General features: G+C 46.7%; 158 protein-coding genes and 5 non-coding genes across 163 annotated transcripts; 84 read left to right on the top strand and 79 right to left on the bottom strand.

Annotated features, from left to right (window-relative positions):
- Positions 1 to 12451: 12451 nt before the first annotated feature.
- J7337_010986 (uncharacterized protein) lies at positions 12452 to 14565 on the bottom strand (the record flags this gene model as incomplete). The annotated part of the gene is made up of 2 exons (XM_044828541.1): positions 12452 to 14383; positions 14452 to 14565. 2 exons carry the CDS (start codon positions 14563 to 14565, stop codon positions 12452 to 12454), a joined length of 2046 nt encoding a protein of 681 aa, XP_044677095.1.
- A 1025-nt stretch (positions 14566 to 15590) lies between these two features.
- J7337_010987 (uncharacterized protein) lies at positions 15591 to 17190 on the top strand (the record flags this gene model as incomplete). Its single annotated transcript, XM_044828542.1, has 2 exons — positions 15591 to 15734; positions 15784 to 17190. 2 exons carry the CDS (start codon positions 15591 to 15593, stop codon positions 17188 to 17190), a joined length of 1551 nt encoding a protein of 516 aa, XP_044677096.1.
- A 524-nt stretch (positions 17191 to 17714) lies between these two features.
- J7337_010988 (uncharacterized protein) lies at positions 17715 to 18838 on the bottom strand (the record flags this gene model as incomplete). Its single annotated transcript, XM_044828543.1, has 2 exons — positions 17715 to 18737; positions 18791 to 18838. The coding sequence occupies 2 exons, from the start codon at positions 18836 to 18838 to the stop codon at positions 17715 to 17717; spliced, it is 1071 nt and encodes a 356-aa protein (XP_044677097.1).
- A 628-nt stretch (positions 18839 to 19466) lies between these two features.
- On the bottom strand, positions 19467 to 19573 carry J7337_010989. Its single transcript has one exon. It is a non-coding gene; the product is annotated as a tRNA-Met (tRNA).
- A 454-nt stretch (positions 19574 to 20027) lies between these two features.
- On the bottom strand, positions 20028 to 20127 carry J7337_010990. The gene has a single exon. It is a non-coding gene; the product is annotated as a tRNA-Phe (tRNA).
- A 2199-nt stretch (positions 20128 to 22326) lies between these two features.
- Positions 22327 to 23143, bottom strand: J7337_010991 (uncharacterized protein; the record flags this gene model as incomplete). The annotated part of the gene is made up of 3 exons (XM_044828544.1): positions 22327 to 22803; positions 22849 to 23076; positions 23126 to 23143. 3 exons carry the CDS (start codon positions 23141 to 23143, stop codon positions 22327 to 22329), a joined length of 723 nt encoding a protein of 240 aa, XP_044677098.1.
- A 1223-nt stretch (positions 23144 to 24366) lies between these two features.
- Positions 24367 to 24730, bottom strand: J7337_010992 (uncharacterized protein; the record flags this gene model as incomplete). Its single annotated transcript, XM_044828545.1, has 2 exons — positions 24367 to 24579; positions 24629 to 24730. The coding sequence occupies 2 exons, from the start codon at positions 24728 to 24730 to the stop codon at positions 24367 to 24369; spliced, it is 315 nt and encodes a 104-aa protein (XP_044677099.1).
- Positions 24731 to 24775: 45 nt separating this feature from the next.
- On the bottom strand, positions 24776 to 25445 carry J7337_010993 (uncharacterized protein; the record flags this gene model as incomplete). Its single annotated transcript, XM_044828546.1, has 3 exons — positions 24776 to 25015; positions 25061 to 25217; positions 25288 to 25445. The coding sequence occupies 3 exons, from the start codon at positions 25443 to 25445 to the stop codon at positions 24776 to 24778; spliced, it is 555 nt and encodes a 184-aa protein (XP_044677100.1).
- Positions 25446 to 26964: 1519 nt separating this feature from the next.
- On the bottom strand, positions 26965 to 28529 carry J7337_010994 (uncharacterized protein; the record flags this gene model as incomplete). Its single annotated transcript, XM_044828547.1, has 4 exons — positions 26965 to 27621; positions 27685 to 27849; positions 27903 to 28307; positions 28437 to 28529. 4 exons carry the CDS (start codon positions 28527 to 28529, stop codon positions 26965 to 26967), a joined length of 1320 nt encoding a protein of 439 aa, XP_044677101.1.
- Positions 28530 to 29403: 874 nt separating this feature from the next.
- Positions 29404 to 31211, bottom strand: J7337_010995 (uncharacterized protein; the record flags this gene model as incomplete). Its single annotated transcript, XM_044828548.1, has 5 exons — positions 29404 to 30306; positions 30358 to 30537; positions 30586 to 30700; positions 30749 to 30904; positions 30955 to 31211. The coding sequence occupies 5 exons, from the start codon at positions 31209 to 31211 to the stop codon at positions 29404 to 29406; spliced, it is 1611 nt and encodes a 536-aa protein (XP_044677102.1).
- A 614-nt stretch (positions 31212 to 31825) lies between these two features.
- On the bottom strand, positions 31826 to 31929 carry J7337_010996. The gene has a single exon. It is a non-coding gene; the product is annotated as a tRNA-Leu (tRNA).
- Positions 31930 to 33086: 1157 nt separating this feature from the next.
- Positions 33087 to 33803, top strand: J7337_010997 (uncharacterized protein; the record flags this gene model as incomplete). The annotated part of the gene is made up of 1 exon (XM_044828549.1): positions 33087 to 33803. The coding sequence occupies one exon, from the start codon at positions 33087 to 33089 to the stop codon at positions 33801 to 33803; it is 717 nt and encodes a 238-aa protein (XP_044677103.1).
- Positions 33804 to 39523: 5720 nt separating this feature from the next.
- J7337_010998 (uncharacterized protein) lies at positions 39524 to 40162 on the bottom strand (the record flags this gene model as incomplete). The annotated part of the gene is made up of 1 exon (XM_044828550.1): positions 39524 to 40162. The coding sequence occupies one exon, from the start codon at positions 40160 to 40162 to the stop codon at positions 39524 to 39526; it is 639 nt and encodes a 212-aa protein (XP_044677104.1).
- A 2149-nt stretch (positions 40163 to 42311) lies between these two features.
- J7337_010999 (uncharacterized protein) lies at positions 42312 to 43385 on the top strand (the record flags this gene model as incomplete). Its single annotated transcript, XM_044828551.1, has 1 exon — positions 42312 to 43385. One exon carries the CDS (start codon positions 42312 to 42314, stop codon positions 43383 to 43385), a length of 1074 nt encoding a protein of 357 aa, XP_044677105.1.
- An 8083-nt stretch (positions 43386 to 51468) lies between these two features.
- Positions 51469 to 52823, bottom strand: J7337_011000 (uncharacterized protein; the record flags this gene model as incomplete). The annotated part of the gene is made up of 2 exons (XM_044828552.1): positions 51469 to 52428; positions 52479 to 52823. The coding sequence occupies 2 exons, from the start codon at positions 52821 to 52823 to the stop codon at positions 51469 to 51471; spliced, it is 1305 nt and encodes a 434-aa protein (XP_044677106.1).
- Positions 52824 to 53164: 341 nt separating this feature from the next.
- Positions 53165 to 55454, top strand: J7337_011001 (uncharacterized protein; the record flags this gene model as incomplete). The annotated part of the gene is made up of 4 exons (XM_044828553.1): positions 53165 to 53173; positions 53251 to 53264; positions 53326 to 53791; positions 53841 to 55454. The coding sequence occupies 4 exons, from the start codon at positions 53165 to 53167 to the stop codon at positions 55452 to 55454; spliced, it is 2103 nt and encodes a 700-aa protein (XP_044677107.1).
- Positions 55455 to 56156: 702 nt separating this feature from the next.
- Positions 56157 to 56251, bottom strand: J7337_011002. The gene has a single exon. It is a non-coding gene; the product is annotated as a tRNA-Ile (tRNA).
- Positions 56252 to 56699: 448 nt separating this feature from the next.
- Positions 56700 to 57674, bottom strand: J7337_011003 (uncharacterized protein; the record flags this gene model as incomplete). Its single annotated transcript, XM_044828554.1, has 1 exon — positions 56700 to 57674. One exon carries the CDS (start codon positions 57672 to 57674, stop codon positions 56700 to 56702), a length of 975 nt encoding a protein of 324 aa, XP_044677108.1.
- Positions 57675 to 58733: 1059 nt separating this feature from the next.
- Positions 58734 to 60446, bottom strand: J7337_011004 (uncharacterized protein; the record flags this gene model as incomplete). Its single annotated transcript, XM_044828555.1, has 1 exon — positions 58734 to 60446. One exon carries the CDS (start codon positions 60444 to 60446, stop codon positions 58734 to 58736), a length of 1713 nt encoding a protein of 570 aa, XP_044677109.1.
- A 2388-nt stretch (positions 60447 to 62834) lies between these two features.
- Positions 62835 to 64520, top strand: J7337_011005 (uncharacterized protein; the record flags this gene model as incomplete). The annotated part of the gene is made up of 1 exon (XM_044828556.1): positions 62835 to 64520. The coding sequence occupies one exon, from the start codon at positions 62835 to 62837 to the stop codon at positions 64518 to 64520; it is 1686 nt and encodes a 561-aa protein (XP_044677110.1).
- A 3870-nt stretch (positions 64521 to 68390) lies between these two features.
- J7337_011006 (uncharacterized protein) lies at positions 68391 to 69671 on the top strand (the record flags this gene model as incomplete). Its single annotated transcript, XM_044828557.1, has 3 exons — positions 68391 to 68668; positions 68730 to 69267; positions 69324 to 69671. The coding sequence occupies 3 exons, from the start codon at positions 68391 to 68393 to the stop codon at positions 69669 to 69671; spliced, it is 1164 nt and encodes a 387-aa protein (XP_044677111.1).
- Positions 69672 to 70141: 470 nt separating this feature from the next.
- Positions 70142 to 71773, bottom strand: J7337_011007 (uncharacterized protein; the record flags this gene model as incomplete). The annotated part of the gene is made up of 5 exons (XM_044828558.1): positions 70142 to 70464; positions 70515 to 70594; positions 70641 to 71059; positions 71103 to 71522; positions 71570 to 71773. 5 exons carry the CDS (start codon positions 71771 to 71773, stop codon positions 70142 to 70144), a joined length of 1446 nt encoding a protein of 481 aa, XP_044677112.1.
- A 1292-nt stretch (positions 71774 to 73065) lies between these two features.
- Positions 73066 to 74103, bottom strand: J7337_011008 (uncharacterized protein; the record flags this gene model as incomplete). Its single annotated transcript, XM_044828559.1, has 2 exons — positions 73066 to 73605; positions 73657 to 74103. 2 exons carry the CDS (start codon positions 74101 to 74103, stop codon positions 73066 to 73068), a joined length of 987 nt encoding a protein of 328 aa, XP_044677113.1.
- A 3899-nt stretch (positions 74104 to 78002) lies between these two features.
- On the top strand, positions 78003 to 79079 carry J7337_011009 (uncharacterized protein; the record flags this gene model as incomplete). The annotated part of the gene is made up of 1 exon (XM_044828560.1): positions 78003 to 79079. The coding sequence occupies one exon, from the start codon at positions 78003 to 78005 to the stop codon at positions 79077 to 79079; it is 1077 nt and encodes a 358-aa protein (XP_044677114.1).
- A 3183-nt stretch (positions 79080 to 82262) lies between these two features.
- On the bottom strand, positions 82263 to 84885 carry J7337_011010 (uncharacterized protein; the record flags this gene model as incomplete). The annotated part of the gene is made up of 5 exons (XM_044828561.1): positions 82263 to 82278; positions 82317 to 83708; positions 83757 to 84157; positions 84212 to 84696; positions 84765 to 84885. The coding sequence occupies 5 exons, from the start codon at positions 84883 to 84885 to the stop codon at positions 82263 to 82265; spliced, it is 2415 nt and encodes an 804-aa protein (XP_044677115.1).
- A 579-nt stretch (positions 84886 to 85464) lies between these two features.
- Positions 85465 to 86064, bottom strand: J7337_011011 (uncharacterized protein; the record flags this gene model as incomplete). The annotated part of the gene is made up of 1 exon (XM_044828562.1): positions 85465 to 86064. The coding sequence occupies one exon, from the start codon at positions 86062 to 86064 to the stop codon at positions 85465 to 85467; it is 600 nt and encodes a 199-aa protein (XP_044677116.1).
- A 1235-nt stretch (positions 86065 to 87299) lies between these two features.
- On the top strand, positions 87300 to 87682 carry J7337_011012 (uncharacterized protein; the record flags this gene model as incomplete). Its single annotated transcript, XM_044828563.1, has 3 exons — positions 87300 to 87337; positions 87384 to 87510; positions 87560 to 87682. 3 exons carry the CDS (start codon positions 87300 to 87302, stop codon positions 87680 to 87682), a joined length of 288 nt encoding a protein of 95 aa, XP_044677117.1.
- Positions 87683 to 90821: 3139 nt separating this feature from the next.
- J7337_011013 (uncharacterized protein) lies at positions 90822 to 91463 on the bottom strand (the record flags this gene model as incomplete). Its single annotated transcript, XM_044828564.1, has 1 exon — positions 90822 to 91463. One exon carries the CDS (start codon positions 91461 to 91463, stop codon positions 90822 to 90824), a length of 642 nt encoding a protein of 213 aa, XP_044677118.1.
- Positions 91464 to 92495: 1032 nt separating this feature from the next.
- J7337_011014 (uncharacterized protein) lies at positions 92496 to 93395 on the top strand (the record flags this gene model as incomplete). Its single annotated transcript, XM_044828565.1, has 1 exon — positions 92496 to 93395. The coding sequence occupies one exon, from the start codon at positions 92496 to 92498 to the stop codon at positions 93393 to 93395; it is 900 nt and encodes a 299-aa protein (XP_044677119.1).
- Positions 93396 to 94474: 1079 nt separating this feature from the next.
- J7337_011015 (uncharacterized protein) lies at positions 94475 to 95377 on the top strand (the record flags this gene model as incomplete). Its single annotated transcript, XM_044828566.1, has 2 exons — positions 94475 to 94725; positions 94801 to 95377. The coding sequence occupies 2 exons, from the start codon at positions 94475 to 94477 to the stop codon at positions 95375 to 95377; spliced, it is 828 nt and encodes a 275-aa protein (XP_044677120.1).
- A 366-nt stretch (positions 95378 to 95743) lies between these two features.
- Positions 95744 to 97450, top strand: J7337_011016 (uncharacterized protein; the record flags this gene model as incomplete). The annotated part of the gene is made up of 1 exon (XM_044828567.1): positions 95744 to 97450. The coding sequence occupies one exon, from the start codon at positions 95744 to 95746 to the stop codon at positions 97448 to 97450; it is 1707 nt and encodes a 568-aa protein (XP_044677121.1).
- Positions 97451 to 97994: 544 nt separating this feature from the next.
- Positions 97995 to 98851, bottom strand: J7337_011017 (uncharacterized protein; the record flags this gene model as incomplete). Its single annotated transcript, XM_044828568.1, has 2 exons — positions 97995 to 98442; positions 98493 to 98851. The coding sequence occupies 2 exons, from the start codon at positions 98849 to 98851 to the stop codon at positions 97995 to 97997; spliced, it is 807 nt and encodes a 268-aa protein (XP_044677122.1).
- A 1606-nt stretch (positions 98852 to 100457) lies between these two features.
- J7337_011018 (uncharacterized protein) lies at positions 100458 to 101100 on the bottom strand (the record flags this gene model as incomplete). The annotated part of the gene is made up of 2 exons (XM_044828569.1): positions 100458 to 100886; positions 100933 to 101100. The coding sequence occupies 2 exons, from the start codon at positions 101098 to 101100 to the stop codon at positions 100458 to 100460; spliced, it is 597 nt and encodes a 198-aa protein (XP_044677123.1).
- A 2622-nt stretch (positions 101101 to 103722) lies between these two features.
- On the bottom strand, positions 103723 to 105282 carry J7337_011019 (uncharacterized protein; the record flags this gene model as incomplete). The annotated part of the gene is made up of 8 exons (XM_044828570.1): positions 103723 to 103771; positions 103824 to 104381; positions 104438 to 104475; positions 104520 to 104542; positions 104595 to 104717; positions 104763 to 104781; positions 105105 to 105146; positions 105202 to 105282. The coding sequence occupies 8 exons, from the start codon at positions 105280 to 105282 to the stop codon at positions 103723 to 103725; spliced, it is 933 nt and encodes a 310-aa protein (XP_044677124.1).
- Positions 105283 to 105827: 545 nt separating this feature from the next.
- Positions 105828 to 107759, top strand: J7337_011020 (uncharacterized protein; the record flags this gene model as incomplete). The annotated part of the gene is made up of 6 exons (XM_044828571.1): positions 105828 to 106083; positions 106133 to 106231; positions 106293 to 106390; positions 106445 to 106803; positions 106851 to 107469; positions 107736 to 107759. 6 exons carry the CDS (start codon positions 105828 to 105830, stop codon positions 107757 to 107759), a joined length of 1455 nt encoding a protein of 484 aa, XP_044677125.1.
- A 490-nt stretch (positions 107760 to 108249) lies between these two features.
- J7337_011021 (uncharacterized protein) lies at positions 108250 to 109262 on the top strand (the record flags this gene model as incomplete). The annotated part of the gene is made up of 2 exons (XM_044828572.1): positions 108250 to 108337; positions 108388 to 109262. 2 exons carry the CDS (start codon positions 108250 to 108252, stop codon positions 109260 to 109262), a joined length of 963 nt encoding a protein of 320 aa, XP_044677126.1.
- Positions 109263 to 110022: 760 nt separating this feature from the next.
- On the top strand, positions 110023 to 110649 carry J7337_011022 (uncharacterized protein; the record flags this gene model as incomplete). Its single annotated transcript, XM_044828573.1, has 1 exon — positions 110023 to 110649. One exon carries the CDS (start codon positions 110023 to 110025, stop codon positions 110647 to 110649), a length of 627 nt encoding a protein of 208 aa, XP_044677127.1.
- Positions 110650 to 110781: 132 nt separating this feature from the next.
- Positions 110782 to 111902, bottom strand: J7337_011023 (uncharacterized protein; the record flags this gene model as incomplete). The annotated part of the gene is made up of 3 exons (XM_044828574.1): positions 110782 to 111229; positions 111279 to 111757; positions 111804 to 111902. 3 exons carry the CDS (start codon positions 111900 to 111902, stop codon positions 110782 to 110784), a joined length of 1026 nt encoding a protein of 341 aa, XP_044677128.1.
- An 884-nt stretch (positions 111903 to 112786) lies between these two features.
- Positions 112787 to 114405, top strand: J7337_011024 (uncharacterized protein; the record flags this gene model as incomplete). The annotated part of the gene is made up of 2 exons (XM_044828575.1): positions 112787 to 113237; positions 113294 to 114405. 2 exons carry the CDS (start codon positions 112787 to 112789, stop codon positions 114403 to 114405), a joined length of 1563 nt encoding a protein of 520 aa, XP_044677129.1.
- A 400-nt stretch (positions 114406 to 114805) lies between these two features.
- J7337_011025 (uncharacterized protein) lies at positions 114806 to 115726 on the top strand (the record flags this gene model as incomplete). The annotated part of the gene is made up of 1 exon (XM_044828576.1): positions 114806 to 115726. One exon carries the CDS (start codon positions 114806 to 114808, stop codon positions 115724 to 115726), a length of 921 nt encoding a protein of 306 aa, XP_044677130.1.
- Positions 115727 to 117363: 1637 nt separating this feature from the next.
- J7337_011026 (uncharacterized protein) lies at positions 117364 to 118635 on the top strand (the record flags this gene model as incomplete). The annotated part of the gene is made up of 1 exon (XM_044828577.1): positions 117364 to 118635. The coding sequence occupies one exon, from the start codon at positions 117364 to 117366 to the stop codon at positions 118633 to 118635; it is 1272 nt and encodes a 423-aa protein (XP_044677131.1).
- Positions 118636 to 118677: 42 nt separating this feature from the next.
- Positions 118678 to 120938, bottom strand: J7337_011027 (uncharacterized protein; the record flags this gene model as incomplete). The annotated part of the gene is made up of 4 exons (XM_044828578.1): positions 118678 to 119151; positions 119314 to 119552; positions 119606 to 120063; positions 120124 to 120938. 4 exons carry the CDS (start codon positions 120936 to 120938, stop codon positions 118678 to 118680), a joined length of 1986 nt encoding a protein of 661 aa, XP_044677132.1.
- A 568-nt stretch (positions 120939 to 121506) lies between these two features.
- Positions 121507 to 122229, top strand: J7337_011028 (uncharacterized protein; the record flags this gene model as incomplete). The annotated part of the gene is made up of 2 exons (XM_044828579.1): positions 121507 to 121630; positions 121703 to 122229. The coding sequence occupies 2 exons, from the start codon at positions 121507 to 121509 to the stop codon at positions 122227 to 122229; spliced, it is 651 nt and encodes a 216-aa protein (XP_044677133.1).
- Positions 122230 to 124792: 2563 nt separating this feature from the next.
- On the top strand, positions 124793 to 126013 carry J7337_011029 (uncharacterized protein; the record flags this gene model as incomplete). Its single annotated transcript, XM_044828580.1, has 1 exon — positions 124793 to 126013. One exon carries the CDS (start codon positions 124793 to 124795, stop codon positions 126011 to 126013), a length of 1221 nt encoding a protein of 406 aa, XP_044677134.1.
- Positions 126014 to 126803: 790 nt separating this feature from the next.
- On the top strand, positions 126804 to 127841 carry J7337_011030 (uncharacterized protein; the record flags this gene model as incomplete). Its single annotated transcript, XM_044828581.1, has 1 exon — positions 126804 to 127841. One exon carries the CDS (start codon positions 126804 to 126806, stop codon positions 127839 to 127841), a length of 1038 nt encoding a protein of 345 aa, XP_044677135.1.
- A 909-nt stretch (positions 127842 to 128750) lies between these two features.
- Positions 128751 to 130595, top strand: J7337_011031 (uncharacterized protein; the record flags this gene model as incomplete). Its single annotated transcript, XM_044828582.1, has 4 exons — positions 128751 to 129065; positions 129124 to 129267; positions 129336 to 130224; positions 130282 to 130595. 4 exons carry the CDS (start codon positions 128751 to 128753, stop codon positions 130593 to 130595), a joined length of 1662 nt encoding a protein of 553 aa, XP_044677136.1.
- Positions 130596 to 131528: 933 nt separating this feature from the next.
- Positions 131529 to 132562, top strand: J7337_011032 (uncharacterized protein; the record flags this gene model as incomplete). Its single annotated transcript, XM_044828583.1, has 2 exons — positions 131529 to 131897; positions 131945 to 132562. The coding sequence occupies 2 exons, from the start codon at positions 131529 to 131531 to the stop codon at positions 132560 to 132562; spliced, it is 987 nt and encodes a 328-aa protein (XP_044677137.1).
- Positions 132563 to 132898: 336 nt separating this feature from the next.
- On the top strand, positions 132899 to 134360 carry J7337_011033 (uncharacterized protein; the record flags this gene model as incomplete). Its single annotated transcript, XM_044828584.1, has 2 exons — positions 132899 to 132925; positions 132981 to 134360. 2 exons carry the CDS (start codon positions 132899 to 132901, stop codon positions 134358 to 134360), a joined length of 1407 nt encoding a protein of 468 aa, XP_044677138.1.
- Positions 134361 to 135048: 688 nt separating this feature from the next.
- On the top strand, positions 135049 to 135973 carry J7337_011034 (uncharacterized protein; the record flags this gene model as incomplete). Its single annotated transcript, XM_044828585.1, has 2 exons — positions 135049 to 135754; positions 135807 to 135973. 2 exons carry the CDS (start codon positions 135049 to 135051, stop codon positions 135971 to 135973), a joined length of 873 nt encoding a protein of 290 aa, XP_044677139.1.
- Positions 135974 to 136136: 163 nt separating this feature from the next.
- J7337_011035 (uncharacterized protein) lies at positions 136137 to 137545 on the bottom strand (the record flags this gene model as incomplete). The annotated part of the gene is made up of 3 exons (XM_044828586.1): positions 136137 to 136397; positions 136445 to 137063; positions 137121 to 137545. 3 exons carry the CDS (start codon positions 137543 to 137545, stop codon positions 136137 to 136139), a joined length of 1305 nt encoding a protein of 434 aa, XP_044677140.1.
- Positions 137546 to 137994: 449 nt separating this feature from the next.
- On the bottom strand, positions 137995 to 139350 carry J7337_011036 (uncharacterized protein; the record flags this gene model as incomplete). Its single annotated transcript, XM_044828587.1, has 1 exon — positions 137995 to 139350. One exon carries the CDS (start codon positions 139348 to 139350, stop codon positions 137995 to 137997), a length of 1356 nt encoding a protein of 451 aa, XP_044677141.1.
- Positions 139351 to 141121: 1771 nt separating this feature from the next.
- J7337_011037 (uncharacterized protein) lies at positions 141122 to 142848 on the top strand (the record flags this gene model as incomplete). Its single annotated transcript, XM_044828588.1, has 3 exons — positions 141122 to 141212; positions 141266 to 141791; positions 141840 to 142848. The coding sequence occupies 3 exons, from the start codon at positions 141122 to 141124 to the stop codon at positions 142846 to 142848; spliced, it is 1626 nt and encodes a 541-aa protein (XP_044677142.1).
- Positions 142849 to 142927: 79 nt separating this feature from the next.
- On the bottom strand, positions 142928 to 149377 carry J7337_011038 (uncharacterized protein; the record flags this gene model as incomplete). The annotated part of the gene is made up of 4 exons (XM_044828589.1): positions 142928 to 144122; positions 144170 to 147985; positions 148037 to 148634; positions 148684 to 149377. The coding sequence occupies 4 exons, from the start codon at positions 149375 to 149377 to the stop codon at positions 142928 to 142930; spliced, it is 6303 nt and encodes a 2100-aa protein (XP_044677143.1).
- A 323-nt stretch (positions 149378 to 149700) lies between these two features.
- On the bottom strand, positions 149701 to 150099 carry J7337_011039 (uncharacterized protein; the record flags this gene model as incomplete). Its single annotated transcript, XM_044828590.1, has 1 exon — positions 149701 to 150099. One exon carries the CDS (start codon positions 150097 to 150099, stop codon positions 149701 to 149703), a length of 399 nt encoding a protein of 132 aa, XP_044677144.1.
- A 202-nt stretch (positions 150100 to 150301) lies between these two features.
- J7337_011040 (uncharacterized protein) lies at positions 150302 to 150762 on the bottom strand (the record flags this gene model as incomplete). Its single annotated transcript, XM_044828591.1, has 2 exons — positions 150302 to 150715; positions 150742 to 150762. The coding sequence occupies 2 exons, from the start codon at positions 150760 to 150762 to the stop codon at positions 150302 to 150304; spliced, it is 435 nt and encodes a 144-aa protein (XP_044677145.1).
- A 683-nt stretch (positions 150763 to 151445) lies between these two features.
- On the top strand, positions 151446 to 152051 carry J7337_011041 (uncharacterized protein; the record flags this gene model as incomplete). Its single annotated transcript, XM_044828592.1, has 1 exon — positions 151446 to 152051. One exon carries the CDS (start codon positions 151446 to 151448, stop codon positions 152049 to 152051), a length of 606 nt encoding a protein of 201 aa, XP_044677146.1.
- Positions 152052 to 152506: 455 nt separating this feature from the next.
- On the top strand, positions 152507 to 153559 carry J7337_011042 (uncharacterized protein; the record flags this gene model as incomplete). Its single annotated transcript, XM_044828593.1, has 1 exon — positions 152507 to 153559. The coding sequence occupies one exon, from the start codon at positions 152507 to 152509 to the stop codon at positions 153557 to 153559; it is 1053 nt and encodes a 350-aa protein (XP_044677147.1).
- Positions 153560 to 153694: 135 nt separating this feature from the next.
- J7337_011043 (uncharacterized protein) lies at positions 153695 to 154549 on the bottom strand (the record flags this gene model as incomplete). The annotated part of the gene is made up of 1 exon (XM_044828594.1): positions 153695 to 154549. The coding sequence occupies one exon, from the start codon at positions 154547 to 154549 to the stop codon at positions 153695 to 153697; it is 855 nt and encodes a 284-aa protein (XP_044677148.1).
- Positions 154550 to 154858: 309 nt separating this feature from the next.
- Positions 154859 to 155962, bottom strand: J7337_011044 (uncharacterized protein; the record flags this gene model as incomplete). The annotated part of the gene is made up of 2 exons (XM_044828595.1): positions 154859 to 154979; positions 155028 to 155962. 2 exons carry the CDS (start codon positions 155960 to 155962, stop codon positions 154859 to 154861), a joined length of 1056 nt encoding a protein of 351 aa, XP_044677149.1.
- A 5612-nt stretch (positions 155963 to 161574) lies between these two features.
- On the top strand, positions 161575 to 162366 carry J7337_011045 (uncharacterized protein; the record flags this gene model as incomplete). Its single annotated transcript, XM_044828596.1, has 1 exon — positions 161575 to 162366. One exon carries the CDS (start codon positions 161575 to 161577, stop codon positions 162364 to 162366), a length of 792 nt encoding a protein of 263 aa, XP_044677150.1.
- Positions 162367 to 163490: 1124 nt separating this feature from the next.
- On the top strand, positions 163491 to 163968 carry J7337_011046 (uncharacterized protein; the record flags this gene model as incomplete). The annotated part of the gene is made up of 2 exons (XM_044828597.1): positions 163491 to 163710; positions 163760 to 163968. 2 exons carry the CDS (start codon positions 163491 to 163493, stop codon positions 163966 to 163968), a joined length of 429 nt encoding a protein of 142 aa, XP_044677151.1.
- A 283-nt stretch (positions 163969 to 164251) lies between these two features.
- J7337_011047 (uncharacterized protein) lies at positions 164252 to 165886 on the bottom strand (the record flags this gene model as incomplete). The annotated part of the gene is made up of 1 exon (XM_044828598.1): positions 164252 to 165886. One exon carries the CDS (start codon positions 165884 to 165886, stop codon positions 164252 to 164254), a length of 1635 nt encoding a protein of 544 aa, XP_044677152.1.
- A 1966-nt stretch (positions 165887 to 167852) lies between these two features.
- J7337_011048 (uncharacterized protein) lies at positions 167853 to 168667 on the top strand (the record flags this gene model as incomplete). Its single annotated transcript, XM_044828599.1, has 2 exons — positions 167853 to 168263; positions 168326 to 168667. 2 exons carry the CDS (start codon positions 167853 to 167855, stop codon positions 168665 to 168667), a joined length of 753 nt encoding a protein of 250 aa, XP_044677153.1.
- A 536-nt stretch (positions 168668 to 169203) lies between these two features.
- On the bottom strand, positions 169204 to 169554 carry J7337_011049 (uncharacterized protein; the record flags this gene model as incomplete). The annotated part of the gene is made up of 2 exons (XM_044828600.1): positions 169204 to 169426; positions 169478 to 169554. 2 exons carry the CDS (start codon positions 169552 to 169554, stop codon positions 169204 to 169206), a joined length of 300 nt encoding a protein of 99 aa, XP_044677154.1.
- Positions 169555 to 170023: 469 nt separating this feature from the next.
- J7337_011050 (uncharacterized protein) lies at positions 170024 to 170992 on the bottom strand (the record flags this gene model as incomplete). The annotated part of the gene is made up of 1 exon (XM_044828601.1): positions 170024 to 170992. The coding sequence occupies one exon, from the start codon at positions 170990 to 170992 to the stop codon at positions 170024 to 170026; it is 969 nt and encodes a 322-aa protein (XP_044677155.1).
- A 490-nt stretch (positions 170993 to 171482) lies between these two features.
- Positions 171483 to 172226, top strand: J7337_011051 (uncharacterized protein; the record flags this gene model as incomplete). Its single annotated transcript, XM_044828602.1, has 2 exons — positions 171483 to 171792; positions 171841 to 172226. 2 exons carry the CDS (start codon positions 171483 to 171485, stop codon positions 172224 to 172226), a joined length of 696 nt encoding a protein of 231 aa, XP_044677156.1.
- A 103-nt stretch (positions 172227 to 172329) lies between these two features.
- On the top strand, positions 172330 to 173672 carry J7337_011052 (uncharacterized protein; the record flags this gene model as incomplete). The annotated part of the gene is made up of 2 exons (XM_044828603.1): positions 172330 to 172391; positions 172610 to 173672. The coding sequence occupies 2 exons, from the start codon at positions 172330 to 172332 to the stop codon at positions 173670 to 173672; spliced, it is 1125 nt and encodes a 374-aa protein (XP_044677157.1).
- A 373-nt stretch (positions 173673 to 174045) lies between these two features.
- J7337_011053 (uncharacterized protein) lies at positions 174046 to 175239 on the top strand (the record flags this gene model as incomplete). Its single annotated transcript, XM_044828604.1, has 2 exons — positions 174046 to 174418; positions 174767 to 175239. 2 exons carry the CDS (start codon positions 174046 to 174048, stop codon positions 175237 to 175239), a joined length of 846 nt encoding a protein of 281 aa, XP_044677158.1.
- Positions 175240 to 178565: 3326 nt separating this feature from the next.
- On the top strand, positions 178566 to 179536 carry J7337_011054 (uncharacterized protein; the record flags this gene model as incomplete). Its single annotated transcript, XM_044828605.1, has 2 exons — positions 178566 to 178834; positions 178906 to 179536. The coding sequence occupies 2 exons, from the start codon at positions 178566 to 178568 to the stop codon at positions 179534 to 179536; spliced, it is 900 nt and encodes a 299-aa protein (XP_044677159.1).
- A 446-nt stretch (positions 179537 to 179982) lies between these two features.
- On the top strand, positions 179983 to 181632 carry J7337_011055 (uncharacterized protein; the record flags this gene model as incomplete). Its single annotated transcript, XM_044828606.1, has 1 exon — positions 179983 to 181632. One exon carries the CDS (start codon positions 179983 to 179985, stop codon positions 181630 to 181632), a length of 1650 nt encoding a protein of 549 aa, XP_044677160.1.
- Positions 181633 to 182290: 658 nt separating this feature from the next.
- J7337_011056 (uncharacterized protein) lies at positions 182291 to 182996 on the top strand (the record flags this gene model as incomplete). Its single annotated transcript, XM_044828607.1, has 2 exons — positions 182291 to 182888; positions 182989 to 182996. 2 exons carry the CDS (start codon positions 182291 to 182293, stop codon positions 182994 to 182996), a joined length of 606 nt encoding a protein of 201 aa, XP_044677161.1.
- A 183-nt stretch (positions 182997 to 183179) lies between these two features.
- On the bottom strand, positions 183180 to 185729 carry J7337_011057 (uncharacterized protein; the record flags this gene model as incomplete). The annotated part of the gene is made up of 4 exons (XM_044828608.1): positions 183180 to 184560; positions 184615 to 184860; positions 184962 to 185541; positions 185594 to 185729. The coding sequence occupies 4 exons, from the start codon at positions 185727 to 185729 to the stop codon at positions 183180 to 183182; spliced, it is 2343 nt and encodes a 780-aa protein (XP_044677162.1).
- Positions 185730 to 190374: 4645 nt separating this feature from the next.
- Positions 190375 to 191024, bottom strand: J7337_011058 (uncharacterized protein; the record flags this gene model as incomplete). Its single annotated transcript, XM_044828609.1, has 4 exons — positions 190375 to 190404; positions 190543 to 190679; positions 190886 to 190907; positions 190956 to 191024. The coding sequence occupies 4 exons, from the start codon at positions 191022 to 191024 to the stop codon at positions 190375 to 190377; spliced, it is 258 nt and encodes an 85-aa protein (XP_044677163.1).
- A 1270-nt stretch (positions 191025 to 192294) lies between these two features.
- J7337_011059 (uncharacterized protein) lies at positions 192295 to 192975 on the top strand (the record flags this gene model as incomplete). The annotated part of the gene is made up of 1 exon (XM_044828610.1): positions 192295 to 192975. The coding sequence occupies one exon, from the start codon at positions 192295 to 192297 to the stop codon at positions 192973 to 192975; it is 681 nt and encodes a 226-aa protein (XP_044677164.1).
- Positions 192976 to 193671: 696 nt separating this feature from the next.
- Positions 193672 to 195116, top strand: J7337_011060 (uncharacterized protein; the record flags this gene model as incomplete). The annotated part of the gene is made up of 2 exons (XM_044828611.1): positions 193672 to 194638; positions 194689 to 195116. The coding sequence occupies 2 exons, from the start codon at positions 193672 to 193674 to the stop codon at positions 195114 to 195116; spliced, it is 1395 nt and encodes a 464-aa protein (XP_044677165.1).
- Positions 195117 to 196303: 1187 nt separating this feature from the next.
- Positions 196304 to 197380, top strand: J7337_011061 (uncharacterized protein; the record flags this gene model as incomplete). The annotated part of the gene is made up of 2 exons (XM_044828612.1): positions 196304 to 196583; positions 196641 to 197380. 2 exons carry the CDS (start codon positions 196304 to 196306, stop codon positions 197378 to 197380), a joined length of 1020 nt encoding a protein of 339 aa, XP_044677166.1.
- A 272-nt stretch (positions 197381 to 197652) lies between these two features.
- J7337_011062 (uncharacterized protein) lies at positions 197653 to 199369 on the top strand (the record flags this gene model as incomplete). Its single annotated transcript, XM_044828613.1, has 2 exons — positions 197653 to 197843; positions 197977 to 199369. The coding sequence occupies 2 exons, from the start codon at positions 197653 to 197655 to the stop codon at positions 199367 to 199369; spliced, it is 1584 nt and encodes a 527-aa protein (XP_044677167.1).
- Positions 199370 to 200501: 1132 nt separating this feature from the next.
- Positions 200502 to 203211, top strand: J7337_011063 (uncharacterized protein; the record flags this gene model as incomplete). The annotated part of the gene is made up of 3 exons (XM_044828614.1): positions 200502 to 200627; positions 200675 to 201031; positions 201076 to 203211. The coding sequence occupies 3 exons, from the start codon at positions 200502 to 200504 to the stop codon at positions 203209 to 203211; spliced, it is 2619 nt and encodes an 872-aa protein (XP_044677168.1).
- Positions 203212 to 203397: 186 nt separating this feature from the next.
- On the bottom strand, positions 203398 to 205631 carry J7337_011064 (uncharacterized protein; the record flags this gene model as incomplete). The annotated part of the gene is made up of 6 exons (XM_044828615.1): positions 203398 to 203778; positions 203826 to 204106; positions 204159 to 204443; positions 204503 to 204647; positions 204698 to 205252; positions 205302 to 205631. 6 exons carry the CDS (start codon positions 205629 to 205631, stop codon positions 203398 to 203400), a joined length of 1977 nt encoding a protein of 658 aa, XP_044677169.1.
- A 1060-nt stretch (positions 205632 to 206691) lies between these two features.
- Positions 206692 to 207096, top strand: J7337_011065 (uncharacterized protein; the record flags this gene model as incomplete). Its single annotated transcript, XM_044828616.1, has 1 exon — positions 206692 to 207096. The coding sequence occupies one exon, from the start codon at positions 206692 to 206694 to the stop codon at positions 207094 to 207096; it is 405 nt and encodes a 134-aa protein (XP_044677170.1).
- Positions 207097 to 209435: 2339 nt separating this feature from the next.
- J7337_011066 (uncharacterized protein) lies at positions 209436 to 210434 on the top strand (the record flags this gene model as incomplete). Its single annotated transcript, XM_044828617.1, has 1 exon — positions 209436 to 210434. The coding sequence occupies one exon, from the start codon at positions 209436 to 209438 to the stop codon at positions 210432 to 210434; it is 999 nt and encodes a 332-aa protein (XP_044677171.1).
- A 364-nt stretch (positions 210435 to 210798) lies between these two features.
- On the top strand, positions 210799 to 211500 carry J7337_011067 (uncharacterized protein; the record flags this gene model as incomplete). Its single annotated transcript, XM_044828618.1, has 2 exons — positions 210799 to 210933; positions 211312 to 211500. The coding sequence occupies 2 exons, from the start codon at positions 210799 to 210801 to the stop codon at positions 211498 to 211500; spliced, it is 324 nt and encodes a 107-aa protein (XP_044677172.1).
- A 417-nt stretch (positions 211501 to 211917) lies between these two features.
- J7337_011068 (uncharacterized protein) lies at positions 211918 to 212384 on the top strand (the record flags this gene model as incomplete). Its single annotated transcript, XM_044828619.1, has 2 exons — positions 211918 to 212028; positions 212064 to 212384. The coding sequence occupies 2 exons, from the start codon at positions 211918 to 211920 to the stop codon at positions 212382 to 212384; spliced, it is 432 nt and encodes a 143-aa protein (XP_044677173.1).
- A 395-nt stretch (positions 212385 to 212779) lies between these two features.
- Positions 212780 to 213952, bottom strand: J7337_011069 (uncharacterized protein; the record flags this gene model as incomplete). Its single annotated transcript, XM_044828620.1, has 2 exons — positions 212780 to 213422; positions 213468 to 213952. 2 exons carry the CDS (start codon positions 213950 to 213952, stop codon positions 212780 to 212782), a joined length of 1128 nt encoding a protein of 375 aa, XP_044677174.1.
- A 2768-nt stretch (positions 213953 to 216720) lies between these two features.
- Positions 216721 to 217991, top strand: J7337_011070 (uncharacterized protein; the record flags this gene model as incomplete). Its single annotated transcript, XM_044828621.1, has 3 exons — positions 216721 to 217462; positions 217513 to 217773; positions 217816 to 217991. The coding sequence occupies 3 exons, from the start codon at positions 216721 to 216723 to the stop codon at positions 217989 to 217991; spliced, it is 1179 nt and encodes a 392-aa protein (XP_044677175.1).
- A 393-nt stretch (positions 217992 to 218384) lies between these two features.
- Positions 218385 to 219560, top strand: J7337_011071 (uncharacterized protein; the record flags this gene model as incomplete). The annotated part of the gene is made up of 1 exon (XM_044828622.1): positions 218385 to 219560. One exon carries the CDS (start codon positions 218385 to 218387, stop codon positions 219558 to 219560), a length of 1176 nt encoding a protein of 391 aa, XP_044677176.1.
- A 690-nt stretch (positions 219561 to 220250) lies between these two features.
- Positions 220251 to 223611, top strand: J7337_011072 (uncharacterized protein; the record flags this gene model as incomplete). The annotated part of the gene is made up of 10 exons (XM_044828623.1): positions 220251 to 220590; positions 220639 to 220805; positions 220853 to 220889; positions 220943 to 221302; positions 221353 to 221770; positions 221819 to 222068; positions 222116 to 222385; positions 222433 to 222732; positions 222781 to 223358; positions 223410 to 223611. 10 exons carry the CDS (start codon positions 220251 to 220253, stop codon positions 223609 to 223611), a joined length of 2922 nt encoding a protein of 973 aa, XP_044677177.1.
- Positions 223612 to 223723: 112 nt separating this feature from the next.
- J7337_011073 (uncharacterized protein) lies at positions 223724 to 224941 on the bottom strand (the record flags this gene model as incomplete). Its single annotated transcript, XM_044828624.1, has 2 exons — positions 223724 to 224453; positions 224505 to 224941. The coding sequence occupies 2 exons, from the start codon at positions 224939 to 224941 to the stop codon at positions 223724 to 223726; spliced, it is 1167 nt and encodes a 388-aa protein (XP_044677178.1).
- A 1654-nt stretch (positions 224942 to 226595) lies between these two features.
- Positions 226596 to 227978, top strand: J7337_011074 (uncharacterized protein; the record flags this gene model as incomplete). The annotated part of the gene is made up of 1 exon (XM_044828625.1): positions 226596 to 227978. The coding sequence occupies one exon, from the start codon at positions 226596 to 226598 to the stop codon at positions 227976 to 227978; it is 1383 nt and encodes a 460-aa protein (XP_044677179.1).
- A 2510-nt stretch (positions 227979 to 230488) lies between these two features.
- J7337_011075 (uncharacterized protein) lies at positions 230489 to 231884 on the top strand (the record flags this gene model as incomplete). Its single annotated transcript, XM_044828626.1, has 9 exons — positions 230489 to 230524; positions 230580 to 230621; positions 230703 to 230793; positions 230845 to 230886; positions 230939 to 231064; positions 231115 to 231137; positions 231186 to 231223; positions 231274 to 231411; positions 231461 to 231884. 9 exons carry the CDS (start codon positions 230489 to 230491, stop codon positions 231882 to 231884), a joined length of 960 nt encoding a protein of 319 aa, XP_044677180.1.
- A 260-nt stretch (positions 231885 to 232144) lies between these two features.
- Positions 232145 to 233240, bottom strand: J7337_011076 (uncharacterized protein; the record flags this gene model as incomplete). The annotated part of the gene is made up of 2 exons (XM_044828627.1): positions 232145 to 232461; positions 232511 to 233240. The coding sequence occupies 2 exons, from the start codon at positions 233238 to 233240 to the stop codon at positions 232145 to 232147; spliced, it is 1047 nt and encodes a 348-aa protein (XP_044677181.1).
- Positions 233241 to 234206: 966 nt separating this feature from the next.
- J7337_011077 (uncharacterized protein) lies at positions 234207 to 235802 on the top strand (the record flags this gene model as incomplete). The annotated part of the gene is made up of 1 exon (XM_044828628.1): positions 234207 to 235802. The coding sequence occupies one exon, from the start codon at positions 234207 to 234209 to the stop codon at positions 235800 to 235802; it is 1596 nt and encodes a 531-aa protein (XP_044677182.1).
- Positions 235803 to 236462: 660 nt separating this feature from the next.
- J7337_011078 (uncharacterized protein) lies at positions 236463 to 239194 on the top strand (the record flags this gene model as incomplete). Its single annotated transcript, XM_044828629.1, has 3 exons — positions 236463 to 237456; positions 237682 to 239056; positions 239176 to 239194. The coding sequence occupies 3 exons, from the start codon at positions 236463 to 236465 to the stop codon at positions 239192 to 239194; spliced, it is 2388 nt and encodes a 795-aa protein (XP_044677183.1).
- A 3126-nt stretch (positions 239195 to 242320) lies between these two features.
- J7337_011079 (uncharacterized protein) lies at positions 242321 to 242855 on the bottom strand (the record flags this gene model as incomplete). Its single annotated transcript, XM_044828630.1, has 3 exons — positions 242321 to 242351; positions 242399 to 242570; positions 242621 to 242855. The coding sequence occupies 3 exons, from the start codon at positions 242853 to 242855 to the stop codon at positions 242321 to 242323; spliced, it is 438 nt and encodes a 145-aa protein (XP_044677184.1).
- A 510-nt stretch (positions 242856 to 243365) lies between these two features.
- J7337_011080 (uncharacterized protein) lies at positions 243366 to 244015 on the bottom strand (the record flags this gene model as incomplete). The annotated part of the gene is made up of 6 exons (XM_044828631.1): positions 243366 to 243544; positions 243597 to 243615; positions 243666 to 243688; positions 243744 to 243834; positions 243881 to 243922; positions 243977 to 244015. The coding sequence occupies 6 exons, from the start codon at positions 244013 to 244015 to the stop codon at positions 243366 to 243368; spliced, it is 393 nt and encodes a 130-aa protein (XP_044677185.1).
- Positions 244016 to 244299: 284 nt separating this feature from the next.
- On the top strand, positions 244300 to 245061 carry J7337_011081 (uncharacterized protein; the record flags this gene model as incomplete). The annotated part of the gene is made up of 1 exon (XM_044828632.1): positions 244300 to 245061. One exon carries the CDS (start codon positions 244300 to 244302, stop codon positions 245059 to 245061), a length of 762 nt encoding a protein of 253 aa, XP_044677186.1.
- A 525-nt stretch (positions 245062 to 245586) lies between these two features.
- Positions 245587 to 246564, bottom strand: J7337_011082 (putative secondary metabolism biosynthetic enzyme; the record flags this gene model as incomplete). Its single annotated transcript, XM_044828633.1, is given in 2 exon segments — positions 245587 to 246190; positions 246203 to 246564. 2 exon segments carry the CDS (start codon positions 246562 to 246564, stop codon positions 245587 to 245589), a joined length of 966 nt encoding a protein of 321 aa, XP_044677187.1.
- Positions 246565 to 246570: 6 nt separating this feature from the next.
- Positions 246571 to 247956, bottom strand: J7337_011083 (putative NRPS-like protein biosynthetic cluster; the record flags this gene model as incomplete). Its single annotated transcript, XM_044828634.1, has 1 exon — positions 246571 to 247956. The coding sequence occupies one exon, from the start codon at positions 247954 to 247956 to the stop codon at positions 246571 to 246573; it is 1386 nt and encodes a 461-aa protein (XP_044677188.1).
- A 32-nt stretch (positions 247957 to 247988) lies between these two features.
- Positions 247989 to 249131, bottom strand: J7337_011084 (putative NRPS-like protein biosynthetic cluster; the record flags this gene model as incomplete). The annotated part of the gene is made up of 1 exon (XM_044828635.1): positions 247989 to 249131. One exon carries the CDS (start codon positions 249129 to 249131, stop codon positions 247989 to 247991), a length of 1143 nt encoding a protein of 380 aa, XP_044677189.1.
- Positions 249132 to 249652: 521 nt separating this feature from the next.
- On the top strand, positions 249653 to 251038 carry J7337_011085 (uncharacterized protein; the record flags this gene model as incomplete). The annotated part of the gene is made up of 3 exons (XM_044828636.1): positions 249653 to 249991; positions 250046 to 250574; positions 250623 to 251038. 3 exons carry the CDS (start codon positions 249653 to 249655, stop codon positions 251036 to 251038), a joined length of 1284 nt encoding a protein of 427 aa, XP_044677190.1.
- Positions 251039 to 251781: 743 nt separating this feature from the next.
- On the top strand, positions 251782 to 253008 carry J7337_011086 (uncharacterized protein; the record flags this gene model as incomplete). The annotated part of the gene is made up of 3 exons (XM_044828637.1): positions 251782 to 251884; positions 251954 to 252912; positions 252964 to 253008. The coding sequence occupies 3 exons, from the start codon at positions 251782 to 251784 to the stop codon at positions 253006 to 253008; spliced, it is 1107 nt and encodes a 368-aa protein (XP_044677191.1).
- A 2357-nt stretch (positions 253009 to 255365) lies between these two features.
- On the top strand, positions 255366 to 255898 carry J7337_011087 (uncharacterized protein; the record flags this gene model as incomplete). Its single annotated transcript, XM_044828638.1, has 2 exons — positions 255366 to 255778; positions 255832 to 255898. 2 exons carry the CDS (start codon positions 255366 to 255368, stop codon positions 255896 to 255898), a joined length of 480 nt encoding a protein of 159 aa, XP_044677192.1.
- Positions 255899 to 256791: 893 nt separating this feature from the next.
- On the bottom strand, positions 256792 to 260013 carry J7337_011088 (uncharacterized protein; the record flags this gene model as incomplete). The annotated part of the gene is given in 6 exon segments (XM_044828639.1): positions 256792 to 257035; positions 257083 to 257742; positions 257803 to 258715; positions 258771 to 259326; positions 259397 to 259573; positions 259591 to 260013. The coding sequence occupies 6 exon segments, from the start codon at positions 260011 to 260013 to the stop codon at positions 256792 to 256794; spliced, it is 2973 nt and encodes a 990-aa protein (XP_044677193.1).
- A 3270-nt stretch (positions 260014 to 263283) lies between these two features.
- On the top strand, positions 263284 to 263715 carry J7337_011089 (uncharacterized protein; the record flags this gene model as incomplete). Its single annotated transcript, XM_044828640.1, has 2 exons — positions 263284 to 263563; positions 263672 to 263715. 2 exons carry the CDS (start codon positions 263284 to 263286, stop codon positions 263713 to 263715), a joined length of 324 nt encoding a protein of 107 aa, XP_044677194.1.
- A 2145-nt stretch (positions 263716 to 265860) lies between these two features.
- Positions 265861 to 266424, bottom strand: J7337_011090 (uncharacterized protein; the record flags this gene model as incomplete). The annotated part of the gene is made up of 2 exons (XM_044828641.1): positions 265861 to 266243; positions 266352 to 266424. The coding sequence occupies 2 exons, from the start codon at positions 266422 to 266424 to the stop codon at positions 265861 to 265863; spliced, it is 456 nt and encodes a 151-aa protein (XP_044677195.1).
- Positions 266425 to 269413: 2989 nt separating this feature from the next.
- Positions 269414 to 270466, bottom strand: J7337_011091 (uncharacterized protein; the record flags this gene model as incomplete). Its single annotated transcript, XM_044828642.1, has 1 exon — positions 269414 to 270466. The coding sequence occupies one exon, from the start codon at positions 270464 to 270466 to the stop codon at positions 269414 to 269416; it is 1053 nt and encodes a 350-aa protein (XP_044677196.1).
- A 1132-nt stretch (positions 270467 to 271598) lies between these two features.
- Positions 271599 to 272945, top strand: J7337_011092 (uncharacterized protein; the record flags this gene model as incomplete). Its single annotated transcript, XM_044828643.1, has 1 exon — positions 271599 to 272945. The coding sequence occupies one exon, from the start codon at positions 271599 to 271601 to the stop codon at positions 272943 to 272945; it is 1347 nt and encodes a 448-aa protein (XP_044677197.1).
- A 507-nt stretch (positions 272946 to 273452) lies between these two features.
- On the top strand, positions 273453 to 275123 carry J7337_011093 (uncharacterized protein; the record flags this gene model as incomplete). Its single annotated transcript, XM_044828644.1, has 2 exons — positions 273453 to 274612; positions 274661 to 275123. The coding sequence occupies 2 exons, from the start codon at positions 273453 to 273455 to the stop codon at positions 275121 to 275123; spliced, it is 1623 nt and encodes a 540-aa protein (XP_044677198.1).
- A 1094-nt stretch (positions 275124 to 276217) lies between these two features.
- Positions 276218 to 277120, top strand: J7337_011094 (uncharacterized protein; the record flags this gene model as incomplete). The annotated part of the gene is made up of 1 exon (XM_044828645.1): positions 276218 to 277120. One exon carries the CDS (start codon positions 276218 to 276220, stop codon positions 277118 to 277120), a length of 903 nt encoding a protein of 300 aa, XP_044677199.1.
- Positions 277121 to 278703: 1583 nt separating this feature from the next.
- On the bottom strand, positions 278704 to 280337 carry J7337_011095 (uncharacterized protein; the record flags this gene model as incomplete). The annotated part of the gene is made up of 9 exons (XM_044828646.1): positions 278704 to 278723; positions 278781 to 278817; positions 278873 to 279078; positions 279128 to 279491; positions 279546 to 279652; positions 279701 to 279736; positions 279789 to 279850; positions 279907 to 280067; positions 280125 to 280337. 9 exons carry the CDS (start codon positions 280335 to 280337, stop codon positions 278704 to 278706), a joined length of 1206 nt encoding a protein of 401 aa, XP_044677200.1.
- An 879-nt stretch (positions 280338 to 281216) lies between these two features.
- Positions 281217 to 282049, bottom strand: J7337_011096 (uncharacterized protein; the record flags this gene model as incomplete). Its single annotated transcript, XM_044828647.1, has 3 exons — positions 281217 to 281786; positions 281835 to 281906; positions 281957 to 282049. The coding sequence occupies 3 exons, from the start codon at positions 282047 to 282049 to the stop codon at positions 281217 to 281219; spliced, it is 735 nt and encodes a 244-aa protein (XP_044677201.1).
- A 1104-nt stretch (positions 282050 to 283153) lies between these two features.
- On the top strand, positions 283154 to 284047 carry J7337_011097 (uncharacterized protein; the record flags this gene model as incomplete). The annotated part of the gene is made up of 3 exons (XM_044828648.1): positions 283154 to 283406; positions 283454 to 283807; positions 283860 to 284047. 3 exons carry the CDS (start codon positions 283154 to 283156, stop codon positions 284045 to 284047), a joined length of 795 nt encoding a protein of 264 aa, XP_044677202.1.
- A 1321-nt stretch (positions 284048 to 285368) lies between these two features.
- Positions 285369 to 286248, top strand: J7337_011098 (uncharacterized protein; the record flags this gene model as incomplete). Its single annotated transcript, XM_044828649.1, has 2 exons — positions 285369 to 286123; positions 286176 to 286248. 2 exons carry the CDS (start codon positions 285369 to 285371, stop codon positions 286246 to 286248), a joined length of 828 nt encoding a protein of 275 aa, XP_044677203.1.
- Positions 286249 to 287851: 1603 nt separating this feature from the next.
- On the bottom strand, positions 287852 to 291880 carry J7337_011099 (uncharacterized protein; the record flags this gene model as incomplete). Its single annotated transcript, XM_044828650.1, has 1 exon — positions 287852 to 291880. One exon carries the CDS (start codon positions 291878 to 291880, stop codon positions 287852 to 287854), a length of 4029 nt encoding a protein of 1342 aa, XP_044677204.1.
- A 465-nt stretch (positions 291881 to 292345) lies between these two features.
- On the top strand, positions 292346 to 293376 carry J7337_011100 (uncharacterized protein; the record flags this gene model as incomplete). The annotated part of the gene is made up of 3 exons (XM_044828651.1): positions 292346 to 293032; positions 293081 to 293143; positions 293194 to 293376. The coding sequence occupies 3 exons, from the start codon at positions 292346 to 292348 to the stop codon at positions 293374 to 293376; spliced, it is 933 nt and encodes a 310-aa protein (XP_044677205.1).
- Positions 293377 to 296535: 3159 nt separating this feature from the next.
- On the top strand, positions 296536 to 298130 carry J7337_011101 (uncharacterized protein; the record flags this gene model as incomplete). The annotated part of the gene is made up of 5 exons (XM_044828652.1): positions 296536 to 296952; positions 297006 to 297106; positions 297155 to 297903; positions 297956 to 297975; positions 298020 to 298130. The coding sequence occupies 5 exons, from the start codon at positions 296536 to 296538 to the stop codon at positions 298128 to 298130; spliced, it is 1398 nt and encodes a 465-aa protein (XP_044677206.1).
- A 152-nt stretch (positions 298131 to 298282) lies between these two features.
- On the top strand, positions 298283 to 301719 carry J7337_011102 (uncharacterized protein; the record flags this gene model as incomplete). Its single annotated transcript, XM_044828653.1, has 12 exons — positions 298283 to 298419; positions 298464 to 298582; positions 298635 to 298650; positions 298716 to 298797; positions 298847 to 299403; positions 299461 to 299574; positions 299627 to 299813; positions 299881 to 299931; positions 299990 to 300970; positions 301023 to 301091; positions 301232 to 301324; positions 301384 to 301719. The coding sequence occupies 12 exons, from the start codon at positions 298283 to 298285 to the stop codon at positions 301717 to 301719; spliced, it is 2742 nt and encodes a 913-aa protein (XP_044677207.1).
- A 789-nt stretch (positions 301720 to 302508) lies between these two features.
- J7337_011103 (uncharacterized protein) lies at positions 302509 to 304348 on the bottom strand (the record flags this gene model as incomplete). Its single annotated transcript, XM_044828654.1, has 3 exons — positions 302509 to 302866; positions 302916 to 303670; positions 303797 to 304348. The coding sequence occupies 3 exons, from the start codon at positions 304346 to 304348 to the stop codon at positions 302509 to 302511; spliced, it is 1665 nt and encodes a 554-aa protein (XP_044677208.1).
- A 795-nt stretch (positions 304349 to 305143) lies between these two features.
- On the bottom strand, positions 305144 to 306064 carry J7337_011104 (uncharacterized protein; the record flags this gene model as incomplete). The annotated part of the gene is made up of 1 exon (XM_044828655.1): positions 305144 to 306064. The coding sequence occupies one exon, from the start codon at positions 306062 to 306064 to the stop codon at positions 305144 to 305146; it is 921 nt and encodes a 306-aa protein (XP_044677209.1).
- Positions 306065 to 308868: 2804 nt separating this feature from the next.
- On the bottom strand, positions 308869 to 309308 carry J7337_011105 (uncharacterized protein; the record flags this gene model as incomplete). The annotated part of the gene is made up of 2 exons (XM_044828656.1): positions 308869 to 309235; positions 309283 to 309308. The coding sequence occupies 2 exons, from the start codon at positions 309306 to 309308 to the stop codon at positions 308869 to 308871; spliced, it is 393 nt and encodes a 130-aa protein (XP_044677210.1).
- A 410-nt stretch (positions 309309 to 309718) lies between these two features.
- Positions 309719 to 310657, top strand: J7337_011106 (uncharacterized protein; the record flags this gene model as incomplete). The annotated part of the gene is made up of 1 exon (XM_044828657.1): positions 309719 to 310657. One exon carries the CDS (start codon positions 309719 to 309721, stop codon positions 310655 to 310657), a length of 939 nt encoding a protein of 312 aa, XP_044677211.1.
- Positions 310658 to 311366: 709 nt separating this feature from the next.
- On the bottom strand, positions 311367 to 312643 carry J7337_011107 (uncharacterized protein; the record flags this gene model as incomplete). The annotated part of the gene is made up of 2 exons (XM_044828658.1): positions 311367 to 311669; positions 311717 to 312643. 2 exons carry the CDS (start codon positions 312641 to 312643, stop codon positions 311367 to 311369), a joined length of 1230 nt encoding a protein of 409 aa, XP_044677212.1.
- Positions 312644 to 312882: 239 nt separating this feature from the next.
- J7337_011108 (uncharacterized protein) lies at positions 312883 to 313656 on the bottom strand (the record flags this gene model as incomplete). Its single annotated transcript, XM_044828659.1, has 1 exon — positions 312883 to 313656. One exon carries the CDS (start codon positions 313654 to 313656, stop codon positions 312883 to 312885), a length of 774 nt encoding a protein of 257 aa, XP_044677213.1.
- Positions 313657 to 314289: 633 nt separating this feature from the next.
- Positions 314290 to 315040, bottom strand: J7337_011109 (uncharacterized protein; the record flags this gene model as incomplete). The annotated part of the gene is made up of 2 exons (XM_044828660.1): positions 314290 to 314909; positions 314956 to 315040. The coding sequence occupies 2 exons, from the start codon at positions 315038 to 315040 to the stop codon at positions 314290 to 314292; spliced, it is 705 nt and encodes a 234-aa protein (XP_044677214.1).
- Positions 315041 to 315796: 756 nt separating this feature from the next.
- J7337_011110 (uncharacterized protein) lies at positions 315797 to 317682 on the top strand (the record flags this gene model as incomplete). The annotated part of the gene is made up of 2 exons (XM_044828661.1): positions 315797 to 317266; positions 317494 to 317682. The coding sequence occupies 2 exons, from the start codon at positions 315797 to 315799 to the stop codon at positions 317680 to 317682; spliced, it is 1659 nt and encodes a 552-aa protein (XP_044677215.1).
- Positions 317683 to 318201: 519 nt separating this feature from the next.
- Positions 318202 to 318953, top strand: J7337_011111 (uncharacterized protein; the record flags this gene model as incomplete). The annotated part of the gene is made up of 2 exons (XM_044828662.1): positions 318202 to 318579; positions 318657 to 318953. 2 exons carry the CDS (start codon positions 318202 to 318204, stop codon positions 318951 to 318953), a joined length of 675 nt encoding a protein of 224 aa, XP_044677216.1.
- An 814-nt stretch (positions 318954 to 319767) lies between these two features.
- On the top strand, positions 319768 to 321718 carry J7337_011112 (uncharacterized protein; the record flags this gene model as incomplete). Its single annotated transcript, XM_044828663.1, has 4 exons — positions 319768 to 319852; positions 319910 to 319990; positions 320041 to 320186; positions 320234 to 321718. The coding sequence occupies 4 exons, from the start codon at positions 319768 to 319770 to the stop codon at positions 321716 to 321718; spliced, it is 1797 nt and encodes a 598-aa protein (XP_044677217.1).
- Positions 321719 to 322468: 750 nt separating this feature from the next.
- J7337_011113 (uncharacterized protein) lies at positions 322469 to 323727 on the top strand (the record flags this gene model as incomplete). The annotated part of the gene is made up of 3 exons (XM_044828664.1): positions 322469 to 322538; positions 322584 to 322966; positions 323017 to 323727. The coding sequence occupies 3 exons, from the start codon at positions 322469 to 322471 to the stop codon at positions 323725 to 323727; spliced, it is 1164 nt and encodes a 387-aa protein (XP_044677218.1).
- A 2004-nt stretch (positions 323728 to 325731) lies between these two features.
- Positions 325732 to 327431, top strand: J7337_011114 (uncharacterized protein; the record flags this gene model as incomplete). Its single annotated transcript, XM_044828665.1, has 5 exons — positions 325732 to 326200; positions 326249 to 326325; positions 326373 to 326786; positions 326838 to 326891; positions 326937 to 327431. The coding sequence occupies 5 exons, from the start codon at positions 325732 to 325734 to the stop codon at positions 327429 to 327431; spliced, it is 1509 nt and encodes a 502-aa protein (XP_044677219.1).
- A 117-nt stretch (positions 327432 to 327548) lies between these two features.
- J7337_011115 (uncharacterized protein) lies at positions 327549 to 328043 on the bottom strand (the record flags this gene model as incomplete). Its single annotated transcript, XM_044828666.1, has 1 exon — positions 327549 to 328043. The coding sequence occupies one exon, from the start codon at positions 328041 to 328043 to the stop codon at positions 327549 to 327551; it is 495 nt and encodes a 164-aa protein (XP_044677220.1).
- Positions 328044 to 330016: 1973 nt separating this feature from the next.
- Positions 330017 to 330412, top strand: J7337_011116 (uncharacterized protein; the record flags this gene model as incomplete). The annotated part of the gene is made up of 1 exon (XM_044828667.1): positions 330017 to 330412. The coding sequence occupies one exon, from the start codon at positions 330017 to 330019 to the stop codon at positions 330410 to 330412; it is 396 nt and encodes a 131-aa protein (XP_044677221.1).
- Positions 330413 to 336848: 6436 nt separating this feature from the next.
- Positions 336849 to 337451, top strand: J7337_011117 (uncharacterized protein; the record flags this gene model as incomplete). Its single annotated transcript, XM_044828668.1, has 1 exon — positions 336849 to 337451. The coding sequence occupies one exon, from the start codon at positions 336849 to 336851 to the stop codon at positions 337449 to 337451; it is 603 nt and encodes a 200-aa protein (XP_044677222.1).
- Positions 337452 to 338424: 973 nt separating this feature from the next.
- J7337_011118 (uncharacterized protein) lies at positions 338425 to 339212 on the top strand (the record flags this gene model as incomplete). The annotated part of the gene is made up of 3 exons (XM_044828669.1): positions 338425 to 338637; positions 338691 to 338852; positions 338904 to 339212. The coding sequence occupies 3 exons, from the start codon at positions 338425 to 338427 to the stop codon at positions 339210 to 339212; spliced, it is 684 nt and encodes a 227-aa protein (XP_044677223.1).
- Positions 339213 to 339573: 361 nt separating this feature from the next.
- Positions 339574 to 339981, bottom strand: J7337_011119 (uncharacterized protein; the record flags this gene model as incomplete). The annotated part of the gene is made up of 1 exon (XM_044828670.1): positions 339574 to 339981. The coding sequence occupies one exon, from the start codon at positions 339979 to 339981 to the stop codon at positions 339574 to 339576; it is 408 nt and encodes a 135-aa protein (XP_044677224.1).
- A 949-nt stretch (positions 339982 to 340930) lies between these two features.
- J7337_011120 (uncharacterized protein) lies at positions 340931 to 341244 on the top strand (the record flags this gene model as incomplete). Its single annotated transcript, XM_044828671.1, has 3 exons — positions 340931 to 340983; positions 341039 to 341162; positions 341227 to 341244. The coding sequence occupies 3 exons, from the start codon at positions 340931 to 340933 to the stop codon at positions 341242 to 341244; spliced, it is 195 nt and encodes a 64-aa protein (XP_044677225.1).
- A 915-nt stretch (positions 341245 to 342159) lies between these two features.
- On the bottom strand, positions 342160 to 343220 carry J7337_011121 (uncharacterized protein; the record flags this gene model as incomplete). The annotated part of the gene is made up of 2 exons (XM_044828672.1): positions 342160 to 342171; positions 342231 to 343220. The coding sequence occupies 2 exons, from the start codon at positions 343218 to 343220 to the stop codon at positions 342160 to 342162; spliced, it is 1002 nt and encodes a 333-aa protein (XP_044677226.1).
- Positions 343221 to 344770: 1550 nt separating this feature from the next.
- On the bottom strand, positions 344771 to 346138 carry J7337_011122 (uncharacterized protein; the record flags this gene model as incomplete). The annotated part of the gene is made up of 2 exons (XM_044828673.1): positions 344771 to 345538; positions 345605 to 346138. The coding sequence occupies 2 exons, from the start codon at positions 346136 to 346138 to the stop codon at positions 344771 to 344773; spliced, it is 1302 nt and encodes a 433-aa protein (XP_044677227.1).
- Positions 346139 to 348902: 2764 nt separating this feature from the next.
- J7337_011123 (uncharacterized protein) lies at positions 348903 to 351188 on the top strand (the record flags this gene model as incomplete). Its single annotated transcript, XM_044828674.1, has 3 exons — positions 348903 to 348956; positions 349014 to 349537; positions 349592 to 351188. 3 exons carry the CDS (start codon positions 348903 to 348905, stop codon positions 351186 to 351188), a joined length of 2175 nt encoding a protein of 724 aa, XP_044677228.1.
- A 3262-nt stretch (positions 351189 to 354450) lies between these two features.
- On the top strand, positions 354451 to 356844 carry J7337_011124 (uncharacterized protein; the record flags this gene model as incomplete). Its single annotated transcript, XM_044828675.1, has 1 exon — positions 354451 to 356844. One exon carries the CDS (start codon positions 354451 to 354453, stop codon positions 356842 to 356844), a length of 2394 nt encoding a protein of 797 aa, XP_044677229.1.
- A 2828-nt stretch (positions 356845 to 359672) lies between these two features.
- J7337_011125 (uncharacterized protein) lies at positions 359673 to 360320 on the bottom strand (the record flags this gene model as incomplete). The annotated part of the gene is made up of 1 exon (XM_044828676.1): positions 359673 to 360320. The coding sequence occupies one exon, from the start codon at positions 360318 to 360320 to the stop codon at positions 359673 to 359675; it is 648 nt and encodes a 215-aa protein (XP_044677230.1).
- Positions 360321 to 362067: 1747 nt separating this feature from the next.
- On the bottom strand, positions 362068 to 362861 carry J7337_011126 (uncharacterized protein; the record flags this gene model as incomplete). Its single annotated transcript, XM_044828677.1, has 2 exons — positions 362068 to 362750; positions 362798 to 362861. The coding sequence occupies 2 exons, from the start codon at positions 362859 to 362861 to the stop codon at positions 362068 to 362070; spliced, it is 747 nt and encodes a 248-aa protein (XP_044677231.1).
- Positions 362862 to 363848: 987 nt separating this feature from the next.
- On the bottom strand, positions 363849 to 364784 carry J7337_011127 (uncharacterized protein; the record flags this gene model as incomplete). The annotated part of the gene is made up of 1 exon (XM_044828678.1): positions 363849 to 364784. The coding sequence occupies one exon, from the start codon at positions 364782 to 364784 to the stop codon at positions 363849 to 363851; it is 936 nt and encodes a 311-aa protein (XP_044677232.1).
- A 2058-nt stretch (positions 364785 to 366842) lies between these two features.
- J7337_011128 (uncharacterized protein) lies at positions 366843 to 367310 on the top strand (the record flags this gene model as incomplete). The annotated part of the gene is made up of 1 exon (XM_044828679.1): positions 366843 to 367310. The coding sequence occupies one exon, from the start codon at positions 366843 to 366845 to the stop codon at positions 367308 to 367310; it is 468 nt and encodes a 155-aa protein (XP_044677233.1).
- A 364-nt stretch (positions 367311 to 367674) lies between these two features.
- On the bottom strand, positions 367675 to 367746 carry J7337_011129. Its single transcript has one exon. It is a non-coding gene; the product is annotated as a tRNA-Pro (tRNA).
- A 3471-nt stretch (positions 367747 to 371217) lies between these two features.
- On the top strand, positions 371218 to 371973 carry J7337_011130 (uncharacterized protein; the record flags this gene model as incomplete). The annotated part of the gene is made up of 1 exon (XM_044828680.1): positions 371218 to 371973. One exon carries the CDS (start codon positions 371218 to 371220, stop codon positions 371971 to 371973), a length of 756 nt encoding a protein of 251 aa, XP_044677234.1.
- A 1772-nt stretch (positions 371974 to 373745) lies between these two features.
- On the bottom strand, positions 373746 to 375029 carry J7337_011131 (uncharacterized protein; the record flags this gene model as incomplete). Its single annotated transcript, XM_044828681.1, has 4 exons — positions 373746 to 374190; positions 374256 to 374345; positions 374728 to 374876; positions 374925 to 375029. 4 exons carry the CDS (start codon positions 375027 to 375029, stop codon positions 373746 to 373748), a joined length of 789 nt encoding a protein of 262 aa, XP_044677235.1.
- Positions 375030 to 376794: 1765 nt separating this feature from the next.
- On the top strand, positions 376795 to 378144 carry J7337_011132 (uncharacterized protein; the record flags this gene model as incomplete). Its single annotated transcript, XM_044828682.1, has 2 exons — positions 376795 to 377370; positions 377419 to 378144. The coding sequence occupies 2 exons, from the start codon at positions 376795 to 376797 to the stop codon at positions 378142 to 378144; spliced, it is 1302 nt and encodes a 433-aa protein (XP_044677236.1).
- A 2041-nt stretch (positions 378145 to 380185) lies between these two features.
- On the bottom strand, positions 380186 to 381210 carry J7337_011133 (uncharacterized protein; the record flags this gene model as incomplete). The annotated part of the gene is made up of 4 exons (XM_044828683.1): positions 380186 to 380502; positions 380550 to 380620; positions 380664 to 381046; positions 381205 to 381210. The coding sequence occupies 4 exons, from the start codon at positions 381208 to 381210 to the stop codon at positions 380186 to 380188; spliced, it is 777 nt and encodes a 258-aa protein (XP_044677237.1).
- Positions 381211 to 384465: 3255 nt separating this feature from the next.
- Positions 384466 to 384981, top strand: J7337_011134 (uncharacterized protein; the record flags this gene model as incomplete). Its single annotated transcript, XM_044828684.1, has 1 exon — positions 384466 to 384981. One exon carries the CDS (start codon positions 384466 to 384468, stop codon positions 384979 to 384981), a length of 516 nt encoding a protein of 171 aa, XP_044677238.1.
- A 1686-nt stretch (positions 384982 to 386667) lies between these two features.
- On the bottom strand, positions 386668 to 387585 carry J7337_011135 (uncharacterized protein; the record flags this gene model as incomplete). Its single annotated transcript, XM_044828685.1, has 1 exon — positions 386668 to 387585. One exon carries the CDS (start codon positions 387583 to 387585, stop codon positions 386668 to 386670), a length of 918 nt encoding a protein of 305 aa, XP_044677239.1.
- Positions 387586 to 387865: 280 nt separating this feature from the next.
- Positions 387866 to 388413, bottom strand: J7337_011136 (uncharacterized protein; the record flags this gene model as incomplete). Its single annotated transcript, XM_044828686.1, has 2 exons — positions 387866 to 388148; positions 388271 to 388413. 2 exons carry the CDS (start codon positions 388411 to 388413, stop codon positions 387866 to 387868), a joined length of 426 nt encoding a protein of 141 aa, XP_044677240.1.
- Positions 388414 to 391017: 2604 nt separating this feature from the next.
- Positions 391018 to 391650, top strand: J7337_011137 (uncharacterized protein; the record flags this gene model as incomplete). Its single annotated transcript, XM_044828687.1, has 1 exon — positions 391018 to 391650. One exon carries the CDS (start codon positions 391018 to 391020, stop codon positions 391648 to 391650), a length of 633 nt encoding a protein of 210 aa, XP_044677241.1.
- A 1632-nt stretch (positions 391651 to 393282) lies between these two features.
- Positions 393283 to 394207, bottom strand: J7337_011138 (uncharacterized protein; the record flags this gene model as incomplete). Its single annotated transcript, XM_044828688.1, has 2 exons — positions 393283 to 393446; positions 393502 to 394207. The coding sequence occupies 2 exons, from the start codon at positions 394205 to 394207 to the stop codon at positions 393283 to 393285; spliced, it is 870 nt and encodes a 289-aa protein (XP_044677242.1).
- Positions 394208 to 394799: 592 nt separating this feature from the next.
- On the bottom strand, positions 394800 to 396569 carry J7337_011139 (uncharacterized protein; the record flags this gene model as incomplete). Its single annotated transcript, XM_044828689.1, has 1 exon — positions 394800 to 396569. The coding sequence occupies one exon, from the start codon at positions 396567 to 396569 to the stop codon at positions 394800 to 394802; it is 1770 nt and encodes a 589-aa protein (XP_044677243.1).
- Positions 396570 to 397126: 557 nt separating this feature from the next.
- Positions 397127 to 398980, top strand: J7337_011140 (uncharacterized protein; the record flags this gene model as incomplete). The annotated part of the gene is made up of 6 exons (XM_044828690.1): positions 397127 to 397308; positions 397376 to 397583; positions 397638 to 397654; positions 397706 to 397808; positions 397854 to 398758; positions 398809 to 398980. 6 exons carry the CDS (start codon positions 397127 to 397129, stop codon positions 398978 to 398980), a joined length of 1587 nt encoding a protein of 528 aa, XP_044677244.1.
- A 2338-nt stretch (positions 398981 to 401318) lies between these two features.
- GLD1_2 (mitochondrial glycerol dehydrogenase Gld1) lies at positions 401319 to 402643 on the bottom strand (the record flags this gene model as incomplete). The annotated part of the gene is made up of 7 exons (XM_044828691.1): positions 401319 to 401392; positions 401446 to 401609; positions 401661 to 401776; positions 401828 to 401956; positions 402009 to 402073; positions 402125 to 402546; positions 402597 to 402643. 7 exons carry the CDS (start codon positions 402641 to 402643, stop codon positions 401319 to 401321), a joined length of 1017 nt encoding a protein of 338 aa, XP_044677245.1.
- Positions 402644 to 403730: 1087 nt separating this feature from the next.
- J7337_011142 (uncharacterized protein) lies at positions 403731 to 404202 on the bottom strand (the record flags this gene model as incomplete). Its single annotated transcript, XM_044828692.1, has 2 exons — positions 403731 to 404041; positions 404091 to 404202. 2 exons carry the CDS (start codon positions 404200 to 404202, stop codon positions 403731 to 403733), a joined length of 423 nt encoding a protein of 140 aa, XP_044677246.1.
- A 1108-nt stretch (positions 404203 to 405310) lies between these two features.
- J7337_011143 (uncharacterized protein) lies at positions 405311 to 405724 on the bottom strand (the record flags this gene model as incomplete). The annotated part of the gene is made up of 2 exons (XM_044828693.1): positions 405311 to 405497; positions 405549 to 405724. 2 exons carry the CDS (start codon positions 405722 to 405724, stop codon positions 405311 to 405313), a joined length of 363 nt encoding a protein of 120 aa, XP_044677247.1.
- A 1797-nt stretch (positions 405725 to 407521) lies between these two features.
- Positions 407522 to 408469, top strand: J7337_011144 (uncharacterized protein; the record flags this gene model as incomplete). The annotated part of the gene is made up of 2 exons (XM_044828694.1): positions 407522 to 408155; positions 408186 to 408469. The coding sequence occupies 2 exons, from the start codon at positions 407522 to 407524 to the stop codon at positions 408467 to 408469; spliced, it is 918 nt and encodes a 305-aa protein (XP_044677248.1).
- A 551-nt stretch (positions 408470 to 409020) lies between these two features.
- Positions 409021 to 410391, bottom strand: J7337_011145 (uncharacterized protein; the record flags this gene model as incomplete). Its single annotated transcript, XM_044828695.1, has 2 exons — positions 409021 to 409469; positions 409530 to 410391. 2 exons carry the CDS (start codon positions 410389 to 410391, stop codon positions 409021 to 409023), a joined length of 1311 nt encoding a protein of 436 aa, XP_044677249.1.
- A 1278-nt stretch (positions 410392 to 411669) lies between these two features.
- On the bottom strand, positions 411670 to 416430 carry J7337_011146 (uncharacterized protein; the record flags this gene model as incomplete). Its single annotated transcript, XM_044828696.1, has 3 exons — positions 411670 to 413772; positions 413821 to 415782; positions 415831 to 416430. The coding sequence occupies 3 exons, from the start codon at positions 416428 to 416430 to the stop codon at positions 411670 to 411672; spliced, it is 4665 nt and encodes a 1554-aa protein (XP_044677250.1).
- Positions 416431 to 418013: 1583 nt separating this feature from the next.
- Positions 418014 to 419975, bottom strand: J7337_011147 (uncharacterized protein; the record flags this gene model as incomplete). Its single annotated transcript, XM_044828697.1, has 7 exons — positions 418014 to 418208; positions 418265 to 418572; positions 418632 to 419177; positions 419232 to 419378; positions 419431 to 419534; positions 419612 to 419737; positions 419806 to 419975. The coding sequence occupies 7 exons, from the start codon at positions 419973 to 419975 to the stop codon at positions 418014 to 418016; spliced, it is 1596 nt and encodes a 531-aa protein (XP_044677251.1).
- Positions 419976 to 423389: 3414 nt separating this feature from the next.
- On the bottom strand, positions 423390 to 425646 carry J7337_011148 (uncharacterized protein; the record flags this gene model as incomplete). Its single annotated transcript, XM_044828698.1, has 3 exons — positions 423390 to 423965; positions 424024 to 425207; positions 425376 to 425646. 3 exons carry the CDS (start codon positions 425644 to 425646, stop codon positions 423390 to 423392), a joined length of 2031 nt encoding a protein of 676 aa, XP_044677252.1.
- Positions 425647 to 432163: the final 6517 nt, after the last annotated feature.

Genomic DNA, 432163 nt, shown 5'->3' on the forward strand with positions numbered 1-432163 from the left:
TCTATACTATATCCTCTTAATTATATAAAATTAATAAGCTAGTTATAGTCTAAGACTATAAGAGTAAAAGAGTAAAGGCAGGGTAATAGTAGGGTTCTGTAAAGAAATAAGGTTAACTCTATTTAAGTAGGTTAGTTAATAGAAGTTAAATTAACTTCTATTAATTAAATATATATGCCTAGGTATATAATTAAATGCCCTTATATCTAAATAAATAAAGTAAAATTAATAATAAAATAGTAGTTAAACTAGGGTTAATTATTTATAGTAAATATTATATTAAAAATAGTAAAAAAGACTTTTATAATATTAAAAAATATAATAATATTAATAACTTTTATTTTAATATAGCTTTTATAATATAACTAACTATAATTTACTTATAAAAAAACTAAAAAAACTTTAAATTATTTAATTTTTTAATATATAATATTATATATATTTTTAAATAATATAAAATAATTATTAAAAAGGTATTAATATTAAATAACTTTAAAAAATAGCTAAAAAATAGTAAAGCTAATATAACTTAATTTAATTACTATTTTTTATTAATTTAATTACTTAAGTAAATAAAATAAAGCTAATATATTAATAATAAAGCTTTAATATAGCTTTTAATAATAACTTTATATAAAATAATTAATATTTATTATATTTATAAATAAGCTTTTATTATTTAAAGTAATAAAAGCTTTATTAATTTACTTTTTTTAGCTAATATTAAATAATTAAATAAATAATATTATAAAAAAAGCTTTTAAATAAAGTATTAAAAGTTAAAATAGACTTTAATTTTTATACTTTTTTTATTAATTAAAAACTTATAGTTATTAAAAGGAAGTTTATATATTTAATAATTTACTTTAATAATATTAAATATTAAATCTTTATTTTATAAGATTAAGTAAAAGGCTAACTTTATATCTTTAATATTTATAAAATAAGCTAAATATCTTATATTAAGGCTATAATCCTAGCTTAAAGAAAATAGCTAGTAATATATAATATTTTATATAATTTTAATTATTTTATACTTTTATTAATATATTAGCTTAACTTTAATAGCTATAAACTACTATTTATTTAATTACTTAATATAATAATATAATTTTATATTAGTTTTAAATATATAACTATAAAAAGATTTAAACTAGCTATTATATTAAATATTAATAGTAAAAAAAAGCCTTTTTAATAAAATACTTACTTATAATATAATAATTAAGTATTAATCTTTTAAAAGATTATAAAGCCTAGTTTTATTATATATTAAAAAAATCTAATATACTTTTTAATTTAAATAGTAATTCTTAAAAAGCTTAAAGTAATATTTAAAAAATACTTTTATTAAAAAAAAGAAAAAAATAATAAATTAACTAAAACTATATTTTAAAAAAGAATATTTAAGTAAATTAAATTACTAAAATAAAAGTAAAATATCTTTTAAAACTTAAATAAGTTATAGTTATTTAATTACTTTAAAAAATATAATTATATTTATATTAAAAAGCTAGGCTTAAAAAATAAAGTTAAATTAAAGTAAATATATATTTTAATAAATTAAATTTAAGTCTTATAATAATATACTTACTTAAAAAAAAAGAAGTTTTATAAGCCTATTATTATAATAAAGCTAATTTAAGTAAAAGGCCTTTAAGTTATTAAGCTTATAAAACTTAAAGTAAATATTTATAAAATTATATTAGATTTTAATAATATTCCTTTTTAATTTAAGCTTTAATAAGTAATTAATTTATTTAATTAATTAGGCTTTTTTTTATAAAAATTATTATTAATTTTTATCTATAGTTAAAACTATAGCTTAATAGAATTAATATATTTAATTCTTTTATTTTTAAAAACTTATTTACTTTTAAAATCTTTTATATCCTTAAAAGCTTAGATTTACCTAGCTTATATAGCTATTATAAGGTTAGCTTTAAAATCCCTTATAATAAACTTACTTTTTTAAATTAATTTAAAACTTATTTAATATTTTTAAATTACTTTTAATAAAAATAATAAAAGACTTATTTAATACTTTTAAACTTTAAATAATCTTATTATTAATAAATAATTAATTAAAGTTATTTTAATAAAGTAATTAATACTTATAAGTTTTATTTTATAGTTAAAATTAAATAATTATATAAATCTTAAGTTATTTATAAATTAGCTAAAATATTAAAACTTTAATTTCTTTTTTTTTTTACTTTTATTACTTAATATTAAGTATATTTTAAAGCTAATTATATAGCTAAGTTTATAATTAAAAAGCTAAAAGCTAGTAATTTACTTAAGCTTAATATTAAATTAAATCACTATTATAATTATAATTAATAAGCTTATAGCTATTAAAAATACCTTATATATAACTTATTATAAAATAATAAATAAAAATAAAAAAACTATAAAAAAAATAATTAAAAACTTAAAAGTTTATATTTATAAAATAATTAAAAAATTAAAAATATAATATTTATTTATTTAAAAAGTCTTTAAATACTTTTATTTTTTAATTTTAAAAATTTAAGCTAGTTTTATATTTACTAAATTAATAAGCTTTAATTAATAAAATAATATTTAAAATACTATAATAATTACTTTTTAAATATTAATTAACTATATTTACTTTTAATTTATATTTTTTATATTACTTTATATTACTTTATAACTTAATTTAATTTATTATTAACTTACTAAACTAGCTTTAACTTATTAATATTTATAGTTTTTTTTTTAATATTAAAACTTTTATTTTATAATTTACTTTTTTACTTTTTTTTTCTTTTTTATTTCCTTTTTTTTATTTTATAATAGCTTTTAATTTTTATAATATAATATTTATATTATTAATTTAATTACTTTAATTATATATTTTAATTTTATAAATTATATTTAATATTTTTCTTTTTTTTTTTTTTTAATTATTATTAGCTTTATTTAAAGCTATTAAGCTTTTAGCTTTTTATATAATAACTTAAATAATAAGGCCCTTATAGTAAGCTAGAATTATAAAAGTTAATATTAATTAAAGTTTATTTACTTTAAGTAATATAATTACTACTTTAATTAAGTAATATAAGTATTACTTACCCTTTAGTAGCTATATTAACCTTTTTCCTTTACCTTTACTAAAAGAATACTAGGCTTAATATACTTATTATACTTAAGTATATTTACTAACTTCTTTAGTTTAAACTACTATTTTATTATTAATTTTATATTATCTATAATTTTTAAATATAAAGGTAATTAGTTATATACTTAAGTATATATAATTAATTAATAAAGTTATTATTAACTTTAAGTTAATTTAACTTTTATTAACTAACTTATATAAAAATTAACCTTTTTCTTTTATAAAACCCTACTATTACCTTGCCTTTATCTTTATATTAATAACAGGACCCCCTTTATAATAATAACCCTTTTAGTTATATTATAAAGCTACTTTTTATATATATTTAAGTTTAAGCTTATAAAGGTAGTAAAGAAGGCTACTTAGTCTAATTAAAAGGGATAACTTTCCCTTAAAACCCTTTTTAAATTTAAAAAGCTTATAAGCTTATTAGTAACCTAGCCTAGGTTAATTATACTAAAATAGGCTAAATAATCTATATAACTAATTAACCCTATTAACTTATAGTTAAAAATAGCTATTTTAATAAAGTTAGGTTAGTATTTTAATAAAAAATTCTTCTTAATAGTAATTACTATTATATAAATATCTTTTAAATCTTCTTTATTAGCTACTTATAAGATAGGCTTAATAGCTATATTAAAGTTATAGCTAGTTATATAATAAGCCTAATTATATAGCTATAGGCTATTTTATATAGCAGGTATTATACTAGTAGCTATAATTAATATTAGTAACTATAACTAATAGAAAGAAAGTTAGGTTAGGAAATATACTTTAAAAATATAATAAATATACTAGGCCTAGTATTATTTTAGTCTTTTAGCTAGGGTAAAGGAAAAAGGTTAATACAGCTACTAAAGGTAGCCCTATAGGCAGTACTTATACTACTTAGTTAAGGCAGTAATTATACTACTTAAAGTAAATAAACCTTAATTAATTTTAAGCTTTATAATTCTAGCTTATTATAAAGGCCTTATTATTTAAGTTATTATATAAAAAATTAAAAGGTTAATAGCCTTAAATAAAGCTAATAGTAATTAAAAAAAAAAAGAAATATTTACTAACTTATTAATTACAGTTACTAATATTAATTATAGCTACTAATAAAATACTTACTATATATAAAAGCCTAAAGCTTAATTAAGGCTATTATATAACTAACTATAACTTTATTATTATAATTAAATTAATATTAAGTTAAGCTAATAATAAAGATTATTATAAGCTTTATATAATAGCTATAGCTATTAAAAAGAACTTTTTATTTAAAAGCTTATTTAGCTTAATTAAAATAGCTATTTTTAATTATACTTTAATTAACTTAATTAATTATATAAATCTAGCTTATTTAAGTTATTTTATTTATTTAATTTAGTTAATTAAAAAGCTAGCTAGATTAAATAAGCTAGAAAAGGTTATAAAAAAAGGCCTACCTTTTAATATAAAAAAAATAGCTTTTTTTATTATATTAATAGGTTTAGCTTTATATAAAAAGTAACTTAAAAATATAATTATTAAGGCTAATTATTTATATTATATCTTTTTAATTATATAAAATTAAAAGTAAAGGCAGGGTAATAGTAGGGTTTAAAGGTTTAAAGGAAAAAAGTTAACTCTATTTATATAAGTTAGTTAGTAAAAGTTAAATTAACTTAAAGTTAATAATAACTAGCTTTATTAATTAAATATATATACCTAAGTATATAATTAATTGCCCTTATATTTAAATAAATAAAGTAAAATTAATAATAAAATAGTAATTAAATTAAAGATATCTAGTATTAGCTATTATTACTATTTAATTTAATAATTATAATAAAGGCTTATTATTTTATTAATAAGTCTTAATCTTATTTTAAGTAATTAATTAAGTTTTTTAAAGCTTTTAATTTACTTATAATAGTTAATATAATAAATATATTTTATATATTTAAAAGCCTAAGTATTAATTAGCTATATTTACTTTTAATTTATATTCCTTATATTACTTTATATTACCTTATAACTTAATTTAATCTATTATTAACTTACTAAACTAGCTTTAGCTTACTAATATTTATAGTTTTTCCCCTAATACTAAAACCTTTATTTTATAATTTACCTTTTTACCTCTTTTTTCTCTTTTATTTCCTTTCTTTTACTTTATAATAGCCTTTAATTCCTATAATATAATATTTATATTATTAATTTAATTACTTTAACTATATATTTTAACTCTATAAACTATACCTAATATTAGCTATTATTATTACTTAATTTAATAGCTATAATAAAAGCCTATTATTTTATTAATAAATCCTGATCTTACTTTAAGTAATTAGTTAGGTTTTTTAAGGCCTTTAATTTACTTATAATAGTTAGTATAATAAATATATTTTATATATTTAAAAGCCTTATAATATAATTAAAGATTATAAGATTAACTTATTATATTAATATTAATTTATTAATATATAGTAGATCTTTACTTATAATATTTAAATATTAAAAAAAAGTATATAAATTAAAGATATTATTAATATTAAAATTATTAATATTAGTTAGATTACTATTTATATAAGTATTAATTATTATAATAAGATAGTTATAGCTATTAATACTAATTATATAATATAATATCTTTAAATAGTTTTTATAATTTCTAGCTTATTTAGAATTAGGCTTTTAAGGTTAAAGCTTTAGTATTAATTACCTTAACTAAGTAATAATAAAGAAGGCCTTTAACTTACTAAAGCTAGGGAAAATATCTTTTTATATTTATAGATTAAGGCTACTTATTTAGTTAGATTATAAGGTTAAAGGCAGTATTATATAACCTTAAGACTTACTTTTAAAGTTATTATATTTTTTAATATTATATATAATACTTTATATATAATATATTAAAAAATAAGTATTATATTATATTATTTTTATTATAAGACCTTATTAGCTATACTTTATATATTACTATAAAGATATTTTATTTCTTATTTTTTTAATATATTTAAAAGCTTTATAATATAATTAAAGATTATAAAATTAACTTATTATATTAATATTAATTTATTAATATATAGTAAATCTTTATTTATAATATTTAAATATTAAAAAAAAGTATATAAATTAAAAATATTATTAATATTAAAATTATTAATATTAATTAAATTACTATTTATATAAGTATTAATTAAATTACTATTTATATAAGTATTAATTATTATAATAAAATAATTATAGCTATTAATATTAATTATATAATATAATATTTTTAAATAGTTTTTATAGTTTTTAATTTATTTAAAATTAAGCTTTTAAAATTAAAGCTTTAATATTAATTACTTTAATTAAGTAATAATAAAAAAAGCCTTTAATTTACTAAAGTTAAAAAAAATATCTTTTTATATTTATAAATTAAAGCTATTTATTTAATTAAATTATAAAGTTAAAAGTAATATTATATAATTTTAAGACTTACTTTTAAAATTATTATATTTTTTAATATTATATATAATACTTTATATATAATATATTAAAAAATAAGTATTATATTATATTATTTTTATTATAAGACTTTATTAGCTATATCTTATATATTATTATAAAGATATTTTATTTTTTTTAATAGTAATTACTTTTTATTTTAAAGCTTAGTTAAATTAATTATATAAAAAATAAATAGTAATAAAAAATTAAAATTAATATAAAAAAGTTAAATAGTTTTTTAAAGTAATAATTAATTAATTAATAAATTATAAAAAAAGTATTAAAGTAAAAAGGCTTATTATATATTAAAAAGATAAAATATCTTTATAATAATATATAAAATATAGCTAATAAAGTCTTATAATAAAAATAATATAATATAATACTTATTTTTTAATATATTATATATAAGGTATTATATATAATATTAAAAAATATAATAACTTTAAAAATAAGTCTTAAAGTTATATAATATTACCTTTAACTTTATAATTTAATTAAATAAATAGCTTTAATTTATAAATATAAAAAGATATTTTTTCTAGCTTTAGTAAATTAAAGGCCTTTTTTATTATTATTTAATTAAAGTAATTAATATTAAAGCTTTAATTTTAAAGGCTTAATTTTAAATAAGCTAGAAATTATAAAAACTATTTAAAAATACTATATTATATAATTAATATTAATAGCTATAATTATTTTATTATAGTAATTAATACTTATATAAATAATAATTTAACTAATATTAATAATTTTAATATTAATAATATTTTTAATTTATATATTTTTCTTTAATATTTAAATATTATAAATAAAGACTTATTATATATTAATAAATTAATATTTTTTTTTTTTTTTAATTACTATTAGCCTTATTTAAGGCTATTAAGCTTTTAGCTTTTTATATAATAGCTTAAATAATAAGGCCCCTATAGTAAGCTAGAATTATAAAAGTTAATATTAATTAAGGTTTATTTACTTTAAGTAATATAATTACTGCTTTAATTAAGTAATATAAATACTGCCTTTTAGTAGCTATATTAACCTTTTTCCTTTACTTTTATTAAAAAAATACTAGGCCTAGTATACCTATTATAAAATATATTTACTAACTTAACTTTTCTTATTAATTATAATTACTAATATTAATTATAGCTATTAATAAAATACTTATATATAAAAGCCTAAAGCCTAATTAAAGCTATTATATAACTAATTATAACCTTATTACTATAATTAAATTAGTATTAAATTAGGCTAATAGTAAAGATTACTATAAGCTTTATATAATAACTATAGCTATTAAAAAGAACTTTTTATCTAAAAGCCTATTTAATTTAATTAAAATAGTTATTTTTAATTATACTTTAATTAACTTAATTAATTATATAAATCTAGCTTATTTAGGTTATTTTATTTATTTAGTTTAGCTAGCTAAAAAGCTAGCTAGATTAAATAAGCTAGAAAGAGCTATAAAAAAAGGCCTATCTTTTAATATAAAAGAGGTAGCTTTCCTTATTATATTAATAGGTCTAAACTTAGCTTTATATAAAGAGTAGTTTAAAAATGTAATTATTAAGGCTAATTATTTATACTATATTCTCCTAATTATATAAAATTAAGGGTAAAGGCAGGGTAATAGTAAGGTTCTAGGATTAAAGGTTTAAAGGAAGAAGGTTAACTTTATTTATATAAGTTAGTTAATAAAAGCTAAATTAACCTGAAGTTAATAATAACTCTATTAATTAAATATATATACCTAGGTATATAACTAATTACTTTTATATTTAAATAAATAAAGTAAAATTAATAATAAAATAGTAATTAAATTAGAAATAAATTAATATTAATATAATAAGTTAATCTTATAATTTTTAATTATATTATAAGGCTTTTAGATATATAAAATATATTTATTATACTAACTATTATAAGTAAATTAAAGGCTTTAAAAGACTTAGCTAATTACTTAAAGTAAGATTAAGACTTATTAATAAAGTAATAAGCTTTTATTATAGCTATTAAATTAAGTAATAGTAATAGCTAATACTAAATATAGTTTATAAAGTTAAAATATATAATTAAAGTAATTAAATTAATAATATAAATATTATATTATAGGAATTAAAGGCTATTATAAGGTAAAAGAAAAGAAATAAAAAGGAAAAAAAAAGTAAAAAAGTAAATTATAAAATAAAGGTTTTAGTATTAAAGAAAAAACTATAAATATTAGTAAGCTAAAGCTAGCTTAATAAGTTAATAATAAATTAAATTAAGTTATAAGATAATATAAAGTAATATAAGAAATATAAATTAAAAGTAAATATAGCTAATTAATACTTAAGGCTTATTATATATATATAATAGCTTTTAGTAAATTACTTATTTAATATAATTTTTTAAGTATAAAAGTATATATTAAAACTATATAAAGACTTATATAATAGTTAAGGTATATAGCTTAAAGTAAAAGGTCTAGCTTTATTAATAAAAATAAAAAACTATTTATTTTAATAAATAAAAAGGAATAAGGCCTTAAAGAAGATTTTTAGCTTTTTTATACTTTTTTAGATTTAATTTTATATATTTTATTTTTATATTTAATACTATTAAACTAATTATTTAATTCTTTATTTAATAATAAAAACTTTATTTTAATTAAACCTTTATAGCTAGTTATATAAAGTTTATAATTAAAGATTTATTAAAAATTATTATTTTTTATAGTCTTTTTCCTTATTATTATTCTTTACCTTTAAAATATATACTTTAAATAGTTTTTAAATAAGTTAAATAAGATTAAAATATAGTAAATAATTATTAAATTAAATTAAAAGCTTTAAGTTTTTATAATATATTTTATTTTATTTTAAAAGCTATATAAACTTTATAAAGAAAAGGAAAATAGCTTTATATAATACTTTTTATATATAATATATATATAGTATTTAATTTTCTATTTAAGTAATAGAGGATTTAATATAGCTATTTTAAGTATTTTTAAGCTAATTAATTAGTTTAACTATAATTAAATTAAATTAAATTATAATTTAATTTAATTTAATTAATTAATTTTTTAATAACTATAGTTAAATTAAATTATTAACTTAATTTAGTTTAATTTAATTTATTAACTTTTTTTATAACTATAATTAAATTAAATTATAATTTAACTAATTAGTTAAATTAAAATAATTAATAAGTCAGTAATTTATTTTAAATATTAAAATAAACTAAAGCTAGCTTAATAAGTTAATAATAGATTAAATTAAGTTATAAGGTAATATAAACTAATATAAGGAATATAAATTAAAAGTAAATATAGCTAATTAATACTTAAATTACTATTATATACTAGAGTTAGCTACTAGCGCTATAAAGCGCTAGAGAGACTGTAAGGCACTAAAGAGAATATAAACTTATAAAATAATTCTTAAATTATTTAAAAAGAAATTTAATAAGTAAAAGCTATAAAAAATAACTTTTATATTTATTAACTATAATATAATAAATTATAAATTTAATTATAACTTTTATATTAAGGTTTTTAATAAAAGTTCTTAAATATACTATAAGTTATTTATTAAGTAATAGAAAGTTAATATAAGTCTATATAATATAAGCGCCCTCTTAAGTTAAGTTATAGTATAAGCTAGGAAAAGGCATTTACCTTACCTATAATAACAGCAGCCTGTCAGTATCAGGGTCTTGTTAAATTAATACCTGAAGGTCTTACAGCTTAGGTTGTCCTTGGCTTTGCCTTAAATATGCCTACAGAATTGTTCAACATCTGGCTTCAGCACTGTTTCTACAAGCTTAAAATCATCAACTGTGCCCCCTCTCAGGACGCTAACTCCTGTATAAGCTGAAGACCTTCGGTATATGAGCGATCCGCACGTCATGCAGAATAAATAGGCCATCGCGCTTCCATCTCTCTCAATTGTATCTGACTGGCTGAACTGCTTGAGGCTCTCTTTACCGCGGATACGCTTTAAGTGTGTGTCGAGAACAACGATGCCAGTGGTGAACATCGAAGCCGTGATCTTGCGACAGTCACCGCAGTGGCAAACGAATGAGAAAACGAAGCCAGGCTTCTTCCAAGGCTGGTTACTATTACTGAATGTCTTGGGGTTCCTGGTTTCTCAATGGGGCTTCACCAAGACCAGCTGAACTGCACCACAGTAGCACGTCGCTGTCGCTTCGTCTTCTGTGGACCATCCATCTTGTGCAAGTCCCGCCCGTGGGAATATCTTTGGGTCCCCGCTGAATTGCTCGGTAGTCATGTTTCGCAATTGAACGTACGTATCAGGAGGCCGGAGGCGATGTTGAAGAGTACCCTCACACAGGCTTAAGAGATGTCAAGATAACTGGAATACTGGCAGCAACTTGGTTCTTCAGGTCCCTACCAACGTGGCTTTTCATCGCAGATCTGCGGTTTGTCTGTTGTATTTAAACGATCTTGACGGCTTTCTCGGTTCTTTCGTTAAGCTTATCGCAGCTGAAACTTCGCAACTCCGCAGGAAGACGGCGTTGTTCAGTAATCACAGTCCCTACACACGAATTCCATCAATAAGTAATTATATAACTAGTCCGAGATAGACTGTAGAAGTCTGCACAAGGCGCGGGGAGTTGACTCGGGTATATGACTAATCTACAACTTAGATCACACCGCGGTAACGCCTGTATCCTACACTCATACAACTGTGTCCTTGGTATTCAATCTCTAATTATTATTACTAAACGTTTAACTCATATATATACTCCTTTTGGAACCCCCAGAATAAACCAACAATAAGCAATAATTCTCAGTCCATAGTTTATCCTTGCCAATACATTAATCATGCACCTCGTGTATTATACCAACTCCCCTTGAAGCGTCTACTGAGGCTTCTCATACGAATATCGTGGAGATGACAGGACAGAGGATGTCGCGGACTTGCCGCCAGGTGTGTAGGCAGGCGATGGCTGAGGGTAGTATGTAGCTACGGCAGCGTTGACCGACTCATGGTGCTCTTTGGCATGGCGGACAATTGAGGACCAGACTCGGCGAGCGTTGATCTTGGTAGATTCCATTGTGTTCGGAATATGTAGTGTTTTTGTGAGATAGTGGAGTTGAATTGTAGGTAGTAGTGGTTTTTTATAGGGCTGGTTGCAGTATGCAAGATATAGTTATAGTGTGGAGATAGTGTATAGAACTTGTTGGATTGTTCGAAGTGTTCGAAGTGTTGATATCAGAGTTGAAGATGCTCTTGAATTGCTTGTTCAATGAATTGCTTGATGATGATGAGAATGAAAGACATGATTTGCCAGGAAATCGCACGCTCTTATATCCTGTTCGACATGCTCTCTCGCCCAGCATATGACTCTATAGAATTCTCTCGAATTGTCTCCCTGTAAAATTCCTGCTTGAATGACATGACATGACATGTCCTCGTTCAAGAATTCCCTTTCGGGCTTGGACAAACGAGCGACGCAATTTTCGCAGCGTGTGATTGGACACCGGGCCGATGTCGATTTAGTGGCTGCACCCCGTGGCATGCGCTATTGTCAAAATCTTTAGGTCATTTGTCATCTTTGCTTAGAATGTCGACTTGACAATTGCGCCCTTCATTGAGTAGTGATCCTTCTGAGTCATACGAGCTTGTCGTCCCCTACGCCCTACAAAGATTTTCAGCAATTAAACTTGTCATTCTCGTATTGGTAATCCGATAATCGCAATGACGCCCTTTTCTGACAACAGTGATGATTTTTTCCATGTCACAATGGATCACGCGACAGGCGCTTATTTTTTTTTTTTTTTTTTTTTTTTTTTAAACTTCTTATAACATTATTATTAAGTTATTCTATCTCGACAAAGTCAATGCTCCATCCACGTTTTCCCTTGCAGGATATCTCTACGCAAAAACTTCTAGATTGCTCTTCTCTCGTGTTTTGTTGCGCATCATCCCCATTTTCCTCTGCGTCTACCATCCGAGTCTTGATGACAGTCCATCCAGATCTTGATCCCTCACTATTATACTCTTTATCAAGATACGCTATCAATCTCTGCACGCGTTCAATGTCCCAGATGCCTTCTCTTGTGTCAGGCCGAGACGCAACCCATCCTTTGATCCAGTTTGCTATTACAGCATCGGACATATGGTAGGCGTTGAGCATCGCAGGGAGCATTCCATATCCGTAGTTGTTAACGATGACGGAGAGGTCATATGGAAGGCCGGCTGCAAGACGACAGATCTTGCGCAATATCGCCGAACGCTCAGAGGGAGATAGTCTTGGTCCTGATTCTGGCGAGTACATCAGGTCAAGTCGAAGCGTAGAGACGAGGTAATGCGTAAAACTTGTAGCCGGCCTGACTGGTTCCGGGGCGGAAAGAAGCGTTAGTGGCTTCATATTGATATCGGCCTCTGGCCCCTCGCCGTCGAAGTCAGGGATATCTTCCGGCAATAGGCTAGCTCGCCATTGTTCGAGCTCAAGTCTAAGCTCATCAACACGCTGATCCCACTCCGCGCCTGGTCGAAGATTGGACCTCCATTTCTCTTCCAAATCATTCACTCTGGGCATGATGTAGAGCAGCCTATCGTATGGCAGCGTCGAGCCAGCGAGATATTGGACGAGAGACCGTGATGCCTCAGATGACACAACTTGTTCCTGTATCGAATGTGTACCCTCGTAGATCTCCAATAGGGCTGCTATTCTTGAGAAGGCAGAGACCAGGGATTCTCCGATCGTTGTCTCCCTCACAAGGTTCAGATGGTTCGACAGGAACTCGACCGCTGCACGACCATGCACGCACCATAGCCTCATCTGTGCTCGTCTTAGCTCAAAGTGTGCCAGTAACAAGACTGTGCTAAGCCAAGATACAATCTTCTCTCGTCTTCCAGGGCCGTGTTCGTTTCCTGGTGTTGGCATGTCAGGGTTCATATCCTCTATCGGTATATTCCCAACGTCTCCAAGAGCTATGACAAAGTGTTCTAGTGCGTGTATTGCTGCCTGACTCCGTAACTGCTGCCCCATGTTGGATTTTGAGACTTTCAGAGCTGACAAAGCTAAAGCAGCATGGTAAAATGATGCACTGAGGAATCCAGCATCCATGATATCGTTTAGATACAATAGTGTGAGGACGCCGTATGGTGATGTATCCCGAAGGTGATGGTAGTAGAGCATATCCTCGGGAAACTTCATGCTCTCGAGAAGTCCTTGAGGGATGATCGGAGCAGTGGAAAGTCCATTGAAGAACTGACTACTTCTCAGAGTTGGAACCTGCGTTTTTGGAGCTAGCTCGGGAGATGAGACGCTCAATGGACCGAAGAATGGGAATGACGTTTGATGACTTTGATTCGATGTAGCAACTGGTGACACGATGTATGGTAAACCACCACGAAGGTCTCCAGCCGGGGCCGATGCGTCAACATCGGTATCAGGTATGAATCCAGAGTCCCAGGCCCCAGGTGTTTCGGAAGATGAAAGTGCGGCAGTTACGTCGGAGCTATCGTTTGCCTGTACAGCATCGCAAATGCGACTCGGTGTCGCAATGGTATCATTCTCCAACTCTGGTGCTGGAGTCGCATATGAAGAATAGTACCCAGGTGCCGGACTCTGTGCTTCTCCAGCTTGCGGTGCATCGTCAAGACTACCTCGCCTGTCTGAAGACTCATCTATCGCTTGGCTTGACCGTGTCCGTCGCGGAGGGTCATGGCTGAATAGCTTGTTCTGATCTTTGAAGATGATCTGGTTTGCATAACCACTGCATGGCATGAACAACCGTATGCACTGTGGATCCCACGAATCAGTAACTCAGCCCTATGTAGGTGGTATTCGAGTCATTGGCATCGACTAACGTTATTGCATTCTGGCTTTGTCTCGTCACATTTCAGCCGCCGAGCTCGGCACGTGACGCAGCCATTGCGGTTGCGAGTCTTGACGTTTCGGCGTCGTACAACACGGCCAGACATTGCTCTGGACCACTGTAGTTAATAGTGATCGGAATTGGCGGAAACAAACGAGCCAGGTCAATGTATCGCGACGTTCCCCTACTGCCAAACAAAGCCGAAGAGTGAGAGGTTGGCAATGACGACAGTTCGTATAGAGTTACCGTGTTGGGATAATTTGAACGAGCGGGGGATACATGCAAGGTGCTTGGGGTTCTAGACCCAATTAGGCAGAGCCGCGTCGACTTGTGCATATCATAAACTGCCGACACAACTCTCTTTTTCTCTGCCGTGTCATATCTTGCGAATCATCGCAAGGCTGAAGAGTGCATCAAGGCATAATTACATCAGAGACTCATCGGCCCTCGAATCAATTTCACGGTAGTCGTGGTGAGGTTGTAGAGAGGGACTTGGTCATTCGCAACGTGTACAGCCAATCACATCTGCTATCTTTAAGCTTCGTTCACTTGATGAAATACCGCCCCTGACATTACGCCCAGGCGAAGAATTGACAGACACAATATCCGTCAATTACACTGACATAAAGAGTACATTACATAGAAGAAGCACACATTGAAGTTCTTGAGCTCGATCTCAGGATAGCTTCTGTGTCCGGGTTATTACCGTGTGTATGCCCCTGGTAAGCATCATGATGGTCGATGAATTGTCAAGTGAAGTACAAGAAAGCGGCCGTTCCGAGGCATTGCCGATCGGTCTCTAATACGCACCGCATTTCTACTGGCCTGAATTGTTCAAGTAGACCCAAGATCAACAAACAAATAACGATGGTGAGATGCATGGTCCCCGCAATGGCTTGTAGGATGTAGCGTCCCCAAGCGGAAATGCTGAACGAGCTTCTAGCCAGAGAGAAGGATTGTTTAAGTCGGAGAATATCCTACCATTTCGAGCAATGCACACCTGGTTCCTGTTCGTGTAGACATTGCCAATTCCTCTAATCTACTATCTGCGGTGATAGTAATCGCATTTGTGATCCCGATCCGTCAGACGCCACGATCCCATACACAGGACAGCAGTCATCTCATATCGTCATGGAGGTCTCAAAAGCGATATCGGATCCCGACCCAGGATCGTTGATTCTTGAGAAGAATACATCGTTCGAGTCTCAACAAACAACAAGGGTCATCGTCACATTCGACAACAATGATCCAGAGAACCCCACCAACTGGTCCAAGGTATGCGGACCACCATAAACAAAGGATGTCAAGTACTGACAAATGTTAGGCCAAGAAGAGATTTGTGGTGTTTACCCTAACCTTGACATTATTCAACAGCACACTCTCTTCTTCCCTCCCAGCTAATGCCATGTCACCGATGGCCGCTGAGTTCGGTATTGACGATACACGAGGGAATCCACAGTTGGCACTCCCCATATCACTCTTCCTCGTAGGATACGTCTTCGGACCTCTCCTCTTCGGGCCTCTTTCAGAGCTTCAAGGCCGCAAATACGTTCTCCAAACGGCCTTCATCGTCTACATCCTGTTCACTCTTGCTTGCGCTCTGGCGCCGAATTGGCCGTCCATGCTAGTCTTCCGACTCATGTCAGGAATTGTCGGCAGCTCGCCTAGCACTCTTGGTGGCGGCATCATCGCAGACATACACGGCGACCTGACTCAGAGAGGCAGAGCGCTCACATACTACTACACAGCGAGTATCTGCGCGCCATTGATAGCTCCAACAATAGCTGCCTACTTGGCCCCGATCTCTTGGCGATGGGCTTATTGGTTCAGCCTCATATTTGCCGGTGTGACCATAATTCCGTTGGCATTCTTACCAGAGACTTTTGGCCCTACCATCCTTGCCCGACGCGCGAAGAAGATCCGGCGATCTGCAGCAAAGGCTGGCCAGGGCAACGTTGAGACGTATGCCGCGATCGAACTCGAAGCAAAGGGTTGGCGCAACCTGATGAGCGTCGTGCTCATTCGACCACTGCACATGCTCTTCACCGAACTGATCGTCGCTGCAACGGCTACATACATCGCACTAGCTTACAGCGTGTACTACATGTTCTTTCAGACATACCCTATCGTATTCAAGGGCCTATACGGGATGTCAAACAAGAAAAGCAGCTTCATGTACTTACCCATTGCAGGAGGAATCTGCCTTGGCCTAGTGATATTCTTCTTATGGGATGCCTACTATAGACGCTGCAAAAAAGCCGGTCAAACTTGGGCACAGAAGAATGAGTACAGCAGGTTGCCTCTAGCATGCATGGGCGGGCCTCTTCTGGCAATCTCACTCTTCTGGGCTGGCTGGACAGCACGGTCCAGTATCTCGTGGGTGTCACCCATGATAGCAGGAATTCCATTCGGAGCTGCTCAGCTTCTCATCAGCATCGCTCTAACAACTTACCTGGGCGATTGCTACGGAGTGTACTCAGCATCAGCCATGGCGGCGGGAACGTGCCTACGAAATCTTGCAGGTGCGGGACTATGTATCGCTGCGGCGCCGATGTACACCAAACTTGGTGTTGGGTGGGCTTCAACACTACTGGGGGTTGTGAGCGTCTTTATGTGTGTTATCCCGTTCATCTTCATTCGATACGGGAATACCATTCGACAGCGAAGTAAGTTTTATCAGAGGCTCAAGGCGGAGATGGAATCGTCACAGAGTGAAGCAGACAGTGATTGAGGTGAAGCTATAACGATGCATGGAATAAATAAAATGATAGATCCGGGCTCTAATGTTAGATATGATGACTTTGGATAGATGACATCAATTCTGCTCCGATGAAAATCAAGTCACTGGATTATAACCAGTCCAAGACAGTTCTAGTCAAAGTGCGTGTATTCCCTGCATTGGATGATGCTCTCAAAAGTCCAAGGCTATGATGTCGCCCCATAGACCACAAGTTCTTCTTATGATGCTTACTTTGAGACAGTGTCAAAAACACCCTCAAGCCAGCCCAGTGTCTCCTGGGCAAGCTGATTCTCTGCCCCAATGGCACAATGAACTCCAGATCCCAGCTCAGTCTTGAACAGAAAGTAGTGCGCCTGTTTTCCAAAGGCCCTCGCCATCTCTTCTGGCTGTTCCGGGGCAGTCGTGTCATCCTGACCCGAGGCGACAAATACCGGACACTTAATTTTGGCCAGACTTTGCTTATCAAGGTTGAACTCTCCCACCATGGTCAACCACTTGAAAGGACTCTTGGTGTTTCATGCCCACATTCCTTGGTTGATCGGCCAGCTGAGTGCCGTTGGAATCTTGGGGTTCTTGAGAAGGCTGTAGATCTCATCATCAAAGGCAGTGCTGTTACCTGAAAGGAAGAGCTTGGTCAAAGCTGGAGGGAACTGCTCCAGGATAGAGCGTTGAAGGTTGAGCATCCCGTCGATCGCAAGCACAGCCGCCAATCTATGTTCATGTGTCGCGGCCAAGGGTGCAAGTAGTCCACCAAAAGACATGCCAATGAGAGCGACTCGGTCAGAATCAACGTCATGTCGACTGCGAACATAGTCGACAACTGGGGTGACGGCCTCCCACCACTCAGGCATGAAGCCTAGATTCTGCTGTCGACGCACTGTCGCTTGTCCTGGGCCTTCGTATGTGATGCAGTTCCAGCCGCGCTGGATGATCTCACGACAATTACTATGGTAGAGAGCCTCTTGAGACCCGTCGTATCCAGTCCCAACGATGACTGTAGGAATCTTCTTGCCATACATAAGGCGTTTACCAGCGGGTAGTTGACCATCCGCTGGGTAAAAGTATGCCGGAACATTAAACTTGGTTGCATTCAACTCGACAAAGGTCGGAGGCTTTGGAAGGAGGCTAACAGCCTTTGTGAAGCTTGCGTTTTGCTTCTGCCACAGGATGTTGATACGAGGGTCAGACTGATTGCCGTGCAAGAAAAAGTCGGCACCCCTGTAGTAAGACGAGGACCGGAAGTAGGCTGATCGAGCAGAAACCCAGTCCTTCTTCTTCTCAGCAGCGACAGCCTGTTCACGGATCTTGTCTGCAAGAAACTTGAACTCGCGATACCAACTCTCGGGATTGTTGGGTTCAATCACAGCAGCTGCTCGGAGGACTTCCCCTGTGGCGCTACCGCCTTCGTTGGCTAGGGAAAGATATTCGCTGAGGATGAATGAGAACTCAGTGTCGTTGCTGAGCTGGAACATAGACGTGGTGGTGTTGGAAATGGTGATATTTGGAGGATATGCCTCGGTTTCATGGGCGTTGGTGACCTGTTTATCTGTCAGTATTTGGCAAGAGTAGCGGCTATGTCAGGGAGCGATACCGCGGCAAGGAGAGTGCCCCATGCTACGATGCAATGGTAGGAAAGCATCCTGAATAAGATGACGATAGTAATAGATTCGCCAGTGGCTATGATGTGATTTGGTGTCTTGTCTATTGAAAGGAAGACTGGTGATCCGGTATCATGACTTCTTAAATGCCATTCATCTCGGCGGCCTCTTCCTGCGCAACGACGTCGTGATGTTAGACATGCTCGAATGGGTTACCTGATTAAACTTTGACCTCTGTGAATCTCCATTCTGAATACTTTTCAAATGATATGACTGCTGTAGGGCTGAGATTGATCTCGAATGAGATACTGTATTTGGACAAGCGAGTATGCGATGTTCATGAGCCGTGCTTACATGATGCGTCATGGCTCATGCTGACATGCCAGGAACAGTCTTACATAGTGCCGATATAACCGAGTAGGAAGAACGATCGACTTATGACTGGCTGAGGTTGGCATTCAATTGATAGTCTGTCATATTGATCTCAGCAAATTGTGGTTTGCTGTGACGTTCTTCAAGATTTTGCTGGTCAGCGCCGTGGGGCTAAGGGCATCTCAGCATTTTGACAGGCAAGATGGGAACTTGAGTTAGCTGTCTTTGAGCCAATTGTCAACATAACGGCCAACAGGGAAGAGCAAAAAGAGAAACAAGGTCAAAAAGACAAGTTCTTGTCGGTGGAGAGGCTCGAACTCTCGACCTTTGGATTACTCTGATCTGTGATCAAATCACGCTTCGTGCTATGAGACCAACGCTCTAACCAACTGAGCCACACCGACAATGCTCTGAGTGGGTTGTGATGCCCACTCAATTCGTTGGCGGAGAGCGAAAGAATTGCTGTACAAGAATTGAGTGTCCGTGGACTGCATTGGGTGGCAGAAATACCTATTATCATACTGTTGTTCCAAAACGCTCCTCAATAGACAGGTATTTGCCCCGCTATCCTGGGCGTGAAGAGTCTGCGTTATCCAGTCTGCTCGCGAAGAGGTCAGCCTGCAACTCAATCAACGAAAGTACTTTATCAGTCCCAAAAATGAAGGATCAGTCCCTCCCATAAACTCATTATTGTCTCAGAGTTGACTTGGTAAGCTTGGCCAAGCCCTTGAACACCGTCACGACGAAGTTCCTGATATTCCCCATTCATCTGGTTCTTCAACGCTAGACACTTTCGAGTCAAGCAGACAGACTGCAGACAGACCCACAGGCAACTAGCGAGAAGAGCAAAAAGAAACATGCGGTTTGTGTGGATCGAACACACGACCTTCAGATATCGAATGATAGTGATTGAAGTTGGAGCTTCAGTCTGACGCTCTCCCAACTGAGCTAAACCCGCTTGTTGCTTTGCCGAGACTTGACTGGCAACATAGGCGACTGCTGCCAGCGAACCATGGACACTTGAGCTTGGGAGCATCTACTGATGCCGTCGAGTGTGTTAAATAGATCACTCAATTTAGAATTGGGGGAGCTCCAATGACAATTGAGCGGTATAGCCAGCCAGAACTTCCTGGGTCGTTGGCACGAGCGGTTCACGTTGGTTTATCTTGCCGCCACCTGAGTTTGCGAAACCGTTCGAGTCCAAGCTCAAGGGTAAGCTTTGATGAATGCCGACACTGTCAATTAGCATATCTTTCATGGGGCAATGAGCCATCTGTGCATTGAAATTTGTATAGTGCTGGCATATCAGCGTTTATTGTTGCTTGACTCTAGACAAGTGGTATTGTCGAAACAAGCAGGTTTTGTTGGAGAAGTGAATGAGGTGAATACTGTTGTGCGGTGGATGTCAATCACATATAGTCAACAACCAGGCTCAGTCAAACGCCAACGCGTGTGTACAGGTCTGGCAGCATTGGCATAGTGCTTTTACGGTGACAGAGAGTTATTTGACCTTCTTTGAATGACAGTGAAGACAGCAGAATGACTTAAAGCAACATTGCCGCCAGATGTCGGGAGAAAAGAGAAAAGAGAACACAAGTAGGGTAGTGTCACTGAGAAGCTGTCGATATAAACGAAAAGACATGCTCTGTCTAGCACATACGACCAAAGGTAGTGGAAAATACGGGATCCCGTCCGCTCTCCCATAGTCAAGCCACTAACCGGCGGATTAGTAGTTGGGTCGGTGACGACCAGCGAATCCCCGCTGTTGTATGTTTTTGCCTGGTGTGTCTCTGAGCTGCCTTTCTTTTTGGCTGCTGGTTAGTGGCAGCTTGACTGTGCTGAGCAAAATTTCAGTCGCTGGCTGATTGTCTGTCGAGTTGGTGTTGCAGCTGACAGCAAACGCATGACGCACACCAATTTACAGGGGCGAGTGAGGGACAATGACCTCGACATCAGTGAGTGAGGCATTGCGATAATTCAGTGTGAGAACAACTATATGAAGCGAGGGAACTAGAACTGAAGCGCAGAGAAACGGCGCTTGCAAAGGAGGTCGCTACTTGAACCCATTCAAGTCCTGGCTGTTGGGCTCCCAGTGCTGGCTCTGTCACCTCCAGCGACCTCGCAAGATGCTGTGTTGACAGGAGAAGGAAATGTACCTTTTGCGTTGATGGCTCTTGAGCGCCGCCGTAGCAAGCGCCTGGTCGCAAATACAAGGGTCATCCCCTGATGGTCCAGAGTGTTATCGTACTGATAAGCTGCCTGATCGGAAGTACCAATTTGTGGCTGGTCAGTTCGACAGAGATTTGAAGGCCCCACTACTGTTAGAGGACACGAGCACCTCGACGTGTCGTGTCGCGTCGCGTTATATCATGCCAAGTCCTCCTCGGCCTCTGGCACACGCGATTGAACAGAGACACTCCTTATCGCCGTGTCATTGATAACGCACTTGTTCTTATCCGTATATTACTTATCGATCGCCACTATTTGGTGGCTCCATCTCTTTTAGTGTCTCCAGAGGTAGTGCAGATAATGAATGCTCATGACACCCAAGGATTCACAGCCCGCTCACGTAGCAGACTCTCACGTCCTATGGTCCCATTGTGATCCTCGTGCCCACCATTCTCAACTGCCTACCTGAAGATCAAATCCAAATCTCGCGCAAAGCTCAAAGGGCCACCCGTGGTGTCGCAAGCTGTCCTCCCTCCGGGTCCATGAGCCAAGACATCATGACATGGCGTTATCGCGAAACCTCTTGTCCAACAACTACTTGACGAGGGTTCAGTCACACGTCACAACGCTTGATATCCCTTTGTGGCAGTTCAAGGGCGGTTACCGGAGGTAGATAGCGTTCTCAGTTTAAAGCCACTTCCGCCTTTCGAACCTGACTTGACTCAACCGTCACTATACAATCTCAAAGTCATCCTGGACACTTCACCAACTATTTTGATTGTACATTGTGGCCGTGTGGCAATTTGATTTAGCCCAGAAGCCGGCCTAATTAGCTGTAGGACGGTTCAGTCTATTATGTGCTGCAGGACTGGGACTGTTATAGTTTGCATATCCTATATAAACCACGGGACTGGAACATCGCATTCGACAAACTGCAACCAATCGACACGTCGGCCAGCTTTTCCGATGCTTTGAAGATCCCGTTGTTTCAGATACTCTCAATGACATCTCGTAGAACCTTGGTGTTGCCAATGCTTCTCACGCTGTCCATTCTGTCAAGGGTATGCAGAATACTGACGCGGTCATGCTCATCAACTTCGCATGCAATGGTGAACACTGGCCATGGACTGGTTGCGACACCTAAACCTTTCAAGACTCCCAGGGCTTGCTGTACGTAAACGGTCCGCGTGAAATCGTCCTCCGCGATGGGATGCACGCGCTGAAGATAGAGCAATGTCGCTAGGCGATATAACTCAGCGATGGCCAGGATGCGTTGTGATCTTAAGCCATCAGAGTAGTACTCGATGGGCGCAAGTGACTGTCGGAGATTGTGAAGCTTCATTGCCAAATCGCACCTTTGTAGCGTCGAGGTGCTCGGACAACCATGCGCCGAGTGAAGTCGCATCATGTTGATCTCGTCAATAATCTCAAGCACTTCAACAGAACAGCCCAAGGACCCCACGATCTGGACTAGAGTTAGGACAGTGGGCGTAGGAATGTGGGCACTTACAAGAGACTTGCCGCCACTGAAAGCGCAAAGAGCGGATGTTGAGACGGAGCCATGGTTTTCGTCAAGTCGCCATGATGGATGGTTGAAAGCAGCCAAAACATCGTGATACAGCCACCAAGTAAGAAGGAAATCTGAGCTTGAGCCGGGCGTATCTGTGCGCTGTTGCCTTATGATCTCCTTTGCTCCTTTCAAATGGATGTGCCAATTGTGCTCTTCTCTATCGAAGACCTATGAAATGTCAGTCATGGTACCGAACGAAATGTCTGGTCACACGGACATCGTAAACACAAAGCATCATTACTGCTGCAAGCTGAACTTGATTGGTTGATGTGCATTTTGACCTCGGACTTGCGAGGGATACTGACAAGTTCCGTACGGCTTTCAGTTTGAACGACATTGCATCAGCTATCGAGTTTGAGTAATGGATCATTGCCACGGCTATCATTGCATTGAGCAACGCAAGAGCTGAAGTGTCTTGGCTAGATAAAGCCATGGGTAGTAATGTCGAACAAAAGCCATTTTGGGCTTGAGTGGTAGAGATCATTGGTGATATAATGGTTTGATCTGTTGCCGTTAGCCAGTATCTGGGAAAAATAAAAGCATCACACACAATAACCGAGAAGCATCCCTGCACGGTCGGGCAAGGAGCCATGAAGTGTGAGACTGCGTCGAGGTCGTTGGAAGAGATTCACAAGTATATGTCCATCACTCTTGGAGAGAGAAATGTAAACGTCTGATGGAGATGTGTTCAAAAAGTATTTGCCATAGTGAACCGACTTTGAAAGTGTTGTTGGAGGTCGATGCTCAGCAGGATCACGTTTTCTCCGCCGCCCATCATGACGATCTGGCCAGAGAAGCTGAAGGTCATACCCAAGACACTTTCTTTGTGTCCGAGTGCAATTATTACATCTTGGAGTTGTCCTATAACAGCCGATATTGCGCCCTGCACTTGTCAGCTTGGAGATGCCCATAGGATATGTCATCTTACGTTCACAGGTCCAACAGCTTTGTTTCGGCAGCATCTTCGCCTTGCTATTTCGCATTGACTGAATCTGAGGACTCGCGTTCCGTTGATATTAATACCAAGACCTCGCATCAATTGACAGGTTGTTTCAGTATCTTGTGTCTTGATGGCTCATTGTGTAATGGAAGTCAGCGGGGTCCAGAGTATGATATGTCAGTAGCCAATAATCGCCATATCCGTCACTGAACCCAAACAGGCAATTCGACCCAGCATTTCACAATGCCCGCCGATAAGTTCCAAGGTTAGTGCAGCATAAGCTGGGAGCAGACAGATTATAAGCTTGAGAACAGTTTCACTCTAAAATATTCGAATCTAAAAGTCAACTGACAGTTTATGCGGTTGGACATCTGAAAAGACGAGAAACTACGAGTGCTATCATAACAACGAATCCACGCATGATCCAAACCTCCAGAGAACAAACTTGCCATGGCGATGGTACCACGACCCTCGGATAAGGCTGGAGAGAGATCGCATTTTGAGATCTTGCCTAGTCACTAATCCACGACGACATGCTTCGCAACCTTCTCGTTGACCTTGAGACTCAGCAGGTCAGGACGCGCATAATGCCCAACAACATCGAAAGCCTTGGGCTTATCAATATATCTCAAATTGACCACAGCCGTGATTATCCCCTCTTCGCCGTCACCGATAGGCTCTGCAAGTGGCTTGCCGTCGGGCCCAAAGATCATCGAGAATCCACCACCAGGCTACATCACCAGTCAGCAGTCTGTCCATCTTCAAGGGAGGCCATCTTACTGTTTTGGTAACAGGATTGCCTGTAAGTCCATTCCTTTCCAAGTTCTTTTCGGTGAGAACCTGTGAGGCCTCAGCGACAAAAGTTGCCCCTTCAATGGCCATGAACTGACTTGCGCGATAGCTCGCCTCGCCGGTCTCATGGTACAATCAAGCAATTTTTTCAGGGTCTGGCATCTCGAACTCAGCTGGCCAGCTGGCGATATGGATCTGCACACCCTGTGCATATTCATTGTATCGAAGCAATGGCTGCAAATGCTCCCAGCAATTCAGTGCGCCAACCTTTCCGAACTTGGAATCAGCGACGACTTGGAGCGACTCGGCTTGTCCTTCACCCCAGATTGTTCGTTCTACATGAGTTGGCTTGACCTTTCGTCGATGATGAATGATCTAGCCATCTGTATCGATGAATGGTTGTCCCATGTACAGGCTTACTCCATCTCGCTCACTGTACCCGAGAACGACGAGCATACCTGCTTTCTTGACGGCTCGCTGGATTCGTTTCATCTGAAGTGAGTCTCGGCGCATTGAATTGGCCATGTACTCGTGGATCCAACCCCCGTTGTTGATGACTGGCGAGGTCCACATCTGCCTGCGTAGTCGAGTTAGCACCATGTATACATAGCAGGTGATACCTTCTGGCTGACAGATTCCGATCATACCATGGATAACCGGGGATCCAAACTTCGGGAAACCCAAGGACTTGAACTCCATCGGCGGAAGCTTTCTCGATCAGGGAGATGGTTTTGTCAACACTTCCTTCAAGGTCGAGCCATACAGGCTCTGCTTGCACTGCACCGACCTTGACAGTTTGGTCCATGATAATAAGGGTAAATATTGCTAATGCAGCCTGAGGAGAGATAATGTTCAAATAGCGCGCCCTGCCACTTTTCCATCTCGACGCTGGAGACAAGGAGGGTTTATTTATACATAGTTAAAGTATTCACCTTCCGAGACTTCATGATAATGGGTGCTTCATGACAATAATTGGGAGAGGTGAAATGCCGAGATCCGTATCCAAAGATGGCACAGGGAAATAGTTTGCGATCTCAGGCGTGATAGACGTCGTGTCGTCAATACCTTTGCTCCAAGACAAGCAAAAAGATCCATTACGACACATGTATTGTGGAATCATGATTACTTATCGTATAATTATGGCCTGTTTAGGATACTAGATTCTCTCTGCTAGAATAAGCTTATAGCTATAAGCCTTAACTATAAATAACACTTTTAGCCTATAACTTAGATATTAATATTATAATAATTAACTAATAGCTATAATATAAAGCTAATATAATAAGAACTTAAATAATAACTCTTTAGCTAGCCTTAAAGGTATATAAAAGGTTACTTTTAATCCCTTAGCTAAGAAAGGTTAGCTTAATACTATATATACTTTAAATCTTTAAGATAGTAGCTATATTAATAAGACTAGTCTTTTATTAATATTAATTATATTAAATATTAGATATTAATAATTATATTAATAAAACTATAGTTATACTTTAAGCTATATTAATATATAAAAAGGCCTTAAAATATAATTATAGCTATAATAGACTTAATTATAAGGCTACTATAAGGTATATCTTTATATAAGACTTTAATTAGCTAAGTAATAAATTCCTTATCTAGCTTACTTTTTTTAATTATAAAACTATTACTTATATAATAGCTTATAGTAAATTCCTTATAAGGGTTATTTTAATTACTTAATAAAAAAAGGTAATACTATTTTCTTTAAATAACTTAAAAAATAAAAAGAGAATTAAAGTAACTAGAAAGCTACTTTAAGAAAACTATACTTAAATTATATTTATATTTAATATATAAATAGTAATTTACTAAAAAGGATTTTTTATTACTTTAAGTATAGTATATAATAATTAGATTTATTAAGAAATACTAATATATAAAAAAAGCTTAAAGAAAGTTTTATAATAATATATATATTAGTATTACTAAGGATAAAGGTTAGACTAGAGAAGGTTTAGGGTAATTAGAAGGTAGTAGCAGTATTAAGTTTATAAGTCAGTTATAAGGTTAGAAAATACACTTCAGGTTTAATATAATGCTATTTGGGATATAAAAACCGGTACCTAGCCTCCTGCTTGCTGCTGCCCCGCATGAACTAAGGGCCAAGTTCGCAAACTCTTGCCTCACGATTTTCACTAATGGGTCTTCGATTAAGTCAAATTGAATCCAATGACTAACTTATGTACTACAATTCTACAAAGGAGCGCATTCGACTTCAGTGACTGACATCGTGTATCCAAGAGGGCTCTAGAATCGCTCCCGATTTATGACAACTCATATACCATCGGCGCAGTCTTCTCAAGTTATGCCGCTGGCGGCATCAGAGCATCCACATCCGGACCCCATCCATCATCGTTAGAGATGGTGATCGTGTTATCTGACCCCTCCTTCAGATCAAAGAAACCCCTGCTGAGTCCCGTCTGAGAAAGGTGGCTGGTAGACAAGAACGCAAGCTTCTGAGATTCCCCGTTGACATTGACGGTTGCGTATCGTGATCCGGTGTCGCCATTTCGGTACTTGACGTTGATAGTAGCTGTACCTCCAGAGCTCTTGATGTTCTTGAAGGTAAGGGTACCTTTCTTGTCACCTCCGATGTAGCCGACGGCTTTACCGCCACTGCATTCACTGCACGAGATGACTCTGGCATCATTACCCATCGTTGCAGTCTCACCCTCGATCTTTGTCATAGTTGTCTCGGACCAAGTTCCCTTTGAGAGGTTCGGCGACCAAGAGTCGTACCAGCTGAGTGTCACTTTGTTGCCATCAACCTTGAGGGGAAGCCAGACGTAGGTGCTGGCGGCCAGGTTTGTGGAGACCCAGCGATCACCTATGTATATGGCATTACCGTTACCAAGAGGCTGAATGTAGCTGACCTGGCTTTGATAGGTCTTCGAACCAATAGGTGCAAACTCGGTCCAGTTCGACCATGGACCAGATATTGACTTGGCGTAGCTGTAGATCTATTGGTATGTTGTGTCAATATACTCGAAGTATAACCGAAGGTCAGGAGGAGGGCTGCTTACATTATCATTGGCATTCCATCCAGTCAGATGAGAGCCGAAGATGAAGTAGTATCCGTTCTGCTTCAGCATGGCAGGGGACTCGGCAAAGTACTGCCATTCGTATGTGATCTCAGTGACGTTGAGGTAGTCATCTGACAAAGCCATGATTCGCGTTCCATACTCTCGCTGTGACTTGATCAGTTCCTGTCCTCTGCCAAAGTGCACAGTATAAAGCTTACGTCTTCAGTCAGGAGATATGCAGACCCATCATCATCCTTGAAAAGTCCCATATCACGACTCTGCTTACCAAGAGGTCTGAAGCTTCGGTGATACGTATACTTGCCGCATACACTATCACCAGTTGCGATACCAACCCGCGCATCCTTGTAGTCTGGGCTGTCGATGTGCATGTAAAGAACATACTTCTTTGTCTGGTCATTGTAAATGACCTTGGGTCTTTCAACGATGCGGTTGGGGCCGAGGTCGCCTGCTTCGCTGGTGCGAGAGAGGAGCGCGCCTCGGTATGTCCATTCGACGAGATTGGTGGAGGAGTAGCAGTTGACGTTCTGGAAGTATGTTCCGTCGGTCTTGTCCTCGCCGATCATGTAGTAGGTTCCATCAACCTCACTTGAAAAGTCAGATCCCTGTCCACCATGATAGAGTGTGACACTTACATCAAGCCGTGGCCGTGAGCTTGTACATGCTCACCAGTGTTGGTCTAGGTAAATTCCGGTCAGTAAACCACTCATGAATCGAGCTTTCGGTTGACCTACAGCTGTCCATGTTGCGCCGGACACGATGTCAAGAGAAGCCTGCACTGTGCTGGCTGCAAGCGCAGCAACAAGAGTCGAGAAGATGCGAGGCATCATGAGATCTGGTACGAGACTTTTGCAGTTCTTGGAACTTGATCGGGACCAACTTTGAGGATTACTCAAGGTTCTTATTATACTTCGCTCCGGACCAATTCTCTTTGCGGTATGCTCGGACGCCGGCGAGACATGGCCCGATGTGAAGAATTTCTCTTTTCTGGGGTAAGTCTCCGTTACATTACCCTCAACCTCTCCGTAGCTCTACTCGGGTATTCGGTACTTGAAAACCAGTTTAAGGTTATATGATCGGCATTGAAATTTCCTCCATCGGCGTCTTTCATATGCGCACCAATTTGGAGACCTTGGTTCAATCATAAGAACCTTCCTTTGTGAGTACTTCACATGATCTGCCGGCCCATATGCGGGGCCGACGTACACAAGGAGTCAAAGGTCTGGGGTAATCGACAGGGGGAGATCGAGTGATGGCCCGGGGGTGTCGGAGCCGGGAAGAACATATCCTTGTCCCAACGTTACTTGGGCCAAGACTTTTGCACCTCGTGGTGCATGTTGCATCGGACCATCGACGGAGCAATGGCATGCTTCCTTCACCGTCTGAACTCTCATACCATGTCCAAATCCAGCTTGACAGATGCGATGGTTCAGTTGAGGTTCGTGGCGACGTGCAGTCAATGGTACGTCCTCTGCTAGGGACTCGAAATTATACATGGGGCGTGATAGAATCATTGGCCGTGCCAAGATGCGTGAGACCACTACTGTCGTGACAAGACACTACGTAGTTCCGACATTATCATTTCTTAGTTTCTTCAATTTGGAAGAGTATTGCAGAGGTATATCGTTGTAGATTAACTAGGCTCTTTGAGATCTATACGCATATCGACAGACAGCCTCCTATACCACAGCTCACAGCTATCTAAACATCAATAGCCTTTGCCTCATTCTGGTTCATAGTCGCCCGAACCGTCTCCGCAGTCCTAGGCTCCAATGACTTCTTAACAGGATTAGGGGCGTCAAAGACCTCATTAAGCTCCTCCAGGGTTCGGTCCTTCGTCTCTGGGAAAAAGAAGAAAATAAACGCAGCCTCAAGCAGGTCCCAGAACACGAAAACCAGATAGAAGTAGTAACCAATCTTCTCAAAGGCTGGCCCCGAAGAGTAGGCCAAGACAAGGGAAATACAGCTCGAAGCCCAGTTACCCAGTGCTGTTCCCTTGGCTCGCGTCGAAGTAGTGAGCGTCTCTGCGATGTACATGCTTTGCTGAGCGGTCCATCCAAGTGAAAAGACGACGCCGAAGAGGAAGACAAAGGCGATGGTGGTATTGGCTGCGTTCTTGTTGCTTGGGTCGTCAACTGCCATCTTGGATGTTCCGGTAATGACGGCAAAGATGACTGAACAGAAGAGGATGCTGTAAATGAGAAGAGGCCGGCGGCCAACACGGTCAGTCAGGCGGGCACCGATGACCGAGCCGAGGAGTCCAAGAACGCTGTTGGTAGCGTTGAGAGCAAGAACAAGCTTCTCATCTTTGATACCAGCCGTGTTCATCATAGCGACCAGGTAGTAGCTTGACAGCGAGTTACCAGATGCTTGACCCATGATAGCCATGCCGAGAACACAGATGAGACGTCGCTTGTTGCTGTGCGAGTTCCAGAGCTCACGGTAGTCCCACCATCGCTTGTCTGAAGCCTCGGTTGAGATCTGGGCCATCATCTCCTTCATCTGGAGTTGGACAATAGGATGGTCGATTGAGCCCTCGCCGTGATACTTGGCGAGGATGGCAGCAGCTTCATCGTGCTTGTCATTGGCGATCAACCATCGGGGCTGTTTCTTGATCAGTAAGTGAACGGTGGTGATATTGACAAAGAAACTTACAGATTCTGGGAGGAAGAATGCAAAGATTGCGACAATGCCAGATGTGACAAGCTGAATCCAAACTGGGACTCTCCAACCGTTGTTGCCTTTGATGTAAGCGCTTCCATAGGTTGCCCAGCCAGCAATGATAGCTCCGACAGGCCACATGCAGTTGTAGAGACCGGTGAGCGTACCTCTCCACTAAATTCTTGTCAGCAACGTTTTGGTAGACCTGGCAATGCTGCTTACCTTGGGGTGAGCAAGCTCGCTGACGTAGGTTGGGGCAGCGATACAGCAGTACGAGACACCAAAACCGAGGAGGAATCGACCCCCCATAAACTGAGGCATGGCTTTTGCAGTTGCCCTTCATGATTGTTAGCGCTGTCTACAGAGATTTAAGGGAGTTACTCACTGAACACAAGTGCCGATGATGATGATGAGGGCTCCCGTGAACATCCCAGCGCGTCGCCCAAAGCGATCAGTGGTGAAAGGGACAGTCGGGGCTGCAGCAATGCTGCCAACGTTGTAGATCATGAAAACAATTCCAGTAGCAGAACCATCAGATTTCCTGTAGCAGGTCAGTCAAATGTCACCCCCGCGAGGTTGTTATGAACCTACATGTCAAAAGTGCGCTGATATGACTTCATTCCGTTTAATCCACCCATCAAACTGCCATCATAACCATTGAGACAACCACAGCAATACGCCACGAAGAGCACAGCATAGAGCTGAAACATAGACGGTGTCCATGGTGAGAATTTGTTGTTCTCAACTTCGTGCGCAATCTCAGTAGCAAGTACCTCTGGCGGCAAGTCATTGGTCAGATCGCGATGGAGTACATCGGACTTCTCAAGCTCGTCACGTTTTTCAGACATGATGTTGACCTTGTTACGTGACTTTGGGTAAAGTTGAACGACCCAATGGATGGGAACAAGCATCAATGAGAGACTCAAGAGAAGGGGAGCGAAGAGAGAAAACCTCTTTTATAGATGACGAACCCAGAATGGACTCATGTTTCCGCGTTAGCTGTTTCTAGCCAACCGGTCGGCGCCGCAGCCGAAGTTCACCGGTCGTTTTGCGAAAATTAGGCATGGCTCGTCGGTTCGTGAATAAACTCATTGATAAAATCCGGGGTAGAGGCAAGGAACCAGCATCAGATGGCTCCGGGGAGTCTGCGGGGAAATTCTTAAATCTGATAAAGATCGGCAAAACGCTTTGAACTTGGCGAGTTGACTCCGGCTCCGACATCCCCGATTGAAGCGCTCCAATTGATTTGGAGGCGAGTGGAGAGGGAGAGTCACATGGAGTAAAGACTAAAGACATGCCAGCCTCTCCCAATTCAATTCGCACTCGTGCGATGCCTTTTGAGTTAGGCTGGCCTTAGCTACTGACTTGAAACAAATCTTCTGGGAAAGCTTGGAATCCAAGGCATTCAACGTGGCAAAAGATCAGAGTTGGCTGACATATTGCGATATAGACAAAAAATAATTGACAAGACTGGGATTCGAACCCAGGCCCCTTTCGAGACTGCGAATCGTCACTAGTTCGAATCGAACCTGAACACAGCGCCTTAGACCGCTCGGCCATCTTGCCTTTTGATTGGATAGACACTGAGTCTTCTTGGTACCCTATCAACAGCAGCATCAATCAGCATCGTTCAGTCTCATTGTTCCAGAAAGAGCTGTCCAAGAGTTAGTAGCAGCCTCCTTTCCTTTACTACTACACCTAGGGGAGGAAAAACTAATAAAAAGATCTAAGTAATTTAGTAAAAATTTAAGATAAGTTTAGGATACCCTTTATAAACTAGCCTAAACTTTTAGGTCTTGTATTCTCTTGCTCCCCAAGGCGCACCTAACAAGGCAAGACCGATAAAGCCTACCTACCTTATGGCTCCTTGGCCTCCCTTTTGTTTTTCACCTCGTCAGCCAAGTCCGGTTCTTGCAGCTTCAACATCAACAACCTTCATCAAAAGTTGTCAGAATTCATCATCAACCATCATAAGTCCTCAAACTTTATCCAAGAATTATCGAGAACCCGTCAAACTACCAACCAACCAAAACGCCAAGGCAATGGACAATTCACAGGACCAGGCTATCAGGGATCGTCGGCGACGAAACAGGGAAAACCTGATTGCAGAAAGGAAAAGGGAACTTGAAGGGCTGTGGCAAGACAGTGAATAGTGCCCCCAAACATTCGCCCCTACAAACCCCGATAATATCGCCATCTTGAGAATTATGCTCAGAATCTCATACAGACAGAGGGAACTGAATAAAGAGCTTGATGATCTGTGGAATGAAGGTGGAGCTTTGCGCAAGGCGGTCGGAAATTCGCGAGGTCGAAGGCTGACATCCGCTGCTGCCCAGAAGGCTTTGGATGAACTGGAAAGTCAGGCAGCCCAACAAGGAGGCGGGAATTGAGAATGGTCTGATACCTTATGGAGAGGTACTGAAGTAGTCATTATGCAAGCAGATTCACTTCCGGCTGCAATGTCTCCAGCATGAATACACTTCTTTTCGCAAACACCATCAATAGAATCGAGTTTCTTCACCCAAGTCAAGCTAGAAATGGCAGTCAATTCACGGATTTATTGCCTTATCTTGGCAGACACTCGACGATCCCGAAAGATGTCAATCACGTATCAAAGTCCCATACGTCGAAACGCTACACTGATGGGCTGTTGGTGTCAAGCATAAATACTCCTCTTTCACTTCTTGCTCATTCCCCAAGCAATATACCAAGATAACTCCATTATGGCTTACCGACAGAACGATCATGAGCGAACACCGCTCGCATCTGACAGCCAGGCCAACAACGATGCTGCTTACGAGGATTACATGAGACGTTACCGAGCCCGAAATCCCAACTCAAACTGGGAACCCAAGACGCGAAGGATGGTCGGGCCAATGTATAACCCAACGCCATGGCTATCGCCTGCCACTACTCCTGACTACCGTGAGCGGGATTTTTTTGATCCTTTTGTAGTTTCTGATGGACACCGTATTACGCCGAGACTACCCCTACCACGTGAATCCCCAAGAGTTGAACCTCGAGGGGTTGAGCCTCAAAGAAGACAGGACCCTGATGAAAGCCCGCAGTGCAAATACGTTCCCGGTGAAGGATACAGGCAAGTTGAACCAGGTACACGTTCGGGAGCTAACCAGCAGCACTACTCGAGGAGAGCGAACGAACAACGGCGGGAAAACGAGCGTAGATTCTTGAGTGATGTGCAATCTGAAGTTGGCAGGGATAATGGATATCCCCATGTCAGCAGAAGCTACCAGGTCGACAGAAGAGAGCCTCAAGATACCAGAATGGACCCTAATGCTAATGCTCGAGCTCCTATTCCGGATATGTGGACTGCTACACCAGAAGCGAGGGAGTGGATGGGCAGAGTGCAACGGGAAGTGAACATTCGAGGTAGATACCCAGGAGCTAGTTTCAGTGAGCAAGGTTTCTGGCGCCGATAACCTCTCTGATATTTAGATATGATTTTTTACTTCGTAGTTTAGTATAATCGCATTTTGTCTTCTCGAAAGAATAAGAGTCTGAATGTTAGTTCCAATACTGTGGATGTGATTGACACCCGAACTCCGAAAAAGGTGCAGTTCCAGGGTAAGCAATTATTTGGAGCCGCAATATTTGAGTCACAACGGGAGGGCTCAAGCATCAGTCCAAACAGGTGGAAGTTTGTTAAGGCTAGATTCAGTCTCAGTAGACTTAAATTCTCAGCTACCGGAAGCCATTTGTATTGAATACAATTCACTGACGTTGAACTTTCTTCACGTGTTAAGCCACCAGATGTGGCCCCACACAACTTGGGCACACCAGAAATTAGCCACTGGAGCGCAAAATCATTTCTACCCGACGTCACATCTTTATTCAAGGCCTATCGATATTCTCGTCTGTGTCTACAATACAGTCCGCAGGGGTTACAAATGTCCTATTCCGCACTTTAGCTTTGTACCTTGCCCCACAGCGGAAGAGGATCTATTACCTCTGATTAACTGAATTCCTTACTTAGCAGTTACGTGCTCATATCAATAACAGTAGTATACCCATAATATTTCTACAGTGGCAAAGTACCGGTCAGGACATTTGTAACCCCTGAGGACTGTACTGAAATTACATTATTCAAGATTTCTCCCTCAAGTGCGATTGCTTTAGCAGAATTCCACTGCCCTGCAATCATTGGCTATCGTTGATGACTAACGGTCGCGAGGCCAAAATTTCTGCCTCCAGCATCACTGAAGCAAGCTCCTCTTCTTTCCAACTTGCAGCTGTCAATCAACACACCAAGGCTCAGAGCCGCATAAATAGTCGCGATCATCATTCCGCTCCAAAATGAATCACTCTAGATTCCTGTCTCTGCAACTCGTCTCCCTTCTCCCACCTCCGTGATCAGGCAACTCAACCTGGCTTGTCCTAGCGCCGACGCCTTCCCAGCTATGCTTGACCTTTCCATCGACTGCAACACCGTGAATCCAGTATATTCTTGCCTCGAATCAATCGAACGTTATTTACAGCCTTGAATACGCATTCTCCGACCGCTGAAGTTTTCCCTCTTGCTTGCAATAATCGTCGCCAGACAACATTTGTGCCTCGACTGGTGTCAATCTTGCATTGCCTGTACGAACGACCAGCTATATACGCCCCAACGCATACCGTTTCCTCGAATCCATACCTCGAGATGATAGTAAAATACCGTCGCAAAACGAGCGGCTTCTGTAACACCGCAAGCGTGCCTACAGTCGATCGTGGCTGTTCAAATTGTTCGAGCAGACCTGTTGTGAAATGATGCCCCAGAATACATGCTCTACCTTGGAAATGGCCCCCCCGATATGAACAGCGTAACGCACGCGGTCTTCATGCTTTCAAGCAAGACCAAGAGCTCCGCTGCTTCCTCGACTGTAGCCCGGGCACGTGTCTTCGTAGCTCTTGTCGTACCACAGAGGCCTGCTCTCTTCCGAAGAGTCGCTCGTGAGGTACATCGCATTGTCCTGTCAAGGTCACACGATTGCAATGAGAAGAGGCGACCCCAACACCGCTGCGCAGTCCGGCCGGCTGTTGATCGAGATGGGCAAACAGCTTTCCGCATATCAACAGAACGATAGTCATGAGCGCAGAACGAAGTCTCCGGCTGGCGAACAAGTCGAAGTTACAGACGAAACGGCGGTGTTCCCACCAACACCCCGTTGCTGCCGACCGAATCGAAGCCATGGCCGCCAACATTAACGAAGATACAACACCCTCTCTTTCGCCTCATTGAGAGGGCACCCGACCGGGCCTGTCTGTTGTCGTTATGGTCGACACTGGGTGGCACCAAGTCGTTTCGCGACTTGGCTCCATGTAATCAATCGACTCTTGCCATTGTCGTCAATACGGCTTGCGGATTTGCAAGCTGTATTGCAGGCACAAAGCCCCAAAAGCTGTGTCCATAGCGCTGAGACTCGAGAACCCACATACCTTCGTTGCCGCCCAGCTGATCTACTCCGCATCACTGCACAGTTTGCGCCTGGCTACACGGACCAGCTCAACTCTCACGAGGCGAAAGAGACAAGCAAAAGAGACGAGCCACATTTCATCAGTTTCGCCCTCGAACTCATCGCCTGCGTCCTCTTGATTCATCTCGTGCTTGTTTCGTCGTGGATGTCACCGCGAGAAGTGGCCTGCTTCAAACCCGGCGCCATGCTGTTGTGATTCACCGTCGCTGAGCCGGTGGACAAAGTTTTCGGAGACGACTTGAACATACCGTCAAGCTTTTCCTGATACTAAGGGCATCGTGATGCTTTTGATGTCTGCTATCGAACTGGAATGCAGGCCAAAGACTTGTCATCGACTCTTGACCCAAGATGCCTCAACGCTACTGACTCTGGAGCGACCGCCTTGAGGTGATTACAGCACTGGCATCTTCAGTGGCATTGAGAGACGACGGCCATGTCGACCCCCTACTGCTGCCAATTGACTCGGATTAAGACAACAAAGCATCAGTGGTTACTCGAAGTACTGGAGAGTCCCTCGTCATGGACTGTCCTCCCCTGCTCCCCAATTCCATCGACAATGACGGCGCCTTGACTTGTTTCATGAGCCCACCACTATCTTCATACCGATGTGTTGTAGCTCGCAACTGGCCGGGACAAAAAGAGCACGCCGCACTTACAGCGAAGGCAGTAGACAGGAATGAACAAACAATCTTCCACGTTGGATATTAGCCCTTTCCTGAGCTGAACATCCCGCGGTGACATGGTCATTGCTGCCCGTTTTCTTCGTCCACAAAGATGACATTTCGATGACAGCGCTTGTGACACCGTCATCAGCATCATCCCCACCAGTCTCTGGTACCACGGAAGTGCTGATCCCGAGACAGGTGCCATGCACATGGCCGCAATCCGCCGGGCTGTGCCAAAGGCTCCAGGCACCTCTGTAGTTGATTGCCATTGTGCTACAGATTGACACCGTTGCCTGAACAGCTAAGACTTGGGGGTCATTTTCCACGAGGGTGGCCGGTTCTTGACGAGCTGTCCAGCTCGCATGCGTCGCGTACCCCAAGATGGGAGCACTTCATTCGCCACGACGGACGCGCCGGTGTGTTTCTTTACAACCCGGCCTTTCTCACCATACACACATTCCGACTGGTGAGACCAATTGGGTCATCGTGTCGAAGAAGCAGCCGATATCTCTTCAGGGACTTGGGCACATCCCTCTCGTGGTTTATGACTTGACTTCACCAGATTGTTGCCCACCGTTCAGAGTCAACCCACCACGGCATTTGTAGGCTGTACGATCCCTTATCCCTCGCACTGGGCCGATAGGAAACCGTGTGCGATAACTGCTGCATCTGCAAACACGTGGACATGCGGTCCCATGCCTTCATCACGCAATGCTCAAAGGACGCCCCGGGCCCGTCATTCTCGTTCTCGAGTAACGAACTTCTAAATGCGAGCATTGGTTTCGCGAGGCAAGGTCGTCGCCGACGGATTTGCTGCCAGTATCCGCTTGCCTCACTTGTCAATGAGGCGGGAGAAGCTCCCCATGAAATCCTAACAATTATGGCGAGCAGAGGGCATCAGCGACGTGTCACATCGATAGCTCGATACGGCACCCATACGAAAGCTCAATGACAGCAGATTCGGGTAATCGATCCCTGATTGCATCTTCGCCGATGGCATTTTGCATTGAACTCAATAACTCTCACCAAGCAAGACAAGGATCGGATCTCGCCAATGATCCTTGGATGTTGATCGTCGGACCCGAATGCGAAGCCTGAACACGTGTACAAATGATGCTGCGCGCAGTCCCCCCAAGGCGTGAATGCTGCCCACATCCATATTCGGCTGGGTGCAAGCGAAGGGGGAACAGCGCGTCCAGTGTTGATCACTGCAGTGTATTCTACACTGCATGCGCGTAGACCTGGCCTATGGAAGAGCTGGCATCTCACTTCGAATCTCCGTTTCAGCATCATCCAAAGGGTAGCATTTGCCCCGAACTCCGATGGCCTGGTGCCACAGCTTTGGAGTCAATGCGATAAAGATCTACTGGAAATACTGGTTGACTACCGTTGCCTCCGTCGCGAACTTGCCTTGCGGAGTCGAAGAAGACGGGAGATGACGCGATTGTCAAACGCGTTGCTCGCGTTGCGACAGAAAGTTAACGCGAAGATCCATCCTGTTGCGGATCTGAGAATAACGACGAAATCTCTGCAAATGCACATATCGAGCGCGTTCGGTCATGCCCTCGCAGCCTCCCAAGGCCAACAGACCCCATGCCATCCATCGCCCTTCAAGTATCCCCGACACCAGTGACTGTCAGTATTACCTATTCCATCTACAGCGTCAAGCACTGACCCGTCACTACCAGTCCACAGTCACCAGACACGATGCGCAAGCGACGACGACGACGACGACGACGACCACGGCCCGAGAATGATTAACGAGTCCCCAGCGATAAACGACGCCCCAAGCAAGCTAACACCAGCGACGCAAGTGCCCTCCACCAACGAGCGAACAAACGACCAAAAGGCGAGAGCGACCGACGACTACAGTGAACGATGACGATCACGAAACACAGCGACGATGATCCGAACGCACGACGACCGACCGACTACGATACGAATTACGACATCGACGATCCTCCGCAACCACGACGGACAGATCTCCAATGCAGTTACATGCTTTACACATCTCTACATGGTCAACAATCCCACCACATGGCATTGGGCCATCGTGGGAAAGGCGGTTCGCTTTGGCAGTGGGCTGTCAGCCGTGAAATGTTTTTCTTCCTCTCCTGTCGACAGTCCAGCTTGCCCTCACTGATCGCGTGTGATGTGGCTTATGGCTGCAAAGGTAGCTGTCCTGACGACTGTCTTCATTATTGTTCGAGAGGGTTTGCTGCTTTCACCATCAAGGCGACCCGGCCCAACGTCTCAGCACACAAGAGCGGCAGGCCCTCCTGTATTTTGCATTGGAGATGGCCATCGGGATAACGAACTTTTCAGACAAAAGCGACATATAACGCAAACGTGAGGGCAAAGACAGGCTGAGGACGGACAGATGCTACATGTTCCGCAAGTATCAAATCTCAATCTCTGGCCTTTTGTGGCTGTGTCAGATGTCAAGAGGAAGGGTAGCAACAAGCTGGCGCACAGCGATAAAACTTGCTGGTTACACACAGGGCTAATGTCCTTGCTGTTTCCGCCATATTCTTTGCCTGGCATTAGTGTCTGTTCGAGATCTCGGCGCCTGCTCCGCTACACTACTCGAGAAAGTTGAACTGGCCGGTCTTGAGACTCCAATTTTCTGAATCATAACGACCACCTGGATGCGTTTCGGTACGAGCAAATCGTCTGCTCCTCAACGCAACAACCAGGCCTACTGACGGTGCTCTTACCCGAGCAGGGGGGGGCAGGAAAACTTGAGACCTTTATCCTAACTGGTGAAGAGATTTAGGCAATCTAGTCTGAATTTAGGGAATCTTTACTGAGTTTATTATATCATTCTCTTCTAAACTCTCGTGTTTTCTTGCTCCATGAGGTCGAGAAAGCATGAGCTGACGCCTCTGCCTATGCGAGCATGATCTCGCCTTCCACTGTCACCAACCTTGATCAAGATGAGCACGGATCTTGTTCTTCTGCACCAGCTTCGCGGCCATCCCGTTTTGCGAATATGTTGCAATTGAGTATTGATCATATACACTATGTTTCTTTCGTATCAAGACCCCGAAGTGATTCCCATTCGTCTTCCGTCATTCCAAACTCGATCAGATCGTACCACTTGCGGTTCATCCAAACAGTCTGCCGTCTTCTGCCTTCCAGCTTGAAACCAATACTCTCGTAAAGATATACTCCTCGGGGGTTGTAATCGGTAGTAGTCATACCAATTGTATGCAGGCCAGCGTGTCGGAAGCCCCAGTCCACCATCCAGTTGATGGCTTCTCTACCGTAGCCCTTGCCCTGATGCTCTTTAATAAGAGAGATGCCAATCTCGGCAGTCCGATGATGGGCAACTGTGGGTGAGATGCCTCCCCAGCCGATGCACATGACGCCAATGATGGTTCGAGGCTTCTTGTCTTTGTCTTCTGTCTCGTCATCGGCATCATCTCTGAGATATATAGCGACACCGAGCAAAGAATTGACAACCGACTCTATGTATGAGTCGACCTCCTTGGGCCCCTTTGGCAAGAGCATGGTGGGTGCTGAAAGGGCCTGGATGACAGGATCTTGAAGGATTGTGAGAGCGATCTTTTTAAGGTTTTCATCGGTCTTGTCGGCTCGGACGTACTCGAGTCGCTTTGACTGGTAAGCGTCGGCGATGTGTTCTGTAGAGTAGTCCATGATAAATGATGTGATTGAAGAGTGCGTGCAATGGTGTGATACAGTGGACGGCGGTGAAATTGACTGATGGGTAGGTCATTGGTGATGCAGCTTTTGTAGTCGGATGAGGCTCTCGAGTGCCCAGCCATCTTTGACGCTATTCCCGAGTCGGGCGCCGGATGAGTCATTGGCCGCTTTACGTTCGCTCACTCGCATTCCCTTTTTGGCAGTTATCGAACGCGCAACGATTGACTAAGGTAGTCTAGTTACCCTTTTGTCAAGCAATTACTTAAGGTAGTGGTTAGTGGTAGCCACCTTGCGCAAGGACTGTTGATAGCCCGGACCTGAGGGAGCAAGAAAACACAAGACCTAAGTTTAGGGTAATATAATAAAATAAACTCCATAAAAGGTATCCTAAGCTTAACCTAAATTTGTATTAAGTTGCCTAAATCTTTTATTAGTTAGGCTTACGGTCCTGAGTTTTATTTCCTCCCCTAGCCAGACAAATGACGCCCCGGAAACTAACACAAACCAGTATCGCGTGACAATGAGGGCCAAAAGTTAAGCTTTATCACAAACAAAGCCCTGATTTTGAACCCTCTCACAAAGGTAAAACCAAAAGCCTATATCAGAGAGTTGTTTCATTCTACTAAGCATCGTCAAATCTCACCATCTTTTTTATCTTCCCAAGGTCGACATACAACGATACCCTCAAGCTTCCATAAATTCCCAAAACTGCCCCCTGAAATCCGGCTGCAGATATGGGAGTTTTCATTTCGCTCACCCGAATCTGTTCCCGGTGGCTTGCACTACATCGGCCTTGACTGGACAGCAAGCCCCGTTCGACTGGATAGAACCGTGAAAGACGAATTTCAGAGAGCAAGGTCAGGTTACGAAGTGGAAAAAGTCTCTGGACGGCGTGCTGGGACTCCCATGCAGCTGCTATCAAACATGAATAGTAGCGAAAGGCTAAGTTTAACTACTGTTATCTACTAAGCACAACCACGTTGGACATGGCCTTGTGGCGCTTCGGATCGTCCGCGACGTTGTCCGAGCCCGTATTAATAAAACCTTCTCCTCAGGAAGGGCGACAGATTATCGAATCACAGAAACAGAAAATGATCGTCTATCCCTCGCGAGATATTTTTTGTGTTGCATTAAACAGGGGAGTGCGAGCTACGCGCATTGGATATTCTGACGTACTTCGAGAATTCAGAAGCCTCGCCTTCGAATTCCAGCCTTTTTTTGGAACACCCAGCTATTACAGCATGACAACTACTACCCCATCAAAAAGTTCAAGCCTTCGCTGGCCTTTATCCTCCAGCTTTTATTCGATGCGGCACATGTCAGGCCTTCCGAGACACCAAGAATCAGGCTTATCGACAGGAATGCTCAATGGATAAACGACGATACTACACAACTTGGTCTTGACACATTTTACGACTGTGACTGCGAATATAGAGAGATTAGCATGAAGCCTGGCTCATCTTCTGCACGGATCGTTTGTCATAGCCCTATTCTCAAGTTCTTCGACCATCTGGACCGGCTGCTCGACGACAAGCTCCAGAATGTAGGCCCTTTTAGTCGTGGGACTGGGCCGAAATTCGTGATAAGGGACTCCTTTTCTATCATTGTTTTACGGCAAAATCCGGCGGGAGCTGGAAAAAAAAGTGAGCTATTAACTGCACTTCAGAGAGTGTCCATCATGCCTTTGGCCATTTGGGCACAGTTTCCGATGGGGAGAGAACAGAGATGTTGTTCTGAGAGGTTGGTCCTGGCACTTGTGCAGTAGCTTGCCTCGGAGACCTGGGTCGAATAGGGTCTTGCGTTGAGCGGCCACAGGAACTGAATGGGAAAGTTCAGGATAAATGCCTGAGAAAGCATTTTTAGAAAATAGTGCGTTTCCTGTGTGCATTCCTGATATACTTTCATCAATGATGTGTTTATTATGGATTAGAAAGCTTGGTAATTCTTAACTGAACCTTGAAACATACTCTCGGCCTTATTGGGGAGATATGGGTGTGACTTTATGTGAAGGTTTACTTACAAAAGTAACAGAACAATGGCATACTTAAGGAACACAGAGATGCCGTTTCGGTATCTCGCCTTCATTCCAACTTTAGCTCCAGGTCTTTCACTTCCACGTGTCAAGACAGACAAGCTTCTAACAATGTCCCCCCCAATTTTCCATCTCTTCTCCCAGCTCCCGTGTGAGCTCCGACTACACATCTGGGAGTCAGCAATTAGAAACTGGACAGCAAACGTTTACGACTCTTCAACATGGGACTGGGATAAGTTTGACGCAGTAAATCCAATGCCAGAGGCTCCCAGGAAGCGATCCTATGGCATAAACTACGTGAGCCTCGATACTAATGGCGATGGTATTCCTCTAGACTGCAGCTGGAACAAACCTCAACCCGCGAACCGGTCTGCCTACCTCTGGCACGCCGGTCTGTGGATGGCATGCAAAGAGTCTCGTGAGGTCATGAGAAAACACTGGTTCAACGACCCCTACTCCAAAAGCCATCCTGAATACGTGGAAGAGACGGTGAACGACGGTCTGTGGAAGTGGCTTTACGGCAATGAAGAGGGACCAGATGTGATTTGGAATGAGTGGGGTCGAGAACTGGAATCCTATGAGCCTTGGCTTATGACTACATCCCCTGGGGACATGTTCTGCATTACTCCGGACAACTATAGGCCCCTCGCCCGGTTCAAGCTCTTCCTAAGGCGCAGCAACCATAGGATTTATGAATATGCTGTAGAGTTTGACCCAGCCTGGACGTCTGAGCTGGCTGGCCTCGACAAATATCGACCGACAGACCGCTTATCGCCCACTTTAGCCTTCGCCATCAGAATCTTTTGCGAAATTGCAACTCAGCAAATGGGTCTACCGTCGGTCGTACATCTTATCGACAGATACTCTGGCTGGAAGAAAGTCAGTAAAGCCGAGGAACCATCGGTGTATTACGATTGCGAACACGAGTATATCAAGATCGACCCGAGCAATCCTCTGGCCGCAAATCGTCTTGTCCGAAGTGCCCCTATTCTCTGGTTCTTGGACCAGGTTGACCGGCTCCTCAAGCATCGATTGACCTGGAAACGAAAGACATCTCCTTGGGCTTGGGGTGATCACGGGCTTCCGCCAGATGGGTTGTCTGTTCGGAAGTTGGTGCGGGTCGTGGCCAGGCGTGATAAGGAGGTGGTGCTCAAGGCTACAAAATGCAATGCTATTCTGCCTTAGACGAAACAGCCTGCCCTAGTAACTTCGCCACATGGAAAAACCGTAAAAGGAAAGCCAGATGTGCGATGGGGATGGTAGTTTATATAGCTGTGGTGTTTTGCCCTGTTTTTGCATCTTGGGCTTAAGAAAGAGCACTCTGCTTGGGTTTTGCTGAGACATTGTCTGCATGGGATATGTGATGGAAAGCGGATTTAGGGATTCAAAGAGAGTACTGGTCTTGTAAAGCGTTGGCGATGGGTACTCAGGAGATTATGCTTGGAGACTCAAGGTTCGTAAATAAAGTTTTATCTCCACATGACTGTCGATGGAGAAACCCTAAAGCCATCTCATTCTTCTCGCTTTTGGTGACTAATGCTTTGTGAATCTTGCAATTCAAGTTGCTACCATTATCCGATCAACCTTTACTTTAAGGTTCAAGAAAGCTAATAGATGCATCACGCACGCGGCCATTCAATGATTTACAACATTGAAGAAAGCTTCTTTGGGATACTGACTCACTCCCGAGAGTCTCACGTATATAATCCCAGAGTCATCCACTGTCTTCAAACAAGCACCTCTGGTTCGACTCCTTATCTTTTCTTTATCCGTCAACCAACACTTGAACCGCCGGTAACAACTGACACCTAAAGCTCATTATGGACACCACCACATTCCATTCCTTTCCCCTACTGCCTTTTGAGCTGCGCGAGCAAATCTGGAAATATGCCTGCCAGCAGCTGAGGGAGAGGCGTAGGAACATTCACTACCTGTATATGGACGAAAATAGAAACATCTGGCCTCGGGACTACGATCGGAAGACCAATAACCCAAGCAATAGCAACAGATCTGGCTACACATGGCATACCTATATATGGCATGTAGGGCTATGGACTGCTTGTAGGGAGTCTCATGATACAGTAAAGAAACTCGAACGCTTTTACATCAGCATGCGCTTTGAGTTACGCGATTGGCGTTGCAAGAGGGTAGTTTCCCCCCAGAAAACCGAATCTTTGCCCCGGGACCAAGTTATAGACCTCCATCGGGACATATGCTTCATCACCAGTGATTCATGGGAGTCTCTTCTGAGACCCTGGAAGCCGATATATCTTCAAACCGAAGATGCTCGAGGTCGAAGGCGATTGAAGAAACCACTGAACATTGGTGTCAAGTTTGACCCATCGTGGGCCGAAGAAATGCAAAAGGCCGTGGAGACTACCTACTTCGCCACTGTTCTCCGTGACCTCCCTCCCCCAATGGCCTTTGCGATCAGACTACTTTTCCAAGTCGCAACCGACGACCGTTATTCTCTTAGCAAATCGAAGGTTATGTTGATTGACGATGTATCTGAATGGCAATCATTCGATACTGAAGGGCATAGTGGATGCAGGATCTTCGATTCTGGCCAGGAGTACGTGGAGATGGGATATCTTCTGGGCTTTAGTACGCATATTCCACATCCGGACAGTCCTATGGACGACTTTATTGAGGATCTCAATTGCTTGTTCATGGGCAGAATACAAGAGGCTTGCCAGTCGCGTTTGAGGACTCACATCCTCGATACTGACTTTCTTCTACCAGTTCTGAGACGGGAGAAACAAGTTCCAATGGTTCGTCAGTAGCATCCTGTCCAGGCCAAAGCGGATGGCGGGCCTGGACCTCAACTTACAGATGATGGTAGCAGAGTTGGTAGAACTAGTGTTAGCAATCAACAATATCTGAGCAAGATACTCAAAGTTACCATTTTTTTCTCTGCATGTAATCTCATTCGACCACTGCTTTGTTGGCTTCCCAATATGATTCAAGATTTTAAACCTAAGTCGAGTTACAAGGTGACTTTGGTGGGTAACTGTGTTGGGTCGCTGGTATACTGCCCGGATCGACTTTGATAGGAGTGTTATTTTGAGTTGATAGTCCCCACAGCTGATGGCTCATATCACGCGCCTCACACACGTAGGGTTAGCACTCACCTATCAGAAGCTTGAGCCTTTGTGATTCAAGGTTTGACCAACACAGAGTTTGTGCAATAAACCATTAAACTATGCTACATATAAATAAGGCCCTTTCTCAGTTTTCAACCCTAGCACAAAAATCTTCCAAGTTCTCCTTCGCCGACCAGACTCGTAAATCAACGCCAAACCATCCTCGATCCACCATGAGTCAAGTCACTTTCCACCCATTCCCAAACTGGCCTTGCGAAATCCGGCAGCAAATCTGGGAAGTTGCATGTTTTGACTGGCGCGGTGACCGATTCGGTCTACAATACAAAGTTGAACAAGCGCCGGCTGCTTCCCCCATTCAACTGCGAATGGCAAACGACTGGTCGAAGAAACAGATCTGCATATTTATGGCATGCAGGTCTCTGGACTGCCTGCAAAGAGTCTCGAGATGTTGCCACGAAACATTGGCGGAAGCAAGGACGGCCAGATGTCCAGGAAAAGGCCAAATATGAGATTGTTGGTGATATTGTATGTTTTCCCTTGGATCCAGATGCCGATCGACATAAATTCACACATACGAAAGGTGACTACGAACCCTAGCATCAAATAGTTGATATCAGGGTCGATATACTTTGCATCACTGCGGAGCTATGGGATCCACTGTTGAAGGACTGGGAACCGCTTGATACCCCAGCGAAGTCCATACAGGAGATACCCTGGGACTACTGCATTGGCAGTTGCGTTGGCAGAATGGCCCTTGAGTTTGATCCCTCCTGGAGTTCGATGATCGAGAGCTTGACTCGGAACAACTGCATTGCAGACTATCCCCCGCCCTTGCAATTTCTAATCCGAATCTTAATGGACCATGCGCGTGGCCCGCATGACCCATCTTACGGGCATAAGCTCATACTCGTTGACAAGCACAGTTTATGGTACGGTGCTGATGATATCACAACTGGGGATAACCCAGTATACGTTAATTGCGATCACGAATACGTGCAATATACTATCTCGTTCATTGGGCCCGCCAGCCTTTTGTCTCGGTTTCTCCGCCAACTTGGCGGACTGATAGGCAGAAAGCTGGCCAGGATTGCGTCCAAGAGTATCTACCATCGCGGGCAGCGTTTCTCCTACATCTATCCGGAAAAGCTTCTCAACGTTATTGTGAGGCGGGACAACCAGCGTCCACTACCCTCCATTTTCTCAATCAAGTACAGTTGAGCACTCACAGGTGCCAGATTTGGTGGCTTGGCTGAGGAATTGAATTGTGTTACTCACGCACGTGTCTCACGATCTCGTTACGGAGGAAAGTTCCATTTGGTGTAAGAACAGAGAGAAACTCCAGCCTAGAGAGCCTGTAATAGTTAGTTCATCATTTCGCTGTTACGAGATGGAGGGAAAGGTCTGGAGGACCACTCGATCAAATTCAATAGTGTTGTATCTATATTTATGCCTAAGGTTGATTGATCAAGTCACAAAACGTGGTCTAGCTTATTGTTAACCTCGGTGTCAATCTAAGCTAACTACGTGAGCTTACCGTGCATGGTTCTTCCCATTGTCTGCTTCTCACAGCGCCCGTGTGAGATCATTATTTCTCCCAATCGGAATACTTCAGCAATCACTGAGTGGGTGGTCCCACCGTGTCGAACCGTTGGAGGATGAGGTTTGCAATAGTATTACGAAGTATTAACTCAACATTTCTGGACCGCATGAGTTGCCTGCCGACGACCCATAAAGAAAAATATCCATAGAAGATTCACAGCAGTGGTAGACAGCTTCAGATGAAGACTGAGTTGACCACTTGGTCTGTATGAGTTTGCTTGCCAAGGACAACCGCAAATTTGATCAACACCATTTGCGATTCTGCTTTCAAAGGGTGCAGATCCATCTGTAACATTGCTACCTTCTGCACCAGCTACATTAGTACTTCCTCATCAACACGAACCCCTCGTCGGATCAGACTATAGAAAAGGCCGGCAAGTACAGAGTCTCCATCTGCTCTTCAGAAGACCATAGAATCATAAGGCGGCGAGCACGCATCTGTACGGGTTCCGATAGATGGAAACCAGGGATCACAAACCACACAGCACAGCTGGCAAAGCAATCTTTCACAAGCCCGGGCAGCTTAGGGGAAACTTTAGACGAGAAAGACCTAAATTGTGCAAAGCTTAGGCCTAAACTCCTCTAAAATCACCATCAAGTTTAGGTGAGCTTTATCATAAACCTTTCCGTAGGTTGAGCGGAATAAATGGTCCAGTTCTTGCCCTGGTTGAGGTGCCCGCCACTGCCAGTCGGCAAGTTCAGCTTGTTCCTGACTCATCCCGTTCGACCCAAACGACAGAAGCTTCAACTGCCTTGATCGCGGCTTGATTCATTTCTCCCCATTATCATCAATCGCCTTTCCTTGCCCCATCAACAACTCTTGTTCAGCAACGCGCCCCGTCAAGACACCATCTTCAAGCATCTCCAAAGCGCCCAAACAACTCGGCCGAGCGCCAATACCCATCGCGTGCCTTATGGCAATACCCAAAACAAGGTGAACATCCTTATTCTTTCAAGTTTGTGCCCCTTGGGTTGAGACTTTCTTTGCCGCAGTGCGCGAACGAACTGTCACTATAAATACATGAGCAGCCCATCGGAACTCTGCGGTGAGTGTGCCCATTCCCACCATCGAAACATTATTATTGCCAAATTAATGCTGACTATTTTGATCTCTTTTTAGCGTCACACAGTCACTTTTGGTAAGTTCTGATGCCTTTCCAAACGTTGATGATGGACTGTTTGCTTACATTCCGTCTTCAAGCCCATCGAAACTCGTTGTGAGTCTGCCCATTCCCAGCATCGAAGTTCAACCGCTTTCAAACTGATGCTGACTACTTCTCTCTTCTTTTAGCTGTCAACGTCTTCTTTTGGTAAGTTTTGATGCCCTCTCAAACGTTGATGACGAGTTGTTTGCTGACCCCTGTCCTCTCTAGTGCTACAACTGTCCACCGTATGTATGACTTCGATTTGGGATTGTTTATTGTTGATATTGATGTTCCTATCGCTACTGCAGACCACTCTCTTTCTTCTTTTTTCGTAAGTGTTCCCTGTTCCAGCTACAACAGTTCCCCAAACTGTGTATTTGAGAAGTATTCTAACTATCTGGGTTTTTAGAACAACTCTCAACAATGGCTCGCGTAAGTTTGCCTTTAAACCTATGAGTTGCAGCCACGCTGACCTTCTTAGAACACCAACAAGCGCTATTTCTCCAACGTAAGAACCCATCGACCGTATCCCCCAAACCCATGACCCAGTGTCCCACCAATCATCGAACGCACTTTCAATCATATCAGAACCCATGCGGTCCCTTTGTTGCGAGATCGCCCGCTTTTCTTCCCAAGAGTCCGACCGGCAACCACGCTCACGGCCCCTCCAAAACATATCCCAACACACCATTGTCGATATGCTTGAATGACGTCAAGTCCAGTGAACAGCATTTCGGAAATGAATCGAAATCTTTACTGGATACTCAAGAAATGCTGACGGGTTTGTTAGAACGAAAACAACCAGCAGCCCGCCCGGGGTGGCTTCGGCCACGGGCGTGGCCGAGTAAGTTCATTCTTTGACACTCTTGGACCAAGCGACTAACTTGTGTGACAGCGAAACTTCTCAAACGTAAGTACAGCCATCAGCCTGTCGACCTTTGAGCGTCTGACTTACATGTGCGATTAGTCGTCCAACACCTCCCGTCGCCCTTCGGGGCAGCAGCAACAGCAACAACAATAGCCGCAGCAGCAGCAGCAGCAGCCAATGACCGCTCCGACGGCAGAGTTATTTCAAGCTTCAAAGGTTGCAACACTGCCTAGTCATTCCAAGAGTGAGAGTCCCAAGCCAACGGTATGCGACCCCACCGCGGCCCTAAACTCTGCAAAGTTTGACAAAGGCGTGCCTAAACTTTAGAATATTTAGGCCTAAAGTCGTCATGGTCTCGTCTGAACCTGGCTGTCAGTTTTGACACATTCTCGCAGGAATTGGGCCGACGCGGACCGAGAAGCAGGATGTAAGTGCACAATCAGAATATACACTAAATCGCAGAGAGCTGATGAGCTTTAGCAACTTCCCGAAGTACTCGTCGCCGAAACGGCGATTGCTGTAAGTCCAAACAGCCTGCCATATGTATGAACTCACTGACGTTGAACAGGAGTCCCTGCAAGCGGCCCTGCAGGAGCGTGCCGCCAAGCGGCTGAAGGTGGAAGAGAAGGAGGAGAAGTAGAAGGAGGAGTGAAGTCTTTTTTGTCAGTATGTTCCAATCCTATGTTAAAAACTGGATGCTAACGTATGTCGAGAAGGAAAGATTCATTATAATATGGTATAGTGAGGCTGGGTGCATGGAATGACGATAATAAGGGGAAGAGAAACGTCAGAAGGGGAGGAGTAAGAAGAGAAGGAAGAGGAGGAGTAAAGTTGGAAGGGAAAATGCATGACAGAATTATGCTGGTCATTAACATCAGGCTCGCCGTAAAGTCCTCCAGCAATACGCCTCTTCATTCAACTAACCGAGGGTTTCGTACAATCATTCTGGACTCTTATCTCCTCTTATTTCGTGCCTTCAAAAGCAAGTCCAAGGCGAGCACGCCCAGGTCGTGAATATCATCGGCATCCATGTCAATACAGCAGCTCCTCTGGTAGCATAATCCCTTCGACTTTTGTTCGTTCAGACGCCATCCCGAGTTCCCGCTTTACATGCAAACAGATCAAAAGGTCATGTCTTACATTTTGCTAAATGTCTATAGCTGCCAATCAATTGTCGGCCGGCCGCACTTCGATGTCTGTGGCTCTTGAATTCCGTTCGCCTCATTTCGCCCCTCATCTTGATGCAGCAGCCTGTTGGCCCATCGCAGGTCTCGCGGGCATACTGTATGCAAGTACATGGGAAAGGAAACCTTATTATGGTGCTCTCGCTCTTTCATGTATGATACCCTCCCGGCTGTCGACGATAAAGCCAGTCACCATAGACCTTGATTCTCGTCTATTCTGTATGCCCCTGCAGTCTTCACGGGGAGTATGGATAGCTTTCGGTTCCCATATTATATTAGTCTTTGCAAAAAAGGTCAATGCTCCCTAGAATAGCCACAGCACATCCTTTCTAGCCACCTCGGCATTACACCGTCACTCTAAAGCCTAATTCAGCAACTCTCTGTGCCATGTTTTCGTCATATCCTCAAGCCGTTTATGACTTCTCCTTTACCAGTCGACAGGCATCTTGAAGAACTTCTGGAAACGTGTCCCGCCGATCACGAGTTTCCTGCCATTTAACTACAATTCAATTTGCTAGAGTAGAAGAAGGCGTATCTGTTGTGAGATGATCTTGTCCGGCGCTCACGACCCTGGGTTAGAAATCGTACTTTGTGACGGAATAAGTGCATCTGGAGCAAGCCCACAGCAAGAACACATTATTTACAGATTCCTTCCTTGACTTATAAAATGTCTGTCGGCCAATATCCAGAGCAGCCTTCGGACATCATGGGTGATGCAAATGCTGTCGCAGCCCATCTTGGCGATTGTCGAGATCAATCTGCAACTGCAAACGAGAGCTGAGGCGAAGCAGATATGGCAGAAATGCTGGGTCTCACCACACAACTCGTCAGCCTCTCGATCACCTCGGCAGATCTTACAGAATGCATGTCGGAGCCTCCCCACGCGCATGATAAGATATGTAGGAAGCGTACTAGCCACGACCCATATCCCGTTCTCCAGCACTATCTCCATGGTCTCAATCCGTACTCACGGTACTGTGTCCCCGCCATTCTGCAGATGGCGAGGTCATCACCGCTTAGTCTTGGAGAATAGACGGCATGTGTCAGCTTCACTAGGTCAGATGTTGGAAAGAATGACAGTGCCAGTGTGTTCAAAAAGGTGTAGCCGATCCCGATAAAGACTTCTGTACTGTCTTCATGATGATCTCCCTTAATAGCCGAGGATGCTATCTCACCACAACCTGGGGGCTCCTTGACGCTTGGTGACGTACGAGAATCGTCCACCATGATACAGGAGTGACTCCAAATCAGAACGGGGATTGATGTAACTTGCAAATATACTAATAATAGTGTTATGTAGAATATAATACAGTTTGTGAAATCACAGGTATCCCTAAATGATCATGCCACAATGATATCAGAGCTAGCTCAGATGCGACCAAATATCCCCTTCTCTGTCCACATCTTGGCCACAGTAGCAAGACATCCACCAAACAGGCACACAACACCACTGAAGACAGAAACCTGAAAGAAACCTCCATACTTGCTCACAAGAACACCGTTGACAGGCGGACCGATCAAAGCTGCAAAAGAGCTCATAGCCAGTCCCATTCCCATATAAGTACCGTTGTTTCTCGCATCCTTTGACACGAGTGTGAAGGCTGCTGACACGCCGGAGATGATTGTTCCAGAGCAAAAGCCAAATACGAGAGCATAAACCACCAAGGCCGCTGTGGTCTTTGCTTCATTCATGCAGAGAATGACAACTCCCGTGCACAGTCCTCCGAGGGAATACATGTTCAGGCGACCATATTTGTCTGCCAGTACTCCCGGGATGATGCGGCCAAAGGTTGACGCAGCGTTCGTAATGGCGAGTAGATATGACGCCAACGTGGGGCTGACACCTCGTGAGACTGCATAAGTCGGGATGAAGAAGAGGGGAGCAAACATGCCGATGAAGAGAAAGAACAGTGACCCAATGACAAGCAAGTACAAAGGATCTTTGAAAGGCTCAATAAGGAAGAACGAAGTCTTTCTGCTGGGCAAACGGGGTCTGACCGCCATGCATGAAAAGGACATGAGAGGTATCATGACAAAGCCCATGATGCGGATGGACCAGCCAAAACCAAGAGAAGAGTCATTCAACATCTTTGACAAGGCGATTGGGAAGACAACTCCGCCGATAGAGGAGCCTGATACGGCTATTCCAAAAGCAGCAGCTCTTTTCTTGTCAAAGTATTGGGAAACGGCAGCGAAAGCGGGGATTTGGAGGAAAGCCATTGCAGTGCCCATCAGGATACCTTGAGCAAGCATGAACTGCCAATATTCGGTGCATAAACTCGTCATCATGGTCGCGAACACGTACGTAACGGCGGCTGGGCGAAGGACCTATGACACAGTTAGCCTCAATCATCTCACGATACGTTGGAAAAACGTACCCAAGAACCATAACGATCAAACATGGGACCACTCAAAGCTCCGACAGCGAATTGGATGAAGGTGGAGATGGACCCAATCCAAGCGATCGCATCTTCTGAATGTCCTTGAAGTTGATGGGTCATGTAGTATTCTTGAAGAACACCGAAGGAGTTGGCGAAACCGAGACATGAGAAGAAGATGCAGGCTGATCCAGCTGCTACTAGCCATGCTTGGAGACCTCCATCTGGTGCAGGCGAGAGATCAACAGGGCCACCCGACACTGCCTTTTCCTCTTGGTCCATATTATTGCCGGAATCAGAGAGTGCCTGGTCCTGAAGCTTTATGAAGTTATCCTGATCGGCCATGATGAGGGACAGCGAAAATAAGGTTGAAGTGGTGTCTGGGTACGATACTCTTGAATGAATAATTTGATGGCTTGAAAGATTCCTTAGCAGTAGTTCCAGGTCGTTTACTCCTTTTATGTTGAGCAGGACAGTCAATGAGTCGAGTCACCTCCTAGTTCCTATCATGCTGAGCAGAGGATTGACCAATAGTGATCTAACGGAGACGGGGTCGGATTCGGAGTTAGACTTTGACCCGGTAAATGGAGAACCATAAGCACCAAAAGCGCATTTCGTACCACTTCAATTACACAATTCTCCGCATCCAACTCCCTCTCAAGTAAACATCAGCAAATACCGCGAAAATGGAACCTGTGCGTCGCCGACGAAGACCAGCTGTGTACAATTCCACCTCCGATTGAATTACGGGGTATGGCTAATATTCTCTTAGGTCATGCAATCTTTGTCGGAAGCGCAAGATGCGCTGTAATCGCGGGTCGCCATGTAGCAATTGCATGCGCGCAAGAAAGGGCGAGTGCGTCTACGAGAATCCACCTCCAGCAGAAAGAAGCACAGCAAGTCAAGATCATGTCGCTGAAATCGCGGGAGACTTCAATACGTTCCTCTCATTACCAACACCCGAAGATCTTGTCGCAAGCGCAAACTCTGGGTTACCTGGTGTGAGCACAGGAGCAGCGAGTTCTTCGACAGGTGCGCCGACGCCGGTCAGTCAATCGTCTGTTCAGGAACTCGACATGCTGCGAAACAGAGTGCGTCAACTCGAGAGTCAATTATCATCAAAGACTTCAACACCGTTGCAATCCTATGTCTCAACGCCAGCTTCGACACTCGAAACCTCAACCTCAAGATTGGGCGGAACGTTTCACCTGCACTCTCAAAGACAACATGTTGGCGCACTAGCAACACCTCGAGCCATCTCTCACAAGTCTCGGTTCTTCGGGCGAAGCCATTTTGTCTGTGGTTTACCATTGGTAAGGCGCGATACTTCAATTTGCACTCGCAGATGCTGACAGACAGTAGCTCCGATACATTATTGAAGCAATTGACCAGTACGCGACTGAGACATCCGGTCTCATCATCAAAGTCCAGAAGTGCAAGACTATGGCGAAGCGCATCAAAGCACTGCGTGCGCCAGCATGGCCGACACCGCTCACCACGGAACTGGCATCCAAAACTCTCTGCGACAGTCTCGTCGAGTGTTACCTGGAAAGTATAGAGAAGGTGTATCGTATACTTCACATACCGACATTTAGGAACAAGTATGATGCTCTGTGGACCTCTGATGCTACGTCAGATAGGGACTTCATGGCCCAGCTCAAACTGGTGCTTGCGCTGGGCGCAACGACCTACGATGACAATTTCTCGCTGCGAACTTCCGCCGTTCGATGGATATACGAAGTTCAGACGTGGATATCAGAGCCAGAGTTCAAGTCAAGACTTGGTATTCAATTTCTCCAAACGAATATCCTGCTTATTCTTGCCCGGGAAATGGTCTCCGTGGGAGGAGAATCGTCCTGGATCGCATGCGGTTCACTCCTGAGAACCGCCGTATCAATGGGTCTGCACAGAGATCCCGCTCTTTTATCCAAACCTACGACAATGGCTTGTGAGATGCGACGAAGACTGTGGAGCACGATACTGGAGCTCTGCCTTCAGTCAAGTCTCTCATCTGGCGGGCCGCCAATGATTACAGAAGAAGAGTTCGACACTGAGCCGCCTGGGAATTTTGACGATGACGAAATCATGGTCAATGGTGCGACTTCCAGACCGAATAATGTCTTCACCCAAGTTTCGACGGCGAGGGCATTGCGATTGACATTTGCGACTCGCCTCAAAGTTGTCAAGTTGCTCAATGACCTCAAGTCTGGGGACTCGTATCAAGAGACGCTGCGTCTTGATGCAGAACTAAAGGCTTCATACAAGGAAGCCAATCGGATGTTGAAGGACTGCAAGAAGAGCCAGAATTCGCCAACAGAGTTTGAGCTGACTGTAGGTGACTTCATTATGCGTCGGTATCTCTGCGCACTTCACTTTCCTTACTATGGGCTCTCTTTACAAGAACCGAGCTACGCCTTCTCACGAAAGATGACAATGGAGTCAGCTTTCAGAATGTGGTCCACTGTTTCCGCAGATAATGTCTCTGGGGCAGCCTCTTCAGCCAAGCAACAATTCACTCGTCTCGTCATATGTAGCTCCGGGTTCTTTCGACTCTCGGCATGGCAGTCCAGTATTATACTCGTCCTCGAACTGAGGAGTACAGTCCAAGAGGACGACGGCTTTTCCTTGACACCAGTACGGCCAGACTTATTGGAGGTTATGGAGGACTCGAAATCTTGGAACCTACGAACCATTGAAGCAGGCGAGACCAATATTAAGGGCTACCTCATGCTGTCGATATTGATGGCACAGATCATGGGCATCATGCGACACTTATCCGAAGCCGAAATCGTTGAGCTCATTATGAAAGCTGGTGAAGAGGCGATGCAGGATGCGTTGGTAGTGTTTGAATCGTTTCTGGCTCAGTTACAGCCTGAAGGTACAGAGACTCAGGATTTACAGGAGATTGATCTTAGCTTTATGAATGATTGGGATTCTCTGGTAAGAGCATTGCCCGAGATATTCGATCACGGCTAACATTGACAGATGGTTGACGATTTTCTTGATGATGGAGTCTCAGACCCAATGGCATGGATATTCTGACCTCTTTTGAGCACATATTGTATTTGACCGAAGACGTGATGTCCTGGAAGAGTACACGATGGTGGATCATGTGAGACTTGAGAGTAAAGTGATTTTCAGTATACCCCACGCAAGCCATCGGGCTGAGTGTTTTTCCGCAACGGCGCTGGATGATGTTCTACATGGGATTGTCTAGACAATTTAAAGAAACGACACAGATTTATGTCAGTTTGAGAGAATGAGTTGCATGTGCGGTTTTATCGGATGATGGACGTTGATATTTTATGCAATTGACCCCACAGAAGTGAGTTTTATGCAATTACCTAGTGCACGTCATCCCAAGAGTGGTTTCGGCGAGACAGATCCGATTGGCTTCATTAAAACGAGCCTCGAATATACTTCAATTGATTGACTCCCTCTCCAAGCAATAGGTATTATTTTTTTACTCATATGCCTCCAGTCAAATGCTGCTCATTGTGTCTGTCAGTTCACAGTGAAGTTGCATAAACGAAGTGCCCCACTCTTCTCTCAGTTGGTCCAATTGCGTGTGACTGCTCCAAAACCTCAACTCCAGTGACTCTGGTTTATCCATTTCCAACAAAACTCCAATTCAAGACATCTCGGATGGCAAAAATAAGAACTGGATGGCGTTGGGATTGCTCCCGCCAGGGCTTGAACCTGAGACCTTCGCATTACCGGATACTCGGGTTGAAGTATTAGTACGACGCTCTAACCAACTGAGCTACGGAAGCCACCAGTTTTGATTGGTGGACAATGTCTCACCAGAGTACACAATCTTGCTGTGGAGTTGAGACGAGGCGGACGTAGCTGATCTTGCTGATCTCACAGATCTGTGTTGGTTGTGGAGTTGCGAGCACCGATATCGATGATACAACTCTCAACTTGGCACTCTAGTTAATATGGATGCCTAGCCAGCAGTTCACGGGCAAAGTTTCGTTGTGGTTGGAGTACATTGGATTAAGCTTGCTTTCGTGACTCGAAGGTTTCGAGAACTCAAATAGAAGGGACTGCAAGGCCTGATTTCAGGACATCACTGGGAAACATCAACATTCAAAGCACCAAATCGTGTTTCAATTGTCTATAAATGTATATGCGGTAGATCTAGCACAAATTATATATGGATGAAGTTAAAAGTCCACCATCCACCTCCTCCGCTCAACAATTCACACCATCAACCATTTAGAGCATGGCAAGAGCACCAACGACGGCAATGATACCGGCAGGGACAACCTGGGCGGCACCAGCAGTGACGACGTGAGTGGGAGTAGTAGCAGGAGGAGCACCAGCGGGCTTGGTACCGGCAGGGGGGTTGTAGGCGGGAGCGGTAGCAACAGGCTTGGTGGCAACGGGAGCGACAGAGCAGGCAGTGGGGGTGACGAGAGAACCCTCACCGTTGAAGGGAGAGTAGCCAAGGCACTCAGAGTAGGTAGCAGCGCAGTAAGACATGTTGGCGTCAGGAGCAGTGCGGCACTTGTTGTAGGCGTCGGAGCACTTCTCAGCACAGCCCTTGTTCTCAGCGGGGGTGGAAGGCTGGGGGGGAGTGTAGCCGGTAGGAACAATGGGCTTGGTGGTGGTGAAGTGGCAGTTAGGGACGGTGACAGTGCCGGGAGCAGTGACGGGGATGGTCTTGTTGCCGTAGGTGAGGGTGGTAGCCTCAGGGCAGTAGGTGGTGACAGCGGTGACGACCTCAGTGGTGTAGACAGCAGTGGGCTTTCCACCAGCGTGGCAAGAGGTAGGCTTGACGAACTTGCCGCTCTCCCAGGGGTTGTAGTTCAAGCAGGCAGCGTACTCAGCAGCGCAGGTAGCCATGTTGGCGTTGGGGGCAACACGGCAGTCATCGTACTTGTCAGAGCACATCTCAGCGCAGTCCTTGGCGTGAGTGGGCTTGGGAGGAGGAGCATAGCCAGTGCCGGTAGCAACGGGCTTGGTGATGGTGCAAGAGCAGTCCTCGATGGTGAGGGTGGTGGCCTCAGTGATGGTGTAGGTCTTCTCGCCGTAGGTGAGGGTGGTGGCCTCGGGGCAGTAAGTGGTCAGGTGAGTGACGACCTCAGTGGTGTACTTGACGGTCTCGTTGGAGGGGGGAGCATAGTAGGGAGAGGCGGTGGCAGCGCCGACGAGGACGCTGGCGATGGAGGCAGACTTGATGAAACCCATTTTGACGGTTTTGGTGCTGGAATAAGCTTAAGCGAGTGTAAGTGTTTATTGAGCACGAAAAAGTTGGACTGTAAACGAGAGTGGTCTTGTCGTGGATGGGATGAGAAGAAGGAGAGTCTAGAAGGCAGAAGGGGATGGGGGTTTATAAAGCCATCTTTGCCTCAGCTGAAGTCAACGTTACTGCCGATGCCGAAACCGATCGATGCCCAGAGCAGACCCAGAGGAGAGTCCACTCCCGTCTAGCAAATTGCGGGGATCAGGAACCACCAAAAAGCTCGTGTTTATTTACAGCAACAGAACAGGCACAGGCAGGCAGGTTTTCAATACGAAGGGGTAATTTACCACCTCGATGGGTCCGGAACTCGGCCACTCCTCGCCAATCCCATTGGCCCTCGCTATACGGCTCGCCGAGGAGGCGGGCGACAAGCGGCAGGGATTAGCCCGTGTAGGCTGTAGCTATACGACGAGTCATCTCATCCCCTTCCCCCTGCGCTAGGCTAAACCGTACTCTGTACCGCGCAGCACTGTACCTGCGCTAGCTCGACACGCTCTTAGCGCCCAGCTGATGATTTATGCATCCTTCATCCTTGATTCGTGGTGAACTAAAAAAGAGGAGGAAATCAAATCTTGGTTCTGGTCAGCCTCAATGATTTTCATGCTTTAAATTAACCCTCGTAAACAGTGATCTTCTACTTTATTTATATCAAGCAATCTAACCTTGTCGTGTAGCTAGCACCTCCACTACGACATCATCACTACAGACTAGAGAACTCTGCTTTGCTGAGTTTGCTCTGCTGTGAATTATTGGGTCTGCCGGCTTATCCGAACAAGACTAGCGGTTTTGAGTTTCATCTGGTGTTGCCGGCCCCTGGACTGGACGGATAATTCAACCGGCGGGAGGAGCATTTACGAACGATTGGATGTAAAAGTCTCAAACTTCATGATTGGGCGAGACACGGCATGGCGTTCTGAGCTGACACGGGTATGCTTACTAGAACTTGATGATTCAGTCAGATATATTCCGGCCGCATCTGCTCCACTGATCTCATCTGATCTAATCTACTGGCTCTTTTCTCGCGCCATTTGCCTGTCCAGCAATTCCTTCAACTCACCAGTGCAATCTTCCTGGCCCATGAAGACTTCAATCATCGTGACTCCCTCGCTATTCTGTACCACTTTCGAGTCCATCGCTGTCCTCAATTCCGCAAATGTCTTGGCCGAAAAATAACGCTTCGATGCCTCGTCTTGGCTCAGTCCAAACAATCCAAGGGCATGCTGGTGGTTCCACGGCGAAATATCGTTGTAATCCGCATTCCTCCCGTGAATGGCCCGCTCAATTGTGTATCCGTTGTTATTGATGACGAATATGATTACGTTGAGCTTTTGCTTGATCATTGTGCTGATCTCCTGGGCAGTCATCTGTAGACTTCCGTCGCCGATAAACAAGACTGCTCGCTGCGAATCGTTCATATCACGTTGGGCTAGTGCTGCACCGAGCGTGGCGGGGAGCATGTATCCGATCGATAGCCATGTCACGCATGTGAAGTAGCGACAGTCTTGAGGAAGCTTGAAGGCCTTTCCGCCAGTCGCGGCGGTGCCAGTTTCGGTCAGGACGATATCACCGCGACGGAACATGGGGTTCACGTAGCGATAGAACTCAGCTTGGTTGAGAGCATCCGACGGTGAAGGCTCAACTGGCCCCTTTGTCGCGATGGCAGGACTCTCAATCTTGACAAGCTTTGAAGAGTCAAACTGGCTGACGATTGATTGAAGATACTGTCGAGGGTCCACATCCCGAATGAGCTGACCACCAATCTTGATCTGACCAGGCGAAAATGAAACCGTCACACTCTCCTCCGGAATCGCCTTGAAGATGCCAGTGTTGATGTTGCTCATGTGTGGACCAAAGAACAAGATCAGATCGGAAGACTTGAAATAATCGAGCGACTCTTTATCTCCATCGTCGGCCAGGTATACGCCATGAACGTTGGGCAACTCCTCATTGATGAGACCTTTTCCGAATGCTGTTGTCCACGTTGGCCAGTTGGTAGTATTGATGAGCTTGTTGATCTCGCCAACAGCACCGATACTACGACTCTCGCCATCAACATAGAGGAGAGGTTTGGTAGCAGAGTAAATACGCTGCAAGATCTCATCAACGGTCTCCGCGCTGATCTCAGCAGTAGACGGCGCCGCGCGAATAACAGGTCTCTTCTCAAAATTAGCTGTCGAGACCTGCATCGAAACCAGATCATCAGGGATTTGCAGATAAACCGGTCTCTGGTGGATCATGGCTTGCTCAATGATCCAGTCGATCTTATCAGCTGCAGTCTGCACATCCGTCAAACAAGTCTGCGCAGCAGTGACATGCCGATGCATCTCCGCAAACCTTCCATACTCTCCGTCCAGAAACGTATGGTGCACCAAGGCCCTTGCACTCTGGAGGGTTCTTGATGGTGCACCGACGATGTGAATGACTGGTGCCCGTTCAGAGTACGCCCCCGCGATGCCATTGATGGCTGAGAGTTCGCCGACGCCGAAAGTAGTGATCACAGCGCTGAGACCTTGAATGCGAGAGTACCCATCTGCAGAGTAGGCGGCGTTGAGTTCATTGCAGTTTCCGATCCAGTTGATACCAGTCGGTTTGATGTAGTCCAGCAATCTAAGGTTATAATCGCCTGGAACGCCGAAGATGGAGCCGATCTCGAGTTGCTTGAGACGGGTAAAGAGGTACTCCCCGAGAGGGACAGTTGCTTCCTTTGTATGCGTCATTCTGTTTGTAATGTTGTTCTAGTCAATAATGTAGAGAGAAAAGATGTCGAAGAATGAAATGTCTTTATATATCTACAAGAATCAGGGCGTCGATGACATCCCCGCGTTGATCCGCATCTTGACGCCTTTGATTGCCGGGCTCACATTCCAAATCGGGCAAAGTAGCAGAAACTCCATGTCTAGCCGGTCCGTCACCTCTTTTGCCGAGGCAGGCCTTCTGTGGAGAGTCGAAGCTACGCCAAATATGGTGAATTAAGCGGCGTTAGGGATGGAACATCATTCATCCTTGATACCCGCCGGCGCCGCAAGGTCATCAATGAGACGTTGAAGTGTTGACCATGACAAGAGTTCCAAGCCACTTGAGATATTTTCTATAGAGAATGTCGCAGTATGAGTCACCTTTTGATAAGAAAGAATTAATTCCTAATAGCCTAAAAGGAAAAGACTGTTTTCTCCAGTCTTGAACCCGAGAACCGAACTGAAGAATACTGAAGTGCATGTACAGGGTAAGCGGGGGTCCTCTGATAACGACCCAGCATTGGTTCAATTTCCAGCCACGCGTGATCACCATAGACATGACAAAGGGCGTCGAATTCGTTATCGTGACCTGCCACCAGACTTTACACCGTAAATATGCGGTTGCCGACCGCCATTAGACTAATGCTAGATCGTATCACCATAGCATCGGAGTTGCTCTCCTCAGTCTGTAAAAAGCCCAAGCTCCTTATCGGTAGTTATCGATAATACAGGGATATCATATCGATAGGGCTGACTTAATTGACCTCATTGATCCAGAAGACAAGGATGACCATGTTGACTTACAAATTTAGGTACAACTATTTGTGGATTCGGTTACCGATATCTTACATCTATAATTAGGATCAAGGAATAAATATCCGAGATTTTAGTCAACAGCCTTACTGGCGAGATGAGGATGATGGCTCGTGTCCAGGTGCTACGCAATTTCGTCAATTGATCTGTTCGGGGCCACCACCTAAAAAAAGCTACAGTTCGTACTCGTCTCGGAGAGTTTCTAAGACAATTGCAAGTTTGAGTAGAGAAGAGAGTCATAGATTTTACGCGTGCTCACCTGAACAGCTGACGAGATGGAGGGTAGAATATAACAATCAGTTTGTTAGAAATAGTGCGACTGGGGTCCCGACTTTGAAGAGAGCCCAGGCAGGGGACTGTTATTTACAGTTGAGACTTGTGGCTGAGAGCTTATTCCGGCAGAGGGGAACTAGCTCAGGCAGCGGACCGATTTTACAGACGACTCCTGTAGCTTCATTAATGGCAACGCAGTTATGATCCCTTTAGCTCGTGTGGATGGTTGATCTCGCAATGTAGTAGACAATGTCAGCACCGAACTCAAGCACATTGTTGAGTTGGGAGTCAACTTGACCCCGTGAGAATGTATTTGACTTGGCATGGCATGGAATAAGTTCACAATCACTATCTAACGAGGATGCAGTTTCAAGTCCATGATCGGGTACTGCCCCGACGATTGTTTTGGAATGCTCATTTTGAGATGGCTTGCCTTGACCTGAGAGATATTGACCTCATCGACAGAACTCCCGTGACGACAGCAATATTGGTCTTGACAGCATCTGACCGAGCTTCAAGCAAGAGTACATCGGAAAACCTTTCCGCCGGAAGCTTTCTGATTGCTGATCTTCAGAATACTAAATCCAACCATTGATATGGCTTCTCAATCTGACCGCATCTCGAGTGCAACTACTGTGAAGCAAATACAAGCCACTGGAGAAACTTCTAGTCGCCGAAGAGATTACTGAATATCTCATGATGCTAATTACTTCAGATACATCACTGTAGCAGTGTTGAGAGATGCAACCGTCGGTTAGCTAGCCAATACCGTTACATGTCACACCAACTTGTTGCAAAAACTAACTGCTTTCAGGCATGCATTGACAGATTCCTTTTCCCAGCCAAGAACTGATGTTTCTCAATTCAAGATTGATAATGAAATCAACATGCACCACCTGGTTGGTTGCTCAAGCTCTTGCAGATCATATTGCCGTAAGCAGTAAATTCTAGAGAGACATGCATGAACTATGTCACGTCTATCGCTTTGCGGGATACATGCTCTTCAAGATGAATGGCCAGCTCGGCAATCTTATCTATTCCATCTGTACGACCTTGTCCCACTTTGTCAAGTTCTGGCGAAACGCCAACGCTGCTGCGGGGTAGCTTCAACCTTATTCCGCTTCGGCATCCAGATTCATGGCCCGAGACCAAACCCAACTCAAACACTACAAACAACTCTTTGCTATACTGAGCCTCAGCACAGCTGAATTGAGGATATAAGAGACAATGAGTTTGCAACAAAACATGGAGCATCAGCTCGAGAATTCGACATTATCGGACACAATGTACTCCCTCATGTCTCCAGCCGCTCTGCTAGGATCTCTTTTCTTCTCATTCCTAGCTGCTGCCAATTCTTCTATACCACAGGTCACTCTTCAAGGCTATGGTACATTCGCTGGTACAAACATTTCCAAGACCTTGCTTGGAGACAACCTTCCGCAAACTGTCAACGCTTGGCTTGGAATTGACTATGCCGAGCAACCCGTAGGCGATAGACGCTTCCGCCCTCTACAGTCCCAGCCCCAATCCCTCAAGGGCGTACAAAATGCTACAAAATATGGATCGGTTTGCTTGCAGGATCTCATGTATCCCAACCCAGACGAACAAGATGAGGCGTGCTTGAACTTCAATGTCTTCCGTACATCTGGTGTTCCGCTCAGCAAGAAACTCCCAACGCTGGTTTGGATCCACGGCGGGGGTTTTGCATCATTCTCAGGACGAGATTTCGATGGTGCTTCTTTCGTTGCGTCTTCTGCTGATCCGGTCGTTGTTGTTTCGTTCAACTACCGTCTCAATGCGTTCGGATTCTTACCCAGTAAGCTGTTCGAGCGTGAGGGACTTCTCAATCTGGGTCTGCAAGACCAGCGGTTCTTCTTGCAGTTCCTGCAGAAACATCTTAGCTCGTTCGGAGGAGATCCTCGACAAATCACACTTGGAGGCTTATCAGCTGGTGCACACTCTACGGCGTTTCACTACTTCCATAATTACGGCTCTGATAAGAATAAGCCACTATTCGCACGCGCGATTCTCCAGTCTGGTTCAGCGACAGCTCGATCGTTCCCCGGTGTCGACTATCCCAGATACAAGGAGGACTTCGCAGGCCTGATGAAGTATATCAACTGCTCCACTGACGTTGACGACAAGGAGCAAATGAGTTGTCTGCGCAGTGCGCCTGCACAGAAGATCAGGGAGTACTCGGCAAAGGCTTACGAGGATGCTAAAGATCAACTGAACTGGCCTTGGCAGCCGTCAATTGGAGGTCCGATGATCGAGAAAGCAGGATCTAAGAGTGAAGAAGAGGGCTCGTTCCATCATCTCCCCATCATCACGACCTATACCTCTAATGAAGGAAAATACTACACTCCCGGTAACTTGGAGACCAACGACGACTTTGTTCAATTCTGGCATCGAATCAGTCCTGGTCTCAACATCACAGACCTCGCTCTCATCAACGAGCTATACCCAGACCCCGTAGCATACCCTGACTCCCCATGGGCCGGATCTCCGAACAGCACTCAGTACAACCGCATCTCAGCTGCATGGTCCGACATGGCGTACATTTGCATGAGTCGCCACACTGCCGTCACTACATCTAGCGCAGGAGTTCCTACCTGGAGTCTTCATTTCAACACTCCGGACTTTCCGTTGGTTGCGCAGTCATGGAAGGGAATTCCTCACGCCTCTGATGCTGCGTACATCTGGAATGACCCCCATGTTGCTTATCCCGAGACTGCGAGGATTTTCTACCAGTATATTAACAGCTTTGTATTGACAGGTGATCCTAACAAGAAGAGGCTGGATGGAACCGTGGAGTGGCCACAGTACAAGGGGGTTGAGAAGGGAAGTGCGTATGCGAAGCAGCTTTTGGTAAACCCTGGAAACTTTACTGTTGTGGAGGAGGACAGAGGTCGGGGAAGGCAGTGTGAGTTTTGGAATGATCTTGAGAGAGCTGGTCGTCTCTACAAGTAAAGAGGATTCATGTCCGAATGATGTTGTTCCGTTATCCCAGAGGTTAGCATACATCAACAGGCATTAAAGTAGAACTGAAAGCGGGATCATACGCATACGCTATGTCAATCAATACAAAAGGACGTGTTGAAGCCATCAAGGCACCATCATAAAGCCTTCATCAAATTTATCAACCTGAAAGCATTTCCCAGGCATCTCTCATCAACCCCAAAAGCGGGAGCACGTCACCATGATATACTCAGGAATGTCCTTAATGCCAAAGTAAGGATTGCTTTTGTCTAGCACTAGCTTCGTGATCTGATAATTCTCAGCTTCGGCTAACCCCTCAGGATGCAGGTCCCAAGCCACATATTGATACCATCATTGATCTCCCAAAGGTTATCTTCTTTATTCAGGTGCACATTTTCAACACGCAACCGACCTCAAGAGGTCGAATACGTAAAACCACAAGGGAAGGCTCAAATCAATTGTGTCTGATATAGCAACGTCAACAAGCTCCCCTAGGTCGCTTGTGTAACGGTCGCCTTGATGAGATGAAGGAATCTCTGCACCGCGTATCGCACGCTGTATTGGCAGCGCCTAACCCCAGGATCTTACTGTGCTGTTGGAGAAGAAGGCGCAGTGACTTTTCAGAGTAGGAAGTTATTCGTATGGGCTTATGATAATAATTCGTATTGCTATGAAGCTAGTTATAAGCACATCTCGCTGCACTCTGTAAGTTCGTATGAGCTTTCCTTGGGTAAGTTTTCATTTGTCTTTTTTCTTCCTCTTTTTGCTCCTCAGATGTAGCACCTCATCAAACCTACTGAAGAAAAGTATGAGTGGTCAGTCAGAGGGTGCAGAGTAGGCGTCGTGTAATCCAAGAGCTTACTGGCTGTCAAAAGAATGCTCTTGACCAAGGGTAGGCAAAATACACAACTCAGGGCATAAGCCTTGGTCGGAAGTCCTTTACTCACTTTATGTGGCTTGGAAAACAGCAAGAATTCGTGAGCATGGCTCATGCTCGTGAAAAGGCTTGCCTGTATGTTGGAGCGTTTCTAAAACCTGGCCATGATTGACGTTACTCCAGCAGCCCAGGCACCAGCTGCATATGCCTGAACGAGGATGATGATGAATATGTCTATGAGGATGGTCTGGTTCTTGTCGATAGTAGGGGACATAATTCGTGAGGATAATGCACGGGAGTTCAGAGAAGGTGGTACAAACCAACAGTCAAGTTATATGATCCTCCTGATAGCTTTGTCCCCCGCAAATTTGCCTTGTGATTCGACATCATCAACACCTTTCCCTTGAGCCCTATGAACACATGGCCATGAATCAAACAGACGTCGCCCCGGAGACCTCGACTATTGAGCGTCTACCTAACGAGTTACTTGGTACCATTTGCGGTCTCCTGTAAAACAGCGACATCAAGAATCTTCGACTCGCCAGTCCTCTTCTCGGCCAAAAATCAATCGCGTTTTTATGTCGTCAAATCCTGTCAATATTGGTGTAGCCCGGGCCATTGCTACCCGCGAGATCTATCGATTGCGGGTAGAAGAAATTATTTGGGACGATGCCACCTTGGTCCCTTCCGGAGGTGACGGAGATTCATCCCACGAGTATTCTGACGAGAGTGAAGAAGAATTCCCTGAAGAGCTAACCGCCGAAGACCAAGAAAGCTTTTCCTGGTTTGCTCATGGCTGCAAGAGTAGTATGGAAGTCGCTCAAGACCGTATGGAGGACCCGTTCTTACGACCTGAAGATGTGTTGAAACAACAGCAGTTGAATAATGCAATGCCATTTCTGGACGCATTTGAGTACTAAAATCTCCTGGAAGGTCAACAACGAGACATCATTGTTTCAAAAACAGATGAGGATGTGTTTCGCTGCATTCTTCAACAATTCCCAAACTCGAAGAGAGTGGTCGTCACACCGGCTGCTCACGGATACCTCTTTGAGCCTCTGTACAAAACACCCATGATTAGATCTTTTCCATATGGCTTCATCTATCCAGTACCTCGAGGGTGGCCCACACCCTTACCTGGACAACTATCGGTATCTGTCCCCCCATGGGTTGGTGAGCACGCTGTAAAAGAAGACAAGAAATTATGGCATGGGTTTCGAGTCGTCACAAAGGTCCCAGCTGAAGAGAAGCACGACGTCACGGAACTGATGCTTGACGCATATCAGTTTAATACTGGCATAAATCACTTCGCCCTGAACAGAGGTACGGAAGAATACAACAATTTCTGCGATATTATAAAGTGTCCTGGTTTCCCGAAACTTCAATTATCACTTCTCGTCAGTTTCTATCAAAGCCAAGACTATGAGATATATGACAAAGGATACTTGCACGATGCCCTTTATGAAACAACCGATATGAGACAGTTTAGCTTCCACACGGACTTTGCTACGAATCGACAACCTTGGACAATTGACATGTACAATTACACGTCGCTATTTGACGTCTTCCCCATCGACCGATGGCAGCAGCTCACGCACTTCGGGCTATCAAACGTTCTAGTAAAACAAACCTATCTCATAAATTTCTTGTCAAAGTTGCCGCCAACCGTACAAAATGTTGAGCTGAGCTTTCTCACTTTCATGGAAGGTGAAGGCCACTATATAAACTTAATGGAAGATATCCGCGATAAGCTCGATTGGAAACACCGACCTTTTGAGCGAAGGATCAAGATCTTCGCCAAGATATTTTGCTATTTGTCGTACTATGGCCGATATGTTTGTGTTGACAAGGAGCTCGAAGAGTTTGTCTACAAAGACGAGTCGCAGCCGTTCCAACTTAGGCAGCCCGGTAACCGCTCTGATGTTGACCCGGCTACCGGCGTACTAAAAGACTTGTTCAATCCGGCTTGGGAACGTCCTAATGATTATTCTGCAGAGAGAAGGTTGGTATTTCCACGACAGCAGTAGCTTCGATCCGGCGATGAGCCTGGTACCAGACCTCCATCACTTTCCCAATACATAACTCTGGACTCAATAAAGAACCTTTTGGCTATGGAATATTAAATAGCCCAACTCCATCAATATGATATTATCAAAATTGGCTGAGCCTCCACTAATGGCTTGTCAAATATTTAACTTACCTTGGTATCACAAAGCATGGAACAGATGCCAAGGTTTCAATTGCCTCAGCAGGCCTGCAATCAATGGGCTATTGATTAGAAGTGACCTGGGAGCGCAAGACCAACTGAGTGACAGAATTACTGGATAGGTACAGAAAATGGAAGACGTCACATGGGAACAATATGATACCAACAGACTCATCATGTGGCTAATGGGGAGGGGGATTGGAAGCTACTGGGTGATAGGATATTGAGTCCTAAATGAAAGGACATCGAGGCAATTTTAAGAATGTCAATAATAAGAATAATACTAAGGAACTTACTACTGGGAAGTAACAAACCTAGATAAGACTTGGTAATATGGGATATGTGCTTAAAGTACATGCAAAGGTTATGTTCCTCTAGCTTGACTTTGGTTCTGGTGCATAATATCTACCCAAAACATCAAAAGTGAAACACTATGCTCGCTTCTTGCGAATTGAAACTGAGCCATGGGCAGTTATGTCGCCTTTCGCATAACCTGAGTGGTAGGTCACCCAAAAGGTGTGCAGTGTGTGACAGTGATTCATCGACCCACCTAACTCAAGGCACATCTTCTCTCAACTCAACACGTAAAAGAGTGATCTGACTTTAGCTTCACACATCTCTCGCACTTGTATTCTTTACCTTTTCTCCATAAATCTTCCCCTTCAACCCTGCACATACCTTGCAACCAATTTGCTACTAAAGGCAACATCTCACTTCTTCCATCAAGCGAGCGTAACTTCTTCCAGAATCACCCAATCTTAAGAGTATCGCCGCAGACATGGATACCGACATGGACACCGACGTGGATGAATTTGCCCCTCCGTCGATTCTTGAGCGGATGCCAAAGCGCATCCTCCCGTCGCTCATCGAACAGCTGGATCACGAGGATCTGGAGACTGTCACTACTCTCTCGAGGCGAATTCGGCGAAAGTTCCTCCCAACTCTCCTACGAGAAGTTTTCTTCAATGGCAGTGCGACTCAGATTGCCTACCAGCTTGTATCCTTTCTCGAGGAGAAGCGAGAGCCTACTTCAGGTCCAGTTCACGAATACGTTGAGTATGATATGCACTTGTGTACCGTGTTGGTTACCCATGAAGCACTACTAACCCGGCTGCAGGACCGTTACTTTCCGCCTTATTCAAGACGACGGGGAAGGGGAAATCCCTTCTGTCCTTGGTGCTTTCGGCACGCTGGGCGACTTCTTTCGCCGAGCGCCTCAGCTCCGGCATGTCTTGTTCTTTTTCGCAAAGTCAACGCGATTCCAAAAAGCATGTTTCGTCAACCTTGTAGGCGACACATGTGACTGGACGCCCCTGAAATCACTCTCGCTGGATTACGCGGATCTAATGATCGTCAATGCAATGACCCGTGGCTGTAAACCACAGAACCTGGAATCTGTGTATATGACCATGCGCCTCAAGTCGGAAAAGTACGACATGCTGAGGAATCGGCATCCACAGCTGAAACGGCTGTGGATTGTTTGCCGATACCCGATAGGGCACGGGGAGCTGTACAACAATTCTGCGTGGGATATCCTGCCCGCGATCAGCCAGGACTTCAGAGGACTGGAGTGGCTCATTCTTTCTGAAGTTTTCACCAGAGATGAGTGCTTTCTGCGCCGTCACTTCGTATCGCGTCGTGACCTGACGAAGCTTGTAAGTCGAGCGTAATCAGCTTTCGTGAGATGGATCTTGCTGACACTCTCCGCCAGCTCAGAGCTGTAGACGACATGGCATCAAAATTGAACGAAATGCCCAAGCTAGTTCGTTTCGCCTTTCCCCTCGACCAGAATACGATGTGCAATCGTCTTATGCGCGAAGATTGGACATCGTCCACCAAGGAGCCTCTCAGTCACGAACAAGTGGCACAGTGGTACGCGAGGCTGATCCTGCACATCTCTCGATCAGTTCCCCGGCTGGAGCAGATCTGTGTCACTCATGACTATCCATTCTTCTTCCAGGGGATCAAAAAGCCTGGTGAGCGCGAGGTGACGATCACCGAGTGCAGTATGAGTGAGCTGGATCGAGACTTCGAGTTCCCCGGCGGTCTTTTACACTGAGTTCGTGGGTTATCCACAGAGCACAGGTTACGAAGCCTCTTCCGCTTTAATAACCCAAATGACTCTGCACCGTTCAGAGAAAGTGCTCTGGCCACGAAATTGATGAGAATGGATAATCCACATTGAGGCCTGAAAGGGGCCAAGAATGTAGATATAGCGCAACATAGGCATATACTCGGCAGAATTGCTGTTCTTTTGGAGGATTGACGATATCTGTGGGAAGTCTGGACCTCGGAACTACGCGAAGAAGAGCTGATTTGCTTTTATTGTGGACAGGATTTAGTACAACGTTAGACATATCGCTTATACTCAGAAGGGCCATATCGCTAGTTACGAACTTTTACACGAAAGGTACTACATTTAGCTACTTGGATCCGGCAATGGTACTCGACTCGTATCTCGTGAATTCAGGCCCTCCCTTTGCCGATTTCTTGCAACCGGAAACGGAGAGCTTCAGCTTGTGTCTCACCTTAATAAGCGTAGTATAACGTCGACTCATTCTCAGACTGCCTGATCTTCTTATTCTCCTGCTTGAGCCAAAATCTCATTCCCCACGCACCAATTGCAGTCGCGACACTCAAAGCAGCGCTTGAAGACATGGCCATGGTGTAACGAGGTTCGTCGGAAGAAGGCCACATGTACGGAGTCCAGATGAATGATGCGACGGCGATACAGTTGACGATGGCGAGAGAGCAAGCTTTCTTCTCTTTTGTTTGAGAGCAAGTGGCAGAGACCCAGCCAAGAATGATACTGTTGACTGCGTATGTACCGATCGAAAAGACGCACATTGCGACTACACTTGTTAGTGTCCATGTTACGAATTTATCAAGTTCTGAAACTCACAGTATCGGGCACCAGTATTGAGCGTCGCACAACCAAGGACGAAGCCAAAAACTGCGACAGCCTTCGCAATGGTAATATGCCTAAACAGTCAGTACCAAAACAAGCCTGGCATCTGGAGGAACTCACCATGTTCTCTCGTTAAACCGACCAGAAGACCATGACCAAGCAATCGAAATCGCTCCTGCAATCAAATAAGGTGGACACGTCAAAACTAGGGTAATGGTCTGATTAAACCCCAGCGTCTTCACCGCAGTCGGGAAGAAGTTCTTGAACCCATTCGCACCAAGATGACAATGCTGCATGACGACGAAAAGCCAAACCTTGGGGTCTTTCGCGGCTTCACGAATACCAGAGAAGCTTGTGGACTCGCCGGCATTTCCTACGGTGTCGCGTTGGGTTCGCTCGTGGGCTAGTTGTCGTTCTTGCTCTGTCAACCAGTGTGTTGTGAGAGGCTCGTCGGGTAGGACGAAGAAGCCGGCCAGTGCGACGATGAGGGTTACGGCGCCTTGGATGATGAAGAGCCATTGCCATCCAGCGAGATTGGCCTAAGACGTTAGTGAATGCCGAGCGACGGTGTTAGGGACGTACCATTCCGTCCATCTCAAAGATGCCAAGGGCGATCAACCCCGCAAAGGCAGTTGCAAGAATGTTTCCAGTATACAGAATCGAGATACGAGTCGCAAGTTCTTTGCGAGTGTAGAATCGCGCAAGGATATACAGCGCACCAGGATAATACGGCGCCTCAGTAATGCCCAAGAAGAAGCGAGTAAGCAGCAAACCAGTATAGTTACGACTCAACGCCGTCAAGCCACTGATGATGGCCCAAACCGTCATACAAGACGCCATCCATATACTGGGTCGAACGCGAGTAACGACCATGTTCGCTGGAATACCGACGATGACATAACCTGCGAAGAGGATCGAGACGCAGGTCTGATATTGGGAGCCGGTGAGGTTGAGGTCTTTTTCGATAGTATTGAGTCGAGCGAGGGCGATGGCATTTCGGTCCTGGAATGGTCAGCATTCACGAAAAGACACTTGATGGAGGAACTGACGAGGTAATTGAGCCAGTACATCAGCCAGAGAATAGGCATGATCCACCAGTCGAGCTTTCGCACGAGGGCGATCTCACGGGGGTCAGTCTTTTCATGCGCGCCTGAGTAGTCGCGTGCCTGGGGGGCTGTCTTGAGGACCTCCTCGACCTCATCGAGAGCACCAAGGTCTCTTTCTCGCTTGTCCAAAGAGTGACGAGTATCCATTTTTTGGCTTTTGTGGTAGTTGGTTGGCAGATGACCGTCATACAATGCGAGGGCGATCTCCCTCTTTATACACAGCCTCACCCGGCCATTCTAATGCCACCGTTCCATCATGCAGTTACAATCTTCCCCGACATCAAGGTTTCATTGCATGCCACTCGTTGACGTCAATCCGCAAAATACCGTATCCTGTCAGCCATCATCTTCTCTGCGCCCGTAAAGCTATGCGGGGATCCCAATACGAAAAATCCATTGGATAGCGTTATTCTCGAAGAACTTTAATCCCCCTCCTCCTCCACGCCAAGATCATCTTGGCAGGCGGGGTAGCGACGCTTAAAATCATGCTTAAATGTGCAGACTAGGGCTTTCTTGGAAGGTGTTTGGGGGAAAAGAGTGTTGAAGATGTCTTGGCGAGAACATCGCCATTGTCTTGAGCGAATTATTTCGTCTGTTGGCGTCGCTGCCCATCAAGTTTCTCGAGATATGTCGGGAGCGATGAATTGTGCTTGAGAAAGCAGAGTTTGTGGCTGAAGTGGCTAGAAGATATAACGGAAAGGAACGACAGAAGGTCAATCTGAGTTTGGTTTGATGGGCGCAGAGAGGGATACACGAGTGATGAATACCAGTTCCCGCGATCATTACGGTGGGCAAGCCTATCGCTCTGACCTGAAAACCCCAACGCCCAGACTCGCTGGTCTGTATGAGGATGCATATCCCCGCAGATGCCCAGAAACGCCAAGTATGCAATCTTCCCCGTTGGACCAGATTATCATGTTTCCGGCTCTTCATCTAGCTTCCGGAGCGTGGTGGCACTGCGAATCCGGGACAGATTGTCGAATACTTACCGATTGGCTACCGGAATCTTCACACAAACAATCTTTGCTGGAACTTTCTCGTCCGCTATCATAACAAGATCTTGGCGGAAGGGCCAAGCCATATTCAACTACCGGCTTACGAACATCACTGGACCTAGGCACTGTTTTTGGCACTCTTATGTGAAGGGCTATCATCACACATGCTACTCTCATCCCACTCAGCAGGCTTTTGACAGTCCATTATACTACATCTAGGTAGGTGAATCACTGAGAACATGAATTCAATGGTAAGGATATGTATTGACTACTAGCCCAGCTATCTTCCAACAACCGACCAAGCAGTTACCATTTTGACGAGATTTTGTACAAACAAACAACTATATACAGAGTTATAAAAGAAGAATATGGTGATGACCAAAAGCAACTGCAACGATGCTCCCCCTCAAGACCAGAGATCTGATCCTGTCACGCAAGCCACGTTTAGCGGAGAGCGTTGACAACAGCAGTGTAAGCAGGCTTGGGGTTGTAGTTGGAGTCGAACAGAAGGCTGTCGTGCTCCTTGCGCCAAGAGTTCTTGTCAGAGACACCCCAGACGGTGATACCAATGCACTTGGGGACGTTGAGGCAGGCCTTGGTGACGGTGGCGTAGTCGTTGGCGGGGGCAGTGCGGATGTCGAGCTCGGTGATGGCAACCTCCTTGACACCAGAGTTGGCGAGGGCAGTGAGAGCACCCTGGATTTGGCCAGCGGCACCGGGGTCAAGATGAGTCTGGGAGCCAATGCCGTCGACGGGAACGCCCTGGCTGAGCCACTTCTTGACGGAGGGGACCATGCCCTTGGTGACCTTGGAGGCGCTGCCGGAGTCGAGGCTGTAGTCGTTGATGTACAGCTTGGCGTTGGGGTCAGCCTTGCGGGCGGCGCGGAAGGCAATGCCAACGTAGTCATCGTTGCCGAAGACGTTGTTGAAGTGAGAGTCCTTTCGGAGGGTACCGTCCCAGTCGAAGATCTCGTTGACAACGTCCTGAACATGTTAGCAAATTCATCTTTGAGAAGGTCGAGGGAAGAAACATACCCAGGCGTAGATCTTGCCCTTGTAACGTCCAACGACTTGGGTGACGTGGTTCTCAATGACCTTGGTCAGAGTAGCCTTGTCGTTGATGTTCTTAACCCACTGAGGGAGCTGAGAGTGCCAGACCAGAGTGTGACCTCGGACCTTGAGGCCATTCTGCTGAGCAAAGTTGACGACCTGGTCGAAGCTACCGAAGTTGAAGTTGCCCTGGCTGGGCTCGGTGGCGTCCCACTTGCCCGAGTTCTCGGGGGTGACGGCGCCAAAGTCGGCCTTGATGACGGCGGTGTCCTTTGCGACGCCGAGCAGGTTGGGATCGGTGATGGTTCCGTAGTAGAGCTTGCCCTTGTTCTTGATCAGCTTGTTGATGCTGTCGGCGGCCTGGCGGGGCTCGATGGCGGTGGGAATGGCCGCGACCAGCGAGGCGGTGTAGAGGAAAGAAGACAGCTTCATTTTGGAATAAGTTTCTTGTGTTGTAGACAGAGATATGTGACAAAGAAGGATAAAACGTTTGATTTGACCTGCAAACGGTGAATGAAGCTGTGAAAATGTTGTAATGAATGTAGTTGTTTGAGTGATGAGAATGCCAAGTGCCAAGAGAGGGTGGACTAGATCATCTTAGATCATCTTATATATCTTGATCTGGTCGGTCCCTTGTCATCTTAGAGAACGATGGTGTTCTCGAAAGAGTCAGTGCCCGGGATTGATTTGTCCGATTGAGCTAGCCCCTTCTCAGTATTCGGACGGTGCTCCGAGTACCTAGGGCTGTTTCGAGATAGATTGTCGTTGAAAGGAGTTATGCCGAGACAGGGGTACGTGAGTCGAGGCGGCTCTATCTCCTGGATAATCTCCATATTGACGGAACTTTTGGCCTGTCTTGCGTTTTTGCATTACATTGTTTCTGGGGTGCATATACCACGACCCCGTAATTCGGGCCTTTGCTTTTGGCCTCACCGTCATCTGATGTACGGCTAAATGGTATGTTTTGTTTCGTGTCACTCTGCCGATGGCCAAGAGATCTACAAGAGTTGAGACGATATTCTGTTTACTTGGCGGACTTGTTTTCATCAACTTCAGGTGAAACTCGAACAAGAACTCAAAAGGCCATAGCTGAAGGGAGCTAGTATGTGTCAGTCCTGACCAACGCCCCACAGACAATGGTACTAGCAGGCCTGGCAGGGGTCTCATTTCGGCTGAATAGGCCCCTTGAGACGTGAGACCAATCCCGTATCAGCCAAAAGCACGAGCCAGATGCCCAATCCAGGAACGTGAGCTCGTTCAGCGTCGTTCCCAAGGAAAACACGTGGGTCACGTTTCATGTATGGGGTGGTGGTGATATTCTAGATTTCTGCCGAATCGAGAATCATTTTGGGGTAATATTTCTCCGCGTAAAGCCACCAATCGTTAGCATTGGGTAAACGGATACCGGCACGGAGAGTTGGACAACTTGCTCGATTCTGGTTTCATCTTTATAGGAGGTGGTAATGATGATTGTCTGACTCCTGAGCGGTATTCAGCTACGGGTTTGACAGGCGCGCATCAGCTGGGATCGACCGGGTGAATTGGATATCACCGGATATTCTGCTCACCATGTCTCGTGATCGTTCAAGGTTGAATAGGCGTAGCATGATAGTCATGTCAATATTGAAATTCCTCCAAAGAGAGAAGAATGAGGGCATCAACGTCGCATTGAAGAATGGTGTTCAATATGCTGGTGGATGAATTCAGTAATGTCATCATCGACTGCGCCTCTATGATTACCGCGCCTATGAGATTCGTGATGCAATATTGAAGGACATGTCATCATTTACAATGTGAACAGCGTGAATAGCGTGAAACGTATGGAGTAGATCACGCATTAGCATAAGGAAGTAAAGACGATAATCTTCCATTGGAAAAGGGCTCCGAAAAACTCGCAGAAAAACTGAAGATAAATTAACAATAGAGTCAAGATTATCAACTGAATCAATCAATCTCCAACAACGTCTTACGATGGATATAATATTAATATTCTTCTGTTAAATGTAGGGTAAGATATTGCACAATGCTTCACCATGTTTACCTATCTGCTCTATCTTATCTCATGCCCCACCGAACTGAACCCACTTTGCTATCGATGACTTCCACTGCCGCGGGAACGACGGGAGTATAAATACCAAGAGTCCGACTCTCTTCCTTCTCTGTAGATTCCCCTCAACTTCCAGTTCTTCATGCAATATTCCCACAAGACGCAGTAATTCGAATCTCGCCTGCACACTGTTTCCATTTCCTCGACCCGCCGTCACCCGGCTTTCATTCTTCAACAATACTTCACTACACCGACATCTTCACTATAGCCAGCCTCGATACTCTGACCCCGTGCGACTTGAGTAACTAGGAAGAAGGTGTGATGCTAAACTTTGACTGCTTGTGTCGGGCGCAAGACAAGACTACTGAGAACATACTTGTCTAAACAGCCTACCCGGCAAAGCAACGGACTATCTGCAACAATGCCCCCCCATCCAAGTTGACATGATGTAAGGGTAAACATTACGCGCCCGACCGTAAAGTCGTAGTAGACTCTAGAACTAGAGTTCACGAAACTCGAACGCCTTGTGTGAATCCGGATGTGGAGTCATCAGGTATGTCACTGGTATTGCAGTAACAGTGACAACGATAGTCAAGGATACCGAAGTACGCCATAAGTTGAGTGAGATGATTCAAGCTCCTAGCCGTAGGTCTGAACGGCAAGTACATACTATGTATGTATCTATTCCGTAGTGTCCACCTTGCATTGTCTCTGACAAACTCTCCCCCTATCTTTGCCTCCCGAGTCCCATGCCGCGTAATCAATCGCAATGCCAAGCCCGTCAGACTTACATGCGAAAGTGTATTCTGCTGCCCACGTCTGGTCTGAGATCTATACCCATGCCAGGTGTAATGAGATGCTGCTCCTTTCAATTTGCCGCACATCTTCCCGCCTGCGCAGAAATGCGATGATGCGCCACCATATCTTGAACTTTCAGTACCAGTTGCTTGATTGGTGGCTTTTAATTACGGGAGCGCTTAGCTGCATATGGCCAGGTCATTGCGGCTCCTTAAATCCCCACGAGTGATCTCTAATATGATCACTGTGCATGAGCTATGCCGGATGAAGAGCGTGATGGCTGCTCTGTGCTTTGATCGTGGTCCAGTCTATCTATAAGGGGCGCGCTTATCGTAGCACGTAAGCTGATAGAACCCTGCTGAATATCCCAATATCCTTCGGAAGACTTGCTTACCTGGGCTGCAGGCGAATATGCTCCCATAACAGCGACATTATGATCTGCGTCAGCTTTGCAAAAATGTTTGTTCTCCCCCTCATGCCACCGCAAGCTGAAGCAATGCTCAAGGGGCTTGGAATAAATACGAACTGCCGACCTGAAGAGGTGCGACACAAAAGCAATGGCCTGATGTGATATTCCTTGTCTTGCGAACAGACATGGTTCCAATGAATCGGGACCTTGAACGAGCTCAAACGAGACCTAGGCTCAATTGGGATTGGTATAAGGAGCACAGGCAAGCCGCAGCGAGACTGGCTAGCCGAATTTAGAATGGTTGAAACGTCTGAAGTGGTGGGATGTCACCTAACAGTTCAATATACGTGAAACAGAGGGGACTTGTTAGTGAGCCTCTACTGCCAACGGCGACATGTGTCAAGGTTAGCATACCTGTATGGTTATTCTCAGGTTCAAACTCTAAATAACATTAAAGGTATTACACTGCAGGTGCAAGATATTAGCTTCCGCTTAGCACCTCAGTCCACGGAGCCGCAAGATAACGATAAGACCGTATCTCACTTTGGCATCTCATTGGCCAAACTCAATTACTAAACCCCAAGTCAGCAAACCTCCCCTGTCGTCGAAACACGATGAAACTAGAGAGTCAGGGATCTCAGCAAATCACGTTGATCCGCCGAGAAACTAAACGTCTGGAGTAAAATTGAAGGTCCATCATTGAAACACGACAACAGGTGGAAACAGGTGGAAAAATTCCACGGTTCAAGCCAAGACGGGACATGGCAAACAGGCCACCATGGGCCTTGCATTTTTAAGAACTTGAGACAGAGTTAAGCGTAAACGGTAAAGCAAAGCAAGCTTATGTACGCTGAACCTTGTCGAGCATAACCTTGTCCCGAACGACGACTCCCACAACACGATCATGATGAGTTGGTATATAAACATCTTCGACAGCCCTCCAGACTGAGAAGAAGCATCCTTTTCCAATCAGTCCATTTCATTCTTTTCAAAGAGCTAGTCTCTCACTTCATTCTTTCAACCTAACATTCATTCTATCAAGTTCGCTTGCGACTTTACCATTCCAATCATTTCATCATGAAGACCACCACTTATGTTTCCGCTCTTCTCGGCCTGGCCTCCGCTGTCAGCGCTCACTACACCTTCGACAAGCTCACCCTTGGTGGCCAACAGGAGGGTACTGATAACCAGTACATCCGCAAGCACCAGAACGGCTACATGCCCACCAAGTTCAAGGGCATTCCCGATGGTTCCATCTCTCCCACCGACAAGGACTTCACCTGCAACAAGGGCTCTACCCCCTCTACCGGCGTCTTCAAGGTCAAGGCCGGCGACGAGATTGGTCTCAAGCAGGCTTTCGGCGGTACTGGAATGCAGCACCCTGGTCCTATCCAGGTCTACGCTGCTCCTGTCAAGGACGCTACCAGTGACAGCCCCTATGACCTCAAGTGGTACAAGATTCACCAGGCTTTGATCTGCAAGTCTGGCAATGCCGAGTCTCTCCGCTCCACTGCTTGGTGCTCTTGGGACGAGGACTCTGTCCACTTCAAGATCCCTTCTACTCTTCCCGACGGACAGTACCTCCTCCGTGGTGAGCACATTGGTCTCCACGGTGCTCACGCCGGCGAGGCTGAGTTCTACTATGCTTGTGCTCAGGTCGAGGTCACTGGTAACAGCGCCACTAGCATCCCCGGTACTTCTGTCTCTATCCCCGGTGTCTACAAGCAGGACGACGCTGCCGTCAACTTCAGCCTCTGGGGAAGCTCTACCTCTTACGATGTCATGCCTGGTCCTGATGTCATCCCCGGTGGTACCATCCGTGGTTCTGCTGACGGTGCTGGCGGTGATGTTACCAAGACTGTTGAGGGCGGTTCTGACTCTGGTTCTGACTCTGGCTCCGACTCTGGCTCCGGTGCTTCTCCCACCGAGGGTTCTGCTCCTGCTTCTACCGCCCCTGCTTCTTCTACCGAGTCTTCTGCCGCTCCCGTTGTCCCTGAAATTCCTGACTCTCCTGAGACCACTCCTCAGCCTACCCCCGTTGCCGCTGAGACCACTCCTCTCCCTTCTGCCGGTAACGGTACAGGCAGCGGATGCTCTTCTGGCTCTTACAAGGCCCGCCGCCACGCTCGCCACTTCGCTGCTCACCGTCTCTAAGCGTGTGCAGTAATGGAAATGATTGGATGTCAGTGATTTGACATGATGCACGCGGGACGTGGTGTTTTGAAGTCATGTCATGCGCTGGCGTCTTGGAGGAAAACTTTATTCTGGACTCGATAAGAAGAGAACATTCTTCAGCTTTATTTGTAAACTAGATACATTTCTTGTAAATATAATCTTCCTGGCTGAACTCCTTTGTGCCAATTGTTTGTGAATATCTGTCACTGCTAATGTTGGAGAATTAAATCTCTCGCGTCCTCAGTCAGTGAATGTTTAACTAGTACCACAGGAAAACCATGTGGCTGAGGGACAAGCATGTATCATCTCTACAAGGCATCATCGGTCTTCTGTGAAGTTTTGTCAATTCAGTCTCGTACTGCCTCTTGGTGATTCATCTTGTCCGCCATCCCGTTGAGCCCGCGGGTCCCGACAGCGCGGGCTAGCGCTAACATTCCCAGAAAATGTAATGTGATGACATGGGTCTAATTTCTGGTCTTAGTACCGCCACAGCGCGATCTGACACGAATAAGCATGTTTCTGGACCACAGGCCCTTCGGCATATCCGTACATCCCGTTTCTGTCATCTGATGGCCAAATTATTCTCTCCACATCACCATCGACATATGTATAGTGGAGGATAAACAAAAGGCCTCGGTTATCGGTGTTTTAGCCGGTAATATGTTTCAATAGTATTTATGGCCGATTGGGACTTGTACGAATCTCAAGTTCGCAAATAAGTCTCAGTCTAGGCTTAGTTGGGAATTCAACAGGGGTCAATGGTTGCCCCTGCGTTAGTTAGCTTGTTTTAGAAAGCGGTCTCTGGCGGGAACATCTTTGACGATTGATTTGATTCGTGGGTAAATACAAGATCCTTGCTGTGTCTTAGCAAAACTTCGATCGTAGCCACGACCAATCACTCATTAGGGAATATTCCTCCAACAACGTCCTACGCTGGAGGCACGAATCCAAAGTTTGGACTACTTACGCTTCGACCCTACCCCTTCAGGTACAGGAATAGTACACGCCCGGAATACGTTCCAAGGACCATCGTCGTTCCCGACATGTATGCGGACTCGGGTTTGTAATCTGGTGGCAGCCAGAGTATCCTCTCACCATTTCTCATAACCCAAGCGGGATCGTGACCGATGTAATATGCTCCCAGTACGTTATTGTCAGCTTGACCAAGTTGAAGAACCGCATCAAGGTTGAGAAAGCTGGTTCCCATGCCGACATGCGGGAGCTCCGGACAAGGCTGGGAAAGAAACAGACTTTCCCCTGTAGATGTATTCCAGACCTGCACCTGGGTGTTCAAATCTGCCCCTATGAGTCGTTCGCCTCGAAATGCTAGAGTGCGTATAAAAGACACTCCGGGCTCCATCCCAGTTTTGATAGTCAGCTTTTTGAGTCCAGGGAGACAGCGAACCTCGATGGCTCCCCAGATAAGATATGCAATCTTGGAAGCGTCTGATGAAAAAGCGACACAAGGAAAGTCTTTCAGGGGAACGTCCAGTGTATACTGGAGAACTGCATTTTTCACATCCCAGATCTCAACTGTACCTGGCTCCGACGACCCAACAGCCAGTCGTTCACCGTTTGCAGAGATTGCGAGGCAATAATAACGCTCCCCAAGACAACTGAACGTCCGCTCCAAGGTGCCGACATGACGTAAAGGATTGGTGTTCCAAATTTCAACGGTTGTATCTTTCAATATCGCAAATACCGGGGCACTCGTCGCAGCTGCTACGAATGTCTGGGTCTCCAAGGGGACTTCTGGTTCTAGTGCTTCTTTGCAGACTGCACTCACCATATTCCAGATCTTGATGTCCCCCCAGCTATGGGAGAGTATGGTGTTAGCGTCCCTAAAAGGTGTCACCAAATCCACCCCCATTGGTCGTCGGATGGCTGTGCTGTCTGTCGAAGTCCTTGATGTAAGATCCCATATCCTGACGGCTGCTTCCAGCGACTGGCCCGCGAGCAAGGCTCCGTCGTCTGAGATAACGGGTCCAGCCATGAAGCGATTGCAGACAGTCTTGAACACGGCCCCGGTCTTCATGTCATGGACGAGAGTCCGATGATTATTCAGACTGACTATCAGCCAGTCCTTGTTGAGAGCCAGTTGGTCATGGACGATCGGCGTTTCAAAGCGCAGTGTATGAAGACACTTGTGTGACTCTGTGCTCCAGACCTTAACCATTTTAAATGCCGATGATAGTGAAGAGACCAAAGTGCCGTCGCTTGAGAATCTTACGATGTCATTCTCGTGTTGAGGTCCGAGGAAAGTCCAGGAAGGCTTTTGGGAGTGACCCCATTGTGAAAGAAGCATAAAGTTCTGAGCGATGGCCGCTATCCACTGACCCTTTGGTGACAAGAGTACAGGTCGGGGATTGTCTGGTATCTCAAACTCAGAGACGCACTTACCTGTGTCAAGCCTGTAGATTAACGCTACACTTTCAAGATAACGCGTACAGACTGAGCAAATAAAATTGCCATCATCAGAAAATGCAATACTTTCGGCACCAGATAAACCTTCAAGGGTCCAAACGCCTGCACCAGTGTCAAGATCCCAAACCCTGATCATATCAGGCCATCCAGCTGCTATTATTCTGCTGTTATAACATGCCAGAGTCGTTAGATATCCCCGCTTAAAGCCGTGACTTATGCTGCGCAGGCGAGAACATGACCTCGGGTCCCAAACTCTAAGATTTCCCATGTTGCAAATCGAGGCTAATTTGTTATCGGGAAGAAATACCAGCTGTGATAGTCTTTCATTAACAATCTGAAGGCTCTGGCTCTGTGGCCAGTTTAAATCTACGTTGGAGGGCTGCATGATATAGTCGGGGTAGTGACGGTCCTTGAGTGGAGTTGGAGCGATGCTCCCTTTTGGGCTGAAGATAGTTCCGGAATGGTATATCTGGAGAGGTGTTTCTTCTATGCCGGTGCGGAAATAGCGAATGAATTGTATTGAGTCTCGAATGAATTGCAGTACACTTGCTCCAGAAGTCTCCTGTCGCACTGGTCAGCATTGGTATCAAAGGAGTCTGATAGATGCTACCTACGTCAACCATACTTTGTAACTCTTGGAGTGTCCGGAGGGCATCGTCAAGTCTTCCGAGGAGACATAAAACCTCAAGCCAGTTCGAAAAATGACTTTGAAGAAAGCGATGCGCATCATCTTCGTCATCAACACGCCTGCCAGCTGATTTGAGATGGTGAATCCAATACAAGCATGCATACTGAATCTCGGCGGACAAATGATCATCGATAACAGATGGTTCAATATCTGATAGACTCTTCCCAGGTGACAAAATTCCACAGATATCAGCCTTTAATGTTTCTCTCATAAGACCCAGACATCTACTTGCGAGTCTGGCCTGTGTCTCCAGTTCGCTCACCTGTAGATCCCCAGCAGATTGACTCAGGATATAATCTCGGAACGAAAGATGGAATAGTCGGAGAGGGCCATCATCTTCAGGGACATCGATCACAGAACGCAAAGGGTCAATCTGGCTGGATATAGACCATGCATCAACGCCCAGAAGGTTAGCCAGTGGAACTATCGGCAGAGGACTAGCGAGCAGGACAAGAGATCCAATGATATCCAAAAAGCTTTGTCTAACCTCGTCCTTGTCTTCATCAGGCGCACCACTCAATATGAGGCTCAGGACAGGCTTGTACAGAGCCTCATACGCGGAACTGACTCTCAAGGACTTATCGATGATGAAGTCGATTTTATAATCAGGACTCTTTGCCCAGTGTCTATCACAGATCATGCGCACAAAAGTCGCAGCTGCGATGAATAGTGGTAGGGCTTTGTGAAGCAGTAGCTCGAATCGTTCCTCTCCAGGCCAGTCTGGGGATAACTGCATATGCTTCTGGCGATGAGTACGATTGTACTCTGCCACGAAGCTCCCCATCGCCTGATGGAGGTAGACACGGAAGTCGCTTTCTATAGATCCAACCTGGAGCTTATGAAGCACGATTTCTTTATGAAGCGGTTCATTCGCGAAGTGTCCCACGATATCAAGCTCTGGTCTGCTGGTGAGAAAGACTCGCAGTACCACCGGGCATGTCGCCAGTAATAGACGAAAGATCTCGCCACGATCTTGTTCGTCACACTCATCCAATGCGTCAAGAACGAATACAATAGGCTTAGCGAGCCCCTCGTCCTGGAGTCTGGAAAGTGGACTTAGGATCAGCTTCTGCCATTGGATTTGAATAGGTGCCATGTTGAGCGAGTGATCCTCCTTCACAACCTCCAAGATATATGGGAGAATGGGAGGGAGGTATAAGGCCAGTTGATATGCCAGTATTGAGAACAAATGTCGACCATTTCCTCGATTGCCTGCACCTTTCTTGAAGAAGAAGCTAGCGCCGAGGCTTTTGGTCTTTAGATTTCGAGAAATAGTACGTGAAATTGTGCTCTTGCCGGTACCAGCAAGGCCTGGAAGCCAACAGATGGTCGGACTTGAGGGATCGTGAGCCCATTTTTCTATGTCATGGAGAACCTGTACTCGCGTTCCCTGAAGACACAAGGAGTCGTGTGGGTGGTAAATATGATCGAAGACATCTTTGGGATCAAAAAGAAGATTCCTCAGCTGCGACTTGACCCTTTCCTCCGCCCTTTCACTGGAAGCGCGTTAGACTATGGCAGAATGCCTCGCTTTTGATTCATACCTGGACTCCAGCCTCATATCGACGATCAAATCATGCAAAGACCTGAGTTGGTCTCGGCTTTGAGAGCTATGATGTATTTCACAGAGTGAACCAGCGTCATGTAGCTTGTCTTTCGAAACATTGAGGTCTTTCAAATATCCGGTAAAATCCTCTAGGCGAAAGGCATCTGTGAAGGCCTTTGCTGCTGCTTGTTGGCGACGAAGAGCAAATACAAGAAACCTTATACAGTGAGAGAGCGCATCAAGAATTGTCTGTCGGAGGCTCGCATTTATAGGAAGGTCTGTGGAAGCGGATGAAGTGAGGTAAAGCTCGTGGTAAACGCTGCACTCGAAGACTAGAATAGTGATTTCGGCGATGCCCTCGACAATCTTGCCTCTGATCTCTTCACCAGCTGTAAGATTCTGAGCAAGATTAGCTTGATCTCATAGTACAGAAACTAGTTGGGAATGATGTACCATAAGAAGGAAGCGTATAGCAGCCCATGGGAGGGCAGCGGGGTTGGGATTCGTGCTAACAGCGATATCGCCAACAACAGCGAGTCGATTGAGATGCGGGACAATCTTTTCCATCGCTTCAGCCAACCTTTTCCGTGTACCAAAACGCTTCATCTCAGTTTCCAGTCTCTTTATCAAGGCTGGCAGGGTAATATGAGCATCGTTTGCTGAACTCTGTTCCTGAGCTCGAATGACTTCTGACAACTTTTCGCCGTCTTTTGATGCTTGGAAATTATCGATTGCCTCTTTCCAAAGCTGCTGGAACCCATATTGTTGACCATTGCATTCATAATCAGTTGTCGACACGGTGGCGGTAGGTTCAGCCTTTGAGGCTAACAAACCAACCGAAAAATTTTCTGATCGAGGATCTTTGGTACCTGCGACACTCACTGGAGGTACATGTATGGAAGATGCTGAAGCAGACAGCAAACCAACTGATAATCTGTCTGCGATGAGACATCAGTGATGTCCCCATCCTGATATAAGTACAAAACCTGGACGGGCTGGCACATACCCTGAGATACGAGTAGCATACTCCCAGCAGTTCCTGTAGGGTCACTGCTTGATTCGTTGCCTTTTCCAGGGTTGAGGCGCCTGATAAAGGCTCTCAAAGATGGCCGTTTTGAATCGGACATCGTTACTGAGCCTATGACCTGTCGCTGACAGCTAGAGGCTATGAGGGCCAGCGGGTGTAATAGTCATAGTCATTAGGAGTATGTGAGTCCGAAGAGGGGAACCTTGGGCGTGAAGGGCATAAAATCTGACCTTTGCCTTGATGCGATTGGTCAGGTATCCGTCAGGCTGACACGCCGACAGGGATGTGAATGCTGTTAGTCTTGGCAATGATTCTTCTGGGGTGAGCCGGCCATGATTATCTGAGTAATCTATTACTTTTTATCTATTTGACTGACATCTCCGGTCTCATTATTGCTTTCTAGACGTGGAACGAATCGCGGTGTATCATCGACATATTCGGAAAACAAGCAATTCAATTTAAAGCACCAGCTGTCTGGGAGACAACGTGGCGATACTACCAGAAAGCTATACCTAAGGACTGAACGGGAATAGAGGAGAGACTCGCCCAAACCCCACAGCTGCAGACAACTAATATCAGGAGAACATCAGACAAACATCAACCATCCTCAGCCAAACGAGCGACTACAGTAAGACATCCCCTCTCCCCCCTTTGGACCGCACAAAGAGAACTGGCAGGCCTACTTCTCAAGGCAGACCTGAGAGTAGTAGGTAGCAAAGGTAGTAGCCGCAGCAGCACAGCAGAAGATACTCTCCTGATTAGCCTTAGCCGCACAAGCAACACAAGCAGCCACGAAGTTGATAGAAGAAAAGTTGGCGCAAGATCGGCAAGAGCTAGGATGAGGCGCACTATCGCAGCTCCAAGAGTGAACGCGGCCAAGAGTAGCATCCTTGATCTGAGGACAGTTGCGAGCGCGAACCTCAAGATCACGGCTGTGAACCTTCTCAGCGTCAAAGGACTCGAGAAGGTTCTGCTCCTTGGAGATGGCGACGATGGGCTCAAAGTACTGGTCGAAGAGGGACTCGGGGATGCAAGCGGTGGGATCGTTGATGTAGGTGCTTGGGATCTCAGGGAGCTTGTAGTCACCGGTGCCATTGAGGCTGGTGAAGGTATGGCCGAGGGCTTGGAGATGAGAGAGTGTGATGCAATGCGGGACCTCGCCAACTTTGTAGGTGACCTCTGTGACCTTGAAGGGGGTCTTTTCGAGGGCCTTGTTGGGGGTAGTGCTGGCGAAGGCAGCGGTGGCCAGGGCGGCGAGGATGAGAATGAAGCGAGCCATTGTCAAGGACTTTTTTTGAGAGTTAAGAAGTGAGCTTGGGTATGAATGAAGATGTTATGATGGTTGAGTGAGCTGGCAATGTGGACATGAACGCCGTCTTAAATAGTTCCTGTCGTCCACGATGTCCTCATCACCGTTGCCGAACTTGATACTCGACAAGTTCTCAACTACCGGTGAGTTTCTCACAGCCTGGAGACTTCTCATCTCCATCATGACATTCATGAACTCACTCATCGTCGGCCTCGGCTTTCGGCAGTTCACACACTACTGACTCGAAAATAACCCATGATATCTCTCAATCCACAAACAGAACACGAGTTGATCTTCCTCGCTTCTATCCTCATCTGAAATAGACTGGAGGTTTGACTCTCACTATCATCTGCCGGTATAAGATGAGCCGATGAAGTGAGTATAGTCTGATGTTCCTTTGTTCCTTTTTGGAATATTGCATATTATTAGATCCGCTTTGACAGTTTCACCCGTGCAAGAAGTCCATGCTTGTGATTGGGCCGCTGCTATAGGTCAGTTATGGGAGTCGTGCTCGGTGTTCGATTGGGCAAATAACCTCACACCGAACCCCCACGTGGGCTTCGTTTTGGTATGCTTTGCGGGCCGCTGCCAGCGACGGCACGTTGCGATGGCCCCGTCGCCAATACAACGGCCCCTGGTGATATATACGAAACAAGCTTTTTCTAATGCGAAGAAGGTTTGTAGGATTTCATTGCCTGCATATTCCCCCCCACTGAGGCGGTGCCTTGCATCATAACCAATGACAGGCTCGCATTTAAACACGAACCTGAATACATCACGCTATGTCAGGGGATAGACAGGACTATCTTCATTGAACTCTATTATCCGCGTATAGAACATCGTATCTCATTCAATGCTTATAGGCTAAGATACGGATGGCTTCACGAGAATCTAAGTTTGGGAGGTGAAACTTATGATACCGATGAGCCGAATGTGAGACTTCCTGTTCGGCAATTGCTTCAGTCATGATGAAGTCGGATAGTGGTAACTTCCATGAGCCGACCCGCTATCCGTGCGAACGAGGTTCGCCAGTTGCCTGACAAGACGGTTGCTGAAGCATGAGGTAGAACTGCTTGGGAGACTCTGAGATATAAAATGATCAACTTTCCCAGCCTCTTTTGCAACTCACCACTCTCATCACCTGCAACACCACTACAGCAAGTTCTACAGCTCCCAGTCCTCAAGACTCAAACATCCCATCCAAAATGAATACTCTCAGCCTCATCATCCTTTTCTTCGGCGCGTAAGTCATCCGCTCCCTCCCGCAACAACCAAATCTGACCCACCAGCGCTATGGCCGATATTCACCACAACTGTGGCTGCACCGTCCGCGGCACATACAGACAGGATCTCGGCCAGGCTGCCTGTGCCCTCTGGGGCTCCAACCAGCCTCACACCCACTGGGACGGCTACTCCGTAAGTACCCAGTTCATGGACTCACAGACCATGCAAACTGATTATGCAGTGCGTTGACAAGGGCTACGGCCGCGGTATCGACGGTGCTCCCTGGGAGACGACCTGCAAGCAGGCTTGGGATATCAACTTTGGCGGCAACAGGGATGATGCTTGGGGCAAGTGCTGGCACTAAGCTGACTGATGCCAATCTTTGGGATCAGTGCTTCTTTGGCTCGGAATGGAGATCGCGTGATTTGTTCTTTTCTGCCTGCCAACATTCACATGGCTTCTTGTTACTTTAGAAACTATGTAGCACTCTTCTTAGTCCTGCTATGAGCTTATGGCAAGAACTTTGCCATTGAATTTATACTATACGCAATGCTTGAACTATCAGAACGTTTTAAGGCACTGAAACTTAGGGACACCTGATGTGTTGGTGAATAGCGGCGACATTCTTCCAGACCAATCGGTGTTTTCACATAGCTAATATCGGCTATAGAACGGTGAATGGTATTGCGTGTATACTTAGATGCTGAAGTTTTTCTAGTATTGGAAACAGGTACGGAAAGAATACTAGAAATATAAGGTCACGGATGACTGCCTAGAGGAGTAGGGCCGTTCGTGAAGTGAAGCGAGCATGTCAATTGTTGATGGTAACGGGGACTACTATTTAACATGGGGTTGACTGCCGCCTACACGGCTAAGGTCCAGTCTGCGAACACAGGTGACGAAGTCTTGCTATTCCCATTAAATCACGAATCGCTTTTTGAGAGAAAATAGCAATGAAAATTGACATTAGTGGGTGTCAACCTGATTAATGCGATCAAATCGGTCTTAGCATCAGTAATGACATAACTAAAGCCAAAAAGAGGCTCTTCTATCTAGTTATAAGTAACTTCATGATATAGCACGGCTTCCAACTCCTGCATCCCGACGAGTTGACTGGAGATCTGTAGGGAATTAATGTTCAGTCTAATTTCAAAATAAAGTCAAAATCACTTACGTTTACGCACAAAGAAAAAGGTAAGCCACGTGGCTAGGGACTTTGATCCCAAGTCATAATCTGACTCTGCTTTTTCTCCGGTAAGGGGAGGTGGTCGCTCAGGGAAAACCCGCGTAGGGACTAACCGCCTGGGCCCGCTATCGTTGACTACATCCAAAGCACACATTCTTTCGAAAACAGTCCTAATACAATGTTTCGGTCTCTGATTCGCTGCTAGTTGCGTGGAGAGTCTACAACAGCCGACGATGACAGAAGCGATTCCGCTTGCCATTGCTGTTGCCACCGAGCTCCCGGATACTGGGTCAGAAAGGCTCGACCCAGGTCCAGAAGCATCGATGTCGACACCTGGGAGAAGGTAGTCAGATGTCTTTTCAGTTCCATACTCTGTTATCCTTCCAAAGTCATTGCATGGAGCTGTTGGAAAGATGTTGCTTAGTTGTTTATTCTTGTTGTACCATGCCGGCCAAACAACTTGTTGAATATGACCTCTATCAGCCGTGCTGCAAATGATAGCGGTGCCCTTGGCGTCAGCGTCTTCCATGGCCTGGAATAGTTCGTTGCTGTTCCCGTATAGTACAAAACTGCAGTTGATGATGTCGACTTGCTGTTGCAGTGCCCATTTAATAGCCTAGTTAAGATATCAGGTATCTAATACTCGGAAAGAACCAGAAAGTACGGATAGCTGTAAAGAGTAAAACATACATTGGTAACCGAACTGATGTGAAAAGAATTTCGCTTCTCAGCAACCTTGCAAATGACCAATTCGCACGTGGGGTCAAGCTGCGCGATGATATTGGCCATTTGGGATCCGTGGGGGTCGCTTGAAATCCACCATGGGCTTTCTAACTCTCTCTCAGGCAGGGAATTCGTTACAAAGCTTCGTCCGGTGACTTTTCGTTCGGACCCCGGGAAAAAGATTGAGCCAATGCCCGTGTCTAGAATAGCGACCTTTGTTCTTGTCTCACTCTTTCCAGAGCTACTGTGTCGTGACACATGCCCATCGATATAAAATGGAAGGAAGTATTGCAAGCTTGCTATCCTGACAGGTTTTCGTTTGCTTCCCATGTTAGACCATAGTTTCCGGAAAGAGGAACTGACTTACAATTCTGTGCTTGAGATTGGTACCTTTGACGCTGGTCCTGGACTAGACCAGGACATAGTGTCAATGGTTGCTCTTTTCATTGCTTGTGGGCCTGGGAATAACAGGTTTCTTTCTGTGGGAAATGTCATAGGAAGGGGCTTGGGAAGTTTTGGTCCCTGTCTTTTGAGTGTTGTTCTCGTGTGTGAAGTTACCCAAAATTGCCTCGCCCGCCCCCTTGCGTAAAAGTGCTTGCAAGTCTTGCTCGCCCTTCTGCAAGGAAGGCTGAGCAGCATAGAAGCATGGCCATGATAAAGCCTTTGCAATCCTATGTAAAGCTTCCGAATGCACTGATCGACTCGCTTGCCTGATAGATTGTCCTGTGAAATACGTTAGTCTTAGAGATACTTGACAGGTCAATTCAGGTTTCAGTGAGACAACTGAATTTCGTACAGTTAAGATGGTGATGTGGATCGCTTCGAGCTGCGAACTGTTAGTATGGATAATGCACCAATGAAGAAGTGGTAACAGTACTTTCTTTAGTCGACAAAGGCCGTTCTGCCCTAGCCAATGGTCCAGAGAACCGAGGTTACCACTGGAGTACAAGTGAAGCTCTTTGACTTGAGGGGCAGCTCGGTAAATGGCATATGCAGATAAATCTGTACGACGCCAATCCAGAGTTGTAACTCGAAATTTCCGCAGAGACTTCTCTATGTCTTCCTCACTATGTGGCTTGTTTTGTGAATCGTCAACGCGCACTTGAAATATTCGTCTCACGCCTTTACACTCGTAGAGCCAGTCAAGAATTAGATTGACAGGAGGCTTGCCATGACATGCCGACGTGGGCAATATGGGCAGCTGCACATACTTTAATATCCTTTCGAAGTCGATACCGAAGCAGGGGGGCTGCTTCGTAGATTGATGACTATTTAAATGCTTCTGGCGATTCACGTAACCCTCAATACTTTGCTGAATGTTTTTGATGGTCGAGCGGAATTCGTCGTTTTTCTCAGAATCTTCGAGGGCTATGTTTCTTTTGTGGAGCACTGACTGAATCGTGGATATAATTTCTGGGTTTAGCTCATCTTCTTCTCCATTCATGGTCGTCCGTTTCTCCTGTAGACTTGTAAGGGCGGAGGTGAGGAACCCATCTAGCGTTCTTTCATCATCCTTCCATAGAGATAGGTCGAGGCACAACTCCCTGTCTTCTTGTACTTAGTATGCTGGCTTTGCTGCCGTCAAGGGTGGGGCCTAGTTACTAGATAATCCTAAGAGATGTTGGCGGATATCAGACACCTCGCTCCTTTCGATGATGACAGGGAGGAGATAGTCGTATATTTCCTTTCCCTCATCTGACTGATCTGTGTATGATAAAACTGGTCGTGGCAGCGCAGTTGAGTCAGTGGGATCCTTCCTATATCCGCTGACCAAGTTTGGCCGCAGTTTGACAAGTCTCTTGACTATGCCAAGTTGTTTGCGCTCCACTGCTTCATGGAGTAAGCAGCAATCGTCCTGTTCCAATAGGGAGGGACGCAGTTTTACCAGAAATTGGAAAATTCGAATGGATCCTTCATTGACTGCTTGACTAATAACTTCCATGGTGATTGCCTGTATGTCGTTTTGGACAAGATACTCAAGAACATGGAGGTGTTTTTGCTTGATGGCGGTCTTTGCAAGGACAGTCTTCCCGCCTTTGGTCTGGTCAAGTATAGCCTTATCGTCCCTGACCATTTCGTCGAGAGTTTTAACGTGTCCTTGTTCGATGGCAATCTCTATCGCCGACTTTTTGTTCTTGTCCCCTTCTAATATCAGTCTTTTCAACTTATCTAATGGCAATTTCTTCCTCATCTCCTCCACAATGATATAGGCATTGTGCTGGGCGGCAATATGCATGATATTTCGATTTGTCATGTGGTGGTGTCCCTTAATCAAGCTCCCAGTCTCAATCAAGAGTGCTTCGCAGATTCTCAAGGACAAGGCAACTCTATCACGAGAATCGCTATCATTTTCAATGGCGTTGCGGCCAATGATGTTGATCTCATGGTCTAGGAAATCCCGTTTAGTGCTATGTTGAAATATGCTGAGCAGTCGCTGGACCCATTTCATGCTGTTGTCTGGTATACTGTCTAGCAAACAAACAAAGATATCGTGAAAACTGTCAGGAGTTAGATTCCCACGACGATTCAGCACTTCTTCAAAAAGTTGTTCATTTTGGTCTTTGAGGGACGTTTGCAGTTCTTCCTTGAATCCCGGTTTCGGTTTCGGTGTCTCGTGTAGGGATCGAGTTCCTCTCAATGGGAAGCTTCTTTTTCTGCTCGGTGGATTGAACATTTCCATACCTTTACTGTGTATCGATGACAGAAATGCAAAGGTACCGATATCTGATTATGCCAAAGGGAGCTTCGCTCACACAGCGTGTGATCGTCGTTCTTTCTGGGTCACCGACTCCGAGATGAACCCCGCACCTAAGCCTGATTTTCAACCTCTCAATGACCAATCCTGGCTCGAGATTATGTTTATCATGCATGAGGTTCTGTTTTCAGCTTGATGCACTTTTCAGCTCCGAGTAAGACCGGAAGAAGTCGGCTTTACCTGGGCGCTCAAGCAAAGAAAGGTACGCGAGGCGAAAGTTCTATTGGACATGAACAGAGCATCTGTATGTGATTATGTGTGGGATTTAGAGGTCAAGCCGGGCAGCCCGCCCTTGGCGCTGCGGCCTTGAGTCCAATATGCAAGCAAGCTCGTAGCACAGTGTGAGGCTTCAAGCTCTATTCCCATGGGCCGAGAGTTCAGTGCTTAGCACAGCAGGCCCGAATTTTTAGTTTTTCCTGGGCGACTTTATGACCATGGTTGCATCTGACACGCGCAGTCTCTAAAAGGTTCATTCTCTAACTATTTCCCATTGATCTTTCACCAATAGAGATTATGCCATCTCAGGAGGAGCTCGCAGAAAACCCTTTGATGGGAAATATCCAAGTCCCTGATGAGGGAGACGGTGATGGAAAGACTTACAATGTCGATGACGAGGACCAAAGATCCGTGATTACCAGCTGGAAAGACACCTCATTTACCCGATACGTTCAACTGGAAACTTGCATTCATGGAATCTGGAGTGAGGACGACCCAACCCCAACCACGCTGCTGGTTTTCCGCTGCGAGTTTGTCTGCATAAAGGATGATCATCGCCTGAAGTCGATCGCCATTCGATGGAAATTCGTCAACACTGATGTAGGAGAAGATGGAAAGGTATCTAGTCCCAACATTGTCGCACGCGGCCCCTATATGCGCGAGTGGAACGAACTTGAGGCTGAAGAGGAGGAAGGGAACGAGATAGGCGGGGACTTGGGAGGGGAAGGAGCTGGAGCTAAGGCTGCAATCAACCTCAAAAGAACGCACAAATCAACATACAAGCAGCAGTATTTCGAGAAAGTTGTTTCCTGGCATGACTATAACAATGACGAGCGTCGCCGGGAGGCTGTTTACTGGCGGTTTGCCCAAAACCACAAAAAGGACTCAGGCGTGACTCCAGTCTTTCGTACAGCCATTCTGATTCGACGCCAAAACAACGCAAAGTTCGACGGCATCTTCGAGATCACAGAATTTGATGGAGGATGGAAGTATAACCTGTCCCAGGCTTGGAAGGATTTCACCGGGGTGCCAAAGAACGTGGACGACCCTGTGCATTTCAACCCAGAGGCGACGGACATTCTGCCTTCTTTCGAGGATAAGGCAGTGAACAAACAATCTTTGGGCCGCATTGCGACGATGGAGGGTATTGATAAGGAATATGCTTGGATTTGGGGGTTGGACGTGGGTAAAGGTTGATTGAGACAGAAGCATGCCATGCCATGTTTGAGCATCGTTCCATGTCTACACATATAGACAATCATCACATCCTGTAATTGAAGATTTAACGGTCAGCCACTAGCTAAGAATAATTCATCGCCTCGCCAGGAAGCCCATTGTGAGCTCAGCCAGTCCTTATTTTGTTCTACATAAACTTCCTAAGATCGACGAAGGCAAGGCTCGTGAATGCTCTCTATTACTCAGTTCCCGCAAATTCTACTCAAAGTCGCTGGAGTGGTGAAATTACTCAACCAATCTTGTCGTGTGTCGTGTGTCTACAGTGTGTCCGAACAGTGCAACAGGCGTCGGATAACGCACCACCTTGTCATCAATTTCTGCAGGGCGACGTGTTCTTGTTTTCTGCCTATCCATCCCCAAGCCATTTCCTGCACCTCCGCACATTTGGTACTTACGAACTGGGAGATCCCTGCGCCTCTTTTTCTTTGCCTCAGGCACCTAGTTGTTCTTCCGAAGCTAACCATCAGATCTCCCTTCATTGTGTACGCACACATCTCAAGGCAGTTTCAAAGTTTCGGCCACCTACTCAACATCATGGACCCAATTGCGGCCGCAAGTTCCTGCATCGGCTTGATTCAAGCAATCTCACAGTCTTTGCATCATTTGAGATCTCTTCAAAAGGGGGGAAACAGGCGCGCTGATATTGAGAGAATTGAAAGGGCACTGCGAATTCTCCCACACTTCCAGGACGCCAAAAGTATCATCCATGATGATCCCGAACTCACGGGAACACTGTCGCATGCCTTGGCTACCGCTTCTAGAGAGCTGGAGGTGGTTGCTAGGTGGTCTTCACGGTCAAAGCTGCAGCAGTTATGGAAAATAAGAAGAGACGTAGAGATTGAACAAGTCATCGGGAGCGTAGAAAGAACCTTGTCAACACTGCAATCAGTTATTCTCTTGTGAGTGCACAGCCCGTTCTGCGACGATGAGTGAAAGGACTTGAGAAACACCTTAGCTAAATACTGTTAAGACGCCTTTCCACGAACTTACTAAAGAGTCAGGAGTCTCTTAAACAGAGAACTGTTGAAGCTCAAAAAGCCATGGAGGATCTAGCAACTCTCAAGAACAGGCTTCCCAACTCGTTGGGCAACAATGATAATCCGTTCCAACTTTTAGGCGCCGATCAGGGCTTTGACACAAAGCAACAGGAGCTAGTAAGAGTTCGCTATGAGGACACAGGGAAGTGGGTGCTGAATTCCAACGAGTTTATTTCCTGGAAAGACGGGAAAGGGTTTGACTCTCAAGTTCTCTGGATCTCGGGTCAGCCTGGTTCAGGCAAGTCGGTCCTCATGTAAGTAGCCCAACCCACGCAGTCCACTTTGAAGGCACCATGACTTTTAGGACGTGAATTGAGACTTAGAATTAGGTCGACTATTATTGAGTGGGCACTTGGACGGGCCTCAAAGTCGAAGAAAGACGTCGTTGTCTACTTTTACTTTGAGGCAAGCCGCAAGGACACTGCACGAGATGCCTTATCGAGTCTTCTTGGACAGCTTCTTTCGAAGGACATTAAGCTTCCAAGCTCAATTTCAAGCTTCTTGGAATCGTATATCCAACTAAGGACAGGAACAGAATCTGGGTCCTCTCCCTTCAACCTGAACGAAGTCACATCTGCATTCCTGACTTTGTCACGAGAGTTCAAATCCGTCACCATTTGTATGGACGGGTTAGACGAGTGTAGCGACATCCAAGACTTACTTAGGTTACTTGAAAGGGTCTTGGAGTCTTCCTGTCGCTTGGTTGTCGCCTCCCGGCCATGGCTGGAGTTTCATAATTTCTTCGAAGGCCAGCTGAATATAGAAATCACAGAGAGAAACAACAAAGATATCCGACAATACTTCAAGACTTTCCTCAAGGAGAACCCGAGACTTGCAAGGATGATGGGAGACAATCTCTCGAGGGAAGCCGAAGATGTAATTGGGCCACGATCCAATGGAAGGTGAGCCACGCTGGCCAACTATTAGTTCTTAAGACAGCGTGTTCTGTGCCGAGGTACTGACCATCTTGTTAGTTTTGTATGGACAGGTCTTCAGATGGAACAGCTTCTTCAGCTGACGTGCCGAGCCGAAATAAAAGAATACTTGAACAGCTCTCCAGCAGATCTTGAAGACATGTACAGGCTTCTTCTCTCCAGGATAAAAGAACAACATCCTAGCCGGGTTGAACTCGCATCAAGAATCCTTACTTGGCTCACAACATCCACCCGATCGTTAACCTTATCAGAGCTTCAACAGGCGGTATCTATCAACACCAACACTGAAATCTCACACTCTGTTTTTGATCAGGACAGGACGCCTCCTATTTCAATAATGGAGGAAGTCTGTATGGGGCTGATCACAACCGAACAGGCTCAGGATATCATCAAGTTATCACATCATTCACTTGGGAACCTCTTCGCTAAAAACAGAAACCTGAAGGATACTCCGGAGATACAAAATCCATATTATGTGGTTGTGTGTTGTATCGCTTGCATTAAGGCCCCTGAACTCAAGCTTGGGCCATGTGGAACCGTTGAGGCTTACAAGCAACGGCTGTCAGACATGCCCATAGCTCTCTATGTAGCTGAGAGCTGGGAATTCCACATTCAACAGAGAGGTGACTTCTATAAGAGACTCGAACAGGTCTTTGATGCTTTGAAAGATACTCGACGCTTGGACTCCCTTGTGCAGCTTATGCACGTCGGGGGAAAACCACATAACGACCAAGACGTCAAACAGTTCCCCACAGACTTTACGACAACACACATAACAGCGTATTTCGGACTTGAGTTAGCACTGCAGCGTGAACTGATTTCATCGAGTCTTACCGAGAATATCGATAACCAAGACTCGTGGGGGAGAACAGCTCTTCACGTCGCGGCCGGAAGGGGTCACCTGTCGTTTTGTGCCATGCTAGTCCAAGCAGGCGCCAGGATGGATATTAAGGATAGAAACAATAGGTCTCCGCTGCATCACGCCGTATTAAGTGGGCAATATGATCTTTTTGAAATGTTGCTACATTTTGTACCACATAACGTTGTTGAAGAAGAAGCTCAAGGGCTTTTGAAGACGGCGGTCCAAGGAGGCCATCTGGAAATAGTATATCGGCTTTTGGAAATTGGAAAAGTGGAGGTCGCTGAAGAGACAGTCCGTTTGGCAGCAGCGCAAGGCGACTTTGACATTGTTGAGGTTTTGATCGGCCACAGCGATTTCAAGGGTCTCGACGGGGCGATGTTAGAAGCCGCACGGCAAGGTTCTGCCCGGGAGGTATTGCGGCTCTTCGAAATGGGAGCTGACGTCACAGCAACCGACGGTGACGAGAAAATGACGGCCCTTCACCATGCCGTGGTTCAAGATCAGGCTCCGCTGATTTCAAGGCTTCTGAGTATTGGGGCAGACTCTGAAGCCAACGACGCAAAAGGTCGGACCGCACTCTTCATTGGTGCAGAAATGGGTCATAGCCGTGTCGTTGAAGCACTGTTACAAGCGGGAGCCGTCATGGACGTTAACGATATACGTGGGAGGACTCCCCTTGACGTGGCTGCAGCTGCAGGCCATACAGACATTGTTCGCATGCTGTGCTTCTCTGGGTGTGCACTTCAGCCAAGCGTGGCTGCACTAGATTCGAAGGGGAAAGACAAACAGCGCGAAGCAGAGGTGAATGCACTACAAGCCGCTGCACTCGGTGGTTTTGACCAAATTTTATGCCTACTAGTGGAAAACGGTTCAGACCCGGACATGCGAGGCCAGACAAATCGCACTCCATTGTCATACGCCGCTGCTGCTGGACACAAACAAATTGTTCGGCGCCTGCTAGACTTTGGCGCGGATGCAAACGCACAGGACTCAAGTAGCCGCACGGCTCTATCTTACGCCGCCGAGAAAGGGGACAGTCAGATTGTGAAGGTCTTGTTGGAAAGAGGAGCTATCGACCTCGCTCTGTCAGATAACAAGGGGAAGACAGCGCTAGCATATGCTAAAGAGCGAGGCGACAATGATATGTTACTAATGCTAGAGTTAGCAGAATCAGATAGTTAAAATAGGTATTAAAATTCGAGTTGGCTATTCTCTCTGCATAAGAGGAACGGAGTATGGTGTCGATACCACATGGACTACCACTACACTGGGCGAGTCTTTATGTCATCGATTCATCAAACCAAGGTCTTCTGGCAAGCACGGTTCTCGTTTCGATACTTCAGCTCTGGGGCTCATAAAAACGGACCATATATTATCGACATTACGTAGGACGGTAGAAACTAGACGATGTCGTCGCTCTTCGTGAAGAAGATGCAAATCAATTCTTCAACGCTACGCTTGGCGAAGCGAGGTTCTGGGATTATATGATATCAGTCAAGAACCTTACGGGCTTTTTGGCATGCCGACTAGTAGTTTGCAAGTAGCCGAAAGCGATAGGGTTTAGGGGTCAAAAAATGCAGGTCAATCGAATTGCTACGTAAATAATGAATACTCCGAAGTCTCTGTATTGTATTGAAATGCACCCGACCATATGAAAACCCTAGCAGCGGAAAAAATAAAAGAAAAAAATCTCTGAAGTCTATATCTCGACTACAAGAACACGGCCCTACTCGTCCTTGGAGGGATCAAAGCCAGGGCACTGATCACCAGCAGCCTCACCGAGCTTCTTAGTAAAGCTATCATCCTTGTCCCAGAACTTAGGACCAACACCACCATTCCATGCATCATAGAGGTAGTCTCGAAGAGATCGGCCGTTGACAACAGGCCAGTTATCCCAGCCAACAAGGTTGCCGATGAACCACTGGCCGGTGTAGTTCTCAATGTCGTCATCGGCCTCGTTGGCCATGCGCCAGCAGTGGGTGAAGCCGCCGTCCTTGTGGTAGACGACCTTGGCGCGCTGGCCGTCTAGACGGGGAGTGTTGGTGGCGTGTTCGTAGCCTCCGTGGCATGAGGGGGCGACACGCTTGACGTCTTCGCCCTGGACGAATACGACGATGTTCTCCCAGTCGTGAGTGTGGCCGTTACCGCCGCCAGCAGCGTTGATGGTACCCCAACTGAAACTTGATTAGACAATGATGTTATGAAGATGGCCAAGTGAACTTACGAAGACTGGTCCTTCTCAAAGTAGTACTCATACATAATAGCACACCAACCATTGTTGCAGCGCTTTCGGCTGTAAACGTTGTTGTTCTCCAGACGGTTTGGCTCACGGCAGTCAGCAGCAGGACCCTTGAAGTAAACGTCCTTCTGGCTGAGACCGCGGTTGGTGTTGCCGTCCTTGTCGATGGCGGAAGTATAGTAGCAGCCGTCTGTGTCAAAATCGGTGACGGGCTGGAACTTGTGCTCGATCTCGTGAGCTCCGTCGTCGAGACGGCCCATGAGAACTCGCTTGGCAAGCTTGAGGGGTCCGGCTTCAACGGTGAGAGCACCGGCGAGGACGGTTGCAAGGGTGAAAGCGTGCATGATGGTGAAAACAAGATGAAGTTGTAAAGACAACGGAAAGTTGAAGTTGAAGGAAGAGGGTAGAGAGTAGAGAGTGTTGTGAATTGATGGAGTGATGATGAGATGAGAAAGTAGACTTGTGAAGGCAGATGATGTCTTATATACGTGATCTATAAGGAGATTGATAAGCCACGATCAGAATGCCCTCATGCAAGTTGAAGCCCATCATGACATCAAACAACCATTTCTCATCTCATCCTCCAAAAATGAAACGGGCCGTGAAGGATTCGTTATACGAGTAGGATTCAACATCTCAGCCAATAAACGAAGCCAAATCTATTTCGATGATCTCACTGCATACATGAATTTCATGCACCAGTTCAGCTCGTTGCAACTAAACGCCCAAACCGCCAAGGCGCAGCAGCAGCTCAGACCAATCACACGAATTTCGCACCCGTGCCTTAATTTTAAGCTTAGCGGATCTTATCTGCTTAGCCACGACGATCGCAGATCTGACCAGTCAAATGTCTTCCGGACCTATTTTAATCTCGGGGGTAAGCTTTTCCTTGAAACGTGTAGGATTTGGCTAGTGTTATTCTCGGAAGCATGCTCGTGATGTTGTTTGGGGGCTGTGAGGCGTTTTTGGTGAAACCAGCCTTGTTTTTGGTGGCGGATGACAGAATGTCAGCTCTAGGTTTCATGTTGAGAGATACTTTGGTCGGGTGGTGGTTTGTGCGGTGGGGGATGTTACTTTGATCAGCGCGGTTAAATGAGAACGGGTCATGATGGATGATGAGAAACATATTGGGGGCTGTGGGGGATGGAGAGCATCTTTATGAGAGCCTGGCAAGGGTTGAGATCCAGGGAATCAGTCCACGCCACGGCTGGCGGAGGCTGGAGATTTGCACGTAGATGTAGTTGAGAATGAATCATGCGACAATTGTTTCTATCATGAGATCATGTTTATTACCTCGTCTAATATTTGGTTTCCTCCTTAGGCTCAAAGAGTCTTGAGGGAGTCATCAAATCACCAGCCAGTGAAGCTTCGATAACTATACGTAAATTCATCGCGATAAAAATAAGCGTTGATGATGAAATTAGAGTAAGCGGGCACGAAACTGACAGTAAGCGCTGATAGAGAATGCCCACAGGGCTGTGATTGAACCAGGATCAGTCGTGGGGTCCGAGCCGACTGAGGTGCATGCTTCAGGGTAACTCTCGGCTTTTCTTAGATCGATAACGCAGTTTGCAGTAGTTCCCATGATAAAAGTAAAGGTGCAACTCGAAGAATTCTAATGTTGAACAAAGAAGCCCGCAATATGATGAACGGGGAAAAGGGGAATCAGGTCTTGATATGCTGGAAATGTTGATAGCGAGATGTCTCTGGAGAATTTCTGGTTGATGGATGTATTGAAAGAGTGAAAGGCAATTTCCAGCGCTGTCATCAGCTCTTCATCCTCATGGACCTCAAGAAAAACCTCGTAAACAGACCAGTCTTTTGCGACAAAACTACCTTACACATGAAGGGGTATCCTTGATCCAGGTTATGGGATTGACATGATGAAGTAGAAGAGAGACTGGCTAAGCACTTCCGACTACATGAGTCTTGAGCAGGCATTTAGCGTTCTTATTGTGGGTTTCTGTCATTCATCGAGGCATCTACGGAAAACTTGTTCTCAGTCAGCCACGTAGTAAACTTCTGCAAAGCTATCCCCAGATGTGATATCTTATGCTTCTCTTCATCTGGCATCTCCGCCAATGTCAGACCCATTCCGTCAGGTCGAAAGCACGTTTGCCACCCATATCGCATCACGCCTCTCGCTGGTACAATCGTCCCATCAATTCGTCCTTGAAACAGCACAGGCTCATGGCCAGGACCTTTGCAGTATCCTATCGTCGCCACTGCTTCAGCGCTTTTGTCTGAGAAGCCAGCTAGTAATAAATGTAGCTTTTCCGGTCCCAAGGCCTCGAGGAAGAATTTTATGTAAGGGCCTGGCATGCCGTTCATCGCATTGAAGCAAAGAGCTGTATCATCTACGACGACTGGACCACCGACCTGCCAAATGTGTCAGCTTAAATCGCGATATGTGGAAGCATCTCACCATCTCTGCAGCTGCGCGACATTTTGCGATTGTGATTTCCTCGATCGATCCTTGTATCTCAGGCAAATCAAGAGATTGATTGCGAACGGTAATTCCGGAGGAGGCGAGGATAGCCTTGATATCGGCTATCTTATTAGCATTGCCAGTGATGAGGTTGATTTCAGTCATGGCGATGTTCAAACAACTGATATCTTTGTTATGAAACTTTGTCTTGACTGGCTGACAGGTATGATTCACCCGGCTAAGCGATCTTACCTAACTCCGGTACCGGGCTTAGACCCACTAAGCACTGTACTCCACAAGAGATATTACGAGTATTGATAGTCAAGAGCACTATATTGTTGTCGGAAACGGTGTTCACCGGACGGAAATACTGTCGATTGAGTCACAATTACATCTAGAGAAATCTGATTTGTACTAGCCATACTTAAGCTAACGAACTTCGTAACCAAAAACATGATAAGCCAGAAAAAGTAAACCTAGGTAAGAAGGAGCTCCAAATGAAGCCTGGAAGCGAGTGTATGCATGCTCCTGGTAGGTGTTGCCAAAAAGAGCAAATAAATCATTAATGTCGAACTGGGAAAATAAGAACAAGAAAACAACCGAGATATGGGACCTTACCCGATGGTGAAGTAGCTGCCGGTAACTCAGCAGTAGCTTGGCTGCTGTCCAACTCTTGTAACCCGTTCTGCTTTGAACAGTCGCCTGGAAGCTCAGCCTTGCCCCATTGCTTCGTGGCTCCCTCAACGCTGTTTTGTGAAGGATGTTTGCTGGCTTTTCTCTTGTGACGGCGCATCCATAGCCAAAGGCCAACAATAGCCACTATAGCAGCAACTCCGCCGACTACACCACCAACGATAGCCCCAACTGGCGTTGACGATGAGTTGTCAGGGTATGAGTCGAACTTGGGGCCGTCTGTCGTGGAGATGAGATTTTCTGTATGTCATTTATAGTCTTTGATGTTTTCTAGACCGGACGGCGATCTTGAATTGTAGCTCTCGTACATTTGTCTAAACTGGGGATGGCAGGGTGGATCCGAGCTTAACCGCCGGTTTGGGGCTTCAGTCCCGGTAAAGCTGGCCAATCTACACACTACCTTCACGACATGGTAAGCACGAATGTCTTGGCTTGTATTCCTCAATCAAGCATATTCTCCCATTCATATGACATCGTAATCAGAATATAGAGTGACATTCTTGTAACGCTGCTGCCTGTCTGTTGACCTGCCATAAGCGGTAATGAGTTGATCAACCCCGAGATGGAAGCGACTTCAAACCCGCGGTAAACCATCCGTTTCCCCCAATATAGGCATTCCTTCCCGTCCTGCTCCTTCCATCCCTTCGAGTAGCACAAATCACCTCAGGCACATAAAGCAATGTTGTCGATTCGCAAACTCCCAACAGCAAATACCCTTCCCAGTGACTTCCTCCAACTTCAAAATCATGGTGTAGGAGCAATCAGAGCTGTCTGAGCACAAGCAGCAGAACAGACTCCGAATGCGCTGTTACAGGCTGCAATCGTAGCGGGAGCCGTCGCTCCAGCGGTAGCTCCCCAGGTCGCGCCGCCAGCAGCATAGCAAGCCATCGCGACAGAAGCGCATCCCGCCTGACAGACGCCATACGCGATCGGACCTGCGACGACGGTCGTCGAAAAAGAGGTGATAGTGACAAGGAGATGGAGGGGCTTCATTTCTTAGATCGCTGTGATGGCGCGTGTACGTCGTAGTTCTTAATGCTCTGTGTTGTTGGAAGGGAGGGTATTCGTATTCTTTTCGTTCGTATAAGACGATCGATTTCAGAGGTTTACATTTCTGAAGGTTCTCAAAGTTTTTGAGATCATTCCTTATTGACTTTATCAGCGGCGGGGTAAGTGGTCGGCCTCCCGCATAAGATCACGTCACGTAAACATGAGGCTGACATCCTCATCAGTGGCTGCCTCACTCCATGCACTGCCCACTCAGTCCACGTTTGGCACGTTGATAAGTAGATAAATGCGATTCAGCAGGGAAGCACTAACAGATGAATGTATTATTGATTGGTTACTGCGTTACCAAAGCTAAGCTTCCTCATTCTATGCCGCGAAATCAGGGCGTAGGCGCAAACAAAGCGACCTTCGCACAAACCGCTGAGCAAGTTCCAAACGCTTTATTGCAGGCGATAATGGTCGGCGAAGCGGTTGCGCTGAAGCTGGTTCCCCAAATAACACCAGCCGCTCCATAGCAAGCCATGACAATGGCAGAGCAGCCGGCTTGACAGGCGGCATATGCCTGCGGCCCAGCAGATGCACCGGAAAAGAACAACGCGACAACAGCGACAGTAGATCCAAGCTTCATTACTTCGGTAAACTCTATGATTATATATTAGACTTGAATCCGTTCGAGCGCCTTTGTAGTATTTACAAGCCTTACTTTGAACTTTTCGTCTTGATAGATGATGAACTCTGCGGGATGGATAGGGGAAGAATCCAGGGTTCATTGATTCGTCTTATGATGTGAAAAGGAGAAGCCTTTAAACCGATAGCCAAAGCTCGAGAGCGTGTCCCAAGTGCCGTCTACATGCTACCAAATGTGATGGGGGTAGCCGTCAATGGTCGGCCTCCCGCTTTGAAACGCGTCATACACAGTGAAAACTGACTGGGCTGGCCACTGAAAGAAAAGGAGAGGTAAGGAACATCACCAAATCGTTCATTGTGCAAAGTCTCTCTTATTGTAGCAATTCATATTCTCATCAGTTTCGTTACGCTACCGATAGCCGATTCTGTCATATCACAGTCAAGCCGTGCATACGGATCTTATGGGGATCCTGCAGGCGTAAGGGGCTTTCTACCATAGACAAAGTAGCTAATCATAAAGTCAGCGTCACATCATTGAATCAGATTCAGTCGGCACTTACATTGGCCAATAAGCATGGATCCTGGGGTTCTGCAAATCCTTTCTCACATGCGCACAAAACACCCTCGTCTCCTCAGTCGACCACCCAAGCCCCCTCGTGAAATACGCCAACGACAAGCCATCCAAGCCACCGGCGATGTTTGCGCAAGCCCACGCCCCCAGCTCTTTGAACTTCTTATCTCTCGGCCATGGATTCGTCGGCCACTTCTGTTGAACCTCGACGATATCAATGAACCCCGCAGCAGCGAGGTAGTTCTTATACTCTGTTGTCGGAAATACAGGACGGCCAAGGTTCTGACCAGCTTCGAAGCAGGATCTGCACCACTTGGAGAGATAGCTTTCTGGGTGGAGGGTTCCGTCGTCGGAGCGCGCGGGGAGTGACATATCCTGGAGCTCGAGATAGCCGCCGGGCTCGAGGTTGTCGAAAGCGACTTTGATGATTTGGGGAAAGTCGGTGAAGCAGCCGAGCATCATACGGGCGAAGATGAAGTCGAATTTCTTGGTCCAGGTCCATTCTTTCTCGAGGTCGTCTATTTCGAAGCTCACGTTTGGTGGAACGCTAAGATGGGATGTCAGTATTTCATCACGCGGTAGGGTGCCAGAGGCTTTGCGTACAGAGCTGGCTGGATTGGGCTTAGGTCAACGCCGATGACCTATAAAGTCAGTAATTGAAGCTACGCGACAACGATTTAGTTACCTCTGCTTCAGGATTTGCATCAGCTGGAAAAATGTTAGCGCTTGATGTCAGTGCATAAATTGCAACACGGCTTACCGTAGTCAATTGCCCATGAGCCAGTGCCTGTTCCCATGTCGAGGACACGATTCGCGCCTTTCGCTTTGGGACATACAGCGAGCTCACCATCGAGCGTTCGAACGTAAAGCTCGTGTTGCAAGTCTAGTCATATCAGCATTGCTCTGACAATTACAAGTTCCGGCATACCCAGTCTTTCATTCTCTTCCTTTCATTCAGTCAGTAACCCTCTTTCATGCAAAAAACCCAATTCGGTATTCAATCTGTTGATCAAACCTACTTCGTCATTCGGTAGGACATATTCTTGACATGTCAGTTTTATTCATCTGATCGGCATGAGATTAACGTACTCCCGCTACTCAAAGCATGATAACTTCGACCATTTTCCTGTCGATAAGCCAAAATACTCGAAGAGATCGAAACGACCGACGGCTCTACTTCCTACACGTTGTCAAAAGTCAAAATACGTCATTTTGAGGCCCTGTCAAAGTGTAGAGTGACCCATGAAAAAAGCGAGTCATTGAAACATACCTCGCCAATTGAGGAGTCGGCATCGTCGTCGTCACTTGCAGCCTATGCACGTCAAATCAGACCCCGCTTATGCACAGACAAAGAATTAATTTCTTACGATAGCATCTTGGATCTGGATAACAGGCTCCGAGTCTGGGAGCGGAGAGTTACCCTCGTGCTGAGACTCTTGAAGTGCCATCGTCGATGGGGCCAAAGTTACAGAGTGTGATTGAACTGTGGATCATGGAGAATTAATCGATCGAAAGCAACGCCCCCCTCTTTCTTTATTTTCTTGTGCCGGCCCGTGCCTTGTGTAGCGTGATGGGCTTTTCTGGATCGGAACGTGGCGTTACTGATGTTCCGCCAATTGACTCGGGCGGGGATGGCTTCCGAGATGTGCCATCCCGTCCAAATCATATCATTTTGGGGTCTTGGTCCGCTGTTGGCGGTACAGCTCCCCTAACTGACTGATGCACTGACTGTTCGTAGGGATGTTAGAGGGGCTGTACTGCCTGATATGAGTGGTTTTTATCAACGTCAAGGTCGATAGCGTTCATGCACCTTCAAATCAACATGATCTGATTGGACAAAGTCCGATAAAGACCTGCGGCGTTACAGGGTATCTCGATCTCCAACGGCGTCGTCGGCTGATTAGTCTGATTAGTCAATTGCTCCTGAACGAAATGGTTTCTTTTCTTTCGCCCGCTCATCACGGTTCGATGCACTGCTCGAGCACCATTCATTATGAGCGGTGAAAGCGATACCTCTGCAGGCTTTCTGCGCGATGTCTGGCAAGCCGTTGCCAAACATCCTCGGGCCGTCATTGCCACAGCAGTCCTCGGGCTAGTGGTTCTCTTCGTAGCTGACACGTTGCGTACTTGGTACCGACTATCACATGTTCCCGGCCCATTTTGGGCGGGGTTCTCCAAAGCTTGGATGGTGAGACAATCCTTCAAGGGGATTCAACCTTATGCGATTCAACAAGCCAATGAGAAATATGGTATGAACTGAATTTTGTCTTAGAAAGAAGTAGCTGACTTTACTTTCAGGATCTCTCGTGCGCATTGGACCAAATGAGCTGGCTACGGATGATCCCAAGCTTCTCAAGCGCATGATGTCAAGCCGCTCTGCTTACACGAGAGGACCTTGTAAGCTCTTATCATCTCCAGTTCATGGCAGATCTAATGATGAACTGACTGTTGAGGACAGGGTACAATGCTCTCCGTTTCGAGCCCGGAAAGGATAACCTCTTCTCAATGAGAGATGACGACGCCCATGCAAAGCTACGCAACAAGATGGCCGCTGGTGTAAGTCCTCTGATAGATCTACTACCGTGAAATGGAGCTGAACACTAGACCTAGTACTCTGGCAAAGAAAACGAGTCTCTTGAGCGCACTATCGACGAACATATCGCCAAGCTCATCAACCTCCTAGAAGCAAAGTATCTCTCGACAAATCAAGACTACCGCCCAGTAGACTTTGCGCAAAAGATCCAGTTCTTCACTCTGGATGTCATCAGCGATCTTGCATTTGGTCAAGGATTTGGCTATATCGAGCAAGACGATGATGTCTTTGACTTCATCAAGATCACAAAGTCTTACTTCCCTGTCACGTTGGTCATGGCGAACATCCCATCGCTCGTGTCGCTGCTACACTCGAAGCTCTTTAGTGGCGCGTTGCCCAAGGAGAGTGACAAACTTGGGTTTGGTGCCTTCATTGGGTGAGTCTTGTCTGTGTCGAGAGTCTGTAGGAAGCTGACAATTGTAGCGTTGCGAACAAGAAGGTCGCGGAACGGTTTGCGCCAGGTGCCGAGTCGCGTCCAGACATGCTCGGTTCTTTCATTCGTCACGGCCTAACTCAAGAAGAAGCTTCCAGAGAATCCCTTCTCAACGTCGTCGCTGGAAGTGATACCTCGGCGACTACCATCCGCCTCATAATGCTCAGCCTTCTAAGCAATCCCATCATGTATCTCAAACTGCAGAAAGAAATCGACGACGCCATCAAGGCTGGAAGTATCTCATCACCCATCACTGACGCTGAAGCCAGAAAGCTTCCCTATCTCCAGGCAGTTATTCAAGAAGGTCTTCGCATAAAAGCTCCCGCAGCTGGGCCACTATTCAAGCAGGTTCCTCCCCAAGGCGATGAGATAGATGGAAAGTTCATCCCCGGAGGTACACAGATCGGACAATCGCCATTTGCTGTTTATCACTCCAAGGAGATCTTTGGTCAAGATGCAAGTCTCTTTTCGCCTGAGCGATGGATCAATGCGGATCCCGCGAAATATGAAGCTATGGCTGAGGTTGTCAGTCTTGTGTTCTCGACCGGAAAGTATCAGTGTCTTGGTAAACCTGTCGCATTTATTGAGCTGAATAAGATCTTTGTTGAGGTGAGTTTCCACTGCATGATGTTGATAAGGCTTGAAATTAATTATGCTTGACAGCTGTTGCGACGATTTGACTTTTGTATGACTCGTCCTGAAAGACCTCTTCATATCATGAACGCTGTAAGCTGCCTGTTCCAATTTGACATAGTGATTACTGACTGGTGAGGCAGGGAATCTGGCTAATTGAAGATTTCCCTGTTCGCATTACACGACGGGGGGCTTAAGGAGACCAATCTACGTAAAGATAACATGGTCCTAATTGATAATAGGGTAGCATTGGAGTTGATCATTAATCTGTTCATCACGCTCAAAACTGTTAACCATATTATACCGCATGCAAAGTCAATATACCTAGTTTAAGATTATTTGAAGAGTATGATAGTGAATTCGTTTACCCTGATGTGCTTTTTCTGCCATTATTCTTTGCTTGAAAGGAACCATATGTCTAAATTATGAGCTACGTGTGCTATTTGCATTGGAGATTTGCGGCTGAGAGTTTAATCAGCAGAGGGAACTTAAAAAGAAACCATGATTGGCTCGAGGTCCTTGGCTTCCTAGATCTACCTAAGGATCTAAGCTTGTACCTGGACTATTGAGCCAGCCCAGCTAAGGCTAATTGTCAATAGCGTCAAGCCTCACTGAGCCAGCTGTCGCGGGGGGAAATGAGCCCTTTGGCAAAATGTGAATAAAAACATTGAATTCCGCCTTTCGCAATTGCATCGTTCCTCTTGATCTCTAGTCTCCTTTTGAATCCAACCGCTGTCGCTCTTTACTGTTACAAAAATGCGCCTCAACATCCTTTTTGCCGTCGGTCTTGCAACAGATTTTGCATTGGCCAGCGTTTGCAAACCACGATCCTCTGCCAGTTCTAGTGAGTCCCCTTCTTAGGATATTTTATGAATCATTGCTAATTGAGAACAGGCGCTGTGTCTATCGAGAGTGTGACTTCGACCATTTTTGCCACTGCTCCAACAACGACTGTCGAAGTTGAATCAACGACTGCTACCTCTGCCAATCCGTCGACTACTCCCACGTCTACTGTTGATGATGAGACTACAACCGAGGCTACAGAGACGGCCACTTCCACCGAAACATCCGAGACTGTCGGCTTATCGACTACTGTATTTGAGACAACAGACACTGCAGAGGCCATCTCAACAGGGACCGCCACTACTGATACTGCAGCCACGGATGCTTCTACCACTGATGAGGCTACAACCACTGCCGCGACTACATCTCCTGAGACAACCACAGCCGATGCTACTACCACAACCGCAGACACCTTCGTCCCCATCCCAACATTCAACGTCCTTGCTATCGGCGCGCAAGTCGACGGCCAAAAAGTCAGCGGCGAGGTAGAAACAGGCAACGAGATAGGATGGAACCTCCAAGGCGCACCGCAGATCCTCGCATTCTCCATCGACCCCGACACAAACCAAGTCATTGAAATCGGCGGATACTATCTGTGTGTCCGATACACCGACAAAGAAATCCACCCTCTCATGCTCTGTGATCCCGGCACCGAGAACAACTTCATAGGCGGGCTTTCTTATGTTACATGTGAGCAGACTCGCGATCGCAGGCTGGAGTGTTCGGCTCCTGCTGGCCAGTGTATAGACGACCCTCTTACTAGTTTTCCGATATGTTCGGCCGTTCCTGGGACGTTGACTGCATTCTATACGCATCCTGGTATGACGACGGGCACTGGTCTTACTATGGGACGGGAGGGCAACAGCCCTACTACCGATACGCAGTCTGTCGACCTTGGGATTGAACCTGCTTCTGATGATACATAGTAAACAAGGGCTGGAACAGCATTTCTTCTCTAACCTGCCTTTGGGCGATCTAATCTCTCAGCCACTCAACTGTACATAACAAGTCTGACATTTCTTCTTATTTTTCGCGCACTCTTAAATTGCTACGTACATTATGTTTGATCAGCTAGCAATTGAGTTAATATTATGGTTATCCTTGCTCTAAGTCCTTAGCTCAAGAACTTTTACACGGCTCTTCTTAGTGTCGCGCTATTGACTTTTAAAGGTCGTCGAGGCGTTTGCTAGTTCCTGATCTATTGCAATAGCCACGCCTCGAACGTCGATAGCTCCTGACCCTTAGCTCATCACTGTAGGAGAGAGAAATGAGCTGCTGCAGTAGCCCATGGATCAGCGCACTCAAAGCCATTTCTACTTCTGTTTCTTCTCTTTTATGATATTATTCTTTATCCAACTTCCACCACTCAATCATCGCGACATGCGTTATAGTCTTTTTTTCGTCTGTCGCCCTTGTGGCAGACGCTGCTACGGCGAGTGTTTGCAAGCCTCGACCGAGGGATACGAGTAAGTCACTGCCAATAGAGGGTTGGCAGGGTCAGAGATCTCATCTAACTATTAGGTGTAGCATCGGCGGACTCTCACACGACAGTGATGTCCACTGAGACTCACATCGTCGATACTACCACCTCAACTACGGTCGAAGTTTCTACCATCACAGCCACGTCTACAATTAATAGTGGCACGACAGAGGGTACGCCAGAAGTCAATGCATCCACTTTCAGGAATGCCATCTTCCCAGACTACAGCAACTACCGCCGGTGCGAGCGAGATCAGCACCAAGGCCGACGCAACGACAGCTGAATCGACTGCAGTCTCAGACCCTACTTCGAGCATATCAGCACCCGAACCCTTCGAGACATTCGACGTTCTTGCTGTCGGCGGCGGTTCCATTAATGGACAATACATGAAGCGCGTGGCAAATGAGGGCTCAATGATGGGATGGAACCCCACAGACAGCAGAATAGGCATGATGCGTCCATTTATCATTGAGCCAGGCACAAACTATGTCAAAGCGCCGCGCAATAATCTTTATTTATGCATTGGATACGGAGACGGTAACGAGCCCAACTTCGTCACGACATGCGACATTTCTACCAGTGGTGATCCGTACACTGGGTTCCTCATGTGCGAGCAGATCACTGATCGAAAGCTCAAGTGTTCTGTGCCAGGGGTTGAGTGCGTCTTCGACCCCGATACCGTCTGCACTTCGACTGGTGGAGAGTTTGATAAGTTTTACACTTATGCTGGGAGGTCAGATGGCCTCTGGCTTGCTATTGATTCGGGCGACAAGGCTTCTGATAGCAACTTTCAGCCTATCGAGCTTGGCATTACGCCAGATGAATCCAAGTAGACGCTCTAAGTCTTGGGGACTTAAGCTAGTATAGATGATGGATTCCATTACTGTATATTGGGTTAGGCTAACGCAGTTGGTGACTCTGTGTTGGTATGAGCTCCGGAAAACAATTGATAACTTTTGTGGCTTCTATCTGCTTGGAACGGGCCTGTGAGCAGCCAGCTCACTCCCAAAATCGCTCCCTTTCACCGAATCGGCAATAATGCAACGCTCGTCGCTGTCCCGACTTGCTTCTGTTTGCGGTCCTCCAACAGAAATAATTTGTTCAGATCGAGATGCGTCGCTCTTCCAAATACCTGGTCGAGGGCTTCGAGCAGCTATATCTGACAAGTTGTAGCCTTTTGCAGGACCACCTGGCCCTGTGTAGTACAAGGAGCTCTTTTTGGTAGATCCGAAAATGCGGGGGAAGATCTTGCCCAGAGGCTGTCGTAGCACTGGTAGACATGCGGCGATGATTCCCAGGTTAGCTTCGATAAGAGTCCATACGCCGCGATCAATAAAGTTCCAGGTCATGTCTTTCTTATTCTTCAGAGAGTTTGATACGGATGTTACTCGGAGGATCGATGTAATGGTGACACTGCGACATTGATTAGTTCTTGTCTAGAGACGTTGGAGTTTATACGTACAATCCACCGAGAAGAAAGATGCAGCAGAGCAGGAGTTTCTCCCGTCTACTGGTCTGAAGCCTCATGATGGGCATAATCGGAAGAGCCAAGACCATAACGTCGGTCAAGATGTTGAGGACAGCGTAGGCAACCCAAAACTTATTTGAGTCGATGCATTTGGCATCCACTGACTTGTCCCATGCGCCCTTGATGGGGACGCATTGCCAAATTGTCGCTGCAATACCACCAATACTGTATCCCACTACAACTCCCAGCACGACGAAAGACCAAACACGAAACGATTTTGTGACAAATAGTCGGAGATATAGTAGGATCGCAGCGACTTTGTTGAGGCAGACGGTTGCTTTGTATGGCGTCTGAGCGATAAAGAACATCTTCAACGCCATTCGAAGATCGGGCTTTTCGAGATCGGCTTTGTGCATTCCGTAGCCGTGGTGTATGGCAAGTTGTATGTACGTCGAAAGAAGGATAGAGGATATCTTGGACAATTAGCTACAGTGCCATTCGAATGGTCAACCGACTTACCAGAGAAACAATAATGGCAACATCGTCTGATCCAAGTTTGTGTATCGAGTACCGCGCAATACATCTCGCAACGACAAACAGACCTGATGAAATGATCATTACTAACGATGTGACGTATAACTTCCAGCCATGATTGTCGACGCCATCGGCGGGAAATCCCATACCTCTGTCAATCATTTTGGTGGCTGCATCCTACACGGACGGGCTAGAGTGGCACCTCGAGAGGGGCCATGGAGGATCCCCAGAATATAAGGTCGGTCCCATCAGCGCGGCACAGCCAATGGTGCAATAGGCCTATGTCACTCGGCCCATCATGATATGATAAACACCGGTACCGATACAAGCAGTGCCGGGCAATCGTGTGTTGGTTCCAAAGTCACGAGGACTTAGCTTCGGAGGCAGCGGAAGTGTCACCGCATTGGTCGGGTCAATAGAGTGCGTAGATATCGAATGACGACAGGGTCAGCGAAGTATGCGTAGCGACCAACCTGTCTTGGTAGTGAGGGAATATAATCAATCTCCGAAGGAGAAAGGATGAACGGTCCTTTTGCCTGCGATCCGGGATGAACCAACCTGTTGGTGGTGTCATTTCATGCAGGGGTGAGGCGCGGCGAACTATTCCCCGGAGGTGAGGTATTTCAGACTGTTCACGAATCATTGGGGTATCGAAAACATAGAAATAAGAGTGTATACTGCGATTGTCATGCTCTGACGATCGATCAGAAGGGGAAACGAGTCTAGTGAGCAACTTGTAGCTTGATTCTCCCTCCATTGTTCGTGGGCCGTGCCCCTGTCAAACCGTTGATCCGGAAAGGTCGGCCGCTAAGTCTATCTCAACCTGGTCACATCCTTTGTGGATTCCTATTCAGGGTACTTCCCCGATGCGCGTCCAAATGCTTAAATAAAGTTCCCAAATCTCCCCATCCCAACGTGAGACAGTGACTTTTGCCTTTCTGTCACCCCTGCGCTACTGCACCTCCATCATGCACGCGGCTTTTGCATTCGCTCTTTGGGCAGGTCTGGCTGCTGCGACTCCGAAATGCAACCCATCCAAGTACATCACTGTCGAGACGGCGAATGGACCGGTTACTGGACATGTCGCGGATAATTCGCCGTGTGTTGTTGAGTATCTGGGCATTCCGTATGCGAAACCGCCGGTGGATAAGTTGAGGTTTGCGGCTCCTCAGCGCATCACGTCTTACTCGAAGAAGCCTTTCCAGGCGAAGAACTTTGGGTATGATTGTCCGTTGACGGCGAGTAAGAAGGTGGATTATCCTGATATGACACCTCAAGCCCAGCGCATCATTTCGTACTTTGCCAGCGCGGCCGGAACTCCCCAAAGTGAAGATTGTTTGACGCTCAATATTTGGTCCAAGGTCACGCCCAACTCTGCCAGAGCCAACAAGCCTGTCTTGATCTTCTTCTATGGTGGACGTAAGTAACTCGGTCGTGCATCGAGGATGGAGACTTGTACTGACTTGATGACATAGGCTTTGCTATCGGCAACACCAACAGTCCTTTCTACAATGGCAAATACTTCGCTGACGCAGAGGACATCGTCGTCATCACCGTCAACTACCGTATCAACATCTTTGGCTTCCCTGGTGCACCTGGCGAGACTCAGAACCTAGGTCTGCGCGACCAACGAGCTGCTGTCGAGTGGGTTCGCGACAACATCTGGAGATTCGGCGGCAACCCTTCCAAGATCACCATCGCTGGTCAATCTTCTGGCGGCGTAGCTGTTGACTACTGGACATATGCATACAAGAAAGACCCGATCGTCAATGGAATTATCGCACCATCAGGCAACGCTTTCAGTTTCCCTGTCAACTCCGCTGCTGTCCAAGAGAAGAACTGGGCTTCGGTCGTGGCAGCTGTAGGATGCAACACTACCAGTGAGGTGATGGCCTGCATGCGCAAGGTTGACTGGGAGGATATCAAACAAGCTGCTGCTGGTATCAGGCCTGCTGCCAGTTCCAGCGTCCTCCGATCCATCCCTCCATTCTACCCCAAGCCAGATAACGAGATTGTCTTCTCCGACTACGTTAGCCGAACTAAGAGCGGAAACTTTGTCAAAGTGCCCATCCTCTTTGGCAACAACAATAACGAAGACGGATACTACCGTATTCCGGCCTACGGAAATGGAGTTGTTCCTACGGACGCCCAAGTCAAATCGTTCCTTCTCGAATCCTTCACCTGTCCCGTGTCATACCAGGCCAAGGCGCGTCGCGATCACAATACACCGTCATGGGCGTACCGATATCTGGCAGACTGGGATAATACAAGACTGTTCCCTACAAGTGGTGCGTATCATGGTGTTGACCTGCACATGATCTTCGGTGCATCCGGCGATGTCAGTGGCATTGCCCCATCAGCCGACCAGAAGAAGCTCACCAAGATCATGCAACATGCTTGGTTCTCTTTTAGCGACGATCCTTGGTCGGGTTTGAGTAAGCTTGGCTGGCCTAGATTTGATCCCTTGCGCAAGACCTTGATTGAGCTGGGTAAGGGCACGAAGCCTCGTGTCGACTTTGTGAAGCCTTCTGTCTATGATGCTGCTTGCTCAACAGTCACGATGGGCGCGCTTTCGACTTCTACGTAGAATAGAACATTTTTGCCTTAATTTTTGGTAACTCAAAGAGCTTATAGTCTTATCCCAGCAACAACGTTTTACAATCTGTCGCGTGAAGCTCATACCCGTTGGCAGATCCACCATGACTAATGACCTGGATGGGCATGGCACGCATGTTTGCGGGTCTGTTAAGATGGGAGGTACAGTCCAAGGCACTGCACCAGAGGCGACCCTCATTGTCCAATCTCTCTTGGACAATCGCGGTGGTCTTTTCGGTAGATCTGGAAAGACTCTCACCGATTTACTGAAAGAAGCCATCGAACACGAGTCTTTCATTCATACCAATTCCTGGGGTCCCGTCTGGACGCGCCAACTTGAGTACAACAACGCAAGCACGGGCCTCGACACTTTTGTCTCCAATCATCCATAGATGACAGTTTGCTTCGCTGCTGGTAACGACGGAGATGAGCCTACTCGTCTTGGCCACATTGGTGCACAAGCAGCGGCCAAGAACTGCATCGCTGTTGGATCATGCGATAATCAGCGCAAAGCCAAGGACAAAATGTTCGAGGCCTTCGACGCCGATGGAGTTGTCGAGGGCAATCCCAATAACATCTCCCATTTCAGTAGTCGTGGGCCAACACTAGAGAGACGTATCAAACCTGATGTCGTAGCTCCAGGTGCCATGATTCTGTCGGCAATGTCGAGAGATGCAAAGCCGGATGACAGATTCGGTCGTTCAAGTGACCCTGCGTGGATGTTTCTTTCGGGCACTAGCATGGCTACTCCGCTTGTCGCAGGCTGTGTTGCCGTTCTCCGCGAGACACTGCAAAAGGACGGTGTAGCCTCTCCAAGTGCCGCTCTGCTCAAAGCTTTGCTTGTCAACGGTGCTGTTAACACGGGCAAGAAAGCTGAAGCCCAGGGCTTCGGCCGCGTTGACCTCGCCAACTCCATCATCCTCAAAGGCATAACTACCAACAAGGGCTACCTTGAGGGGGAGCTTGTCGATAATGATGACGAAGATGAGTTTATTAAAACACTCAACCTTGGAGACCTTCTCATGCCTGATGGGCCAGACTCGGAAACTGTTACATTAAAGGTCACTATGGTGTACTCCGATCTTCCTGGTGCTGCTCTGCAGAACAACATCAATCTTCAGGTTGCTGTTGGTGATGCGCCGAGTAGATTCGGAAACTTAGGTGATAGACCTGATGATGTGAGCAACGTGGAGCAGGTTATTTGGAGTGGTATACCTGCTGAGAGGGACACTAAGATCACGCTTAGTGTCACTGAGCCGAGGACTCTGCTTGGGCATAAGCAAGCTTTTGCTCTGGTTTGGAGTGTGATTTGATGAGAGCTTGCTAGAAACTTTAGGGTCTCGACACCAAGTGACGAGAATATTTAGGTAGCTTAGCCTATACTCAGGGTCTTATTTACTAAATTTATCTTGGCATCTTCGTCCAAGGTCTTCAGTTTCTTGATCCCGAGGCGGCTTATGTTGGTGCACAGAATTTGGAATATGGTTCCTTATTACGATAACAACCAGAAATACCCAACCGAAAGCTCAAAAATCCAGTCAGTTGCATGATGAGCAACAAGGTACATAGCTGCATAGATCCTCTTGTGAAAAAATGGTCCGAAAGTGCGGCTGGGCCGTGCTAACCGGGTCGGCCGCCTCTCGGAGAGATGAGACTGGACGAGCTTGCGCACAGCCTCGAGATCGACAGTTTGAGAGATTCTTGACGAGCAAAGTGGTGTCATTTTACTCTAATTTCAAAACAATGGAGAATCGTTTTATTTCGCAGTGGACTGGATCAGGATCGTGTCTTGAAGTCCAGCTGTTGCAATATTGTCGATGCCAACGACCTAGTCTCAATCTCGGGAGAGATACGAGCATGGCCACGAATCAAGCGAGAGTATGTTCTTATGCATGTTTAAGATGCTTATTTCCAGCTAGAAAGTGATTTATTTTATTGTCGATATCACTAAATCTGTGAATTGCCCGAAGGTCTACGCGATGATGATGCCAGCCTTGTAGGGCAAGTATAGTGGAGCCCGAGATTGAGATCTTCGCGCTCTGTTGCTTCTGAACAGCCTTCTTGTATAGACTTAAATCTGCAGATTAATGGGCTGCGTCGACGGGGCCTCGTGTCTCATGGGAGTGCTTTCTGTGAACCAGTCCCATGAGTTCGTTCCAACTTTGCTGATGATGCCAGGCCGAAGTTGTCACTCAGCAACTCTGTCCCTCAAACTAGCGGCCGCTGCACTGCCACAAACTCCGAAGCAGACGTCATCTAGACATCGTATAGTTAAATGCCGCGCTTTGAAGCCCGAATCCTTCAAGTATTTTTAGCTGGCGTGAAACAACTCCACGTGGTTTGTGGCTTTGCCATATAGCTTGATTCTTCATCGTTTGAAGCTAGCAGCTGGCATCAGCACTCTAATGGTCATGCCGAGACTAAATGGCCTCGGACAATACTTGGGACAAGTCGCCTATGTTAAGAACGACAGTGCAAAGTACCTAGTGTCAAAAGACTACTCAGCTAAGGAAATATGTACATCCAGTGAATCGCTGGTAAGCTGTTGGGAAAGCACTTACGATAGAAACTGAGGAGGCTTGTTATTTGAGGTACTTCCCCATTTCCGCCTTGTGTTATTGCGAATCCACCGCATAACTCCAGAGGATCATAACCCTTGTACGTAAAACAACACCGTACAATATGTTGAAACATCAGTGACGAGTTTCTGGTCTAACAAAGCTCGTATTTCCTCCTTCGGGCATGTTGAGAGGCTTAAGATTGGTCTTCGATGGTCGATCATGACCAAAAAGTCCACAAGTCGGCCGCCGCTAGACGGACGTAGCAGAACGTGTGCCATGCCAAGTCGGCAGTGAAGATATTTCCGAAACTTCTAATAAGAGCATTGCACGGATCCGTCAACTGAAGTTCAACATGTATAGCATTTTGGCTATATTGTATCTTGTTCGCAATGCTGATAGGTCATAATCGACGACTCTTCATCGTGTACGCCTCCTTGGCTAGTTTATGGGTCTTTTCGTTCCAGATCTGCAGACTCTACACCTTCTCCGACCCTTCTTCCTTCTTTTATGACTCGGGCAGAGCCTACGAGGCGCGATACAGCGCTTTTCGGCAACGTCAAGCTGATGAGCTACTCGATGTTGCCGAACACTTCCCTGTAGAAAAACTGGCGAAACACCCCCTTTTCAACAACGTCGCCGAAGCAATACCCCGAGACTTGGAGAAGCGTATCTGTGTCGGCATACCGAGTGTCACGCGAGAGCGAGAGCAGTTCCTCCCCAGAGCAGTGGCCTCGCTTGTAAACGGTCTCAGCCTCGAACAGAGACAGGCGATACACATTGTCGTACTACTGGCCGACGATGATCCAGTATCCCACCCTGCCTTTGGGAAACGTTGGCTTGACCGTTTGGCAGATGAGGTCCTCGTCTACGGCAATGCCTCGATAACCGACGCCCCCAAGCGATACCGTACCGTCGCATCGGATCACAGTCATGAACTCTCCCGAAACGACCGAGTCCACCGCGACTACGCTACATTGATGGCAGCCTGCCAAGAACAGAAGGCAGAGTACTTTGCTTTGGTTGAGGACGATATCATTGCTGCGCACAATTGGCTAAGGCGACTATCTACTGCTTTGGACAAGCTCGAACGAACTGAAGACGTAAAGAACTGGCTGTACCTGCGACTGTTCTATTCCGAAACATACATGGGCTGGAACGCAGAGGAGTGGCCGACGTATCTCATCAACTCGGTATGGGTATACTGTATCGTCTTAGCGCTCTACCTCCTGGTAGTGGCTATAGAAACACGACGCAGATCTCAGACCTTCCACCCAAAGTCCACTATCTGGGCCTTGCCACATCTGACATTCTGGACAGCGTCCTTCATCCTCTTATACTTCCTCGCCGGCCGTCTCACAGTCAATCCGTATCCGGCAGGCGTCCATGAGATGCCAAACTACGGGTGTTGTGCACAGGGTCTTGTAATTCCTCGGCAACACCTTGACGAGCTTGGTGTCGCTCTGAACACCGCGTCTAATGCTATTGCTGGGGACTCACTGATAGAGTATTTTGCGGATAGTCACCACTTGAAGAAGTACGCTATCACGCCAAGTGTACTGCAGCATGTTGGAAGGCTGGGATCCTCGGATGTTGGAGGTACTCGCAAGGTGACGTGGAGCTTCAGCTTTGAGAAGACCAGCGCCAGGAGACCACGGCAGTAATAGGCTTATAATATTCAATCCAAACTCAGCCCGCATGAGTCATCACATCAGTTCACCCTCGGTAGGATCCCTCATCAGGCTTTCCCAAAGATCTTGCCCGCACGGGAAGACCATCTGGTAACCTTCACCGGTACTCGCTTCAACACCGTCGTCGTCAACCAACGCAACGCGTCTTATAGTATCTCCAATATCTGCTTCAATATCCGATGAGAAACCCGAGGTGCGCTCAAGCTCCATCAACGCGCTGAGTAATCGGGCTCCTCTCCTGGCGATCGAGCTCGTCTCTGCTTCCTTACCAAGGAATTTCTTCCCAAACTCGACATAAGCGCGTAGCCTCTCCCAATCATGCGTGAGGGCATTTTGGGCCTTGAAGAGCAAAGCAAAAAGGAGAGTGATTGAGCAGCTGATCATGTAGGACAGTGTAGTCCACATTCGGCGGCAGATGCGTGCCTCCAAACAATCGGGCCATCTCTGGAAAGCTTCGATGCTTCGCTCCGCGATCGTCACGCATGATAGCTGCAGCGGTTCAGTGATAAGCCCAGAGTAGACCAGGGGCACTCACTTGAGAGAATGCGTATCGCCTGTCGCGAAAACACGACAGTTGGAATTGGCGATGAACGGTAAAGATCTGCCAAACCCATCAGTCATCAATACAGCTATGTCGCCAATTATTACTACCTTCTGAGCAATACTCATGAGAAGCATTGCTGGCATTAGGCCCGTGGGCAGGCAATCGGTTGATGGATTATCATTTGGCGTATTATTGACCGCTCGTAATGTGTCAGACCATGACAGATATAGGCTCTTGATCTCCTCATCGGCTCGTATGACTTCATTGTATCTTGCATCAATATCATCAGTCTCAGTGCTTCCCTGCCTTGACATGTTATCGTGATGTCTCCACATAACAACAGACACTGTGAAAATGCTGTTAGCCTGCGATATCCTGAATCGAGATGATTAGCCTTACTCTGGGCAAGACAATTGGTCCAGGTAGTAATGGTACTGATCTCAGCCGGCTGCGCGTCAATTCTGCCATCTTTCATCATGCGCTGTTCATCATCATGGCAGTTAGCAGGCATCGGGGTGTTGAACTGTGAATAGTGAATCTGGCAGGTGTTTTGGAACGGGATCTGTAGCCAGTCGTACCGCACGAGAAACCACCACACTCGCTTTCGCACTTCGCGGTCAATGGCCTCGCTCACACCGGCACCAGGGTCATCATGACCCAGCCGATGCAGGTTCAGACATTGAGCGATGCGGATGGCAGCAGATACGAGAACACATATGAGGTCCGACTTGTCAAAGTTATAAGCAACTTGAACCAGCAAGCAGATCGTTTGAACCGAGGTCAGCTTATGCTTATCCATGAACTCGGCTTTATACAGCATCTCTCGACTCTTGTCAAACAAATTACGCGACGCTTTACTGTCAACTTTCATACCCAAACGTCAGTTAAATGAGGAATAGAGACGTTCGGCAGCTCACCTGTTATTGGCTTCGTTAGGGACGACAGGACGTGTTTGTCGAGATGGTAGAGCGATTGCTTGTGAAGCGTCAGATCTGCGAGTTGAGAAGTACGCTGCGCGTCTTACAGAGAGAATAGCATAATAGAGAGCGATCCAATTTCTATCACATTCAGTTTTGAGAATGTTCTCATCAAACTCGCGCAGAAACGTCGGCATATGAACCGTACTATGCATCCAGATCAAATGCTTCCCATGTAGCACCAGCAGTGAGCGAGCATCCTCGATCGGTAGGAACGTATCCCACTTTTGAACAGGCTGCGCCATTGAGGTGGAAATTGACTCTCGCCCAATGAATTGGTTGAGAATATTGCGCCGACCGTGGGTAAGAAACTCCAGCATGGCGGCAGCTTCGTTGGTCAACCTCGTGTTGGGCGTGGATAGCGAAGCCAAAAGCTGTTCAATCATTCGCTCATCAATCTGCGGTAGGCAATCATTGCCGCTTATGATGGTGCTGCTAGCCGCAGAGTCAATAACAGTAGTACTGGCGGGTACCTCATCGATCGAAGTTGGCAACACTGTCGCGAGGCTGACCGCTTCGAGGACAGGGACTAGCGGAACAGTTACAGGCTCATCTGGTGCTGTCGAAGCCCTGGAGCGCGCTACCGAACGCCTCGAAACAACAGTGACAGGCTCTCGCTGACATTGCGCAGCTTTATTCTGGCGCACGCATGCAGTGCAGGGAATAGTCTTGGAGCATTTGATCTTGCGGCGAGAGCAATTAGTGCAGGCGAGAACAGACCGCTGACTGCTTCGGGCTGATCTCGGATTTGGCATGTGTGACTATTCCCGATCGGCCGTGTTTTGCGCAATTCTTGAGTGTAGAGATATTTACAACACGGCCGAGATTTGTGGATGGTTCTGCCTGCATGCTTGTTCGGCTAATCCACGGCTATCATTACTTGCATCAACATCAGGCGCAATCTGTTAAAGAATGAGTGCTGCGCTCCGAAATGCACGACAGATCGACTAGGAGGTCACTGAAATGTTTCGCTGTTCCCTTTTAATATAGCTTTATGTTCTAAAGCCTAGAATAATTAGGATAGGCGAGTTTTTCGAGGATAGTTGGAGGTATGGGCATCAATGAGTGCCTTTTGTGCAAAACTCGGCCGAGTTGAAGAACAGCTCACAAGTTAAACATCACTCTCCCGAGCATGGTGGGACTCTAACCGTACAGATTGCTTCTTAAATCAAGTCATTTATTTCTGACCGAAACTTGTTCATAGACTATTATTTTGTTATTATCTTTCTTCATCCCATCCTGGTCGCCATTAACTGCGACGTACCGAATATTCACCAACCGCTCGAACTACCCTACATCGTCACACTCATAGCTCAGGACGCTATGCCTCATCTAGCTCGCACCAAGATTTGTGTGTACTGCGGAGCAGGCACTGGTGCCAGTCCCGCTCACATGGAAGCTGCCCGGGCGCTCGCTCGTGCGATGGCTGCAAAGAACATCGACCTTGGTGAGTAATTCTATGAACCATCGATTACTCGAATGGCTGGCTTTTTTGATATTTGTTACTGATACTTTGCAGTCTACGGCGGTGGAACCGTTGGCCTCATGGGAGAAATCGCCAAGACTTTGGTCTCGCTCAATGGGCCTCAGTCTGTTCATGGCATAATTCCCGAGGCTCTCGTCAAGCACGAACGCGCTGGTTCGCACCAGGCCCAGAACATTCCCGATGAGGCCGTGTTTGGTCGAACTACTCTCGTCAAAGACATGCACACGCGCAAGAAGCTTATGGCTGAAGAAGTCTTTGCAGGCGGTCCTGGTAGTGGTTTTATCGGTCTTAGTGGCGGATTCGGAACCATGGAAGAGATCTTCGAGACGACGACATGGATTCAGCTTGGCATTCACAGTCGGGGCATCGTCCTTCTCAATATCGATGGTTATTGGAATGGAATTATTGACTGGCTGGATAAGGCCGCTGAAGAAGGTTTCGTGAAGCCTGGGAACAAGGGTCTTCTCGCTGTCGCTGAGACTGGTGAAAGCGCAATCAATGCGTTGCGCGAGTACAAGGTGTCGGACTCGATCTACCAGCTCCAGTGGGGAACTCAATAGGAAGTGTAAAAACAATAGAGCCGATAACTCAAAGTATTAATTTTGTTCAATTGACGACGTGAAATCTTGGGTGATGAACGCCTTGTGCAAGGCGTGTCTTTCAACCTCTCGCAACCAATCGCTCACTGGCACTAACAGAGCTGAAAGCTGCGCCTCCCAGACATACATCATATGCTGGCCTCCTTTATCATTTCTGCACTCTCTTCTACTAAAATCATTTCATCATTCTGTAACTACAACAGACTCGATGACATGGCGACCAATCAGAGCTTCCCCTACGACAAACTACCCAATCCCCAATCATTCCGGCTCCTTGAGATCAAAAATGGCGACAGTAATGGCACCATCCGTTGTACTCTGAGATCGCACTCGCTGGAAACGGCACCGTTGTATCAAGCGCTGAGTTACGTATGGGGACCTCCAGCCACGACCAATGGCAAATCAATTCAATGCAACGGCCACGACTTCTTCGTCACTGACAATCTGTACGGAGCTTTGCATCGCTTGAGAAAAATAAGAGATTGTCGCTTGATCTGGATTGACCAGATCTGCATCAACCAAAATGATCTTCAGGAACGATCTCAACAAGTCAGTATCATGAGAGATATATACAGCAGAGCCAAGCTCGTCAACGCTTGGTTAGGCGTGACAGATTTACTCGAGTCTGCTCGTGTTGTTGACATTATCTCCGTAATGGCATCTCATAGTTGGCCTGGCATGATTAAACGCGAAGACCCTGTTAACGATGAAACCCTGGCAAATCTCGGCCTGCCCGCACAAGACTCTCCGAGCTGGGTAGCCCTCATTAGTATGCTCGACCTTCCATACTTCTCAAGAGTGTGGATCGTCCAAGAGATAGCCGTGGCGAGATCCTATAGGATCCTGTGGGGGAGCATCATTATCCCTGGCGTGACCTTTCTCAGCTCTATCAGAGGTTGGCTATTAATACCTAGGGTATTGAATAATTGGGCTGCAATGGGTGCTGTGAAGAACGCGCTCTCGGTCGTATTGGGAAACCACGAAAGTAAAGACTGGCCATATTTAGTGTCCTGGTTTGTGGCTCATGAAGCATCAGATCCCCGCGATAAGATATATGCATTCATTGGGCTCGCAGATCAGACAGGATATAACATCATGGCAGATTACAATAAGCCTGTTCTGGAAGTTTACCAAGATTTCGTGCGCAAAACCATTACTGTAACCGAGAAACTCGACATTCTGCGCTTCTCCACGGTTCAGGATCTCAATACGAAAACGGGACCCTTATGGGTTCCATGGTTTCATAGCCCGCACACACACCAATTGTATTTTCCCAACGGAACACACCACTCTTCAAAAGACTCTGAAGCCAAAATGGACGAAGATGCAGATCAAGGGACATTAAACTTGCGGGGAATACATGTAGATACTGTCACCATAGCGATAATGCCGTTGATGCCAAGTGCAGATAAATGGAAGGAAGCCAAGGCAAGGTTTTGGAAAAAGGATCCACGACTCTCGGAGGAAATGATTCTGGATTCATTAGGCTGGGGACCTATCACATGGATTCTACGAGCGTTTGAGACGATGATGCAACATAAAGACGTGATTCTTGCGAGAAACGGCGTTGATCTGATAACACTACTCCTAAGCGCTCTTACAGCCCTCGTGGATTCAGCCTTCTACCTGGTCGACTTCAGAGAGTACCTATCATCTACTCTGATACGACTTCTTATCATTAAAGATAAGAAAGAGGAGGAGATAAGAACTCTCCTCGAGCTTCTACGTCTTGTGCTTCAGTTGCGTCCATCAACACCTGAAAGACAGGGGTTTTTCGACGACGAGGAAAAAACACAACAACTGAGAGATATACTCGCAGACGTATATGGCAGCCAAAATGAAATTGACTCGTCTGTCGATCTGGTCAAAAGTCTCAAGATTTCACCACCTAAGGGTCGAAGCAATATGCCTCACAGCTTCAAAGACGTGATGGAAGCAAATCGGATGTTTTTCATGACGGAATTAGGGTACGTCGGCATTGGGCCTTTGTCGATGAAGCCTGGTGACCATGTTTGTGTTCTTTACGGTGGAAGCACGCCTTTTGTTGTGCGACCGGTGGACGGTGCTGGTGATGAAGATTATTTGTTCTTAGGGGAATCTTTTGTCAACGGGCTGATGAATGGAGAGGCTTTGGATGACGAGGACGCTATTGAGAAACGGTTTCGTTTAAGATGAAGGACGGAAGAACTGCTACGTTTATATAACTACTTGGACTTAGATTACTCTATCAACTGTTGCAATTTACTCTCACTACTTAGAGGGATTCATAAGACAGGGCTGAACATGTGTGATATCTTTAGAGTCACTCACCAAAAGATATTTATAGAAATATGCGAGGCCCCCAAAAGGGACTGAAATGTCAGTAAGCCGCATGAAAGGTTAGTAGCTGATTGGTGGTAAGACAAAGCTGAAAAAGCCGTTATCTCAAAGTCAAGGACTTACTCACAGCCTGATTTTGGTCTGCAGTACATAACAATAATGCCTCATCCTTGATCACGGCCATCTGGTTATGTTACCAACGACCATGGAGCATAAGTCATATTTTAGCTACCCCATTACTCAGCCCGTTCCCTTCCAATGGTTCACGCCAGTCGCTGTCATCGGGGGTATCGTGTTCATCGCGCTCTTCACTTTGATGAACTTTGCCTCTAGTAGCTATGAACTCATCGTGAAGAACTCCTTGGACCCCAATGCGACTGTTGCCAGGCGAGGTTTGCTGCATCGCTACCCATCTTTCCTGACCACAAAAGTCCAGCCCAAATGCCAGCCCGTCACGTTGCCAGTAAACAGCGATTTCTTCACCAACAACGCGGCTCTGACGTACACGTTGACAAGTGTTTGGGAGAGAGGGAAAGAAGGTCAGCGAGTCACTTCGCCGGCTCTAACCTATCACCGGAACATTCTGCAGAACTGCTCTTTCCATTCTGTGGAAATCGACTTTGATTCGCTAGACAGAGCCGGAAAACAGATTGGCTTTTGCGAATGGGGCGCCGTGCTGCGGTCGTACATTACATGCAAGACTGATACACCAGCTGGAGAAGTCTTCTTCAATATGACACAGACCTACGACTACGTTCCTGACACCATTTCCTTCGACAGTCTGCACAAGTTCCAACGGACAGGTTTCCTGAGTCGTAACAGGACAACTCAAGCTAGCCTCTGGTGGGGCGAGTCATTAATGCCTACATTCTGGGGAGAGGTCACACTGATGCTGCATAATCAGAGGGGCGCTATCAAAGAAGACGATGACAAGATAGGACTCAACAAGGGGACTGTTTCTTTCACGATCAATGATACATACTCTAATATCGAGGACCCCGGCGTCTTCAGCCTCGACTACCGATTCTACGGCAGTAAGATCTACGAAGCAGCCTGCTGCCCCAATTTACCACTCCCTTTAACAGCAAATGCCCTAGATAGGAGCGATACTTATCCAAACGTTTGGTTAGAAGCAGACTCGCTGGCAAAAGCGGCGTACTCGACAATCCTCGTTGATCTTGGCCAGAAAGCAGCCCCCAAGTCCAACATCCTTACCGATGCAAAGTTGCTGACGCGTTACACGGAGAACTTGTCAACGACCCGCATGGCGAATCTGAGATCAGGTCCAGCGAATGACAGTTACAGCGCATTGCAGAAAACGACGGGCCAATTGGGTATTATACCGTCTCTGTCATCGCTACGACGTACATCGGTCAGGTCCCGAGGCTCAAGCCGGCAGGGAATCTTATCGTTGCTATCATTGTAGCTGATCTTGTGCTACTTCAAGCTGTATGGCAACTCTATAAGCTTTCGGCAGAGTTTTATCTGAATAAGAAGAATCGGGAGACGGCTCCGTGTGAGAGATGTTCTGGTGCTGGACAGGTAGATGATGGGGTACCGCCAACTATGCCGAGCCAAGAGAGTGGGTTGGAGTATTTTCAGTTGGTGAACACGCCGAGGCAGAGTGAAGGTCTTTTGACAGGGAGTAGGATCTAGTCATAGAGGCTCAGCAGGCTGCTGCAGTCTTCAGACTTGTGCTTACCAGCCAGACATAGAGTATCGTATGATGAACATAGTTGTCAGTTACGCTAACATTACCGATCCCATCACTCATTGCAAAGGCCTCGGGCGTTTTTTTAGACTATTTGATTAAGGTTGAATGACAAGCCATGGAATGACGTGCCCCAGAAGCATCCCATCCCGCTTCAAGTCCGGCGCTAATGCAAGTTGCTGACATTTAAAGATCCACTCCCCGCTGTAACACAGACACAAATTCTTCACTCCGCTTGCACATGTTTGCTGCACTCTGGATGGCAATAAGAATCATCGGGCAGACACTCGGCAAAAAGCACAGATTGGCACGTCTTGGCATAACTAAGCCTCGAAATTTACGATGATGAAGTACGCGGCCTGGTTTGGCTCATCAACTGGCATGACGCACCTTGGCATGAGAGCATGAAAGTATCGGTGGAATATATAACTCTCAGAGGTGCGCCTGTAGTGAAGAAAATCATCATAATACTTATCATCCAGTGACTGCAGTGCAACAATCCACTATGAAGTCCATCGTCAACTACGCTGCTCGAGGCATCATGGCCTTCGCAGCTGTGATGCCAGCTTTAGCGCAGAACCTCTCCTACGGTGCTGACAACTTCTACCGTAGCGAGGACGTCGCTATCCAGCTCATCCACTTCAAGACTGTCTACAACACTACCATCGTCGGTAATCTCTTCACTGCCAGGAACGCAAGCCTCAATGCCAGCTCCCCCGCCATTGTCGTCGGCCATCCCATGGGCGCAGTCAAAGAACAGTCCGCCAACTTGTATGCCACCAAGCTGGCAGAGCAGGGCTTCATCACGCTGACCTTCGACCTCCCCTTCTGGGGCAGAAGCGACGGTCCGAAGAACATCGCATCCCCCGATTTCTACACCGAGGCCTACAGCGCCGCAGTCGATCACCTTGGTACTTACAACTTTGTTGATCGTGATCGAATCGGTGCTCTCGGAATTTGCGGCAGCGGTAGCTTTATCATCAACGCAGCCAAGATCGACGCTCGCATCCAGGCCGTCGCTACTGTATCCATGTATGACATGGGGACTGTCAATCGTCAGGGTCTTCAAGGAGCCGTATCGGTCGAACAACGCAGAGCAGTTATCGCCAACGCATCACAACGGAGATGGGCTGAAGCCGACGGAGCTCCGACTGCAATCACGGGCGGGACTCCGAACGAACTCACAAGCCAGTCTGATGCCGTCTCTCGTGAGTTCTTCGACTTTTATCGTACCGTCCGTGGCGAGTTCACCCCCGAAGGCTGGCAGCGCAACCAGACTACTAGCCCTTCGCTCGTCACCAATGTCAAGTTCCTCAACTTCTACCCTTTCAACGACATCGAGACCATCTCCCCTCGCCCACTTCTGATCATTTCTGGCGATCAGTCGCACTCTAGGGAGTTTAGCGAGAATGCTTATCGTGCGGCTGGCCAGCCCAAGGAGCTTTACTGGGTGCGTGGGGCTGGCCATGTTGATCTCTATGATCGTACTGAGATTATCCCTTTCTCTAAGCTCAGCGAGTTCTTCCAGGATAACCTCGTTTAATACTTAGAGCAGCAGCTATAGAAAGATCCAACGTTCATTTCTACAAAGCGTTACTTCCGCAGGTTCAATTGAAGTTCCGTGGGAATGACCTTGACGTTTCGCATTGTCGAACCTTTTCTCCTTCTCTAGATAGAAATAGCAAATTGTTCACTCCAAGTTAAATAGATTAGAACTCAAGCCATTAAATCTTTACCTGAAAAATGCAAGCCATTTGCAGGTTACATCGTCATCAGATTGTTTCTTTTCAGATTTAGCGGACGGCAATTCTGTCAGCACTGTAAGTATGAGCGCCAGAACCCAGTCCCCGTCAGGTCAAGGCTAGTCAAGGGACGTCAGAGGTTGTTGCGGGAGCATGGAAAGCCCAAGTACATTGGTGCTGAAGGGCGAGCCAGAGTTGTAGGCACATGATTTACACTGGGGTGCATGGCGCTAAGGACGGATGGGTTCTAGACTAGCAGCTCAGCTTGCCACCTACCATCCAATATGTACTAAGAATGTGATGAATATTATCTTGGCATAACAACTACTGAAAGTCTGCAGGTGGCAACCTCGTGTATGCGACAAATGTGGATATGAACAAGGCCTAGGCCTTATACACTGTCTCACGGCGGCTAAGCGAAGAACTGATTGGCATACAACCAGCCACCTAGTTATTCAGCTCCCATAACTCCGCGCAAATATTGAGTAAAGTATGAAAAACAGGTTCATTGAGAAATTGCTGGGGGGAGTGGCTGGCTGAAAGATGAAGTCCCGGGACTGGCCAAAAGAACACTTGAATCTTATTGTTAGGGTAAATGGTCATAAAGGGCACGATTGCTGAGTCTAGTTTCAGTTTGTTATTCTTCATTCCTTGTTAGTAACAAAACTTTTTGGCCACATATTCCCAGCAACGACATCGTTACTGCCATCATGGACACCAACTTGGAAGATGTTCAAAGCCGCGTGTTTTGGGATGTAGTGCGTCTACATCTTATCAACGACACAGGCTTCAATTTGGTTCCATCCAAGCAGGACTTGCCGCATTTTCTTGCTTGCACCTTCAAGAAACAGCCAGATACTATCCTCCCTGGACGCAGAAGTTATTTCGAGATATCCATCTCAGGCGGTAGGGAGGGCGGAAAAGAGCCGTCATCGCTATTTTTCATATTCCTTATTGGAGATACAGGAAAAAAGCTTGCCGTTTGGGTCTGGATGCATCCAAGACAGTGTGCCGCGGAAGTCAAAGTAAGCATGATACTCAAAGATATAGAGACACCGTGCAATTGCTAACAGTTAATTCCAGACTACCGTAGTCGATAATGTAGACGGTTTTGGAATGGACTTGCTTGAGAAGTTGTCTCAAGATGTCGTGACGGCCGACGATGTTGGATTGGCAGGTCAGCTCTACTGCCAGCTGGAGTACAATAATGAGGACCGTCGAGTTGGGGTTTGTCAATGCCAAAGCTCGCGTCTAGATCTATGCTAACCTATACTAAGCTTACTGCAGATTTTCAGAGGTTCTCTCGTGGATGCGATGAGACTCTTGAACAATACTGGGAGGCCAGTGCACCTGAAGCCCATATCCTGATCCGTGACTTTGTGCGATCTCAGGAACGTCTTCTTGCCGCCGAGGAGGACGAGAAGAGTGGCAAAGTGGCAAACTATATGATTGCAGCCGGAATAGGGCAAGGCGTGGGACAATCAGTCCATGAGAACATCACCCTTGCCGCCCTCATCCAAGCAGGGATTGTCCCTTCTGGAATGACTTACCGTGACGTCGTGGGCTACTTTCTAAGTATCAAAGAGCCAGCCATCTTCGAATTCTTCCGGGGGGTGATCTGGAACGACGACCCGGCATGCCAGCTTTTTAAAGATGACAAGAACAACAATGGCAACTTCGCATTCGGTGTTGAATGGTTCTTCAACTTTTCCATGGAGTGGCTGTTCGCGAAGAACAATATCATTTGGCGCTCTCACTATGGAGACCTCCAATTCCTCCATGCCATGGGAACGCAGAAGGGGGAAAAGCCGGAAGTTACCAAGAGTAAGATCATGCGATGGTTGGAGGTCATGTACAAGCTTTCGGTGGAGGACGGAATCTACCCTCATGACCCGATCAATCGGTACTTGGGCGATTTGTTCCCCGACAATGGTGAGCCCAAGGGTACTGACAGCCTGCGCCAGCTTTTGATGGGCTCAACTCCGTCGTACACGGACCCCATCATCAGTCGCAGAGCATTGGGAAGTTGCTTCCATCTCATCCAGGATTCCTACGCCCTGGGCCACTGTCAGAGAGACCCGATCAACCTCGAAAACAAGCTTCCAAAGGCAGATCGCAGATCATTGTTTAAAAAGGTGTCGGACTTTTTTTCGCCGGTACCGCCGATTCTGGAACCAGATCTAGGTAACTTAAAAAAAAATCACCTCTCAAGGCGCAGAGTCAGCTAACTATCCTCACTAGTTATGTTTCCAAAGGGAACCCCTGGGCGTTTCTCTCACATCCGAAACTTTCACTGCTACCACGGACAGTCTAAAGACGATCACAGTCATTACGATCAAGTTATGAGCAGAGCTGATCTCGAGCCTTCTGATCTCTCAAGCTTTGACTGCTTGAACGGAGCAAGAGATGCCATCGACAAATGTACCAGGCTCGCACAGTTCTGGAACAACAAGACTAAATGGGACGCCGGAGTTCGTAAATTCTTAAAAGATGATGTTTTCAAGATACAAGATGCGACTGACAGTGACACCAACGTCGACGGTCACTTGAAGTGATCTGCTGCTACTCTCATGGGGACGAGGGCGGGTCGGACCATTGAAGTTTGATGAAAGAAATCAAGGGACCAGCATGTAACTAAGTTGATGTAATCATTCACGGAGTTCTATCAATACACGTTCCTTAGCAAATTTTGCACTGTGTTGCTGATGCCATCCCACTCGGCATTTGCGAATTTGTCAGTTCTGTCTCCAGGGTCCTGTTCATCGGCGGCCGCTCTGACAGGCGCCAGCGCCAGACCAGGCCAGGCCAGTAAAGCTTAATTTACGTATTTCAACGGCCTTACCAAAGACATTTTCGGCAACGGTGGCCGTCGCTCGTCATCGGAGCCTTTAATTCTTGCCTAGACTCTTTGGGTTCTGTATTTCCGACTTTTCTCATTCCAGCGACTCATACCCAACTATCCCACCACACTACTCAATGAACCAGATCAGTAGGGAAAAGCAGGATAGCGAATTCTGTAGAAGTCAGAGCATAGAACGCGATTGTATTTTTTGTGCTGTCCTCAAGTACGCTCTGATAGCTTAAGCGTGCCATTGTATATCATCAGTAGTATACCTTTTTGATCATATGTTCCATGAGCATGTCAATTCATTAGACTGAGAAACCCGGCACTTGATGCGCCAGGAGTCGGTAAACTGATCTCGGTATTTCAGTCGAATGCCGCAGTGGGGAGATGTGGAGTTGAGGATTAGAAATGGACCCACTGCCTCACGATGCCCTCCCACTTTGCTTCTAAGTGGCATTGACGACATATCCAAGCTCAAGAGCCACCAGGTAGTTGAGAATCATCACGAATTATTATATATAGGATTACCATGCCTCAATGGAAAAGAAAGAAAAAAACCACACAGAAATCAATCAATCAAGCAAGCAATCACAACAAAGACTTACAACTCAACTTACAAACATTCTCAATATCCTTCCCAATCATGCGTCTCGCAACCATTTCGCTGGCCCTCCAGTCCATCGGACTCATCTGCGCCAGAGCAATCAGTCACCCCGGCCTTCGTGTTGAGACCTTCGTCAACCATGGCTCTTCCTTCGACATGGTCTCCTCGTTGATCATCGGCTCGCAAGCCGCTGTCCTCATCGACCTGCCCATGGTAATCGAAGGAGCAGAAGCCCTGGCCGATTGGGTCCGCAACACTACCGACAAGCCACTTGTCGCTGCATTCACTACTCATTTCCATCCTGATCACTACCTCAGTGGCGGTGCACTGTTGTCGCGATTTCCCGAGGCCAAGTATTATGCCAATTCCAAGGCTGCGGCTGAGATCAAGAAGGAGGCAGCTCACAAGGTATGTTGGATATTACTGTGATGGTGATAATTATTAACATTGAGTAGGTCAAGCTGATGAAGGGTGTTCTTGGTGAAAAGTCCATTGTGAACACGGTTCACCTTCCTACGCCTTACGACTTCTCATTCTTCACTCTGCCCGGTGACGAAGCTACGCCAATTCACTTCTTAAACCCCCTCACTGGCGATACCGTCGACGAAACACTCTTTTGGATCCCGTCTATTAAGACCTTAATCGCTGGTGACTCCGTTTACGGTCACGACATCCATCTTTGGCTCGCCGACTCTTTGACCAAGGCCCTTACTGAATCCTGGCTGTCAACCCTCGATTTGATCGACTACCTCAAGCCAAATGTTGTCATCCCCGGCCACAGTTTGTCTAACAAGAAGTTCGGCTGCTCAATTGATGTTGATCATACACGCACTTATCTGAAGTATTGGCAGAAGGAGATTGAGGCCAAGGGTCTTGATCACTTTACGCCTGGGGCTATCTTTGACAAATTTAATAAGCAGTTTCCTGGCCTGCTTAACTTGAACTCTTCTACTTCGGCTTTCCTGTTGAATAGCACGGCGGAGCAGTTTGGACGCGGTGGAACGCGACAGGTTCACTACATCAACCTCGCTGCTTATACCGATATCGACACTCTTGATGGATGGACTATTTAAACAGTGAGCTGATGTCTAGGGCAAGGGAAGAGCAACATGGGGGAGTTGTTGTTTGACAGTTCTATATGTATCGGCGGTTGGTATATGTGTTGCAGTGTATTTTTTGATTGAGATCGAGTTTTTGTTTTCAAGTACGGAGTTGTAATAGCTAGAGCAGAAACAGATATCATCATTCGTCAGCTGTCGCAAGTTAGCCTCTAGGTGCATCCAATCAGAATATCGATCAATTTGTCAGCATTGCTTCCGCGGAAGACAACATAAGCCAGTGTCAGCATCGGTTCTTTCTTTCAGTCAATCATCATTCTGACTGCCATTACCGCGACTATAACGTTGAAAATGCCGCCAACACAGATGGCTAGAAAGGTTGTCACCATAGCCTGCCTCCCAACATAGTGTCAATGCTGACGGCGTGTAATAGGCATGCGACGTCTGCTACCGCAAGCGGATTCGGTGCGACGGCCAAAAGCCTCGATGTTCTCACTGCATTCTGTACAAATCTGACTGCACATTTCAAGCTACCAGCCGAAAAGCCGCAAATAGAAAGCGACCTGATGGCACCGCCGCAGCTTTGCAGTCTCAGGTGCAATCGCTTGAGACGAGTCTTGATGAAGCTCAGCAAAGAATAAAGGAGCTTGAAGAAAGATTGACACAGAAAAGCAGTAGGCAAAGTGATCAGCCCCAGCTGGGTGAATATGACGTCAGCTACTCTGGAGGGGGTTCTCTTGAGTTGGGCCTCGAGTTGCCTCCTCAGCACGAGGTCTTATCCGGAGTCAACAAGTTCCTTGCGACCTTCAACGCTATCCTACCCCTCTTTCATCCACAGAGACTTCTATCTCGGGTCAATGCATGGTACGAGCAACCCGATCAGAGAGATACCTCGACTTGGGCGGCCATCAACGTGGTTCTCTCCCTCGCCTATCGCCATATCCCAGATGAGGAGAAGCCAACTAATTACAGTACCTTGCACTTCATGAACAAAGCTCAATCAGTTCTTAATGACATAATGCTGGGTGATTCAAGTCTCCTAGACGTCCAAACAATTGTCGGAATGGTCGTGTTGTTACAGGCGACATCTGACTTGAAACCAGCTTCGGCTCTGATACCCATTGCTTTGCGTCTTGCTCATGGACTGGGACTACATACTAGATCGAGCTCAGAGCATCTAAGTGCTTCCGAAGCCCTGGAGCGAGATCGAGTCTTCTGGATTGCTTACATCCTCGATCGAGACATATCGATGCGCACAAAGCTACCTCCTATTCAGAATCAAAAAGACATCAGCATTGATTGGCCATCGGCTACACCTACTGACGGAGCTGGTATGCTATACACGGCTAATATTTTATCCAGCTTCAACTTCTTTTCATCACGTGTGCAGCTTGCGCATATCCAAGGCCAAGTCTATGAAGCAATGCTATCCAAATCTCCCACCGCATCAGACGTCTACGTCCGTCTTGATAATGTGACTCGAATACACCAGATGCTAGATGATTGGCTTGCCCGTATACCTTTGGAGTTTTCTTCCAGTGCCATTACTCAAAGTGGGAACGCGAATCTACAGAGGGCCTTTGGTGTTTTGTACTCAAGCCATCTTACTTGTCGAAGTGTCGTCTGCAAGGCTCATGCCATGGAAGCGCAGTGGATACCAAGTCTCCAAGATTTTGGAAGAAAGGCAATTGAGCAAGGGGTAGTTGCAGCTCCACGGTTACCAGTGGGTTGGCATAAGCTTGTTCACGAGTCTCGCGAGTACATCGAATTGTTCGTAGCGATTGATCGAAAAGATCCTGCATTCATCTGGTAAGCCCATCCTTTCTAATCCGTCCTCCTTTTTCTAATATTGAGGCTCCAGGATGACATCGTGTACTTATATCTCTGCGGCGGTATGCCTAACAGCCAATAGCCTCTTCAACCCTTGGCATACAAAGGCTGATACGGATGACCAGTTGATAAACCCCGCGTTCAACTTCCTAGATGATATGATAATTCAAGCGCCGCTTCCGCAGTTGAAACGTTTACGTCATTCGTGGGATGAGCTCCTGAGGAATTCCCGCGAGATGTCCTTTCGCAAAGCTGTACAGAATGTGGATTGGCTTGAGGTCACTTGTAGCTGAAGACTTACAGAATATCCGGACAGGATATAGAAAGAGTTGTAAATTTTAGGAAGTGCTAGGATCTAGGTTATATTTGGTTCCGTTGTTCCTTAGATGTCCAAAATGTGAAGTTATTTATAGGTTTGTTGCCATGTTGCCATCCCCGTCCTCGGCGGAACAGCTAACTAAAATACATTACAGACATAACGTTGAAAGTGTTCCGCGGAAGAATAAAATACATCATTCTTATGAATAAAAAGAAATAAAAAGGTTCTGATCTAATAGTATCCACCTAATACGTGGCTGCAGTAGCTATATAATTGTCGCACCCAGGACCGAATATTCCCCAACACCATCCTATTCATCATCTTCTATCTAATTCCCGCTTTCCCATTCACAATGGCACCTCTCCCACTACCAGGCTTCTCATCATTCACCAAGTCATGGCACTCTGAGCCATATCCATTCATCTCACCAACAAGACCGGAGCTCTCCGCTGCTGGCAAGAACGTTGTTATCACTGGTGGAGGCACTGGAATTGGTCAAGCTACTGGCATTGCCTTTGCCCAAGCTGGCGCTAAATCCGTCGCCATTGTCGGTCGGAGACTTGAATGTCTGGAAACTTCAGCAAAGGATATTCAAGCTGCCAACCCCTTGACCCAGGTCCTGTTCGAGACCGGAGATGTCACTAAACTTGAGTCCATAAGCACCGCGCTCAATAACATCGTTGACAAACTTGGCAAAATTGACATTTTCATCGCCAACGCAGGAATGTTACCAAAGGCTGGTCCGGTACACGGCTATGATGAAGCTCAGTTCCGTCAAGGTCTCGAGATCAATGTCATTGGGGTCTTCAACTCTCTTCAAGCATTCCTCCCCCTCGCAGCCCAAGGTGCAAAGGTCATCTACGTCGGCTCTGGCATAGGTCACTGGGCCCCAATGGCAGAAGTCCCTGGCGTGTTTAGTTACGCCGCAGCCAAGGCAGCGGCTCTGAAGATGGTTGACTACTTCGCGTTCGAGAACCCGCACATCGATATCGTCAGCATTCAACCTGGGATCATTGCAACAGGAATCAATCCCGATTTGAGTGTTGGTTTCGATACAGGTTTGCTTCCAGATTCTACTCACATTATTACTTCCGAAACTGACAAGACCAGTGGAGTTGCCAGCTCATTTTATGGTATGGCTTGCGTCAGAGGAAGCTGGGTTCTTGAAGGGCAAGTTCGTCTGGGCAAACTGGGACGCTCAAGAGCTTTTGGCGCGAGCAAAAGAGATCGAGTCGACTATGCGCTTCAGAGTCACTTTAAATGGGGTTCATATGTAGGATTTCGTTAGTTCAATTCACCTGGCATGAGCACCGCGCACTGAAAGGTATAGCTAGTTAAGTAATAATAGAATATTTCTAGTAATCACAATCAATCTGCAACAGTTCAATTCAGTCTTCTCGTTTTCCCCAATACAAAAAAGAGTATAAAGCCGAAGGCTCTTTATTTTTTTGATTCAATCTTCTCCCGTCTTCTCACAGGGACCTTGAGCTTCTTTCTTTCAAGATTCGATTTCTGCTTCTCGGTACTGACCATAGGCCACATAGTCATTACAACTTGCATTCCTGGCTCTACGGTGCTTTCCCACTTTAGTGGATGTATCGTGTTGCCGTCGGAACCGGTGAGATCATAGTGACGTTCAAGGATATGTGGATATAGAACATCGACACGCATGAATGCTTCTTTGATCATGTCTTCCATGCCCTGCAGTGGATCAGTATAAAGAAGTTGTTAAGGACGACACAACTTACCTCCCATCTCTGAACAAGATGGTATGGAAATGTGAACTTTCGACCAACTGCATCCTTGAAACGGATGACAGCAACATCTTCCTTTGCGGGAGCAGGACTACTGGGTTTAGTTTCTTCTGTTCCAGGTTTGTGGATGTGGGTTCCAGTGATCTCCTCGCTGGACAGGGATGTCCAGTCCGAGAGGAGGATGTCAACAAGATTTGCACCCGCTCCGGGCTCGTAGATCGCGATCTGTACTTCAGACGGCGTTCGGAATACTAGAGCCTGATCGCAGGATTCCGATCCCTCAGATCCCTTCCCGATGTCACTTTCTTGACCTTGACTCGTCGTGGAATAAGTTTCAAAAGCAAGTTCAAAGAGCCATTGGCCTGTGCTGTCAGATTCCCCCTGTTCGTGGACCAGACTCTGCCCTTTCGCATCGTCATTATCGCTCCCGGAATCGGCCTTGGAGTGTTTTGGTAAATAGCTTGCGTCAAACGCTTGGTTTTCCGAGAGATCAGCTAGACGATGACAGGCTGCGTAGGCGATGTTCTCTGACTGCTGGCGAAGTACAGGTAACTCTGATTCTGAATCTTTCTGCCTGGATGTGGTTGTCGAAGCTGTCTGAGTGGCTTGAGATCTACAAAAGGAATCTCAGTTGTTAGAGCATCATAAGAAGAATCAAGAGGCTACTGACTGTGCTTCCTTTCTAGTTGCCACTGCAAGGATCAGAATGTTGAGCATCAACTGAATAGCAGTTTTATGGCTCTCAATCAGGGTAAGCTTGTACTGCACTTCTGACCGCTTCAGGCTCCATCTGAACGTTTGAAAGCCCCTGGTATTATCCATAAGCGCATAGATATCATCATGTATCGCGTAAATACGCCGCGTTGCCGACTTTATCCGGTAGAGAAGTTTGCGACTACACAGTTCGGCGCTCTCTTGAAGTACACGGCGAAGTTCCGAGAGGATGCAAGATAGATCGGAGATATTGCGAGCAATGTCTACCATCTCACGCGAGGCACCGCGCGTCGAGGAGATGAAATGGTATATCGCTTTTGAGAGTGATGCGCCTGCGGTTGCGATACCTGCGATACTAGCGACGATTGACAGAGGATCCATTGCGACCAAGGGTGTCGACAAGCTTGATATCAAACAATGTCAGCATTGGAATGTCAAAGATGTTCACTCCAAATAACCTGAATGAGATGAGGGGCTTGTGTGCCTTGGCGCTTCCATAACCAATCACGCCGTTGAATTGCACAGCCCGATTTATTGATATGCCTTACAAGTTCTGAATGAGACTTCTGACTGGGTCTTATGCCATATGACGCAATGTATTTGCGCAGGCTGCAGAAGGCGCTCTTGATAAACAATCCAAGACTATTTAGACCAAGCATTTCAATGAAACACGATTCTGATTATAAGGAAATATTCACACTCATTATCTCTGATTCCTAGCGAGGGTTGGGGGCTACAATACAGTCCACATGTCCTTACCTGAGGGCCTTTATTCACGAACCTCATCGCTTTCGCCTTCTAACCTTCACTTCCCTTCCATTTTGGTGCTTCTAAGCACTGTTACTGTCCTGCTTTGCCTTGGCATCAGCCATCTCCTTCATGTGCCGTCGCTTCCTAGCCTCCCAGAGAGGATATACGCAAAGACAGGACGCGAAAAGAATGGTCACGCCATTCCAAATCTGCGCGCCCAGAAATGCACGGTTATGCTGACCACCGTGAGCCTCGTCAGCTGCCAGTGCAATCGGAGGCCCGATCAATGCTCCAAATCCTGCCGCACCATACACAATCCCCATTCTAGTACCGATGACAGCCAGTGATGGACATAGGTAAGGGATGATGAACGCGGGCAAGGTCGTGACTGCACCAGAGAAGAAGCCATATAAGATGAGGAAGACAGTGAAGCCACCCAGGTTATGGACCCCGATCCAGCACAGGGCAAGGATACCAGATACCGCGACGTTAAACATGAGAATAGACTCCGCTCCCAAGATCTTCTTATCCACTATGGCTGCAGGTAGGATTCTACCCAAAGCTTGGGCGGCGTTGAGGACAGACAACATGTAATATGAAAGATCTTCCGAGACGGGATGGTCAAGGCCCAACAGACCAAACGAGGGGGTGAGAATGTATGGCACGAGGAAGCCCAACCATATACAGAAAGATGCCAACGTGAAGAAAATGAAGGCTTTATCTTTGATGATCGACTTGTCGAAGAGTTGTCGCGTTGGCTTCTTCACTGCTTGTGTACTGGGCTTGACGAGGATTGCCGCGATTGTCAACGTGAAGAGAGTAATGAAACCAATCGCCCGGCAAGCCCACCCAAAGCCACCAGAGTCCAGCAAACGACGGACTACAATGGGGTAAATGATACCGCCGAAAGAGCCTCCCGCCGTAGCACAGCCAAGAGCCAGACCACGACGCGTCCTGAAGTAAAGAGGGATCATAGCAACGCTAGGGATGTACAACAGCCCAGTACATATGCCTCCAAGAACACCCCACGTCAGCATGACTTGATAGTATTGCGTCGATAGACTCAGCATCATAAGGGCAAAGGTGAGCATGAGACTGGAGGCGACGAGGATGGGATAGAAGTATCCTTGGTCAAAGAGCGGACCGGAGATGACACCGACGATGAGGATAAGGGAGACTTGGAGTGTACCGATCCATGATATTGCAGACGAGGAGTGTGTTCGAAGAAGGGTCGTTTCGCAGTATGTTTGGAACACGCCGAAGCTGTTTGCCAAACCGAAATTGTTGAGGTTGATAAGGAACGAGCCGAGGACTTGGAGCCATGCTGTTAGACCTCCATCAGGAGGAGGTTGACTCGTTGTAGATGGTTTCCAGTATCGAAAGAGTCCTTTTTCAGGCTCTTTTTCCTTTGTCGAAGTTGAGTTATCAGAAGACATGTTTACCAATGATGCCAAGAATCTCTCGATGTCATTAAGTTTCTCAAGTGCACGAGCGAGTCTTTATACTGCGTCTCTCCCGAGGTCAAAGACCGTGTCTGACGCTGCCTTGCCGCAGATCAAACCAGGGTGAGGTCTTGATAGTCCATTTTGAGATAAGTGAAAGCGGTAGACAAAACGGTTTGCTGTTTTGGGCTTTGCCTTATGAGACACTGTCGATCATTGTCATGCCTTGATCTTTTGAATTGCCTAATTGAGAAAGCTTGCCATGTTCATGTCCATGATTGGCTGTTGGGAGGAGAGATCCATTTTCAGGGCACTGACATCATTCCTTGGTGGGGCAGCTGAAGTCTGTGTTGTGTTTGTCAGCCATCACCAACTGCTAGAAGAGACAATGCGTCTTTTAGTGATGACTTCAGATTCGTAGGAATACTGCATGCTATGGCTGTTGAATTAACGTGGACAGAATTTCATAGGGGACTTTGACGCAAGTATGCGGCCGACATCAGCGTTCTGTTGTAAGGCGTCTATCAATACTTGATGCTGATTGACTTTTATCGTAACACAGGGGGGAAAACCCACGTTGCCCTGTCCACGAGTCAAGATAAATTCTACATCGTAAGATACTTACTGTAGGACTCAGAAAATGATAACTCAACATTCTTCAACAGATCGAGAGCCCAGATCGTGATGTCGAGTTACTGGCTACTGCAAATAATGTTTCTTAATTACCCTGTACTCCCCCAATCCACATGAGTTGCCTCTATAATTAGCGACGGGCCAAGCCGAACCTTTGTCATTTTTACGGGGAGTTAACAGATCTTATCAACAGCTGAGAACTAGAAGTTCCTTCAAGGCCCTCAAGCAAAAGTCCAAGTCGATAGAGGATGCGATTCGCAATATCCCCCAATTGACCGTGACAACGGCCAGACAAACATTCGTCTCTGAGGAAGCTTAAATAGAAGCATAGCTCGATGCTTTCTCATCTCCAAACCTTGCTTACACGTATCGGGAGAATGCTTTCCCACATCGCGGCCTCTCCAGGGTGAACTCGGAGTCTTCTCGCACGAGTAGATGTAACGTTGAGAAGTAGCCAGTAATTAATAACAAACCATTGGTTAGAATTATCGGCTATCCCTTCAATCTCGCTCTTCCAGCAGCGAACCTTTGGGTTTGCGGGCGGTTTGAACTCCACTATCCGCTTTCCATGTGCCGGATATCCGTGTTGATGTTTTTGCTGACCCCGCGTAGAAACGCGAAAAGTCACGATGATTTGGGGTAGAGGCATTTAAAGGAATCTGTAATATCTCGTATAATGAAAAGGCTCACTCCGAGATCTACGATATTTTAAGCCTATTGTCATCTTTCACAACCTTCTTCTCTATAAAAAGATGCAATGGCAACTCCCGAGTTTGCTTCTCGAAGCCATCATGGAGATTTCCGCGTCTCACAGTGAGATGCGGGGAAGCACTAGCAGTCACCAACTTGCTCCAATTGGACCTATAAGTTCATCGGGCAACTAAAATAGGTATCTCCGCGGTGATGCCGTTGGAATGAGGAGAAAATAAAGTGGCGAATTCCCCGCAATCGGCACGAAATATCCGTCTGGAGGGTGCGGAGGACCGTGGAGAAGCCTCCGTATTTCCCCGCTGGTTGTAGAAACGATCCCCAATATTTCTTAACCATAAATACTATGCGTATTTCTCCTCGACGGATCTTGTTGTTCTGTACCTTTGTGTCGAGTAGGATATCATTGAGAAATTCTGCAAAGATGAAGTTCACGCTCGGAAACAGAGCCGCGATGGCGGATACGCCTAGTGAGGTTATGAACTGGCGCTTATACTGGAGTACCTTTGTCTTCGGTTCGTCTTCCAATTCCAGTCACTGATGTGTTAATTGCTAACTTCTTCTAAAGGTGTCCTAGGTGCCAGTCGTGGCCTTGACGAAGGTCTCGTCGGAGGCATGGTCACCCTCAAGAGCTTCAAAGAAGAATTTGGCCTCGATCACGGATCCGAAGAACATCAAGCCCAAGTCGAGTCCAATATCACCAGCATGGTTCAAATCGGTTCCATCGCTGGTTCACTCCTAGCATTCTTCCTCTGCGATAAGATCGGTCGTGTTCGGTCACTTCAATTCCTGTGCATGCTTTGGCTTGTTGGTTTCATCATCGTAATTACCAGCCATGGAAGCGTGGGACAGGTTCTGGCTGGACGCTTCATCGCTGGCCTGGGTATCGGAATGACTGTCGTTGTTGGCCCGACATACCTTGCTGAGACTGCACCGAGGGCTGTGCGTGGTATGCTTACCAATATCTTTGCTGGTTCTGTCTACCTTGGTGTCATGGTTGCGTACTTTAGCAACTGGGGCGCTTCCATCAACATGCCCGACTCATCTCGGTACCAATGGGTTGCTCCTCAAACATGCCACATTGGCTTCTCTGGGTATGTAAACTTCCCCCACTCTGACTATCAACGACTAACCTTCGGTAGACTCCTTCTGATCCTATCCTTCACCGTCCCCGAGACCCCTCGGTGGCTCACCATGAAGGGTCGAAATGAAGAGAGCACCAAAGCACTCTGCAAGCTTCGACAACTCCCCGAAGACCATCCATTCGTCCAAGCTGAACTGTACGGCATTCGCGAGCAACTTGAGCGAGAGCAAGAAGCCATCCTCGGTGTCTCCCGATGGGGCAAGATCCGAGAACTTCTTACAATCCCCGCCAACCGATACCGCTTCATGCTCGGCTTCATGGCCCAGCTCTTGGGTCAATGGTCTGGCGCTAGTGCCATCACCATCTATGCCGCCGAGTTCTTTGGGGTCCTCGGAAAGTCTGGCCAGTCTGAGAAACTCTTCGCCACTTGCATTCTCGGTGTCGTCAAGTTGGTCTCTGCCTATGCATGCGCTTTCTTCCTTGTCGACTTCATCGGTCGACGTCGATCTCTATATGCTGGTATTACTCTTCAGACTATCTCAGTCTTGTACATCGCCATCTTCCTTGCTATCGTTGGTACGAAGACCCTTGAGGATGGAACCTTGACAAGCACTCAGAAGCATGCTGGCGTCGGCGCAATTGCAATGCTGTACATCTCAGGTGTCGGCTGGACAATGGGTTGGAACTCGTTCCAGTATCTCGTCAACGCTGAGATTTGGCCCCTTCGCCTTCGTGCCCTGGGTAGTTCCATCACCATGTGTCTTCACTTTGCCAACCAGTACGGCAGCACCAAGGCTGTTCCCCTTATGCTTCTTCACATGACTAGCAGTGGATTCTTCTTCTTCTGCGCTGCTGTCTGTATCCTCGGCCTCATCTGGGTCTGGGCATTTGTTCCAGAGATGGCAGGACGATCACTTGAGAGCACCGATGAACTGTTCTCTCTACCTTGGTACAAGATTGGTCGCTATGGAAATAAGCTGGCGCCTGATAACGAGGCTATCTTGGCGAGGGACGAGAAGGCTGAGATGAAGCGGGAGGTGGAGGTCAGTCAACTGGAGCAAGCATAAAGATATTGGTCTAGTAAATAGGAACATGATTTGATGGGAAAGATGAACAGAAAGTGCTTAGAACTCTACCGTCCTACTCCTAGACAAACTCTGTAAAAGCCTCACTCCCTCTCATTATTCGCTTCAGCTCAGCAAGTCTTTTACAGTAATCAAGAGTCGACTCTTCCCAACGACGTCGATGAGAACCTTTCAATAGAGTCGTGTACTCTCTTTTGCCACTCCATGGCCTAATGGCGCACTCACCATTGAACGCCTTATCTCCCAGCATCTTCTGATCTTGGAACCGCCCAACCAGTAACCAACGAGTGATGTCAGGATACGGTAGACTCTTCTCAAGTCCACTAACCATCTCCTCGTTCTTATCAGTGTGTTCTAGACTGGCGCCTCGTCGGACAAGTAGCTTAACCAGCTCTAAATTCCCGAAGGTAATGGCGCACATGAGAGGTGTCCCAAACCAACACCCTGCCATATTCACGTCCGCTCCAAGATCTAGCAACAGACCCGTCATCGCCGCATTATTTCGAAAAACCGCCAGACACAGAGGGGATCCTTGAGGTCTACTCCTCATGTTCAAGAGAATACCGGCATCATGCGGTGGTAGGGATCTGTATAACCGCTTGACCTGGCTCGTTGTGCAAAACACGATGGCGTTGTTGAGAATGTTGTCTGCATTTGGTGCGGGAGACGGTAACGGTTTATCGAGCAATCGATGCTGCGATAAGTAGTCGATGTATCTGACTTGAAGCGAAGGGAAAGCAAGCATAGGTATCCCGTCATCGTTCTTTTGGTGAATATCCAGCCCTTTTGACAGAAGGTACTTGAAGGTGGGCAGCGATATGCTTTCTTGCGATGCCTTGAGAAGAAGATTTGATCCATCTATGTCCCTATACTGTAATGTAGATGGTCGCTCTTCTGCTAACAGTTTCGCAACGTCTAAATGACCCATGAGAACAGCCAACGACATGGCAGTGTTACCAAACATGTTGCTCGTTCCAGCAATGGCTTTATGTTGTAAAAGTTCCCTCACAACAAGGACATGGTTGTGTCTGGCTGCGATGATCAAAGGGGTGTCGTGATGGTTATCAAACACGTTTAGATCAGCGCCTTGCTGAATCAAGAACTTCACCATCTTAACCTTTCCAGTTGCCGCTGCGACTTGCAATGGCGTCCTATGCGGGAAGACCACCGGATTATGGTGATTGAGTAGTGCGGATGTGAACTGCTGAGCTGAATCAGGGCCGAGGGCAGAACTCAGGTAACCCTTCCAGGCATTGCTGGCTATGTTAATACACTTGATAATTCCTGAACAGGCTTCACTTACTAGTATTCACCGATATTCTCTCTGCAATGACCCAGTATGAGCTTCAGGACATTGGAGTTCCCTCTACTAATGCAGTCGCAAATGGCGTCAATAAGGTGTGCTCGAGTAATTGATCGCGACTTCAAAGCAGCTGAAAGGAATTTCTCAATATAGGATGACGGCTCCATGGCGGTGACAGCGTGAGTGAACAGATTTTGGGTAGGGTGACGTTTGCAAAAAAAGCTGCATGTGCTTGAACCCTCGTCGAGTAGCCAATTGACGATGACTGGCTTCTGAGCTCTTATAGCGGTGAAGATAGGGGTGCAGGAGTGACAGCTTGGCAAAGGCTGGTTGATCAAACATCCCTGGCCGACAGCCACCTTGCACTGCTCAAGATCGCCATTCGTGATGGCGGCTTCGAATTCTCGTCTTCGGGCGAGCTGAAGTCCTTCGTTGGAAGTCAAATCCTTTATCATTTCGCCTGTTGCTGCAACCTGGCCTCGGGGAAGAGGAGAGCCTGATGCTAGTAGAAACGAGGCAAGGTCGTCGAAACCAGTCTCGAGGGCATAGTCTACGGCAAGTTTCCCATCTTTGTCTTGAGCGGAGATATTGATCCCCTGATCTAATAACATCCGACAGCAAGCCATAGAACTTTTCATCGCTGCACAGTGAAGCGCTGTTCTTCCGTGGCGAGTGCTAATATTGATATCGAAGAACTGGTTCTCCAAGAAGTATGATAAGAAGTCCGGCACGTTAGCTGCAAAGTGTAGTAAACTGACTTCGTCATCAACTATCGGTGTCTTTGCTTCGTTTGGAGTTATCCAGGTGCAGGCAGGAGCGAGTTGCCACTGGGATGGACTAGAAGACTTTTCGACTATCCACCTGAGTATATCAAGCTGACGTTTTTTGACAGCCCATTGGGGGATTCCCCAGCCCTGAACGTCAACAGTAAATGGGTCATACCCAATATTCGATAGGCACTTCACCAGTGGTAGGTCATTTTGCTTTGTAGCCTCGATTATTAACGGCGTTGCGGGGGCGATAGTCGACTGAACAAGTCCCTTATCGTCGAGTCCTTTGATCAGAAATATCTTATCTGGGCTTGAACCTTTGACAACTAGCTCCAATGGGCTCTGTCCAGTCAGACCAACCGCGTTGATACCTTCAGAAGCACCAGTGTCCAATATGGCCTCGAATGCTTCAATACTTGCTTCTCCACACGCTATCTCAAATAGTGACGTGGGATTGCTTGACATTTCCTCAGGGACCGGTCGATGAACGTCAACACCGAGATCAATGAGCTTTACAATAACCTCTGGACTGTCCGTCAAAATAGCTGACCTGAAGAAATGGTAGCCGTCGTCGACAGCCTCAAGCGAGGTACTGAGCTTTGAAGAGTCCACAACTTGGGATACAAGAGTGACAAACGATGTTGAGCAAAATTGATCGCTGGGACAATTCTTCAGGTATCCAATTAGCGGAACCAAACCAGATATCTTTCTTGTGCACTCATACGAGGAGAGAACGCCGTGATTAAAGAGTGTTGTCAGATCGCTAGAGAGATAATAGTAACAGCCTCTGTCCTCAGGGTCATCGTCATCAGCGTCGCAGCAGATCTCTTCGACCGCTAGGCCAGCACAAATAAGTTCCCAAGCATGTTTCACTTTACCAGAACTTGAAAACTCATTGTCCTCTGGGATGAGGATCTTCAACATTTCGGGGTCCAAAGGTATTGTCTCATCAAACTCCATAGAAGTGTTGTGATAAAGCCAGCGCTCGAAGAACGCTTGAAACGGGAAATCCCCTGAGCTGTCCGCACAGAACGGATCATAACATTCGGCCAAGGCTCGAGCAAACTCTGGAGTGCATGTGGCGCTCAGATGGTGCATAGGTGTCGTTTCCACATTCGAGACATCCAAGTCTGTAATTCCTTTATCTTGCAATGTAGTCAATAGTTCCAAGGAAGCAATTGATGCGACATCATTCATTATTGAGCTCTGTGACACGTAGTAATCTGCCTCGGCTGGTAGGGTCTTTAATAACTCGAGTGCTAGCTTGCCATGACCGGCATGAAGGGCAGCAGAAAAGGGTGTTCGGCCATCTTTGTCTAAAGTAGCCAGATTTACCGAGGCGTTTTCGTCCTGTTTCTGGAGCAGGGTCATGATCTCTTCGTGTCCGTTATAACAAGCTGCGTGCCATGAGTTCTCGCCATCTTCGTCTTTAGATCCGGGATTGACCCCTCGAGAAAGAAGAACTGAGGCTACCTCTGTGTTATTTGTATTACAGCTGATGTGCAAACAGTTTTGTTCAGAGATACCACAGACATTTGGATTAATACCAGATCCAAGAAGTATCTCGGCTATCTTGCCGCTGTTGGCTGATGTGCTTCTAGCCGCGGCACTGAGTAACTCGAAACCGTTAGCCTTGGCAACAACGCCGCCATAACGTGAATCCGAGATGAGTGTCGCCAGCTCGTCGACTAATCCAAACTTGGCAGCAATCTCAAGTGCTTGTCGATACCCAAGGTCACTATACCTATAAGCTGTAGGGCTGAGAGCCATTTGCGATAAAGTGAGGCCACGAGCACGAGAGAAAGACAACGCAGTGGCTGCTAGTGGTTGCCACTGAGGGAAAGCTTCATCCCCAACAGCTAAACGAAGTATAGCCTCGAGTACCAAGTCATCGGACTCATCATTGCACTCAAACTTCAAAAAGGCTGTGACTGCATCTTCTGGCACGGCAGATGTTGGACGAATGAATTGGAGAAGGCAATGACCTGACAACGAGTCAATGGCATAAGCCATGCAACTATGGCCCTTGGTGACAAATGAAGTATCAGCGCCATTATCCAAGAGAACGTTGATAGTGCGAGCCATTTGTTCCATGACATGAGGGTCTTCCATCTTTTCCTGGAGGAATCCTTCATCTTCCAGAGCAGCGATCGTCATGGCGATCGTCATGGCGAGCGGAGTGGCATCACCTCGCACTAAATTCACATCGACACCATTGTCAATGAGAAATTGGCACAGATTGGGACTTAGCAGAAACACAGCGAAATGCAACGGGCCATTTGACAGCTGATGCATAGTCGACAGTTCGCTCTGTCCCCCAGACAGTACGCTCTGTCCCCCAGAAAGTACTGCGTGAGCCCATGCTCTGAAGTTGCCAGTCTTGTGGATATCGAAGAGGCGCTTGAGAAGTTCCAGCACAGTTTCTTCTTCCATGACTCTCAGGTGGATGAGATAGGAAGTTGTGCTTCTCTGTACTCCCAGAGGGGTAAAGACGGCGAACTTGTAGAAAGGGTGCTTTTGGTTCCTTTCTTTGGCGTAAGCTTCCTCGACTGTATCAATGATAGTCGGCACCCGATCGAAGTGTGGAAGCAACAGGTAACTAATCGAAGTTTGCGCGAATGACCGGTAAGCATCCTCTTCATAGTATCGAAAGTCGCCGACTTCAGTCCGTTCTAGGTATTCCAAGACTGTGAAGTGGGCAAACTCGAAGTAATTTCCGTCTAAAGACTTTCGTAGCAGACATCCGCAATTACGTGATATAACCTCAGGCTCAATGATATCATCGTCTTCGAATGCATCCATGTCTTGGTGAAACGACACTGCTTCGCATAAACTGGCGATGTTCATCTTGGGTGATCCCAGTGCTGTCCATTGAAGAGCTCTTCTGACACAGGTCTGTGTTTCAGGCGGACATTGCATGACCCTTTGTAAAACACGATCGTAAGTCTCGTTCAGAGTTGGTGGAAGCTCGGTTAAAGCTCTCTTTCGAGCTTTGTTATTGGGGAGGCTACAGATATGGTCGATCTGGCAAGCCACCCACCGAAACCTAGGTGGTATTAGTTGTTTGTACTCCCAAGGCCACTCAAGGTTAACTCACATTCCTTGAGCTCCGTGCACTAAAGTATGAAGGATATCCTTATAGAGATCCGGGTTCGTCCGTTCGATGCTTTTGAGTACCTTTCGCTTGCTGACTTCTGCAAGTGTGTAGTCTTCCAAATCCCTCACATGGGCTGAAACCTCAATGTGTTCAAACCCCTCAGCGAGTTGCTCACGGATCTCTTCTTCCTTTCGGCTAAAGAAGGCAGAGCTGACAGTCTCAGATCCATCTACTATAGCTTTCAAGGACCGGGTCATACGAGCTACCTGACCACCGCATTCGTCTAGCCCATCAACGATAACAAATACTTTCTTATAAGCTTCAGACATGGATCCAAAGAGCTCCATAAGGTCGTCTAATCTTGGTTTGGTAGGGAGCTTATCATCGGGATGGAGCATGTCGAAGTATTCATCGAGAAGGTCAAAGGCTTCCTCGCCTTGGAGACCAAGTTGGACTGCAAGTGCGGCCAGGATATTTTCGGGGAGACACGAGTCCGGGTTTTTGTAGTCGCAGAACGCGAAACACACTGCAGTCATATCATCGCTCTGTTCAAGAACAGTCTCTATGACAAGTCCACACAGAACAGTCTTTCCGCTGCCTGTACAGACGTTAGTGGACACACGAGCCGATAAACCGTTGCAACTTACCTGGGATACCGCTGAGCCACAATTGAGAGTTTGATCCATTCTTCCACCTTTCAAAGGTTGAATCGTCGCTGGTAAGCCAAGACCCAGTCGCTTCATGCCGGAGCTCGCGACTAACATCGAGATAGTCCTGAGGTTTTATACGCAGGAAGAAGTTCATGACCTCTTTGCGCCGCTTGTTGAGCTCTACTCGAGTCTCAAAACTGATCCTTCTTTCGATTATGCTATGAATTTCATCCTGCTTGGCCAGACTCTTGATCAAAGCGTCCATACTATCTGCAGCGAGAGCAAGTTGAAGATTGGCGCGATGATTGGCCAGCTCGGCGACCAAATCTTTTGTCTCCTGCAGTGAAAAGGGCCATTTCAACCTGCGAACGAAACGCCGTGCTGATTTGCCGCCATCAAAGTCAGAAAGCGCGTTGTCAAGCTTGTTACTAATCTCATTCAATGTCTTCTGACACGACTCGAGATGTTGCGGTTTGAGCGCTGGATTGGACTCTCGCTCTTCCAACGCCGAAGCCAACAATCTCAGGTTTTCGAAAATTCCAGCAAGATCTCTTGTCTGGATGGCGAGGTCTTGGGCTTTTGACGGTGCATCTTTGGCTTCCTTGCAGAACTTGGTGAGCAGTTTGAAGACAGATCCAGTGAGTTGCACGAGGCCAGCGATACTAGCGGCCAAGCCGATGGCCTCCGCCATGTTCGAGCCGTGGAAATTGCAATGGTGAGTAGTATTTGAGGGGCAGGCTGCAGTGAGATTGAGCTTGAAACGGATGGATCAGAGTGGCGAAGCTGGTGATGGGATGATCCAATCATGTCCGTCTTTACACGTCACAAGATCTGATGACTTGACAGGGATTATGAACAAGCGACAAGCGTCAAAGGTGAGAAATTGGCTCGAGATCTGAAGATACCTTACTCTTGAGAGTCACTGGTTGAAGGCTCTAGAGGAGGAAAGAAAACACAGGGCCTTGATCCTAAATGACAAAAAGACTTAGGTAATATAGTTTAAGCTTGTTCGTCTCATAACTCCTGGCCCTCAAGTAATTCTATGCTCTTGTGATCTACAATCGCCGCGCAGTGTCGTTCCACCATAGCATCGACAATCTTGCGGCTCTGCATCAGTGGCCCAGCAAGGGCCCATGCAAAGCCGCGAAACGTTTGTCGTCGGTACTCTTCCCAAACATCCTCGATCTCAAGTCCCGGACCGCCCGCAAGTTTCAGGGCGCCGAGGTAAGACTGCAAGAGGTCTTTCTCATGAGTGCGGCGATCTTGAATCGACAGTGCGCCGCCGATGAAGTACGCAACATCATGCATAGCTAACGCAGACTGAGTTACCTGCCAGTCAAGAAAGCTAGGCTCTCCTGCGGATGACATGAATGTGATTCCAATGTGTGCATCACCATGGACGATACACTTCATTTTGGAGCCAAATTCCCAAAGAGCTTTGGATGTCGCCGTCATACGCTCCCGATCCCCAATAAACTTAGGAACCGGAGGTTTCGCATCTAGAACAAAACGTTTATCCCATTCATCAGGCGCCAACAAACCCAAGATTGCATGTTTGATCAAAATCGCTTCTCTTGTATCGCCCCAGGTGCCGGCATGGAGCGTAGCGAGACACTTATTCTCGCCCTCTCAACCGTCCATGTCTCTCTAGTGGGTTACCAAATGTGCAGCTCTGAGCTTTGAGATCGGCCATCACAACGACGCCCTGGCCGTTCACAGTATCTATACCAGCATACAATACCGGTGGAAGGGGGATCTTGAGCTTTGGGGCAAGGTAGTAGTAGAACTCAGCTTCGAGTCTGTAAATGGCGTAGAGGAAAGGCAAAGGTTCTCGAATGTCGGGATTGAATCCGCCTTTGACGCAAACATTACTGACGCTGTCATCGGTATCATTCTGGAACGTTGGATTGATTGAGACCTTGGAAGCTGTTCCATGGATTATCTCAATAACTTTGACATCTTTGACAGGCTTTTTGAGAATCTGGGTGAACCATTGCTTTGTAAGATCGTCGACCGTCAGTGGCAGCGCCTCGTTTATCGTATGACGCCATTTACCTTGCGTGCATTTGAAGCCATAATGATTGTATTTTGCAATCTGCACAAAGGGTCTTCTTCGGTGTATCGGAGAGCAAGGATACTAAAGAACTTTTGAAGTGCTTATGTGCCCAGATAGATAAGCATTTCAAAAGTTCTTGACGTCCTTGGTGAGCAGTGCATATCTGACATGTCGATACTTGGACCGGATTGCGTCTCACAGGGCTCTGCTGATCTTGGCAGGGATTCAGTCAGTGTCCACAGGCCATGAATAGCAGCCTATGCGCATATGAAAATACGTCAATATTAAAAATGCTCTCAATCACCTTGCTTCAGAGACGAATTCCTGTTAGCCTTGACCGCTGTGCGGAAGTATGCCATAGCGTATATGTGATCCCAAAAAACCAATCCAGTTCAAGGCCAGCCTCGACATGGCAAGGAATAAATAAATTTGTTCCAGTCGTATTATCTAGTGATCCACAGTGTCTTATGCAAGAATTCATCGGCGAATGAGTCACCAAGCCGCTGCAAATGGGGAAGGCCTGTCGTCGGGTGCGGGGAAAACAAGTGAGCTAATGCAGCCTAAACAGCAGAACCACATTGAATCTGAGCTTCCAACAGCATTTATATGCAACCTGCGCTCACTCGTGCGCCGTCTTCCTCTATATAAACTTCTGCAACGCGTGAAGACAATTTACGGTCATTTCCCCTTCTGAAAAGTCATCATGGCCCCAACAATTGAAGAACTGTTAAAGCATTACGAATTTGACCCCTCCCTCATCGACAGAGTTGCATTTCGCAAATACAAACAGCCCCTCGCCATCGTCGAACCCGACCCAACATGGCCAGAGCACTTTGCCCGTGCAAAAGCACGCATCGAATCTGCCATCGGCGACACAGCAGTGTCAATCAACCACGTCGGCTCAACCAGCGTCCCTGGTCTACCCGCTAAAGCTGTCATCGACATTGACCTAACAGTCAAAGACATCAACGACGAAGCTTCCTATGTAGATGCACTTGAGAATGTTGGTTTCCATTTTCTCGTCAGGGAGCCGGGTTGGCATGGACATCGCTTCTTTTGCGATTATGAACCCGTGCCGACGAATTTGCACGTTTGGGGTCCGGGATGCCCGGAGGTGGTGAGGCACAAGATCTTTGTGGATTGGTTGAGGAAGAATGAGGACGATAGGAAAGCTTATGAGAGTATTAAGAGGGAGTCTGCGAGGGCTAGTGTTGAGAATGGGGAGGATGTTATGGCGTATAATATTAGGAAGCAGAATGTCATTCGGGAGATTCTGCAGAGGGCTTTCAAAGATCTGGGATACCTCTAGAACAAACCAAGCAGCCTGTCATGAGCTTTTGATGGGTTGCAAGCCAAGGAAACAATGGAATATTACGCGAGGTCAAAGTGGCTGCAAGAGAAGCTTCCGTGGTTGTGGAGATAAGTGCCTTGGAATAAACCGAGATATAAACACGGTGCTATCGGTTCCTTAGCATTTTGCCAGTACTTGCAAATACCTATTCATAGAACCTGGGTTTCTTTGAGACCAAGCGCTGGTAAAGCATGCTCTCGGATGTTGCCGTGAAGTTCTTGTGATACCTTCCAATTCGAGCCTAGGTTTCAGCTAGCCTCAGCTTGGTCCACGACTCCAAATGGCGATGACCGACTTGCTGCCTGAATGGCTCCAACTAAAATCCACGATTTTTCAAATGGCTTGTCGTATATCTAACGATCCTCCGCTGTCAATCTACCATTTCTCCTCCAGCATTTCTAAAACAACTCACAATGTCTCACGCATCGACACAGACCTGTCCATGCCACGCCGCGGGCCAAGATCCCGCAGAAATCACAACTCTGCACCAAGCAGCCTTTCACCAAGACAACCAACGACTAGAACAGCTTCTACAAGACGGCGCTGACGTATCAGCTACACAGACGGCTCGTGACTTCACGCCACTTCACTATGCCGTGCAGTTCGGCGACGAGAAAGCTGTGCAGATGCTCATTGAAGCTGGGTCCAACGTCTCTGCGGCAAGCTATGATGGCGTCACGCCGTTGCACAACACATCAGCCGGTGGTGACGTGAAAATCACTGAAGTGCTCCTAAAGGCGGGGGCCAATGTTGACAGTCGCAATATCGATGAAGAAACGCCTCTGCATGTTGTGTCATTGTTTGGGGAGACACAAATCGCTAAGCTCCTCATAGACACTGGGGCGGATGTATCGGCAAAGGATTGCTACGGAAACACAGCTTTGCATATCGCTGCAGCCCATGAGCACATTGGAATTGTCCAAATGCTTCTTGAAGCTGACGCTGATGTAAATGCAGTGAATAACAATGGGGATCCCGTGTTGCATCATGCAATAAGCGACGGACCACAATGCGTCAAATTGCTAATCGATCGTGGGGCAAATATCCGCCTCAAAGGCGAAGGCGGTGACACACTCCTGCATCGCGCAGCGCAGAGCTCACCTGAACTAGCGCGAGACTTACTCAAAGCTAGCATGGACATTGAAGCGGTAAACGACGAAGGAGCATCACCTCTCCACGTTGCTGCAACGTATGGGGATATTGCATCATTGAAGATGCTGGTAGAGAGTGGAGCCGATGTCAACACGGCCAACAATGACGGCGAGACGGCTCTGCATCTTGTGGCAGGGAACCCATCCGCGCCATATCTCGGCAGCGGGCCTGATTTAGATGAGAAGACGAGAGTGTTGATACAGGCGGGAGCGGATATCGAGGCGAAGGCAAAGTCTGGAAAGACACCTCTGGACTACGCAGTTGATTCTGGCCGTGAAACTGTTGAGAAGGTACTACGTGAGAGGGCAGTGTAAGTGCAGAACAGTCGGACAGGGTCTTGCTATGCTACCAAACATGTATGCAGTAAGACATGGTTATTCAAAAGCTACACAATCCGTCTATAGCAGTATGGTCAATTGTTACATCCAACAGAGCTAGTTCTGAATATCTCATGTACGATCGACAAGGGCCCAGGTATGATCAGCAATCTTCCCTCTCTCCTCCTCAGTCCACTCCTTCTTCCCTCCAATCACCTTTCCATGATTATCGGTACAAGCCCAGGACGTGTCTTTGGACTGCAACTCATCCGCCGCTTTGTACAGTCCATCAAGTTGTCTTTCAGCACACTGCTCAGGCTGGAGGCCGACCAATTTCGAAGCAACCTTGGACACAGCTCGGAAATACCAAGCTGAGTTCTTTGGTGTTGCTGTGTTTACAACTCCCGGATATCCGTGTGCGAAGAACTGTTTGGAGCCTTGATTTTGAAGTGCGTGATACTGTATCATTGCGTCATTCATGGTGATACAGTGGTTGGCTGCGTGAGCAAGACTGAAAGTTTCCTTGAGGTCGAGATCATCCCAGTTTAGCTTGTCCGGACTAGCGTTGAGTCCATCTAAAACGAGAAGTACTTTCGCATCCTGGCTAAGAATGGGCCTGAGCTCTCTAATCAAGAGCTGACGGCCGTAGTAGTGCAACGCCATCTTCCTGTCAATCCCCTCAGGTGTTTCCGTCCGTCCAGCGAATGACATGATTCCCTGCGTCATCACGAGAAGATCGAGAGGACTGTTCTGGCTATTATCTCGGAACTCTTGCGCAAACTCTTTCAAAGCGTGCATTGATGTTGCGTCGACAGCGCGAAATGAGACTTTGTCAGCTGGCATGACCTGAGGTTTTGTGCGGCCCACAATGGTGATTGATGAGAACTGGTAATTGGATGATGCTGCCAGACGGCTGGCGATTGCGTAGCCGATACCGCTGGTGCCGCCTACTACCAGAGCGTTGGAGCCGGTTATGACTTTATTCATGGTGAAGATGAGATGAAGAGAGGAGATGCAGGGTCAAACAAGATGCGCAGGGAAGAACAAGATATAATGGCGGATGGTATGACAGACCAGTCAAAGCTGGCAAATGAGCATTATTTATATTGAAAGGTTTTGATTAATGATAAGAGTTGATACTGCGCCGCTTTTATGCGCGCAGATCACTAGTGCTTATGTTGTCGCATAATCGTCTGCAAAAGGAGATTTTCCATACCCGTCTCACAATACACATTATCCCGAGTCCGAGTCCGAAAACAATCGCGGGTACCCGTCTACGTCTCACCGACTCACAGGCTACTTCTTCAATGAACGTATAATCTCTTCCATACGAGCAAACGCAAACTCTTCCATTACCTCCCTCCAGATCCTGTCCTGAACACTCTTACCCTCTTCAGTGTAGTAGTATACGCCGAAGCTGCGATCTGTTAGCCGGTGGTGGAAAATGCGTTGCAGAAGTACTTACGGATAGATCTTCCAGTCCATCAAATACGACCCATGGGATTCCTCTCCTTTGACTATCGCTGCATCAACGTAGGTTGAGGCAGCTTGTTCCTGCGTACGGCCGACTAACTTAGTTGCTGTGGCCATCGCCATTCTCATCAGCCAAGTCCCTTTGTCCATCAACCCGGTGCCCTTTGTCATGCCTGGATCAACAAGGTTTATGACAACATCGCTTGGGTCAACATGCTGAGAGAGTTTGTCGATAAAGAAGTGACCGAGAAGCTTGGATTTCCCGTAATGGCCCATGCCATCGAAATTAGCTTCTGAATCGAGCGCAGAGATGATATGGTCTGTCTTGGCTTCAGGTAATTCGCAGTGCATGGCGGTTCCGGAACTGACGATAGTGAGGCGGCCTGGTTTCGGAGCTGGAGCCCTTCTCTTGAGTATAGGCAAGAGAAGAACTGATAGATACATGTTAGAGAGAAAGTTGACCTGCACAATCTCCTGATGACCTGTTGCCTTGTTAAGATGGAAGGTTATATCACCCATGCCAGCGTTGAGAATGACGAGGTCAATCCTAGGCAGAGTCTCGCAGCCCTTAGCAAAGTCCTCAATCGAGCGGTAAGACCCCATGTCAAGCTCCCAAACATCAATCTGGGGACTTGTTGATGCTGATGTTTGACGAAGCTCCTCAGCTGCAGCAGTGCCCTTGTCTTTGGATCTCACCGCCATGATGAGATGGCTTAGATTATGCTGGAGGAGAAGCTTGGCACATGCAAAGCCGATTCCGTTGTTTGCACCGGTGATGATGGCTGTTTGGCCTGAGAGATCGAGGTCCTCGGGGGGTAATTGGGGCTTGGTGCATAGTTGGGATTGGATGAAGAGTTGGCCGACGGATAGGGTAAGTGCAGGCATCTGTGACGATGCACTTCGGAAGGGAGATACGTTTTGAGCCATGGCGTGAGTAATCTGAGAGTAAAGCAAGAATTAATTTTAATGATATCGTTCTCTGAAGAAGCAGCTATCCTTTATATAAAGCATCCATCTACCTGAAATGCCCTTGTCTATCGTACTACTCTTTTGTGATCGACGTACCACTAACCAAGATTGGATAGCGATGTGGTCTTCACACCAAAAACATGATTCAATAATGCGCAGCATTAAGCTTTTCTTTCAGCTCTGTGCCTAATGGTAATGCCTTTGCATACTCCTCCCGATTTTTCGGATCAGCCCTCGCCAAACAACCGGATTGATGTCTAAATGTGGTTAGTTCAAATGATAAGATCTGCGGTAACTCGGAGCTTTTTGAAGTCCGAACAGGGGGGATAACGCTTAGCCTAATTCAGGCATCAATCTGGTCAAGCTGCGGAGCCTCGCTGATGCAGGATTGAGGCTGAGCGGATGCGAGATTTGGACCAGATTGAAGTCCTTTTTCGGGTCGGTCAGCATTACTCAGTCACCTTCCGTGAACATCTGATCCCATGCCAGCCACTGAGTTTACGTTTCTGACTGTCGACGGCCATGGGCGTCCACTGGAGCCCGGTAGTCGGGCTTCGATTCGTAGTCGGTGTATGAAGGGGGTCAACGTACGGCAGGATTCGCGTCGGTCGAAGAGAAAGGCGCGTAAGGCATCGGAGACAATCGCCGCAACGGAAAGTCTCAGCAAGAATATCGAGTCCCCAGAGATTGCGTCTTGTCGAGTAACAAGTTGCGGGCCCCTTTCAAAGTCACTGCAGGTTTGTACTGATGAGCTTGGCTTTGACTCATCTCGCTTGCCATCAACTGCATGGCGATTAGGTATATCCACATCGTAAACTCAGTCATCTGTACTGACCCGAGATTGTAGTCGTCAAGTTCAACGCCCTGCTCGACGTGGCATATCCCCTCGAGACATCCTTCGAGAACATTGACCCCCAAGAATACAGCATGATCGACCACTTGACATTATTGAACGACAATAAGACTCTATTAGAGTCAATGTTCCTGGCTACATATACCGTGGATGATTTGTGTTCTGGAACCAAGCTATCACCTCGATCACAACGAATACTCTGCACCATTCTCTCATCTTTAAACAGAAGTCTTGGCTACGCTTCAGGGCAGCAATCCTACACCACGATATTCATCATCTTGATCCTTCTCTTTGCAGCTGAGTCGTTTCGAGATCTTGATGCTGTTTCAACACACCTTGACGGACTGCGGAAGTTGTTGGAACTTCGCGAGACAAAGCCTGGGCCGTTGGATTCTAAACTATTGTTCAAGATCCAGCAGGTCGACCTTAGAATGTCGTTGGCGACAGGTCGGCCACTATACTTTCCTTTCCACTATTATTATCCACAAGCGCCTGCGGGCGTCATCAGGCCGCCGAGCGTTATCCCCTGGCTGATGGTGCATCCTGCGTTGATGGCTTGCTATCAGACATTGCAAGCTTTGTCAAATCATGCAAACCAATATCGATGCTCGACGTTGAAAAAGTGTCTCGATTGGTTTTACTTCCAGTCTCAGGTCAGCACAGGTCAAACCCTATTGATAGGTATTGGAAATGGTCATCTTCCTGTTGTATCCGAAGCTCTACGACTTGGCATGCTTGCCTTCTTATCCACACTCTCACGTAGCCCGACACGGAAGGCTTACCTACCAATCTTCGCCTCGCAGCTTGAGGAATGCTGTTTAGCCATGAAACAGGAGCAAGATCCCCACAAGCCATTGCTTATTTGGCTGATGTTGATGGGATGCATCTCTACTATCGACACATCCGGCTGGATATCATCAGCATGGAGTTCTTCTGTTCCTACAGACCTATCTTGGGAAGCTGTACAAAAGGTGGTTGTCGAAATTCCATGGATCCATATGATACACGACGAGCCCGGAGAACGAAACTATAGGCACCTGCAAGCTCGAAGGGACGACTGTGTCTCGTAGTTCAACCATACACATAAACTCCAAATCTACCCCAGCCCCGTCCCCATGGACAGAGAGTCCTAGATCGTCGATGAAAGGAAGCTGTGGAATAATAGTAGTTATAGTCATATCTGGGCCCGGAGTGACGATTTAGCGACTCAGTTTCAGTTTTACGTAAATATTCAACGAAACTCATATAAATCACGATGAGCTTTCCACCTATAACGAATAACTGTAACTGAGTATCGGTGTTCTTGAGTTGATATCTATCTGACCTATTACCTGAAAGGAATACGCTCCCCAGTCACCTGTGTAGGTTCTTGATTACTGGACCTGAAGTAACAGCCATCACGATGAGCTGATTGATTGTACCGTCCCGATCTTGGCATGATCTCACCCCAGCTCGCAAGACATTCCCAGCAGAACTCATAGCGGCATAGCGTACCTATCATTACAGTTAGAATGAATCAACTGGGACTGCTGGTGGGGTGATTCACAAGTCATGTGGAAGCAACCTGGGCCTTTCTGCGTATTGACTCCGCATGAAGGACACTGCTTGGTGTTGGCATTGACCCAGTCTCGAGTCTCACGGAATCGAGGGTCTCCATTCTCCTGCATGCTATCAAACTCCTCGCAGCTCAAATCAACATGCCATCTCACCTGGTGCTGGAAGCACATTTCATAACCGCATTCCTCACAAGAGACGTGGTTGCTCTCGATTAGGTCATGCATCTGTCCATAGGAACAATTGTCGGCAAGACACCATCGAAAAGAAGGCAAATTGCTCAAAGCTTCTAGCTTCAAGTATTCATCGTACCTTTGAGCGTATTAGAGCCAAGCTTTCCTACTCAAACTCAATACTTGAAATAAGTGCTTACCTTAAAAATGTCTCTTGTCGCGAATACAGTTTCACCTCGTCGTATTCAAGTCGCCGATCGCAATCAAAAGAAGGGCAAGTAAGTAGATGACACCCAGTTCTCCCATGTAGATCAAGTTGGGCTTCAATGTAGCTTTCTAAGCACTCCGTGCAGAAGTCAACAGTATGAGAGCACCTCTGGCCAAGCTTGCGTGGGAAAGGAAGAACCTTCCACTTCCAGTCTCCACCATAATCACGGCAAATGTTATTCCATTGCTCCAATACTTCACTAGTGAGATCATAAATAGGTTCAGTGCAGATAGAACATTCAACTGGAGACTGCTCTCGTCGCAGAAGCTGTGTGATAATGGGGACACGGAATACCTCGTCAGTACCATCCTGCTCCGAAATCTGAACGAGCTGGGAAGTCACGTCGTGTGGTAGAACGCTTTCCAGAGAATGTAGTTCTGAGGTCTCAAGACCAAACAAGGGTTTCATGATACCATTCGAAATAAGGTGTTGATGTAGATGCTTGGCCACTTGACGCTCTTTCAAAGTTGGCTGAGGATCAAGAGTGTCGAGTACTGACACAAGATGCTGTGCTGTATCGTATCTGTTCGAGAAGGGTTAACAATTTTGAAGCCAGGCCACTTTATACAGGCCTACATTCTCAGTACGTCACACGCATCCTTGACGTTCGCGAGTCCAAGTAGTCTCTGTAAAGCCCCACGATTCTCGAAAGCGATATTACCCGAACAGACGCCGCATGGACATGGCATCAGAACCGTTGTCCCTAAAATTTCCCACCAAGTTTGCGGTAGACCCTGTATAGACCTGACAACAGATCCAAGATAGCAGACCAAGCAGACAGAAGCAGTGCAGGTGATAGGCGGCCGGAGACATTTGGAAAACTCGTCGACGAAAGGGTATGAACTATTGGGGTTGTCTTGTTCGAATCTCATCTTATGACAAACTGAGCAATGCCGCAGTGACAATGAATCCAGATCTTGCTCGTCAAAGCACTCTTCAAAGGAATTAAACAGGCCTCGAACCTCATCGGCGCTGAGGATACTGTCTAAAGGACTCTTTACATTAGAATCCGCATTCTCAATCTCGGAATTACACAATCCATCCTCTTGAAGTGCGTTGTGATTGCCGTGAATAGACTGTGACCTAGATAGAAGTTTGCTGATCCAGATACCTCTTGGTGTTGTTTCGAGCAATCCTAGCGGATGCCCGACACTCTGCGCTCGCATCTTGTCAAGTTCATCTGCCATTGCCTTTTTTTCGTTGAGACCTTTTTGTATATCTATATTCATTTTGCACATTCTCTGTAGCATGGATATTGATTCTTCGGTCTTTGTTGATATCTGAAGCTTCAGGGTTTTGTTTTCCTCTAAAAGATTGTTGATCGTGCCTTGCAAGTCTTCGATTCGCTGGTGCATTGGATTGAGATTGTCAGCCAGAATATCCATTATGTGCTCTGCAGATACGCTTGGTTCCGAGAGGTCATCATCACAACCGAAGCAAGGAAGCTTCGAGAGCCTCGGGATGTGCTTGGCAATGGACTGAATAGGATGTGGCAGTTGACTTTGACCAGCATCCATGTCTGATTGAATTTGATAGTAGGATGAAATCTCTTGGAAGGGAAAGTGGTTTGCAGAGTGTAAAGAGCAGGAGTTTTGGTTGTAGGAATGTGTAAGAGGGTCAGGATGGATGGTATTCATGGGAAGAGGCCCCGTTCTTATTGTCAAGACCAACGTCACAAGTGAGAACCTCTTCCAAATGTACTGATGGTCAGCTACACGACTGGCAATTGGCCGGTCGCTAAAGCCGGACAAATCCGACTGGATGACAGAGCAGTCGGCCTCCTGCATGTATAGCGGGCCCTTGAAAATGTAAAATGTCGACATGGCGGAGCTCGTTGGTTGAGCTCGAGGATGCATTTCAAACCCCGCACTAGATAACAGTTATTAGAACGCTTATCGTGCATTTCAATGGACGGGCTAAACTGATGTACCTTTGTGTAGCCGATATCTGTGTACTTCACGATGCCAGGCCACAACCCGTCCATGTCTTTATTAAGGGAGGAATGCAAGTCTGTTAAATTTCCAGAATATACGTATCTATTATACAAATCAAACGATGGGGTCTGGCTCATGTTGCTGCAGATGCGGGCTTGGCTACGCAATTGGGTCGAGGTCTACTGCCTGGATCGTGTGATTGCGCCACCATCCTGCATCCGTACTGCCAACACATAATTGACTCTGGAGGCCTACAAAGCGCTGAGGCCCAACATGCAGCTCGTAAACAAATGCCCCATCTCGCCTCCTCCATTTCGTATTTCGCTTTACCCAACTCTGCTTTTCCAACATCCTCTACAATGGTCAAAACCAACAAGAACAGCCCGCGATGCTGCAGAGTATGCTCTCTATCTTTCAAAACCCATTTCCTATTAGCGAAGCATTGTTTAGATGCAGAACATGAAAGCAACCAGTGCTGTGAGTACTGCGTCAAATGGTTTTGCAGCCCGGAAGCCTTGTCCCAACATAATGAAGCAAAGCATGGGAATTTGTCGGCGGTTATACTATCTCAAAACCAAGCGGTTAACGTCTCATCACCTCAGCCTCCGCGACCATTTCATTTCGAAGACCAAAGCTACGAAGGGTTCTCATCACTAGATAATTCAGTTATATACGACCGTCTCATTCGCAAATGCCATTCTTCTGAGCGACTCAAAAAGGAGGGCTATGTGCTGGGGGAGGAAGTTCCAGAGGACTCTCGGCAAGTCGCTATCACGAAACAAACCATTATGGCTACTCACCCGACCTCTCTCGATCCCAAAAGAAAGGCAGTTGCCCTAGATTGCGAAATGGCAGGTATCAGCAGTGGCGAAAGTGAAATTATATCCATCTGTGTTATCGACTTTTTCACTGGCGAACTTTTGCTTAATTCTCTTGTCAAACCTCATGAGCCCATCATTGACTGGCGTACCAACATTCATGGTATAAGGCCGGCGACACTCGCTATAGCCGCATCCCAAGGACAAGTCCTCCGTGGTTGGGAAGCAGCACGACAAGAGCTACTCAAGCATATCAACACAGAGACAGTAATGGTTGGACAATCTCTCCAGCAAGATTTAAAAAGGCTTCGATTATCACATGGAAAGATTTTCGATACCGCTATTCTTACAGCAGAAGCAGTGTTTGGACCGGGCGCTTCCTTCGGTCGTCGATGGAGTCTTCAATCCCTCTGTGCAGACTTGTTGAAATTGCGTATTCGACAGGGCTCCAACACTCACGATGCTTTGGAAGACGCTATGGCGGCACGAGAGATTGCGTTGTGGTGCATATGCTACCCAGACAAGTTAAAGCAATGGGCAAAGAGGGCACTCAAGAAACACAAAGCTGAAAAAGCAAAACGAGCGGAGCGCAAACGAAATAGACGGAGGAATACACATTACCCAACGCCAGTCCCCCATGATGAGTTTGAGGATTATGGATATTACCATGATTATGGTGGCGAAGAGGATGATGAGATGCTTCGATGGGAGGATGTGATAGACTGGGAGATGTGGCCAAAGTCTCCTCCCTCATCTGATTAGCATTGCAAGATAAGCATATTTATTACACTTACAGTTACTGTTTTAACCTTTTTTTTTTTTTTTTTTTCAGTTCAAAGCTAGAAGTCGGGCTTGTTGATGAGGTATACGAGTAAGGTGCTGGAGTGGATGTCCGCTGAAACTGATCTTGCATGTAAAGTGTTATGGCAACAGAGTAGCGAATATGATTCAAGCCGTTTTTTATGCGCTACTGACGCTAGCATCTTTTCCGTGTCGCGAAGGTTTTGTGGGAGTCCTTGTAGAAAGGTTTCCTGAGCATCGTGAAGGCACCTCGGGCGATGAGTGACCAAGGAACCATAAACGAAACTCATCACGTACCAAAATGAGTTGATGTAGTGTCATAATTGAGTCTCGAACTCGACTCCGAGTGGTAGACTATCAATAGCGTCATCTTGGCTACATCCTATCGTTTTATTAGAATGCTAGAACTTAAGAACAGTGAAACTTCCCTTTGAAATTATATTTTTCATTTTCCGCGATTCTCATCCCTGTCCATTATCTAGCCTAAGCATTTGAATGAGTGACAAGACTCTTTACTTAGATACACCTCCGTAGACGCAACTTTTCCAACTGCAGACATGATTTTGCGGGCCTACCAATCGCGCCCCTTGAACTGCATGAGAGAAGAAAAATACCGCGCCATCGAAGCATGTACTCCCTTCTTGTGAATATTACAGGCAAATTGCCAGACAAGCCACATGACACCAATCACCACGCAACTCCTGCCTAATCAAGTAAGCTAAGCATAAAAATGCGGCCCGGGCCTCGATAATTATCACCCCATTCTGCTAGTGCTATATTACTCGCAGCGCAGAAGTTCTGATGATGCCAGGGGTCGGCTAGATAACAACCAAAGAACTTTCACCTTAGTAGAGTAGTTTCTCGAGTCAGCCACCGGTGAAGGCCGCTGATGTCAGCGCTTGCTACAGCGTAAATGGAAATTTTGCAAGCAGTAGACCTAATCTGACAGTCTAACCGTAAGTTATGAGTTCACAATTTGGTTCTTTTGCGAAAATATGTATTCTCGTATTATATAAATGCCTGGGGTTATCGCCAAGAAATGTCAGGATATCCAACTCATCCCAGTCAGTCTCACCAACAACATCATGAAGATCACCGCTTTTACATCTGCCCTTGTTGGCGCTGCCTCTGCCGCCGACACACTCTACCTCGTAAACTCCTGGAAAGGCAAGGAGATCTCCAGCGGAATGGCGTACTACGCCAACGGTCACGACGCAACGGGCGGAACCGGAGGCTCTCGTCCTGATGACTATGTCGACGTCAGCCACGGAAGCCACATCATCTGGGAAGGTCAACCCGTAAAGGGTAAGTTCTTTTTCTTTAATCTAGAAGCACGACGTTAACCGGAAGCGAGGGACCTTTGGCACTGGAGTGTCGTTCACATCAAATATCTTTGCGGATGCGGCCAGCAAGCACGACAATGCCTGGGCTGGCACGGGCACCAATGGATACCATACGTATAACTGCTGGAAGCGCACTGGAGCTGTTGGAAAGCCTGTTGTGTTGTATACTGTTGATGGCTGGACAGTTGAAACTGTCTACTACTGCCGACCCTTTAATTAGAGTCAGATGGCTGGAGTGCTGCCATAGCGACTTTATGAGTCTACTGGCCTTTACTGGCGGATAGCTTCGGTACGACACATTCAAACTATACTTCTTGACCATAGACTTCTGAATTTACCATTATTTCTATAATCTACTACTAGTCACTGTTGTTGACTCTTCTGACTTGCTTCCTTGCTCGCACATTGGACCACTTCACAATGAAACAAGGAAGCCTAACTAGACCGATAATGACAAAATTGGGCCCGTCTTATCTATTAGTCGATATGATCGCCATTGAGTTTCACTGCAACCCATCTGTATGCCTCAGCGAGAAGGAAACCTGACCCAACGCCTGCATCAACTCCCTCTGTGCATCAGCCGGCCACGCCGGTGCTCTCCAAGCAACAAACCCATCCGGCCTGACTAAGGAAGAACCGGTACCATCTACGCCATACAATCTGTTGAAATCGCCTTTCTTGTTCTCTGTAACATCGCTTCCAACGTGCACAAACTCAATCTTAACGTCCGTAGCTGCAGATGCTTCTGCCACGAGCTGGTTCCACCTCTCATCCTTTGATACAACGACCCAAGATGAACCGAAAAGGTCCAAAGTTGAGCTGTGATCACCGTCGAGTGCAACGTGGGGCGCTCTTGTACCTGGTTGTCCATTCCACTCATCCGGCCGCTTCACCGGAACAGATCCATCTGGACCACCGACAATAGTCTTCGAGTTATAGAAATACCCGAACTCCATCGCCACATCGTCCATAATCTCAACATTCTTTCCAGGCCATTCCTTTTCGACGACGTATCGCTTGTAGTCCTCCCTTGCAAAGATCTGGTCATGTCGGACATCTGCGACAGGTCTTCTCTCGACGTCGTACGTATCAAGAATTTCTGGCGCGGATTTGCCGCAAAGCACAGATGCGAGCTTCCATGCAAGGTTATGCGCATCAGCTATACCGGTGTTTGCGCCGTAGCCGCCGCGGTTGGGAGGGAGGGCATGAGCCGCATCGCCAGCGAGAAAGACACGGCCAGAAGAGAACTGATCCGCGATGAGACCGCCGATGTCCCATTTACCAGTAGTGATGAGTTGGATATCTTCATCGGGGAGATCTTGTACACCAGAAGCCTTGCGGACCATGTCGCGCTGGGTTGCTTCATCGAGAATGGCTTCGGGGTCGTCGGCCTCCAGGTTCCAAGCTAGCATCCATCGTCCGCCGCCATAGGTAGTCATGAAAGCCTCGAAACCATCTTCGCGACCTTCGATCTGGAATTGACTGTAGCCGTGGTCCAGGAAATGTTGAAGCGGCTCGCATCTGAACATGATGCTCTGGAGCTTCCGAAGGAGACCGACGCCATGGCGTTGGATACCGAGACTTTCTCTAATACGGCTGCGGTTGCCATCACATGCGACCATGTATTTTGCCTTGACATGGATTTCTTCGCCGTCATTTCCGGTAGCGTTGACTGTAACGCCTTTATCATCTTGACTCCAGCCCGTAACGGTGAAGCCCAGTCTGAGATCTGCCCCAAGCTCTCTTGCTCGATCTCTCAAAACAGGCTCAATGACATCTTGAGCGATAGCAACACCTTCAGTCGGCGAATAGTCCGCAAAGGAAGCTGGTGGACCACCTTTGGACTTTTGCGTCCAGCCTTGTTCTTTTGTCCACTTTCCAGCAAGACTCTCAACCACGATACGGCGAGGAGGACCGCCAGACCATTGAATGCCTTTGAGTTTTGACTCAACGCCAACGGTACGGAAGAGTTCAATTGTTCGGGCAGTGTAGCCAATTGCGCGAGGATGAAGAGAACTACCGGGGTGGCGCTCTATGAGGATGGTGGGGACGTTGAAATGGGAGAGGAAGAGGGCTGTTGAGAGGCCTACAAGGCTGCCTCCAACGATCACAACGGATGTTTCTTCTGTAGTTGGCATGTCGTCTGTAGAAAAGATAAGTTGAGGGGTGGAAGGAGCGACAATGTGATGGGGACAATGTCTCATATATATACTTGTGATTGAAAATGCTGATCAAGGCCCGAAAAGAGATGCTTCGGGTCCGACGATGAGATCGGGCTGGGGACGGGACGGCACAGTTAGTTCGGGACCGGTGCCCCACTCTCGGGATCTAGACAGTCCGGGCTCGGGCTACCAGAAATCGTTCAAGAATCAATGCTCGATTTATCCTTGTTCTAAAAACCTATATTGTACTGTGCATAGACTTATATCTCCTATTTTTGACAGCGAATCTGCTCAAACTTGCTGATGCACCGTGATCGAGTCTTGTGATCGGCCGTGAGCATTATGTGAATGTAGCTCGTAATATACATGCTTCGGCAACTCCACCTCACCTGCATTCGATGCAAGAACGCCATCTGTTGAATGTCTTGAGTTTTGACGGGACTTGCTTCCCCGCATGCCAGTTCCATTTGATGTAGGCTTTGATGGATCTGTGTTCCCGGTTCAGCTCAGTTGCTTCAGGCCGAGCTTCTTCCAGACAAATTTGATGAGCGGATGCATGGTTGGGAGGGAGCAACATATCACAGCGCTGATCAGTCAGTATTGGTTTAATGGCGGTTTGAGGGGAAGATCCATACCGGTAGACCTCCATGCCAGTCCAGATCATTAGATCGACAGTACCCCAAGTTGGATCCGTCAGATCAACGGTGATGACCTTTGTGAGGCGGATGATGGTAACGAAACAAGCACTTGTGTTATCAGTCTAACAATCGCTACTAGAACGGAGCCACTCACACACTACCAAAGACCAACAGAATTGCGATCAAGATCTTATGGTATAAGGGTACCTTCAAAGCCCATATATACGGCAGAGGAATAATCATCAGACCAATATCAGTGACGATACCTCCAATCACGGCCCCAACATAAAATTTGGATAGATCGATGCAATTCTGATTCGTGCCATCCCAGAAGCTAGAAATTGGCCAACATGTTCGAATCGAGGGAACGTACTACGCAATGTCAGCATTAACCTGAGCGTTTTGGTGGTAAGCCTGACCCGACGATGAATTTGATATGGAGAGGTATGAGGTTCTGCACGGAATTGAGATAGCCCACGCAATGATGAAGGCGACAACGCCGTGCAGAAAATATCTCATGGTTGAGACACCGAAAATATGGTAGAAGAACGCTACAAGGGATAACCTCGCGCAGGACGAAGCCGTCGTGTACATGATCTCATTTGCAACGATGGCCTTGAAGAAGTTTTCGATGTTTTTCGGATCGTGCTGCATCACGCAGGCAAGATGTCTCCCCAGGCCAAATCGAAGCCACAGCATCCTTGTGACGGATACCCCGATCATATTGAACTGCAAAGAGTGTCGGACACGTCAACTTCTGGGAGATTTGTGTGACTTACGGCTGCAAAGTATGCAAGCCAATCGTCCCATGATAGTGTCTTGTTTGTCAACCTCGATGAAAAGAACCGACATGGCACAATGATCAATAGGTAAGATTACCTCCAGTGGCAGCCATATTGCTAGGTCATGATGAGAGTAACCCGTTGGAAGAGGGACTAGAGTTTAGTATGGTGAAGGCACTTGGAGTAAGTATGGCATAGCCAGGTGAGATTGTTCATCGGGAGCATTTCCCTTTACGATTGTGTATCAAGTCTGGCATGAGTCGGTCGAAAACTAGGGTATTGCGGGGTTCATGACTCGGCCGCGAGGTTAATGTCGGTATACTATTTGTGGAAAGACCCTTGTTTTGAGAATTCTCGGCTTCTCTTTCAGAGCCGCGGTTTCGCGAGAGCCAGGCTAACTATTGGCATACATAGAAGGGACTTGTTCTACTGTTTCTTGAACAAGGGGCTATAAATCTGCGTTGCGCCACAAACATATCATCTGTGAGGTTGCATTGTCACTCACCATTTTTGCTTTTTATCATGTCTCCAACTATCTTGGCTGTACCCGGTGCATGGCATACGACCGAGTCATTTGAGCCCATAAAGAAGATCTTCACGCAAAAGGGATACCAATTCGTCAGTCAAAACGCACCGGGGTTGCATGATGCGAACGGCACCTGTCAAGACGACGCTGAGTCACTAAGGAGGAAACTCTTGCTCCCGCTGATTGAGGATGGCAAGGATATCGTCGTGTTGATGCATTCTTATGGCGGGATGTATGGTTCACAGGCTGTTCAAGGCTTAAGCAAGAAAGAGCGGGAACAAGCGGGTAAGAAAGGTGGTGTCATTGCCCTGATCTACGTCTCGGCTGTAACACCCATCGAAGGAAAGACAACGTTGGATATGATGGGAACAGATGCAAAGAATCTCCCTCCATGGGTTGATTACAACGTACGTGATTCAGCATGCCCTGTTCTGCGACGCCACAGACTAACAAACTCTAATTATTCCAGGAGACAACGGGCTGGGTCAAGTTCACAGGAGCAAAGGATACAATGTATCACGACATTCCAGACACAGAAGCAGAATATTACATCTCTCTGATCAGAGATCAAGCGTTGAACAGCATGAACACGCCGATTTCTTATTCTCCGCTTACAGATGAGAATTACAAGGGCAAGGCATGGTATGTCATCTGCGGGTCTGATCGTGTTGTGCCCCCGGCGGGACAGGAGATGTATGCGGCTGTAGGAGGGATCGACAGGAAAGTGACAGTTGAGAAGGCGAGCCATGCCTTCTTTGCTACTGCGGCTGAGGAGACTGTCGACGCGATCCTTCAGCTGGTGGAGATCTGAAAGTGTCTAATCACGCACGTGTGAACTCGTGGCTTTGTTGCCAAGAAGCTGCCAATGAAGTATGAGGAAAAGAGCTGCCAAGCTAGCCAAGTTAGCGATATGGTAATTGATGCCCTTGTCTGTGCACTTTTGACGTTGTCTCCTGTCTTTGTCAGGATTGGTTTCATTGTGACAGGTTCCAATGCCGGGCCGACAGATACGATACGATAAGATAAGTGGTCGGTAACCTCAACTTGGATAACCGAAGACATAGCCGGAAACAAACGGCTAACATTGCATCAAACATTATAAGTGGCAGTCAAATCACATATGGTACCCAAAAAGAATTTAAGACTAGTATGTAATCTGAAGCCATATGCATTGCATCTTACACGTTCTGTAATAATGTCCGCTGTAAAATAAATGCGCTTAAACTTGACGATCTCCACCAGGACGGCCCACCAGTGGAGTAAAGTGACTCCAAGCCTTCAATCTGCCCTGACTTCATTGCTTATTGAAAGATACACTCCAAGTCCCGAGATCACTTCTGTCCATCCTCATTTCCCCAGCTCATGAGCTTTATCAGACCAGGAGATGAGAAGCTTCTGGAGTGTACTCTGACTGGGCATCATAACACTATCCTTCCTAATTCCATTCTCGTAAGCCATGAAAAAAGGGACACCTTGAACGTCAAGCTTTTCGGCAAGATCGGGTGCGTCGCCGATATCGAGTTTAGCGAGGACGAATAATTCCGAATTGTAGGGAATTTGGTTGGAGAGTCTGTCGTAGATAGGGCTTATGGTCTAGCTGAGGCTAGCCCATGAAGTATACGCATTGATGATGACGACTTTATACTTCTTAATGAGTTTCTCGTAGTCGTCTTGGCTTTTGATTTCGGTGACAGGCATTATGAATTTGGCTTGGCTGGGATTGAATAACTATAGAGATAGATAGTGGGGTGATTTGGACACGTTGCCGAAGATGAGAGAGTTGCAGATTATAAGTGGTTTTATCAGCCACCGACACATCCGACAAGAGACCTCAAGAGGAGACACTTTGTTATCCAATTGGATGTCATGTCACTGTACTTTCGAGACCATCACCTCCTTGCATTGGAATGCGTCATGCATAGAAGCCAATCAGCAAGACGATACCGAGTGGCTGGTTCGGTAGTTGAACTATGAATGGCACTATTGGCACGGAGTGTCTAAAGTGGCATGTCTCTCGGGATCTAGAACCATGCGCCCCAGATTCCATTCTCGGAGTGCTTCAACGTCGTGCGATCGAAGGAAGTCAGAAACCTTCCTGGTGAAGACAAGCGCCATGACATGGGTATACTTCCATCTTGTCTTTTGAAACTACCCACGCTATTTCAGTTCATTGCTTCTCCAGTGTCTTCCAGAAGTCGCCGATGAGTTTAGCGACATCTTCAGCCTGGTCCCTGACAACACTATGAACAGCCTTTGGAACCACAAAAACATTCTTGAATCCATGCGTATTAAGTTGTTCCTTACTACACAGGCCATCCAGCTCTCCAAGCACAGCGAGCGAAGGAATTCCAGTCTCGGCCGCCTTATCAAAGTGAGCATACGAACCCATCACACCGCCGTCTCTAAAGATCGCAACAACCGAAGCCGTATGTCCTGGGTGTTCGCGCATCTGCCACTCACGCACAGCCTCTGCAACAATCTCACCACTGGCGACCCTTTGCTTCCAATCCGCCGGTACAACGAGATCTCCACCCTCGAGAATGTTCAAGACGCACTTCTTCGCAGCAGCGTCGTCGCCTCCTTGAAGACAGGCCTGCTCTTCGGGTGTGAACATGGACATTTCTAGAAGTCCTGCGGGCGCGACGAGAGTGAAGCTTTTGACGCGCGAAGGTCTGGATGCAACGTAGCTGACAGTAGTGGCTCCGCCGAAGGAAAAGCCCACGAGATGAGCAGACTGCCAGCTCAGGTGATCCAATAGGTTGTCAATAAGCTCGTGGAATAGCGATGCTTCGTGCGGAGCAACGGGTGTATCGCTCAATCCGTGGCCCCAGAGATCAATCAGTACCAAATGCGCAGCCGGGAACGATTTCTCGAGAGCGCGGGCAAGGGGCAGCATGCCTAGCGCTGGGGTCTGAACACCATGGATGAACAGTACTTTGTCAATCTTGGTGTTTCCATCGTTGGATGAAGGTTTGATCTCGTAATAAGCAGCCTTGCCGCGGGGAGTCTGAAGGAATTGGGCGGCTGGCAGTAGTGCTCCGAATGTTTCGACGAACGCGGACTCTGTCGGCCCCGCAACAGGCGGCTGAGTCTCGTAAGTCGCCCCTGGGCGCGATATAACAAGATCTTGTGTCATTTTCAACGCTTTTCTGATGATACGTGGTGAGAGGGCATTGTGCTGGCAATGCGGCTTTTATGAGGCCCGTCAAACCAAGTGGAGTTTTGATAAGGGACCATGGCGGTCTAGAACACTGAGCTTACCATGATCCTTCTGAGATCTTTTACTACCACCTGCCTCGATAGGATGAATTAACAACTAGATTTATCTCGTCGCAGGGAATGGTTTCATCTATGGTATAGGTTGGCCTGTGACAGGTTTTCATGACCACGTCGACCGAGATCATGATGATCTGGCAAGTGAAGTGGAGCATTTACCGGGCTAGTCGGATCAGTTCCGACTGTTGATCCCTGGAGAAAAATTGAGTCACCCCGGCCTCGGAAACAGACAGCTAGGTATCAATTCCATGCTGCCCAATATCGAGCAGGTTATCTCGTTGTCCTTTGTCTGAACCTCAGTCTTCTGTCACAAAACTTCAAACAAGCAAGAATTGGCAGCGTTCTTCATCATGTCCGAATCTTCAGAATCCGCGCCGAAATACCGCATCCGGCCCGGAACCTTCTTCGATGTTTCAGCCACGACACGGATCTATGCTGCAGCGTTCAGCAACGAACCCTTAATCGACTTTTTCTTTCCTACCAGGCGACAGGATCCTTTGTCCTTCTACGCTTGGTCTTGTCGACGATTTCAGCGTCGGTATTGGACGCCAGGGTATTCACTGAGTGTCGTGGTTGATAAGCATGATCATCCCGTCGGCCTATCGTGGTGGAAGCGACCAACTGAGCCTCTAACACTGCTTCAAAAACTCCTCTCTCCTTGTAGGTTTTCGTGGTTCGTCTCTCTCGTATCTTTGCTAATCCTATCAGCGTTCTGGATCGGTTCAGTCGTCAACGGATTTCTCAATCTTCAAGAATATCTCTTCCCAGTCCAAGGTCTCAACAAGAAAAACATGGAAACCTTTGAACAAGCATTTTCTGCTGTTGAGCCGCATGTTCTGAACACCCCACAAAGGCAAAACGCGCATTACCTCTCTCTGTTGGGCGTCGATCCTGTTCTGCAAGGAGAGGGTCTTGGCAAGATGTTGCTTGAAGATGGCCTTGAGAAGGTAGATGATGCGGATTCAGCGGCTTGGCTTGTTAGTCTGGCGGGTCTGGAGGAGCTTTATGCGAGATATGGGTTTGTCGAGGAGACAAAGGTTGAGGTTGAAGGGCTGCATGATTGGAAAGGTGGTATGGTGATGGTTAGAGATTGATCGGTTTCTGAGGGCAAAGGGATAACGGCACGAATATCGTGGGTTCTCTTTATTTGTATTGTTTATATGCCATCTATTGCTGAGAGCAGAGACAACCATCAGAATGGTGTGCAACCAAGACTGGGACCTACTGAAACGAGGCTGGCGGGAGCCCAGGATGCTTAAGTATGTTCTATACTTCATCTAGAAGACACTGCATCAAATACGTGTAAGTAGGTCTCCTGGAGGAGGAACATATTACCCGAGTTGGTTCGCCGAAGCGGCACCGAAATAGCCCGTAGCAGCTAGTTCACACATTGTATGGCGATCACGTTTAATCCGAGATCTCCGAAGAGCTTACGAGTATGTTACGTGTGGCGAATAGCCCTTCTCAACGGTGAAAGATATAAGCCCTTTCCCTTTGCGCTCTCTCATGCCGACTTCAACCTTCAGCACGTTATCAAACAATTTATCACTACAATGAGTATCACACTGGAGGAGCACTTTCTCTCACGAGCAGCACACTCGTCGGTAACAGCTACAGATGACCCAATTCGTGGGTTTCCTTCCAGTATCATCAACAAGCTAACTGACTTCGACGATAAACGAATCAAGAACATGGATGAGAACAATGTAGCGATTCAAGTCCTGTCTCACACTCCAGCGAACTTTCTCACAACCGAGACAATAATAGCTGGTAACGATGAGCTTGCTGCAGCTGTTCGAGCGAACAAGTCTCGCTTCGCTGGCTTTGCGTGTCTTCCGATGGATGATCCCGTGGCAGCAACTCACGAGCTTGAAAGATGTATCAAACAGCATCGTTTCGTCGGTGCGCTAATCGATAACCATTCCAACGGCAACTTTTACGATGGTCGCGAGTACGATATTCTCTGGGCAAAAGCTTTGGAGCTAAATGTGCCGCTTTATATACATCCCGCGTGGCCGAGCCAAAAAGAAAAAGAGGCTTTGTACTCGGGCGGTAATCTACAGTCAGACAGTAACTCGGCCACCGCACTTGGCGCCTTTGCTTTTGGATGGCATGCCAGCACTGCGAACACTATCTTGCGCCTGATGGCCAGTAACATTTTTGACCGCCACCCGGAGCTCAAAATCATCATTGGTCATTCTGGAGAACTCATACCATACATGTTTGACCGTATCAACAAGGCCACTGCATTCTTTGGCATGAAACGTGGGTTCGTCGAGGTGATGCATAATAACATCTGGATTACGACTTCTGGAATGTTTGATGTACATTCTCTGCGGTGCCTGTTGGGAAACATGCCTCTGAGTCAAGTCATGTTCAGTGTTGATTACCCCTTCAGTGATAACAAGCTTGGAAAGGAGTATTTAGAGACGATCAGGAGGGAAGGGATTCTTGACGAGGATGGGATTGAGGCTTTCGCTTCTGGGAACGCGAGAAGGTTGTTGTTCCATCAAGACCGAGAAAACGATATAGCTGCGTAGGCGCTCAAAAGAAACAAGGTTATTGTGAGACAGAAGCGCCGCGAGTACGGAGTACCAGCAGGGAATTTCCCCCGTAGCCCGACTCGAAGGCAAAGACAACGGGCGCACCAGTGTCAATAACATGCCAATGCTATCTTGTTCGTGAAATCAATTATGTTTACCAAGATTTAGTATGCTGACATAGCATCATCAATGCCTCGCTAGTCCTTAGCAAGCAGCGCATATCCTCAGTGTTCATATAGCGTCGCGCTGTGCCATTTGAGACTACCTCAGCGCTAAGCCGATTTAAAACACAGCCACGTCATCCAATCAATTGCCAGGTTTAAATACGACACAGCGCCCATTTCTTGTTTATTCCGGATCAACCGCCACAATGCCCAGAGCTCACGACCATTTTCACGGTCGGCATTACCACGCTGAGCGCACAACTGGCCCTGTCAAGGCGCTCAATCCGACGAAGAGATATCTTGTCGCCGACAAGAAGACACCCAATGCCGAGTCTGACACTGGAAAAGAATCTCGTCCGAGTGCTGAGAGCCCCGGGGTCGCGTATGTCTGGAGGAGTCGCGATAACAGGAAAGGACGACATGCGCTGGCTATCAGTGTTGATCCTCACAAGCATGAAGCAACAAAAGGACCGAGGCCGTCCAATTCGTATCATCAGACTCTCCGCGGTATCTTGAAGATGTTTCTCAGATACCCTGTCTGGGATGTATCGTACGATGTCGCAGTCGTCTTCACAATAGGTACTCATCACCTCATCACCCAAAGCAGCAGCTAATGACTAGAAGGGTCGATTATCTGGGTAATTAATGGCTTCTACTCTTTTCTCCCCGTTCTCAACCCTTCAACCAAGGTGTCTGATTGGGCCGGCGGATTGACAGCTTTTATCGGCGCCACGGTTTTTGAGTTTGGTTCATTCCTACTGATGCTTGAAGCCGTTAATGAGAATCGATCGGACTGCTTCGGTTGGGCCGTTGAAGAGAGTGTAGATGGGATGCTTCATCTCACTCACGAGCATAACTGCAAGCATGCACATGCACAAAAGGGGACCTTTGTAAAGCAAAGTTCTAGATCCTTGGGTAATAATGCAGCGGATTCACCGGGGAAAGACCGCATGTGGTCTTGGTGGCCGACGTGGTATGAACTACGAACGCATTATTTCTTCGACATCGGCTTCTTGGCCTGTTCTTCCCAAACATTCGGCGCCACGGTATTCTGGATATCAGGCTTCACAGCCTTGCCGCCTATACTCAACAATCTCTCTACACCAGCTGAAAACGGCGTGTACTGGCTCCCTCAGGTGATTGGCGGCACGGGCTTCATCGTCTCAAGTATCCTGTTCATGGTCGAAGTTCAGCCGCGATGGTACATTCCAGCGCCGGGGGTACTAGGATGGCATATCGGACTATGGAACTTGATTGGTGCTATTGGCTTTACTCTTTGTGGTGCGCTGGGCTTCGGCATTACGCATCCGGGTGTTGAGTACGCGCTCACGCTCTCGACATTCATAGGTTCATGGGCATTCCTTGTAAGTCTGACGGCACTCTCTGAGACATGGGACTAATGTGAGATTCCAGATCGGCAGTGTGATACAATGGTATGAGAGCCTGAATAAATATCCTATCTGGGTAGATCAAAAGATCGAGAGACTTGGACAACGAGAGAGCTAAACATAATACCCTTTTCCTACCTATTTACAATTTTTGTTGGCAATAACAGATATCTTCCTAGAGTGGCTACGGCTACCATTTTATACGCGACTAATCTTTGCTAAAGTCAAACAGCTGAATGCCGACCCCCACATAATTTTTACTGAAAATACCCCGATCCATCGCATCAACAAATACCTTGAGCCCCGCCCCTCGATTCTCCTCCAGCGCCTGAAGGGGCAATTTAACAGGCTTTGTGAGGCGCCGCGCGTTTTCAAGAGGATCAGCTATGGGCTCCTCACGTACACAATATCCCCAGGCCGGACTCTCTCTCCCATCTCGCGCAATAAACTGTAATCCCGTCAAATCTCTGTAGTCACCAACCCAAGCCTGAGCACACTCAAGATACGACCCTTGGGCATCCCATTCATCCTCGATATAGTGCGGCTGCTGTTCCAGTTCCTCATCTCGACGACTTCCCTTCAGTTTCTCAAATATCCACATGTAGCGAATTTGAAAGGGGACAACAGGTTCTCAATAGTCTGTACTTTATTAGATTCCATATGGCGGAACATGGCCCTCTACCAAAGCTAACTGTTATACGTGAATCCAGCTGACGACATGTCCAATTCTAAATTTACGTCTAGCATCGCAGTGTCAAGCCACGATGATAGATCATCTCCAACCTGAAATTGTTCAAGTCCACCAAACTCCCAACACATTTCAGTTTCCACGGTCTCTAACCAATTGCAACTTCCAGACCCGACACCTAGCCCACCCAGACCATCGCTCGAGATGGCTGGAGCCGCTTTCATGCTTTGCTCGGTGTAGCTTGCCATTGTTACCCTTGCTGTGGCTTGCAATCCAGCCTGTTGAACTAAATCCCGACGGATATATCCGAAGTGAGGGATTGCAATCCTATTTGGTAGTTTGCTTGATAAGCTTTCGTCACTGTCGACAGCAATACCCGTCAATATGTCAAGCATCCTTCGACATTGACAAGCAACCTTACATCCCGCCTTCTCTTCCCTTTCAAATATGCCTTGAACTTGTGCAATCAGGTTTTGATCCTCGTCTGGGACCGGAATGATGATCTCGTCTGACCGTGGTTGCGAAAGACATAGGATTAGAGATACGCAAGCCATGAATCCGACAAAGTCGCTTGTTTTACAGTCAAAGATACTAAAGCCCTCAATTTGAGTACGCAAAAGGGTAAAGCGTTTGAGTAGTTGCCGAGAGGCTTCCAAACATGCCAGTCTGTGAGAGCCTCGAGGAGGTGTTGACTCTGCACCGACGATGAATGGCAAATGAAGGTTGATTCTGACATGAAAAAAGTAAAAGTGCAATAGCAAAAGATTTCTCAGCTCATCCGTCTCCGGATGGGAGTTTGGCAGTGACTGGGGTAGATCCCACCAGCTCAACGGCATAGAAGAGGCGATGGTATCCATTTGTTCGTCAAGAAGCATTGAACTTGCAGAAGATGGCTTCCTAGGCATCATGTTACGGTCAATGATCTTTCCTGCAATCGAAGCACACCGCAGAACGAAGCGCTGCTCTGGGTATACAGGCACGTTAGATGGTTCGACGGTTGGACCAAGATGAGCGTCGTTGAAACCATATGGAAGGCCAAGAAGAAGGCTTGAGAAGCGATCTCCGTGGTAAAAAGCCCACCAGATACTCTTCAGACGAGGAGACACCACTTCCCGTCTATACAGGCCCTATGATACTGTTAGAGTTGTGGAAACTAATTGTATGTAAGATAGAATTACCATAACTTCTGAAATAGCAAGACCTTTTCTATACATCATCCAAGACTGTCGAGGTTGCCCAACATCACTGTAGGCTTTAGCCAGCAATAAAAGAAGTTCCAATGCCTCCGGAGAGTAACAGTGCGCAGAATCGGGAACGGCCAGCCTATCAACGAGCCCGTATAGATGATTGCTATGCCCCGTGCTACGAGCATAGGCAACAACAAGCATGCCAAGCTCAGCAGGGTCACTACTCGTATAGACACGGGCAGCAAAAGCGGCCAGGTCTTCGTAAGATCCCTGGCAAATGACCTCAACCTTGTGACGGAAACTGCTCCACCAGGCCCCATTCTCAGACAGGGTAGATAACAAGACATCATATTCTGGTAGAAGAGAGCGAAGTTTTGAGCATGCTTCACTCGAGCTTTGCGTGTAGAGCGGCGGACTTTTGTGAGATGTAATTTCGTGAACAGGCCTGGCAATCTGACGAGTTTCTACCGATCCCTTGAAAACAGTCAGCAAACTGTGATGAGCGAGCTTAACCTTCCGACATACCTCGGCGCTGTTGAGCATGGACACAAATGGGGCTCTTTCATCTGCCTCGACTGACTCATCTTCAGTATTAGCCCTTTCATGGCTAATGGTCGCCTCATGTGTTATAGCGTGATTCCTAACCATCTTTTCGAGAAGAGTGACCCTCTGTTGCAAGCTTACACTTTCGGTGTTAATATTGCTCTCTTCCACTGGAGTCATGTCTCGTTGATCAAGACAGCGGGAACCACGAGCAGCACATGGGATACAAGGAGATGAAGTTCCAGGATGGAACTTGCACTTTATCTTCCTCCTTCGACCTCATGTAATTGTCAGTTTGGGATTACTCAACATGCTGATATTCTGATTGACGATTGTCCCGCAGCATATGGAAACAATTTTCTAGATATATCCTGCTGGCCTGTACTAGGTTCGTAATGTCTACCCGGAGGCACCAGATTCATTTTAAATACAAATCAGTATTGATGACTCACATTCGCTGCAGCTATGCGTCCCCTTTCTCATCTTCCGTCTAGCCGTAACGGGCTGTGACATCGCCCTTGGGGCTGCAGCCGTGGCGGACATGGTATATCTAGTAGACCGGAGAGATTCACGTGGTTAGGGTCTCTTTCGGCCGAGATTCTCTTAGTTCCAGGTGATCAGGGCTGTCGGATGGGCCGAAACGATGCGTGAGCGATAATCGGTCAGCGAGACAGCTCATGGTGAGACGGACGAGTTTGGTCCGCATCACGTGACGTAAGCCGGTTTTGATCAGATCTCCGTCCGTTGATGTGAAAGATATGGCCAAATTCGGATTTTCGCTGTCCAGCTGAAATTTGACCATGAGAAAATTAAACTATAAGAAGGCGGGAGATTTCCCTCCTTTGACTCACCCTCAACAGTATACTCACACAAACATCACCAACTCTTATACCCCCTTCAAAAACATCAACTAGCTTACCATGGCTCCCCTTGTCTGGCTCGTCACTGGCACCACATCTGGTATCGGCGCTGCGTTGGTAAATGAAATCGTTGCCCGCGGCGACAAAGTCATTGCCTCCGGTCGCAAAGCAGACCAGAAGCTCGGTCACCTCAAGTCGGACAATGTAGCCGTGTTGGAACTAGACATAACGGCCCCATGGACCGTGGTTCAGGCTACTATTAACAAGGCATGGTCCATCTTTGGACATATTGACATTCTGTTGAATAATGCTGGTGCTTCTGCCTTGAAGTGTGCAGAAGAGGCTGAGTAAAGACCCTAACATCCCTTCGATTGAGAAGCGAGCTAACAAAGAATGACAGAGATGGATATGTCCAGACCCTCTTCCAAGTCAATGTCTTTGGACACATGAACGTCACTCGGGCTATACTCCCGCACTTCCGTGCCCAGGGCCATGGTCGCATTGGCTTCACTTCATCCGCCAGCTCGTGGGGTCCTCTACCCTTTATGTCCCACTATGCAGCATCCAAGGCCGCTCTTAGCACTTACATCGAGAGCCTTCACAAGGAGGTCCGACCTTTTGGCATTTCTTGTGTCGGGTTCATGTGCGGTAACTTTCCCACCAACCTTGGCCACCCAAGGGAAGACGCCGGACAAGAATTCGCACTCCAAGGGCCTGCCATTCCAGAATACAACAAGCTCATGGGGGAACTTGGACTCATGTTCGCGAAGGCATTCGCCCAGAGGACGGGCGAGCTGGACAAGGTCGCCAAGGTTATGGTGGATGTCATGAAGGGTGAGGGGATTGCTGCTGGAAAGCCATGGGCGGTCAGTATTGCCATTGGGTCTGATGCGTTCGATTGCGGAAAGCAGAAGTGTGAGGAGCAACTCAAGCTGCTGAATGGGTGGAAAGATGTCAGCTATGCTACTGATCGAGGCGACCATGATCATATCACACCTAAGGAGTATATGGAGTTTGCTTCCATGCTGTAGAAAGGGGAGGATAGGGGCAATTGGTGACGGGTTATTCATAGAAACAATAGCCCAATCGGTTATAGACATGGGAAGCAGTACTTTGGACGAGCTATCTACCGCTACAAGTTTTAACCATTTCAATGGCCCAAGTATGTTTTATAGCTAGCCTGAATTGATTTTTCGACCTTCTTTTTGTCAATAGGGAAATATAATAAGTCAGGTTCGAAACAGGTTCGCTATGTTCTCTGAGAGATTTCGAGTTACCCTATACTTACTTACTTCTCAAAAGCTTAAATGGCTAAAGCTCAAGCGCGTGATTGGTCCCATGACTTGATGAGGGGAATACGTACTTAAGAAACGAAAATAACGCATGCTTCGAATAGCAGGGTAACTCCTGATACTACCTTACTCGACGTCATAGCTCTGACACAGTGTACCTGAAACTTCGCCACTCACTATTAGTTATGTCGTCCACTTACGCCTTCGATCTTGGCTTGTATGAGCGAACTATCTCGACTACCTCCCCCGAAAGCCAAGCCTGGTTCGACCGTGGACTCATATGGGCATATGCATTCAATCATGAGGAATCTGTCTTTTGCTTCGAGCAGGCCGCCCAGTCTGACCCCAATTGCGCAATGGCCTACTGGGGCGTGGCATACAGCCTGGGGCCAAACTACAACAAACCATGGTCGTTCTTTGATGACAAAGACCTGGCCGACGCAGTTGGGCGTGGCCACAATGCCGCCCGCACAGCCATGGCTAAGATGTCGGCCTGCACTCCAGTTGAGCAAGCCCTGATCAAAGCACTTCAGCACCGTTATCCACAAGAGAACCCCTCGAATTGTTCTTCTTGGAATCAGGGCTTTGCTGATGCAATGGAAGAGGTGCATGGGGACTTTCCGGACGACTTGGATGTCATTACGCTGTATGCGGATGCTTTGATGAACTTGAATCCATGGAACCTCTGGGATCTTAAGACAGGAGAACCTACAACTGGAGCTCACACGCTGAAGATCAAAACGATAATCGATGATGGCCTAAAGCTCAATGGATCCTTGAAGCATCCTGGCCTACTCCATCTGTACATACATCTGATGGAAATGTCTCCTAGACCAGAAGATGCTCTTCCAACTGCCAACCATCTTCGTGGGCTCGTACCTGACGGAGGACATCTCCACCACATGCCAACTCACTTGGACGTCCTCTGCGGACACTATCAAGCGGCCATTGACTCGAACTCGGACGCGATCAAAGCTGATACTAAGTATCTAGCCAAAGCTGGGCCCCTCAACTTCTATTCTCTGTACCGATGCCACGATCTTCATTTTCGAGTATATGCTGCTATGCTCGCGGGCCAGTACAAAATTTGCATCGACACTGCGAGTCAACTAGAGTCCACTATCCCGAAGGACCTGCTTCAAATCGAGTCTCCGCCCATGGCTGACTGGCTCGAAGCGTTCCTGAGCCTCCGTGCTCATATCCTAGTCAGGTTCGGAAAGTGGCAGGATCTGATTGATATGAAGCTACCAGAAGACCAGGACTTATACTGTATGACGACGTCAATCGCCTTGTACGCGAAGAGTGTAGCCTTTGCTGCTACGGGCAGAGTATCAGAATCAGAACACCACAAAGGATTATTCCACGAGTCCTTGAAGAGAGTTCCAACCTCACGCACTCTTTTCAACAACACTTGTCTGGATATCCTCCGAGTGGGTGAAGCTATGCTCGATGGCGAATTGGAATACAGGAAAAAGAATTATGATGTCGCTTTTGAGCACCTCCGTGAGGCTATTCGTCGCGAGGATAATCTTCCTTATGACGAACCGTGGGGGTGGATGCAGCCTACCCGCCACGCATACGGTGCGTTGCTTATGGAGCAGGGGCATCTTGAAGAGGCAGTTGAGGTTTACAAGACAGACTTGGGACTCAACGATAATATACCTCGAGCTTTGAGGCACCCTAATAACGTGTGGGCACTGCACGGCCTTCATGAAAGCTTGACAAGACTAGGAAGAGACGTGGAGGCGAAGGAGGTTGAAGGCCATTTGCAAAAGGCACTGGCAGGTACCGATGTTATCGTCAAGGCCTCTTGCTATTGCAGACTAGACAAATGAGAATACACACCGATGCTCAATATATTTTGTACTATTATTAATCTCTAGGCTATGAGGAAATATGGGATGCTGAATCGTGGCGCCTGTTGTTCCGAAATCGCCAACCTCTTGTTGCATATGCTCATCACGTCTCTTCTATCGAACAGTGATCACGGAAGTATCCACTGAGCCTTACCTTGGGTATTTAGAATGAGTAGAACACCTTGGTAATGGTATCTAAGAAATGCTGGGAAGATGATTGTTCCGTAAATTCTGTACGAGCTTTTCTTTGTTTTCCCTCATAGACAAACCAGACCCTTGACCCTAAGCTTTGTGTTGGCATGTGTTCATAGCATAACATTTAACTGAGGTAAAAAATTAAGAGGTTTTCATTGAACATAAGAGATATGACAAAGGATTTGTGGAAGGCACTGGCCGAACAATACCACCTCAACATATGTTCTTCTCACGAACATGTAGGGTGCCAGTTGCAAGCTTTGAAGAACAGTTGGCCTCACAGTTGGGCTTTTGAAGGTCAATGGGAAAATCTGCAGATATTTATACCTATCTTACTCCTCAGCATCTAAGCTTGCCTTCCATCCAGAAAACAACAACTTCATTCTAAACTACACCACCATATTCAACACAGCAAATACTATTCTACTATCAAACATCGATCATGACTTGGCCATCAGCCGAAGATAACACTCGCCTCCGAGCGCGTCAGCTCCGCCGCTTTCATGAGAAGCATGTTAGTTCGAAAGGCCCCCTGAAGAACGCAGACAAGATCACCGAAACTGACATGGACCTCGCCACGACTCTCGCTCCAGACTATAGTCTTAAGTTCTGTGATAAGGATGAGGAAGAGTATCCTAAGCAGTGGGAAACGAATCCCAGATCCCTAGGTTTCATCCTCGGCAACTTCCGTCTCAAGGCCAAGGAGATCACAGACGCCATTAACAGGGAGATTGATGATGCCATCGCCGGGAACGGAACCTTTATTCCACCAGTTTTCCCTGCGGGTTATGGCGATAGGGAGCAAATTCGTTCTCTGCAAAAGATTAACAAGCGGCTCCATGCCGTATTGCGGGAAGAAGAAGAGAAGGCTAAGAAATACTTGGCTAGAGCTAAGGAGGCTGAGGCCCGACTTCAAAGGCTTCTGGAGGGGCTGGAAGATGAAGACGATGAAGATGAAGATGAGGAAGAGGAAAACAGGAGGAGGAAGAGGAGAAAGCTTGATGGAGCGGACAATGGAGTGCAAGAAACCATCCACTGTAGTCAGCCGGGCACTCGTACTAGAAAGTGATTCGACTTTGTATTAAGACCGAATTCTAAAATTTCCTTCTTGTAAAATATGTTTACTAACAATGCCGATAGTCGGGTGAGGTGTTGGGCCTTCAAGATCGTCACACATCTTAAATAAACGATAGAACAGTTCAAGAAAAGCATTGCAGCAAGCACTTATCACATTTTAAAGTAGATACAATCTACAAATCATGAAATCAATCATAAGAAGTATTGGAAATATATTGAGCTAACTCTATTGAGCCATTCTTATTAAACCACACCTAGATGCTCAAGGTACCTTGCAGAGGCAGATCTCGACTACTTCGGCCGACGTAGATAGCATAGTTGCCTTGCTGAAGTTGCCACTCCTGCGCATTAACATCCCAGACACTCAAGTCGCGGCGAGTAAGCTCAAAGGTCACTGTAGCCGTCTCTCCAGCCTTAATAGCTGGTTTCGTAAAGCCACGTAGCTGTCTCATAGGACCACCTGGAACACCAACGTACAGCTGTGCAACCTCCTTGCCGTCGACAGACCCAGTGTTCCTGACGCTTGCTGTGACAGTAGCAACGACGTCCCACAAGTCTGAACGGCCTCCCTCGGTAAGAGCACCAGCTGGGTATTCCGGTGTCTGGGCCTGGGACTTTGAGATCTGGAGACTAGCGTACTCAAAGGTTGTGTAGCTCAAGCCGAAACCAAACTCGAAGCGAGGCGTGATGTTCTTAGCATCGAAATGTCGGTAGTCAATGAAAATACCCTCGGAGAAGTCAGACTGGGGAAAGTGTTGGTACTGGTTGGGGGCGAGAGTCAAGTCTGGCTTCAGCAGGTGACCATAATCCGTCTCGTTGCGGGCAACGGTGTAAGGGAGGCGGCCAGATGGGTTCTCATCGCCATAGAGCAAAGATACCAGAGCATCTCCACTATCCTGACCTGGGAGATGAGCGTAGATAATAGCGGTGACGTTGGGGTGACCAAAGAAGCCATCCACAAGTCGTGTTCCAGCATTGTGAAGAACAACAATAGTGTTAGCGCACTTGTCAGCGACGTTATTGATGAGCTCATCAGTATAGGCATCATAGGTTGCAGGTCTATCCCAGCCTTCGCTAGCCCATGCATTACCAGCAACGATGCAAGCTTCAGATGTAGGGTTCACATAAGGATCCCAGCTCTCAAAATCCCAGAAAAGCGCAGTACCCTCTTTCTTCGCGCGAGAAACGAATGCATCGAAGGGTGAGCTGAAAAGAGTCCAAGCGCTGGCACCCGAGCCTCCACCCGAGATGATGGTTCCGTTAGGCGCGATGGCGGAGTATGTGAGACTTAAGTTTCCGAGAAAGCCGAGATTCAGCTCAGTGATGTTGGCGGATTGGGCACCGATAGACCAAGCGGAGAACATGCCTTGGGCGGGGTCTGGGATGTTCTTGTCAGGAGCTTTGTGAGAGTATCCGAACAAAGAAACGAGTTTCATGTTGGGCTTGAATGGCAGTGCGTTGTTGGTGTTCTTAACAAGAACATGGCCCTCGACTGCACCGTCCCAGATAGTAGGCTTGGAGCTTGCGTTGCGAGCGTCGACTACTGGGTGAGGCTCCCAAAGCTTGGCAGCGAGTCCGTGACCTGGGGCTTCGGTGTCTTGGTCCTGGTTCAACTGATACCAAGTTGCAAGGAGCCTACACGATTGTCAGTTCAAAAGAATTGAGAAGTAAGGCTGAGACTTCGCGTACCGTGTAACCATATTGTCAACCTGTGACTCGGGAATAGTTCCGTTGTTCACACCAAGGGTAAGGTTGGCCCCCCACAATATCGAGCTGGGCATGACAACATCCAGGCCAGCCAATGCTGAAGCCATACCGGATTGCTGTGCGCCCCAGTCCGAGACGACAAAACCCTGGAATCCTAACTCGCCCTTGAGAAGGCCATTGAGAAGCTTCGAGTTTTGGCAGGCGTGTGAGTTGTTTGCTCTGTTATAGCTGCACATCACACTGGCAAGTCCGGCGTGGACTGCATCAGCGAAAGGCCAGTTCGGGTGTTAGTAAGGTTCATCTACACAGCCAGGATACAATATGCTTACCAGAGATATAATTCATGGAGGGTCTTGTCATCGAGATTTGATGAGATTGCATCAGCCCCAGTGACAGACGCCGCAAGTCTATGGGTCTCCTGCTCTTGAGCAAGGAAATGTTTTCCGCATGCAACAACTCCGGCGTCTTGGATACCGGCGACAGCTTCATGCCCTAATTTACCCGCCAGGTAGGGATCATTGGAGAACCCCTCCCAGTTGCGTCCACCTTCAACTACTCGGCCCAAAGGTCCAAATACTGGACCGAGAAGGATGTTAACGCCCTTGGCTTTGGCCTCAGCACCCATGTAGTAGCTCCGGCTGTAGGTCAACTCCGGATTCCAGCTTGCACCGACATGAATCCCGGAGGGAAACGAGCTCACATAATCTGTGTTGCGGACACCGTTGCCAGCGTCTGCTAAACACAGTCCTGGAAAGCCTACACGGGGAATGCCAGGGATGAAGCCAGAGCAGCCGGTGGTCGTCTGGCCTCCTGTAGTCAAGTTGACTTTCTCTTCAAGTGTCAACTGGGACACCAAGTTCTTGGCTTTGGCTACAGCGGCAGCCCATGAGCCGGTGTCTACCTGTTCCGCTAGTCAAGAGATCAGTATTGCTTTCGTTGGGAAATCAGAGAGAGTGCTCACGTGTAGGATACACTGGTGGCGATTGGCCGTAGAAGTAGGTATCGTCGGTGATGACATTTTCCGGTTGGCTCTGAGCTAGAAGGCCCTGGCTCATCAGACTCAGGGCCACCAAACAAGATATGGAAGAAGGAAACATTGCGAGTCGATTGCTTGTCTCGATGCCTGGACATATTTCACTTACGTTCAGGATCTGCACTCTATATATACTCAACTTCCAACATCACAGCATGTAAAAACAAGACGACTCGACCATCAGTCCCCCGCTCATCGGCAAGACGCATCGGCTCCTCTGTCCACAGGCCCGGAGACCATCGGGGAACTTAGCAGACAACATGGTGATTCTGAATAATGGATCTCAGTCTCTAGCCTTTACGCAATGCTTTCAAATGGGCAGGAAACTCGGCAATAGCGTTACTCTTACAGAAAACCGTCGAGGATATTCGGGCCTTTTAACGAGGTCACTGGGACTGTGGGGTGCACGTCGTCGCCTGACATTGGCCTCCCCGACTTTCGATTGACAAGGGAGCAGACCATCTCCCCAGTTTTCTCCACCCCCGCCTTTCTGGTTTTGGGTTAAGCTTGGCTGCGTTTACCCCAGAATTATGCGCGAGCCGGTAATGTGACCTCCATTGAGTTAGTGATTGAGTTTTGATCGCTCAACGTGCCCGACCTTTACCCGACCCGTCACATCGTTTCTCTTAATCCCCGACGGGATATCTCTGGCCTGCGGCATCGGCCTTGAAAATTTGCTCTCTGTGTCTTCCTCTTGTTCATCTTGTAGCTCCGAGAAGCTGCCGAGGGGGCTCGATACCTGCAGCTTGCGCTAGCTCCGTTCAACTTCAACATCACGAGAGGATCGAGGACTGCAAGACTCGATCAGACGAGAGAGAACATGAGCAAAAAGGAAGCAGGTCCATCACCAAAAAACATACAACAGCGGGGATTCGCTGGTCGTCACCGACCCAACTACTAATCCGCCCCTTATCAGCTTATCTATGGGAGAGCGGACGGGATCCCGAGTTCTCTGATAGGTATGGTCGTATGTGACTGTTGATGGCTCTGCCCGGGACTATCAAGTTACTCAGAGTACGAAGAAACGTATTTAGCACTAGTCTCCGCTGCCACGGACCGAGCCTATGGATATACCGGTTCGTTCCAACTTGGCAAACTCACTCGCTCGTTGTTAGACTCCGGTCTATGAACTGGAAGTGAAACGAACCAGATTATGGGAAGGAAGAGAAGCAGACGGAAAGTGACAAGAATGAGGGTTTGCAGCAATTTTACGACTGTGAGTGCCACAGTTCGTGATAATACGTCTCACTGAAATCCGGTGATTGCTCTTATAAGGTCTGAGTTTCTCCGCATAATGCCATCCAGAATGAAAACTGCCTAATGCTAGGCTCTCCTTGAGTATCTCATTGGCCCGCAAGATGCTTCACCATTGGCTGAAACCCAGACCGTCCTTCAGATGAATAACATCGCCCTCTCTTGAGTCTCGGTCTGTTTTCCACTTTGGCCAGCTTCAGGATGGCTACTCTTCACCCTTTCCTCCAACTACTGCAAGCGACTGGATGCCATCAGGGTGAATCGTAGTATCCTCCTCATCCAGATGGGGACTTTCGAGTTCGGCAAATTTCTTCCAGCCTATCTTATACTCTTGGCTTGGGTAACACTCAGGCTTGATGCTCTTCCTCCATATCATCAATCATCAGGTTGACCGACTCTGGATGAGCTCCCCGGCCGGCGACGACGAAAGGTGCGGGTTTTAAGGCTGTTGTTCTCGGTTATCTGTTCCGTTAGCGATGCTTCAGCCAAGAGAAGAGAGCGACTTACGTTACGGTGCTTCTATGCAATTACAAAAATGGAGAAACTACACGTTTTTCCTATGCATCTTACTCGGGGTACAAAGATGCTCTTGAGAACAAATTATCCCACGATCCCATTACCCATCGCTCAAATTCGTCTTTTTCCTCTTCTAGCGACCTTTGTTCCATCGCCCTCAAGGCATCAATCTCATGTCTCATTCTCTTGGCTTCGGGTTCAAAACTTGGTGTTGACTGAAACGAACTGTGATACCCGTCTTGCCGTATATCATTTTGGAGACCATGGAGTAGTAATCGTTCGTGTTCCGTCACATTCAGGTCACGAAGAATGTTTGCAGGGTCTTTATCATGCTCGCCGACCGAATCACTGGAGGCAACGGAGCAGGGAGATGATTTCGAATGCTCTGCTTCTGAACTTGGGGAATAATGGTGAACGAATTGATGAGATGAGTCACGATGGCCTGTACGAGGTCGTTTTCTCTTTCGTTCGTGGGCCCGTTGCGGCGGGCGGGGTATTGATTCTGTCGTTTCAATATCTGTGGCTCTGAGATACCGAAGTGCTGGTACTAAGATGGTTTGCAGCCCTTCTCTGAGGAAAGCGACATCTGAGATATTCCAGTATGGAGTATGAACAACGGCCACTGTTGTTGGTGAAGCTGCCATTTTGAAGATACAATGGGGGGTTGGGTGTATGGGAAACTGTACGGCTGGGTACCCGAAGCCCGATGCGTCAACCGAGATACAAGACCGGTTATGCCTTTGATTGTTTTCATGGGTGGTTTGACAAAGTGATGATCTAATTTTTTATGCAGTTTGACTAGAAATTAGGTTTCGGTCCGAGGTGACATTCATATCGTACCTCGGCGACTCAGGTCAGCCTGACTAGTCAGTGCTCTCCACCCGAGTCAACTGGCCATTCCATGCTATGTCATATAGTGATTATCCATAACACACTGCCTACAGGAGATGCCATAAACCTTGACTCTAATAGGAGATATTATGAGACGTTGGCCGTAGTTGTCTAGTTCTCATCGGTTGATAATGTCATTTTCCGGACCGCAATTAGAACCCCGTAGGTCACCCTTCTGAAAGCCACTAACGGCGACGCTAACTTGTGGTGCCCAGTGAGTGGGAACTCCTCCATATGGCAATGGACCTTCGAGGGCGATGAGCTCCTGTTAGGCCAATCTACTTCAGCGGATCCTGCCCTATCACAAACTCGCGGATTTCACGACAGTGACACAGGCGAGTTCCTTTCATTTCATGACGTAAAATCCATTGCTATCCTCATCTTGACAATTCTCTACCAAGAATATATGATGTCAGATCGGGGCAAAAGATTGCCATCATTGGGCAGAATTCCATCCGATATCCTGTCGCAATGCTGGCTGCGAGTCGACTAGGTGCTGTAGTTACACTATTACCGCCTGGGTCAATGAAGGATGATCTGGTTTTTTTCCTTGGAACGTCAAAGATGGCGCTTGTGTTTACTGACAAGGGCGTTATCAATGAGGTCACACCCGCTTGCAAAGCAATCGGATTGTTGGCAACGAATATTCTGAGACTTGATGGTTCCAAGAACCTGCGGCAACAGGGAGAGTCGCTCTACCCTTCGTCCTACACCCAACCGTGGGGACCGAAATACAATGAGGCTTCTCCATGTGCATTTCTTTCTTGGAGCTCTGGCACAACTGGAAAGCCTAAAGCTGTAAGGCCAATGGAATCCTCCAGGTGAGGCGATGCTGATCTTTGTGGTCATCAGGTCCAGATATCTCACGCCAATCATCAACCGACTTCGCCAAATCAGCGCCTGGACTCCGCCCAACCGACGGCGGACAGTACTGGGTGTTCTGCCCTTTTACCATAGTAAGTTAAACAGTGCTTCTAGATATCCTTAGCTGACCAGTCCAGTCATTGGTCTAGTCCATCTTCTTCATCTGCCCATTGCTCTCGAGCAGCAAATGGTTATAATGGCCAAGTTTGATATGAAGCAAATGATGGAGTCTATTGTGAAGTTCAAGTGCGATGAGCTGTCTCTTGTACCTCGTAAGTCAGCCTTAGTATCTATCAAAAGGAACCTTGAACTGACATGCCCAGCTCTGTTGATCCGATTTTTAAACGATAAATCAGCCCAGGGATACGACTTATCATTTGTCAAACATTTCAACACGGACGCAGCCCCATTAGCTGATCAAGTGATCGCACAGCTTGCGAGAAAGTTCCCGAGTGTTGCTGTACGACAAGCCTGGGCCATGACAGAGACGACTTCCTGCTTGACGGCGACTCCGCCGGATTTAAGCACCTGGAGCAACGCCTCAAAGGTGGGCAAGTTGGTTCCACCCAAATACGCGTTATAGACCCCGATACAGGAGAGGATGTACCAGCTGGAAGTGTTGGAGAGGTGAGAATCCCACCGTTATGACAGGTGTTTGTGCTGACAGTCTTTCTGGTAGATATGGGCGAAAGGGCCTCAAGTTGCGATTGGTTTTATCGCCTGAGACATCATCTTACTCACATTAATGTACTTGATGTCGAAGTCTTCTCATGGTGGGCTGGCGATCATCTCCATGAAATGAATACTTGATCCTGGCCAGACTGCGACTCTCGGCTTGACTTTCGGTCTTTGTCTACATAAATCATAGATTAGCCGGGATTGTTGAGTCGCAGGGTTGGAGGCTCATACACCAGCTCTGGCAAGATCCTGTCCAAACTAAGTCCTTGTGAACTTCTTGAACGTAGTCATTGAACGCATACCGACGATGTTAAATCTGGAAGAAAAGGAGGTGTTGAACCTAGTCGCACAATTAAGCGTGTCGACGTCATGGATCTCACCATCGTCTGTCTCAATCCCCTTCTCAGTTTCTACGAATACCTATTCTGATAGCATTCACGTTAGGCTCTTGAATGGCTTTGAGATATGGAAGACTAGGAGTAAGTCGTCGACATCCGAGCTCCCAGCTATTGTAAACCGCTGTCAGTAACGATGGGCTAAAAAGTAAGGGAATGAAATACCTTGGAATGAGCTTCCCTCTCAGCTCTGGTGAAGCTATCGCTGAACTCATCATCTTTTCTGCCCACTACATCTCAGTTAGCAAGTGTCTCTCAGTTGTGCGAATGTTAGCATACCTGTCTCCCTTTCTCATGTGCTTCTAAGTTCTTGATGCTCGCAGCAAATTTCTCGTTCATTTGTTGCTCAATTTGTTTCCTGAATGTCTTGTAATACTCGGGATCGTTGTTAAACCGTTCGATATCCGCTTCAGTATCTAGCAAAAGTCAGTATACAGGAATTGACAAGATCATAGTTCCATACATGGCGCGCTAAAGTTGGAGGACCCGATGCCGAACCCAACTGTCGGTAGAATGTATGTAGGTGATCACACATAAACGTCGATTTTGTTGCATAATGGCTGTATGGTTGGGACTACCGGTATGCTGCTTGCGCCAGATCCAATAATACCGACAGACGCACCTTTGACATCGATTTCGGGGTCCTGTTCATGTTAGTAAAAGCTTTGGGGCCAAGCAATATCTCATCTTACCCAAGAAGCTGGTGGTTGTGTATCAAGCAAAGGCGCCACCTTTGGTTTGACGAGCGATCTTGGGCGCATGAGTCCCAGGCACGGGATCAAGATCTACGGCGTTCTCCCCTCAGCAGCATCCCGCATGTCGGATTTGTCACCTTTCATCAAGAGGATCACGAGAGAATACTTCCATACGCATCTCGTGGCAGATTTCGTCGTAGCGCTGTGCAGTGCGGAATGTCCCGTGTCTGGGGAGCTGTTCAGTGTTGGTGGTGGAAGAGCCGCCAGAACGACGTTGGCTACGGTGCCTGGGCATTCGCGTGCGACGAGTCCGGAAGACTATTTGGTTCATTTCGATAAGGTTATTGGTACTACGGATGAGTTGTTTGTTCCGAAGGATACCTTGGATTTGGTGTCTTATGCGATAAAACAAGCAACAGGGACTGATGTAGGGGTTATAAACTTGGATTAGTGACAGTTCTATACAGATAAAGACATATCTGACCTGATGCATTTTTACGTTGTAGCTAAGCCTTGTGGCTTAATCATGCGTATTTGAACCTCCGATTGCGAAAACATGAGAACGACACATTCATCAGACTGTGAGGTTCAAGTTAGACTACTGTGTAATGTTCTCGACTTGCTATGATAAGCTTAAGTCAGGCTTCCGACTCACTTTTGGTGTTCCTATCACGCTAGTTTGAGCACTCAACTAGTTTAAGGTCACTTAAAATGTTGCAGAGATATTTGATGCTACTAGTTACTAACATACAACACTTGTTCAGGTCTATTACAAGCTTGTAAATGCTGGGTCAAGAGACGAAGCTACCCTGAGGCTGACCTGGATGGTCTAAAAACAGTTTAGTGGGCCTGAAACACTGAGAAATCGTGCTTTGAGTGGACAGTCTAAACTGTAGACGTCATAGCGCAAATCAGGGATGAGTCATCTGTTGTCGTCATCGACAATATGATTGGCTTATCGCTATCAGCAAGGTCCACCGGATGCTACCACGCGGGTTTTCAGGCTCCAGTAGCATTGACAGCTCATCACGCATGATAAATAAAAGACCCCGACCCCAAGTGGAGACGCTTGAAAAATAAAACCAACCTCTTAATATTACCCGACCGATCGTGTCCAACCCTATTCACGCCAGCCTCAACCTCGATAGACATGACAAGAAGACAATACCTCGTATCTACACTCAGGACAGAAATCGAGATTGCATGAGATACCTAAATCAATGGATGGCACCTGTCGCCTAAATCGCTCTAAACACGTGTCCCCACCCGCCGTCCCCTCACTCACTTCATGAGCTCACTCTACCGACCCTCCACCAGAAGAGAAGCCCAAGCTGCCATGGCCAAGCTCACCGCCGCCGAGCGCGCTGCCCACGAGGAGGGGAACCTTCACATGCTTCGCGCTACCATCGAGCGCACTCTCTGGCATCTTGATCCGCACAGTGAATTGGCCGCTCATCTGCGAGAGACCACCAAAGAAATCAGACGACATACCCTTGCGGGCTTACTCCCAAAACCAAAACCAAAACCAAAACCACAACAGAAGTCGTTACCTTACTCAAAACAAGGCGAACCAGAGGAACCAGAATTACCAGAATTACCTCGGCTTATCGCACCGCGGCAGCAATCACCAGCTCGTGAACCGCAAAAAGTCCTCACGGATGAGGGCGGCAGCAGATATCAGCTGCGCGATAGGCACGATCACGTGCCGATAATCGAACTTAGCTCTGACGTATCCTCGGAACTGTCAGACGAGCCCATTTACGATTTCGACCATGCGCCCGACCAGGGCGAGAGTGCATCGGCCAGCGACATGAGCACCTTGGCAAAAGAACACCAGAAGCCAAGTCGAGAATTACCAGTAGAAGAGACACCAGCCGAGGAGGAGGCGCCGACTCAAGAAATGCCGACGCATGAGTCCAGAAAGCGACCTGCAGAGGATGACGGCGAAGACGACGCGTCACCAGTCTCAAAACGCGTCAAAGGCTGGTTGACGCACATCACGGGCGGATACATGTAAATCTCGCTCTCATGAACGACAAGATCTGGACACCGATCGCGTCACCATCAAAGAATACCCTACCGCTACTACATTTGACTGCATTCTGGAAATGCAGCATCAAAGCTTCGAGGCTTAGAGATGGAACATCTGGGTTTGGGCATAATGTGCAAGTTATACACTGGTTTACTGGAAAACAAGATGTAAACGACTGCTGAGAGCTGTCTCGGACGGACTGGTTGGGGATAGAAAGCATCAGGAATGGCTATATCGTAAGATGGGGGATGAGACTGAATGGAATACCCTTATGAGGCATGGTGGATAGCTAATGTATTATTCGACTTTCAATGAATCGGTGCTTAGTTGGTGCAGTCGTGCTTTGATCCCTCTGTTGTGTATCTTGATACCTCAAGTTCTGGGTGATCCCCCAAGACAGTCGTGGTTTTCGCGTCGACATTGAACTACATAAGTATGTAACTATGCGGCACAACAGTTTGCTTATCTATTTCGATACCCACGCTTCTGGCTTGTAGTCAAATAAGCACTAGGTAAAATTTCCTGGCTGGTTCCCAATGCGTCGGCCCTCGGAGCTCGGTCTTGGCTGTCAGCACCGTCTGCTGACAGCTTCATCTCCGCCCGCAAACAACACTCGGGGCATCTCAAACTCGGCGCTCGACAGGTCAATCCAATCAGTGCAGGAGCCAAATCCGGACCGCCATGTCTAGTCCACTCGTTACTCGGCGTAACGGCAAGAAGCAAGCTTGCGAGCCTTGTCGCCGCCGAAAAGTCGCGTGCGACCACGGCTATCCCATCTGTCGCCGGTGCAGGAAGCAGCCGAACGGTGCATCTGCATGTTACTATGCAGTGTCGGAACAAGCAGCGACCGCCTCTCGAGGGAGGCCCTCTCAGCGACGAGTGTCCGAAGCATCAGCCTTACGCTCCGAGGTCACGGCACCTGCAGCCCAAACCAAGAACTTTGGACCCGATGATGGGTTGTGGAGCTCACCTGCTGCGAGGCCGCCACAGGGCTTCTTCGGGCCTACAAGCTTCCCGGCTGCGTACCAAGAGACTGAGGCTAGTTTGGCTGCACAGGGTCCCTTGGTTACTGAAACTGCCCCTCCTTCACCGACAATGTCAGCTCCACCATCGGTGGCCGAGATACAGAGTATTGTGGATATGGATCAAGGAGCAAGCCAACTTGCTATAAAAGTACTCCAGGCCCTACCGGAGAAACTATCCACCCAGAGATCAATGCCTAAAGCTAGCCTTGATGAGGACTGGTTGGCTGGTATTGGTGATAGACTCCTATCTAGTACTTGGGACACATTCGGGCCTCAGCTCAGTGATAGAGCAAACGCAGCAAGTTTGCGCGAGATGGGCAGTAGAATATGTATCAACACACGAAAAACGCTCAGAGAGGACCAAGATGACCCGAATGCATGGATTCAAAGCTTCTCGGGAGAGAATCTGCGCTGGGAGACTGTTGGCGTTATCTTCCTTTATACAGCTCTGAGCGAGCTGTCAGCCACATCGAACGAAGATTCGAAGAGGACAATTCGCCAGTGCACTGAGTACTGTGCTTCATGCATAACTCTGGCTAACATGGGCGGGAGTTCTGGGACGCTTATGCTGTTTCTGGTATACAAGCGATCTGTTCTTCATTCATGGATGCATGGTGAGACCAGTAAGTTTCCAAAAAGTCTGCATGTGTAAAGTTGATTCTGATTGCGGCAGGCTTGCCGTACTGGAAGTTCCATGCAGAGGCAGTTGCAATGTTGACGTTCTCCGGACTCCACGATAATCGGGCCAAGTCGTCACCGCATATGTCATCAGTACCTACTGAGATACGGAGGCGTATTGGATGTCAGATCTTCGTGGTCGATAAATTCCTGGCCACTTTTGTTGGGCGACCTCCTCTTCTTACGAGGAGATTCTGCTCTATCAAGTTGCCACTTGACCTCGGAGAGTCAGCCTTGCTATCAGATAGAGAAACCTTCCAGAGGAAATCTCAGCTCCTTGGTCAGGACGGATGGAACAAAGATGGGTGTATCTACTCGGGCTCGCTTCTGCGTGTTCGCATGATGATTGCGCTGGTAAGAGACGAGATCCTCGAAGTTGTACTCGCTCAGGATGGTGCTTACGGAATTACGGAAGTCATGTAAGTGAGACCCTAAGGACAGATGCTTCTCTTTCTAATGATTTAATCATGAATAGGCAACTCAAAACTAAGCAAATTGATCTTTATGCCAAGCTTCCTCAGCACCTGATCTGGAACCCAATAACAGAGGAAATAAGCGAGATAGACCTTGAAATCGGTTATCCAAAGCTACTGATAAGACTAGACCATTTACTCAACATGTTCCTCACCCAGCGATTGTTCGTAAAACACGGCCATTCAAGAAATGAGCTTCTGCGCACCAGTTTCGAGATGATCGTCTTGACGCTGAATTTCTGGGCCCAAAAACACATCTGGGCTGCCCTGCAAGGCAAATGCCGATGGATAGTAAGTCAACGACATTCCGCCTACAGCGGAAACCAAATCAGCCATCTAGATCTAACACCGTTCAAATCATGGGATACGCGACCCTCGCCGGGGCCGTCTTGTGCATGGAACTCATAGACCCCACCCCAGTGACGATGCCAGTACACGATAGCATCATTGCCGGCGAGACATATTCTCGATCATCAATCATTCAACAGCTCAGCCTTTTGTTGGGATATCTGAAGACTTCATGTGCGTCGCAAACACACTGTTCAGTTGCTCATAATGTGCAAGGCGTTATCAAGAAGGTCCTTGATCATGTTCTGAACAATTCAACTGTTACTCAACCTGTAGCTGAGTTTGAGGGAATCGACTTTTCGGGTAGTTGGGATAATATTTCGTATTTTAGTGCGTTGGATAATTTTGACTGGCTTATGGAGGAGCGCGGAATTGATGAGCAGCCTGCCATGCTGTAATTACCGTCAAACCGAATTTAGTCTACCTGTCAGAATCTATTGATGTCGTTGTACTGATACCAAAGTCAATTCTTAACCGATATCGTACATGGTACTTGGAATTTGTAAGCACGCTGGCGTTCTTCGGTGCTCGGCTCTCGATCTCGGTGCTCAAAGCTGACTGCAACACAACTTCACTTGCATCGACACGATAGCATGTCCAGTAACGGCGTTTCTGGCACAGAGGCCGAGTCTCATTACGAGATGTCTCCGAGCTGATAAATCAAATGATGAGGATTAAATGGTATATATAAGAGTGCAAGATCATAGCTATCGACGTCTCACCACCATACACAAAAAATATTCCGACTATCTCAGTACACCATATCATACTTTCAATCTCTCTGAAAACATGTCTCTACCCAAGACCTACAGAGCTGCATCTTTCGATGAGAGTGGCTCAGAGCTGTCCCTTAAGGAAGCCAAACTTGAACAACCTGGCCCAGGCTACATATTGGTCAAAGTCCTAGCCTGCGGCGTCTGCCACTCTGATTCATGGATGCAGCAAGGTCGCTTTGGAGATTTGTTTCCTCGTGTTCCGGGTCATGAACTCGTTGGAGATGTCGTTGCTGTCGGTGATGGAGCGAGCAACTTTAAGATTGGTGAACGTGTTGGTGGTGCTTGGCATGGCGGTAAGTCTCTACACTTTCAGAATTATTACGGTGGTTGGCTAATGATATTATGACAAGGCCACGATGGGTCATGCCGCTCCTGTCAAACTGGATCATTTCAACTGTGTGACAACGGTGCTATCAACGGTGTGACCATGGATGGTGGTTACGCCGAATACGTCCTCCTTCACGCCGAAGCTGCCGTCCGAATCCCCTCTGATGCTGACCCCGCCGAAGTAGCTCCTATCCTCTGCGCTGGAGTCACCGTCTTCAACGCCATTCGCAGGATCGGCGTCCTCCAAGGTGGTCTTATCGCAGTCCAAGGCCTAGGAGGACTAGGCCATCTGGCACTTCAGTATGCCTCCAAGATGGGATACACCGTGGTTGCCATGAGCGCCGGAGGCGAGAAAAAGGACTTTGCGATGAAGTTAGGTGCTCATCATTACATCGACTCCAGCAAAGAAGATCCCTGCGAGGCGCTGCAGAAGCTCGGAGGGGCTAACATGATCCTGTCAACGGCTCCGAACGCAGAAGCAGTCAGTCCTCTTACAGGAGGCCTTGCGGCTCTTGGTAAGCTGGTCGTTCTCTCACCTCTTGGGCCGGTTGAGTTCAATACAGTTCACATGATCATGAAGAATCTCAGCGTGCATGGATGGAACACGGGACATCAGCAGGATTCGGAGGACGCTATCGCGTTTGCGCATACGCATGGTATTAAGTGTATCATTGAGAAGTTTGACTTTGCGACTCAGTACCGAGAGGCTTTTGACAAGATGGAGAGTGGAAAGGTTCGCTTCAGATCTGTCATGACAATGTAGATGTCTTCCCTTGTCTGTTGGTTTCCGTCTTCATTTTAAATGCGAAATGCGAACTGTCACGACTCTCGGGTTTGAATTGCGGGGACGTTTTCGGGGATGCAGTGCCGAGCTCGCAGCGACCCTCTTAAACCTATCACGAGAAGCTATCAACTGCCGGTTCTAGAACCACTAGCTCCGTCAAGACTCTCCCTTTCGACGAGGCATTTTAGATACTCAATTCTTATTAAATATCCAAGATTTGTTCTCCAAGCACGGTGAAGCAATTGAGCACTATGTATTGGGAAACTACCGTGAAGCAGAAAAGGGAGGATCGCGATGGTGCCATCCAGAGCTGCGAGGCTCAGCTCCCCGCGGTAACGGATGAGAGCATCGTGCCAGAACATGCCGATATTTCTTCCCTTCTCGAGCAATTGAAGACGGGAAAGATAACAGCAGGGAATCTGGTCTCTGCTACGATCCGAAGGTAAGCCACTCATCACTACAAGCTACTTGCCAATTGCTAACTCCTTGCAGGGCCATCGCTTCACACAATGAGGTTCGCATACAGCATAGCCTTCCGTGAATACGACTAACATAGCTTAGACAAACTGCCTCAGCGAACCTCTTTTCGAAAGCGCACTTGAACGCGCAAAATCTCTCGATGAGTACTTCCAGAAACATAAGCAGCTCATTGGTCCTCTCCATGGCATTCCAGTCTCAGTAAAAGACCAATTCAACATCGCTGGGCTCGATACGACCCTGGGCTATGTCGGTCGCTCATTCAAGCCCGCCCGCGACAATGCAGTCATGGTGACTATTCTGGAGAAGCTTGGTGCAGTCATCATAACCAAGACCGTTATCCCTCAGAGCATCATGTATGGCGAGACCGAAAGTCCTCTCTGGGGACTCACTACATATCCTGGAAGACCCGAGCTTTCGCCAGGCGGTTCATCTGGTGGAGAGGCTACGCTGATGCGAATGTCTGGATCACTTGGAGGCTGGGCAACTGACATTGGAGGCTCAATCCGCGTCCCAAGTCATCTCTGCGGCCTTTTTGGGTTGAAGCCTTCGTCTGGTCGGTTCTCATACTCCGGTGCAGCAAATTCTCATGAGGGGCAGTCTCATGTTCCTTCATCAATTGGTCCAATGAGCCCAACGCTCTCTAACCTCATCGCTTTAACCAAAGAATGTCTACTCGCAGAACCATGGAAGCTTGACCCGAACGTGGTTCCAATTCCATGGCGACAGGCCGATTTTGAGGCCGTGCAGAAGCGAAAACTCACCATTGGTATCATTCTTGACGATGGGGTTGTGCGACCTCACCCGGAAATCCAAGAAGCGGTCCGCCGGGCAGTGGCAATCTTCGAAAAGGCAGGGCATAAAGTCATTCCCTGGAGTACAGCAGACCACTCAAGCTGCATCGAGATCCAGGATCAGTTCTACCGTGCTGACGGTGGAGAGGATATCAAGACTGAAGTCGCTGTTGCAGGCGAGCCGATGATTGCTCATGTCGAAGCGCTCGTCAAATCGTCCAAACCGATATCGGTGTATGAATACTGGCAACTCAATCGCCAAAAGACAGCAGCACAAGAGGCTTACAACAAGAAATGGACTACGACTGCTGGTCTAGAAAACGGAGAATGTGTCGACGTTATAGTCAGTCCTGTGTCGCCTCATACAGCTGTTCCGCATAGGTCAAGCAGATGGACTGGCTACGCCAAGATATGGAACTTTCTCGACTACACAGCTATGTCGTTCCCTTTTGCAAAGTTTGGGAGCCCTGAGGATGCAACATCGTCGGATATATATGTCGGTGCAGCTGATGAAGCGCGCCGTAGCTATCTACATGATTACGCGCCGCGCAATGCCATTGATGAGTGGATAAGGGGCCTCTATAATCCCGAAGCAATGAAAGGGCTTGACATTGGTGTACAGATCATTGGAAGGAGGTATGAAGAGGAAAAGGTCTTGGGCGTAGCATCATTGTTAGAAAAGCTCATCAGAGCTTGATAGAGTTTGTTCGCGGAACATACGGATACAGGGTACTGATTCGATGAGTGATCAGTAATTAGAAAACCAGCGCAATACCTTACTATTCTGCACAGTGCTCTTATTTCACAACATCTCCAATATAACAATAACAAATACCCAACACGAACCGATGAAACCTTGAAACTTTGGACCTAAGGAATTTGCGAGTCGCTACGTTACACGTTTGGTTCATATTTCCGTCAGATAGAGTTCTTACAGGGTAAGACGAAAGTCTATTCCGGCAATTACAGTTTACACGAGTAAGGATCCTGCTCGGGGATATTCATTTGATACGCCGCAAAAGCCCGAGAATAAAGTGATTTCCAACAAGCGGAAGCCTATCCTCATAATTACCTTTGATCGCCTTTACTACTGCAGCGGCTTCATAACTCTATCTACAGAGTATCACGATTAACGATGATTCCGCTATCAGCGGACAAATGCCGCGTCTTGAATGTCGCCATCTTACCTAACCACGATAGGAAACCCCCAAACCCACGGACAAAAAGGTCCCCCCCATTGACCTGCTCTATCAATCGACATACATAACCGCGTTAAAATTACGGACTGTCCAACGGAGTCGCGGCACTTGGATAAAAGTCCCACGGGCTAACGTCCCACATTCGACGCTTCACCCGCGCCAGTGCAACGCTGACCCCTGTAGTTCCCCTGAGCGCCAAGGCTAGCATCTAGACGCTCATTCGATCAGCTAGCACGATCTTCCCTGCGCTAACTTGTATCTGGTAGGTCTGTTGATAAGAGCGAGGGAACTTCTGGTAATTGCTCTGGAACTTCTGGAGGGCTCTTTTGACGCGTTTATGGGCAGGTCATGCAGGTTTGGGCTTGTAGAGCTGGGGGGGGCATCACATGTTCCTGCATATACTCTTCAGATGGGGTTGCTGTATCTGGACGGATACAGATATTCCCAAAGAGGGCAGGACACTCCGTGTAGGCTATATAATGTTGTGATAACGCCGTTGATCTGCCAAGGTCTTGTCTTCAACCACTCGCTCTGGTATCCTGTCACTCTTTTGACTGCTCCACACTCTTTATTGTATTGTTTGTCATTCTTTACAAAGTCACTCTTTATATCACACTACACACATTCATTATGGTCCGTCTAGGATTGACGGCTCTGCTTTTCGCAGGGCTGTCCGCTGCAGCTCAAGACACTGAGCAGGGTACCGCTGTGACGCACGTCCCAGGTGCCTACATCTTCGAGTTCGAGGAGAACCACGTACGCATCTTACCACCAATATTTCACTTCACTGCTAATAGTAGTAGGATACTGCCAAGTTTTACAGAACTGCTGATGACAAGTACACCACTCGCGTCAAGTTCGACTATGACTTGTTCAAGGGCGTTTCTATCCAGTTTGACGATGTTTCTACCGCTGAGGACATGGCTGCCAAGATGGCGGCTCTTCCCGCTGTCAAGAACATGTGGCCTGTCAAGGTCTATAGCATTCCTAAACCTCGCATTGAGTGGACTGCTACGCCTGGCATGAAGGCTCCTCTTAAGAAGCGTGATCTGAATGATACTGCTGATACATTCTCACCCCACGTTCAGGTCCAGGTTGATAAGCTTCGAGAGAAGGGTATCACTGGCCATGGGATCAAGGTCGCTGTTGTCGACACTGGTGTAAGTCTCATGCTCTTGGGTTTAGAACTGGCTGACATTATTAGATTGACTACAAGCACCCTGCTCTTGGTGGTTGCTTCGGTAAAGATTGCCTTGTGTCCTTCGGTACTGATCTTGTTGGTGATAAGTACGATGGCTTCAACGCCGTTTACCCCGATGATGATCCCATGGATTGCCAAGGCCACGGATCTCACGTCGCTGGTATCATTGCTGCCCAAGAGAATGAGTACGGTTTTACCGGTGCTGCTCCCGGGGTCACCCTTGGCGCCTACCGTGTCTTTGGTTGCTCTGGAGAAGCCGGTAACGATGTTCTCATCGCCGCTTTCAACCAAGCTTACCAAGATGGCGCCGACATCATCACTGCTTCTATCGGCGGTCCCAGCGGTTGGTCCGAGGAGCCCTGGGCTGTCGCCGTCTCTCGGATCGTCGAGAAGGGTGTCCCTTGCACTGTCTCTGCTGGTAACTCTGGTGACGTTGGTATGTTCTACGCTAGCACCGCCGCCAACGGAAACAAGGTCATGGCCATCGCTTCTTACGACAACAGCGACTACGTCTCTCTTCTCAACATCTCCCACTACACTGTGGACAACAGCAGCAAGAAGATCGATTTTGGTTCCACTGCTGGTAGCCCTGCTGCTTGGGGCAAGGTCACACTCCCTCTTTGGGCTCCCAACCTGGATCCCACCACTCCCAACGGTGGCTGTGATGCTTACCCCGAGGACACTCCCGATCTTAGCAAGTACATCGTCTTGGTCCGTCGTGGAAGCTGTACTTTTGTTCAGAAGGCCCAGAACGCTGCTAAGCATGGTGCCAAGTACTTCCTCGTCTACAACAACGTTGCCAGCGGTGCTTCAGCTATTGATGTCTCAACCGTTGAGGGTATCGTTGCTGCTGGTATGGTTCCCGCTAAGACTGGTGTCAAGTGGGTTGAGCTTCTCAAGGCTGGATCTACCGTCACTCTCGAGATGTCTGATGGTTCTGATGGAAAGGTCATTCTGGAGGAGAGCAAGAACAATGTTACCGGTGGCGCTGTGAGCACTTACTCTTCTTGGGGTCCTACCTGGGAACTCGATGTCAAGCCCCAGTTTGGCTCTCCTGGTGGAAACATCCTCTCGACATATCCTCTCAAGAAGGGCGGTTATGCTGTCCTTTCTGGAACTTCCATGGCCTGCCCCTTGGTCGCTGGAGTAATTGCTCTTATTGCTGAGGTCCGCGGTACTCTTGACCCTGAGGTCCTCGAAAACCTTTTGTCTTCTACTTCCAACCCTACTCTGTTCAACGACGGTGCCAAGTTCTACGACTATCTTGCTCCTGTTCCTCAACAGGGTGGTGGCTTGATCCAAGCCTATGACGCTGCTTACTCTACTCTCTTACTGAGCCGCTCTAGCTTGGCTTTCAACGACACCGACCACTTTACCGAAGTTCTCAACTTCACTCTTCACAACACTGGTAAGACAGACCTGGATCTGAGCATCTCGCACATTCCTACCAAGAGCGTCTACACTCTTGCCAAGGACAGCATCTACGCCTCCGAGTTCCCCAACGATGTTGCCGACGGCCACGCCAACCTCAAGTTCAGCGAAGCCAAGGTCAGTGTTGGCGCTGGTGACTCTGTTACCATTGAGGTTATGCCTACTCCTCCCGAGGGTCTCGACGCCAAGCGTCTTGCTCTTTGGTCCGGATACATCGCTATCAATGGAACTGATATCTCCCTGTCTCTTCCCTACCAAGGTCTTACCGGTTCTCTCCACGACTCCAAGGTTCTCGCCTCCGACGATACCTGGATCAGCAAGTCCAACGATAAGGACGAGCTCAACCCCGTTCCTGCCAACACCACCTTTGTTCTTCCCGTCAAGGGTCAGAACGCTACTGACGAGAAGCCCGCTCCTGCTCTGGCATGGAAGCTCGCTCTCGGATCCGCCAAGCTCGAGGCCGAGCTGATCCCCGTCTCTGGTAACTCTACTGCCAAGAGTCTGGGATCGCCTGCTGGCTTCCCTACTCTGTGGAACCCCATGGGCAAGGGTAATGTTGTCTGGAATGGAAAGTTGGCTGATGGAGGATATGCACCTGCTGGAAAGTACAAGGTCGCTTACAGGGCTCTGAGGATCTTTGGTGATGAGAAGAAGGAGAGCGATTGGGACAAGTCGGAGTCTCCCGTCTTTGCTGTGAGGTATCCTTGAGCATCATGATCACTTGGAACATTATGAAACGACTCTTATGTCAGTACGGACAGCGGTGGTGGATGAAATGTAGCTAGCAGTCATTTAACAGCATCATTCATTGATAATGGAATTTCTTTATGTCTTCACACTATCCAGTCTCCATCTCGTGACTCTCAACCGCCAGTTTATCCCATATTGTGTCCGTTAGATACCCGAGTCATCCTGGAAAATATGGGCATTCCAATGGTTCGTATCGTTCTTGAACCACTCATTCCACTTATCGCAGACCCTATTCACCTCCTTCATCCTCTCGGGATACTGATCCAAGATCCTATTCAGCAGCTTCTGTTGCTCCAAGATCTGAATGGCAAGACCACTAGACGCATGCCATGCGATGTGGCAGTGGAACAGCCAAGAGCCAGGGTTGTCGGCCTTGAAGGCAACGACCAGGTATCCTCCAGCTGGAAGAAGTGCCACGTCTCGACGCGGAGGGTTGTTGAATTTGAGGGTCACATTTCCTGTGGCTAGGTCTGTGAAATTGGTACCTTGCGCCAGAAGGGCAAAGTCGTGGCCATGGAGATGGAGCTGTTGCGCATTAGAAAGGGCCGTGTGAAGGGTTAATATTTGCTTACAGGATGAGCAACTGGAGCAAACCCTCGGTTGGGCTTGCTAACCATGGGAGCCGGAGGGGCTGTGATAGCGATGTAGACCCATTTATCCTTCTTCTCGTCAGGTACAACGAGATCAACAGCATAGTCAGGGTTCCACGTGGTATTCTTAAGGTTCAGAATGGTAGGGTTGGAGAAGTTCAACCAGAGAGGTTTCTCGCCAAAGGCCCACCAGGTGAAATTATCCATCAGTTCGGGCCTATGAGCATACTTGTCCAGACCAATTTCAAACGTGCTGTTGGTGTCTGAGTCAAGTGTTAGAGGAGTCAAAGAATCTCGAGGTCGAGTGTAACTTACAATTGAGCTTGACGGGATCGACGTTCCACTCATAAATCGGGCTGAGTCGCTCATAGGCCTCATCTCGACATTCCAAAGAATAATTCTCTCGGAATGTTGTCGGAACAAGTTTGCTTGATGCATTGTACCGTAGAATTCCTTGACGCTCATCAGGCTCATTACCCGGCTCGAAGCCCTTGCAGCGAGTCGCTCCCACGGTTCGAACCCAGTAGTTTCCGTCTGGGTTTGCGGGCATTTTTGTGGTATTGGTGGGGTTTGCATCAAGAACAATGTGATATCTCTGGCCTGTCCACCGAAGTCAGTGACATTGTGTCTCATCGGTTCTAGTGAGGGGATATGCTTACCTATTCCGAGGACAATGTGAGAGACTGAGTAAGGGTGGATCGGCACAAAGTCAGTCGACATAACAGTGAAGTTGTGATTGTCGATACTGAAGATCCACGTTGTGTCGACAGACGTGTTGATCACACGAAGAACATACTTCTTGCCCTGATAGATGTCAATGCTGGTATATCATTCAATGTCATCGGGTGACTAACCTTGGTAACAGTCATGTTGAAGCGCTCACGGGGGAAACTACCAGCAAAGTTTCCCACGCCATTGATCAAAACACCATTCATCATGGGTCTCGTGGGATTCGGCACAAGCTCCCTCTGCCAAGACTGGAACGCACTGCGATGGCTCCAATCAGTGATAAGAATGGGGTTTCGTCCTTCATCAAACGGCGCAGAAGAAGGCCCGTAGATAGTGATAGGACCAGCCAAGCCATCAGCATACTGCAGAGAATAATGGCTATGATACCACGATGTACCGTATTGAACAGCACGGAAGGTGTAAGTATAACTGTCTCCAGGCGCAATAGGGCATTGAGTAACGCCGTTGACACCGTCCATCTCAAAAGTCTCCAGTTGTCGGAGACCGTGCCAGTGAATGGTTGTGCCATTGTACTTGAGATGGTTGTGGACAGTGACTTTGATGAGATCGCCCCAGCAAGCTTGGATCCAAGGGCCGGGATACTTGCCGTTGAAGACCTTGCCGAATGGATTATCGACACCATCACCATTGATGGCTTGATCAGTCACATTGAGGTGATACTCATCTCAGTCAGAAGAAGTCAAGTCAATACTAATGAGCGCAGCTTACCTCTCTTGTTATTCCAATGGGCCAGAAGTTCTCATAATCCGTATTGATAGTGAAGTTCTGATCGTATGGTCCCTTCAGCCAGCACGAGCGATCATCTTTAGTTGTGCATGGCTTCCAGCCCTTGAGGTCAGTGTAATTGCATGTAAAGACCTTGCCATCCTGATCAGGTCCACTTGGGGAGTCGAAATATGGGTAATCAATCTCTGGTGTAGAGTGTCCGTGGGTAAAGGTCATGACATCTTGATGAGGCCCCTGGTCTGAGACGGACGGGTAGTGAAATACCGCCACGAAGGACAGGACGACAGCCTTGCAGGCGTCTGTAATCCACATCTTGATCCAATATAATGAAGTATTTCAACAATAGCACGGATTATTCTAGTCAATTGACTCAAAAACAAGGTATCAATTGCAGAGCTAGAACGACGAGTCCAAAGGAACGCGGGACCATGGGCGACTCGCTTTTTCACTCTCTCCACGAAAACTCTCTTGTCTCGTCACATATCCGCTTTCTGTACGTGACAAGCCACTTTCCTCAGCCGTTGTCCAACCCAACTCTGATCACGCCAATCATTACGCGTCGAGAATCAATACTTTGCCAAACTATCGTATTCCTAGCAGGATGGCGTTGTTTTGAGGTTCCTTAGCGGGTGCGGGGGGATGCGCCACTTGTTTTAGTGCTGAGCTGAAATACCTTGGCCTAGAGAATCTGGTCTAGCGTCACAGGGGATTGAAGCTGTTTTCAGGTCGAGGCGGCGCTGAGGAACCTCTTTTGGGAACGCTATTGAGAGGAGAGCGCACCGTGCGTCGTGCCGTGCCGTTCCGGGCCGTGTGGTTCGTTGGGTTGACAATGGTTTTGAGGCCGCGGTAGTGTATTCAGCCAGCCACGAGTTGGGCACGTCAGCAAGGGATGAACAAGCGTGAGGGGTCTTTGGACATGGCGTCATGTCTTATTCTCTTTGCTTGTTGCACTGCTTTTGTCTTTTCGTCAACATTCCGAGAATCCCATGTGATGACGGCATTTGCTTGGATTGCTGTTTCGTCACGATTTCTTGTGACACGTTACTCAGAAAATGCTTTAGTCATAAGCCACGCCGACGCCGCAAGGGAGACGATTTTGGAGTTAGTGGACTAGGCAGGGCAATAGATTAGCCACGAGCTTGCTGGCTGATCTACAGTGGGGGAACAAAAGTTCCGACACATCCCGGGTCCATGTAGACTCTACACTAAAAGTGAACCAGTTGATCACTGGCCTCAGTAGCTCTTCGCCATCTCGAACGATCTCTATTTATTGAGCGCGTCCCCATCGCCTTAGCTACCTGGTCAATTGCACTACTTCCATATCTCCAGGCTGTCCATTTTCTGACCGCGAGAATCCTCAATTGCAAACAACATGTCTCTATCAAAAGTCGTCAACGGCAGACTCGTCACCAACACCAACGTTCGTACCCCATCCTCATTCACGTTCATTGCTAATCCTCGACAGGTCGAACCTCCCACAGGATGGACCGTCAAATTCGAAGACATGGGCAGCGAAACTGAATGGGGTGAAGATGGTGAGGTCGCAGACCTTGTCGCCCCCTATGGCATTTCCGGAGTGGTCAAGCCGCTGTTCAGGACCCGGTACAGCAGCAATGAAGTCATTTTTATCATTGACATCAACGAGCAGTATTATGTTTACAATGGTGAAAGTGGATGGGTGCAGAGAATTGTCACGCCGACGGACTTGAAGGAGATTGTGGACTTTATCAATGAGCAGGGATGGTTCAGGCTCGAGACCGAGAATCTCGATGCTTGACTGAAGTTGTGCATTGTATCGAGTCTAGATTGCAGTCATATATACATAGGTCGCTATTAGACCTCGGTTGCGGTGATAAAGTGTCATAAATCGAGGTATTTCGTGAAGAGGATAGTGTATTTGTAATGGACAAGACAATCTGAGGAACAAGTTTCCCGAAGCCTACTGGACTCCCGTGAATGTTGTCATCTCTCACGAAAGTCAAGATCGCCTAGACTCAGCGTGCCATTCCTTCAACTCGGTATACCGACCATCCAAAGTGGAACAAAGACTGCCATGAGTCCACTGCTGCGTCCGTCAGTAGTTTTAGACAACAGAGGAAAGGAGGCATTGGCTAACTGTCAGCCTCCCGGCCTCTCACTGCTACTTCAAAATCTCATTGATACTCAAATGGGGGAATTCACATTGCTTACACTGAATTGTCATCTGATGATTTATTTCGATCGTTTCGGTCCCCGCTCATCATTGTGTCTAGTGCGATGCAACATGAGGGTTCGGTTGCTTGCCAGATTAGGAGATAAGCCGACATTCGCAAAATTCGGAGCTTCATAACAGGAAAAGGCAAAAGACCGTCCAAATACGCCAGATAGCTCCAATACATTTCGCAGACGCTAAAAATATCAGGCTAAAGAGGAGGTTGGACCATGCTACCAAACAAAGCCCGGGAGGGGATTTCGTAAAATGGAAGGGTTATGTGGCGATGGAGCGTGTTCAGTCTTCAATCAAGAAGAAGCTAGGTTATGAGGAGTTTGACCTTCGAGGTGTCTTTCGCCTGAGAACATGGGATCTCACTGCTGCAGTGGCAGCTGCGCGGGAACAGCACGTGTACAAGGTCATGGATGATGCCTGCCAGAGACATGAGATGTATTGGTTCTGCAGCTACATGTCTTCGAGCGGGCCGGGGCTCGATAAGCTCACTTACAACTTCTCTATACATGATCTTCTCTGTCAGCAAGATTTACGCTTACATCGACTGAAGTACTCGTTAGCCAATTGGACTAGCACTCTGTTGCAGCCCGGAAGCACATCTCCTGACGCAAATACTCCGCAGAATGTGAAATGGAACATTAACCAATTGAACAGTATTCCTCGAGCTTAACTCACCTGGCATAACAAAAGATAGGTCCGAGTGTGGCATAAAAACAATCGGATCCGCTGCATAACAGCATTCCTTTCATCAGCTTGCACATCCATAATGAAGTCAACAGACAGCGATATCCAAAGCCTGTATTCAACAACCAGCACAAAACATGAACTCCCTCCTCGTCCTCTCTCTGGGCCGCTGGGTTCTGCATAGCCTTCAGTATTGCCAACTTCTACTGGCCTCATCTCCGGTACGACGCTGAAGGCAACACCAACGGCTGTCAGAGTTCTTCACGCATGGCCAACCAATACCCGTCCCCCTTCAGCTTCTCTGAGGCAGATAAGGAGAAGAGGGTCCTTGAGATGATAGTGAAGCGGTATGGGAAGATGAGGCGTGCTGGGGCGTTTGAGCACTACATTGTCGGGAACTATCAATGATCCGATAAACACTTAGACTGTACTCTGGGTGTAGTTCAGAGAATCAGCATGGGTGGGAGATAGAACAATACGTTTCAATCACTGCTTGGAAGTTGTATCCTTGTAATTGATGGGCCAAGATGGGAACATCCCCATAGCATCCGATGACTTCATTTCGCAATTAGTCAAATGTTTGGCCTTGGACGACAAAATTACACATTCAGCATTGTCTAGCATATATTCCGCTATGCACCTCCGATGGATATTCAGCCTTTATTCTTCTGTCTCACAGTCGACTGGACCACTAGGCTTTCTGATCGGTCTAGGTTGGTGGATGAGTACTGTATGAATGGTTGCACTAGGTTTCAACAAGATACCAGGGTCATAATAAGAGATACTGTAAGCAACAAGTCGGCGCTGATGAGACAGGGAAGGTTAAAGTTATGTCTTGAAGGAACCAGCTTCTGGTGTGGACTCATCTTTAGCTAGTGAATACTCCATAGGCCATCTCATTCGCCAAGCTCTGCAAGAGCTCGCCAAGAATTGATCTCATCCAGTGCCTTACATATCTGTATCATTTATCTGCTACTGTCTACTCCTGTGCGTCTTGGCGTGTATGAGCCTCTTCAGCTTCGATGTCAAACCGGAGTTAGCGCCTGTAAATCCGGATTAAGCCCGATCCGCATGACGCTTAGATTTAAGTTATAACTTCCAGAGGATTGACGACAGATATGCGATCTCGTTCTCTCCAATACGATCTTACAATTTTGAGCCAATCTCATCACATTCCTCGACCCCCAGTACTCAATTGTTAGCACATTATCTCAAGCTTACGCATCATGTCCCGTTACGCAGACGCCCACAAGAACACCTCTGGTCCGGGTGATGCTCGTCCAACAGCTCTACAAATCGTGCGCGATGAAGGTCTTGAAGACGCTTTGACAGATAAAGTCTTTTTGATCACTGGTACCTCTGCGGGAATTGGAGTTGAGGTAGGCCGTGCAATTGCTGCAACCGGCGCCCGTGTTTTTCTCGCTGTACGTGATCTTGAAAAGGGCAAGGCTGCTTGCTCTTCTTTCCTTAAACCCGGCCAAGTCGACTTGATACATCTTGATACATCCGATATGTCCTCAGTTCGCGCATGCGCCGCTGAGTTCCTGGAGAAATCGCCTACACTCAATGTCCTCATTAACAATGCCGCTATCATGGCGACACCTACACGCATCGAGACCAAGGATGGTTTCGAGCAACAATTAGCAACTAACTATCTCGGCCACTTCCTCCTCTTCTGGCTCCTCAAAGACGCGCTTCTCAAAGGATCAACGGCTGAGTTCAACTCCCGCGTCGTCAACGTATCATCCTCAGGCCACCACGCTTCAGAGATCATATACGACGACTTCCAGCTCAAAGGGCCAGACGCTTACAGTCCTTTCAAGGCCTACGGTCAAAGCAAGCTTGCCCAGATTTACATGTCAAACTACATCGACCGTGCTTACGGTCCAAAGGGTCTTCACGCTACAAGCGTCATGCCAGGTGGAATCGCATCAAATCTCCAGAAGCATATGCCTGAGTCGGTGCTCAAGAACATGAAGGAGGATCCAAAGACGATCAGATTTATGAAAAGTCCCGAGCAAGGTGCTGCGACTACGGTTCTCGCAGCAGTTGGTAAAGAGTGGGAGGGTAAAGGCGGGAAGTATCTTGAGGACTGTCGACCATCCAGGCCGGAGCCGTTGATCCCGGGTATGATAGGGCATAAGGATTATATCTATGTTTCAGAGAAGGAGAACCGAACTTGGGAGCTTACCTTGGAGACACTAGGTCTCCAGGAAGTGTATTAGGGATGGGCGAATGATGACCAAGCAAGGCGGTTGCGATGTCGCATGGCCTTTCGAGCCGCCCAAACTCTCTATAAAAGCTATAAATGACCTCTCACCATATGTCCAAACTACCCACACTGGTGCCGCTTTCAGGGAGATTTTCGAAACACCAACTAACTAGTTCAGTATGAAACTGCAGTGCTAGCTGGCAGAACAACATTTCCTGTTGGCACAGCTTGTCCAAGAACAGCTTAGACAGGATCCTGACTAGGTTCTGCTCCTTGACGAGGAATCTGCCGAGACCTGCAAAGTGTATGTATTGTACCTAATCTCTCATCGCAATATTGAATATTGGGTGACCAACCTGAAGTCTTACAGCTTCGCCATGGCTACACGACAGGAGGGTACGAACAACCTAGCTCCTGTGTTGTTCCGTTCATACGAAAACCCGCTTGAGAAGTCCGAATTTGCCGGGCATCAAGCTCTGGGAGGCCGCTCGGGCAACTTCAGCGGCACCCATGTACTTCGCGCCACTCGAAGTAGGCGGTTACAAATTCCCCGACGGTGTCCTCCAGGCCAACAACCCAATGGGATGGCAAATCCATTGATGCCCAGATGTGAAACCGCGCACTAACACATACAGGCTCTGGAATGAGGTCCTGTGCGTCTTCGGCCCCGCTCGTTCAACCAACTGCTTCCTCAGCATCGGAACAGGCATCGCAGCAGCAAAAGCCTTCGGCGATGTGCGAAACATCAAATGCTTCACTGAGTCAGTCGCTAGCATTCCGACCAACAGCGAGATCACCAACTTACTCTTCAGTTCACTCATCAACGCGTTTGCTCAACAGCCCATGGCCAAGGAATACTACCGATTCAATATCGGTGAGGACTTCCTCAGTGGACGGAGGATGAAGCGGGGAACTGGACGTGGAAGCAACTTGAGACGCGCGTTGAGGGCGGTGTTGCTGAGATGGATGATATCACTGCCATTGATGCCACCAAGGAGCAGGCCAAAAAGTACATTGCGCTGGCTGGGGCACAGAAGGTGATTGAGGAATGTGCAGAGGTATTGCGAGAAGAACTTTGAAAGGAAAAGGTGTCAGAAAATTAGCCGTGCTCTTTGCATAGGTTTACGAAGCTGAAGCTAGCAGTTCCGTATAAATCACCATCATTTCACGATCAAACCTCAACATTAAAGCAGGCAGAATGCCCTATTATTGTTAGAAGCGTTGCTGATCTCAAACTTCTGGTCAAATTCTAAATGGCCATTGGCCTGTTTCCGAGCCCTATTGAGACACTGTCTGTGCGCTAATGACGAGTCTCGATGTGATTGGATGGCCCATGATGAGACTTCATCTCAGCTCTGCTTGGACAGAACATCTTAGCCGTTTCAAGAGAGTAGCTTCAGCAATCGCTGTGAGCTGACGTCGATGGCGTTCTGCCGGACTTTTCATATATCTGGTCCATATTACCAAGTCCTTTCCAATCCCTTTCATTCACCTTCATGTCCCCTTCACTACCACTTCACAACTGCTTCAGCACTCTCCTCGCAGCAGCAATGGATTTGGATGATATCGTTAAGGAGGTTGATGGCAAACTTGTTACCAAAATCGATGTTCATATATCAACCCCCCTCACAACAGCTCAAAGCCAATGACCAAGCAGATCGATCCCCCAATAGGCTGGACAAATGATTTCGCAGCTGTCAATGGCTTTGATTGGGCAGATGAGGGCTGTATTGCTGAGATTATTGATGGGATTGGCCTCAAAGGCAAGCCAAAGCCTCTCTTTGGTAACGAGGGCGAACAAAAGGATGTTATCTTTCAAGCTGGAGAGAAACTTTACGTCTACCAACCCGACACTGAGGACGTCTTTCGTCTCCAGGACTACACGGATATAGGATCGCTCGTGTCGGCTATAAATGATTTGGGGTATGGTGAATTGAGAATTATTGATCCTACATACCCTTAGGCGAGCATAGGCTCAAAGACTTGCATGGAAAGTCATAAGACACTTCTCATTTTTGCGCTTTGCCTTCAGGTTTGTTGAATTCAATCGCGAAAGATCTATATAGCTTGTCCTTTTTTGAGACCTGTGCCTAAGCCCGGATGCACCATTCAGTACGATCACTGTCAGCAAGCCAGCCACCAGATTGTAGATTAGTCTCTCCTTCTTGTCCTGATATCTTGAGTCTTAGTCTCATTAATCTGATGTTGCTTCACGTGCATAGGCATCGCCCAATGTCCAGGAGCCAGTGCACAATGTATCGAAGATTACGCCATTGGCGCTCCACGTTAGGTAGGTAATAGGTATGATGGTATTTCTTACAATTATACTAAAGTTCTTCTCCTCAGCTCTTATCTATCCTAGGCGCAAATAGCATCCACAGCTTGGTTGATCCAAAACTGGTTCGTAGGGTTAGGGTCGTCCATGGTCTTTTGAGCAATATCCTTGAGGTCTCTCATCCTCAAATACTCATCAAGACCAATCTCCTCCTTCAAGAATGGGTTAAAACGAATATACTTAGTATCCTTGTGTTCCTCTCGCTCATTCAGATGCGTCATGTGTCGTGAAAAGTCCTTGCCCTTGGCGTTGGTGTTGGTAGCAAAGTCCATGACCTTGGACGCGACGCCAACAACCTTGATCCAAGACTGCTTTGCCTTTCCTGGGCTGACGTAGCCAGTGCCAAGACTGATAACGCAAGAGATCTGGGGTGAAGGATCCTTGGGATCAACGAGCTCAAAGCGGGTGTACCAGAGCTGGTCAATGGGGTTGTTGTTCAGAAGGCCACCGTCCCAGAACACCAGTTCAGGCTTGTCTTCGGGAAACTTCACCTCAGGGAAGAAAGTTGGAGCAGCGGATGTTGCGCGTGCGGCGATGCTGATGGTGAGCTTGTCGCCGTGCTTGAGAAGAGCATCGTTGACTTTGGACTTAGCGTAGATGGTCTTGTCCTTGTAGGTGCGCATCAACATAGACTCAGCTCTGTTCTGGGCAGTAGTGCAGCAGAACCTGTCTGATGTCAGCGACGTATTGAAAATGCGGAGAGGTACTTACATGCGTGCACCACCTTCGTGCTGAAGAGGGGCGTTGCCTTTGAGCTTCTTGTCGTTCTCATCAAGGCCAAACTTCTCAACAACCTCATCAATAGCCTTGCTCATAGACCCAGCATCAAATCTGCTGTCCTGGACCAAAGCCTTGCTGTTGTTGAGGTACGACGACCCAGGGATCCAGCTAATATCCCAGCCGTAGATCTTGGGGCTAAAGATGGTCTTGGCGATTCTGTCATATTCATCAATGGTGTCATCAACGCTCATGCGAAGGCGGAAGAGCATGATGCCCATGATACCGCCTGTGCTGGTACCGCCGGCGAGCTCAAAATAGTCAGCTGGCAGGGGAATTGTCTTGAGGCCTTTCTTCTTTTGGACGCGAACCATGAGCTCTTTGAGGATGACGAGGCCCATGATACCCCGGACGCCACCGCCATCGAGGGAGAGGAGACGGAGTCCCTTGGGATGCTTGGTAGGGGTTGCGTAGACCATTGCGACTTCTGACTGTAAATGAATAAAATGAAAAGAACAGAGCTGGGAGAGATGAACTGCAGCTGGACTGTATAAATACCCAATTCAATTCCAGATTTTCTTCTCTTTTCTCCTCTTATCATCATGCCTCAAAGCAACGTCACCAAGCTGAAACTATTGCTCTCTTCAGGGGGATCTTGTCCCGTTTGGGCTACTTGCCATAGCGGTCCGAGCACTGGAGCCAGCTGAACCGCCTTTAGCTTACCACTAGTCGCTGCGGGATATGGCTAGTTTTAGGCCTCATCCTGGATGACTTTTCCGATAGCGTAAACTTGCAGGATGGGAAACGGCATGTTCGTGTAGCATCAGCATGAGTAAGTTGAAATTGTGGGAAGTTTTTATTAGCGCAGTGAACTATTCAAAGGTGGTGGAGTCATATTAGCGGCAATCAAGAAGAATACGGAGTGCTCTGTACTCCTTGCTGAAAAGCTTAGCGATTGACTTGAGGATGTGCAAGTCAGTTACGGCAGTTCTCACGTTACTTTACATTCCTTTCCAAGCCGATACACTCATCTGATGGCCTGTATAGAAAGCAATACACTGCAAATGTGTAAGTGGTTCGATAAGTGAAAAATCTCTGAATATATCCCCCTCTGCTGCATCATCTTCCATAGTATTGCGTAGCAGTAATTCAATAATTGTGATAAACTGACTAAAATACCTAAAATTAATTTTCTAAACCGCTGTCAAGTCTTGTGAGGGAGGGAAACCGTCACGGACCCTGAAGCCATGTGGACAAGGATAAAGATAAGATAGACGATAAGATGATAACAGATAAGAACAACATTACACTAGCAACGCGTCGCCCTTCTTCCTCACGCGTCTAATTACGAAAAGGAGACACTCAATCCCTCACGGCTACTTGCCCCATTAACAATCATGAAGCCCTCACTGTTAGTCTTCAATCCTCATGGAGACATGCATTTGATTCTTCGGCAATCGAGGGCACAGCGTAATCAAAAAGCTACACATGGCTCGTCTTCCTCCGACGGTGCTAATGAGGAGCCAAGTGGTTATACCACAGCGACAGAGGGTAAGGTCGGGCATGAACAGGGTCCTCCCGTGGAATTCAAGAACATTTCTTCCTCTATCCACACAGTTGAAGATCTGAGAGACATGGGATCGTTGAATGAGCACGGGCAACACATTGAGTTACGCTACCGTGTGTCATCAGCCCACTTAGCGCTTGCCTCTCCAGTTTTCAAGGCGATGGTTGATAAATCATCTGCCACGATTGACTTGAGCAGCCGCAGCAAAAGCGGATTTAGTCAGTATGCTGAAGCGCTGCTCATCTTGCTTGACGTCATCCATGGACACCACAAGAGCGTTCCAAAGGCGATGAGCCTAGAGTTGTTGATTGAGCTATGGAGGCTTATCGATAGCCATCAGTGTCACGAAGCCGTGGAAATGTATGTTGATCATTGGGTTGCCTCTGTTATTGACAAGGATAAGATCAAAGAATCTGGCTTGGAAACAAACATGTCTCGGCTTTATATCAGTTGGGTGTTCGCCAAAGGCGAATACTTTGACTTACTGGTTCACGACATCCTAGCGTCGAGCGTAGGCCCGATACAGACAGATCTGCCATTGCCGGCGAGAATTCTAGGTATTTTGCAATATCAGGGGGCTAACGAAAAACGACTAACACGGTTTCAGAGTCACTAGAGCACAGGAAACAAACTATTATGGATCAAGGCCTGAAGAGGATATATGGGCTACTAGAGTGGCTCTGGACTTGTCGCTGCAGTTCGGAAGACCCTTGTGCCCTGGCGCTAGGAAGACTTATGAAAGGGATGCGCCGCTTTGGTTTGGAGATACCAAGACCAGCTAAACGACCTTTCAACGAAAAGAGCTTCGTACAATTGTGTGATTTCACAAATCGCATCAACTTGAAACCAGATGAACGTTCGCATATGTGCTGTGTTCCAAGATTAAGGAGACAAATGAGCTACTGGAAGAAGGAAATGTCTGAGCAAGATATCTGCGATGGTGTGAGATTCAGGGATTTCAAGGTGGCCCAGTCGACGCAAGGGGGCAACGAACCAAGTCACAAGAGAAAAAGAGAGGCCAGTGTGATCATTACTAACACAAGAGTATGTACTTGAGCCCGGGGGGGGTTGCAATTGAATTTGAGGGGAGCTTTCTTATGAATACTGTACTATAGTTAGAACACGAGGAGGGTCAGATGCGGGAGAGATTACTGAATGCAATTGGGTTGAAGTTTTGCAGAGAAGTGGGCCATTCCAAGGCTTAGAACCAGTCACAGAACTATCCCTGGCTTGTCTTTCATTTCGTAGCATTTTGTTTAGTATATACCTGGTCTTGTCTCGACAATCGACATATTGATGTAAGATTTTGGTTGGGCTCACATGTCACTAATACGACATGACTAGTTAAGATTTCCAAAACATGTGCTTAGTAGTATATATCATATCTATCAACGGCATGGATATAACAGAAGCCTACTCTGTAGTACTATGGTGTCTCACACTTCGGGGTTTGAACCTTAGCTGTCAGACGCGTGACGCGGCAGTGTGTTCTGAGTGATTGATCAGCCTGATACTACAGAGTACCCTAAAGCAAAAAGGCCATGGGGTGGGAGATAAGATAAGACGATAAGCGATAGCGATAACGCCACGATTGAGATGTGGAGAAGCACAGACGCGACGCCTTTGATTCCTCGTCAGTACATTTAATCGAGACCACAGCCACTGGCGGTATCAATAGGAATGAAGCCTTCACTGCTAGTCTTCGCTCCCAAAGGAGACACTGATATAATTCTGAGAAAGCCCAACTTTCGCAGCCACCAGAAATCGTCGCCACAAGCTGCTGATCCGATTGCTGGCGCGGAAGAGAATGACGAGCACGCAGAACAAGAGCTGCAAGACGACCAAAACGAGCCTCAGCTACCCGTGGTAGAGGAGTTCAACGACGTCACAGCTTCGATAGCAAGCCTCAATGATCTGAAAAACCTAAAACCATCCAACGAGGACGGGCAAAATGTCGAACTACGCTATCGCGTTTCATCAGCACACTTGATGCTTGCGTCACCCGTCTTCAGGGTGATGCTCGATGGCCCATTCAAAGAAAGCTCTCGTGACGAGGATGGTCGTTTTGAAGTCAAGACTTCCGAGTGCAGCGCCCAAGCGCTGCTTATCTTACTAGATATTATACATGGGCACCATAGAGATGTCCCAAAGACCATGGAGTTCAGCCTATTGACGGAAATGGCTATACTTGTTGACTATTACGAGTGCCATGAGATCGTGGAGATGTTTGCTGAGAACTGGATCGCCTCTACCATCCAGAAAGAAGAAATAGAAGGATCTGATTACCAGACGAATATATCTCGACTATTCATCAGCTGGGTCTTTGGGAAGATCGAGCTGTTCAACCCTGTTGTCTATTCGATTCTGAAATTGACCGCAGGGCCGATACGAACAGACCTGCCTCTCCCTAGTACCATTTTGGGTAAGTTGTAACAATGGAATGGTCAGGGTCCATAACTGACAGTTGTGCAGACTCACTAGAACGATGTAGACAGACTATGACGCAGAAGTTCCTGGATAGCATTTATGAGCTACTCGATTCGTTCTGGAGCAGTGATGAAGGCTGTGACGCGGAATGTACCGCCATCATGCTAGGGATGCTAATAAAGCAGATGCTTAGGTTCGGTTTGGAGGTCCCGCGCCCCATGAGCGGCCGTCCGGTTCAAGAAAAGAGCCTTTTGCATCTCTACGAGTTCTCGGCTCAACTTAGATCGCCAAGTTGGAGACATATAAGTTCGTCCAACGTACATGGTTGTCAGTTCTCAATTATAACAGAACCATGGCTGGAAACACTGTCCAAGGTCGATATCTGTCATGGTGTCAGATTCGAAGATTTCAAGCTGGGCACTTTCAAGCTGGGCACTTCGGTGCCTAAGGACGTCGCATCAGAGTTCTTAAAGAAGGGCATGAAAAAGCGAAAGCGCAACAACCGTGATCTCTTCCGAGGGTGAAGAAGTGCTTGATTCTTAAATGTTTGAGAGATAAGCGGCACTGCGATACTCTATTACTGATACAAAGAGACCATGTCAAACAGCAACGGCATGATGTCAATTGCGAAACATGGAAAATAAAAGAGAGTGAGGCCTTTTATTGAGATCCGCAGCTGCTTTTCCAATTCTCCTGCTCCGCTCAACCGGGTTGCCCGGTTTCGTTATGAATTAGGAAGGGCATTCGGTCTTGTGTATTGACGATTAGCAGGCTGATGTAAGATGTTGGATCGGCAATGACTCTTCGGTGAGACCAATGCAGGATAAATCCTTCAGACCCACAGCCCGATGAGTATTTAACCCCATGACGAGTTTCAAATCAACAAAATATTACGAATTAGCTATAAAAGTTCAATAATGCCCAAGAACAGACCATCCAAAGAGAAGAGAGACCAAGCGAAAACGGAAGAGAGACGTTTTAGGAGAATAGAAAAGGAAACCAGGGAGAATGACCGCGCGAAAGCAATCGCTGGAGACGACACACTGGACTTTGCTGCAAAGATTGACTGTTTAGCAGAGATAAGAAATTGGTTCTGCGCAGATACCACTATTGTCGATCAGTACATGTCAGATGAGCTTTCAACAGCCTCGGCAGTCGACATTCTGGCAAAGCCAATAGACGAGGCGTACTCAACTGCGAACGCTGGCACAGAATATTTTCGACAAGAGAGGGTCGCTCGAATACAGCGAAAGTATCATAGTCCCGAGAACGCACTCCAGCTTTGGGGACATGAGCAAGATTGGCCTGAACCAGACAATGAGCGAGATCACTCCGAGAACGCTGAGATGCTACTTTGGAACCTTTGGTATGCTATTCTTCACACAGCAAAGAAGATTCACTTCAGCGACGAGGCTCGACAGCGCAAACTAGTTGATCTAGTCAGAGCATTCAAAGCCCGGCCAAATCCGCCAGAACCAGTACCAATGACGATTCCGCTCAAAAGGAATTGGGTCTGGGAACTAGGCACCGTTTGGAGCGATCTGATCATTCTGGGCGCCTCAATCGCCGAAATGAGGAATGACTCCTGTGGATGCGGAGCTGGTTGGACATGGCCAGAGCAACAAGCAGAGCAGAACCTGAACGCGTTCTACGCTCGACTGACGGCTAGCGTGGTAGCAAACATACACGTCCAAGGAGAAATATGTGCCGTTGACGCGTTAGAAAGAGTCTCGACGCCATGGTATCGCCGTGTATCACCACCGCCAGATCATGAGATTCTCAGTCACTATGTCACTTGCGCTGCGCTATGGACTATCATCGCTGGCAAGGCGGTTTATGCTAGGTATCCGCATACGAGAGATGAGAGGGATATTATGGTGGTAAATAGGATATTGGAGTTGAAAGGCAATGAGCTCCCGTGGAATAGATCACGGAAGAGGTACAAGGGTCGGGCGAGATGGGAGACTGCACGAAGGGAATTTGCACGGAGGAGATTTGAGGCCGAGTCTCAGAATAAGGAGTTGTCACTTGATGTTCGGGAATTGGCTGGGCGAGCTGCAAAAGCAATGGATGGCATTGTTTGGCAGACGTAGGAAGACAAATGCCTGGACTCGTAAATGAGGAACCAATATGCGTTATCACCGTCTCAAAGTGGGGTTCTAAGACATTGCGTTGAGAACATAACCATGATGCGGGGTACCACAGAACAAGACAACAAGATCAATAATAACAGCAGAACAATGCACGAAGATGCATATTCACATGAGACAAATACATTTGAGGCCCCAAAGAACTGTAGGCATTTACATACATGATTTGCCGTATTCAGTGGGTCACGCGGCAACAGGGTCCCTCCCCCGATGCTCAATCAGGTTACGCCACTAACAAGTCTCAGCTGAAGCATCAATAGTGCGAGCTCACCTTTCCCCATTCAAGAATTGGCACATACGAGACTGCATATATTTGTTCCGTGCATGAAACTATAGACTTTAAACATTCACCATGATGGCTATGTTTTCATATGCATCACTCGTCACTGTTCTAGACTGGGCGATGGAGGGGATGGTTGCGATACCCCTCAATGTGTAGAGAATCGATAGGCTTGGTATACGAAGCGTTGGACTTTCGGCTACCGCCACGTTCAGCAACCCTCATGGCACTGATGAGACGGATATCTGGTGGCAAGTGCGATATAAGAATAGTGCCTCTTCCTACTTCTCAAGGCTGTTCCCGAGATCCCCATACTGTTCGATATCCTCATCACTACCTCAACATAAAAGAAAATGGTTTCCGACGAGCAGATCGAGCATGAGCGTCGCCAACACGCCCGCATCGGGTCATACTTCCTCGGTCCCCGCGCCGAGAACTTTGATCTCCTCAGTGAATTCATCACTCATGTCTTGAACGAACAAAAAAACACGCGAGAGAACCTCTACAAAGATGATCCAGCTTTCATTACCCAAGACATGATCAAGACTGAGGAGTTCCAAGGTAGCATTGCTCAGCTCCGTGAAGATGTCAAGGACATCTCCAAGAAGTTGTCCACCAACTCGATTCCTTTCTGGTCGCCGCGGTATAATGCTCATATGAACATGGATACCGCTATGCCTAGTATCATTGGATGTAAGTACAGTTGATGCGCGGATAAACGTTGCTGATGGGATGGTGTAGATATGGCGGCTATGATGTATAACCCCAACAACGTTGCGACAGAAGCTAGTCCCTATACTACTGGCGTAGAGCGTGATGTCGGCAAGGACCTTTGCCGCATGTTAGGCTACGGCTACGGTGTCGGTGGTGAAGACTCAGATGTTGTACCATGGGGTCATATTACATGCGTTAGTAAACTCTTCATGTGCCGTGACGATGTCTAACAACATTACAGGATGGCTCGGTCGCCAATCTTGAAGCCATCTGGGCAAGTACGTCTATCATTCTACCTCTAATCGCTATACTTCTCTGACTCATGACCTAGTTCGAAACCTCAAGTTTTACCCACTATCTCTCAAGCTCGCCATGGCCGAAGGCGCACCTCTCAACTTCCTCACTACAATTGAGCCGCCCTTCAAGGTCACTACCTGCAAAGGCGAAGAAAAGCCCTTCACCGAGTTGTCCACCTGGGAGCTTCTCAACCTGAAGCCAACTGCCATTCTCCAGATCCCCACTCGCTTGACGAGCGAATATGCCATCTCCGCCACTTTCCTGCAGACTGCTCTGCACGATTATCTGATTCAGACGGTCGGAAAAGAATATGTCGACCAAAAGTTTGGTATCACCAAGCCTGCCAAGTTCTTTGTTAGTGCTACGAAGCATTACTCTTGGCCCAAGGGTGGAGGTAAGCAAAACTGTCGCACGGGTTACAACAGACTTGCTAACAACACGCAGCTATCTCTGGTCTTGGCTCCGACAACTTTGTCGATATTGCCGTTGACGAAGAAGCACGCATGGACATTTCCAGCCTCCGCGCCCATCTCGAGTCCTGCATCCAAGGTGACGATGAATCTCAGTACACACCCGTCTTTGGCGGTATTGTCATCATTGGATCAACTGAACATGGTGCGTGTGATCCGCTTCGTCAAGTCGTTGAGCTTCGCGAAGAATTCCAAGCTCGTGGTTTGTCATTCGCCATTCATTGCGATGCTGCGTGGGGAGGCTACTTCGCTTCCATGATTGAGCGTAGGATGTTCGCTCCCATTCCTGGTGGAGACTTGCCGTTTGTTCCCAAGTTGGCTATCCAGCCCTATACGAGAGAGCAGCTTGAATGTCTGCCTTTTGCTGATAGCATCACCATTGATCCTCACAAGTGAGTACCAAAGGTCGAGAATGACTCTGGTTTACTAATCGTTTACAGGTCCGGCTATATCAACTATCCCGCCGGTGGCCTCTGTTACCGTGATCAGCGCATGCGCTACCTCATCACCTGGACCAGCCCAATTGTCTACCATCAGGGAGACGAAACGGGAAGCATGGGAGTCTATGGTGTTGAGGGAAGCAAGCCTGGAGCTGCAGCCGTAGCAACATGGCTGACTCACAAGACCCTCGGGCTTGAAGTTGACGGATATGGTAGACTCCTCGGAGAAGCCATCTTCACCTGTACCAAGGTTTGTGCCACCAAAGGTTCTAAAAAGGCATGCACTAATTGCGGCAGCTCTACTGCCACTGGGCCACTTTGACCAAGCCTGAAGACGACCTGATCGTTGTACCCCTCATCAGACTGCCAATCGAGCGCAATGGCGGCTCAGCTGAGGACGTTGCGAAAGAAAAGGAACGTATCCGTTCCAAGATTCTTGGAGTCAGTAACGAGGATCTGTTCAAGGATGAAGAGACTTGGGAGCTTCTTGAGACACTTGGTGGTGATTTGATGATCAACGCTTTCGCTTGCAACTTCCGGATCAATGGCAAGCCCAACACCAATATCGTAAGTCAGTACACTCTCATCTTGGCGTTTATGCTTACAAAATGCAGGTAGAAGCCAATTATCTCAATGAGCGCATCTTCCAGCGTCTGTCCTACACCATCGAAGATGACAAGACTCCGATCTCTGACCGTCCCTTGTTCCTCACCTCGTCATCATTCGGCGAGAAGGCTTATGGAAAGTGTTTGACTAACTTCAAACGACGTCTTGAGCTCTCAAACGAGGCGTATCCTGCGCACGGAGATCTGAAATTCTTAGTCAATGTTACGATGAGTCCTTGGCCTACGGACTCACCATTCCTTGAGAGCTTGGTTACTTCGTTTAGAAAGATCGCAGAGGAAGAGGTGCAGGTAAGTTTTCCCGATTGAGCCTTGCATAGCTTATACTAACAGTAGTAGCACGTACTTACTCGCAACACCGAGAATCCAGATATCCACGGCTTCGTGGTTCAAGGTCACGAAAAGATCTACCTCGTCCACATTCCCATGTTCAACATGGCCGCTCACCGTTGGCAAGTCATCATCACCGCCGAGCTCCCTAGCGACGTCAAGGAACTCTACCAGAAGCTTCGTAAAGAGAATCCAGACAAGTTCTACACCATTGCCAACGTGGAGCCTGAGAAACTCGGTAATCTTCTTGAGTCAACCGGTGATGTTGAGTTCCGCCTGGACGACGGCATTCCAGAAGGTGACGCTGAACCTCTGGCCAAGTTCAAGCTTTCCAACATTGACGTTGTCATCAAGCGATCCATGTCGCATGATGACTTGGACAAAGAATACCCTGATAGAATGCCCTTCTATCTTTATGGAAGCAATGCCGAGGCTAATATTGACCATGTGCTGAGGACTTCGCCCAATGCTCAACTCAGTGGAGATCGCGTCAAGCTCAATCTCAACCCGGCATTAAGCGATGAGCAGCTTGGCAAGGGTGTAGTGGCTGTACTAGAAGACGTCTATGAGAACGCAATTCAGCCGCTGTAAGTTTTCTTTCTTCCAACATCGGAGTTGTTTAAGCTGACATTTTGCAGACCCCAAGAGAAGAATGAGGCGGAAAAGTTGGTGGTCAAAACTGATGCGTCTGGACTGTCGCTTGTTGCCGATCACAAGCACAAGGTCTCGGTGTACAGTAACTACGATGAGTTCCTTGGCGGGTCCAAGCCGATTGCAAGTGGTGACTTGAGTCTCACATCCAAGATCTTTGCTGATTGGGAATTGGTCAATATGGATTAAACGTCACTAGGGAATCAATGCAACTCATGAGAAATCCGTATTAAATCCAAATCGTGACTGCCCTAAATAAACTACCGAGCAATGCATCAATAGCTGAACGAATGTTGATCTTTTACTTCTTCACAGAGTCAGAACCCATCTCATAGACCGGCTCCTGCTCACGCGCCTCAGGACCAGCCATCTCATAAGCAGGCGCAGGTGTGTGAAACGCTGGCGGAGGCGATGGTTGTTGATGCCATCCCCCGGGTGAAGCTGGTCCGACGCTTGACATAGGTCCACTCATCATCGATATACGAGCATCCGACGGGGCAGGAGATGCAGCCATGCTATGGTCAGGATAAGGCTGTGCAGCTGGTTGGTAGTGCTGTTGCTGAGGGTATGGGTTCTGGTTTATGGGGGCGGGAGGAGGAGCTTGTTGCTGAGCCATGACTGGTTGAGCTGGTGCTGGGGCGGGTTCAGCCTTTTTGCGTCTGCGCAGCAGGCAGACGGCACCAAGACCAATGAGGCCGATGAGAGCGACACCACCGACCACACCGCCAACAATAGCACCGACAGGTGTTGACTTCTTTGTAGGCTCAGGAGCTTCAGAAGTAGTTGTTGTCTCGGTTTGTGTGTCCGTCGAGCTTGGTTGGTCGGCAGAGCCTCTATCAGTGTTGGTAGACGATAGTGATTCTGATGCGATACCATCGCTGAGAGTTGTAGTGACGAAGTTGGCGTTCTTCTGGCCTTGGTATGTGAACTTGACGGATTGGACATCCTCGACAGATGTAGATGCGCATCGGTAGTCGAAGATACCACTTGGGTAGGCATACGTACGGCAGAAAGGCGTGTCGGAGTTGGTACTAAAAGCACCGTCAGCATTGAGATTTGAGGCCGCGACAGGGAGAACTCACCATAACAGATTGAAGGTGTTGCTCTGACAAACGTCATTGCATTGCTTTGGATCAACAGCCTTACTCGACTCAACACAAGAGACGTAAATCTCAGACGCACAAGCGACGAGACCAATACCACTCGAAGCTGCCCATGAACACAAGCGATCGTTCTCACAGGTGACTGCAGCTCCAGGTTGACCAGACAAATAACCGCATGTCTTATCGGGGGCGATAGTAACTTTCAAGGGCTCACTAGATGAATCTGCTTGTCGGATTCGTAGACCATCACCGCCAACAAGCAGCTTCAATTCATCAAGGATACCAATTGGGGACGCTGTTATGGTCGGAGCTGGGATGTCGCGTGCATGATTCCTCTGTGCAGCGCGAGCAACGTCCGCTGCGTTGGCTGCCTGGAGCATAGCTCCAAGCAGAAGAGCCTGTGAAGTCGACCTCATAGTGAAACTGCAGGCCAAAATTGGTGCCAAGAATGGTAAAATAAAAGAGATGCCCGAGGAAACAACCGACAAGCGACGCGATTGCAGGAAACAATTATTATGAAGAGCGAGAATGCGGCTCAGCTGATCTCCCCCTGGGCAGATCAAAAACGCCACTGGAGGGCCAGAACCAATATTGTATGACAGGGCTTGCAGAAGCTGAAGCCAACATACCAAGGGTCACCTCAGCCGCACCTCGAATGGGTGATTGTTAGCAATCTCCGCCTCGGAACGGAGCTAATTACGCTGAGAGGGGAGAATTAGACGAGGGCTTGAGGTCCAAAAATAGGGAAAGTCGCGATTGTCGGGGGATACTCTGAGATTTGTTCCGTCGACGAGGGAAATGCAGGGACCATCATGCTGTGGAGGGAAGATCAATTGCTCCAGAATGTTGTTGCTAGGAGATGATAAATATCATTGACCCCGCTATTCAATTGACGAAAAGGCCTTGCTTGTTGCACAATGAGGCACGCGATGACACCACAAAAGCACACGTTGGGCATCTACGAACCGTTACTCAAGCACTGCCCCCTCTACCGTTCCGCATTCGCTTGATCTTTATCGCCAGCCAACAGTAAACCATCCAAAGCCCAGACCGAATAAAGAAAGAAAAACAGCAAAAGAGGCATACCTATGATAACAGTGGCGAGCCATACGGAGTACACCATCCAAAGATCAGCCGTCCCTGGATTATGGTCGCACAGCATCCCCAAAACAGCGCCCCTGCCTCTATACGAGATCCCCTCCGCAGTGTAACCCTTCATCCCGACAGTCCAGCTCAATCGGGCATGACCTCCCAAGACCGCTGTTTGACCAAAAAATAAGCATGAGCCGTTTTCAGTTTGGCGAATATGCTTAAAGTCAGCCCTGTCATGTCTCATTGGCTTGGCGTCGGGAGCTGAAAGATTCGGGCGTTATGATTTGGGACTATTGGTCTTGGCAACAGTCACTGCCCCCGGAGAAAGAGCCTTGTAAGGCTCTCAATGTTCAAAGACAGACGGCAACGTTGCGGTAGATGAGTCTTGGATGAGTGGTTACGGAGAAGCTGGGTGGGGGATTGAGAGGGGAATATGTAGCCGAGAGGTGAGGCGCTGTGAAGTGTGAAGATCTGAGCAGTGGAGGTTTTGTGATCAGATGGTGTAGAGAGCGGTTCTGTGTTGGCGATGGTGGTCTAGATGCGCTCATGGTGATCCTTGCCGCTAAACTGAGGGGTTGAAACGCCACGTCTGGAACACATCACAGGCCAGACAAGATTCAACAAGTGATGCTTGCTGCTTCAACTTCTCGCCCAGCAACATTGATTAAGTTGCTGTTAAAATTAAAAGCATCGCTTTCTGGCTAATGACATAATCTTGTAAAAGGTCAGGACAGCAATGAAAAATTCCTCCAGCCGACCAAGTCACGCAGTTTTAGGTTTGTGCACAACATACATAATTCTTATGCTAACGATTTAGGACTTTATGCACAAGAACTTCTGTCAGCAAATGCTAGCCTGTGATACGTGCAAGAAACGAAATGACATCACTTGTCTCTCTCACCTCTGGTACTGTGAGTCAAGGCATTAACCAACTTTAATAGACGCATCTTCACAATAGCCATACTACTCCCCCATAACATGGCCATCTTATCCGACTTGCCCGACGAGACCCTCCACCGAATTCTCGAATTCGTCACAACTGATCGCCCCTCTCTTGAAACCGCCAGCCTCGTAAATAGCCGCTTCAACAAAATCGTCTTTCCTCTCCTCGTGCGCCAATGGAGCAATAGCCAAGAATGTCTTGAGCCTTCGATAGAGAGACTTGCGCTTCATCTTCTTCGAAACCCTGATCTTCGACGGCACGTTGAAAGGCTTGACTTTGGATATATTCGGCCTTTGCACGACCATGATCCTGATTCAGTTGACTTGAGCACTGAGAGTCTAGCTGCTCTTGCAGACGCTGCTGAGGAGCATCTGGAGGTATCCAAGTTTCTCTCAACTCACGTGTGCCATCGTATACGCCTAGGGTGCGAGGATGCGATCGCCGTTTTGATCTTGGCCTGGTGTACGAGGTTAACCCATCTGAACCTCACAATACCTTCTTTTTATCCTGAATCTCGCCAACATTTTATGCCTCTGCTTTACGTAAAGGAGGCTATTTCTCGACATCTTGATGAACCGGCTGGAATAGCATCGCAGTTGCCTTTGTGTCTGGTCAGTCATGTCACCTTGCAACCCTGGAACAGCGAGGAAGTTTTCGACATGGCATATGCTAGATCGTTTCTGCACCTTCCTTGTATTCAGACGTTTTGTGTCTATGGCTTAATGGATGATCTGGAAAGCGAGTTGGACGACGGGGACAATGAACTTCCTCTAACATCCCGTGATGATTACGAGCTGCCTCTCCCAGTTTCGACATCACCAATCACGGAGTTGACCATTGTGGGGTGTTTACGATTTGGAGTCCCAGAGTTCATCACGGCATGTCGGGCCCTCACAAAGCTCAACGTTCGAGTCGACCATGGGCTGGACATGTATGGCTTTCCAGACCAGAAAGAGCTAGCGGAGGCTATTTTGAAACACAAAGACTCTCTGGAGGACGTGGACCTCGACATTAGTATGCCAAGGTTTCCTAACCAAGACCCTGTGTTGGAGGAAGCTTATTCACACATGTCACGGATCTGGACTCTTGCGGTTCATATCATCGACGTCTTCGAAGGTGCCGTTGAGGGCTGTACCAAGATCGTCCTTGATCGAATACCTCAAGGTATCCAAGTTCTCAGGCCTCGTGCTCCAAGGTTCATCGAGGGCTGGGTCAGTAGTAGCAATGACCCGTTCCTTGAGCCATACCTGGAAGGTATTATAGAACTACTTGAAGAAACCGGACCACAGGGGCGGCTTAGCAAGTTGAGAGTCCTGGATCTCTCGGAAGCATTTGTGGATGATCCGATTATGTTTGATATCAAGAGGATTAAGCAGTTGGCCACGTCCAGAGGGGTCAAGCTTTTGTTGCATGACTGAACAACAGTCAATACTCCGGAGAAGTATACAAGTGGCTTGAGATGATGATGAACACCCAAACTCTTATATCATCCATTTGCCTCTGTCACTTTTGCTCATAGTTCTCGGGGAAATGCCAGTTTGCAGGTTCGTCCTTTTCCATGTGATGTTATCCTCATTGCCGAAAGCCTGTTCATGCAAGGGAGTACTCACTGCGCTGGACGCGCGTCTTGGCTGCAGCTGTAAGTAGCCCTGGTGTTCTCATGCGTCTGATATTGGTGCCACGTAGAGTGCAGGGACCCACAGGTTTGGAAACGTCGCCCAATAGTAGTACCCCAAGAGTCAGAAGGGATGCAACTCAGCACTGGACCATCTCTACACGACCTTTGGGGTCAGGTCGCCCATGTACAGGATTTGTTCGTTTCCTCGATCTCTGCGAACTGATTAAATTTGGTTCACCCTACCTCTGTGCTGTTATACAAATTCCCGTGGCTTGAGCTCATAACTGACATTCCATCTCGCTGTTGCGCCCACAATAGAAGTATTTCATCTCCCGTAACCCATCTACCTGCAGGTAAGGTTATCGTGGCAGAAAGCCAGGTCAAGATGTCATACAGCAGTCTCTGCAACGTCTAAAGGGACGTGGACTTCTATTGGCATCTTCACAGGCCGCGATTACGGCAATTACCCCGATGGATTCAACCCCTACCGGGCAGATCTTGATACTGACAAACAAGTCCCGAGAACCTGGAACTGCACCAAAATGCATGCAAAGTGCTGTGCTTTTTGTATGTTGACTTTCCATCTGATACAGACATTCAGGACCATAACACGCACTCCCGACCGTCTACCAGTACTAGACCCTTTTCTAGATGCAGGGGAAGATGAGATGGTGATTACGGCGGTCGAGATAGGAACAGGCATGTTTGACGACAAGTTCACTCAATTTATTGGCTTCCATAACGCTGCATATCGACATCCTAGCCATGCATCACTGATGATTCGTGGTCTTCAGCTGCGTTCTCCGGAGCGCTCTCATACTGCAGCATGGGATCGCGCACGCCAATTCAAGAAACAAGCAGAATTAAGTTCTGGACTTCAAGCAAATAAGAAACTCAATGTCAAGTTTGGGAGCTGTTTTGGTGGGCGACTTGTCGGTGCGGATATCGACTTTGAGCTCTGTAAAACCTGGCTGGGTCTCTGCAATGAGCAGCACGAGGAGTGCGGGGACTACAAGCCAGTGGGCAAGACAACTCGGCCAAACAGGCTTATCGAAGTTCAGAGTAACTGCATTGTCTCTGGATCCTCTTCAAATGATAGCTATGCCGCCTTGAGCTACGTCTGGGGTGGAGGGACACCTGGTACACAGCTAAAGACCTCAAACGAGGAAGAGCTCCGACAGCCGGGGAGTCTCTCCGCACCAGGCATAATTCTGGGTGATACAATTACTGATGCCATGAGGTTCTGTCGCCAGATCGGTCTCCGTTTCTTGTGGGTCGATCAATTGCGCCTGGGGTCGGTCTGGCATCCTCCAAGAGACAGACATCGACAAAACGTTGCAATAAATATCTCTCACCAGTGCGTGTATCACAAAGTCTTTCCGCGCTGCAAGATCCCATCCTTGAGTTCAAAACCTCAGCTGCTCGTATCACAGTCGCCAAAGAGCCCGACGGCAGGACTGGGCTACCACACTTTAATATGATAGGGAACGACAGTTATTCGATAGGAAGCCTACAGTGTGATCCTGGCTGGCGTGCCGCGCAATCAGAGAAACTAGAGTTCATCGTCTTTGCCACTGCTAAACTAACAGATCCTGAGCCTCCACAATACTCTGGATATTCCGCTGGCTGCGGAACAAGCCGATATAATGCAAAGATGAGCGGTCGCTTGTTTTCAGATCAATACAGCTATGACGCTGCTGTTTCTGATTGGCAGGACTTATGCTCAAGGGAGCGGTTTGTACTTGATTTGATGTGTATCTCCAGGGATGATGACGGGCTTGCTCGAAGGGTTCAAGCTTGCCATGGTATATCCTTGGATAGGTGGCTGAAGCTGGAGCCCGTGGAAGTGTTGGTCAGACTTGAATGATCATATAGCAAAGTTAGTATTCACTAGATCTAGGGGGTACCATCGCAGTCATGCATGCCATCAATGATGTTGTCTTCACTCATTGCCAAGGCTATACGTGGTTCGGTTGGATCTTTCACTTTTGACCTCGTTCAGCCAGCGAATCACAAAAGGCCCATGAACATAGAATTAACCGATGAAAGCATCACTGCAACCTCGGTGGGTCTGTTGGTTGGGTCACTCGCTGTGCCTGTGACATGCATCGGATTATGTTACTCAACCAGGCAGTATTGTATGATCGCACACGTGTTTTCTTCATTCCTGCCTATCGAGAGCCGAACTCCGACAATCACTGACCGTTAATTCCCTTATTGCTGTCCTTTCTCAAGTCAACACCTTTCTCAAATTCACTGGCACTCATCAACCACCAGCTACGCATCAACGGCAGTCAGACGCATTACATCATGTCGGCGCCCACTCAAGAGCCACACGAGGCGTTGGTATGCATTTACTGTGTCATTGACTACGTTGAAGAACACTGACCCTTCTAAACAGGCTGCCGATACCTTTAACGACAGCGACTCGAGTTTCTCAGGCGTAAGTTCAGTGCCGAGTCTGCCAGTGGCACCAGGTCGCGTGCACGATATTATACCAAGAGCCAAAACTGAAAACCCACAGACCGAGTCAGAAAGTCTAGAGTCACTTAGGTCAAGCGTCTTACGCTTCCAAGAAGAAAATGGAAGAACTTACCATGCCATGAGTTCTGGAAGTGAGCTATTCTCATCTACTACGTCGCGTCTATAACTAGCATGCTTTCCAGAATACAACTTTCCCAACGATGCGTCTGAAAGCGATCGTCTTGGTAGGTGTTTAGAGACGCATGGTTTTATATTGGATGCTGAATCTTAGCACAGATCTTCAGCATAATCTCTGGCTACTCACTCTTCACGGGGAACTCGGCCTCAGCCCAAAGATCAAGGAATCCGCCAAACGAGTCATGGATGTTGGCACTGGAACCGGCATTTGGGCTATCGAATATGGTGCGTAAGGCAATTCTTGAACTGATCCAGTCACTGACCATCTGATCCAGCCGACCTTCATCCCGAAGCTCAGGTATCATCTCACTGTTCCTCAACAAGATTCCCTCACTGACTGGTACAGGTCGTCGGTGTAGACCTTAGCCCTATCCAACCTTCATTGTATAGCTTGCCCTCAATATCATACTTCATATGGCTGACCTTAACCTTAGGGTCCCACCGAACTGCACCTTTGAGATTGATGATCTCGAAAAAGAGTGGATGTGGACAGAGCCATTCGACTTTATCTTCTGCCGCGTCATGACAGGATCCTTCGCCGATATGGAGAAGTTCGTTCAAAACGCCTACGAGTAAGCCAAGCCCCCATTCAATCACTAATCCTCTCTTAACGTGCTCCAGTAATCTCGAACCCGGCGGCTATCTCGAAATGCAAGACCTAACCTACCCCATCGCCTGCGATGACGGAACCCTCCCCCCAGACTGCGAAGTTCTCCGCTCAGGTCTTCTCAGCATCGAAGCCAGCGCCAAAGCAGGAAGAGCCATTAATCTTGCTCCCAAGTACAAGAGCTTCCTTGAAAAGGCTGGATTTGTTGATGTGATGGAGAAGCAGTTCAAGTGGCCTATTAACGAATGGCCCAAGGACAAGCACTACAAGGAATTGGGAAAGTGGTCTTATGCTAACATCAACAATGGTTTGGAAGGTTTGCTGCTTGGATTGTTTACGAGGTTCTTGGGCTGGAGTGCGGATGAGGTTCGTGTGTTCTGCAGTGCGATGAGAAAGCAGCTTCGCGATCGAAGTATTCATGCGTACATCCCGGTGTAAGCATGTCACATTTTATACTATGACCTTCTACTGACATTCGCATTCAGTTACGTGGTTTATGGAAGAAAGCCACTGGAACAGCCTGCAGGCAAAGCCTAGGGATATCGCCGATGTTGTATGTCCTCATGTGTGGCTCAAAATAGTATTTCTCGTTTCCATAAATCTCATTCTGCCAAGATTTCGTAACAGCTCAGCATATACTTTACATAAAGACATTGAAAGCTTTTCCATCGATTTCTGCATTACCTCAAGCAGCCGAACTAGTCCAAGTTACCAAGCTTCCTCGAGAAGTCGATAGTCTCAGTAATTCCCTTCTCAAGACTGATCCACTTCCTTCCAGCCCACTTTTGCAGCAGCCCAGGTGCAATATCGTTCTCAATTTTGTAGCTCAGAACAGGATCTCCAGGAATAAAGTCTTCTTCGAAGTCTTCTTCGGGATATGCTTTGCGCATGATGGCTAAAGCGTTGTTCCAATTGAAAGACTCGGCCAGTGCTGGAATACGAGCGCCTCTGACATCTGGATCGATGGTGGCTGCGACGTAAATGACAGCAGCATCGGACACGTGAGTGTAGTAGACTATCTGGTCAGCTTTTCAGGACTCTTATCCATAATTCTGTCAACTTACCCGTTGTGTTGTCCTTTAAGGCTTCGATCTTGCCGAGGTATAGTTGCTGCAAAAGCTGAGTAGGCATAGGTCCATAATGTCTCGCATCCAGCGGATCACCCAGAATCCAACAAGGATTAACTGAATTGACTTCCCAGGGAACATTCTCGTCCTTCACAAACTTCCATACCGCCTTCTCGGCTTCAACTCTGGCACCCAGATAAACTGGAAGGATGCGGCTCAACTCATACGGAGGCGGCGCCTGTGCAACCTTAACCAGATCATCGTTCCACGTATCCTGCCCAACAGTCTTGGTCTCCCCAGGCTTAGGCCAGACTGATGACCATAGTCCACCTGCCACCACAAATCGCTTGACTGAAGCTTCCTTGGCAGCAGATCGGCACACGGTCAAGGCAGCCTCGATGGCTGATGCGAAACCGACATTCGGATCTGGCGTATAATCGCCGATGTTGGCGAGATGGATAACAGCCGAGACACCTTTCACCGCCTCATCGAAATCTCCGGGCTTTGATGTGTTTGCGACAACCAATTCCACTTTTCCTTCGTCTGCGTGCGGCTTCACGGCTGGATGCTCGAGCAGCCACTTGCTGTATGAGAGATCTCTCACTGTTCCGCGCACTTTGAAGCCTTGCTTCAGAAGCTCTATGACCACATGGCTGCCAGTGTAGCAATTCGCTCCCGTCACGAGGACCCATGAGCCACGGGGAATAGCTGTCGGTAAATTGCTCATGTTGACTGACACTGTCTAGTGCGAGCTCCCTTGATTGTATGTACGTAAAGAGCTGAGAAGTTGCCAGATCGGAAAGAAGACGGTCTTGAGAGCCAAGATATGAGGTATTCTCTCATCAAGGTCTGAATCGAATTGAGGAACAAGATGAAGATGGGACGATATATGGAGCATCGATCCCCGCCTTCTTAGCGCGAACCCGGAATTTTTCAGCTTCCGCTATCGCTAGCTTGCGGTGAGCCTGAAATCTAAATGAAGCGATCGCTTCCGGTTCATTAGACCGAGACTAAAGATTTTAGCGATGATGGATCCGGATGACGGGATCGTGGGCTGCAACCTTGGCTACCAGCCATAACTATATTCTTCTGGGCAGAGTAAGAATGAGAGTAATCTCTAATAGACTCTTGCTATCATTTACTCTCTCGTTTGTGCTGGAAAACGCGTCTCTGTTCTGACTCTGTCTGTGTTGAATCATTAGCTCAAGGTTCACGATAAAAATCGATTGCCGCAAGGATTATTACGATCGACTAGCTAGCTTCGTCTTAGTATCCCACTTGTAGCCACTCAGGATCCAAAATCCGCTACCCGACTCCCCGGGTCATCAGTCCCGGAAGCTTGGACTCATAAATAATAGGCTAATGCTCCCGGAAAATCTCGTTCCAGTGGATTACTTGATGCAATGGTTCGTTGTGACAAATGCTTTCCAGGGTCTTGTAAGCTCGGTTAGCAGTTTGTGCATGTTATGGAGCTTCGGGCTATTATTCGGATAATTCGACGGCCTGACTCATCCCGAATGAGGGTTGTGTTAGATGATTCAGGGTAGTTTATGAGGATTGATCGACATGAACACAGGACCGTATATAGCTTAAAGGACTTTCAATAATTACCTATGCAGGCTCTTTTTTGTCTCCTTTTACCTTTTCATTTGCATCGTACTTGATATCTGCTACCGGTCTCGCAAATACCGTCATGTCCCCATATGAGGCGTTTCGTCACCGTCACCAGTCTGTTGAGCCTGAGTTTCCCAACCCATCGACAGACTATCCCACATTGCTTGATATTGACGGATCAAGTCTTTACGAACAGCAGTTTTACCGTCTTCGCACAGCAATTATCGAGCGCAATGATACAATGACACTAGAGAAATACCTACAATCAGCACCTTGGGCAGTCAAGAAAGGTCATGCTCTTGGAATGTATTATGATCCATTCATTGTGGTAGCTAGGCATGGAAGCCTCGATGCGCTCAAAATGCCCTTGGATCACTATTCTGCATTTATAAAGCCTGTCGGAAGAACTGACCTTGATGGTCGTTGCTGTCGAGTGTTGAACACAGCAGCTCATTCCGGCCACCTTGAAATTGTCAAGCTTCTCCTCGATCACCCACTCCTTCAGGCTGATATCCACCATAACTACAATGGATTCACTCCGATTATGGTGGCTGCCGATGCTTGTTATTGTAAAGACAATCTTGACAAAAAAGAGGCCGTCATCAATTTCTTGCTTGATCGAGGTGCCCGCGCCTCCGACGCAGAATACAGGTGGCGCTACTATCTTGACCCCGTAACTGGAGAGGGTGCCCAGAAGCAGATGCCGATCATGACGGCGTTGAACTTTGCTGCAGAGTGGGCGGGCGCCGACTTGATCTGGCGGCTGATTAAGAGTGGCGCTGATCCCCATGTCAAGCTGATGGAGGATAAAGAATTCACAGTTCGCACTGATGTAACGATCATCTCCACCGCAAGTCGATGTGCGAACGTTGAAACTCTCAAAGTCTTGCTTGACCGCGCAAGGGAAGTTGCTGATGTGGCAGATGCAGTATCTTATCGCGATAGCTGGGGAAGCATGCCACTTCATTGGGCTTGTCAAGTCTCGATGGATGAAGATCCTCGTGAAGTGATTGCAGAAGTCATGGAGAAGAGGGTGCAACGAATTATCACAGTGCTTGGCCTGCTGCTCAGCTGCAACCCAGACACGATCAATACACAAGACATGTACGGGAACACTCCCCTACACTATGCAGACAAGACTTACAGCAACTGCGGAAGAAAGTACACAGTGATATTACAGTTCCTTTGTGATAGGGGCGCTGATGCGAGTATTCTCAATAACAAGAGTGAAACAGCGCTACATTGCTTATGTCACGACAACGGGGGATGGCCAATCGACACATCAGCTATAGAAATTCTACTCGAGCATGAAGCAAAAGTTACTGATACAGATGATAACGGTAATACGCCACTTCACTTGACAGTCAAGAACCTAGAGAATCTCGATGCCATCGTGTTTCTTCTTGATCATGGTGCAGATATATCTGTCAAGAACGTTGACGGAAACACGCCACTACATGAAGCCGCGGACGGAATGTTCTGGCCTGGAGTAGTCGAAGAAAAGCACAAACCCATGGGAGAAATACTTCGAAGGCTTCAAGGCGACGAAGGAAGACTGATGGATGAGGTGAATGCAGAGGGAAGGTCTCCTCGGCAGATCCAGAATGAAAGAAGGAAGAACTTCATGGAGCAAATAGTGGATATTGAGAACCAATGGAAGTGGTGGGGACTTTGAAGGAGAAGCCAGAGTGAGATAACATTTTGGCGAGACTTCGTAGAAGTTTGTTCTTAAGGATAGACATTCCCTTAAGTATTTGGATGTGAAGGCTAGAAAAATTCCACTCGGGGACTTCCATAAGTTCCTTTCATGTCACCTCTTTTCTGTTCTGTCATCAGAGGGAGGGGGAAACTGTAGCGAGCGGGTGGCTCGTTGGGCATGAATGAGGGGTAACAAGCCATAATGCAGGCATGGCATCGCTTGACCCAATCAATATCCATCTTTGGCAGCTGACCTGGCTTTCAGCTAGCCACTAATTATATGTCCTGCACACCGAAGCGGCTGAAAAAAAAACGTCGCGATGGTGGCTTAAGCTCTCTCGGCCGGATAAGCTCTCAGCCACAAGTCTCAACTGCAAATAACACTTCTAGCTCAGGCCGTTTACGGCTGTTTCGATATCTTGACATGCTGGGCTGATGATTGGCACGTAGGCAGCCGGTCAGCAATAGCCGCCGACATTGCTCCGTACGTTCGCCTCACTTCATTTACTGGCCAATTAATCTCACCGCCCAGAAGTTTAAGCGCCCAGGAGCTCTTGACCTGGATTCCTTCATTCATTCCATGTAACCTGCAATCTGTCCCCTACATCTCTTCCAACTCCACCGTTCAATTGCAACGATGTCCGAGGGTAATGTCGCGTTCGAATATGAGGAGTATACGGTTGGCTGGGTTTGCGCCATTCCATCAGAAATGGCCGCTGCCAGAGGAATGCTTGACAAGATTCACCCAGACCTGTCTCAGCAGGACCCCGATGACCATAACAGCTATATCCTGGGTGAAATCTGTGGCCACAAAATTGTTATTGCGTGCCTGCCAGCTGGCATTTACGGAACCATTACTGCAGCTACCGTCGCCAAGGATCTACTACGAACTTTTAAGTCCATCCGTTTCGGTTTGATGGTTGGAATCGGAGGTGGAGCCCCATCGTCGCAGCATGATATCCGATTAGGTGATGTGGTGATAAGCCAGCCTTCAGGAACCCTTGGAGGAGTCGTACAATATGATCGAGGCAAGATCTTACCGCAAGGTGGATTTCAACGCACGGGCTCCCAGAATGCGCCTCCTCAACTTCTTCTATCCGCCTTAGCTCGTCTTCAGGCAACTCACATGACTGAAGATAGTCGTGTCCCAGAGTATCTGGCTCAGCTTGTCGCAAAGTCCCCTAAGAGAATGAAGGGCAAATTCAGCTACCCGGGTACATTGAATGATCACCTTTACAAGGCAAGCTATGAGCATGCCAATCCGGGAAGTGCAACCTGTGGCCAATGCGATGAAACCAACCGCGTTAAGAGAGAACTTCGGGATGATGATGAGCCATATTTCCATTACGGCATAATCGCTTCTGGAAACCACCTGATCAAGGATGGCAAGACGCGTAAAAGTCTAAGTCAAGCATACGGAGCATTGTGCTTTGAGATGGAAGCTGCAGGGCTTTACAACTTCCCATGTCTTGTCATTCGAGGTATCTGCGACTATGCAGACTCTCATAAGAACGATGTTTGGCAAGAATATGCAGCTGCGACGGCGGCGGCATTTGCTAAGGAGCTGCTACTATTTGTAGCACCAGGTCAAGTCCTTCGGGAAATGAAGATCCTCTCGGAGCTTGTTTCTAGTGAGTCTGACAGTTCTATTACTCTCTAGTCAAGACCTCAAGTTTCTCCTTATACCTTTCAATTCTGTTCTTAAGTTTGTGGCTTTGGTTAAATCTTCTGACACATGCCAGTCGCCAAGGATAACCTAGAACTCTCACTACATAGTCTCACTGAACAAAGATCCATCAAGTAAGTATCACCTCTCATTAATTGCGTTTTACTAAGTTGAAAGAGACGGATGCTAGAGAATCGACCTATGGACCTGTATGTGGCTCACAGCGCACGATATGACAGCCATGACGTTAAAGAGAGTCCAAGATGCCAAGCTGGAACCCGAGTTCGTATCCTGGAATCAATAGAACAATGGGCAGCTCAGGCACTCGGTTCGCCCATGTTCTGGCTTATCGGCCCTGCGGGAACTGGTAAATCTACCATTGCTAGGAGCGTTACTGATTCCTTTGCAAGGAATAATCGTTTTGCTGCTGGATACTTCTTCAAACGAGGAGAACAGGACAGGAATGATACTAACCGACTATTTTCCACGCTAGCGATGCAAATGACTGATACTGTTTCCTTCTTCAAGGAGAGCCTTCGAGAATCTCTCGACGATCTGGATAAGGATGCAATGGAGAAAACTAACCTCGAAACCCAATTCCAAAAGCTCTTATGGTGGCCTCTCGAAAATCTGAAGGTCAGCGAGGCTGGCCAGTTGCCAAAGATCATCACAATTGACGCTTTGGATGAGTGTGAGAGGCCTGAAAATCTAATACGGGTTTTGGAGCTGTTATCAAGGCTTTGCACTATTCCCACGGTCCGATTACGTGTCTTGATTACCAGCAGGTCTGCACCCGAGATTGTTGAAGCTTTCGAGTCTCACTTGCAGGACGGGACTGCTCATACCTTTGAAATCCAACGGGAGTTCCACGAGGATACCAAGTTGGACATTCAGAAGTTTCTGAAGTCAAGTTTTGCGGGTATCAAGCACAAAAGAAGGGTACAAAAAGAGCCATGGCCTACTATCGGGGACCTGAAACGCCTTGTTCACCTCTCAACAACCCCGGAGCCTTTGTTCATCTATGCCGCAACCTTATGTCGATTCGTCTCAGATAAGCAACAGGGTCCGATTCGGCAACTGGCAATCTGGTTGGAACAAGGGAGCCACTCGCAACTCCACCAGATATACACCCCTATCCTTGATCAAGCGTTTTTAGGCTTCGTGGAAAAGGAGTTTAGCCAAAAGCTGCGATTTCTCGGTGCCATCACAGTTGTTGCTAGGCCGCTCTCCACCAAATCCCTTGCTCAGATACTGGCTATAGACTTGGACGATGTGAGCTGGTGGGTTTCAAGGCTGTATGCAGTGTTGCATGTGCCACCTGTACTCGACAAACCCATACATGTGCTTCATAAATCCTTTGCCGATTTCCTCGCCACGTCTGATGATTCCGACTCCAACAAGTATCGGATAGACGTAGCTGGTATGCATGCCGACCTAGCTGAGAGATGCATTCAGTATATGAAGGAGGGACTGAAGCAAGACATATGCAAACTTCAGAAACCAGGAGTGCTGAGAAAGGAGGTTGACAAAAGTATAATCGATAGCGGTATCCCTGAACATCTAGAGTATGCCTGCATCAATTGGTTCTATCATGTGGAGCTTAGCGGAAGGCCGCTCTGTACTTTTACATACACTTTCCTCTTTAGCCATTTGCTTCATTGGGTTGAACTCCTGACACTCTTAGGACGGCTCCTGGAGTGTAGAGGTCTGTTGGATAGGCTTTTACAGGCGAGTGAGGTTCGTATCCCATACTTGGATCATGTCCCTGAGCTGACTATGATAGGCATGCAAGGACGACATCCTGCCGGATTTTGTACTCCTCCTCAGAGATGCAAAAAGAGTCTTATCTACCTTCGGTTCAACTATCGACCTTTACCCTCTCCAGATATACGGATCGCTACTGTACTTCTCTCCCACAACAAGCAAAACCCGTCAAAGATTTTGGGAACAGCGCATACCTAAAACCGGTCAAATTCAGGGTGTGGTGTCCAAATGGACAGCAAGCCTCCAAACATTTGAGGATCCTGATGGAATCTTAGAACAGCTTTCTTTCTCACTGGATTCTCATTTTTTGGCATCTGCAGTCCGTAAAGGTAGTGGCCGTTGTGTGGTCCAACTTCGCAACATCATCAGTGGTACACATGAATTCACTTTCGATTTCAACAAGAGCATAAATGAGGTGTATCTGAAAACAATGGCCTTTTCATCCGATAGCTGCCTGCTTCTGTCTGACCACGGTGATGGAAATCTCAGGATCTGGGATGTGAGAACAGGCCAGGTACAGCAAATATCTACAGGTGGTTGCTCTCAAGTTGTAGCAGTCAACTTCGAACCACATTCAAATCATCTATCATGCTTATCAAGAGATGGGAGGATACAGTATTGGGAAAATGTGAAAGGCATCTACCAAGAGAAGCACTTTGGGGTCAACGTTCTTACCGGAGCTTTCGATGAGGGACCGCATATTTTCCGAGCGGCATTTTCTCACAGCTCGCAGCTGTTAGCGTTTCAAAGTCAACGGGCTGACATCGAGGTCTGGGACTTGAGGATTGGTGCCCAAGTACTGATGCTGGATACGAAGACACGTCTTTTCTACTTTGGTGGTGCCATTGAATTCTCGGTAGACAGTCAGCTTCTAGCATTGGTGGATCACAATGCATTGACTGTCTGGGATTTGGGAACAGGTGCGAAGAAGCTGTTCCTGGAAAACAAAAACAGAATCCATAGTATCGCTTTCTCACCTACCGGAAGAGTTATAGCATCGGGGAACGGGAACGTGATTCGGCTATGGGACTTGGACACCGGCATTTGTAGGAATACGTTGGTGGACGATGGGTCTTGTGATGTTACGGCACTAGCCTTTTCTTGGGATGGCTTAACTCTCGCATCGCCTCAAGGACTTCGGGATCTCACCCAGCCACAAGGACATCAAATCGATGATTGTCGAAACCATGCTATTGATAGAATAGTATGGTCGCCAGATGGTCGGCTTCTCGCATTACCCTCTAGCGACGGTACGATTCAAGTTCGAGATGCAGAAACACTCAGGCCTCGATGGACTTTGATACGCGAAACAAACGAGTCCATTGAACGGGCCGTTGAACTATCATTCTCAAACGAGAGTAGTCTCCTGGCTTCTTCACACGTTGATGAAACATTGAGGGTTTGGGATATGAGCCTCGGTACTGGGTGCACTGTTGAGCGGAGCTCAGTTTTAGCGGTGAACTACTCAGTAGATGGCCAGATGGTGGCAACTGTCATGTCAAAGTCTCATATCGTGAATATATGGAGAGTTGAAACTGGTGTCCACCTGCATACACTCGTGGTCCCAAGAGATGACGATAATTTCTTTTCTGACCTTTCGACGGTCTTTTCACCTGACGGCCGCAGCTTAGTTACCTACGGAACTATAGAGTCGCCAATATTATGGGATACATTTACAGGCAAGCAAGGGGAAAAGCTCCCAGTAACTAAACCTGTCATCGAACTCTTCTTCTCCCATGATAGCAGGTTTATTGTGGCAATCGAGGAGTTTCTCGTTTCTGTGTGGCATTCAGGTGCCTGCCAACAACCGCTACATGTTCTTCAAGCTCAGGCCCGAAGAGGAGTCTTCTCGTATGATAATAAGCTATTAGTTCTAGCTGGTCGACGAACGGGAGCTAACATCTGGGATATTGTAACGGGCACTAAGGTACTCACACTTGAAGGCGCCGTCTACGACTGCCAAGCTATGTGTGTCTCGCCTAATGGCAAGATTATAGCAATCGCATCGTTACTCTCAACGACATCAGAATGTGAGAGCATCCGAATATGGAATACCGCCTCACGGCCCCCTAAGCGCCTCACCTTAACTCATAAAGAGAATGTATCAACTATGGCATTATCGACGGATGGGGGAATCTTGGCGACAGCATCTAGAGAGAACGCGATTTGTCTTTGGAATATACTATCAGGTACTTTCATAAGAAAGATCCTATGTCAAGAAGGGTTTGTCAGGAGCATCAACTTCTCACCCGATGAACTTCTTGTTTCGGTCTCAGACTCTTGGTCTCCTGGCTTGTTCAACGTTTGGCACAATATGGCCCTGCGAGTCCACAAGTATCAAATCACCAACCCCACCGAAGAAGAACCACCAACGGTGATTTCAGGTAACGTTGGGCTCACCTATGATGAAAACTGGATAGCTCAAAACTCCGAAAATCTCATTTGGGTACCTCGACACTACAGGCCTTCGAGCCCAGGTTTCTCCAGAACTTGGGTCAGCAGGGACTCTACGATCATCATCGGTACTCGCTCCGGCCACCTAATTAGATTTCAAATCCTGTAGGATTTTGAGAGCATTTAGAAAAGTGTACGGATTATCAGATATTATGAATACACCCATAGCTATCCATTGAGCCAAGAGATATTGTTGACAGAACTTCAAAAAGCGGACTTGGCAGATTCTAATTGGCCCTCTCTTGATGACTCGCGCGTAATACAGTCAAGACATTGATACTATGGGAGCATCTCCTATGTATCGAATAAGTCACCGCCAGCATTGGAAAGGAAGAGAGACTTCCTCCAGGACCCATCAGCATACAACTTCTATATCGGGGCTTATAGACCACGAAACCCTTAAATAGGAATGATCTTTATTGTTTCTTCGGCGGACGGAAAATATTTATGCAATACAAGACATCATTATGCTTATTCTAGAAGCATAAAAGAGGCCAGATTTAATAGAACTTAAGGCTCTTGGTATTTTGAAGCTATGAATTATAAATCCATACGATATGAGACTAAAGTTCGCCACTGATCTCTACAAACTACCAACCAGCACTAGTAAATCATTCGGGCTTTGTAGCATATACGGACCAGCTATTGCCGTATTAGTATGTCACTTTGATCTTCAACTGAAAACTTACATTGGCCAGTACGAATGAATGTTCACATTCTTAATATCCTTCCGCACATCAGTCAGGAAAACCTCAACTTCTTCTTTACTCCAGCCAAGTCCACCCTGGCCATCAGGGCGTGTGAAGACAGCGAGACTCAATGCTGCTAAGGCATCCAAAGTGTTCTGCTGGGCCCAGGTACCTTCACTAGTGTTAGTAAAACACCAAGTTATCAAGCGGGGACGAGCTAACCAATTTGCTTATGTTTGGGATCCTTGGGCCATCGATTCAAAGGCCACTTGCGCTTCACTATGTTGACATCTACAAAACCCGCTGCCTCAAGTTGGTCTTTGTACTTCAGCGCGCTATCCATGGGGCGCCCATTCTTGGTGAAGATGTCATGAAGAAGCTCTGACCACTTGGATAGTGCTGAGTCTTTTGTAAGAGTGTCGTCGTCGGAGAGGAGAGGGTAGATGATGTCGATCATCTCTATTCTACCTCCAGGATTCAGGTTCCTGTTGATACGTGTCAGACTTGATCGGAGTGGCAAGGGAGAAGAGATGCGTACTTGTAGCTTTCGCTGAAGAACTTGGGCCAGTCCAGAATGGAGCCTGTGAGGAAGCGGGCAAAGACAAAGTCGAATTTGTTGGAGTAGTCCCATGACTCTTCTAGATCATCTACGTAAAAGGAAGCGTTGGGTGGAATGCTTCAAAAGGTCAGCACATTCCCCCATTGCCACGAGAACAATTACATACGCTGAAGGCTGAATCGGACTCAAGTCGACGCCAATAACCTAAAAAGTCAGTAATAGTCTCCCAAGTCATCCTCGTAGAACTAACCTCGCACTCGGGATGCTCATCAGCTGTTAATTTGTTAACGTCATGTCAATAGTTGTGTAGCTTGCCTCGGGGAGTAAGAAAACATGATACTTTAGAAGAGTACCGAAATAAACTCGGTAAAGACTCTCCTAAACCTAGACTAAAATGCCTAAGCCTTTTCATCCCTTAGGATAAAGGTGCCAAGTTTTCTTGCCCCCTGGCTTGTAGTACTTACCAAACTCGATGGCCCAGATTCCAGTGCCACAGCCTGCATCAAATGCACGATTGAGGGTCTTAGGTAAAGGAGCTGCGTGCAGTCTTTCGTCGAAAGTGAGCAGAAAAAGGTGATGCTGAAGATCTGTGAGAACAGGTGATTAGAGGGGCTCATAATAGTAGATAGTCTCATGTACCTAGTCGTTCGTTCTCAATCTATCGCAGGTCAGTACCTATTGTTGAGTGGGGGGCGTAAACAGGCTTACTTCGTCATTAGGAAGTGCATAAGCTACACGAATTAGTTCAACTGCTTGTCGCATCTGTTGCATATCCTCAGATCTCACCTCCGTCCTTATAAGCATGATAAGTCCTGCCATTTTCCTCACGGTATCTCAAAATACTCGATCTTAGCGACGTAGTATCACTAGCATTGTCCTGCGACCCGTTAACTACTGCGATCTCCCTCAAAATATCCACTTACGTCTCCAAAGGCGGAGTCAGCATCAGTGTCGTCCTGAGCCGCCTGTCCAATCGATTAGTTGCATGCAATAAGCCTTCAGCCACAGTAGCTGCATACATGCTCATCAACAGCAAGGGGGTCTTCGTCCGCGCACATCGTCAAGGGTTCGATTTTAGTGTTTGACGTGACGTTAGATCGAAATGGCGGTCGGGACGAGTGGGGTTTGGAGACGGATGATATGTTACCAGTCACGTGCGATAAGAATCACATTCCAGTCTGTATTATGATAACATCAAGACTAGCATTATAGCGGCTAGATTGAGTCACCACATCCCTGTCGATATCCAAGGCCCAGGGCGGGGTTTTGAGTGATATTGCCCAGAACCGACACGCAAATCAACAACCAACAAACCAATCACTATCCAGTGTCTGTGCCCAGCATGTCTCACGCCGAAAAAACGCAATACAATTCGTTCGCGCCCAAGTATGCTTCTGTGGAGGAGTTGCCCTGCTCGAAACTGGAGGGGCAGCTTGTGATTAATGCTCTGGGGGATTGTACAGGCTTGAAAGTGCTGGATCTTGGCGGTGGAAGTGGACTTCATGCGAGAAGGGCGATTGATGCTGGAGCGAGTGTTGTTGATGTTGTTGATATTTCACCGGAGATGATGAAAGCGGGTGAGGACATTGAGAAGAGTCTCGGACGAAAGGATCGCATTCGTTGGTTCGAGGCTGATGTCACCAAACCCGTCACGGAGCAGGTCAAGTTGGAGGAGGGTTACGATATCGTCATGGCCAATTGGGTTTTTGACCATGCTACATCTGTTTCAGAGCTGAGAAGCATGTATGAGAATGTTGTCAAGAATCTCAAGCCTGGTGGAAAGTTCATTGGCGTGAGGTCAAAGAGCATTCGAGCCGAGTACATGAGCCACGGCAAATACGGTGTCACCTTTACCGATGTCACTGAGATCCCGGGTGGATTGAGATACAATGTTAATTGTGTCACCGAGCCTCCATTTTCATTTGAAGCTACTTCAATGGAATCGACTTTCTCGCTCTCTGATGACATTGGAAAAGACCTGGGGTTGATTGACATATATGTTGCCTCTGCCGAAGAGACGGAGCTTGTCAAGAACGATCGCGAGTTCTGGGAGGATTATCTTAAGGACCCCAACTTTGTCGTTGTAGTGGCGAAGAAAGCATGAAGAATGTTTTGGTTAGAAACCTCCTTCAAGGAGCAAAACATCAGACCTTGATATAGAATATCAAAATGCATTCAGCAAAAGGTATCCTAAAGATATTCTAAACCTCATAAAATCACCTTAACCTCAGTAGAGATATCTTAAACTTATGCTAAGTTACCTAAGTCTTTCGGTCATTTAGGATCGAGGTCCTGACATTTCCTCCCCTAGACTCACTATCATACATAATTACACAGTGTTCCCCATGAACGGAAACGTTATCCTTTCACCCTTCTCCTCGATAGCCTGCAAATACAACACAATTAGTTCCTCGATTCCTTCCCTCCTAGCCTCCTCAATCCAATCGTCCAAGTCCAGTTCTCGAAACTCGTCTCCATATGTCTTTTGCATGTATGAAGCGAATTCTGTAGGCGGCACCTTGACACCAATTGAGTAATGTTTGAAAGCCACGCCCGAGTGTGTTTCTTGCGAAGATAGGACCAACTCAGCGAAAGAATTGGCGACATCCGTGACAGGGAGGAAGTCAAATTATGCGCCGACATTCAAGCTTGATACACGTGGTACAGCATTAATAAGCTTGGAGTATCGAAGTAAGGCGTTGAGTGCATCCTCGATAGGAGCCTCTTCACCTACAATAGCGCAATGTCGATGAATTGAAACGGGCAGGTCCCTTCCTGTACTCGCTGCTGCTGCTGCTGATAGCTTCTCTAGGAAGACTTCGCCTGCCCATTTGGCTGCAGTGAACCCCTCCGTTCCATCTGTGGGAGGTTGGTGGTCTCTAACGCTACCTGGTGGAAGGGCTGCACCACCGCTGGAAACAAGCAATGTGACGCGGTTTGATGAGATGTAATGAATAGGAATTCGGCGGCCAAGAGCAAAGAGACCCATCTGTCGTGTAGACTCGACACTAGGTGCGCTAAGAGTTGAATAGTTATTGAGACAGTGGCCTTGAGATCCCGCGAGAATGAGAGTGTCGATAGTGGCTTGAAGGCGCTGGTGCGTGTCTCTTTTGAGTCCCAACATGGGTTCGCTCAAGCTGCCAGGATACACCGTCACGCGATCGTCCTTGAGGTGACTGGCCTCATAGTCTGAGTCAACAGCGATGCAGTGGATGCGTGCGACTGACGGCCGGCTTAAGAGAGACTAGAGGATCTGCTTCCCCAGGAATGATGTTGAGCCAGTCATGAGAATCTCAATACCCGATTCTGTCCTGACAGGGGTTGCAGTGTGAGAGTGGCTCAAGTCGATGGAAGAAGGCAAAGCTGTCTCGGCCTCCCAGTCAATCACCCCAGGCACAAAGCTGGAGCTCTTCTGCCGTGTAATCAGACCCGTCATTCCAGCGAGTGTGCTAGAACGGTACATGTCGCTGAGAGGTAATGTAACGCCCATCGAGATCTCGATTGCACTTCGGAGCCTGACAAGAAGCAGTGGGTTACCACCAACGTGGAAGAAATCCGTGTCAGGACTGAGTCTCGCAGTGTTAGCAAGTCCCGCTTGAGATAGCATATTGTGTCAAATAAGTCTCAATTCTCCTTCAATAAGCATGGGCTTTCGATCCGACACCTTCTTCAAAGGCGCAGATAATACGGATGTCGTAGGTAGAGGCAAGGCTGCGATAGCGAGACGATTTCCACTCCTATTCAACGGTAATTTCTCCAGTTGTATGACCAGTGCAGGTCTCATATACTGAGGAAGTGGCAAGGTGCTCGCCAGTTCTTGCAACTTTGAAGCATCCATAGAAGTTCCCCGAGTCAGCACAACGTGCGCCACGAGAAAGGCTGGATCACCACGAACGGTAACCACAACATCTTCGAGAGAGTCCCCGAACTCCTGTAGCATGGTATTGGCGACATCATCAAGGTCAACACGTAGCCCACGAAGCTTGACAGTCGTATCACCGTCCATGCGGCCCACAAACTGGAGACCGCCATTAGCACGGATGAGGCCCTTGTCTCCAGTACGATACATCGTTGTCCATACTTTTTTAATATACTTAGCCGTCGTAAACGGGTTAGGCACGAACTTCTGTGAGTTTGACTTGTCGTCGAGATAGCTGAGCGCAACGCCAACGCCGCTAACGTAGATCTCACTAGTGAGTCCCTGTGGAACAACGTGTCCACTATCATCGAGGATGTAGATGGTAGTGTTGGGGTTCGCTGGGCCGATAGAGATGTAGACACTGTCATCTCCATCATTCTCGATGTCAATGGTCTGAATGGTAGCGCAACATGAGATCTCAGTAGGTCCGTAACAATCGGTAAGGATTGGAGGCTGCTGAAGACTTCTGAAAGAGGCTTTCAGTTGAGCAGTGATGACTTCGCCACCAGAAGTCGCGTTCCGCCAAGATTTCATTGCCTTCACGTCTTGACCACCATGGCGTATGAGCATGAGATACTCAGTCGGAGTTCCCAACGTAAATGTGACTCCTTCATCAGCCATGAGCTTGCCCAAAGCGAGTGGATCCCCTCGAGTGGCACTGGGCGCGATGACCAATGTGCCACCCAGCGCGAGAGCCAGGAATGCTTGGGCAAGTGACATATCAAACCCAAGAGCACTCTGCTGAAGGACAACCTCTCGACCAAGAGAGAGCTTCGATCTCTTGGTGGCGACGTAGTTGATGATACCTCGTGGCAACAGCCGAATACCCTTTGACGTTCCTGTCGACCCGCTTGTGAAGAGGATGAAAGTCGTCTCGTTCACACGCTGGAGATTTGCTGCAGTAATCGTCTCAACCGTGCCGTGTATGTCAGTCACAGAAAGGATTGGCCCCCCAGCAGGGATGTCGTGAGCGCGCTGCTTGGTGTAGTCCTCGCAGAGCATCAGGCCAGGTGCAACAGCATCAAAAATGATCTTGAGACGCTCATCAGGTAGCTTCCCATCCAAGGGACGTAGATGCATCCAGAACGGATGATAGCCAACATGGAGATGATTCAAGATGCGGTCGGCTCACAGAGAACAGCCACCGGTGAACCAGGCCGGACTTGAGACTGGATGATAGAGGCAAGACCGTTGACCTTGGCGGCAACCTCTCCGTAGATCAGTTGACTAGTACCATCTTTGACAGCGACATCATGAGGGTACCTCTTGATAGTCTCGTCCACCTTTTCTGTTAGCGTCGAGGGCCAATCGTAGTCCACGACATCCCCGTACCCAAGCGATAGTGCCTTGTCGATGCCGACTTGATCGTAAAGGTTGATGCTTCCCAGGCACTTGCTCACATCTCCCGATGCATCGTGCAGTAGTGCCATGTATGCTGATAAGAGGGTGTCGGTCCCTTCTCTTGTATACAGATCCTCTCTTGCAACAATTTGAACATAAGTCGTGTCGTTGTTAGGCGTAATACTGAATGCAAGATCGTAAGGACTTTGAGCATCAATGCCATCCTTGAACTCAAGATTTCTTCCACCAAGTGGGATCTTGGAGAAGTTTCCTTGTCGATAGTTCATGGCCACTTGGAAGATTGGGGTATTAATTGGCTCGCGAACAACATTTGCTTTGTCCAGGATGCCGTCAAAAGGAACTCTCATGTTGGCTTGTGCTGTTCGACAGTGTTGGGCTGTCTTTGCGACAAGATCTGAGAACTTCACATTCTTCTGGACGTTGAAGCGAAGGGATAGCAATTTCAAGAAGAAGCCGATGGTTTGTAAGCTACTTTCACTGCGATTCGCATCCGCAACGCCGATACAGATGTCTTCCACATCCAGAAGCCTGTTAAAGAGTGTTTGCAGTGCGGCAAGGTAGAAGTAAAAAGGCGTGATGCGTAGAGATTGACTTGCCCGCTTTATCTGCCCCGAGAGGTGATTGCCAATGTCGATGAGAGACTCGACGTTACGATAAGTCTTGGGAATAGGCGGTGACTTGACACGAGCGAATGGGAAGAGTGGTAGGATTTCAGCAGGTGGCGAGTGCAACTTGGTCCAGTACGAAATCCTGTCATCCATCTGGCCACTCACTATGGCCCTTCGTTCTTCGACCGAGATGTCTATATACTGCTTCAATGACGAATCGAGCTTGTGTCCCATGTATACAGCGTTGAGATCCCGCGGGAAAAGATGCATGCTAATACCATCCATCGCAATATGATGGTACGCGATGATGAGGGAGTGCTCTTCAGCTCCATGGGAGATAAGTATGATTCTGAGAATGTCTCCGTCAGAGAGTTGCTAGACATGGTCTCGCCAGGTCTCGGTCTCATGCTCCAAAGCGTGGCCGTCTTCATCCTTGACATGCTTGAAGCAGTCTCTCGCTGAAGCTAATAGGCCTTGAACAGGCTCTCCACTCCCCGGTCGGGTAAAGAAGCATGCAAAGTAAAACATTGTGGACTACCATACCCGAAATAATGGCACTGCATCAGTTAGTCCTCCAACAAATCTCAACTCGGAATCTCCCCGTCCTTGCAATCGGGGCTGCGTTCCTCATATTTATTCTTCGGAAGCTATTCACAAGCAGCGTGAGATCTGCAGCAAAAGGCTGGAAGCCGATACCTCGCTACTGGCAATGGTATCCAATATGGGGTCTTGATCTAGTAGCGAGTCAAATCCATGCCTTGCAATCAAATCAATTCTTGGCATGGCTTACTAAGCTTCATGCCAGCATGCCTCACACCAAGATCTTCAGCTTCAACATGTTTGGTGTCAAGTGGATCTACACCTATGATCCTGAAGTCTTGAAAGCTGTCTATGCGACTCACTTCAAAGAGTTTGGAGTCACACCAATTGGTAATCTTCGGAGAGGACTGACTCCTTTCGCGGACAAGGGCGCTATTACTACTGATGGCGAGGACTGGAAGCATAGTCGCTTCTTGATTCAACCCTTCTTTGATCGTCAGGTGTATACAAGCACCGACAGAGTGGCTCGACATACGGACCAGTTCATCAAGCTACTGCCTGAGAATGGTGAAACAGTTGACTTGCAACCCCTGCTGCAGCGATGGGTGAGTTGAAATCATCTCTTGCACAATGTCAACCATACTAACTCTCATGCTCAGTTCTTGGACATCGCCACGGAGTTCATCTTCGGCGAGTCAACTGAAGCTTTAGTATATCCTGAGCGCGCCAAGATTGCCAACACAATGCTTGATGTGCTTAACGTCGGTCGTCTTCGCGCTCAGCTTAACAGGCTCATGTTTCTTCGTGACTGGACTCCCTGGCTAAAGTCAGTCGAGGAGATACACGCGTTCGTCACTCCTCCGATTCAAGAGACCATCAAGGAGAAGCATGAGCGCGAAAAGAAGATTAAAGAGGACGCAGCTGACTTGGAGCCTGAGCGCACTGATCTTCTATGGACAATGGTACAAAATCTCGAAGATGTTGAGGAGCTGAGATCGCAGATCTGCCTGATCCTCGTCGCCAACATTGACACTACATCTGTGTTTATCAGCAACTGCGTTTGGTGGCTTGCTCGCTATCCTGATGTTTGGGATAAAATTCGACAGGAAGTCCACGACTTGGGCGATATCCCGATGAACTTTTCGGTGTTACGAAACATGAAGTATTTGAACTGCGTCATGAATGAGAGTAAGTGTATCACCTAGCCTCCCGCATATTCACAGGCTAACTTAATAGCTCACCGCATGATCCCCAACAACGTGTCTCAACTTCGCGGTGCCTTCGAGGATGTCGTGATTCCAGTAGGCGGCGGCCCAGAAGGCAAATCACCAACTCTTATCCGCAAGGGCGATCTTGTTCTCATCAACAAGACCGTAATGTATCGTGATTCTGAGGCTTGGGGCGACGACTCCAACGAGTTCAAGCCAGAGAGGTTTGACGGGTATCGAGGTTCGTGGGGCTTTCTACCTTTTGGTGGTGGACCGCGACGATGCCCGGCTCAGATGATGGTTCAGACTGAGGCGGCGTTTATCCTTGCTCACCTTGCGAAGACTTTTAGGCGCATCGAGCCTCGCGATCCAGAGCCGTACGTGCCTGTTATGAGGATTGGACCCTCGAATAAGACTGGTGTCAAGGTGGCTTTATACAGATGATTCAGAGATTCTTGGTACAGATTTCATACATGAGTGGTTAAATGGCATTTCAATGTTTCTACGGTTTCCAGATCGTATCAAAGACGGCACGGAATCTCTTTGTCAATGGCGCTAAATAACACGTTTCCAACTCACGCCTGTAGATACCACCTATAATTGTATGTGAAATGGAATCGGTGAAAATATTCAACACACTGTTCTCAGATTGCCTTTGTTCTATATAAAAGACCTGTCTCACACTTCCAAGCTGTTTCTTGTCTCTGGATATTTCACCACCGATTTGGTCTGCATATTCTCCATTCAGAGCTGAGTAAAAACTTTCATGGACGATCCCTCTCACAAAATTCTATACAGAGATGAAGCTGCAGCAAAAGAGTTGAAGTGGGCGGATTTGTCTATGATTGGGTACGGAGAATAGCGGGATATTACGTGCTGTTCCGGACTTTGCTTAGACATCCGCAGGGGGCACGCATTTTGACATGGATCCGCAGTCAACAATCTGGGATTATTATCCAGACTGCAGAAAGTGCCAACTATGGATTCTACCTGCAGGATCTAAGCGTTCTTAATAGTGCACTCCTTTTGGCCTCCATTCATATCAATACTAGGCCCTTACTCAGCTTCCAACTCGACGCCAACTGCGTGTCAATCTTGACAATACTTTCATCATGGAACTTGCTATTGCGGAACCAATCACGCTGAAATGCGGGCTCACTTTACCAAATCGGCTCACCAAAGCAGCCATGGCTGAAAGATTGGCTGACAAAGAAGGCCTTCCAGGTGGCAAGCAATGTCTTGCCACATATAGTGAATGGGCTAAAGGAGGCTGGGGATTAATCATCAGTGGTAAGACTCACTCAAACCACCAAAAATGGCAGTATAGGCTAAATAACTTATCAGGCAACGTACACATAGATCCCGCTCATCCCGGTGCACCGGGTGACTTCACTGTGAACCGGGATCTCCCTAGAGAAAAGACTCTTACAGCTTGGAAGCCTTGGGCCTGTGCTTGTTCACTCAACGGGACGAAAGCCATAGTCCAGATCAACCACCCAGGACGGCAAGCACCATTTGTCAAGAGTCTAGCCCCAAGCCCAATCCCACTGGATCTTGGCAAGGGTCTATTTCCATGGCTTGTCAGATCGTTGGTATACGGAACGCCAAAGGAGATGACCCAAGCTGACATAGACGACGTGGTGACGAGGTTTGCAGAAGCAGCGCAGCTATCTGTGGAAGCAGACTTTGCAGGAGTGGAGATACATGCTGCACATGGGTACTTACTAGCACAATTCTTATCGCCACTTTCGAATGAACGAACAGATGACTATGGAGGCTCTCCACTAGCAAGAGCTAAAATTGTTATTGATGTCGTCAAAGCTATCAGGAAAGCTGTACCAGCTGGGACATGTGTCGGCATAAAGGTCAACTCAACTGACCATACAGACTTGGGAGACTTCATCACTCAGCTGAAGGCCATCGTATACGCGGGAGTTGACTTTGTAGAGGTCAGTGGCGGATCCATCGAGGATCCAATGTTCAGCACTGGCCTGCACACAACAGTGAAGGCAAGCAACAAGGCTCGGGAAGCCTTCTTCATCGACTTCGCAAATGCCATCAGGTCTGAGCTCCCAGATGTGCCCATAATGCTGACTGGTGGCTTTCGGACACGCCAAGGGATGGAAGCTGCTGTCAAGGGAGGCAGTTGCGATCTGGTCGGTTTGGCTCGACCCTCTGTCATAGACCCAGCTCTTCCAAAGAAGGTCTTAGACACCAGCATACCAGAACATGGAGCTCTGGCGTATGCTAAGAGGATCGAGGCGTGGAGTTGGGCCAAGTATACTGGTATCAAGGCTGTTGGTATGGGGGCTGAAACGGTACGTCTTCTGTCTACACTTCGAAGGTCGGCGCACTAATAATAGGAACAGCTTTGGTATACAAATCAGATTGGACTTTTAGGAATCAACATTTAAGAGTGGCATCTCAAACAGAGGTCATCATATATCCCCGTTGAAACTTGAGAAACATTTCAGCTATTGACTAGCGATAACAAAAGAACTATGACCAAGACACTGAACCCGCTGAAGATAAAGGGTAATCCGAACAGGAAACCTTTCATCTCAATTCCTTTCGAAAATAGATTTGCAATTAACGGGCTTCCAATCATCAACCCTAAAGTGTCGGAAACCCCGATAATGCTGTTCAAACGCGCAACCTCGCTTTTACCGGCAAGATTGGTTAGAAAGCTTCTGAGGAAAGCGAATAGGCCCCATCCGAGAGGGTTGACTGCTAGAAAAACTGATAGCGCCATCAAGTCTGGTGCCATACTCAGCCCTAAGAACCCTAAAGCGAGGAGTGCCGCGCTGGTGCATGCAAGTATGCGGTCTGCCTGTAGCGAGCCCATACGACCATGATAATGCCGACTGATTCTGGGAAAGACAAAAACACATAGAAATATAAGAAGGCCAGAACGGATCGAAATGAACACAGCAGCCGCTGAGAGAGATATATTATAACGTGTTGAGATGTACTGGAGCAGGATGTCTCTATTCAGAAACAACATGTGAAGACTAAAGGCGGACGCTGCGACCAGAATTCGTGTATCCGACATCATGAACGAGACTGAGAACTCGATGCGTAAAATCAGTCTACTCCAAGAAGCAGGTTCTTCTCCAGCACCAAGGCCTGGAGATAGAGAGGATTGAGGCTCCGAGGAGCCGCAATCGCCATTGTTGAGCGTCTCTGGGATAAAGCAGAGGGTCAATATACTCATAAGTTCAACACCAAGACCAAGGACCATTGGTAGCCAAGGGCTCCAAACCATTAGTGCTGCGCTTATGAGCGGACCAAGGAATTGAGTGACGATCATCATGGCCATAAGCTGGAAAAAAACCGATGTTCTGGATTTCATTATTAGCACAGCACTTCGCGACACTGAAGCAAGACGTACCTATCAGTTTCTGGGACCACGTCAGATATGATGGTATATATTAACGCTGTGGCAACTGTGACACTGCCACCAAACACGGTGTGCAAGGCCGAAAGCCATGACCATCGGAGGGGAATAGCGCCCTCGAAGAAACAAACGAGCTGAACAAAAGCGTATTTCATGAATAGTGCAGATGTAAGTAGTAGTAAGACCGGCCGTCGACCCTTGACATCCGCGACGTGCGCCCAGGGAACAGAAAACACAAGCACTAGGGTTCAACATCAGTAAAAGCAGGAGTATGGATCAAAGCGACCCTTGCCGCTATCCAACAACAATCTCGCCAAGACCTCAAGAACTCACTGCCGATGCTGTCAAGAGTGACTTGCCAGCCCTTTAGCATAGCGACCTCGCTCTGTATTATGCCAACTTTGCATAGACTTTCATCTATCCCTCCGTTCGCGTCGCCACCGTATAGCCTATGACCATTGCTCTTGTAGTAAATCCGGCAGTATATGCGTTCCAAGACCCGGGTCTGTGCCGGCATGATAAGCTCGTATCCGAGATCGAGAAACACGAGGTACAGAAGCAGTAGAAGAATAGTCCGGCGGCGAGATGGTTCTATCGGTACCTCGGGTGTCGCAGATTGCTGAATGATCGATGAAAAAAGAGGTGATGTCTCAGAGGAGGCCATTATCTTTGTTGATACCCAGCCAGACACGTTTTGAGGATGCCGTTAACTTCGGAGCTTGTCTGAGCCTGACTAAAGTGTCATGGTAAGACACGCTAGTTCTCACGTGATAGTCGTGACGTAACCACTGACGTCTTCCATAGCAGGACAATTACAGCAGATGTCTATGCATGAAATGATGATATTACGAATTGGCAGCCAATATCTGATGAGATACTGCATAGAAACTATGGTACGGCCAAGGCTATGGGAGTAAACCGACCAAATCAACTGGTGGTAGATCGCCGAGATCTACAGTAGCGTAAAACCTCCGCTGTTTGCGCTCCAGCGGGCGGGCTTTAGGGAGCAAAAAAACACGAGACCAAAGTTTAGGGTAATAAAAATAAACTCTATAAAAGGTATCCTAAACTTATCCGAAATTTATATTAAATTACCTAAATCTTTTTAATAGTTAGGCCTAAGGTTCCGAGTTTTTTTCCCTGGGGTAGTCGCGGCGAAAATCCGTATGTAACTAAAAGCTATACCCCGATAAACATATAACCCCATTTATCATTCTTGTGTCACAGCACTTTCAGCCATGAGTCCTTATATGGTCTCGGTCGCCCCGTACAACTTGGTGACGACTGCAGTCATTGCAAACAGGACTGCGAAAATTTATCAAGCATCGCAAAAACGAAGGCAAGTATAACAAGAACCTCCCATAAACGATTAAGATGCTGGACAAAGAAGTGATCGTCATTGTCGGAGCGGGTTGTATTGGACTCTGCACCGCATACAATTTGTCCAAGACTCTCAGCTTGCAAGGCGCTGAATATGATATCATTGTCGTTGATGCCTCTGATAGACCATTCCCCGCTGCCTCATCAGCTTGCACAGGCTGTTTTCACTACTATTTCCCTGGCCCATTGAGCAAGCCGCTAGAGCCTCTCGGAAAATACTCGTTCGATCTTTGGGCGAAGGAAGCAGAGCACATCGATTTCAGACTCACAACAGGATACCGGTCAAATTCTTCCTATGGTATTCTTGAAGGTGACGGGAAGGGTCTTGATAAGCTTCCAAACTGGGTCAAGCCAGACGCCTCTTGGAACGTCGATACAAAAGTCTTGGGCGACAGCACAGCAACAGTGTATGTACTGCAAAACTCCCCAAGCTCCGAGGTGGCGTCTTTCAAGCTGACAGGACTTACTCTGACTTCAAGGAACCCCAATGGCTTATGCGAATGGCTGGTACAGCAATGCCTTGCTAGGGGAGTCGGAATAAGGACAAATTCAGAGGTTATTGATGTCAAGCTCTCTGCTTTGAATGAGCTACGTGCTGTGACCTTGAAAATAAAGGGGCAAGGAAAAACCACCATTTCATGCAAACAGCTACTCTTGGCCTGCGGGCCCTGGACTCCGACTCTGTATGAACAGTTGTTCCCTTCAGCTCCTGTCCATCTCCAATGGACTACAAATGCCGGAGACTGGATCACATGTAATAATCCTTGCCTCACAACGCTTTACTCCACGGCATTCGTGTCATTCGAGCCACTGATCGGAGAAAAGTTCGAATTCGCGGGCCGGAATGATGGGACCATTTGGGCGTGTGGAAGAAGAAACCTCGATGCGAGTCTCCCATTACCTGGTCAAAACGGCTCGCCTGATGTGTGTTTCATTCAAGAAATGCGTAAACGTGCTCGCCAATGGCTCAATTGGCATTGCGCCTGCGCTGAGCGGCATGAAGATGATGTTCAGATCCTCAATCAAGGAAGGGCTTTTAGGCCAATGTCCAAATCCGGACTCCCAGTCATTTCGCCGGTTCTGTCTTCAGATATCAGTCCAAACACAGCTTCCCATCGTACCGGAATATTTGTCTGTTGGGGGCACGGCTCATGGGGCCTGACACTGGGGATGGGCAGTGGCCGACTCATGAGTCAGCTTATGTGTGGGGAAACCCCCGATTTGGACCTGTCTGCCTTTTCTTTGGAACAGAACACCATTCTGCAGGACGAGCCTTGGATGTAGCTTTCATTGAGCCAGTCTTGTATGAAGGAACGAAGTTCATTTGATATCGGCTATACATCTCGACTACAATCAACAAGCTGATCATTGGTTAAATCACCACAGTGACCTTGATAACGTCTCGTTGCTTATCACCTGATCACTTGTCCCAATAGAACATCGCAGCAGAGTAGTCCTCATCCGTGTCTGCAACTGAGCCGTGGGTACCGTCTATGTTCTCTCTCAGGTTCCATGCCTGCTCATAGTATCTCTTTGCTTCCTCCCCTCTGCCTTCCATATCAAATGCTTTGGCAAGCATGCGCGTAGCTCTGGCATTTGCTTTGACGGTGTAGTAGGGCGACTCCTGCTTTAGGTAAATTTTTGTGGCCTTGTGGAGATAGATTCTTTTCCGTGGTTAGGTCAAGTCCATCTAGAGGAGGATGCGACTTACCTCGCTGTTTTTGCATCTTTCTTGTGAAGCAACAAGATCTCACCAACTTTGTAAACACATCTTCCTACCAACGCGTGTTCATCTCCAAACATTTCAATGTAGATTTCTAAGCCATTGAGGTGTGCTGCTATCGCTTCCTCGACAAGCCCTCGCGCGAGTAGCGTGTTTCCCAGCGCGTACATGGCAGGTGGGGTTCTCGGATTTGCGTCCAATGTTGCTCGCAGGATCTTCTCTGCCGTCTCCAGATCTCCACGACGATACAAAAGGAATCCCAAGTTGAGCTGAATAATGGTGATTGCATCCGACTGATCTGGAGGGACGTCTCCGCAAAGCCTTTTAGCCTCTAACTGATAATCCAAGGCCTCGTCGAACATGTTGAGCTGACTGAGTGAGTTTCCTAAGCCAGTCAGTATTCTTGGCATCCGTTGGTCGTCGTGGCCAATGTAGCCCTTTTGGATAGCGAGCAAAGCATAATGACGGGCTTGGCGATTGCTTTCAGCGCCGCTAGTGGCTTGTCCAGACTCGTTGAACATGCGACCCTCCATGCGGTAACAATCTGATAGGAAAAGTTCATCGGGTGTGCTGGCTTTACTGATGACCTTACGAGCTAAGGCAAAGGTGTCTGATGCGATGCTATGATGGAATCGTTCGAATTTATAGCTTGGGTCCATGTCAGACAAGGCTTCCTGACATTGAAATCGTGCTTTGCCTGATACTCACCATGCGCCCTCGAAGATAAGTCTCCCGAGCTTGTTTTCCAATCCGGCAAAGGCCTCTGGGAACTCCCAAAAGCGTTGAGCCAACATGCTGATGTGTGATAAGCATGCTTCGGAGTCTTTGAACAGGTCAGGAGACCAATGCTGAGTGATGTTGGGAAACTCGGGTTGATGATTTGACAGTAAAAACAGAGACTCCTCAAAGGCTTTGCGCCGCCGAGATGGGTCGCTACAAAGTCGTTTGAATGTCTGATCCTGCAGAAATCTATGAATAGAAATCGTTTGCAGTTCAGTGTTAGTCTTGATCAGAGACTGAGATCGCAATCCTTTGAAGGCAGCCCAGAGCTCCACGGGGTTGGCGAGGTAGCTCAAATCGATACTCACACCTTCTTCCACCTTCTTCGGGACGCAGCCTCTTTCAAAAAGCTCAACCGGGACACTGTCAGGGTCAAAGTATACCAATATTTCCAGGATCTGCTGGGACTGCGGGCTTAGTGACTGGAAGGAGAGGTTCCATACTGTGAAAAGTGTTGCATGGTAATCTTTGACGGGCAAAGATGCTATGGCATTGTGATGGTGTTCGTTTTGGAAGATATCAAGGAATCTTCCCAATGGGCAGCCTCCACTGCGTATAAACGCTGCTGCTTGAGCAAGGGCAAGTGGATATCCGTGAAATGCAGTACTAATTTGTTCCAGCATTGGTTTCTCGGTAGTGCCGACTTGGAGTATGGAGGCTAAGAAATCACTACCTTCGGCGATGCTAAACTCGAGAACTGTCTCTCCCTCACCTATAACTTCGCGAGTTCCGACAGAGTCTCTGCTGGTCACCAATATTGTGCCCTTGTTGTCTCTGGGGAGCCAGTCGCTGATCAACGAGATATCGTCAGCATTGTCAAAGCATAACAAGTACGGCTCATCTGTTGACCTTTGTTAGCCCATAGTCCCACATCCAGAATTGCATCGGTTCCCTACTCGATGTCGATAAGCGCTGCATGACGAAGGCTCTGATTTGACTAGCGCTTTGTGTGCCCTTTCGCAGCCCGAGGAGCTCAGCTGTTTCTTCAAAGCTTTGATTGATCTTATCGATGTTATCAGCCAATAACCAAATGACTACTCTGTACTTATCGAGGTGGCGATATGTGAACTCCAAGGCTATTTGGGTCTTTCCGGATCCACCTAGTCCTGAAAGGGCGAAGCGATTCTGCTTCCGAGATACATGTTGTGTGCTGGATGGCAGTAACTTTCCGCCCATCTGATCAAGGATTTTCTGTCTGCCAAAGAATCCGTCATTGCGTAGATGTGGAATGATCCGAATTGGAGGAAGTTCTGTATATCTCGGAGTTGGCGAGCCGTCAATTAGGGAGTAGATCGTCTCGAGCTGACTCTTGACCGATTGCATGTGAGCAGTATCCACCTCAGCTCGCACTCGTGATGTGTATCGTCGCAGCAATGCTTGATGAGCTTGCAACTTTTGCTCCAGAGTAGGAGCAAATATCGTCCGTAAGAGATTGCCTTCGTCACGCGTCAGCTTATCCCGTCAATGTTTCCAAAAAGAAAAAAGCACACATACTCATCGGATGATGTCGAAAATAGCGCACAACAGAAGTAGAGAATGCAATGACCTCAACATAAGTGTCTTTAATGGCATTGCTGACTTCAGCAAAGGGCTTTTCTGGGAAAAGGCGATGCCAGGTCGTAAATAGTGCCAGCTGAGGACTGAGGTCTGACAAAACAGTGACGATGTGATGTAGGTCCTGCTGCGACTTTCCTGCAACCTAGGTACGTTAGCTACATTGAGAGTTCGCTGGATAATGACTCGACTGACAATAAGAACAAGCTGTATGCAGCCCCAAACAACACCAGCACCTGTTGGATCTGCGTTGGTTAGTGTGCTGATGGCACCAGCGAAAGATCTGATATGGGAGACAATGGGGTCAATCCACGCCAGAAATCGTTGGGTCAGCCGTTTCGAGTACTTCTTATGGTATGGCCGAATGGCCTCGACGATCTGCGTGCTCGTAAAAGCTTTCCGGTTCTCTTCATTCGATAGCCATTCTGCATCCTTTGGTGGGAGCTTGACCAAGGCCTCTTGCAACGCTCTTGCCCATAAGTCGTCCGTGTCAGGCTGGGATGTACGCGTTTCAATCAGACTGAGCGTGGACCAGCGCGCGACACGATGATGAACCAGCAGACCAGGCTCATTCGACTGCGACATGTTCTTGGTACGAGCAAAGGATGCAAGAGCAATCTACTCCGACTGAGCATTTCAACACGCAGTAGTCGTTGATTGCCTCCGGTTCTAACGTCGATTCATTCCACTCATCTTTCTATTGCTTCAATTGGCTGTACGGAAGTGGGCCATTCACAGAGACCGCGAAGTTTGTTTCGTCGGCATAGGCAATAAGCCGTTGGCGGATAGGTCGCTGCCCGTCTTTACATCCAGCCAGCGTATCGTTTCCCAAATCGATACATTGATCATCGAAATTACTTGGATGGCCTGTTGACAGTCAAGAGGCAGCTAAGCTGAAGACGAAACTCATGATGGCCAATATCTTCAACACCTTCACCATGGAGCGACTTGAGAGTTGGTCACAATCTAATGAAATTCACATAGAGAACTCGAAGCACCAGCATACTTGTGACTCAACTTATTGAGCATTAGCCAAGATACAGGCGCTGAGGAATTTCGTGTTCAATGACGGCAAATGTTACACAAGTGTAAGACCTGGTTATTGGTCAAAGGCGGGGGCCTCTCTCCGAGCAAAGTCTAGCCCAGATCTCTGATCATCGCATTGACGGTGGTGTAAGCTCCTCTTGCCAGCATTCAGAATGACGTGCCGCACTTCAGAAAGACTTATCGATTCTAGGTTCAAACATTCTGGCTTCGTTACGTGGCAGCAATTCTCGTCGTAGTTCCTATCCTTGAAGAGCGAAGAGGGCGTGAAAAGCTCAAAGAGGGCAATTCCAAGTACGTACGTATTTCTTCATCCCCGAAGGTATTTTCCAAGTTTTATACACAGAATCCTCGCCAGGAATAGTGAGGAAACCGCCAGGGGTGCGGCCGATGATAACATGCGGAACGCTCTACTAGCATTTCTGCACCATCAATGCTCGATCCATCCAGGGTACGATCTGCAAGCCCGGCTAAAATCGTTGGGCTGTACATTTGGAACGGTTTCAGTACTTATGTTCTTCGAAGTATACAAACTTGTGTAAGAAAAATGAAGAAAATGACTTCCCCAGCCAAAATCACGGGCTTGCGGATCATACCCCAAAGTCAGTGAGTTTCAATTGGTATTCTTTGCCTGTGATCAGATTACGGACGCCAAGTTCCCCGTGTGCTGTGTTTTTTGAGTGGATGTTGGCTGCCGCCCCGGCACAACAGCTGCACCCCGTTGATAAGAGGCAATCAGCTTATGGTCACCACCCCTTTCGAACACAACTTCTTTCAATTTAGAGCAGTACATTGTAATGAACATTGAGCATTGTGACAACAAAGTCTGAGCCTTCACAGGAGAAGTAGTCCCCCACAAGCCAGATGCCCGTGAAGTCTTTTGGTCGATTTGGATGATTGCCAGTCCGCTCGTGGTAACTTCCGTAGTAATGTAACTCTGGGTTTTCTGAACTTGAATATAGACTTCAAAGAGACTATGTACAATTCCAAAGAAGAAGAAAGAACAGGAAGCGTTTTGACTCAGACTATCTTGCACTATGCAATATCACATCTTCAATGGTTGTATTTCAGTGGGTTGGCTTGACATGTCTCGTTGAGGCGTCATAAGCTTTAGGCATCAATCTGTGGTAAGGTTCGGGTCTTAAAAGAGGCTTCAGCCCCAGGCCACAAAGGTAAAGGACACCAATAAACACATACGGGCAATATACTCATCACCCTCACAATCGCCTAAGATCTTGCTTTTGGCTGAAAAGCTAGATGGTCTGATGACTGACTCCAAAGGTGTATAAATAAGTGGCTGCTGCTCGTCCGCAAGGATGATCAGGTCAGATAGGCATCAATCAATCAATGATTTTCCTTTTCGCTGTAGCTCAGAGTAGATTTTCCACAATTCAATCGCATAACTACCTTGCCTCACCATGCAAAGTGGATAAGCCCTAAAAATCCCCATTCTGTTCATGTTCTCTGTATGAGACTCTTGTAAAGCGTGCATGCGTCTAATGAAGACGTTGCACCTCCTATATTGCATAGGGTATACACCTTGTCATCGCCTGCACCCCACTATCAACAGCCGATGATCAGGATGAAGTTAAAACTGCCAAACCTCTTCAAATCAATTTCGAGCGGGGTAGTTACTCAATTCACTATGTCGAGCAGCACGAGCAGTCCCGTGATTATCAGAATTTTATAACGGAGCGTATTGACTGGCTTGCCCTCTCACCGAGAAGAGGGGTATACGTGACATGTGTAACACTTGTACCCTGAAAATTGGAAGGCCTCAAGACCGATGCGTCATGTCACGGGGAATATTGTTGGGTGTCTATGGTTATAACAGTCACACGAATCAATGCCATCCGTTGGGGAACGTATCACCGGTGGCGTAATTCCAACGGCAGATCAGTTTCCAGATTCTAGTTGGTAAGCAAAATGAGGCTCACTGATGTTACCACCAGTCTTCGCTGTTCCTCCAGTTTTGAAAGACGGGAAGGCTTTTAAGATTATATAAGAGGATTTCCCTTCCAATGCATTCAATTTCTTGCCATCCTCTCATAATATTTTATAGATGCAAAATTCAGTATTAATTACTTCACATAGCTGTGAGTTATACTTATCTTCACGAGTGCGACCAGGAGCTCATCACATCTGCTCAGACTTTTTACGAAACCGAACAATGGGCTTCGCAAACAAACCTCAGTTCCTCGAAAAGAAGGAACAGCCGTGGAAGGTTTTTGTTGACATTGGAGAGAAGACTCCTCTGACTGAAAGCCTCTACAATGGCTGCGCAGAGGTATCAGCGATGGAAAGAGGATGGGCTCGGGAGGATGAGCCAGATGCTCATGGTGAGGAAGAGGTTCTTGGCAAGGGAATTGCAACCAGTGGAACGGGAGCTCACGCTGGAAGATTCATTGCGACTAGTGGAACCGGGGCGCACTCGGGAAGAGGCGCTGCATACTAGATACTTGAGTGGCCCTTAAATTGACGAGATACGAGTAATTGGACATTGAGTAAAGGTTCTATGTTCAAACTTCCGCCAATAAAAAGCGATTAAACCATGTTTTAGTGATTCAGAAGAAAGGGCAAATAAACATGAATGGTATGCTCCATTGAAGCAGCACATTCATCATCTGATTGCCATCTCTATGACCCGAGTTTATTATGGAGCACGTACAAAAACGACCCTTATTCATCGTGGACCTTTGAACCTGAGAGCATTAGTAAACTGGTGGCTATGTTGTGCAAACAGGAGCGCAGGGTATTTAGACCCCTCATGCCCAGATTCTGACTTACACCATTACACTCCTCCGATCAACAATGGCCACAACGAGCACACTATGGTATCTCAAAAACCTCCCTCTCTATAGGGACGTTAAGCCTTATGTCGTGAACATTCCTTTGTCTCATATCCCGAGTGGTCAACGGACAAATCAAGAGTGTTATCCGCAGTCAAATATCAAATTTAATAACATTCGTCTATCGAAGAGCACATTCAACCTGGATGCACATGGCTTCGAGGTCTCTACTCAGATCCCACTATTTCTCAACTATGAGGAGTTTAATGAGGCCGACAAGGTTAGAGATATCTATTGCCGGGGTATCAAAGAGGTGATCCGGCACAGAGTTGGAGCAGAGTCTGCCCACGTGTTGCATCAAATGGTAACTGCTCCGCCTGCAAATGCTGCAGTAATTAACACCCCCGCAGGTACGCCGTCGTCACTCAAGCTTTCCCGCAAAGCCAAGAGGTAGTGAACTAGCGGAAACAGACCAGCCTGTCCAAGGCGTCCACTGTGGTACGAAATACATTCTCAGCATGGCCTCCCTTTGACAAAGGTATAGACTACACTCCCCTCGAAGCTTTGAAGAGCTTACAAAAGGTCCTTGGTAAAGAGAAGGCCGCGGAAGTCTGGGCAGAAAGACGGGTCCAGATCATACAGTAAGCCACTTCGCAACACTAGATCAGATCTTTTTCAATTCTTTTCGTTTACTTTGAGTTTGTTCACACCAACTATCTGTTATCGGGTCTCCTACCACCGTTCTATAACCTACATCTCTTGAATCATCTTGATATGTCTCGCTCTCGGTATTGATGTCTAAGTTGTGGGTTAGAAGTGTTATTTGCAGTTGAGATTTGTGGCTGTGAGCTTATTCCAGCAGAGAGAACCTAGATATGTCTCACTCGACTTTGCACTGCATCAATCAAGTTTTCCTCTTAGCATCGGCCGTCAAACCCCCTTACATTACTGGGCTAATCTTTACCAGGGCGTGGAGACCTCTTCGTGGACCAGTCATTGACTGGCCACTAGCAGTGTGCGATGCTAACTCCGTAGACAACAAGACTGAACTCATTGCCACGGATAACGTTTGGTCCTACGCTGTATTTGAAACATACAATGTTCTGTTCAGTCCAAGACACGCCTGGTACTATATCGCCAACCAGAATGAGAACGAAACTTTATTGTTCAAAGGTTTTGATAATGCGGAAAATGTTTCCACTTGTGGGTTATTCTGAAAAGGCAGGGACAAGATCATATTTACTAATCATATATTCAGTTTGCCCCCATGCCGCTTTTCAGCAAGATCAAGTCAATCATGCGACTTCCATGAGAGAAAGTGTTGAGTGCGCTATCCTTTTGATACATCCCAAGCCATGAATATTTGTACGAAAGATGTCGGCGATACAGGCAAATGCTTCAAATAAGAAATCGCGAAAATTAGGAACAAAATTGCCTTTTCCCTTTCATTCACCTGAGTGAATATGAGGCTTCTCCTCGCCAGCTCCCACAGCTGTAGGCAGATCAAAAGAGATTGGCTACCAAGGTTAACTATTCCAAGTACCTAAGAGGATATTTATATCCTCTAAGGGCTATATTTATATAATATTTATTTGCGCTTTGCCTAAAGCCAAGGCCTTCCACCAACATGCATCGCCGTAGTAAGAAAAATGCCGATCCGCTCTCAAAACAAGGCACACAGAAACTGGAGAGAACTAATAAATCTACCAGGCCCATACCTATTTGCTCTCCTCAACAACCTTCTTCAGGTCTCGATTCATCCTTACATATACTTCCTGTAGTTCGTTCAGCTTCCCTGCCGCAGCAGCTATTGGTGCCAGGATGCCAGAAAAGCGCTCTCCTTGCGTAAATCGTGTTGATCGTCCATCCTCGACAGCTTCTAGGCAACACCAGTGCTCCGTGTCAAAGATGATGGGTGTTAAGATACTGCCGTTCCACCGAAGTTCCTTTTCAGGCTGTAATACCGATACGACATCGGTGTACGATTGGGTTTTGTCGATGGTGATGGTCTGTTTGCTCCCAACGGCGAGTTCGTTATGCGGAGCTTGTACTTGGATTGATGTGACAAAGGTGTTCCATTTTGGCCAAGAGTCCAAATCCATTAATACGCGCCATACTTGTGATGGAGGTGCTGAAATTGTGATCGATTCCTGGATTTCACGCATTTCGAATGTGATGTATTTGAGCAGTGATGACAATTGGGAATTGTATTCTGGTTTGAGATGGGATTTACTATGCATTGAGAGTCTGCTATTAGCATTATATATAATAATTAATTCATATCCCGTTCTTAAGAAGCTATTACTTTGTGACGCGGGTCGGCGCGTATGAATGACCGACGCGGGCCGTCTCAGCTATGACGTCAACGACTTTGGAGGGTTATTTGTCCGCTCACACGGTCGAGATTCCTCTCATTTCCCCGTGAATACGACAATTAGTACCCCGATGTAACAATAACATGACTCACTTTAACTCTTACATGAAGCAAGCAATTAGCTAGTAACAGAATATGTCATTTAAACGAAAACACTTTCACAATTGCTAGATCAAGACGCTAAGCGTCCGAGTCAACGGCTGATTGTGCCCACCATCGTATTTACTACTGAAGCGACCACCTGAAATCGTCACTAAAGACGACTGTGGCATTAGTCCTTTCCGACATGTCAATATCAAAGGGCTGTGAATAAAATCTATCGATCATGGTTCCAGTGGACACATTGGACTGAAACCAGACGGTCACCTTGTTACCGGGCTGGATTTCCTGACTGGCGCCTCTCGGGAGTTGTGAGGATCCAACGTAGATGGGAGACCTCTCGAAACCCATCGTTCTGTAGAGGATAGGGGCAGCGCTATCAGCCTGGTTGTTGAAGCGGAAACCTCCTTGAGGTCCACCACCACCGACACTGCCTGTAAAATCTGGGTTCAAGGTGTAGGTCTGACCAGGACTGATGGACTCGGGTTCAGTCGACGCCTCAACTTGGGCTTGAGAGCTGGTTAGCAGTTGACCTTTGAGTTGTCATTTCGAGTGTCTGCATACCCCCTTGCATGAAGTTGGATTGAGTGGCAGCAATGGCATAATCATCACTCCACCGGGTTTCGATGTTGGGTGCAAGGCCTTGATTGCAGTCATTAGTGCAGGTTCAGATGCAGGAGCATGTAACATTACTTGAGCTTGATGCAATGACATTGGGTTGCTCGTTTTCAACTGAGAAAGCCAAGCAGAGCCTGCTGCGTTGCTGTGCAAGCATTTGTAGGGCCCTTTGCCCTGGAACCTCGACTAGCAGAGAATAGTTTGTCATTTTGGCAAAGATTTGTAGTACTTTCTATGAGGAAGTAAAATGAAAGGCTGTTTGTTGTTTTCTATGACCAAAAGAAATGAACACGGGGAATACAAACGCCTTTTATACCTAAAAGGCAGAGAGCTTTAGAGAAGCCAAGAAGTCTGGACTGTCAATAGGAGCTCAGCTGTCCACGTTTATGCAGTCTACTGTAGTTCACAACACTTCCTGAGAAACACACATAGGCGGGCGTTTGACTATAAGCAGCTTGTGATGGCTATCGAACTTCACCAGCCTATGACTGCAGTCTTTCTGCGCATAGTGAGAGACATGGCGTACATTGTTCAATAGTCTGCTCAGCCTTTTACGTTAGTGTTTGGCCCAGACCAACTTCGGGCAGATAGTACAGCCAGCCACGATGAACCCCGCCCGCCAATTGCGGCTAGACATTTGCAGTTGTCCTGGTAAAGCGAACATCGTTAAGGACTACTTAAAGATAGTCCGTTCTTATGTGCTGTTTTTTGTACTCCTTAACATGCCCCAAGCTGTGACCCTATCCAATCGTCCCGCACACATGTCATCTATTGCCTCAGCGCAATGCAAATTACACTTTTTGATCCTGGAAAAAACTACACAAAGCTGTGACTTATTTCTTTGAACATCGAAATGTTCAAAGTGTTGCTTTGTAATTTTGGCTGAGTTTTCTCCGTTGTCGGCCTGCTTGGCCTCAAGGTGCGAACAAAGCCAGCCACAATGGGTGCTTTACCTGCCACAGCATCTCGTTCCGCGAAAGCGGAATACATTGTGATCCATTTACGAAGCTCTGACTGGTGGCTGTCTTTTCCCCTTTTGGCAATTAACTCCACTATGGACGTTCGCCTATCTTAGTGGGAGTTGGCAATCTCGGTGAATGAGATTAAGATCCCGCGGGATCTCGGGATCTTGTCATCATTCTCACTATTTGACTTCAACTGCTGCTTTTAAAGAGTCGGTAGCATCTAAAATTCACTAAGAAGTGACCAGTTTCTTAGTGTTAGTTTCTGAGTGATGGGAAATTATGAAGTAAGATCGATTAGAATGACTTTAAAGCTTGTGACCTCGTCAAAACCCGCACTACCGGGTAGCTTAGTCAAGTATTTAGGTGAAGCAACTGGCCACTCTTGATACTTACCTCAGAACAGAAGACATCTAGCAGCACTAGATATTCCAAGTATCATTTGTAAAATGCCACTAGCTATTTCACCATAAGATATAAGAATATTATGCTTACATATCACCTTGCAATGCCATAATCCGGTTTATCCGATTTATCCGCCATCAGCTGAATACTCTGCCCTTCTTACATCGGCCAACCAGAATACGCGTCCTCGCGCGAACTAAGTAGTTTACAGCGGAATCATGAATTTTTGACAGCCACTATTTAAGCCGCATAGCAGCCATTCGCCCATGCCTCCGAGGTTCGGCAAGCAATAGCGCTGCCCGACTTTCGAGTCACTAAGCAGAATTTCCAAGGCCTGTCAACAGCGCCCTTCACATGATTTTCACAAACATCGTTCTTGTGACTCTCTCCCCCCATTCAAACATGAGATGTATCGTGTTTCATGGTAATCAAAGGCAAACATGTCGACCGATGAATGGCTGGATCGGGTGAGGCTTATCGAACAGGCTGTCGCCAAGTGCCGCGGAGATGTTGCGCATGCTCAATCGGCGCAGAATGAGGAGGAAATGCGGCTGATTATCACCACGATGTGTCACGATATCATCGGGATTATCGGACGACCTCAAGTCGAGAGATCATTACAAGCATGGTCTGAAGTATATCCAGAATATGAGGGATCCAAGTTGATAGAGAAGACGAGCATCTACCGCCATTTGGTCAGTGCTCAGGCCCCACATGCAGAGTATCATGCTAATGAGGTTTATAGCAACAAAAGAATACGCCTTGGGTTCCTACATCTCAGCATGATTATACAAAAACTGAAAACCAAGCTGCATCGTTGAGACCGACACCTGGAACTTCGTCCTCACCTCCATCGGTTCAAGAAATGGAGGTTCAGAACCGGGCGGAGAGACTTCGGGATGCCCTCTGCCTACCACCTATCCGTCGGGCATCTGCAGATAACATCAATCTATCTCATCCGAGATACATATCTCACTTACCACCAAGCCACCAAAGAACACCACAAGATGGTTATTATTCCCCCTTCACGACTTCTCCGACAACCCGAAGCAACCGTTCAGAGTCGCCAAGGGTTCTGCCCCCAATCATATCATTCGGCGACGACATAGCCGAGTCGCCTGTCTTTCATACTCCCCAGAGTAGCCGACGAGCAAGCCAAGTATCATACCCAGCCTCAGATAAGAGTCTAGACCCATTCCAGCCGATCCACTATGACCCAAATCCTCACGAGAAGGCAGCCCCGAGTCTGAAGTCGCAGCCCACTAACAGCATGACAACTCCTGGTGACGTGAGTCAGAATAATGGTATGTGTCGGATACCGAGTGACAAAAAGGCTGGGACTACGTTCTATGAGATTCCAACGCCTTTGGCAGAATATCTTGAGAGGATCCTTGCTGCAGGGGACCTGCCATTTACTCTGGCTGGTTTCAGAGACAGAGATAACTATTACAACTGTCCGTTCTGTAGTGAGAACGGAAAGAGGAATTATAAAAGGTCAGGACCTTTTGCGGATCATTTAGTAAGGCACTGGAAATCGCTACAGACATCATAGCATAATGTACATGGCTAGGGACTAGTCTTGCTGTCGAATGAGAAATAAGCGACTCCACTCATAATATTGGCTCTTTACATAAACATTTACTCATAACTATCCTCCAATCCGAAGAAGAGAAAGTTCACTCGCACGCGCAAGTCTAAATCTTAGGACGAGTAAGCAAGATCTTGCCATCCTTGTCATACCAGATCTTCCTCGCCTTAACCTGTCTCAGATAATCCTTTCCAGAAGTATGCGCATCCGCAAAGAACAACCACCACTGTCCCTTGTACTCAACAATACTTCCATGCGTAGTCCACCCATCAACAGGGTCGAGAATCTTGCCCTGATAGGTATAAGGACCGTAGATGTTCTTGGAAGTCGCGTAGACGAGGAAGTGCGTGTCGCCGGTAGAGTACATGAGGTAGTACAGCTTGCCGCGCTTGTGAACCCAGGGCCCCTCGAAAAATCGTCGCTTATTGTCCTCTGCTTGAAGGGGCTTGCCTGTCTCGGGGGCCAGGATGACGAGATCGCGGGGTGTCTCGGTGATCTTGTGCATGTCCTTGCTTAGCTTGGCGATCTGAGGAGATAGGGCGTTGGTGCCGTTGGGAGCAGCTTTGTCGCCGAGCCACGACTCATTAAAGGTCTTGTGATCCTGCCAGGCCTGGAGCTGGCCGCCCCAGATACCGCCCCAGATGAGGTATGCCTCGCCATTAGTGTCGACATAGCTAGCAGGATCGATACTGTAAGTACCGGGGATCCAGCTCTTGTCGGCCTTGAAAGGACCGCTGGGCTTGTTGGAGACAGCAACTCCAATTCTGAAGATCTCATCTTTATCCTTGGCGGGGAAGTAGAGATAATATTTGCCGTTCTTGTAAGCTGCGTCAGGAGCCCACATTTGCTGCTTGGCCCATGGGACATCATCGACTGACAGAGCGACGCCATGGTCGATAACGGGATCTTTTCCATAGATGGTCTTCATGGAATAGGTATGATAATCTCTCATGGCGTACTGAGCGCCTCCGGTGCCGTTGACGACATTGGCTTCGATGTCGTGAGATGGGTAAACCCAGAGTTTGCCCTCGAAAACATGAGCCGAGGGATCCGCAGACCAGAGATCGGTGATCAGAGGAGGGATATCATTAGTGTCTTGCGCAGCGCAATTGCCGGTCAAAGACAGCAACAATGCTGAAGACAGAAACTTGAGCTGCATCGTAGCGAACTGTGGAACCTAATTCTTAATTGACAAGATTGAACAAGAGCCTGATGAACCAAAACATCGTGGATCGCGGCCTCGTCTTTTATACCTAATTCTCCACTGCGTTACCAACTGCCGTGATGATGACCTCAACTAAGTTTGTCCCCTTGATAAATCAGGCTATTCCCCCTGGAAACACTGGGGTTTGCGGGGTACACTCTTGGCACAGGATTGGCCCGCCGGATAAAACAAATTTTAATAGAGTTTACTGGATTGTTTTCTATATAAACTCTTTGTCATGCTGCACCGCGCCCTCAACTAAGCAGCTGGGGGTGACAAAACACACCGCCAAGCGTAAGCCCGTCCACGGAAAGGTTTGTGCCTAAACGGAAGAATTATTCACGTAGTATTGTGTTGATGTCAGTGAGAAAATAGTCTATTTGAGTTTATACTTGACCAGGGGATCGTCAGGAATATAGACCAATACGGAAGACAGTGCATGCGCGGTCGTGTCATGGACTGGTGCGCTTAGCATTAGCCCCGCTGGGTACCAGATTACCGGTCCATTCAGCTTACAAGCAGGACATGGCCAAGGTGCTCGATGCTACGTTATTGGATCTTGCCTCCCATGTTTGCGTAATGCATCTAGAAGGTCAGATACACTGGACCCTGGGAGAGCAAAAAGTCAATATCATGCTGTTTTACGTTAAAGGCTAGTTTACGAACGAGATGACATTCGAGATGCACCGAAAGATCCGGCCGTACTATCCGGTCGCTGATTGATGCCATGTGAAACATGCATCGAGTCTTAGCGTCGACGATCCAAGATGTAGTGGACCTGGGGCAAATACTCCGAATGCAGGTATCGTATTCGCCTCAATTGAGAGGATCAATAGCTAAGGCACAGCACGCGGCGATTGCTTCTCTTGCGGCAAAATTAAAGTAATCATAATTACACAAACATTAATTGGGGGCCAAGATGGATAATGGCGATATACATGATACAACATGGGACGTGCTTTAGGCAACCAACCAATATGACGCCTGAGGTATCAACACGAACTTCATGAGCTGATTCCTTGCGGCAAAATGGAATACGTATGCGATAATCCAGACCCGATCAACTCAAGGCTAAATAGCACCAAAGATGACATACACAAGCCGTCATATGCGTCGCCCTGGCCGTAAACCGGCTCTATACTATTATATCCGTTTCGGTTCGCGAGATACTACTCAAAGACCTATCCCGCCATATCAGCCTCAGTTATTCAAGCGAACCCAAGAAGATGAGGCACAACTCAAACAACTCCGCGCGCGCCACTCCAGGGACTGGAGTCAGACAGACGCGCAAGCCTTTGAGGATATCATGGACAGAGACAATGCTAGAAGCGATGCGTCGAAGGAACCGCTGAGGCTCATCATATACAGCTACTTCGAGCATCTCAACCTTCCTCCCCTACCACCTCCTCTTCCAGGATGTAGTACAAGTGTACTGTTCAACAGGGCTGAAAACCACAGCAACGAGAGTATAAGACCTTTTATGGTGGCTTGCGATAAGGGCCTGCTTGATGAGGTCAAGTCTTGGACAGAAGAAGGGGAACGGATAGAAGAACTCCAACAATTAGGTCTGCAAGACGGGTTGGTATACGCGGCGAGGGCGAATCAGATTGACGTAGTGCGATATTTGTTGGATGAAAGATGGACGCCTCTGAATGGTGAAGTGGTGAGAGAAGCTTGCGATAACCTCTCCCTCCCGCTATTTGAACTGTGCGTTCAGCGTGGGTATCACCCTAACCAGCAAATACCCAGTCGCGACGGGCATTTCGGAGTTGCCATAAACCACTGCGTCCAAGACGTGGACATCACTCGCTTTCTCCTTGAACATGGCGCAGATCCTGATCTGGCCCCATTCAAGGACGGAAGGCTACAGGACTGGGGAGAGAAAGCCACGCCACCAATGGACCGTACATCAGGACTCGCGCTCGACCTCGCAGTTGAGAAGAGTCCAACAGTCGTGGGGCAGATGCTCCTCGATCATGGCGCTCATCCACAATACTCACGTCCACTACATGGAGTTATAAAAAGACTACACTGCCATTCTATCCCTGGCGCGCAGGAAGACTGGAGACCTCTGATGGAAATGGCCTTGAACCACGGCGCTGAGATCAACGCAAGGACCTATTCAAGCGGTACAGCGCTGTCAAGCGCTGTTCGCCATGAAAACTGGGAAATTGTCGAGTTTCTAATTGAGAAGGGCGCGGACCCGTTCGTCAAGACTCCAGCTTCAAAACGCGATTCGTTCGATTCAGCGCTGAAGTTTGAGGATCAGCCTTGGCAGAGGAGTAAGGAGGTGAAGGAATATCTGAAGAGTTTGATGAGTGGATCAAAACTGGAGATTGGAGGAGAAGCCCTAGAAGAGGCGAGGAGGAATCCACTGGTGCGGATCATTGAGAAAGTGAAGAGTAGAGATGCGGCCAGGCTAGAGAGTGCTTAAATCGCTGGGTTGGTGAGTGCACCGATCCTCTTCATGTGTAATGCGCCAGCTCTATAGAAATGCCATTCAATGCTAAGAGCCTCAGTTGGTAATGGAGATGATATTCACCTGAACAGAAAGCCAATGAAACCGCGACTGTTTGCCAGCTTCCTCATATAGCGGTTTCAGCCTTAGCAGACCCGCAGCTTCGGACGATCTACGTTTGTTTGATCTTAGTGTAACGCATTTTAATGGATCTAGACCTTCGGGCCGCCTCCGACTTGAAATTGGTTGGTCAACAGTACCTAGCACTACCTCTCGCGCATTAAGCAACTGCAAATATTTCACTAGTAACTCATAACGCATGAAAGTACTGATCTGTACCTGCGGGGCATCCATCGGTGGCTTCGATAAGGATAAAGCTCAATCTCTTCCCCTGTAAGACCTAGTCTAATAAAAAGTCCTCGCCACCTAATTCCTACATCCTAAATTTCTCCTCATCCTTACTGTCCCTTCGCAATCGTAAAAATGGCCGACGACTCATCCAAGTCATCGACAGACCCCTCCGCCGCCGTCGGTCCCTCCAAAGAAGCGAACAAACTCCTCCCCGAAGAAACAGAACTCGACCAAGATGGCTTTCACAACGATCACCAAGACCACCTGGACATGCAGCGCCTGGGCAAGAAGCAGCAGTTCAAACGAACCTTTTCGCTATGGTCGTCAATTGGCTTTGTGGCTATTTACATGGCGACGTGGGAATTTGTGCTGATTTCTCTTGCGCCTGGTTTCACGAACGGTGGATATGCTGGTGTTTTCTGGTGTTTTGTCACAACGACCATTGCGTATTCTGCTGTTGTTGCGAGTTTGGCGGAGATGGCTTCTATGGCGCCTACATCGGGTGGGCAGTATCACTGGGTTAGCGAATTTTCGCCGCCCCAGTATCAAAAGGTTCTGTCTTATGCTTCGGGGTGGATGACGACGTTGGGATGGCTGGCGAGTTTTGCGAGTAGTTGTTACACTATCGCTTTTCAGGTGCAGGCTTGTATTAACGTTACGAAGCCTGATTTTGCGTTTACGACGTGGCAGATTGCGCTGATCATGTGGGCTGTTATCATTGTCACCATCGCGTTCAACACTTGGGGTACAGCTTTCTTTCCGCAGCTCGAGACGGCGAGTTTGATTGGCCATCTTTTGGGATTTTTCGCAGTCATGATCCCTCTTTGGGTTCTTTGCGACAAGAACGATGCGCACGATGTGTTTTTGCAGTTTACTGATCAGAGTGGATGGGATAACATGGGCTTTGCCTACATTTCATCTCAGATCTACGTTCTTTGGTGCTGCTTCGGTTCAGACAGTATCGTACATCTGTCTGAAGAAGTCAAGAACGCGTCAATCGTTGTGCCACGGGCGATCTGGTGGTCATACGTTGGTAACGTCTTTTTTGGGTTCATCATGCTCATCACCATGCTCTTCTGCATCGGTCCTCTTGACGCCATCATCGAGGCAGACTGGCCCTTCATCGCTCTCTTCGATCGAACAGGGTCTCAAGGGCTGAACCTGTTCTTCAATGTCATCTTGTGGCTTTTGGTCTACCTTGGTAACATCACGACCCTTGCGACTTGTGCTCGTGAAACATGGGCTTTTGCGAGAGATAAGGGACTTCCTGGCTCTCAGTGGATTGGTCATATGTAAGTTCTCACTTCAAGGTCGTATATCCCCCGCTAACAGTCTGCCAGGGACAGGAAATGGCACATGCCCTTCAATGCAGTCTACCTCATGTCCATCGGTGCTGCTCTCCTCAGTCTCATCCAAATCGGCTCCGACGTCGCCTTTACTGTCCTGGTCTCGCTTTCAACACTCGGCATCATGAGCACATACCTCCTTAGCATTGGCTGTGTACTCCTCAAGCGCATCAGAGGTGAACAGCTGCCTTCTGCTCGGTGGAGTCTGGGCCGCTTTGGACTGGCGATCAACGCGTTTTCTGTACTTTACAGCTTGTTCATTGTCATTCTCTGCTGCTTCCCATTAACTTTACCTGTCGATACTGCCTCAGCGAACTGGGCGCCTTTGATATGGGCTGGCGTTATTATTATCGCCGTCATTGCGTATCTTACGCACGGCAAGAAGGCATACACTCCTCCGGTGAATTTTGTGGAGGGTTTCAAGTTGCAGGGCGTCGGCCTTCAACAGTCATCGTAGGGATAGCGAAAAAGGGAAAGGAAATTGTGTTATAGATTAGTATTAGACGCTCAATCTTGCAATCTGAAATTCCGACCTGTTTGATCACTGAGTCCAGAAACTCTACAATTTCAACGTTTTCCCAGTATTCTATCTCCTCCCTTGGTAACCAAGTCCTTCTCCCAGGTAGGGGTCTTTTATCTCTAGTCAAGACCAGCCAGGGCCACCTGAACTAGAGAGTTCAGTTCATCAACACAAACGTTATCACGAACATCGAACTCCCCAGTTCATTGATCCAAACTGGACTCAGTCCGGAAACGCGGGTCCTCTGCCTCCCTATGATTCGGGTTGTTCAAATACTACTCCTCAGCCTGCTGGACAGAGCGCACAAGTCGAAGAAGATTCACGGCAAGAACATGTTATTGAGAATCACAGCTCTCGCGAAAACGACAACAGTCACGGTGGCGTACCTACTCCAGGTCCGTACCAATGTCTCGAGTCTCCAGCTACTCTTGCTGTCAAAACGCTGTATACGTAAGTATCACGTCCATGTACCATTTGGAGTGTCGAGTCTAACAGATGCAAACAGCGCGCATCTTAGAAGACACACAAGGCCATTCAAACGCACCGAGACTGGGTGCAGCGCAAGCTTTGCATTGAGGAAGGATCGCACCCGTCATCAAAACGAACAGCATGGCTCCACCAAATGGTATTGTAGTTTTCCGGGATGCACATATCAAATGGCGCGCGATGGCACAGCACGGAGAGCCAACGCTGAAAGGCATGTAAGGTCATGGCATAAGCAGCAAGATCCAACCTTGTATTGTGGGCGTAGGTAGCTTGTAGGCCACTGGTAAAATATCGCTGTTGCCCAAATATTCTTCTGCCACGATGGTTTTCGACGACATGGGCGTTTTGTGAGCGTTCAACGATGATTGCTTATATAGGAAGGAGGTTGATGTCTTTGATAACAGATGAGTCACAAGTAAGATTATCGGGCGCTTATAAATAGTGTAAGCTTGCACCGCTTTGCCATGCCTTGTCCAAATCTCTTGAATATTCATTTACCTAAAATTTACGTCGAGACATTTGTTGTTTGCAGATCCTGCGTCGATATGACTGCTCAGACACCGTCTCAAGAGACATGGCAAGCATTGCCTTTGTCAATCGCTCCATCAATAGCGTCTCACTCCCTATCAACACCAGAGTCCCTACAAATTGAGATTGATCAAACAACTCACCGGCTTGAACTCCTCAACTTTTTTCATATTCCTACTTCATCCAGCATTCTTGAAATTGGATGCGGTCAGGGCACATGCACCGTTGTCTTGGGGCATGTCGTTGGGGAAGATGGCCATGTTGACGCCATTGACCCCGCACCTCTTGATTACGGTGCACCATACACTCTTGGCCAAGCACAGGAACATATTGCTCAAGGCGCTTTGGGCGGGCGTGTAAAATTCTGGCAGGCCCAACTTGAAGACTTTCTAAAAAAGACAGGAGACAAGAAGTGGGATTACGCCGTCTTTGTGCACTGTCTATGGTATCTCGATGCACCAGAAACCCTCACTCGCATGCTCAAAGCGCTGAAGGGGCGGGTGAATAGAGTCTGCGTTGCTGAGTACGCCATGAAGGCATCTGAGCCAGCTGCTGTTCCTCACTTGCTCGCCGCCATGACACGCTCTACATTTGAAGCACAAAGACCAGGGAGCGAAGCGAATATCCGATGTCTGCTGAGTCCACCTGATATCAAGAATATTGCCGAGGATGCTGGCTGGAAGATTGAGCAAGAGACGGGTATTATACCGCATGCGGGACTGCAAGATGGGGGCTGGGAAGTTGGGGATGTGAGAAGTAACAGTTTCCTTGACAATATTCAGCAGTATGTCACGGATAGTAGAATTAGGATGGTGGTCAAGAGTGGTAGAGAAGCGGTTATCAGAGCTGTTGAAGGGCTGGATGGAAAGAGGGTGCAGACAATGGATGTGTGGGCTGCAACATTAGTTGAAGCAAGCTGAAAGGAAGGATGGTCCAGTTTGAATGAAAGGGACTGAATATCATGAATATACAAGCAGATTCATTCATATATGTAATTGGCAGATATTCAAACTACTGGCCTAGTAGATTTTTAACTGAAGAGCATTATAGCCACAGGTAATAAAGTCGACTGGTCAGGCTAACTAACTACCTAAGGCACTGACTCGGAATTATCGCGAATCCTCGCTCCAAGCAACACCAGTAGAGCAAATACAAGATCAGTATCTGCATTATAGATTTTACAATTCAGAATCCTCACAATACGGGCTATAATAAAGAGTCCCAAGACGAGTGGAAGATGGTCCAGTGTCTCGACGGACTGGAGCATACCCACCTAGTTACCGCTCTATGCGCTTTTATATTGCCCAGAACGTTTTATCTTCTCCAGTACAATATGTGGTCTCAAGGAGTACCTGGAAAAGAGCGAGCCCCTACAAGCACAGCAAGTCGGCAGTCTGAATATTCAACTAGCTCCAAGGACTAATTGGTTCGCTTTAGCCAGGGTTGGCCATCCGCCTAGCACGTGCCGGGAGATCTTTGAGAATATGGCCCAAGGAGTTGAACGGTGTGAAGATGACTTGAGCCTAAGTTATTGAGAATAAGTCAAGTCGCACTTGACAAGTTTGAAATTTATTGTATCTTTATAATGGTTCAGGTAGTAGCTAGTTGTAGGGGGCAGACAATCTAACTGGTTCTAGAACTCTCAGTTCATTCATAGTATTCCACATTCGCTGTTTCCCCTATCTTTTATTTTTCGGCTTCTCACTGTTAGAACAAAAGCTTGCAGTTACAAGTGACTTGGTGATCACTGACTTCGGCAAAGATTCCTCGGGAGGGTACAATGACATTTGCTGTGTTCCCACTGTATGACCATCCTGGAACATCAGCAACAAGCTTTTTACTTTGACAGTTGCGTTTCTTTCACCAAAGACGCTTGTCAACAAATCCTCTATTGCGCTTTGTTCGGCGTATGTAGCACGGACGACTTCAGTTGCCATTGTAACGAGACGATCAAGCAATGTGTGATCGGCGATATTTGTTGTGTTCTGTGGAGAATGGCAAGTTGGTATTCTGCAGGAGATGAGGGATGTACTGGTCAGAACCTGACTGAAGTTTGTCAATATCTTAGTTGTCACTGAAACTTTTAAAATTTTGCGGTATTTACTGCGTCATTTATAGTTGCTAAGGTCTCCCAGTTACTTCTTATATAGGCCGTACTTCAGACATTTTGGTTATCACTGAATCCTTGAGTAACGCATTTTGAAGAGTGTAACGAGGAAAGTTTTTCGATCGGGGTTTCAAGCAGAAGTTATCACCGGGCCTTGATCAGAATACCTTAGCCGTTGCTGGACTCTTCTGCCAGTAATGCTAGATCTTGGTATTAGTTAGGTGTAGTCTAATATTGCAGCATTTGCCTAGAAGATGTAGGGCAGATACTTAATATATCATATTAGTTTATAAATATATTAGATATATTCTTTATATATGCAAGTTACTTAAGAAACGCAAATCGGAACCTTTTCATTATTTACTAGAGTAGTTTCTCGCTACAGCTATAATAGACTTATTTCTTATTCGAAACGTCTAGTAAAGACAGTCAGCATATGCAGAACACAAGGCATCATGGGGGGTATTGCTTACTGAACTGGAAGTGGATGATATCTCCATCTTGAACAACCTGCGGAGAACAAGAGTGAGCTTTATGTGATATGAGTCGCGTTGCGTGCACTTACGTATGATTTTCCTTCTTGACGGTACTTGCCAGCTGCTTTGATGGGGCCCATGGACTTTTGTCCCTCGCAGAGATCGTGGAAGTCTTGATAAGCGACAACTTCTGCCTTAATGAAACCTCTCTCGAAGTCACTGTGGATAGCACCGGCTGCTTGTGGTGCCAAGCAACCCCTGGGAATAGTCCAGCATCGAATCTCCTTCTCGCCAGCTACACCCAAGTTAGCATACAGTTATACGCACGCAAGGTCAAGACAAACCTGTGAAGTAGTATTGCAGTCCGAGCTTTGTGAATCCTTCGGTGATAATCTTGTCCAGCTTTGACTTAACCTTGATGTCCTTGAGGAACTCGGCCTGAGCATCAGGGTCATCCTTCAAGCTGTGTAGCTTCTCCTCGAACTCAATCGAAAAAGGAATGATATCGCGGGGTGTACCACCATGCTCAGTAACCCACTTGGCAATACCGGGGAGGTACTTGCATTTCTGTCGAAGGTAGTCCTTCATTGTCAAGTTGACGAGGTAAATGACGGGCTTGGTAGTGATGAGCTGGATCTTCTCGTTGATGAGGGCGATCTCGGCGGGTGTCCAGCTTCCATCTCGGACTGGTTGGTCCTTTTCCAGCATCTATTGCTTGTTAGTCCTTTTCCTACTCCAGATTGCCATTTGCTTTTCACTGACTTCTTTGATCTTGGTTGTTGTCTCAGTGAAAAGAGGCAGCATCTTGTACTTGCCACCAGCCTTCTTGACGATTAGCTCCTCGGCCACGATTTGCTTCGCGAGAATGTCTGAGATCAGTGTTAGTTTGGTTTAGTTGTCGATGGGAATGTACATACCTAGATCCTTCTTGCAGAGCTCGCTTTGAATGGTGTCTAAATGAACCTTTGTCAGTTGAGTCACTTGTAGATAAAATGCTGGACCAACCCAAATCCCGAACAGGGTCAATCGAGTCGTCGACGTGCAAGACCTGATCATTATCGAATGCTCTATTGAACAAGCCATGTCAGCCTGGTTCCTTACCAGTCTATTCGATAAAACCTACCTGACAATATGGAACATGCCGTCAACAGCCTGGATATGCGACAAGAAAGCATTTCCAAGACCTTCTCCCTGAGAAGCTCCCTTGATCAGACCAGCAATATCGGTGACCTGGAGATAAGCAGGGTACATAGACGGAGGCTTCCAGAGATCACACAAAAAATCCTAAATTCACTCATATTAGCTCCTCCCTCACCGATACTTCACAGAACCTCAACATACATATCTCGCATCGGGAACAGCACATCTCGCCTCATTAGGCTCAATCGTACAAAAAGGATAATTCTCCGCCGCAGCACTCTGCTCCGTCAAGAGGTTGAACAAGCTCGACTTTCCGACATTAGGAAGACCGACGCATCCCATCTTCAAGTTCTTGCGAACTCGTCCAAAGGCGACGACATTATCGATAACGGGTTCGGGTTTCTTGGGAGCCATTTTTGATCAATAGTTGCCAAGTTTGGAGTTGAGATGTTTTTTTGTTGGTGTTTTTGTTTTGAGGAGGATTGAAGGGATGGGATTGTGAGGAAGACTTTTCAGAAGTGGCCTGATAGCCCACTTTAAAGACATGGGTGTAGAGTGTTCTGGCCAGTTAGTCGAAAGCCACGTTGAGACGCTGTAACCTCAAGAAAATACGAGAAAATGCTGAATATTGACATTCTGTGAGTTTATTCATTACTAGATAACCGTATATCGATTACTATAAGTAAAGAAACGCCCCAGTCTAGTCTCTACAGGGCTTCCTATCGCTCTGCGAGGGCAAAAGGCATTCGTGAGGGGTATCACGTGAAGGACCCTGAAGATTTAGTGGAGGGGCGGAGATGCCGTAAATAAACAGGACTAAGCCCAACTCGGCTTCGGTTAGGAAGCGAGTCAACGTTGAAACGTGGCCAGCACGGCCACAGAATTTCTCTAGCCACGGCCAAGCCACCCCTAGGGACTAAACTTAGGATATCTCTCCAAATAGATGAAAAGCGTCAGATCGTGTTACCATTCATTATCTGTGTTCGCAACCTAAAGCTTGACCTTATAGGCCGCCGTTATCCATTAATAGTTAAATATAGCAAAGGCTCGGACGATCTTCGGATCAGACATCAGATCAGTCACCAGCAGGTCTCGTAGCAAAGTTGAACCGAACTCTCTAGTCTTATTATTCTAACTAGCACTCTAATTACCAGAATCCATGGGCCAGCCCATTACTTCCAGCACCCCATCACTCCAAGCCAAGACATAATCTCTCCCCCTTCACACCAACCATTACATGCCTTGCTGATCCCTGTCCAAGCTTACAACAGACTTTGATGAGTTTTTATCGTCTTAGTTGCAGTTGGCGGCTTGAGCGTTTTGCTTGTTCTGACCACCCTGGTGGTGACGAGCCTCAAGGTCTCGCTTGCAGTTGGCGTTGTTGGCAGCGGCGGCGGCCTGATTACGGTTGGCGCCATTGCGGTTGGCGCCGGCGGCGTTGGCCTTGTTACCGCCCTGAGCTCCCTGATGGTGGCGAGCGACGAGCTCCTCACGCTTGTTGTTTTTGCCGTTCCTGTTCTTGCCCTTGGCGCCCTGGTGGTGACGGGCTACGAGTTCCTCGTCACGCTTGTTGTTGTTGCCGTTGGCGTTACCGTTGTTAGCAGCAGCAGCGTTGTTGTTGTTGTTGCAGTTGTTGGCAGCGGCAGCAGCTCCGTTGCCGTTGGCATTGTTATTAGCATTACCCTGAGCGTTGCCTCCCTGGTTGCCCTGGTGGTGACGAGCTACAAGCTCCTCATCTCGCTTGTTGTTTGCGTTGCATCCATTAGCATTGTTATTGGCATTGTTGTTGGCGTTCTGCGCCTGGTTGTTGTTCTGGTTGCCCTGGGCTTGGTTGTTGTTGTTCTGACCGCCCTGGTGATGAGGCTATTCTTGTTAGATGAAGTGCTTCCAAAGGAAATAAATACGACTAACCTCTCGTTTCTCAGCGCTGAAGATGGGGAGAGCGAGAGCGTCTGCAGGGAGAGCTGCAGCAGCCATCAAAGCCTTTTTCCTGTTAGCTTCTTCAAGTATCATGAGCATAGTGAGCAACTTACAGCAACCTGTCCAAAGCTAGAACGAGAAACTCGGCTATTTTGAGAGAAAGCCTGAGCGGCAAGGACAGTGACGACAACGTTGGAGAAATACATCTTGGCTTGGAAGTGATGGTGTAGAAGTGATTTTTTCTGACCGGCAGGTAAAATGAGAGTGATGTAGAATAAAAGTTGGGACTAGCCTTGAAAGTTGATGAGAAGGGAAAGAACGTTTGCGTCAAGCAAAGTTAAGCTCAGATGATTGAAGAAGGAAATGTGAGTTGGTTGAAGAAATTAAGATTTGCGCTGAAGATGCTAAGCTTCTTATACTTGCTCGATTCTGGGTAGGTTAAGTCTAACTTGAGATGACAACCCCAGAATCTTAGAATAGACCTTGCCCCCCCTCGATCTCTCCAAGTTCAGAGAATCGTCAAACGCTATCGGTCTTGTCTTGGCGCTTGCGTTTGAAGACTTGTTGGACATGATGCCGACATTGCCGCTCTGTTGAGTCAACAACGCCGTATACGAAAAAGGCGCTTTCTCCTTGTTGGCCTCCCGCTAGACAGTTTTGGGGTCAAGGTGTAGGGACGGTTAGAGCGGCCAATCATGAAACTCCAACCTCGGCCGAAACCCAAGGCTCTGGTCGTTGTTTGCTTAAACGCGAAAACGCGAAGTGACATACTGGAATCAATTGGGACACGCTATTGGTGGAAGTAAAACTCAAACAAGTTTCGCTGGTTTCACATGATTGGTCTAGACGACACGACCCCTGACCCCTACGACGTATAGTGCCTCACGTTGCCTGAGAATATCACTCACCCCTGTTACAGATATTGTCTAGGCCTATAATTCTCGGTGAGTAATAATTTACTATTCCTGATTCGACATCTGTCAAACCCGTGAAGCTGGAACATGTTTTAAGTGGGTGGTCTGGATGACTTGTTGTGGTATTCACTTGTCGCACGAACCATTTCACGTTTCGTCTTGGCGTTTGAAGAGTTGTTATTGGAAGCCGATTATCCGCTTACTGCTGAACCAAGTTAGACAAGACCAATTATAGAATCAGGTTTCTGGGCATTGATATATACATCATTGCTTCAAAACTTGTCGCACTTGTTCTTTTTCTCCCTCATCGCCCTGGAGGTTGACTTTTATTCTCTCACTGCAGGCCAGTCATTTTCCTTAACTTTTTCGAGGTTCAGTCCATCATTTTCTGCCACAATGGGTTCAAAGTATCGTCCTGTTCCTGAAGATGAGGAGCAGCAAACTTATGAAAAGAATGCTCTCTTATCACCTCTGCCCATCTACACCAACATCTCGCCATTCATTTCACAGCCAGGCGCACATCCAATCTTGATATGGATAGCTCACGGTGTCTTACTCTCCTTCTCGTTGGCGTTCTTCGCCCTTTCATTACTACTTCGCGCCAGTCCTTTACAAAGTGGCGTTTGTAATCAGCCAAACTTTCCCTACTGTGAGTCCATCACAGCTCTTTGCTGACCTGTTTTTAACATCAAATAGCTCCCGCAGAAAGCGTTGCAGACTTCCATACGGTCCGATACAATATCACTCCAGCTCTCGAGATGTCTGAGTTTGTCGGTTACGGGCCCGAAGTTGATAAAGCTTGGAACCACGTTACATACGACGTTGGCGATCAAATGATTTCAAAAGCTGAGCTTGACAAACTGGGTCTCGACCCCAATTCTCTCAAGGTCAAGGATCCCAAGACAGGACATACTGGCTATCGCGTTGGAATACAAGTATTCCATCAGCTTCACTGTCTGAACTTGCTTCGGCAAGACACCTACAGGCATTACTACTCCAAGATGGGTGGCGATATTGAGGTTGAGCCTGAGGACTTGCGAGGACATCTTGGTAAGTCTTACTTTTTTAGGCCGTGTTTGATCAATGCTAATCTGACTTGTAGATCACTGCATCGAGATTCTGCGAAACAACATAATGTGCCAGAGCGACACTGGTGTTTTTGCATTCAAGTACTACGATGGCTATGATGGCCACTGGCCTGATTTTAGCACGCTGCATACATGTCGCAACTTTGATGCCATTCGAGACTGGGCGTTTGAGCATGCTGTTGTTTTTGGAGATGAGGATTGAACAGAGCGCGGACCCCAATTAGATAGAAGTGTAAAACAAGCATAGAACCCTGTTGGTAGACAATGAGCCATTAATCTCGATCCTGATGCTCCATTCACCTTGCTCTGCATGCTTTTAACCGCTGCATATTTATGATGTCGGCGTTTAAATGTGATAAATAGTACCAAGCATGATGTCTACCAAAAGAGGCAATAATAAGAGTTGCGACAACCATTCGACTTACATATTACGGCTTTTGACTGGCTGCAATGATGTGTGGGGTTTATATCTCAGCTGTCAATTATTCACAGAATTTGATCGAGGATGCAACCCGATAACGTCAGATGAAAAAGTCCCTGCAGAGTGCCCATTCATGATTAGCCATACATGCGTTTTGATTGGGCCGTCTAACTGAGATCTGGATGAGATAAGATAAGATAGTGTCCGATAAGATCGTCGACACTACCCTACACAAGTAGATTTAACTAGTAAACAATCATTACTGAGCCAGAGACTGGGTAAGTATGGTGAATTATGATGGATACATGGCTTGGAGCACCCGCTCTATTTTTTTTTATTTTCTCAGAAGCATCCTCCTCAACCATGAACACAATGTCGTCTGCCGGACCTCGATCGACCATTCTCACTAATGACTCGATCCTGCTGAGACATAAACCTCTTAGTACAGGCAATCCATTGATCCGAGATACCCAATCAACTCGCCAAGCCGGCATCGGCTTAAACCCCAGCATCACCTCCACAATCTGTAAAGACAATGTGATCACTTTAACACAAGCCTAGCAAAAGTTCTCAAGCTCCGGTAGTTAACCATACGACAATGCTTCATTTTAAGCTTACAGGGGACAGACCCGCCCCAGATCAAGCCCGTGCGTCGGCAGAAGATCCTTCCAAGACGGGAAGGTCTCTTGGCGTCCGAAGTTCGGCTGTCTCGTATTTCCCACGGCGGCCGTTTCCTTTAACAGAAGGTCCAGGGGCTCATTTCCGAGCACTAGCATTGGTACGGAATAGGCACCGCGGCAAGTCGTCCACTCATGAGTCAATATGGCAGGTCAGATTTACGGAATAACTTGCGTAGTTGCTCTTATGGGGAATTGACATAGATAAGGATGGCAAGTTATGCTGTGATGGGATGGTCTTTTGATCTGGATGAACGGAGATATGGCATAACTGGAAACGATCGCCATGAGATAGTAAGATGGATAGATTATGCCCGCTCTATACTGCAAGTAAGAACAAAATAATATAATTATAAATATGTAGTGTAGTTGCATAGATTATAGTCGATATCCTCATCCTCTCTATCTCTTCACATCTCATCACAATGGTTTCCAAGCTCGCTCTCGCTCTCTTCTTCGGCAACGCCCTCGCTGGTCTGGCCGGACGTGCTATCCCCCCTCGCTGTGCCATCGCAGACCCTACCCCCGAGCAAGTCCAGCACGCTCAGAACCTCAAGAAGATCGAGTCCGTCTCCAAAGTCGCCGCTACCTCCATCACCGTCGACACCTACTTCCACGTTGTGTCTTCCTCCTCCTCAAAGTACATCACCAAGGCCAAGCTCCAAGCCCAGCTCAAGGCCTTGAACGACGCTTATGGTCCTCATGATGTTACCTTCAACCTCATTGATACCACTTTCACCACCAACTCTAACTGGGCTGCTGGAAATGGCGAGGTTGCTATGAAGAGACAGCTTCGTCAGGGTGATTACAAGACTCTTAACTTGTACTTCACTGACGTTGCCAAGCTTGATGGTCTTGACGCTCTTGGATACTGCTTCTTCCCTGAGCCTAATGTCTCAACTGGATCTTCAACCTTCATCCGTGACGGTTGCGTCATTGTCGCTGAGACCGTCCCCGGAGGCTCAATGGCTCCTTATAACCTCGGTGGAACTGCCGTTCACGAGGTCGGCCATTGGTTCAACCTCTTCCATACTTTCCAGGATGGCTGCAATGGTGGAGATCTGGTTAGCGATACCCCTGCCCAGGCTAGCCAGACGAGTGGATGCCCTGCTCGACGGGATAGCTGCCCTAACCAGGCTGGTGATGACCCCATCCACAACTTTATGGATTACTCCGATGAGTAAGTTATTCCCGAAAACATTGATTGATATAATTACTAATGGTTATTGTAGTGTTTGTTACGAGGAGTTTACCCCTGGTCAAAAGACCCGCATGCACAGTGCTTGGACCACTTACCGCAAGTAGATTTGCGATTATAAGATGAGATGAGATGAGATGAGATGAGATGAGATGAGATGACATGTATATAAATGTTTGTACATATTTCTGCATGAGAGCGATGTGGAGTTTGTGAGTTGATGGGCATGACTGTATTGGTGTTATCTGGATAGCGAGTACGGAGTATGAGATTAGATATGAAGAGATGAGTTAATCTGAAACGTTTCACATATTTTAGTGAATATGCCCCGTACGGGGTAAAGTGAAACTTCTGTCCCTTCGGTAGTCGCCGTGATATCATTTGAAACTTCGGCCAATCCCGACTCGATCTAATTGGCTGCATATGTCGGTGGAAGCGCGGGTACAACCAAGAGCATGAAAGACATTGCTGCGATATAGCCATATAAGGCCTACTTTACATGGCTTTAGTGTAGTTACTCTAAATCTCATCATAAGTTTAGTGCAGTTGCTCAAAGTTTTGACCAAGTTTAGTACAGTGAACCCTATCCTCCGATGGTTTGTGTATTTTTTTTTTTTTTTTGAGTGCCAAAAGGTGCTTCTTAAGTGACCGGCAGATTGGCACGTTAATCATCAGCTGATGGCTTCGGAGCTCGCACAGCAACAAGGATCTCCAGCTGGTTGTTCTGAACTGCCGTGAAGCGCTGGTTAAAGACCGCGCATGGAGCTGACCGCGTGGGGAAACACGCGCTGTACCACGGAACTGACATGAAGTGCTCATTCTTGTTCTTGTTCAAACAAATATCGGAAAGCAGAAAAGAGCGGGCAGCGCAGGCCTCAGACTGTGGCGCGACACTTAAGAGCTCTGAACCAAGATATCTGATTTCAAGGCAAAGCCCCCTAAGCTCAGCTCGTCCTTAGGAACCACCGGAGAAGACCCTATTGTTTGGTCCTTGATCGCATAATGTCGAGGGACCGCAGTGAGTGACGATCGATTCGAAGCCGGAGCTGGGTTTATAGCAGAAGATACAGCAACAGGAGAACGACGAGATGAGACATGAGATAGAGCAAGAGTAGGAAGGGAAGGAGCAGTAACAGGACTGCAAGTGGCATTGTATTGAGAATCGTGGCTAGAATCGATGTTGCAGTTGGTGGCGGAGGTGGAGGAGGTACGACAGGATCCGGAACTGCTATGTTCGGAAGCTGTCTTTGGCGCTGTCGAGACGCGAATGTTGACGATTGCGCACGTGGTGGACCAAGTCCCGGACCAGGTGGCTGTCCTGGTAAGCGACGTCGTGTTGGTAACATCGCGGACAGCTGATAGCAGAAACAACAAACAGCCCGCAGGTGTAAGAGCCCAATGTTAGGCTTGAGGGGCGATGCGTGAAATGGTCAGGGTCTTAGGCCCTAGATTCTTAGACTTCGAAAGCTTAAGGTCTCACAAGAACTCTGTTTGGATCATGTCTCCAAGTCCGATACTTTTGTCAATGGAGAAACCCATTGACAGACATAAGTAGTCGATAAAGAAGAACAATGGCCACTCATCAGTCTGAGATGTGACTGAAATAAAAGTCTTGGGTTACATTTGTGAGCTAGATGCTGCCTGAAATGTGTTTTTGAGGCCTGACAGCTGATGTATTGGACCCCAATCAAACTCTACCCCAAGAAGCTTTCAAGGACCATAATGTACCCAAGTCGCCCAAAATCTCGGATCAACACCAGCCTGCCTCTGTTCCAGAACAGCCAGTCTCAACGCCCTCGCAGACCTATCTCCCGTGACATCTGTCCCTCCTTTCGTCAAGTCCGCATAAAAGACCTTGGAGACAAGACCACAAGTCTCATCCTCTGCCTTCCACAGACTTGCCACTACACAGGGTACCCCCGCCATTTGGAACCCAGCGGCGAGATGGATCGATTCCTCAGGAAGCATTGGATCACCTGTGATGGCCGTTTCACATGCTGATACATAGATGAGAGAGCAGTTTAGCTTTTTTGGCGCTGACATCATGCTTTGAACGTCGAGGATGTTTCCTCGCGTAATGTTGCCGCTTGTGTCTTGGGTGTACCAGTCGCGTAGGAGGAGGCCGCTGCGTGCTGGGTTCAAAGTGTCGACTTCGCCGTGGCAAGCGAAATGCGCGATCTGTGAGTTCAACAGACCCGTGAGTGCCTCCTTTCGGACTGGGTGATCGTATATTACGGCTTTGTATCCCCCGCGACTGAGAATCGTGTTGATAGCGTCGATCTCGCTTGAGGCATATTGCAGCGGCGCAAGGTGATCCGTTGTCTCCATCTTAATCAGCATCGCTTTCTGACCTCTAACATGCTGCGTGATCTCCTTCTCACGATCTCTCACAAAGGACAACCCACGAAGGGTATTTGTATAAGATGGAATGCATCGATCAAGCACCGTGCAGCGCTCTCCCGTCTCTACTGCCCGTCGATGATCGCCCGCCGCATGAATGGGCCAAGCATTAATACTGCTCGTCGTCAACCACCAGACCCTCGGCAAATTTACATCTGTTGGAGCCCCATCATACCCCAGACTCAGGAGAACGGGCTCTGCTACAACTTCCCAGAGCCATGTAAGTAGATAATGGAGAAGATCCCCGCCTTGACCATCTCCGTCATCCGACATATCAATGGCTTCGCGAAAGAGTTGTTTATGCTCTCTGATATCGTCGACAGTGAACTTGGGAAGTGAGATTTTCCGGATCTCAGTGGTGGTAATGATGAGTGCATAGCCACCGCTCAGAGGTTCCGTTTCGACAATGATTACTGGACCAGATTCAGCAAGTTCGTAAAAGTGCGAGTCCTCTCGTGGAAGCCTGAGAAAATCCTGGAACCCCTCTTTTGCTCGGATCTCGGCTATCAGTTCCTGAAACGAAGTCGATTTGTTGAAAGTCGTCTGACTCTGGAGAAACTTCTTATCAAGGTCGAATCTCGCCGCTCGCTGGCCCTTGGCTTTCTCAGAGACCCTCGCTTCAGCGAAACGAGTCGCCAGATCTGGAAACTTCTCCTTTAATTCATCCAAGCCAGAATCAACACCCTTGTTAAGAATCTCCTCCCACAAAACACATCGACTTCTTTCATATAACTGTAGCGCTTCCACCGCTGAATCTCCAGCCGCGAGCGAAAACCAGAGGGCAAGTGTCGGGACGGCTTGGAACTTCTTGGCTTGACGTAGCTGATCAGCCCGCGTGGTACAAGCATAGACCGCGAAGGGGAGATCCTCAGCTGCTTCTCGGATGTAGTTCCTTGCAGCTGTCGAATCCTTTGCAACCACGTGCGCAAACATGGATGCCCAAACTTTCATCCACGCGAGTACGTGACGAGCGATACCTGGTGCCGATGAGAACTGAGCGGTTAAGACCAGGTATGTGTCTGCAGCGAGTGTGCTTAATGGAGCTGGACTGACGGTCCAGATTGCGATAAGTAGTTCTGCTTGGTTGATGAGAAGTCCCGCCCGATTTATGTCGTCCATACCACCTATCGAGATACACTCTTGGAAGTTCACGAGCGCATCGCGAAGGTCTCGTAGGCTGAGTGTCTTCTTAGCTCTGTATTGCAACGTACGTGTCAAATTGACACGGGCCGAAAATAAGTAAAACTTATCCGTGCATCCACAAGAGAGAGCTACGTTGAAGTTCTTCTCAGCTTGAGCGAGAAAGCTTAGATCTCCTTCCCGGTGGTATTGACGAAGATATGCTGTTCCCAGCATATTGTGTAGTGCCGAGATTTCGACCGGCGGAAGATTGAGATTCCTGCCTAGAACCTCCTCCACAATCTGACCAGCTCTTATGACATCTCGAACGTCTTCGGTGTCGTCGTACCTGATCTGAAGAGCATGACTGAGACTTCTTGTTCGGGAGCCAGCGCGAACCTCGGTAGGCCCAGTTGAGTCGAGACATTGCTCAAATGCCTTGATCGCCGTGTTGATGTCTTCCAGTCTTCCAGAAAACTTGAACTGATACATAGCCGCATTCCCCAAACCATGAGTCAAAATGATGTTCATAGCTCCATCAGACGACCCTTGCTCCTCAGAGGCATCTAGACCATGCTGATATGCTTCAGAGGCCTGTAAAAGATACTTGACCTCGCCAGTACACTGGCATTTGACGACATAAGCATTCCCAATATCATTCATGACAATAAGATAAAAGGCATCTGTCCTCAACGATATTTCTTTCGCTGCAATCAGTGCCGTCAAAGCACCATCAATGAATTGCTCTTGCCCCGGAATCTGAGCAGACACAAAAGCAGCCCTCCCAGAAGCTCTCAAACATCGAGCCTTCATAGCCTCATCAAGGTCATTGAGAAACGGCAAAACATCGAGATTTGCTTGACATGCGTTACGCAGATCATCTTTATCTCCATTCGCTTCAAACCTGATGAGAAGTGCTATAGCGAGTTGTTGATAGCAGTCGATCTGTTGATGACCTTGTAAATCTGGGTGATCGAGGGCATCTTGTAAGCACTTAACAGCCTGGTCGATTTCTGAGAAGAGCCCGGTTTTGCTGAATTGCTCTTCATGAGCACCTGCGTCTCTGATAAGTCGTGCCGGTGTTTTTGGAGACGGATCGACGATCTGCAGCTCATTCATTCGTTCGATAAGCTTGTCTGCTTCGATCTGCGTTTCCCGGTGGTTATTCTGCTCAGCTCTTTCACCCAGTGCATTCGCCAGCTCCTCCAGTGCCTCTGCGGAGTTTGGATGAACACGAAGGGCTTGTCTCAAATAGCCGATTTCAGCAGATGGGTCTCGTGTGTTCTCCTCCTCGTTGAGCTTTTGTTGTAGTGATGCCAAGTTGATGAGACAGTTGAAACGGTCATTCGAACGCTTTTCTTCAGCAACAGCAAGCCCTCTGTTGAGACATGCTTTTGCCTTTCTGAGGTTCTCGATATCCTGGCTATGATCGTATAGGTGGACAAAACATGCGGCGCGAGCGCGATGAATGTCTGCGATGGTGTATCGGAAAGGCGTCGAGTCGAAATGGCTTGGGACTGAATTTTCGGCGAGCTGAAGAGTGGCCATACTCTCAAGAAGTAAGCTTTCCATTTCTTTTTCCCGGAATAAGGCCCTTTCCTGCTGTAGCTTTGCCAAGCCAAGATAGAAAATTGGTTTCCCTGGGAAGTCGGTCGCCAAGGCTTGATGGAATGCTGCTTTCGCATCGTCAAAGTCGACCTCTTCATGGGTAACCTTGTACCTTTGTATCAGAATGTCGCCGAGGTCATCAAGATGCAATGCTCGATTCGAATGATCCCGCGGCCCAAAATCAACAGCTTTTCTGAAATATTCCACTGCCAGATCTAGAGCCTCATGCTCATTCTCTGGCGTTGCAACCTCCCACTGTCTCCTCAGAACTCTCCCAAACATGCTGACAACAACACCTCTCATAGGTTCAGTTTTGAGAACGTTGAAAACAGCGAGAGCGCCCAAGATAGCGGCATCCCGCAGTCCAGAGGTATTGTTTCCGACACCTCTGGTCATCAATACTTCCTCACTTGCCATGGAGAATCGCTTTGCCCTCTCGGAGCGATCCGAAAGCATGACGGCATAGATATACTTGCACGTTTCGGGATCCACGTCCTTTAGGAAATCTTTATTACGGCAAAACTGACCGTCCGGAATGAGCTCTTCATCTTGTTCTTGAGATGCGATCAATGTTGCTGCATGTTCAAGCTGATCGGCGAGATCTGATGCCATGATGAATGCTGTGAGAGGCGGGCAGTTGAGCAATCATTTAGTAACAGGAAAAGAGGGGAACGACTTGCGAAACCACTAAGGACAGCAATAAAGCATATGATCACTGGAATATGGTGCGGGGTTTTCATCCTAATGTATGTAAGAAATCTGAAACATTGGTTCAAAGCGATAAAAAAGGTCAGACATATGTCAGGACAGTTCTAGGGCGTGGCTGATGCACTTATTCATTCACCGATTATCGAACGGTCGAGACAATTGTGCAATGCGACCAGCTGATAGGATACAGTATCACAAGCTGAAGCGCAGTGCAACATTGCGCGCATAAATATTGGCACACTATTAGCGCCACATCGGCTAAGTCGGGTACTGATATACGAGGTATTTGTGCTGCCCTGCGTTAATCCAAGATAAGAGAGACCTGCTACCCCTTTATCACTAACGAAATCCTCCAAATAGCTAACAATAATGGGCAAGGCTTTGGATCTCAAGTATGCCGAGCTCATGCGAGCGCATCCTTTTGGCACGGCGCTGTACCTACCGATTCCCTCGAGTCAATTCCAGCCCGGATTTATCGGATATTTTGACTCGACTGGGGCCTGGAATCCCATCGGAGATCTCACATCGTCGATAAACTTACCGTCGGGACTGTCATCTATCGACGGCACTACACTGAAACGCGCTCCATCTCAGAAGCAAATATGGGGACCGAAGCTGGGCAATGAGACAAGAGGTCGCGCGATTGATCTGAGTATCGGCCTTGGGGCGATACCTATGCTGGCAGCAGCAGCACTGCCCTTCGATGTCTCCGCCTGCTTCCGATTCCAGGCTGATAAAAATCATGGAGCTGTTCTTCTGACCAGTGGTCCTGTTGTTCATGAGCGGTATTATCATAAAGAGCCTCTTCTTCAGTGGATGAAACAGAATGCGAAAGGCATAGTGAAATCATACCCTGAGGTCAAAGAAAATGGCTTGTGGATCATTACTTCGACGTGGGCAGCAGAGAATGCATCGGTCAATTGCTGGAACTCTAAAGGCAAAAGTGTTGATGTCGGGTTCAGCACAACGGTTCTTGAGTTTGGCGAAGTGGCCCCCAAGGGGAGTTATCTGCATGGAGGAAGCGCAGAGGGATGGATAAGCACTCAGAGTGATGATGTAAGTTGTTCTGTCCCCCTTTACCGATCATCTAATCAACGGGCATAGAATGGTAAAGGCCACGTTGTCTTCTTCCACGGCATAAGATTCACGTGGGTTCCCATCCGCGGAGTGAGTAACAAAGTTGAACCGTAAAACGCACGAAAGCTAAATAATCGTAGTTGGCAGAGAATAAGGCCCCGGGCAGATTCCGAGGTGAAGGTCGTACAGCCTCTGCATCTTTGACAACATTTGAGGATGACTTGGGCGATGGGACGTTCGAAGTACGGTATGAAGACCAAACTGAGAAAGAGGAACTAGATGCAGTACACCAGGACAACGATGAGGAAGACGCATGGGCGTGAACGTCGCTGTGTGATGCGTAAGTCAATGTTTATTGAGAATTTACCCACCACCAAGCGGAAAGTGTCCTCACACCCTGTTGATTCGTAGATCCATCATTATGAGTTTTGAGGCGGTTAGGTGTGCCACAACGCAGCTCATGTTGTCCAATCCTGATTGTTAACTGAAGGCTGTGCTCCAAATCAGAGCCACTCGTAAAGCCCTGAACCTTATATAGAACTGTCATTGTGAGATATACTTTCGTTTACAGTTAAGCCTCAACGCCAGGTATCGGGCTTTTTGCCCTGAGCCCTTTCGCTTAAACATGTTTACGCTTTGACTTTTGCAATGCACCTATGGCATTGCTTTTCTTACTATTAAGGAGATGTTTGACTTTCTTATAAGAGACGAAGAACCCGGATATACGTCTTAAAATTTCTTTTCCTTTATCCTACTACGTTGCGTCCGCCGAGCCGAATAACCACAATGACACTTCTCGCCAAGCTGAGAAGGCTTACTATCCGCAAGATACATGCAAACCCTGCGCCCAGGAGTCATATGCTGATACCGACACGCGTCAACAATATTGACGTTCTAGGAAGGATTAAGAGAAGACATTCTCCGAGAAAAAAACCCGCCGCTCGGTCACCGTCGATAACCCTGCAAAGCCTCCCTCCAGAGCTTCTAACTCTGATCGTCAGTCTCCTCGCACCGATTGACCGCGCGAGTCTCGCCTTCACATCACGATGGCTTCACAATCTCTTTAGGAACGCGACGACACTTAACGGATTTGATAAATGGTACTTTCTGAGGCGGCTTGAACAAAGCTACATGTGGCCTGATGAGATACTCTGCGATCTCTGTCGAAAATTCCACGAGCCGCGGAAGAGTCGTACAGGCTTTACTGAAAAGGAGGGCAGGCGGACCTGTGTTCTCAACGGCGCTGCGCATCTGCAGCGATCGTCTGTATCGCCTTACCTTTCGAGAGAGGTTCATTTCGATGTCATGTCGGCTATATCGAGATCCAACCGTTTCAGACCCGGTACTCTACCCCCAGGCGAGCTGAGTGTACAGTTTGTGCAGCCGTTGTTCAACGATGATGGCAAACTTATTATGCGGCTGCAGCAGACTATGTATGTTTCTCACCATAAACACATCCTCATCAAATCACAGAGGATACTGTTTCCAGGAAAGAATACAGGCCGCCAACCGGATAAGATCATTGAGGGCGTTGAAGCTCTACACCGAACTCTTCAGGAATCTGAAGAGCTTGGCAGTATTTGTGGGCATGCTAAGTGGACCGATATGTACCCGTTCATGACTCGACCAGACGAGGAATTCAAATGGCCCATAGGACAATGGTCATTCCGCTACTCAAAAATACAAGAATTCGACCTTCCAGGCCAACAGTTACAAGAATGTCTATGGACTCACAAGGGAGACTGCTGGTTAACCTGCCAAGCAAGAGCCAGGCTAGACAGCGCCCTAGAAGGTCGTGTATGGTCATGTGGTGGTTGTTCAACCGACTACGCGGTCAACGTCATCCGGTCAGAGAGCTCGTCCGCGAATTACATCGTGATGACATCGTGGAAAGATCTTGGGACCTGTGTCAGACGAAGTGATCCGTTGTGGAGGGAGCATATGAACTATGGTGTTCATGCGGGGCATAAACGTAGGATAATTGGGACGATCGCGGGTCAGATTGAAACGTTGGTGAGGGGTACAAGTGGGTACGTGCACTACTTTCCCAAGATCTCGAAGAAGAGACTGGGGGAGATATTCATCGATGAGGGAGGGGATAAGGAGCCGAAGCTCTATGAGAAGGTGGAGGTAGATTCGTGAGTTTATATTTCTCGCTTGTTATTTGTGCAGTACGAGCCGAGACGGAGGATGTCATGACAGTAAATATCGACACTTACCTCGTTAGTTGACTTGCTCACCATGAGAATCAAGGAAAGCGAAAGCATTTTCAATGAGAGGACGGCAAGTGTAGTTGACCAGTGAGGCCTTTCTATTACCAGTGGTTGGGAATTGACAATGTGCTTCCCGAGGGAGGTGATGTGACATCACCTACGTTCCTCAATACTAGAACGGATGTTCTCTGCCCCTTCGATATGCATGAGAGACAAACTAGGCTCCATTTAAGCGAGTTCGAGCGACTCTCCCGACTTAGCTAAGATTAACTCTCCGGCTTATGTGAGATTGAGTTCGCGGATATCAGTGCCGAACGGGAGGCTTGGCAGGCAACATGTCGATCAAAGAGCAGCCAATCAAGGAGGATAAATATGACAGCTTAAGCACATATGGCATCACCTTCTTATTCCCTGCATAACTGACCTCCGGAACGGGGTTTGAACATGCGGCGCACGTGGCTATGCTCCCATTTCTGGCACAGCCTTGTAGGGTTGTCGAATCACAAGAAGATGTTTGTGACAGGGTTTTTTGGTCTTTTGTGTGTCTTCTGTGTGTTTACACTAAAATGTGAATGGATAGCAGGGAGTTTCTCACCAGATAGAGTTGATGCGCCGAAAATTATGGTCGATAGCATAGTGGGACCGAACGAGATTGATATCGGTAGAATGCATTAACTAGTTGTTTCTGGTGACCTTCTACCATCATAACTATGGCTTCCTGTTTTGAAGCGGCCATCGAGGTCAAGAATCATGGCCTGTATGTTTTAATTTACCAAATTTCTAACCGTCGTGCAGCATGTCCAAAAGTCCCTCGAAGCATAATGTTACCCAACGAGAGCCTATGGAAAAGAGAAAGGGTGCAAAGGTCCCGACCAAATCGAGATGTCGCCAAGTGAAGTCGTCTGATCATCATATGGATAATGCTCGCTTGTGAGCAAGCCAATAATGGAAAGGCCGGAACGAGCAAGCCAATCAAAGAGAGATCGGAATGGACAATGCCAAGAGTTGCGGACCCATAGATATATTTATCTTAGTCAGATATCATGACATGATGATCCCAAGTATTGTGGGATCTGAATCCCTCGACTGTCGTATTACTTGTCTTGGGGGCTGTAAAGGTAAAGCCTGAAGGGGAGAATTTCAGAGAGACACGATCGGGAATTGGGACAAATGTGATATAAAATCACCAGCCTCGTGGGTTTTGCATCTCGGCAATATTCTGTACGCTCTTGAGTCTGTTGTACTGAGGCTCTGTGTCCAGACGCAAATATGGGGCTATTTCGCAGCGGCCATGCCGCCATTTCCATCTTGACTGTCGTTCTTCTTTACCCATATACACTCTTTGCAAGTCACTCAGATGGTCTTTCGCCGTATGGCAATGGCTATGCGCCAGACACTGTTCATCCACATAGCCAAGGCCATGGACTGCACGAGTCTCGCGGCACTGATTTAGACCCCAACGAATTCAACAACTTGACAGTCACAGTTGATCAGAGTTCTCGATTTGATCGAAGAGCTGCCAAAGACTTTTATCTCAGAGTAATGCCGCTTGGTGCTTCCATTACTCAAGGCTACAAGTCTAGCGACGGTAATGGCTACCGCAAGTGGCTTCGGGCTCAGCTCCGATTCCGCGGATGGAAGGTCAACATGGTTGGATCAGAGAGAGATGGTACCATGGCAGACTCGGTAAGCTATTCATGCAAATCGCATTCTCTGATGGCATGTTTAATGCCTGCTAGGACAACGAAGGTCATCCTGGCTGGACCATTGAGTCCGTCCACGGCGCTTGGACAAAAAGCAAGTGGATGAAGCCGAACCTGGTTCTCATCAACGCTGGATTGTAAGTCTACCAAGTCAGAAACCTTCATATGCCAAGCTAACTAGCTAGAAATGACTGCAACTCCGGAGGCGACCCTAGCAAAGCTGGCGAACGAACAAAAAGCCTCGTTGATGATATCTTCGACAGTGTCCCCGGCGTGACAGTTATTCTATCAACCCTCCTCCTCAACAAAGACTCCTCCAGAAACTCCTGCTCCGACGATATCAGTAAGCAAATCCGAAATGTCGCAGCAGGATACAAAGGGGCACGCATCGCCCTCGCCGACGTCCGAAGCGTCATGTCCATGGATGACATTGGCCCTGACAAAGACCACCCTACCGACGATGGCTACAAGATGTTTGCGGGTGTCTGGTGGGATGCCATCAGCAAGATTGAAGACCAGATCCAGGCACCTGCAAAGGTTGATAATATCGATGATGCCGCTGGTGGTTCGAGTAACCAGTGTAAGAAGGTTGCTGGTAATGCTGGCTTGCCTGGTCAGTCTCAGATGGGCAGTGGTCATGATGATGGCAATTATGTTCACAAGAGCACTTCGAAGGGTGTTATTGAGAGTGCCAAGATTGATAAGGGGAGTGACCCAAAGCCAATTACTGATGCGATTCCTTGGCATATTTTCTTCGCGAATGTTGTCAAGGGCGACCCGAATGCGGAACTGACTGCTTCTCTTGATGATTGGATTCGTGTGTACCATAACACGAAGGACAAGAATGCATACTGGTTCCGTCAGAACTTGGGAGGAGGCAAGTTTGGCAAGTCAGTTCAGTTCAATGTTGACATGAACTGCGATCTGGGTCCTCGTAAGTACTTCCAGGCCCTCACTTTGAGCACTACTGATTGCGATTCTATCAGGCTACGCGTTCGCCGATTTTGTAAGTGCCTCCGAACACCACTCCATGATTCATCGCGTTAATAGTTTGAGCAGAACAATGACGGCCTCGACGACTTCTTTTGTATCAAGGAGAACGCTGTATGGGTCTCGCTCAATCGAGGCGGAAACCCTCCCAAGTTTGAGAGCATCGGCTAAGTCATTGGTGGTTTCGAAGGCCTGAAAGCCACTAGGTTCTCTCTGCTGGAATAAGCTCACAGCCACAAGCCTCAACTGCAAATAACACTTCTAGCCCACAACTTAGACATCGAAACCACGATGACTGACCAATGGCTACCTGAAAGCCACTGATGTACGCATCGCAGGTCAGTCGCCACCATACATTCGTCGCATTCCTTCTCCGGCTCAGCTGTACTGACCCATGTTCAGATATCGATGGCGACGGTAGAGCAGACTTTTGTTTAGTCAAGTCTGCTAGTGAAATAGCGTACGTTTACCCCGGGCTTGATGACCCAAATCTAACGGTGTCAGATGCTCTCGGAACGGTGGCTGGGGTGACAAGCCTCAATGGCAGGGTTTCAGTACAGCCAAGGGCATTCGTGGAACTGTCTTCAACACTGCCCAACCAGACAAGGCCGGCATAATCCTTGGTATGTCATAATTCACTCTTCTTTCTTGTCATTTAGCTAATATGGGTGGCAGCGGACCTCAACGGAGAGTAAGCCAAGACGATACGCATCTACTTCTCATGTTGTAGAGTCTTATACTGATACGTATGTACAGTTTCCGGAGCGATGTAATGTATATTGGCGATCATGGTCAAGTCAGTACATGGATCAACAACAGAGGCAGCGGCAGCGGAACAGTAAGTCTGAAGAACAATCTAAAAACGATCTCCAGACTAACGAGTATAGGTACCGAAATGGAGATCCGCAGGCCAAACCCATGCAGGCCAGGCCGTGTCAGGCATCCAAGACAGCATCAAGTTTGGACGTATCTACGGCTCCAACCGTCTTGACTACATCTTCCTCAAAGAGGAAAAAGACCACTTCGACGTAGTCGTCTGGCAGAACCAAGGCGCTGGAGGAACAAAGCTCAAGGCAGATGGCAACTACTACTGCGACATGCGTGGGACTGGCAGCGATGATTATGTCTGGATCTACCAGGATGGTCATGCTGCCGAGATCAATGCCAACATCCACTCCCCGCCTGCGTGGGGACACAAAACCAAGATCGAGCTTAGGGTTCCTGGGCCGCGACACGGTATTCATCTCGCTGACTGGACTGGCGATGGGAGATGCGATGTCATTGTGCAAAATAAGGCGACTGGGCATTTGACAGTGTACAGGAACCAGTACGACAAGGGAGCCGACAAGATCTCATTTGACAGTGGTACCGCTGTGGCGACTGATTGCAACCAAGGCTGGGGTGTTGGAATCTTTGATCTGGGAATGAGATTCCATGACATTGAGTAAGTCTATACAAGCTTTTTCTGGCCGATCAAATTGAGGACTGACGAGTTTCTTAGTGGTGATGGACGGGCTGATGCGTTGTGCATTGAGAAGAATGGCCGTATCACTGGTTGGCTCAATAAAGCCAATGGCCTGGAGAACGTTGGCCAGATCAAGTTCTCAGAAGGCTGGTACGCTGCATAATAAACAAGAGCCATACAAGAATACTAACAGATAGTATAGGGATCGAGCCAACATCCGTTTTGCGGATGTCGAGGCGTCTGGACGAGCCGACCTTCTTCATGTTGACAAGTACACTGGTGCTGTTGATGTATTCACCAACAAAGGTCATAAAGCTCAAGGTGGTAGCTCGTTCTCTTGGACCAACCGCGGCATGCTTTACAATCCTATTGATCGAGGCGAGAACATGGTATGTTGGTCATCAGAGGCGATGGGTTTGCTTGGTGGCTGATCGTTGTTAGCACTTTACGAACCAGGGCGGTAAAGGTCGAGCGGATTTAGTCAAAGTTGATCCTCAAACGAACAAGGTATGCGTTTTACCGGGAATCGACTTTACTTAGGTCTTTAGCTGACAATGCCTTTCAGGCTTGGACTTACTGGAACCGGTGTAGCTCGACTGGTGGAGACGACAGTTCCCCAACAAGTATGTGTCCCTTTCCACCGTTTCTCCAGGGCCCTAATATATACTTACCTTCTGAAGCGGACCCTGGTTTGCCCAAGACTGGCGGTGGTTCTGTAGGAGACGACATTCCGATTATTGACCTACCCGGTAAAGGTGAAGACCATGACAAGGGCGTCTGCGAATACACGATTCAGACCGAGGATATCAACATCGCTCACAGAAGCTGGAAAGACAGCGGCTCGTCTGAGTGGTGGAAGAAGTGGATTCACGACCACGGAGCAAAGAAATGGTCCGATCGCTTTTTCATGCAAGTCATGGACACGCCAGGAGGTTCGACTTACGATTGCACTATCTTGACTTCTTCGAGCTGCGCCTTGCCCGAGAGCAAAGCCTGCTCCACATATATTCCACCACAAGGCTACTACATGCACTTCCAGATATCTAATACCTTTGATGGTTTCAAAACGCTTTGGTGGCAGACTATCAAGGAATCCGTAATCCAGCTCTCCTCGGAGATCAAGAAGATTGTCCGAGAATACGGCACACCTCCCCAGGAAGAAAACGGAGACTTCGTCAACATGCTCGTTGGCATCCTGACTTCACTAGCAGGCTTTGGAGCTGCTAAGCCTCTTTTCACTGGCACAATGACTTCCTTTGCCGGTGTGTTTGCCGCGATGTCGGCTGGCACGAGCTGGGAAGAGAAGGTCTCACCAGAAACCTTGGAAAAGAAGCTTGAGGAAGCATATGGTGAGATGTTTACTCAGATCCTCAACTCGACCGACAACTTTGTTGGCAACATGTTTGGTGGTGTATCCCCATCCGGCTGGAGCGACGATAAGATGACGGACTTTGTGTATGAGTTCTTCCGTGATGGTGACTGGCTCAGCAGGGACATTACGAAGCCTTTTATGAACCATTATATCACGCAGGTGCAGAGCAAATGGGTATGTCACCTCTCATGAGCTTAGGTTTAGTTTACTAACGAGCGAGTTGTAGGATGAGTTCGCTGTTGTCAAGGCCATGAAGTCAAAGAACAAAGCCGATTACTTCCTCATGGTCAGTGATGTAAGTCACTAGTCCTATTCATTCGCAAATGGAGAGCAACACTAACACGAGATTTTGAAATACTAGGAGGACACTGAGTGCTCAAAGGCAAATACCTCAAGACATACTCGATTTTAAAGATATGGCTAATACTCGTATAGCACCACAACGGCGTTGGCACGATTCCAACTTATCAGGACATGTCTGAACAAGTCTGTAAAGATCACATGGAAGGCTGTCTCTGGCACGAGAAGGTAAAGTCCATCATAATTCTTTACTCAAGTCAATCCAAAGATTCTAATGTGCACTGCAGCGCTGCATCTGTTTTGGCTCCAAAGGCAACGGTCCTGGGAGTATCGGTGGAGTACGAAACCTCCAAGGCGATGAGCTCAAGACGCTGAAAGGCTACGTTTTTGACTATGAAGCGGCTCTCAAGAACAACCATGATTGCGTAAAGTATCGAATCGACAACCCCAAGCGCTGCGTTTCTGTCAATGGCAACGTTCCCGAGGAATGCAATATTAAAGACGCCACTGTTCCGGATTACAACGACATGGATATCGAGAACCCGATTCAGTATACCAAGTGCTGGTTCAACTTGCCGCCGGCGATGGGATACCAGTACCTCTGTGGATGGACTGAAACTTGAGCGAGGCTCTGACTGCACCCTCCCGGAAGTCTTTTTATTTAATTCCTGTATATAACATCTTCATGTCAACGTTTATTCTCCCATAAGATGAACTTTAGCTAATCTTAATGGCAACTCTTGCGTAAAGCCACTAAGTTCTCTCTGCCGGAATAAGCTCTCAGCCACAAGTCTCAACTCCAAATAACACTTCTAGACCATTACTTAGACATTAATATTATGTTGACTGACCAATGCCTACAGCATAAAGCCCCTAAGTTTTTGATAAGTGGGTCTACTAGGGGTGTGAGCGACTCAACTGGCTCTCGCCATCATATAGGCCGATAACGTATGAGACAATAAATCTCGATGTAGAAGGCGATACAACTGCGATTGCCCAAGAAGGAAATTACGTGAAGTTCATAGGTATATCTCTTGAGGAGACGCCTGTTGCGAAACATTATCTGAGCTCCAGAAGCAGCTCGTCTGTCATTTGTACTTTTTCTGATCACGTTTAGTGAGAACGGTATATGAGGAAATAGTGAGAGCAATGATAATATTGCGGATGCGTGCTTTTTGGTATTTCTTTTGCTATGGGCCTAGTGACTGAAGCCTTTGTTACAGTTTCAATCCCTGTCACAGCGAAAATGGCAATAGCTCAACTTGAATAGATGTTGTCAAAACGTCTTAGGACAATTTAGGATGAATTTGGATAATCTAGCATATTAGGGTAGCAGGTCGAATTAGCAAAACGAACAGCCAGATCTAAACAGAACCCACCCGGATTTCTTGCTGAATAAAAAATATAATATCTCAGAAGTACCTCCACCCCGGCATACGGATGACATCCCAATCATCCTCAAATTGATATCCCAAACCTTCCCCAGCCCTCTTCACCAACGACGCAGCACGACACGCAGGCTCTTCATCCGTCTCACTCTCAGTAGGTGTCGGCAGAGTAGTCGTCATAGCAGTGACACCAGCGCTAGAGCAAGCATCGTAATAGTCCTCCGCAGAGTTGCAATAAGTAGCATAAGCAGGTGTCTCGGTGGGGAAAATGGTAGTCGCATCGGGATCTTGACGACGCACGAGCTGCCTGTTTGTAGGTCTTGCGGTGGGCCAACCGGTAGGGATGCGATACTCCCATCGCTTTTTGTTGATTGTCACAGTGCTTGATCGCGTTAGCTAATGGATATTGAAATTGCCTTCAATCAACTTACACGGTGTATGGGCTAACTGTGACCACGTTGAACTCTTCGCAGTCGTCGATGCGATCTTGTAGGGGAGGCGAGCCTTCCATTGAGGTGATACCTGCTACACAGGCGTCAACAGTAGTAGTTGGAATTTCTGCAGTTGTGGTGGTCTGGGCAGTTGTTTGATCTGCGCTAGTAGAGACTTCCGTGGTGGCTTCATTGCTGGTTGTCTCTAGCGTTGAATCGTCGGCAGAATCAGTCGCTGTCCCTTCAGAAGATGATTCCAAGGTAGGCAAAGTGGTGGAGGCGATGTTCAAAATAGTGGTAGATTCGGTAAGGTCAGATGTTTCGTCTGCGGTAGTAGAGGCTTCCGTGGTCTCTTCGTTACTAATTGTCTTTACAGTTTTACCATCCGCAGACTCAGTCGTTGTCCCTTCAGATGATGCTTCCAAGGTAGCTAAAGTGGTGGAGGCGAGGTCCGAGATAGTAGTAGAATCGGCAAGCTCAGATGATGATGATACCGGAATCGAGACGACGGAGGACTCCGGGGTTGAGTCATCTGCCTCCAGTGATGTAGTTGAGGCCACGTCTTCAATGCTCGACGGCGTTTCGGAAGATGTTATCACGCCAGACTGGAGTGTTGTCAGTCCGAGACTGGAGGTGGATGGCTCGACAGCTTCGGAAGAGAGGCTGGTAGCTTCATCCGATACGACGCTGCTATCTTGAGTTGTAACTATAGACGAGGTAGTGCTGACATCATCAACACCAACGAGCTTGCCATTCTGACATCGATAGACTCAAAGGAGTTAGCAACGAAAGACCACGGTATAATGAAGTACTTTACCGTCATAAACACCAAGGGTGACTGGTGTACACCCAGGCGGCGAAGATTTAAACGTGATATAAACCTGCCCATCAGATGTCTGACAGAAGCCTGCCTCACCATCCGGCAAGTCATCATTTCGAAAGCTAAGCGATGTGCCAGTCGAAGCAAAGCCCTTCGTAGTTGCATCTGCCGGTGGAGTCCCTTGACTATCCAGCTCTTTGAAGTCCTCACCATCATAATAGATTGGATTCGCATTCTTGAAAAGCTGACCACCGGCGAGGTTGAAGCTGGAGGCAAAAGTGCAGGTATCTGGGTTACCCTCTCCAACAAATCCTCCGACTGCTCGCTTATTGATATTGCGCTTTCGATCGTCGTCAGGAAGTTGGATGAGGAAGATCACAGTCTGCCCTTGTGGCTCGACTAAACCAGTTGTTGAGGGAGATGCAAATGTTGTTTGGCCGAAGGTTGTTTGGCCAGAGATGGTTTGACCAGAGGTTATTTGAAAGGCCGATGGAGTTGTAAGTGCTTCGTCGCTCGACAGTGGTAGGTCTACCGACGAAGACCCTGACGCAAATTCTGCCAACTGCGAACTCTCTTCATCGATCTGCGAGGTTCCAGGGTCTATGTTTGTCATATTAGTTTTGTCTTCCGAGTACTGAAGCATAATCACAACGTACTCGCGCCTGAAGTGGCAATGGAAGTATTCCTCCCAAAAGTCGGACGGATCGACGGAGCCAAGGGAAACCTGCCGGTTTCTCTTTCTTCTGTATCCGGTGCATCATAGATTGAACTGAAGGGCCTTTCGTTGTTCGGTATCGCAGCGAGATACGTGGAGAGATAGGTCACACAATATGTCTCTACTTCTCTTGGCGCGAGATCATTCTCCGAGGAGGCAGCTACAGCTCTCAACAGAACTGCAAAAAATATATGACTCTTCATGGTTAGTTTTGATGCGATTTCTGATGTAACGAAGGTTACACAACAGTTAAAAGGAGGATTTACGGAGGACTATTTGAGGCACGAAAATAAGGAGCGGCCGATGTCTCAGCCACCATAATTCCATGTAAGGGAGAGACGAGAGATCAGCCAGCCACGGCGAGGTGCCAAGAGAGCTTTTCTATCCCTACATTACACGATGGTGTTTTCATTCCACCTACTAACAGTTTGCGGGTCCTGACGTTGGGATCTTGGACAGTTTTCAATGTTATGAGAATGCTGGACGTCTTTGAATTGTATGCTCAAGGCCAGCCAACGACTAGGGAGTAGCAAAGCATTAGACTCTTGATACAGGGTGTGAAAATAAATTTAGCAAAAAGTCCTCTAAGCATAGACCAGATTTACCTAAGCATTCTAATCACTTAGGGTCAATGATCCAGAGTTTACTTTTCTCCCTCAGAGTGTCGAGGATGGATACAATCTGTTGGTTGCCCTACGAGGCATATGTCTCAGCCACAGCATCCTTCTCGCGGACCAAGAACTCCTTGAAGCTACCCAACCCAATTCCCCAAGTCTTGACCCTCTCAGCATCAACGCATTTCTCACCATCCCTCAGAAAAACCTGCGATCCAATGAAGGGGTTGGTATCCATAGCCTGGGCCACTTGCTCATCGGCGTAGAACTGGGCCTTCATCTCTCGCCCAGTGGCATGAGCCAGACACTGCATCATCTGCACGGCCGTCAACCTCTCACTGACAAGGTCAATTTCTTCCCCATTAAATTTTTCAGGGTTGTTGAAAGCGGCCAAGGTGAATTTGGCGATGTCTTGCGGGTCCACGAGGTTGAGCTTGGTGTCGGGCTTCAAGGCGGTCAACCAGATGTTATTCTCGAATAAGTCACTGTAGATACGAGCTTTGGGGGCGAGAAGGTTGGACATGAAGAATCCGGGACGGATGATAGTCCAGTGCTCGAATCCAGCTCGCTTAACAAGCCCTTCAATGACATTCTTGACAAAAAGCGTCTTGAAGATCAGGTGACTCGGAGGAAGAAGCGTGCGCCTCTCGGGAGCATCAGCGCTGATTGAGCTCGAGTACACGATATGCTCAACGCCCGCCTTCTTAGCCAGTGCGATGATCCTTTGAGCCCAGATGCGCTCATCATCCAGATTGCTATAGTTGGGTCCAAGAGCGAGGAATAATTTGTTGCAGCCTGTCAAGCCGGCAGTGAGTGCTTCTTCATCGTCCCAATCGCCAGAGTTCAAGACGACGCCGATCTTAGCGAGCGCTTGGGCTTGGGGAGACTCGGTGTTTCGCACTGTAGCGCTGACGGACCAGTTTGATTGGCGGAGGTGGCGACATACTGCTGAGCCTTGGGTGCCTGTAGCGGCGACGACATAGACTGTTGGGAGAGACATGGTAATGATATCAATATTTAATAGAGTGTGATGAGATGTAATTGCTATAAATTCAAGGCGGTCGGACTCTTTTATACAGTATCTTGATGCTGCAAACTCCAGGTCTTCGTCCACTTCGCGCTATTCCGTCGTTTTGTGGGGCATGTCAGCGGAGTTCCGCTGCTCTTCAGATCCCTCGGCGCACTTCCACCATCTTCCCTCTTCGTAAACCGCCAACATCCAGCATCCATGGAGCGCAACGACCCGCCAGCGCGACGGAAGTCCTGTCAAGCCTGCAAGAAAGCGCGACGGAGATGCGATCTTGCGCGTCCGACGTGTCAGCGTTGCGCTCAGCGGAATATCCACTGCCATTATCCGTATGCACCTCCACTGCGCGAGAGCGCCAGCTGCATACAGCCCGTGATCCCAGTCTCTGAGATTGACGCTTCACTTACGCCGTCGTGCCTTGGAATGCTTGACTCGATTTTTGAACCGACGATAGATTTTACAGACCAGCTGTTTCAAGGTTCGTTGGATTGCGATACTTCCAATTGGTCTACGCCAGGGCTTTCAACCGCGGCTCAAAATGCGTTGAATCGGTCCCAGCTTGTGACTATTCCCCAGGTCACTAGAGCGATTACATCCCGACTCCAGTTTGCTATGGACGCAATATTGAAGGGCCCATCACAGATGATTTCGGAGAATCAGACCCCTTGGTGTCATTCACATCTGTACGATGATGGAATGCCAAAGTCTATGCAACGTGAGCTCATCCCTTGTACTAATAGTTCAAGCATAACACTTCAGAACAGATGCCGTATCTTCTGCGGCACTCCATGCAGCAAAGAATCATCTCAACGCCAGAGTCATCCGCGACAATGTGGAAAGCCGGGTACAGGAACTCCTCGCCAGCGATCCACCAACTACCTCAATGGAAACTCTATCATACGCACAAGCGCTCTTTATATATCAAATCCTTCGTTTACTTGACAACGACGCCCGAACATACGCCATCTACGAAGCCACAATGCCTCATCTCGAAGAAGCCTCCAACGCGCTAATTCCCCACATCGCCATCGACGAAGCAGCAAGCGAAGCCTCAGATCTTATACCTGTCTTTCCCGCCTCAGCAGCGCAAGCCATCTGGTCCAATTGGATCTTCCAAGAATCAGCCAAAAGAACCCTCGGCATGATAAACTTCTTCATGCTGACGTATTACTTCATGAAAGGAGAGTCAGGAAACAGATGCAGCCAGAATAAAAACATCGCAGTGAATCGGTCTGTCACAATGTCTGCGCATTTATGGAATGCTCAAGATGCTGTTGATTTTGCACTCGCGTGGCGAGATAAAAAGCACTTTACTATAAATGTCAGCGCGTAAGTCAATTTTAACTTGTATTTTTTTATGTCTTTAGCTGACAAGTGATAGACCGAATTTCCTGGAGACAATACTTCAGGATGCCCAAAAGGATGACATTGATGCGTTTGGGAAGATATGTCTGACGTCTTTGATGGGACTTACTGAGGCAAAAGGTTGGTTAGCTATGAAAGGAATTACTTTATAGTTCTTCTGAAATATACTGCGAATAACATAAGCGAGCAGTAGTATGGTGTTGGAACTCCCAAAGCCTTACCAGTTACGTCGCCATTTTCTTCGCTAATCGGCCACTTGCTTGGCAAGCTTCACTCCCTAATGGTCCTTCCAGGCTGGCGCCGACGGGAAGCTGTGTGAGCCATGGGAAGAATGAGGGTTTAGAAGACATATTGAGTTGATATCCAATGACACAAAGTCTATAATAAGAGTGCTTATGACTCACCTGAATTTTGTGCAAATATATTACATCAATGATAGTGGCAGGTATAGGGTACCGATAAGTGATCATCGCCTTTATGAAAGACAGATAGCACGGGATCCTGAATCCTATTTATAAACGGCGACACTGAGGCAGAGCTAGTGTGGCTGAGAAACAAAGTTCAAGTCAAAGGACGAGACGTTATTTCAATTCCACGACATCATGTTTCGTTATCTTATCTCGTTTTGATAAGCTTCTTATCATCTAGAGCCCTCAAAGACCTTGGCCTCGGGTTCTAATATAAACACACCTAGCTAAAATTAATTAGTTTAAAGATTTATTAAATCTACCTGCGTCTTTTTGTTCTTTAGGATAAGTATTCTAAATATCTTAACCACCCCCGGCCTGGAAAGTCGGCAAAAGTCCCTTAAGTAAGCTGCTAACAGACCAACAAGTGGGCCAGGTCGGCCGACTTTATAGCAGGCTTAATAGGGCCATCAGCCGCAAGTATCACAATGGTCTTTGAAATTAAGCGAAAATGCAAGCTTAGGAACAAGCTTCTGCCAAGCGTCAATGCCAGATCCTTGCCGCCCCTAGTAGTCAAGACCTTTTAGAAGTATATCCCCTGCCAAGAGATGCTGGATTGAGAGGCTCTCACTAGGCGGGACCCTGAAGAAATGGGATGATATTGGTTCTAGTGCGCCCCTAAACGAGTTGTTTGTGAGAAGTAGGAACGTTGAATGTTGGACCTCACGGAATACTCAGCCCTGCACGTTACATGCAATTGCAACGTAATGAGATTGACTTGGACAACGGCAGTCAACCTCGAGGACGTGTGCAAATACATGATCTCTGTTCTCACTAATTTATCTCTTGACCTCGGATAAACGATAGCGCATGTGGAGCTTGAGGAGTTTAGAGGAGTAAAAAATGATCTATGAAGGATTATGAGACTTTGTACCTAGCAGAGCTGAGAACGAGTACAAGACCAACTAAGCATCCATAAGCCCTAGCCGAGTGTCCATCTTAAATTTACTGCCATTCCTTATCCAAAACCACCAGATTCTGATATCCCTTCTTAACAATCTCAGTATCAATCACCATGACAGCGATGAAAGTGGTGTCTTCAGTTTCACTGGGATTGTCGCTGACGGTGTGATGACATCCAGGAAGCTCGTTGAAGCTCTCACCGGCGCTGTAAACCTTGGGCGGGTTACCGTTCATGCCGCTGAGCAGTTGACCCTTGATTACAGTGGCGGCGACAGTGGCACCAGAATGAGTATGCGGAGGTGTCCATCCGAGAGGGCCGTAGTGAACTTCGAGACCAACGATGGACTTGCCGGGTGCGTTAGTGAGCTCGTAGTCATAGAGGATCTTGACATTTTCGCGGGGGCGATTGCTGATATGCATTAGACAGATCTTGGATGAGGGAATGGCTCAACGTACCGCTTGTTCTCAGCGTTGTCGGCCATTTTAGTGAAATAGAGGTTAGACGAGTATTGCGTTGTTATGCAGAAGACACAAGTAAGAGATGATAAGAGATGAAGAATATGGAAGATACTGTTCTTTAACGAAATGAACTACTTATACTGATGAAAATGTTGTATTTTCTCAACAAAGAATGATTATCCTACGTGTCGGTTTCCCGATTTTCGGATGGGGATGGATAAGCCATGCAATGGTCAACTGCGGACCCGCCCGGGTATCCGGGTATTCGTTTCTATCCCCGGATCCCGGGCCCAATTGCCTGACGCGAATATCAGCATATAAACAGTTCCTTCTTGGCAGAAAAAAGTGTTGAAAACAAGAACAAATATTAGCAATATCATCCACCATTCTACATTGCACTGGATACACAAAAAAACAATTCCCCAACTTCAAGATGAAAGCTGTCCAGATCCTCGGAGACATGTCTTCTCCCAAACTCACAACCAACTTCTCTATGAATAAACCCGAACCAGCCAAGTCCGAGATTCTGGTTCTTGTTCACGCCGCTGGCGTCACGGGCGATGAAATCATGTGGCCAGAGACTTACCGACGTCCAACCCGTATTCCAGGCCACGACATTTCCGGCGTCATCACCGCTTTTGGCCCCGATTATTCTGGCCCCCTAAAAATTGGCCAAGAGGTTTTTGCTTTTCTGTCAGCGCACACAGGTGAAGGGCAAGCAGATTACGCTGTCTGTGCTCCTGAAGAGGTTGCTCTGAAGCCAGCGTCGCTTTCCCATGGTGAGGCTGCTGCACTGCCGATTCCGGCCCTGACAGCGTGGGAGGTTCTAGACTATGCCGACATTCGTATTGGGACGAGAGTCCTTGTGACGGGCGCGTCGGGGGCTGTTGGGCAGCAGTTTGTGCAGCTTATTAAGCATTTGACAAGTGCTTATGTGATTGCGCTGGTGTCCGAGACGAGCAAGCATTTGCTGGGTGACGTACTTGATGAAATCGTCGACTACAAGACCCCAAACTGGGAGAAGTCGGTGAAGGATGTCGATGTTGTTTTTGATACGGTAGGCGGGGAGGTTCTGGCCAAGACATGGGAAACGGTCAAATCCGATGGCATGATCATCACGATTGGCGATCCTGCGCCTTCGTGGGCTTTTGGCGGCGACGAACCCTCCGAGTCCTTGTCCCTACCAGGTGTTAAGTACAAGTACTTCATTGTATCGCCGAATGCCGAGCGTCTGGGACAGGTGGCGAAGTTGTACGATGATGGAGTGTTGAAGCCACTAGCCGTGAAGACGTTTCCCTTTGAGCAGGCTGTTGAAGCTTGGGAGGATGCTAGGCAGCGTGGAAAGGGCTACAAGGTCGTCATAGAGTTTTAAAGTGTATCTAGAGTGTAATACAGAAGAGACATCCATAAGTAGAGATTGGATAGATTATTGAGTGTTCAGCTTGTACTTCCCGCCATCCAGCTAGAATCCAGCTCGGTACCCATATTAATCCATCCACAAATATCCTCAAAAGACCCCAGACTCGCAAAGACATTATCATCCTGGTCCATAGTCGGAAGAGACTCCATACTCCCCTCTCCCTCACTCTGCGTCAAACTTGGAACCTGCGTTGATCTCGGCGTATTCCCCGCATCCGCACTACTTCCCCCGAGGCCCAGAACATGACGAGCTATAGTCTGTATCTCTTTCACATTCCTCGCTGTTCTTGGCCAAAACTCACCCACAGCTTTGAGACATCCTATAGTCAAGCGGATTTGATCTCGCGCTATTGCCAATGCTTGGTCTTTGAGCATGTATGTACATGCTGAGAGGAGGGCGAGTGTTCCTTCGCTGACCATGCATGTTGTGAAAGGGGTGTGGTGGAATGGGCGGACGGGTAATGCTAAGAGTTGGATTTGCGCGTTGACGGATTTGAGAATTCTAGTTGTGTGTACATTGATGAGATCTGGCTTGGGCGTATCCGCTGGTGGTTCTCGAGCGCAACTGGATACTCTTTCAACAGGGTTGAATCTCAGATCTGATAACGGTCTGTGTACGCCAATAGTCGCACTAAACAGTTAGCTCAACTCTTGTTCTGTGATCAAAGGACATACACATGGATAAGTAAGTGAGCTTGAAACATTAGCTCATCAATGGTTCCATCTGCCTTCAGGACAGGCTTTTTATCCTTGGGCAGGAGTAAAAGCCAGGCGTCGAATGCCGAGTCTGCGGATTGTATGATGGCTTCTGAATGTTCTCTGGTCGCTCGTTTTGGTGACATGCAGATGACTTGTGCTGCGCAGCGGACTGCACCGATGAGATAGGCGAAGGACGAAAAGACCACGTCTTCGCTATCGAATTCACGAGAATCGAAGTCCTGTAAAGTCTTTGGTGCAGGTATAGTCTATCGATCGCGTCAGTCTCTTTCTTAAAAATCGTATAAGTACTTACACCTGACTCATAATCTGTCTCTTCACAAGGAAGTTCCACAGTGGGTTCAACATGTAGCGTCTTGAAGTTCATCGTCCCCAGTGTTCCAGCGTAGGAAGCATCAACTATAAATAGCATCCACCACGTTCGTCTCCAGCATTCAGCCATGACCGGGTCTCCAAAGCCCCATGTAGCAGCGAACTCCTGCTTATGCATGTCCAGCTTGACGGCAACATCGATAGCAGCATCCATCTGCTCTTTTGCTTCAGTTTTATAGGTGTACCAGAACAAAGCGATCGAGTAGAGCAGACGAGCTTGGACTTGCACTGCATCTGATAGTTTGAGCTGGGATATTTGAGCCTCGACGGCGCTGCTTAGTGGTTCTGACCATTTGTGGGTATCGTATATATGCCCTATCAGTCGCATGGAAGCTAGGAGGGGACTGAAGTTGAAAGCTGACACCTGGGAAAGTTGAACTAAGTGTTTGTAGGGGGGAGCGAAAGGATGCAAGTGGTGAAAGTTGGTATAGTAAGACTTTACCAGAGCATCGTCAGTGAGACTGCCCTTGCTGAATAGTGGTGTTTCGCGGTCCTCTGGTACAGGCGTTAGAACGGGTAAGCTGGGTTGTTGAAAAACATCCATGCAATCCGCCCCAGTCACAGCTTCATCCCCCAAAGTGATACCCTCATCAGCTACCGCCACAGAAATCTCCGACACAACATTATCCAATTGCGCATCAGCCTTATTAGCGAGCCGTCTCCGCCTCTCTGTCAAAGCCGCTCTATCAAGACCACCACGTCTCGAAGCAGTATACTGGCACGCCTTGTCGTAGGCTGTGCACCGACTGCATCGCGGCTGTTTAGCATCGCATTTTACATGTTTCGTCCGACACTCGAGACAAGCTAGTGAAGATCGCGTGTTTACACGTGTTGAGACTAGGCGCTCCATGGTGAATGGGTGATTTACGTGGAAGAGAAGAATAGCTGATGCTTGTCAAATGGGGGTCATACCAAAGTGGGGTCACGGGTATCCGGGCTTCCGGGAATAGAGTGGGTATACGGCATGTCAACAGGGTGAGGGAATACTTTGTTTTCGGTAAAGACTGTGTAATTGTTCAAAACGATGTGCTAGGCTACTAATACAATCAACTCTTCATATCCTCCTATCTCTAGTTAGTACGGTACTTCTTATGGATATGCCTGCTCCAGGTTCTCAAAGATTCGTCGCCCAAACTGATCCATCAACTTAAGACGATGAATCTTGTCCCCCATAAAGCCCGCGCTACCAGGCTCATGCAGATGCCAATCAAGCACCTTATACCCTCTCTGCTCGACGGCATTAAAGTTCGGCTGCAGATAACCAAAGATCCGACAAGGCAAAGTGCTCATCTTCTCCGACTCAACTTCGTCCTGGTCAAACATGACGCCACTGTAGCCACTATCTCCGCTAGCAACGAAGCCAGCGCAGATAGCAGTAACCTGGATATCGACGTCCCACTTCCCTCTACTTCGCGAAATGCCTTCCTCGACTAGCCGCCAGTGCTCACAGCGCTGTTTGATCGGACAGGTGCCGGCTTTTGGGTGGCGCAGAGTGAAATGCCGGACGGGGTATCTCTGTCCAGAGAAGAAAACAGTGCGTATAAAGTTCTTGGAAAATGCCTTTTCGCCTGCGGGCAGTCCTGCAACTGGATCGAATCGAAAGTCTAGTTCGGTGCTCAAAGCTTCGTCTTCGTTAGGGTCAATCAAGAGATAAGCCTTGCTCGGGAGAGGGGCTGGCTGTTCAGCCGCTTGGGTGTAATGCCGTGCGTCTTGAGGATGAGCTGCTAGCCAATCTGGTGACTGAATGATGTCGTCCAGCTCTTGAGTTAAAGCAACAACAACTTCCTGGGCCAGAGCAACTCGATCCTCAGCTTGGGCCAAGCGCTTCCGAATGGCGGCCACGCGATTAGTTAGATAATCCATTGTGTTGATGCGAGGTCTGGTAGAGTCAAATTGGTTCATTGCTGGTAGAGTCGGCGGTATCTGTAGACTCTGAAATGCTTCCTCTTTGTCTCTGCCTTTGCAAGAGTTTGCAAAATTCTGAGGGCAGTTGCGACTACTGTATGGGTATACTGCTTCGTAGGAGTTTGTCTTCCACGGTTAGATAGATATAGCCTTTTATGATGATGTGAAAGAGCTGAAGATGCCAGGAAGATGCACGGGGCTGATTCAAAGCTCAGGCCAAAAAAAAAGCAGTTGTTCGTGCCAGTGGCAAACTGGTCTTTCACCAGGGCCCCATGTTCATCAGCAGTGTACCTCGAACAAAAGACTTGGGAGGTGCAACGCAGTGTAGACTATTGTCCACTGTCATGCTTCACATGTTGGACTTGCGTTCATATGGCATGCTGAAGCGAACATGCTTGTAAAGCGGTTGATGATGAGCACGTCACAAGCAGCAGCCCGGTATGGCTATTGAGTAAAGGTTTCCATGTGTGTGTTGTTGCTGTTGTCGTTGCCGTTGTTCGTTCGTTCAGTTCCCTGAACTCCATTCGTAGAGAATGCGTGGGAAACTAAGAGACTACTTGGTAGCTGTCTCTGTGGCAAACATTTACGTACTCAGCGATATTTCTTCCAGGGAACATTCGGTTCCGGTGCAGGAGGATTTTCACCTCTCTCGCTACTGTCATCGGAACAAGAGCCGTCAGACTCTTCACCAAGGCGATCTGCAATAGAGCTATTATGCGAGTCATGATCATGGCGGAATGGTGCCAGACCCTGGTCACAACTGCCTTTCCGGTCCTTTGGTGGCTCAGCTGTGGAATTAAGCTGTGCGTCGGTCACAGACATCAGGCCATTCCTAATTTGGCGGCGAATCCTCTTGGGGACTGGGGCATCGGTTTCGCTGCTGGCGGACCTCTTGAGGCTCAAGGGCTGCGCTCTCGGAGAAATATCATGACTAATTGTGCTCGGTGATGATTGCTCGCTGGAAGAAGAGCATGAAGTCGGAGATGGAGGTGGAGTGCCGGGACGTCTTGTCGCAAAACTCTCATCCCTATCGAGCGGCCCAAGGTCTTCGGATGAGGAAGAGACCTGAGAGTCGATGCTCAGCCTTTCTTCCTCAGAACTTTCCCTCTCAGGTTGAGACATCCCAGGCTCTGTTTGGGGAGTATCTGGCTCTGAGGTGGTATGCACCGGCCGCGAAAAGGGAGACACAGGGCGCTCAATCTCACGCGTACCTATCAAAACGTGAGCGAAATTGAGATAATCGGGGATGAAACATACCATTATAAGCATCCTCCCAAGACCAGTGCAAGAGGTTGAGAAATACCTCGACGTCGAAATCGTCAGTGATAACGTCGTCACTCATGGCTAGAGTTTCTTGTCTGTGGTAAGTTGATGAAAGTTTTGTTGTTCTGATGGATATCCCTTGACATTAGAGAGCATGCCTTGAGAAGATGAAAGAGCTACTCGTGTTCGTTAAATATGTGTTTCTTGAAATGAACAAACTTTTAAACGCAGACTTTATGTCTTAGTGCTTCGTTTGATAGGGCAAGAAAATAATCATAAAGAAGCTTTATTATTGAGCACTTTTTGTAAAGTTTGACAGTGTTATTATCGTGATACTTTTCGTTTTGGAAGTTTGGTACATGTTGCCTAAAGTCTAACTGCATGACTGTGTATACCCCCAAGATCTCACGCTTTTCGCATAGCCAAGTGTAAAAAGCATTCAATGTCTAGAGATTCAATGGTAAGGTTTATGATGTTAACCAAAATTTGTCATTATAGCCGTATGGCGGATTTCCAGTGGTAGATTGTTGAACTCAACAAGGCTGAAGGCTTCCCATTTCATCCGCATTATTGCGGATTCGCCTACAGTTAATACGATAGTGAGATAATGAATGGAAAGTTTGATGGTACGGTCACGGCCATAGCCGAAGCGGTTTCCGACCTTGTTTCCAAAGAGTGGCTCCGTTGTGTGCACGGTCTTGTTGGTTGCCTTCGGTGATCTCCATTCTTGGAGATTACACGACCAACAAACCACTCACCGTCGGGTTGTGGATCATTTATAACCAGCGCGAGTCCCCAATCCGTTGATCTCAAATTTTTTCTCAAATCACGCAAAATGGCTTCGTCAACATCAGACATCCCGTGCATTCTGCCACGGCTTCCCCAAGAACTAACCAATGCCATTTCTCGGTACCTTGAAGGAAGCGACATCAAGGCCCTGCGTGAAACATGCTCAGCAATGGCCAGGGCCGTATCACTCCATTTCGACCGTGTATTCATATCCGCAAATTCCCTCAATATCCAAGTCTTTAAAGCGATCGCAGACCACGATACTTATCGCCACCAAGTTTATGAGATCATCTGGGATGACGCTCGTTTGTCTACTGGGCCGGAGCTCTGGGAATCCAGGGTAGAATTGGACGGGAACAATTGGGGGCTAGATATGGCTGTAACTGAGAATGGATGTCCGAGGTGGTTTCAGAAATATTCCAGTACATCAGATGTTGAATCGTACTACAACTACAACACGCCCGTTGCTGACAATCATATGGGACTCGCAGAGTGCTGGGGCTATTACAAGCCGTTGTTGGAAGACCAGAAGGAGGTTTTGGCAAGCAATGCCGATATTGAAGCCTTCAAGTATGGTCTGCAGCGTTTCACGAGCTTAACAAGGATCACCATCACGCCGGCGACTCACGGGAGGCTTGGGCAACCACTATACGGAACTCCTATGATCAGGTCGTTTCCTCCCGGATTCGACTACCCAATCCCAAAGCAATGGTCTACCGTCCCAATGGATGATCGCCCCGATTGGCATGATCCCGGAGAATGGCATGACGAGCTTCCATGGCAATCTGAGGAGGGCGATGCCCCGTATCAGTGGTTTTACGGTCCCCACTGTACCAATGAGAAATACAAGGAGAAGTGGCGAGGCTACCAGCTCGTCAGCCGAGCCTTGGTAGAGTGTGAGAATCAGGTCACAGAGCTCAAGATTGGAGGCCATGAGATGAGCTCTGGGTTGAATTGTCGCATCTTTGATCAATCCTGCACCGAATACGACCATCTCTGCACTCTACTGAGCCGCCCTGGGTTCCGATATCTCGGTCTCGATCTATTCTCGGGTATGATCGAGCATGAAGATTGGATAACATATGAGAGACGACTGCTCAGAGATGCTTTAGCTCGCGCTAAAGGAATGGAACATATATCTATACGCGCTTCCACACAGATTGAAAACGGAGTATGTCTACAGCTCGATCCAGAAGAACTCCTCGAAAGGCCTCTGTTTCCCCTACGGGCAGTATTTCCTATCGATCACTGGCCGCGACTTCAACACTTCGGTATCTCAAACTTCCTGGTAGAGCTAGATGACTTGGTCGACGTTCTGTCCTGTTTGCCATCTACATTACGCTGCGTCGAGCTAATCAACTTGGCATTTCGAAATCTGGACCACGGTTACGAGGACCTCATTCGCCAGATGCGTGATAAGCTTGACTGGCGTTCACGGTCCGTGGAAGAGAGACCGAAGGTGCATATGATCTGTTGTGAGGAAGACAACGATGAGTTCATTGAGGTAGATGGTGCGGTATTTCATATCTGTACGGAGGTGGTGAGAACCTGTTTGAACTTGAGTCGAGGTGCGTAGCTATACGACGAGGGGGTGTTCGGAGAGATCCGTTGGATCCGGATTGCTGAAGTCCGTTCTTAACTACATTTTATTGACAATCTTCTGTACTCTAGCAAGGCCTCTAGACTCAGTTGGGAGCTCAGAAACTGTGAGCTTGATGGCGATATGCTAAATGTACTATGTAGAAGTTCCCCAACCTAATCACATTGCGAACGCTGGCACAGCAGCCATCAGCGCATTCTGCCTTGGTTGAGAATGCCATGATAGCCGTGACAGCCTCAAACAGCTATGATGCTTCTGTAGTAGTCAAAACTTTCTTCGTCAAAGCCGTAAACATTCCCATGACCAAGTCTGAGTTCTCTGCGTTCAGGTAAAGGGTCGCATTGCGGTCTTGCTCTCGACTACGGAGTACTGCGACCACAAATGGAAATGCCCGAAAGACTCCGCTCCCAACCAACAACTTCAAGCGAGTCATTGGCGGGCCGACTTTGAGTGGATATAAGCAGACCAACAGCATTAATTTTACAGGATGTACTTCGCTCTTCGTTGTTCAACTCAACCTTCAAGTTGTCTCACGTTACCAATGTTGCTATATTCTATTGAGACCATTGGAATCAATCACTTTGGCCGTGGACTCGCGATGATGTCAGTAAGAACGTCTTGAGGCTCTCGTGCGTCAGGCCATCAGAAACAACGGGAATGTCACCAGCAAAAGGAAAGTGGAGTCTGGCACTGCAGCCAAGACCTTGGATAATTAAACAGTGGCCGATAGTCCCGTGCAAGCGAGCTGTTCCACTGTTTAAAGACCCTTACATGCCATGATCGCTCTAACTTTTGAATCCAACTCTACGGAGTAGTCCATCTCTAAATTGATTATCTACAGTCATTTCACCATGTCTTCAGCCATCACTACTTCCGTGCTCATGCTGGAATACACTGGAGCTGCAAATCTCGTCGCCGAAGTCATTGGCGCAAACCCAACAGCCACGACATTCGTACTGGACTGCGGCAAGCCCAAGCATAAAAAGACCTGGGATGAGAATGAATGTTATATGACCAAGGACACCGTCATCGTCGGCCCATGGGCCGATAAGACACCTGCGCCTGGAGCTGTCATTACTGGTATCTGGAGAGACGGCTACGTCAACGAAGATGAAAAGGAAGGCTACTCGTACTTGATACAATGCCTATTGTCTGTACTACGACCAATCATGCTTCGTTCACCTTCCGAGATGGTCGGGGGGTCACAGCGACGTACACCAAACACGGAGGTACGACGTTTGACGGGTTCTTCTATTTTGGGTATGGATACTTTGGCTGGGCTCCTGTCACTGTCACAGCTGGTCAGTCGTATCTTTTGTCTGCCAAGACTGCTGCTTCCACCGAAGCTACGGCCACAAGCTATGTCTCTGGAACCGGAAAGGCTGAGGAAGCAACGACATCGGCGGCCGAAACTACCAGCACGAATGACGACGGTGTAATTACTGTCACTGGGGAAGCTTCGTCAACAACGACTTCGAGCAATAGTGCAGGCACCAAACGTGCTTTAAGCCTCTGGGCTGCAGTGGGAATTGCGACAACGGTGGTCTTGGTACGAATGAATGCTGTGGTAGGATATTTCTTCATGATTGATTCACGCGAGTGACGTCAAGGATGTTTGGGCAGGTCAAGTAGGCAACGGTAAACATGATAGAAGTAAACCATATTATTAATCATTTTACGAAAAAGCTTTGGAGCTGCCCAGAGGTGGGGTACATCCCGATTCCCATGTCACATGAGTCTTCTTCATTAGCCGTCTCAGTTCTTGATTCTTAATGACGTGGCATATACTATTACTGGTCGGAATACGTCGCTGGGATCTGTATTGGCATTGGCGTTTACAAGCAGGTGGGATCTCGACCTTGGTTTTGTGCAGCTATTTACTCATTCTTTAGGCTCATGGGTCCTCTCTTATAAATCGGGCATCGCTGGCGGACCAGAGATCCTCGCAGCAGGAAGACTTATGAAGAAAATGAACTCGAGTCATTTTGATGTGCTTACTGGGACAGCTACGGTCAAGCCATTCGTGGAGGGGCCGAAGGCTTATCGTTTGGAATCAACGAAGTGCCAACACGAGCTACTGCCTGTTTAGTCATTCTTCCCAAGTAGCCCTACCCCCATTAAACTGCGCTCCACGTCCATGTGATGCACCGTCTCTGGTTGCAATGCAACCGCCAACCAATATATGACGTTCTAGGCGGTCCTCCACTACACGGCTCCTCCCGAAGCTGAAACCGGGTAAATCAAGTCACTGTGGGCCGGAAGTAGAAGACTTGTCCGAAGTCCGAATCCAGAACGAATCGATCAGAGCAAGTATCAATCTCGGTATTCTTGCAACGGCCGAAACCTGTTACATAAAAAAGAAAACACAGCTCACAATTTGTAGTCTATCGTCAGTCAACAGATCACACCCCTTTGCCATGTCTGCGATAGTTGACACGGATATTCTGATCGTGGGCGCAGGCCCTTCTGGCACCGCCCTCGCATCCTTTTTGGGTCAGAATGGTATGTCTTAGGGCCTCTCACTTTAGACGTCTAAATAAGCTGATGAGAGAGTTTCAGGAATGAGAGGCCTCGTCATTTCCAAGGACCCGCATACAGCTTACACGCCTCGAGCTCATGGGTTCAACCCTTTTGCGCTAGGTAAGATCCGTTATGCTTATAAGCCTAAGAAGTCGCTGACACGAATGGAGAGTGTCTCCGGGATATTAATCTGGAGGATGAGGTGCTTCGGCTGGCCATTCGCGAGCCTTTCATCCTTTCACCACGCTTTGCACAGAGCTTCGTTGGAGAAGAATACGGACGACTCGCCTCATGGGAGGAGAACCCTAAGTCTTTAGTAAGTCAAGCAATCGATTGACTGTAACTTGCTGACAGGATTCATAGGGAAGACGAAAAGAGACAACGCCTTGCGAATACGTGGACTTGTCACAGCGCCACTTGGAGCCTCTTCTTTTGCGCTTTGCATCTCATAACGGCTTCAACATTCGATTTTCAGCTGAGATTCTCAACGTTGAGATCATATCAAGTCAGACAGCCAAACCCGCTTATGTCTGCACAGTCTACGATCATATCATCAAGCAAGAGTTCAAGGTTCGCACAAAGTATCTCCTCGGAGCTGATGGGGCGCGCAGCCAGATAGCGCGTCAATTCGGCTTCAAGTTCCTTACTCAAAGCCCAGGCCCAAAGGCATGCAACGTCTTGTTTCGTGCAGACCTTGCAAGGCACTTGACGAAATCGCGTCTCGGTGGAATACACTGGATCATACAACCCGACCGTACCCTCTTCCCCGGCGTCGTTGCCCATCTTCGAGCTGTTCGGCCTTGGAATGAGTGGGTGCTGGTGGCGTTTGGTCCCCAGGGCGGTGACCCCTTTGAGGGCATGACGGCTCAGAGCCCTGAGCTTGTATATTTGATTCGACAGCTTGTGGGGGATGGTTCGCTTGATGTTGAGATCTTAACTCTTGACGCTTGGACTGTGCGCGAACTCGTCGCGGAGACGTACTCCAAAGATGATCAAAGCTTGTTCCTACTGGGTGATGCAGCCCACAGACATCCGCCAACTTTCGGTCTCGGAAGCAATACTTGCATCCAAGACGCGTACAACCTGGCTTGGAAGGTAGCCTATGTATCAAAGGGTTGGGCTGGCCCAGGTCTATTAGCCTCATACAGTCAAGAGAGACAGCCAGTCGGTGCGGACCTGGTTCGAGAGAGCAATAAGCATATACGAAAGAACGCAGAGCTCTTCCGTGTATTTGGAATGATGGCCCCGTCTGCCGATGGCACGAAGCAAGTGGATCAACTATCGCATGCGACGCAGGAGGGTTCAGCACGACGGGCCGATCTCTATGCCGCGCTGGAAGACAAGAAACAAGAGTTTGAGAGTCTTGGCTTGGCCCACAATCATTTTTATGTATCCAAGGCAGTGTACCTAGACGATGAGACTGGCCCAAGACCAGTGTTGGAAGGTGACCCGGTCGTGGAGGTTCAGATCAGCACCTATCCCGGCAGCAGATTGCCTCACGCGTGGATTGACAAGCCAAACCGCCTGAACATGATATCGACGTTGGATTTGGCTGGAAAAGGGTCCTTTTGTTTATTGGTTGGCGTGGATGGTAGTGCTTGGAGAAAGGCGGTTGAGGCCATCACGACTGCCACTGGTATTCCAATCAATGTTTTCGGCATCGGGCCAGGTCAGGAGTACATTGATGTTTATAGGCATTGGTATGAGAAGAAGGGTGTTAGCGATAGTGGATGTGTTCTCGTTCGGCCAGATCGATTTGTCGCGTGGAGGTCTGTTGGCAAGTCTGTGGACTGTGAGCAAAAGTTAGAGGAGGTTCTGAGGAGCATTCTGTGCAGGGAGGGGTTATAATTTAGTTTATGAATGGAATTGGATACGTAGAGACTTTGTATCTAGGCGTTGAAATGTACACATAAACAATGCCGGTGTGATATTTTGTCGGGGACAAATACCGCGAATCCATCTTACAAACTCACCTAAGCCACATATGGACATTTGCCTTAGAATCCGTTAGTCAATACTGCCATCTCAGATTTATTATACCCCATAACGGCGTTCCCCTTCTCAGACCTCCGACATATCGCGCTTCGGTATTAGCCCGGACTTTCAGTTGTCCGGCAAAGCGGGGCTTTTGAACCAATGATGGCCTCCCTTGTTTCTCAAGTGGTTAAACTCCTTCAATCCTCGACAGCAAGTATCCCAGCCAGTGCTGTCTAAAGATCGGAGCGGAGGGTATTTGCGGCCGATATATGGTCAAGCTTAACGGAGGGTTTACTTGTATATAAGCTCGATATGTTACACTTCATGTGAGTATACCAAACACTAAGAACTTCAATTCTCAAGCATGGACTCTCAACTCGGAGGCGGTTACCTGAGCTTAGAAGCAGCTGGCCATTTCATACTACTTCTCTGTATTGTATACTTACTCTACAATGTAGGTGGTAACCTTTTTCTGTTGTGCAAGCTTTAACAAACTATAGGTAACTTTTACTATCTTCTTCAATCCGCTTTCGCGTCTGCCAGGTAAGGCACCCTTCCCTTCATTCAACCCGACCACGCTGACACTGTCGCACAGGCCCATGGATATCTTGCTGGTCAGACATGATTGCGAAGTATCACTGGCTAAAGGGCACACGAGCGCAATACGTCCACGATCTCCATCAGCGATATGGTCCGTTCAAACAACCCCAGACAATCTATCGCTAACTCGTCACAGGCCCAGTGGTGCGAATAGGCCCTCACGAGGTTGACATTTCCGACATGACAGCAGTCAAGGAGATCCATCGCGTCAAAGATGGCTACAGAAAAGCACCATTTTACAAGAATCTCGTTCCCAACACAAATAACCTCTTCAACACCCTTGATGTAGAGTTCCACCGTCACCATCGACGCCTACTGTCCTCGCCCCTCTCCGAATCATCGCTCAAGGCTGTGGAGCCAACAGTTGACGCTTATGTCAAGATGGCAATTGATAGTATGAAGCGTGAGATGGATGAGCGTGGAGCCGCGGATATAGCAAAGTTCTGGCTGTTTATGGCCACGGACATAATTGTGGAACTGAGCTTTGGGGAGTCATTCGGCATCCTGGAACACGGTAAAGTGAGTAGCAACTTGACGTGTCTGTTGTCTTTGCTAACTCATATGACTAGAAGAGCCAGTACATCAAAGACCTAGAAGGTCTAGCAGCCAAAGGTTCCATTCGATCAACATTCCCAACCCTCATATCCCTCGCGACCAAGCTACCCCTGCCAGTCTTCAAAGAAACCGTTGCTGCCGCGCAACGCATCAAAGACTACTCCGCCGAGGCCGTTGCACGCTACAAGACAAATTTCACAAATAACCCAGCAGCAGCCAAGCCTATGTTGTTCAGAAAGCTTTTCGAAGCTGGTGAAGATGGTCTATCAGATGAAGAAATTCGTGCTGAGGCGCAGGCGTACATTGTCGCTGGCTCAGATACTACCGCGACGACGTTGACATATCTTATATACTCCGTCAGCAGTCATGCCGATATTCGACAGAAACTAGTCAAAGAGCTGATGGAGCTACCTGATGACTTTGGTCACAGTGAATTGCGCGATCTTCCGTATCTGAACAACGTTATCGATGAGACGCTTCGTCTCTATGCAGCAGTCCCTGCAGCCTTGCCTCGCGTCGTGCCCAATGGGGGCGCTCACCTCGCAGGCTACTTCATTCCTGGTGATACAGTTGTTTCAACGCAAGCCTGGACCTTGCATCGCGATCCGCGGGTATTCCCAGACCCAGAGAAATGGGACCCGTCGCGCTGGGAGAAGGGTAGCAAGATGATGCACGATCCCGTCATGCCATTCGGTGGAGGCTCGAGAGGTACGTGTCTCACCTAAAGTTCATTTCGTGAAGCGCTAATGTTTACGAAGTCTGTATCGGGAAGCACCTTGCGCGAATGGAGCTTCGCTTGGCCACGGCGAGATTTTTTCGTGCTTTTCCAAAGGCCAAGGTTTCTTCCATTGAGGGCATGTCGGAAGAGGATATGGAGCTGCGCGCGTACTTTCTTTTGTCGCCAAAGGGAGGACGGTGTCTGATCCAGCTGGAATAAAATGATACGGGGTTTCGCATTTCTGAATTCGCGGTGCGACCGCATATGACCGTTTAACTTGGGGGTGGATCGTATGAGCATCACCCAAGAAATCTGGCTGTTGACATCAATGTGGCAATATTGGTACGGCTATGCTGTCTATATGGATTGCTAAAACTACTAGGACTGTAAATGAAAGTATTCTTAAAAGTAGAGCCAAGGAACGACCGTTTTAACGCGATAATTTAAAGTTGAAGGGAATCAGTTCGTCGGTATACAGGGTATGCTATGTACCTAGCTTGATAGGCAATATTTCTTCTACGGCCGTGGTAGCGCACATGAACATGTACCTCTTAGCATCCCAACACTAGAGCCCGTGCGCCCCAAGCATGGATTCAAAGCTCCTCTCTGTTCGTTACAACTGATCAAGGAATGAAGAAGAAATGCTGCGCCGTCTTTCGCAGCTAGCGATTAATTAGAGACGTACCCACTATAAAGCGAAAATTGCTTTATCGTTTACTTATTTATATGAAGTCCGATCCCTTGATTTTCAGCTTCTGTCATGGAACTTGCCGGCGGGAGTGTAATTAATGTCACTCGTTTATCTGACGGGAACTTCCGCATACAAAACATCCCAGCTGATAATGCAGCAAGTATTGCTTGAGGCTCTGAAAGCTATTGACTGCAGCTTGTTCCGTGGTCCAGTGTTTTTTGCAGCTCTCACTATCGAATTTATTTAAGATGAGTGATACCATTGCTGCAGTTCATTTAAAAGAACAAAAACAATTCCAGAAGTACCGAATTTCGAAATGAGAGCACGTGCCGTGTTGTCAATCGACTTCAGCTCTTTGGTCAGCCCCGTTCATCTTATCAATTCAGAGCCTAGCTCCCCCAATAACTCTTCCCGGGGAAGCCAGAAAACTTCAAAACTTGTCAAAATAAACTCAGCAAAGCATCACCTGAGCTTAGGCTAAATTACCTAAGTATTTTTATCATTTAGGCTCAACGCTCTAAGTTATTTTTCCCTCCCCAAGCTTCGCAAGCTTGACCCCATCCACAGCACTAACCCTCTCTTTATTTTTAGTCCCTCTATCCCTCTCAGCTCAGCCGTCCGTCAAAAAGCAATAGTCCACGCGACCGCCGAACTAAAATGTTTCAGGTCCTGTCTCTCCCACATTACGCACTGACAACTCACTCCAGTTGGTTATTTAGCGATTGGCCAAAGCATCTCGCAATCTAGGCCAATCCGCCAAATGATGTTCGTCCTGACTCGCGCGCGACGAAGCGCTAGCTTTATTTGGGATTCATGCAGGGGTATGTTGTATCGAGCAGTCATGGAAATTGTAAATGTCGAGGAAGAAGAAAGTTTAAATCCACTGGGGACTTGGTTCTACTCCACAGACGTTGAAGGGAGCTAAAACGGTCCCGAGGCCATTAGGCGTTGTTGATGAAGGAAATATTCGCATTATAGCTGTGATACGGAGTGGAATAGATTGAGCGTTCAAAAGCATCAATGCCACTGTCCTGAGACGACGAACTTCTTTCTATAACTAGACAAAAGCAAACCCATCTTCAGCCATCACCGTCAAAAGTCAACCCTTAATATCATTTCTGCCCCGCAAGCATGTGACCAAAGCTCTCGATACGAGTGTGCCAAGGGCTCATCTGGCAGCTGTATGATATGATTGACACTGCCGTCTGTGCGACACTGCCGTGACCCGTTTGTTTCGTTTCGTTTCCTCCTCTATTTAACTCCCGTTATGTCTCACTAACTTGACCCATTGCAAGCTGTCATTGACTCCCTACCGCCATAATGCATCTGAATTCCCTCCTTGTATCCTCCCTCTTCGCTTCAGCCCTCGCGGCTCCAAGCGCTTCTACAAAGAAAGCTTGTGAAGAGATCTCAAAAGCTATACCGGGTCGTGTCTCACAACCGTTTACCATCAACTACAACAGTCAATCCTCAGGATATTGGTCTACGGCTTTGCGGGAGATCAAGCCTGCTTGTGTTGTCACTGCCAAGTCGACTGAAGATGTGTCAAAGGCTGTTACGATCTTGAACAAGTATCCTGATGTCAAGTTTGCAGCCAAGTCAGGTGGACATGATCCTAACCCTACTCATGCTACTGCTGGTGATGGAGTACTCATCTCGCTGAATGAGATGGTTGGGGCTACTTATGATGCTGATAAGAAGGTGGCGTATGTTAAGCCTGGTGGAGAGTGGAATGATGTTATTTCGCAGCTTGACAAGGAAGGCGTTGCGATCGTCGGAGGTCGCCTTGGTATGTTTTACGAGGTTACCAGATGATGCACCACTAACTTGACATTAGGCCTGGTTGGTGTTGGAGGTCTCCTCACGCAAGGCGGAATTTCTTTTTTGAGCGCCCAATACGGCTTGGCAGCTGACGTATGATCTATCATGGAACCAAAATGACTCTAGCTAACGATGTCCAGAACGTTGTCTCTTGGGAAATGGTCAACTGGAACGGCACAATCATCAACGTCGACGCCAAGACCCAGCCCGAGCTTGCCGTCGCACTGAGAGGCAGTGGAAGCCAGTTTGGCATTGTGACTCAATTCACCGTCAAAGCTTATCCCATCGGAAAGGTCTGGGGCGGTATTCGCACTTACGATGAGTCCAAAACAGACGAGCTCTACAAGGCGATGCATGAGTTTATCCCTTACAGCAACGATGATCCCAAGGCTGCTATCATTGTCACCAGTCTCATCCTCACTGGAAGTAGCAGAATTAACCTTTTGTTCTACTTCTATCAGGGCGAGAAGCCTCCTACTACTGGAGCCTTTGCCGACTTATTGAAGATCAAGTCGACGCTTTCTACCACTAAGACACAGTCCTATCCTGATCTGGTAAGCTAATCAGTATCGTCTTTAGATATAATAACACTAATGGTTTGACAGCTCAAGTCCAATGGCGCTGGAGTTTCGCTCTTGAACTCACGTATCTCATTCCGAGTAAGCAGCTTCTTTCACATTACTTAGCCTTGACTAACATCCCAGACCGCCACTATCCCCTACTTCCCCAAAGACTCAACCGTATACGCCGAAATAACCGACAAGTTCGTCTCCATCACAAGCAACTACTTCAAAAACCTCCGCGGTCTCGCCTCCCAATGCTCCGTCGACTTCCAGCCCCTCCCCTCCTCAATCGGCAAACACACCGAAGAACGCGGCGGAAACGCCATCGGCTTCACCGCCAACGACCCTGACCGCGTCCTTCTCGAAATCCAGTGCGCGTGGGTTGAGAAGCGCTACGACGATACTGTTCGTCAGTTCTCCAAGGACTTGACGACTTTTATTGAGGATAAGCTTCCGGGGTGGATTGAGAGGAATGGAGGCGATGTTGATGAGTATCTTCCGCTTTTTATGAATGATGCTATGTTTGATCAGAATGTCACGGGGACTTATAAGGACTACGCTAAATTTAAGGCGTTGCAGCGGGAGGCTGATCCGGAGGGTGTTTTGAGAGAGAGGATGGGTGGCTTCAAATATTAATCCAGCTTCAGACCTGTAGGGGTCGTTGGATAGTATTATTAATAATGTCTTGTCTGTAAAGGATCGTGATACCGTTAAGCCTAACGCCTGATAGAACATGAGCAGCTGTGAACAGGATCAACGACCTTGATTCCTGGCCATGTTCAAATACATCTGAGCCCGTCTCGAGCAAGCCATCAGGCTATCCCACATCCGGTCCATCACATCAATACCTCGTGCGAACCCGTTCAAAAGGTCCGACGCTACGCGTATCTGGGCAGAGGGCTCATCATTAAAACTCGCCCCAGGTTCGAGATGCGCCTCGATAAGCGGTTTTCTGCGACCAATATCTGCGTACAAACCGTCGAGCTTCGTGAAACCCTTCTTGATCCTGTCGGTCTTCTCGAGCATCTGCTGACTCAACGCCGCCATACCTCTTCCGGCGTCAGTATCGGCGCCAGCGATTCGGGAGTTGATTTGCAGAGACTCTCTCATGGTTTCCATATTTGTGACGAAATTGTGCATTCTGTGACGAAAAGCCTCGTATTTGGCGTGTTTGGCCATTGCGGCTACCCATTCCTGACGATCAGGGTCGGCGGATTGTGAAAATGCGGGTGCTTGATTAGTGCTCATTGCTTTTGGAGTAGTATTCTGGAACTGATGAAACTGAGGAAGTATGGAGCGTAGATGTTTGCATCAGACTAAGTAGTCAAATTCGGAAATTTGTATTGCTCTCTGTGCAGGGCTAGGTTCAGTGTCAAGGCATGCCAGAGTGATGAAGAGCAATGCGGAATAATAGTTAATCACAGTTCCATCAGCTAAGTTCTCATTATAATCACGGTTGGTAATCATAGTTCAATCGCTATTGTCGCTGCGCGGGAGTGATGGTAGTTCTTAGCCATCATTTTCTGTAAGTGATCAATCTTCAACAATCGTCTCTTATCAACGCAGAACTTTCAAGCCCTCCCCCTCACTACCAACTGAATTTGCAGTGTAAGACCCATTCAAAAAATCCAAATGACCAGCCTGGAAAGTTGTTTAGATTTGGTTTTGATACTGGATCTCAGGATTTGAAACCAGTCCACCACGGAAAATGATCTCAGCCCCCGGGAGTTCGTGTGTAACGTGGTTCATATCTGGGTACATTTTGTACTTCGTATCACTACAAGCACCATGGATGTATCGATGTTGTCTCGCACGCCGGCGGGCGCATCATGGAGAAAAGAATGAGTTTTGTGTAACCCAACTGCATCGGCAACTCGTGATTCCGAGCAATCCCAGTTCAGCCACATGTCCTCACCGCCACTGACCAGCCAGCCACGAGAGGCAACGGCATTACTAAGATGGGAAACCCTGGCCGAGCAGTTCAGCTGTGTCTTAGAGCCCCGCCCTGCGAACTTTTTCCTGCGCTCACGACTGCGCTCATATTCCCAGTTCCCGTAGTGTCTCTCTTCTTGGAGGTTTACACACTGTGATTTGGCTGGTTCTCTGACTGGTGAGCGGACCATCTGCATCGGTCATTCGTCGAGAGCCACATGAAAAGAATTTCCTGAATGCAATCCTAGTTTGATGCGTGTCTGGGTTGATTCGGTGAGGGATGATATTTTGATTGGTAACTAATTACCCGTCTCAAGCCGGCCCGCACATCCCTTTAACGGTCCTAAGGGCACAATTAGGTATTCGGTCCAGTTTTTTACTCTTTCTACCTCTCTTATTTGATGGAACGGCGTCGGAATATCTCGTGATTCCGTCGTCGATCTTCAGTACCTAATTGTGCCCTTAGGACCGTTAAAGGGATAAAAAAGGTACTCAATCCAGCGTGACGATATGTGCGACCATTGATCGTGCATCTGAGACATATCTCATCACTTTTCTATATCGATACCTTGCGGAGACAACGTGACAATGCCACACAAGAGCTGCATACGCAGTGACAGCGCGAAGTACAGTGCCCGGCTAGAAGGCGTGTTACTCGCCAAGAGATGCACAGGACCGAGCTTTTGTAATTTCAAGCGACACAAGTCTCACTTTCTGTACCAGCCATGAGGTAGTGCTCAGTGCCACGAGGTGGGGGAGTCCACCCAGTGTCTCGTTTCTACAGAGTTATGCTTACTTAGCACCGTTGGAGCCAGCTAACTTCCCCCAAGGAAGAACAGTCATCCGCCCCGATTAGCTTTGGAACTGCGGCCCGTAAACGGCTTCTTGCAGTGGACCACCCATATCTCACTAGTATGACTTGCTCAAAGCCTTAGACCATGTTGAAGTTCTCTCCACGATGCGCAGAGACAAGATCGCAGGGTATCGAGATAGCCTACTCGTGTAACCACCAGCCATGAGATCAAAACAGGTTTAGAAGAGGAATTATAAGTAAGGATCTAATGCTCCATTGAGAAAACTGACTCACCAGCTGTCTGCATTCGTGCCATGTCGACACTCGCTTCATCTCGAAAGAGGGCATCGACCCCCTCTTCTCCAAGCACCAGCTTGAGTAAGAAGCTGAAGCTGACAAGCATATCCCCGCCTCAGCCGATGTCACCCGCGACGCTTATGACACTTTTCAACCAAAATCCAGCCGATCTCATGCCAGATCTGCGGATGCAGGTGACATGTCTCAAACTGTTCCTCCTGGTAATGTAAGGCCACAGAAAGATGCATCGTGGGCCTCACTGATGACCTGCAGTGCGCGCATGCCAGAACCCACGCCAAATGGGAAGAAGGTGCACGAAGTTGGGTACAGACAAGCTGTGGAGGCCCTCAACAAGTTGGATATCCTGGGTATTGCGACAAAGAGAATGATGGCTGCGGTTAATGATATTGAGAAACTTACGAGGGACATTGATAAGATTCTGGAGTTTGAAGCGCCGTCTTTTCCTAATGTGCAGCTGAAGAGGTCATGTGAACATTTCATGGGTGCGTATGAGGAGAGGTTGGCCAGCTTGGATCCCATGAGAGAAAATGGTTGTAACGATAGTATGTCTGATGGAGGGCAAGAAATGGCGTGAACTTGACACAATTCATACAATTACTAAAAAACTTTATATCCTAATTTAAAGTCCAGACCCCGTTTTGCTCCCCGAGGCAACAAGTTGGCGCGGCACATACGCGCAATTGAATAACTAACTTTGTGATGGGCGAATCAGCCCATGTACAGGTCAGTCACTCAGTGGGTAGCGCCCTCTACAGTCCGCAGGGGTTATAAATGTGATTACAGGTGGCGGCTCATACCTGCACAGCCAGCTATGCAATTAGTATCACATGCTTATTATATAGCCAGCTATATAAATAAGGCTATATAACCTTCTTCCTTAATTATATATAGCTAACAGACTATTAGTTAATCTATCTTCTTATTATATTTATATTACTAATAAAGTAATTATTAACTTTTTACTTTATAATTAAACTTTCTTTATATAATATTTACTTAATTAAGTAATATTAAGTCTTTAGTCCTTATTATTATAATTAAATTAGTAAAATAGTAGCTTAATAATATTCTTCCCCTAAAAGTAATATATCTATTATAAGAAGCCTTTTTTAAAGATATTAATAAGTAAATAAAAGCTTAAAAGTATATTTTTATAATAAAATACTTAATTTATATAGTTAATAAAAAAGTATATATTTACTTTAGCTATAACTATAGTAAAAGTAAATATATATTAATTCCTAATTTTAAAAAAAAGAGAAAATATATTACTTAATATATAAAATATAAAGTCTTTATAATAAAAAAAGAAAGCCTTTATAAAAGTAAATAAAGTCTTTAATATTACCTTAATAACTATTACTTTTATTATAATTATAAGCCTATAGTTAAAAATAGTATTATATATATAACTTACTAAAAGCTTTATAATAAAAATACCTTTATAATTAAAAAGCTTACTTTTACTAGTATTAAATAATAGTAAATTAAAACTTATTTATTATAAAATTTAAATATATTATTTATTAACTTAAACTTTATAAACTATATTTTTTAAATAAAATAAGACCTTATTAATAAGTAAAGTTATATAGTTACTTTACTTTAATATTTTAATTTAAAAGGCTTTTAAAGTTATTACTTTATTAAAAAGAACTTTTAATTATAGTTAGTTATATTTACTTATTAAAACTTAATTTAGTTTACTAAATTATACCTTAAGGTCTTTATAATTAATTATATTTATAAGACTAATAAGTATAAAATATCTTTCTTTAATATAATTAAAATTAATATTATAAGAAGTACTTTTTATATTATATTTATATATTTTAGTAATAAAAAAAAAGAAGATTTTACTTAAGCTTTTAAAATATTATAAGATTTATATAATACTAATAGCCTAAGTGTTAATTAGCTATATTTACCTTTAATTTATATTTCTTATATTACTCTGCGTTGCCTTATAACCTGATCTAATCTATTACTAACTTACTAAGCTAGCTTTAGCCTGCTAATATTTACAGTTTTTCCCCTAATACTAAAACCTTTATTTTATAATTTACCTTTTTACCTCTTTTTTCCCCTTTACTTCCCTTCTTTTACCTTATAATAGCCCTTAATTCCTATAATATAATTAGTATTTATACTATTAATTTAACTACTTTAACTATACATTTTAACTCTATAAACTATACCTAGTATTAGCTATTACTGCTACCTAATCTAATAGCTATAATAAAGGCCTATTACTCTATTAATAAGTCCTAATCCTACTTTAAGTAATTAGCTAGGTCTTTTAAGGCTTTTAATTTACTTATAATAGTTAGTATAATAAATATATTTTATATATCTAAAAGCCTTATAATATAATTAAAGATTATAAAATTAACTTATTATATTAGTATTAATTTATTAATATATAGTAGGTCTTTACTTATAATATTTAAATATTAAAAGAAAGTATATAAATTAAAGATATTATTAATATTAAGATTATTAATATTAGTTAGATTACTATTTATATAGGTATTAATTGCTATAATAGGATAGTTATAGCTATTAATACTAATTATATAGTATAATATCTTTAGATAGTCTTTATAGTTTCTAGCTTATTTAGAATTAAGCCTTTAAGGTTAGAGCCTTAGTATTAATTGCCTTAACTAGGTAATAATAAAGAAGGCCTTTAGCTTACTAAGGCTAGGGAAAATATCTTTTTATATTTATAGATTAAGGCTACTTATTTAATTAAATTATAAGGTTAAAGGCAGTGCTATATAACCTTAAGACTTACTTTTAAAGTTATTATATTTTTTAGTAATATATATAATACCTTATATATAATATATTAAAAAATAAGTATTATATTATATTATTCTTATTATAAGACCTTATTAGCTATACTTTATATATTACTATAAAGATATTTTATCTTTTTAATAATACTAATAGTATTCTTTACTTTTTAATTATATTAATAAATTAATACTTTACTTATATAAATACTATTATATTTATTTTCTATTTTTTAATAATAATAGTTATATTTTACTTTTAGTATATTAATAAAGCTATTTTAACCTTTTATATAAATAGCTTTATAAAAAATAAAAATAATAAAAAAAAGTAAGAAATATAAAGTAAGTTCTTTAGTAATTAATATAACTTTATAGCCTTAAAGTTATATACTATTTATAATAAGAGGCTTAAGACTTTTTTATATTAATATACTTATTTATATTTAAAGAAAGTAAATTACCTTCTCTTAACTTAATTAAACTCTTATAAAAGAAAGTTTATAAAAGTATTTATAAATAAGTATTTATATTTTAATTAATTTATTATATCTTAAGTAAAAAGTATTTATTCTTTACTTAAGTCTTATATAGAAAGCTTTAAAGTTAACTTATTTAAGGCTTTTTAAATTATTAAGCTAGTATTTATAAATTAATTAGCTTTACTAAAGTCTATATAGGCTTTAAAATAAGTAATAAAACTTACTTAATATATATATATATTATTAAAAGCCTTATATAACTAAATCTAAAGTTAGATATTATATAAAGTATTAATTAAAGTTAATATATAATAAAAATAAATAAAAAAGAGTTTTCTTTACTATATTAAGAGTTTTAAGAAGACTATAAGTATACCTTATACTTATAAGCTTATAGTATTAATATAAGCTAATAAGCCCTTATTAATAAGGCACTTCTACTTATATTAATATTTATAGTAATCTATAATACTATTACTTATATTTAAGCTTTATAAAGTTAATAATTACTATATAGCTTTAAAGTTATAGCTAATATTAAATATAAAATAAGATTTATATATATTTAAAGAAATTAAAAAAGTATTATTTCTTTTAGTATTAAAAAAGCTATAAACCTATTTTTAATATTATAAGAAAGGTTATAATAAAAAGTTAAAAGTATACCTTTAAAAATATATTAATATAATTATAAAGCTTAATACTATAAAAAGAAAATAAGGTCTTATTAAAGCTAAAGATATATAAAGTAGGTCTATATCTCTTACTATTACTATAGCTATATTACTATAAATAACTCTAACCCTAACTATCTATTATACTTAAAAGCCTATATATAAGGTATATATAAAGTATAAGGAGTTTTATAAAGTATAGTTTAACTAGTAACTTCCTAGTATTTTTTTTATTAACTATAATTACTAGAAAGCTATAGGACTTTCTTTAAAATATAATAAAAGCTAGTATTAGTAGTACTATAAATTAAAGTAAATAAGGCCTTTTACTAAGCTTTATAATATTAAAAAATTAAGAAATTAGATACTAAAGGAGATATATAGCTAAGTTAATATATATTTTAAAGGGATTTATAAAGCTAATAAACTTAAAAATTAGTTTCTTAAAGAAAAAGGTTATAACTATATAATTTAATAAAGCTTTATAGCTTATATATTTTTATAAATAAAGAAAAGAAGTAATATAATTATCTTAATAAAATAACCTTATAATTAGTTAGCCTAATATTAAATAAAATATAAAAAGATAATAGTTAATTAAGTAATATATATAAATAGAGTAAAGTTAAGTAAATTAAATAATATACTTCTTATTACTTAATTATAGCTTTATATAATTAAAGTATTTCTTTTTATTATATAATATTTATAATATTAAATAATTAATATAAGTAAAGCCTATAAAATTATTACTACTTATAAATTAATTATCTTAATTAAAATACCTATACTTTTAACTAGCTATAAGTATTAAAGTAAAATAATATATATATTATTAAATTAAAAAAAAAAGCTAAATTAATTAATATATATCTTATTACTTTAATCTATTAAGTTTTAATATTATTAAATAGTAATAAAATAATATAAAATTAAATATAAAGAATTAAAATATATATATATAAGTAAATAAATTAAGTAAAAAGATTATATATTTCTTTTTAATTAAATTATAACTTTAATATAATAAATAATATTAATATAATAAGAGATTTAAACTAATATATATTTTATTAAATATATATAAAAAAGTAACTTTAAATATCCTTAATTCCCTTTACTATTTACTTTACTAAATTTATATAATATACCCTTATAAACTAATTAAATTAATATATATACTATTTTATTAAGCTACTTATAAAGTTAAAATATATATAATTATTTTAACTATAAGTATAGGCTATATTATAATAAAAATTAAAGGCTTTACTTAATATACTATATCTTACTATTATAATATTTAAACTATTTAAAAAGGTATAGTATTAAAAATTAATTAAACTAACTATTAATTAATTATATTATAAAGCTAGCTAGTATATTAATTTCTATTAATAATATACCTATAATTTACTAATACTATAACTACTAAAGCCTTAATAAAAGTAAAGCTAGTATTATATATTATATATAGCTAAATTAATATTAAGAAATTAATATTTATATTAGCTTTTAAAAAAATATATTAAGCTATTTAACTATTAATATTAAATATATTCTATATTAGCTATATTATTCTTAGATTCTTTTAGTTATAAAGAATAAGTTAAGGGATAAGTAAAAAAAAGCCTATTACTTTATATATTTTATTACTATTCCTTAAGTAAAAAAAAGGTTATTTATAACTATAGTAAGTTATAAAATAAACTAGTTATTTTAATTTAAAGAAATAAAATAAAAGATAATTTAAGTATTATCCTTAAAGATCTTAAAGTTATTATTATTAAAAGCTATTATTAAAAAAATAGAGATATTATAAGCTAGAATATTTATTAAATTACTTAATATTTTAAAAAAAGATATTATATTAAAAAGAAAGGAAAAAGATTTTATTTTTTAATTTATATACCTATTTACTAATTAACTTATTATTATATTAAATACTTACTATATAAATTAAAAGTAATAGAAGACTTATTTCTATAGTATTACTAAAGGAATAATAATAAATATTCTATATATAATACTTTCTTTAGTTAATTTAAGTTATAAAAAAAAGATTATATATTATTAAGTTAATTATATTATAATTAAAGTAAAGAAAGCTTTTATATCTTAGTATTAGTAATCTCTTTAATATAATAAGGCTCTTTTTTTATTATTAATATTATAAATAAATAACTATTTTTATATAATACTATAAGTTAAAAGGTAATATTACTTTTATATTATTTATAATAATTAAAGGCTAAGTAATAGATTAATAATATAAAATATAAAGGGATAAATAGTTATAAAAATAAAAAATACCTCTAAATAGCTATTTTAATTATAAATAGTATTATTATTAAATAGTAATTATATATTTAATTTAAAGTTAGAGATTTAGCCTTATTTATATAGCTAGCTATATAATAAGCATATAACACTAATCGCATAGCCGGCTATGCGGGTATAAGCTGCTATTACAGGTACTTAGATTAGTCATTCTTAGTCGCTAATCTATGCTAATTACTCTAGTATTATCTCTATCTATATATAAGAATAATTACCTTTTATTAGTCTTCTTTAATTCTATTATGGCAAAAATACCTATTTAAATCGCGGAAATGCATATTTGTAACCCCTGCGGACTGTAGTGGACTCTACAGGGCTGCTTCGGCCGAAATCCCCCCTACGGCAACTGCAAATGCAGCATTGTTCCGCACAATGTGACTAGGCACTCGGTCAGACTCTTTGTTAACATCTGTTCGAGAAGAACATTTGATGTCAGATTAATCAAATCGAGCCCGCGCAATCCGACACGGGGAACTCATTCTGTTCAATGGTCTCTTGTATGTCTCTCTGTTCGCCTTACTTGCTGCTCTTGTATAAATATCGAAGGATTTCCAGTTTCAGCCGAATCTCGATTTCTTAGCCCCTAATAAACAAGCTTCATCCGTCTCACTAACACCAACCAATGACGCAAGCAATTAACGTCAACGCTCAGTCACATCCTACCACCTCTATACAGCCCAGGATATTAAATACCATCCGACCAAATAACTACCAGAATGTCTAACCAGTCCTTGCCATTTCAAAGCAATAAGTCCATGTCCAAACTGCGACACGACTATGACCAACGCGCATCCACCTTTGCAGAAGATCTCTCTCAGGTCTACAAGCTCCGCGTCAAGGTAGACCGAGAAAACCGTGAGTTCAAGGAAACTATCGGAAAGCAGATCGACCACCTGATGCTTCTACAATCTGAGATTATCCAGGAAGCCGATGTAATTCGTACAGGAGACTCTTCCCTCCTAACAGAGCAGGAGATCTCAACCCTGGCCCATCACCCAGGGATTCAACTCATCCCCGAGCATTGGTTAGTATGCTTCCTGAGAAACATTGGCGAGAATGAGAAGCTGAAAGAGCAGGAGATGATGGTCAAAAACAGATACCAAGAGTTATATCATCAGAGAGGTCGGCCACGCATGACTGTGAACAATGGTCATTATACACGTCGTATGGATTGGTATGCTCGACGACTATTTAGGCGAGAAGCCGTAGCTGAAGATGAGCGACTGCCTATCGAGATTGGAAAGAGACTTGAGTTTCTGAAGCAGTATAGAGAGCCGGATGCTTCGCAGACCGACTTTGAGCCTGCCCTGAGTGCTTAGACGGATGCCTCAGTTGAAAGCCCTAAGGCCCAGGGAGAAGACTGGTGGGAGTGGATTATAGGGGCTTCTCTAACGCAGCTGTTCGCAGTTTGTAAAATTCTCAAGGTAAACAATATACCCATGTTCTCTTATAGCTCGTAACAGACAATAGAGCTTAGACTACTGAGTTGTATTCAAATGGAATAGCCCTCACCATTAAATCGAATGAAAGATTACCATCGCTTTAATTATTCTTTGTAAAGTGTAAGCGGATGATTGACAACGGGTCTCCGGAATTGGCTATCGCGCATGGACTTCTGATCGTACTTTTGCGAATCAACTCCCCATTCCTCGAGATAGACCTTCTTGCCATTGGCCTGGCAATAATGCTGTACTCGAACATCTGTTTAGGGAACGTTTCCAGAGACATGAGCCCGGAAAGTGTCGATGAAGGTGTCCTCGGCTATTCTCACAAGTTCCTCTTTGCAGATAGTGCCACAATTATGTGAGATATTTAATGACTCTTATTGGCCACCGTAATCGACTAGACCATGTCGATCCTTCAATATATGCGTGAAACGTTTGCAATTTACCCAAAAGGTTGCAAGTAACGACCCTCTTGCATTTACGACCTGCTCATTCTGGCACGGCGATAGAGTCCGGATGAACCGGCCGACGATAATGGGAAGTTATCAGACAATCTTTTGTGGCGAGACCTAGTAATAGCGAGCCATTGGGTGTACGAATCCACTCTCGGCAGCTGAACCAGGTACGGAGTTTCATATTCGGCGATAGACTCTAGCTAGCGCATAATCTGCCATCAACACGAGACAAATATTATTGCTCCTGAACGCTCAGTCGGTTTTTAGGATATGGATTAAAAGGTTGAGAAGCCTCTATGAGTAAACCCAAGCAGATAGCTTGATCATCGTCAGTCAATAACCTCACTCTCTACCATTGCAGAATCATTCGACTCCCCCAAACTTCATCCATCATGCCTTCTCTCCTCATCCTTTCAATGATGGTTGGAACCATCGCGACACCAGTAGTCGCAGATATCTACAACGTCAACGTTCCCTCTGGTTTCTTTTCCGGTCCTCAGTCCGGCATCGGCTCATGGTACCGTGCCTCGACAGGCCAGGACTCAACCAACGGACAAAGCTGGTGCGGCTACAAGTACTACAACTCAGACCCTGTGTTGGCTCCCGTAAGCCATTGCAAACTAATATCCTTCTTGAACGCCTACTTACGGTTTCACAGTCTCTGAAGGCAATGGGGGGTGCCACGTATAACTCCAACCCTGATGCCTGGAGACAGCAGACTAGGAAGTATTGTGGCCTAGAAGCAAAGGTCACAGACCCTGCCACTGGCAAGAGTCAGCTTATGTACATTGGCGATTCTTTCGATGATGCATGGGTCAGAGTAAGTCACACGAGGATCTTGGGATGAATCGCAACTGATAAGTCCGTGTAGACGCCAGCATCCATTGACATCATGATCGACGCCTACTCCAACATCCACGGAAATCCCAACGGCGACAAGAACAATGTCATCAAGGGAGTTCAGTGGGAGCTCACAGGTAGGGTCAACACCCAGTATGCTGCCCCGGGTGCATCTTGGACTCCTACATCCGGTGGATCTGGCGGTGGCTCTGGTGGTGGTTCTGGCAGCACTGGTGGTTTGGGAGCCAAGTGCGATGGTCAGACCAAACTATGCAACAGCGGCCTCACCTGTCTGTCCCCTGATGGTGTCTGCAGCGACAAGGCTTGCAATTGGGGGTAAGTGATCCGATGAAGAATGACATGTTATGATGCTAATTAGTCTTGCTAGGTGCCAGGGATGGTCTTGCAGCTCAAGTGTTCCGTGCCAAAAGCCCTCGAACTGTGTTAGCGGTGTTTGCAGCGCTTAGAAATTGGAATGTTGATTCCAGATATTCCTTCGATATTAGAGTGCTCACTTCACTTTCAAGTCAAGGGGTAGAGAAGGGTCTCGATTTAGACATGAGCTTCTGGCGATCAACAGGCCGATTTATCTACACAAATTTCGACGTCACAATCATTTCTCTCATAAACAGTATCATACTCGACAAACGGTATTGAGAGTCGCTTAATATAGAATTTGCAACTAAATGTCCTTACTTCCCTCAGTCATCATCTGCATAGCGGATGTTCACCAGATACTCCAACTGCCTTCTCTTAGCATCATATACTTGCTCCCTTCTTACCTCAAGATCCTTCTCAAGCTTAGCACACTCATCTTTCTTTGCCTCCAGATCCTTACAGTCAAGACTTTTTACAATTTCCAGATGTCGTTTACATTCCTCGTATGCAGCCTCAGCAGCTTTGATCTCCGCTTCTTGAGCTTCATTGACGCAAGATTCTAGTTTGATAATTCTCATATCCTTCTTGTCGAATTGAAATGGCGCCGTGGCTTTTATTTCTCGGCGCTTGATTTCAATTCTGGTGATTCTGAGAGCATGTTGGAGATCAGCGACGTTTGCGGCGAGATCAATGCACTGAGTGCACTTCAAGTCGTTGGTGTAGTTATCCATTGGTGGCCGTGATGTTGGTGGCAATTCTCTTAGCTGAGGTGCTTGATGGTAAGTATTGGTGTTTGTAAAAGCTGCTGCTGAACCATGATCGATCACAGAGTTGGGAAGACTTATATAGTGTAAATGAGGTATTGATTGTTCTATAAGACAATGCTTTGTCCTCGTAGTTCTCAGCAGAATAAACACCAGCTGTTCACTTGGCATCGCTTGTTCATGGCTTTGGGCTTCGAAAGCATTTGACCTGGACAAAGAACAGAGCATATTCTCATGCTCAGCTTCACTTCAACCCAGTATAGTGCTTGAATCCATATCCTTTTCAGCTCCATCCTTTGTACCTGAATTCTCGATCGCCGTATCTGTTATGGTGTGTTCTCCGAATCTGCGCCAAGGCCTGAAGTTCCCTTTGAGCCCGCGATCTTTGCCCCTAATTTTTACTAGACACAGCAGGGTATTTCTATCATCGTCATCGGCTTAGCTTCTCAATATAAGGCTAAATACAGTATCCGAAACGATTGATACTCTCGATTGATACTCTACCAGTTCTTGACCTTCGGTCTTTTAGCTTTTAGCATGTGTGGCGGGATGCTACGCGTAGTCTGTCCAACGTGGCGGTGAGCACCATCATGAAATCCAGCCAAACACTGTACACATGTCAGCCCCAGACTTGGTTGAGGCGAATCGGCCGAAAAGGCCGGAGAGGCTTGCAACGTCATAGAGTTTGCAGCGTAGCATCGAGTAAGATGAAAACTGGGGGTTCGACGTCAAGTCAATATCGAAGCCAGTGCTCATTGGAGAATATCGTGCTTGGTCAATGCTGGAAGAGTAACTGCCGATTTATTACCAGGGTTAAAGGCGGTCAAACTGAACCAAGAATAAATGTTCCATCTTGAACCAGCTCCTTAAACATTGTTCACTTCGGTACACTAGACAATCACTATCAATCACCATGATGACCATCAAGTCCCTTGTTCTTTCCGTCCTCCTCATCGGAGCCGTCAAGTCGTATGATCACCCTCTCCATTACGTACTGAGCCGTTGAACTAACTCATTCCAACAGAGAAGACGCAAAGGATCTCAGCAAGCATAATTGCTGCCTTCACATCAAAAACGCCAGTGATGCTTGGTGGATGACAAATCCCGATGTCACCAAAGAGGTCTGCCAGTCATACTACAAGGATGTCGTGAGTTTATTGTCGTCTTTACTCCTGAGCATAACTGAAACTGTTTCCAGGCGAAATTTGACAGCGAGACTGGGACGTGTAATGAGCATAAGAATGGGACGATTAATGGTGCTGATTGGAAGAGCAAGTGTAAGATCTATGGAACGTCTTTAGGCTGGACTGATGATCGAGTTGGGGCTGGGCATGACGCGACGTGTTATCCGATAGATGCGTGAGAATCTGCCCGGAAAAGGTGACGAAGGACTCCGGCACCCTCACGTATCTGGTCTGCATACGGCAGATCGAGGAAGGACAGTCCTTGTTGCGAGAAACGGAGGTGTTGATAAACCTCGTATCACCGCGAGTCTTTGGGTCGAGGACTTACCACGAAGCAGCCAACCATCGATGGTGGTATCGTGAGAGAAGGGCTGGTCACGTACTGCGAGCGCTCATGGAATGGGCAACCTTCAGATAGTTACCGGAATGCCATACCAGGACCCAAGTTTTTGTATATCCACAGTTCACCGAGGCCAATATGTATGAATCCGTCCTGTTTTCAGTGCAGCAAGATATTTGAATGCCAGTGACATCATCTAGTTGTTTTTGCTTGCGGCGACGGGGCATTGATCGATGTTTCGTTTCGTCACTGCCCAGGAACACAGTGTCTCATAATCCTTCGCGTTCCGGCTGTCAACTTATCAGGCCAACAGCCTTACCAGTATTTGATCGGCTTGCGTATCGTGTCGATCGTCGCCAACGTTTGCGGGGCTCAGGTGACTCGTTCGTGGCGTCAACCTCAAACGTGTTTGGCCCCATGATGATTGCCAACATCACCAGACTCCACCAGCCTCAAGACTCAGACAATTGATTGAAATAAAAATTAAAATCGCTCAATACGACTCTTCTAAAACTAAAGCAGAGTATCACGAATTAAATCCATCTTGCCAACACCACTAAACCCAAAACCCAACTTATCAACCCCCCAAAACTCGCACCAACACTCCTCTCCGCCAATAAACTACTCGCCGTACTATTGCCCCATAGCCACGTCACAACCCCAGCGCCATCCTCATCATCAATACTACACACCATTCTACAAACATTCTCATCCCCTCTCTTCCTCAAAAACCTCCCTTTCGGGCCCTTATCATCTCTCTTGCGCTTATCAGATGTATCGCTGGTATTGTACAGCAACTGAAGCCACTGCATTTCCATGTACGCCTCTTCACCCGTCGTCATATTCTGTGTCCAAACACCTCCATCTCCCCAGGTATTAAAGATCATGAGAGATAGATCGCGGGGTACTTGGAAGGAAATGTTGGCAACTTGTTTGCCGTTGGCGTACCAGATTGATTGGCTTGGTGTCCAGTCCAGGCGATGCTCTACCCATTCGTTCCACTTGAGATTATCGGGGAGTGTTGTGTTGCGCGTTGCTTTGGGATATACTTCGCCTTCGATGCTGTAACCTGGATGATTCGTGTAATGAACCCGATCGTAGTCTTCGCGGGTGAGGATTTCCATATCGGCTTCTTGCACGTTCTTGATCTCGTCGGCGGGGACATACGTGAACATCGCCATACAAGCGCCGGGTGCACCTCTCACGCGACCGAGGAATCTGATGGAGAGAAACTGGAAGCGATCAATTGAGTCAAACTCAGATGCGACTTGAAAGTCTTGTTGTCGATTCGTTCGCATGGAGAGGTATGTTTCCGACGCTGGGTTCTTGTCTGGGTTGATCCGGAGGTAAATGTTGTTTGCAGAGTTGACCATGGGGAATCTGGCGCCGTACGCCAGAGTGTCGTGACTTCTTCGGTTGCTCCAGCTTTGAATGGCCCAAAAGTCTTCCCATTCTTTTTTCTTGAAGTATTTGCTCGTGACGTCGGCTTCAGCGGATGCATTCTCTCCAGCGATCGTGTCGGGAATTCCAGCGTAGTCTCCGAGGTTTCTAAAATCCCAGAACCGATGGTGGGTGTAATATTCTGGTTCAATGCCGTCTGTCAGGTAGCAATCGCACTGGCCAGCCTCCCAGTCTTCTGGCTTCGTCTCAGTCGCATTGTCTTTGGCTCTCGTCACTGCCATGAGCGCGAAAACAACGAGGTTTTGTAAAATCCCCATGCTTTTTTATGATCGTCGTGCATCAATGCGACATGGTCAACGGGCAGATTAAGTTTAAGAACCAAGGCTGATGGAGGGTCACCTCTGATACTAGACTGAGATGAGCAATGCAAGAATCGATAGCGTCGTTTCTAGCACCGAACGACTGCGACTAACGATGCATGAATATCGATGGCTTATGCCGCTTTGGGAGCGGCTCAGTAGCGAATGTGAAAGTACGGAACGGAACACGCAGTAAAGGCCAAGGAAGCCCATTTGTTCTTGGCGATAATTGGTACTGAGGGAAGAAACCTGCGTGTGATGCTTGCGCTGGTAAATGGCCTAACGCCACCAACAACTGTTTCAAGGCTGGTGGTCGGCGATCTGAGCAGATGCCATTTTCTTACCGAGAATTGTTCTGAGGCATGTGCATGTCCAATGAAACATGTTGCAGGTACCGATGGATTGAATCAAGGTTCTTTTGAGACATTCAACGGTCTACACCACAATACTGAGTGGCGCGTTTTGCTACAGAGATTTAAACTATGCCTAAACTCCTTAGGTTATCGATGCATCACCGCTCAGCCTAGACCTATATAACATTACGCTCTCATCATCGCTCTTTCCTACAGCTTGACCCAGTTATCGAGCTTTTTTGCAAAACTTAGTTTTATTTGTAGACAGTCTGAATTGGCTGGCTGTCTTGTTATACTCATGCTGAACTGTTAATTCTCGTCGCTTATCCTGAACGTCAACAAAAAGCGCTATTGTTGTCTTATGAAGCTACTAGCGTATCTGATATCGCTTCTCCTGAATACACTCTAACCCCTGTTTTTTTGCTAGCGGGGTACCTGCTAACAGGGATCTGACTTAATTTTACTTAAAATATCTTTTTATATTTCTATTTTAACTTATAAAAAGTAATTTGATATTATTTCCTATATAAATATATATTCTATATATATTTTAAAGTAAAAATATAGCTATTTTATAAACTTTTATAAGATACCCTTGCTTAAAGGGTGGGGCTGTTACTTGCTAACAAAAATACAGGGGCTGAACTGTACAGCTAGCTCTTTCTTTGGTGCAGACCGACCGGAAATTGGCAGGAGGAGGCCAAGACGACCAAGAACGACGTGTAACCAATACACCACCAACATCCGCTTCCATACGGAGAGCAGCTCACAATTCAACACATCACTTTTCTCAATAAATTTAGCAAGATCAAGTTTCGTATAGTTATGTTTAGTTCGAGACGCGGCATGATGCGACAAGTCATACACAAGTTGAACGTGAAAATAGGAGAGCGAGCACGACTATGTTTGGACAAGAGGTGGCCTGGGTCGTGATGTTTGGAGAGGCGGAAGCAGAATGCGTTTAATTGACCTGGTGAACAATATCGAATATGCTGCGGAATGAGAAGAATGTCAAGATATGTATTACTCTAGGCTATTATCTTGCGACAGAACGAATATCTAATTGATCCATTTTTACACCAGCCAACAGAACAATCGCACAAAACACAAGATTCTCAATCACTCGCACCATCTCTCGACGCGAACGCCCTCCAGCTTTTCTAGTAGTGAAAAGTCCATGTTGTGCTGTTTCATAGCGACAACAATGACATCAAATGTTTTCAAGAAGCTTTTGTTCCAATCACGCTCCCCAAGACGCGGAACCTGAGGCACAGCTTCTTGCTTTACAAGGGTATCAGCCCAAGTGAGGTCAATCCGAGCACCCGAAACAGCTAACTCTCGAACAAGAGAAACACCAGGTGAGTTGTCGAGCTGAGACTGACCAGTCTTGAAACCAAGACCAACGACCAGTACACGTGAGCGACGCTCGGTGATAGGGAGTGACTCAATGAGGCGCTGGGCAAGCTTGGCGGGTCTGTCACTCATGGCTTGTGAACAAGCTTCAAGCAAAGGAAATGAACTGTTGGAAAGAAGATAGTGCGGGTTGACTGGAATACAGTGTCCGCCGACACCGACACCAGGGGCGTAGGGCATATAGCCAAATGGCTTGGTAGACGCTGCAGAACAGACCTCGTAGGGGTCGATGCCGTGAGGGAGACACGCATCAGCCATTTCATTGGCGTACGCGATACAGACCATACGCTGGCAGTTCTCGTACAGCTTCATCATCTCGGCAACCTCAGGCTTGGAGACGGTGACGACGTTGTCGAAAATGGTGGAGTATATGCGGTTGATGGCATCAAGAGAGCCGGGGAGGATATCGTCAAGACCTGAGATGATTTTGGGGATCGACTTGACTGGGGGTTCGGTACGGCCTGGGTCGACGCGCTGAAGTGGTGGGTTAGTAAACGTCCTGGTGGTAAATGACAGTTGATAGCTGAAGGTGTCACGTACCTCTGGCGACATGCCAGCAAAGAGACCAAGTTTCGTGGCGATGGGCCCGACCAACTCACGAGTCATACCAACAGCAACAGAGCTCTCAATAACAACAGTCGAACCCCGACTAGCAACTTGACCGACCATCTGGAGAGCATCACGAAGGTATGAAGACTCGATAGTCTTGTTAGGTCGCAACAGTGTAGGCACTGAGATGAGAAAGTGCGTAGCAGCGATAAGGTCATTCTGAGTTCGCGAGAAGGTGACGTTCTCGTTGTCCTTGAAATCCTGTTGAAGATCGTGAATGCGTTGCTCAGAAACATCAAAGCCGATGACTTGATACTTTGATGAGAATGAGCTAACGAGATGTCTTCCGACGTAGCCGACTCCAACGACTGCTACCACAGGGGTATCGTCCGGAGTGACATCGGTAGAGACTTTGAGAGTGAGGTCTGTCTCTGAGGGGACGGAGCTTAGGGGAGGAGTGACTGGATAGAAAGGGAATGAAGAGGGAGAGTCTGAAGGAGTGAGCATGCCGGTGAAGTCCTCCATCTTGAGAAGTCCTTGAAAGGTTGACTGAAAGAGAGAAAACAAGAGATAAGGCGAAGTCGAGCGAGGATTTCAGATGAAAAAGGTTCAGCGGTGATCGACCATCCGATATTACGGCTGTTCAAACCCAACATCTTAAGTATTCTCCCTCCAAGGTCTAGCCCACGACTTGCGAGATTTTCAGGTACACTCATCATATTGAATTATGCGCATCATGAAAACATGTGAAAAACACTCCGTCTAAGCCTTCTCGACCGTATTACTGCGAACGCCTCACACTGCAGTGCAAACGAGCCAGATCAGCTTGGACCCAGCTGAACGTTTCCACTGAAGTCCCAATCCTGGTTCGGACTAAGTCTAGATGGCTGACGATGTGGATTGAAACAATTCAGTTGAGCCTCGTTTCTTCTGAAGCCACCTTTTCGCAAACTTCCAAGTTATGAACATCAGCATCTCTTTGGCCGGCCGATCGGCGGGTGCAATAACAGAGACATACGGTAAACTCCGTACCTGGATGACAGGAGTAACTTGTTTATTGGACAACCATGCAGGACTGCAAATCGTTCCTGAATATTTGGGGAGCTGAAGATCAATCAGAGGAGTGACGGAGACTATTGATTCCTCCAAGCCAATGATAATGGGAATCATCTCTTCTTCAATCCGGTAGTTGAATTCTGGGCTCTAGACCGATCCACGGGATAACCTCAACAAGCGATGAATCTCTTCTTCTATCAGGTTACTCTGCGTCCCCATGTAAATCGCTTGCCATTGACGCTGAGTACAGTATCCAATGGCCCGGAACCAGCTATTAAGACCGATAGATCCTCCCGTGAGCAAAATACAGGGTCAGGGATATGCCAGCCCGTGCTGAAAAAAATAAAACACACGGCTCTGTCGGGACTTTTGCCAAGCAAGGTACGAGAAGCAAGGGTGCCGCATGAATCCATCCACATTCAGCCCGTGTTGCGGCAGCTGAAGTGTCAAGAGAGAAGAACAATAAGATCAACAAGAAAAGCCGCATGAATTCATTTCCTGTGAACTGAGTCTTCTCCACGCTGTGTAACGGGAAAGCGGGACCTTCTGAGACACGGGAAGATTTGTTGTCTTGATCCTCTTTTTGGTTGGTGTTAAATCCCAATTAGCGGACGGGCTGACCTGGGTGAGCGACATTAACTACCGCATTATTCCCATTAGTGGCGAAATGAGGCTGAATGAAAACTTGGTTGTTGTTGTCGCAAAATTGGAGCGCACTGATGATCGATTTTGTGAGAGGAGCAACAATATCGGCTGATCTTGATGGGTTCTGGTCTTTGCTGGCTCTAGACTGACCTAGAAAATGCTAAATATGAAGCGACTTCGGTTCGACATGTTCCCCATGAGGCTCAGGCCTCCCACGTTTATCGCGTCCGAACAGTTGAGATGCGCCAAGAGCTTAAGCTTATTGATCCGCCGTGGCACTACGCCCGTGCCGTAATGACCCTTGGTGCCTGGATGGATTATGAAAGGGGCTACAATGTGCAACTAGAAGGGTCGGTAGATATTTTGAGATCGCTGGCCAGATTCTTAGTTTGGTTTAGTGGCACAGACTATTGATTCAGATCTACGGATAGCTGCGTCCATATTAAGCCCAGGATGTTGAGCTAAATGAACTATCAGATCCTGGAACCATTTTGGGAGGAAAAGCAATTTTAATAAAGCCCCGATGATTCATGATTATTGCTTCCCGCTCAGCCGCAATGTTGCGCTAATCTAGAACAACTGCCGAGAGAGAGATTTCCTGGAGATCTTAATCGTTTCGTTTCAGAGAAGCGGTAACATTGTGAGTGTTGATTGCTCTCTGGATTCCTCTGGCAGATTGCACGTACGGATCAATGATCGCGTTGCGTAATGTCAACTCAGGGATTACCAGTGTAAGCGATCGCCAGCAGGGGTATTTTTGTCGCCTGGGAAAATCTGTTCGGTTGATTCATCATTCACCACCGCAGTGCGACTAAACCATGTCCACCCTGGCAGTCTCGATCAGTCTTTATTTGCCTCAAATCTGAGCCTCAACCCAATATTTATGCATATCCTCTGGCCAGGGTCCCTGCTCAACTTCCAAAAGAAAAACGTCTCTCTAGGACATCTCCTTTTCGAACGTGATGTACAGCCTAGACGCTTCAACCTCCGGGACTATACGGACACCTCGTTTACTGCAACACATTGTCGACACATTTTGCTTGTTGACCTCAGCCGGTTTAGCACAGTACCCTAGGTTAAACTGAGTGGTCTTCTCGCCAAGAAAAGAAGCACGGCTCCATCGATCCAGACCGTTGGTAGACACTCCGCTAGGATGCCTTATCCGAGCGATCGGGCTCCCAACACCTGGGACACCGACCCGATGGTCGAACTCTCAGCTAACCACGCCGAACCAGTCCAGACATGCGGCTGAATGTCTAGATCATTTCGTTAGAGAGACTATTGTTTCCCTGCATGGTAAGGAAAAGCTAAGTTCTTGCCACAAGTCTCGGCTGCAAATAACACAACTAGCTCACAATTTGGCCGTTATACCTAGAGGCCTTCGCTTGATGAGGGGGGTTATGTTATTTAGTTGATGATTTCAACTGGTAACTCTGATAATTTCTCTCTTCATCCTTGAATTACAGCGGATGCACTTCTCTTTACCTCATACCACCTTGCCGCTCGTTTCTTGGTGTTTCACGACATTCTGTCATACTTCTCTGGTTCTGCCTCTTGTATTCTTCTGCATGCTGCCTGCGGTGTAGCAATGGCTTCTCTCACAACTAACCCCCCTCGTTCCATTCTCATTGGCAAGCAAAAGGTTCGTTACTGTTACACTGTCTTTCCCGTCTTCCTCAACTGACATCTTATGAAACAGGACCAAGTTCATGCCAACGTCCGAATCGTCCATGGCAAAACCCGCTCCAATGGTTCTGATGTCTCAGACACTGAGTATCCCGTCGTACCTATTCCCGCATACCTCACCGACGAAGTGTCATCGAATGACAGCTACCGCGCCTCACAGCCTTCGTCTCCGAGATCCAGCACACCCGATACTCAGAGAACCTCAGTGATCAGTCGACCTGGCTCAAAGGGCACTGATCTCATCGCTCCTATTCCCCGTCTTCCTGTCTCGATTAGCAATAATACATCCGTTGGTTCTCGCTCGGATGCTGGTCACTCTTCTACTCCTTCAGTTGATGATGAGATCACGCCTGTTCCTCAACCATCTGCCGATCGAGATGCTGTCCCTCAGTTCAAGAGCGAGGGTGCTGAACAGGCTAAGCCCAAGGTTGAGACTGTCGCTGAGGATGATGTTGGCAACGCTGTCTTGTTGAAGCGTGGCAGGAGAAAGGTTACAACTCAGAAATACGTTCTCACAGCTGGCCTGATTGCAGTCAAGTAAGTTCATCCCTCCACCTCAACGCATGTCACTCATACTGACTCATATCCCAGCTTCATGTTCATCTTTGCCAGTTGGTACTGGCCACGATACTACTACATCTACCTCCCCTTCATCTCCTTCCCCCTCGTCCTCAACTGCATCATGATTGCTTCCATCGCCGTCTTTACCCTCATCCACTGGGTCAGTCCCGAGGAGCAAAACAAACCCTCGTCCCCCGAGAACATGATATACGTCATTCCCTGCTACAACGAGACTCTCGAAGAGTGCACTCGCTCCCTCGACTCCCTCGTCAGCCAAACAGGTCTCGAGAACCACAAGAAGGGCATCATCGTGATCTGCGATGGCCGTGTTCGTGGTCCGGGTATGACAAAGACCACTGGTGATTATCTCAACCAGGATATCTTCCTTCACCAGACACAGAGGAAGAGGATTCGTGGCGCTTATACTGCTTGGGACGGGCAGCAGATGGACATTGAGATCTCCAAGGGCTTTTACAAAGGTCTTCCGTTCTATTGCATCGTTAAGGATCAGAACCAAGGCAAGCGTGACAGTCTCATTGTCATTCGATCGTTCCTCTACAAGTTCAACACACGTGCCCAGAACCCTGAGTCCATCTTTTCCCGCGAGTTCCTCGACTCCATGACTAGCTGGCTTGAGAACGAGGTCAAGATGGACAATGTCGATCATCTCATTGGAATGGATGCCGACACAGTATTTGAGAACAAGTGTGTGACTGAGCTTCTCAAGGAGTCCTACTACCCCAACACTGTCGGTGTATGCGGCTACGTCGCTGTTGACTTCAAAGATGGTAACTGGAACCTCTGGTCCATCTACCAATCAGCCGAGTACACTATCGCCCAAGGTCTTCGTCGTCTTCATCAGTCCATCGCCACCAAAAAAGTCTCCTGCCTTCCTGGCTGCTGCCAGCTCCTCAAGATCTGTGACGAAACCTGTGGCGATCTCGTTCTCATCGATCTCTTCGGTTACTTCCCCAAGCACATGGACGGTATGCTCAAGCGTATCCGCGCTACAGCCTCAGAGGATCGAAACCACATTTGCCAACTGCTCGTCACGTTCCCTCACGCTCAGACGCGCCAGGCTCTTCATGCTCGTGCTTACACTGACGTCCCTCACTCCTGGAACGTTTTCCTCTCTCAGCGCCGTCGCTGGACTCTTGGTGCGACTAGCAACGATCTTCTCCTCTTCTGTGCTTGGAACACTCAGTGGTGGGAGCGCATCGTTGCTTTCTCCAATGTTCTCACCTGGTCTCTCAACGTGTTCGTCATTGCATCGATTGGTTGTATGATTGTCGCTTTCATGAGTCAACCTTGGTGGTTGATCATGTGTTTCGCTGGTGTCATGATCATTCCTCTTCTTTACTATGTCATCATGGCTACTTGGCTTCCTCGCAATCTTGTTGAGCGGGCACAGTTCATTTTGGGTCTCCTTGTCTTTGTCTTCTTGGGTCCTTTTCTCAACATCGCTGTCATGCTTTATGCTGTTGTCAACATGGACAACTTTGGTTGGGGTAAGACCAGGAAGGTCGTCACTGATGACTCTGAAGAGGAGAGGTCATCCCAGAAGGAGGGTATTGTCTCCGATAGCAGCTCCACTGAGCCCAAGGAGAAGATTGCTACAGCAGTGTAGGATTCGAGTTGCATAATGAGTTGGGCATAAAAATGCGACTAGACGTTACATATCGAGAACATACATTACACAACATAATAATTGTAATACATAACCAGATTGCTTTCTCAAGCGACCTCAGGTGACATACCTTACGCCTTTAGCAATCGACCATCTAAGTTGAGTTACAAACACAGTCAATAGTGGTGTGGCAAAGTTACACTTGATGTGACCTGGGGGGGCCACCTTCGCGGCTAGATCTCACACTGGTTTTAAGCTGAAAGGGCTCTATCTTAGCGCTATCTCAGGCTTTAGCATGCTGTATGTCCGAGGCGCTGCGTCAATCATTGCGCGATTCAGCGAGAATCATGTCAGCTTACTCAGAGCTAGTACTGGGTCCCCGCCTTGTTTTGAACATAGGAGACAGTCTTGACAGTATATCTAGGAAGACGTCCCCCAGCTGGTTGTATCCTCAAAGTTACCGTGAAGTCTGACTTGGTGTCGCAAATGATATTTCCTTCTACACTTGATCACATAGATTACACTTTCTGAATTGAATCCGCGCATTTCGCTCTTTCGTTCATAATATCCCTCAGCGCGACACAATGGCCAGCAAAACGTCCCAGCAGATCACCTGGCTCTTGATTTCAATCATCGTACTCTCATCCCTTTTATCGCTCCTTCTGCCAACCAAGCTGCTCCGTCTCTTACCAGTCATATCATCGATAGTCAGCCTACAATTCGCTTACGACGAGTATGCCTTCCTCTCTTGCTGGACAATACGTCAATACCGAGCGCAAGCAAATGAGCTGCTGCCGCTTTGGTTCACCAACTGGGGACCGTGGGGAACAAAGGTTGTCTTTGGAAGCTTTACTCTCAGTTTGGCAAGCGGAATCGCGAATATCGTTACTTCTGGGGCACAGAGTGTCGTTCTCTTTTACTTGGCTGGAACTGTATTTGCGGCAGGTCATCTACTCATCTTTGGTCCCAAGGCAATCGACCTGCTTGCCAGGATCAGGCGTAATGATACTAATGCTTCTAGTATGGCATCATTAGAGCTGTGGTTGGAGATGCACCTGACAAGGTCTTTAGTGATGGACTTACCGGCTCTTGCCTGCTTCATCACCGGGTTCCTTCTCGCTACAGAGCGTATTGTATAAGTTCGGCAAGAACTATACATAGTTCAAAGGTTAATCAAACGATGTATATTCTGACGGTTGCGGTCACAACGCCATATTTGTTGGATGCAATAAGTATCAACTATTCTTATGCATGAGGCCAAGTTCCTAGTGATACTAATAAACGTTCCAAATTCGTCCAAGATCATGTCGTGTTAGAATTGCTTACTATGTCCTTGAAAGTCTGCCATCCCCTAGCATGACGAGCCTCGACTGATCAAGTGGAATAAAGAGAACAAAGCCTTTTGGCGAGCCACATTGTATCATCGACTGGCTTCCATTTTTGGTAGGTCCTGAGTTGCCAGCGAGGCTGGGGACAACAGGAGGGACAGTGCTGGTGAAAAATGTAGAATGAGGCTCAGTGGCCAGATGTTCCTCTAGCATGGGTCTTTCACGCCAGTAATAGGCAACCTCTTTCCAAGTCGTCTTCCAGCAATCCCTTCCATCAGTACTTGAACAACTGCCAGCCCCGCAATTCTTAAAGACTAGGAACGGAGGTAAGAGATAACTTATAGTCACTGCAGGGTATTAGTAGCAGGGTCACATTTAAAGAATTCGCAATTTGTTCTATTACAAGCGCCTTCCTCTCCAATGTTCCAGCAACGTGTTCGAGGCCATTCTGGCGTCCCAGACATTTAAGGCCGTGGAGCAATGCAATTAGACAATTTGCGAAACGGTAACTGGACCTACTACTATACGCAAGCTTTGAAGTGCGCCGCTCAGAAGCCTTAGGTTCAGCACAACTCATCTTTTATTCTTTGTAGTTTACGCTGACTTTGAATAGCTACTGAGCTACCTCGGAGCCATGCATTATCTCAATTAACATGAAGATCATGACCACCTTCGCCCATGGCAAGACAACGAGTTTCTGTACCAATCTAGACAACATATCCACTGGACGATACGACGGTGGACCCAATAAATTTCCAGTCCCGTTTTCTTTCTTTCTTATGCAATGTATATCCATCATGATCCTTGACCTTACAACCAGCCGGATTTCGGGCAATGGGGGAGATCCAGAGGAATTCGCGTGGTTCAATCTAGCAAATTCCCGCAATAGCGCATTTGCGACCATCGTCAATTTTACATGCTGGGATACAACTTGGTGAAGGCGGCATGGCCGGTTTTGTCGACTATGGCAAAGCTGACCCTGTTGCCTTTCTGGTTGTCGCCGTTACGGCCTGAGAAGATGGAAGAGTTGCCTCCGATGTAGATGATAAGAAGATGTTCAGCGAGGACAAGGAGGTCAGAGCTCCGAGACAGAAGAGTGTAAAGAGAAGAGATGATGAATTGCGGTTTTGGTATGGCATCTGGAAATTTCGTCTCGTTCCTAAAAAACAGCAGAGATGGACTTGTTGATTATACACAACCATTTGTGTCTCACGGAAAAGCACGATACAGCGTTTCACATGAAGTATCAGCTAACGTTAGGTACGGGTAACAAGCCCAGTCAACTGTTCTTAGTAGCGAGTAATATAAATCGATGGTGGAAGATGGGACCGGATGGGCCGATGTGAAAATCACATGCTAGAGATACCAGTAGATTGAACATTTCTTTCAAGCCACAGTGTAAATCAGGTCAGCATCATATCGGCGACATGAGCGGCATGTGAGCTGTTTACTGACTTGGATCACTGCATAGTGGTGCTGACTGACAGATTGCGTGTCTCGGAGAAATGGCTCGCAGTATACACAAAAAGCCACTTAGTAATGGCGCATCATTGATAACTCATATGTCAGAAAGTCAACCAGGTCCAGTACGAATGTTACAATGTATTGATCACTGTGATTTTAGACTTTTAGCTACTTTGCTGACCCCTCTTTGAGGATAACATGATGTTCCCCAACGTCTCACACGGAAATTTAAAATGCTGAGAACTAATTGACAGCTTTTGTGAAGTGACAACAAGATGACAGTCTAGTGACACATCAACTGATGGATCAGATGATGTATGGTGAAGCCTGAAAATGGCCATCGTCTGGAACAACTTTATTTATTTGACATTCGTAAACTTGAATCCTCACCCTTATCAGACAAAACAAAACTCAGGCTTTTCGATCACATTTTCAAGGCTTGATACACGTGACTCAAACAAGTATCAATGATGAGTGATGACTGGACCGCCGAGCCTCTGGTTCTCGACTTTGAGCATCTTGCTCGAAACGATGTCGGCTTAGTCGGCGGCAAGAATTCCTCCTTGGGTGAGATGATTCGAGCCCTCGGACCAAAGGGTATCCCGGTGCCACCAGGCTTCGCAACATCCTCCTACGCCTACTGGCACTATGTCGACGCCAACAACATCCGGGGCAAGATCGATGAACTCGTCGATCAGTGGCAATCTGGCCATCAGACCCTTGCTGAGATAGGCCACGCCATACGCACTCTGTTCCTACGTGGGACATGGCCCGCCGATACTGCCGAGGCCATACTGTCTGGCTATCGCGACTTGTGTGACAAAGCTGGGGTCGATGATCTGAGTGTTGCAGTGCGATCAAGCGCAACGGCAGAAGATCTCCCTGACGCGAGCTTCGCTGGACAGCAGGAGACGTACCTAAACATCCAGGGGAGCGAAGCACTGCTCGATGCCTGTAGACGATGCTATGCTTCGCTCTTCACAGACCGGGCTATCAGCTATCGCCATATCAAGAAGTTCAATCATGGCAACGTGGCTCTCTCCATTGGGATCCAGCAGATGGTTCGCTCCGACATCGGTGGCGCAGGAGTCATGTTCTCGATTGATACAGAGAGCGGCTTCGACAAGATCGTCCTCATCAATGCTGCATGGGGTCTTGGCGAGAATGTCGTCCAAGGCACCGTCAACCCAGATGAGTACCATGTTTTTAAGCCACTGCTCTCTAATGAGAAGCTGTCGCCCATTCTGAGCAAGAAGCTCGGCGACAAGGCCGTCAAGATGGTGTATGGGGATAAGTGCGTACCAACTCGCAATGTCCCTACATCCAGAGCTGAGCGAGCTTCCCATGTTCTCGAAGATGAAGAGATTCTCCAGTTGGCACGATGGGCGTGTCTTATTGAGGAGCACTACGGTTGCCCAATGGATATGGAGTGGGCCAGAGATGGCTCTTCTGGCAAACTCTACATCGTGCAGGCCAGACCCGAGACTGTGCAGTCTCGTCGCGACGCGGCTGCCTTCAAGACCTACAAGGTTGGCGAACGTGGCCACACCTTGACCACGGGCCTGTCTATTGGTGACAAGGCAGTTGCTGGGCGCATCTGCCTGCTCACTTCGGTCTCGGACATGGACAAGTTTATCGACGGCTCGATCCTGGTTACCGAGTCTACTGACCCCGACTGGGTGCCTGTGATGAAGAGAGCTGCAGCGATTGTCACCGACTACGGTGGGCGAACCTCTCATGCCGCGATTGTCAGTCGGGAACTGGGTGTCCCAGCGGTAGTTGGCACTGGAAACGCAACCTATGTTCTGCACACTGGGCAAGATGTCACCGTGTCATGTGCAGAAGGCGATTCGGGCCTTGTCTATGATGGAATTTCGGAGATCACTACTGAGATGGTCAACATATCCGACCTCCCTTCCGTCCGAACAAAGATCATGCTGAATCTAGCCAATCCCTCAGCTGCGTATCGCTGGTGGAGGCTCCCAGTCGATGGCATCGGACTTGCGCGTATGGAATTCGTTGTCAGCAATTATATTCGGGTGCACCCCATGGCTCTCATCCACTTTGATCATCTTGAGGATGAAGCAGCCAAGAAAGAGATCGCCAATCTCGCTGCAGGCTATGCTTACAAGCCTGATTACTTTGTGGATAAATTGGCATCTGGCCTTGCGACACTGTGTTCTTCTGTTTATCCCAAACCAGCTATTATCAGAATGAGCGACTTCAAGACGAATGAGTACGCTCGCCTGATAGGCGGTGCCGAGTTTGAACTCAAGGAGGAGAACCCCATGATCGGATTTCGTGGGGCCTCGCGTTACTACTCGCCTCGTTACAAGGAAGGCTTTGCTCTAGAATGCCGCGCTGTGAAAAAGGTTCGAGAGGAAATGGGACTCACTAATGCCATCGTCATGATCCCCTTTTGCCGAACAGTCAAGGAAGCCCGAAAAGTGCTGGACATGATGGAGCAGAATGGTCTGAAGCGAGGAGAGAATGGTCTCATGGTTTATGTAATGTGCGAGATCCCCTCCAACGTGATCCTGGCTTCGAGCTTTACCCAGCACTTTGACGGCTTCTCCATTGGGTCCAATGATCTGGCTCAGCTCACCCTCGGTGTAGATCGTGATTCGGGGGAGTTGGCGAGTTTGTTTAACGAACAGGATGAGGCTGTCAAGTGGATGATTGCTAGAGCTATTGCGGTAGCTCGCCGAGAGGGCTGTAAGATTGGGCTTTGTGGTGAGGCACCAAGTAATCATCCTGAATTTGCCAAGTTCTTGGTTAATGCGGGGATTGATTCCATCTCTGTCAGTCCGGACAGTTTTATTCAGGTTATGAAACACGTAGTGGCTAGTGAGAAGGGCTTGTAATTATTTATTTAGCTATTGTTAGTGATGTTTAAAGTGCATCTTATTCATCAGCCGATAGTTTGACGTTGTGAGGTAGAATGCAGAAGGACGCTAATGAGCCTTCAGAGGGAAGGATCTTCTTTGCAAGCCTGGTGATATCAGTAGTGAGAGTTGATATTTACAAAAGATTATCCAAGACCTCAAAGTCGATAGGTTTTGCGGTGACTTGATTTGCATCTGAATATTTCACCGAGTCATCCTACTTAAACCATGATACAAGAAGTTTAACTGGAATTATTATACCTATTGACTATAAATACAAACGCCAAGAATGCTCACCACCAGTCTCGCTGGATTGATTTAACACTGGCTTTCAATAAATCCCCCGATAATTTGACCGCCGCATTCTCACCTTTGTTCAACGACAATGGAATTGTATTGAGGATCCCCTTCCTCCCAATGACGGCGGGTAAGCTAAGACAGCATCCATACTCCTCTTGAAAGTGACTGACTGGGTACATCTCATGCTTATCCAGCATAACAGAACAACACAGATTAGCTGCAACTGAAGCTATTCCAAAAGGTGCAGACCCTTTCCCCAGACTGATTTGATTCGACCGATGCTTGCAGATGAGTTCTATCCTACTGCGGTCAACGGCATTCAGCATTTTCACGTCCTCAATGGGGATCGTGCCAATGGTTGCTGCGGACCAGACGACTACTTGATGTTCTCCATGACGACCTACGATGAACGCATCCACAGCAGATGGAGATACCTACGATATTTGTATTAGAAATGTGGTAGTTCAAATGTCCCAGCGCCCACTCACCAAAGCACGGGAGGCAACCATTCCTCGGAGCCTGTAGGTATCCAGAGCTGTACCAGTGCCAATGACCCGAGATGGAGGAAGTCCCGACATTTCTTTGGCGAGAGACGTCAGTAGGTCAACTGGATTTGCCACGATGAGCAAGACGGTGTCAGCTCGAAAGGGTTTCATCGCCTCCATCACCTCACGTATCATCGAGGTGTTCCGGGACGTATAGTCAACAGTTGTCTGGCCTTGGGAAGAACAGTGAGTCAACATCCCCACTCAATGGACCGCACACGTACCTAGCATGTGCTTAGATGCGGCGGTTATCACCACGAGATCGCACTGAGCAGCCTCACGGTACGTAGCTGGACGTACACGCGTACTGCTGTTAGTATTGTAAGTGACATCGCAAAGGTCTTCGATCTGGGCGTTTCTGACGCTCAGGTCAAGATCGACAAGGAGAAGCTCGCTCGCCATAGAATTCAACGTGAGGTTGTAAGCGACGGCGCCGCCGACTTCACCGACGCCGACGATGGCCACTCGAGATGCTGAGCCCATCGCACTCCAGTTGGATTGATTGTTGGCCCGGCTGTGCATTGACTGTGAGCCGCGATTTATAAAACCCCCGGGGATCAGGCAAGGATTGTGGCGTAATTAGAGTTTGTGGTGTTCTGATGATGTACTGATGGTCCACATTGCTGACTGTCAGAGTAGCATTGAAGCGTCACGCCACAACGAAAGACCTGATGTGACAATGACTAGAAGCTTGCTCACAAGAGGGCATCGTCGTATCAGATGATAGCCTGTTGCTCGTGTTCTGATGGAGGTTATAGATCGTATGCTAAGACCTTTCAACGGCTATGTTCGGTTGCTACTTTAGCCGAGGTCACTGATCTGATGGCTCCATTAGCTCAATGCGGCAGCACGAGTATGTTGCTAATTTTGTACATTACGGAATCACTTCAGTTCCAACATCCACCTCGTGACGGAAGGCCTGCATGATGGATGTCGTTGAGTTGGAATATCAGTGACACTGGAAAGAGGTCATGGAGGCTATGCAGCTTAATCACCAGACAGTAATAGCAGAGGCAATTCATGCAGATATAAAACATCTCACCCAAAGCGAAATCAATTGCATCTTCAACAACATTCACTCACTATCAAAAGATATCAAGCACTCGTTACACACAAACTCAATTCTCATCATGAAGCTTATCCCTCTCCTCACCATGGCTGCCTTCGCAGCAGCTACCCCTGCTCCCAAGGGCTGCACGCCCGGAACCTATTCCTGCACGGCCGACCTCAAGGGCTGGCAGGTCTGCAACGTCGACCGCACCTGGGTGGTAAGCCTCTCCGCTTCCTAGCGGCGCGCCAACGAGGAGGAGTAAGCTAATTGCCCTTTTAGTTCGCCGGTGCTTGTCCTCCAAAGACGGCTTGCCTGTTCAACAAGCAGAATGGCTCGCCGTACTGCGTGCCCCCTGGCTTTCATTTCTAGGCTAGTTCCGGCTGGTATGGTCGTTTTCTCGCAGCTTTACCGTGTTGATATTTTACGATCTTTGAAGCTACAAATTCACCACAGTGCGTTATACGAATGCGCTGGTGGACGCAGGCTTATGTCAATCCTTATGCTTTAGCAGATCCTTGTCAATAGCTTCTTTCTTTAAATCATACTTATTATACCTTCTCTTGTAAATCAAGCGTCTCTACCTATAATCTATTATACAGCCCGACAAGTTTCTGTATACATGGCTTATCTCCAAGGCCGTAGTAGGCCATAGATACTGCTATTAACACTAGACTGCGACAGGCAATAAAGTATATTTTAGGGTTAATAAATATCTTATGAGATCATTAATAGGAAGCCGCATAAAGTGTACAATTTGAGAGGCCAACGATAAACATGCTAATCCAGTAAAACAAGCCCCAAATAGCCAGGACCATCATATTCATACAATCTCCCAATCACAGTTCATTACATCAAGGCAAGAAGCATGTCTCACTCATCCACCATACAGATTCCTTCCCACCAATAGATCCTTAGATATCCTTTCCATGTTTGTGATGCGTATCAACAACAGTCTTGATCTCAATAGTGGTATTCTCTCCATTCTCCGCGACTGCATGCACAAGTACGTCCTCTCCATAAGGCCACTCCCCCTTCATCTTCTCCGGCGTGTCATACTCTGCATAGTCAAGAGGGTCTAGCAGCTTACGTGCTGCTATCCTGGCCCCAGCACGGTGAACAAACGTCCCCTCTATCTGCATCTCCTGCACGCATCCGGTCCGATCTCTGTTGTAGTCGATGACGGTCTGCGTCACGTAGTGCAGCGAGGTTACCCCGTGAGGTAGTAGAACCGCACCGTCGCGGTCGGCTTGGAGCATCTCGGTATTGGGAGTTGCCTGGATGGAGACAAGGAATACCTGGCCTGCTGGAGCTTTGGCGTAGATGAGAACCCCGTTGCCGTGATTCCAGGTTCCGACATGACTTGAATGGACGTCGTATTCAACAAAGTCATCAGGCTTGTATCTCAGCGTATGTAGGACCCTAGAGGCCGAGTCTTTGGCGGCTTCGATGGTTGCCCGTGTGCCGAGAATGTAGATAGCTCGTTTGGACCCCGAGGGCTCGAGGTGAAAGTCGACGACGGTCAAGATGATGTGGTAAAGGAGTTCAGAGCTATTCTGCATGATGAAGAACATTCATATAGTTGATAAATCTCTGGACAGATTGTTAGAAATTGCTGAGTCAAGATGATGTTCTTGACATCAAGGACACCTTTAGGAACAGTAGAAATGTTGCAGAAATATACTCACTTGACCGATCTGCATCTCGAGTCTAGGGAAAGCTTATCACGATGTGACCAGATGATGGGCATTGCCTAAACTACTTCTCATTCGTGATTCCGTGGATGCGTCATGCTGGAGTGCCACGGAACGCTCTAGCGTCTTGTGATGTTTGAACAAAACATCCTCACATGATTCTCTTTTCGTTGTAAAGACTGCCCTCTCCCATCACATGCTAGTCACAAGGTTGGTGGGCAGTCACTTATCTGAGCAAAACGTCCAGGAAGTTGAGAGGATAAAATGTCCGTGGACAAAGCTCCGCGTTCTGTGATTGGTTGAAGGAGGCTTGTTTCTCGGGCCACATTGTGCGGCTTTCGTGGTACGATACTGACGCCACAAACACTACTGACTGATGACGCCAATCATATCATATCATATCATAACCCTCAGCATCGGCCGGTCTAGATCGCTTTTATTGAATAGCTCAAATGCCCAAAGGTCATATCAAACACAGTATCCCTGCCATTCCACCGGGCGTCGGAACGTCTTTCTGCTTCATGTTGCAGCAGCCATGTCGAGCCCTACCAACACCGATGTAGGTAGCCCAGATATCGGAGCACCAAGTAATGGAATGCTGGCGTGGTTGGCTGCCATCTTGCTCCCGCTTGTGGCTTTGACAATCATGTTCTTGGTGGGGATACCCAAGTATGTCTCACCGCTTCTCGACTGCAGAGGCAAAGATTAACGGTTTCAAAGAGTCTATAGATGGGCCAGACCAAGGTCTTCTGTATCCTCGGGAGGAACATCGCCTACCACAGTGTCATCAAGCGACTCACAGCGTCGGGACCTGCCGCACCTCGACTCTTTTGCACCTCCCAGGACCAGCAAAGACATGAGGTCGAATATCATGAGCCATACTCACGCCTCGTGGGCTGAACCAGCCTCTAACATGGCATGGTTAGTTTCTGGATACGTCACCATTTGGCGCCACTCACTAATCATCCTCCGTGGGTATAGTGCAATCTGTTTGGGCGAGGTCAGCGACACGGACATGCTTCGCCAACTCGATTGTCAGCATATCTTCCACTCTGATTGTATCGCAACATGGTACCTTGCGGAGCATGATACGTGTCCCGTATGTATTCATAACTTTGTCACTGCTTCCTGTAGACTAGAAAGGCCACAGCAGGCGCATGTATATGAAGGCCGGATAGAGAATGTGTAGATACCTATTCTTGCTAGAACCAATACTATATCCTTTTGACCATCTGCAGTAGGATATTATGTGCCGGATGCGCTAGGGAACGTTAATACTAATCTGCCGACTTCAGTCCAGATTAGTAGTTTTTAGCCCCAAGCTTAGCATCAGGAGGATTACCCTGTCCATGGGCTCCAGTTTGAGCCCGGGGAATCATCCTAGCCTGGTTGTCAATTGCCCAAGATAGGTAGCAATCAGGATAACCTTTACGCCACGGAGCAGTTGGTCCGCCGCCAGATGGCTGTAAGTGGAACGCACAGGCCTCGATGTGTCTCACGCAAACTAAAGCAAACACATATATTAAGTGAGTGGTCTGCCACACCCACGTCCTACATCTCATAGCACTGCCTATGTACACGTTGTCGTTGCCGACATGCAGCTTCTCTTGTGTCATTATACAATCGTAACCCCCCTATCAAGATGCTGTACCTGATCAGATAGATGTCTGTTCTCCTCCTCGAGGGCGAGGATGCGCTGCCTTGCGAAATCCAACACCTCTCCTCGGCTGTAGCCGCAGTCCGGTGCTTCCGAGTCTCCTTCGCCGCCGGACACGTCCTTCGTCTTTGAAAGTTGAAGCACAGCCAGAAGTCGTTCGAACTTGTGCTTCAAGCGGGTGCGGTACTGTTTCTCAACGTTGTTATGGCATTCCCTAGCTTGCACGACACGCGCAGGGAGTGCGGGCTTCTTGCTGACCTTCTTTGGCCTGCGTGATGCCAAGCGCATCTTTACTTGAGTGGGGGATCTTTCCAAGCCCACAAGACTCTCTTCATTGCTCAATGTTGAGTTGCGTCGGTCTAAAAGCCCCGCAGTAAGGACTTTTGGCTGGCTCATATCGGCCCAGGATGAGTCGACGTGTTCGATTGAATGCTTGAACTGCATGCCTTCTCCGCTCTGTGCAGGGAAGTCATCATCTCCAATACAGGTATTGGTGATGAGCGAGGATCTGTTTGCTTTCTTGACCTGCTCACTTGAAGAGGGGTTTGGTGGCAGGTGGGTGAGGGGTATTTTGGGGACGGGTGAGATTGGTCGAAGATAATAGCCAGGTGCCTGGTACAAGGGATCGAGGAAGACAGGGTCTGTAGAGGGTCAAACTCTGCATCCGACAAGGCCACGGCTGTCTTACCCTGCTCGAATTGACTCAAAATATTATCGAACGTCGACTGTGAGCTGTCAGCCTTGACTGCCATGAGGGGGTGACAAGGTGTTGTGAGAAGAGGTGAGAGTGTGCAATGATTAGAGATTACCTAAATGCGGCCAGGGTTCATTTCGCCCTGCACCTGTCGCTCAACGACCGCTACTTACCTCGTTAGGGAAAGGCGCTCCGTCCCATTCGAAACCGTTCAAGTCTGGAATAATAGCTGCGGTGCTCATAATAATCTGTGCATCCAGTGATGGCCTTATCTTGAAGGGGAGGCACAGGCTCAATGCATCAGGCACAAAGAAATATATAAAACGGCCCTGCGTTGGTGGCGTTGGTGGCGTTGGTATGTGACACGGAAATCTTGTGATATGGCACATTCATTTGCGTTATTCCCCAATATTTTCCGACGTTCCGTTCTCCTCCTCAATGTGTTGGACGGTCTCAACTCTCGGGTCTCGTCCCCGCAGCAGTTGCATCCGGTTGCCCGACGAAGCTAAAGTCTTATCGGGGCCTGTCTTTGACGACGGTAATGGCAAATAGTGGTGAGATGCAGCCAAGCCACATCACCTGATATCACCATAGGTAGCTGTTTGCGTTTGCGATTTGTGCGTTTCATCACCTCGAGGGTCTTGCTGATCTCGATCTCACTTGAGGAGAAGCAAATTGATCTGGCCGGCATGGTTCGATATTCATCATGCCAGCAGCGACAGTTGGTAGCATCGCTTGTATGATATCGACTAGCTTAGCGTGCGGTCGCTGAAGGTTGGACTAGTCTCAATCCCCGAAGCCAATTATTGGCCACGTCGCTGTATTTAAAGTTTGGCTAATGGGCCTATGACGGGGAAAAGAGGTGTTCCATGCTTTTTAGCGTCACATAAATGCAACACTAATGCCCGCAGTACAGACAAATCCCATCAATGTTTGCTATCGCAATCCCCCGTCCCTCCATCTTGCATCCCTTATTCCAGACCATAACACGATAAGAGACTCGTCACTCGCAAACTACCACTAAAACAGCCACCAGTCTCCAGTTTCATGGGGACATGCCATGTGGTTTATCCCATCCGTTGTTTCCGCCCAGTCCTCCTACAGCGAAGTTCCCGATGGTGGTGCTGTTGGGGCTGCTGGATGGAGAATGTCTCGAAATCAGACTTTGGACAGAATTGACTGCTTCATTCGCGATGTATCGCTGGATGAGGGTGCATCCGCAGTCGCCGTGCCTCAGCAGCTGGAGCTTTAGTTGGTAAGCTGTTTCCCTCAGCTCGTTGCAGGAAGCAGATAATTCTTTGTGCCGGTCCTGGAGCTTCTCCACCTCGGCATTCAGCTTGTCTTGTTGCTCTTGCTTGCGCGCACGACAATTCGCCGCAGCCCTTCGGTTCCTCTCCAAGACCTTGGTGTAATGTCTTTTTTCTTGCCTGTTGAGTCCAGTCTTGGTCCTTCTCGCATTCTTTTTGACACTGCGCTTCCGTCTGTTTCTTTTCTTCCCCTCGATTTCTGTACCCGAGTTCGTGCGGGGCTGGATGCTAGTGCTGATCTTGGCCATCGCCCGTGGTCCAGGTTCAGACTCAAGTGGAGTTGAGCTTGGCATCCATTCGGTGGTAGCGCTCAAGCTTCCTTTGTCATTTTGCACAATGCCCAAGGTTGCCTCGTCGCACAGGCATTCTTGATGTGCTCTGCTATCGAGTTGTAAATCTTCTTCGCCGACGCCGCCTGCGCTGAGCAGAGATCCTGCGAGCGGTGCATTGAACAGTCCCTCATCGTTCAGTATGCTTCCCGTAATATCGTCATTTTCGCAGTGGTTGGAGGATGAAGTCGATATGAATGGCTTAGGCAGGGCACATATGTTGTATACAGTGTTGGATGAAATGTGCCAATTCCATGGATGTAGGCCTTCTGGCATGTCGCCCCAAGAGACTCCGCAATGAGGGTCATCGCGAGTAACAGTGCCCCAGTCGACAAGTGAAGCCATTTGGAAGTGCAAGGACAGTTGAAATCTGGAGTTGACAGTCCAAGGGTAAAAATCTCAATGCAACAATGAAAATGAATGCAAGGATTTTGAAATCAATATAGTTGTTTTTGCGAGTAATGACAAAAGGTCCTAGCAGTACCAACTTACTCAATACTCGGGACATGATGGAGATATAATCGATCCTATTGATCAATTTAGACGAATACCCTTTACCATTTCCGTGCCACCTCGCTTGGGAGGCAAAGGCAGCATGTATCAACATGATTAGCTGCCGCCTTACTTCCAGGGGTAACAACTTTGCGCTAGGTGAATGTTGTCGATACCATCAGATCATGTTTTCTACACGTATTCGGCCCAGTCATAGACAAATGCTATGGTGGGTATAATTAAGCATGTAAGGAGACGATCGTAAGATGACCGGGGAACTGCATAATTGGCTATGCGCATCCGATCCCAACGATCATGGTGTGAGTGATGACGTGATGGGGTCTTGGCAAACCCTGTACCGAGGCCTGGATCTCGTTCTCAAGGTTGCATGTCTTGCAGATTATCATGTCAGTACCCTTGTCTTTAGCTGCGAGTACAGGGACTTTTACCATGAGTCTGGAATTCCGGTCACAGCTTTGGCAAACAGCTTGTAAGATCAGTGGCCAATTGAACTCTGAGCCAGCAGATATGAATCACTAATCATGTTTCTTTCCAGGTCTATAATAAGCTAAGATCAGGGCTGTGATCTTCGTGTTCGTGCTACTCTTAACATCAGGCTAGTTTCTTATATTATTTTTTTCCCAGTAATATTCAGCTTTTTTCTAATCTGTTTCTATGATTTGCAGCTCCTACACGTTCTGTCGGGCGCTTGCATTGTCGGAGGTGGTAAACGTGAAGGATTGGGTTAGCAAATTGTTCCTGGCTCTTGTTAGCGGTACTGGCTTGAGCAAACGGGTAGTTTTAGAATTTTCCCCGCAGGCTTGGTTTGACGTTGTTCCGTACCGATTGCACTAACAATTTTGTTACCCATTAACTCTTATCTATCACGTGTATGTGCTATCTAATTCACAACTCACCCGGCATCTGCAAGCATGAAGGCAATAAAGAGTAATACAAAGCTATTAATAACTACCTTTATATAAACCCTAAATTCTTTATAATAATGTTGAATAAATAGTAAGTATTAAAGCTAGAATATTTTATTAACTTTAATATAATATATAGTAAATATGATTTTATAATAAACTTAAACTATATTCTTAAGAAAAAAAGGCAATTAACTTATACTCTGATTTTTACTTTTATAAATATATGTATGAAAGGCTGATAGAAGGGTTTTCAAGAAGTAGGAGTTCTGCTATTCTTTAGCCTACCTAATGACCTACGTTCCGAGATCTGAACTACGTGCCAGGCTGTCCTTACTACCTGTAATATATCATATATTATACAAGAAACCACCACGTCAACACTTACGCCCAGGCCGCCACAACTCCTTTTCACTAATTACTTTCCTCATGACGTCTCCATACTTAGCTCTAGCGCATATCATCACAAAGAGATAAGATAATAAACCGGAAAGTGACTCATTCTCACTGACATGCCCTGAAGTTCACGGGGTTTACCATCTCAGGGACAAGGATCATTCTGATCGCTTAGATGAAATTGGCGCTGAAGGCAGAGGTCCCCAAGCAGCTAGTGCTTCATTCAATACGCACTTTTTCATAAATCCTGTCCACATGCCGGGATCTGCTGCAGGAACACCGTTTCTTCTTTGTTGTGATGAATTGGAGGCGCTGCGGAAGACAGAAGCGATGCTCCTGGACTATATACATAATCCGTAATGTTTCCATCTCTTCTAGAGATCAGGAACAAACTTCCTCTTCACCATTGCTGAAGCGACATTGCCATCTCACATCATCAAATTTCCGGTCTCTGTCCTACAATTCGTTCTGTGTTGGCAATTGCACTAGTGTAAGCAGTGCATGGTTCAGCCAGGCACAACTGGGACTAACGATCTGACCAGCCAATCCGCATTTGCATAAGACATTACAACCCCGGACTCCAGAGACAATGACGGAATTCACAAGCACAGAACGTTTGGATTTCCTGTTGGAGATGGCTCTGACCATTCATGAGGGCATTGTCGAGCATCTCGAGGACAACGATGAGCTTGATAACCAGCTCATTACCCGCCTCAAAGAGGCGGACCACTTCATCGTGGTAAAGAAAGCATTGCAAGGCCATCTCGTTGACTACGCTAGCAATACCGACAGTGACAACAAACCCACTCCGGCTGACACCACCCCGCCGAGCAGCCACTATTCACGTTCAACCGCGACGCCCAGCCCTCAAACCCCTTCTTCCCCTTCGCTTTTCTTCTCTTCGCCTGAGCCGCATGGCACTCCAACTTCAACGCCTGCACGACGAAAGGCCACGCGTCGTATCCCAGGAGAAACCCAAGGCTCCAAGGCTCTCCGTAAGATACGACGGTCGGTACCCTATGCAAGCTGGGTTGACAAGCCCAAATCATTCAATTAACACGGATGGCGATTGGACAGTGAGGTGCATTGTAATGAGGTTTGGTGTTGGCGCAAGTATTAGAATCGGGAAGGGGTAATAGAGGTTGCATGAATTTACAGATACCCAAGTTAGATCTCCTTAGCGTTGGACATTCTCACTGTCATTACAGCGTTTGTAGTGGTCTTATAGCCAAGCAATACAGTCATTCCCGAGCGCATGTCTTACAGCCGACTGCTCGTACTGTGCAGGACTTAGGTCAATTCACAAAGTTATATCAACTGACCTTAGTTAGGAACGTCGGCTCCCAAATTCTAACTGATAAAAAATCATTTAATGAAGCACCGCTAGGCAATGCACTGTGGAAGAAAAAGCAAAAGAAAACGGGCTCCTCCGGGGATTGAACCCGGGACCTCTCGCACCCAAAGCGAGAATCATACCTCTAGACCAAGAAGCCGATTTTAGTAATCAGATGTCAGGAGATCAACTATTGAGACTTATATTTTGAAGACCCCTGCGCCTCAATCTTTTCAATGACCGGTCTGGCGCAGCTCTGATCTCACTTTCAGGCAACTGCAGGTTATTTATTCTTGAATCGCTTGATATAACAGGTTCATATTTCTATTAATAAGAGCTTTTATAGATATAATATACTATCTATTCGGCTTACACTTAGGTGTGCAAAGATATTCAATCAATGTGTCCCTGGTACATGACCTTAATGCCGAATGCGCGCCCAACGTTAGCAAGCCCTGTCAGGTTCACCTTTGCCTGACCCAAATATCCCCAGTCACTGCTTCTTCATAAAATTGAGAAACATGACTCCAGAGATCGCAATGTTAATACAGAACAGCGAGGTACAAAGAACAGTAGTTCTGTTTAGCCGGCTCTCGAGCTTGTTTATCTCGTCCTGGATAATACGTTTGTCCTCTAGTTGTTGTCGCCCCTTGCCGTGGACCATAGGCTTTCTTTCAATGACATTAGTGTCATTACCGGAGTCGCTGTCTACATCAGACTCATCTATGACGCCGATAATGCTTTTGCTATTCGGAGATTCGCTGATGACTGTTCCTTGGGATCGAGCCGAGGTTTGCCAATAAGGCACAATGTCGAAATAAGATAATTCCTGGCGAGACATGCTGACTCATGTAAATGGATTATGATTGCGGAAGTGCAGTGGTGTAGGGGAAGATAAAGATGTAGCGGGATAAGCTGATTGCTGGGCAGTTTCGGGGGAAATATACTGCTACGTCGTCCTTTAATACGTCGGGATCCGAACAACGTTCAAGACCGCTTTGTTTGAGAAACTCATTGTTCCCAACTGAAGCGTGTAAAATATATTCACTGTTCTATTTTGTTATGTTCGGGTCAAATGGCCAGTTCTCCGGGGACACCTGAGAACACTAAAGATGAACCCTTGGATTAGCCTGAGTATCAACAACAGCACTTTTCGTGCTTACATTGACTAACGTCATTAACAAATCGAAAGAAAAGTGTGGCCTATTGGGTGCTGCGACATGTTGGACAGCGCTGGCTCTTCTTCTCACATTGCTGAACAAAGACCCGGACATTGGCGATGCCCAGGTTATACCTATATCAGTTCCCTAACACTTTGCCTTCTCAGGACTGAACTCATTTTCTATACTAAAGCTCGTCTATCCTGTGTTTGTTGCCCTCCTTGCTCAATGTTCCAACCAAAGAATGGGCCTCAACAATAATCATCAAGCCACAAAGCCTTTTACTCGTCTACTGCCGCAGGATTTGGGGTGTTCATCACGACAATGGAACTCAGGGAGGGCTTGGGTGGGTGGCATCTCGTGTAATCAGACCAGACCAGTTTGAGAAGTTGTTCGTAGTCGACAAGCTCAAGCCTCGTTATGATCTTTTATCCAGCGGAGACTTCTGTCCGTGACCGGCCCGGTGTCAAATTTGCTGTGTCCCGGTAAGATACGAGAACCAATGGTGGGAGAGTGTTCCACTAGCGGCAGGCCAAGCAGACCCGAGGGCGAGCAAGTCGCCGGTGAGAGAAAGCCATATTCGATAAATGCACCAAGACCAAAAGCAAGTATGGTCACCAGTCATAATTATGCCCATAAATATGATCTGTCAAAATAAGTCGCGTCGCACGAGGTGATGGATGAGAGACAAAAACATACTGTGCGTCAGCTGCCCCCATACAGGCCTGTAGCACAGAACAAGGGATTCGATGTTTATGTGCACTTGATAACAGGAGGTATATCGCGGAGAATCACGTTTATTTTCCTAATATCCCCGTTTAAATTATCTAATGCACCTCCTGCGAAGCTGAGCACGCGTCATATGTCAGATTACCCCCACCTGTCAAGATTACACAAGATCTCACCGCGATGAGGCTAGCCATCGGAGATTAACAGACCGGGAATAGATGACGGAATCAACCGGGCTGCCGACAGGTAGTTGCCGATGCAAGGGAATTTGAGGTATGCCGCCCGTCCCACTCCAGCCTGGTTGATGTAAGGGATAGACTAGGGCTGAGCTGAAGATGTTGCTTTTTGTAAGACGGCCCCTCCGTATAGGTACCCATCTGCAAATACCGATCTGGAACCTGAGACACTCCAATTACATGTGATCGATATGTCTCAAGCCATTGAAGGGAGGAACCGGACGGAGCGCTGTTTCGGGTCTTACTCAGGTTATTGGGATATGAAGCTAAAATAAGGGACACGGCAACCAGATGATAAAACCCTGCCTCAGCCCAGGTTGATCATCATCTCCATCTACGTCTCCAATAGTTTACACAGCCTGCTTTATCACTTACCTCTCTTTTCGCAACATGCCTTCAACAGTTCTTGTCGACAGCAAGGTACCTGGCGTTCGGTGCCCGACTTGCGCCGCTGAGGGAAAGGAAGTCTGGGTCATTCCAGGTCGCTTCTGTGGATTCTGCGGGACTGCTTGCATTGGTTAGTTCTCGTTGACTTCAAGGGAGATTTGTTTTTTTTAATAATCCTGTCAGACTGATCGTCAGTGATGTCTGGCTTTACTCGGATAAAGCATGAGTGACATCTGTGCGCAAAGGCGTTACCAGGCCGCGTACCTCTCTTTCTTTTTGACATGGGCTTGGTCCCTATCCCATCCCATCCCCTACTGTTTCTGCGAATGTCTCCCTGGATATTGCGACGCCTCGTTGACGAGTGCTTCATTTATCTTTGGCTCTATGTTATTTCTTTGCAGCTTCGTCGTTCGCCGGGCGTTCGGTTTCGTTTGGTGTGTTATTGATGCTGAATTGTCAAAGACAGAATTTGATGACTCTATGGCAATAGCGTCAGAGCCTGGAGATATAGTACGGTTTTGGTGGGTGATGGCAGAAGGTTGACTACTTCAGAGGTTCAAGATGTATGTAAGGACAAGGATGGACCAAGAATGTTACACGACTCATATGAGAGCCAAGTGTTAATAAATTATGCATGGAATTTGTTAATGAGAATTATTAGCCTTGTGAATTGCGAGGCTGACTACCAGTTTTGCCAAAGGGGTCTGGTCCATGTCAGCATTCGTCAATCATTGTTCACCGTTCGGGGTTGGTCTGTCTGCACAGTGCATTACCTAAACAGTGGTTCATACTAGATGTTCCGGTAAATATCTATGTATCTGTTTCATGGCTTTACGCACTGTTCACCTGCTGGTCTCACTATGCATCGCCATGATCTTCCGGGACTTGACTTCGTTCACAGCGACAACAAGATATCACCACTAAGCTGGCAGCGCCAAGCTAGCCAGGTCGAGGAAGCTCACGGAACATTGGATTCGAGCGGACATGGTTTAACTGCATGTGCCAATAATTATAAGTACAAGGAGTGTACCCCATAATAATGACGACCACCTCACGGCATCAGTGTCAGTAACATCAGAATCCACAGGGGTGTTTCCAAGCTCATCATCTCCTGACAAAATGCAAACTTTCATTCACCAGATATTAGGGTGGGCTGATGAGGTTGAGTCTTATGACCAGACCGGACATGAACCATACTATTGGCCCTCAAATTCTAGTGCCGGCGGTTATGAGACTTCAAATGATTCCTTCTATACAGCTAGTGAAGCGGATTCCGAGGCATCGACTGCGACTATCGAACGATCTGGGATTCTTGAGCCCATGGCATCTGACGTTCACAATGACACTCCGCACGAGGAGACCTTCGAGGGCGCAAATGAGACAGCCAATCCGCATCCATACTTAACAATCTGCACAGATATCGCTAAGGAAGCTATTTACATCTATGAACTAAGGAAAGAGGGCGTCATTGATGATACGTGGAATAGCAAATCCTGTCTCCTCGCGCGCACGCTCATCCATAATAAAGCGACTTCCACCTCGGGGCGCCTCCTCTGGCGCTGCGATGTCAATTATGATCCAGAAAGTGCTGTTACGGGCGACGTTGTGGTTCTGTACATGCCTGATCACGATTTTGTGGAGAAGATCGAGCAGGGCGAAGTCGTTTTTGACCAAGGTGTTGATACAAAGCAAGATTCGATTCCGATTCCGATGATCGATCCAGACTTTTCTGGCCCTGAGCAAAGACTCGCGGGCCGAGTCTTGGCTTGGAAGGTTTGTGGTTTGGGGGATTGTGACTGGATGGATCGGCGGGGTCGTCCTATTGATCTGGGTGATCTCGAGGTGATCCCCAACATCATCCACCTGCTCAAGTGAGCTTTGGCATACGACCCGCAGTAAGAATGTTGTGGTTCCACTTGTGAGGAATGCTTTCCTGTTACGATTGCGCCGGATGATAGAGATCCCAAGTAGGCGGGTCCTTGTACATGTTTATGAGTAACGTCAAACCAGAGACGTAGTATTGACTTATGGAATGATCTGTCAGAATCAGAATGAGGATGAGAATGAATATATGAATCTACGGACTGGAGATGAAATGAGTCCCCTTGATACCATATGTAGAATAAATATGAGTCTCCAACAGTGACCAGCAATAATAAGTCCAGAAACTGACGAGGTATATTTCCTAGCTACTATTCGCCAAACACACCCCAAACGCGAAACAATTCCACAAACTCGAATACTTTGTAGAGAAGAAGGTGCAGGGTCTTCGACTCTTATGTTGATGTCAAACTGGCCTGGTATCTCAGAACCACCCAGAAGGCCATGGCCCTCCTCATATGTCCAGGCCAACAAGACCTATTGAACAAGACCCCGTATCCCATTGCACCATATAATCCTGACTATTGAACCCAGGGGTCGTAAGACGGATCAACCACCAAAGACTCAAATAGAGCCAAGAAAGCCCAGACTAGAACAAACACCACATCAATCACCCAGATGAGGACGAAATAGGTGCACACTCTAAGAGCAGGGATTAACTCCCAGTATGAAATCGTTTGTCCTCTTTTGCCCTCCTAAAGCATCTGAATGTACCATAAACCTCGATGATGGGGTACACATCATATCTCTCTTGGGCTCTGGGAGCCACGTCACGCGGCATCATGGCCTCCGTCAGACATTCGATCGGGATAGTCCGCACCTCTGCAGTTTCCAACGTTTCAGATGTAACCTGCTTGAGATCTCGAGCAGTAGAAACCTCATTTCTGAGGTGTCTATCCTGATCGAGGGCGTTCTGGCAATGCTTGGAGATTTGACCGAGGTTAATGTAGTGCTCTTTCTGGACTTGATCGACGATGCCACGGCGTAGATGTTTCGCCGGGTAACCATCGCCAACCATATGTAGGTGATATTGCGCTTGGAGCCTGTGTCGGTGCTGGTCAGTCTAGCGAGGGCATTGATGATCCCAGCTAGCGGAATCAAGCGAATCTATTGACAGCGTGGTGGAAGCCACGCATGCGTCGTGATAAGACTGAATCAATCAGAGACTTCCGTATCGTCATGGGGAATGTCGAATGTGCGAGGCTTATTGATGTCACTCGTGAGCGATGCTGATATAGCCCGTGCAGTTTACGCCCTGAATCGGGCTGAATGAGAGGTCGCATCCCAATGCCGATTGGTTTATTCTCATTGTAACTTGGTTTGATCGGATGAGATCACGTTGAAGTCCATCAATTGACCATGATAAGTCGGCGACTGAGATGAAGGTGTGAAGGTGAAATGATGTTGACCACTGGTGCGATAAACAATTACATGACTTAGACCACGAGTTGCAATCAATCCTCGCCTTATCTCGTCACCGCGTTCAGAGTTCAGACGTCCAAAAGCCCACTTCTCAAAACTAACAACAAACGCTCCCAACCCAATGCCGTACAAATACTGAAGTGCAGCTTACTCCGGCTTCCTGCCATACACAAGCTTCAGCCTACAGTAAGGATGATACTTGCCCGATTTCAACTCCCTTCGAAGCTGCGAGCAATAAACCGTGACTTCATCCTGCGACCATCCCAACACGACACTCGCCATGTACAAGACAAAGCCCTCCAGATCCTGATCCATTGCAGCAAATGCAAAGCTTCCGATTTCTTTCATCTTAGGATCTTTGGGCCAGCTACCGATGGGAAGCTGTAGGGCCAGTTAGCCATAGTCGCAGGGTATACTGAACTGGATAGTCTTCTAGGGTTACTTGCCTTGAAATCCCGAGTCTGAATGTCCGTAAACCCTGCATCTTCCATTCCCTTCTTCTGCAGGTCATCATCAAGGATGGTAAACGTTCGATTAAGTCTCTTTCCACCTTCGATAAAGAACTTGCCCCACTCGCTCATCGCACTACCCTCCTTGACAGTATCGTCATCACTCTCAAGCATAGCTGACGCTTCGAAACTCTCTACCCAACCACCTGGCTTACATGATCTAAAGGCCTCTTGGAATATAGCGGACCAATCGCTGATGGAACCGTAGAGGTATCGCATGTAGACAAAGTCGAATGAGTCGGGGGAGAAGGTCCATGGTTGAGTGCAGTCTTCAATCTCACTGTGTTTGTTAGCTGATGGTTCAGCGAAGTTGTCGCAGAGACAGTATGCCAGTAGAAAACTTACAACTTGACGTTTGGGGGAACCCAGCTGGGCTGGATGGGGGATATGTCCGTGCCGATTACTTCGGTTTGAGGATGCTCATCGGCAAAGTCACTGGACAGTCAGTCAAGAACATCATCCCGTCAGGCAGGACACCTACATCGCCCAAATTCCTATTCATCGGTCCAGTGAGCTTGAGTTTCATGTCAAAGGCTTGGCTTCATACCTGTTCCGGTGCCGACATCAAGCACAGTCTTGGCAAAGTCAGATACGTTGTCTTGTATGAGGGTCCTAAGCTTACCTTGATATCATCCTTCAACGGTGCCAAATGAAGCTTTCCATCTAGTGTGAGAACCAGAAAATGGTGGCTGCAACACGTCAGTGCCTATCTGACCCATTCCTGTCAGTCCTACATAATATCCATTGCCTCATTCTGCTGTGCATCATTTGAAGCCCTGCACATCACGCGTTAGTTTTATACAGTAAGCAGCCATACATAACCCACCAATACTCTGCATTTCCTCTCTCAGAATGATAAGTCCTTCCTTTGATAGTTCTATAATTCAGAATACTCGATGTCATTGAAGCAGTCGACGACTCTGTATCAACACCCAGCGAAGAGTCGGCATCGTCATCCTGCTCATCCTACACAACGCGTCAGTCCCAGCCCTTTTGGACTCTTTTCAGACATACCTGCGCCAAAGCAGCCCAGTGCCCAGCATCGTGTAACACGACTTCACTGGCTCCTGATGAAGGAGACTTTGGTGACTTCTTCGGGTACGAGGCTTTGTCGCTCATGGTGTATGACTGGCGATGAGGTTGCGCAAGAACTAGTTGGTTCGTTTCAAAGCGCGATTTTTGACAGCCTGCGGGGTAGTTGGACATGAACGTGTCTCGGCTGATTGATTTTGCATTTATTGCGGATCTTTGTCGGGTGATGCTGAAGTGCCGGGGGTGACAGGGATAAACAGAGGCCGAACATCAAGATGAACAGGATACTGCATAGAAGGTCCAAGTTAGGAGAAGAAGAGAGTTACCGAAGATCTAATGCAGGAAATACATATTCCTCAATTGATTAAGAACTGTTTAAACAGAAGCCCCTTCAAACTCTGAACACAATGTTTTCCCTTTTCTCTTCTCTCTTCTCTCTCCAGATTTTGCCTGACCCATAACTCGGTCTCACAACAACCAATCGTCAATCTAGCTTGAGATCGCCACGGGCAGTTTGATTCATCCTTTTACGAGGAGTCTCGTATAGTAGGTTACAGCTTTATGGCCACTTCTTAACAGCACTCAAGTATGGCTTGAGATTCGTTGATGATTGAGCAACGCTCCTATTCGGCACGAAAGGCAATGTTATTGAGGAACATTACATTTCATACCGGTAAGCGATGCAATATAATCGAATCATAGTGTTTAAATTAGCTTACTTAATGACATTTGGAGCAGAAGTGTATGTATATGCTGCTATTGCAACTGAAGTTTCATCAGCTTCAAAGGACTACTGATACAATTGTTAGTTTTGTTTGCGTTTAGTCTACGGACTACCCTAGAGGATACGAGTCAAGAGTTAAGAATTAAGCAATAAGAAAGACGAATCACATGACAGATTACGTACATCTTAGTTGAGCTTTTATTCACCTGTTTTTTTATTTTCCTGAATCAAGTACTGTATTCCCTCCTCTGAATATGAGAATGTAATGATGGTAAAAAATACGGCAAACGAGTCACCATTCACGCAATTGTAGAGACAGTTGCCGTCATGTGACAGATAAGATAAGATGAGACATGGGCGATAAGACGGTCTCTTATCTTATCCACTGTTCTTTGAGCCAATCAGAGCTTGGCAAGCGGGTCACCTCTTCCTGCTATGGACCACTTCACGTCAAATCCGTACACGCGTTTGACCAAATGTCTTGAAATAAAACGCGTTTCCATAGCGTTTCCAGAGTCCAGACTGAATTAGAGATGAAAGTGTTTTCAATCCTCGCCCGGACCCATCAGAATAGTTCTGACGTATTGACGCATCTGTAACGCACCTCAAACCCCTGCATCCCTGTCATACATTGCCAAACTCAATCGTTTGACATTCACGTCTCAGATATTGACAGTCCCCGTTTCACATCCCATTCGCTTACACACCAAGCATATCACAACAAATATAACCACCAGCAAAAAATACATCGGTTAAACGGCCCGCTAGACTGTCTCATCCGTCTCGTCTGTCAGATCTGGTTTGGATTCTCGGATCAAGCTGCTTCCTGTTTCTAAAAGCGCCCAAGGGGTGAATGGCATGAACATTTTCGTATTAGGATCTGTTTGGAAAAACGGCGAGATTGACTTTTTCAGAATGCCATTGAAACGATTGCAAAGTATAAAGTGCGCGATGATACCCTCATGTCTGTGCTTGTTCATCCAATCTCATCTCTGTTTATTTGTTTCCAAGCTCTGTGAGCCTTTTTTTGTCTTCTCTTCTACTTATCATTCCTTTACCAGGCTGCAGGAACAGTCATTCATTACAATATTTGCTATTTCTTACTTGCATATTACTCTCTCTATCACGATGAAGTTCTCTGCTGCGATTATCACTCTTTCGGCCGGTTTGGCTACCGCGACGCCTGTTTTTCGCAGCCCTGCGCCTGGTCGCCATGTTTCGCGATCTATCAAGAAGCGACAGGTTCCTCAGGAACACTCCCACGACATTGTCTTGACCATCACTGGTGAGATGCTCAAACTCAACAACCCCAAGGAGATTCAGGACCCTGTTTTTGGCCTCTTGGGTGATGCAGCTGCGAAGGAGGGTGCAGGCAGTGTCACCAACCTCGCTTGTCTGAAGCAGGAGACTGCTGATCAAGCTTTCACCAATGCCAAGGAGATTGGTGATCTCCGTGGTATGGCTGGTGCACTGCTCTTCCAGGCTATTGAGCGAAACACCGCTGGTGTTGGTGTTGCTAGCAAGCTGTGCGATGAAGCTGCTGTCAACCCTGAGATTGGTGCTCTTACACAGCACCAGGATGCTGCTTCTACTGGTGCCGGTGCTATCAACAAGGCTGTTACTCTTGAGCTGGCTAAGCAGCTGGCCGGTATTGGTGCTGACCCCAACTTGGCTCTGCTGAGTGGTACTTTCGCACCTGGAGATGTAAGTACATATGTGCGACTGCGTAGTGAATCTGCTGACAATGTTTAGACCAGCGATACCACCGGAAAGGGCAACTCCTGTGACGAGGAGGAACCCGACCTGGGCTGCATCTTCTCCCAAGGCCTTCTTGTTCTGGACGCGACGCCGGATGAGATCTCCTCTGCCGTTGCTGATGTTACACCAACCTTTACCGGAACAGGTGGTATCTTTGCCACTGATCTAGTTGACCTGGCCTCATTCTCTGTTGCTTCTGGTACTGAGGTCGCCGATCTTGCTACCATCGTCAACGGAGCCGCTTCAGGCGCTGCATCCGCTACCGAGGCTGCCAACGCCACTGCCACCGCTGAAGCACCAGCTGCTACCAACACTGGAAAAGCTGCCGAGAACACAGCTGGTGCTGGTGCTGGTGCCGGTGCTGGAAAGGGATGCAAAGCCAAGTCAAAGACCGCCGCCAGCGCAACACTAACTCCCCTCCCCAGCCGCACCTCCGGCGCGAGCGCCAAGGCCACCGGTGCCGCCAACAATGCTCAGGGTGTGAACGTCCAGACCTTTACTGGTACTCTCGGTGGGGCACCTCCCCCCGTTATCTCCTCAAACGCCGAGAAGCCCTTCTCCGTCAACGGAAACACATTCAATGGTGAGAGTGTTGCTCTCGGTCGATCATGTGACATTCAGCACAATGCTTGTGCGGATGCTGCCAACTCGGGTCAGCTTGATGGAGGCGTTGGACAGTGTGAGACTCAGTTGGCTGCTTGTCGCGCTGCTATTCAGTGAGCTGATCATGGAGGTGGAATTTATCCGGTTTTAGCTGTAGATATGTATTGAATGAATCACGACTTTGCCTTTGAGATCAATTAGTCAATTTTCAATCTGTGCCATGAGCTGTTCTGACAATAGTACTGAGACCATGGCTGACTCTTGAACCTGGTCTTCATCTGTCGGGTAGTAAGGGCGCGAGCTTCATCTTTTCTACAATTCATTACCGGATTTCCTTTTAATTCTCGCGAGACTTGAAATTGAACTTCAGCTAGGAAGGTAACTTGCCTGATAATCTTATTGTTGTATCTACGTAACCTAAGTTGTCTGCCATAGCGGCCACGCATCTATAGCTCACTATGGCGATCACCTGGATTAATATCCTAAGTATCCGCAGGCTATCTCTTCGTATCAAAAAGTAAATGACCATGGTTGCCCATCCAACCATGAATGGTTCCAGGGAGTCTCTTGTCCTCTTAGCTTTTAATAAGTCGAAAGACCACCACTAGATACCCTGCTGCTGTTACGCTGCTGAAATACGGCCAAAGATCATTATGAATTCGGCATGGCGGGATAGTGATTAACTTCGGGTTGTCAAAGATGTAACCGTGGTTCATGCGACTCCTATGGAACTCGACATGACTAGTGGGCATGCATACGAGCAGCAACTCGATATATCCCTTTTTCTTAGCAGGCAGGTCATCCGCAACAAGCTCTCAGTGATCGGTGGCACATCGTACACCTGAAGCACATCTTGCAGCGTTGCGATGTTGGAGAATGAATATTGGAAATTCTTCCCGATTGCCGTACTGAGCAGCAGCGGCTGCCCACCACAGGAATTCGATTGAAAAGGACGGATCGCCTAGAGGTTTGAGACGCATCCACATGTGCTGTTGATATCTTGGGTCAGGGTCTCCATCAGCTGGGGACTCTTCTTGATCAATGCGGACTGATGCCTTGGATGGCCAAGGCAGAGATTGGCCGTCGCTGAGTTAATCAGAAGACTCCGAGCTGGCTAGAGATTCGCTGCACTCTTGGGACGCTTCATTATCACCGGTAGAGAGGGCTGCAATGGCTACTTCAACTTCCGCCAACGCCCGTTCCAAGGAGGACTTGACAGATTGAAGTTGATTCATGTTGTAAAGTCCAGTGGTATAAGAAAGTTAGATATTGGTCTTTGGAAAGGGCTTACCTGTGGTGGTGTTGACGGCGGATTGGTGAGAAGACAGACTGCTGTAGAAGAATGGACTCTGAACCATTTTATGACGACATCCGGAGTTATTTCAGTTGATTGTTCTTCCGTTTACCTCACTGGGGCTTCTTAGAACTGAAAACCTTCTGTGGACAATTGATAAGCCTCAAGGCACAACGGATATGAATTCACGGAACAGGCCTGAAACAAAAGTGAGATGCTATGTGGAGTCGAAAAGAGCACTGTTCATGACAACAGGCAGTTTTATTCTTGAGTTCTCTGGTAAACAGGCAATGGGAGCCTCCATTGTCTTAGACTGTACCACTTCGACAAACTAGCCTTGGAACAAAGACTCACTGTACCACTGTTACTGTAATTATTGCTGGGCTTGTTCGTCGAGCCTTTGATTGGTTTTGCGAAGCGACCTGGAAACAGAGCATAACGAAAAAAAGTGAGGGCTGATAGAGTAATTGGGATCGCCACACAAATCGCAAGCGTTGCTTATGCTGTCCATTTGCCACCAGCGGCTGTATCCTCCGCGACGATACCACTGGTAACATGCGGAAGTATTAACCAAGTTGCGATGAGACCATGGCAGAGAAGCTCAGAAGTGACTAGCGAGAATGACGATGTGGATTGAAGCGATGCGTCATTGACTATGCGCCTACATTCCTTTGTAGGGACCATGATTTTGTGGGTTTGGTGAATAGAGCTTAACGACAACCGGGTCTAAATATGGTCAGAACATCAAGATACTGGGTATCTCTCTCGTTCCTAGCTCATGGTTCATGTCTTATGGACGGAGAATCTTTACGTCGACTTCTAGTCAGTAGTCAAAATGATAAATAACACATTTTTTGTTACCATCTACACTACACTTCTACTATCATTCATAAATGTTGTCATTTCGACCAGCTCAGCCGTGCTCGATGAAGCCTCCTGTTGAGCCTGAACCGGCGTTCCTTTGTAAATGATGCTCTCGGTATGACGCGAGGAATTCGGAGTTTTACCCGTCTGCCTGGGTGCCGATGATCCTTGGTGGGGATTCTTAGGGCCTGAGTCGACAGAACTTCCAAGTCTTGGGAATGCCTTAAGGATAAGCATTCGGAGATCAGGAAGACAGACACACCACAGTCCAACGTTGATTTCAATAACGGACCAGTAACAGGTCTCGAAACTGTCCCCTACAGCATGTCAGATGTGCATGGGGGTAATAGATTGATGAGCTTACAGGTTGGGTTCTGAGAGTTCCCAAAGGCAACCAAGTATCGCAGTCGCAAGATACTGACAATAGTGACACTACTTCAGTTAGTGGTTGAATAAACAGTACAAACGGACAACTTACAAAGTGCCGACCGTAAACATGATAGCTACAGCAAGCTTCCTTTGCCACTTCATCTGCAACTGAACCAACTGCCAAATAGGAATGGCCAACATCCAAACGTCCAAGATGATACCGACAGCTGCGATGGCCCAAGCCAACGGCTGAACCCCAAGACAATGTCCCTCATGCAACTTATCCCACCCTGTCCAGTAGAAGTTAATCGGCCGACATTGCGCAATGGCCAGGATGTCAAAGATGATCATGCCCAGGACCGAAAAAGCGATGGTACCCCATATCAGTCGTCGGACGCTTGCCACGGGGAAGATCCGGAGGTAGAAAAGGGCGACGCAAATCTTGGTCAGGAAGACGTCGGAAGCGTAGAGGACTTGACCAATGTAGATGTACTGCAAGCGTTAGATCGAAATAGTGGTTGTGACGGGAGACGTACGCAGAGATAGCTGTTGATAGTATCTGGGCTGAAAAGCCATGAATCTCTACCAAGACCATTACCCGAAACTATCCGCAGTCAGCATTGATTCCACCGAGTACGCAGACGACTTACGGCCATGGACACAAACAATAGTGTTGCCCAAATCGAGCACCTATCATAATTAGTAGGGCTCCCTTCTGATGATGATAAAGACTCACAAAGACTCCTACGACGAGATAATCATCCAGTCGAAACTTCCTCTCGTAGTGCAGCTTGTGCCAAACGCGGAGGCCAACCACAATCCCCGTGATTGCAATCAAGGTGATGGCCAAGATATCGAATTGCGCGTGTCTGTCTCGCACGGGAAACTCACAGGCAACGGAAGTGACATTCAGCGTCGCTACAGTCATCAGCATTTAATCAACACCAAACTCGCCGCACTCACCTAATGCGTCCCGCGGGAGGCATTTCTTCTGAACACAGCTCAAAACCTGCGTCTTGAGTTTTGGGTCGGCGCAAAGACACTCTACGTCGATGCCACAAGTCGACGTCGATACGAGGTCAATAAGACAACTCCCCTAAAAGAATTCAGTATTTCTCCGGTCGGGATAAGCGAGAGACATACCGCGCAGTCTGGAATCTTTGTCAGAAAGTCCGAGACATTATCGCCAAACACTTGGCAAACGAGACACGCCCACGTCACCAGCAACAGCAGCAGATGCATGCTTCAGATCCAGTTGATATGCAGCATGGTGGGAAGAAAACACACAGCTGTGATATTGACAGGGGAGGAAATAAGAGGAAATTGAGCAGTCATTTAATGGCTGATCCTCCCACTTATCTCACGTGGCAAGTTTAGCCTGGTGGAGAGATTGCCGATGCAAATCCCAACTTGACCCCATAGAGTTTGGGGCCTTGTTTCCAATAGACTGGAAGCGGAGTCATGTAGAAAAGAGCCGAACGAGATGAGAGAAAGAGACTAACTAGAAAGCCGGGAGAGTGTGTGTTGGGATGATAGGCGTGTTCTTTCAGGTACTGTGGAGGATCGACGGATTAGCGCAGGCATGGACTGGCGACTGATTCGGGGCGATAAAATGAATTGCTAATTCGGGTAAAGGCGTCTCGGCAGTTATGGATCCTCCTAAGCTAGACAAAATACTCACCACTGGCACAGATGTGAGGCTTTCTGTCGCCCGTTCCAAGCTATGCGGCCACTAAGGATCCGCGATCCACTTAGCAACGCTTATTGTCAAAGCGGAATGGAGTGAGATTATGCGTTCGAGTCAGTGACGCCAAGTTCGCCGAATTATTGAGAGCTTGTTATCTTGCCGTGTTACCGAACTTGCTGACAATGACTGACGTGAGCAATAATCCGTCGTGGTTGCAATCTTCACTGTGAACTAGATCTTATCACGACAACTGTTCGGCAGCGTCGTTGTTACTCGGCATCAGAATTGCATTCCAGGTGGCGTCACACTATGCAGGCACGGGTGATATTAGATTGTGGCCGGCGAGCGTCAAATGAACTCATTCAAGCCGACAGTGAATTTTTCCACTGCTTTCTTCAAAAGCATATTTCGGCACATTACTGCAACGCCCAAAACTTAGACATATTTGTCAAAGGGCCCAAAGGGGGAAAAAAAAGACAAGCTTGGCGCAGATAGTCTAAACAAGCTTGCGGGACAATATGCGCTAGATCTTCCCGACGTCTACAAACGGAATGGAAAGTGCGGCTAATGACAGTCTCGGAAACATTTGTCATTGATCTACCTGTAGCGTCATGAGCTGCTATCTTTATGCTGAGAGCTATGTGGCTGCTGGCACCGCGGGCTGTAAACAATGAGTACTTGACTTTCACTGCACAAAAACGCGAACCATGGACATTTCCGAATAAAGAACCATATGAACCTTATGTATTGACTACCTATTCTGAAGCATTTTGGGGACAAATAACCTATGAAAACGAGCGGAACTGGTTATCCGGGGTTGGGAAGAGGTGTGATGATTATCCCCGAGGCAAGGCCGAGAAGATACAATGCAAGCGCTTTATTTCCCTGTACTCATTTGAATACAATATCACGAAACACGATAAGCGTACTGCGAGACACTAGGAAGACCGGGTCCAAGATCTTATCGAGGCATGAACCTCCCTTGTTCTCTTGCCTCCCGGACCCTTCGGGCCATCTCCTCTCTCCTCGCTCTACAACGAAGACATTCCATCGGTACGAAACAGTGACGGCTATGAATGCCGACAGTGCAGTATCTCTAGCCGCTGAATAGAATGCTTTCTACACAAGGATCCTATTCATGAAAACTTCCCATATTTTTCCCGCAGTAGCATAGCTTCTCATAGTATATTACGGTGCACATCGTGAGCGGAAGGGTTCGAGGTTACTGTAGCCTAGGATGCAGATAGTGTTTCTCTTTGGAGGTGCTTTTTATCGTGGTAGAAATTTATGGAGGGCGTTGGAGATAAATGAGAAGACGAAAGAGGTCTGTTTTATATAGTCCAGACTTCATGGCCATGATGAAGTCTGCTATCAACATATAAGAGATTCTGTTGAGGAGTATTTGTTGCTAATCAGACCTTGGATGAAGTGTGAGTCTCTGTCTCGCGTCTACTGAGTGTAAGCGGCTTCTTCACCGTTGAGACTCAAGCCTACAATCACCACATATAACTCAAAGCTCAGCGGCGACAGACTGTGACTACGAAACGTGAAGACATGACGTGAAGAGAACCAAATATGACAGGACGAAGAGTGATCAACATACGGGGACTTCTCTTCATCAGATAATCAAGATAAATTCCCGTACTGATGCTGAAACGGAATGGAAGTGTTCTGCCTGGGTGCATTCTTTGGATGGAATGGCAAGTCTAGCGCCATGCAGAGTGCGTGAATGAGGTGGTTGACAAAATGGCAATAACAGGTTTTCAGCCCCGACACTGAAATATCATCATCTGTAAAGAACGTCTGTAAAGAACGTCTTGAGATGCTCAAGACGACACTCGATAGTCTGTCAAGTCATCATTCAGCTTCATTCGACGAACTAACTCACTGGCGCTGTTCACTAAGCCTATGAACGCGCTATTTAAAGTTATGGCATATAACAAAGAAGAAAAGTTTACCAAAGCTGGACACATAATGAACATGAGATGCTAGGAACGGTGACTGTGGTGAACATAGAATTTCCATTCAGTATAAAAGGCTTTGCTTGTTAGTTGTCTCTATCAAACCATCAATCCACTTTCGTCACTGTATGCCACTGGTTTCTCTTCCCGTATCCAAATCAATCACCTACAGACGAGACAATTTCAAGTTGCGCTTCTACCGAACGACTTGTAAGTCTGACACGACTACAAGAGCTAACAGTATGAATGAAGAAATTGCGATCATGGCGATCTCAGATTTAGAATCATCAACAAGCACCGGTTCCCAGGATATCGTAAGCTTGATTGAAGAACCAGCGACTCAAGAACAGTTGCCGTATTATAGACTCGACTTCATTGGTGAAAGAGACGCCTACTCTCCGAAAGTCATTCAGATTACATCCCACGGTCTCGTTCGACGTATCCACTGCGTATGGTTCACTGTAGAGTGGAATGACGGCGTGGAGTCATGGGAACCGGAATTTGCACTGCAGGGCTATCAACCAGAGCTGGTATATGCATACTGGCATGCAAAGAAGGGGGGACGTGATGAGGCCACTCGATTCGATAAGTTCCATGTGTTTGCGATTCTTGACCATGGTAGCATGTGGGATCATAGCAGTCGACGGGCTAAGGCGTTTTGTTATAAGATCCAGTGGGTTGGATATGACGAGAAGGATCACAGCTGGGAGCCGGCGTTCAAGATTGCTGGTATTGTTCCACGGATGAAGGAAGAGTATGACGAGATACATGGGCTGTGAACTCTGAGAGATGGTACAACGTGACAGGATGCATTGTCAGGTAGAAGAGGAATAACATTGACGGCTAAAAGGAGACGTGGAGGATTTCTTCCTTGGATATACTGAGAACACTGAAAGTCTCGTTGATGGAATGCAATTGAAACGAGATGTCTGGGAATGCCTGTTGACATGGAGGTTAAATACTAAGTTGAGAGTTTTGTATGGATCTCCTTGCCTCTGTAAACTCGGATAGCATTTTGGCATTCTTTTTTCCATATAGTAGGCCATGCTATAGTAAGGTTTAGGTTTTAAGGAATAGTTGAGTCAATCAGCAGTTCTGTCGTTACCCTGAAAGTGTAAGTACCCTGAGCGCAACCTGACTCTTGATGCTAACAACTCCCTAGTTGTAGTGGAGATCAAGCTTGTTGGGGCTACTGTCATGGCAGCTGTCTCAGCTGTGAGTATTGTGATAGAGGACAAGAGCTTTACTGCGAAAAGGGACAGTTCTATGGCTATGGCGAGTTCGATCAGGGCTCGCTCGCGACTTATTCAACTTGGAATGAGCATTTTGTCTTTCGTATTCCAGCAAGTATTCTATCCGCAGAGGCAGCTCCTCTGATGTGCGCAAGGGCAACGGTGTATTCCGCTCATCGCCGCGCTCAAGTCCAGTGGTATCACCGAGTGGGCATTCCTGGCCTCGGCGGTCTAGACCACCTAGCTGTTCAGTATGCCGCCAAGATGGGATGCCGTGTCATAGTCTATTCGCATTCACCTGGCAAGGAAAAAGCGGCTCGAAATCTGGGAGTGTCAGACTTCCAGGTCATGGAAGATGTGTCCCCTTCAAGCCGTGCTGTTGATTGTCTGCTCTTGACTGGTGCTCAACAACCGGACTGGTCTCAAGCACTGTCGCTAGTTCGATGTGGCGGTGTGATAAGCGCCATTATTTTGGATCCATCTGAGCTGAGATGCTCCTACGGAAGGTTCTGATGAACGTGATCAGGATCCAGGGGCGTCTTAGTAATAGAGGGGCAGGGGTCTCCTCAAGCTGGGACTTATGCCCTCGCCATTACTTGGCTCTGTATTAAGCTGATTCTATATAGACCGAGAATGATTCCGTGAAGATCACATTATAGGAAAGATTAATGAACATGGTCTAAAATCCGAAGAATAGTCTAGACTGTACAGATTGTATTGCGGTATGCTAGTAGTTCCAATATGAAAAGCCCATTAAAGTAGTAACGGCCAGAGGCCCGTTTCCTCTTCACATCTGGATCCCCTTAAAAGCTTAAGGTATCTGGCATCTCAATTGTGTCCCCGCGAAATTATAGCTTTGGCCCCGGGCGAGGCCTAGGTTTAGGGGGAGTAGGCGTTGGGTTTGCTGGAGCAGGCATGCTTTTGCGAGTAGCGGTAGAAATAATATGTATGTCTTTGAGGATTTCAAAATTGGCGGTATACCTAGATGTGAAGTTGGAAAGAGTCCGGGCATGTTGGCTTGTTGATCGGGGTTTATATACACCTGAAGCTTCTGTGACTCACTGACGTATGGCAGTCGCATCTGTAACAATCACAAACTTAACAACGTTGTACAGCCATTCACTGCGACTGACGACACTACAAACAGCGCGACATGCAACTGTTACAAGCAATTAATATTAATTGTGAAAAAGAAACTACTCTGACAAACATTCTCTTCCGTGCATAACAACTTCAACCGAGGTGCTGCTTGATCTCTTGCTGCGTCCACTCCCAAAGCTTTTCACGCGCCTCCTTATCCTGACTGAGTTTGCTTCCTTTGCCCTTCACACCAACAGGGTGATAGAAAACACCACTCTCAGCCTTGGGGTCAGTCGCTGCCCACAGCTGATTCAGCGCACCCTTCGAAGCATCAACAGCAATGAAGCTATTAATAACCCGGGTGAGTGTTCCCATGATAAGACTGTTCTCCCTAACAGGGCCCGTAAGATTCGTGTGTACGACTCCTGGATGGATGCTGATGACCTTGATCTTGGGATATCGCTCGTCAAGGGCTGCGGCGTAGTGGACGTTTGCGAGTTTCGATATCCCATAGCGCGTTATCGTAGAGATGCTAGGCATCGTGGTCTTGAGCTGATCCGACTGATAAGGGTTCTTTGAAGCCATAGTCTCCGCCGCTGACGAAACGAATACGATTCTCACATCAGGATTGGTCTTGGCCGTCTCTTCGAGAGTAGGGAGGAGGAGATGGGTGAAGAAGGCATGTCCCATGTGGTTCGTGCCGAACTGGATCTCGTAGCCTTCCTTGGTGAGACCCTCTGGCGTCATCATGATGCCGGCATTGTTTATGAGGATATCGAGTCGAGAGGAAGATGCTTGGAACTCTGCGGCGGCAGATTTGATGCTCGATAGGGAAGCGAGATCAAGAGCAAGAAAAGATACCGCTTCGGTGTTGGAGCCGCTTTGTTTAAGCTCATTAACGGCTTGCTCGAACTTTTCTTTGCTGCGACAAGCGAGGAAGATCCTCGAAGGTTCATGCTTCAAAAGCACCCGAGCGGTCTCAAGACCAAGGCCCGAGTTTCCTCCAGTGATGAGGATGACTTTGCCCTTCTGGCTGGGGATGTCAGTATCTGGAGAAAATTTGACAGTCATTTTGTGGTTTGTCTGGGAGAGAATAAATGGCGAGCTAAATGGTGTCCTAATATATGTAGCAAGGGCGGGCTCGGAATCGTGGATTGTCCCGTATAGGTCTCTTAAGTCCGATGCTAGGCTGTTTCCGCACGGTAGTTGCATAAACTCGAAGCTTCGGCAAATGCTTTATTGATGGTGACATTCAAAGTGGGGGCTGAAACAAGCATCTGACCAATAAAGTACCTTTAAACAAAGAATGGAATGTAAAGCAAATACATATAATAGAGAAGAATCTAGTAAATTAATCTTTCTTCTTTCGCAGATCCATCCCTTCGTAGTCCGGAAGTTTCCAGTCACCCGTATCCTCCCTCATAGCATTTTTAGCAAGGACATCCAATCTGAAGAAAGAAGCAATGGCGAGGAAGAGGTTCAATGCCATAAGCAAAATCGGGCCTGATGGCATCTTGTACCAGTAGGTCTTGTTCTTCTCAATACCATCCTGAACAGTCTTCATGAAAGGGCGGAACCGCTCCTCGTAAGTATGCAAAGCTTCGGTTGGCTCTAGCATCGCAGCGGCAATGTCTCTGGATCTCGCCAGCCAAGACGTCCGACAAGGCTGGAGATTGTGCCCATCCCCGTGGCTGCTGTAGGGCAATAGGCTGCGTCACCCAGAAGCCCGACTCTTCCATTGAACCCAGTGTCTAACCTGACAACGCCCATGTGCTCGCAATAGAAGTCGGCTGAGTCACTCATCTCTTTGATAAGCTCCCCTGACCGCCATCCAGCGGAGCCGAAGAGCTCTGAGAAGATGGGCTTTTCATCCTCTGCGCCATGCCGTCGGGCAGCCATTACGCGTTCGGAATTGTTAAGGCCAACGAGATATGTTTGGATGCGATCGGTCGAATGTCTTCGGGTAAAGAGTAGTTGCTTGCCTGGAGCGATATAAGCAGTTCCATTGCATATCTCGCCCTTCTCCAACGCGTGAGGGAAGGTAAAGTAAACAGCATAGACCCCCAGAAAGGCGTTCTAGGAACTTTAGATGTATCTGACTTGCAATTTCTTCTTACGTGGCCTTAGTTGAGCACTTGAACGAGACGCTCGCATTCTGGTGGTAAACGAGATATTAAAGGAGATAGCATAGCACTGAGCTGTCAGGTCTCGGAAGCTTGCTTCAAACAAATGACGAAGCGACGGTAAAAACCCCTTTGTGGTGGCTGAAGGGTTACGGAACTTTATCATCTATTATTCCCCCCTTTGGCCACATCGTTTAGGGACTGGGTCACAAATATCCTCATGTTGTTTCCCCCATGATTCGAGGCTTGATCAAAGGTTTGTAATAAATAGCATGCCTTGATTGGCAATACAGACCAGCATAAGCCATTTTGTAAATCGAGAAGAAAATGGTTTCCGACCAGACTCACGGATTGACTACTCGGCTTCAAGCTCCTTGGTTGAGATTGTGTCCCATTATAGAGTACCTGTCACCAGGAGAGGTACAGTAGGTAGAGGATCACGGACAAGCAGTGAAGCTTGGAGTTCCTCAAATCGGTCCATCTTTAATAATATTAATTCATATATTATTATAGAATTTTCTCTAAATCAAGTTTTCTATATATATTAGTACTTCTTAATAAAAGTGTTGAAAGGCCAGTGAAAGAAAAGAGACCCGAAATATATCCAGGCGACTCCGAAAACTTAAATCATCATGATTCAAAAGGAAAGGGGCAAAGTGATGCTATCCCAGCAACACCAGATACCGAACCATTGGTATATGACCACTCAGAGAAAGAACAAACAGCGCTTGACACGGACCAAGATGGACGTCGCTCTCAAAGGACCCCGTTAAGACCTGACAAGCTGAATGAAGCCGCTCCTCAGTGTAATGGATGGGGCTTCCCTGCCACCGTTGCTCGGCCGGTCACTCGTCTCCTTCTGACGCAGACACCACACTGAGATACATTGCCAGAAGAAACTCCGCAAGGCACGAGCCACCGAGAGCCAGAAATGTACCAACCTCAGAGAAGAGCCACCATCGAAGACGTACCAGATAGCGGCGGTGAAGTCGCATCTGACCCCACAAGACCGCTGGGTCCGGGGACACTGGTCCGAGGCCATGCCGCCAAGTAGTAACAAGAAAGGAGGAATAAATGTAGCCGAAAGATACAGAAAGATAAGGCTATTGTCGAGGAGCCGGGGACGAGCGACAGCAGGCGTCAGTTCTTACTGACATACTCGGGAGAAGGACTAGGCTCAGAGCCAGAAACAAAAGAAGATAAAGCTCACGCAAGAGAAGCAGAACGACAACGCAGATGGGAAGAGAGAGAAATTGAACGCGACAGACGAAACAGATCGCGAGGAAACGTTGTTTCGCTTAACAGGATTGACATGTATTGTTTCTGTCAAGTAGACATCTACCGGGGCTTCTAGGCTACACCATGGAGACCCGACGCACCGACAGATACATCACTAGTCGGCGCCGTCACTGTCATTCCGGAAGCGTTGTTGGGTTTTTAGGAAGAGGATGTCAGCTTGGTTTACTGTAATCCCAATCGCTTCTACACAACACGAGACCGGATTACGTACGGGGGTATGTCATACCCTGCGTACGCAAGTAATACCCGTGGTGGTGTTATTGCAAGAGGTTCATACAAGGGTGTACGAGTTCCAGCGTTTCAGTACACTGTTCCGGCGCTAGAATTACTGCATTCATATGAGTGGCAAGTTTCTAGTTACTGACACGACCAGGAGCGGTATTGTGAAGACCCCAATATCGAACTAATGCGAATAGACGCTTGGCTCTCGTACGTGGGTTGCACAGAACGAATTGCAAGTGGGCCTATAGACCTGTGGAAGGGAGCACCGGCACTTGTGTGACTGCTGCAAGCTGACTTTGAGGCGGATTTCATGAACATTTGATCTCTCAGCTAAGGAGGGTGGTAATGAGGACATACAGGGTTTGGCTGACAATGCGATGGACTTCCTTGCAGATGAGGAGCTTGATGAGGCTGGGCAGTTGAAAATACTTGTTGCTTTGCTCCATGCTGTCAAGGTTTGTCTGTGTATTGGCGGGATCGAATATTCGTGAGATGCACGAGATTCTTAGGAAGGATGTTCAGGCGCATCTTGTTTGAGATTCATCGCGAGCCGATTGATATTAGGAAGAGCGATAGAAGTACAGGTAATACTTTACCTGAAAGAAAAGACTGGCATTGGACTGAATTGAACTGGGCTTCATTGTTTGTTTCATGAATCTGCCGCTTTTTGGACTACCCTAAACGCTACAAGTTTCTTATCGATACTTCCTAATCGGGTAGTTTCACCGATAACGAACCCCGCACACTGCAAAGTATAACCTGTTCAGATCTCTCATGATCAATGATTCTGAACATCGCATCCTCTGAGACCTGACTATTGTTCAAGATACAAATCTTGTGTCCCAGTTTCAAGGCAACGATGAAATTTACTCTATTCTCTGGCACACCGGGTCAATCACCTCTTCCAGAGAACCCAGAATCCGAGCCCTTTGAACTCGTCGCTATTCCCGGCCCCGACATTTGGAGAACTCCCTCTTGCGCTGGAGGCCGCGATGACTTCACCGGACCAATCTACGCAACCCCCCTTCCCCTAGCCTCATTCAAAAGCGCAAAAGTCACAATCTCCTCAGACTTTCCCGGGAACTACTCCCAAGGCGGTCTTATTCTCTTCATGCCCGAAAGCATCCCAATCACTCAAACCGGCCTTGAGGAATCACCACGGACATGGATCAAAACTGGTATCGAGAGGGTCGACGGTGAATTCTTTGCTTCCGTCGCTGCTGCGAAACCATACTCGGACTGGAGTTTGGTTAGGCTGGAGGATAGTTGTGCGACGTTTGAGATGGAGAAGGTAAAGGGGTCGCTTTGGATTTATGTTACGGGGAGGGATGGGAGGAGGACGCCTGTGAGGAAGTTGACTTGGGTTGTAGATGTTTCTCCGCAGAATGATATCTGGATTGGTGTTGCGGCTTGTATGCCCAAGGGTGATGAGAGTGAGAGCGGCGGAATGTTGAAAGTGCAGTTTCGAGACTTCTCTATTACAACTCAATAGTCCAGTAAAGATACAATTTAGGCAGCTTACTGTATTGAGATAACTGGTTTCACCTGTTGCGAGAATCTCAGATTAGGGTTTATGATGGTAATTGTGTGTTGCTGCGGCGGCCCGGAATCCCTGACTCGGATGTCCGGTTTCGCCTCAAAGACGATTAGTTCAGGTCGCTTTTGCCAGGGTCGAGGGAGCCCATGATACGCGGAGAGGTGATACCAGTGGAATTGCAGACCAGCGAACAAAGCCGAGTTACCGAGTCATGTACCTCGCTCACAAGGCCCAGGCATGATGTTAACGACAATCACCACCGGTAGGATAAACGCCGTCTCCAGAAGAGGTGTTGTTCCCGTGCGCAGGTCTGGTAAAGGTATCTGTTTCAATGTGCTCCCAATCAGCGATAGAGTATTGCTAAGCGAGGCGTCCAATGTTCTATCCAGTTCTGCAGTTGTTCATGTCAGTGTGTTGAGTTATAATTAATTATCCATAGTGTTTCATTCTTTTAGACATGCTACAGGTTCGACTACAAAATTACAAAACGACCTTTCAATAGCTAAGCAGTGTAAGAATGCTGTTCAAGTTACGGTTTGCATTCGCCTACCCACTCGGCGTAGAGCTCAAGGCGACCGTTTGTTCACGGTACCGCATTCAGTATTCTTGATATACATCCAAAGAACCCAGGCAGAATAGGTGAACTGACACTGGGCAGCAATCGCCTAGAAACTGTATAAAGGTATCGGAAAGTAGCACTGTCAGCCACAGTAGAGTCAATTCTTGCAGCATCAGGTATCCCAGAAGTGAACCCAAGTACACTCACCTTCATAACATCCGCCCACTATGAAGACCACGCAACGTGAACTCCTTCCTCTCTCCATCATCTTGATGTTGATCTTCACCCTTCTCATCTTCTTCTCCTTCTGCATCACCATCCTAAAGAACATCCGACTTCTCCTCAATCTTTTCATCACTGCCGTGTACTACTGTATTATTCCAGTTAGTGGTATCGCACTAGTCTTCTACTTGATTCGTTCAGCTGCCTAGGTATCTTGGTCACCGGCTTCGGACTGATGCCGGTCTTCACAATGCCCTTTTGGTTGGGCCTCTTGACTGGGTTTTTGTTTTTCCATGCCTTGAAGTCTCCCCATATCTTCTTTGGACACTTCATCAACTTGTTTTTCAAGGTGTCCCTCTTGTTGTTGTTTTATCGCTGTCTTTGTCAGATCAAGGAGTCCCTGCAGCGATATTTGGGTCCGCGGACTTGAACCACGAAGTAGGATGAAGGCTTGGTAAAGGCAGAATGTTGATGGTTAGGGTAGAGCAGTATTCCGCCGTCGGGGCTAGAGGAGGGAAGAACTGTCAGGATGTGAATCCTAAGGGATAAAGATGGTTAGGTAGTTTAGCCTAAGCCTAGGAAAACTGCCAAGTTTATTCTAGTACTACCGTCTCAAGTTGTGACTTTTCGTGATTCCCAACCGCCCAGTGTATCGGATCTTTCATGTAGTAGCAGACAAATCATTTAGAAAGCCACTGAATAATGCAATTAAAATTTGCCCATAGGTTGAGGTATCTAAGTCGTACTAACTAAAAACGAAGCGATTAAAGACGAAACTGCACCACGTTCTCCCTCTTTATGAACCACTATTCAAGAGGCTCCTTGACACTAGGAGCAGACCCATGTTGTGAGACCTGTTCCTCCGTCCACTCCCAGAACCGTTTCGCGTGGCCAGTCCCCCCCTCAGCCTCAGTCTTCGATCCTTTCACCATAGCCGGGAGCGCATGCCACAATCTTCCCCACGGCGAAACTACAAGTACATCACGTCAGTGCATGCACAAAGCAGCATCTCAAGGATTACTTACTGAATCTGCCCGAACTGTCAAGCGTCACGTCAGGAGAGAACCCAGCAAAGATATTAACATACCCACCATAGTGCGACGGATAAAAAACAGTCTTCCGAAGAATCCAAGTCAGAAACTTCCCCTGCGTGCGCCAAAGCTCTGAGTCGAGATTGCCAGGGTTGAGCGGCACAGAGATGATACCGTCGCTTTTATGGCGTGCAGCATATTCCGTGGCGTGGTAGTAATTGCCCAGCTTGCTAATCGCATATTGTTGGAATAGGCTCTGCTTTTCGATACCTTTGACTCGGTCGATGTACTTTTTCGTGGACGTCCAAAACGCGGCTGTAGACGACGCCCAAACCACACGAACACTTCCTGATGGAGATGTCTTCGCCGTCTCAACCAACACAGGTGTTAATCTCTGTGTAAGGGCAAAACTACCAAGACAATTGACTCCCAGCTGTAGTTCGTAGCCCTGCTTTGTCTTGGATCCATACTCGGGGAATCCAACGCCTGCATTATTAAAAAGAACATGGAGTTTGTCTTCCATACTCAAGAACTCTGAAGCCGCTGCTTGAACACTATCAAGGTCGGCGAGGTCAAGTTGGACGCAGATCAATTCGCCGTGTGATTCCGGAAAGGCAGCTTTGATCTCGTCGCGAGCCTTTTCGTTTTTTGTAGTCGTTCGTGCGAACATGTAGACTTTTGCGTTTTTGCTGTAGACCATCTTGGCGATTTCTTTGCCGACGCCGGTGTTTGAGCCTGTGATGGCAATCACCTAGAGGTTGAAAGCAAACGTGAGTGACGGTTAGGGGGGGATTATGGATAGCGACGAACTTTGCCTTTGAGGTCGGGTAAATCATTTTCTGTATATTTTGGGCTGCCGGCGAATAAGCTCTGGCGTACGATGTTGAATGCTGCTGCCATACTGTCGTTCTACGTTGCCTGGTGTCACATACGATTGTATTTAGGTGAGCCAACAAGTTGTACTGGGTAGCAGGCTATTTATTATTTTTCCTGTGATGGCGCGTCGCGTCGATGATGCACTTCCCAGGACATGATGATCGACATCGGCACTCGGAAGCTAATCTTCAGTGGTCTAAGCGCACTGGAAGCGCTAAAGATGATTCGTTAACTGCAGAATAGTGCATCGCTAGCCCCAACTTTAACCGTGTGCCGGGACCGAGGTATGACGTCTCCATCTAAAGCCTTGTCTGTCTTGCTCGCTCGTCCAAATCAACCAGGTCTCAGTGTCTTCAGTGACAAGATAACAGACTTTATTCTAATTCATAAATGCAATTTATTGATACCACAAATAACTACTGCAGCTTCAACACATCCTTCAACACCACCAGCGCGCCAAACAACTCGTTATCATGATACTTCCTCGCCACAATCTGAAGAGTAATCGGAGCACCAGTAAAGTCTGACTCCTCCCATAACTTCTTCACCTGTCCACAAGCCTCACTCAGCGGCTCATACCCACTAGCATACTTCTCACTCCCTTCCACCTTGAAGGGTGTAGGTACGACGACACCAGGATAATCCACAAGGTTATACAGCGATGTATAGTTCCAGAAGAACGCCGTATCATGCGCTGAAGCAGGTCCGACGAATGCAGGTCCAATGAGTATATCAACGTCTTGATCTTGCCAGCTCTTGGCGAATGCCCAGCGGAATTCATCTCGTTCTCGACGCATGAGACTCAAGTCGACGGCGTTCTTCATGCCAAGTGGCTCTGCATCCTTCCAGATCCAGTCACTGAGAGGATGGATGGGTTCGCCGGTAGCTTGAATGGCATCTCGTGATGGCTGACCACCGTCAGGCCAATACATGCGTCGAATCTTTGACCAAGCGCCCGCCGAGTCAAACACTTTAAAGTCCTTGAGCTCAATAAGGTCTTTGTATCTTGGATCACAGAGCTGCTCTCGTGCCCAAGCCAGAGCCTTAACAACGGGAGGCTGAGGAACGATGAATCCATCGTCGCCAACGAAGCCAATCTTCAACCGACCATTGATGGGAGTCTTGAGGCCATTCCAAGGAATGGGCACCAATCTCGGGTCCTTCAAATGGGGCTTGCACGACAACACGCTCTGCATCAATAGGTCCATGTCTCTCAAGCTGCGGCACATGGGCCCAGTTGATGCCAAAACAGTCAACTCAGCTGGAAACGGCATCGCATCAAAACCTCTCATCGGCATTGTGTATGACGTTGGCTTGAATCCGTAGATACCGCAAAAGGCTGCGGGACCGCGGATACTACCGCCGATATCAGTACCGACACCAAGAACAGAACCCTTCATTGCAATAAGGGCTGCTTCGCCGCCGGTTGATCCACCTGCTGAGAGGTTGATGTTGAACGGGTTGAGGGTACGACCCCAAAGGGAATCGGTTTCAAGATGCATGATGGTTTGGGGCTGATTGGTCTTGCAGTAGAATACAGCACCAAGACTTCTCAGAATAGCAACCATGTCACTGTCTGTCGTATCCTCTCTTAAGCTCGCTAGACACCCTTGGGAGGAAAGCGTGCCAGCTATGGCCATGTGCTCTTTGATGCTGATTGGCAGTCCATGCAGAGGACCAATAGGTTTCCCATGCTTAGCCATGTACTCATCAAGACCTCTCGCCTGACCAATAGCTTCATCCATAAGCCACTGCGTTAAACAACAGGTGAGTTGATGCGCAATGATAGAACGCTTGGCAAAAGCAGTGGCGACTTGAACAGCTGAAAATTCACGGCTGGCCAGTGCTTGTAGTAGACCAACGGCATCATAGTCTTGTGTGATGCGGACCTCATCTTTAGTGAGGATGCCGCAGGAAGAAGGAATGTTGGAAACGTCGAGGGGAGGGTTGGCGATGAGTTCAGCGGGGAGGTAGTACTCTTGAGGGACTTTGGACTTGATGGTGTTGAGAAGAGCAGCGCGTCTAGCTTCAAAGGCGGGCGTTCCGCGAGGAACAGGCTTTGGCTGGACAGTGAATAGAGTGTTTTGCTCTAGATCATCTGTGGCTCTGACTTGAATGATGGAGGCATCTTTGACCAGGGCTTGGGGCTGAGATAGCGGGAGAGGGGTTGGTGAAACGACGCTCATGATGGACTGAAGATGTTGATAAGAGTTGAAGTGTCAAGAGATAATGAACCTGGAATGGAAAGATACAGAAATCAGATAGATTGAAAGATAACTTAAGTATTAATACTGTTTAAAGTTGCACAAAAGGGATTATCTTGTTCCCCTCGCCGGCCCAACATTGTAACGTTCGGAATTGCATTCCTAGACTCTTAGGGTAGGTCGACACGAGGATCCGTCGCAAATACACATCATTGGCCCCAGTTATCAACCTAACTTAGCCCAAGCCCACGTCCCACCTGAATGATAAGACTGACCATTCACGTCTATTTGCGCCATCATGTTGCACCAATGCACCACTAGCTTATCCGCCCCCCTCACGATTAGCTCCTAGCGGGGAAGTGAATCTCGGAAACGAGATAACTACTCTACCCAAGCTATCTGTATTCAGAGCTTCATCATATCAGCTGTATCATTCTTGACTTGGTAGATGGGGTATATATTGGCGGGCCTCAACGCACGTTTGTACCCATCAGATCTTTAACAATCCGCTTTTTACTCCATTTCTCTACCTACCCGCAATGACTGAATCTATGAGTATCCCTGGTACAGTCCACCTTGTGGATCTGGACCACGACATGCATGCTCGTCATGCCAGTTCATCTGCCGACATTGTCCTGAACCCAACTCCATCCAAGGACCCCAATGATCCATTGAACTGGGCTCCCCGCCGCAAGCTACTCTCACTGATTTGTCAGAACCTGTACGTGTACCCCACCGTTTGCGTTTGAACTGTGAGACCGTGTTGCAATATGACTAACAATATGTAGATATACCTGGTTCGCTGGGTTCGCAGTGTCGACCGTCTACTCTGTCCTCGTACCCCTCTCCGCCAAATCCGGTGTTTCGATCGCAACTCTTAATGAGGGCACGGGATATATGTTTCTCTTCCTTGGGTGGAGTCTTCTTTTCTGGCAGCCTTTTTCTTTGCGCTATGGTAAACGCTTGACGTATCTGATCTCTATTCTTGGTGCCATAGTAAGTGACCTTCCGTGGAAGCCCTGTACACATTTCTGACATCTCATTCCTTAGGGAACCAGTATTTGGAGGTATGTCTCGATCTTACACCCAATATCTATCCTTATCTAACAGTATTCTAGTGCATATGTTAGCAGCAATGGCGAGTGGCTAGCAAAGTGCATCATCCAAGGCTTCTTCATCTCCCCCATCGAAGCTCTTCCCGAGATCTCAGTCACCGATATAGTAAGTATCCAAACCCCTCATCAGAATCTCTGCTTACACGCTTAGTACTTCACCCACGAGCGCGGTACATATATGGGAATTTATTCCTTCGCCCTCGCCGGCAGCAATTACTTCGCCCCAGTCGTATGCGGCTTCATCGCCGATCATCAAGGCTGGCAGTGGGTCTTTTACTGGCCAGCCATTTTCCTGGCCGCTGTATTTGTCTTCCTGTTCCTATTCATGGAAGAGACGAACTATACCCGGGAAGTTGTTTCTGAGGACACTCCTGAGGTTACATTCTCCCAGGGTGAGATCAAGAACGAGAAGAGTGATTCTGTCGCTGCGGATACACCGGCTGCGGAGAATGGCGAGGTTTATAACACCCCCAAGACCTTTATACAGAAGATGTCGCTTTGGCAGCCATCGCCGGGCCAAAACATGCTTACGCGATCATGGCGATCGTTGAAGTATCTAACCTGGCCTGTTATTTTCTACGCCGGATTCTCTTATGGTTCATACCTCATCTGGTTCAACGTCCTCAACGCCACAGCCTCACTGATTCTTTCGGGACCGCCCTACCACTTTAGTTCTTCCATGGTTGGCCTGAGCTATCTTGCATGTTGCGTTGGTGTCGTCATTGGAGCTTTGGTTTCTGGCAGACTTAGTGATATTCTGACCATCAGACTCGCTCGTCGCAATGGTGGTATCATGGAAGCGGAAAGTCGCCTTTGGCCATTTGCTATCTGTGTCGTTATGGTGCCCTGTTCACTGATCCTTTGGGGCGTTGGAGCTGCCCATAGTGTCCATTGGTTTGGACTTGTGTTTGCGATGGGATGTCTCGCGTTTACCAGCGCTGTAGGCGTCACTCTCAGCGTCAACTATCTCATCGATAGTTATCATGGAATCAGTGGCGACGCGATCGTCACTGTCATTCTCATTCGAAACACCATGTCTTTTGCGATTAGCTACGGGTAAGTCTCATTCCATCAAATCTCGTCAATGGTTGCTAACATCTGGGTAGCATTACTCCTTGGATAACTCACCTTGGTTACCAGAACTGCTTCATTTCAGCCGCCTTTGTCGGAATGGTAGCATCTTCTGCGTTTATAATTATGATGGTCTATGGCAAGATGTTCAGAACTCGTAGTGCTGAGAAATACTATGAGCTGTCTGAGGATGGTCAAAGCCATTGATGGATGAAATGCAATATTAGTTGCTTCTATAGTTTAATGGAGGAGAGAATCGCTGGACCTTGCAGCTATTGGCATTTAAGAGTACCTAGAGCAACCAGGATGTGAATCTTTAATTGATGTAGGACCAAAAATACTCTAGCACCTCAAATGTGTGATTCCCCAAGTCCCCATGTGCCTTGGCCGCCCTCTTCCAGCTCCTTCTACCCAACGCTGATAAATCTCGTAGTTGATAACAGCATCCAATAGCTCAAGATACGCAACAAGGAACTGATTGGGCGAATGGGATCTTGATATCGGCTATCGTCGTGCCAAGCGTATGGAAGGATAACCATCCATGTCAACCCCGCATCTCAACAACTCCACCATGAAGCTATCGTCCAGTGATGTTGGACACAATCAGCCCCAGATAAAGCTGACGCGCGCCAGGAACACTAGTTAACCCGTTTGGGACAAGATGTCCCTGGTCACACGCCAACGTTGGATTCAAATAGCTCCTCCCTTGCCCTTTGCCGACTCCAATAAATGCCCCCGCCCTCGATTTCTTGTTTATGTCTCGACCAAAGATGCGATGATGACTGATAAGGTTAACAATTCGCGGAGGAAGTTGCGCACAAAGACAGGGTGCTTTACATGTAAGTTTATAGCATCAGTGTCTATTGTCTGGCTAACAATTGGTAACAGGTAGACAAAGACGCAAGAAATGCGACGAAAAGTCCCCGATCTGCGATTTGTGTCGATCCTCAGGGCGAAAATGCATATGGCCGTCAGCAAGTGATTTACTCGACCGCCGGTACTCCCATCATTGCGATTCACGGCACCAAGACCGGAGTCTGAAAGAACAAACACAACTACCCGATGATGACATTGGGAATTCCTTGATACCCACTAGCAGCAATCACCCCGTGCAACATACTCTCCCCCCCTCCAGCCCATCAACTGCATACGAGATCGATTCCGTCTGTCCATTAGACCTCCTATCGCAAGCCGCCACCGTACACCGCGTACTCTCCAACCATCTAGAACTCCGCGTCTCGGACCACTTCTCCGACAAATACTTCTCCCTCCTCCTACTACCAGACTGCTACCGCGGCTTCCACGACGGCTGGCTCACTGAGATCAAGCAGCTTATGGTAACTCACAAGAGTTTATACTACTCAGTCTTGGCTTGTGCTGCATCACATATCTTTCTCTCCGACGCTGTATGGGAAATGCATCCCGTTGCGTTGTCCTATTATGCTGAAGGAGTTAAAGAACTGCAGCTTTTGCTTGGGAAGGTTTCGCAATATGAGAATCATGATGCGCTGCTCATGTCTGTGATGTTGCTTTATCTCCATGGGGTATGTAACCAGCGATCAGATAGAAAGTTAATTACTGACTGCAATAGTGCCTGGGATGGGGAACACAGAGTGACGTCGCACAGCACGTCAATGCCGCGACTCGTATCGTCACTTTGAGATTACTTGACAAGCCAGCCGGCATTCAACGACTCTTCGACAGGCTAGCCCTCGAAAGTGTCATCTACCAACAGTTCCTGCTCTCAACTGGGCTCTGGACAGAAAGTAGCCAGTCCGAATTCGTGTTCGACCCGGATTTCTGGGATGGTGTTGAGAAGCTTCTCGACAAGTCTTCACTTTTATCAGGAGCGCCCTGGAACGTCGAAAGCCCTGTTTTAGGTGTGCCGTTGTATTTCTTCCGTACAAACATAATACTGCGGGAATGCTACCGCTCAGGTGTCAGTCTAGAACCAGAAGTCTTCAACCGGATACGACAAGAGGTACAATACTGGGAGGCACAACTCTGCGACCCGAACTCAGAATCCATTTACCTCTCCTCCGATACAGTCAGAAAGATACCCAGCTTAAAAATCAGAGACGAAACCTATTTATATGCGATAGTTGCCTCTCTGTTGCTCGAGCAGATTAGTGAGAACGGGAGTAGAGGGACTATGCCATCAGTGGTCTCTAGGGACAAGTGGCAGATAAGACTATTCTTACAAATTCTCAAGAGTCATCAAGGCAGTCGAGAATGGGCCAGATCATATGCAGGTAATTGGCCAGCGTATACCTTGGGGACTTTTCTTTCTTCGTCTGAGGATAGACTGGTGGTGAAGGAAGATCTTGAGGCTTCGTGGGAGGTTACGAGAATGACCTATGCCCTGAGGTACTGCCGTGATTTAGATGTCATTTGGAGGTCGAGATAGGAGTAGGTGATGAATATCCATACCAACTGTTTATGTGGGCCTTTACAAATCACTCGAGTCCCAAGCACATAGTCACGATACACACTTCAAAATAGGAGAAAATAAGTCAATCGTTTCTATATCTACTTTTACTTTTGTCTAAATGATGACCTGGTGGGTAGCAGGCTTCTCATCCTCGTGGCCGAAGATGTTTACGTCCCATCGAGGCTTGTCTATCGAGATGGTCAGCACTAAACTTGTTAACGATTACGGAAGTTGAACTTACTAGCGACGTAAGGAACGTTGTATCGGCGCTGCTCCTTGCCGACCTGCTCAATCTCGCGGATATCGTCCTCGGACAAGTCGATCTCCTGGAAGTTCTCGGCAATACGCTTGGGTGTGACAGACTTGGGGATGACGCTGTGGCCACCAACCTGAGCCCAGGCGAGACTTAATTGTGTCAGCTATATGAAGCAGTGTGAAATATTAATGGTGACTTACAGGACTTGGGTGGGGGAGACGGGTTGACCCTTCTCCTTCGTCAATCGCTCGGCGACGGCCTTGATCTCGGGGTAGGTGAAGAGGAGGGGAGCGTTGACCATGTTGTTACCGAAAGCCTAAGACATCAATTAGCATTTTAAATCTGGTTCTAGCATGCAAGAACTTACAGAGTAGGCGGTGACGTGGATGTTCTTCTCCTTGCAGTAGTCAATGAGATCCTTCTGGATCAAGAGAGGGTGGCGCTCAATCTGGTTGACAGCAGGGACGACTCCAGTGCCCTTGATAATCGCCTCGAGCTTCAGGTGGCGTTAGTTGCTTGTTCCGGCATGAGAGAGGTTGAGTACTTACGTGTTCCTTGGTATGGTTGGAAACACCGACGGCGCGGGCCTTGGACTTGGGAAGCTCGGTGACGGCTGTGAACGCAGGTTAGTCGCGTGTATCAAAGGGTCTAGATGCAAACTCACCCTTCCATGTGTCGACAATAGAGATGCTGTCATCGATGACGACGTCACCATCGGGCTGGTTTCCTCCAGTGAGAGGGAACAGATCCTGGCCAATAGGAGCACCCGAGTTCTTGAAAGAAACGGGGAAGTGGATAAGGTACAGATCAAGGTAGTCAAGACCAAGCTCCTGCAGACAGTCATCCAGAGCAGCCTCAACCTGCTTAGGGTCGTGCTGAGAGTTCCAGAGCTTAGAGGTAATGAAAACATCCTCGCGCTTCAGGCCAGGGATCTCAGCAAAGGACTTCTTCAAGGCCTCTGCGATCTCAGGCTGGTTTCCATAGACCTTGGCGAGATCCAAGTGGCGGTATCCAACCTTGAGGGCCTCGTAGACTCCCTGACCGACCTCACCGGGGGAAGCTTGCCATGTGCCGTATCCCAGAAGACTGATAACAATTAGCTAACCTCTCTCATTTCGGCTTGCGGGTTGACTTACGGGATCTTGGCGCCGGTGCTGAGAGTGAAAGTCTTTCCTTGAGACATTGTGAAATTCTGTGTTTTTGAAGGGTATATGAAATGAAAAGAATGAGAAAAGAAAGGCGGGAGAGTATTTATGTTCGAGATGTTTTTCCTTGAACCCCGCTATCTAGGCATGTATGACTGATGGATCTGGGAAAGGGCGCTAGAGCGCGCTACTCGAAGCGCTCCAATCTTGGCTCTCTGTGGCCGCCTCAAAGCAAGATCACGAGCGGGCTCCCCGCAGTGGAACGCAGCGCAATATCCGCCTCATTCATGTCCATAGCCCCAGAGTTTGAAACTGGCAACCGGTCCAATTAGATGCTCGCCAAGGTACAACTGACAGTATGGACTTTTCTATGATTTGCCCGACGAATCAAGACGATTGTCCTTGGTTCAAAAGTGACCAAGTTTGATAAACAAGGGCAACGTCGTATCCTAGATTCAACGTGCTTAAGGTCAAGCAATGAAGTATCAAGGCAATGCCGAGGCCAACAGAAGCTGGTTAACTAACGGTCTCCAACTTGGTAGATGAGAATAAGTAGATCATTCGCTTCTTACTTAATAGGACTTATGTCGCCGCCTTGTGGTATGGGACGCGACCTTGATATTAACACCTCCATTACTGCTCTACCATTTTCCTAAGCCTTGCCAGTCTTATCAAATTTGTTCAAATATCCATCTTTGTTGGCGCGCAACTATAATGACGCACTGGTTGCAATTTCAGGTTAGGCCGTTTTGGGACTAGATCTGCACGATTTAGCTTGGGATATCATGATAACGATAACGAGTCAATGGAAACGAAATCACTTGTGAAAGACGTTAAAACAAGATACATCAGTAATGAGCACATAAGATTTCTGTTTCTTAATCGGCCATAGTTGTGATATCTATTACAAGTTGAGCGGTGAGTCTTGCCAATGTCTCCTTCCGAAAGGAGTATCAGTCATACATCTGAGGGGGGCTCTCTACCCATATGCCCAACGATAGTAAGCTTGGAGACCAAGAGACCTGGAAACGACATCCATGGCGGATTCTGGGTGTTGTAAGCTCCTCACCAGGCGATATGATAATCAGTTTTGCGATCTATCTAGAGTATCCTTAACCACCAAATTTATTTCTCTTCTCGGTCTTTGGGGACATGCGCCCGCACTTCGATCTCCACTCGCATGTCGTCCAGAGCCAAGCGAGGAACCCCCAGGGCTGTCCAGGTCGGCTGATGATTTGGGCAATACTTCTTGAGGCAGCGAACCATTGTATCAAGTGCCTCGTCATTGAGGGGCAGGTGGTGTGACCTTAGGAAGAAAACATCCTCCCAGCCCCGACTGCCTGCTGCCTTCAAAGCAGCTTCCACGTTGTCGAAGGCTTTCTCTATCTGAATCACCACATTCGGGTCGATTTTCTCTGTCTCTCGGTCCCAGCCGCCTGATGGCACTTCAGAAACCTCATTTTCATTTCTAGGAAGGATCTATACCTTGGCCAGAACATTCGATGATGTCTCCGACACGGACGGCTTGGCTGTACCAGAGGTCCTTCTTGGAGCGCTCGCCATAGCCTTCGTAGGCAGTGTAGGTAAGGTGAGACATGGCTGCAGTAACCTGGTCTGTCTAGTTATGCTGTTTAGTTGTGAGAAGAGAAGGTAGAAAGTCGATTGACCATGAATACAGAAAAGAACTCAGAAAGTGAGTCAGTCATTTACATCACGGAACATAATGCCGAGGTGGATGATGACAAATACGGTTCAGCGGGTAACATTGGTAGGCTAACTATACCTGGGCTAGTCAAAGACTCTAAGCGTCGAAGCTCAAGGATGCCTGTAGTCTTGAGCAAGCAGGATAAACTGGTCTAAATGTCTGTTAGGATATAATGAACTTTCGTAAGTGTTTCTGCTCTGTAGTATCGAGACCCTAGTCCTCGATACCCGGGATACTCTCATGGCTGAAGGTGAGAGTGTACTATCCGGGCCTCGGGGTGGAGCCAATGTCAGCCAGCCGGTGACATCCAAGGGGCCCATCATGACTGTTCTCACCTCATCAGTGAAGAGCTTTTGCATCGTTCGGTATTGCGAGCTGAAGACTCTGATCCTCATCGATGAGCTTCATCGTTGGAAGAATCTTTGGGCATGGATGAATTGACTAGCTGGGGTCCCAGCCGCTTTGGAGTTAGACGGGCACTCCGACTGAGTCGAAACAGACAGCAACTGTATCCGTTGATAGGCCATCTTATCTCAGGCCCTTCTCAAAAACAAGTCACATGCCTGGACACTGCTTAGATGTCGAATTGGACCGGAACCTCGAAAGGATTTCATTTATGCTCATGTGATGCCTGGAAACAGAATATGGACTTTTTCCTGGGACTGGTCTCTCTTCTCTCTAAAGCGCCAATTTATCCGCTGCAATCATGGAATGGTGGTCAATATGGCTTACAAAGATCATCACCAAGATAATTTATCGTTTCTCTGATCACTGCTGCAATATGCTGCGAAAGTCTTACTGCGCATGGCCAAACCGATGAATTTGATGCTATGGAAGGTATGCACAACAAGTTGATTTCTCTCCAAGACCCTCAATTACCACAACCAGTATCCAAGCAAGTGTTAGACACCCTTCTAAAGGGCATCCCGTAGACAAATACCGTCAGTCCATCTTCCAGGCGAACAAAAATCTCCAGGACTGTTGTTATGCCCGAAGGCGCTTAGGGAAGCCCGGGGATACCAGGGACCTCAGGAGCTCCAGGTGTACCATTTCCAGGAAGGCCACCGGGGAGAGAAGTGGGAAGAGGAACAGGCAGACCAGTTGGAAGGCCAGTGGGCAGACCAGAAGGCAAACCGCCAGGGAAACCAGGGATACACTTCTGGACCCCAGCCACAATTTCGGCAAAACTATATCTTCTTAGTTGATGTCATAGGTCAGAGCATGGCCAGCAGACTTACCAAGTTGCGATATCAGTGAGAGCAGCGGCACCGCCGGTGGGCTTGAGGTTCTTGATGCAGTCGGCGGCGCTGGTGATGCTCTCAAGACAGGCAGGGTCGATTGAAGAAACCGGAAGCTTGGGCGTGGCAGCTCCAAGAGCAAGGGCGGGGAAAACGAGCATGGCGGAGAACTTCATGGTGATGATTTGATAAATCCTTTGAGATTGAAGTGGTTGTGCTGGCAGAGTGTTGATTGTGAGTGCTGGTGATTGAATGATGAGAAAGGAAGATCCAGCAGCTTTATAGTTTTCAAAGGCTATCAGAATTATCCCAGAGTGGATTGTAGCCATTCCCAATAATGCTACCATACATGAGTCTTGGAAGAAGCTGATTCATTTCTTCCCGAATTCATGAAATGTGCAGCTGAAGTTGAAACGCATGATAGGCCTCTTACATGCCATGGCAGTACTGGTATCTGTGCAGTTCGGAAGTTAATTGCCTTGGGAATTAAATTTGACTCGCTGCGCTAGGCTCAAAGCTTGATCTTCTGGTATGTGATCGTCCAACTTGGTAACTCGGATGCTTATCGATACTCTTTGGAGGCTTCGCGTCGCTGTCTATGTCATACCCTTCTGACAGTGTCGGTAGTTAGCCAGGAACAACAGTGTTACTAGTTAGACTAGAACCTCAAATGTCGCGTGTGCTTTCTAGATTTCTGCGATTTAAGCCTGCAATCGTATCTATTCTGTATTCTATATTCGCCTCTGGACTTTATTGCTCATTCAGACTTTATCGTAGGATTAGAAATCGTAGCCCGATAAGACTCCAGAACTATCCCAAGCACGTAGAGCCATCTGTCAGACTTCCAGCACACAACTGTCATGCCGTTTGTATTGAAATGTCTTGGATGAATATCTCAAAGCAAGATCAAACCCCATCTCGGCAGCTAAACTGTGAGACATTGAAGAAAAATCCCATCCCTTCACTGCGACAGCATCTAAGACACCAACTGCCGCAACATACTCGGACATGATTGGCGCAGCGAAAGTGATCCACAGACTGTCAGTCACTCCTGAATCATATATATCCAATTGTCGCCGATCCCTCTTAAGTCACATTAGCGACTGCGAAAGTCTTGTACTGGGGCAGCTGAAAACCTCCCCTGCAGTGTATCGTAGAACATCTCCCTGGGCGAACGGAACTGGGCTGATTCAAAATCTGGCATGTTGCATGTTAGCTTGACTTCAACATTCACAAAGTCCCTACCATATGCATCGGTGTGCCCGACATAGTTGCATTAGTAGACCATACTCTAGATATTATTTAATATTCAGGCCCTGAGCTATGTCTCGTAAGCGCCTCGGTTTGATAACCGCTGTTTGTCCACAATAACCTACCAATCCCTTTTCTTCGCCTCGAACAATCAAACACGATACTTCTTGATATCAATGAGCCTTTTCAAGTTTTAAAAGGCGCTTGCCTCTGGCATTGTATCTTTGATCTTAATTGGGCCAATAGAAGAATTCATTCTGGCTCTGCTAACTCATCTAGACCGCCGCGTCTGAGGACCGTCGACGGATAATCTATCGGAAGATATACTACATTTCTAGCCCTTGATCGCGGTACTGCTGGAAATTTATTTTAATGCCTACTATACGCGCTCTAATGTGGTTGTTGCTGGATACAGAGGCGGGAAAGGCTTTGGCAGTTCCTCCGAGATCAGCATGACAAGCTGCAGATTGCATCTTAGTTCAAGTCTTGAAAGCCGGGGAAGCGGGGGATTGCAGTGCCGATTAGCCTCCGTAATAATATACTTCCGTATTGTTCTAACTCTTTGGCGATGTCGAGTTCCCGCTCATAAGTACACACATAGCTAAGTCCTAGTTTAACAAATTCTTCATTGTCATCTAAATCTTGCCCACTCTACTCAATCGGATCACCGGCATATCATACAAGGTTATTTCTACTGTGCTGCAATTACACAAAACATCACCATGAGGCTCAGCGCTGCTATCAAGTCAACGTGCTTCCTTCTCCTTGGTCAAAGCACTATTGCTGAGGGTGCAAAGACCTCCCGGGGCTTTCTCCAGACTTGGCCTATTCCTGAAGGTGTTGCTGTCGCAACCTCTTTCGACGTCAAGGCTCGCGTCCCCGGGGGCAAGTGGGAAAAGATTGAAATATATCAACTTGTTCTCAACGAGGTAAACTTCACCACCGGCGGTTCCATCCAGCATAACTCCTCGCTGGCTTATTTCGACTTGAACGGTGCTGTAGAGATTCAAGCCAGATATCTCAAAGATCGAGTTTCAAAGGCAGTCATCAGGCCTTACTCCCTCAACTTGACCCCAAAGAAATCTGGCTCTGTTGTCACTTTCACCTTGAATGAGCCGCGAGATATTGTTGTTCAGGCCAACGACGACATCTTCGACGTTTTGCATATCTTCACTAACCCTCTTGATACAAATGTTCCATCTGAGGGGGATAAAGATGTCACCTACTACGGTCCTGGCTATCACAAGCTCAACTCTACGCTCGAGGTCGAATCTGGCAGAACTCTGTACGTCGCTGGTGGAGCAGTGGTTTCAGCTCCCTATATCACAGTCCCCAACTCAAGCGATGTGACCATACGTGGGTGAGGTCTCTTGTACAGTCAAAAAGGAAATTCGCTACAGGTCTACCGATCCAAAAACGTCTTGATCGAGCGCCTGGTCGGCATCGACTTCCTACCGAGGGCTTACGAATCAAAGGACGTGGCATTCAGTCATTGGCGTGACTTCAGTGCCGTGCAATGGGGAGATGGAATGGACGTGTATTGCTACGAAAACGTTCTTATCGATTCCGTTTTCTTGCGCAACTCAGATGACTGCATCGCGGTCTACGCTCACAGGGATGAATGGTACGGAAACTCTACCAACGTTACCATTCAAAACTCAATTCTCTAGGCTGATGTTGCGCATCCGATTAATATTGGTACACATGGCAATACCTAAGACCCCGAGACCATCGCAGGTCTGATTATTCGCAACATAGACATCCTCGACCAACGAGAGGGACAGGTCGACTACCAAGGAACCATCGCACTCAATCCTGGAGATGGAAATCTCATTCAAGATGTGTTGATTGACGACGTGCGTGGTGAAGATTTCTACCTGAGAAACTCTTGTTACTTGCGACAGCAAATAATTCACTCTCAAGTCTGCGACTGAACCGACCGTTTGGATACTCTGTAGCATTATTATTTTCCAAACTATACAATAGACTGCTGCCTATAAGTGATTATAACATGATAGATGGTGGAGCTTTGCACTTCATCTGCAAGATTTCGACTCTGCATTATGTCACAGGAATATCAGTTCACAGCACTTGATTGCCCTGAAGCTAGGCGTGGTGATCAATCAGGAATTCCTATGGACTAAGGCACTCAAATCTGGTAAAGCGGAATAAAACCCACGTTAAGGTAAATTTCTTTTTAAGTCTATTCGATGTGATTCGATCAACCGCCAAAGTCCTCGCAGTGGACATCTAATCTGATATTTCGTTGTCTCTGCGATTTACTTGCTGAATCTTGCACGGCATCCATGAGCGACTTAGGTCCACAAGACAAGACCAGCACTCGGTCATGACTTGTAGATGCTTCTATGGCTGTTCTGATTGTTTCATCAACATCCAGCTTCTCGAAAAATGGACTGGACTTTAGCTCATCTTCAGTCGCTCCACGGATTGACCCGCATGATTCGTCAATCTCAGATATTGTTTGATAGTCGATAGTATCATCTCTTAGCAGAATTCCACATTCTGCTCCGCATGGCGATGTTTGAGGGTCGCTGTCGTCATGCACTGAGCCAGATGCAAACCGTTCGCCTGTCACGTAGACCTTGACGCTGGTGGGATATTCAGAATTCGCAATATCGCGCAAATGTCGGTGAAACCAGCTCAGTTGTTCTACAGTTCGTCAGTCATCAGATACGCTTTTTGTATAGTCGAGACTTGACATAGACATACCCATTTGCCTCACAGCCCATACAAACTCGATAGACTGGATTGACAGCTTTTCACGCTGCATCATGATGCGATTCATGACGCCAAAGGTAAACGCAGCTCCACTCCCACCAGCAATAAGGATTAGTTTATCGTAGTTGCTCATGTCTGCTAGTGAGCCATATGGCCCCTCGATGGATGCTGATAGAGTAGCTCTGGGATGTTGGTATGCAAAGTTGCCCAGAGCTTTGGTGAAGCCTTCATGCGAGTTCATGATGAGCTCTAGACCAGAGGAGTCATTGCTGACGATGGTAAAGGGATGAGTCTCGAATAATCGAAGTCTTGGAATCCATAAGAAGCAGTGCGATCCAGGTAAGTCGTTTTCCAAACCAGGCTTCCTGAGCACTATTCGTGTTCCTTTGTATGGAAGAGGATATAATGTCGCCGAGTTGTTGACGAGGTTGTATAATAACTTGCTAAAGCGTATGAGTCGATCGACTGTCCATATACTGAAGATGATGAGCATCACCATCGGGATCTTCTTCGCCCAGTTTGGCCTATGCAGTGCTGTCAAAAAAACGACCGCCATAAAGGCGATGACGTGGCTAGCATAGAACAACTCGTAGTGCTTGTGCCTAAACACTCCCATCAATAGGACAAGCATAGCAACACCTGCACCCATGCCTTCGATGTCCTCCTTCTTCAACAACTGTACAAAGCGACCTTGGCGGCCGAAATGTATCGTGTAGACAAGGGCGTGGAGTGCGAGGAGAAATACTGTTGTATAGCCAACAATGCGATGTAGGATATTCAGTTGGCTATGCGAAACTGAGGCTAAGAGACCGAGAGGCGTATTCTTGAGGCCGAAAAAGACACATAGCGCCATATTGCCAACGCACATCCTGACATCAGTCAATTCCGCATGAAATGCCATGAAGGAATAGTGTATCTTACCACCCAAATCGAGAAGCCCAATGATTCAAGAGTTGAGGCATCGCAAGCATATTTGAGCAGAAAGCGACATTGCCGATAAGATAGACGCTGATCATCACGACGAACCCCAAAGAAGGTCGGCCAAACCATGAGGCTGGCAGCCGTCTCTGTAAAGTTCTATGGAGAGTCTGAGTATAATACAGCAAAAATATCTGGAGATCTTTACATACTGGAATATCACGAAAGAGGCCTCATGTCCGTAAGTCGATAATAAAGCCGACGTTTTCGAGTGCGGAGATGTGAAACAAAGACTGCGCAAGCAACGACTGGCGATAACTAAAGTCATGAGGCCACATAAGAAAGCGGCATACTTGGTCAGTGCCTCTTCATTCTTTCCCTGCTTGGTAGGTGGTGGTTGAATTCCCTCCATTTTCGACAAGCGATCATGGTATGATGGAGGAAGAATGACGGATCTCGCACTGATTGATAAGATTGAGTTAAAAATCGATTGATAAGTCTACCCAGACTCTCGGTCAAGCGGGCATTTCGCGTGAGTCCCGCCGCATGATCCCAGTCACGCTGCGCGGTAGTCGAGCTACGAATTCCCCCGATGTCGCTGCGACCTCTCACTGGACCAAATCTTAGCGAAGAGGGTGTCATGAGTGTTCTGAATTTTTAGCACGCGTTAGGTCCCTTTAGCTTTGCTGTTATCAATCTCCGTCGGCTTTCCGTCGGCGTCGGCCCCGAGAAAGCTAGGCTCGGTGTTTCAATCATAAGCCTGATAGGCTGTTATGGTCATTATGGGGCACAACAGGGATATCGATGATGGTGGAAAAAATTGTTCACTGTGAACAAACAGTAAACAATCTCTCTACTGACCCTTGCTCGACAAACCTCTGTCCTTTAGTGGAAAGGGCGCCAAGTAGCTGGGTTATTTGCATGAGCCGACTAATCACAAGGATCCACAAGATCAGATAAGATCATGTCAGGCTAGATTGATAATTGGTTCGACTCGAGTGTCCACAGCGAAGAGCGTACAGTCCTGTACTGCTCGCCGAACAGCATGCTCTTGGTTCGTCTCGTGGATTCGCAGTAATGAGGGCTGCTGAGAGGTATTTGGTTCTCGCATTTAACAGTCATAATTGCAGAAAGGGTCATTTGGATCAAGAACCAGAGTCTACAGCAAAAGAATCGCTTTACTACTATAGCGTGATCAGGTTCCACTAAGTTCCTATCGGAACCTCATGATTTTTATCTGGCCCGAAGGGCAAACAAATGCTACTCTCGAGGCATTAATGTCCAACGCCATTCGGCGAAAATCCGCAGGTACCCAGAGCATTCGTTCATTTCCCCGCATAATCCAGTCCATTTGGAGGGATAAACCCCAACCAATATGCGCTGTGCCCTGGAAATCTCCAGGCTCGCCAATTGCGAGTAAGCCATATCGCGTGGCTATTACCCACCAGGGCGTCTCGAGTGGCGGTGTATCACGCGTTGTAGCATCTGCTTTGAGAGATCCAAGATCTTTGACAGTGTAGGGGTAAGTCGTTTCCCTCATAAAAAACGAAGGTCGTTCAGTATCGTGGGTCAAAAGCCATGAATTATCTGGGGAGAATGCCAGAGGAATTTCACTGGAAGGTGGTAGAAGTTGTTCCGTGATCCAGTTGCCCAGTCTCCGATGCAGGATATATAGATCTTGTAAGGTACCAGAAAGAGCCAGGGCTTGCCGATCTTCTGAATAAATAAATCTGGAGAGTCCCGTGGCTATTTCGAGGGGCAGAATCTCGGAGATAATATCCTGTGGTGTTTGTGGATATTTGGTCAAGTCCCAGGCTTTCAACACAATTTCTTTGTCAGTGATGAAAACAGACAGTGATGACATGTAACGTCCATCGGCCGATATAACCACAGACCCTCGATCCTCAAGACCTGAAAATTGAACCTGCTTCATGACCTCAGTGTTCCAGACACAGATCTTGCCGTACGCTTCCTTCATTGCCACTAGTTTATCATCAGGCGTGAAGCTCACCCCCTGAAAGCCCAAAGGCTCCCCGGAGAGAAGGATGTCTGTACAGATATCTGCCATCGTATCCCAGATATGCGTTTTTCCAAATGATACCGATGATGCTAACATACTGCCCTTGGGAGAAAATAGAAGGCTGTCAACCCGAAGACCTTTGTCAGGACAAGAGCTTTCCAGAGATGCTTGAGATGAATAATCGCATGTCTGAACTGGTGATAGCTGTTTCTGCCTGAGTTGGTTCGACACAATATCAGACAAATCCCAAAGCTTAACAGTATTATCCCGGCTTCCAGATGCCAGCTGGTTTCCACATACTGATAGAAACTTAATTGGCCGAGAGTGCCCCTTGAGTACTTTAACAAGGCCTCCAGTCTCATCCCAGACCCTGATCAAGTTGTCAAGCGAGCCTGAGATTAGCATACGGCTATTTCCTGAGAATGTGAGACACCAAGCGTAATCCTCATTGTACAAGTCGTGTTTCTGGACCCAGCCTAGCGTATTATCTAAGTGCCAGAGTCGAATACGGTCTGCTGAGGCTGCTGCAATCTGCTGCCCATCTACTGAGCAGGCCACTGAATGAATCTCTTCAATATCCCAAGATAGATTAATATTGCACTCGCCAGTGAATATATTCCAGATCTGAACCTCTGTTGCAGTTGGAGAGATACCGACAATGTCTGTTGCGGTCAGTACGGCTATGTTGCTATTCTCTTGAATAATCTGGTCGAGAACAGAGAGTGCTTCACCAGTCTTCCAGTTAAAGACAGCAACATCTCCGTCGTGTACAAGTGCAATATTGTTACCGTCTGGCAGGAAGAAGCAGTGCTCTGCCATAGCCTCTAGTTTCCGCACCAAACCAAACGTTGATGCACTAAGGATAAGGACACCATCTCCATAATATAAACAGCATAGAAATAGCCCATCTGGAGAGTATACTGCCACCGAAAAAAGCGCGTGGTTCTCCTCTTGACGAACCAAATCACCTGAAAGTGTCTCGTAGATATCAAAACCCGAAGAATGTGAAACAGCTAGGTAGCAGCCATCAGGAGAGTAACTGGCGTGATGTGCATCAGGGCGAGTATAAATTGTTTGCAGGCTACCATCCCATTGCCGTCCCATCTCTGGCTTGCCAATGATCCACTCAGGTGTCTGGTAGCAGAAACTTTGGCGAACAACACTACTCTTGGGGCTAAATATGAGTGCCGAGCAGTAAACCTGAAGGGGAGCGATTTCGATAGCGGGTTTGTGATAGTAGATAAACCGATGAGCATCATGAATAAAATCCGTAAGCTCCTGCATTGGAATGTCGGCCTATACGAGTTAATCGTCCATCTACATGCTGGGAAGAGCAAAGCTTACGAGCGTGGTTTTCAGAAGGAGTATACTTGCAATCGCAGTAGATAATTCTCCCAAGAGGCTAAGTGCCTCCAACCAATTTGTGAATTTCGAATGAAGGAATATGGACACTCTTTTGAGTCTCGAGAGGTCCGGGCCCTGCATGAAATCTGACTTGCAAAGGTGCTGCACCCAATACACACATGAATATTTGATAGCACACAACGGGTCAGGACTTGGGACTTCAACCGGGTTGAGGGTGCCGGGCGAACCAAGTTCGTAGATATCTTGTCTGAGGGTATTCTGCATGCCCTCAAGCGATCGACAGAAGATATACGCATGCTTGTGTTTTGTTCCATGGGGGAAAAGGATTCTGTGGCCTTGATCGAGGAGAAACTCCTTGGCTGATTGATGTACAAAGAATATCTCCCCATTCTGCAGTGTCAAGAAGGAACCACAAGAGGCTATTACGTCTTCCACATCTTCTTCATCGTAATCATCCATGAATTCCACAAGTGTCGGGATCTCAGCCGATGAGAGAGGGCGGTAAACAATGCAAACCAAGGCTAGGATCTGTTTCAGCCGATCAGCCTCAGGCGAATTTGTTATTCGGTCCAGCATAGCCTGGTAAAGAGCTACAAGGCTCGTTGGAAACTTCACTAGTTCTTCCATGACCAAACGCTTTCTGATACTAGAGTTAGCAAGCCTTTCGCAGACCAATGCTACCCAAAGGAACGTATCATCAGCATGGGACTGCATATAATCGAAGACCTTGTCTTTCAATTCCGAGTCATTCTTCCACTTCGTCTTTGCCAGATCATCCACCTTCTTGCGAATATATGACTTGACAGCTTGGGACACCGACTCATGCTCTTGTTCAAGGTCAAGGCAGATCAAACCCGTCGCATCCGCGAGTTCTTGCTGGATCTCAGGCCAGTCGCGACTCGAGACGATCCACTTGGTGTTACAGGACTCAGATAGGTCCGCGATGAGTTTTATGAGCTTGGACCTGTTGATTGTGCACTCGTCCAGAGCATCCACGAGTAAGATCGCGTCATTAAGACTCGGATCTTGTAGCATGGTGGTTAAAATATCCCCAAGAAGCTCACTGCTATTGATGCTGTTGAACAGCCTGTCTTTTTGCTTGTCATAACTTGGGCGGATCGCTGATATGAGGGACGGTTGATGCTCAAGAAGAACATAGATCAACCCTCTCAGGACAGCAATATCACTAGACAGGTCCTCTTCTTTGACATTCGCTTGACAAAGGAAGAAAGAGATAGGCCTTAGACTCTTTTGGAGTTCATCGATGATCCCACAAAGTAGCATCGTTTTACCTTTTCCAGGCGGTCCATTGATCCATAAGATTCGACTTGACGAATTGTCGATGAGTGTCTGATAGGCGTCACTCTTCAAGATCCATTCATATGAGTCCTTGAGTGGATCGCCCTTCTGACTTTGGATCCGTTTCTTGTCCTTACGGGGGTCTGTGATCAACAAAGCGGCCAGACAATCCCTGTCTTTGTCATCTTGCGCGTTCTTTTCTTTCAATCGGGCCTCCTCTCGCAGAATCTTGCAGATAGTTTCCAGCGACTCAGCTTGGTCTATTGAAGATGTTTCGATCGTGCCGAGCTTCAAGCGGATATCCTGGTTGTCGTACTGTTCAATGTCCTTCTGAATGAGCCGTTCTGCATCTTTGATGGTGTTGAGCTCCCCCGCCCAATCATCAAGCTTGACTGCATCTCGTAGAATAACACCTGCCCAATTGCGGTAATATAGACAAGCGCTTTTCATCTGAAACAACAAAAGCTTCTTGTAAAAGTCGATGATTTGAGTTTCCAGGTTGGTTCTCAACGTGGCAGATGGAGCGCTGGAGTTGTCCTGTAGGACCAAATCAACCAGATTCCAATACCACTCCATTCGTGACAAGACATAGGCGATGCCTTTTCGATTGAGTCCTGGTTCCTTCATCGGATTGGAAAGGATCTGAAGTCTTGTTAGTCATTGTCCTGGAGGTAATTGTAGGGCGTATACCTCCAAGCCTAGAGTGACACCCGCCCACGCAATCGCGGCCTCAGAGGAGTATTTCACTGCCTTATCCACTACTCCTTTGAGATTATCGATAGTCTCGATGATACTTGATACACTCTCCTTGAGTTTAGCCTGCCGCTTAGACTTCTCAAGTCCGGAATAGACCAATCTCCACACCTGGCGCGATTTGACGGTTTTGCAGTGTTCCAGGGCCTGGAGCTCCTCGGGAGCCGTTATATCTGTCCACTCATGCTGCACCAGTTGCAAGATTTCCTGGTAACTTTTGACGACCTCGGGTTCTTTCTCTTCCAGAATGTCGTAGGCTTTGTTCCACAGTCGCTCAGGTACACTCCGAACAGCGCTTTCTGGTTCAGGTGAGGGCAGGGAAACAGTTGCTGCCTCATTTGTTGCTGTGGATGTTGACGTAGGAGCCGGAGAACCCTCGTCTGTCACGGTCAAAGAAGATCCAGTAGATTGATGGCATGATGGATTCGTGATCTGGCTAGTTGAAATTGTTGAGGGTGCAGACGATGGCCTAAATGATTGTCGATTGGGTGAGTCCGAGGACCGCAGTTTCTTCTTGAGCTTCGAAAGCTGCTTCATGGGAGCAAACTGGTGGTTCAATGTCCTTCAAGTTTAGTGAAGGATCAGAAAGAAGTGATTGATGTTGGGCTGAGGTGCGGGGAAGCTTGAAAACCACCTGGGCGGGGAGGGGTAAGCGCCGCCATCAGTAGGCAGAAAAGCCCTTGGAGCTGAAACCTGCATATGAGGCCTCACTCTTATCGGTCCTACGATTGGTTGTCGGACTGGTCAGCCTGCAGCAAGGCCGGCATTAGCCTATGTGGTCATCCCCGCCCTGGGTCAGTGCCAATTACATAGGTATGTGTTCCTGGATCAGAATTATGGGATCTCGAAGCAGATCTGTGGGCACTGGCTACGATACGATACAGATCAGATGAGACTCTAGGTCGATTGCTGATCAGTGGCAATCATTGGTTTGCTATCTGCTACAACTGGCAAATCTTTCTCTCGACTTGCTATCTACAACTATCTGATAAGAACGGCCGCCTCTCTTTCATAACTATTCATGACTGCCGAGCATGAACGACTAAATAAAACATTAAAGAGAGAGCTAGGCTCGTGATTGGCTTTTGGATAGCAGTCCTTCGTTTGGGAGATAGCTAGCTCTAAAAGCAGGATCTCTGGATCTGGCTTTCGAGATCGGGCCAAATACAACGAGTGTTGATAGTATTCATAGACGCCTACAGTGCAAATACAGCATTAGAGATAATTTTCTATCTATGCCAGTTCAAGCCAGTAATCTTGAACGGGCACCTGGCGTAGAAGAGACACACACCAAGACCGATTAAGCATTGTGTCCCATCATCTTTTCGGATCCAATAAGCTGGTGTATTGGCCTTGGCCCACTAACAAGGGGGAAACTTCACACAAAAGAAGTATATACCTGTGCGTCCTGCTTGCAGAGCCAATCTGCTACAAAACACCAAGGCCCAGAGCCACAGACCAGCTTAGCAGACGACCCTTAAGTGATGAGTTCTTGAGCAACATCACTCAGGGCCACAGGGCGATCTTCTTCGGGGTTGGTCAGCTGCATCGTCGAGTACTGCGATACCAACGATTGACAGTCAAGGGGTGATTTAAAGGGACGATCCGACCCTTTGTAGCTGTCCTAGTGGTACTCGGGAAGACCAAGTGCGGCAAGGATACGATGTAAACCTGGACCAGGGTTCAGGTTACTAAGAATCTCGCAATGTATGTATCGCAGGATGAGACCGTGTTCTTCATATAAGGCGATTCGTCGACTCAGAGCCCTCTCCTGGAACACCCGGCGGCGGGAATCAGATCATTCTTCCTTGGAGGATGTATCTTAAGAGAATAGCGGCTTCTAAGCAGTGATATATACTACATCATTACAGAAACAGACGAGAGTTGAAGGAGGCTATTAGCTGCATAAGACGGAGTCACCATCAATGGCATTTGTAGGCTTGCCAGGTAACATCAGGATCGAGGATCAGGCATGCAGCAGATATTCAACAATTGTTGTATTTGTAAAAGCGTCCAGTCGTTTTGCGGACTTCTAGCGAGAAGGGATCAAACTATTAGGTGTTTCCGGCTGTCGACGACACCGGTCATGATCAAATTCCAAGCCAACAACGTAGAGACATTTACAAGTCCCTGCGCTCATCATGATGCACCTGTTCGGTGGTCTCAAGAACAGCCTGCTTCTCAGTGTCCTTGAGGTCGACTTGTGCGACATTAGCGTCATCACCATCGAAGATTCTAGCAATCTCCTCCAGAGTAGGTCCCTTGGTCTCAACGTAGAAGAAGAAGACGAAGGCGAGCTCGACAGCGATCCAAACCTATTTCTCTATTAGTCTTTTGAATATTACAGTTAAGTCACAAGGGGGGCACTTACAGTGTAGAAGCACCAGAAATTCCATTTGTTGGGAAGGTTCTCGAGGGCGATGGGGTTGGTCTGGTTGCCAATGGTGAGGGCAACCTGGATGAAGAAGTTCATGATGGTGAGACCACGGGCGCGGAGTCTGAAGGGGCAGATCTCCAGGGCGTAGGCGACGATAAGACCAGACCAGGCGATGGAGTAGCAGACGTCGAAGAGCCAGATGAGGGCGATCTGGGGGTATCCAAGGCGCTTGATCTCGACCTCGCCACCGGCCTCGAAGCGGGCGGCAACAATGGTCCAGGCCAAAAAGAACAACAGCATACCTAAATTGCAAAGTCAGCCTCACGAACTAATTAATGAGGGAAGTGAGGTTTCAACATACCGACAGTGGCAGTGAGGAAGAGTGGGCGACGACCGAATTTATCGATTCCCATGGAGCAGCCAATGGCGACGAAAAGCTTGAGCATGTTCTCTCCAGCGTTCAATCCAGTCTTCTGAGCCTGGTCCTTGATACCAGCGCCCTCATAGATGATGTTGGAATAGTTGCTGATGAGAGCATTTCCGGAGTACTGCGAGATGATACCAAGGGAGATCAAGAGCATGAGACGGTAACGGTTACCACGGGTTCGAAGGAAGTCAAGGTAGCTGCCGTTCTTCTGAGCTTGGTACTCGAGGGCGATTGTGTCCTTGATCTCAGTGTACTCAAACTGCACGGTCGCGTTGTTGGCGTCGCCGTTGGCGTGATACTTGGCAAGGATGTTAAGGGCTTCCTCATGACGCTCGTGAGCCATGAGCCAACGGGGAGACTCGGGGATCCACCAGATGAAGGAAATCTGGATCAAAGATGGCACGGCTTGGATGAGGGTGATGGATCGCCATGACCAGTTGCTGTTGATGTTGATCGTGCCGAGACCGATGAAAGCGCAGACTAAAGACGTGCATCAGCGGTTGTTTGGGGGAGATTTATGGGAACATGACTTACGAGTGGCACCCAGGTTCCACAAGCAGTTGTAGATGGCGGAGACGATGGCACGGTGTTGAGGATGGCAGATCTCGGTGAGGAGAACTGGGCAAGAGAGCTGGGCAAGAGAGTTTCCGAAACCGACGAGGAATCGACCACCGAGGTACACTGTAAAGAATACATCAGCGCTGTTTAATGCCTGAGTTGATTAATAACATACTGCCGAAGCCATCGGTGAAGGCTGAGATGAAAGCGCCGAGAATCATGATAAGACATCCCGTTGCGATGGGGATCTTTCGGCCAAAGTGATCAGCCATAAATGGACTATGCCCGATAAAGTTAGTCTCTCTGTTTCGTTTTCCACCAATAATCACATCACCCCGCAGAAAGAAACAACGTACGCGAAGGGGAAACTGGCAATGCTGCCAATCTGGTAGATGGAGTTGAGAATGCCAAGCTTGGAGCCCGTAGGATGGTTAAAGTAATCCTGCCAGTCGTCCATGGCCTGCGACGTGTTCAACATGGACCTAAGAAACCTCCGCGTTAGCCTGACCGCATCGCCAAGTATCTGGGCGATCGCTTGGCTCTTTCTTACCCATCGTAACCAGTCGTGGCAGAGCAGACACACAGAATCGCGGCGTAAAAGTACAGCACACGCATTCCAGGGTCAGCCCACCACTTGACCTTTGCGAGCTGAGGAGCCTCTGCCTGCGCGACGGCGAGGTCCTGCTTGGTCGTAGCCGTACCGACGGCGAAGCCCACCATTGTGAAAGAGTACGGATAGCTGTATGAGGTTGGATTCTGGAAAAAGCCACAAATGCAAGTGTGATAGCAAAAAGAGTAAAAGACAACTTGGCGCCAAGCTGGACATTAAATATGATATGGCCCTGTCGGTCAACGTTACAAATTAACCTATTAACCGGGTCCTGTAATTTACCCCAGTACCCCGGCCCGCAAATATAGGCTAAACTGCCCGACCAGCCTAATAAAGCGGATGTTTTCCCCAAGGGGTTGTGACCTTCGACCCCCATCTGGGGTTAGCTCTATTGAATAGAAGGGAAAACTCTTGGAGCCGCATGATTCGACGGGCCGGCTGCCCGTTGGAGGCGCTCGACTTTTACGGATAAATCCCCCGCAAACCCGTATCACGCTACCCCGTGCTCCCCAATCAGCCCATTGCGCTACCGTATTTCGCGAGTGGCCTCGGGTAAGTCGCTTACTTTGATGCCATTTTTAAAACGAATTGATGACAGCTCGATTATTCTGTGGTATTACCGCATACGTGACTTGGTGTCGCATTCGGCCCTTCCAGAACTCAGAATGTGAGTTGTTTGTTTGTGCATCGCTTGCTGTACCCTAAACCCGAAAGTAATAAGCGGGAACCTTCTCGGTCGCATGCCATTTGTGAATATCTCGTAAAACCCGCATACACGCTTGGGGATAACGATGTGAGGTTAGGAGGCAATCCACCGGGAATCAGGGTAATTAAGGTGCCAGAATAAAGTGGTCTACAGCTCTATTGAGTTAAACTAAACTTACCTGAGCTTTTTTAGTGTTCAAGATTAGGTCCTCGGTTTTCTTGCCTCCCCTCCTTAAACAGGCTCCATAGATCCCAGGGTTGCATCAGATCATCCTCCTGGCTGGTTAGCGTCGATTTTTCGCCTCAGGGCACGGGAACAAACACCAGCGTGTCGCACAGTCTTGACCATTGTACATACTCTCAAAGGCTCCCGAGACATTCATGGTGGACTCGCATGTTTAACCAGATCATAATTACGAGACCTTCAACACGATGTGCAAGATACTATGACAGCTGTATCGCATTCTGCCGATTCTGCTCCAAACAAATGGCATCAGCCAACAGTTCACCTAATCATCCAATGTCCCGTCAATCATCCAAGCCATTCAGCCTCAAACCCGTTCATGGGCCAAGCCGGCAAATCGATGCCGGGTCCACGTGGCGAGACCGAACGACAGATGCACTCACGTGGCTCAGCGCGCTTGGCAGGTCGCGCCGTCGCGTCTCGTTTACGCCCTTGTACTCACCCACCATCTTTGGCATTCTACTTAGCCTCCACCGCACGATCCCGGAAATACGATTTCTTCCTGTCTTTCAAAACATCAAACTTCAAAAAGTACCATTACAGCTGGTCTCTCGTCTCGGTTGTCTCAACCTTGAGCTTCATGTTGAAAATGGCGTCGACGCTGCTGTTTCTCAGAGCTCAGAGTAAAAAATGTTCTGGGGATCACGAGGCTTGTTCTGCGTAAGCGCATACATACTTCATGGATCTTTTGTCAAAACTTTGTAAGCCAGGCACCGAGAGGATGGTTTTGGGAAACAGAAATTCATTTCAGACTAACTGGCTGCCGTCAGTACTCCGTGTGAGTTAAATCTAACAAAATTCTCATCAAATGACTTGAATGGCTGTTGCTAAGATAAGACGAATAACGTAGGCAATATTTTGCAATCTACCCATGGCTCCGCTGCAATTTTTCCATTTTGTATAGAGTTCGTATTCCAATTATGATAAGTTCTGTATAGCTTGGCGTAGTGCCTTGTCTGCATCCGTGGCAAAACGAATAAAGTCGACACGATTGTTGACGGAAAGAATAATATAGTCGTGGCCTATTGCTAGAATCTCCTCTCGATGTGGTGCCGGTCTCCATAACAGCGGCTTGTTGTCAAAATTTATCCATTCGCCGTTCAGGCCTTGACTATATTTACTGTAAGCGACGTGTATGTGACATAGGAGGTTTTGGCTCCCTTTGTCCATTCCGACCCTGGCCTTGGTGACCCTTTCAGAAGGTTGACTGGGAGTCGACTGGATGGAACCTATTTGGAGTATTCCCTGACTCGTAGACATAGTTAAGTCGTCTAAGAAAAAGCAGTTTTGGAACTTCTTGCATACTTCGATATAATCACCATCTTTGCTCAGGTTCCAGAGGAATGAGGAGAAGCCTGGACAGTACTGTATCATGACGAAGGTTCCGCTCGAAGACAACTCGAGTCTTGGTTTCCACCAGTGAACACGTCTCAAGCCATGAAGCATCTGCCCGTGCGAAATCTCGATCCGAGAGACGTGTCCGCCAGTCCTAAGATTGTATAAGAGAAATAAGGAATCACGCCATGAAATCTCCCGGGCGCACCATAAAACTCCCAACTGGCTGCCGGCAAAACCTATTGAAGCAACCTCCCCATCTTGATTTTCTGGCTGTTGGAAAGTCCTAATCCATTTTTCTGTCGAGACATTCCATACAGAAACTTGGCGAAAAGACCGACACGCAGCCGCCCACCGGTCGCCATTACGTCTTTTATCAGAGACTGCAATAGGTCCGCCATCAAAGTCGCCCGTGATCTTTTGCGAGCTCTTATCGGCCAAGTCCCACCCCAGAATCGATTGCGGGCCGCCGACTAGCAGGTAGCGATCCCTGGGCGAGAATTTGATGGTCCTGGCTTTTATATCAACGATGTCGTCTAAGACTAATGAATGTAGCATGCAGCCTGTCGCTGCGTCCCATACTTCAATTTTGAGGCCGACGTTGTACGCTATCAACCGCCCGTTATTGAAGGCCAGGACTTTTTCATCAGCATAACATGTTGTAGCCTCAGCTAAAACGGTATTGGCATCCAGGATCCATAACCCACTCTCTGTCCCGCATGCAATTATCTGATCATCAAATGATATTGCAATTTCTTGCAGATCTGGTAGATCCGGTAGACCAACGAAGCTCCGTACATTTTGGCGAGCATGATCACATATGATGAGTCCATTGTCTCCACACAGAACCATCCAAGAATCAGCGTGCGAGATGGCTAAACGAGAGAAAGAGTGCTGAAAAGGACCCCACGTTCCATAAGTTTGCTCAATAACATTCCAGAGATGGATGATGCTTAAACCATCGCAGAACATGAGTGAGTATGTACCGGGGATGAATTCTGCGTCATTAATGGGGAGAATATCCTTCCAGTTAGCATTCATGTACTGCTTGCCTGTTCTTAAATTGAGGACCCAAATTTGTGTACGGTTGTGCATGTGGAACGCTACCCATGAGCAGTCTGATGAGAAGGAGAAGTGGATTTCTTCATTCTCTGGCTTATGAAATAAACGCGGCAATGTATTCTCAAGCGGAAAACGTCGACGTATTCTACCGCTAATATCGTAGACCATCAACAGTGATTCATAGCTCACGAGCAAGTACTGATTGTCGGGATATCGCCATGCCTAGAACTTCATGACTGTCAAGTTTTTGACGCCAAGCCATCTTGCTCAAGGCCAAGTCGTGAAATTGAATTTCGCATTGGGCTGATGACTGTGCTGTCTCTGAAGCCGGTGTAGAAGCGATGATTGCTAGCCAGTTCCCATCTGAAGACGGTGCAATTCTACTATGACCATTTTCTCTTTGTATGACATCAGGCATAGGCTCTTGGCTGACATGCCATCTGGTCAATGTTGAGCTTGTGGTTACAACTAGCGTTTGACCTGTAGGCGAGAAGCTCATAGTCTTAATGTCGAGATCGTCATCGGAGCACTCAAAAATGCTACGAATTGGGCTCCACTTATCGTCGAGATTCGGAACCTGGGAGAAGATTTTCGAGGTGTACTCTTTAAATCGACGACGAATAAGGCTGTTGTTCGGGCTGAAGAGCAAACCAGAGGCGTAAATCTGGAGTGGGTAATTTTCAATTATAGAGCAGAAATAGTGCGAGAATCTAAGCGCATCCTCGACCAGGGCCTTGTAGCTTCCATGACCTGGCTATTAGAATCAATTAGTAAAGCTGAGTCAGCGCCACATGGACGAATTTGAAACATACAGCTGGTAAGTCCCTTAAAAATACCAAGGCCTTCAGTGCTGCTGGTATGTTCTGACACAAGGCAAGCGCCTCTAACCAGAACAAGAACTTTTTGTTAATGAAATCATGAACAGTGTCAATTCCGGGGATATTGCTGTATTTATCGCCCCGAATGAAGAGCTCATATGCCTCTTGCATATGATCAGCCCAGAAAGCACATGAATATTTGATGTTCTCTAATGGGTCGGGATCTGGACAATTCCGAAGAGCTTCATTCAATGAGACTCCCGGATAGACCAAGCCATAGATATCCTGATGGAGGCTTTGCATCATAGCGATACACCTCTGAAAAAGGTCGTATTGATGCTTCGCAAGCCCGGATTGAAAGAGTAATGTGCTTGACTCCTTAAGCAGAAAGTCTTTGGCAGACTGGTGGATGAACACGACAGAGCTCTCTTTTGTCGTCAGAAATGAACCACATTCTGCTATAAGATCAGGAAGGGTTTCTTGATCAATTTCCAGGCTCTCCATAGCTATTAGTTCTGCAAAGGTGAGAGGACGGAAGACCGTTGATGCGACAGCAAGGATTCTAATGTAGAGGTCGCAACTGGCAGACTTGTGGACTTGGTCCATCATCTTCGCGTAGAACTGGTTCAGGCCCTGGGGAAACTGTAACAATTGGCTCAGAATTTCCCAGGCGCGGCATCTCTCTAGTCGTTGGCACACCAAGGCCACCCAGAGAAATGTACCCTGGGAGTGCTGAGATAGGTGATCGTAGATTTGCTGTAATGTACTCTTCTTCAGTTTCTTAATCTTAGCTAAATGGCGAGTTCGGTAGTTGATGTAACTGTCAACAGCTCTAGAAACAGACCCTTCGTGGAGTTCCAAAGACAGTGCTACTTTTGATGATGCCTCTCCAAAAAGCTCTTCAATCTCGCAGCGGTTGCGGCTGGTGGCAATCCACTTGGCGCGTGAGGATGTGCTGGATATCAGTGCTAAGAGGAGGGGAAGGTCTTCGACGCACTCATCCAAGGCATCGACAAGCAAGTATGTCTCGCCAAGACCTGGATCGTCCAATATTTTGCGGAAAGTGCCTTCAAGGGACACCTTGTAGTTCCAGTGGTCTTTATCTTCCTTGTGGTCCAGATGAGACACAGCAGTTAGGTGTTGAATGACCAACAGGTAGATGAGACCCTTCAATATTGCTATATAGTTATTTAGACCAGAGTTTATAGCTTGATAGAAGAAATAGGACATTATCTTGCTGTTTTGCAAGCCATCTAGCCTCGTCAAAGGCTACAGTTCGTTAACAAGACCGCACAGTAGCATTATTTTCCCTTTACCAGGATCCCCTCTAATCCACAAAAGCCAACCAGTCTTGCTTTCATCGCGCCATGTAATAAACTCAGGGCTATCAAGGATCCAAACGTACGAATCTTTCAACAAACCGCCATTCATCTGTTCAATCCTGGCTTTATCATCACAGGGATCGGTCGAGCGCAGTGCATCCAGGTATTTCTTCTCTCCATCGTCCTCGGGGCCTCTGCCATAGTGGTGCGTTATGCTGTAGCTATTGCCGACGTATACTCTGGAAGTGCCAGATGCATTCAGAGACTGCACAGTGCTAGAGGTCGAACTCTCCATTGTAACACCAGTAATTCAAGTGTCATGGTCAATCTCAGCAAGGCAGGTGAAAGAGAGATTAAGGCAGAAAGTCACGCGAGGGTTAAAAGAGGGGGAGAGAAGAGGCAACAAGACTATATCCAATCGCAACAGAGATTTAAAGGTGTCTGCTTTTAATCTGCGTGGCTGAGGATAACCCACTCAGAACCAACAACCAACAGCTTAAAGTGAAAATAGCTCACCAAAGTGGTCCGTTTCTTCGACTAATAACCTCAAGTTACAAAAGGAACCATAGCTGAGATATTTAGCACCGTCACTAGCGCCATAAGCATGGCCGGCCTATTTAACAACTGCGTCAATTGTTTCAGCTACATACAGATCGCCAAACATTTCAGCCAAGACTTCTCGCGCTATCAACTCCAGCTCAACGTCGCCAAATGCCGACTAGCAAGATAGGGAGAATCAATCAACATCAACAACGATTAACAATTTAGTCTCGCCTAGCCAACCGATCCCACAGTTATTTTAGCTCAAGGTATTCTAGAAGAAATAGTAGCCAGATTCGAGGCTACGTATAAGGTCTCCAGACGCTATAAAGTCAGAATGGAAGAGGAGGGTCTAAGCATTTGCACGAAAGCAGATCTTAGTGCTGTTTCGCAGCGCATGCATAGTCGTTTTAACGTGTTCACTAAACAGCGGTATAAGAGCTTAGGATTAATAAAAAAGACAGGCTAGGCGCTTTACGATAAGAGCTATATAGGTAAAATAATTGATAACATTATCGCGTCAATTAAAGACTTAGAAAAGGTCTTTCCTAGCACCCCACAGGTCACAAGTTAATTAATTGAGATAGAGATTGAGGAGGTAAATGACAAGCAGGAGTTAGAAGTGATCCAAGATACCGCTAAAGGGTTAGACCCTTTATTATCTGATACCTCTAAGAATAAGATCCTAGAAATCACTAGCAAAAACACTGCTAGAAAGATCACTAGACCAGGGATGGTTAACGTCAGTAACTCATTTATAATAGAGTCGTTCTCAAGTTTGAAAGGGATTCGCGTTAGTATAATCAATCATATAGATAAGGTTAATACTATAGAGTCATCAAAAGTTAATGTTAGTAACACCTGGGGCAGCAAGGGGTTTTAGGATTAAGACATTATCTATGGAGAGGACTTATCAGTCTTAATTACTCTCTAAGATAAAGTTATCCAAAGACTTAAGATACTAAGAGCCCTTTAGTAAGTTAACTGAGTACTTATTACATATTGCTTATATATATTACATGGATAAACAGCAATTTTCAGAATCATGTAGAGCTTGTTACTCTGAAATAACATTTAGATAACCCTAAATCGAAGGCTAGTGCAGCATTTCTGTCAGGCAGTTAAGAACTTGAGACAAATATATCACTTTTCTCAGTATCATTTGATGAATTCCAGATATAGATAAAATCTAAATATCTGCTACATTTATTTCTCAGCTAGACCATAAGCATAGCAAAAGTCACCATCTTTATTACTCCCAATTACAGCTTTAGCTCTTTTATTTCTAGTAATTAAAGACTCTAATATAGTAGTATCTAACATTGTCATTATCAGATCGGTCTAGCAAGTTCTTCAATAGAGTCTTGCGACCCCACAGACAAAGCACCGTTCTCCATAGTATACATCTCCATATCCACGGTAACATGAATCCGTCGCTTCGACGAATCATCGTCAAGTCACTCCCACTCGCCCCCTATAGAAATCCCACCAGTAGTCGGAATTCTTGACTTACAGCTTATTAACCCTACTTTAGTGGTGACTCCAAGCGCACTGCCTTTGCCATACGGCGTATTCCCCAAAGAATGCCCGTGTAAAGAGTCGAAGGTGACCCAGCGTTTGAGGAGCTTTCGTAACAGTAGCAAACACCCAGCGACAATACCAATCCCCATTTCGAATAAACACCATAATGCAACATTACAGACTCGGTCTAGACTTCATATTAGTTGGATACTTCGAGGAGGGCAGACAAGAGGACTGACATAAATAGTCCTTTTCGGGATAAAAGTAGAACTTCATATAGGGCATTCGTATAATCGTGGCTATCGATGCACTGCTCATAGTTAGTTTCTAATAGACTCCCCCGGAAATGCAAGGGTTTTACATACAGAGCACCCATTCCAAGGACCGGACTGATAGAGATCTTGGTTACTGTCTTCATCTGGGCCTTATAAAGCATAAAGCCAGGCAGTATGGCGCATACCAAGTCCATAACCAAGGATACCGCTGACACAAAGTAACTCAGGATCGCCAGGGCTGACGGCAACGCGCAAGTTCCCTCGCCTGTCCACGTAGCTGGTAGTGGCCTGCAAAGAACAAACAAACTGATAAAAACGATAAGGGCCGCGCAAATAGACATAATCAATGTCGCCCAAGCGATAATGCGGTGTATCAGCGCGACAGCGATCCGGAGGAGAGTGGTACAAATCGAGGCTTTAATAAAGACAAGGGCAGCGCAGTAGAAGATCTGGAACAGCCAGTCGAACTGAAAGAGACGATAGCTTGTTAGCCATAAGGTAAACCAGGGGTCTAATGTCTTGTCTTACCTGCCTGCCGTGTTATCCTACCCCTTCTGGTAACTCATTATCGTGGGTACCCATCCCGTAATAGGTAGCTTAACACAATACGCCGACGAGACATAAGAAGAGTACCTAGTGCCAAGAGTATCAGCAGCATCGCTCAGATAATGAATGGCCCGAAAGACTTCTTACATATCCAGTAGTCATGAGCGCATCATCCACGCCAAAAGCCTTATCCCGAAATCGAATCTGGGCCCGCAGAAATATAACAATCGTGCTCAAGATGCCAAAGACAATGGAACTCACCAGCTGCACCATGGCGAGCCCATGAGGCTGAACCGTAAGTGCCATGCTAGGAATAGTCATTAGAGATCTCCGAGGCACTGGGAGACATGTACGAGAAATGGAAGGCAATTAATACGAGAAAGCTTCTTTAATTATTATATGAATACAGCGAATGAACCAGAGGATTTCAGGGGCAGATCGGCATCCCATCGGAAACTTGAATCCTGGGAACGCCTCTTGTCATTGTAATTACCGTGTTTCGAGGCGAAACCCGGGGATAAGAGACAAGAGGGAAGAAACTCAAACGCCACACGCTGAAGCCAGCCGCTGTAGGCGATCCCGGTACTGGCGACGGGTGAAACTGTCGCTTGTCCACTCTCTTGTAGCTGTCTTCGCCGCTGATCTTTAGCTATAGCTCTTGAGGCAGGTTCGCGATATCGCATAGTGTAGGATATATTAAAAAGTAAGGAGGCGGCTAAAGCCGCTTACTAATTACTTATTATATAAGTATATTTATAATAAAAGTTATCTTAAAAGTATTATCTTAAGTTAATAGACTTACTTTTAATAAGTAGCTTACTTTATATATATTTTATATATTTTAATTTAATTATCTTTATAAATAAGTAGTAATTACTTATTTATATATTTTTAAAGTTAATTATTAAATTATCTAGCTTTTTAGCTAAAAGTAAGACCTTAAGTAATTATAAGGGTAATAAATATATTACCTATATATATTTATTAGTATCTTTTACCTTTATAACCTAGGGGCTAAAGCCTCTTTTAAAACCTGAACCTTACTGCAGTCGCTTGTCCACTTTGTAAAATTTATAGGATCTAAAAACGGGATTGTTTGCCGGGGTTACTCTGTAGTTAGGCACAATTGCATGATCAGAGCGACGATTACTGCTACCCGCAGAGCTACAGGTACCGGAAGGCTACCCTGCCCAGTTACCCTTTAGCATGTGGATAAGCAGGATCTGAACCCTTAGCCATACAGGGCTGGCAAAGCAGCATTTAGCATCCAACTCCTTACTATTATACTATATATATTTTAAAGTATAATAGTGCTTTTATAATATAATTTATTATAAAAATAGAGTTTTAGCTATCTTACTTCTTATAAATAGTTATATTATACCTTACTATACTTAATCTTAGCCCTAGTTTAACTACTGTTTTATTATTAATTTTACTTTATCTATTTAAATATAAGGGCAGTTAGTTATATACCTAGGTATATATATTTAATTAATAAAGTTATTATTAACTTTAGGTTAATTTAGCTTTTACTAACTAACTTATATAAAAGTTAACCTTTTTCCTTTAAACTTTTAGTCCTAGAACCCTGCTATTACCCTGCCTTTACCTTTAATTTTATATAATTAAGAGAATATAATATAAATAATTAGCCTTAATAATTATATTCTTAAGCTACTTTTTATATAAGGCTAAGTTACTTATTAATATAATAAAGAAAGCTACCTTTTTTATATTAAAAGGCAGGCTTTTTCTTATAGCTATTTTTAGCTTATTTAATCTAGCTAGCTCCTTAGCTAGCTAAATTAAATAAATAAAATAACTTAAGTAAACTAGATTTATATAACTAATTAAGTTAATTAAAGTATAGTTAAAAATAGCTATTTTAATTAAGCTAGATAGGCTTTTAAATAAGAAGTTCTTCTTAATAGCTATAGCTATTATATAAAGCTTATAGTAATCTTTACTATTAGCCTAACTTAATACTAATTTAATTATAGTAATAAGGTTATAGTTAATTATATAATAGCTTTAATTAGGCTTTAGGCTTTTATATATAGGTATTTTATTAATAGTTATAATTAATATTAGTAACTATAATTAATAGTTAAGTTAGTAAATATACTTATAAGTTTATATTTAATTTCTTACTTAATTAAAGTTTAATTAATCTTTAAGTAAAAGTATAATAAGTATACTAAGCCTAGTATATTATAAAAGTTAATTAAAGATCTTTTAATAGAGATAAAGGAAGAAAGTTAATATAGCTACTAAAAGACCTATAAGTAGTATTTATATTACTTAATTAAAGCAGTAATTATATTACTTAAAGTAAATAAACCTTAATTAATATTAATTCCTATAATTCTAGCTTACTATAAAGGCCTTATTATTTAAGCTATTATATAAAAAGCTAAAAGCTTAATAGCCTTAAATAAAGCTAATAGTAATTAAAAAAAAAAAAATACTTAATCTTAAGGCTTTATATAAAGTTAAAAAAACTTTAAATCTTTACTTAAAATAATATTAATATTTTATTTTTAATTTAATATTAATAGTAATTATAAAAGATTATACCTTTTTTAAAAAAAAGCTTAATCTTAAAATTAAAAACTTAATAATTAAATTATTAGCTATATATTTATATTAATAAAATATTACCTAGCTATTAATATAATATTTTATAATTAAATAATAATTAATACTATTTTATATTATACTTTAAATAAAACCCTTATTTTACTATTAGCTTTAAAATCTCTATTTTATAAGTAAATAATTATATTATTTCTTATCTTTAATACTTAATTAATATACTATACTATACTAGCTTAAAACACTTTAAAAATATTTATTAAATAGTTTATAGGGTTTTCTTATTAATATTTCTAGCTCTTAAACTAGTCCTTACTAGTTAACTTATAAACTAACCAGGGTCTATACTAGTCTTAAACTAATATATATTTTATTTATTACTTTTTATATAAAATAATAAATTATACTTATAATAAGAAATTTTCTATACTTATATATATCTTTCTAGCAGTAAGGTTATAGTAAAATATATAATATAACTTAGTATTAAAACTATTATAATATATTAAACTAATACTAATAGATCTAATCTATAAGCCAGCTCCTTATTTTTAAAGAGAGGAAACTATTATAATCTTTTAATTAACTATTATACTTTATACCTTTATTATCTATAGTATATACTTAGCCTTAATTAAGTATATATATATAAAGGTCTTTATATAAACCTCTTATATAACCTTATATTAACTTAGGCTATAAAGAGAATAGGGGTATTTTTATAAATAATAAGGAGTTACCTGCCTCTTTATTATAGTATTTTTTATTAGCTACTTAAATCTGCTTTTAAAAGTAAGTACTTATTATTAAAGTTAAAGCTTAATTTAACTAATTTATTTAAATTATTATTTCTCTTTTTATCTTAACTATTCTTTAATATAGCTACCCCTGCCCTTATATATAAGCTTAAGCACAGTTCTTATAACTTAACTAGTATATAGACTCCTTTTAATTAAAATAACCCCCCTTACAGTACTTAGTTAAAGAGTAAGGTTATTACTATCTATATTAAAGGCATAACTAGTAGTAATCTAGCAGCTAGTCTATAGCAAATAGGGCCTAGTATTACTAAGTATAATAATAATAGCACTATTAATATTATCTACTCGGCTCCCCTTAGTAACAAGACTATAGTTCTATTAAAAGGTTCTATAGATATCCTGGCTATAGCTTTAGGCAAGAAATATTACTTTAAGGCAAGTAATATCCTAGCATACCTTAAGCACCTTAACCTTAAGTAGCATATCTACAGGCTATTCCTTAAAAAGTTCTAGGTTATTTAGGATACCCCTATTAAAGATACTAAGAGTAACAAGCTATTTATTAGCAATA

The sequence above is a fragment of the Fusarium musae genome, chromosome 8 (assembly GCF_019915245.1).
Source record: "Fusarium musae strain F31 chromosome 8, whole genome shotgun sequence".
In the NCBI taxonomy this organism is placed as follows: domain Eukaryota; kingdom Fungi; phylum Ascomycota; class Sordariomycetes; order Hypocreales; family Nectriaceae; genus Fusarium; species Fusarium musae.